The 576,716-nt window shown below is 39.7% G+C and overlaps 16 protein-coding genes and 1 non-coding gene across 29 annotated transcripts; 10 read left to right on the forward strand and 7 right to left on the reverse strand.

Moving 5' to 3' along the window:
* The first annotated feature begins 43,729 nt into the window (after window positions 1–43,729).
* On the forward strand, window positions 43,730–80,019 carry ppp2r5ca (protein phosphatase 2, regulatory subunit B', gamma a). Of its 3 annotated transcripts, XM_036150504.1 has the most exons (14): window positions 43,730–43,952; window positions 61,614–61,813; window positions 65,026–65,136; window positions 65,250–65,342; window positions 65,442–65,572; window positions 65,657–65,716; window positions 67,764–67,872; window positions 68,664–68,717; window positions 68,840–69,010; window positions 71,277–71,404; window positions 72,578–72,679; window positions 72,809–72,881; window positions 75,639–75,755; window positions 77,875–80,019. In XM_036150504.1, the coding sequence occupies exons 1-14, from the start codon at window positions 43,859–43,861 to the stop codon at window positions 78,007–78,009; spliced, it is 1,578 nt and encodes a 525-aa protein (XP_036006397.1). In that variant the 5' UTR covers window positions 43,730–43,858; the 3' UTR covers window positions 78,010–80,019. The 3 variants fall into 3 exon arrangements, with proteins under 3 accessions (XP_036006397.1, XP_036006395.1, XP_036006394.1); XM_036150502.1 differs by lacking the exon at window positions 75,639–75,755 and having other exon boundaries at window positions 43,734–43,952; window positions 77,881–80,019; XM_036150501.1 differs by lacking the exon at window positions 75,639–75,755 and having other exon boundaries at window positions 43,736–43,952.
* A 28,731-nt stretch (window positions 80,020–108,750) lies between these two features.
* trnal-aag lies at window positions 108,751–108,832 on the forward strand. Its single transcript has one exon. It is a non-coding gene; the product is annotated as a tRNA-Leu (tRNA).
* A 28,055-nt stretch (window positions 108,833–136,887) lies between these two features.
* Window positions 136,888–137,774, forward strand: dio3a (iodothyronine deiodinase 3a). Its single transcript, XM_012851946.3, has one exon. The coding sequence runs from the start codon at window positions 136,932–136,934 to the stop codon at window positions 137,715–137,717; it is 786 nt and encodes a 261-aa protein (XP_012707400.1). The 5' UTR covers window positions 136,888–136,931; the 3' UTR covers window positions 137,718–137,774.
* Window positions 137,775–147,034: 9,260 nt separating this feature from the next.
* Window positions 147,035–157,934, reverse strand: LOC105917208 (protein delta homolog 1). Its single transcript, XM_012851947.3, has 7 exons — window positions 157,707–157,934; window positions 157,571–157,585; window positions 157,181–157,263; window positions 156,886–156,949; window positions 155,963–156,093; window positions 155,175–155,316; window positions 147,035–148,438 (listed from the first exon to the last, which is right to left on the reverse strand). The coding sequence occupies exons 3-7, from the start codon at window positions 157,230–157,232 to the stop codon at window positions 147,661–147,663; spliced, it is 1,167 nt and encodes a 388-aa protein (XP_012707401.2). The 5' UTR covers window positions 157,233–157,263; window positions 157,571–157,585; window positions 157,707–157,934; the 3' UTR covers window positions 147,035–147,660.
* Window positions 157,935–225,970: 68,036 nt separating this feature from the next.
* LOC105917206 (brain-enriched guanylate kinase-associated protein) lies at window positions 225,971–292,893 on the forward strand. Of its 3 annotated transcripts, none has more exons than XM_036150720.1 (7): window positions 225,971–226,217; window positions 231,047–231,078; window positions 254,254–254,415; window positions 258,875–258,941; window positions 282,553–282,660; window positions 288,694–288,777; window positions 291,256–292,893. In XM_036150720.1, the coding sequence occupies exons 2-7, from the start codon at window positions 231,062–231,064 to the stop codon at window positions 292,786–292,788; spliced, it is 1,971 nt and encodes a 656-aa protein (XP_036006613.1). In that variant the 5' UTR covers window positions 225,971–226,217; window positions 231,047–231,061; the 3' UTR covers window positions 292,789–292,893. The 3 variants fall into 3 exon arrangements, with proteins under 3 accessions (XP_036006613.1, XP_036006612.1, XP_021165946.2); XM_021310271.2 differs by lacking the exons at window positions 225,971–226,217; window positions 231,047–231,078 and adding exons at window positions 231,136–231,341; window positions 250,974–251,198; XM_036150719.1 differs by lacking the exons at window positions 225,971–226,217; window positions 231,047–231,078 and adding an exon at window positions 231,135–231,341.
* A 7,260-nt stretch (window positions 292,894–300,153) lies between these two features.
* On the reverse strand, window positions 300,154–337,811 carry wdr25 (WD repeat domain 25). Its single transcript, XM_012851949.3, has 7 exons — window positions 337,612–337,811; window positions 335,208–335,867; window positions 326,718–326,865; window positions 310,228–310,358; window positions 302,323–302,493; window positions 301,848–301,988; window positions 300,154–300,616 (listed from the first exon to the last, which is right to left on the reverse strand). Exons 2-7 carry the CDS (start codon window positions 335,859–335,861, stop codon window positions 300,395–300,397), a joined length of 1,467 nt encoding a protein of 488 aa, XP_012707403.2. The 5' UTR covers window positions 335,862–335,867; window positions 337,612–337,811; the 3' UTR covers window positions 300,154–300,394.
* Window positions 337,812–337,819: 8 nt separating this feature from the next.
* On the forward strand, window positions 337,820–347,090 carry wars1 (tryptophanyl-tRNA synthetase 1). Of its 3 annotated transcripts, none has more exons than XM_021310270.2 (11): window positions 337,820–338,015; window positions 338,388–338,516; window positions 341,380–341,590; window positions 341,688–341,796; window positions 342,525–342,644; window positions 342,756–342,938; window positions 343,042–343,142; window positions 344,602–344,714; window positions 345,566–345,739; window positions 345,832–345,972; window positions 346,091–347,090. In XM_021310270.2, exons 2-11 carry the CDS (start codon window positions 338,403–338,405, stop codon window positions 346,247–346,249), a joined length of 1,425 nt encoding a protein of 474 aa, XP_021165945.2. In that variant the 5' UTR covers window positions 337,820–338,015; window positions 338,388–338,402; the 3' UTR covers window positions 346,250–347,090. The 3 variants fall into 3 exon arrangements, with proteins under 3 accessions (XP_021165945.2, XP_012707404.2, XP_036006583.1); XM_012851950.3 differs by having other exon boundaries at window positions 337,821–338,065; XM_036150690.1 differs by lacking the exon at window positions 337,820–338,015 and adding an exon at window positions 338,143–338,269.
* A 5,357-nt stretch (window positions 347,091–352,447) lies between these two features.
* LOC118566955 (tubulin alpha-1B chain-like) lies at window positions 352,448–356,125 on the forward strand. Its single transcript, XM_036150764.1, has 4 exons — window positions 352,448–352,603; window positions 354,294–354,516; window positions 354,593–354,741; window positions 354,865–356,125. Exons 1-4 carry the CDS (start codon window positions 352,463–352,465, stop codon window positions 355,840–355,842), a joined length of 1,491 nt encoding a protein of 496 aa, XP_036006657.1. The 5' UTR covers window positions 352,448–352,462; the 3' UTR covers window positions 355,843–356,125.
* An 8,717-nt stretch (window positions 356,126–364,842) lies between these two features.
* Window positions 364,843–378,584, forward strand: LOC105927637 (mitochondrial basic amino acids transporter). Of its 2 annotated transcripts, XM_036150450.1 has the most exons (5): window positions 364,845–365,448; window positions 371,022–371,065; window positions 374,216–374,259; window positions 374,599–374,682; window positions 377,038–378,584. In XM_036150450.1, the coding sequence occupies exon 5, from the start codon at window positions 377,038–377,040 to the stop codon at window positions 377,806–377,808; it is 771 nt and encodes a 256-aa protein (XP_036006343.1). In that variant the 5' UTR covers window positions 364,845–365,448; window positions 371,022–371,065; window positions 374,216–374,259; window positions 374,599–374,682; the 3' UTR covers window positions 377,809–378,584. The 2 variants fall into 2 exon arrangements, with proteins under 2 accessions (XP_012719957.1, XP_036006343.1); XM_012864503.3 differs by lacking the exon at window positions 374,216–374,259 and having other exon boundaries at window positions 364,843–365,448.
* Window positions 378,585–380,361: 1,777 nt separating this feature from the next.
* Window positions 380,362–445,981, reverse strand: fancm (FA complementation group M). 3 transcript variants are annotated; one of them, XM_036151184.1, is made up of 24 exons: window positions 445,163–445,981; window positions 444,919–445,091; window positions 442,544–442,621; window positions 441,772–441,930; window positions 416,683–416,814; window positions 414,857–414,989; window positions 414,649–414,741; window positions 413,264–413,368; window positions 412,839–413,005; window positions 409,579–409,785; window positions 409,264–409,504; window positions 409,027–409,175; window positions 408,014–408,178; window positions 391,958–393,548; window positions 390,913–390,998; window positions 389,117–389,185; window positions 388,898–389,011; window positions 388,657–388,819; window positions 388,451–388,557; window positions 387,912–388,384; window positions 384,188–384,281; window positions 382,595–382,898; window positions 380,839–381,110; window positions 380,362–380,669 (listed from the first exon to the last, which is right to left on the reverse strand). In XM_036151184.1, the coding sequence occupies exons 1-24, from the start codon at window positions 445,872–445,874 to the stop codon at window positions 380,397–380,399; spliced, it is 6,060 nt and encodes a 2,019-aa protein (XP_036007077.1). In that variant the 5' UTR covers window positions 445,875–445,981; the 3' UTR covers window positions 380,362–380,396. The 3 variants fall into 3 exon arrangements, with proteins under 3 accessions (XP_036007077.1, XP_036007076.1, XP_036007078.1); XM_036151183.1 differs by having other exon boundaries at window positions 388,657–388,822; XM_036151185.1 differs by having other exon boundaries at window positions 380,407–380,669; window positions 380,839–381,133; window positions 388,657–388,822.
* soul3 (heme-binding protein soul3) lies at window positions 423,760–434,543 on the forward strand. The gene is made up of 5 exons (XM_012864506.3): window positions 423,760–424,388; window positions 428,421–428,515; window positions 430,349–430,490; window positions 433,167–433,350; window positions 433,435–434,543. The coding sequence occupies exons 1-5, from the start codon at window positions 424,145–424,147 to the stop codon at window positions 433,604–433,606; spliced, it is 837 nt and encodes a 278-aa protein (XP_012719960.2). The 5' UTR covers window positions 423,760–424,144; the 3' UTR covers window positions 433,607–434,543.
* Window positions 445,982–446,150: 169 nt separating the features above from the next.
* On the forward strand, window positions 446,151–450,904 carry iqcc (IQ motif containing C). The gene is made up of 5 exons (XM_021317480.2): window positions 446,151–446,258; window positions 446,407–446,550; window positions 447,988–448,273; window positions 449,287–449,408; window positions 450,735–450,904. The coding sequence occupies exons 1-5, from the start codon at window positions 446,217–446,219 to the stop codon at window positions 450,768–450,770; spliced, it is 630 nt and encodes a 209-aa protein (XP_021173155.2). The 5' UTR covers window positions 446,151–446,216; the 3' UTR covers window positions 450,771–450,904.
* Window positions 450,905–453,782: 2,878 nt separating this feature from the next.
* On the forward strand, window positions 453,783–463,674 carry dcdc2b (doublecortin domain containing 2B). Of its 3 annotated transcripts, XM_012864550.3 has the most exons (15): window positions 453,783–453,924; window positions 454,085–454,370; window positions 454,941–454,992; window positions 457,653–457,723; window positions 458,579–458,710; window positions 458,791–458,925; window positions 459,222–459,261; window positions 459,436–459,501; window positions 459,671–459,842; window positions 460,441–460,550; window positions 460,701–460,769; window positions 461,570–461,644; window positions 461,730–461,774; window positions 461,867–461,944; window positions 462,024–463,674. In XM_012864550.3, exons 2-15 carry the CDS (start codon window positions 454,087–454,089, stop codon window positions 462,081–462,083), a joined length of 1,389 nt encoding a protein of 462 aa, XP_012720004.2. In that variant the 5' UTR covers window positions 453,783–453,924; window positions 454,085–454,086; the 3' UTR covers window positions 462,084–463,674. The 3 variants fall into 3 exon arrangements, with proteins under 3 accessions (XP_012720004.2, XP_036006733.1, XP_036006734.1); XM_036150840.1 differs by lacking the exon at window positions 453,783–453,924 and having other exon boundaries at window positions 453,970–454,370; XM_036150841.1 differs by lacking the exons at window positions 453,783–453,924; window positions 462,024–463,674 and having other exon boundaries at window positions 453,970–454,370; window positions 461,867–461,971.
* Window positions 463,675–465,652: 1,978 nt separating this feature from the next.
* On the reverse strand, window positions 465,653–470,689 carry tmem234 (transmembrane protein 234). The gene is made up of 5 exons (XM_012864555.3): window positions 470,430–470,689; window positions 468,978–469,129; window positions 468,818–468,884; window positions 466,306–466,398; window positions 465,653–466,216 (listed from the first exon to the last, which is right to left on the reverse strand). The coding sequence occupies exons 1-5, from the start codon at window positions 470,479–470,481 to the stop codon at window positions 466,107–466,109; spliced, it is 474 nt and encodes a 157-aa protein (XP_012720009.2). The 5' UTR covers window positions 470,482–470,689; the 3' UTR covers window positions 465,653–466,106.
* Window positions 470,690–472,402: 1,713 nt separating this feature from the next.
* Window positions 472,403–489,396, reverse strand: LOC110368651 (non-compact myelin associated protein). Its single transcript, XM_021317523.2, has 4 exons — window positions 489,168–489,396; window positions 474,947–475,050; window positions 474,477–474,561; window positions 472,403–473,188 (listed from the first exon to the last, which is right to left on the reverse strand). Exons 2-4 carry the CDS (start codon window positions 475,035–475,037, stop codon window positions 472,909–472,911), a joined length of 456 nt encoding a protein of 151 aa, XP_021173198.2. The 5' UTR covers window positions 475,038–475,050; window positions 489,168–489,396; the 3' UTR covers window positions 472,403–472,908.
* Window positions 489,397–496,337: 6,941 nt separating this feature from the next.
* On the reverse strand, window positions 496,338–554,479 carry rcan3 (regulator of calcineurin 3). 2 transcript variants are annotated; one of them, XM_012864551.3, is made up of 5 exons: window positions 554,290–554,479; window positions 552,023–552,279; window positions 504,546–504,719; window positions 503,766–503,937; window positions 496,338–496,791 (listed from the first exon to the last, which is right to left on the reverse strand). In XM_012864551.3, the coding sequence occupies exons 2-5, from the start codon at window positions 552,245–552,247 to the stop codon at window positions 496,637–496,639; spliced, it is 726 nt and encodes a 241-aa protein (XP_012720005.2). In that variant the 5' UTR covers window positions 552,248–552,279; window positions 554,290–554,479; the 3' UTR covers window positions 496,338–496,636. The 2 variants fall into 2 exon arrangements, with proteins under 2 accessions (XP_012720005.2, XP_012720008.2); XM_012864554.3 differs by lacking the exons at window positions 552,023–552,279; window positions 554,290–554,479 and adding an exon at window positions 525,132–525,505.
* Window positions 554,480–555,410: 931 nt separating this feature from the next.
* On the reverse strand, window positions 555,411–567,636 carry nipal3 (NIPA like domain containing 3). The gene is made up of 11 exons (XM_036150887.1): window positions 567,382–567,636; window positions 567,055–567,123; window positions 565,700–565,871; window positions 565,496–565,555; window positions 558,708–558,853; window positions 558,490–558,586; window positions 558,252–558,387; window positions 558,078–558,166; window positions 557,886–557,949; window positions 556,584–556,678; window positions 555,411–556,499 (listed from the first exon to the last, which is right to left on the reverse strand). Exons 1-11 carry the CDS (start codon window positions 567,418–567,420, stop codon window positions 556,312–556,314), a joined length of 1,155 nt encoding a protein of 384 aa, XP_036006780.1. The 5' UTR covers window positions 567,421–567,636; the 3' UTR covers window positions 555,411–556,311.
* Between the last annotated feature and the right edge of the window lie 9,080 nt (window positions 567,637–576,716).

Genomic DNA, 576,716 nt, shown 5'->3' on the forward strand with positions numbered 1-576,716 from the left:
ACGTCAATAAACATCAATTAAATTTGGAAATATGATTAAACCCAGTCACTGTGTGCAGTTTAGAGGCAAATGTTACATATTTGTATGTAACCAGAGTCCTGAAGAAGCCTATTTAAAAAAAAAATGTGTGTTTTTAAGAGCACTGTTTGTGTTTGTGGGGCTCTGACTGCAGTGACATGTAGTCACAGCCAAATATTTGCCAAAGGAAAACTGACAAGAAGCTGTAAACTGTTTTTTTTCTGAGTTTTAACATTATCACAAGTACTATTGCCTATTCCTGCTCTGTACATGTGTACAGATACACTCAGCTGTAAAGTCATAATGTGCTCTTTAAAATTATGCAATGGTTAATGAACCATTGCATGATATGGTCCTCGGCTGGTTCGACTCTTTGCTTGGCCAAAGCAAAAGGGACGGACCTGGTTGGTTCACTGGGGGATCCAGGATTCCCCAGTCTTCCCTCTTAGGGTTGAATTAAAGATGAATTTAGAGTCTCAACCTCTCCGGTAAATCAAATAGAGGAAAAGGTGATGCCGCAAACCTGGTCCTGCCAAGAATGCGACCACGGGCCCATCACGAGTTTAAAAACACACAGAAGATCAGCTGAACGGTCATCTCCACACAGCGAAGTCGACAAAAGAAGGCAGGAGCGTTGGTGCGCTGCGGGGTTATAGTTTCGGGGTGTGATCCGATCTACCACTGTCATTATCTGGGGTGGAATCTGAGCTATGGGCAGTGCCATGGGTTGTAGTCCAAACTGTGTTGCATGTGGGGAGTTGCAGTTCGTCACGTTATAATTGCATAGCACTCCTAATCTCCAAGACTATTTAAGGAGCACTGGAAGCAAGTCTCTCTTTTCGGCTGCCCATCCTTGTTCAGAAGACAAACCATAAAGATGTGAGTGCTTTTTGTACCTAACAGCTGTATTGTTAAACTGATAAACTAAATCAATAGAAATGTAAAGCATCATCATGTAACTTGTAGCCACTAGGGAAGGTAGATCTGTAACTTCAGGTTTAGCGCCCCTGGAGACTACTGGCAAAACTGCACTGTCACAAAATTAAACGGTCTCCCTCCATGTTTTGGAAACTGATGGTAGACCAGTTTCTACCAGCAGATTGAGAAGTCATGGAGTTACTGGTAAGGACAAGGTCACTATCACCAGTATGGATTAAATCCTACACCAGAGAAGGTGTCATATCTGTTTTATATCTGTTACATATGTAACCTTAGGCGAGTTTACTGCTATTTACTGAAACAAGTACAAATAACAAGATACAAAAACAAGATGGTTACTAATTGATATGTTACTTCTTTGTCTGGTTCATGAATCAGTGGAAATGCATCGACAGCTAACCAGCTCCGTTTGCAAACAATGTTGATGCAGTCACGTTAGTATATGGTGTAGCCTGGTAGCTTAGCATTTAGCTCCTACAAAACTGAAAAATATAGCCTCTGACATTTTCTGTATGCAGCAGGCAAAAAGAAAACTTGCCAGTCTGATAATACCGATGCAGAAGAGAATGGGTCTTGCATCCTGATTGTTCTTTCATCAAACACCAACGGGCAAATTATCTTGCAAGATCCACTCTTGTTTTTCCTCCGGAGCGATCCCTGTCTTGCTTTTTTCTTTTTAATCTCTTCAGACATAGTTTTCCTCTTTATGCTTCCCTCTGTCATCACAAGCTTTGACTCCAGAATGACAAAAGTAGGAGCACATGTGTTTAAGGGGAGCTCAGACTGCCATTAAGTGGCACTCTTAAAGTTAGACAGACAGGTTTTTGCTCAGAGAAACTTAGATGTTTAACTAAAAACAATAAATTGTAAGGCATCTTGAGAACTTTAAGGGAAAAAACAGATATATCGAAAGAGTTTGCCTGTCTGTCCTCAAACACGTGACGTCGATTCCATTCCATAACTTGTAAGGTTTAATGTGGCACACCCTCCCTCCTATATTGTGAAATGCAATGCTCATGTTTGTTGCATTGATTTGATTTTGTTGAATAATTTAAAAAGCAATTAAATGTTTCTTTGTTAATTGGATTCAAACAATGGCTTGATTTTGAAATTTCTGCAAGGTTAAGATATGTTCATGAGAACAATTGATTGCAAGTATGTAAAACTTTATAGAGCACATATTCAATACATGAAAAGTGCTTCACATGAGCCAACAATGATAAATACACAAAACAACTAAGTTAATAAAAAAAAAGGCAGGATTAAGAAGATATGTTTTAACTGACCACAGAGTGCATCAATCTGAAGCTGAATCATTGCTTAGTATGGGAAACCATCTGCAGGCCCTGGTCACATGACCTCAGGGACCTCCTGGGGACATGAGGAGGCAGAAGCCCTCAGAGATAACCTGGTGCCTGTCTGTAAAGAGCTCTCCAAGTCACTAAAATAATCTTAAATTTCACTCTAAAACAAACCGGTGTAGTTGCATCAGAATTCGAGTCACGTGTAAAAACCTGGAGGATCTTTTCAAAAGCCTGGCAGCAGAATTTTGTGCTCCTTCAAACCATTCTTGGGAGGTTTTGTTAAGACGTATGAATTAGAATAGTAAAATTGTGATGAAAAAAAAGGATGAATAATTAATTTTAGCCCAGGAAGTGAGACCATGGAGTTTAGTTTGCCAATATTTCTCAGGTGATAAAAAAAAAAGGAATGAACCAGACACTAGACGTGCATACAAAGTAAAATCAAAGGTGATGCCGAGGTTCCTCACAGAGGATTTAGAGGTCCAAGTGTCTATCTGGTGCAAAGATAATTATTTCAGCTTTGCTTTAATTTAATCGAAGACTTTGGATAGTTAATTTGGGTGAAACGAGGCGAACAACTGATCATCTGCATAGCACTGATGAGAGATGTCTAAAAAGGTTTACAGAATGTGCTAGGTGGGAGCAAATACAATGAAACAGGGGAGGACCCAAAAATGAACCCTGGGGTACGCCAAAATGGACTGGATAACCATTCTGTCATCCCGACACACCAACCCAGAACCTCCACACTATGAAGCTGAATGTCACGGTCAGCTGTATCCAAGGCAAAGGTAAGGTTCAACATAAGCAGGACAGAGCAGTTTCCCTTGTCCTTCTGCATCCACATGCCATTTGATTCTCTCAGAAGAACAGTTTCAGCTGAATGAGATTTACAGAGAACCGACAAAATGGTCAAGAATGCTGCGCTGATCCAGAGCAACAGTTAACTGGTTGACTTAGAAGCAAACGGGCGCTTGGAGATGGTTCTGCAACTGCAGAGGAGAAAAGGATCAAAACTGTCCCTTTAAAAAAGCCAGTGGATGTCAGCGTTTTTTGAAAAAAGATGACACCTTGCTGGAGGGCAGTGAAATATTGACAATCGTGAGTGCATTGGATCAAATGCACTGTGAGACATTTTTTTTTTTAACAAATTGGTAAAATGTCCTTAGAGCAAGAAGAGGCTTTCATTGTACCAGTAAGCTTGGCTACTGCAGGTAACATTACTGGTGCAAAGCTGTCTAAGGTAACAGGCCATACTGGAGAGGAAACCATCTACACAAAGGCTGAGAAAAAGGAATTATTTGTCACATTTCTAACATTATCAACATTATCAACAAAAAGATAAAATACGGACGGTTGTCGTTTGAGGATATGGGAGCAGAACGTATAGCAGGAGTAATGAAATCACCAATATTGTGAAACTGCGAGTTAGAGTCATCTCTGTTCTTTGAAACTGGGTTACAAAAACATTCCCCTGAGTTATTAAGGATACTAAAAGATAATTTAGGTGTAATAAGTGTAATTGTGAAAGAATTGTCCTCCACAGCCCTCAATTATTCTGCAGGAGGGCTGTAAATAGGGTATGCTGTGATGTCAGACACAGATGTTGGATGAAAAGGCCCGGCCAACCGTCTCCAGCGTAAATCCACCCCAAATATGTTCTGTCTGGTCGAGGTAGGACTCTGTGCATGTCGGAACAAAAAGGGCCCACAACCATAAGTTAATTTCACTGAAACAAAAGAGTTCAACACTTAACAAAACAACAACAACACCATAATCCATAATTAAACCGTAACTTTAGATTTAACAGTGCAGCTAGGCAAGAACTACTGTCTTAGCAAGTGCTAAACCCAGACTGGGCTGTTACTTAGGAGAACATGTCTCCACTGCTAATGATGAACTTTTCCCAACTGGACTTGTACCGGAGGCATCCTGGGAATCAGTGAGCTGCTCAGAGAAACCCAGTTTTTCACTCGTGTTTTCTAAATGCAGTCTGAACGATTTTAAACTGCTGCGACCCTAGAAGTCACTGGATGGATGTGTGAGTAATCAGCAGGTGCTGGTGAAGATTCTCAGTCATCCAGGTCACAATCATTCCAAAACAGTCAAAAAAACAAAACAACTGGTATTTTTTCCAAAGTTTGAAGTTAGGGTCATCGTTGGCCCTGTAAGCCAGGCCAACAATGACCCTAAAGACTCCTCGTTGCTAAAGGGTGGACCAGTTTCAGTTTAATTTGCACGTTATCTAAACTATAACAACGCCTTTTTGGGCAATAATATAAAGTTTGGAACTCCACATTACTCCAGACATTTGAATTGAGAAAGATTTCTGGATGGGAAGCAAAACATCTTCAAACTTTGGAAAAAAGTCCAGTTGTTTAGTTGTATTTTAACTTTTTTGGAGTAATCGGCAGGGTTTTCTATCTCTCACTGTCTTTTCAAAGGATATTAATTGGAAAATGCTCATTAAGTGCACATCTTTTTATGAACTTAAGTAGATAGAATAGATTAGGTATGGTTGTGAGGATATAAGGTATAATATTCATGGCTGTAGTAAAATACTTTTTTTAAATTTCATCCAAGCATGTGATCAGCATATTTTTCTCTTTTTTGTTACAAATAAGTTACAATATATGGCCAATTTTTACAGCTTATTAACAACAAATTAATGCTTGGAAATGCTTACAAGATCTTGTTTCAAAACTTTAGTTTTGCTAAATAAGGATTTTTTTTTCCCAGTAATATGCACTAAATGAGCATAAAACTGTTTATGGAAATGTGTTAAAGAGGTAAAACAACCTGTTGGCACCTGAAAAAATGTGTTTTGAGCATAGAATTTGTTTACATTAACATGTTTATCATATGCTAATGTTTAGCGGATAGTTTCTACACAGGATTCAGTTAAATGCGGCATTTTGCTGTCGAGGCAGTTTAACTCAGAGCATTTTGCACTGAGAACTAAATAGAAAACAGAGAAGAGTCACTGTTCTCTGCACCTTTCTTCCGTCTGTGATCCAAAAACTTAGGTTTTGCATATGATAATTAATTGAGAACTTAACAGCAGCTTCCTTAAGAAACAGATTCTACCAAAAGCTATCAGCAAGATCCTAATTTGAGTATTTTTGTAAAGCTTTTATGATTGTGTTTCTACTTAGTGTGGGGTTTTAGGATTATACACTTATTTAAAACCCCGAAACAAATTTTTTAGAGTTAGGAAAATGTTGCATTAAATGAAAAAAGCCCTAAGCACAGGAACGGATTTATCTTTAACTTTCCCTCTAAAATATAATTTCCCTCTTCGTGAGAAAGACAAAAACACCACAAAGACTCTTTTCACTGAAGTCTGCTCTTTTAAAATGTGCTGTTTCCTGAGAAACACCTCATTTTATGTTCATATCTCTGGCTTTGAAAACATAGAATAAGGTTAGGGATATATATAAATTACACAACATAAATTATGCAAATCTGAGTTCTGTGCATAACTGACATACAGTATATTTCCCCCCTCGGCCACAGTGCAGCACATTATTTAGGAAACTCTACGACTGTTTTACATTACATTTACATTCAAAGCCATGCTATGGTAACATTGAAATGTTTATATTCAGTTGGTAACACCTTTAAGGCGTAGAATTAACCATGGTGGCAAACAACACCACAATATAACCTCACAAGTGATTTTTTTAAAGGCAGAAACATTGTATTTCAAACAGATTAAAGAATAAATAAAACAGGCAATGTAAATACATAATTTCTATCTATATTAAGTCTATCACTGCAAACTCGTGGATAAAAATTGTGCCATTTACTGATAAAAGGAAGGCAAAACTACTTTCAAACCAAGTCAGGCTTGTAAAGTCATTCAAAATATATATATTGCTCAAAAAATTCTAAATAAGTATCATAATGAATACACTGCGATGTACATTTCTTGTTTGATTTGTGGATGAGTTTAGAACAACAGGCAATAAAATCATGTTTGAAATCCCTAAATATTTTTCAATTATTAAGGAACTGAAATTATGATCTTTTACGTCAATCTTGACCAAATATGGTCTGAGCCAAGTGGAGGACAAGTTTCAGACATTCTTTTTATTCTTTTTTTACTCCTGAGTTTTTTCCACATCCAAAAATATCCATGTGAAGTGATTCTGCTGAAAAGAAGCATCATTATGAAATAAATAGGCCATTTAGAAAAACTTCATTATGAAATAAAATATTACTTTTTTTTTAAATGACATTTTATATAAAAAGGGATGGAATTCAATAAGAATACTGCAACAATAATTTGAGATTATTGTGAAAAATATTAGCGTGAAATAAATGTTTTGTTGTTATACACATTTTTAAAGAACAATGAAAAACATTCCACAATAATGAGATGACAATTTTAAAAGCATTTGGTTATTTCACAATTTCTTAATTGCTTGTCTTATTTATTCAAGTACATAATTATTTCATCATGTTTTATTTATCCGTTTAATTTTGAGCACTTTGGTGTTCCATAGTTTGCAGCTGGGGAAACACTTTTTGTGAATAATATTAAAAGATCACAGTTAACAGTCAGATGTAAAGATTACAAACAGATCCAGGTATTTTTCGGTGGCTTAACAATTTACACCCTTGAAGCTCCATTTGACTTGTGCTGCGTAATTTGACATTTTGTCTTGTTAGGATATAGTCTTCGAGTGATGGTTCCTGCTTTAGATACTTTTAGGAAGAGAAGGTCAGGATACAAAAGGTAGACACAGCTTCATGCAATATCCTGTTGACAATATATTCAGCAATAAGTAAAATTATGACAGCAGGTAAAAGCCTATAATTTAGAAAGCAGAACATATTAACCAGGACCTCACACCTGATCAATGGCTGCACATTATGTAACAGTTTTACCTTAAAAGACAAGCAGACGGTCCACATATCCCGAGGGAGACGCATTGGAAAATACAAAAATGGCTGCCATAACAACTCAGCAGCAAGGTTAATCATGCTTGGATGCTCGGGAGCCTCTGGCAGATGAAATGTGAGGTTTTGTGGTGAGATGGAGGGGTTTGAAGGAAAGTTTGGATAGAAAACACTCACAAAAAAACACTCACAGCCCAGGGGTAGTCTGTTGCACTCGGTGATCCATCTAGTTTAAAGCAGATGAACCTCAGATGAACCCGGAGGGAATGAGGCATGGCAAATATCTTTATTCAATGAGGTTTTGATTGTTTAAAGTGACTGCCGACAAATGTTTTCAAAGTCTTTGCAAATAGTTAATTGAGCCTCTCCCCAGAACACACACACAGACACAAACAATTGTTAATTAATGCGCATGCATTCATCAGCCATTCTCCTCCACCTGTCTGGGAACGGGTTGCAGACCAGCAGGGAAATCTGACATCTGACTTCCCAGAGACACTCTGCAGCTCATTCTGGGGGATCCAAGGCGTTCCAGGACTACAAAAGATTTGCAGTCACTTCAACAAGTTCTGTCTTAAACTGTTTATGTCTCCCACTCCACCGTTAAGGGTTTGGGTCATAAATTTTGGGAATTGTGACTGTCTACTATAATACAGTAGGACTCTCTGCTCTGTCTGCTGGCAGCCCAGATTTGAGAAACCACACGGGACCGGGAATACTCCTGGTCAGAAGGTTGTGCCAAACATGCAGCAAAGTAAACAGAAACATTAAAATAACAACAACGGTTGTCAAACTATTGCCTCATCTCTATGGACACCATTATGATTTTATACAGCGGTGTCCATGGAGGTGACACAATGTGGTGGTTCCTGTCTAATCCTGCCTGAGAAGCTCCTGTTTTGCAGTCTGCACCATCACCGAGTTGTTCTCGGCCACTAACCTTTCTCTTCTCGCCACAATGATTCCAGTTCGAGCTCCAGTCAGTTCCTGTTCCAGCAACACCAGTTTATTAATAAACCTTTTAAAAAACCTTCATTATCTGTGTCAGCTGGTTTTCTGGGTCTCCAGAGATTCTGGAATTTTATTACGACACAATATGTCTAAGTGATGGATTTTACCAACACCTAGACATACAGACTGGTTCAACAAACATTTTTAAAGCGTAAGTTCCATGAGAAATCCTGCCCCCTCTGGCAACAAGTTGAAATGACACCAGTGTTGTGTATGCGCATGAGAGAAGAGGAAAAGTATCTGCCGCTGCATCTGCACAGGTCTTTTGTTTAGAGGTGTGATGTCTTCTGAAGTAAGAAAGTTATAAATCTTGAAATTACTCTGTGTTCTCTCGCTAATGCTCTCAACAAAGAAGCGCGCACAACCAGAGGATTTATGAACTGACTAATGGAGCCTATAGAGACAACCGTGGTAAATAAAGGATAACTCATATTACATGTTGGGCAATTGTAAGGGCATGTATGGCAAAGAAAATAAATATAATTTAACTTCAAAACTTGCGTTGCCTGTAAGGCTTCGTGGCAGGAGGCCAACAGAGCACTGAAGCCAATATTCAAATTTCCTCCCTGCTAATTATTTCAGGGCACTATATTATTTCCGAGCATATAGCACACTTTGTGATTCTCATGGCCAAGCAGTTGCATACGAGCCATGATCACAAAGTGCAACGCAAAGCACTGAAGACAGTGGTGCAAAACACACCACTGGACTCTAGAGTTCTTTTGGAGAGACAAATTATGCTTCTCTGTTGGGAAACTGCCCAGAAGAAAGACACTTACCCCACTGCCTTGTGTCAAGTGTATTAATCTACGATAAAGTTTGGTTCAGAGGGGATGTTGTGGAACTGGATTCATCAGGTTTTCAAGTGTGCCTCCTCAGTTCCAGTTACAGGAAATTTTGACTGTTCAGCAAATAAAGGTAATTTCAACAATTTAACACCCCAAATGTTGTATTAACAGCTTGAGCAAGTTTGGTGTGGAATGACTTAAATTTCCTGTACAGAGACTTTACACCAACCCGATAGGGCACTATAGAAATAAATTACATATATATATATATATATATATATATATATATATATATATATATATATATATATATATATATATATATATATATAAATGTAGGGCAGCGCCTTGTTGAACACAGTAGTGTCCTTGGCAGCACGGCCTCAGTGAACCGTCTCCCCCCCTGAAATGTTTGTGATGTATCTATCTATCTATCTATCTATCTATCTATCTATCTATCTATCTATATATATATATATATATATATATATATATATATATATATATATATATATATATATATATATATAGACATTTTCCCTTTCTTGTGATTGATTATCAGTGAATAATACATTCCATTCAATTCAATTTTATTTATATAGCGCCAATTCATGAAACATATCATCTTGAGGCTCTTTACAAAGTCAAAGTCAATCATATTATACAGATTGGTCAAAAATTTTCCTATATAAGGGAACCAGTTGATTGCTTCAAAGTCCCGACAAGCAGCATTCACTCCTCCTGAAAGAGCGTAGAGCCACAGGGAGAGTCGTCTGCATTGTCCATGGCTTTGCTGCAATCCCTCATACTGATCTTATTGCAAATAATAATTACTAGTTATAATCATTGAAGGCTAGTAGCCCTTAATCGCAACCATTTTAAACAGTTTTCGTTGTTGCTTACCTTTAATTAGAATAACACATTATCAATTATAATATCCAATCATAATTATTGAAAATATTCATAATAAAATGGGTAAAATTGCTCAACAGATGCATTGTATCACTTATGATGAAACACTAGTGGGTTTAGAACACATAATCTTACTTCCAATTTGTGGTTCAGAGTCACAATCTTATCTATTTAAATTGATGGCAATATGGACATTTGAGTCTAATATTATTGTCTTTAAGTTCTGCTCTCAATGTGTGCCCTAATCATAATTTAATCAATAATATGTTGAATTTATAATTTTAATATTTGATATTTAATAATAACTAGACTAGCGGCTCCCTGAATTTAGAAACATCAAAGAGATAAGCTCACACTAAACTCTTAAATCCCCTGCTCACAATTAATTATACTGAAACGATCACTTTTATGTTTGTCTCTCAATCAATGCACCCATCTTGGAACAAAAGACAAGGCTTAAAATGTTGAGAAAATTCTCTGCATTTTGAGGAATAAAAATGCAGCCCAGAGATCTGGCTGCCTTATAGGAGCTAACCACTAATTGGTTCCATCAATGCTGATGTTGCCAGGTGATTTAAATGTGATATAATTAAGGATTACATGTTCATTAAATAATTGTGATATCCATGTATTTTCTTTTTTAGTAATGATACTCTTGGTTATTCCTTTTTTTATGGGCTAGGTGTTAACAAATTGCGTGCTTCAGCCTATTCCTTTTTCAGATACTGATTGTAAAATGTTTGTGGTGATTTTGTTTATTTTTCAGAGCTGTACTTGTGTATCTGAAATAAACTATTCATTCGTTCATTAATGGTCTAAAACCACAATCTTTCTGATGTTTGCAACTCCCCCGACTATCATTTTAACTCCCTGTCTCTGCATGCAGCACTGAGAGGACGGTGTACAGAATCATTTTACTAAAGTATGGAAGGCATTTTAGTTTTATCTCAGAGGAACATAAAGGTCCGTCACTTCTCGCTAGATTTTTTAACACTAACTTGATCATAAGTGCAAAATTCTGTTTTGATGCTTCAAGTCAGTTTACAAGAAGTACAAAAAAAATATCTGAATATATTCACTGTTGTAGCAAAAAATAATTCGGAGTGCCTTGTGTGTTTGCCCATGTCCCTTTGAGTGAAAACAAACTTTAAAGCATTTTATTGTGATTTTAGGTGATAGACCAGCAAAACCTAGGGCCTAACTGTACCATTTATAGCCGCAAGTCTTTTGGGTTGAATTTCCACCAGCCTGTACCTCCAGGATTGACCTGTTTTTTGCACCATCCATCTTTCATCAACTCTTACCAGCTTTCCTGTTTCTATTCATGGCAGTGTTCCACAGCACAGTGTTTTGCATGTGGGCCAAACAGTTGTCTGTCTTTCCCTTTTTTCCATAAAGGGCCGATTTGTGGAGTGACTGATAGGCAAGGCAAATTTATTTCTATAGTATATTTTAGTACAAAGACAATGCAATGTGCTTTACATGATTAAAATGTAGGAAAATAATAACAGAGTAAAAGCAAGCTGGAATAAAATGTAGAAACAAAGTAAATTATGGGAAAATAGAAACTAAATGCAAACATTAAAAACAGTTGGACTACAAAGTTGAACTAATGATGTTTCAGTAAAACAGTTTAACTAGAACAGTCGAAGGCAATCCTAAACAAATGTGTTTTTTATCTTGATTTAAAGGAACTCAGGCTTTCAGCACTTTTCCAGTTTTCTGGAAGTTTGTTCCAGATCAGTGGAGCATAGGAACTAAATGCTGCTTCTCCATGTCTGGTTCTGGTTCTGGTTCTGCAGAGCAGGCTGGAGCCAGAAGACCTGAGTGGTCTGGAGGGTTGATGCCCTGATAACAAGTCTGTGATGTATTTAGGTGCTAATTCAGGGATTCATAGACTAACAGAAGGATTTTAAAGTCTGTTCTCTGAGATCCAGGGAGCCATGGAAGGACTTCAGAACCGGGTCCATGTTCTCTACGTTCTTAGTCTTAGTGAGGACTTCAGAACCGGGTCCATGTTCTCTACGTTCTTAGTCTTAGTGAGGACTTCAGAACCGGGTCCATGTTCTCTACGTTCTTAGTCTTAGTGGAAGGACTTCAGAACCGGGTCCATGTTCTCTATGTTCTTAGTCTTAGTGAGGACTTCAGAACCGGGTCCATGTTCTCTACGTTCTTAGTCTTAGTGGAAGGACTTCAGAACCGGGTCCATGTTCTCTACGTTCTTAGTCTTAGTGAGGACTTCAGAACCGGGTCCATGTTCTCTATGTTCTTAGTCTTAGTGAGGACTTCAGAACCGAGTCCATGTTCTCTACGTTCTTAGTCTTAGTGAGGACTTCAGAACCGGGTCCATGTTCTCTATGTTCTTAGTCATAGTGAGGACTTTAGAACCGGGTCCATGTTCTCTACGTTCTTAGTCTTAGTGAGGACTTCAGAACCGGGTCCATGTTCTCTACGTTCTTAGTCTTAGTGGAAGGACTTCAGAACCGGGTCCATGTTCTCTACGTTCTTAGTCTTAATGAGGACTTCAGAACCGGGTCCATGTTCTCTACGTTCTTAGTCTTAGTGAGGACTTCAGAACCGGGTCCATGTTCTCTACGTTCTTAGTCTTAGTGAGGACTTCAGAACCGGGTCCATGTTCTCTACGTTCTTAGTCTTAGTGAGGACTTCAGAACCGGGTCCATGTTCTCTATGTTCTTAGTCTTAGTGGAAGGACTTCAGAACCGGGTCCATGTTCTCTACGTTCTTAGTCTTAGTGGAAGGACTTCAGAACCGGGTCCATGTTCTCTACGTTCTTAGTCTTAGTGAGGACTTCAGAACCGAGTCCATGTTCTCTACGTTCTTAGTCTTAGTGGAAGGACTTCAGAACCGGGTCCATGTTCTCTACGTTCTTAGTCTTAGTGGAAGGACTTCAGAACCGGGTCCATGTTCTCTACGTTCTTAGTCTTAGTGGAAGGACTTCAGAACCGGGTCCATGTTCTCTACGTTCTTAGTCTTAGTGAGGATGCGGGCAGCAGCGTTCTGGATCAGCTGCAGAGTTCTGGTCCACTTTTTAGGCAGACCTGTAAAAACACCGTTGCAGTAATCAGTTCTACTAAAGATAAACATGGATTAGTTTTTCCAGGTTTTGCAGGTAGGGTTGCAGCTTTGTCATACTCCTTCCAGCTCTACAGTGGAATCAGTGAAGCTTTATGAGTTGTTCAGAGCCTGGAATGCTGTTTTATAACCTAGCCCTGCTTCAGACTTCTTCATAACCTTCTGCCTGACCCATCTGCTTGTTTCTTGGTCTGTTAGGTTCTTATTCTCCATGATGACCCAAAAGCAACATGGAGACAGTAGATAGTTGGAAAGGTTTATTGAAGGGAAAGCATGGAAGGGGTAGGGGAGATGGGTGTGATTCTGGACGACTGGGAAGTGATGGATGGTGGTTCTGGGTCTGGTGAGACTTGACAGGACCGGACTGTAACTGGGTAGATCTGAGGAGGCTGGTCCAGAGGGCATCCTGATCTTCTGCTCCAACAGACCATAGAAGATGTCTGATGCCACCACAGAGCCAAAGAAGGTCTTCCAGGCAAACTGCAGTAGATCCAGTGAAGACCTCACCTGGGGGCGAAGATGGTTGAGGATCTGCCTCTCGAGGGTCTTCATCAGGTGCCATGTTAGCGCTGTCGACCTAAAATGATCGCGTTTGTTCCCTAATGTTCTCTAAGAAACCTCTGAAGTCCTGACAGAACCGCTGGACTGACGCAGAGCTTAAATGACATGGGTTGGATTTAATTTCAGGGTATCAAAGTAAAGGACGCGAAAAACAAAGGCACACCAAACGTTTCACACGCTGTTTTTATTTTTCATTTTCTTCAACTTTACAATTCTGCACTACTTTGTGTTGGTCTGTCACATAAACTCCCAGTAAAATGCATTAAAACCTGTTGATGACAAACTTGTATGACGCATAGCTGCAATCCAAACATGGAAAGTTTTTACAAGGGTAATATTTTTGCATTTTTTTTAACATGCTAATTTCTGCAAGATAATAAGACCAATTAGAGCAATACCTGAATTTCCTCATTAATGGCTAATCATGCGATTTAATACGTGACGGAAATACATTTTATAGACCAAACTCTGTCCGTACAGCAAAAACAAAATGCAAAAAGAAAACCTGCTACGTTAAAAGGTTTTCCATTTGAATTAGGAAAACGTTCATTAGCAATCCCCAACGCATCAACCAATTAACATAAATGAATTACTCATTCAAAGGGCTGTTTTGTTTTGTTTCCGGTAGATGATTTAGAAATGCCTCCTAGTTTCCCCCCGCTGAGGCTTTTTATTGTTCATCCACAAAATGCCAAGTACCAAGCAATATCACTTCTATCACACTGAGGTCCTAATGTCAGATTTAAATTTCTATTCCTGCAGGGAGACTCAAACTCATATCTGGCAACAGCTAGCCTCTCCAGACATGAAGATACATTTCTTTCTCTCCGCCGGTCAAGTACATTTATAGGTCAAGTTGGATGGTATCAGATCAGAAGCACAAGCAGTCTTTTATCGTTGAGGAAAACCTGGCCTTTATGCGAGCCTCTGTCTCTGTTCGCCTGCTTTTCCAGATTAGCGCGTGCAGTCGGCCAGTTTTTTGACCCGAGTAACTCCGCAGAAGAGTGGAACGGAGAAGGAACCGAATGCATATAAAAAAAAGAATCCAGTGGATGGTCTTTGGAAGCGATAGGATGAAGAAACGTGATTGGACATAGAGAAAGGAAGCTTTTAGAAAGTCAGAGGTGAAGAGAAGAGAGGTCAGAACGACCACTGGCTGAAAGGCAGCGCCTTCTTTCAATCAGGCTCCAGGCCTTTCAGTCAGACTTTATCGCTTCATCGCATAAAAGCAACAAACTTTACAGAACCAAGTTATTTTCTTTCACGATTAACCATCACAAAATGTGGTTCTTGTAGGTAGATTTTAAGGCAATCAGATGTAGAATCGACCGTAACTCCAGCCGCAAAGAAGAAGAAAAAAAAGGCTCGGCAAAATCAAGTTAACAGAAGATCTTTTCATTTCGGTTTATTTATAATGTGTCGGGAATCAACGGATGTCATCTCAAGGCACTTTCCAAGACAAACAGGTCCGGCTCTGCAGCTCTCACGCTATAAATCAAATTCATACCACTTCGATCCAATCATATAGACAAATTAGATTCCATGGCACACAGGCCGGCTTGGCTGTAGATGTAATGATGTCATGAAATGTAATAAACAATAAAGATTTACTTAAAAACGGCAACTTCTAAACAGTTATCTTATGGCAATACACTTTATTTAAATCAGCTCAAAGAGCTTCAATTAAAAAGGTAATTTCATATTATTGCATTTGCCTATCATGTTTTTCATCACAAGCTTTAATTTGTGAGGTGGAGCAGAAAAAAAAAGTCGCTTGAGTGCTTGGAGGTCCATTTAGACCAGGGGTGTCAAACTCATTTTGGTTTAGGGGCCGCATTCAGCTTAATCTGATCTCAAGAGGGCCACACGAGTAAACTCATTGCAAGATTAAATAGAACTAATAAATGTGGACTTGTTGTTGATTTTTATATTAAGTTAATTTCACTTTTACACAATATATTATGAATAACCTCAGCGTTTTTAAGAAAAGTATGTGCAATTTCAACAATACTTTTACTCAGTTAAACATTTACTTGTGCATTATGCATAAGAACTGATCACAGTGATTGTACAATGTTGAAAAACATTTATTCACATTTTTTGGAACTTAAAAACACTGTGCTGCATGACAAAATATATCAAACAGATAAAAATTAAGAAATTATTTGAATTTTTCCACACCTGAAGCTTAATCTGCTAATTAAAACACAGCGCCCCTCGTGGACAATATAGGAACTGCATATTTTCAATTAAACGAAGCACATGTTTTTTTCAATAATTGTCTTATCATTCTCTTCCTTTTATCTTGTCCACTTGTGAATGACAAATCTGATGAGCTCTTTGTGGCATCTTAGTGCCACATTGCCAGACAGACCACTGAAAAAAAAAAAAAAAAAAACATTTTTTGTCCGGCCACAGGGCCGGACAAAATTGTTCCGTATGTTTGACACCCCTGATTTAGACGTTTGCATCAAACATGTGTGTTACCGTATTGAGCTGTGCGGGGTCTAGGTTTAATGTTGCTCAGGAACTTTGTAACAACCTCTGGCCCTAACAGCAGAGCAGCAACGAAGAAGAATAACTGTCCAACGCACAAAGGGATGCAGGCCAGCAGTGTGGCTGTCGCTGCCTGGCCCTGATGCAGCTTAATGGATACTGCACTCTGGAGCCAGCACCAGATTAATCTGCCTCTGGCTGTTGCAGCAAGCTTGATTGCCTTTGGCCTCTGCACCTTCTCCTGCAGGAGAAGCCAGTGCCATCTGAACCGGCACACAGGAGAAAGGCCCGGGGAAACGTGAGACTCAGACCAAAAGAGAAAATGCTATATTTCACTGCAGAGATGAAATGTTATAGAACCTGTTTTGACTTCCAGCTGGAAAATTGTTTTATCGTTTTTACTGAGCGTCACTCCTCTGAGGTTTTTCAGCCAGCTGTTCGGGGTTTATGTGCCGTTTTCAGCACATTGAGGGGCTTCTTCACACTGCAGCATGAAACGATCTTTGCAATTTAATTTACCATTTAATCACAGCTATAACTGCATAGATAAAGAAACATGGCTATCTATCTTTGTTCACATTCTGGCGTTTTGTGTGATAAAGATGATTAGTTTAATTAACACATAAAATGCATTTTTACAACTACATTTGTCTGAAGTTAAATCATGAATGACAAAATGGGAGAAAAAATATCTTATTTACTACATGCATGTAGTAAATAACCAAGGTTCTGGTCATTTTCACGGATAGAAAATGTTTTTGAATACATGAGTGGGAACTGGACGTTCTGGCCTTTTTTTTTGTGTCGGTGCAGAAAAAGCGGACTCTAAAACCTTTTGAGTTGCTGGTAAACAGCTTGGAAACCCTCCCATTGATAGATGGCAGGCAGAATGTGACTGAGGAGTGAATGTGCATCTTTAATTACGTCTGGTGAATCTTCATAAAGTCACATGAAGAGCTGCAGCCATGTTGATTCATCTTCATTTTTACAATTTATTCACTGTAACTAGGTTTGGGTAAAGCAAATGAGAGGAGGCTGTAGAAAAAAGGGATCAAAACATATAGAAAAGCATTGGTGACTGGAGTGCTGTGGACGTCAGTAACAAAGAGACTGTAAAGTCCAGCTTTGCACGTGTCAGGTTTACAGTTGTGGACAAAGATCCACAACAAGCAGGTAAATTTAGAGACAAATGAACAAATAAGAGCCCCACAGAGAGGCCCCGCCCTGTTAGAGTTGAGCAAAACGTGGTAATCTTTCAGAGCAAGAGGTTAGAACAGGACAAACAAAAGAATAAATAAACTTTATAGCGGGTCGTTGAGCTATCTGAGGCTAAAGTGAATCCTGGGATCCAGATGGATATTATTCATTCATTTATTATGAAACTGTCTTCAAAGTTTGGTACTCAGCAAAACAAAAAGACAACAGGTGTCGCGGCCATATTGCCAACTTCATACCAAAAAATAAACAAAAAAATCTACTCTTTAAAGATTTCAAATGTGTCTTTCTGTCTTCCTTCCTTCCAGGTCTGGATCTGGACCTCATCCTGTGGGATGTAACAATCTGTCACAGTTACAGCAGGCAGCCATCGCCTCAGGGACACCAAAGGCCTCATCAAACACGGACCACAAGTGGACATTAAAGATTCCAAAATGATGCTAAATAATAGTGAAGAGATTAAAGTCAGCCTGGTAAAAAACGAATAGAGTCTGTCTGAAACAGTGTTTGTTGTTGCCGGATGACTGATTTCCTAAACTCCTCTGATTTCTGCTCCTCGTAGGGTCATCAGTTCCTCCGCATTACTGTTGACATCCATGCAAATGGAGGCCGGCGGCGTCTGAAACATGACTGCTGTAACTCTGCAGGGACTCCAGCAGCGAGCCAGCAGACTGTGACCAGTGGCTGGGTTTCATGACTCCGTGCACAGGCAGTTCTGTCAGGGCGCCGCTCACAGAAGCATACTGATGTCGATTCTGGATACTCCGAGGGAACAGAATAAAAGCCGACATGAGATGGTTTGGTTGGCATTTATCTGGATCTTCTTTTGAACACGATGTGAGGTCAGGCATGTTTTTTTTTTGTTTTTTTTTGTCCAGTGTTATCTTTTTCATTTTGAATAACATGTTTTTTTCCAGACATTATTCCCTTTAGTCACTCCCATTCCCTTTTGCCACAGAGGTCTGAATAACGGCACCACTAAACAGTATTAACGTGCCGATAATAACATACACACGTGCATTTCATGAATTAACTCACTAAAGAAACATGATCACAGACAATCGTGCATTAAATTCATTTCCACACTTTCAGCCACGTTGGATTTTCAGATCAATTTTGTGCAAAACTTCTTTCTGATTCTGAAATTTATAAAATCTTTATCTCTTCATGTTTTACTTCCGTCTCCTTTGCTTGTATTTGGATCATCAAATTTCTTGATTTCCTCAAACACGTCCTTGTTGATGTCATGATCTTCACAGAGGAGATGGAAACTTCTTCCATTAATATACAGTTAAAGCTGCAATTACTTTTCCCCTGCCAGATTAAGGTCTATAATAACCTTTTAATTATATTTGAGTGTATATTTGAGTCGAAGACGTGTTTGTTAATTGAAACTAGACAGGACTGAATAATTAGAGGCTGTATTGTCCAGTTAAGCTCACTTTATTACTGCCTGGTTAAAGCAGTAATGTACCAATAAAACGGATAAACCTTTCTAACCCTCCACAGAGACAGAAACATTTAGGCAAAAACTCCTTCCAAATCGATTCAAATTTTCTTTTAAAAACAGTTTTGACTATCTGAAAAGGAGTCCAGTTGTAAAACGGCAATAGCATCTGTAATTTGGAAATATGGTATATAGCCACGTAGTATGCACATAATCAAAAAAAAAAAAAAACGTTTGATCATGATAAAATAAGGTTATATACACCAAGCTTCCATCCTGATAGTGTTTTTATGGTCCTTTTTGAGCCTATAATTAGCTCTCTGACCCGATTAAAAAATATAAACAGACGTGGTGACATCTAGCAACAGTATTGCAGATTTATCATAATGCCGGTTTGCTTAATTGATAAATCACTTGTAAATTATATCAGAACATTTACTCACGTCAGTCAACTCTGCGTCACATCTGAGCCTCGGCAGGTTTAGCGTCTGCTTCAGTAAACACCAACGATCAGACTGGATTCCCAGACACATTCCAGTCTTTTTATATTTAGCGTTTTTTTTTCACTGAACCTTGGAGCTTTCTTCATTATTTCGCTGTAGTGCTGGTGGTTTTTTGTGCGGGAGCGTCAGCTGCTGCTGCCAGGCAAGACAAGTGGAGGCCGTGACTATCACAGATAGAGGCATCACAAAAATAGACCTTAGATCAAAATTAAATTAATTAATTAATACAATTGGAATAAAAATAATGCTACCTGAATGTCGGGCTAAACCAGGGGTCTGCAACCTTTACAATCTAAAGAGCCATTTTTCCCCCTCAGTCCAGCTAAATAAAACTCGATTTGAACCACAAATGTTACATGACCTTTTGGAAAAATACAACTCTTCATTTTTGATAAGTATCTATGGTAGGAGGTTATTTTTAAAGAACAGCCATTTTCCATGAGATGTTGATATTAGCTGAAAATGGTGTAAAAAAAAAAAAGCATACAGTCCGTTTTCTATTCAATTAATATTTTATTAGTGGTACATTTTGTGTCGTTCTGTTGTAAAAAGTCTGGAAAAAAAATCTGAATAAATCTAATTAGTTATATCTATATTTAAAAACATAACTTTATTCTCAATCTAATTCAGCCAAAGTTATCAGGAGCCATCCAAAGTGCCATTTTTGGCCCAGGAGCCACAGGTTCACAGACCCCTGGTGTAAACCAATAATTCTTCAGCTTCTTCTTGAACAAGTCCACTCAGTCCACAGAATATAAATGAAGTTTCAGCTGCAAAGATTAAGTCACCTTTAGATTTAAGCCTTGAATTAGGAGTAGATAAGAGACCCCCGATCATTTAACCTGAAGGTCCTGGTGGTGACATACAGCTGAAGATGATCAGAAATATGTGCCCATGGATCACTGTGCTCCGCTTTAATTAAAAGTCAAAACCGGAATCTTAAATTTGTACTCTGTATTGAACGGGGAGCGAGGGAAGAGCAATCAGTAAAGGTCTGATGTGGGTGTGCTGGGAGGATCTGGTGAAAAAACCTCGCAGCTGTAGCTTGGTCAGGCCCCAGGCAAGTTTTTATTAAAGCGAGTACAGTAATCTATATGAGATGATATAAATTCACAAGTCTCCATCTATATTAGCACCCGCTTTATTAATATGTAAACCTATGGAAATATATTCTATTTCAATCACTAGCTGGAAAGTAATGTGAAAATAATTATATAATAAATCTTAAAATATATCTCTACAGAATGCTTCGATTTTTTTTTTTAACTTTTTTATTCTTTGGTTGTACTTGAAATGATGGTATCACAGACGACTGTTAACCTTTAAAGTTCACCAAATATCCTAAGCATTTCTGAACATTACTAAGTAATTTTCTCATAGTTGTAACTACATAGAAATAAGACTGAAAAGACTTTGATATCCATTCATATCCATTTTTTTGTTGTTTTTCTGTTACTTCTATTGATAGTTGCGGCAACACAGGGGTTAACTTTTCTAAAAGCAGTTTTTATAAGGAGGACAAAGAATCCCTTTTTGAAGGCTAAATGTATTTTGATGTACTTGTCTGTGAACTTTTCAGGTTGGCAGATAAAAGACAGAAATCAAAAGCAAAGGGTAGAGCTCAGGGAGGTGTGCTCTGAGCAGGTCTCCAACGCTCAGGGGAATGAAGGGGGGGAGTGGGGGGGGGGGGGGGGCGTTGAAGTCTGCACGGCGCCAGGTGTGGGCCAAGATCTCATGAGGTGAAATCCGACAGCGTTGTCCCAAAGCAGCGTGAATGTAGAACATATAGGAAAGGGCTGTAGGATTGCCTTTGAGCAACTGAAAAATATGAGTAACTGAGCGCAGAACACAGGGGGGTACACTGTGTTTTCCCCAACCTGTCAAACAAGCCATTTGCTGGGATAAGGTGAGGCCAGCCGGAAGCCATGTCAGTGCACAGGGGGAGAGCGCTTAATCATGTCAAACATGAAGCTGTCAGCGCCCAGCGGTGCACAGACAGCTAACATTACCTCATTATAACGCACACACACACTACATACATATACACTATATATCTATATATACATATAGATAGATAGATAGATAGATAGATAGATAGATAGATAGATAGATAGATAGATAGATAGATAGATAGATAGATAGATAGATAGATAGATAGATAGATAGATAGATAGATAGATATCCATCCTGTACTCATGAATAATATGTATAAATCAACTTTTACGTCCATCTGTTGGGCAAACACAGCTTCTTTTTTGCAGGAAGGTAAACAGGCATTAACTGGTGAGCTCATGCGTGGTAAGTGATGACGCAACACTCACGTTTAGCTGTTATCAGTGCTAATCGTGCACCTGCTTCACTAAACCATGATAACAGTAAACCAAGCTATTGGTACTTTGAGGTATCCTTTGTTCTTTCATTCTAACAAGATGTTCATTTTAACCTCCATCTCTCTCTCTCTCTCTCTCTCTCTCTCTCTCTTTCTTTGTCTGACTCTCCTGGAAAAACAAACATGCTCTCGTTGTGCTGCCCAGCTCATTAGCCCGGTGTTGGCTGCACACCTCTGTTTTGTCAACTCGCTTCACTCACCATGAAACATGACATCTATGTAGTATGGTTCAGCGGCTGCAACAAAGTTTTGTTTTTTCAGTACATGTAGACGTGAGTATGAAACAGGAAATGTGCGGCGATTAGATTTCTATTTCAGCAGATTCCCACTTTCTTGTCAGAAAAATTATATATATATATATATATATATATATATATATATATATATATATATATATATATATATATACCTCCTGCATTCATCCTTAGGTCCAAGCACAGATTCCCTGTCAAATTAAAGGCAGGTCCAAAACAAAAGAACCAGAAGAGATATGTTGGTCAAAGTTAAAGGAGCAATAAGTTAAATTTTCCCACTAGGTGTGCTGTTTACCACTGTCCCTCGACCAAAACGAGATGTGTGACAAGCCACACTTCTCTACTTCCAATATCTATGCACCGGACCAATTCTCGCCTTCAATTTAAAAATCTTTGTGAAAACAGAATGTCCTGAATGGACGTGAGGATCATGGTGTGCAGCTCACAGGTCTGCTGTTCTGCATTACACAATGCTAACTGTGTTAGCGTGGCTACCGGCTACTCACTTCACATAATAGTGACGCCTGGCCCGTTGCTGGTAAAACTCCAATAAATAAGCCACATGCCACAATTGTAGCATCACATTGAATCCAATCAACACAGCAGCACAAATCTAATAAAACTGTAACACCAACAAACATTTGACTTCATCTTGTTACTCACCTGTCTGGAGGAGAAAAGCTAGCTACCAGTCATTGGTGCTGCTTCTGCTCTCCAAATGCTCTCCACCTTGCAAACGTGAGGACCTTTTTTAGTAATAATTTTGTGTCTTTCCTTATCGGACAACTTCTTTTTCCAGAGACCGTTGTTTTTATGTGGTAATAATGGGTCCTGGTGGCATTTTATGAGGAAGAAGGCGCTCAGCCCTGAGTGGCAGCAGTTCAATCAATCAATCAATCAATCAATCAATCAATCAATCAATCAATCAATCAATTTTATTAGTCAACTGCAATTTGCATTACAATCGAAATTTCAGTTCCAGTACAACCGTCCATCACATACACTTAACAAACATTTTGGGGGAACGATTGACTGAGGCCTTGCGTTGCCAGGAACACACCCACATGGGCGTACGTGCACGAAAACAAGAGACTGGACAACAACAGAGAGAAAAGCTACCTTTAGTTCTTCACAAAACTATGTTTTAGATATTTCTGACTAAAAGAATGAAATTTACCTTATTGCACCTTTAAAGATTAAATTTTGCTGATTGTGTGAATGACTTAAGGCTTCTTGACTAGATTTTTTTTTACAGTTAAGACCAATTGACATGTATCCCCAAATGAAGACTATTTGGTAACTATAATGTGTTTTATCTATTGCTTTTAATGTAATGGCTTCTTCCTTGCCGAGTGGCCTATCAGCCCAGGTCTTGTTTCACTGTGTATAATGATGCTTGAACACCTGCTGCACCCAACATCTCCACAACATCATTTATTTGCAATGGAGGTCCACAACTCTCTTCTGGACATCTTAGCTGATTACTTTTGATCTTTCCCTAATGCCATATAAGAAATATAAGGAAGCTGTGTATTGCCCTAAAATCCATCCACAGGTGTGCCACCATTTAGTTTAGATGTTGTGAATTAAGCTTTCAAAGCCATGACATCATCATAACCACCTGGGCTTTCACTAATTGGTAATAATCTTTGACCCAGGGTAGACAACCTTTCTGTTGGGGGAGGCCGTCTAAAATTCCCTTTTTATCCATAATGAGAACACCATCATAGCAAAGAACCATACAACAGAAAATACAAATAATATTTATGCTCTGGCCAACATGATGTGTTTAGTGTGAATGTGTTGGTTTATTAACACAGGAACGTGTTAATAAACTGTCTGGGCGGGTCACACTCAGTAGGTTCAGTTCAATCAGCTGCATTTCCATGTCCTCTGTATAAAGAGAAACAAATCCAGCTGGTCATTAAAACTCTCTGGTTTGATCAGAAAACAAAACACTTTGTTATGCATGTAAGTACTGTTCCCTGAAGGAGAGGAACAAAGTACAACACATGAGTATGAGACATAGATAAACTCCTATTAGGGCAGCCAACAAAACTTCAGACCCAGCAGAAAGGACAGAGTGAGCCACAGAAGGGGCTGTCACGTTCAAACGATAAAAACAAGCGAATGTGTCCGGCGAGCACCAGCTAGCCACTGCACAAATATCCTTTTTTCGGCATGCCTCTAAACAAGACCCAGGAGGTAGCTACACCCCTGGTAGAGTGAGCTCTCAAGTCTCTGTCTAGACAGAGCTCTCCCCTTAGATGGGAAATTTGCTCCCCAACAAGTGCAGCGCGTCTCTCAGATCACAGAGTGAACACGTTTTACCGCTTTCTCAGCCCTTAGCAGGAATCCGGCCTGTTGCATCAAAGTTCACCCGATAGAGAGAGTGTCCTTTTGGAAGGTGGTGTACATGGGTGCTTTCCTGGAGGGGATGGGGTTTCTGGGCGACAGGGTGTGGTGGTGAAAGGGGTCTGGACAATCCAACTTCAACAGACAACCCAACTGTGGTCAGGAAAAAACAGAGCTAATCAGCAGCAGTTAGCTACCCTGACCACTGAGCTATATAATACACTGGAGTGCTGATTTTGCCAAAAAACTGAAGTCACTGGCCGCCATCTTGCTACTCCCTACTCTCACAGAATCCCATAGGATTTGGTTGCAACAACAAGCAGTTTTCTGGCTGTGTGAAAACGTTTCACAGGTAATTCTACAGTCAGTGGATGTACTAACACTATCAACTACTAGGAAATTAGGTGCTGAAATATTTTACATGTTATTCATATTAAATATATATATATGTATATATAAGTATGTGTATATGTATATTTATGTGTACATATATGTAAATATATGTTTTTGTATATTGTTATTTATATTTTTATAAATGTTATACATATATATATATTTATAAATGTTATACATATATATATATATATTTAAATAAATAAAATGCAAAGTATTTCAGCACATGACTTTCTCAGTACTTTATATTTTTAGAACATAACATAAAACTATATGGCATTTGACATTTTAAAAGTTTTAAGCCCCCCCCCCCGAACATGAGAAAATCCTCGTTATTCGATGCTGTAGCGCACATATTCCTTAGTTACTGGGGGGAAATAGGGAGTACCAATATGGCGGCTGGTGGCTTCAAAGCGACTCGTTCTAACAGCGGGTGATTAGCACTCCAGTGTGTTATATAGCTCAGTGACCCTGACTCACAGAGGTGGTCTTAGCAAGGTGACGAGCGTAAGAACTGATGACAGATGGATATAGGGTGAGGGTGGAGCCTACCTGTCGTCGTCATCACTTAATTTTCCTGGGGGGCGTGATTAGAGTTGTCTTCAGCCAGGACACGCAGGTCGTGATATCCCATACTCATGTGTTGTGCTGAGTGAATGGACTGAAAGGGATTAATCCATACACCTGAAAGTCCTTAGATACCGTCATTAAGAAGTGGCACAACTCATGTTTCTGTGCTAGCTAATTTGTAAAGCAAACTAGCGGCATTATATCCATTTTTAATAAACTAAGATGATTGTGCTGTGTGACACCTGTGGCACAAGTTGCCAGGGTTGCTGTCTAAGGGTAGCTACGTAATTTTCTGAATCTTCAGAAAATTCCCAGTCAAATTTTATTTTAGTATTTTGGAAATAAATGTAACTTTGGTTATCCAAACTTATCGAAAACAGACAGTTTAGTCTGATTTCAAGTCAAACTGTGAAAAGAGAGCTTTGTGTTCCAGTCGAAGGTAAATATGTTCCTTTTAATGTCTACATTTAATTCTGCATTTAAAATCAGTTTTAAAGTATGCCTACTTACTAAATAGATTTTCTGACAAAATCTGCAATAGAATCAAAATTTCCTCACCCAATGCCTGTTTTTAAAATGATGGGAACGAAAATACCTGGTCAAAAAATAAATAAAATTGAACAGCCCTATAATATCATGACATTCATGCTGGATATGAGGGTATGTAAACTTCTGAGCTTGAAAAATTCTGCTCACAGGTAATTTTCATGTAAAAAAATAAAAAAGAGACTGCATATTATATTATCATGTTCTCTAAATAGGCTGGAGTTTTTCCACTAAATATTTCATCTTATTTTTACCGGCGTATGCTATATCAATAATTATGCAATATTTACTCTGGTATTTACTTTTTAATCTTCTATTCTTGGTGTTTCTTTAGCACTAACTTTAGATTAGACTAGTTTGTTCTTTTTTTCATTGCTAATAATTGTGTGTAACTGTCTGTGTCTTCGCCACTGTCACACCCGAAGGTCCCCATTGTGGGACAATAAAGGACTTCTTATCTTGTCATCTTATCTTAAAATCTGCTGGTGAAATGAGGAGAAATGTCGTCACCAACCATACAGTATATGGACACAAGTTAAATAAAAACTGAGGAAAAAGCATACATAAAATACAAGGGGGCAGTTTTGCTCCCTGGCTGTGGCAGGGACAGGAAATGAAGGGGGCCCATATCATACAGTAATAACACGGAGTTGATGATGAAGATCTGATTGTGAGGAGACGGGGACACAATGCTTCAGAAAACAGAACACTCCCACAAGCTGATAAATACGCACCAACATCAACACATCAGCAGCCAGAGCAGAAAGCAGACCCAGTCACTGCTAGTGTCAGTTTGCACATCCTTCCTTAGTCAGTCATGATGAAATGTGCACGCTCGCTGTTGGTGTGGAAAACATGTGATTCAGCTGAGATGACTTGGCCTCTCTTCCTGAAGGTAAAAAGGCGCTGATCTGCTTTCTGCAGGAAGAAATTCAGCGAGAGGAACAGTTTTCACTCCTGTTACTTTGGGTTTAGATTCGTCTTTCGCTCCCTAACAAACAGGAAGGACGTTGGTTGTAGTGGTCTAATACTGGCTCTAATTAGTCTTTGCCTTTTTATTACAAAAATAATTAGCAAATCACAATTCTAACTCTGAAATAATTGATGTACTCAAGCCAAATCCAGACATGTCCAAAATAATGCCACACTGCCACCACATGGACTCAATGACTCACTGCAGCTAAATAAAAACATCTCAACCAGTCCATAAAAATACTTTATTTACTACTTAAATAAAATACATATACTATTTCTTCTCCAGGAGTGAATGTTTCTTGTCGGGACTTTGATGCAATCAACTGGTTTCCTTATATAGGAAAATTTTTGACCAATCTGTATAATCTGATTGAACTTGACTTTGTAAAGTGCCTTGAGATGACATGTTTCATGAATTGGCGCTATATAAATAAAATTGAATTAAATTGAATTATTTTCCATTGGGATGTAACAGGTAATGTATTTTACTATAACATATAAAAATAGAATGTTATTATAATCTTTCAGTAAAGCTTGTATTTTGATATTGAATGTTTGAAATGTTTGTCTGTTCTAAAGGCTCTGATGTTCTGATTTACATAAGTTGTTTATTCTACCTGTAACTATGTTATTAGTATTATTTCTGACAATAATTGTATTAAGATATATTATTTCAGACTTTGAAGTTGATAAAACACAGTGGACCAGCACCGGCAAAAGAGATGGCTCCCCAAATACGCAATGCTAACTTTGGAAACGTCCAACTGGACCTGAAACAATTTGGATTCATTGCCCTTTAACTTTTATTCTAGACACCAGGACGTTGAATACTGAAATAAAGTTTAGTTTCTTCTGACAAGAGGGCTTTTAACCGCTGAGCAACAGTCCAGTCCTATCTCTCCTTAGCCCAGGTAAGCGGCCCATTGTTTCAGGCCCAGTGGTGTTTTAACACGAGGAACGTGACAGTTGTCCTGAATAGTGTCTGTGTGCAGTGGCTCTTGATGCACCATATCATGGTTCAACTTTTTGCAGTCACACCTTTTTCTTCCACTTAACTTTCCATAAATATGCTTTGTGGCTGTAGATCTATGTGGAGGGCGTCACTGATTGATTTCTGGACAGCTCTCAAGTCAGCAATCTTCCATGTTTGCATACAGTAAACCCAATATTATTCATACCCCTGGCAGATTTAGGTTTAGCGTAATCTTTTAATTTTACCAGCATGTTTTTTTTCTGACTAAAAGTTATGTCAGTGTCTTGGAGCTGACCAGCCGCAGTCCCAACTTGAATCGGATGTATAAAGGATGATGGCAAGGCAGTCTGCCGGTCTTAGAGAACTGGAGCTCATCACCAAAGATTGATCATTCAAATCCCAGAGGAAACATAAAAAAGCTGCTCTTCAATTGCAAGACGGGTTTGATTGCGTTCAAACAAATGAAAATTTCTCCACTGACTAACAGGAAGGGTAAAAATTTATTTGAATTGCCAAATACAAATAAAATGTAAATAAAAAAAGAATAAACAATGTATCTAAAAAAAAAGAGACTACATTTAGATTGTTTTATCATCTTTTAAGATATGTGCATCTTTTATTTCCAATAAGCAACAAACGTCTTGGTTGAATGAAAATGATTTTAAATCTAAATCTACTAGGTGTTTAAATCATTTTAGACAAATTTATATCTTTGATTTTGCTGTACAAGGTAACCTAATCAACTACAGCTTGTATGATGTGCTGCATTCAAGAAGGTTTTGTTGTGTGGGGAAAAAATCAGATGGCAGAGATAGGCTCCAGCACATCTTATTGCTATGAAGCCAAACAGCCCAGTGAACAACCAGCAGGGGGGAGGAAATGGGCTCATATAGTTTTACACCGTGTTTAAACTCTTGGATTAGTAGAAAAGACTCAAATAAGAAGACCTACTTCAACATTTCCAGACTACTGCCGCTCTAAAGTCTGACACCACGTGGGTGGCGTTTATCTCGAAGAGCCGCCATTCCGTTTTCTTCTCGGCGAACAACACTGCCCTCTTGTGGCGGCGTTTGACTCCTACACCTCTGCGGCTCTGATGCGCTGGCTGGGAGAAGGCAGCATAAAGTGCAGCTGCCGCAGCAGTAAGTTGACCACTGACCGCTTCCCTCTCCACTCATGAAACATTTCCCTCCAACAGAGCGTGACTTGTGCCGGGGAGCCGGCGGGATGACCATGGGATGACACCTTTGTGGGGCTCACACTCGGTCACATGGTGCGTGGACGGATGGATAGTGGGGGAAGCCGCATCACCACAGTGGAGACGGCCGCGTTCAGCAAGCGTCTGTTTGTCAGAGTGTGCCCACACTTCCACCTGAATCTGGGGGTTCTCATCTCAGGATGCCTCACAAGAGCAGAAAAGAAAAGGTAAGTGGCTGTTTGGTGTGGAGGTGCAGAAGTTTGGGTTGCACAGTGTGATTTCTTCTTACTAATTCAGGATTTTCTGAAGGAATCCTCCAAATCTGGAAGACCGAGACCATCTGGAAGCAAGAATGGGCCTGCAGGGGACCAAGATGTGAGTTAAGGCTTTTTAAACAACTAAACACAGGAGTTTTCTTCTTGGTGGAAGTGACTTAAAAACATTTCTGCTTTAATAAAGTAAGTTTTCTGGGGATATTTATCCTTAGTAGTAACTATATAAATGAACAAAGGCCTAGTTAATATCTGACCAATAAATTTCCCAATTTTGTTAAACCTGAAAGGCCATCATTTACTTTTTGGTCAATTTAAACCTGCATTTTATATATATATATATATATATATATATATATATATATATATATATATATATATATATATATATATATATATATATATATAAAATCTAGCAGATATTATTACAGATGGGAGTTTTATTTAGTTTCTCACTGCAAAAACTTATCTAAAAATAAGTAAAATGTTCTTAAAGTTAATGTATTTATCCTTGATTTGAGCAGGTAAATAAGAATATCTGCCAATGGAATGAGTATTTTGATCCCTAAAATAAGATAATTAGACATCCTGCACTTGAAATAAGACGATGGAGATGAATTGTTCCTGTTTTAAGTGCAAAAATCTTATTCTATTGGCAAATCATCTTATTTACCTGCTCAAATCAAGGACAAATACACTAATTTTAAGAACATTTTACTTATTTTTAGTTCCGTTTTTGCAGTGCTGCTTTACTGTAAACCCGGCAAAGTTGCTCATATGACATGTGATGTGATCTTGTGACTTTATTGTCTATAAAAGTAGTTTCATTCTGCGAGAATAATACAGGGCATTGTTAGCAGTTATTTTTATCCAATGTTATTTTCTGCTGTGCCTGCTGATTGTGTTTTACAATTGGACATAGCCCTCAGGCCGGCGGACTGACTCTATCTACTTCATTTAGCCTTCATTTATTCGTTGCCCCCCGCAAGGCCTTATTTTTGCAATGCCAGTTGATTGTGTAACCAAAAGTAGACCTTAAAAGATTTTCAGATTCCACGCAGTTGCATGACTTGGTGCATTTAAATTCTCACAGAGTAAAATATTTCAAGCCTTTATTTCAGTTAATTTAAACATATATTGAATAAAGCTAATACACCCCCCCCCCCCCACACACACACACACACACACACGCACACACACACACAAACACACTAAAAAAAGTTTCTAAAAGATTTTTGAATACTACACTGCAAAAAGGGAACTAAAAATAGGTAAAATCCTCTTGAAATTAGTGTAATTTTCATTGATTTGAGCTGGTAAGTCATACTATTTGCCAATGGAATAAGATTTTTTACACTTAAAATGAGAACAATTCATCACCATCATCTTATTTCAAGTGCAGGATGAATAATTATCTTATTTTAGGGGTAGAAATTCTCTTTCCATTGGCAAACAGTCTTATTTAGCTTCTCAAATTAAGGAAAAATATACATATTTTGAGAAATTGTACTTATTTTTAGTGCCCTTTTTGCAGTGTACAGAAAAATTATGGGATGCACAATCATGAGGACGACTGCTGACTCAGCTGTTATCCATCAGAAATGACTCCCTTCACAGAGAGGCTGTTTGCAAAGTGCTGTATCCAAGTGGTGGAAAGTTGAGTGGAAGGAAACAGTGTGGTAGGACCAGGGATAACTAAAGTTTGGAGAAGAAAGTGAAGTAAATCCCATTTAGGAGTTCAGACGTGGGTTGCAACTTGTGCTAGTGTTGCAGGAACTAGCACGCACAGACATATTCAGGTAATGGGCTACAGCCATCACATGGTAAACCATTCCTGAACCAGGCCACCTCAGAAGCATCTCACCTGGGCTCTCATCTCATTTTCATATTTTTTTTGATAAAAAATCTGGAAAGTGTCCCAGTGTCTGGAGGAACGTGGAGCGGCACAGAATCCACGCTGCTCACTGTCCAGAGGGAAGCTCCCACAGTCGCCGATGATTTGAGGAGGCATGTCGCCTGCTGGTGTTGGTCCGCTGCGTTTTATCAACCCTAAAGTCTGCGCAGCCTTCCATCAGGAAACATTAAAACTCCTCATGCTTTCCTCTGCTGACAGGCTTTACGGAGATGCTGACTGCGTTTCCCAGCTGGACTTGGTACCTGCCAACAGTACCAATACCAGCTTTAATTACCCTGGGGTTATACTCGGCTTGGTCAGCAAACGGGTTGGACCTCTAACCCGTAGAGAATCCGTGGAGTATTGTCGAGGGGGACATGAGACACACCACACTGCAAAAAGGGAACTAAAAGTAGGTAAAATCCTCTTGAAATTAGTGTATTTTTATTTGATTTGTGCAGGTAAATCAGACTATTTGCCAATGGAATAAGATTTTTGTACTTAAAATAAAAACAATTCATCTCTATCATCTTATTTCAAGTGCAGTTTAGCTAATTATCTTATTTTAGGGTTAGAAATTCTCATTCCATTGGCAAATAATCTTATTTAGCTGCTCAAATCAAGTAAAAAGATACAAATTTTAAGAAGATTTTACTTACTTTTAGTTTCCTTTTTGCAGTGCAGAACCAACAATGCAGACCAGCTGAAGGCCACATCAGCAGGACCACAGGCTGATCTCAACCACACTCAAAAACACCAGCCAGGGCAGTGTTCCGCTTTAGGTTAACATTTAATTTCCACTTAACACATAAAAAGATGTTTGGTGGGTTGCATATGTTTTTGTTCTTGTAAATACTACTTAGGTGTTTGTTTTTAAGCTAACATAAAGCAGACAACTGCCCTGGTTCACTTTTCATGCAGTAATTCATGCAAAGGAGCCCTGAACTTGTGTTACTGAACATGGAAGCTATGTAGGTCCACGTTACTTTATTAAAAAAAATATTTTTCTGATTCCATTTTGTAATTTTAATAGAGTTTTCATTAGTTATAGTCCATAATCATCCAAATTAACCAAAATAAATGCTTTAAATATATCACTACTTGTAAAATAAGTCTATGTAATTCAGAAGCTTTACATTTTTAATTGATTCACTGAAATAAATTAACTTTTTCTATGATGTTCTAATTTTTTTCAATACACCTGTTAGGTAATTTGGTCCTTACAGGTGCATTTTAGCCCCCCCTGCGTTATTTTCCCTGTGCACAGCCCATACATGTGCACGGGTTGTTCTGAGCGGACTGAATGCAGATGAGCTGAGCATCAGTTGTTCCACTGACAGCTTAATCTGCTCAATCTGACATCATTTATTTTGTGTGCTGCGTTCCATCACAAGCGATAATGTGGAAGGATGCGGCACACAACACCGCCTGCTGCGATCGTGTTTCCTGACTGAGAGTCACCCGATCGGATTCGGAAAAGAAAGGAACCTGACCTCCTTTACGACTGTGCCTTCAACCCTTTTTCTGTCTCCACTTGATTTGAGTCCCGCCCATCCCTCTTCCTGTAGCGCAGGAACGGCCCCACCTGGCCTCGCTCCAGTAACAGCCGCCCGTCCTCTGCTGCTTCTGTTTCCACAGGGTTCGGGGAAGAAAGTGCCCCCTGCAGCTCAGCTGCTGAGGGTGAAGCAGCCAGGGTCCCACTCAGCTGTGAAGAGAGAGAAGAGGTTCAGCACCTCCTCCTTCCCCCTCAGTGCTAACAGAGAGCTGCAGAAACTTCCAGCTCTCGCAGGTAAGCTCAGTTTAAGGCGCCGTCTAGCTAAAAGGTTTTACTTTTTCGTCGGTTTTAAGCAGTGTGCAAAGATAACAGCTGGAGAATATTAGATATTCTTTGAAAATTAGATTTTTTTGACCTGTATAGATAAAAATTCAGAGTCCTATAAAGAATTCATAGCCCCGGTGGATCTTCATTCCCACCTTTTTAGACCTCCAGATCCTGGCTTGCTACATTATTGATAGCTACGCAGGCTCTCCGTCTGCCCGCTCTCTAATGAAGATGATGTGCAGCCAGCTGCATCTCCCGCCTTACCTGGAAGGAACGGACACTTCCTTCATGAAAGGCTCAATAAACAGGAGACCTAATTTCGGTGGAGAAATATGAAGAAAAAAAAAAACTTTAATCCCAGCAGGAGACACAAACTCCTTATTAGGTTTCTTAAACCCGCTGCAGGTCCACCAGGTTCTGCAAAAGCTTTTTCCCTGCTGCCATCAGACTGTTAAACTGCTGTTGAACTGCAAAACTACAACCCACAAACTCTGCACAACATTTGCATTTTTTGCACATGTTTGCATCATTGCAGCTCATATATTCACACATTTGCATTTTTTGCACATTTTTGCATCATTGCAGCTCATATAGCATTACAAATGCTATCGGACTCCTAGTCTTAAAATTGCACATATAAATGCATTCACGCACAAATTCCCTTGCACAATCCAATCTGTACATAAATAATGTCTCTTTTTTTGTTACATTTCAATTGTTTGTATACTGTATATTTAAAATCTACTGTTTACTTCTAAATCTCTGCCACACCTAAAACTGTAATTTAACTACTACTGCTACTGCGATTTACAAAAGCTGTACGAAACGAAATTTCGTTCTGTACGCACTTTGTGCATACTGAATGACAAATAAAGTTGTCTAAGTCTAAGTCTTGTCTAAGTTTAAATAAACAATCTTTGCATGAACCCACGCTATAATGCAGTCTAAGACGCAGACGGGTTCACTAATCAGAAGGATATCGATCAGGTGGACAAAGTCAGCGAGGTGATTGGGGTAGAAGTTTTTCAGCTGACCGTACCGGCATACCTTAATTGTTGCCTATGGCCGTGAGGATGAATCTAAGAAGAGACGGCCCGGCAGCTGAGGTTTGAAGATTTGCATCAATCTTTCATGACATCTTTGTTTACACTCAGCATTACAAACAGGATCTGGCCTGAGTGATTTCCTGTAACCGATACGTGGCGATGCTTTATTTGGATACCTGGATGAGCTGCGACCCCCCCATACAGGTTTACACCACGGAGGCCTTAAGGACGCATTGTGGCACTACGTACCGTCCAAAGTCTTCTCCACTTTATGTTCGTTTCCTAATATTAAGTGCATTCAGATTTTTTTTTATCTCCAGTGAAAAAATACAGGTTTATCTATTAAGAGCATTCATAGCCGTGAGTCGCGGCCGATCCATAGTCTCCAGGGTCTCCAGGACTACTCCAATCAGTCAGCGTGTATTTATATAGATGTTTACAACGTCTTTATAGCAAAAGTAGAACCAAATAAAAAAAAGAGATGCACACAAAAAGAATAAAATAGAAACATATAAAACAATTAAAATGACAGTGCTGCTAATAGTGAAAAGCTAGTCTGAATGAAAAGGTTTTAACTTGAGCCTTAAAAAGTACTGAGGGGCTGCATGTTCCACGCCAAGAAGCATCCCCTCTATGTTTGCACCTTAACCTTTGGCTACGTCTAAGGTGCATTGATCTGAAGAGCTAAGTACCTTTAAAAAGAATGAGAATTTCCTTTTAAAGCCTGTTTATTTTCCTTTAAATGGTAACAAATCTTTTGGCAAAATGCATCTGTGGAGTTCAGCAACAGAGATAAGTATTTGGATTGAGCCCAAGAAAAACTTTCCAAATCCTGTGCTAGTGTCAAAATGCATTTGGTGGAGTCTGTGTGATAGTGTGGGTTGGCATCTCCGCCGCTGGAAACAAAAGACCAGTCATCATCACGTCTAACGTTTATGTCCAACAATCATTGTTGCACAAAATAAATGATCGACTAAACTTAAATTTCCTTTCAAACGCAAGTGTCCCGCTCTACATTTAGCCATGCAACTTTATTGTTTTTATTTGTTTATCCTTTATTTACAAAAGAAAATCTCCCATTTTCTCCTGAACCAGTTAAAATGCTTTAATATACTCATCACATTAAGTTGCAAACGTTGACTTGAGAGCATCATGCTGTTGCTCGTCCGCTGCAGATCCAGGAGGTTCAGATCATGGATGAGACTGCGCCCTTGGTGTGGGGCTAGTGTGGCCACTCCTTCAAACTCTCAGAAGACCAGGTGTGCACAGTCCTGTTAGCTTGCTGCTAACAGGACTGTGCATGCTGCAAGCAACCAGGACCCAGGCATACCACGATCCTACCATAGAAGTGTTGCATATACTCAAGACTTTCAGGGAAGTCATGCTCCATCCAATGTAATAGTCACTCCAGAGGACTTCTACAAAACCTGCCAGGTTGTGGCTGATTTTTTCGTAATGCTGCGCTGTGGTCAGGCGGTTTCTTTGGTATTAAATCCCTTAGTAGATTATCTGTGTAGTTGACTCCTTTTAGGTGGTAATATTCTGTTGTGAATTGAGAACGTAGAGACGGAAATACCTAAAATCATACCTGATCGGCTCTTAGCAGCGTTGTTAATCCTTTCAGAAGCCAGTGTGTCAGAGACTGGGCGTGGGGTAAGCATGTTCCTCCTCCGTAAGCTTTAGTATAGTGAAAAGAGCACCCCTGCAGAGCTTTCTTTTGTCATTTTGATTTTAGATTCAGCCTGGTTCCTCATAAGCAATGAAAAGTATTGTCATGATGGCAGGTAATAATTTATCTTCTACACGCGCCAGGTCGAGCTTCACCTGATTTAAAGGTGCAGCCACTAAACAGCCAAAAGGGAAGAGTAGACGTGTTCAGATCTGTCTGTGCTTCAAAAGGACACATATGATGGTGTTGGATAATAATCACCAATAACTTAAAAATGCACCTCACTACCGCCATGCTGCAGCTGCCTACCGTGTCGTTTGTCAGACGTTTATCTTGGGTCACCATTTTCTGCACAGACAGATCTGAACAGCAGAAACTTCTTGGGACCTTTACTGCAGCGTGTTTGCTTTTGTAGCTCCAGACATATGACGCACATGTGATGCAAAAAAAAACGTTTATCTCATCAAAAACAGAGAATCAAACGAAAAACGTTTATTGTTGATTTTATAGAGTTTTTCTCAAAAGAGCCTCTGGGCAAAATATGCACCGATATCACAAGTTTGGGTAAAACTGGAACAAAAATAACCTCTTCTGTATAATGTTTACCTAAATCCGGTCTGCTCGAGGTTTGTGAACCGAATCCTGTCAGCAGAACCACCATGCAAATTTGATGAAGAGGATTAAACCGTGTCCTCTGCCAGGTGTCAGTGAAGCATTGAGTGAAGGGGTTCAGTTTCACCCAAGTGGTCTGGCCTTTGCTGCCACCTGCTGGCAGAAAATAGAAAGCCCATTCTGGCCTTTTCCTTCCTCAGACTTACTTTTATTTCTTTCCAGTGAAAATGTCTGTAAATGTTGGTTGTTAACCATGTTTATTAATAACCCAAGTTTCTTGTCTGTTCTGTTTTCTGGAGAAATTTGTTGTTGATGTAACAAGTAAAGCCACATTACTGGCGCTGTTTTATGGGATTTTATGTGATAGACCAACACAAAGCATTGCATCACCGTGATGTGAAAGGAAAATCATACCTTGTTTTAATTTTTTTTTTTTTTTACAAATAGATATTCCAAAGATTAAATTATTTGAGCCTTCCCTGCTACTCTGCCACACCTTAATAAAATCCATTGCAGCCAGTTGCCTCCAGAAGTAACCTAATTAGTAAACGCGACCCATCTGTGTGTGATTTATTCTTTGCATAAATCAGCTGTTCTGTTTCTGGCCTCAGAGGTTCTTTAGAGAACATTAGAGAAGAACCAGCATCATGAAGACCAAGGAACCCAACAGACAGGTCAGGGAGAAACTTCAGGACGGGTTAGGTTACAAAACAACATCCCAAGCTTTGAACTTCTCTCATAGCTCTGTTTAATTCATCATCTGGACATGGAGAGAGGATGAAACAACTGCAGACCTATCAGGACATGGATGTCCACCTAGACTGACAGGCTGGATAAGGAGAGCATTAATCAGAGAAGCAACCAAGAGGACCATGGTAGCTCTGGAGGAGCTGCAGAGATCCACAGCTCACCAGATGAAAGAAAGTGCTCTGGTCTGATTAGTCCAACACTTACCTTTTTTTTTGCCTTTGTGCAAAATGAAAAGTTTTGTAGAAAACTAGCATTGCACATAATCCTGAACACTGGTGAGCAAAGAGTCGACACGCCACACCTTAATAGATTTTAATGTGCTATTTTGTGTTAGTCTGACACATAAAACTCCCCAAAAATAGAAGGAAATTTGTAGGAATGTGACTACATGTCAAGAAATTAAAAGAATGTGAATACTTTCGCAAACGATTGTTTGTCCTAACTGTCTCAGTCTTTGGTGGTTTAGTAAAGTTTACATTATTAAGGGAAACAAACACTGCCGGTCAATATCAGTGGTTCAAGTCCAGGTACTGAAAGGCACATGATTTTAAAGTAAGACATCTGGGGTCTACTTTTCTTGACTGTGCAGACTTTTATTCAGCCTATACAGCCATAGTAAGATGTAAGTGGCAGCTTTCTGTTGTCATGCCTGGGGAATGTGATGCGACTTTGGCCCCTCAGTGAAAGAATGCCAAGAGTGTGAACCGCGGTACACTCCTGTCCACGTTAGGATCCTGGTTCCCTATAAATACTGTTGTCTGTTCCTGTATGTGATGTGGTATTTCCTTAGACTGCTATTTTCATCTATTTTTGCATTTAAATAAAACAAGAGGGGTATATGACAAAAAGGGTGCCATGAATAAATGAAAAGTGCTGTGAAAAAGTATTCGCAGCATCCAAATGTCTCCTTTTTCCTCTTGATTTTATCATCAGACAATAAAAGCATGATTTAATTTATATTCACTGAAGCCACATGTGAAAAATATAATGAACGTGATAAACCACGTTCATGGTTTAGTTTTCTAGCTACACCAAGACCTGATTACTGAGGCTTATAGATAAAGAATGAAGTATCTTTAATAGAACCTGTCTGACAACACGAGGGAGGGTAAATGATCTGGAAAGGACAATGTTTAACCAATGATTTGTGACTTAAGGCACAAGTGTAATTAGGTTATGCAGCAGGACAACAACCCAAAGCAAACCTACATGTCCACCTTTGAAAGGCTTATATTATGAATGTGAAAGAGTGGCCTAGTTAAAGTCTGGGCTTATATCCAGTTAATATGCTGTGGCACGGTATTAAATGGATATTTCATGTTTAAATATCATCTAGTATGGCTGAGTTAAAACTAAATTTTGCAAAACAGAGCAGGCCAAAGTTCCTTCACAGTGATCTAAAGGAATCATTGCTGGTTATCACAAATGCTCGATGGCCACCACTGCCCTCCATGGGAATGGGCGGGGGTATGCCACTGGCAGGCGCATTGGCCTGCTGGTGCGGGGGGGGGGGTCTTTGGCTCTTCACAACCACTATTGAGCATTTTCCCCAAGGATAAACCTTACGCACACAAGCGCACGCTCACAAACACCTACAGGTGCTTGGATCCGGCTACTTACTTACATTCTCATCAGTTTTTATCTTCAGCTACCACTTTATGCATTTCGTATGGATTAATAATGTATATACTTCAGTGATGGTATCAAGGTGTTGCTGTATTGTGTCTGTAATTCTATTGGTTGTGCTGTTTTTTTACATCTCTTTTTGCAGGTAATGAAGCAGACTGATGAAGTTTTGTCAATCTCTCTCTGTCTCCTCTTTCTTTCACCTTTTCTCCCTTTCTTTTTCTTCTTCTCATTTCTCTCTCCTCTTTTACTTTATCAATGTAGTGTCCACATAAACATAATTTATTTCCTACATAATAAAACTATTTACTTATATAAATCAAGCAGAGCACTATGGCGAAAGCGATAATGCTCCACTTGTGAGAATAAAATCTGTTGGGCTCTTTCTGGCATTAAGACAACAATTCTTACTGCCACATTGCCAGACAGGACACAAAAAAAACAAAAAAAAAAACAAAAAAAAACAAACGCTTGATGGCAGCAGCTGTTACCTTGGGTGGCATGACCAGTTATTAGCTTTAGGGAGCAGTTAATTTTAAATCACCATTTAAATAGCATTTTGTATTCATAGACGCTGTCTTTGATTCAATTTTCACTTCAATCCAATTTTATTTATATAGCGCCAATTCTCAACAGACGTCCTCTCATGGCTCTTTCCAAAGTCAGACTCCATCAAATCCTCCAGATTGGTGAGAAAGTTTCCTCTCTAAGGAAACCCAGCAGGTTGCATCAAGTCTCTCCAAGCAGCATTCACTCCTCCTGAAAGAGCGTAGAGCCACAGTGGACAGTCGTCTGCATTGTTGATGGCTTCGCAGCAGGAATCCTTTCTGTGCACTGCAAAAACGGACCTAAAATAAGTAAAATGTTCTTAAAACTTGTGTTTTTATCCTAGATTTGAGCAGGTAAATACGATTATCTGCCAATGGAATGAGTATTTTGACCCCTAAAATAAGATAATTAGACATACTACAGTTGAAATAAGATGATGGAAATGAGTTGTTCCTATTTTAAGTGCAAAAATCTTATGCCATTGGCAGATAATCTTATTTACCTGCTCAAATCAAGGACAGATACATTAATTTTACGAAGATTTTACTTATTTTTAGTTCCATTTTTGCAGTGTGTTATATGGTAATAGCGGATGATCTACCTCCCTGGATGTTGTCACAGCTAACAGAACGCCAGACCAGGTGTACCTTCTATAAAGAGACAAAAGACAGAACAAAAGTTAAAAGTTGAAATTACAACAACCAATGCAGAATTGGAGAACAGTAGAACTCAGCAGAGTGAGAGAAATAGACCCTGATGTCCTCCAGCAGCCTAAGCCTATAGCAGCATAACTATAGAGATAGCTCAGAGTAACATGAGCCACTCTGACTAGAAGTTTTGTCAGAAAGGAAAGTTTTAAGATTAGTCCTAAAAGTAGACGGGGTGTCTGCCTCACGGACCAAAACTGGGAGTTGGTTCCACAGGAGAGGAGCCTGATAGCTAAAGGATCTGCCTCCCATTCTACTTTTAGAGACTCTAGGAACCACCAGCAGACCTGCAGTCTGAGAGCGAAGTGCTCTGTTAGGAACATACGGGGTAATCAGAGCTCTGATATATGATGGAACTTGATAATTAAGGGCTTTATACGTTAGAAGGAGAATTTTAAATTCTATTCTTGATTTAACAGGAAGCCAATGAGGGGAAGCTAAAATAGAAGAAATATGATCTCGTTTAATTTCATCAGAACTCTTACTTCAGCATCTTGGTTTAGCTGAAGGCCTCATACTGCATTTTGTGGACTTCCTGATAGTAAAGAATTACAACAGTCCAGCCTATAAGTAACAAATACATGGACTAGTTTTTCAGCATCACTCCTGGGAAAAATATTTCTAATTATGACAATATTCAAAGGTGAAAAAAGAAAACCCTGGAAACGTGTTTAATATGGGATTTAAATGGCGTCTTCGATCTATCGGTTTGGTTACTGTACTGTATTCTGGTTAGTACTTTACGATGCTAACTAACCCACCACTTAACCTGACTTTATTACATATGGGTTAATTGGGTCTGTCCATTTTCAAATGCACCGTCATCCCTCGGTTTTGAGAGGTGAAACTTGTTTGTTTAGATTCCCGCTGTCCTTGAAGGCCTGGTTTGTCTTGTGGTGTCTGGGTGGTTTTGCTCTGTATGACTATGTCCTCTGATGCGTCACATGATAAAACAGACAGCCACCTCATTATGTGTAGAAGAACAGCACATAAATCATTCAACTATTAGACAAATGGAAACTGTTTTGAGGTAATTGCTAAACACCGTGTTAGTCACAATTATGAAAGCCAATGAAGTGAGCATGACACGGACATATTTAGACTGACACAGGCATGTAATAATTGTGATTTTTAGGCGTTCTTGCCCAGATAAACGTTATAACACTGCTTTTTGGAGCTGTTGCTGCATTATCCCGTCTGTCTGTGTGTTTGATTTTTACTCCACTCGCTTTCATTTCCCGTTTATGAACTAAATTTGTTCAACTTGTAAACGTCACTTACAGTAACAAAATCGTTTGAGTCACCAAGTCCTCTCGCAACGTAGACAACAGTATTTCCAGTCACTGACTGGGTTGATTCTGGCCTTTATTTACGCTGTTATAAAGGAAACCAACATGTTTTATGTTTATAAACTCCGTCTAGGCTGGCTAGTTACCTTGTACATGTAGTTTGGGTGAATAGTTTACGCACTAAAATGGGCATGGATGTCTTATAACCTTTGTGTTCTTAAACTGGTTGGTTTTACAGAGCATCATGATCAAACAATGAACAATGTTGTCATTGATTTTTAAAATCAAGGTTTGAATGAACAAGTTTACATGTATTGTGGCTTTTCTCTGATCAAGAGATGGTCGAAATGATCCACACAAGGTGAAATATATCCACGCGCGACACACCCCACACAGTAATGCAGTCATCAGGAAGTACTGTACCTGGGATACACCTGGATGGACGCTTTGACCACTTCGTATGGTACAGGTCATTTGAATTGGTTGTTTTACTGGCGAGGACTTTGCTTTTCATATAATTTAAATACTTTTAACGGATGTAGGTCATGACAGTTCCAGAAGCTTAATGTTAGCCTGCTATATACACTCCAAAACCTGCTTGGATATGTTTTTAGGAAACATGACTCCACTGGAACACGCTTCTGTGTCCAACTCACTACATTTAATTTAACATGAGGTTGAAGGTACTCCTCCTCCTTCTTCTTTATTGCATCCATATTGTGCAATATACCCTGCCCAATGGCAGCTGAACACACCCAAAGCATGATGCTACCACCACCATGGTTGACAATTGGTACAATGCTCCTCCGAGTGATTTTTTCGTCATCATGGCCAGACAGCTCAGTCTTTGTCTTGTCTGACCATTTAACCTTTCTGCAAATTTCAGTTGACGTTAAATGTGTCATTATCTGAGCTTGCTTGCTCGTCCAGCAGTTGTTGTTTTTTTTGTGTCAGTCGTGAGTTCCTGGGTTTTCTTAATCATCTAATACCGATTTCCCTTATTCTAATGGCGACAGTTTGAACCAGGATTTAACAGGGTAATCTTCTGAAAATCCAATCAAAACTGGATAAGGATTTCGAAATTGCCTATCCATACCCCTGACTTCAGCCTAGTTGAAAAGCTGTGGATCCGGCCAGAAAACCAACCAGTTTAAATAACAAATAAAATAATAAAAATAATAAAATTCTGTCAAGACAAGAGATCATATTTTGAGCCAGATTTAATCCACAATTTTTGAAGAGACGTTGAACCAAAATACTCATGGTGGCTTATGTATATATTTAAACCTGTATTTATAAATTTAATAATGTCTGGATTAGAGAAAATCTACATTAAATTCAAACTTGTGCACCTGACTCTTGATTTGAAAAGTCATAAAAGTCACTTGTTGTATAATCATTCCAACATGAAGTGAATGGTTCAGTTTAATCAAACTATAATTTGATCACAATTACACATTTTAATTGTAATCATATTGTAATTGTAAATTCAGATAACTCGAAAGCCCTAAACTGTGCCCATGTGGTCCATCTTGGATGCAGGGCACCGGGGTTCGATTCCCAGTTGCGGCAGGATGTGTCATATGAAAGAAGTGGTGGCCTAGAAGTTTTTGAGCGTGCGTCCTAGGAAGGCTGCAAGTACCCTGGATTGAATCTCCCAGAATGCCACTCTGGGTCCCTGAGCAAGGCCCTTGGCCCTACACTGCAAAAACGGAACTATTAGAAGTATCTGTCAGAAGTATCTGTCCTTGATTTGAGCGGGTAAATAAGATTATCTGCCAATGGAATAAGATTTTTGCACTTAAAATGGGAACAATCCATCTCCGTCATCTTACTTCAAGTGCAGGATGTCTAATTATCTTATTTTAGGGGTTAAAATACTTATTCTATTGGCAGATAATCTTATTTACCTGCTCAAATCTAGGACGAGAACACTCATTTTAAGAACATTTTACTTATTTTTTGGTCAGTTTTTGCAGTGTACTGCTTCCCAATGAACTCGTTAAATGCAGATGATACATTTCCTTGGAATGTATAAAAAGTTGCAATGAAAACTAAACACTATGATGAAATATTGTGTTCATCTCATGCATATGATACGAGTCGGTGTGAACGTTTCGCCAGAGCTGCTTGTTCTTTCAAGCAAAACTTTTTTATATATATGATTTTGTATTATTCTTGCCAGAAACTGATAGTATTGTATAATCTTCTCATCATTAAATCAGTACTTTGAATCACCTTCTGAAACCTCTTTCCCACCTTCTATTCATAAAAAAAGATGACAATAAAAAGACTTTGAAAATCCAGCTTCTCTAAGCACTCTCAGCAAGTTCCATCCAGCTGCTTATCCTACATCAGATTATGCTGAAACCCCAGCTAATGGCAACACAGAGGAAAAGATTTAAGCCAATCTGATCTAGGATCTGCGGCAGGGCCTTCCTTACAAAGCGCCACTAGAGAGGAGTGATTGGGGGAAAAAGGAACTGGAGCAAAAAAAAAGAAAAAAGAAAAAAAAAAAGAAAAATGGAAGCGCCATAGCTCCGCCCCCTTGTCATGTCCCTCCACCAATCACGGCCCTTCACCCACAGTAGGCTGCGCCCCTATTGCTCCAGAGCCGAACGAGCTCAGCCAATCGGCTCGCAACCTCTGCTGCTGACGTCACTGACGAGCCAGTTCCCTCCAGCAGCAGCGGAGCTTCATTTTCTGATCTGCTTTTGTGCTAAAATGGAGGCCGGCCTCTCGCCCTGAGCGGATCGCCTTCCTGGTTGGGGCTTTAGATGTTGACATGCAATAAACCCGGAGACAGGATGGTCGTGGATGCACCCAGTTCCAACGGGCCTTTCCAGCCGGTGGCCCTTATGCACTTCAGAGGTACGTGGGGAGAACCGAAAGCCTGCCGTATTGTCCCGGGGAGCCGTGTGTTCGCTTGCTCCTGCTCCGCTGGAAGCCGCTGGCGCTGGGTCTGCGCTCCCGCTGTGGTGGGAAGGGAGTCGCCGCTCCTCGGTTTCGGAGAGCGAGGCTGGTGTGTCTGAAGTGAACCGTTTGTGCAAAGCTGTGTTTTCTTTTTAATTTGATTTTTAAGAAAAGGGGGAAAATCAGGTTTACTAGCTAGCTGCTCTCTGCCCATCCCCCCTGCCAAGCGAGTGATGTCAAAGGAAGTGAGGTCACAGCCAAGGGAAGGGTCTCTCCTGCTCACTTTTTAATGTGTTTTTTGTTTGTTTGCTGTGTGTTTTTCATTATTATTATTATCATGATGATTGTGCAGTTATTGGTTTTGTTGTCAGAGGAAACAAGGAAGTAGGAGTCCAGATGTAGCCTCCTCAGTGTGCAGCCTTTCCTCAGCCCCAGCCTTCATGTCACACTCCAGTTAATCTGGGCACAAATTGGTCACAGTGTGTAGGCTGAGGACAGCCGCTTCTCTCCTCTCCTTGGCCTCCTGACGCCTTACAGAGCTGCATGTTGTCTGCAAACTAAACAAAAAAAAAAAAAAGCTTCGTTAACCTTCCTGTAGATAGATAGATAGATAGATTAACTTTATTGTCCCAAAGGGAAATTTGATTTGGGTTACAGACTCTGGCTGCTACATAGTCCAAACTATGTGTCACACTGCATTCACACATAACACTACTATAAAAATTCCATTATAAGACAATAAATAGATACATAAAGGAGCATGTTACGTTATATTCACAATAAAAATTTGAAAGAAGAGAAAAAAATAATAATGATGATAATAAATAAATAAACATGTATAAAAACCGTTCTTTAAAAAAAATCTGTTTTAAGAGATACTGAAAAAAAATAAAATAAATAAATAAAAATAAAAGAGCATGTCAGTTTAAATGTTGAATACTGTTGCCTATTCCACAATTTACTGCTTAATGCTATTTGTTGCTTTAGTGGAAAGCGGAACAAATGAGTTCTTATAGCGGTTTAATCTACAGGCAGGGACTCTAAGACGTCTACCTGATGGAAGGAACTGATATTCTGAATAAAGAATATGAGTGGGGTCTGACATGATTTTCTGACATGATTTTTTTTTGTGTAGTAGCAGAGAGTGCAGCTGATGGCATCTGTCTATTTTATTTTATTTTTTAGATGTGTGCACGTTATTCTCGCTCCCATCTGAAAGGCCCAGTTTTGTTCCCCGCTGCAGCCCAGTGTTGGATGGATCCAGGAGGCAATTATTGATTTCAGTCCATTCAACCGTGGAGGCGGCTGCCTTGAATGGTGACCCTTGTTAGGGAACATCCAGACTCTCCGTGCGTCACTCCGTTGGTGTGGCTCCCTGATGTTTTGTGTCCCGACCCGGTCTGATTTCACGTGCCCCAGCCTGTGCTGTGTTTGCTTTTTATTTTAATTCATTTATACTTATAAGCGGCAGAACTGTGTCAATGCAGCTCAAACTATTTTGACTAGAGATGCACCGATTATTTATTTCTGGACGATACCTACTCTGACTATAGGCCGATTCTGATGTTTTCCTCACGCTCCGTTCACATTATTTCATATTTGTCTCCGTGTGGTAGGAAGACGGGATGCCACGAGAAAGCATCACTCCTGCATCACCTTACAACACGCTTGTGACTGAAACATGCACAGTTGGTTCACCACTGCACTGCAAAAACAGAACTAAAAATAAGCCAAATTTTCTTAAAATTAGTGTATTTGTCCTTGATTTGAGCAGGTAAATAAGATTATCTGCCAATGGAATGAGTATTTCGACCACCAAAATAAGATATTTAGATATTCTGCCCTCTAAATAAGACTATGGAGATGAGTTGTTCCTATTTTAAGTGCAAAAATCTCATTCTATTGGCAAATCATCTTATTTACCTGCCTAAATCAAGGACAAATACACAAATTTCAAGAAAATTTTACTTATTTTTAGTTCTATTTTTGCAGTGTGGACGAGCCATTTAGTGCCAAACCTCACGTCGCACCACGTATGTGGCGTATGTGCGTCATTGCTACAGAGACGGTGCGACCGTGACTCAAATATCGCAGCGATGACCCAATAATACTTCATAATCTCGCTCTGTGTTATCCAGATGCTTCGCTCCCCTTGTGATTCGGGAACCTTCAACCTAAAAGCAAAGGTTGTGCTTCTTACTACTTCATTAATTTGGCTAATTATACTGACCACAGCAGGGATTTTGTAGATAATTGACATTTCACGTCAAATGGGTATATTCATCTACGTATATATCCATCCATCGGGTCAAGTCACGGGGGTAGCAGCTTCAGTAGGGAGGCCCAGACTGTATATATAACAAGGATTTATCAATACTACTATACCCCTTATCAATCCGGTATTTTATCAGTACCATACTAAAAAATACGTAAAACAAATAATCACTGGCTGGTTTATTTTTAAAACATTTGGAACGAAGGCAAACATAATAAAAGCACAAAATAAATATCCTTTTATAGAAATAGAGCAATAAAAACATTATATAAATCACTTTATATATAAACAAAAGGCTAAAACATTATCTTGGATAAAAAAGTATGTTGTAGGAGAGAGGAATATCAACACTGACATGACAGAAAATTATTAAAAGCACTCTAAATGTGTTAAAAACAAAAATATAATATAAAATAAGAAGTATTGAATAATATTTTACCTGAATTCAAACTACGTTTATGTTTTTATATTATAAATTTTAACAAAAGATGGCGGAGGCCCCCACAGTGGATGAGGTGAATAAATGACAGAGGCTGCGTGTGAATCAGTTACAGAGGATCTATTTAAGTGCAGCAGTCTTAAAAAGAAAAAAAGTTACCATTACCCATTAAAGATTATTTATAATATATTTACATCCCGCTTTGTAATCATGTGACTCATTTTCAAACAGACGAGTCGGTATAGCCTGACTTCAGCACGGCGAGCAGGGGCGGTTCTAGACAGGGACCAACGGGGGCCAGTGCCCCTGTAGAACTGGTCCTGGCCCCTGTACTAAAGACAGAACATTAAATACACTTCTTATGATTATATTCACTGGTGAAGAAACCATAACTGATTGGTCACTTTGACCAGTTTTATTTTATGTTTATTACCTTTTTACAGTTTTACTGTAACAAGGATTTAAAAATGAAGGTGTTTCGTGTTTAGCTTCAGCTGTATTGAGCTGGGATCACAGTTTTTATCCGCAACGTCAGAGCCACAAGAGGCTCACTTTATATTATTAAACGATTAAATATTGCTGTCTTATTTCATTCTTTTGAAATAAAGAATGAAATAAGTGAAACAGTGTTTCGTTTTGAGTCTCCCTGAAAAAAATCAATGCGACCTTAAATATACCGTTAAGAGGACCAATGAAGCTTGTCGGTCCGCGATGACGTTGCTGTTTTCACGCCGGGTTCAGGTTCCCACCCCTGTGACGCAGCAGAAAACTGTGGATTTCACGCCATGGATCACAAAACAGAGCGGGAACACAAAGGCAACTCGCTTATCCATTAAAAGATACACAATGTTCCAGAAGTTTATTTCTTCTTGTTTAGCAACATGTTCCACGTGGACAGCAGCTTAAGACTGTAACGCATCAAAGGGAACTCCCACACAGCAGGTTTCTGGTCGGACGTAGTTCTGGTAATTAAGAAAACTGCAAGTTCTTAATTTTATTTCATCGGCATAAAAGTGAGTGCCGTTTGATGCGTTTACAGAATAAATTAGTTTCTATGTAGTGAATAAATATGATTTTTCTTTTCAGTCTGCGTTGGTATTCTGCTCGCCAATCTCAGATCGGAGGTGTAATCTGTCGCTCTGATCTCTGTAGCTCATTGAGTAGTTCTGCTAAATTCTTTTTGACACAAAATTCCTGAACAAACTTTAGTTTTGCTTTTATTTTCTCAACAGCAACAGTCTTAGGGAATTCAGGTGTAAAAAAAATGTGTAGAGATAATTTTGCCCCAATCGTTCAGTTAATGTTCTCTTGATCAGCTCTAGCTGATAATCAGCCAAATCAAATCTGGAAAAAAACAAAACCGAAAACTCGCACTCGTTAAACGCATTTATTTAACGCTCATCCTGTCTGATGGTGACAGGCCTAACATTCACATCTGGTTTTAAAATCCTCAGTTATCCGCTTTACATGTGAATAACTCCTCATTAAATGGGCTGTCACCATCATTAGACCTTCAGACGTTTCTCCAACATCTCAGATAAATTCAGTCTACATTTTTCTTCAGATGGGAGGTCACGTTTGTTTGTTGTCTAGAAAAACTTTTTATGTACTTAAACTGACAGAACATATGAAGAGTTAAACCGTTTTAACCTGTAATACGCTTGATTGCTGCAGGAATATGGAGATGTCTTTAGTTGCGTAGCTCGTAAAGTCAATGTCTTTGATCCTTGTTCTTTGAGGTCTAAAAAAAATCACATAATAGTTACAGACATTTGAATAGGAGACATTTTATTCTTTCTTTTTGGTTAAAACTACTATCACTATTTGGATTTATTTCTCTTTTGTGTTGCAGTCCTGCTGTGGTGCAGGTCAGATGTCAGAAAACAGAAAATCCGCATTGATCAGAGGAAATCTGATCGGTGTAACTCTACCCTGAAGGAGTCGCGTTACCCACAGATCCATATTTACCCCAAATTGTAACATCTGCTGTACCATCTTTGTCTCAAAAAGAAGTTTATTAAAAGCTGTTCCTTCAATAGGTTTGTCTTTAGAAGATTTCCCTTTTTGAATAACTTTTCGATTTATTTAAATTGACGTAAATCAGTGTAACTTTTTTTAGTTTAATGCCTTGTGAAGCCAGTTAATGGTCTTTCACTGTGTTTCTGCTGGGCTTGCTTTCATGCTGCAGAACTAGTGCAGAGAAGTTTCCCAAATTATCTCTAAACAGTTATATCCAAAAAAAAACTGCCCTTCACACCTCTATTTAAAGGTGCACAGCCACGTTATTTTATTATTTTTATATTTTTTATACGTCAGTAGCTCACTCTGGTTACATACAAAGTTTTTATGAAAGATTATCACATCCTGCTGGTATATTAGTTTTTTTTTTTTTTTTGGTGTTTTATGCTTTGCTTTTACTCAATTTGTCAGTAAATAAAGCCTTTCGTGTTTATTTACAATTTTAACGGCAGAACATGCTGCAAATGCGCAGCAGGGGTTAAAACAAGGAAGTGGCTAACGGCTATTAGCATATCCAATAAATAAAAATGATTCCAAGATGGAAATGATGTGACTGAAGAGGTGACTGACATGAGTAAATGTTCTGATATGAGGCTCTTAAAGTTGCTGTAGATCGGTTTATTTAATTAATAACGTTGGTCTTTGATCACGCTGAGCTGCTGCTTTATTGCGATGCGTTGCAGAGGGTCAGGCTCAGTCTGGTATTATTTAATTTTGATTTATTAATTAAGCAAACCAGCATTATGACAGTTCTGCGATACTGTCGCTAGATAGCACCACGTCTGTTTATATTTGTTAATCGAACCTGAGAGCTAATTGTTTTTCAGCTCAAAAGGACCATAAAAAACATAAAAACACTATCTAGATGAAAGCTAGGTGTATATAACCTTATTTTACCATGATCAGACGTTTTTTTTTTTTTTTTTTTATAAGCATACTACGTGGCTTTCCAGATCTGATCTGACCGCCTAGAAGTCAGGAAATCAGAGGAAAGATGTTAAAATCACACACATCTTTTTAAAATTAGCTTAAAAATAGAGCCCAGTATGCAAGTAAAAAGTTGGATAAAGAAAGCTAATCCTAGACTGCAAATTTAATCTCATGCTTCAGTGTAGGGCTGGGCAGTTTATGGAGATTATTTAAAAAAAAAAGACTATATCGTTAATATCGAGATGGTCCATCTTGCGTTAGAATTATACTTTTATGTATTTCAGTAACAGAGAACGGGGTAATCCTGGCGGTAGCTATAATAACAGCTAGCGTGTTATTTTATTTACAGCGGGAGGTTTTCTCATTAGCCTGGGGGAAACCCTGCAGTGAGTTGTTCCTCATATTTATCTACAGCTGTTTGTTTTAAAAAAAGTGCCTGTGCCATTTGGGATAAAGCTCTGATGCCTTTTTTTATAATTTGTGGAAAGAACAACATTGAGATAAATATTGTATATCAGCGTTCAGCCTAAAAATATCAGGATATTGTTTTTATCCACATGGCCCGGCCCTTCTTCAGTCATTCATGGTTGTTGGGAAAGTTTGTTGGTGAGATGCTTTGAAAGCTGCAGCAAACACCGTTTTCAGTCCTGGTTTAGAGGAGCTAACAGTTTCTGCACATCTCAGGTTTTATTGAAGTTTAAAAAAAAAAGTTACAAACATTAGAAAATAAACACAGAATTGGTCAAAACTGTACGTCTGATCAGTGTATGAAATTCTTTCAGATTTACTATTAGGATGTTTCAAAACGCCCAACAATTTATAATTGTATCACTCACTGGAGCTTTTTTTTTAAAGAGTCATAAGACATATTTTTTTATTGCTCCCTCTCCCAATAACTAGCAGGAGTTGCCAACGTGTGCCTTAGGTAGTAATGATGCATTATTATTTCCAGAGTTTCTTCACAATATCACAAAATCTGAAAGGACAAAAAAAAATCTTATTTGATTTATTAACTCTCTGTGACACTGAGAAAGTGTAAGAATAAAATTTTAAATTTTTTTTTACAGACTTTCTTCCTTATTTATTGACCTAAAGGTTACCGTCTGAATACCTGCAATTATTTGTTTATTTTTCAATTACAACCTTTTTTTAATTTTATTTTTTTTTAATTGCCAATAACTTTGTTTTTTAAGCCATTTCCAAGCTTTACTTTAGCCTCTAGATCCTCTCAGATGAAACTGGACCCCTGGTTCTTTAACTGCGTTTGGTGTAATTATTTCATTATTTCCACTAAGTGCCGTCTTATTTAAATCCTGCTTCCAGTGCGTGTGAGACTCTGTTTCAGCTAAACGTGCAGCCAGCTTGGTCGCACACAGCCATTCAAATCTGTGACACTGTCTTTCTGCGTGGCTATAAATAGTCAGTCAATGTTGGCATTGATCGGGGAACATACTGATGAAAAAGCAGGTTGTCAAACCGGTCCCAGCGCCAGACCGTCAGCTGTTCTCCTGACCCATTTTAAAGAGGAAAACCAAAGAGCGCTCCCAGTGTGACTCCACTTATTTATTATCTTTGTTTTTGAACAAAGATGATTCACACAAGCCTCCCTCTGTCCTGCCCTCGTCCTGAGAGGGACAGAAAAGCGTCTGTGCATGACCGTCGTTTCCCACCTGAGGCTTGTACGAATTACATTAATAGAAGTCACATTGAGGCAAACATCAATTTTGGGATCAGAACACAGGCTCTTTATCTGTTGCACAACAACCCACCGGGTTTTTTTTTTTTCTGAGCGTACAGAAAGTTTCTAACAGGAGGAGACGGGCTTATGTAACAGGAGCAACTTAAGTCCTGACACGGCCAGAGGAGCGAGGCGTGACGCCACATTCCTGTCCATCCTTGAGTCTCTGCAGCGCGCACACGTTACGGGGCGCTGCGTGTGGCGTCTCTGACCCTACACTAAAAGCATTCTAGCTGAGGTAATCCGTTATAGGGCTGAACAATTAATCGCATTTTCAATATAATCGCGATTTAAAAAAAAAAAACAATTTCCAAATCGCAGAGTCTGCAATTTTTGGCTATGTAACAATTAGGGAATTAGAAACGTCCATTAGGTGTTGGTAAAATGTGTAAAGTGGGTTTGCTTCCACATGGAAGGGAAGACAGTTACAGCAGTGAGATAATCTTATTTTATTACTTGTTTTAGAGTTTATATAATCATACATAGCATTAAGTACAGGTCAATCAGTTTAATACATAGACTTGTTTGTTGGTTGCACTTTATGTTCAACAAGGATTGATGTCCAAATCAACTAAAAGCTGTTCTCTAAAATAATATTCTGATTAATAGAAAAATTAAAAGTTCTTGTTTTAAATAGTCCTTGTTTTAATTAAATAGTCCTTGTTTGACGTCTTTATTTAGACGCCATTTTTTGTTGCTTGTGGTTAATGTAGAGAAAAGTCAAAATTGCAATTTTGGTTGAAATATATTGTAGGCAGAACGCAGTCATTTCTGCTCTGAGTTTAGATGCTGTGGGTATTTTAGCAACTATTCTGCACAGCGAGGAAACAAAATGATTTGTTGTTTGTATATGTTTAAAAAGACATGATAAATTAAACTGGAAAAAAAATTTACATTAAATCGCAATATTAAGAAAAAAAAATCGCAATTAGATTCTTTTCCAAAATCGTTCAGCCCTAATCCGTTGTGGAAAAACGTTCTCGGCTGCTTTTCACTGGATGATAACAGTGGAAATGAATGCGAGCGATGGGGGATCTTCTTTATGCATCCTGCTGTAGCTTTCTCTCACTGTCATCAGGATAAATTGGCCGACCCAAGACTGACTCTGCAGAAGTGGTGTGAGCCAAATCCACCATCATGTCTGAATAGGAGGCTTCTCTGCTTACCTACAATCTGCTAGCTTGTAGAAATGCTGTACAGCAGGTCTGTGTGTGCGTCGGTCCTTTTTTCTTCCTGAGGCTCTGACACTAAACCCACACTCGCATAACGAGGCCAGAGACGAGTGTGCTCGTTCGGCTGCCTCTTATCTCCTCCTACCGCCGGCTTCACACCGGCCGCACTGTGCAAGCCAGCCTTTCTGTTGCAGAGCTCCCAGAGCGGAACAATGTTTGGCCTTTTTTCTCTTGCTTGTAAATGCAATTTTCTGGTAATCTGCAGCTGATTGGATAAAAAAAAAAAAAAAAGCCGGGACATCAGTTGGTTATTTGATGCTCTTTCCTCCTGGGGTTCAGTTCATGAATCGTGATGTGTTTGCGTCGTCTAATTTGGCTATCGCAGCCCTTGTGTGCAATCTGCTAACGGGCGACAGTGCAGTCAATAGAGGAATCAATCTGGGGAAGGAATTCTCTAGCCTATACCCAGCCTGCATGAGATTAGGAAAAAAAATGCAGTTTTGGAAGACGGCAATGACGAAATTGATTGCGATAAAGCAACAATTCATCAATCTTCAGTGGTGGGAAGTAACGAAGTACAAGTACTTCGTTACTGTACTTAAGTACAATTTCCGTGTATCTGTACTTTACTTAAGTAGATTTAATAATGGATACTTTCTACTTTTACTCCACTACATTTAACAGTAAGTATCTGTACTTTCTACTTCACTACATTTCTATACAGCGTTTCGTTACTCGTTACATCCAAGACGCATTTCGGTTTTTTGATTTGTTCGTTAGTTTGAAAGTATCCAATGGCGAGAGCAGAATCAGTCCGCTGAATCAATCCAAAGCGGGAAATAACCATTAGGCCCTCCCTCAAGAAGAGCAGCACAGTATGCAGGACCTGCAGAATCATTAACTCCCAGAATGGAGTCCAAGGATAGTCATCCTCCAGAAGACCTGCCCCACCCATGGCCTTATTTAAAAGATTTCTTTCAAATAACTGGGTCAAAAAACGCTTCCTGGAGATTCCAAAGCCGCCTTTGCCTTCCCCGAAAGCATGAAATTCTATCTTTCAAAAATTCACCATCAAATTTGAAAAATCATATTGAGGTAAGTTAAGTTGCTAAACGCTATCGATGTTAAATAAATTTATGTTAGTGAAGTTTTATATAATCTTTGCAAGCTTTTTGTTGAACTCGACTGCAATAAATAAATACAATTACTGTATATTGTTATAAGATAGCATGAACTTGCAAGTAACAGTGATTACTGCAGTCGTGATCACGTCTCCCGCCATGAATGTTACATATAAGTTGACGCTAAACTCCTTCACGTCCTGGTTATTAAATAAATGTTAGCGCCATTAAAATAATCTCCATGTAACAGTTACAATCATATTCAATAAATTAGAATATGGCAGTGTTTCCCGCAGGAATTTGCTTAGGCGAAGCGGCGAGGAGTTGTCGCCTGTATGGCAAGCGGATTAGGCATATTATCGTCCGTACAATAACGCGCAGTTCCAACCCGTATTTTACGCGAGCGCGCGTTTTTTTACGTCATCGCGCGTTCTGGTTGGAAACGCGATGCAGTTCATCCCTGGAATTCTGATGCATAGAATAAAATATCTAAATCTAAACTGTCACAGGGGGTAAACACAATAAAAATATGCTTTATCTGCAGCATTGCTCATTAAAATGGTACATTACTGATTTATTAAAACTAAATACGATAGGTACACTTAATGACATTATATAAGCCGTTAGGTATTATGGTTGGCAAGTACTTTTACTTTAAATACTTAAGTAGTTTTAAAAGCTTGTACTTTCTTACTTTTACTTAAGTAAAATAATAATGTGGTACTTTGACTTTTACTTGAGTAAATTTTTGTCTGTGTATTTGTACTTTTACTTAAGTACATTGTATGAGTACTTTCTCCTCCACTGTCAATCTTTTTCATTGTAACAAAGCTTCGACCAGTCTGTGTGAGCTTTAGTGTCTTGGTTGCTAAAAGTGGATGTGATGGATGGAGAAACTCCACCTAAAAGGTCAGATATATAGTTGACATGCAGAGCAGGAATGGTGCAACTTTAACTCTCCATTTGTTACAAATCAATTTTATTTTGTTAATTTACGGTTATTTTCCTGTAACTTAATCGAGGCATGAAAACTTTTAACATCTTTCTGGAATGCTTCTGTGGTAGTCTGACAATTTGATCGTTAATTTTGCCGGATCAAAGTTACATCTTAAGAGAAATTGTTTTTTTATATTTTAAAGTTGTGAAGGGAAACTAAACCATAAACTCTTTTAATTTTTGATAAAAGCCTGCAGCCATTTTAATTTAATCACGGCATTCATCACTTTAAAATCAATAACGTTTATTCCTCCTTTTTCTACTGGTATAACTATGACGTTCTTTCTGATCACATGTTTTTTATTATTCCAGATTAAATTGTGATAACTTTATTTTTTTATTGTAGTATTTGGTATATTTAAGATATATGCTGGATAAATTAATCTGGCTATCCCTTCCGTTTTTGTTAACAATATTCTTCAAAAAAATTGAGCCAACTGTCAAATATTTGTTGATTTTTGTAAAATGGCTTGAATATTTGTCCTATAATTTCCAGTGTGATCCTTGCTAATCATTATACCTAAATATTTTACCTCATTTTTATCAATTAAAGTGGGTTGATTATTATACATTTTCTATGTTCATCTTTAAGCCTGAAGCTTTTGAGAAAAAAGAAACCTCTAAATTAACTAAATAAAATTGATTCGTTAAAAATGCAGACCGCGGGCTCTATGTAGTTTGTTTGAGAGGCGTTGCCATAATGTGACGTCATCAGGGGGCGCAGGGACCATGGAGAATTTCTTCGTAAAATTGTCCGTTTACAAACCGCAATCCCGCTCTTGAATAAAACCTACACCCCGCTATAATTACTTTAGTAAGTTCACGATGTTTTGCGTAATTGTGCAAACGTTAAACCAATCATGTATAGTGATGTCATCAGAAGGCGCCGGCCCCCGAGTCGATCTGGTACCTACACCGGCGATGCTTGTGTAGCTGCTGCTGGAGACGATCTGCTTCCACTTGTCTGGTTTTCAGAGAGAGACTTCTGCAAACCTCGGTTGTAACAATTGAATATTTGAGCCACTGTTGCTTCTCTTTTATCTCAAAACACTCGCGTTACACAATAAAGTGTCCAGTGAGCGACGCTGCAGTGACTTAAACACGCCATCCAAGGAGTCCGTTGAAGTTGTGTAATGTTCTGCAGCTCCATTCTTTTTACCACAATCATTAACATCCTTATGTTAATGACACTGCACTGCAAAAACAGTGCTCTTAAAGTTAGTGTATTTGTCCTTGATTTGAGCAGGTAAATAAGATTATTTACCAATGGAATGAGTATTTTGACCCCTAATATAAGATAATTAGACATCCTGCACTTGAAATAAGATGGAGATGATTTTTTCCTATTTTAAGTGCAAAAATCTTATTCCATTGGCAAATTACCTGCTCAAATCAAGAACAAATGCACTCATTTTAAGAACATTTTACCTATTTTAAGTTCCGTTTTTGCAGTGTGGGAAATAAAACTTGCATATTTATTACAACAGTAAGGGTACATTTGCTCAGCATATTTAAAAAATATATATATTTATAGTAAGAGTAGAACTACAAAGATAATTTTACTTGTATTTAATATAGTGTGTTTATGTTGACCACTAAATTCTATTTTTCACATAATTAGTTGAACGTCTAAAAAGTGAAGCAGGCCAGAAAAATAAATGGTGTGTATTTTCAGTAAAAGCCTTAGTTTTTGCAAGCAATTCATTCTTGTAGGGGGGGGAAAGAGTATTTATTTAAAAAATGCAGAGACCTTATGTCTCTGATGGTTCAGGCTGTGAGAAGGATCAAGGATTTTGCAGAAGATTCAGTACATAAAGATCAGTTCTGAAACCTTTTTATTGCACGAGTTTGACCTTCTAACCCCTGCTGGGGCTATATGAGGAGTTATTAAAGCCAAATAGGCCAGTGAGTATTTTTAAAAGGGCTGTCACCTAAATCTCTGCTACGTTCTGTGCAGAAATAACAGCTTTTCAGCTAGAGGCTCACTTCAGAGAACAGAACAGAAAAGAAGTTTTTTCATTCGCTGTTGGAAAAGCATTATTGGGAATAGGCCTGTCACAATGACAAATTTTGCTGAACGATAATTTTTTCACAAAATTAATCATCATCGTCATTTGGAGACCTTTTTCAACTAATATAATGGCATAATAACGATGCAGCGTCCTGAAAACCTTTTGCTATCCCGCCGTCTCAGAGAGAGCAGACGGAAACACAAGGGGGGAAATAAAAGCATGCCTACGCAAATTATCCCGCTTATTTTAATTAATCATGTGATTAAAATTTATCGTGCAATTAATTGATTTGATTATGGCAGCAGGCCTAATTGGGAATGTTTTCAGCTAAAAGTTGATGTGGTTCTGTAGTGGCTGTACGAGTGGTTGGGTTGTGATTAGGGATTGGTATCGTTAAGGATTTATCGATAGTGCTACACTAAAGGATAATCCTTATCGATCCGGTATTTTTATCAATACTTGTATTTTTTAATCAAACAAAAGGGCAAAACTACAAATGCTGACTGACTGGTTTATTTTCTAAACATTTGGAACAAAGCAAACAAAATAAAAGTACAAAATATTTTATAGAAATAGAGCAACAAAAACACTATATGAATAACCTTTTGTATAAACAAAAAGCTAAAACACTATCTTGAATAGAAAGTATGTTTTAGGAGAGGAATCTCAACACTGACAAGACAGAAAGTGATTAAAACACTCAAATAAAAAAAAGGACCCTATAAAAGGTCAAGTATTGAATAATATTTTACCTGAATCCAAACTACATTTATACATGTTTTTATATTATAAATTTTAACAAAAGATGGCAGAGGCTCCCACAGTGGATGAGGTGAATAAATGACAGAGGCTGCATGTGAATCAGTTACAGAGAGGATCTATTTAAATGCAGCAGTCTTAAGAGAAAAAAATTACCATTACCCATTAAAGATTATAATATATTTAAATACCGCTTTGTAATCTAGTGGATGCTTTGCTCATGTGTGACTCAGAACAATGTTTGGGTTGGAGTCTCCCTGAAAAATTAAAAGCGACCTTAATAATACCGTTAAGAAGACCCAGGTCCGTTTTGATTCTGGGTTTCGGTACCCATCCCTGGTTGTGATGTAGAGGTGGAGGCATGTTTTCTAAAGCCGGGCGTACACTGTACGATATTTTCAGTCATTGTCCTCAGATGAAGCTCAGACTGTACGAGGAAACAGCAGAGTTTAAAAGTTCACATCTCTCCATGTCTGTTCTTAAAGTACGGCCCGATGCTCTGATGTGACCTGGCTGCTCAGACTGAACGTCTAAGACGTCAGACTCAGTGCTGTAGAGAGACGGTTGCTACTAGGACTCATCTATCCAAAGCCCAATATAAACAGTAGAAGAAGAAAAAGACAGAAGTGTGGATGCTCTCTGTTAAATATGAGGCTCACTAGAACGAAACGTGCTGCCTTGGTAATTCTAAGAGTTTCTCCTCCGTAGTTTGACTCCATGTCACACGTACCGCCGTCATGCTTCTCTCCTCTATGTTTTCATCTGAGAAGAAGAAGAAGAAGAATTCCCTTGTTTGCACATGCTCAGTGCGTGAATTTGGGGGAAATCGTCTCGTAGCTCTGCTTCACCAGCAGGAGGCGCTCACCATCTCCTCACGAGGGCCGACTGAATGTCAAACATGTTTAATTTTCATCCGACTGTCCGATTCCTGATCAGGAGGTGGTGGTGAGAAGCTAATCGTTAGCTGTCCCATGGATACGATACGTAGGGCTGGGTGATATGGATTAAAAAATAAATCTCAGATTTTATCATACCAAATCCAATAAATCGATTTTTTTTTTTTTTTTTTTTTCGTCCTTTTTGTTTAATAAAAACAAATTAAAGGACTGATTTTAAAACCTTGCTTTTTATGTCAAGCATTTCATCAGGGAGTTGACCTGAATTCAAAGTGCAACTAAAAACAAGCTGTGAAACATGTAAAACAAGATGGCAGCCGTGCCATTATAAACAATAATAATATAACAAAACATTTGCTGCTAGTGGTATTACACATTGAGCTAAGAACAGGCTTCACTGCACTTGTAAACTTTAAACTAAGTAAAAAAAAAAAAAGTAAATAAGTAAATGAAGTACCTCGTATTATGGTAAAAAAAGTTTCCACTTAACAATATTTTGACAATACATTTGCCTAAACATATATTCAGCATCACATGCTGTTCTCTTCATGGAAACCCAATGAGTGTATTGGCAAAATAAAATCCAGATTTTCCAAAAATTAAATCTTAAAGAATTGTAAATTAGAGTTAATCGATTAAATCGATTTATCGCCCAGCTCTAACGATACGACGCAGGACGCACCATGCAGCTGAACCTCGGTCCAATCCAGAAAATTCTCTTACGGCTGAACAATCAACCCAAAAAGGACAAAAACTCGTACCGTGTACGCCCGGCTTACCCTTTAACAAACATACGATCTGGATAAGGCCTATAAGACATATGTTTTTTCTCCCACTGGCCTCCTTGTAGAGAAGAGTTTTACAAATATTTTTTAATAATTATACGAAGTTTGACTACTTGCCATTGTAGTGATAGGCGTGTCTATGATGACAAATCAGTCCAACGTCTCTTTTATATTCTTAAGAATGTGGCTGAACTAGGAGACGTCAACGTTTCCAAATGCAGCGTCTTTCATTGGAAACGTAGAGCTCCAGCCTAATTATGCCTGTTATCTCATGGGAGGGGGGGGGGGTATCCCTCAGCGAGCTTCCCACAATAGTTTGGCGTAATCTTTGGTTTGTTCTTCCTGACAGAACCGGTGCAACCGGGCCAGGTATGCTGGCTGCCTGCTCAGGCCTTTGTGATGCTCCCTTTGTTGCCCTCAGGCCACTTTTTGACTGATTTAACAGGAGGATTAGGATCATTGTCCGTTTCAAGACCCATCTGTCTAAACCTTTAGTTTAGATGTCGTTTCCTCATGATACCATAGATGTTGTGAAGGGCACCAGTCCCTCATGCTGCTAAACACCCCCACAGTTCTCTGCCTGACATCCTAGCTCATGTCTTTTGTTTTTTTACGTGATGTTACACAAGGAAACAGATTGTTTGAAGCTTTGCTTTAAAACGCACCAATAAGTTGTGCTTCAATTTAACTCAGAAGCCCTTAATTAGCCATCGGAACCATGTAAATATGAAAGAAAATGACACAAAGTTAACTATTGTTCTGGATATTGGCAAAAACAAATAAAAAAAATGCTTATTGGTCTTTTTTAGTATTTTTTTTTTTTTTTGTATTTTTTAGTATGAACCCAGCAGCTCTGTCTTCATCAGATCTACAGCTGTGAGGCTAAGGAAAGCATAGATGTTAACCAGATTTGGGTCATTTTACTGAAGCTATGCATGTCGTTACCAACCAAATGGGAGCTTGTTGCACAGACGGACTCCAGAGCTTTCTGTTCACTGCAAAAACGGAACTTAAAATATGTAAAATGTTCTTAAAGTTAGTGTATTTATCCTTGATTTGGGCAGGTAAATAAGATTATCTGCCAATGGAATGAGTTTTTTGATCCCTAAAATAAGATAATTAGACATCTTGCACTTGAAATAAGATGATGGAGACGAGTTGTTCCTATATTAAGTGAAAAAATCTTATTCCATTGGCAAATAGTCTTATTTACCTACTCAAATCAACAACAAATACACTTATTTTAAGAAAAATTTTCTTATTTTTAGTTCCATCTTTGCAGTGTTCATCTAAATTTTATTCTACAGTAATCACACAGGCAACCCTGTGGTTTATGCACCATTTAAAGCTCCGTGTTATCTGGAAGCAGTGAGTGCAAAAACAAGCAGCTATCCCAAACAGTGCATTATAATCCTCGTTATTTAGGTTGTTAAAGCTACAATGATCCATATATGTTAAGTAATTCATACTTTATCGCTGTGATGTGTAATATCTATAAACCCAGCTGGTAAAAGATAGGAACATTAGCGCCTATGCTAACTGTACAGCTAACTGTAGCGGCATAGATCCATAAATATGTTAAAGTTGGATAATGTGGGGAAAAAAGCACAATGTTTTTGTTTATTCCGTCAGTATTTAATAAAGGTGGCACAATAAATTGTTAGATTATAATGATAGGCTTCTTTGACCATCTGATTTTTAGTTGTCATGTTATTCTAGTTGGTTGAGCTCTGCAGTATTAATGCAGTTTTAATACAGCAACATGTTTTTGTTGTTGTTCATTTTTAAAAAGTTGTTTTTCTATTTTATAGTAAAGCCATTAGCGGTTATTTATTTACAGTCATACTCAATAAATTAGAATATGGTCGACATGAGGCTCGTTTTTCAGATTAAAAGTACTTTTTGGGAGGAAAGAATAAACAGCTATTAAGCAGGTATTAAACATACGTTTCATTAAACCAACATTTCTCTATTAAAATCTTTATTGGTCTGATGTAATATTCTGTTTTCAGCTGTAAGCGTGAAACCATCTTAACTAACAGAAATAAAGGCTTGTGTGTTATTAATCTATATCTCACTTAGTGAATCGAGTTACCGAAATAACATTTTAAATATTCTAGTTAATTGGATGTGTCTGTATATATTTGGCCGTATTTCTTGGTTCCCAGTCTGTTTTATCAGGCTGTGGCATCATTTAAGGAGCGGACTAGCGTGTGATCAGAGAGGCCTGGAGTAAAGGGAGACATCAAAGTTGTCACCTGACTGGATAATCATGGTGTGTCGGTGTGTTATTACTGCAACCAGGTAGGAATTTAGCTTGAGAGGACGTTTCCTCCTGCTGTCATCTGCCTCGTGTTCAGAGGCCTGTGAGTGTTTAAAAAAGAAAATAAAGGCATGGAGATCAGGGTCTGAGAAGAGAGAGAGAGTTAATCAGCTCTCTCGCCTGGCCTCACCGTTTCCTCTCTCCTGTCGTCTAGATGTGGCCCCTGCAGAGCAGGAGAAGCTCTTCATCCAGAAGCTGCGGCAGTGCTGCGTTCTCTTCGACTTCCTTTCCGACCCCCTGAGTGACCTGAAATGGAAGGAGGTGAAGCGGGCCGCCCTGAGCGAGATGGTCGAGTACATCACCCACAACAGGAACGTCATCACGGAGCCCATCTACCCGGAGGTGGTGCACATGGTCAGTAGGCTGGAGCATAATGTGCTGCAGGACAGAGGTGGTTGGAGAGCAAATGGCAAAACTGAGGCTTTTTAGTCATCTAAACACCTATATTCCAAAAAAGAAAAAAACTGAACTTTTTCCCGAAGTTTGAAGACGTTTCGCTTCCCATACAGAAAGCTTTCTCAATCAAAATGTCTGTGGTAGCGTGGAGTTGCAAGCTTTATAGTGCTGCCCAACAGAGGTCCACCTCTTAGTAATGGGGAGTCGTTAAAGTCATTGTTCGTCTTCAAACTTCGAGAAAAGTCTTTTTTGGAATGAAGTACTTTTTTGGAATGTCCATTACCTGGATGACTGAGAATCCTCACCAGCATACACACCTATAAGCTTTTACACTGCAAAAAAGGAGCTAAAAGTAAATAAAATGTTCTTAGAATTAGTATATTTTTCCTTGATTTGAGCAGGTAAATAAGACTATTTGCCAGTGGGATGAGTATATTTTACCCCTAAAATAAGATAATTAGATACCCTGCACTTGAAATAAGATGATGGAGATGAATTGTTCTTATTTTAAGTGCATAAATCTTATTCCATTGGCAAATAGTCTTATATACCTGCTAGGGCTGGACGATAATTCAATAACAATATAGATCGATTAATAGACGTGTGGCGCGATAGGAAAAAAACAGGGTCGATAAAACTTCGATAGAGAGTTTTCGTTCCTTCCTTTCGGCCCATCATATTACTTCCTCTCGACCAATCGTAATCTCGGACCCAGGCACGCCGTCACAAAGCGTCGCCCTCTCAAACCACAACACAGAGCACGTGAATATGTCGCAGCAAGTAGCGGCTGAGGAAACGGTCCCAAAACGGGGTTTTACTAGTTCGACAGTCTGACAGAAATAAATCGCAGTGATTTGAAAACTTGCAAGGAACCGGTAAAAACAAAGTCTGGTAACGCAACAAACTTGTTTCATCACGTAAGCCGTTTTAGCCCCACGCGGCTCTGCGTCGTCTTCGGAGAAATCTTACGGAGCTTCTTCCAAAACAAAGCAGGTATAGCAGCTAAACTGGGCTCCATTCTTTGTGATAAAATGGTATTGGTATATTTATTTTGGTCATTTTACTGGTCACTTTAGTTTGTTCTTTGTGATTATTTAATAACATAACTCAGGTCTCTTAAGTTATTTTTCTTTAAAGAAATTCTGTTATGGTTAATAAAAGTTGGTTAAATAAAGATTTAATTGGAATTCTGTGTTTGTGTTCTTTATTAAAATTAAATCATTTAGCAATATCATCAAATTTCCAGGCAGAGCTGCACATAAAATATGGTTTTAAATATTTTCAATAATTATCGATATCGATCAATATGCATTTTTTTTATCGATAATTTTTTTTCTATATCGTCCAGCCCTAATACTTGCTCAAACCAAGGAAAAATATACTAATTTCAAGAAATTTTTACTTACTTTTAGTTCCCTTTTTGCAGTGTAAAAAAAATTTTGCACACTAGACCTAGCTTTACCTTTTTTTTAAAAAAAGAGATGCACCTGTTGCAAAACAAGTTCAATAAAGGTCAAGTCACTCAACCCAGTGAATATAGAGAATGTGGCACTTAAGGCCCCAGTTACTCCAGCCAATATACTAATATGGCCCACAATGCCCTCCTAGTCAAGGCATAAACCCTTAGTGTTTATCCACAACCTTACCTGCAGTCCTGCTCAGCTAACGGGACTCAAAATAAGTTCCCGCATGAATTACACCAACAGGGTCAGGTCTGCTGGGCATTAAGGCTCTTGGCTGTGAATCCTGGTTTCATTTAGGGAGACGGAACAAAACAAAATTCAGCAGCGTTGTGGCTGAACACATTTTTAATACTAGTCAAAATACAGGATAACATGAATCTAAACAGTTTCACCGTTTTCATATCAGATTTATTTTTTTATTCCTTCACTGATTAGTTCAAAATAAAATATATTGTATTGAAGTAATAATTTGATTGGTTACAAACCAGCCTTAAAGACCCAGTGTTAAAAAAAAGTCTAAAATTTTCAACTCCACGTTTATCTTTCCTTCGTTATCGTGGAAGGAGGGGCTCCCCCTGGTGGATTGGTGGAGTCACTCCAATAAGGATGGACGAACGGAGGCAGAAGTCAATATAGTTCCAAAATACACAGTTTTTCAGGATCAAATGCCCCAGATGTTGCAGGGAAAGTGGGAACCAGTCATGTTGCCATAGAGAGCAGATTTTAACCGCTTTAGTTTCTTTTTTGCCTCAAACCGAACCCGTCTCTGGTTGTTGTCGGACCCTCTGCACGGCAGAATTAAGCGGTCTGTGACGGGCGCACCGAGGCCCACCTTATCTGTTCAAACAAGGCTCTCAGTGTTGGCGGAGGCCACCTGCGTTGTCCTGTGATCTGTGCCGCAGAGACGGCGGCTCACAGGGGAGTCAGTTGACACGGAGAGAGGCGAGAAACACAAGACTCTGAACTTATTAGGGGGCAAAGCCTTCTGGGAACTTTAACCTTAAAGGCATACTGTGCAACATTTTTCAGTTAATTAATATGTTCCATACCGTTTTGGATGATTAAATGAGTCATTTCAGGTCGAGCAAAGGTTTTCTCGGCCGCCCTGGTGGTCTGTGGGGGAAATACCGCACTTGCAATTGCAGGAGCCCTCGGCCCGCACACACAGACTCAGAAGTCTGGTGCATCGCAAGAGTCGGTCTTGCTTTACGGCGAGAACTCCATGTGTTTTTGCCCTGCCATTCACTATATGCACGCGCGAAAGCAACAACAAAGAACCGCGTGTTAACGTCAAATAAACATGCAAGCATATAGATTTTTATTATTATTATTATTATTATTTTATTTTTTATTTTTTTTGAATTTGGCAAGATAGCGCTGCGGGAAACCCTGATGTTCATACCTTCACTGTGTTAGTCATTGTTTGTACTGCCGTTTTTTCCACTTTTCGTTGCGTTCGCCTGTCTGCTAAGCTCAAAACAACCGCGCCTGGCTTGACGGAGAAACCAGAACAGCTGAGCATCTTTATGACAGTGCACTTTTACTTTCGCCCTCTGGGGGGAGCCTCGCTGGAAAATCAACCCCGGTTGCATAATATACCTTTAAGAAAAAAAAAAAATCAGGTCATGTTTTATTATTTTCTTTTACAACTCCAAAGTATCGCTTGCAGGCTAAATAACGGCGGTGTTTAAACTCTGCTTCTTTCAGTTTGCTGTGAACATGTTCAGGACTCTGCCTCCGTCGTCCAACCCAACCGGAGCGGAGTTCGATCCCGAGGAGGACGAGCCGACACTCGAGGCTGCCTGGCCCCACCTGCAGGTCCGTACTTTTATTATATATAAAGTTTAAATTAATCCCCCGTAGTTTGTCACTTCATACTTTAACCGTTAACTTTTCATTGCTCATTTGTATGTTTTTCTGTTTCTTTGCAGCTCGTCTATGAATTTTTTCTTAGGTTTTTAGAATCTCCCGACTTCCAGCCTAACATAGCGAAGAAATACATTGACCAGAAATTTGTAATGCAGGTAAACCCCCAACGTTTCTCTACCGGGGGAAATAAAAAACGGTGCGCGGTTGTCTAAATAAAAAAGCAAATTGCGTTTTTTTTTTTTTTTGCTCTGCAGCTCCTAGAACTGTTTGACAGTGAAGACCCCAGAGAGAGAGACTTCCTGAAGACCACGCTACACAGGATCTACGGAAAGTTTCTGGGCTTGCGGGCGTACATCAGAAAACAGATAAATAACATTTTCTATAGGTCAGTGTTGCTCCGCACGTTAACACGCCTTTGTCACGCTAACCTGTCGGCACGGCTAACATGGTCTGCCCTCCATCTGTCCAGGTTCATCTATGAGACTGAGCACCATAACGGGATAGCCGAGCTGCTGGAAATACTTGGAAGGTGAGGCCTTGGGCTACAATTCAACTATGAAAACATTTAATTTATTTCTGTAATTCGATACAAAAAGGGGAACTCAGACCATTACGCAAAGAGTGGTATGTTTCAAGTGTTTTTTATTTTGGTTCATTCAGCTGATTATGGCTTACAGATGATCAAAGTTTGAGTGCCCTCAGTGGTTGTTTGGGGCTCCTTGATAGATCAGCCTGTGGTTCTGCTGAGGTGTTCAGGAAGCAGCCTACAGCTCTTCTGTTGGTTCCGGTGTCTCCAATCTTCACTTCATAGGTTCGCTGTGGGGTTCAGATCAAGGTAGTTAGCTGGTACCGTGGTCGTTAAAGCAGGTTCTGGTCGTTATCTCCATAAAGTACGAAGCGCTCTAACATTTCCTGCTCTGGGTTTTTTGACTTGATCTAACCCAGTGGACTAGGGCTGAACAATTAATCGCATTTTCAATATAATCGCGATTTAAAAAAACACAATTTCCAAATCGCAGAGTCTGCAATTTTTGGCTATGTAACAATTAGGGAATTAGAAACGTCTATTAGGTGTTGGTAAAATGTTTAAAGTGGGTTTGCCTCCACATGGAAGGGAAGACAGTTGCAGCAGTGAGATAATCTAATTTTATTACTTGTTTTAGAGTTTATATAATCATACATAGCATTAAGTACAGGTCAGTCAGTTTAATACATAGACTTGCTTGTTGGTTGCACTTTATGTTCAACAAGGATTGATGTCCAAATCAACTAAAAGCTGTTCTCTTGAATAATATTCTGATTTATAGTCTTTTAGCAACTAATTCGCACAGCGAGGAAACAAAATGATTTGTTTTTTGTATATGTTTAAAAAGACATGATAAATTAAACTGGGGGGAAAAAATCGCATTAAATCGCAATATTAAGAAAAAAAAATCGCAATTAGATTATTTTCCAAAATCGTTCAGCCCTACAGTGGACCATTACAGACTGTGGAAACTTCACCTCAAGCAGCTTAGGATTTTGTGCCTCTCCACACTTCCACCTGACCCTGGAACCATGATTTTTTTACTTTAAATGTAAAAAAAAAACAAAAATTACTTTAATCTAAGAAGAAGACGTCGACGTTTGTGATGTTGAGGAACTGATGCGACGGTCGTAGTTCGTCTGCTGGAGTCGTCAGGATGTGGCCGCTGTGGAAGATCCAGCGTCCTCTGAATCTGTCCCAAACTCTTAAACGACTCCTGGTCTCCGTCCTTCTGCAGACTGACAACAGTTTTCTGCTGGGAGATTAAGTAGGCAGTCTTGCCCATGCGTTTCTTTAATGGATCCATACTTTTATTGCTGATTTTCTGAAAAAGTTACCTTGTCACACAAACGCTTAAGCTTCATACACTGCAAAAACTGAACTAAAAATAAGTCAAATGTTCTTAAAATGAGTGTATTTGTCCTTGATTTGACCAGGTAAATAAGATGATTTGGCAATGGAATAAGATTTTTGCACTTAAAATAGGAACAACTCATCTCCATCATCTTATTTCAAGTGCAGGATGTCTAATTATCTTATTTTAGGGGTCAAAATACTCATTCCATTGGCAGATAATCTTATTTACCTGCTCAAATCAAGGATAAATACACTAACTTTAAGAACATTTTACTAATTTTTAGATCCGTTTTTGCAGTGCACTGCAAAAAAGACTCAACTAAACTAAAAATACGTTAAGATTTTCCTGAAATTAGTGTATTTGTCCTTTATTTGAGCAGGTAAATAAGACAATCTGCCAATGGAATGAGATTTTTGCACTTAAAATAGGAACAACTCATCTCCATCATCTTATTTCAAGTGCAGGATGTCTAATTATCTTATTTTAGGGGTCAAAATACTGATTCCATTGGCAGATAATCTTATTTACCTGCTCAAATCAAGGACAAATACTCTTATTTCAAGAAAATGTTACTTATTTTTAGTTCTGTTTTTGCAGTGTATGCGTTTGTTTTTGGAGGCTTTCGGTTGAATAGTTGTTTTCTTTTTCTTTTAATAGTACAATGTTTTGATGGCTTCTTTATTTCTCTTTCAGCATAATCAATGGATTTGCCTTACCACTGAAGGAGGAGCACAAGATTTTCCTGTTGAAGGTTTTATTGCCTCTGCACAAAGTCAAATCACTCAGTGTCTACCATCCACAGGTGTGTTCCCAGCCCACAAATAAAGCAATAAACGCTCAACTTCACGGATTTTTAAGAAGCTAAGAGTGCTGGCATGTAAATTATTCACACAGTTACATTTTCCTGTCCCAACCTGTTTTTAAATAACTCGCGCTAGTTGTTAAAAACAGTCAAAAGGAACGGGGGGGAGGGGTTCCCCTGCATAAAATCACACACTTTGCAGATTGACTGTTTTGAAGCACAGCAAAACGAGTCTATCTAGGGCAGGGGTGTCAATCTCATTTTGGTTGAGGGGCCGCATACAGCTTAATCTGATCTCAAGAGGGCCACACGAGTAAACTCATTGCAAGATTAAATAGAACTAATTAATGTGGACTTGTTGTTGATTTTTATATTAAGTTAATTTCACTTTTACACAATATATTATGAATAACCTCGGCGTTTTTAAGAAAAGTATGTGCAATTTCAACAATACTTTTACTCAAACATTTACTTGTGCATTATGCATAAGAACTGATCAGTGATTGTACAGTGTTGAAAAACATTTATTCACATTTTTTGGAACTTAAAAACACTGTCCTGCATGAAAAAATACATCAAACAGATAAAAATTAAGAAATGATTTAAATTTTTCCACACCTGAAGCTTAATCTGCTAATTAAAACACAGCGCCCCTCGTGGACAATATAGGAACTGCAGATTTTCAATTAAACGAAGTACCGTACATGTTTTTTTCAATAATTGTTTTATCATATTTATTGACAAATAAACAGGATTATTTCATAGCTGATTTTGTTGTTTGGCTTTTCCAGCTGGCCTACTGTGTGGTGCAGTTTTTGGAAAAGGACAGCACACTAACTGAGCCGGTATGTTGAAGACAAAATAAAATGGAATAAGAACACTTTTGTTTTTTTAGAAAACTCTTCATGTAGCTCACAATAAGATGTGACTTTAATCATCATCACCGTCCTTTCCCCCCCCCCCACAGGTAGTAATGGCTCTACTAAAGTACTGGCCAAAGACTCACAGTCCAAAGGAGGTGATGTTTCTCAACGAGCTGGAGGAAATCTTGGATGTCATCGAGCCCTCGGAGTTCGTTAAAGTGCAGGAGCCCCTCTTTCGGCAGCTGGCCAAGTGTGTATCGAGCCCACACTTCCAGGTACTGGGGGGCTACGGCCTGGGGTTGTAACCACATATCGACTCTTTATGTTATCGTTTGTTAACTATGGTGTCGTTTGACGTCATCCCTCCACTGTTGTCTCTATGAGAACGTGATCTACAGGTTTTTGTCAACGCGTTTTAGCTGAAAGTTGTCAAAGTTAAGCTGAAATTAGACCGTCACGCTAATTTTTTTAATGAACATGACTGTCAGCACAACATGGATGTTTGAGAGCAACATAGAAAAGTCAGTAAAGCTCTTTTAACGCACATCAGCGCAGCTATAACCCTCCTGAACCACATTAGCCAACGCTAGCTTTTATTAGCTTGACGAACAGCTCCGCTCTGCTTTGGGAATGCATTTAGAAAACAGGGCTGGACGATAAAGAGAAAAAGCATATCAATAAAATAGAAATCATATTGATCGATATCGATAATTATCAATAAATTAAAAACATATATCTTAAGTACAGCCCTGGCCATTTTATGCTGTTGCTTAATGACTTATTTTTAGGTACAGACACAAACCCTGAATTCAAACTCAACCTTTTTATTCAACCAACTTTTTACCAACACTGCAAGTTTTTAAAAAAAAGAAAAAAGAACGTGTGCTTTCTGAACTCTTTGAAGGGGGCGGAGCTTGGTTCCTGTGTCTGCGTTGTGATTGGCTGGGAGGTTGTAATCACTATAATATTAACTAACATGGCTAGAATGCATAAGGAAGGAAAACTGTTATTATATTGAAGTTTTTATTGACCATTTTTTTCTATCATCGATATACGTCTGACAATCGATATATATTGTTATTGAATTATCGTCCAGTTCTATTAGAAAAGTAACGGACCGACAACAACGCTCGCTTGCAGGTGCGTTCATGCACACAAGTCACCAACCGTTCAGTTACGCTGAGAAAAAATCCTGGCAAGGACCTTGATCTAAGGTTAATATATTTAAAATAAGATTTAAATGCCTTTTATTGTGGGCTGTGTAGTAATAAAGCTGAACTACTTAATGTAACTGGTGTAGTGAAGTAGCCTGTGTGATTATTGGTGTTATTTTTTCAGAGCAGTCATTCAATCTATCGCCAAAAAACACAGACATTTATTTTACTTTTTATCGTCACTTTTATGTTAATCACAACAAGAAACAAACAAATATCTCCCCCATCATATTTAAGATCCACACCCTCGATCCCTGATCATGAATAATGCGAAAACTTATTACTGCTGCTCCTAGCATCACATTTATGTTGACACTCATTCTTTGCATGTTAAAGTTATAGCACTAAATATTGAAGACTCAACTTTTTAGCTGATTTTCATGCAGCATAAAATGTTGTTATTGTCATTAATATTTTTATTATGAAAGCTACCATTAAAAATAGTATGGTACCTCATTTTATTATTTTGCAAGCCTGGATAAGTGTGGAAAAAGAGAACAGATTAAGAAGAAATATTTGTATTTTGAAGTTTTTTTTCCCCCTTATTCTTATAATTAACCTTTGAGATTTTAGTGACTTTTTGATAATGCTGTAACTGATTGTAATTTTTAATGGTACTTTGCTAGTGCCTGTGATTCAGTGTGATATGTAAGCTTCATGAGATTGCAGACATAAGTTTCCAGTATCTGCTTCTTTGTTTTTCAGATTAAAAATCAACGATTGGATTCAAATACAAATTAGTGCTTCCGGTCAGAACTTGAAGATTCCCCCATTTACATGATAAAAATGACGCAATGGTAAAACAAATGTTGCACAAGTCAAAATTTAAACAAAGAAGAAAAACTAACAAAACATATTAACAATATAGAACGTTTAAATATATAACAATAAAAACAAATTTGACATGTTTTGACAATCTATGTAGCAGCATGAGGCCTTTGTGGTGCAAATGACCATCCTGAGAATATTTATAAACAGCAATACAATAAAAACAAAAAATAATAAAAGAAATGGTTAACAATCTGAACCTGCGTGTGTGCTAATGGATCGGCGAATGCATGCACGCATCGGCCGATACAAGAGAAAAACACAAATAGTCTGAAAATCCACCTGCAGAGATCTGCGGTTTGGGCTTTTAACTACACAAGTGGCATCACCTCAGTCAGGATTTTTATCTAAATAGCCCAGGGTTCCCGCGGATCCTTAAAAAGTCTTAAAAGTCTTGAATTTAACTTGCCTTATGCTGTTGGAACCCTGATAGCCATTTGCGTAAACAGGTTCCTCTAATTTACCTCCCTCACTCCCGTCCCGTCTCCGTTCTCCGCAGGTGGCGGAGCGGGCCTTGTACTACTGGAACAACGAGTACATCATGAGTCTGATCAGCGACAACGCAGCCAAGATTCTGCCCATCATGTTTCCCGCCCTGTACCGCAACTCAAAGACCCACTGGAACAAGTAAGCCGCGCAGGAGCGCCCCCTGCTGTTGCATTTGTGAACCGCTTTTATTTCTGTGATTCTAAAAGCTTTCACTGTTTGAATTTAGCCTTTTCTCTATCGCAGACTGACATCTGACTGATAAAACGTCACAATCTTTTGCTTATAAGAGCATTTGGATGGCTTAGAATATGCAAATGATGAAGAATTAGGGACAGTCGTTTCAGAAGAGATGTGGGTTAGAGCTCTTAACCTTGTGAATGGGACTACTTCTTGTGTACGTCTCAACCTGATTCAGTTTAAAACTGAATCAGTTTGATTACTCACTATAGTAAAGTCAGACTTTTCATAATATACCCTGAAATAGATGGAACGTGTGATCGCTGTAGAGCCACCAACGCAGACTTGGCTCATATGTTCTGGTCGTGCTCTAAGCTGGAAGAGTTTTGGAAATCAATATTTAGGATTTTGAACGTTGCGTTTGGCCTAACTTCTAAAACCTCGTCCTTTTAATGGCTATTTTTGGGGTTGATGCAGGGATTTTTAGCAAGGCAGATGTTATTGCTTTTGCAACTCTGATCGCTCGAAGGAGAATACTTTTAGAATGGAAATCCCAATTTCCACCTAAGGCAACAATGTGGCTTTCCGATATGATGATATTCCTAAAAATTTAAAAAGTGAAATACTTTCTGAAAGGATCGACCAAAAATTTTTATAAATAATGGGGCCCTTTATTGGGTTATTTTGATAAATTTGTAACTCTCCCTTCTCACAAGTAAACAAGTCCCAATGTAGAGAGAGTGTTTCCATTTTGGGATAGTAACCCCCCCCCCCTCCTCTTTTTTTAAATTCCTCCCAATTAAATTTTTTTTTTTTTTGCCGGCACAGGGATAGTTGGGGTTGGATGGGGCTTATAGAAATATAAAAATGTTGAATTGCTGTGTGGTTCTTGTTATATTGTACACGGTCAAAGGAATTGTAATAACTGCTTGAACACTACAATCTGAATGCCATTGTACATCTGTTTTAACAACAATAAAAATATGTTTAAAAAAAAAAAAGAATATGCAAATGATTGCACGGTTTCATCTTTTAGTCTTATAGTTTAGTATTTATTCTTTTTTAATCTAAAACTGTTGCTCTGGGGCCAAACTTTGTTTTTTTTAAAGCTCTGACCGCGTGTTGTGTTCACAGGACCATCCACGGCCTCATCTACAACGCTCTGAAGCTGTTCATGGAGATGAATCAGAAGCTGTTCGACGACTGCACGCAGCAGTTCAGGGCAGAGAAAAACAAGTGAGTCCTTCCTACTCTTCTTTGTAGGTCATGTCGGAGGTTGGTTTTATATTTCTGTGTTTAGTTGCTTCATAAAACCAGTGGACCTGAACAGAAAAGTGAGAGAAATGTTGGTGTTTTGACAAACAGAGAAAAGGCAAAGTCAAAAGAACGAGAAGAGGCATGGATCAAGATTGAGAACCTTGCCAAGTCAAATCCACAGGTGAGCTCTATATATAACATTTATATGTTTACCTTAATCTCTCCTGGCAGCACTCAGTGGAACACTGGCCAGAATAAATGGTATCAGGAAGCAGAAAGCAACACGTGGGCTTTAAACTCAGCTTAAATCAGTTTAGCGATACGTTGTATATTCTGTATTTTCCATCTCTAAATGCTTCACTATCTGTAGTTTAGTCTTTTAAATGTATTACTGTAGGTATTACTGTAACGATCTAGACCAGCGGTCCCAAAATAGGCGATTAAACTTAACACAGTTACACTTTAAAAGTTGTATTTAATGTTTTACTGCTGTTGGCTTTTCTTTAACTGTCAAACATTGGTTGGAGGGGCGCGCAAAAAACTTTCTTTTAAATCACGGGCCGCACTAAGAAAAGTTTGGAAACCACTGATTTAGACTGAGCTTACATTAAGGGACATAAGTAGTACCTCATGTTGACGCTCAACTATCATCTGAGCTCGAATTGAAGATTTTTCTGGTCGATTTCCGATCACTAATTTTTCTAAAGCTCTGAACCACCAATAACAAGAATTTTTTTTTCTACTTTGTTGGTAAATTGAATTATTAACTGGTGAGGTTAGCACTACCAACATTAGGCCGTGAGTTTATCACTTTTAGTTGAAATAGATGTGAGATTAATCCATCATCTTCTAGACCTGAATAAAGAGGAGCGCCTCCGTTTTTAAATGATTCTGAGCCGTCTTCTTGCAGTCACAGCTTCCACTCGGAGGATTGTTGCTGTAAGTGGTAGCTGTAGGATACGGTGCGTTCACGGACTGGAAAAATATCAGACTTTTGGCTACCGGCAGCTGAGCAACATTAAAATCAGCTGATTATGGTCACCGGACAGTTTACTGTTTGCATGAAAATATACTAAAAGTTTTTTTTTTTTGGTTTTTTTTACAAGTTGCAGACACAACGAAGATGAGATTTTACGAACATGAGGCTGAAAGATGAATCATTGCAGAGGAAATGATGCTCTGGCATTTATAGATGATTTTCAAAACAGTAATGATACACAGATAACTCTCATAAATTATCTTTCATCATTCAGAAATATGATTATTCAGCTATATGGAATAATTTTTTTGGGTCAGTTGCTCTAATTAGACTAAAATTAATGTTTGTAGTGTTCTTGTATTAACTGTTAGAATCCCATTTGACCAAAATTCCTCTGTTAGACGCCCAGACTTGTTTTTTATTGGCCTGTGACGTAAAAGCTACTTTCCTGATGCTCTAAAGCCTGAAGGTCTTTTTAAACTTTTGGAAACTTAAGTTCCCTAATATGAATAAATGTTCTTACTTTGTCCTTTTTTCCACGTTGACTCTGCTTGAATGTGGTCCACTCTACATCCCTGAATAGAGGCGACCGTAATCACGTTAAAAGCTGAAAACCGTCGTCGTTTCCTTTCCCATTAGCAGAATAACAGCAGGACTCCTCTGTGGTCTGTGGGGCAGGTTGGAGATTAGGAGCAACATGCTGGTTGTTCTCAGTTCAGGTTTAACAAACTCCAGCTAAAGCGAATAGATAAATTCGGGTAAACATCCTCCGAACATTTAGTGGTAAACGTAGGTTAAAACAAATATTTTCCAGTGATCTGGCATCGCTGTGAGCAGTTTCCGTCTGTCTGGATTCACCATCTGTGTTTATGTTACTACTTATTAGTTTTATTTATTTGTTTTTATCCCCCAAATATCTACCACATGCTAACCGTCGCATAAATACATTTATTTATTTATTTATTTTTCCATTAGTTAGGCTTGGGTTCGTATGAGATTATCACAGTATGAAAAAAAAAAAACTTGTGTTAAAAATACATTATTAATGAGACAGAAATTCCGGAAAAAGAGGGCATAAAATGATCAAATTTGCTTTTATTAAAAACTTTATGCTGCTAAAACAATGCCCTGATTTTGACAATAGTTAAAATAAGGTTATTGTTGTGACCGGTGCCACAATATCATAATGATTTCCAGTTTGGTCTGAGGTCCAATCAGACCATTATGAATTTTACTGATTTAAGATTAATCTTAAGGACTAAAACATATGCAAGACCAGGCATGCCCTACATGTTTGTTTATCCATCAAAGCCTGTCCCTGACACTCTTATAATTTTTATTTCTTAAAATGCATGAAGCTCTATCCTTTAATTCATTTATAGACCTAAAAGAGTCTTTTATCCATTCGCCGCTATACGACCAGTCACGGTTGATTCCAGTCTCTTACTAATTGATTAGTTTTGCTATCTATAAAATGTATTATTTTAATTTGGCCAATGGAGCTGAACAGAAACATAGATGAATATAGTGGCTTTCTTTTGGCAAACTGACTAGCAGTGCGCAGCAACAGGCGGGGGAGGGGCAGTGCTGCGTTACTCTCTGTTCATATGCAGCTGGAATAAACTTTAGTAACTCCTGGATTTTCTCTGGCATTAAAATAACTTTAAAGCCCAAGAACTGTCTGACAGAAACTGATAGCCGTTTTAAATCTGGTAAAACTTTATACGTTTTATCAGTTATTGGCTCCTGCCTCATGAACATTCAGAGACGTGTCCTTGCAGTGAAGAGTTGTAGTTCTGCAACTTAGCACTAAAATGATTCCTTTACCTCAACTGTAGCAGACATCAGGCTGTTAACCTTTTTTGATTACTTTTTCTTTTTGCATGCCACTGAAACTCTTCTCTATCCTCTTTCTTTTTCTTTTTTTTTTTGTTCGTTTTTCCTCTCTTTGCTTTGTAGTTCTGTTTGTATCTCGATTCTTTTGACCTCGGTAGTCCTGTAGCAATGGAGACGGATGTCCCTTTGATAGAAGATGTACAGAGGTTAAAAAAGACAGTTGAGGAGAGCGCAACTCAGGTAAACCTGACTTTCTCTCTGTCTCCACTTATACTGCTTAGCTCTCGCCAAAGCACAATTAATATTTATTGTAGGTAAAATATATTTTTCAGTCTGTTTCTTTTACGCAAACATTTCAGGGACACATCTAGCAAACAACTGAGCACTGTAATAAGGACATTTTCTTTTTTGTTTAAATCATTTTGTTGTAGGGAATGTAAAGGTTTTGATGTCTAGTATAAGAATAAACAATTATAAGTGAATTTAGGAATCATTTCAACTGTTTTTTGAAAATCGTCCAGCCTGGGCACTCGGAAACTTGTATAATACTGCTTTATTTACTATTTTTTGTTGTTTGACTTGCACAGTTATCAAATTCCCGTTAAAAAAAAAATACATAATTACTTCTGTCTTTGCTAGAGTGGTTCTATTCTGAATAAACCAGGTGCCTATATACACACATTATGATCGGATTAATTGATTGCATGTCCATATAAACGGTGCAATCCGATTAGTTAATACAAATACATTTTAACCCAATCGTGAAATTTTGTGCATGTAAACATAGCTATTCGGCATACAACTTAATTCCGATTGAGCTTAATCTGATCACAATAATCCAGTTGACTTGTTTACATGACGCACCTTTATTCTTACCATTTATTTTGATTACTTTTGTCCATGTAAACGTGGCTAATGCCATCAGAGTCTGTAATCAATGTCTTCTGGATGTCATCAGCATGGAGATAACAGACGCATGACTGTATAAATTGTTCTAGTACATAAAACAGGAAAAGAACGGGGGCAAGAACAGAACCTTGAGGAACACCTAAAAATATTACTACCCTATCTAACATAACCTGATTGACACACATTAAAAGATTGTTTTTATGTTGTTGTTTTTTTTTTTTTTTAGAAACGTACCATTTAACCCATTTTAAAGCACAATCAGTAATCCTACTTGATTGGCATTCTATCGCCAACAGTATAAAAATTAGAGGATGGGTAATTACATGAATTATGGCATTTATAATGTTATCAGGGGAGCAATAATCCAGGACTCATTTTTATCTGGAGAAAGCTATCATTTAACTATTGCTTGATTAGTCCAGCAGTCAATAAATCAGGAAACTGTTTGCAGGTCAGATGCCTTGACACAAGACTGCAGTTGGATTTAATCATCATAGAGATAACAGATCCCCCACTATAATACATTGTAAGCTCAGTAAAGTAAAAATTAGAGAGCCCAGAACAGAGCCCTGAGGAATCCCATAAGACCTGATATTTCCAACGTAACCTGCCTCCACAGACTGTCAGACATCTAGAATTCAAACTGTTTTGTAACCCAACCAGCAACCCCCGATTTAAATGCTTTAATGTGCAGGTCAAGGCAGAGAGGAGGTTCAGATAAACTTCCCTTTAATTAAAGTAGGGCTGGGCGATAAATCGATTTAATCGATTAATTCGAATTTACAATTCTTTAAGATTTCATTTTTGGAAAATCTGGATTTTATTGGGTTTCCATTTAGAGAACAGCATGTGATGCTGAATATATGTTTAGGCAAATGTATTGTCAAAATATTGTTAAGTGGAAACTTTTTTTTTACCATAATACGAGGTACTTCATTTACTTATTTACTTTTTTTTTTAACTTAGTTTGAAGTTCACAAGTGCAGTGAAGCCTGTTCTTAGCTCAATGTGTAATACCACTAGCAGCAAATGTTTTGTTATATTATTATTGTTTATAATGGCACCGCTGCCATCTTGTTTTACAAGCATGTTTCACAGCTTGTTTTTAGTTGCACTTTGAATTCAGGTCAACTCCCTGACGAAATGCTTGACATAAAAGCAAGGTTTTAAAATTTCTTTAATTTCTTTTTATGAAACAAAAAGGAGGAAAAAATCGATTAGTCTGATTTGGTATGATAAAATCTGAGATTTATTTTTTAATCCATATCGCCCAGCCCTAAATTAAAGCTGCTTTGTGTAATTTATTACCGCCCTGATGTATCACGCTCTGACTGATCCTCAGGCTTTTGCTGTTTTATTAAAAAGGCAAAATCAGAATATGTGGATTTTCATACAAAAGAGTGATAATGACCCTATGGGATAACATTTTCCTTCCTCCCCCCAATCACAGCTGCAGGGGGAACAGCGGAAAGAGCGGCCCATGGTGAGACGCAAATCTGAGTTGCCTCAGGATATCTATACCACAAAAGCCTTGGAGACCCACCGCAGAGCTGAAGAAATGTTGACCACCCAGGATGGGCTCTAGATACCTTGTTACCCTCAAGAGCCATGGACATCTTCTTTGCCCCGGTGCCAGAATATAACACCGGCAAACCATGTTTTCTTTTCCTTTCCTCCCCAGAATACTTAGTTTGTCTTCATTCCTGCTGCCTCCGCGCAGAAACCCTTCGGCCACCTCTCTGTTTTTCCACTTTCTCAGGTTATTTTCTTTATATGAGGATGAGTGGGCGTGTGCTTGTGTCTTCGACCCTGTGACATACTTATCAGCATTTTCCTTATTCTTTCATCTCCACCTCTACTTCCATCCCTGGTGAAACCTGGGAGTTCAGACAGCACAACACAGGTTCTTCGTCCATTTCTGCGTGTTTTTTTTTTTTTGTTTTTTTTAACAGTTAATCAGACGTTGCTTGATTCACCGTCTTAAGGAAGGCATCTTTTGTTCAAAGGGAACAAAACCAAAAACCCGGCTAATTGGATAAAGAAACAAAACTTTGTCATCCGTTCTTTTCTTTCTGTTCTAATAAACATCTTTTGGGTGCCAAGATTTTTTTTTTTTTTTTTTTTTTTTTTTTTTTTTTTTTTTTGGTTCTTTATGCTTGATTTGCGTTTTTATGTGACTTTTAATAGAGCTGCCTGCCTTTGTTTGTTGCCACTGTTTGACTTTGTTTCTCCAGCACACTTAAGACCAAACTTAGGCCTGTTCTTAGCCTTGCGTTCTAAAAAAATATTAAATAAAAAAAAGATGGCGAGGAAAGACAAAAAAAATAAAAATAAATAAATGTCCCGTGGACATTTTTGAACTTTCCGTCTTATTGTTTTTGTGCCATATGCGGCTCCTTTTTACGCTTGCTTTCTAATACCTATTGACGACCATGTGAGTTCAAACAATGGTACTTTCTGTATTGAAAGATAACGCCATGAAAACTGGATTTGCTGCCTGTGTGGCTGGATGTAGCGTATGACGGCTGCCTACCGAATAGAGACGGAGCGGGAAGGCTTCTGTGCACACGGCCGTATGAGGAAAATGTCTCTTGTTACATCTAAAAGCTCTGATCCCCGTTTGCTTTTGCCTCTAGGGCTAAATTAGGACCTCCTTCTTCTTTATTTTATTATTTTTCCGTAGATATATGACATTTGTATGCTTTAAAGACTTTGAATGAAATCAAAATGGAGGTAATTTTAAACTAAAACATCTGACCTTTTTCAGATAACCAATCAAACTTTTTGCAAGTAATTAAAATGGTTCCTCACAAAGCGTTTTTTCTTTTCTTTTAATTTTAAATTATTTTTAAGTTAAATAAATTAAGCCCCTCTTAGTGTTTAAAATTGAAATGGTTTGGGAACTCAATAAGTACCATTGTTTTAACTAAAGATGTCTGCTGGATATATTTTTTTTTTTGTTTTTCATTCAATCTAATGTGTTGTATTTTATTGTATTGTCTTTTTTCCATCCCTGGCCATTCAGAAAGCCCAGTGCTGGAATGGACTGGTGTAAAAATGACCTCAGAAATGCCAGATGTGAAAAAAAATAACTGACATTGTGACTTAGTTGAACTGTATTAATACTGTATTTGCTTGAATGCAAAAAGCTGTAAATTTAGACTTAACCATGTCAAACATGTACCTTTTACCCTGGAGGAATGCCATTCACCAAAGTGGTTTCTTCTGTCTCGGTCATTGGATTTATGAAACGATCCTGCCTGCTGGGAGAAATGTATTTAATTTTATGAGTCCAAAATGTTGGAAGTTTCTTTTTAGTACTGAAAAGCAAGTCATTTATAATAAGAAGAGATGATTTAGAAATTATTTGGTGGCTTGTTCTCTTTCCACAGGATCTAGGTATTTTAATTTTAACACATAATTTCCAAAACTTGTTAACTTAAGTGTCCTTTTGTATGTGACCTGTACTATATGATTCATTTATTATTGTATATATGATTTACCTTGTTTCATGTAGTGTTATATATCTAGATTATTTTGTACAAATTGTCCCTCTGTACAGAATAAAACCTCAATAGCAAGTGAAACAAATCGAGCTGCCACGTGCTGTCCTATTTTATTTATCTGTGTACTATAAAAATCTTTTTATTTTTTATTCAAACCTGTTTCCTCCGTCCTACGTACTTCACAGCAGAGCACTAAATGTTCCTGAACAGTTGTCTTTAGAAATGTAAACGTCTGTAGAATAGAAATATTTGGCTTGTGTATTTCTAATTGCGCGTACAACATGGAAACGCAGCAGTCAAAATCTAAATTGATCTATTTATTTATATTCAGTCTCATAATTCTGTCTGTTTTCCATTGAAAAAAAATTTTTCACGTGAAAAGAATTGAAGTTTGTTTTTCTCAAATTTTAGATTTATTATTGATTAAATTATATTTTGATGGTCAACGTTGCCCTTGATCACTTGCATGTCAAAAATGTTTCTATTTGAATGACGCCATGTTTAAAGAAAATAAGGAAGACCCAAACAAACCAACATCAGGGCCTTAAACATTTAGGAATTCCTTGTTTTTAAAAAGACCGTTTCCACAAAATGTATAAAAAACATTACTTGCCTTTTGCCTCCTGAAGAAATATGTTCAGTTCAATGAATGTAAATTTGAAACATTGCATATGTTAGTTGCTTATAATTTCCACATAATCTTAATGTATGGAGAAATCCTGCTTCATTCTGAACCTCTATGAGGAGGAAGAGGCAAGAAATGCCTGATGAGGATGGGTTAGATATTGGTGACGAAGACGAGCTGCAGGAGATCTTGGCAGAAAGTGAGGATGAGGGCAAGAATCGGGCCTAGGGACGCGAGAAAGAAAGAACAGATACAGAATAAGGATGATTGATGTGACTACTACCCTCTTCTCTCTCTTCCTTACAGAGCCAGAAAGAACCAGGCTGAATTAATTCTGTAAATTGAGGGAAATATGCAGAAATTATAAGCAAATGAGAAGTAATATAGCTTAAAAGATCAATGAAAATAATTATCTGAAAAGTCTCATTTCAACTGGTTGTTCCACAATGATACAATGTTTCCTACAGGCAACATTAAAAATAAACAAAAACCTTTTAAAAAGCTCAATTTAAGATAATTTTACATGCTAAACGGCACGTACCACTGAATATTTGCTTTAACGAAGTACGTGATGTTCAAAATATTCCCATATGCACCAATTCGGTACCTGCTGGCAACAAAACTGTCCAAAAAAAAACTTAAATATTTCTTTAGATCGTTTTATTAAGTTTATTTTAAGATATAAAAACTTCAGACGTTTTGCAGTGAGCTGTTATGGACACAGGAGGGAGACATATCCACATCTAAATGTGAAGCCTAACATTAAAACAGGTGCTTTTCAACTCTAGTACAGAAGAAAATTGCTGATGAGTAAAATGTAAAATGAGGCGTGGCGTAACAAGAACCACTAAAAAACAAAGGAGCTGGACTCCATTTGGGATTTGTTTTTCTTTTTATGGGATTTCTCTTAAACAATGGCAGCAGGTCCAGAGCTGGAACTCACTGTGTGTTCAGTCAAAAGTTTATGAACACGTGCATCTCGGATTTAAATTATGAACCATAACACGTTTCTTATCATTTTGACCTGTGGAAGCACTTGAACCTGGTTTCACAAAAGCTTTCTCACCTTATTGTCAGATGTTTCAATGTAACACTGAAGTTTAATAAACATTTTAAATGTTTTTATTCTAAATTGTATGTGAGCCCATGGTCGGCTCTAGACGGGGGCCAACAGGTGCCCGCGGCCCTGTAGAACCGATCAGGGCTCCTGAACTGAAGACAAAACCGTATCAGTTTCTCATGATATGTGCTGGTCCCTTAGGCCCACTCAGTTTTGTAATCTTTACATTTTTGCTGTAGTAATAATTTTAAAATGTGTTTCACTTTTAGCTTCGGCCGTATAGAGACAGGATCACAGTTTTCAGGGGTCTGAAGCGACACAAGTGGCTCTTAGGCTCTGTCGCTCACCTAATGCATCAAACACTTAAATTTTTGCACAGTTTTTCTGTGTTTAATTAATTATTTTTTCCCCAGTGCCCCCATTAAATCCATTGCACTGCAAAAAGGGAACTAAAAGTAAGTAAGATTTTTGTGAAATAAATGTATTTTTCCTTGATTTTAGCAGCTAAATAAGACTATTCGCCAATGGAATGAGTATTTTTATCCCTAAAATAAGATAATTAGATATCCTGCACTTGAAATAAGATGATGGAGATTAACTGTTCTTATTTTAAGTGCAAAAACCTTATTCTATTGGCAAATAATCTTATCTACCTGCTCAAATTAAGGAAAAATGCACTAATTTCAAGAACATTTTACTTACTTTTAGCTCAATTTTGCAGTGTGGCCCCCACTCTGACCCCCTCTGGTAAATTTACCTCGCACTGGGGCTCATTTTGGGAGATGATTATCTTGTTTTGTTTTGTTTCCTGTGTTGAGGCCTGGCAGGTTGTGCTGCACAGAAACAGCCCCACCTGCCCTGCTGCAAGCTATCCTCTGGTGGCAGCGTGATCTCTTAGTTAAAACCTCTTCAGGAGATGAGCTCCGGCACTAAGTGGCCTTTCTTGGCCAGCCTGAAGCTCTCCTCACACAAGTTGAACCTTTCTCCTTGAAGCGCTCGTTGTTCGTTTGGGTGCAGTCTCATCCAGCAGCTCCATCCTCGCCTGTGAAGCCCTGTTGATGCACAACGACGATCACAGCTCACGCTTCCTCGGAGGTACACATGGCTGGCAAAGTTGCGACTAATTTTAAGCCCCGCTTCCTTTTAAAGCAGCAATTTTCTCTTCTAATTCTGTCGGAACGACGAGGGCGAAACCAGCAGCCTGGTTCTTGTTAAGCCTTCTGCCTGAGCTCATAACAATAACACACAAAGGTCATTACTGTGGCAAAAATACAAAAAAATAACCCGCATGCGTCAAAACGGTGCAAATTAGCCTTTATTAATTTATGTAATTAAGTTGATCGACATTGCAATTAACTGATCACTCTTCGTTGCAGTTTAAACACAATGCAAATTGCCAACATAACAACTGAACAAGTAAAGTTTGCAAAAAAAAAATAAAAAATTGCAGAAGTTAATATTCAGATGACTTATCTGGTCCTGAGTACGGAGCCCTAGAGGGGTCATCGCAAAATGTTTTGCATGTTGAGAGAATGTGCGCTCGTTTAACTATATTGTGCACTCGATTTGCTATAGTGTGAGCTCATTTTACTAAATTGAGCTCTCATTTTAAGCATAGTAAAACGAGAGCACAATTTAGTTAATATCGTTATAGAACATTGTGTGCACGATCTACTTAAACGTGGTCACAATATGTAAAACGTGCACTCAATAATGTCTTGACACATGTAAACATGAGCATGTTATAGTATATTCGAGATCTCGATCTACCAAAACGCACCCACGAATAATTAAAACGTGTGCTCGAATAAGTTTTATTAATTCGAGGACTCAATTAAATGAAAACGTGCTCACAAATTATCACGACCTGAAAAAAAAAAATCACTTAAAGTGAGCTCTCCCGGGCTCCGTACCTGAGCCACAGCATCCAGTTTTTTTCTTTGTCCTATAGGTGGCAGCAACGTAGTACAGTCAAAGTTATCCTGGCTGCAGGACAAAAGGAGGGGAGTCAGGACCCACATATTGATCTGTGCTGATCATTTTATCTTAACAGAGAAGTAAATCTAACCGAGCTAACCGCATTCACCTTACATAGAAGAATTCAGTTTACTGGCCAGTACTGGTTCCCCACAGGAACATCAAAGTTTCCGAATATCTATTTTCTACATTCCCTTGTGTGGTTTCCCTTGGCGCTCTGCCTGCCGAAATAAAATGTGTACAATTAACAGAACTTTTATGTGAACCTGCTGTTAGGAATGCTGCATTCCCCTATCACTAATGCCTCTTTTTATACCTCTATTTAATCTATTTATTAGAGAGAAATGTCATTTTTAAGACAGTTAATAAGTCTTTAATTAGAGCTCAGCTCAGACTAACCGCTTTAATTTGGACACAATCCAAAGCAGAAAAAGCCTCTAAATTAGTGTATTTAATAACTGTATTAGAAGGAAGAGATAGAAGTAAAATGGTTTGATAATGCTTTATGTGTCCAACCTCAGTGTGTGCACATCTGATGTGTTTCTGAGAAAGCAAGAAAAAAAAGCAAAATTCTCCCCAATGGAGATCAGAAATATCTGCTCTGCTCTCTGAAATCCTGCAATCTCTTCTTGGAAAGAGTATCATTTTGTTGCCAAGATGTCCTCACCTGCCCTACCTCACTCACATATGGTCTGCAACCAAGACACTCAGTCTGCTAAAAAGGAAACCGGCTTCCATCTGGAACCTCTCTGACTGCCAAGAGCAGCACCGACCGGCTCACAGAGAAAATCTTACGTAAACACTGTCTATGCGTTTACAGACATTAAGGGGAAAGAAATGCTTCTAATAAAACTGTTTCTGGTTCTTTTGGATTACACTTTGGAAAACACTTTCATTTTTTAGTCTGAATAGGAAAAAGAGGTGGAAACTCCAGCACTCTGGTCAACTTGCAAACCTTTAGTAAGCAGCATTTTGCTCATGGATCTTAATCCGACAAACACACAATGGCTGAAAACTCCCGTTGAGAAAAAGCGACCAATAAGCAGCCCAGAATCCAGAGAAGAAACATGATCGGCATCATTGAAGCATTCTACAACACGATGATCCCAATCATTGCTGCATGTTGTGCTTTTATACTAATCCTTTAGGCTTTCTCAACATATGGAAGCCCACAAGGGCCATGAATCACACACATCATGTGGATGCACAAGTGATAACACTGTTTCCTGCAAACTTTTTGCATGTATGGGGTTGGAAACAATATTTTGTTTTCATGGTATTCATTTCTTACAGGTTGCACAATTACCGTGACGCTATTGGCAGTAGAAAGGGGAAGCAAGCATGTTTATATTCTCCACACCAGATTTCTTTTTACATTGAAAATTGAAGCAAGATGACCTTTAAAGCATTTTTCTTTTTTTTTTTTCTTGAAATTAGTGCATTTGTCCTTGATTTGAGCAGGTAAATAAGATTATCTGCCAATAGAATGAGTATTTTGACCCCTAAAATAAGAGAATTAGACATTCTGCCCTCTAAATAAGATGATGGGGATGAGTTGTTCCTATTTTAAGTGCAAAAATCTCATTCCATTGGCAAATCATCTTATTTACCTGCTCAAATCAAGGACAAATACACTAATTTCAAGAAAATTTGACTTATTTTTAGTTCCGTTTTTGCAGTGTGGCAGAACGCACTGAAACCTGAGTAGTGCATGTGACAGAAAAGTTTCTGTGCTTCTTTATAGTTTAAGTAAACCTGAACGATCTTTTCTCAAAGCTTTCGTAAGCTTATTAAAAGTTTGCATGTTTTTTTCCTCCCTTTTTCTCCGGGTTTGGGTTTGCCCTCCCTTTTTTTTTCCTTCCCGCCAACCTGTTCCAGTTATAAAGGTGCAAAGTTAGCTTGAATTGTCTTTATTCTGACCAACATAAATGTATAACTTTATAACGATGTGAAAGCAAGTTTGAGAAGCCGGGTGTTTGTGGCTGTGGAGTGCCACAAGGGTCTATCCTCCGTCTGACCCTTTTCACCATCTACCTACTACCCCACGGTCATATCATCCATAAACACAAAGTTTCATTCCACTGCTATGCAGACGATACACAATTATACAAAAAAATGGACTCCACGCTCCCCTCAGCTCTGCCGTCTGCATTCAGGTTTGCCTGGAGGAGATCCACTGCAAAAAGAGAACTAAAAATAAGTACAATTTTCTTGAAATTAATGTATTTGTCCTTGATTTGAGCAGGTAAATAAGATTATTTGCCAATGGAATTAGTATTTTTACCCCTAAAATAAGATAATTAGATATACTTCACTTGAAATAACATGATGGAGATGAATTGTATCTATTTTAAGTGCAAAAATCTTATTCCATTGGCAAATAATATTATTTACCTGCACAAATCAACGTAAAATGATCTAATTTTAAAAAATAATTTCTTATTTTGAGTTCTATTTTTGCAGTGTACGGACATGGATGTCTGACAACTTCCTACAATTAAACAGCAGCAAAACCGAAGCCATCCTGATCTGCACCCCACATCAAACCCAGTCCTCCTTCCTCACCAGTATAACGATTCTTGATGGTTACATTCCTCTGTCCACCTCTGTTACAAACCTTGGAGTCAGACTTGACTCAAATCTCACATTTAACACCCTTATCCTCCACCTCTGTAAGGTCTCCTTCCTCCATCTCAAAAACATCGCTAAACTTCGTCCCTCCCTCTCCCAGCCGGATGCTGAGAAGTTGGTCCATCCTTTTATCTCCTCCAGGCCGGACTACTATAACGCCCTCCTCATCAGGATCACTGGCAGGAGCCTACAAAAGCTCTAGCATATACAAAATTGCTCTCCTGAGGTGCAAATACGATCATATCAGTCCGGTCCTGAAATCACTCCACTGGCCTCCCATTCAACACAGAATCCATTACAAATCAGAGATCTCCTCAACCCGTGGAGGTGTTCAGAAAGCTCCTAAAGTCATTCCTATTTCAAACGGCCTATTACTACTTAATTTTGCTTTTACGGTGTCTTGTTGTTGTTGTTTTTTTTCAGTTTTTATTATACTTTGGAACTGTTTTTAACCTCCTGCTATTGTAGCACTTTGAGATTTTATTTGAAATGTAAAGTGCATTATAAATAAAATGTATTATTATTAATTTATTAAAACAACTAAACAAAGTTTCTGATTTTGCTTCTTGCACCGAGTAAGAAGAAATGTAAACAAAATCTTTCTACCCAGGTGACTGTATGCAATTTTCTATAGAGAGCCAAAAGGGCAACAATTCACCGAATAAATAAAATACTCAACATAACTATGATAAAAACAGTAAAATAATAAAAATTCAATATATTGGTGTTAATAATTTATTGAACAAAAAATGATGTAAAAATTACCCAAGCAACTTGAATGTATTTGTAATATTTCTTAGATTTATTTATTTTGCTGAGATGATGAAATAAGACAGTATGGTTTGGCAACATTTGATAAGTTAAGTTGCACAGCAGTTTATCTGCAGACCAACAACTATGTAAACAACAGCGTTAAAATGAACTCATGGGAAATTAAATTATGAATGAAACTCCACCATTATTATAATTAAAGTTTCAATTAATTTTTCCCACATTAAAAATAATTATTTATGTAGTTTCTATGTTATAGATAATTACCATTATTAATTTATGCGATTTGTACATTTATTTATTGAAATGTGGCAGTTATTTTCTTTTTTTTCCTTAAGCTAAAATGAGACTTTTAGAAATAAAGTAAGACTGAGTGTACATTTATGAAAATTGACACAAAGTTTAGAAAATAATAAAAATATGCTTTTATTTAGGGCCATGTTTTCGCATGTGTAATTTAAAAATAGTCCTAATGGAAGTGGAATCCCCTCCTTAGTTGTGCTGCTCATCATTCAGGGACATCAAGCATCCAATTCATTATCTAGACATGTTTGTCCATGTAGGACAGGGGTGTCCAAACTTTTCAGCACATGGGCCAAAATTGTCAAATCAAAGGAACTCAAGGGCCAAAAAATTAACACGATGTTTTATGTGCTCTACAAAATATGATCATTTTTAAATAACTTAGATATTTTTGTATGACATGGATGTGTAAATTATTGTAGATCCAAAATAACATTAGGATTTTGCTAATTTGTTGTATTCATCCAGTTTGCAAATTATTGTGAATAATCTAATTTGACTCTAACAATAATAACGTTTGCTCTTTAGCAATATAAGAAACATGAGAACAGTATTTGGGTCGATTGTTCTTAGAAAACACTTGCTGTAATTAGCAAGTTTTCATAATTTAATTCAAAGCAGATTTAATGCACCAAAGTCTTTATTTCAGTAATAAGTTGTCATTGGATAGATGTTACTATGTGTTTATTAAAATATTAATACTTTGTGTTGTACTTAACGTTTTCTATTCTAGGATTTTGGACTTTTCTGTAATAATTTTGCCCTAATTAAAAACTAAAATCTTCCATCTGCATCAGACACCTGTGCCCAGAATCAGTACAGGGGCCACAAATGGCCCCCGGGCGGCACTTTGGACATGCCTGCTGTAAGGTCATGGGCTGCTAGTGTCTATTTCCAGCATTGGGCAAGAGGCAGCGTCCACCGTGGACAGGTCTTCTGTCCATCACAGAGACACAGCAGTCATGTTTTTGGACCGTGGGACGAACCTAGAGTACCTGCAGAGAACCTGTGCATGCAACATGCAACATGCAACATCCATGCAGACAACCCCCAGGCCAGGATTTGAACCCAGGACCTCCTTACTGCAAGAACACAGCGTCAGCAGCAAAAAATTAATCTTGTGTCACGATTTCTGCCAAAAAGAAGAAGTATCTTTATTTGGGTCCACAATCGAGGAATTTAACATAAATATACAAACCGTGTGATTTTTTTAATATGCAAAGAGGTTATGAATTATGTTGGAGCAAACTTCAAAAAACGGAACTAAAAATAAGTAAAATGTTCTTAAAATTAGTGTATTTGTCCTTGATTTGAGCAGGTAAATAAGATGATTTGACAATGGAATAAGATTTTTGTACTTAAAATAGGAACAACTCATCTCCATCATCTTATTTCAAGTGCAGGATGTCTAATTATCTTATTTTAGGGGTCAAAATACTCATTCAATTGGCAGGTAATCTTATTTACCTGCTCAAATCAAGGACAAATACACTAACTTTAAGAACACTTTACTCATTTTTAGATCCATTTTTGCAGTGTACACTTATTTTGTGTTTAAAGCGGTGAATCGGTGAGGCAGACTGGGAGAAACCGTCCCTGCGGCGGCTGGTTTTAGGAACTAAAATAAGTCTGCAGCACCAACTTGAAGCTAAAGCCCAGACAGTTTGTGTGCAGAATGTGTGTGGTCTGCAGAGGGGCTGTGTTTATGGGCTCTTTACAGTCCTTAAATACAAAATAAGTCACGGGACAGTCCCTAACCAGCAATTCTAAGGAAAATGCAGGTAAAACCCCCTCATGAAGCTCAGGGTTTATAACATGTGCAGTAAAATATTACATTGGGAATGTGAACACTTAAATGAACCGCCCTGCTGTTTGATAGGCCAGCTTTGGGCAGGTTCTTTAAGAAACTGGTCCAGTTAAATAAATACATGACAAGGTTATCGCTAAAAAGCTACTACCAAGTTTTGCTATGTGCAGTTATAGTAGACTATAAGCTTCATTTAAACTCTGACCACCTGCTGCATGGAGCAATCTTACATCTGGAGAAAACTCGGAGCATTTAGTGGATCATGTTTAGTTTTTTTTTTGGTTTTTTTTCCCAACGCTTTCATCCCAGTCCAAGCTGCACTGCTTCAGGGAGCTACCCAGGCTTTAATCCTCACTCCCAGAAAGCTCATGGCGTCTCTTACTATCAATTTGCACAATTAGCAGATAACATGACCTCTCTGCCTGATGGTCTCCATCTGCGCACAGGACAAACCTACCTGCTGCTCATCTGGTGTCCGTCTGTGAGCCGGAGTTGCGTAACTGAGTCTCACCTTGCATTTGGTGGAACGCCCTCTGAGCCTCGTGTCTGTTCCTTGCTCCCACGCTTCATAACTCTCCCGGGATCGCTGGCCTCCATGGATGTCCGTCATCGGTGCTTCGCCTCTGAGCAACGCTGGACCCCCAGAACCAAATACCACCACTCGATACCAAGCAGAACTCCATCCTCCCCTGGTTCCTGTGTTCCTTTGAAGACAAGAACCAGGTCTGACTACTCCTCAGGTTCCTGCACTGCAAAAATAAAACTAGAAATAAGATTTTTTTTTCTTGAAATGAGAGTGTGTTTCCTTGATTTGAGCAGGTAAATATGATTATTGGCCAGCAGAATAAGATTTTTGCACTTTAAATAGGAACAATTCATGTTCATCATCTTATTTCAAGTGCAGTATATCTAATTCTCTTATTTTAGGGGTAAAAATACTCATTCCATTGGCAGATAATCTTATTTACCTGATCAGATCAAGCACTGCAAAAACGGAACTAAAAATAAGTAAAATTTTCTTGAAATGAGTGTGTTTGTCCTTGATTTGAGCAGGTAAATAAGATTATCTGCCAATGGAATGAGTATTTTGACCCCTAAAATAATATAATTAGATATACTGCACTTGGAATAAGATGATGGAGATGAGTTGTTCTTATTTTAAGTGCAAAAATCTCATTCCATTGGCAAATCATCTTATTTACATGCTCAAATCACGGATAAATACACTAATTTCAAGAAAATGTAACTTATTTTTAGTTTTGTTTTTGCAGTGAGGAAACATAATCTCATATCAAGAAAAAAAATCTTATTTTTAGTTCTATTTTTGCAGTTTGGACCACTATTCAGATCTTCACCTCTAAATAATACATTTTCCTTGTTTGAGATTTTTTTTTTTTTTTTTTTTTTTTACTTATTCCCACCTCCACTCTGAGTGTTTTTGCATTTAGCAAGTATTAAGCCATAATCATAACCCTGTGTTCCCTGGGGACTTACTGGACCCTTTATTTAACTGTGAACTCTCCAAAAGACCATGAATATTCCCAAACAAAGCATGTTCTGGTTCAGAAAGAACCATCTGAAGAACCGGACTCATCAGATCCCTTTTGTCCAGGACAACTTTGCCGCATTATGTTCAGTTTTCTGACAGCTGCTGGCATCTAAAGGCGCGTTTGCACTGCAGGAACCTTTTCCAGGAAGAGATTCCTACTTTGTCACAATAATAAATATAAGCTAGGTAATTGTATGGTTTAAATGTATATCTAAATGTAAAATAGCACAAATTAATTGGACTGCAATGCTAAAAGGAAACTGAAATTAAGTAACATTTTCTTAAAATCAGTATATTTTTCCTTGATTTGAGCAGCTAAATAAGACTATTTGTCAATGGAATGAGAATTTCTACCCCTAAAATAAGATAATTAGACATCCTGCACTTAAAATAAGATGATGGAGATGAATAGTTCTCATTTTAAGTGCAAAAATCTTATTCCGTTGGCAAATAGTCTGATTTACCAGCTCAAACCTATGAAAAATACACTGATTTCAAGAGGATTTTACCTACTTTGAGTTCCCTTTTTGCAGTGTGAGAAGCACAGAGCAATGCTAATTATCTAATGACAAGGATTTAAAAACCGACCCCAGGATATCCAAACGTTTTCCTGCACATTTTACTGTGAAATTAAACATGTAGGGGGGGGGGGGGGGGGGGGGGGGGGGGCTTGATGTGCTGTCTCAATCCAACAGGGGGAGTTGTAACTCTGCTGGGACAGAACCACAAACGCAGGATGGAGCTGGGATGACAGAGGGAAGAAAGGGCAGCTGAGGTGAGTGTCTGGGTAGCAGCCATGGCCTGAAGCGTCAATCCAGTCCCTGCAGGGTAATCTAATCAGCTGCTTCAGACACCGACTTGGCCCCGCGTGTCTCTCACGCTTCTCGGGAACGGAGAGCAGCGATAATCTCTCACTATCTACAATTGTGTTTGGAGAAGTAAAAAATAAAATAAAAAATAAATCAGCACAACAAATGGTGTGAAGAGCACTCCATTTATTTTATGATTTGATGGGAACTGTGGGTCACAGCTGCCAAAATCGTACCCAGTGGTTTTCATGTTTGAAATATTGCAGCTATGCACTGCAAAAACTGACCTAAAAATAAGTAAAATGTTCTTAAAATGTGTGTTTTTGTCCTAGATTTGAGCAGGTAAATAAGATTATGAGTATTTTAACCCCTAAGATAAGATAATTAGACATCCTGCACTTAAAGTAAGATGATGGAGATGAGTTGTTCCTATTTTAAGTGCAAAAATCTTATTCCATCGGCAGATAATCTTATTTACCCGCTCAAATCAAGGACAGATACACTCATTATAAGAAAATTTTACTTATTTTTAGTGGTGTTTTTGCAGTGTATCGTTCTAGTACACCAGTAAATCAGTGTCCACACTGCAAAAACGGATCTAAAAATAAGTAAAATGTTATTAAAGCAAGTGTATTTATCCTTGATTTGAGCAGGTAAATAAGATTATCTGCCAATGGAATGAGTATTGTGACCCCTAAAATAAGATAATTAGACATCCTGCACTTGAAATAAGATGATTGAGATGAATTGTTCCTATTTTAAGTGCAAAAATCTTATTCCATTGGCAAATCATCTTATTTTCCTGCTCAAATCAACAACAAATACACTAATTTTAAGAAATTTTTACTTATTTCTAGTTCCGTTTTTGCAGTGCAGTAGGAATAAACTCAACTAGAAAGTTCCAGATTCTTAAAAAATCCCCTCCTGTCACCGACGATTTAGCGGATGACTAAATACATGTAAGACCCAGGTCAAAGTCACACAGGGTCTCAGTCTCCATTTTAGGTAAAACCACGGTTGAGATAATAAATGGTCCGTTGTAGTGTTTGGTTCAGTGTTAATTAAACTTTCTCTCAGCTCACACTCTGCTTTACTTTTATTTGATTTATTGCCACGAGGGCTGAACTGTTTGGAGAAAGGTGCAGGTGGACCTCTTGAAGTCTTCAGTTTGACACGACGTAACCTTGACAATATTTACGTTGGTTTCACTGGTGCTTGTCCTGTAACGAGCTCCATATGTAATCCTGTAGAATGGGGTGCCGCAGTACGTCCTGCAAACACATTCCTCTGATTATTTTAACGTCCAAACACTCCTATGAGAGCAGGAAAAGTTCACAGCAGCCTCTTCAGTTGAATGAATAATAATATGTGTTTTAATTTATTTAAAATAGTATAGAAAACAGAGATAAATGAATTAACATTCGTAATAAATTTGACGAGCATTGGGGTGCTTAATTTCTCATAGACTAAAATTCCCCCTGTAAAATTAAACCAAATTAACCCTTTCCATGTTTGCCTCGTTGCTGTAACACGAGTAAACCCATTCAAAGTCAATCATTTGCATTTTGGTGATTATTAAATACTTTCTGCCGCAAACACACATGAGAGTAACAATGCTGGTCAGAACAGGAGCAGAATTTACAGAATCTACGTGAAATCTGAGCACGGCGGACTGGAAGGAACTCCAACAGCAAAATCTGAAAAGTGCGGTGCGCGCATATTTCCAGGTTCAGCCTAACTTTACCAGCTTTAAACGTTTGAAAACTAAAATGTTTTCCCACTTCTCTTTCTTAAATAGCTCAAGTTCAGGTTGGTTAGAGAGCATCTGTGGATATCAACTTTCAAGTATTGTCCCAGATCCTTAAGAGGATTCAGGTCTGGACTTGGTCTGGGCCAGTGGTTTTTAATCCATAAGATTTTTGCACTAAAAATAGGAACAATTCATCTCCATCATCTTATTTCAAGTGCAGGATGTCTAATTATCTTATTTTAGGGGTCAACAAACTAATTCCATTGGCAGATAATCTTATTTACCAGCCCAAATCATGGATAAATACACTAACTTTAAGAACATTTTACTTATTTTAAGTTCCATTTTTTGCAGTGCAGCTTCCCTTTCCTAATGACGAAAGGCTAATGCTCCACAAAATTAAATTTCATGCACTTTTCTTTCATTGTGAGGATGACATGCAAGTTAGTTTTCTGTCACGCTGCTTTTTTGCGTGTAGCTCAAAAAGCTGATTTTGTCTCCTTGCCAGTTAGTTTAGGCGAACGGCTACGCTGCAGAAAGGGAATTAATAGTACGTGAAATATTCTTAGAATTAGTGTAATTGTTCTTGATTTGAGGAGGCTAGTTTAAATGAACTGCCAATAGATTTTTGCACTAAAAATAGGAACAACTCATCTACATCGTCTTATTTCAAGTCTTGTATGTTTGATTATCTTATCTTAGGGGTCAAAAATGATTTTTTTTGTTACAGACGATGGATTGGACGGGTCTCTGTGGGATGTTCAATGCTTGGGATATAATTTAATACCCTAACCCCGCTTTAAACTTCTCCACAACCCTCTCTGGGTTCCTTGGTCTTCACGATGCTGTTTGTTCTCCAACAAAGCTCTGAGGCCAGAAACAGAACATCTGTGTTTATACTGAGATTAGAGTGGATTTAATATTTAGGTGATTTCCTGAGGTGGATGATTGCACTTTTATTCAAGTGTGTCGCAGTAAAGGGGGCTGAATATACGCCCCGAGCACACTTTTCAGAACTGTATTTGTAAAATGGTTTGGAAACCATGTTTAATTTTCCTTCCACCTCGCAGCTATGCGCTACGTCTTGTTGATCCTTTGCATGAAATCACCGTGAAATACATTGAGGTTTGCGGTTGTAACGTGACAAAATATGAAAGTAATCCAAGGGTATGGATGGTTTTGCGAAGCATTATGACATCGTTGTACTATAAATGCTCGTGTTTCTGCAGGTTTCTGTTTGGATAACAGGCAAACTTGTCGTCCAAGCGTTTCTTTTGAAAAGTGGCTGTGTTTCCGCCGATCCCTCCCCATATGGTTCCTGGTACACGGTTGAGTTGCCGCACATGTTTTGCCCTAAACCCTTCATGTATCTTACATGTCTCCTTTATCACTGTCCACTGTGAGACAAAACAGGATGTTAAAGGAGCAGCCGATAATCTGTAATCATATGGAGGCGTGCAAACTTCAGACGGTGAGAAACATCCGACCTTAATGCCTGCCGTGCTATGGATAATGCCTACATATAGGAAGTTGATGGCTCCTGCTTTCTTTTTCATGTTAATGAGAAGGCAGGATGCTCATACTGACACCTAAGTAATGACAGCATTCGGAAAATTATATACATCGACATCCTACACAGCATAACATACTGATAATTTTAGCTAGTTTAATTTTAGATGTTAGAGGCGCAGTGAATGCTGGAGTCGTTCAGCTATTTAGATGTTATCCTGCGGTTTCTGCTCAGCCATGAGGATGTGGGTTTATTTATGCCTTTTATTAGGTGTAAAGGAGTACTATTTTCTTTTATGAGCCAAATATCCTGGAGATTTTAGTTAAATTTAAGGCACCTAATGACGGAAAGGATGAAAGTTAGATGTCTCCTCGGCGGTCTTTCTCGGCCTTGTGTGTACTTATTAAATGTTTATATTCCCCTTTGAAAACTCGGAGGCTAGAAACAAAATCTTTTCAGACAGCGTACATATACAGTTGTAATTGCTGAGAGTTTGGCAATAATCGCCCACATCCACAGTTAAAAGAGAATGTATATTTCCCTTGTTTATGTCCTGAAACCGTGCCACGACACAAACTGTGACCTACAGAAAGCTATTATGATCTCTTAAGTATGACTGGCAGTTTACACTCGAAGCTTGTTTAGAAGAAGACTGCATGTAAGAGACAAACAAGCCTCTTGGGTGGCATAAGGAATCACGATGCTGACAGCGTTCCCATCACAGCACAACATTTACTCATTCCTGTTTGAAGCTCTGTGTCAAACAAAGGAGCACGGCTGACAGTTAACCCCTAATAAAATTCTGCGTGGTTTTTACACGCGTTCTCTAAAGGGATATTCACTGCAATTACCTGCATAGTTTAAATGTCTCCAGAGGGCAAATGTATTGAAGTTGTTTCGTAACTAAACTACTATCCCTGCGCTACTGTATAGTTCACTTTTTATCATTATGATTCTTTCAGAAAATACACCCACATGTAGTTTTTTATGATTTTCAGGTCCATTTAAATATAATTTTCATTTCACAGCACTATGCAACAACCAAAAAGACAATAAAAAAAATAAAAATAATGAAAGCAATGGTGCGTGTTAAAAGTTGTTTGTTTTGTTCGCAAAAGAACTGCAGTATCTGTAAAGATACTGTACCGTCGGATAGAAACACTGACAAAGAAACGGCCTCCGCTGAGAAACAACCAAAAAAAAATAAATAAAAATACATCAGCTCTAGGGGCGGCACAGAAACATCAAGTAAAATTGGCACAAAAACACTCAAATGCATCCCAGCTATTGTTATGCACAGCTTGTGCCTTTTTATAATAGCTGTATATTCAAAAATTAAGCCAAATTAAATTAACAAATTATGAAAGAAAATACAAGACGAGCAGGAGAAAATTAACATGTATTCTTTTAAATTTTTCATTATGTTTTTCTCAGCAAGCGCTGTTTATTTTTTTTGTAGGTTCTGGAGATGAGAGATTACTGACTGGGTAACATCACACCACTGAAAACACTAAAAACATCAACAGCCTTTCCTTTTCTGGGTTATTCTTCAATTTTAATATGACTAAACAAAAACAGCTGTTTTCAAATTATAACGTCATTAATTTGGATAGAAACTGCTGTCTAAACTCGCCTGATCCTGTGTGATAAAGTCATTGCTCTCCAGACTCATTAACTGGTTGTGCCACTCTTTGGCTTCAAGCGCTGCCATCCAGCATTTGTGAAAAATGAGTCTTTACATCGTTGCAGAAGATTTTTTAGTCAGAGGAGAAAAGCTGACATGCAGGTTTGTGAACTAAATTTACTATATTTTAATAACCAACGCCGTGACAAACTCTGAGTCGAGGATGACAAAAGCAGAAACACGTAAGGTTTGTGTTTAAGGGGAGCTCAGATTGACGTAACGCGGCGCTCCAGGTCACATGACCCATTCGGAGCCGGATCGGCGCCTCTCAAGTTACATAGGCGAGCTTTTTATAACGGCAGCCTGTGCGGAGCATCTATGTGCACCAAGTGCTGTTATTGACCTGAGAAGAGGTTTATGTATCTCAAATTAAGCTAATACTTGGGTCAAAACTTACACGGTGCTGCTTCTGGTGCTGTGCCATGACAAAGACCATGCATGCCTAAAAACCCTCCGGTGTGGCTGAATTGAAGAAATTATGCAATTTATGTAAAAGACTTCTCGCCTGCAATAGAAAAAATAATTCTTGTTAGTTGTTGTGGCAAACTGTCATTGGGTTTAGGGGTCAAATCCTTTTTCACATAGGGCCTAATTATTAGGGGTATTGATTTGTTTGGATGACGATATTTACCTCTATAACAAAATCTGTCACGATCTCCAGTCGATGCATTTGAAATGATGCCATATTATCAGCCCGTCTTTGTTATTTACATTGATGTCAACTAACAAAGATTGAAAAACAAAACAAAAAATTGTCGAAACAAAAGATGGTCAAATCATGATTTGACCATTTTATTTCTAAGCTCTTATCTTTTAGATCAAAAACAGCATTCTTCTAATTTAAAAATAAAATAATAATACTTAATAATAATAATAATACCTGTCCAGGGTGTACCCCGCCTCTCGCCCATTGACAGCTGGAGATAGGCACCCCTCGCAACCCCAATAGGGATAAGCATGTTGGAAAATTGATGGATGGATAGATAATAATAATAATAAAAAAATAAATATAATAATAATAATAGATCACCCATTCACTATAGTCTCATGCCTGAATTTAAAAATAAAGGTATATCTTAAAGTCTCTTAAATGATGATATAGATCGATATTTAATTTTTGCATCCATGTAATTTGATCGATAATCATTTAATTGATATATCAATGTGGATCTATGTATTGTTACGCCTATACTAATTATGTTGCATGGCTTTTTTTCCCTTTAATTAAAAAAAATCACTTGAAAAGTAATTTTTGTATTTACACAGGTTACATTTACTTCATGTTAAAATGTGTTTAAAATATTTGGTGCTGTTAAGTTTTTTTCCAAAAACTGGAAAAAATAAATCTGAAAGGCAAGAAATACTTTTTCGTGATAATAATTCTGTAATTTATCTCTCCTTTTTCCTCAATAGTATCCACTAAAACACACTACATTTGACCTTTTTTTAATCACTGCAAATGTTAAATATACAACAGCAGGGACTACGGCTGTGATGCAGCTCAGAAGCATCAAATATTCTGTCTTTGGTGTCAGATAGAGATGATTGTCTCAGATGGCAAATGGTGCAGTAGATTTTAAAAAAGAAAGAGAATCCAGTTTGAACTCCCGACTTTCCCAGACTTTTGAGATCACGGGTAAATGCTGAGAGATGTGTGATGCTTCGGAATTCAAATTAAGCTCGCAGCAGCAAATCGGCCTCTTTATGCAATAGAGCCATCACCAGAGCAGCGGGGGTACCGAAGAAACATTCACTCTAATTATAAATCACCCTCCTGCTACGCCAGCTCAGATTGCTCACAGTCGTCTCTCTCCTCTTTTTTTTTTTTTCCTTCTCCGTCTCTTTTCTCGCCCACGTCTACCCACAGCCAAATACTTTGGTTCATCCAAGGTAAATCTGCTTCGGATAAACAATCTCCACACAATAAAGGACGGAATTTAGATGAGGATTTTGAAATGTTCGTGCACACATAAAATGGTCCTTTCAACATTTATCTGAAATTTGGTCACAGCTGACAACATTCCCAGCAACACAACTTTATCTTTATCGCTGAGCTGTAATGTTTATACCCTGCGGAAGAAAAGAAGACACAATGCTGATGACACAGGTGGAGATGTATTACAGCAGCGTGGCCCAAACAAAAAAAACCCAGAAGGGTAAATATCTGAGCTCTTGTGTCACATTTCACCATAGAGGTTATCTCTCTTGTACTGAAAACTACTCAGAAATAATGTCTGACTGGATTTAACACAGTTCAGTTTGGCTCTATACCTAAAGCACCAAATTACACAACAAATGGCATTTTGTGACACTTTAGAAGGCACAGAGGTCCAATTCATGTTCAAATAAACTTCTAATTAAATCACTTCATTCAAATCCAACTATATAGTCTTATTCAGATGAAAGTAGTCCAATTAAATTGAAATTATAGTACATATAATACATGTAACCAGTGGGTTGCCAGTTTGAACCCTCGCTCTAAGTTGTTGTATTCTTCAGCAGGACCCTTGACACGCTTTTCTTGCTGGCGGGGATCAGAGGGCGCGGTGGCGCTGATTGTCTGGCAGGCCCGGTTCTGTCAGTCTGACCCGGGGCAGCCGCGGCCACAAAGTAGCTCACCACCATCAGCATGTGAATGGTTGAGGGTGAAGGACTGAATGTAGTGGGAAGTACTTTGGGGTCTTTGAACCCATATATATCATATATATGTATATATATCATATATATATCATATATACATGATATATATATCATATATACATGATATATATATATATATATATATATATATATATATATATATATATATATATATATATATATATATATATATATATATAAAATTCTATTTTGTCTTCACCATCAACACCAAGTCAAATTCCTTGTAAGCACAAACCTTAAAAAAAAAAAAAAAAGTGGGAGTGGTGGCCTAGTGGTTGGAGCAGCGCGCTTGCGCTCTGAGAAGGATGCAAGCAGTGACGGACTGGACGGTTTGGCATTTGGGCAGATGCCAGAAGGGCCGCGGGCCCTCTTCGGCCGTTTGGGCCGGCCAATCACGAGGCGGCATGACCGTCGGGTATGCTCGGCCCCTTTCACCCTGTTCATTGTAGGCCTACATTATCTCTCGGCCCTCTAATAAGCCAAATGCCTCTTGGTTCAGTTTTTATGCATATTAAAGTTAGAGTTCAACACCAATGGGGCTACAAACTTGCGTGTTATTTCTGTGCATGTGAAGTTATATCTGTGTGTTGCGGGCGCATGCACGCGCATGCGTGCGCGTCCCCATGTGGGCCGCTGGTTGGTGAAAATGCCAGGGCCGTTTTTTAATCCCAGTCCGTCACTGGATGCAAGTACCCGGTTCGATCCCCAGTGCCTGCACTCTGGGTCCCTGAGCAAGACCCTCAAACCCCAACTGCTCCCCGGGCGCCCTACAGTGGCAGCCCACTGCTCCCCAACAGGGATGGGTTAAGATGCAGAAGTGAATTTCTCCATTGCGAGATAAATAAAGTTCAATTATTATTATTATTATTACCTACTTGGCAATAACCTTGATTCTGATTCTGATTCCGATGCATGCCCAATTTATGGATTACTCTTTTTTTATTCCAACCAACATAACTCACATCCTAGAATTAACCTGAGGCAGAGAGCTGAATCTCACATAATGAAGACTCTTCACACTCTTGCCTTCAATGGCTAATGTCCACTCCCTGGCAGAAAAATGGACGTTTTGCTGCTTCCCAGCTCTAAAAATCTTGCCTTCTGTTTCACCAAATCCTGGCTCTCCAATCACATCCTTGAATGTCCACGTCTGATTCTGGGCTTCCAGCTGTTTTGAGCAGCAGCCATGATATTAAGAAAACCTTCAAATACTTGAATGCTCCTCTCTATAAGTCATAACTACCAGAAAACCCTACTTTGATAGACTCGTTTATTTTTAGTAGAGTTACCCAAACTAAATCAAGAGGACCAGAGAAACCTAGATTTTCCATCTGTTGCAAAAGCAACTGAAAAGGTTTATTCATGTTTCAATCTACCTGGAGAGGATGAGTCCCTCCTGAATCTTGTAAAGAGTTCAAAGACTTTCTTATACTCTTCCTCATGAATATAATGAACTTATCATCTGAAATACAAAGTCTCCCTAAGCCTCTCTCAAGAAACACTATTACAGTGATTTGTTAAAAAAAGACAGAAATCTCCAAAAATTCTCCCCTTTCTGTCTTTTCGTACTTTCAAACACATTACAAACTCATCTCCAAAGCCTTAGTGAACATATTGATTCAATACTGAAGAGAACTCATCAATTCAGACCAGGCTGGTTTTATTCAGAAGATCGTCTGCCAACAAATGTTATTATTTAACACAAATCGCGTAGCAGTCATCAGGGCAGAATCTAGTATCGCTGTTAGTTTGGACTACTGATAAGCTCCAAAGGCCTTTTCTGTTCAAAGTCTTCTCTAAATTTGAATTTGATGGTGATTTTATTTACTGGATCAGAGCACTTTATAAGAAACCAATCTATGATCTCTCCAAATTCCCTCTATACAGATCCAGCAGACAGGTTAGCCCCCCCCTGTCTCCAGGATTCTTTGTATTAGCCATCATGCCTCTGGCTGAGATAATAAGACAGAATTCAGAGATAAAAGACACAAAGGGGGGGCAGATGATGCATGTAATGAATCTTCTAGGATTATGATGCATAATTCTTTACTTAAAAACCCTGTCTGGGTCTCTTGCTAAACTACGCACATTTTAACAGTCTTTTGGTTTCATCTCTGGATTTATATTTAACCACTGCGATACAATAAATGGATTCTTATCTTAAAAAAAATGAGTAGCACTCTCCATTCTGCACATTATCAACCTGGGACTGCTACTATCGAATCCATTTAGGGAAAAAGAGCAGAACTCTCTAAGCTGGTTTGGTAGTGCCCGCCTACCAAAAGTTGGTTTGAGCCAATCATGGTATCAAATTAAAACGTAAGCAGCAGATGTCATGTGAAACCACAAGAAGGTAAGCTAGTCAAGGCACTTCTTGTTGTTTTTTCAAAGATAAAGTCGTGATAGTAGCACCAACACACGCATCCTCCTCCGCTGCCATGTTGATGTTGGTTCGGCTTGTCTGCGTTTACTTTCGTCGCTCTGGTATGTCCCGCCTTAAGCCTCGGCGCTGCAACGTGATTGGCCCGAACCGCTTTTGGTTCGGACTCAAACGGTTGAAGCAGGAGCGCTACAAGATGGATTCTTGTGTGTTTGTGAACGCACAAATACGGCGGCAGTTCATCTTGCAGGCAAGGTTAGCCCAGAACGGGAAACAGAGTTTATAGCATTGATACTGTTAATCACACGTTACATAATTAAGAGAATGTCTTACCCATGGCCAAAATAAAACTGATTTTAAAACAATAGGGCAAACTGTGAAAATCTCACAGTTTTCTCACATATTACCCCATTTACACTGCCCTTTTTTAACCGTGCCGAGACCAGTCTGAGCTCGGTAACTGAGATAATTATCGAGTGTAAATGGATCGCAAACTGAACTGAACCGCGCTAAATCTAGACCAGTTCGATGATTGGGCTCGGCCCGGTTTTGCAGTGGCCCGGTTCTCAGATAACAAAGAGCGCATGTGCAGACCGCGTCATCTCCTTACAGCCAGCTGACATTTCAGACATTCATAAAAATACTAGCTTCCTTACCGTGCCACACGATTTCCAGAGATGCTTCTGCTTATCAGTGTGATGAACCTCAACGTCTGTCGTTGTTTCCTGCGTCTGTAAATCCTTATTAGACGTTTGTTTGTCTTATCCACTTCCCAAAAGCCGACACTGTCCCAGCATAACTTCCTGAATGTTACGGGCGCCGCCATTTTGATTTGCTTGAGTCCCTCCTTCAATCCTAGAGAGCAGTAGTACTGTATATCGTCACTAGGAGGCGAGGAACCATGCTAGGGTGATGTGATGTGAACCAAACTCTGCATGGTTAACTGATCCAAGCTCGGTCCGAGCTCGGCACGGATCGGTTAAAAAAGGGTTGTGTAAATGGGGCTTATGTTTATCAGGAGACTTTAAAAATGCTGATACACGTTTAAGTTCCTGGAATTTATGCGTTCCCAGAACATGTATACATATGGAGGTTTGTGGGGGTCCAACTCCCTATTTCTGATTTCAGACATGAATACTTATGTCCTAGTTGAAAAGATCCCATACATTCCCAGAAATGACTATAAACGTTTGTTGGCAGCCTTACTTGGACTATGTGGACACTAGTGCAGTGCTATTATTGGATTTTGTACAGGATCATATATAAATGTAGACTTTATAAAGTATTGGTCATCAGTAATAAGTTTTTTTCTGTTTGCTTCTCCAGGGTTGGAATGGGTATGGAGATGTGTAGCATTCATGAACCTAACCCTAATGTAGTCAAACCCCTGATAGGGTGTATAATGTTTAGTTTTCATTTGAGTACATTTCCAGTTAATATTTTCAGTTTTTACACAGCTCATCGAACATGACTTCTTTTGTTTTGTTACTGAGAAGAGTATTTCAGCATGACACCTAATGAAGTTATACATTGACACATTCGTTTCCGAACCACTACACTGAGCATGTGAAACATAGCCAACTAATAGTTTGACTATATTAGATTTATTGTATGCACAATCAACTATGCTGTAATTATCTGGTATTGAACCATTGTTTAAATCAAACTGTTTTCTAAGTGGAATATGTTGCGGTTGTCTCTCTGGTTCTCTGCATAGCTTTAGATTTAGAAAGAGAAGCTCTGAGTGAATTATAAATTGCATGTGTAATACATACCACATGTCATTCTTCAAAAGCCAGTCTAGATAGAGTCAGAGCAACATGCCAGGAACTCCATAAAAATATCAAAGATAGCCTCTGTGAAAGACAGCTGCCAACAATGTTGCATAAGTCAACTGTTAAAAGAAAAGAGATTACAGGATTTATGCTATTAAGTGCTTACTTATGCTGTGTTACCAGCTAGCCCTGTGATGGACTGGCAGCCTGTCCACGGTGTATCCTGCCTCTCACCCAGTGACCGCTGGACATACACATATGAAGAGTTATTAAAAGTCATCAAATACAAAAAATAAACTAATAAACACATTGTCTTTAACCACAGGAAGTCATCTTCTTTTAATATATTTATTTATTTATTATTATTATTTTATTTTTTATGTTTTTTTAGGCAGTCATCTTGTGGGAACTAAAAGAGTAAAACCAGTTAGTTTGAATAAGGTCAACTGTTTCAAAACTAAAGTTGGCCAGATACTTGCAGTACGACTAACTCTACCTGAGCAGTTAGCCTGACTAATTAACGAGCTAATATTAATATTCGTTATGCTGGTATTTCTCTGTTGTTGGGATTCAGCCAGGGAAGAACATAAATCTAAGACTGTGGCTGAAAACCACAAGAAATGTGGCACTGTTGTAGAGTCATGCTCTAAGAAACTGCCCAATGCTATAAAGCTATGCTTCTCCCCTCTCATCTTCCTCTTTGGCCTGCTGCTGGCCAGTTTCAGGGGAGAGGCCTCTCTCTTATTCTGTGGACCTCGTGAGGAGAAGGTCTACACAGGAGGGACAAATACCCCGTTTACACTACCCTTTTTTAACCGTGCCGAGACTAGTCTGAGCTCGGTAACTATCGAGTGTAAATGGATCGCAAACTGAACTGAACCGTGCCAGACACAACCGGACCGCGCTAAATCTACACCAGTTCGATAGGTGGGCTCGGCCCGGTTTTTCCTGGCTTGGTTCTATGATAACAAAGAGCGCATGAGCAGAAGACCGCGTCATCTCCTTACAGTCGGCTGACTAGTTTTGCGTTTATATTCATAAAAATACCAGCTTCCTTACCGTGCCACACATTTACCAGTGATGATTCTGCTTAGCAGCGTGATTAACCTCAACGTCTGTCGTTGTTTCCTGCGTCTGTAAGCCCTGATTAGACGTTCGTTTGTCTTATCCACTTCCCAAAAGCCGACTCTGTCAAGTAAATTCACCAAAGGTTGTCGTCTTCGCCTGACTATCCGCAAAAAGCAATAATAACCAAACAGAACTTCCTGAATGTTACGGGCGCCGCCATTTTTATTTGCTTGAGTCCCTCCTTCAATTCTAGAGAGCAGTAGTACCGTAGATCGTCACTAGGAGGCGAGGAAACCAAGGAACCGAGATAGCGTGATTTGTAAACGGTCGTAAGAACCAAGCTCGGCTTGGTTAACTGATCCAAGCTCGGACCGAGCTCGGCATGGATCGGTTTAACAAGGGTAGTGTACCCTTGTTCATGTAAATGGGACTAAAGTGACCATGGGCCCGGAGGAATTCGGAGACCCACCACATGGGCGCAGGCTAGAACTGAAGCCTTGTACAGCCTACCTTTTGTGAAATCAATGTCAGACCCATGCACCCAACCGGACACGAAGGCAGAGGTTTGGCAGGGATGGTAGGGAAAGTAAGAATGGGATTAATCATTTAAAAAGGTTTACTTTTAATGTGATTTTAAGGTTTGACTGAGGTTAAACCCTGGAACTAACAAGCTAAGCTACCCGCTTGCGATTTTTGAAACAATCTATGCTGATGTGTTTCGCGTTGTGTTTTAATGTCTGCTAGCATTAGCCTCTATTAGCCTCCTCAATAACTTGCTACTAACCCTAGTTAAACATAGCTACGACTTGTTTAAACAGAATGTTTGTTTTCGTTTAGCTCCGCCATCGTCCGATTGTGCCATGAGCATCAGGACAGCATTATTAGGGAACATTAATGTTGACTTAATGGTGTTTTGTGTAATTTAAGATTAGCCCATCAAGTGCACTGACACATGTGTAAATCTGGTTGATTGTCCACTTACACTGCCCTCTAGCTTATTGCATCACCAATTTGAGAATAAGTATTAATTATTTTCTGTGGAAATAATTACATTAAAAAAAATCAAGTGCCCTAAAGTTTATTGATTTTTATTTAGCAAATCATTCTTTAAAAATATTATTTCCTCAAATAATGCTTTATCTAACCTGGAGTTGCACTGTAAAAGGGATAGAACACATATCAAATGTTTTTCTAAATTATAATTTCACTCCAAATTCTTTAAAATGAACTTTGGTTCTCTAACTTAGATCTGCAGTGAACCAGGATTGACTGAATCATTATTATGGTGATGGTTTTCAACAATTTTTAATTGTTCTTTTGTGTTTACATAGTTCCTTAGTTTCTCTAATCTTAATTTTGCTTGGTAGTTTTAGTTAAATTTCACCAGTCTTCTGGAAGGGATTTGTTGTTTTAAGTATATGGCTGATTACTCCAACCTTTTAATAAATCCAGGTAAACATTATATAATGGTGTTCTCTGGATGAGCATTTATTTCTATTAATAAATTCTTATTCTTGAAGAGAAGTTGTCAGTCATTTATTCTATATATGTGCAGAGTTTGCTGTTAGATGAAGGCCAGTATTGAACTAATATCAAAGCCAATTGGCCTGATGTTCACCGGCCCAAAGAAAACGAGAGTTATTTGATAAACATTAAATAACTTACAAATATGTGTAATAGCCCAACACTGTAAACAGTACTATGATAAAAAGTTTTGCACAATAAGCCTTTAAACACTAAACTACATCTATATTTCGTATATTTGCTCAAGTCCATGTAACAAACTCCAAGTAACAATGAGTAAATGTCATTTAGAAAATTTTCAGCAATCAAATCACCTTTATTCAGCTGTGATTGTGTACATAATCATGGAATTGGTATACATAAACAGAATGTCTTTTTTTATGGAGAAATCCATGATGTTATATTATTTTTGCAGCCTTTGTGATAACTGTTGCAATTCTTTTTTTAAATAAAACTAATTATATCAGGACCTACTTTTTCTTAGTGTTTATATTTGTTCACATACTTGAACATAACCATGATACCACGGTTATCATACCATGAGAATCTCCATTGTCAACTTTTAAGTGATTCCTGTGACCTGACCTGATTGAGCTGATCGGTAATCTGGTCAAAGCATCGTTAACAAAGACATCATGATTGTCAGGGCTGCTGCCAGTGTGCAATTAAATCCACCTAGCAAGGCATTAGTACAATAAATGATTTCCAGAAACACATTTCAATCTTTACACTTTGGCTGTTAGCTATTACTGTCAGGCCCTGGATAAAGGAGTACCATCAGCCAATGATATTGTATAACAGTTAAGCTCCGGGGCATCCTTGGAAATCGAGCAGACCCTTTGAAACTGTAGCTCTAGTAAACAAACAATTAAGTCAAAACGAAAGCATTAACACTGAACCAACCACACTTAAGGGTCATGGAACGTAACCCAGCACTGTGGTTGATTATTTCCGCCGGAAATCCTGAAAGGATTTAACTGACTCGCACATGTGTTTGGTGCAATCATCCATTTTGCTCTTCCAGTTGTACGAGCCACACATTGGTGAAACAAGTCCACAGGCGTGTGTGTGTGTGTGTGTGTGTGTGTGTGTGCGTGTGTGGAGGGGGCAGTGTTGTGGTAGTGGAGCTTAGAAAGGATTTAAACACTACTACTTAGAAACTCTTAACCTTACTGACCCGTTTCCGACTAATACAAATCCTGTTGTACTTGAGAATTACATTAAGCCCTTGCTTTGATCGTGAGGTCCTGTGGGCACATGTACGGGAACATTAACAGTAGATTTTCATTTTTCAGATGTTTAACTTGCTGGGTTAACCAAAGTTCCTGTGGGAAGATTATATATCTTCTTTCTTCTATACGGGGTCACAAATGCATAAAACAATTAGTTGGTTGTATATTCCTCAGCACTGCTACATTGCGACAAGAAGGCCATGGGTTTGAATCCTGGCCTGGGGTCTTTGTAGACAGAGGTGACAGATATACAGCTATAGAAAAAAAGACGTGGTGGATAACTCAAGGAAACGTCAAGAAGAGCTAAGCCTGTGGTAGTGGACACTTGGGATTCATAGGCATACTTTGCCCAAGGAAGATTGGTACTCTAGGTGGAAGGGTCAGACGAACATAGGCATCTAAGCTTGGCCTCCAGTTCCTGGTTCATTTGTTCTGTTTGACTGTTAGTCTGAGGGTGCAAACCCAAATTCAGAGCTACCTTTGCACCAGGAGCAGAACACTGATCTTTTCATACACGGGAAATAAACTGAGAACCTTGGTCAGAGAGGATGCCATGAAGGTGAAAATTTGTTTTGAATAAACGTTTAGGAGTTTCGTAAGAAGTAGGAAGCTTTCTGACGGAACAATAGGACGTACGTTTACCCATGACCCAAGATCTAAAGTGATGTGCGACCATGGACATTACGGGATAGGAACAGGCTGCGGTAGAACACTTGTAGGTTGGTTGCAAGATTTATTTTGAAGACATATATTACAGGTCAACACATAATCTCTTACATCCTTATTTGCGAAAGGCCACTAGAAGTTTAGTTGAAGGAGCGGCTAACGTCAGGATGACAAGAAAACTTAGCAACGTGAGTTCAATAAATGAGTCTACCTTGAACTGGGTAACAGTAAGTGTTATTAAGAGGTCCGGGTCTGAGTCCTGAGCTTCTTCAATGAGACTACTCGTCTCCTACGATTAGGAGGTAAGATGGCATTGACAGTGGGGCTTTCATCAGAGAAAAACTGCCTAGAAGAGGCAGACTTGGTGTAATGGGAGCTTGGTCTGTAGGATATGGTGAAATATGGAGAAAAACAAGGACCAATAGGACTGTCAGGGGTTGACATGTTTAGAGGTCTGAAGATAAGCAAGACATGTGTGATAGTTTCAGACTAGAATTATGTTTGTGACTCCCTAAAACCAATGGTGCTACTCTTCGAATGCCATTTTAACAGCCAGGAGTTCTAGGTCACCTACATCAAGGGACCCCAACCTTTTTTGCACAATGGACCGATTTAATGTGAGACAATATTTTCATGAACAGGCCTTTCAGTTGTGGCAGATAAAATGAAATGATACGACCATCATAAAATGGTCTAAATATAATAATGTTCTGATGCATCTCAATAATCCAGGAAGAAAAAAAAGGGGGTAGCTCCCCTGGACAGGTTCTTACTCTATCTACAAGAAGTCTGTTATACAAGATACTTCTTCAGTCTGGGAAGTTTCAGGTAAACCCAGCCTTATAAACTTATAACTAATCTATAACTAAGCTTATAACTAAGCTAATAACTTTGCATAGTTGATCAACATGTTTAACAGTGACAATCAAAACTGATTGTTCACATGCAAAATAGGGCCATCCACCCAACAACCAGTCATTAGTGCTCTGATGATCCCTTTAGACCAGTGTAAGTCGACAGTCTCATGACAGTGTATATGGTAGTGTGGCCGAGCGGTCTAAGGCGCTGGATTAAGGCTCCAGTCTCTTCGGGGGCGTGGGTTCAAATCCCACCACTGCCAAAACCATTTTTCCTTCAAGGATACGGACAAATTTCAAGCAACATGCAACTTCTCTTAGTACTTGGGTCGGAGACCTCCTTTGTGCTTCTCAGGAAGGTTGCAAATACACCTGGTTTGATCCCTGTAGAATGCCACTCTGGGTGCCTGACCCCTAGCCCCAGGTGCTCCCCGGGAACTGTGATAGCTGCCTGATGCTCCCTAAGGAATGGGTTAAATGCAGAAGACAAATCTCATTGAAATGTACAATTGCAATGACAAAGAAGAACTTGCTGGTGAAGATTCTCAGTCATCCAGGTCATTACCATTCCAAAAAAAGTAAAAAACAAAACAACTGGACTTGTTTTCCGTAGTAGAAGACGTTTCGCTTCCTCTCCAGGAAGCTTTCTCAATTCAAAAAGTCCGGAGTAATGTGGAGTAACAAGCTTTATACCATTACCAAACAAAGGCCTTGTAATGGCTTAGATAACATGCAAATTCAACCGAAACAGGTCCACTCTGAGAGCTACCTCCTCAGGACAAGACTCTGCTGTCCACCTACACCTAAAGGACAAAGGACACTCTATTGAGGACCAAAATGCTCACAGTCTGGACAAAGAGGACAGATGGTTTGAAAGGGATGTGAAGGAAGCCATCTATGTTAAGAGAGAAAACCCAACCTTAAACAGAGGAGGAGGCCTTGGTTCCAACTCTCAAAAACTTACAACACAGCTATAGGATTAATTCCAGCCAATCATCACCTTAACTCTCACCCTCATTCGGGAGATCAAAACTTTGTTCCTGTAAGCCAGGCCAATAACGACCCTAACGACTCCCCATTACTAAAGGGTGGACCTGTTTCGGTTGAATTTGCATGTTATCTAAGCCATTACAAGGCCTTTGTTTGGCAATGGTATAAAGCTTGTTACTCCACATTACTCCAGACTTTTTGAATTGAGAAAGCTTCCTGGAGAGGAAGCGAAACGTCTTCTACTACGGAAAACAAGTCCAGTTATTTTGTTTTTTACTTTTTTTGGAATGTTGAAGAACTTGGCAACCATATTTTGTGTGATCTTGGAGGTTCGGGGAACAAAAGGGGATGTCGGCCAAATAGACAAAGACAAAGTCATTAAGGAACAAAGTTTATTGTTAACAAATGCATGGGACAATGTAAGCGCATTATTGAGGCCAAAAGGCCTTAAAATGCCTTAGTGGTGTCTTGAAAGCTTTTTCCACTCACCCCGTTCCTTTATACCTTTATCCTGACTAAATTGTAAACATTTATGTCAGTAATGAGAGAGAACATTTGCTTATCATTGTTATTTGGTTAAGACCTCCACAGCGGATACAATGCCGCAGAAAGACATTTTTCTTGGAGCCCCAGATAAGAGATTAATGGCACAATCATGTGGCCTGTGAGGAGGAAGAGCCTTGTGTTTGATGAATACCTGCTTTAGGTTGTGGTACTTGGCTGGGACGTTAGATGAGCTGGAGCATGAAACTTTCTTCTCCATAAGAGGCCGGTCAACAGGAGCAACGGTAGGCTGCAAACAGGAAGAATGACAATAAGTGCTCCGAGATTCAACTCTTATCTCGCCAGTTAAGATGAGGATTATGTGGTCAAATATCTGCAGTACAGACACGCCTCAGCGTTTGCATTCTGCAGGGGTTTTTGTATAAGCCAGATCTGCATGGACTCAACCGTGTTGCTGGGCTGGGGACGGAGACGAGGGAGACCCTTTGGTTAAACAAGGAAAGGAATGACGTCTTGGTCTCAAAACTGAATTTCTGTTTTGTTCTCTGTTTTTTCTCTATAATAATCACCAAGAAGATCAATTCTTCCAGGGATTTTGGTTCGTCTTCCAACTTGTCTTTGGAAATCGTTTTCCTTCGTTTGAGGAGTGAATTAATGCACCTTTCATTGCCTATGTGTTCCAACCTGAAGAGGCCGCTGAGGTACAGAAATCTATGGCGAACTCTGCTACGTTTTTGTTTCCTTGTTTAATACTCCAGAGGAGCCTTGTTACTTTGATTTCACTCACAATGCAACCAACAGTTTCTTTTCATTCAGAGATGAAATTGTCAAAGCATACATTAGATGGAGAATGCAAATCATATATGGCTTCACCCCACTTTAAGGCCTTGGCTTTCATCAGACCCACAATATACGACACTCAAGGAGAATCATCTGGAAGAGGTTGGAGTAAACGACTGAAAACAAGTGAACATTGTAGCAGGAAACCGCCACGTCCTCCAATTACCCCTGAAAAATGTTCTGGGGTTGGAACAGAGGCTGAAAACAATCTAGGAAACACAGGAGGAGACTGAAAAGGAACAGGAGGCGCTCTGGAAACTGAAAGAGGAGGAAGAGCTTACAGCGCGTGTCCTGCATGAGACCGGTCAATTGATCTAGATCAGGGGTCACCAACATGGTACCTGGTAGCCCCCGAAGACCACATATGGTGCCCACAAGCCTGTCAAAAAAAACGAAATTATTCAGTTGCTCTTCCTTTTTATTCACACTTATTTACATAGATTTGAAAGGACAAATTCATTAAAAACATGTTTATATTACATAAGATTAAGGTGAGCTCTGACTCAAAGGTCAGTACAGGTAGCTCTTCGTATGACACGGTATCAATGAAGAAATTCTCAGTTTCAAAAAGGTTGGTGATCCGTGATCTAGACTCTGGTTGGAAAAGCTCTGCTGTTTGCTGAGATTTTCTAAAACGGGTTTGTTTTTTTGGCAGATTGTGTCTCTGAGGTTTTCTCCTGGGTCGATCTGGCTTGATGGTTCTGTCACGATTGGCGAACATTTTTTGAATGATATTTTCCTCAGTAAACCTTTTTAAATGGTTTCCTTGTCCTGAGTGGTTTATCTGCATGTGAAACAAAAAGTTATCTCTTATCATGTCACATGATGATTGTTTATTTTGTCTGAACAGAAGTGCATGAAGCCAGAGTTTTCCCTTTTTACCATATTTCCTAATGGATTTGGAAAGCGACGAAATAAAAAGTCTTTGGAAAGTTGTTCAAAGCAGTGCATACACATGCTAAATTCATTATTAAAAGGCAACCATTGTGTGCATCTATGGTGTAGGCAGAGACCCTTTTTTTCTAGCAAACTCAGCTTCATGCCAAAAAAAAGAATCACTTTGTGGACCTGACTCACTTTTTCGGGAACCACTTTTGGGGTGCTTCCTGTAACAAAAACATCTTGACGAGTCTTAAGTTCCCACTGGAAATGTGTCACTTCTTCTGGAGAGTAAGCTGAGACGTGACTGAGCGCAGCAATAAATCACAAAGGCATGCTTCTATACAAGAAAGCGTTAGTCTTCCTGTACATAATCTCCCCCAGAAATTAGTCATGAATTAGATTATGGGTTCAAATATTTGAGTTTACAAATTATGATAGCCAGTGTGAACATATGCAAAAGGTGCTCAATCAATGGATCAGAGTCAAATAAGATAATAATTTTGAGTATTATTTTAGATTTACTGTCATGTGGGAATATATATTGTTTTCTTTGACGTGACAGAGTACTAGAGCTTTACTGCAAAGCTTTAACAGCACTTTTACACTACAGCTGTAACTTATTTCCTTCATGTTGCTGCACAAATCACTGTGTATGTTTGACACAAATGGCAATTGTAAGAAGCCTCTCGTTCTGTTGGGTTCTTTGAGTTGTTGAAACGGCATTCATAAGTCAACCTATGTTCTATTTTTCTTTCTTTCACAGGAAGGTTTGGGTTACCAGCTCCAAAAGTCCCAGAGAGGCTCCCCTTGAAGGCCTTTAAGAGGCCCTCCCTGCATAGTTTGTGGAGACACTAGAGAATAGTACAGAAAAAATACAACAGCCTTAACAGAAAATAAAGGTTGGAAAACCAAAAGGGCACATTTTAGCTTTTAACTTTGTGGAGAACCGAACACAAAAAAATGGCCCCTCCTAATCCTTTGATTAAACTAAAATTATGAACTGAGGAAAGAGGGGAGTTCCTAAACATGCTGGCCCCATGCATGCTAAACACGTACTCTCCACATACGTTCTGCTTCTCATTATACTTTAATGACTCAAGCCGCCCTTCCCCCCAGGCCTATAGCTTCATGGCCATTTATGTGTCAACCAAATTACCACGGGTAACCTGTTTTGTTTTAGATTAGCATTTGATTTTTATTTCTCATCCTTCCCTGATCCTAGATGTGCAGCAAAGATCGTAGCATAATCAATCTAAGCTCTAAATGAGGTAAAACTTTCTTCAGATCTGAGATAGAGTGTATTTTCTGCCTTTTAAAATCCACCATCTTTTGCTCTCCTGTGAAACGCCGTGGCTAAGAAACTGTGGCTAATCTGGAGGCAGTGAGTGTCCTCGTCTGAACTTAGAGTCGATGAAACAGCAAAGTCCCGCTGCTGCGTGGCTTCTCTCCTTCTCTCCATTCCTCCTCCTCTTCTTCGCTCAGCGCTAGAAAGCCTTGCTCCATCACTACCCGCCTGCTCACAGCATGTCAACAAGTAACATCTGCGATGTGAAGGTGTAAATTTGGACTAAATTCAGGTCAGAATATGTGAGAAAAATACCACTTGCAATCAACAGCAGAAGGAAAACAGCTATTTTAGACATAAAAGCACACAAAAGGTTGAAGTTTTGCCATCGAGTCGTTTCAATCCTAATGAAAAGTGCAGCGATAATCAGAGCAAGAAAACCGAGTTTAGATCCTTTATAAGTTCCTTGCAAATGAACTGAAATCATATTTCTTAAAATAAGTGCTGAAATTGTACATATTCTCTAATATGCTAGTGTGATTGAAACAATGGTAAATATACTAATTCAGTTTTTATGACTATAATTCAGTTTTCAGAATCCCATGATTAAAACTATATAAGGTAGAGTAAAATAGTCAAAGAGGATTTATTTTTTTTCAATAATATTTTTTGTAAAACAAGAACAATATAAACTATTGTGGACATTTGGTGCTTTTTTGCCCCATAAACTCCTAAAAACAGGATAGTTATTTCTGCAGTATTATATATTTTCAATGCAGTTGAACCTGATCAGTTTCTATTTCATATTTAAAAGTATAATCATGTTTGATTAGAATTTGTTCTCAAAAATATTAAATGTTTTAGATTTCAATTATTTTAAACTTTTGTAGCCTCAGATGTCACATACCAGAGATTTATTTTTCCAAATCATGTTAACCTATTTTTTTCATTAATGTTACAGAATTGATTTACACTGATCAAAAGTCACTCACCTCAGCATGCCATATGCTTGAAAGTGAATGCAAAGCTGACATGATCCACTTTCTGATTTATTTAGATATTGTCTGAGTACTTGAAGACACTAATAAAGTTCTGAAATTTAATTTCAACATGCTCAGTAAAAGCATATAAAAGAAAAGACAATGATGACACAGAGCAAGTAACCTATCCTGTCCTGACACAGCAGAATACCGTGAACTTCACACTTTTGATTGCAGCACAAGAACAGATCCACTTCGGCACACAAACATTAAACATGTGACAGGACTTGCTCCACTAAATGGTAAACAGAAAATGTCAACTGTTTAATTAGCGCTGGTTTGAATGTTCATTTCCTCCTTTAAATTTCACTTTTAGTTAGTAGTTTTTAGATTGATTAGAGTTTAAATTGTTTTTTGTGTTTACTTTTGTTTAGTGAATAATAGTGAATAATCTCATCTAATTAGGACAAAATAAACCTTTGCATTCTTTATTCAACATGAAACAGGGATCACTTAGTGAGAAGGGAAAGGTTTAACCTATAGATGAGGTTCCTACAAGGAGTTATGAGTCTCACTGATGTATTAACATTAGGATAATATAATCGCCATCCTGTTAAATGGTCTTTAATTCAAAGTTTTGTGTTAAAATGCCTCCTTCTGGTTGTTTTTCTTTAATTCCAGGCAGCATACGCTGGGTGGTAAGTAAGTAGGTGTTTAGTTCCTAAAAAAAAACAGCTCACCACCCCCACAAACACATTAAAAATGGAATCACAAATTGAAATTGCCTCATTATGCAACCAAACTGTCAAGTTATGATTATTTGAACAAAAGTTTCTCAGTCCTGTGTGGGAGGATGCAAATATTAATAAAAGCTTTTTTTTGAGACAGCAACTTATGTTGAGGGAGTTTTTCTTGTTTGTCTCTGCGATCTGTTTTTCTTTTATCCCTTTTCACAAACGCTGAAGTTTAGTTGAAAAGAATAAAACATACACTTTATTCCCAAGCTTCTAAAGACACTGTGTCAGCCATCTCAGCTCCGGTGAAAGAGTCGATAAATATTGCCGGAAAACAAAGATGGTTACTGAATAGTTGAACCTTCAGGCTACATTGTTAAAGTTTAAAACATCCCCGGTTCTAGTGGTATTTCTTTCAACATATTTGACTTTTTGTTAGCAATAAAACACAAATCTGACACAGCAAACACTTCTTGCTTCTTTAAAGTGTTTGGGCTATTCCTACGCAAACTGCAGCTAGGTTAGTAAATATATGTAATCAAAGATAAAGTCACTAAGCATTTTATGTAAGTTGCAATATGTTTCTTAGGGAGTCACGCAGAGTTGGCCCAAGGCAAAGTAAACTGCTTAAGCCACCCAAATTATCAAGGCCTCCATTAAACACCTGAGATTTGACACAGAACATTGATCTAAAATATTCCTATTAAATTTGATCTCAGGGTTTCTGCAAATATATTTTTATTTATTTCAAATGTATTTAAGCAGGGACAAGACATAAAACAATGTCACAATTAAAAGAAACAATTGTTTTAACACCCTCTAATCACAGGTTAATTAACCGACTCAATCCCTCATTAGGCTTTAAAACTGATAATGCACAGAAATCTATTTGAAACTATCAGTAAATAATATTTAGACTTCAATACAATCAATGGTAAAAATTCTTTTTATATTTTTCATTGTTTAAAGTTTAAATTTAATTATTTCAAATAATAGCTTTAATTGTTGTGTTAGTTATAATCAGATCATGCATATTTATCTTTTAATCTCAGCAGATAAAAACCAATTATCCACTATTGCTTTTAGGAGTCCACCAAATCTTTATAGAGATTCTGTTAGGAGCAGTGATGTTCTTAAATAGGAAGAGTCAAACTCTGCTCCCAGTCTTGTGTTATGATCCTCGTGGGTCGTGTTATGGTTTTTGTTGTTTTCACCATTTGCTTGTTATTTATTTATGTCCAGCAGTTTCCTGTTCATTATTATTTCTCAGATGTTGCCTTATTAGTTCATTCCTCTGTGCTTAGGTTTCAAGTTTATTTCCCAGCTACTCTTGTTATTTAACAGCAAACAGGCTCAAATCGGAGGCAACCTTTCGCTCAGTTTCCTGGATAGACGTTTCTACACCTATCCAGGAATCTTTCTCTTAAAAACAGCAGCACTCCAACTACAAGTTGCTCAAGTGTTGTTTTATAGTTTTCACTCAATTTATAGTTTGTCTAATATATATTTCAAAGACCATAAAGATGTTGTTTACCTGAGTGGAGATGCGCAAAACTCTCTGAATATTTTTTTTCATGCCCAAAGATGAATGAGAACATAGGAGGAAACACACAATTGAGGTTATTATAATTTAGAAGCTATCAAGTAATCACTAAACTGGTCTTAAAAATAGCATTAGTAACTTCCAGGAAGGAAAAAGGGCTTCACATTGAATAAGCTTCACTCACTGTTGCATTGACGATTTTATTATTATCTTTGTAAATACACCAAGGATTTATAACAAAGGATTAGACATTAAAGAACTAAACGTTGGATCTTCAAAATATGGTGATTTGAGACTTGTTTTCACTAAGCCGAAGGATGTTTAACTTAATCTGTTTTTTTTTTTTTTTAAATCTATTAAGCACTTAAAATACTTATTTTTAATTTTATGGTTGTATAGTAAATACAATTTTTTTCAGCAAAACAGTGTAAATAAATATTATAACATCTGATGAGGAAACCAAAGGGCAGCAAGTAGTATAGATGAACCAGAATTCATGTCACAAATAGGGGAAGTCTGATATTTCTGATTTTATTTTTTTCCAGTTTAGTCCTAAGATTAATAAAACTGCAAAATTAGGCCACAGGTCTTTATTCTTTTACTTCATCGTTGTCTCTTGTTGCAGTTTTGTGTCTCATATATGCTCAGAGTTGGCCATTTGCACTATTTCTCTGTTCCGAGACTTGACCTGAAATGTCCGACACGTTCTCACACTAATATAGTGATTCATGTGAAAGAAGCTGCAGAGCTTTGCATTTCTTGTCGTATTTGGTTTGTCCGTGCAGCTGAAAAGAGGAACGGAGCAAGCTGATGGCACAGACCAGCGCTGTGATTTCATTCTTTTAAATAAAGGCAGTGTGGTGCCAGGATTTACCAGGGGGTCTTACAAGTTAAGGCATAATGAAGAGGACAGACGGGTCTGGAGCGAATACAATTGCAACATTTTATTTACCAAAGCTGAAAGGATTTTATTCCCCTTCTGTGTTCGGTTTGATCAAAAAAGTAAAAAAATTAATAAATAAATAATACAAAATTCTGTTGGGAATTAGATTAATTGTGTTTTCAGAAAAAAAGTTATTAAATAAAAGCCATTACGATGATTTTGATATGATGTTCATAATAGATATATTCTAAGATTTAAAACATATGACTTTTTGCAAAGAACTTGACTTAAAGGAGCTCCGTGTACGTTTTAGCCACTAGGGGCGCTATACCTGTAACATCCAGGTTTAGTGCCCATGACACAACACCGCACTGTTGCAAAATTAAACAGTCTGTCCGAATTTTGGAATCTGACAGCTGACCATTTTAGAATAGATCATGTGACCTAGTGAGCCGCTCTAGGTCACATGACCCATTCAGTGACGTATTCGACCCTTTCAAGTTACAGAGACAACTTTTCGAGTAGGACAGCCCACACGCAGCATCATTACGCACCAAATGTTGTATATTGACCTGAAAAATCATTTAATATATCTCAAATTAAGCTAATACTTGGGTCAAAACTTACACAGTGCTGCTTTAAGATGTTGGTCACAATCAATCAAAGTTCTCATCTGCTGTGTCCAGCAGAGAACTGTAAGAATAATATGTTTACTGTGCCTGCAAAGGTGTTTATAGCCCTTAAGTAAATAAACTGAATGTTAGCTTCAAGTATAAATGCACTTTAAAGCGTTTATATGAAAATTAGGCATCCTGGGTATCTGCTTTGGATTCAGACCAGGCATTTTTAAAATGATTGGTTTCCTGGGTTCCTAATGAAGCTACTCACTATGATTCTAGCCCCAGCTACTCTGGTTTAAAAATTTTCTTTACTCTGTTTTTTTTTTTTTTCTTTATTTAAATCTGACTACTCCTCTTGGTCAGTTGGATTCAGATCATAACACCCTTCTCTACAGATCGTTAATTATCTGGACCAGCAAGAGTTTTGACTTATCGTGAAACAACTTTAAAAACCGCATAAGCTTCATACACAGGTACCAAGATTACATTAAGTCTCCATAAGTAGGTTTTTAAAAAATTATTTGGATTTTACTTTGTACAATATAATCAAAATCAAATCTAATTTATTTATACAGCATATTTAAGAACAACAGTCATTGGCCAAAGTGCTGCACATAAAAGCAACAAATTACAACAATAATTCAAATGTAAAATAAAAGTGATGTTCCGTAGAAAAAAGTCCAGAAGATGTTTTTGCACATCTATTACTCTCAGAAGATTCAGACAAATTAAATCCTGTGCATTTCTGAAATATGCTTTTACATTTTTTTTTTTTTTACCATGGATGTATTTTGTGATATTTAGAGTAAAGAACATGATGGGACTGAAACATAAATAGATTTTGTCACACATCTTCTGCTGATAAAACCATCATTTCAAACCCAGGACCGACGGATGCCAATCGTCGTGTTTCCTTTCTTGGATCAAGCTGTCGCCTCTGTTAGTTTGTTAACCTCCTCTGCCCTCGGCTGGCCTCATGATCTCAGCCATCAGTGTCTGGCTCTCCCTTCCCTTCCTGTCCAGCGTTTGTGATGCTGCCAGTTGATGCTTGTCCCGCTGCTTTAATGGTGTCCTGCTGAGAAAACTCCGGGCAGCAAACGCACCCTATTAAACAGTAGTGAGTTCACAATAACCTAATGAGGACAGAAGGGCTTTGATTCTCCTTCCAAGATGGAAACACACAGACCCGCTCCTGATATTGTTAACTCTTATATTTTAGAAAAGATTCAGTGTTTATGTGTGGTTTTCCCTTAAAAGGCGATAAAGAGAAAATAAAGAGAAAACATGATTGCACCCTTTGCATTGTTGTGGAAAATCACTCAAAATCTTACGCTACATTTCATCAGCTTTCAGTAACTCATCAAAACGACATCTGATAAACTGATTATTGATTATGCAAAGCCGTTCATGGCACAGCAGTGAAGGTCCATCAGGGACAACCGGAAGTGATGAGGGAGGAAGAAAAAGCGAGAGAAAGTATGTCAAAGGTTTTCCGTACTTACGCAGTGTGGTCACCATCTGTCTGGCTAAGCTCAAACAGGCGACGCAAGTCATCGGAAGACACGCTGCGACCCGCTCACTGTCGTCATTACTAGAAATGAGGGCAGTTGATGATGTGTGCCTAAATAAAAAAAACCTCCAGAAAACCCCAAAGCTAGAGATAAAATATCACGAATTAGTTTGAAGGTAAGGAAGCTCACTGAATAGAAACAGAATGACGGGACGCCTACAAACAGTAACTTACATAATGTTCATACAGCTTTGATTTTTGTTGTGTTTTCACATGCAAACACAAACATGAATGAACTTAATAAAGATTTAATGTGCTAAAACAACACAAAGCAGTGCGTACGACAGAGAAAACAACGATCTGAGACAAAAGTCTGGTAGGTTTTCTTTAAAGGCATACTATGCAACATTTTTCAGTTAATTAATGTGTTCCATACCGTTTTGGATGATTAAATAAGTCATTCCAGGTCGAACAAAGGTGCACTTTTACTTTCGCCCTCTGGGGGGAGCCTCGCTGGAAAATCAACCCCGGTTGCATAGTATACCTTTAAGGGAAGTCATGTTTTTAGTCCCATCCATCTTCCCTTCAGCTCTGATCAGCTTCCCTGTCCCTGCTGAAGAAACACATCCCCACATCATGATCCTGCCACCACCATGTTTTCTTCAGGGGGATGGTGAGCACTTGGCTGGTTGCTGTAATAGAGAAAACATCTTAAGGCTTTCTTTCAACAATGGCTTTCTTCAAAAAAGGCCAGAAGGACGGGGTTATGATTGATGGTTGTCCTTTCAGGAGAGCCTTCCTTCTGAGCTGGGAGTCTCTCTCTGAGTGATGCTCTCCTTACCCGGCCTGTCAGTTCAGGTGACGTTTCCGTCCAGGTAGGTCAGCAGGTCCATCCTCTCTCCATGTTCAGGTGGTGGATTGAACAGAGATCTGTGAGATGTTCCAAGTTTGGGATGTTGCTGTAGAACCTGACCTTGCTTTAAACTGGACCAGAACTTCCTCCCCGACCCGTTTGCTGGGTCCCTTGGTCTCTCTGTTGTTATTTGTTGTCTTATAAATAACCTATGTATGCTTCACAGTAATACATATTACACACAGGTGGACTATTTACTAATTAGTTGATTTCCATTATTTCAGGCTGAAATATACAGAAACATAGAAGAAGATGTTTTCTGCAGGTCCTGAAGTCTGTTCTTTGTAAGCATTGCTGGACTGTTTTATATCTCAATGAATCATTTATCATAATTTTTAGACAGCAGTAGCATTTATTACTTTTTTTAATATGTATAAGAATATTTACAGCATGAACTTTTATGATTTGCATATTCAAGGGAGTGGGAGTAAGTGTCAACTTATATAATGTCTGTTCCCACTCTTTATCCATTTATCCTTTCAGTGCCTACACAAGCTGACATGTAAAACATATAAACCAATATAAAATTTACACATGCATTTAATACATAGTATGCTCCTGTACAGCTAATTATAAATGTAATATAGAGGAAATATAGAGAAAAACTTCCCTTTAACAGGGAGGAGAACCTCCAGCAGAACCAGAACCAGGCTCAGAACAGACACAGAAAGCACAGAAGCTCACATTGAACCAGGAGTACTTTCTATGTTAGATGGTAATAGTGGATGATCTGCCTCCCCTGATGATGTCACAGCTAACAGAACACCAGACCAGGTGTACCTTCTATGAAGAGAAAAAAGAAAGCGAAAACATAAAGCTAAAAGCATAAAGAAAATGCTAAATTGGAGAACAGTAGGAGAAATCAGCAGAGTGGGTGTGAAAAAGACCCATAGCCTGACTCTGCCTACTCAAATGTAATGTTGTTGCATGTTGTTCTAAAATGCTTTAAAAACTCTGAGGGTTAAAAGGGATAGGGACTTATTGGAATAGGTGACGACTCTGTCATTTTAAGAAACTCCCACCACGCTGTCAGAGAAGAGCTGATGTTTTAAAGCATGTATGCCTTTTTATATGTGAGCTAATAAACGGTAAATCAGAAATCATGATATTATTGCATATTTTCTGTTCTGTGTCTAGCCAGGGCTCATCTAAGGGGTTTTGTTTTATCCATGCAGAGATGTATTGTAGCCTATTTGCTAAGAAGTAGTTATGGAAGTTCGGCAGATCTAGTCCCCCTCTATCTTTAGTCTTCTGTAGCGTCTTTAAGCTGTAGGTGTAGAGGAAATGGAGGATTTTGGAGATTTAAACCAGTCAACTGATGGTTTATTGGGGATCATTGAGAATAAGTAATTAATTCTAGGTAAGAACCATCATTTTAATCGAAGATACCCCTCCCATAAGTGAAATTGGTAGAAATTTCCATCTGTCAAGATCCTCATATGTACTGACAATACATAACTTTTGGTTATGAATAGATATTTTTATTATTACAATATATCTACCCTCTGGATCTATAATTTTGTCTAATATTGTAAAACTAACATCTTTGTGGATTACAATTGCTACTCCTCTTTGTCCAGAGTTATAGCAGGCAGAAAACACATCAGGGAACTCGGGTGAGTTAAAATCATTTACTGTTGTAGCTGATTTATGAGTTTCTTGTAATAAGACAACATCTGCCTTTAATTTTTAAAGCTAATTAATAATATTCCACTTTTTTTCTCTCTGGTGCCAGCTCCATGTGGATCCCATGTCACAAACCTTCACCACAGGCGTGAGTGGGAAGCTGAGGCTGGAAAGTGCATATCGCTATAGAAAAAGAAATACATAAACCCAAGACAAATCATATATAGCACCTGTGGTTGTCTGATCGAGAGGAAAGAAGCAGAAGAATAAGATAAAGAAAGACAGTGATAGAGACAGATGTGGGAGAAAAAAGGTTAATCTTCCTGTTTTCTCTGGATAGCTGCGTCATTCATCGGTGAGTTTCCTGACGTCCTCGGTCAGCGTTTGGTTCTCGGCTGTGAGAACCGATTTATTTCATATTTCACTTGTGGGCTTTGTGTATTTCCTATGTTGCTTTTTAATGATAAAAAGTATATAACGGGTCACTGATGTTGTTTGGGTATAGAAAGCAGTTATATTAGAACTAATGCTTATTTGTTCACAGACATTTACAGCAGCTCACATGTTTCTTCCATAAAAACCCTTCATCACTACTGGTTCTGCTTCTGACTCTTAATCACATTTTGAAATAGGGCTGGGCCTTTATCGTATCATTTTATCGTTATCTTAAAAAAAAAAACATTCCTCATTGTGATAAGAACTTGGATTTATCTTGATGATAAAATCCAGCTTGTGGAAAACCAACCAGTATTTGTCAGTATTGTTATTTTAGCTATTTTCTCCACTCTTGGTTCATTGAGAGCATCAATAAAAATGTAAATAAAATTAATTAAAAGCAGTTACCGTGTGCAATAACTGCATTTAATTATATTTTGAATTTTGTTTTAATGTTACATTTTTAAATGTTTTTAAGGACTGTATTGGTGCTTATCGGGCAATAATTGACATGCAGTCACAGTCACCTGAAAATGACTGCAAGAAGCTGTAAGTATTCTTTTATCATCACTTTTATCGTTATCACAACATTACCACAATATATTGTGATGAAATGTAAAGTCCATATCGCTCACCACTATTTTGAAATGGTCATAATTCTCAGCACAAATGAAATCACCTCTTGTTACAAAGCCATCTGATAAACTTAGGTCAGTTTCATGAATGTAGAGATGAATCATGGCATTATTCATACAGAACAGCATCATATTACACATTATATTAATTCTTATAGTCACTTAATAAGTAACACTACCTGCCCACTCAGGACCTGTGGGCTCATGGCTGGATACTTCTAACCCAGAGGGGCTACAAGACAAAAACTCCTATTTATGTGGCATTGCATCATATTATTATTTAAACTATATAACATTACATTATGCGCCACAACATTACAAAAGTCAGTGACTTGGTAATTAACTTGTACGATGGTTTGCAGACAAAGTTTGACATCTCTCCTTACCCACTTCATCGTCCTCAGTTGACATTTCAAAATGTGAGCTTATTTTATTTAAAAAGCTGCTTACTTTGTTAGTCTTTTTGGTAAATATGACACAATTGTTAATATTTAGTGTTTTACTTTCATTTATTGGCTTGCTTTTACCAGAGTAGATAGAATAGTTTTAGCAGAAAACCACCATGTTATTTACGTACAGCTCTCACGAGATTCCAGCCTCTCATCTCCTTCTCACCTGTTGTTTGGTGGTTTAAATCTACATACTGATACACAGTACAGGTTTTTTTTTTTTAGTGGTTCTGAATTGACATGTTTTAATCTGACATCCACCCCTTAATTAATACAATCCCTCTCTAGTCTTTAACAGGTTTTGAATGTTTTTCTCATAATTGTTTGTTAGAGTTTGTATTAGACCTGTGTAGTTTCACTATTTTGTTTTTACCAGTTTCCCTTTTTTTTCTCCAAGTTTTTCCTCATTTTTGTAACACTGTTACTGACACCAGTGTCGTTTTGTAATTGTCGCCCCAGATCTCTGCACAGTGACTTAGTTAAGATAGCAAAGTGGTCAGTGATGTTCTCAGCTTCTCCGTGATATACTCTGTAAAAACTTATCCAACGTAGCGCCTGTTGCCTCTAAATGCAGTTAGATACCTGGGAACAGAGCGGTTCATGCATCATGCAGAAGAACCGTGAGTAACTTGACTCATCATGGCTGCTTTGTACATTCTTACTTTTTCCCGTAAGTTTTGCAAGCGGTTACTGGTTTTGACAAGGTGGAAATTCGAAATCTTCTCGGACAAATGAGGAACAGATTTCCAGAGTTGGTTTAGGTTCTCACGGAAACTTAGCGTGGGTGAAAGTAGCAATAATCCGGGTAGTTTTGGATGACAGCACGATCGGGGGATTACCAATTTTAATCCACAAAACGTTAGTTTTACAAAATTAGACAAAATTATAGATCCAGAGGGTAGAATCGTAATAATAAAAATATCTATTTATAAGCAAAAGTTATGTATTGTCGGTATATAAGTGTTGATGTCAAGTGAAAAAAAAACAAACAACATGGCTGCTTTTGCCAGTACCTTATGTCTTTCAAGTACTATTCAAACTACAGCGTACATGAAAAGTCTACACACCCCAGTTCAAATGCTAAGATTTTGTGATGTATACTGTGAAAATCATTCCATGTTTTGTGACATTCACTCACCTGTCTTATCGGTGTCCACGGTAGCTTAAATAAGCGCTTATTACAACCAAGGTGTGTAGGACATCTTCTCTAAACCTTCAACAAGTCAAACCTTGAAGCAGATGAGCTACAGCAGCAGAAGATCACAGCTGCTGTCAGCAAAGAACAGGAAAATTCTCACAAAATTGGACAATTACAGACTGAAAAAGGTTTGCGTGTTCTGACGAGCCTTGATTTCAGCTGCGATATTCACACGAAAGGGTCAGAATTTAGTATAAATGACACGAAAGCATGGATCCATCCTGCTTAGTAACGAGACTCTAGCCTGCTGGTGGTGGCTTAATGGTGATGCAAAGTTGTCCGGGCTCACTGTGGGCCACCTAAATGCCAGTTTTTCCTTCCTCTAATTACTTCCATCAGCATAATGCAGCATCCCACAAAGTTCAAACAACCTTTCCTGAACACGACAATGAGCTGGGTGTTCTCCACTGGGCTCCACAGTCACCAGATCTCAATCCAACAGAGAACCTTCAGGACGTGGTGAAACGAAAGGTTCATCATTGATGTGCAAGCCAACAAATATGCATATATATGAACAAATATGTGTCATGTTACTATGTCGTTATGGTCCAGGTGACACCTTGTTGAATCTATGCAGAACTGAGGCAGTTCTTAAGGCAAATGGGGATCCAATTAGGTACTAGCCAGGTGTGCTGGTTAAAGGGGCCCAACGCGGTACATCCTTCGCATTAAACTGAAAAATTAACAAATCCAAACATTTTAAAAGCGTCACTTCCTGTTTGCGGTAAGGCGTATTGTATCACTTCCTGTTTTCACTGCGTGAGCAACGGTTTGTTGCTCCAGATTCTCTCGCTTTTATCTTTAATCTCTTTGCTGTAACATCTGTTTCTAACACATAAGCACTTTTAAAACATTTTCTGTTGCTGCACATCACGCTTGGGAACTCCTCGTGTTTCACGGTTTGCTCTCTTGGCATGGTAGAAGGGCGCTAGCCTAGCTTTAGCCTAGCCTAGCTTTAGCTCCACAATGGCTTCCTCTCCTACTATTACTTCAGCTTCTCCGTCCCTGACTAAGTCTCCCCTTATCTCCTGCTCTCTGTGTCAGATGTTTAGCTATTCCTCTGCCTCCTTTAGTGATAATGGTACTTGTAATAAATGTAGTGTTTTTGTAGCTTTGGAGGCGAGGGTGTCAGAATTAGAGTCCCGGCTCCGTGCTATGGAAAGACCAGCTGATAGCCGCCCCTCTGCTAGCGCGGAGCCACATAGACCTAGCGTTAGTTCACTTAGTGGTCCTCCAGAAGCACCCGAGCAGCCGGGTAAGCAGGCCGGCTGGGTGACAGTTCGTAGGAAGCATAGCTCTAGATTTCAGCCCCCAGTTCACCACCAACCCGTCTGCGTTTCAAACAAATTTGCCCCACTCAGCGACACACCCGCTGAGAAGCCGATCCTGGTTATTGGGAGCTCAATAGTCAGAAACGTGGCACTAGAGACACCAGGGACCATAGTTAAATGCCTGCCAGGGGCCAGAACGGGCGACATAGAATCTTACCTAAAACTGCTGGCTAAGGATAAGCGTAAATACAGTAAGATTGTTATTCACGCTGGCGGTAATGACACCCGATCACGCCGATCGGAGGTCACTAAAGTTGGTGTTGCTTCGGTGTGTGAGTTTGCTAAAGCAATGTCGGACTCTGTAATTTTCTCTGGTCCCCTGCCTGATTTGACCAGTGATGACATGTTTAGCCGCATGTCATCATTCAACCGCTGGTTGTCTAGGTGGTGTCCTGAAAACGACGTGGGCTACATTGATAACTGGAGAACTTTCTGGGGAAAACCTGGTCTGATCCGGAGAGACGGCATCCATCCTACTTTGGATGGTGCAGCTCTTCTTTCTAGAAATCTGGCCGGATTTATTAGTTCTCCTAAATGCTGACAACCCAGGGTCCAGACCAGGAAGCAGAGCCGTAATTTAACACACCTCTCTGCAGCTTCTGTACTGTTACCCATCCATTATCCTATTGAGACGGTGTCTTTCCCACGGCCAAAACTTAACAGATCAAAAACTTATCTAAAAGAAACAAATCATAAAAACCTAATAAAAATCAATACGGTTCACCTTGAACCTAAAAATAAAACAATTAATTGTGGTCTATTAAATATAAGGTCTCTCCCTCCAAAGACTTTGTTAGTTAACAAATTGATTTCTGATAAACAGATTGATTTGTTTTGTCTCACAGAAACCTGGCTACAAGAGGACTACGTTAGTATAAATGAGTCAACTCCCTCCAATTATTCAAATTTCCACATTCCCAGATCTGTGGGAAGAGGAGGAGGAGTGGCAACCATCTTTCAGTCTGATTTATTAATTAGTCCCAGGCCAATTAATAACTACAGTTCTTTTGAACATTTAACCCTCAGTTTCCCTCATCCAAACTGCAAAGCAATAAAACCTCTTCTGTTTGTTGTTTTGTATCGTCCACCAGGCCCTTACACTCAGTTTTTGGATGAGTTGTCAGATTTCTTATCTGATTTGGTGTTAAATACTGATAAGGTTATTATAGTGGGTGATTTTAACATCCATGTTGACACAGAATGTGATAACCTCAGTGTAGCCTTTAAAACTATCCTAGATTCAATTGGTTTTGCTCAAAATGTGCATAAACCGACGCACTCTTGGCTCCATACTTTAGACCTTGTGCTGACATATGGCATTGATTGTGAAGAATTAACAGTATTTCCTCACAACCCTGTCCTATCTGATCATTTTTTAATAACATTTGAGTTTAATCTAACTCCACCCCCAAAAGAGGGTTCCATTATAGTAGATCTTTATCGGATAATGCTGTATCAAAACTTAAAGAGTCTGTCCCCTTTTTAATATCCTCCGTATTGCAGAAATGCCCTGTAGATGGCAGCAATGTTGTTTCTTCCAATTCACAAATAGATGTCTTTGTAAACGGTATGACTTCGTCATTGTGTTCTGCATTAGACAATGTAGCTCCCTTGAAAAAGAAGGTGATTATTCACAGGAAGCTGGCTCCTTGGTTTAATTCAGAGCTGCGTTCCTTGAAGCACAATGTTAGGAAATTGGAGAGAAAATGGCGCTCTACACACCAAGAGGAATCCTACTTAATCTGGAAGAACAGTCTATTGTTGTATAACAAGACCCTTCGCAGAGTTAGAGCAGCATATTTTTCATCATTAATTGAGGAGAATAAGAATAATCCTAGATTTCTCTTCAGTACAGTTGCCAAACTTACCCAGAGCCACAGCTCTGTTGATCCATCCATTCCCTTAGCTCTTAGCAGTAATGATTTTATGGGATTCTTCATAAACAAAATTGATTCCATTAAAAATAAAATAATTGGCATCCTCCCAAACATGATTACCTCATCCTCAGTAAGTGAGGCAGCATTGGAGGAATCCTTAGAACCTACGCAGTGTCTGAACTGTTTAAAAGCAGTAGAGCTTTCTGAGCTATCTAAAATTTTAGCTTCATCTAAACCTTCTACCTGTATGTTAGACCCAATCCCAACCAAGTTGTTTAAGGAGGTATTCCCTCTGATCAGTGGTCCTATTTTAGACATGATTAATCTATCCTTGGTAAATGGATATGTACCACAGGCTTTTAAAGTAGCTGTTATTGAACCTTTACTTAAGAAACCATCTCTTGATCAAGATGAGTTAGTAAATTACAGACCTATATCTAATCTTCTTTTCTTATCTAAAATTCTTGAGAAAGTAGTTACTAATCAACTATGTGAACATTTACAAAGTAATGACCTACTTGAGGAGTTTCAGTCAGGCTTCAGAGCTCATCATAGCACTGAAACAGCTCTGGTGAAGGTCACCAATGATATTCTCATGGCCTCAGATAATGGACTTGTGTCTATACTTGTCCTGTTAGATCTCAGTGCTGCATTTGATACAGTTGATCACAATATTCTCCTACAAAGACTTGAGCATACTGTAGGGATTAAGGGAAAAGCATTAGGCTGGTTTAAATCTTATCTGTCGGACAGATTCCAGTTTGTTCATGTTAATAATAAATCTTCCTCAAACTCTAGGGTCACTTGTGGAGTACCACAGGGTTCAGTCCTTGGACCAATTCTATTTACTATATATATGCTTCCGATTGGCAAAATTATCAGACAGCATGGGATTAATTTCCACTGTTATGCTGATGACACTCAGCTATATTTATCCATAAATCCTGATGAATCCAATCAGTTACTTCGACTGCAGTCATGTCTTGATGACATCAAAAGCTGGATGACTTTAAATTTCCTGCATTTAAATTCTGACTAGACAGAAGTTGTAATCTTTGGGCCAGAGTCTTCAAAAAATAAAGTTCTTAATCAATCCCTTAATCTGGATGGCATTAACTTGGCCTCTGGTAATAAAGTTAAAAATCTTGGTGTTGTTTTTCGACCAAGACATGTCATTTAAATCCCATATTAAACAGGTTTCCAGAGTTTCCTTTTTTCACCTCCGGAATATCGCCAAAATTAGAAACATTCTGTCCAGGAGTGATGCTGAAAAACTAGTCCATGCATTTGTTACTTCAAGGCTGGACTATTGTAATTCTTTACTATCAGGAAGTCCACAAAATGCAGTTCAAAGCCTTCAGCTGATCCAAAATTCTGCAGCAAGAGTTCTGATGAAAATCAACAAGAGGGATCATATGTCTCCAATTTTAGCTTCCCTTCATTGGCTTCCTGTTAAATCAAGAATAGAATTTAAAATTCTCCTTCTAACGTATAAAGCCCTTAATAATCAAGCTCCATCATATATCAGAGCTCTGATTACCCCGTATGTTCCTAACAGAGCACTTCGCTCTCAGACTGCAGGTCTGCTGGTGGTTCCTAGAGTCTCTAAAAGTAGAATGGGAGGCAGATCTTTTAGCTATCAGGCTCCTCTCCTGTGGAACCAACTCCCAGTTTTGGTCTGTGAGGCAGACACCCTATCTATTTTTAAGACTAATGTTAAAACTTTCCTTTTTGACAAAGCTTATAGTTAGAGTGGCTCATACCCTGAGCTATCTCTATAGTTGTGCTGTGATAGGCCTAGGCTGCTGGAGGACATCAGGGTCTAATTTTCTCACTCTACTGATTTCTACTGTTCTTCAGTCTACTGTTCTCCAGTTTTGCATTGTATTACATTGAAATGACTGTCGTCATTTCAGCTTTTAACTTTTTGCTCTCTCTCTTTTTCTTCATAGTAGGTACACCTGGTCTGGCGTTCTGTTAACTGTGACATCATCCAGAGAAGACGGCTCACCCGCTATTACCATCTAATGTAGAACAGATTACTAGATCAATGTGTGCTTCTGTGCTTTTTTGTTTCTCTTGTTGTGTCTCTGTTCTGTCTTCTGTAACCCCCAGTCGGTCGAGGCAGATGACCGTTCATACTGAGCCTGGTTCTGCCGGAGGTTTTCCTTCCCGTTAATGGGTGGTTTTTCTTCCCACTGTCGCTTCATGCTTGCTCAGTATGAGGGATTGCAGCAAAGCCATGTACAATGCAGATGACTCTTCCTGTGGCTCTACGCTTCCCCAGGAGTGAATGCTGCTTGTCGGGACTTTGATGCAATCAACTGGTTTCCTTATATAGGACATTTTTGACCAATCTGTATAATCTGACCCAATCTGTATAATATGATTGAACTTGACTTTGTAAAGTGCCTTGAGATGACATGTTTCATGATTTGGCGCTATATAAATAAAATTGAATTGAATTGAATTATCAATGAACAGCAGTAACCTGGTTACATATGTCTTCACACCCTTAGTTTCAGCACTTGGTCTTGAATTCACGTCTGTAACTACGGTTTAGCTTTCCTAGTTGGATTTTTTTTTTAACCATTGCTTGTTTTCAAGTTCTAGTTACAGACATGTTTTTTTTTTTTTACAGGAAGGGATCAACAAGTTTCATACTGTGAAGGTATAAGGAGAAGTTTACATCTCCGTCATTACAGCTTAGAAACACCACAGGGAAGTGAGGGAAAAAAACAGTTACTGGAGAAAAAATGGGTGACATAAGTGAAACTGGACATGCAGTGTAACATGAGATATTTTACTATCCATTAAATGTAAGGAAAAAAAATGTTTCCTTAGCATTGAGCAAGAAAAGTGCACGCAAATAATTACTAAAATGCACAAAGCACATAAGATGATAATAGAGATAAAAGTAGTCATTCATGTCATTTAAAACGCAGCGTTGTGAATATGTTTGGTGATGGGGAAACATTCCCGTAGTTCCTTGTTTGAAAAGGCTGCAGCTGAAGGAATGCAGAATTTCTTTTCCCAGGTTGTTGCTGTGCTGGTGGTGCTTTAAGGTCTTCTGGCAGATGGCAACAGCTGGAGCAATGAGTGAAGATGATGAGACTCTTTATAGACTAGAATGGTTTTATTTTGCATGGATCGATCCTAAACCTTCTGGAGGGAGAGCTGTTTTAAGCCAATAATGTCTTTCTCCGTAATTTATGAAAATATAAAACAGAGACCGGTCAGAGAGTCTGCCAAAGGGTCAGCAGAAGGTTTTACTTTGGACTCCTTGTGTTCAACATGTGACAACAATATCCGGCATCTTCCAATGTCTGGTCCTGCAACCTTTAAGATCCAAAGAGACATTTTTGCTCAAGTTTGAGTTAAATAAAACTCGTTAAGAGCTATAAATGTTACATGACCTTATGAAAAAAGTATGATTTGATATTTGTAATCTATTTTAGGAAAACTGCTGTCATTTTTGAAGAACCTCCATTTTATTGTTATTGTTTAGGTTTCAGAACAAAGACAAGCTAAGCTAAGCTAAGCTAAGCTAAGATAAGATAAGATAAGATAAGATAAGATAAGATAAGATAAGATAAGATAAGATAAGATAAGATAAGATAAGATAAGATAAGATAGGCTTTATTGATCTCACAGTGGAGAAATTCACTTGTCACACATCGGCTTAATAAACAAAAGAAGGTGCCAAAAGGAGGAAAAAGTGCATAAGGTATAAGATATATACAGTGTGTCCACATATATACAGTGTATCAAAAAATAAAAGATAAAATAAAGGTACAAGGGAAATAAAGCAGATATTTAGGATGACTTATGTACACTCAGGTGACTTATATACAAATGGAATGACGTACATTAAGTGGTACCAGGCAGAGAACAACAGTGAGGTAGTGAGATAACTATACAGCTGAAGTCGCTTATTAAACAGGATTATTTAACAGTATTATTGCACAGGGTAGTGCACACAAAAAGCATTACATTTTGTGAAAAGAGGATTTAATATTTGTGGAAAATCGTGTAAAAAAGATGTTTCCCACCTAATGACTCAAACAATAAATCTGAAATAATATTACTGATATTTTTAGTATCATTCTTTTGTGAAAATTTGGTGCCATTACTCCATGACAAATTCATCCTGCATTTGTAATTATATCAATATAAAAAAAAAAAAACATTAGTTAGTTCTTTATCATTTTTAGTAAAAACTATTAAAAACTATTATGGGAGGTCCAAAGAGCCGCTAGCAGCTCCAGAGCTGCAGGTTGCAGAAGGAGGAGGGTTGAAAAACAAAAACCTTTCTTTCCCAAGTTTAAATGTTCTAAAACCTCGAGGGAGAACGTTGATGTAATGATAACAAGTCTGTGATGTATTTAGGTGCTAATTCAGGGATTTATAGACTAACAGAAGGATTTTAAAGTCTATTCTCTGAGATACAGGGAGCCATGGAAGGACTTTAGAACCGGGTCCATGTTCTCTACGTTCTTAGTCTTAGTGAGGACTTCAGAACCGGGTCCATGTTCTCTACGTTCTTAGTCTTAGTGGAAGGACTTCAGAACCGGTTCCATGTTCTCTACGTTCTTAGTTTTAGTGAGGACTTCAGAACCGGGTCCATGTTCTCTACGTTCTTAGTCTTAGTGAGGACTTCAGAACCGGGTCCATGTTCTCGACGTTCTTAGTCTTAGTGAGGACTTCAGAACCAGGTCCATGTTCTCTACGTTCGTAGTCTTAGTAGAAGGACTTCAGAACCGGGTCCATGTTCTCTACGTTCTTAGTCTTAGTGGAAGGACTTCAGAACCGGGTCCATGTTCTCTACGTTCTTAGTCTTAGTGAGAACTTCAGAACCGGGTCCATGTTCTCTACGTTCTTAGTCTTAGTGAGGACTTCAGAACCGGGTCCATGTTCTCTACGTTCTTAGTCTTAATGAGGACTTCAGAACTGGGTCCATGTTCTCTACTTTCTTAGTCTTAGTGAGGACTTCAGAACCGGGTCCATGTTCTCTACCTTCTTAGTCTTAGTGAGGACTTCAGAACCGGGTCCATGTTCTCTACCTTCTTAGTCTTAGTGGAAGGACTTCAGAACCGGGTCCATGTTCTCTACGTTCTTAGTCTTAGTGGAAGGACTTTAGAACCGGGTCCATGTTCTCTATGTTCTTAGTCTTGATGAGGACTTCAGAACCGGGTCCATGTTCTCTTCTTTCTTAGTCTTAGTGAGGACGCGGGCAGCAGGTTCTGGATCAGCTGCAGCGTTCTGATCCACTTTTTAGGCAGACCTGTGAAAACACCGTTGCAGTGATCAGTTCTACTAAAGATAAACATAGATTAGTCTTTCCAGATCCTGCTGAGACGTCAGTCCTTTAATCCTGGAAATGTTCTCCAGGTTCTAGAAGGTCCACTTTGTCTTTAGATGGAGGTTCAGGTGTGAGTCCATCAATACTCCCAGATTTCAGGCCTGATCAGTGGTTCCTACACTGCAAAAACGGATCTAAAAATAAGTAAAATGTTCTTAAAATTAGTGTATTTATCCTTGATTTGAGCAGGTAAATAAGATTATCTGCCAATGGAATGAGTATTTTGATCCCTAAAATTAGACATACTGCACTTGAAATAAGATGATTGAGATGAATTGTTCCAATTTTAAGTGCAAAATTCTCATTCAATTGGCAAATCATCTTATTTACCTGCTCAAATCAAGGACAAATACACAGATTTTAAGAACATTTTATTTATTTCTAGTTCCGTTTTTGCAGTGTAGCTGAAGCAGCTGAAGCTGTGAGCTAACTCTGGATCTCTCCTCTATTTGTCCAAAAACATATTGCTGCAGTTTTGTTTTTATTCAATTGCAGAAAGTTTGGGCACATCCAGGCATTGATTTCTTCTAGGCATTTACTCAGTGCTTGAACTGGTTCATAGTCACCTGGTGATGTAGAGCTGTGCGTTGTCTGCATAGTGATGGTAGCTGATGTTGTTTTTATGATCTGAGCTAGAGGGAGCATGTAGATGTTGAATAGGATGGACCCTAGGGGAACCCCACAAGTGATTTTTGTCGTCTCTGATGTAAAGTTAAAGGGACCACGTTTTTGCTGCACTTCTAAAAAGGTAAGTGTTTAGCTTCCCATTCCTTGCTGCTGATACTGCCACCACCGTGCATTAAGTCACTTTTCCATAAAGGTCAGATTGGTGGAGTTCATGGCGGATATCCTCCCACCTGAGCAGTGGATCTCTGCAGCTCCTCCAAAGTTTTTTTTAATTTCTGTTGGGCCATAATCTTTCCATTTATAGATGACGGATTGAATAGAGCTTTGTGAGATGTTTCAAGCTTCGGGTTGTGTTTTATAAATATTTCTCCACAGCTGTATCCCTGGCCTAACCGGCATCCACTTGGGTCTTAATGAAGTTGAAAACATGCACACACCACACAGATATTTATTTGTAAACCATGCATCCTTTTTTTATCCACTTTGTATTTATACTGCTTTGTTTTGGTCTATCACATAAAGTTCCTGTAATGTGGAAAAAAAGCAATGTAGATATTTGTTTGTATCTCTGCCAGAGGAAAGAAGTCCCCCACTGTCCAGAAAAATAAAATAAAAAATGAACAAACCTTGGATTATCTCTCAAGTGACATGACCAGAAAAATAAAATAGATTTTCATATAATGTTGTTTTTACACCAGCTCCCCGACTGCAGCAATGCAAGCCGCCTTAGGGAGAGTCGTTCTCGAGCTGCTTGATTTAGATGGGGTCACGTAAGGTAAATCAGGGTATAAGTGCGGTTTTTATCAGTGACATCAAAGAAAGTGGGCCAGGCACTGTAACTTATCATTCTGATGTGTTTTGTGCTTCAGTCTTTTTTGATTTTCCATCAGCTGTGGTTTCTGGAAGCTCAGTGTCTCAACAAACAAGCTCTGAAAAAAAAAAAAAGAAAAGGAAAGAGGAGGCTGTTTTCCTCGAACTGTGCTATCCTCACATAAACCTGCCGCTGCTGCCAGGAATCCAGCAAAGTTTCTACGAGGTTAACCTTAGAGAGTTTTCAGCCACAACAACCAGGGAGCAATCTTTAATGCAAATGGCACAGCAGTCGAGCTTCTGTTTTCTCATCGAGACACCTCTCTCTTCTCCACGCTCATAAAACAAAAAAGGATTTGGATTATAGATTGCTATTCCAGTTCTTCTGTGGAGGAGCTAAGTGGGCAGAATGACAAAGAAATTAAGCTGCTTGGAAGAACCGAAAGACCAATTTGTCAAAATGTCCAGCAGAAAAGTAACAGACTGATAAATAATTAGTCAGACTGCAAAGCTATCAACAGCTTCTTATTCTGAAAGAGTTTTCTTGTTTCTGGTCAAATTTATTCATGCTGTTTGATTAGAGTCTGGACAAGTGAAGCAGCTCTACTGTATTGGATTAGTAAAATAAAAATAAGTGATTAAGATTTTCAAGAGTTTGGTGATTTGAGAAGCTGGAGAATTGAAGGGTGTCAAAGGTCTTCTGTTATTGCTTGGAAAAAAACATCTGGGTCTGATGTATGAAGCAGTAAACTAGTCGACTGACCGATTCTGTGAATGCTTGAATGGTGCAGAAACTGAAAATGCTTTATTAATAGCAAAGAACAGCCGCTGCTTTACAGCGACCAGGACCAGAGGTGGGTATTTAAAAATTATGCAATCGGACAGACACAAATGTAAGGTTATGTGCAAATTCTGGTTTATTAAAGACAAAAATGAAAAAAAATTACACACAAAGAATAACATAAATACAAAACATCAAATTCAGGCAGAAGAAACGCTTTTCTAAATAATTGTTTTTCAACATTAAACCTGAAAGCAATACTTACAGCAGTTAATGTATGTACATTATGTTAAAACAATGCAAAGTGCTTCCAACGACAATATCTACTGTTTACTGTACGTTCATCTGACCTACAAATGGCTCAATGAGCTCAGCAGGTAGAAAGTAACATTAAAATAATAAAGTTTGTGTACAAATAAGAAGTCTCACTTTAACATAAACTCTAAGTTTGTGTCTCTCTTGTGCATTTTTGGTTAAAACAACTTTGCTCTTTATTCATGAAGTTACTCACAGGTAGAGTAGCCAGAAGATTTACTCAAGTAGGAGTAGCGATAATTAATATAATTCAAGTAAAATTAAAAAGTACTGTGCAGTAAAACTACTCCTAAAAGTAAATTTTGATCAAAAGGTTACTCAAGTAAATGTAACTAGTTACTACCCACCTTTGACCAAGAAGTCACAAGACACAACATGCTGAAGAAATTAGAAAAACAAAAACGGAAAATAACAATTGAACTTTTTTTCAGACACCCTTTCACACCGATCTGTTGCTGCTTGTGCAAATAAACCTCTTCATAATAAACTTGATAGTTTATTTTGATTGGTGCTTCCTATAGGAATGCAGAATCCTCTACAGGGCTTCAGGAAATCACGAAGACCGAGGTTGGGCAGAAAGTTGTTATAAAATAATATGCAAAGCTTTGAGCGTCTCCCAGAGCTCTCTTTAGTCCATCTTCTGAACACGGAGAGAGGATGGAGCACCTGGCAGGCTGGGCAAGGAGAGCGATAATCAGAGCAGCAGTGACAGGGCTATGGTAGCTTTGGAGGAGCTGCAGAGATTCTCTTTAGAAGTGGGGAAACCTAAATCTAGAGGCGAGAACAACCAATATTTTAAAAATAAACTGAGACAAACTTGAAATCAATCACTCTTTGGGTGATAAAGACAAAAGATTCTCCCTCTTTTAGATGAGTTATTATTCACTGAGGTCAGACCGTGAGGTCAGGAGCTGAGTCCCCATTCCCAGAGTCACATGTGGATTTTTATAGTTAATCTTCCCAACGTTAACATTAAAATATGTGGGATAACGCTTCCCCCTCTCCTGATGACGCAGCGGCGCATCGTTTTCTGCATCCTGTAGATTTACAGTGTGGGGATGACAGAAGGTAATCCCCTCCATGTGAGGCCTCGGCCCCTGTCTGGAGGCGGGCTGTGATTCATTCAAATGTGCCAATGCTATAAAAGGGGGAGGGAGAGATGCAAGTAGCCTAACTTCAACTCACCAGATCGTGGCAGAGCGCAGGGCCGCCCAGGTTACCATCAGAAAGTGATGATGAATACTGTTAAAGCTGTAAAAAACGCCGTGGTCTGCTTCGTCTTGCTGCCCCGTTTTCTCGTGGCAGCGGTTGTCTTCTGGCTGCTGGACTTTCTGTGCATCAGGAAAAGGTTTTTCTTCAGGATGAAGGAGCAGGGAGGCGATGCCATTGATCCCCCTCTGTGCATATCGGACTCCAACCGCCTGTTCAGCCTTGAGTCCCTGAAGGCCGTCTGGCACGGCCAGAAGCTGGACTTCCTGAAGGCGGCGCGCCTCGGACGCGGAGCGCCCAACACCGAAGTTGTCCGGCTGCAGGACCAGCGGCGCTCCCGGATCCTGGACTGCGCGCAGGGCGCCAGACCGCTCATCCTCAACTTCGGCAGCTGCACCTGACCGCCGTTCATGGCGCGCCTGAAGGCTTTCCAGGAGGTCGCGCAGCAGAACGCGGACATAGCGGACACGGCGGTGGTGTACATCGAGGAGGCGCATCCCTCCGACGGCTGGACGAGCACCGACGCGCCTTACCAGATCCCGAAGCATCGGAGTCTGGAGGAGAGGCTGAGCGCGGCGCACCTGATCCACCTGGAGGTGCCCGGCTGCCTGGTGGTGGCGGACAACATGGAGAACTCCTCCAGCGCCGCGTACGGGGCGTATTTCAACAGACTTTATATAGTGCAGGAGGGGAAGGTGGTGTACCAAGGCGGCAGGGGACCTGAGGGGTACCGGATCTCAGAGCTCAGAGACTGGCTGGACCAGCACAGAAAAGAGCTGGAGAAAACAGACAATAATCTAAACGTGTAGATTTATTGCCCTTATTTTCATATCAATGCCGGGTAAAGCATATTTATTACATTTAAATGACTTGTTTCTCTTTTTACTTTCGTTGTTTGACATGACGGGCGCCCCGTGTGTGTCATACAGTTTGTGTTGAAGTCAGGGAAGACCCTGAGTGGGGCTCATCACTCTGCTCCTCAGTATAGTTGTGAAGTCCGGTTTCTAAATGGCTTCAGTCCAGGGAACCGGTGCTGATGTTTTATACTGGAGAGACCGCAGTGAAGGAGCTGCTCGGCTCTCTGTCATGCATGCGTCTTTGTGTAACATCTTTTGTTTTATGGAGATTTTATTTTTTACTCGTTTTTTGTTTTTTTGTAAAAACTACTGCAGACAAACGGAAGACTTTAATTCCTGTGGCCTGCAGTAGCCTGTTGTGTGTTTGCCATAAGTTGGTGTTATACAGCATCAGATTTCCATTAAAATAAAGCACAACTCACCTCTGTGGATTTTGCAGTAAATCCCCTCTTTGTGATGCAGTTTCTGAAGCAATGGGAGTTTTAAAGATGTGAAATCCCTTCAAGGTGGTGTACAATGTTTTAAAAAGGAATGCAAAATAATTTTAGAGCAAAATCCTGGAGATTTATGTTTGAAGCCCATTTCTATCTAACTGTAAAACAATGCCCAACTTCTTGTTTTCCCTTGGAGTCCAATTCTCCCTCTGTTATCAGGATAAAAGGTTGGATTAATATTTAAACTCATGATATATCTTCTGTGCTCCAGTAAAATTCAGATTTAAATAAAATAGTTGTCACCTAAAGCTACAAACTGCTTAAAGACTTTTAAAGTTAGTGGAAAACTGCTTGGAAGGAAGATATTAAAGAATAAGGAAAAAAGTTACGAGTTATGCAGAGTCACGTTTGTGCAGATGAGGTTGCGTCATTAAAGCAATTCAATTTAAAGGTTGCACCTTAAAAGTAGAAGAGAATATGAAAGTTTAGAAAAAAATTAATAAATAAATGCAAATGGAAATTCTTAATAATTGTGCACGTGAAATTTTGTGCGGATGATGACAGTTTTTTATTCTTTCAAAAATGCACCAAAAATGTTTAGATATTTAAGAAATGTTGGTGATTTGAAAGCTGTGAGTTAGCCAGCATGTCTATTTTATATCTAAATTGGAATATGGTTTTACAAAACAAAACATATGTAGAGAAGACGACTCAAAGCCTGTGATTCACGTTTGGAGAACAGACTACCAGAGTAAACGTGCGCATTCAAAATATTGTTTAAAACATATATAAAGAGATTTAAATAATTTAAATGCATAAAAAATAAAAAGGTGGATCTGGTCTATATCCAGATCTTGTGCCGTTGCTACTATGTGTCCTGCAACGCCCCTGTTCCTCTTTTGAACCGCTCTGTGTTTATATAATTAGCTCTTTGGTCAATGCTGCAGCAAAGAAACTTTTGTCTCACAGACTTCCTTTCAGATCCTTTGACCTGCAGAAGGATAATCAACCTTTTTCCTATTGAGCTTGAGTTATAGTTCTGCCTTAAAAGGATCTAATTGCCTCAACACATCCATCCTGAAGCAGGGGCAGATTGCATTTTCAATCTGCGTTTTACTTGCTTAACATTACCAGCAATTCACACTCTAAGTCTAAAAACATGACGAACAAAATTAAATTTCTCCATTTAATTTTTTCTTGGAAAGGGATTTCGATCAGCTTTTCTTAGGCTGGAGGGAAAATTCCTTCTTAATGCTTCGGATGCAACACAAATAAGACTAAACCGAGGTCAATGTGCAGGACACGTCAGGATATTGATGCAAACAAAATCCATATAAGGACAATGGACGTATGATATTATGTCCAAGATTGTTTTTTTATGTATTATTACTGTCCAACATTCATCTGCAACTCTTAAATAAATACCACAGATTATTTAGATTCTGTAAATGCAATACAATGGGAGTAGACATTTTTTATCATGGGTAAGCCAAAGAGGACCACCTTTGGTTCAAAATATGAGTTTCTGAAGCCAGTTTGGATGGTTTCATAATGAATTGTATGGTGCGTGACTATTTTAGTGCATCTTAATTTACAGAAGCAGCTTTTTGGCTCTTCGCACATTTGAAAAATACATTTTTCAATCCAAATTCACAGCGCGCTAAACCCCAAGCTCAATGTCAGTTCAAACATTAGTTGTTTTTTGTATTTTGTTTTAATTCCACAAAACCTTTGATGCAGAAACCTATTTACATTTTCACCTCAGTATTTACATTCCAGTATTGGCCCTTATAATTTTATTTATGTGAAATGAACACTGGGAATTGCTGTCCACCAGAAATGTACCCACTCAAGGGCAAATAAAGCATTCTTCTGTTCTATTCTAAAAAAAAATACTCAACTTCATAGGCACCAGCTGCTTATTTTACCCAGATTTTAAGTGAAATATCTTGGGCTCCTAATGGGTCAAAACAAATTCTATTTCTAGGAAAAGAACACCTTGTCTGACCCGACTGCAACACTTTACTGCAGACCCGACTTGATGATTTAGACAGCAGCAAGCTGAGCGCATTTGATGCTGCTGTGACTGAAAAGACTAACGCCAGTGCTATTAAGGAACATGTTACCGGCCTTTCTTTTAGGTCTTCCAAGTGACCCGACTTTACTGCCCATCTGGAACAGATTTAACGCAGAAACACAAAGTATTTATGTGGAGCTGACAGCTGACCGAGGGGTACCTGCCCAAATGAAATATAACTTCTCCAATGTGCGCCCCCTGAAAAGGAACCCAACAGGAATTCTTTAGATCTGGATTCCTTCCATCTGCGATTTTCCATGGATGTTGAGTCTCATCTGTCCGTGGAGAGGCCGACGGGAACAAAGGGTTAAAGGGTCTAAGGCTTGGGGGGTGGGGGTGGGAGGGGGTGTAGGGGTTTAACTTTTGCTGTTCTGTTTTGTTTTATGACTCTAAGGGAGCAGAATGGGTCTGCAGAGGTGTTTTTTTTTTCTTTCCAGCTCCTCTGGTCAGCTTTGAAGGTGAGGGCCCCTCTCTCCCCTGGGTCATAACTCCACAAATGAATGTCTGGTGGTGGGTAGCCTGGGGGCCTCTGCACACACAAAGGTTTCATTTAACATTTAACCATGTCCAAAACAATCTTCTTTCTTGTGGTATAAATAAAGCCTTTCCGCAATCCTGGGATAAACATCTGAAATTATTTGGACGGCGGCCCTAACACCAAAACTCTGCGGCGACTGTTAATGCAGCCTCGGTTACAACATCATCAGACAATGTTGTAGCCAGTAAATAACTTAAGCATTGCATACTATGTTAGAGCTTTATCTCCTCACAGATATTCTATAATTACAGCCTCAGCTCTGTAGGTTAGTGGTGTTATTACCAGGCAGCAGAAGGAAATAGATGCATGTAAGATGTAAGAGTAATACTCAGGGGAAGGATCTCTGCCGAAACCAATAAACTATTCTTCACTCTTAAAATATGTAAAATGTTGCTTGATCCTAACAAGAATAAACTTTCAATTAGCTTGAACAAAAGACTGAAAGTAGCCCCTGTTTTCAGTCTATGCTCAGCTCCTGGCTGCTGTGCTGCTGTGCTGGGTGGACGCCACCTTGTGGTGTTACTTGGCTTGACTCCATGTTTGTTCTTGTTTTTTACTTTTTATTTATTTTTTGTTTTTGTTTAGAACATCACATAAAACAGCTCCTTTATATAGACATAAATCTTCTCTGGTGACACTATAAGATATGTTTACATGCTTGTTAACACGAATAGCAAATCAGCCAATAACACGACAGCAGCTCAGGGCGTTCAAGAATCAAGAAGCTTTATTGTCATTATGTGTTACCATGATGACGTTTTGATGATATATACACATAAATAAGCACATAAATAGACATAACATGCAGACAAACAAAACAAAATCTTTCCATTTTTAAAACTGTTCATTATGTTGGCCAACAGTAACACCCCTGAAGGCCTTCAGCATCAAGAAGTAAAAAAAAAAATAGCAATGAAGAATACTGTCATTAATACTGTACAATAAATTTAATTGCAGAATTGTACGATTTGCATGTATGTCTAAACTGACAGTCCCTTTGAGATGTAGGTGTGTGTATACTCATTAGCTAGTAGTGAGAGACAGAGTAAAGGATCTTTATCAGATTAGAAACATGTTTGTAACACGTAACAGATCATGGTCTGGGCGCATGGTTTGCTCGGTTATCTAGCTGTGGCAAGGATGACTTGATGAGGTTCAAAGTGAGAAAAAGAAAGAGTGAAAAAAGATATTTGGCTATCTCTGATTGTGCCATGGTTTTTAGTCCTGGTCTGCTGGGACTTTCTTTGGGTTAGCGTCTCGGTTTTACAGAGATCTCTGTAAAACCGAGCGAGGGCTCTTAATGAAAGGACCCAAATATTGTATTTGTGCAGATGGAAAAGCCTTGTTGATGTTAAAGTTGAACGGGCAAACGGGTTCCAGATGACAGAGAGGCAACAGTATCTCATTTAACCCCTCATAACGACCAACAAACCCAAGAGACATTCAGCCCTGAGGGAGACGGCCGGGCTGCTGCAGCTAAAGACCCAACCGGAGGACGCTGCTGTCAGCTAAGATCAGGAAACCGAGGCTACATTACTGACTGGCTCAATAAAACTAGATGTTTCCTACCTGATCCATTTAAATTCCAGCTGCAGCATTTAGATGGTGAGGTCTGAATTTGGTGTAAACAGCACTAGGGCATGTCTCATTTTGCCTCGTGTCGATGGTTTAGGCTGGTATAAAGGTATGGGGGAAATTTTCTTGCACTAATCGAACATTATTTAAACACCACAGCCACTCCTGGGTTAGAATGGCCCAAAGTCCAGAACCACATGCCGTTGATTATTTGTGGGAAGATTTGGAAATTCATTTTATCAGATGCTGTCCATCCAATATGACTGAGTTTGCATGATTACAATAATATAAAATTGATTCCTGATGTGTTTTCCATTGACAATAAGCAAATATTTATGTCACTAGATGCACAAAGCTGTTGGAGACACACCCTGAAGGATTCACAGCTTGTTTCAATAAACACAAGTGAAAATCCTGTGAAAAGTATTCTTTTTATGATCAAACACTATGCATTGATTTAACCAAATAACATACAACCCATTAGAGTTTGTGTTTTTAACTGGACAAAATGTGGAAAATTGTTTCAAAGAAATCACCAGGAAGATGTTTTTTTGGAGTTAATCTACAATGAAACCACAAGATGGCGACAGAGACTGTTAGGTCAGTCTTTTACAGCCAGTTTATAATTGAATTGGCTTCAAGGTTAAGATTTTAAACGTGGGTTTTGTACCACTTTAAAAATCCTATTTGGTAAGGGAAGAGTATGTTGTGGAAAGAAACATTTGTTTTAATCTTTTATTCAGTCTTCCTGCTGTCAAGCCAGCTAAGGCAATGGTTTAGTGCAAGTTTTTAATTAGAAAACCCAATTTATTTCAGCAATTCCAATAAAAAATTTTACAAATCATTGATTTTATAGATTCATTATCCAGTCATACATTTATATTTGTTAATTCAGATCATTTTCTGACAGCTAATTCAAATCCAAACCAGTTTATCAGATATTTCGAATACCAGTAAAGTTATTTAAACACAGAAATGTGGGCCCACTGAAAATAGTCTTGTCTGATATTAGTTTTCAATAGCGCTCCTTTTGCATGGTGATCGTGCGGGTGGCCTGGAGCTACCTCTATAGTTATGCTGCTATAGGCTTAGACTGCTGGAGGACATCAGTGTCTATTTCTCTCACTCTGCTGAGTTCTCCTACTGCTCTCCAATCTGCATTGTTAGTTGTTATTTCAGCTTTTAACTTTTTGTTCTCTGTCATTTTTCTCTTCATAGAAGGTACACCTGGTCTGGTGTTGTTAGCTGTGACATCATCAGGGGAGGCAGATCATCCTCTATTACCATCTAACATAGAAAGTACTCCTGGGTCAATGTGAGCTTCTGTGCTTTCTGTGTCTCTGCTCTGTCTTCTCTAAGCCCCAGTGGGTCGAGGCAGATGAGCGTTCACACTGAGCCTGGTTCTGGTTCTGCTGGAGGTTCTCCTCCCTGTTAAAGGGGAGTTTTCCTCCCCACTGTCGCTTCATGCATGCTCAGTATGAGGGATTGCTGCAAAGCCGTCAACAATGCAGACGACTGTCCACTGTGGCTCTACGCTCTTTCAGGAGGAGTGAATGCTGCTTGGAGAGACTTGATGCAACCTGCTGGGTTTCCTTAGAGAGGAAACTTTCTGACCAACCTGGAGAATCTGATGGAATTGACTTAGTAAAGTGCCTTGAGATGACGTGAGTTGTGAATTGGCTCTATGTACATACAATTTAATTTAATTGACCAGAAGTATAATATTGCATGTAATGAGTAAACAAGGAGAAGCGATGGAGACAAGCGAGTCAACGATGCCAAGGTGTGAAAAGAAAGAGGTTGAGTAACTCTACCCCTGAAGGTCAGGTTGGTCTTCGCCCGCGCCAAGCTGTCGCTTCACTGTGAGGCGTTGCAGGACGGTCTACTGGTTCTTACAGTAGCTGCGTCAACTGTAGCCATCTTGTTTTCTGATGTTCCCACGGTCCTGCCGCCACTTTGCACAACAACATTCGTGTCTGCTGATCGCGCCCGGCGCAAAACTCTTTATAGTCTCAAAAAGGACAAGTACACACTGTCAGGGTGAACGTTTGGTGTATATTGTTTTATTTAAAGATGAATATATCTGGGTTTTTTTAATGGTTTTTTTAATGGTCATATGTGACTAGGCCCCTTTAACGGTTTGAGTCCTGGTAGTTTTAGCAGTGTGGGTCCTACTGAAAAATCTATTCAGCGTCTCCATAAATAATGTGAGAAAAGTGAAGCATGAAGTGCTCTAAATGTCCTTGTAGATGGCTGCTGTGAGTTTGGACTTCATAAAACACAGAACCAAACCTGGGAGGCTTAGGACAACTGAGCGACAATCACGTCTCAGGTAAGGCTCTTCTGATGCTTCCTGGGGTTTAGGAGCAGCTTGTGCAGGTTTAAAAACTCTTATCACAGTCCTCTCCAGGCTGTAATTATCCCTGTTGATTATTTTGAAAGCCGCACTTTCACCTTCCACTCAACTTTCCATGATTATACTTGGAAACAGCCAGCTTCTTTAGCAGATACCTTGTGTGGCTTATTTTTATTTTATTTATTTTTTTTTTTGGGGGGGGGGGGCGGTATCAATGACTGCTGAATAATTCTTCCCCCATAACATTAAATTTTTGTGGTAAAATTGTCATTGGCCTAATGCAATATTCTAGTTTTCAAAAGAAGCTGTCTTTGGGGTTTTCATTACCAATAAACCATAATCACCAAATGAACATATGAAAAAATTAAATATCAACATTTTTGTGATGAAATACATCAGAGTGTAATGAATCCATGTTTCACTTCCTGAATCAAGTTACTGAAATAAATTAACTTTTAAATGAAATTATAATTTACTGTGTTGCACCTGCAAACAGAGTTGGTGGGAAGTCAAAGGCTTTAAAACAATAAACACATCTATTGCTGCAGAGCATATGTTTTCTGTCTTAAAGTACAGAACTTTACCAAATTGATAAGTTGCTGATCCCCTTAGGGTTTGCTTCAGTGCAAATCAAAAACTGAAATAAAATTTAGTGTAAAAAGAAAAATGAAAATGTGTTGAGAGGTCAGACATAAATCAGCCCTTATTTCACCAGATGTTGAATATGTACATCTACCTTCATTATGTATTGCATATCCTAAATGATCGCTGTGGGAGAGCCCTGTGTATAAAATAAACAGAATTCATGGAAATCTATTGTTTTCCTCCTGGAGTGGCTGTTCATCCCATTAATGACCCAAAGCAATACAATCAAGCAGGCAACGCAAGCCAGAGCCAGCAGATGTTTGTTAAACTGGGAAATTACACCGGCACAAAATTAGATCTTAGTAAAACTGTCAATAAATGCACAAGTCAACTAATGGGGAAAAATAATTAGCATTTATACAAATGGACTGAGACAGGACACTTTTCCAAAGATCTATAAACCGGTCAGACTTTCTAATTGAGTCACTGTTAGAACACATCGTTAGGCCAACATGAAACATGCTATAAAGTGGGGAATGTTGGGTTAGGTTCATTATTTCTTTGTTGTAACAAAGCTTCTTTATAGTAAATCTTATGGGTAACACTTTATTTGAAGGGGTGTGCGTAAGACTGACATTACCCTCAGAGGGGTGCTGGTAGGAATTTTGGGGCCCATGATAAAATAAAGAAATAAAAATCACTCCAAAACACTCATCTAAATATATAAAATGTTATTTTTGCCCGTTTATGGTGGCCCTGATTACACCGTCATAAACACGAAGGAGTCTTTACGAATGTGTATGACTGTTGTCATTAAGTGTCATTCGGTAAATTGTGGCACTTTTAACGCAAAGTTGACATTGTTTAAAATGTCTTTGTTATGACAACCAAGAAATCATAGCCCATCATAAATACTTCATAACAGGTATAATTATGAAGCTTTAAAAAGTTATTTAGGTGTATGTGTTAACATTACATTACAGCGGCATATGTGATTGGTCTAAACCTTGCTTGTCATGAGACAATTTTAATTGTGTCGTTATTTCTTCTTACCTCAAGTAAAGTGGAACGGTGAACAATAATGACGGTTATTAAAGCATTTGACATTAAATTACTCTTAATTACATCTTTACAACTAACCCAACATGCTCCACTTTCCTTGAGGTAAGGAGAAATAACGACAATTAAAAATGGCCACATGACAGCCAAAGTTTAGAACAATCACATATGACGGTGTAATGTAATGTTAACACATACACCTAAATAACTTTTTAAAGCTTCATAATTATACCTGTTATGACATATTTATGATGGGCTATGATTTCTTGGTTGTCATGAACATTAATAAAGACTCCTTCATGCTCATGACAGTGTAACGTCAGTCTTGTGCACACCCCTTCGAATAAAGTGTTACCGTCGTATGTCTGTGGAAAGCCTGTTTTTTCCACTGAAATGGTGCCACAATTGCATCCATAAAAATTTAAAAAAGCCAAATCCAAAGAGCTTGTGAAGGGGGAAGTGTGATGGTGTGGAAAGACTTATTATTAGAGTCAATCTCAGTGCCTAAAGGTGTTGAGATGAGATTACACAACCTACCATTGTGGCATCATTTAAAAGGAGAACAGAGTTTTTAAAGGTTAGGTATAGATAAATGTCCTTACTTTGCGTGCCAAGTGTGCATAAAGACTGGATTATTATCCGAGAAAGAGAAAAAACAATCATGTTTATTTACACAATGTATGGGCAGACAAATCATAATACACATCCACTGCACCTTACTGTAGAAACTCAGCTAGTAAATAAAAACATCATGGTAACAACATTTCTTACACCACCAGTTTACAGCCAGATTGTTCTCGAATGAAACGGGTCGGAAGTAAAATGCAGTTGCTGCAGCTCTTGTGCTCCTTAAGCATCTGGGCACGATTAAAAAGCCAAAGAGAGTTTTGAGGAAATCTGTTTAATTACAAGAACAAAAAGGATAAAAAAAATGCAATGACTGTTCTCTTATCTTAACTACATTCCTCCTTTTTTTTTTTTGATTAAAAGTGGAGCCTTTTATCCTGAACGAGTCATTAATAGAGGCGTAAAAACTTTTTTTTTTTTTTTTGTAGTGGAAAAGCAGCTTGGAGATATGCTACACAATGACATCTTTTGAGCTTCTGCACATTTTTAATGGATTTTAAATGCATGACCGGTCCAGAGCAGAGCACATTGGGCCCGGTCCCTATGCGTTGAAGAGCTGCGCTTCATTCTGGGTCACACCGACACATTCATTTGGCCTCCCTCCGCGGGGGGGGGGGGGCAGGTAACAGGAGGAGACGTTTTAATCAGATGGAGGTGTAGTGCCTCCCGAAGCTGGAGAGTCTAATCTTTTCTGGCAGGATGATGTTTACAGAGTGCTCCGGCTCTTCCTGGCTCACGCTGCCAGACTCTCTCAGCAGGTGCTCCCGCTGCTGCCGCACAAGCTGGCTGTACCTGGCGTTGGCCAGCCACGTCTCGCAGCGGCCAAAGAAGACTATCCCCGTGGTGCCCAGGATAACCAGACACGTGAGCAAGGCCAACATGCCGAAGCAGATGAGCTGGCCGTGGGTGACGAGGACGCCAGAGGAGTGGACGGACTCCTTCAGGGTAATCTTGAGCAGGTCTCTCTCCGGCGGTCGGAGCAGCTTGTGAAAGGCGTGGGCAGGAAGGGAGTAGTGCTGCGGGGCGAGGGCAAACCCCCTGTGCTCCGCTGGTCTGGGGCTTGCCGGCTTGGTTCTGGACCTCTGTCTGTGATGGAGGGAGCAGGTGGGACCCGTGAAGCCTCTCTGGCACGCGCAGCGGAAGCTCCCGTCAGGCTGACCGACGCACGTCCCCCCGTTGGCGCAGGGCCCGCCCGCGCATGGCGACAGGCCGCGGGTGTCGTTGCAGGTGAAACCGGAGAAGCCGGGCGGACAGGCGCACGTGAAGGCCAGGCCGTGGTCCGTGCAGTTGCCGCCGTTCAGGCAGGGGTTCGGCCGGCAGCTGCCGACGCTGATGTCGCAGAAGGCGCCGGAAAATCCAGGGGGACACAGACAGTAAGGGTCGACCGCCGCTAAACAAGTGGCCCCGTTGTGACAAGGCGACCTGGAGGACACGACAGGACAAAGAGAAATTACTGCAGAGAGAGAGAGAGAGAGAGAAAAAAGGTCTGCTGTTCATTATTCAAGTTCAGTTTATCCACATCTTATTCGTCTAGTTATAGAAGAGCAGAGATGTAAGGAATTCACTCAAAGATTGTCTGGAGGTCATTTTATTTCCTCTGCCTTCTCATACAACCTTTCAGATGTGATTATATATTTCTTTTCTTCTCTGAAAAATAAAGATTGTTCTCAGCAGAACACAAAACTCATTGATTGGCCAGAAAATGAGCGATTAAGCAGGAAAAGGGCTTATAAGCTGTTCAAAATATCACACTTCCTTTCATTTGTGAAGAGCAGCCCATGTTTTTTAAAACACAGATTTAAATCTCTGACATAAAAAGAATGTCATTCGAGGAATGTCAGCCAGCGTGGGGATATTTATTCTTACATTTTCAGACCACAATAATAATTTGACTATTCCACATAAAATGCTCAAAGCTACCAAAACATTGGTTAGTTGGTAATTTGGTGAGAAAATTAGGGGGTTATTGATCCGTAGCAATGAGACAAAAAAAGTCCATCATCAGTCAAATTCAACAAGGGTTTCAGTCAAACTATAAAACTGGTTGCTTAGGGTTTCTAAAATTGGTTTCGGTTGCACTTTTTAAACGTTTTTTTTTTTTTCAAAAGATACTTGCGATTTTAATGTGAAAGGAGGACTTAAGCCTTTGCATGTGTTTCAGGTAAACCATAAGGAGGAGCTACATCTGCTGCTCCAACACAACTTCATCAAACGGCTGAATTACCTCCTCAGCAGGTCATCAGATCCTACAGAGTCCTGCTAATTAACCAGCACGTGATTCAAGTCCTGCATGTCATGGTAGCAGGACTTTGGGCCTTCAGGAAGGAAGTTTGACACCTGTGCTCTACAAAATGTGTTTTTTCTCTGGTTTCCTCAAAGTCAAAGTATCTTAATCAGTCTCCCTCGTGGGGGAAATTTGCCTTGGATATAAGCAAATTCTATTCAATCTCTCAAATAGGATTTGCTTCACAGTCTGTGCACCCTCCGTTTACCACACTTTTGCCTTCCACTAAACTTTCCACAAATATTCTTGCAAACGTCACTCTGAAGAGCCAGTTTTAACAGCGGTGGCCTTTTCTGGCTTCCTTTCCTCCTGGAGGGTTTCAGTGACCGTTTGCAGGTCAACCACTGGGTCGGCAGTCATCCCCGTGGTTTTTGTAGACCATACCATGACGTTTCTGTATTAGACATTGTGTTTTTTTGGTCTTAAGAATCGTAATTTTTTTTTTGAGAAACTGAAACAAACAAACTCATGAAATGTAGCACCTATAAATGTAATTTTTTTATTTAATTACTGAAATAAATTACCTTTTTGATGATAATCTAATTTATTCAGATGCACCTGTAATGCTCATTGGCATTCTCTTACTGTAAGAAGCAATTTTCCGTCGCACTAATGAAAAACAGCATGCCTCATTTTCTGCAAATTAAAAGTCTGAACCCATGACCGGATATATATAAAAAAAAAAAAAAAGGACGTCTCAGCCATACCTCTGAAATAATCTACTGGCACTGACTTGTGCGCCGTATCTGATCGAGGCAGCCATGCTTAACCGAATGCTGACAGATGAAAGCCTGAGATAGAAACCAATCAATATCTCCAACTGTACTTTGGATAATTACACAAGCCTCTAACACCTTGAAGAAATGCAGTTCCTGCTCGGCTTTTCCAGCCTGACATCTCTGCCTCATAGAGCAGCTGATTAATGTTAGATGTACAAGTCAGGCTCGGCTGTTTCTACCATGAATCACAGCCAAGATGCTTGTTGCCCAATAGCCAAGCTGAAAATTCAGTATAGGCTATTTGTAAGTTGCCAGATTCTGGCCGTTGCTAGCTGACAGCTCAACCACAGAGAGGTTCAGGGTTCAGACAGCCTTGTCAGCTGCCTGCTTCCCCGGAGTCTTTAATAGTCTGATGGGCAGGATAAGGATTCCTGGGAGATAAAATTCAATCCAGCCGCAGACAGGAAACATCCCCGGCTTAAAAGAGTGCACTTAAGCTTCTCAGATGTCCTTCAAGTAAGAAGAAATACAGATAACGAAACTTTGGCTTAATCTCTCCCTTTTTTTCCAACAACTTATCTGGTTTCAAACCTACTTTTCAACCTTGAACATATTCGTTGTTGCTTCTTATCCTTCTGAATGAGACCAGTGTTCTGTTTCAACACATCTGGTTGACTGAAAGGACATGCAAGCAGAAATTTGGGCTTTGCATCTGGTGTCCGCTGTCATTATATGAAGGCCATTAAAGGACCAGGCAGGTCCAACTGCATCGGGCATCAGAACATAACTGGTCAGAAAATGGACAGCTTCTGTGTGGAAAATGTGAATCTACGGTATCCACACAACTTCAACCTATTCACAGTTTGGCACGTTGCAACCACAAGCTTCAACGGATTTTATGACATAGACCCAGAGGTGGGTAGAGTAGCCAAAAATTGTACTCAAGTAAAAGTAGCACTACTTCAACATGTCTTTACTCGAGCATAAGTAAATAGCTGTAAGCCAAGAAATCACTCAAGTAAGAGTAAAAAAAGTATTCAGTAAGAAGGCTACTCAAGTACTGAGTAACTAATCATAACAACTAATTAGTTAATATTTCAAAATAATGTAGTCGGACTGACAAAAATACAAGGTTATGTGCAAATTCTGGTATTCTAATGACAAAATATACACGTTTCTAAATCATTTTTTCAACATTAAACGTGAAAGCAACACTTACAGCAGTTAATGTATGTAATTATGTTAGAACAGTGCAAAGTACTTCCAATGACAATATCTACTATAAATGTACGTTCATTTGATCTCCAAATGACTCGATGAGCTCAGCAGATAGAAAACAACGGAAACATAAATTTTGTGTGCAAGTAAGAAGTCTCACTTTAACATAAACCTTAGTTTTTGGTTAAAACAAGTCTGTTCTTTATACATGAAGTAAGAGTAGCGATACTTGAGTAATAATATGACTCAAGTAAAAGTAAAAAGTACAGTCCAGTAAAACTACTCCTAAAAGTACATTTTGCTCAAAACGTTACTCAGATAAATGTAACTGAGTAAATGTAACTAGTTACTACCCACCTCTGCATAGAACAACACACAATAACGCATGATTGTGAAGTGGAAGGAAAATCATGGATGGTAATTTTCTTTCTATACAAATAAAAATCTGACAAGAGGCGTGCTTTTGTATTCTGCCCATTTTAACCTGATACATCCAAATAATAGAATAAAATAATCTAAATAATGTAATTCACTGTAATTTAATGCCAGTATAAATCCAGCTGTGCCGACCCCTGGTCCTTGTGAAATAAGGAGGTACTTCAGTCATTTGAATTGTAGTGCCGGATAAAGGACAGACCTAAAACCAGCAGCACAGTAGGCCCCAATGACCAGGGTCGGAGCGACCGCATCAGAAAACATTAAACTAACAGCTTCATGACAACGAAGGACGAGGTCAAGGAGAAAGTTGTGGAGAAGTTTAAAAGCAGGGTAACGCTATAAAACATTATCCCAAGCTTTGTCTGTTCGATCCATCATCTGAACATGAAGAGAGGATGGACCGGCTTCAGAGCTACCAAGACACGGATGTCCATCTAAACCGACTGACCGGGCGAGGAAAGCCTCAGAGAAGCAGCCCAGAGGCTCATGATAACTCTGGAGGAGCAGCAGAGAGTCACAGCTCACGTTAGAGAATTGGTTGACAGGAAAATGATTAGCTGTAAACTCCACAGATCTGGCCTTTATAGAAGAGTGGCAAGAAGAAAGTCATGAGAAGTCCTGTTCGCAGTTCGCCACGAGCCATGCAGAGGACACAGCAAACATGTAGATGAGATGCTCTGGTTAGATGAGACCAAAAATGAAATAAAATAAAGGTAAAAAAAAAAAGTATTTCTTGTGCACATCACCCTGAACACACAATACAATAATTTACCAAGGTGGTGGCAGCATCTTGGTGTGGGAATGCTAATATTTAGCATCACGGTGTGGGGATGCTAATATTTAGAATCAAGGTGTGGGAATGCTGAGGTGTGGGAATGCTAATACTTAGCATCATGGTGTGGGGATGCTAAGGTGTGGGAATGCTAATATTTAGCATCACAGTGTGAGGATGCTAATATTTAGCATCACGTTGTGGAAACACTAATAATTAGCATCACGGTGTGGGGATGCTAAGGTGTTGGAATGCTAATATTTAGCATCACAGTGTGGGGATGCTATTATTTAGCATCACGTTGTGGAAACACTAATAATTAGCATCACGGTGTGGGGACGATGATATTTAGCATCACGTTGGTGAAATGCTAATAATTAGCATTGTGGTGTGGAAACGCTAATATTTAGCATCAGGGTGTGGGGATGCTGATATTTAGCGAGGACATGGAAGCTGCCTGAGTTGATGGAAAGATGGATGGGTCCAAATGCAGCAAAAGCCTGAAGAAAAAACTGCTGGAGGCTCCAAAAGACTTGAGACTATAAAAGTCCACCTTCCAGCAGCACAAAGACGCAAAACAAGCAGCCCGAGTTACAATGGAGTGATTAATATCATTCTTGGATAGAGTGACCCAGTCAAAGTCCAGACCTAGATCCTTGAGAATTACTGTTCTGACTGAATTTACAGTATTAAGCATTGAGTAATTGACAAAATGTTAATCTTTAGATGGACATAGCTGGCAAAAGCATATCCTAATACAATGAATACAAACACGCAACACATTCAGACTGTAGAAAAAGCATGTTTGTGGTTGTAATGTGACAAAATGTCAGAAAGAAGCATGGATTTTTAACCAAGCACTATACTGGCTCCAAAGTCAAGTCTCAGCCCACTGTGCATTTCCCTCATAAACTAAAACAGCTGAAAAGGCATTCCAGCGCCATACTTTTCAGCTCAGTTGTAAAACCTATATCTTTCATACAGTTTCATCAGTATTGATGTCAGCCTGTTAAAAGTCAAGGTGAGACTTGGCAGTTTTATAAAGTATTACTTTATGTCAAACCAAATGTGCTGAAGCACAGAGTCTGTGAATGTTTATGCCCCGAAGACCAAATATACTGCAGGTAATGGCAATATAATATTTTTCCAAAGAAACGGATGGGGGGAGGCCTTTTGAATGCACAATGGAGATGTTGGCAGAGTGGAAGGACACGTCAGTGTCCTCCTGCTGGCAAAGGAAGGAAATCAGGTCACTGCCTGCATGGAGGTTGCTCTGAACTGTGGCAGCCTTTGATTTATTTGATCTCGAAACACTGACATTAAAGTTTAGGTCCTCTGAAGTGATCTATTAGCCCACTATCTGTGCAAATATGTCTGACTTTCATTAAGGCAGCAGCGTAGTTAATAAAGCTCCAGCATGATGAAACAATTGCAGTTTGACATAAAAACTAAATTAACAAAAGACTGTATATAAAGCTTCTCTTTGATGGTGAAATAATCACCGTTTTACAGCAAGGTTTTGAAATAGCTGATCTTAAAAGAAAGGCTGTCTAAATATTCAGGGTTACTTTGAATGTGAAGGTAATTCAATTAACGACTGAACAAAATGTCCACGTGAAGCAGAGCCTATTTTTCTTTATCTGCTTACAAACTTATAAAACAATGAACTTTGTCGGATTGTATTGGGGTTAAGGTGATTGCAATTCAAAATCTTAAAGGTGCAACACTAGTATCCATGAATCAATGCTGACCATTATTCACTGCCATTACAGTAAGACGTGTTTGGTGTATTTCACCAAGCTTTGCACGTCAACTAAAACTTTTTACTTTGTAAAACTGCATAAGCTGGGTGGGATTTGCGTGTTCAGAGCTGTTGTCCTGCTGAAAGATGAACTTCCTGCCCAGTCTCAGGTCTTTCACAGCCTCTAGGTTTTCCTGCAGAAGGTCCTGTGCTTAGCTCCATCCGTGTTGCTTTCAACTATGACCAGCTTCTATGTCCGCGCTAAATACCACCCCCACCTCATTTGTCTGTAAGGTGGTGTGCACCGGGTGATGTACAGCATTAGTTTTCCACCATATACATTGACCAGAGCGCCTTTTTCCACATGCTGGCTGTTTCCCTGCATCACTTGTGATGAACTGCAAACAGGGCTCCATTCGGCACAAATCAGGTGGATGACTAATAGTTGTCTAGTTGACAGAGTCTTCCTCCTGAGCCGTGGATCCCTGCAGCTCATCCAAAGCTATAAGTGAGGTCATACAATTATAAAATGTGGAAATGTTCAGGGGGTGTAAAACCCTTTACAAGACCCTAAATAAGCTGCCTCCGACATCCAGAACTGATCAGTGCATCATACCAGCTGATTAGTTTCCATCCGCTGTGCAAGACCGGTGATGCTTCAATGAACACAAAACTAACCCAGTTACGTCAAAACTAACCCAGTTACAGGTAAGACTATTGCTTCAAGTCAAAAGTATCAAAAATACTTTTTTACACGTGTCCAATGGGCTGTAAATCACAGCAACCAAACTGGACTCTCTGCAACAAGAAAAGTACCAATATTGTTTTACTCTAAGCACCGCTGGCCACTACAGATACTAGAACACTACATATTTATCAACAGGGATGTAGTATTGATTAGTGGTCATATTGATAAAGAAACAAATACATTTGAGGAATGAAACATTTCTGGGGGGAAATATCTGTAAAATAAAAGGTTTAGGTACTCATTCAGAAGGCAAAGTCCCTGCTTCACTTGGCAGTTTTCTCCAGCGTAGCCCTGGGGACACACACACCGGTATCCTCCCTCTCCTTTCTCTACGCAGGTGGCGTTACTGGGACAAGGCTTGGATGAGCACAGGCGAATATCTGTGGCAGAAAAACAGGAATCAAAAGCAGGAACATGTGGTTTTCAGATCTTTAAGCTCCGTTCGCTGCGTGCCTCCGCCGTCTGCTCTAACATCGTCTTTGTTGCAGCTCTCTCTCTCTGTCACCACCACCACATGGCAGCAGCATCCCGTCATCACAAAAAGCCAGCCTGAGAACACAGCCCAGCGCACAACACAAGCGATACGCACATATGCTCGAGCAGAATATGAAAGGCAGCGTGCACGCTCAGAGAAGTGGGGCACACTGTGCTCAAAATACCCCCGATCCGAAAAAGTAGGAACTCCTTTTAATAATTTCTCTTTGTTCCCCACTTTGCTCAAGGGATCAGCGGTGGTGGATTCTTTATGAATTATTCCAGAAATGTGTCGTCGGTGCAAAGGTTTGTATTCCAAAATAGCCTCTCTGGGACACTAATGAATGCATTTTCAGAGTCAGCGTGCTAAAAAATCTGCGTGGTGAAATAATAGTATCAAAATCTCGGTGATGGTAGTTTGAGTGGCCAAAACACAGTTCACCTCATTCGGATTGATTTGATGGCATTTGCCGAGGCTCTCCAGCTCTGACTCATGCTAACCTCTGAGGTGGAGGCGGACAGACAAAGGAAGGAGAGCTTAATGAGACTCACCTTGGTCACACAGACTGCCCGCCCAGCCCTCGTTGCAGATGCACTGCCACGCTTTCTCGCATGTGCCGTGCAAACAGCCCGGAAACGGGATGCAGCGGTCACAGTTCTCCCCTTCCCACCCGGGTTTGCACCTGAAAGAAGATCAAAGAAGGGAGGGGGAAAAAAGCCCAGAGCAATTTTTTTATTTATATACCACCAAAATTTGGCTTTGTTGTCCTGCTCCTGTCCTCGTAACACACCAGTGCCTTACAAAAGCATACGTCTTGAACTTAAAACATCCATGTATTTTATTGGGATTTTTTTTCTCTTTTTTGTTCTTGTAGGCAAAATATAAACAAGAAAAGCATTTGTAACCAGAGTCCCTAAGTCAGTACTTAGCAGAACCACCTTCTGCAGCAGTTACAGCTGCAGGCCAACTTAGGTCATGTCTCTACCAGCTCATTTTAGCTCATTCTTAAAAATAATAATAATAATAGTTCAAGCTTAGACAGATTTGATTGAGTCTGTTTGTAAACTTTATAATTCAAGTCTGGCCAAAGATAATGATTTTGGTTTCAGTTCTGGTTTTTGACAAGGCCATAAAACGTGCATTCCTGATTTTAGATACACGGCACACGCAAAAATGGTACATGATGACATCTGGAAACGTCACAGCCAGCTCATTCACTTGTTAAACTTTCAACAAAGTTAAAGAGCAAAATCTCACATTTCAAAGGACCTTTTTTAATCAAAACTCGGCATCATTTGTGTAAACATGTTTCTATTGCTCTAATAAACCTGGCTGATCCAGTTGGAGAGATTCTGAACGCGTTTCCCTGAATGATGAACATTTACTGTGGCAGTTCATGGAAATAAGGTGGAAAATGCGCGCAGGATGCGAGCCACGATCTGCACAGGAATCGGAGGTAATTTTAGAAACCCACCTGCACTTCCCTGGCTTCTCACAAAACCCATTTTCTGTGCTGCACCCAGCGCTGCATTCCCAACCTTAGGAGGAGACAGGGAGAGAGGGACAGCCGCGTTTTTTCTCTCCCCCATCAGGAATCGAAACACTCATAAAACATTCACAACAATAAAATATTCATCCGTTTTACTTTCTTTGACTGATGAGTAAAACGTGTGAAGAAGAAGAAGCAAAAAACATTTTTCTCTCATCTGAAATGACTCCAGTCCCTTTGGGTGGCTCTCAGTTGAGGAATGTTGGAAATCACAGTTTACCTTTCACCGTGCCCGTCACGACCAGAATTAAGACCACTCCGATGAGATGCATCGCAATTTGACGGAAGACGAGCCTCTTTGTCCTGCAGAGGAGAAACCAGACGCTGAAAACACATCCGCTGGCTGGAAAAGACGACGCGCTTCTCATCTTCATTCATCCCATTTCCCACAAGTTTATTGTCAGCAAAGAGAAGAAGCGTTCTTAAAATACACATTAAAATATTGTTCCAAAAAAAAAAAAAAAATACATTCAATTCTGCGACAAGCTTATTTTTTTAAGTAACTATTTCAGGTAGCTTAATTGTGAGTAGAATTTTAAATTTTAGATCAGTTATAATAAAGTCATTATAAAATAATTATCCATTTCCTTTTTGGAAATTAGCGACGCACCTGAAGCGTCTGCGTCTGCTCCCAAAGGTATCCATTACGCGTGAGCAGGCGGGAGGGGAAGGTGGGGGAAATATTTCGTTACACAGCAAAACAAACGCCAAAAATCCTAAATATATGTAAGAATAATCTATTTTACCTATGCCATCCAGACGCGCTGGCTCCAAGCACCTTCGATCATATTTGACTGCTTTACTTGTGTTGTTTTTTTTTTAAAATCCAGACAGCGCTCTCCTGGAAGTAACACTACAGGTGTACCAGAGGTATGGTTGCTGTGAGGTGGACCTGGAGGTTTTGACGGGTCTGCTGCTGGTGCCGCTGCGTCGTGGCGCGTCCCGGTGCTGCTCGCTCCTCCCACCTAATGTTGGGAGAATCTGTGCACCCGTCTCTCCCTCTGGGAGGAGGGGGAAATACTTTTACAGAGCATCATCTCCATGTAGTTCTGTGGGCTGTGAGCTCACAAATACGGTAAAATACGGTAAGACATAAATATATTTGAGCTCCTATTGCACTGAGTGCGCATACAACTGACTGCATTAAGATTAGCACATTTACTCAAAGTATAAAAAGTAGAATTTTAATACTTCATTATCAAAGGATTATCAGAAATCCTATTTTGTGGTGTGATATGTAAGGCGTCAATAAAACAATTTATTCAAATACTAGTTTTAGAAATTAAAGCATCAAGCAAAGATTAAAGAAATACTTCATTCTGCTCTGAGATCATGTCTAGAAAAAACACGAGGAAACCACTGGTTGTCAGACATGAGCAGCAGTTTCATATATCTGAATAAACCAAAACTGACAAAACAGGATGGAGAATCCTGGCTAAATACTCATCTTATTTTGGAGCCATAAAACGTAAAAACAGTTAAAGCATGAAAGATGAATAAATCAGCTTATATGTACATTGTTTAGATATGTCATTTTAAAATGAACTTTTAAAAAGAGCCTTTTAAGTCTGCTCAATAAAACAGGAAGCACTTCCATATATGGATAACGGTACAGCGTCTATAATGTTGCAGAATGGCCTGATTTCTTGACAAAAAGACTTCTATCAACATAATAAGTTGAATAGATAAAGATGTACAGAAGCTTTATGGAAGAAAAGAGGTGAAGAGGCTGGATTTCTCCTCACCCAACAGCAGCGGTTTCTGTGTTGGAGGCACTTTTCCCCCAGGAACATAAGGAAAGTAAAAACTCAACGAGGAAACAGCAAAGTTTATTTTCACTGTGACAAAAGATGGCTCAAAGTCCCAATTCACCAGTCAGACCCCCTGTGGATGTTTGCAAGCACTAAGTTTTGTGGTAAGGAAATGTCTTCTCTGTTATTGCGAAATATCTGCTGATGTGCTGAGGTTGCATTAAGTCATTAACAACCATAATGTACAATTTAGCTCGCTATGTACATCACATTTTTACACTAATCTTTGTTTAAAAAGTGCATCCAACCATCTTTTAACTCTTTTGCAGAACAATGGTTTAAAGTAATTTTCAATACATTAGAATATAATGGAAAGTTTGGTGAACTGAGTTACTGAAATAACTCAATTCACCAATTAAAACGCGATGAAATGGATTAATGACACACAGACTGATGTCTTCAAGCCATTTTCACAGTTCATTTTGATGGTTTTCTGCTTACGCTAAATAAAAACTCAACCTTTAAGATTAGAATATTAAACAAGACCAATAAAAAAACTTTTTAATACTGAAAAGTGGGCTTAATGAAAACTATGTTAAATACCTGCTTAATGGTAATTTTTAAAATTTACTTTTAATGTGACAACCAAGCATCAGTGTAACCCATATTCTAATTCACTGAACTTGGCTGTATTTGATGTGTTTCAGTCTGGCTTTTAAAGGGGACATGTCATGCTTTAAAGTTCTTCTTTTTCACATTTAAATCATTCAGTCATGGTCTATATAAAGTGGATCTGCAGTGGCCATTTTTCTGCTATGTTGGGGACGGTGCAATGAATTGTGTGGTTTGATTAAACCAACAACCAAACATTTTTGATTTATCCACTTGCAGCTTCAGCACCCTTCAGCTTGGACTACAAAATTGCAAAAAAAATGCACTCTTACACTGCAAAAATGGAACTAAAAGTAAGTAAAATCTTCTTGAAATGTGTGTATTTGTCCTTGATTTGAACAGGTAAAAAGGATTATCCGCCAATGTAATAATATTATTGCACTTAAAAAAGGAACGACTCATCTCCATCTTCTTATTTCAAGTGCAGTTTATGTAATTGTCTTATTTAAGTGTTCAAAATATTTGTTCCATTGGCAGATAATCTTATTTACCTGCTCAAAATAAAGGACAAATACACCCATTCCAAGAAAATTGTACTTACCTTTTGTTTCCTTTTTGCAGTGTAGGGACTCCAAGTACAAAACAAAACATTTTTAAGGGCAAAAAAAGTAGATTTTGCATGGTATGTACCAAAGTTCTGAAGCTGCTTTCATTAGGTTAACAAATGTGTTTCTTTTAGTCTTTGACAATATCCTTGTCACCAAGCCAGTGCTGTTAGATCTCAGTACACATTTTACACAATCAACCTTAAACACGTTAATAACGCATTGTACCCTTTTAATTATTAAGTTTGTCAAAGTTCAGCACTAGGTCCGTTTCTATTATCTTTATATGTACTTCTTGTATGTGACCTCGCCTGCTAGCTGAATTCTCCCGGTACTTCTGGGTTCACAAACACACGAGAATCATACCGCTACCATCTCAATCGTTTGAGCCCAAACCAAAAACGGTCCGGGCTAATCATGTTGCAGCATTACAGTTGAAGGTGGGACATACCAGCTGTGACGACAGCAACAGGTGCCGGTGCCACAGCTGAACGAAAATAAAACACGGCAGTGCAGGAGGACTCACACAGCTGCTGCTGATATCACATCTGCTTTGTCCGAATCTACGATTCCTTCTTTCAGAGGAAAACAGCAAGCCGTGCCTTGACCAGCGTCAAGTTGTCGTTTCTCATGACGCCTGCTGCTTACATTTTCATCTGATACTGTGACTGGCTAAAACTAACCTTGGGCAGGCGGGCATTAGGAATATATTCACCCAATCAGGAAAGTTCTGCTGAATGTCTCTCCTTGGAATCCAAATGGATTCAACAGGAGGAGCAGAACAGAAATAGCTACACATTATCAACCAGGTTAATAAGGATGCTTGGTTAGTGCAAACAACTATGTGTATATATATATATATGTATATATATATATATATATATATATATATATATATATATATATATATATATATATATATATATATATATATATATATATATATATATATATATATATATATATATATATGATCACCAGTAGATCATTGTTTTTATTATTTGTTGTATAATTGTCAATTTCCTGCTACATATGTGTATATCTATATCTATATGTATATATATATATATATATACACATACATATATACACACACACATATATATATATATATATATATATATATATATATATATATATATATATATATATATACATATATATATGTATATTGATATATATTGATATATATTAAAAGTTTGATATATTTAAAAAAAAAAAATCAGTATCTGTTATCCTTTCATAACTGTTCTTATTTAACCTTAAAAAGATTCCTTATGCACCTATTCCTCCATTTGGCACCTTCTTTTGATTATTGAGCCGATATGACAGTTAAATTTCTCTACTGTGAGATCAATAAAGTCTATCTTATCTTATCTTATCTTATCTTATCTTATTCCCACTCTGCCAAATTCATCAGACTGCATATGCTCACGATAAACGACAAATATGAACCCCTTCATATTAAAATGACACGGCTGAAGCTTTTAAGCATTCATTCAAGTCATCAAATAATATGGAAGACAGATTTTTACGCAAACTGTCAATGGCAACATTCATTAGTCACAAAAATGACCTCGTCTATGTCCTTACCTCCCAAATGGTGAAAGTAATTTTCTCTGAGTCCACATCTTCAGAGGCTTTATAATGCCTGCAGGTACATTTAAATATGGGAGGTTTTCAACAAGAGGACAACCTTGACCCTCTACTCCTTCACTTTACTCCTGTTATTACTACTTTACTTGTGTTAATTTCAGTCCAGCTGCTATAAGGAGAAAGGTTTTTAGCAAAAGAAAAAAAAGCAAATCCCCTGGTTTAAACTCTCAATAAAATTAGGATTTCTGTTTCTCCTAAAGCATAGCTTAAGTCTGCCAAATCCTAAAAGTGACATAATTCATATTTCTACTATCAGGTCTAAGCAGGCTTGTGAAATATAAGCAGATATTGGAACGAAGCTTTTACTAACTAACAATATCCAAAAACAAGTTGCACTAAAAGCAGAACTAAAATATACTAAACTAGGTTAAAGCAAATGATAAATGACGTTAAGAACCTAAATCATTTTTATTGAACCTTCCTGCAGGAAGTAGCGTTTCAATGTCCCTGCCTGTTCAATTTTATTTGGCTGATGTTATATTAGGCTCCAGGCTAAGTTGGAAGCCACACAGTTTTTAAAGATACACAGAAGTCCAGTTTTCACAAGATTCCATACGGAATGATCCAAGGCACAGTTTTAGGTCCATTTTCTCCATTTTGATTTCCTGCCTTTATGCAGATGGCTCCATATTCTGGTCCGTTGGCTCTACTCTGAGTCACGCTGTCTTTTAGCTGCTTCCTAATGAGAGGAAAACAATGCTTTACAGATATCACTCCCAGAGCTATTGATGATTTTGGTATTTACAAACTTATAAAGGGAGAATCATCCCTTTCAAATCTTGCAAATATCAAATATTTAAAAATGCCCAAATATCGAATATTTGGGCATTAGACTGGATGAAGTCTTTCTTTCAGCATGCATACGAAACATTTATGCACACAAATAAAATGGATGGTTAAAATGGGATTGCAATTTTAAAACAAGGTCTTGATTTAGAAAGTTCTTGATTATAGCGACGTTATATACATGCGTTTTTCTTTCACTGCCCTTCACAGTGTATGTTGCCTACACATGTACGCATGTTTGAAGGTACACCCCCCTGTGCTTTGATTTGGGGTTTTGAGTTACCATGACAATCCATATTTTACTATCTTGACCATCTAAACAAAAATAATACATTGATGCAACGGCCTGAAGGCACAAAAACACAAGACTGGTTCACCTGAAATAAAGCTCTGAGCTAATTCTAACAATGACTAATCGTTATTGATGATTATTGTCACGGTTAAGACTTAGATATTTGTTAAAAAATATTGTCTTTAGGGGGAAAAAATAATCAAAATTGTAAAGGAAAAATGACAGTTTGTGTATTTATTGCCATGCATGCCTCATGGAGCAGAGCAGCCAAAACAAATAACAATATTTAAACTAATTCAGAAAACAGTCCCAGCAATTATCAGTGCAGTGGTGATGACAAAGAGGGCAGTCATGGGTAAATGAGCAGTTCTAGCCAGATGCCGAATGCTATTCAACGGGCGGACAGTGTGACCTTGTCATCCTGGACAAAGCAACGGGTTAAACTCTCTCCTAGCTGATCTCCAGGCCTGATAAATAATAATCGAAACTATTTGGCTGCAGTTATATATTTTTTTTTCCAAAAAGCTGCCAAGCAAAGGCTCTTCCCAATGCGTGTTTGGCACGTCAGAGGAGTTTTAAACGCGCACGTCCAGTTCGCTGCTCTGTTTGCCAATCATTACCGTTCAGATGAAGCGCTGCGAGGGAGAGCGGCGAGCGGCTGGATGCCTGAGCACAGCTGCTGGTGACACATGGGGGGGAGGAGAACAACTCAGCTGACATCAATATTCAATTCAATGCATTTCAGGTATTATAAAAATCTATTTTATTAGTATTATGTTGAAACATTAATTATTTTAACAACCCTCCTGGAAAACCACAGCTGCTCACAGAGACAGTTTCTTCCCCCCAGGCTGTCAGTATGAACACCTGGACCAGATCAATAGCAGGAATATTAGCGCTAATCCAACCGTGTCTTCATCTTTTGTATATATTATATTCTATATTGTGTATTTAGTGAAGAGATAGGAGGCAGAGATGACGATGGTGAGGTTCTCTTTGGGAGTGACGGGGAGTGATGGGATCAGGAATGAGTTCATCAGAGGGACAGCTCATGGTAGATGTTTTGGAGATGAAGCCAGAGAGACCAGAAGGTTTGGACATGTCCAGAGGAGGGATGGTGAGGCTCAGTTTTCTTAAAACTCGTCTTTATTCCAGTGGTCTAGGTACAGTTAAGCCCCGAGTTATTTATATCTTTGTCAGATTAAAATGAAACCAAGACGTTTGTTTCTAATATGAGATAAGACCTTTTGAGATCCCTCAAAAGATGATAAAATGATATGAATGTAATATAAATGAAGAAAACAACAATATTTTCTGCCGCTGCAGCAGTCAAACCCTTGTTATGATTTCTGACCCAGCAGGTTTCCATGAGCCTTCTGAAGATTTGTCTTTGCTGATGGGCTCCAAGTGTTTGAGGTTGGAAGGCCTCCGTGCCATCGCCCTCATCTTGACCTCCTTCCAAAGATTCTCTGTCAAACTCAAGTCAGGAATCTGGCAACACTGCCATCAAAACGCTGACATTACTTCCTGCCTAAAAAAAAACGTTTTGGTAAAATTAAAATTAAATTAAAAGGTAGGATTTTATTTTTCAGTTTAACTGACGTGTCTGAATCCGATCTAAAGGAAACCAAACATCACCAGGAGGCTTCAGGGCAGGCGGACTTTCGCTGTTCTGCACACATTCACTGAATGAAGGAGAAACAGGTGATTGTTACCTTCACAGACCTGGAAGATCTTCTTGCTTTGGATTTCGATCCACATTTAATGTCTACATGTTCTGGGCACTACAGAGAACGAGCCACGTCGCTTTGAGGGACGTTGCTTTCCCAAATGTTCAGCGTTATTTATGCCTCTTGGGGAATATATCTATGATAAATTCAATCTATATATAATCAAATCAAATAAAAGGAAATATTCTATCTGGCTCCAGCCTGCTCTGCATACCTAGAACACGAACCGAACATGGAGAAGCAGCATTTAGTTCCTATGCTCCACTTATCTGGAACAAACTTCCAGAAAACTGTAAAAGTGCAGAAAGCCTGAGTTCCTTTAAATCAAGATTAAAAACACATTTGTTTAGAATTGCCTTTGACTGTTCTACCGTTTTATTGCTTTTAATGTTCTTTTTTGTTTCTACATTCTATTCCTAATTGCTTTTATTCTGTTTTATTTTTCTATATTTTAATCATGTAAAGGATTTTGCATTGTCTCTGTACTGAATTGTGCTATATAAATAAATTTGCCTTTCCTTGCCTATCCTTTGAAATTTATATCAAGTCATCCACCTCCACTACCTTAAGGAAAGAAAAATTATATTCCCTCATTCTTTTGTTTTAAAATGATCTCAGACGCCTGCTGAGACGCAGCTCCAGCCTGCCCTGCATATCAGTGACCTTACATTCCCACTTAATGCCGTCCATAAGCTTCCTTTAGCCCTGCCAAGGACAGAAATATGTGCTTTCCATCTTGTAAAGCAAACAACTCAGTAAAGGCCTAATTATGAGCCTCCCTTCACACGGACAATATTAGATCAGAACTGAAGATGTTGAAAATAGACGCCTTATCTTTCTAATCCTCTTAATTCTTTATCTCTTTACAAGAGAAGGAAGCAAACTGTGCGCGTCCAAGATTAAAACCCTGCTAGAATAAATCAAAGGTGGCATCACTGACGGCCTTCTTAGTGTTCTTACGCTTGTTTTTCTTTTTTTTTTTATAGATCTGCTGGTGGAGGCGATGTCTTTGGTGCAAACCCTACATGAATTTGGATGGAAACCGCCGGAGCACGGTGAATATGGTGTGTGAGGACAAATGGGCAGGGTATGAATGGATTTTTCATTTAAAAGGGATGGCAGAGGGCTGCCTTTTCTCCTCCGGTGGAGTCGAGCTGAAATAAAGCCGCGAGAGAAGGCTTTATGAGCCGGAGAGAAATTCTGGTCGGATCTGATCTTATTTCCTCAGAGCTCTCACATCCGAAAGCCCGCTCTGACTGGGGGTATTTGTGTTTAGAGCCCCAGAGCCGGCGCTCGTAGCCCATGTTCCACATTGCTGTGGTGATTTACCTCCAGCACCGACCGGATCCTCCTCATTCTTTCTTTTTGAAGAAATGTCTCCAGGTGGTGGAGGATGAAACCGGAGGTAGAGTCCATTGATCTGTTTCTGTACAAAACAGTTTTTTTGTTTAGTAGCGTTTGCTCCTGTTGCATCATGTTTGAACTGGACACCATGGAGCCAAGGATTTAGGATCCATAATGTGTTTTCCAGTGCATAGATTTACAGGATTGTAATGAAAACATGTACAGTGCAGGATGTCGTGGCGTATGGAGGTAGAGTCCTCAATGCAGCCGTCCTGGGTTTGATTCCCAAACCATTAGACATTTGGTGCATGTCTTCCCCTCTTCTCTCTCTGCACTTGTCTGATTGCTATCAACAAAGGCAACTGGCATCGCGGAAAATACATATTCAGACACTTACAATCTGCATAAATGTCAGGCTTTTAAATAATTAGAGTGAACTTTTTGTTTTTTGCCTGCAACAATGATACATCAGACCACATCCAACATGCGGCTCGATTTCTACTGTAGCGAGGTGGCAGAGTTCCTCCCGCTGCAGATCCTGAACCTTGGAACCTTTTCTCCCTCCAGGTCAGGCAGGTATCCTTCAACAGGTGAGTTTAAATCTACTTTGGACTTATATTTTTACTCCCAGGCCTTCAGCTCAGAGGGAGACGTCAGCCGCTTGTATGATTGTTGATGCGTGTGTTGTGCTTTTTGCTTTATTCATCTCTCTATTGTGGTTGTTCAGCACTTTGCTCGACTATGCATTCGATTCTTAAAGTGCTTTATAAATATAGTGTCAAGTTGTGTTAACTTCAGTACTTTAAAAGCAAGAATTGGGTACAAAAAATTAGAAATTTCTTTATTTCAGGGTCAGAATTATACATTCATGCTCAAATACATATATATATATATATATATATATATATATATATATATATATATATATATATATATATATATTGCAAAATATGCCAGAAGCTTCTTGATGTCAACAAGCTAGTGGTATTTTTTTCTTAATTGTTGACTGTTCCTCTTCAGTGGCGTCTCTGGCACGATAAGTTAAGTGGGTCATAAAAACTCAACACCTAGTAGCAGCGACTATTTTTTATTTTTTTGTGATGCATACAACCTGACTTTGATCAATGTTAAATTAAACAGATAAATTAGCATAATCCAACCACATAAAAATAATTGTATATAAGCTAAATGTAAATAAAATCTCACTCATAATGTTCATTTATGGAACAGAAAAGATTCACATCAATCCTTCAATGAGCTAGCAAGGACAACCATCACTAGATTAATATTTGCTTTTAGTTTCCATTTTCCTATGTTTTATTTTGTTTAAATTTTCCTACATTTTATTCCAACTGTTTTTAATTACTTTTATTCAGTTTTTATTTTTCCAATGTTTTAATCATATAAAGCACTTTGCATTGTCCTTGTACTGAAGTGCAGAGACACCACAGCTCCTCTCAACAGAAATGTTGAGCTCCTTTATATAAGTTGGTACCAGAGCCGTCTTTAAAGGATAGTTTGCAAGTTTTCAATGAGCAGAGGTCTGTTGGCCAGCTGAGTCCAACTTTTATCTAGTTACTAATTTATAGTGAAGTTAAAAAATCTGAAGATGATCCTCCTATTTTCATTATTGAATCTGTTGGAAATAGACCCTCAGAATAATGCTACCAACGTCATACAGTGTTTCACCCAAAGGATTCTGGGTAGTGTAGGCAAACCTCTCTTGCTTAGTGCCAACTGACCATGAAACTTTTCTCCAGGTTGGATTGGGTTGCAAGTGTTGTAAGTGTTGCAAATTTCCTAAACGCGATCTGTGAGTAAGGAAAGCAAGTAATGTAAATCAAATCTATAAATTCAGACGAGAATTTTTATCAGTGGTCAAACATCAACCCAGAAATATGACCAAAGTTTGTTGCAGCATGTGGTCGTGATTGAACTGGTTGAGTGATTTATTTTTTATTTTTCAGGTAGTAGCAGGGAGGAGTTAATAATAAAGCCTGTGTGTATAATTTCAATCCTGTGTGGATTAGAGATAATTTTGTATCATGAAAGAAAAACTAGCATTAAAAATCCAAATTAATGTAAAAAATATTCATCCACACATACAAAATTAACAATTACAAACCAGTGAAAGTATCATATTTGCCTTTTGTTTTCCGTTTTTTTTTTTTTCTGTGTTTATTTTTCACCTTTTGCTTTCAATCTTGATTATTGTGTTGGGCTGTGTTTGGTTTCTGGTTTGTACACTTTTTGTGTTTCTTTGTTTTTTGCTTCTCTTGTTCTCTCTGTACTCTGTCAGGCATTTTTCTCTAATTTCCGCTGTTCAGCCTCAGTTGCTCTCCAACCCTCACAGCTGCATCCCTGATTGTTCCCCCTTTAGAGCCCCTGTTGGTCATTTCATTAACACCAAAACAGCCAGTTTAACTGGCTTCATATTATACTCTGATTAAGAAAGGTTCCTCTATAAAGCTCCCATTTGGTATTTAAACAGGTCTTTTCCCAGAGTTTTTCTTTTGCATTCCAATAATGATGCATTTCCGCACCAACAGCAGCCAACCAGCACATTATAAGAGCATAAAAAACTCACTGAGATCTGCAGGAGGCAGAAAGTACGTGATATTTGTGGATTTTGCCATCTGCTCAGAAGTGAGTGAGCATGTGAAGATGTTAACAAAATTTCAGTAAAGAAGACAACGTTGCTCCATCTCCATAGCAACTGCAGCCTCTCATTATTTGCACTAAGGTCCGAGAAGATGCTGATGGACAGCGCTGATAGTCTAAAAGATTTGATATCAATGGAGACTTTGGTATCAGTGGTCTTGGGTGGCCGTTGTTTAATGCATTGATACCCAAGTTGGTCCCCACTTATTTTCTTCACACCATTTTTTTTCTGGAGATTTATGGATTTCAGAAACGTGTAAATAAATGTAAACATGTTTGAGCTACAAGCCTGAAACACTACTATGAAGGAAAAGTCGTAAAAGTGTTGAGTGAGACCCCTTTAAACTGAAACATGTTGCAGTGCTGTGTCATTACAAGCTATCTAAGAAAAGTGTAAGAAGCAGTACTGGTCACTTTGTTATGAGTTTTTATTAAAGGACTGGATTACATCCTCTACTGTAGCATATGGTCCTCAGTAAGCTTCAGTCCGCGTGTCTCCTTGGACAGCAGCAGGAGGTGTGTGTGATCCATCTGATTCTAGCTTCCACATACATGCAGTAATGAGGAGCAGAGGAGAAGCCTCTGTTTTCCTTTGGGGTTGAGGAGGTTTTTTAAATTGGATGTTTTAGGTGAGAGGCGATAGGAGAGACAATTACGCTCATATTTTGTAAGTGGTCCACCCCACTTATCCCTGTAGGGTGACTGGTGCTTATTTCCAGCAGTCATTGGGTGAGGAGGGGCAAACCCTGGACATGTTGCCCGTCCATCACCGCACAACACAGAGATCGCAGACCGCAACAATAACACTTTTTGGATGATTAATAATAGCTATGAGATAGAAGTACAAGTCTTACAAAATTAAACTAGTACATACTGTGTGTTTCCAGTGAGGAGACATAAAAAAGCCTGCAAAATAATCTTTTTGTTTCTTTAATTGGCTCTCTAAACATAATGTCAAAAGAAATCCTGCAAATTGGTGAATGAGTCGCAACAAATAGCTAAAGTAACTTTTAATAAGCTTTGTTTTGAAAGCCACAGCCCGAAAAGATTGCACGACACATTTTTTACCTTCCATGATTCATTTTTACCAGTTCCTGTGTCCGGTGTAAGTAAAAGTGGGAAAAACCTCACAAACTTGGACTAAACCTCAGTTCAACAGCAGCAGTTTGGGTTCACTTCAGCTCTGTTTCTCTCCAGAGGTAGAAAAAGATACTTCCAGCTTTCTGCTGGAGGGCAAAAATCTGGGATAACTTACAAAAAGTGGAGCGCCCACGTCTCTCTTTCAAATATGCCAATTATAAAAAAGGAGGAGCACAGACTATCCGTCTCCAGCTGACTGACGGCACACCGTCTATTTGCCGGGCACGACGCCACAGGCTAGCTCCTCTTCATACGCTTTGCCCACTGCGGGGGGTGAGCAGGCCATCAGAATTTCAAACTGTATCCACTTCGACTTTAAAGCTAACAAAAAAAAATCTCCTCTGGAATATTCTCAGTTGAGAAAAAGGTCGGAGGCAACCGTTCCAGCTTGACCTGGTGCTGTGAAAGTCAGATTGCAAGTATGGGACTGGACGGCAATAGAAATGTAAGATTCACCAAGAATTTGATGGAAAAGAAATTAAATTAGATGTTAACTGGGTTGGTCTATGACTCTAAGCGATAACCTTCTTACATTAGCAGCTAAATTAGCTTTTTATCACACAGGCAGTGACTGTTTTTGACAAAGATGCTGCAGCGTAGACAGCACGGATAAGCGGGCACCACTGGCTCTTGGAGAGACCGTAATATGCCAACTGCACTCTGAATGGGTTCACACCTGTAGAAAATATGCCGACTTATTGATCAGGGCTCCTGGCTGATTTTTCACTGGGGGAAATGGTAGCATTTCCTCCATCTGTTAGAAACACTAAGTAGCATCTTCACAAAGGTATTAAGGAGTGCCAAATGTGTGCAAATGTAAGATTGCGGGATCTTCTAATTCAAAAACAAGCTTCTATGAACAAATAGCACTCTCTGCTCTGCCCAGTTTAAATGAGGCATTATGCATGCACTTAGGGTAAAGTCCACCTTTATGTTTTCAATAGTTATGTAAATCACTCCCAGAACAAAAAGCTTTGAATTCTCAAAGACCCGAGTTGTTTGCATCAAGCGGGTCCGCTAAGAGCTGCAGGAACTTTCAGCAGAGGAGAAGAAAAAGAGAAGAAGTGAAGTGGAAACAGTGCAGGAATATTACAAAAGGTTAAATCTATCTTCTCTTTTGATGAGGTGGACCTGATAGTTTTGCTAATAAGCTCCCTAATCAAAAACATGTATCAAGTATCTTTTTTTCCCCTGAAGAGTAGAAACCTTTCAATCGTGAAACAATTCAATAGATGGTTAAAATGCAAAGGTTAATACACAGAAACATTGAACAAAATTAAGTCTGTAACAAAGATCTGCCCAAACTGTGGAAGATGAGGGGAGCTAGAAACCAAATAGTTCCTTTTTCATTGTGATATCATCGCACCTTTGTCTGTCTATGAAGCTTTCTCTCTAAAGTAAAAGATTTGTTTTATACCTCGTTGTCAGCTTTTGTCTTACAAGATTATCTGAACTCAAAAATACTTTAGTTTAACATTTTTTGCTGCCATTTCTCAGTTAAAGCAAGATGGGGTTTTTTTGCATGTGAGGTGAGAAAGGGAAGTAAATCACGACTGCCACACTAATAAGTTGAATGTGACTAAATGCCATGCATTAAATGAAGCGCATACATGGATGCATTTACATTATTAAAACAAAAAAAATGAAAGGAACACTTTAAACACACACCACGTCTCAATTGTGAAATAATCCTGCTGGATATATGTGCTGGCATGGAAGAGGTGATGCGTTGGGAACAAAAGGGATGCCTCATCATTGGATAATAATGAAAAATTAGAAACCTACAGAGACCCACAGGGAGACACAGATGTGCCATCCTGGTGGAGTTGGACTGCCTGTGCAGCCTCTGCAGGGTCCAGGTATCGCCTCATGGTACCAGAAGTGACACCGACCCTGGTCTGATGCTAAACTACAGAAAAGCAGTCAAAGGAAATGAGGAGGGATATAATATTCATGGCCTCCACCCGCAGAACTATTCCTGTTTTGGGGCTCACCTCATTGTTCCCTCTTTAGTGCCCCTGTTGGTAATTTCATTAACACCAAACACTGCAAATTTAACTAATTTGATGTTATATTCTGATTAAAAATGTTTCTCTAAAAAGCTCCCCTTTTGGGTCTTAAACGGCGTCTTTTCCAGCGTTTTCCTTTTGCATTCCAGTAATGATGCCTCTCCGTAAAACATCCTCCCTCCTCCTTCACCATCAGCACCAACCGGCACAAAGCAAGAGCGTTAAAATCTGCAGGAGGCAGAAGGTACGTGATATTTGTGGATTTCGCCATCTGCTCAGAAGTGAATGAGCACGTGGATGTGTTAACTAAATTTCAGTAAAGAAGATAGCGTTGCCTCATCTCCATAGCAACTGTGGCCTCTCATTATCTGCACTGAGGTCGGGGAAGATGCTGATGGACAGCGCTGATAGTCTCAGAGAGGAACATTTAGGCTGGAGAGAAAAGAAACAGAACCAGAAACATCTGAAACTGGTGGCAAAAAAAATACTTCGCTTGTTCTCACCTGCTAAAGATACCAAAGTTATTCTTGTCTCGTTTCCTTGGGAACAGGAGCAACATGCAGTCGTTGCGAGCGTGTTGCACCTTGCAGGGACGTTGCATCATTGGACTTCAACAAACGGATAACCTTTTTACCCTGACAGAAACAAGGTGCGCTTTCCAAAAGTCGTCTAAACACTGAAGGTTATCAAAAATGGAAATCCTGAGGAAAGCTGGATGTTGTGTTTTTGCTGTTTTTGTTGCTCAGAACAAACGGATGTCCTATTAGCTCCGGTTCAACGCTCCACTGGCTACACGCTAACAAACGGATTTGCAGGAAACGCCTGAGAACACAGAGTCAGGTGTTTCCTAACACTCGGCTTCGCTGTTAATTGGTCCATCTGTTTGAGGCTCTCGCTTACTTCAGAGACTGCGGTACACTCAAAGAGCCAACTTTCCTTCAAACAAAACCAAACGGGTAGATTTCTTTTTATACACTGTGGTTTGGCATCCTAAGATGTGAAACGACACTTTTATTAGACTTTGTGCAGAGTCATCTCTGCAGCTAGTAGTATTTTATATGCAAAACGGTCAAATTAAATCCCTCGTCTGCATTAAAAGGTGTCTATTAAGCCGGTTTGTGCGTCTGGCCTTGATGACGGGGAGTTCGTAGGCATTTCCCCCTGACAGGAGTCTCAGGACAGACCCAGTATGTGCTGGAGGGACTGTATGTCCTCTCTGGTCTGGGTACACAGTGGAATCCTCCAGGATGGCAATTACAGTTGTGCTGGAGAAAACGATGTCTGGGGTTTCCATCCTGGACCCGTTACCTCCATGACTTAGTCTCTGAAATGCTGTTAACAACGGATGGATAGAACCGGATGTGAAGCTCCTGGTGAATATTCTACTCTGTAAGTGTAGAAGTCACGCTTAAGATGTTGATTTATTAATGAAGCATCTTTTTTTAATGTCCTAATAAGTTTATCTTTGTAATGCATTAAAGATGAGAGAGGATCAGAGAGCAACATAATAAAAAAAACAAGACATGATATATAAAAAGTCTAATAGCTCATCCCCCTCTGAGACAATTAGTTGGATATATGTTGTGTTTTCTCCTGCACATATTGAGCTCCAACACTTCAGTAACAACACTAGTTCCTCCTGCAGCATTCAGTGTAACTTGATAAATATGTTAAAGCTTTTTATGCCTCTTGGTGCGGTGACAGCATTCAGTAAACGCAGCTGACAGGCGCCGTCGCGTGGTTGCAGTTTATTAAAGTTAAGCCTTTTCATTTACCCAGAAGCCTCTCCGATGCCCTTGCTGTGCCCAGATGTTTGCCTCAGAATATAATAGAGATAAATGAGGCTGCTTATAGCGCTATGTTTGTTCTCCTCCTCTCCACATCTTCATCCTCCATCCATTACCAGATCCCGTCTTCCAGCGCACATAAAAGTGGAGCAGCAGCGAAGCAGACAGGAAGCAAAGACATGAGCTAAAGCAACCATAATCTGCTATGATACTAAAAGCACAGATTACTCATCTGGCCTCTTCAGCCGTTTTCCTGCGTGACTCATGGCAAGTAATCTTGGTGCATTTTCCTACAAAGGCCTGAAGAAAAAAAAAGATTCTTCAAGCTGCAGGGATCGACCTCCGACAGGAGACACTCGTATATTTTAAAAGACATCAGTGTGTATTGCTTTTCCCTTTCACCTGCAAAAAAAAGAGCCATGCAATATTTATTTTACCCCGCTCACTCTTCTTTTATCAAACTCAATGTCAAACATCTATCAGTCACTCTGACAGGATAAACACATTACAGGCCTCCTCTTTCCTGAGGCTGGGATGACAGCCAGCCCTATAGTCACCTGGAGGCCTTTGAAGAGACGGGCAATAATAAAAACTTAAATCTGGAATAAAAATGGGTTTTCAACCCGTTGAAGTGGACTTAGGTCACTGGTTCTGTTTTGAGTTGAGTAAACTGCTGTACAAAGTAAATAATGTTGGTAACATGTTTTTCAACAGTACAATCATGATTAGATTCACAAAATATTAATCTAAAAATCTAAAAGTAGAATGTCTTAATTCAGTAATTGATTTATTTAATAAATCATTCAATGTTTAATTAAAACTGCTTTGTTTTAAACAAAACTACAATCCAAACAATAACTGCACATCATACCAAAACCCTACAGAAATACCAAAACCTTTACAGAAATTATATCTTGATCACGTTTTGAAATTGTGCATTTCAGTTAGAGATATATAGAATATTTTCAGAACATCTACATTTTTCTCCATTCCCTTATAATCTGTTTTGTTCTCCATTTTTTAGTCACATATGTACCAGTTTTGTATCAGTAGGATAGAATATACATGTGCATAGCTGAATTTAGATCCGTCTTTGTGTTTGGATATATCTGATGAATTTTATGTCCAACTTATATCTTTTTTTTCCTTACAAAGTGCCTAAAGACATTTTTAATGAATGCTGTCACATAAATATCATAGTGGAAGAGATTAAGTAATGTAAATAATGCAGCTGAAGTTGATGGTGGGTCTGTCAGGGTTGTGACTGCAGCACAGCTAGCCTCTACAGGAAGTTAGAAGAGTTGCAGTTTAGAACCTGCATCAGCCACAAAGGGAATTAACTTATGATCAATCAGACGGATAATTACTGGAGTTACTGTGTTTAGTGGTTTCCAGTGTTGGTTTTGCTGACGATGTTTTAATTCTGGCCAATAGCTTTTTTAATAACAGCAACAAGTAATCCTCCACAAGTGTTTCGTAAGATGTCTCCTAAAAACTAAAAGACTGTAATTTCAATTCATATTATGTCAGTCTTACCAAGCAACGTCAACAAGCCATGGATACTATGAAATGAATTCTCTAAAAGCACATGCAATATGAATCTAGTGTTTGAGGTAATCCTGATCATTTACAACTGTGACGTGCAACTATTCATCTCCCCTGCTTCGTCACACGATAAGTGAATGCATTTTCATTTTATATGTAAATAGGGGTTGTTTGAATGCCACATTGGATTTCCTTTTTCGTGTATATTTAAAATACAGTCCATTCATTCTTCTTTACCACAAGTATGGTAATAGAGCTGTCCTGGCAGATAATGTTATGTCTGAGCATGTCATTGGTCGTCCGTCTGGGTCCCCAGGACACGTCTGTCCGGTGAGGAACTGGTGATCTGACCAGGGTGAAACCCGCCTCTGGCTGATGATGCAAGTTTAAGAAGATACATGCAGAGGAGGGATGGATGGATGGATGGATGGATGGAAGGCTACATCTTACTGTAACTGTAAATCTGTGAGCCGCCCTTCCTAAAAACACATTTGCTTTGCAGCAGAGACACGTGGCTGTCTCTTCTGCTTCTCTTCTGCTTCTCCCAAATTATGTGATTTCTGTTTCAATGAAAGTCAAATGACAACATATTTTCCAGGTGACTGGGCTGAAATGTATTGAGGGAATTTTTTATTTATTTTTTTGTGCTCAATTTGCTAACCCTTTTATAGTAATGAAATCATTCACAGCAGTCTGAAGGGTTTAATCTGCTCTGTTTCACTGTTGGGAGGAAATAAGAATATCCGTGACAGGATTTGAAGTAATGGTGCTATAATTAATGGATGAAACACCAAAAAGGGATTTTGCATGAACAAATAAATGATCAAATGAGACGATGACCGAATGCATCGGGATTATGAAATTGGCACGCCAAAGATGTGGACATAATGTATGTTTTGGATTAAAGTGATCAACTATTTAATTAAAGTCACCTCCAATTATCATTGGAGGATCATTTTCTAATGGGTGCTGATATTCAGGGAGTTGGTACTGGTCTGTGTGTGCAGGTAATTTTTTTTTTTCATAGATATGCATTGAAGCGTCAGCTTGTCTTACTTACTGTGTCCAATGTCGTGTATGATGTCCTCTCCAGTAAACTTGATGTTTTTGGTCCTCTGATGTAATGTGTACAGTAAGAGTTTCCCCTTTGTTTGCTTGGGTTTTGACCCGGCTGTTATCCACGTGTCTAAAAACAAAACTTATAACTAGAGTGGCTCATGTTACTCTGAGCTACCTTTATAGTTTTACTGCTATAGGCTTAGGCTACTGAAGGTTATCAGGATCTAATTTTTTCACTCTATAGAGTTCTACTGTTCTTCAATTATGCATTATGTGTTGTCATTTCTGCTTTAACTTTTTGCTCTCTCTCTTTTATCTTCATAGTAGGTACACCTGGTCTGGCGTTCTGTTAACTGTGACATCATCCAGAGAAGACGGCTCACCCGCTACTACCATCTAATGTAGAACAGATTACTAGATCAATGTGTGCTTCTGTGCTTTTTGTCTCTCTTGTTGTGTCTCTGTTCTGTCTTCTGTAACCCCAGTCGGTCGAGGCAGATGAGCGTTCACACTGAGCCCGGTTCTGCCGGAGGTTTTCCTTCCCGTTAATGGGGAGTTTTTCTTTCCACTGTCGCTTCATGCTTGCTCAGTATGAGGGATTGCTGCAAAGCCATGTACAATGCAGACGACTGTCCACTGTGGCTCTACGCTCTTTCAGGAGGAGTGAATGCTGCTTGGAGAGACTTGATGCAACCTGCTGGGTTTCCTTAGAGAGGAAACTTTCTGACCAACCTGGAGGATCTGAACCAATCTGTATAATATGATTGAACTTGACTTTGTAAAGTGCCTTGAGATGACATGTTTCATGAATTGGCGCTATATAAATAAAATTGAATTGAATTGAATTGAATTAAACCAGTTGAAAGGTTTTATTTCCTTACAGGAGTTCAGCGCTCTGCTTTCTACTTCCTCCAAGTACAGATTGGCCACAGTGGTCAAGGTTGGGGATCCAGCAGCACAGCCACGTTTCTGTCTGTTAAATCTGACCTGGAGCTTCAGATACGCGGTGGAGAGACAGAGATCCAACAAGAGAGCAAATGGAAATTCGCTCATGTATGCAGTAGTTTGTTTTGTTGAGGGTGTTTGCTGACATTTTGCTCTGTGTCAGATGTAGGTATGCAGCTTAAAACTGATGTGACACCAAATAACACAAACGTTTGCCCCAGAGCCAGCTTTAGTTGTCCACTTTGACGGCACAATCTGTGGATTTCAGTATGTTAGTTTACAGCAGATTCTGCTGTTGATAATGTTTTTTTTTTTTTTTTAGGGATGTTAAGAATAACCAATTTGGATTAACACACTGATGCACAGATGCAAGATCTGAGTGCATCATTAGAGCAGCATCCACGTTTAATAATGAGAAGCTCGACGTTTTCATTTAGAAACATGATCTGTCTAATTATTTCAATTGTGTGTTGTTCCACCTGTGAACATTTAATGTTTGTTAGGATTAGAAAGCAAATGAAAGCAGCTGCCAGAGAGCCAGAGCATGGGGAGGGCACATTACAAACAACAAGAGGAACAATTTAAAGATTGTGGAGAAGGTAAAAAAATACACAGCTGTTAACTGTAAATTAGCACTATTAACCTGGAGTTTGCACTCATCCCAGGCAAAGTGCTAAAAAAAAACAAGACACGAAAAATGATACTTTTTTTGTGTCCTCCTGCTTAACAGCTTCACTCATTCAAATATTACTGCAGATCTCTAAACCTTCCTTATCTCTAAAGATATTCAGCCTAACGATGTTAAAGTTGCAGTCGGCGTTTTTTCCAGAAGTTTCCCCAAGGATGGAAGGACCATCCTGACACACCACCAGCTTTAACGCCTCCATCTCTCAGAACAGACTCACTGTCTTTTCAGTTAACTTTTATAAGTCATACTGGTTTTAGTTTTAAACACCAGTTAAGGTTTGAGAAGTTATGAAAGGAGAACTTGTGAAAGTCTTTGTAAGGTAAGTCATTGTTTTATTGTTCATTATATGCAGCGGGAAATGCCTTTTGTTGCTGCACTTCCTACAAAAGGGGTAAGTACATCTGCAGTTTTTACAATGCTGCACGAAGCCTCATTGTTTTGTCAGTTTCTAGTAAAGATTTGCAAAAGTGCACTAGAATCAATAGAGAGCAACTGTTTGTGTTGTTTTAGGTTAATTAGATTTACTCAGTTGCATTGTATAATTTCTTCCTTTCATTTGTTATGCCACAACAACATGACTGAAGTAAACTGCATCATGACAGAGGTGTGAATTGTATGGCATCGCATTCTTTTTCTTCATCTTTGGGTCTACAGTGCATCAGATTGCTAGTATACGTATCATTTTGGCCACAGACAAGCACCACCCTGCTCTGGGTGGCCCTCCTTCCTGGTGCATCCTGGGAAGACCGTGTGTGGAGAGGCCCGGGCCTTAAAGGTGACACCCAAAGGAGGATCAATCCATTCCCATCATGTTAAGTCCTGCTGTTACATCAAAGCCAGAAGAAAATCTGAGATAAGTACAAGACGTCCAGTGCCATCAGTGCCAAGACACCAGCTGCATTCGTATAGAACATGCAGGAGAGTTTTTCTCTGCAAAAAAGCCACAAAAAGAAACTGAAATAAAATGTTTTGATAATAATTACAAGACCAAGTTCAGCATCTGATCAACGATTTCCTGATTTAATCTGAATAACAGAGATCAAACGGTTCACACACGTAAATAGTATACTCACCAAAATCTATATTATCTCAATGGTAAAATTCACAATACCTTCATTGCTTTTGAAAAAAAAAAAACACATTAAAGCTTTTACCACAAAAGGTCTCAGGGAACCAAACAGCTGGGAAGATATCCGTCGGAGGATTAGCCGTTCCTCCGCTGGTCTAATTGAATTTCACCTCTGCAGGAACCTGTGGCAGCCAGCCCAAGGTTAAGGCGGTGTTGATATTGCCTCCCTGTACCCTCTAACTCAGCACAGCCTCCCAGCATGAATTATTCAGCAGAACAGTCACAGCTGAAAAGAGGCCAGACCAAAGGGAGATAACCTCAGCCACTCCGATCATTACGCCATCGCAAAAATAAAAAAAAATCTTTTGAAGTAGTCACTTTGGCCTGTAGGCTTTTAACGCTTTTGTTTGGGCGCTTTGAGCTTTATGAGCTTACAATCTGCGGCATCATATGAATGACATCGTTTCCAGTTCAGACAGTTTTGTGCTGTCGGGGGTTCTGGTTCGCCGCTGTTTAAAAAACACCAGTCGTGACCTCGTTGAAATTTCTCATCACTTTCAGCCTCACACAGACTGTGGGGCAGATAATGAAAGTGTCAGTGCTCCTCCAGCTGTATCCAACATGATGGACCTCATTTCCTCGCTTGTTTCCTCATCTCCCACGATGCAGCGGTACAATCCCGCTGTCAGGAGCGCAGATTGGGTTTTATTTGGTAAATCAGACAGAATATGGGGACCTTGGTGGAGGAGATACTGTACCTGGTTCCAGGACACCCTAAAAATAATAACAGAAAACAATACAACTCACAGTTTTTTTTTCTTTATGAGAATGTTGAGCTTCTGCACCTATACGCAAACATCAATGTGTTTTATTGGGATGTTTATGTGATGGACCTAATCAATGTGATGGACCTAATCAAAGAGGTGCGATACTGTGAAGTGGAAGTTACAAATCAACTTTATTTTGTTCATTTACGGTTATTTTCCAGTAACTTAATCGAGGCATGAAAACTTTTAACATCATTTTGGAATGCTTCTGTGGAAGTCTGACAATTTAATCAGTAATTTTGCAGGATCAAAGTTACATCTTAAGAGAAATTTCCTTTCTCCAATTAAAAAAAAAAAAAAAAGTTGTGAAGGGAAACTAAACCATAAACTCTTTTCATTTTTGATAAAAGTCTGCAGCCATTTTAATTTTATCACGGCATTCATCACTTTAAAATCAATAATGTTTATTCCTCTTTTTTCTACTGATATTACTATGTCGTTTTTTCTGATCACATGTTTTTTATTATTCCAGATGAAGTTGTGACAATATTTTTCCAAAAATTAAGCCAACTGTCAAATAATTGTTGATTTTTTCGTAAAATGGCTTGAACATTTGTTCTGTCAAACATTTTCAGTGTTAATCATTATGCCTAAATATTTTACCTCATTTTTATCAATTAAAGTGGGTTGATTATTTTGAATTGCTAAGATTTCACATTTTTCTATGTTCATCTTTAAGCCTGAAGCTTTTGAGAAAGAAAGAAACCGCTAAATTAACTAGATAAAATTGATTCGTTACAAATGCAGACCGCGGGCTCTATGTAGTTTGTTTGAGTGGCGTTGCCATAATGTGACGTCATCGGGAGGCGCAAGGCCCCGAGTCGATCTGGTATTCACACCGCCCCCCCCCCGCCCCCCCCAACCTTTGTTTAAATAACATACCTCTGAAATCAACACGCTCTCAGTAAACAGATGTGGGGCACAAATCCTGTGGCCCCAAGCTCGGATGGACCTAATCAAAGAGGTGCGATACTGTGAAGTGGAAGGAAAATCAAACAGTTTTCAGTTTTCTTTGAATAAATAAAAAAGCTGAAGAAGGTAAAGTTCTTTTACTCCTCCTTTACTTTGCCACTCCTATAAATAAACTCCAGAGCATTCGATTGCATGCTGAAGTCATAAAGCTGAAATTAATTTATTTCTCATGTGTGTGTAATTAGATTTTTGTACAGGGTTTCTGCAACTTAATAATCATCTTTATTTGTCATTTTGAGCATTCAAATGAAAGCTGTCCTCTGCCTTTAACCCACCCCTGAGGGGGCAGGGGGCTGCTTACAGTCCATTTTTTTCATTTTTTTTTATTCTTTTCTTTTTAGAGATATGCTGAGAGCAGTGAGTTGTTACATCTTTTCTTGCTCTGGTTCAGAAGATTTACTGTTATTACACTGAGAAACTCACAAACCACCATGACGGAGTAAAGTAATTCTCCCCCCGACATTCAGCTTTACCAACAGACGTGTAATTAGGGTTGAGCTTCTCTGGTCTGTGACAGATATGATACAGATCTCTGTACACTATTAATGATCCAGCTTATTTTAGACACACAGAAGGAAAAAAAAAAGCATAAGACCTAATTAAATTGACTCCTCGACCATGAGGAGGTGCGATTCTTTATGGTTAATTTTAATACGACAAGACAAAGCAAATAAATGATGTTATTATTCAACTGTGTATGGCTTATTAATAGCCTTAATAAAAGAAAAAACAGGTTTTCAACAATTCTAACACACCTTTATACGATCCGGCTCACAGTGAGCAAAAAGGCTTAGAATAAAACTATAGTGCATATGTCAGTAACACTCATTCAGTAACTCAGCAGTAAGCAACGCATTGAATTTTCTTCATCACAAGGAATAAAAAAACTAAAATTTGCTTTTTGACAGTTTTCTTTTATAACTTCGGGCTTTATCGTTTATTAAAAATAAAATGCTGCAGCATTAGTTATCAAGGTTATGAAAAATGACCGTGTAGTACCTAATTTCGTTTTATAGGCGCTTAGACTTTGAGAGGGTAATAATAATAATAATAATAATAATAATAATAATAATAATAATAATAATAATAATAATAATAATAAATACATTTCAGAAATAAATCAATTTCAGAAATTAACAAATAATAATAATGAATTAATCCATTTCAGAAATACTTCAAACAACAAAAAAAACACATAAAAAGTAATTGGTAAACATTAAATAAAATTTTCTGTTCCAAATCAATTAAATCATTTGAACATAAATAGAAATGAGATAAACCAAATTTTCCTCTAAATAAACTTGTCAGTATATTTACCCTGATATCTGACATCAATTATTGATTAATCTAAGTTGTCTGAAAAGGGGTATGAAGAAGTAAAACTTATATTTCATACCCCTTCTCCCTCTAATTGCACTTAAATTAACTTTAAAGTACCGTCCTGTTTAACAAATATGTTGTATTGGAGCTGCACGGCAGAGGAGAGGAAGTATTTAGCACTGCTGCTGAGGTCAGCTCAGGGGATTGTGGGATGCCGTCTGCAGGATCTGGACACGGTTTATGCTGCACAAGTTCAGAAAAGGGCCAGATGCATTGTCACAGATCCCATCTGCCTGGGCAATGCACTGTTTGACCTACTTCCATCAGAGAAATGATTCAGGAACATTAAATCAGAAACTTGTAGACATGAAAACACTTTCTTTCCCAAAGCTGTGAGGGCTAACATCCCCTCCTGAGAATCAATAAACCACCAGCCCAGTTCATGCTCTGCTACATGTTACAATCACACCACTGATAACGCCTATCTGCACACCCTAGTTTCTCAGGGAATGTCTGGTTTGACGTCAACCTGTGCAGATTGCACAGTTCTTTAACTCGAAGGTTTAAAATCATTAGACATAATTGCAGGTTGCTATCTGAATTCTTGACTCGAAAATTAGTCGTTAAGCTGAAAAGGACTATTTTCACGCTCTAAGCCTCCCAAGTCTTCACTGTAGACAGGAGCGTTCAGTGATTAATTCATCCAACAGCACAGTGATCTATATTGTTTTTAAAGGGAACGCTATCTGACTCTTTGAGTTAGATAACAGTCTTATTAGATCCTAAGAACTATTTGCATGCTTTAAGCTTTTCAGGAAGCGTTGTTGGTCAGCGCAGTCGACTGATTTCATAGAAAAAAAAGGTATGGAGGCATTGTATCTTGATGTGTCTGCATACTATATGTTATCTGTGTGCATCCTGAGCCAGTGGCTGCCTCATCAAAAATGTCATTATCTAAACACATGGTGACGATAAAAATGTTTGACTCTAAGAGCTAAATTTGAGGCAGGCTTCCTTTTTACCTGAAATACAAGATGGCTGCCACAGAGGACACATTTTATTTTGCCTGAATGTCCAAACCCCGACAACAACCAACAGCAAAACATTTTACCGGTACATTGGAGCACATTGGAAATGTCAGGAGTTATTTTACAACATTTAAAGACCACCAAAAATCACTTCCTAAGGTGCCAGGAAAGGAGAGCAATAAATAGTGAACTCTGGAGGAGCTGTAGAGATCCACAGCTTGACTATTAATAATCAGAATAACTGTATTGTTCTCCCTGCAGGGAAATTCATATTTATGATGTATTATTATTCAACTATTAGTAGTACACATCTCAAATTTGGCAATGGAAGGACATTGGTAAGATTTAATATGTAATAGGAAGAAAGGTGAAAAATGTCTATAATTTGCTGCAAGTGTCGAAAATATACGTACTTGTCCTAAACATGAATTAGAATCACTTTTACACACAAGAACAGAGAGACAGAGCTTTATCAGAAAAAGGTTCTGGTTGTCCTTGTGCTGCTGACTCTTCTTTTTATTTTTTATTTTGGCCACTCGGTGACTCTGTGGTTTTCCTTCACTTATTATTTCTGTCACTTCGGGTGAAAAGGACAGGACTGACAAAGGGACCAAAATGGGACTGCAGTGTATAGACCGAAAATGAAAAGAGGGCGAGAAGGCAGACAAGAGAGTGGCTGTTCCTCGACAATGCAAGGGGAAAAGATATAAGAGAAAAAAAAGTGTGGTGGAGGAAAGGAAAGAAATGAATGAAGACAGGTGGATGCAGCTGAGGCAGGAAGTTTGTTTGGAGGAGTTTAAATAAAGCAACAAATCAGGGACATCAGTGCAAAGAGGGAAAATTTACCTGTAATAGTGCCTCGGTGTAACAGAAATGCCAGATTTGAGCAGAATATGTTATTAATAGAATATGTTATAAAACTGTTTTTTTTAATTATTGTTCACATTTTTTTTACATTTGAATTGACCTTGACATGTTTGCTGAAAATTGTGGCCAATGAATAATTATAGCATTTTCAAGGCCCCAGTATAGTGAATTGAATTGTTAACATTGTACATTTTTAGAGCAAGGAATGTGGAATGTAGGAAACATGAATGACATACCTGTTATTTTCAAAGTGGGTCAGTTATTTTATGAAATATTTTTCTGACATAAAGAAAACTTTTTAAAAAAAGAAAAAAAAAATCAGGAAATCTCTACTAACACTTCCTGCTTCAGCATAATGAAACATTGAATTCTTACTCCTAAGCGTCCTTGTTGAGTACTACACTAAGGCCCGGTTCCCACTACGTGTGGCCCACATCAGAATTTCTGCAGGTCAAGTGACCAGCTCAGTCGTTTTAGAACCAGTGGGAACGTTCAGTTCTGAACCAAATCTGATATTTTCAAGGCACATTTCACCCACTTCCACATCTTTTGAAATGTGACTTCAGTGGGAACCTCCGAGGTGGATTTAAGGCCTCTTTGACGTCACTTTCAACCGACACGTGTCACATATTTGCAGCAGCCTGAGGTGATAGCCGCTAGCATTAGCATTAGCTAGCATTAGCTAGCATTAGCTAGCATTAGCATCAGCTGCCACAGGGAGACTTTAGTCCTTATAATGCATCAAAACTCCTGCTCTAGTCGGCTCGTATATCGGAACCATTGGGATGAGGGATGTAGTGCACGGCCATACAAAATTTACAGTCCTGCACACGGAGCACTTTGCAACGTCAGTGAGGTTTTCACTCGTCACAATCCGACGTTTTACATTTTAGCGGGGGGCAGCGCGTCGCAATCTTCCCCTGTTGCAAAACGACAAAACGAGTGGGACAAGAGTCCTGCTTTTGGAGTCGAGATGAGAGGCGCTGATGTTGTTAAAAGTTGACCTCGACATCCCTAAGTTGTGAATAAACTGTGTGAAGTTGCTCAGATCCCTGCCCCACAGTACCTGGTTGCGTCTCCGCAGCCAAACAGTCCTCTATTTGGCCAAAACTGTGTAAAATGTTACATTTTTAGTTCCCCCCCCCAACGCCCGCTGACACAATAAATGGCTTTTGTTGGACACTTTAATCCATGGGAACTATTTCTTCCATGTTTGCTGGACCAAAAAGGCTGAGTGAACTCGTTAACATTGTTCTGTTGCACATGCGGGTCAGTTTGGAGCCGCAAACAGTCCACAGAGTCAGATACAGGCGGCATTTTAAAAGTAATGGAAACAACCTCACAAAATAAATAACTAAATCAGGAGTGAGCATTAAGGCCTGCAGTGGGAACATAGCCTAACTCTGCTGAAATCCATAGATTATTTTATGAAACAATCGCTCTGTCCAAACAATCCTTCTACATATTTACCTTATCATTGGCTACAGAAGTGGTTTAGATTGTTTCAGTGTCCGAACCAAATGAAACATATATTGCATATGATCTTTTAGCTAATTTCAAACAATGTCATGTCTGCCATTATGTTGAAGTGATTTTCAGCAGGAAAAATTATAATATTGTGAGAACACTAACTGCAGACATACTTACGGAGGATGGTTTGATGGACAGGTATATAACTGTATTGGCGTCTCCCTGACTAAAACACAGTTGGTTACGTTTAAAAAAGTGAGACTTTTAGCTGCTTCCATTCACTGGGAAAGTGGAGGTGCTGACACGTTTGATAAATAATAGCGTAGCAACGCTGGTCAGAACAAAAGCAGAAGCTGCTATATCCACATGAGCGCTCCCAGAAGTTTAAGTTTTGATTTTCAGTTTTTGGTCACAACCTCCAACCCATCTAAACATTTTAAACTAGGCTTAAAACCCAGGTTCCTGGATCCAACCCTCCATGGCGTATGGTGCTTAGTACTGATTTATTAAGCCTCCACATGACAAGCTTCACTTTTGTCTCGAGGTTACAATTTTGCTTTAATGCCAGAGTTTGGTGTTCCATCACTCTATGGAAAGTTTTGTGATGGTGAAATATAAAGACATATTTTGCAGAAGGTAATTTTACCTCAGTCATCTTCCCAAGAATTAGCCGTGTGATCCACATTAGAATAAAAGAAAAAAAACATGGAGGTCCAGACAAGCGATTAAAAAGGAGCTCTTAAAACCATTAAAGACCCCCCACTGAGCAAAAGCTAGACAATCAGAACTTTCTATTTTAAAATATCATCAAATCCTTGCAGGAAAACATTGCTTTGACATAAATGGCAAGCTAAATGTCACTTTGAAACCTGAAGGAGCTGCGGTTCTGCTGAATAAGCCCCACCGACTGTCAAAATGCTCCCAGTTATAATTTGCAGTGTCAGAGCCGTCCTTATTATCATGGCTTTAATTTCCGTATCAGCCGCCCTTCAGGGAAAGAAGAACTCAGTCAATCTAGAAGACTTACTTTGGAGGAAAAGCTTTCCTATCTTCTCAGCAACTTCTCATCTTAGCAGGTGTCACCTTGCTAATAAGGGCACAGGTTTGAGGCGTGGAGACGGAGAGTCAGGTCAAAGATAAGCTTGCTTGCTTTTCTCACAGTTCTTCCTCTGCACAAACTGTCATCAACACCTAAAGAGCTCGGCAGGAAAGTATAAAATGCTAATGAACTCCACAAAGTCTGTGATTTCCTCACGTTGATGAGCTTTGACTGTAATAAAAAGCTGCACTGATTGACACCAAATCTAATTGTAATCAGTGTAAAGTTAAAAGCGTCTCCCCTCGTTGCTTAGAAACAGAGAGCCTTATGCACCAAGTGCACCAAGTGCATCGTGTCAAGCTCACTAAAAGCAAACAGCAGTGGAGATCACCTTTGAACACGCTCTGGTGAGAAAAGAAGAGGCGTCGCTGAGAATGCAACTGTAGCTGACCAAACCTCTAAATGTGCAATGAAGTATGACTTCCCTTTAACTGAAGTGATAATTGAAGCCAACTCTTAGAAAAATAACCGTCTAATAATGGCAACATGTCAGCTTTTCAAGAACTTATGAGATCAAGTGGATTTTAACGTAAAATAACAGGCCTGAAATAAAGACTTGCTTACGTTACGCCCCAGCTTGCTGCAGACGAGACGTAAAAAAATAAAAATAAAGATTGTTTCAGAAGAAATAGATTGACAATTTATCTTCATTCTATCAGCACAAAACAAAAAAAACAGAAATATAGCAAAGTTACGCTTTAACACAGGGGAAAAAAACATTTACTGAGTGCAAACCAATATTATTAGGGTAAAAAAAGAGAAAAATATTCAAAAGAAAACAAAATACACAAATCAAATCACAAAGAGGTAGAATATAGAACCAGTGCCTCAAACAACCAATGGAGTTTCCCAAATACAGTCCATGGACTATTAGACATTATTTCTAAAAAAATAAAATAAAATACAAGAGTTTGGTGCTCAAAGTTGAATTTTCTGTGGATTTTCTCTCATCTAGTCTTAAATGTAAGTATGTGTTTTTTTAACGCTTAGTTAAATGTTCACATTGTACAGAAACCATGTGTTGTTGCTTTTCTTCCTCTAATCCAGGGCTTCGCTAACTTTTCAGCCTTTGACTCCCAAAATAACGACGCCAGAGACCAGCGGACCCTTTTTGGCGGTGGGAGGGGGGTCTTCCCCCTGTTTTAAAATGAGGAATGTTTAGCAAAGTATTCTTTCAGTTTCACAAATAATGAAATTATACTTTTTTTTTTTTTTAGTATCACGACTTTGAAACGATTGTGCAACGACTGTGTGACTTTATTCTTGTAATGTTACAACTTTATTCTCATATTATTATGACTTTATTCATGTCATTTTCTTTATTCTTGTACACCTAATAACGTGACTTAGTCATAATTTCCACACACAAAAAATGCATTGCAGCCATTGTAGATTAAAGAAATTAAAGTATTGGCTACGGGGGAATCAGCTTCCACAAAAAAGAAATCTGACATTTTAATTTTAATTTCACACATTTGGGAGAAAAACTTGGATGTTCTCGGATGTCAGAAAGTCTTACATTTTCAAGAAAAGTGTATTTTTCACAATTAAAGTTAACATTTGCTATATTAAAACAAGTAAATCTCTGTCCGAAGAAAGGCATAAATTCTGCTCACCATCTGGATCATCTCGTGAACCCCACTTTAGGAACCCTGCTCTGGACAACATCTGGATCCCTTCTAACTAGATAATTGACCACTTAGCAGAACGGGTAGAGCTTCATTTAAAGGTAAAGTTTAAAAGAAATGTTTTTGTGAAGAGGGAATAACTTAAACAAAATAGTTCTTAAATAATGTGTTGGAGTTAAAAATGTATTGTTTGTCACTTGACTAACTGTTTAAGTAATCTAAAATAAATTGGTTATTGGTTTAACCTGTTTTCTTGACTGTTTTGCATGCATTTACACAGTGCAGGTCAAAATGACCCGCAACATAATCAATGTAATTTTTTTCCAACATAATATAAGGGTTAAACTGAAAGGTTTCTGGAACAGACCAGTTTTCTAAGAATAGCCCACACATTTTTTGTCAATTTTGTCAGTTGAGTCCAGATTTTTAATGCAGATTTGAGTTTTTTTTTTGGTTTTTTTTCTAGAAACAACTGGACTTTTTTCCACAGTTGGAAGACCTTTCGTTTGCCCTTTTGGGCAATAATATAAAGCTTTGAACTCCTCACTACTCCAGACATTTGAATTGAGAAAGCTTTATGGATAGGAAGCGAAACGTCTTCAAACTTCGGAAAAAAGTCCAGTTGTTTTGTTTTTTTTAACCTTTGTTGGAATGATCATGACCTGGATCACTGAGAATCTTCACCAGCATGTTAAAGACAACCGCTCACCATGATGCAACCTGTGCAGCGCTTTACAGAGGGACAGGTGGTCTTTAGTTTGAAAGCTCCATCTGAGTTAGTCAGCATAGTTATCTTCAGTTTGACCAAACAGCTTAATCTTTGTCCTGTAACCATTTTACTTTTCTCCAGAAGGCTTTTGGCTTATCCAAGTATATTCAGCAAATTTCACACTAAAGAGATTGGCTTAATCTGCAACTTCCTGAGGGACATTTAATAAAATATTTTAGAGGGTCTTATTTGAGCATGCACGTGTTTGAATTGGGGAAACTCCACTATAAATTCCAGCTTGTGCACACAATTCTTGTTTTCAGGACCTATTAAAGTGGTGTTTATATCATCACCACATCCTGGAAAGAAACTGGGTCATGAACTGTATCTGCTATAGGAGCTAAAAATCTAAAAAAAAATATATATAAATAAAAAGGGAGGATGTTGGAGCTAAGTGCATATCTTTCTTCTTCATCAATGTTTCAGCAGAGTTATGTAGAGGATGTATATAGGCTTCTGGATACCCTGCAGGATTTAGCCGAGGGTTTGTGAGCTGCAACAGTTCATCTGTGCAGCTTTCCCAGAGAATCACTCAGTTTGAATTGTAGGAAAATGCAGCTTGCTTGAAAAACCTGTTTCCTCTATTCATTAATAATATACCCAGATTTTATATTATGCAACCCAGAAGCATGAAATTCTGGAATGGATGCATACAAACAAATAAAATGGATTAGATTGATAATATTTAAATCTCCTGAGATCATATAGTCAATAAAAAATAAAAGGAAAAGAAATCTTTTATTAAAGAAAGTGGATTTTTGTAAGCATTTTATGTGCTACCCCTCCTAATCACATCAACAGAAGACTAATAAAGAGAAAGCATTTCCAGTGTCTCACAAAACAGGTTTTATTCCCAAATTCAAGTCAATCTAGATAAAAAAAATGCATAATGTAAAATGCATGTTTGCAGCAAATAATCTGGCCTTTGATGTGTTGTCAGTGTTGGTAGTTTACTGCATCTAAAAGTGTTTCTCTGTTTTAGTGACCAACCTTGAGGAGGAAAAAATGTGGCAGGCAGCAAAGTTTCAATAGAGGAACAGGTAACATCTCTCTGGGATAGATAATAAGCTTCTCTGCAGGGAAAGAAACCAATTTCAATTAGAAATTTCATTTTTTTTTAATATTTGTTTGTTTTTGTTTTTTAATTTCCTCTATTTTTTTTTATTTTAAACCCAGTTGGACTTTTGTGGCTGCACATTAAAGCAGTGGTGAGCGCTGTTGTGGCGTGGAGCCTTTCTGGATTGTGTTCTCTTTATTCATCCCATCGCAGCTTCCTGAAACTTCCATGACAAATAAAGCCTGAATAAAGTCCTCGCTTAATGCTGTTGTATAGCCTCTGAACTGATGATGCCCCGAAAACGTTGCAGCTTCAGCTTTTATTGCTACGAAGATTGATGAGATGGGGAAAATAAATGCGGGTAATTGTCTCAAAAACAAGTGAAAATCAACCCTGTCATAAATGTGCTCAGTCTTTCAGCCCTACCCATTAAACGAACCAATTTCATTAAAGTGCTGACAAGGACAGGGTCAGTGACTGCATTAAAAGAACAGAACGATTACTTTAAAATGGAGCGGTCCTTTAGATCGTTCTTCTCTGGATGTTCATGGTTACCTCAACGGAAACTAACGCTACAATCATTGCTTTGAATCACAACTCACTGAACTTCTCAGAGTTGACTGAAAAACCTAAATACAGCCTTCAAACAGTGAACAAGAACGACTGATGTTTTGACAGCTTCCAAGCAACACTAAAGTAACCATCCGACCTCAACCCTGCAGCAATAATGCATGGACTGAACCAGTTATTGAACTACAAGTAAGTCCAATAAGTTTATCGATGCATCCTTGTTACATGAGGAGGGCAGGTTTGCATGCAGGCATCTTCAGCCCATGCATCCGCAGAGGATAAACCTGATGAGAGCCATCGCTTAATCTTTATAGACCCTTAGAAGAACTCATAACTCATAATGTTTCATAGTGTGATTCATTGTGTGAATGCACAAATTGCCTCTTAATTGGCGACATCGATCTAAAGTGGGCCAGCTGTGCAGAAACGCAAGGAATAGGAAGTTTGCTACATACAGTCCACCAAAAATAGGCCAGTCTAACTGTCTAACTGAAGCTGGAGTTCTCCCTCCAGCTTCAGTTTTTCATCTTAATGAGCTAATCTTAATGAGTCTGTGTGGTAAATATATATATATATATATATATATATATATATATATATATATATATATATATATATATATATATATATATATATATATATATATATATATGTATGTATATATATAAATCCCACTCACACTGGTGTGTTTGAATAGCCTGTTACATGTTTTTGTGATGTAAAAAATTAGACCATGATAAATCATGGAGCGTACATCCAAACCCACACAGAAACAAAAAAAAAATCTTAAAATTCACGAGTTTTTGTTTAGTGCAGTTAGTCCCCCGTTTCCTGCCGTGAAGGCAAAAAATCAGCCTTTTATCGTTATTTTATCACTGAATGACTGCACTCATTACAAGAGTAATGTGAAAAGATTTTAAAAAAAAAAAGTCAAGCTGGGTAAAAAACAAAAAAACATGTCTGTCTGGTGAATTGTGTGAAAATCAGATATTTTCAGCCAAAGGTGAAGCCTTGTCAGACTGAAGGAGGGTTCTGTCTGATAAAACCCTAAACACCTCGAGGACAGAATCATAAACGCATGTCTTTAGTTGCTCTCCCGGCTCAGGATTGGCTCTAATGAATACGTTAATCTCTGTTTATGAAAGTATCACACCTGCAGAGATGCGGCGGTTCTCTCTCCTCCCAGATGAAACCATCAAAGCTTCACATCAGCAGGAAGCCTCAGTCTGGTGAGCACAACCGCTGGAGTTTCCTACCCATAGATCCCCAGCCGATAACCTGTAGCACTTTTTAAATAAATATGCTTCTAGGCACCTTTAATTTATCCTGACTTAAAAATCATATGGGTATTATTATTTATTATTCTTTAAAAAAAAAAAAAAACGATTGGTTGTCTGTTTTCTAGCATCTCAGTGGTTTTTATGAAAGCTGAAGATCCAAAGTTTCCCCCCTGGCTTTCTGAATAATGATCCAGCATCTTTTTTTATCTTCCATTACCATGATTTTATGCTTTTCTTTAGTAGCAGACTATTTTAAATTTGTAGATGTATTCATGCCCAGTATTAATTCACTTGGTATTCTTAAAAGTCCTCGTCAGGTCAGGGGTTTAGTTAACACCGTAGCTGATGATATGCAGGTGCATGCAAAGTTTCTCTTCCTAATGTCAACCGTGCATGTTAATGACAAAGAAGGTGGACGCTACATGAAAAACTTCAATAAAAAGCTTGATAAAGATGATAAAACTGGTTTATACTCTTGGTGGGAGCTGCTGTATGGTTAGCTCAGGGACAGTTCCCGTCAGAAGTTTACATGTAATCATTTATTTGAGCTGGAATGATTAAAAAAGTTACCACAGCTATCGTTTTCAAAATAAAGTCTCTAATATGTACATATTAGCCGCCAACATGCCTCTGTCATGACTCTGTCTGGATATTTTACTCTTTGCATCAGAAATAGTGAAGTTTACATAGATATGTAAGTCTATAAACAGTCCATACTTTTCAATAAGCCAGAGGTCAGCGTCATTCCAGAAGGTTAATTTTAGCCTCCATCATCCATTCCAGAACCAATTTTTCAATGTTTGGATCCTTGTCTTCTTTGCAACATTCAGTTCTGTCTAATTTTCAACTGTCTGACCAAAACTGTCTCCTGCAGATGAAGGGAAACTGTTAAAAATGTCCAAAACTAACCAGGAACAACCACAGATCGAGCAGCAGAATTCCAGAAACACCAGCGCCGTCGTCCTTAGTGAGGTGGAAAGAGAGACTGCTCCAAAACTGGCATCTTCATGCTCGGTTCTCCATTTCTGTGGAGGAAAATTAAAGTTTGGAGGAGTCAGTGCGAGGCTTTCAAGTCTAAAAAACACTGCAGCAACTATCAAGCATGGTGGTGGCAGCATCATGCTTTATGGTCGGGGATGGGATGCTGGAGGAATGGGACTACCTCTAAAATTCTTCTGCTTCATCTCAAATTAAAAACTATCTGCATTAAATATTTACACAGTTGCAAAGTTCCGATAGTAGAATGATCCCAAACACATTAAACCTGGCTCTGTTGAAATGAATGGATAATGCTTCAGGAAACCAACCGATTTATATCCCCTACATCAACTCTGCCGAACCACAACGATGCCACAATTGTCTGGTTAAACATGCCTTTTGCATAATCACTGCCAAAATATCTGTGATGATGGTCCAACTTTTTTAAAGAACAGTTATCCAAATGTTATTGGGGCTGTTGCTTCATGCATGCTTAGTATGAGGGATTGCTGCAAAGCCATCAACAATGCAGACGACTGTCCACTGTGGCTCTACGCTCTTTCAGGAGGAGTGAATGCTGCTTGGAGAGACTTGATGCAACCTGCTGGGTTTCATTAGAGAGGAAACTTTCTCACCAACCTGAAGGATTTGATTGAATTTGGTGACTTGTGTTGTGAATTGGTGCTATATAAATAAAATTTAATTGAACATGTTTTATTTACAATTTGAAACAATTGCCTAAAATCACCCCTAGATTTTTTACATTATCACTAATTAAAATTTCAGATTGCTGATGTTATTCATGACGTTCTCATCAAACAAAATGTCTTCGGTCATTCGTTAATTTTTTTTTTTTATTTCAACTTTTAAGTTTATGTTTTCTGTCGTTTTTCTCTTCATAGAAGGTACACCTGGTCTGGCGTTCTGTTAGCTGTATCATCATCAGGGGAGGCAGATCATCCTCTATTACCATCTACCATAGAAAGTATTCCTGGGTCAATGTGAGCTTCTGTGCTTTCTGTGTCTCTGCTCTGTCTTCTCTAACATAGAAAGTACTTCTGGGTCAATGTGAGCTTCTGTGCTTTCTGTGTCTCTGCTCTGTCTTCTCTAAGCCCCAGTGGGTGGAGGCAGATGAGCGTTCACACTGAGCCTGGTTCTGGTTCTGCTGGAGGTTCTCCTTCCTGTTAAAGGGGAGTTTTCCTCTCCACTGTCGCTTCATGCATGCTCAGTATGAGGGATTGCAGCAAAGCCATCAACAATGCAGACGACTGTCCACTGTGGCTCTACGCTCTTTCAGGAGGAGTGAATGCTGCTTGGAGAGACTTGATGCAACCTGCTGGGTTTCCTTATATAGGACATTTTTGACCAATCTGTATAATATGATTGAACTTGACTTTGTAAAGTGCCTTGAGATGACATGTTTCATGAATTGGCGCTATATAAATTAAATTGAATTGAATTGAATTGAATTAAACCAGTTGAAAGGTTTTATTTCCTTACAGGAGTTCAGCGCTCTGCTTTCTACTTCCTCCAAGTACAGATTGGCCACAGTGGTCAAGGTTGGGGATCCAGCAGCACAGCCACGCTTCTGTCTGCTAAATTTGGCCTGGTGCTTCACATACGCGGTGGAGAGACAGAGATCCAACAAGAGAGCAAATTAAAATTCGCTCATGTATGCAGTAGTTTGTTTTGTTGAGGGTGTTTGCTGACATTTTGCTCTGTGTCAGATGTAGGTATGCAGCAGGAAACTTTCTCACCAACCTGGAGGATCTGATTAAATTTGATGACATGTGTTGTGAATTGGTGCTATATATGTAGAATTGAATTGTATGAATACATTAGACTGTATGTTCAGTTTTGAAATCTACAATAAACACAAACTCTTGCTACATGTCCCATCCTTTGAAAATCATTAAAGATGTATTTTATTACTTTACCCCCAAAGTATTAGACATAACGTTTAATTTGCTGAAAACAGACATTTCTGACCAACTTTAGTAAATGTGTTGCCGTGTCCTCAGAGGTTTCTGGCTGTGATTTGCTCAATAAGGATTTACATTTTTAACTCAAATTCCTGATGATTCATCCTGGCTTTCAGCTCCACTGAGTCTTGGAGTATCTAAAATGCCTTTGAGATCATTGCACAGGTGTCTTAACAAATCCCCAGCCACTGTGTGTTGTATTGTTGTGCAGATTGTTTAACGATCATTATAAAATCTCTGTTTATTTACAAGGCGTGATGTTCAGAGGACTTAGACAACATAACACAGTCTTAATAATTTACATGCACGTTTCTGTTTGTCTTCTTCAAAGGTTGCTTAAGGCCAGGAGAGGAATTCAAGTTTGTTTTTATTGTCATTCATCATCATCAAAAAAAAAAAAAAAAGATTAAAGAAAAGCTTTAAACGCCTCTTTTTTGAGAAAAAGCTCTGATCCATTGAAGAGGTACGAGTTCATTCAGGTTTTTAAAACAAAGTTTTGGGATAAGTTATGGTATAATTATGCTACCTGTACTGAGTGTATTTGATTTAACATTTTATATTTATTCACTAATTTAAATGTATGGATTAATCTATTATATTATTTGGATTCATAATAAGAGCGTATGATAAAAATCATGATTATGGCAGCATCATACAGCAATAATGTGATGATATCAAAATGTTACGGTGCCCCTTTAGATAAACTTTGGGCATAATACATCCCATTAACATGATGTTCATATATTAATTATCAAGTGGCACAAAACCCTTCTCTCTGAAAGTACTATCCTAATTTCATTCCTCTTAGCAATGCCATCCCCTGCATGTTCTCCTAATCTGCACGATTACGGCTTATGGGCTTCACTTTAGATGTATTGCTGCATGCAGCATCCAGTTTTCCTCTTTTTCTGGAACATAATTGGTCCCTCTGTGGCCAAAAACCAGTCATGTACTATATATATATATATGCAGAGAAAGGCTGTGCCGTGGCCATGGTTACAGAGAGAAGAATACCCTGATTATATTTGGGCACACATACATCAGTAAAACCATAAATCCCCCCCATCCTCATCCCTCTGTGTGCATCTTTCCGTCCTTGCAGCTCGTTTTAAAGCTCATCTTGTGTTTGCCCAGAGTCACTCTCTCTTTTTCTCCAAGTTGGCTTTGTAAACAGCAGCGTGTTTGCTTTGGAATAAGGATGGATCACAGCAAAAGCTGCAGCATGTGTTGGATGTTAATGGGTTGGACTCAAATTATGTGGCCGGCTCCTGCTGAGAAAGCGACTCAAGAGCCAAAGCGAGCTGAGGCAAGGAGGCATGATACAGTCACAGCTTGGTTTCTCAAGCTTATTTTCAAATTAAAGGTTACATTACCCATTTGTGATATTTATAAAAAAAAAATGATCCCAGTTCCTTTTAATTCAAGGCACCGTTGCTTTTTGCATTAGCACGCGGCACAAGACAGCAGCAAAGCTGTCTGCATTGTGTTCATTCGTCGGCATGCCCTCCAGAGAAACAATGAGCTCCGGTCTGATCCATTGCCACAGTGAATATTGACTTTATTGTTTCAGCTACACAAAAGATTGGTGGTCTGACTACTTAGAAAGAGGCACCTTGAACAGCACAGAACAACTACAGGAGGGTCTGCTTCTGGCATACAAATGCCCCCCAACATTTTAGTAGTATCAAGAAATGCCTCAAAGAATATTACTCCTTTTGTTATAATAAAAAAAAAAAACACAGATTTTTAACTAATGTTGTATATTACTGCACCTTTTTGGGTTCTTTAGTAAATCTATTAAAGAAAAATCATATTTTTTGCTCACGACTAATTGTAATGAAAACACATTAGAATATTCAGTTATAATAAAGTGCGTTTTAGTGACATGAAACCTCAGAAATCTGACTTTTTGCACACATCATGTTTCACTCTTGTGGCCAATACAGTTGAAAAGACCCTTTATCAGTGCATTAGCTTGAGCTGAAATTTTCTTTTTATTCTCCGTGTATTCAAACATCCGTGTCAATGCAAATCAATTACAGGGTTTTTTTAGCTGAAATCGGCAGCGAAGGAACAACCCGGTACGACTTTTCTCTGCCAATGGCACAAAGAGGTGCGGAGCTAAACAGCTGTTCCTCCAGCATGTAATAAGCATATTAACAGAGTAGCATGGCATCCATGTAAGTGGGAAAATTAAATTTACCCAAGATGTAGCCATTTACGTAAAAAAATTAAGAAAAGTCCTTTGATTAACCCTTTTTCCCCAAATATTAAGGATTGTGCACCAGCTTTTGTCTCCAGGCCTTCCAGGTAAGCTGCTGTTGTGATGGAAGATGTTCCTCATCAGCGGAGCAAGAGACGGGAGTTTGGGAACACGTCTGAGGTCCAAATGTGATTCTCAGACAGAAGCCTCATCACTTAGACGTAGCTCCCAGTTTGAGGAAAGACTGGCTCTTGATTGGCTGATTAAGATTATTGAATTATCGTCCAGCCCTACCTGCAAGGTTCAAGTAGCTCTTCCAACTTCTTCAGCTTTGCAAGCTCAGCTTCTGTAAGCATGGGAGTTTTGCTCTTCTGTTACGTCAGGGCTGTCTCTATTGGCGATTTATTTTGTTGGATCCTTTTGATCCGTGTAAAGTGGAGTTCCATCCAGTGGGCACCGCATAAATTAGGGATGCTTCTTTTTGTTTATGAGAAACTTGCCGTTGGTTCAGCTCTCTAGCATCAGATGTGCTTAAAGCGACCGACAATTTTGCGACATTTGGTTAAGACGGGCGTCAAATCCACTGTCACCCAGTGACACGGTGATTGCTCTCTGTGAAGCGTGTGCAGAGCCAGGCAGCTGTTCATATGGGAGCAGTCCTGCAGCTGCTGTCATCTTTCGAGCTCTCCGTCTTAAGCCATGTTACCTTTTTTTGTGCGACAGCCTGCATGGCAGCGTTCTGTAGACTTACTCACAGTTAATGCAAGAGGAATGCAGCTGTCATCAATGAAGTGCGCCGTGACACCCAAATAGTTGTCATTACTAGCAGAAGTGCAATGATCACATGTGAGAGCGACATGTGGCGCATTCTCCAACAGGCTGTGCTTCGCTGCTCGCTGGTTTTTGTACGTCTCTATTCTGGACTTTAGGGTTTGCCTTGCAGGTAAATGATAACTAGAGCCCCCTGACGCCTCCCAAATCACGTCCCTCAGTCCAACATCCTCAACAATATTTACAAGGCGGCAATTTTTTGCATCCCAAAAAGCGATAGCCTCCGTTATTTTGATGTTGGTTTGCTTGGAAAGCCGCCCACCTTCCGCTCCAAACTGTGGCAAAGTTGTCCGCCATGTCGGAGACTTCCTGCCTCCAACGTTGCAGCCACACCTGGGTGCTTTGCCTTCAGGGGATGTGTAAGCGATAAACTGCGTAAGTGGTAATTTCACCTTTGCAAAGCACGCAAATTACTTTTGGTTTTCTCCAAAGATCCATTTGGTAACAACTTAAAACAAAATTGTCCAGTTAATAGCGAGTCTTTCTTTTTTTTTTTTTTTCATCCTAGCTTAAATGAGCAAACAGTAGTGCATATGGCAACGCAGAAGGGCCAGTTTTCAAATTAATCATTGTGTTAATTTATTTTATCGCGTCAATATTAACAAGATAACGTAAATAGTTAAAAGAACAATAAGTAACAATGACACCTAGTGGTTAACATCGGAACAACACATACACAATGTCTTTCATGGACACGCCCATTTACTCAACAATCCATTTTTGCACTAAATTATTACTTCTATAGGATAGGTATAGAATTTGTATTTTGTTTCTGGTTAACTTCTCTTACCGGCTTCCATGTTAGCAGCCTACTGCTCATTTGCCAAGATAAAATACCAAATGCTGCGCTCTGTTTTGGGAGCCCTGGGAACTCCCATATGATTGGCTCAGAAACCAGGAAGTCAACATGTGCTCTGAACTGGAGTAGTTCTGGACCGTACCTCTAGGTTTGAAAGGAGAAAAACTTGACTAAGACATTGTTGATGGAGAAGACCGATTGTTTGTAGGGAATGTTACTTCCATCCCAGGTGACCAATGAGAATGATTTAGGTTGATTTTACAGTAAATATCTTACTTATAGCTCCTTTAACGCAATGATTTTACCAGCCCTGTGTTTAAGCTCTCAGTCTCCTTTGAGGCTGCCACCTTTGGTTACAATAGGTCATAAAAATCCAGATTAGACAATTAAAATACCCTTCTTCTGGTTTTCTGACAGATTTAATTCCAGTGGAAAAGACATTTGTCTTGAGAGGAACAGTTCCTCGATAAAAAATGTGTATATCTGAGAAGTAGAATCGCTTGTCTTGCAGATATATAATTTAGCTTTGGTTCATCAGTGCTGATTAGCTGAAATTATATCCATTAATTTTGTCCTCTAATTTCAAAGTGCAGCTGTTAAATCTCTGGAATGGAAATAGTCATTGTTCAGATATAATTAATGGTACTCATACATTTTAATACTAATTAGATTTTTTGTAACAAACAATTAGACTGATTGAGTTAGGAACACAAATAACTTAAAATGACGGATTCCCACATTGGAGCAGTTTAATTTCAGCTTGGAGACGAACAGGTTAGTTGACTGTTAGCCAAATGTCTCCTTCGTGGTGATGAGGAGTCGGTGTGCATGAAGTGTTGCAGAGACAACCCGCCACTCAACATGCACAAAATAAACAGGATGGCTGACCTGGGGGGGGGGGGGTCATGGCGAGAGCAAACACCCCTCAGCATCAGCAGCCATCCGGTAGAGAGAGAAAGGGTCTCTGATGATCACGCTAGGTTTGAAGAACACACCACTGAGATTGCGAAACAAGCCCAGCTGTTAAATCAAAAAATTAAATCAGCAATCTCTCCTATCCGTTGTTCAGAGGAACATTGTGCTGACAAACTGCCTGGGAGCTCCTCCCATTCAATCAGTGGTGAACCAGGTGGAACAAATCTTCCAAGCAATCTGAGCATGCCAGTACCTGGCTCTGTTGTCTTTAGACAGTGGAAGGAGCATTAAAGAGCACCACAAAACCAAGGAACTTCATCTTTGAAATCAAGGTATTTGTGCAAGATCAAGCCCTCCACAAAACTGTGAAGGACAGCCGGTAAGCGCCATATTGGCCATGTTTTGACTTTGATTGGACTTTTTGCTGTAGTATTTGTAACTTCAAATGTTGTTTAGTTTTATCAAACAAGTGGGGTACAAAGGATAAGTAAGAGCCAAATTCATTGTTTCATAAAGAATGTTTGAAATGGTTAAAAGTAATTTAAACATTGTAGAAATCTTAATAAACCAAGTTCTTAATTCAGTTTAGTCTTCAGAGTCTGAAATTTTGGCTAAAAAGAAATGTAAGATCTAGTAACTTGGCTAAAAAAGATTGAAACATAGTTTGGCTAAAATATAATGAGATCTATTTAAATAACATGAATATTAAACCAATTGAAGGTAAAAAAGGTATTTGGCTAAAGGTACTTGGTTAAAAGATAAAGTATACATTTTGAAAATTAAAATACCAACTGTTTTGTTTGGTAGAACATATTTAGTTGTACGGTTACAATGAAAGTAATGTGTTTATCCAGGTTATATGTGAATGACTTTGTGCATTTAATTTGGCTGTAACTCAGATAATAACTTGTATTTGTAATCTTTCTTTTGAGGTTTTTCACCTGTTTACTGCCAACCAAAGAATGGTAAATAAAAGACAAAGAACCGATCCCATGGCTGTTTGAGTGAAATCCTGTTAAAATCTTCATGTGGAGGGACTGTCCCTTTCAAGTGGGGAATTGCACAAAATAATAGATCAAAACTTGACAGTGAAAAACCGTTATCAAGACCCAAAAGACCAAAAAAGTGTCCATAGAGACAAATAAAGATTGTTCCCGCCCTGCTGTCGTGATTGAAATGGCTGATTCATTACTGTTGGAGCAGCTAAAGACCGCAAGGACATCAGCGAAGCGTCAGTTTTCCCGTCTGGCCAATAATGTGCTACGAATGCATACAATGATGTCAGAAGAGGAGCTCAAAGACATATTTAAGAAGCTCACTGCAGAAGCTGGCAAAGTCCTAGAAGCCAACGATGATGTAGAGGAGCAATGTATTGAAGAAAACTCTGATGCAGAGGAGTTGAGTGAGCAGCAAAAGAAGGACTTGGCCAAAACAGCCAATGAGTGCGAGATAAAACTGCAAGAGCTAAAGGACCTCATACAAAAGACATTGTGGGCCAATTTCGGGGAATATGAACTGACACAAGCAATTACAACAGCAGAGTCGCAAGCAGAAAACGTGGGAGCTGTGGACCCAAGTAAAAACCCAGATGCATATCTCTTCATGATCGGGCAACTAGAGAAACTTGTGAAGGCTGCGAAGGAGGTGCATAAACATTGGAAGTGCTGGGCCCCCCCAGCAGAGCAACAACAGTTCCAGAGTCGTGTCAAAGGCCTTGAAACCATCCTGCCAAAGCTCACAATAAGACAAGCAGACTTTATAGGGGCACACGTCAGAGGAGAAACCAGCAGATTAAGTACTACTTCAATCAGTTGTGTACCAGCAATTAGATTAAAGCCAGCTGCCCTTCCAAAGTTTTCTGGCATCCGCCGAGAGTTTCACCGGTGGAAAAAAGATTGGGAAGCGCTCCAGATGCAGGGAGAACCTACTGGATCCAAAGAGATTAAAAAGTTCCAACTTCTCGACAGTGTGGATGAGAAGACAAGACGAGACCTCCGCCTTACAAGTTACACAACTGCTGAGGAGGTTTTCCGGGTTTTAGAGAACCGCTTTGGAAATAAGACAACTATAGCCCTTGAGATAGTAGAAGAGCTCCAAAGACTCCAAGCAGTTAAAGGGAACCAGCCCAGGAGGATTGTTGAGCTCATCCAATCTGTAGAAAAAGCCCTGGTCGATCTGAATGAGCTTGGCAAGACTGGTGCTATAAAGAACCCTCTTGTAACAAAAACAATAGAGAGTAAACTTCCTGATAGCCTGAAGAAGGAATGGCTTCTTCATGTAGCGGGCAAAGGTGATGAAGCTGAAGAAGACAGGCGATTTGACTACCTCCTCAAGTTTCTTCAAGGTCAAGAAGGCATCTATGAGAAGCTGGACCAACTGAGAGAGGAGGAACCAAAACCTGAACATCGGCAAGCTCGAACCAGGACTTCCACCCAACTGAGCAACCAGGCTCAAGGATGTGTGGTCTGCGGAGACGGCAAGCATAAGAAAAGGCTATACTTCTGCCAAAAGTTTCGCGCGCTTAAGCTGTCAGAGAAAAGAGATGCTGTCAGGAAGCTGGGAGCCTGCAAAAAATGCCTGGAGATTCATAATGAAGGTGATTGTTGTAAATCAGAGTTTCTGTGCAGGAGGCCAGACTGCAGAGAACCGCGTGCTGCAGAACACCACTATTATCTTTGCCCGAGAGCTGATGCGTCCAAAGGGAATGTCGTCCAGAGGTCCAACAACAGCAAAGTGGGAGGTGACACAAGAGAGAGTTACACCCAAGCTCAAGAAGAGTTCATTAAAAGCCTCTCACCTGAACTTGCAGAGAAGTATCGCAATGCCTTTTGCAACACTATAGCCAGAACCTCCCTCGTGTCCAACCAACCCAGTCTTCTAGCAGATAATGGAATTGTGGAGTGGCCAGTCATCATGATGCTCTTAGAGGTCACAGTCAATGCAGGACAAAAAATTGGGACTTTGATCGACCTGGCATCAGATACAAATTACATAACTCATGATGCAGCTGATCGTTTGAACCTTAGAAGTGAAGCCATAACCCTTGTTGTCCACGGTGTGGGAGGAATGAAAGTTCAAGTTACCACAAAACGGTACCTCCTAAAGATCCGGGTCCGCACAGAGCAAGGCAACTTCAGATCCCACCAACTCCTCTGCTATGGTTTGGACAGCATTGCAGAGATCCACAAACATGTGACAGCTAAAAGACTCCAAAAGTTCTTTCCAGATGTCCCCCAAAGTGAACTTGTGAGACCAAGACAGATACAGCTTTTGATAAGCCATAAAGAAGGGCGACTGGTCCCACAGAAAATACGCACTGTTGGGGACCTTGTGCTATGGGATGGGCCATTGGGAAAGACAATTGCAGGGACACACCCTTGTCTGTTTGAAGAAGCTACAGTTACAGCACACCAGTCCAGAGCACACTTCGCCAGGTCAATGAGAACAGCAGCATTGATGTATGAAGAACATATTTGCGACAAACCTACCATCAAGTCTTCTTGTTCTGCTATTACCACTCGGGATTTTGTTGAATGGTGGAGATGGGATAGCATTGGTGCCCCCTGCACCCCAAAATGTGGAGGATGTCGCTGCGGCAGTTGTCAACCTGGTGGCAAAGAAATGACTCTGGCAGAAGAAAGGGAGCTGGAAGTTGTAAAGGGTGGCCTGACTTATGTTGGTGCTGATGACCACAGTGATAGCCCACACTGGCATGCAAGATATCCATGGCTCATGGACCCATCTACATTGCCAAACAACAGAAAAGCAGTGGAGGCAACCTTCCTCAGAACAGAGAGACAGCTCGCCAAAGAACCGCAGTGGAAAAAAGCCTACAGTGCCCAAGTTCACGAAATGGTTGACCGCCGGGCTGCAAAAAAGCTGACCACAGAGGATCTAGCCAACTGGAATGGACCTGTCTGGTATATTAGTCATCTTATAGCACCCAACCCCCACTCTGTTACAACTCCAGTAAGACTTGTCTGGAATAGCAGTCAGAAGTACAAAGGCCAAAGTCTCAATGACTTTCTAATGAAAGGCCCTGACGTTCTCAACCCGATCCGAGCTGTCCTCCTCAAGTTCCGCCAAGGCTCCTTCGCCGCTCTAGGAGACGTCAGGAAAATGTATAATTCTGTGTGGCTTGAGGAGAGGGAAGTCCATCTACACCGGTTCTTGTGGCGTGATTCAGAGGGTGATGAGCTAGAACAGTACGCCGTAACCAGAGTGAATATTGGGGACAAAGAAGTACGAACACAGACACCAGACCCGCTAACAAGACGTGAACTGTTGAGTCAAGTTGCTGGTTTGTACGACCCAGTTGGCCTGGCAACACCATCAAAACAAACAGGGGCTATCTTGGTCCGAAGGGCATTCCAAGAGGCAAAACCAAAGTGTAGCATGGTCAAGGACACATGGGACCTTCCTCTGTCAGATGAGCTCCGCAAAGATGCTATTGGAATTTTTGAGGAGTACGTCCAGCTAAGCAAAGTAAGGTTCCCAAGAGCCCTTACTCCACCAAAGGCAACAACTGAACCAGTCGCTGTCACTTTTTCAGATGGCAGTGAAAGCTCCTATGGTGCTGTCCTCTACCTGCGGTGGAACTGTAACAAACAATTAACAATTCGACTAGTGGAATCAAAAGCAAAGCTGACACCTTTAGACCAGAAGGGGGATGCGGTCAAAGCAGAACTTTGCGGTGCAGTTTTTGCATGCCGGCTGAAAAAGTACTTTGAACAGCATACCCAGATCCAGATAAAAAGGTGGTACCATTTGTTAGACAGTCAGACTGTTCTTGGAGCTATCCAGCGTGAAAGCTATGGATTTCAGACTTTCTTTGCCAATAGAATTGGAGAGATCCAAGAAAGCACACGGCTACAGGACTGGTGGTGGATCCCTGGACCACTCAACATAGCCGACATTATCACTAGAGGAGCTGGGCCAAAGGAACTTGATGCCCATTCAGAGTGGCAGCAAGGGCCAGAGTTTCTACATCTTCCAGAGAGCGAGTGGCCAGTTATGTCGTCAAAAGATGTGTCTTTGACAGCTCGAGAAAGCATTAACAATATGCAAAAGAAGTCATTTGTGGCAGCACTCACAAGAGCCCAAGCGAAAAAAAGTCTTCCAAGTCTTGTGGGACGACTTCCTGCTGGTGCAGCTGTCCTAAACTTGGTGAATGAGAGGCGCTTTAGTAGCCTAAAGTGTCTAATCAAGACTGTTGCTTTTATCTGGAGAGCCGCCAAAAAGTTTGCATCTGCAACAAAGTCCATTGAGAACCCAAAGTGGGAGGCGATTCCCACAAAAGGAGTTATCACCGCCACAGAACGTCAAGAAGCAATAAGAGACATCTATCTTGCTGCTCAAGAAGGGGTGACGTTCCCAGCTACCACTACGGACCGCTTGGTTGTGTACAGAGAACCAGAATCTGGGTTACTAGTTTGCGGTGGGAGAATCCATGGCTTCAGGGAGGATGGCGCTGCAGTTCCCCTTCTGCCTTGTAATGCATGGGTCTCTACTTTATTGGCACGGGAGGCGCACGATGAGGGTCATGGAAGTGTGGCTGCAACCCTGCTGAAAATGAGGAGGAAAGCCTGGGTCATCCAAGGGAGGAAAATTGCCCAAAAAGTAGTGGAGAACTGCCTTTTCTGCAAAAAGTCAAGAGCAAGAAGGTGCAAACAAGTAATGGCTGACCTACCTCCTGAAAGAACTACACCTGCAGCCCCGTTCGAGTTCACTACAGTCGACCTCTTCGGACCGTATCATGTCAAAGATGACATCAAGAAACGGGTCTCAATGAAAGTGTGGGGTGTCGTCTTCAGCTGTATGGCCAGCAGGGCAATTCATGCAGACTTGGTCAACACAATGTCGACAGAGAGCTTCTTGATGGCTTACCAACGCTTTACTGCAATAAGAGGGCACCCAAGAAAGATCTGGTCCGACCCGGGGACAAACTTCATTGGCGCTAAACCTGTCCTAAGAGAGCTGTACCAGTTCTTGGATACTCAGAATAGAACTTCAATAGAAGAGATGTCGGCTCAAAAAGGTACCAAGTGGGAGTGGATAATTCACCCTGCTGACTCACCTCACCGAAATGGGGCTGCTGAAGCCGCTGTCCGCATTCTCAAGAAGGCACTCCAGAGCCTGGGCAACAACACTGGCCTCAGCTACAGCGAGCTTCAGACAACTCTACAACTTGCTGCAAACCTTGCCAACGAATGCCCAATAGACGCCAGGGTGCAGAGCCATGAAGAAAGCGTGCAGTATGTGTCACCCAACACACTTCTCCTGGGCCGAGCCTCTCCAAGCGGTGAGATCAGAACATTTGACTTTACAAACTACCCTTATAAGAGACTCAGAGAAATGCAGAACCAGGTCAACAAGTTCTGGAGGTCTTGGAGCCAGCTTGCCGGCCCAAACTTATTTCTGAGAAGTAAATGGCACACTCTGCATCGCAACGTTGCTATCGGAGATATTGTCTGGTTGTGCGACCAAAATGCAGTGAGGGGCCAATTCAAGCTAGGACGGGTGGTGAGCGTAAATCCAGATGCTAAGGGCATTGTTCGGGACGTAAACGTCAAAGTGGTCCAAAGCTCCTGCCTTCCTGTCACGAAACCCACACTAAATCGGCCATCCGCCAAAGTCCTGAAAGAAGCTACCCAAACCACGGTTCTGCACAGAGATGTTCGACGCCTGGTTGTCTTACTACCAGTTGAGGACCAAACTCGGAGCTGACCGGCAGTAAGCAGGTGCTGATTTACGATCTTTCCATCGGTTCCCGTGGGAAGATCGAGTGGGAGGTGTGCTGACAAACTGCCTGGGAGCTCCTCCCATTCAATCAGTGGTGAACCAGGTGGAACAAATCTTCCAAGCAATCTGAGCATGCCAGTACCTGGCTCTGTTGTCTTTAGACAGTGGAAGGAGCATTAAAGAGCACCACAAAACCAAGGAACTTCATCTTTGAAATCAAGGTATTTGTGCAAGATCAAGCCCTCCACAAAACTGTGAAGGACAGCCGGTAAGCGCCATATTGGCCATGTTTTGACTTTGATTGGACTTTTTGCTGTAGTATTTGTAACTTCAAATGTTGTTTAGTTTTATCAAACAAGTGGGGTACAAAGGATAAGTAAGAGCCAAATTCATTGTTTCATAAAGAATGTTTGAAATGGTTAAAAGTAATTTAAACATTGTAGAAATCTTAATAAACCAAGTTCTTAATTCAGTTTAGTCTTCAGAGTCTGAAATTTTGGCTAAAAAGAAATGTAAGATCTAGTAACTTGGCTAAAAAAGATTGAAACATAGTTTGGCTAAAATATAATGAGATCTATTTAAATAACATGAATATTAAACCAATTGAAGGTAAAAAAGGTATTTGGCTAAAGGTACTTGGTTAAAAGATAAAGTATACATTTTGAAAATTAAAATACCAACTGTTTTGTTTGGTAGAACATATTTAGTTGTACGGTTACAATGAAAGTAATGTGTTTATCCAGGTTATATGTGAATGACTTTGTGCATTTAATTTGGCTGTAACTCAGATAATAACTTGTATTTGTAATCTTTCTTTTGAGGTTTTTCACCTGTTTACTGCCAACCAAAGAATGGTAAATAAAAGACAAAGAACCGATCCCATGGCTGTTTGAGTGAAATCCTGTTAAAATCTTCATGTGGAGGGACTGTCCCTTTCAAGTGGGGAATTGCACAAAATAATAGATCAAAACTTGACAAACATAGAGATGCGCTACAGTCTGAGGATGCTGCAGCACAGCAGACAAGGAATAACGAGGGGAGCTGTGCAGGTCTTCAGAGTCTCCCTCACCTTCATTCCAGAATCTGTTTCAGAACCGCTGCAGGAACACGGTTCTGAACATCACCAGAGACTCCTGGCTCACTCACCGTGAACTTTTTTAAGCTGCTACCGGACGCATTTTAACATCTTACTGCCTCAAGCTGGTAAAATGCTGCGGTTTTAGTTATTGTCCTTATTTTATATGTTTTCATTCATATGTGCTTCTGTCTTTTCTGCTATATCTGTGTAATTTATGCCATCTCACTATTTTGTTAAAGATCTCAAATAAAAACTCTTATTTGATGTCAGCAATGCAGTGAAATCAGAATAAATTGAGTCCAATATAATTTAAATTAGCTTAACTGAAATTAGTTTGATTAAAAATTCCTTTCAAATGAATGGACTAAATTAAAGGGGATTAAATCATACTGAGTTTAAATAAATAAACTAAAATTACTTAAACTGACTAGAATTAAGTTTCATTGACGTGAGCTGTACTGGATTAAGTTTAAATAAAATTAAGTAAACTGAATAAAGCTGAATTTAATTGACTTAAACTGAAATAAATTAAGTTGAATTAATAAATAGTTAGAATAGAATTAAACTGAACTCAAAGGAACTGAACTGAATTGTGTGAAACTGGAAGGAACTGAATTAAATCTGAATTAATTTAACTGAACGGAGTTTCACCCAGGGCCATGTTGTGAACAGGATTCCTTTTATCTCAATAAACTATCGAAGTGAATATTTTATCTATTATTTTAATCTCCCACTGATTTAATATCAGAAAATTGCTCATATTACGTTCTGTTTTGCCAAGTTTAAGCTCAACGCCTCGTCAGTGTAAAAGACTATAGACATCTTATAATGTCATGATGCAAATATGAAGGAAGTTTAAACTTTAAATAACTGTTTGCGAAATAAGAGACATGTACTGACAGATGATTTAACCTTAAATGAAGGTTCTGCCAGAACACTTTACCTGCTGTCTGCTGTTTTCTTTAAAGAACCTTTTTCATTAGTGCAGTTCTTGTCACCCCAAAATGTGTTATTTTACCAGGCCGCTCACTGATAAGGATGCACAGTGGTTCAGGTCCTGGGTTCAAATCCCAGCCAGGGGGCTTTCTGCATGGAGTTTGCATGTTTTCCCTGTGCGTGCATGGCTTTTCTCTGGGTACTCTGTTTCCCCAGAATCCTGACGGTCAATTGGTCCTTTTTAGTTTCCCTTAGGCCTGTGTGGCTGTGGGTCTCTGTGATGTACTGGTGACCTGACCTTTTGCCCAATAACTGCTAGGCACGCAGGTAAAATATTACAATTAAAACCTGTTTCATATCCCTGTTTAGCAAAGCAAGCTCTTTTCTGCAAAACTACTAAATGATCTGAAAAAAAACCCACACATTTAAAATGTAGTGATGGAGGTAATTTTACTGTAAATCACCTGAAAGACTCACATTCAGCTCGAGTTCAAGTTCTTTGCTTTCTCTTTGAACGCTGCTCCCACAGAAATCTTTTTTTTTTATGTCATTTCAATTATTCTGTCTTGTTTGGCACAATTTTTCCTACGAGTTTATGTAACTCAAGTAGCACTCAAACCCCGGGTTGCGAAGGTTAATGTCTGTTGTTGAGAAAGTATTTGACGAAAACTCTTTACCAAGCTCGGCTCATCTTTTATGAGGCATCGCTGCGAAACGTGTGACTTCCACCTCTGTCTGTGCATGACGACCTCTCTGATGTGTCACATTCATTTGTCTGGAAAAAGCAAAACCATCTCACTGCAAAACAGACTAAACTAAACTAAAAATAAGTTCCTTTTTTTTTAAATAGGTGTATTTGTACTTTATTTGAGTGCGTAAATAAGATAATCTGTCAATGGAATAAGATGTTGGCACTTGAAATAGGAAGAACTCATCTCCATCAACTTATTTCAAGTGTATTATATCTAATTATCTTATTTTAGGGGTAAAATTACTATTTCCATTGGCAGATAATCTTATTTACCTGCTCAATGCAAGGACAAATACACAAATTTCAAGAGAATTTTACTTATTTTTAGTTTAGTTTAGTCTGTTTTTGCAGTGTACTTAATGGGCAAATGCTGCCCAACTCGTATCATGTCTTACAACCAAGAAAATAAAACCCGACGACAGACAGAAAAGTTAATTTTATGTAGTTAAGGATGACCGTCCAGTTTGGAGGTTATTTTTATTTTTTTCTTTGTGTTGCATAAAAATGCCACAGCGTTTTCAGCCCACTTAATTATATCAGCACTTTTAAATCACAGGATTTTTTTCTATTTGTGGTTTAACTATTCTGTGCAGATATAGGAATGTTTCATCATCTCCCCTGAGTCAAAAAAAATGCGGAATAAGGATTCAACTAACTTAATTATAAGGAAAAAATAAATATATAACTAAAAAAACGTAGTGGTTTCAGCTAACCAGAGATAGTATAGACTTATACACCGTGTTTGTAAAAAGGAGCGCTACCACAGGTCATTTATCCCTGCTGCCATCAGACTTTACAATGCTGCACTCTAACTGCAATAACTAATGTGCAATTCTATTTAATACCCTGTGCAATAACATGTGCAATAATCCTGTTAAATAAGTGACTTCAGCTCTTATAGTTATCTCACTACCTCACTGTTGTCCTTTACCTGGTAAAACTTTAGTGTACAACGTCAATCCATATGTATATAAGTCACCTTAAATATACATAAATCATCTAATTTTATGCAAAAAAAAAAAAAAAGTACAACACGGTCACAAAATCTTTTCTCAATCGGGTGAGAACGTTTTCTGAAATGTCGACCAATCAGCTCTAGAGACGGGTAAACGAGCCGACATGCACAGACAGGGACGAGTTACACCATTTATTTAACGTTTCCACATTTAATCATCAGCCTGTCTTCTCGGTCATGTGGTCACTACATTAAATAAAAAAAAACTACATTCACCTCAAAGGTCTGACGCAATCTACACCAAATATTTAAAGGCAAAGTTAATTTTGGATTATGTAAAAGGTTTCTGGATTTCCCAATTAAACAAAACAAAGTAATCCATTATAAATATTCTTTCTCTGTTTTATCTAAGAAAACATTTCCCATGATGTCAGGCATCAGACGCTAACCACGGCTTTTCCAAATAACCACTTTGCTTTGACTAAATCTATGGTCCTATGAGGCGATTTGAAGTTATTGTTTACAACCAACGCGTGTGTCTCCTACAGCAACTCAAACAACAAATGAATTATCATTACAACTCAATAAGATAAGATAAGAGATAAGGTAGACTTTACTGATGTCACAGTGGAGAAAGTCTCGTGTCACATCGGCTCTTATAATCAAAAGAAGGGGCCAAAAGGAGGAAAAGGTGCATGAGGTATATACAGTGCGTCCACATGTAAACAGTGGATCGGAAAAAAGAAATAAAGAAGAGATTAAGTTTAAGGTTTAATGCAAGATTATATTTTTCTCCACACATTATGGTGGCATAACTAGCCTTACCCATTAAATTGGCTTCAACTACATTCTCCTTTAGCCATGACAATCCAAACATCTTAACTTAATATTTATTTCTTTAATCAGTAGTTCAATAAGTACAAATACGTGAAAGGTTAGAAGTAGTGAGTAGTAGAAAGTTTAGATTTTTATTTGCTAGTTGCATATAGGTTAGACTTTCTTTCTGTTTCTCAAATTAATCAGCTGTTGATATGAACTGCTTGGTTGGTTGCTTGGTTGCCAGCTCTTGTGAATTTCTACACTTTAAATTGAGTTTAGATCATAAGAAACACATAAATATCACTTTACCCTCCTTGAGTGTGAGGTAAACATAGCACCCAGGAGAGGAAACGTATATTCCCTTTTTGGGGGTGCTAACTGTGCTAAATTATTCCAGCAGCATAAAATTTTAAACAAACATTATTCAACACATTCCTGGCCTGATTTACCCATGTAATCAGTTGACTTATTGAAGTAACCACAAAGTTATTACATTGTAGGATTATTTAAAGTCAATAGGGAACTTCAGAGAAAGTGGTTGTTTGTAATTGTTAAAACACATTTAAGTATTTCATCTGCTTTGAATGCAGCGTTCTGTTCATAAATCGCTCTATTGATTTTGGATGCCCTTGGATTTTATATGCAAAGCGGGTTTTGTCATTGCAGACTGTGATAAAAAGAATAAATGTTTAATTAGTTACCAGAAAGAAGTCAGATTTTTCATCTATGAACTCAAATAAATCTTAGCCTTGGAAAATTGTTTCGAATTTCCGGGAAAGAAAATGAACCATGTCTGTATTGAACTTACCCAACTTTATACTTTCTAAAGAAAATGTACAATAGGCAAACTAAAATTGCACGGAAAATCACAGAGGTTTGCTATTTCTGCAAAATAGTTAAAACAAAAAGCAAATCTTATCCCAGCTGTTTTTTTTTTAACCAAAATCAAATCTGTGGTTTCACAAACAGAGTCTGTCACCATTTCTATGGGGAGAATACAGATCATCGAGTCTGGAAATATAAGGCATTCACTAATGAGAGCTTTGTCAGGACAGGAATTATTTATGTATTCTCCTGAGAATCTCATGGCAACACTGTCATTTCTTTCCCCACCTCTCCCATTTGTCTTTTGTGAAAATGCAGCGTGCTATTAACTCGCTGATATTCATGAATCCTGCCCAGGCATATAAACAGATCATTACCGACAGCACAAGACAGCGCTAAACGCTCAGGACATCTCTATTTTCCCATTTAAATCTCCATGTCCCTGCAGGGTTCTTCTGCACAGACGCCACCGTGTTCTTGTTATCAGGCTCCTTTTCCTCGCATTTTGTGTTTTGTTTTATTGTTGACACACACAACAACAACAACAACAAAAAAATCACAAAACCTATTACTTTCAGTTCCCAATTAATAATGTTTAAGAAGCAGAGGAGTTTGGGGGCAGCTGGTAGAAAGCAGGAAAAACACATTTATTTGAATCTTTATTAAATGATCCCAGTGCCGCTGCATCTGAAACACATACAGTCCCTAAAGAGGCATAAAACACATTTGGAGCATTTAATACCTTTTCAAAAGATAAATGAGTAAATCCAGACTATATATATATATATATATATATATATATATATATATATATATATATATATATATATATATACCCAGATACAGAATCTCTTCTTTCAGAGGGTCCTGGTCAAGGTGTGGTAGTGAACAGAAATGAAAACACTTTCAAGTAAAAAGAAAAAAGCAATTTTAGAAGTGATAAATGGAGTAGGAAAAATGCTGCAATTTCCTTCATACTAAAAGGTTAAATCAAACCACTGCATTATTCTTTCATGGCAATTTTAAGAAAAAAGCATTAAAATATAAATAGTCGAAGGTTTCTGGAAGGGTGATGATATTCTCAAACTAAAAGACTAAAAAGAAAAAGGCGGTTTTGCCCTGTTCTGTGTCGTCTCTGGTGACCGTTAACAATGTTGTATTATATCTGGTTTCATAAATACCACTATGATATAACAGAAGGTTTGAATTGCACTGCTCAGAACATTTAAGCAACACTTTTCAATCAGAGTGTGCTATGAAGTAATTTAAACTTCTATCGATCTGGTCAGCTCAGCAGTGTGGGCGGTTCTGGCAACAATGAGACAACAGGACCGGTTCTGCAACAGGAGGCCATGAATATTTTTATTATGAGGCCATGAATATTTTATGTTTTTTGCTGCTTTTAGGTAGTTTTGCTTTTTACCAGGGTCAGTGTCACTACTGGCAGCACGAGGCAACACCTAGACCTACAGAGGCAGGCGGTCCAACTCCACTGTGTGCCGTCACCAGGAGGTTTGTTGGGTCTCCCAGCAGTTTAAAGAACTAGTGATGCACCGATACCAATACCAATATCAGACCGGGCCCCGATCCAGCACTAAAACGGTGGTATCGGTATTGGCGAGTACCAACAAATAGGCACTGATACCATTTTGATGTTTGTATGTCACTTGAACGCAGCCTTCTCTCTCCCGACTAGTATTATACATGTTATATAAGTTCTTGAAAGTTGCAATATTTTGGCATGAGAGAGCCAAAACTCAGGGATTAAAAGAGATTATTCAATTATTAATGTAATTTTACTGTCTTACTGTTGCACTACTATTATACATGCTATAATTTCACGAACGTTGCACTATTTTGGCCCTTGAGAGCCAAAAATTTATTCAACTATTGTTGTTGCCTAGCTTTGACATCTCCAAAAATCCACAAGGGCCACAGATGCATCTTGGACGAATAATTTACGGAGGCAAAAACAAATCCATTTTCCAGGTAAAGTCGTTTAGTTTGTGGTTTCTCTTTTGCAAGCAAGCAAACAGAAATTGACAAACATTTTCCTCCGTGCTTCTCTTGCGCTGTTAAAAAAAAACACACGCCCACCCAGATGCATGCTGGTCCTACCACTGAAAGCCTCTTTATAAACTTAATCCACCCAAATTGCTCATAACTAACCAGGAGCAAAGAAAACTAAATAACCAACACATAATCTCAAAACAAATATCAAACAATAAAGTAAAATAAATAACCTTAACTAGATTATACACAAAAAATACAAATTTAATTAATACCAAAAAACAATTGGCTCCTACAACTATTGTCACCCATTCCAGGTAGGCAATAAATGATGGCACCCTGGCTGCCATTAAGTGTCAGGATGAACTCTTTAGACCTAATATTAGGGCCTTGGCTGGTGAAGTGGCCCCTATGTTCCTCCTGGTTACTGATGAGACAAGAGTATGGAGGCAGTTCCTGCAGGATGAGGAAATTAATTGGCATCCATGCTCGTCTGACCTTAATTCAGCAGACGGTCTCTAGGACTTCATGTTTAGGTCCATCCAACACCGCTAGGTTGCTCCTCAGGTTGTCCAGGAGCTCAGTGATGCCCTGGTCAGGATCAGAAGATACTCCAGGACACCATCCTTCCTCTCAGAAGGAAAATCGTTGTCCGGTAAGCATGTGGCCGCCGTAAAAACCACCGAGGATTCAAATCAGACTAGCTGTGACTTAATCTGTGACTTCAGATTAAGCCCTCTGCTGGATTATAATTTTCATTTTCATCAATAATGGCGCATAATTTCGTTCCTAGCACATCACCTATTCAATTTTAGCATGGAGATCCAGTATGATTGTTTATCCGGTGTGATTTTCTCTTAACAACTCAAACCTGATGTGTTCTCTAAGTGTCCCTTTGACTTTTTTAAGTAGGTAGATTTCATTACATTTTCTGCTACACGTCACCTCCTCAATGGTAAATCTGAGAATAATCAGTAAATACACATTTATATAGAAAATGTTAATTCATGCATCCAAAACAAAGACAAATTCACATTATCTGTTGATCTGCTCAGGTTAGAAGTGATGATGGTGTTAACATTCACATAAAACACCAACAGGAAGAAAACAAAAGACAGCAGCAGTTTTTGATGATGATGTTTTAAATCAGAAACACAGACATGCAAAAGTTTGAAAGTAGCATGTTTCTTTGTAATTTGCATCTACACTGCAAAAAGGGAACTAAAAATAAGTAAAATGTTCTTGAAAAGAATGTATTTACCCTTGATTTGAGCAGGTAATTAAGATTATTTGCCAATGGAATGAGTATTTTTACCCTTAAAATAAGATAATTAGATATACTGCACTTGAAATAGATTGAAATAGATAAGATGAATTGTTCCTATTTTAAGTGCTAAAATCTTATTCCATTGGTAAATAGTCTTATTTACCTGCTCAAATCAAGGGCAAATGCATTCATTTCAAGAAAATTTTCCTTGTTTTTAGTTCTATTTTTGCAGTGTAAGAAGCAAAACATTTCCAGTAACCTTTTAAATTAGCTTTGAATAATCTGAGCTGAAGAATATTAACATTTCATGTGCAGAGGACATACGAAAAGAACTTGGAGGCCCACAAAAACACAGAATATGAACGACGCACCATCCTTCAGCTGATCTGCTCAGTTTTCAGCTAAAAGCTCTTTGGGAATTATCAAATCTCAGCCAAAACCATATTTCAAATATGCCAAGCTGTGTTTTCTGTGGCATTTGTCAGACATTCAGCGAACAAAATGGGAAAACAAGCTGCATCTTTGTGGCAGGCTTCTAGTATAACATTTATTTAACGTTGCCGAATCTCTCTGTTGTTGGTTTTTTTTGTAGCTGCAGAAACAAACCTTCACCCCCGGTTGTCTATGCATTAATTATTCATATGTGTGAATGAAATGGATTTAGAAAAACAACAAAACATACAGCTGGTAGATTTATGTTACAGATTTGAGTATATGATATCATCGTTTGTGTCACACAGAGGTGACACCAGACTGAGTGGGACGACATAATGAAATACCTGACCAGAATGCATTAGACAGCTGCTTTTTTCCGGGTTTGCCACATGAGGGAGCTGTTACATAAACATATAATGTTGTAATTGCTTTGATAAATCACTGAGTGTACATAGAAGACCTGGGAAGTTTCAATCATCTTGAGCCGACATGCAGCTTTGTGTGCAAAGCTTTTACAAACAACAACACCGTTCATTTCGGTTTTCGGCGGCCTACCTGCATCAAATAAAAAGGATGCATCATTGCAAGGCTTTTTCTTGCCTCCACAATAAGATGTACGGCTCACATTGGCTGTCAGGACCCATCCTCTCAGCTAGATGTGCATCTGGCATTTCCGATATTTGTCTGTTTTATATTGCTTTGACATTTGCAGGGAAAGTGATACAGATCGCTCCGGCACACAGATAAGGAGGAAAAACTGAGCCAAATCACTGTTTCCATGGCAGCTTCAGTGTTGACAACACATGGAAACATTTTTTTTAATTACTATTATTATTGGCTTTACTGTTGTTGTGTTTCATGGCTCATTCGTTTAAGAAAAAGCATAAAGTGAGTCAAAAATGACGATGATAATCACAATAAATGAAGGAATGCTGGATCTCTTGTTACCTTTAAGCCTCTTGAGCAGGTTGAGAAATGCATATTGTTGTGTTTGTTTGTTTTTTACTAAATGTGGACTCTTATTTGTATGATTAGAAACAGTTCATATAAAGTGTCCAAATGTAGCTTTTTGATCTATCCAAATGCTGAGCAGCCCTTCAGTGTGTGCATTTAAAATCAGCTCTCTGAAAACTTCATCTGGCAGTTGCTTTAAAGGAATAAATGAGATGATTTTCTTTTTCCAGCTGAGCTTTAGAGGCTTTGGGGAATCATCCACATACAGATGATTTGGGAGCTGCCAGAGAATCTATGAGTGAAGCCGATTATTGATTATTATTCAAAAACACAGAAAAATGCTTCTCTTGTTATACCTGATGGAGTCTTGTCAATCAGAGCATCATTTTAGATGGTGGCGTAATTTCTTATATGGGCCACATGGCTGTCTGCTCAGGGTGCCACGCCTGGTGGGGAGAGTCACTATGCATTTAAAAAAAAGAAAAGAAAATGCTTTATTACGTGTGCTGCAGGGGGTTGGTATTGCTTAGTTGCATGTCCAGTCGACAGGAATCGGTCCCGCCCTGTGGAGCAGCGTAAGCTCTGAGGAAACATTTCTGCAAATTAGTGCATTTGTCCTTGACTTGAGCAGGTTAATAAGATGTTTTGCCAATGGAATAAGATATTTGCACTTAAAATAGGAACAACTCATCTCCATCATCTTATTTCAAGTGCAGGATGTCTAATTGTCTTATTTTAGGGGTCACAATACTCATTCCACTGGCAGACAATCTTATTTACCTGCTCAAATCAAGGACAAATACACTAACTTTAAGAACATTTTACTTATTTTTAGATCCATTTTTGCAGTGCCCATTATGCGGGCTCTTCAAACCATGTTAATTCTAAATGATTTAAAACAGAGTTTGTATCTCTTTGAAAATAGAAAAGGCATTCTAGGTGTTCACAAAGTATTTGAATGAGTCGATAAGTGGAGACGTTTATATATATATATATATATATATATATATATATATATATATATATATATATATATATATGTATATATATACATTTAGGTTGTTTTTGTGTAATAGGGTTGGTTGGGGGGGGGGGGGGGGGGGGTTGGTTACATGTGGTTGCATTCAGGAAATAGAAGATGATGCATCTTTAATCCACTAACCCTGTCATTACAACTCCGCCAAATGAAACATGACGATGAGCTGCGGCAACGTTAAACCCTCTTGGTTTGGGATGTCAGCACAGCTGGTAACTGCTGGATACAAATCACACAAAGGTGTAAATGATTTATGAGAACATAACTTTTACTTACGTTAAATAAAAAAGCATCATAGCCGGGGGGGAAAAAGATTCTGCTGTGCGAGATCTCTTTATGTCCCTAAAGTGGAGCTGCCACGGAAAAATCTGTGGCTTCAATTATAGTTTTTATGAGCGGCATGAGGATCGGGAAGGGCAAGATTCATCACAGGAGAATTGTTCTGCGTATGGTTGATAAATGACTGGCCCACAGCGCTAAAGCACGCTGTAATTAAAGGTTCCACTGGTTAAATTTAAAATGTGATTAGTTTCAACCAAACTACTCCTAAAAGGTAGTTTGTTGAGCTCCAGCACTTTCCCTAAGGGTTCCCTTTGTCCTGCCTAATCATTCATAAGTCTCCAGATCTCTGATTATACCTTTTTAGATTTTATCCAGCATAATGAACAAAGTTTATTCAGTGATTCCACTGCTTCTTTAATATGCTCTATGCTTCCAGCAAAGCAGTCCTCCTTGATTGCACAGTTTCCTTTGGTTCAGATCTGAGCAATAAAGTTTGGCTTCTAAGAAAAATAAATGAATAAATATATCTTAAAGACAAAGGGAAAAATATTTGAACTCTGGCTTCCTCCCACGTTCCAAAAACATGACTATTAGGCCTTTTCCGTGCATAACACTATGCAGCTGTAGAAAAAATATTCATTTTAACATCACTGTCTACTTTTAAGACTAATCTTAAAACTTTCCTTTTTGACAAAACTTATAACTAGAGTGACTCATGTTACTCTCAGCTACCTTTATAGTTTTGCTGCTATAGGCTTAGGCTACTGGAGTATATCAGGATCTAATTTTCTCACTCTATTGAGTTCTATTGTTCTTCAATTATGCATTATGTGTTGTCATTTCAGCTTTTAACTTTTTGCTCTCTCTCTTTTTCTTCATAGAAGGTACATCTGGTCTGGCGTTCTGTTAACTGTGACATCATCCAGAGAAGACGGCTCACCCGCTACTACCATCTAATGTAGAACAGATTACTAGATCAATGTGTGCTTCTGTGCTTTTTTGTTTCTCTTGTTGTGTCTCTGTTCTGTCTTCTGTAACCCCAGTCGGTCGAGGCAGATGACCGTTCATACTGAGCCCGGTTCTGCCGGAGGTTTTCCTTCCCGTTAATGGGGAGTTTTTCTTCCCACTGTCGCTTCATGCTTGCTCAGTATGAGGGATTGCAGCAAAGCCATGTACAATGCAGATGACTCTTCCTGTGGCTCTATGGTTCCCCAGGAGTGAATGCTGCTTGTTGGGACTTTGATGCAATCAACTGGTTCCCTTTATATAGGACATTTTTGACCAATCTGTATAATCTGACCCAATCTGTATAATATGATTGAACTTGATTTTGTAAAGTGCCTTGAGATGACATGTTTCATGATTTGGTGCTATATAAATAAAATTGAATTGAATTGAATTGAATCACTGTCAATCATTATGCGAAGGTAAAGTGCTGCCTCTTTTGAGCGGCTGAAGGGTATGACCATACATGTATAAACAATTACTGTGCTTTATCAATTAAAAATAATTAAATTAACGTCAATCCATACTGGCTGACCAGGAAAAGGAAGTTATTTCAGGGAGAGTTTGTGTTAAATGGATAATATTTTAATAAATATACAGCCTGTATTCCTGTTGTATTTCCACATTAATATATAACTTAAAATATAAAATAAAATACAAATAAGTAAAATATTTCACTTTTGTGTGTTTTGCACTTTCCTTATGGTGCTTTTTTTGTACTGTATTTGTGTTCTGACATCACAGGAACACCAGAATGGGCTCCGAGCCGTGTTGATGGAAAAGGCAAATGTTGTGTTACCTGGTCTCAGTGAAGAAAGCACTGAGAGTTCCAAAAAAAAAAACAAAGCAACTGGACTTGTTTTTCGTAGTTGAAGACGTTTCGCTTCCTCTCCAGGAAGTGGGTACAACCAGCTTCAAAAGCAATTAAAACAAACTACACCCTGCAGAGAAAACTCAACCAACTATGTATCCTCTAATCTGATAAAATCCAAACTTTTGACAGAATCGTATTTGTCATGATTATTTGTCTGCTCTTGGAACAGCCGCAGTATCTACTGCAGTCAGCGTAGGAGGACGGGTGGACCCTCCGCCACAGGATCCACCCGTCCTACCTTCAAACTCGCTCTTTGCTGTTATTGTTGCTGCTCCGGCTGTTTGTGGTCGCCCTGCAGGAAGGTAAACTTCCACCCCAGTGTTGATGTTGTTTTATAAGCAAAACCTTCTTCCCGTGACCCGTGTGCTGTGCTCCCCGGTCTTCATGATGCCGTCTGTCCACTAATGGTCTCTAACGAGCCTCTGAGACCATCGCAAAACAGCAGGATTTGTGCTGACATTAAATGCTACACGGATGGACTGTTGTCCTGTTGCACTGGATTTAATTTTGGGCTGCCAGATTAAAAGGATTCGCAAAGAATGCAAATGCACCCCACATTTTTAAGATTTGTATTGGTTAAAAGGTTTTAGAGAACAATTATAGTTGTCTTCCAGCCGAATCCGGCCCGCCGAACAATTTAGTCTGGTCCGGTGGCTAAATGCATTATCTTTTTTTTTTTTTCTTTTTCCAGTGTACTGTCTGGTAATGTGGCAATAATAATTGTTGTCTTAATGCCAAAAAGAGCTCATCAGATTTGACTTTCACAAGTGGAGCAGTACGGCTTTAGCAATAGTGCTCCGCTTGATTTATGAATGTGAATAGTTTTATTATGATTAATGCTGGGAATATCTCAAATGATATGGACACTACAATGGGAAAGTAGGAGAGCAAAGAAAGAACAAGAAGAAAAAAGAAAAGGTGAAAGAAGGAGGAGATAAAAGGAAGAGGATGATAAAACAATTATTGAAAAAAACGTGTACTTCGTTTAATTGAAAATCTGCAGTTCCTATATTGTCCACGAGGGGCGCTGTGTTTTAATTAGCAGATTAAGCTTCAGGTGTGGAAAAATTTAAATAATTTCTTAATTTTTATCTGTTTGATGTATTTTGTCATGTAGGACAGTGTTTTTAAGTTCCAAAAAATGTGAATAAATGTTTTTCAACATTGTATAATCACTGTGATCAGTTCTTATGCATAATGCACAAGTAAATGTTTAACTGAGTAAAAGTATTGTTGAAATTGCACATACTTATCTTAAAAACGCTGAGGTTATTCATAATATATTATGTAAAAAGTGAAATTAATTTAATATCAAAATCAACAAAAAGTCCACTTTTATTAGTTCTATATAATCTTGCAATGAGTTTACTTGTGTGGCCCTCTTGAGATCAGATTAAGCTGAATGCGGCCCCTAAAGCAAAATGAGTTTGACACCCCTGGGTTAAAAGGTTTAGAGAACAATTATAGTTGTCTTCCAATTTTGGTATTTTTATTGTGGCAGTCTATAAAAACCAAATCTCGGTTGAAATTTAAGGGGTTTGACACAATTTGGAAACAACCAAGATATACTCATAGTTTTGTGAGGAAGGCAACTGTAAAAAAAATCCTTACAGTGAACCCAGACTAAGCAGCAATTAACATAGCAGAAAAAAAATACGTTAACTCCACTTGTAGCATGTAGGATGAAGGTGGAGATTATCAAAACATGGTGCAGATATAATAACCTTGATGATTGATTTCAGGATTGCAGGGAAACCTTATACATCACCGGGTGCTGCTTTGGAGAGGCTCCCTACCATGAAGGTTTTCATAATTCACCTCCTGAACTCAAATGCCAACAGCAGTTATCAGACGATCACAGCAGTGGATCCTCCTGCTTCACAGACACAAAGGCAGGCTTCCTGTTCACCTCACTTCCACTTCCTATGCCAGGAGCTGCAATAAAAGCTTTTATTTAGGATTATTTAGGATTATTTTAATGACTGAGTGTTAACTTCACCATCTCTATCCCTGAAGGCCCTAACATCTCATCACAGTTTCTCCCCACAAGCTGGAGGACCGGTGAGTGGACTCTGCCTCCTCCCCACTCAATTACTTTTTCACGAGTGGAAAGCTTTTTCTCCTTATTTACCAAAATCATCATTTGGAAGCTGCTTTTTCTATGTCCTCTGGTTAGTCTGATATTGAAAACTGTCTGAGGCATTTAAGTGTCACAAAAAATTAACACAAATAAAATGTTTGTACGGGGGCAGACACAATTTTGGTTAAGTTATATTTGAGAAGCTTTAAATACATTTATTGAGGTGTGCACTAGACCAGCTTGGCTGAATCTCTACGAAGTCACTCAGTATCATCAATTCTAGTTCGGTCTAAAAGTGAAATTACATGAGACGATGTTGGGTTTAACTAAACTGACCAAAGGTTTTTTGACCATATGTGTGATTCGTTGTATTTTTCAGTTCACAGCACCTTGCCTCATCCTTTGAGCTTCAGATATGATCATACTCATCCACTCAACAGGTCCAGAAGCTGCGTGTAAGAAAGGACTGATGTCTCAGCAGGATCTGGAAAAACTAATCCATGCGTTTATCTTTAATAGAACTGATCACTGCAACGGTGTTTTCACAAGTCTGCCTAAAAAGTGGATCAGAACGCTGCAGCTGATCCAGAACCTGCTGCCCGCGTCCTCACTAAGACTAAGAATGTAGAGAACATGGACCCGGTTCTGAAGTCCTCACTAAGACTAAGAACGTAGAGAACATGGACCCGGTTCTGAAGTCCTCACTAAGACTAAGAACGTAGAGAACATGGACCCGGTTCTGAAGTCCTTCCACTAAGACTAAGAACGTAGAGAACATGGACCCGGTTCTGAAGTCCTCACTAAGACTAAGAACGTAGAGAACATGGACCCGGTTCTGAAGTCCTTCCACGAAGACTAAGAACGTAGAGAACATGGACCCGGTTCTGAAGTCCTTCACTAACACTAAGAACGTAGAGAACATGGACCCGGTTCTAAAGTCCTCACTAAGACTAAGAACGTAGAGAACATGGACCCGGTTCTGAAGTCCTTCACTAAGACTAAGAACGTAGAGAACATGGACCCGGTTCTGAAGTCCTCACTAAGACTAAGAACGTAGAGAACATGGACCCGGTTGAGAAGTCCTACAACTAAGACTAAGAACGTAGAGAACATGGACCCGGTTCTGAAGTCCTCACTAAGACTAAGAACGTAGAGAACATGGACCCGGTTCTGAAGTCCTCACTAAGACTAAGAACGTAGAGAACATGGACCCGGTTGAGAAGTCCTCACTAAGACTAAGAACGTAGAGAACATGAACCCAGTTCTGAAGTCCTCACTAAGACTAAGAACGTAGAGAACATGGACCCGGTTCTGAAGTCCTCACTAAGACTAAGAACGTAGAGAACATGGACCCGGTTCTGAAGTCCTTCCACGAAGACTAAGAACGTAGAGAACATGGACCCGGTTCTGAAGTCCTTCACTAACACTAAGAACGTAGAGAACATGGACCCGGTTCTAAAGTCCTCACTAAGACTAAGAACGTAGAGAACATGGACCCGGTTCTGAAGTCCTTCACTAAGACTAAGAACGTAGAGAACATGGACCCGGTTCTGAAGTCCTCACTAAGACTAAGAACGTAGAGAACATGGACCCGGTTCTGAAGTCCTCACTAAGACTAAGAACGTAGAGAACATGGACCCGGTTGAGAAGTCCTACAACTAAGACTAAGAACGTAGAGAACATGGACCCGGTTCTGAAGTCCTCACTAAGACTAAGAACGTAGAGAACATGGACCCGGTTCTGAAGTCCTCACTAAGACTAAGAACGTAGAGAACATGGACCCGGTTGAGAAGTCCTCACTAAGACTAAGAACGTAGAGAACATGAACCCGGTTCTGAAGTCCTCACTAAGACTAAGAACGTAGAGAACATGGACCCGGTTCTGAAGTCCTCACTAAGACTAAGAACGTAGAGAACATGGACCCGGTTCTGAAGTCCTTCCACTAAGACTAAGAACGTAGAGAACATGGACCCGGTTCTGAAGTCCTCACTAAGACTAAGAACGTAGAGAACATGGACCCGGTTCTGAAGTCCTCACTAAGACTAAGAATGTAGAGAACATGGACCCGGTTCTGAAGTCCTCACTAAGACTAAGAACGTAGAGAACATGGACCCGGTTCTGAAGTCCTTCCATGGCTCCCTGTATCTCAGAGAATAGACTTTAAAATCCTTCTGTTAGTCTATAAATCCCTGAATTAGCACCTAAATCCATCACAGACTTGTTATCAGGGCATCAACCCTCCAGACCACTCAGGTCTTCTGGCTCCAGCCTGCTCTGCAGAACCAGAACCAGAACCAGACATGGAGAAGCAGCATTTAGTTCCTATGCTCCACTGATCTGGAACAAACTCCCAGAAAACTGTAAAAGTGCAGAAAGCCTGAGTTCCTTTAAATCAAGATTAAAAACACATTTGTTTAGGGTTGCCTTCGACTGTTCTAGTTAAACTGTTTTACTGAAACATCATTAGTGTATGTTTGTAGTCCAACTGTTTTTAATGTTTGCTTCTAGTTTATATTCTCCCATGGTTTTTTTTTTTGTTTCTACATTTTATTCCAGCTTGCTTTTATTCTGTTTTATTTTCCTATATTTTTATCACTTAAAGCACTTTGCATTGTCTTTGTACTGAAATGTGCTATACAAATAAATTTGCCTTGCAATGCCTTGCGTGTCACATCCCTCTCACGGATAATTTCTGTCACTTAATATGTGCATTTTCTGCTTCTTCAAATGGCGAAACCTCCCTGTTAGAAAGTGTTGCTGTAGAACAGCTAACAATAAAAAAAAATGTCATGTGGGACCAATCGATGCCTGGCTACTTTGATTCCCTGCTGCCCACAAACCACATTTTCACATGGGCTGCTTTGGTCAATATCCCCGACCTGAATATCCTGCTGTATTTATACCCCTTTTTACGTCGATACACAAATTCATTACAGACGGTGCCCAGCGGTGAACCTCTGGTGATGCAGCTTCTAATCTATAATGCTATTTTCAAAAAGAAGGAACATAGAGCTGAATGAGGCATCGCATGAGAGGCAATGAGCTGTTTAACTATCAGACTCTGACCTCTTTGAAATTTCATTCTGTGCTGTGTGGTGGCAGTGAAAGTGTGTCACCCTGCAACAGCTTGGGCGCACGGTTGGAGGCCAGGACAACTGGGGCAGACAATTAAAACTGGGCAAAGCCAGAGGACAGAAAACCATTGGACAGGGGCTGGCATGGTTAAATTGTGTGTGTCCATTTCAGACGATGGTCTCCGGGTGGAGTCCGTACAGAAAGGTTCGCGAAGGATTTTCCAAAGTAAGAAAAGGGAGGTGATGAATATGGCAACTTTAAGGCGACAACCAAGATCCAGAACTGGTTCGGCTCGACAAGACCGGGGATCCTGCTCTTCGACTGCGTCTTGCCCCGTCTTCTCTGAACCCTACAGTGACCAGGAGGAAGAGCGTCCACTGCGCCGTCAGTCCTCCCCTGTGCTTAAAGGCTCACTCTCCAGTCTTTGCGGCTCCAACAGTCCAAGTTCAAAAGGCTCCTTCTCTAGCCTCCAAGGATCTGTTCCGTGTCTACAAGTTTCTTTGCCGAGTTTTCAAGGATCCCTGCCCAGCCTCCAGGGTTCGTTACCCAACCTTAGGCGATCAATTTCTCAGCTAAAGAGGCGGTCGCTGGGCAGTCTGGAGAACTCCAGCCCCAACGAGTGGACTACGAGTCTCCAAAGCTGCAATGGTAGTTCTAGTGACGATGACGGCAGCTGGGATACAAACAGCTGGAGCTCAGGGGCCACCTGCCTCTTACGGACACCCATCAAACAAGATAGTAGCCAAGTATCGAGGGAATCGGATGGAAAAGGCTGCACGCCGGAGCAGGAGTTCTCCAGTGCCAAGCCTGAGAATGAAATAATCTACCAGAATATTGGCTTTTCACGTGCGGCTGGGGAAGCTGAAAACAAGTCAGAATGCTCTAAACAGCAAAAAGACAAAGTAAGCCAGGGCATGTGTTCTTTGTACCCAGGTAAGAGTGTCTCCACAGTTTCTCCCCATCAGCAGGAGGAAAAGGCAGAGGACAGACGGAAGTTCTCCAAGTTTCTGAATGAGGTGACCTGCCGGGTGCTGAAGTTTAACGGGGAGTCTCCTCAGCAACCGCCCACTCTTCTCCATCAGGATAAATCTCTGCCGCCGTCAGCACTAACTCGGCTACCACTGTATCCTGACCCAATGAATCCTCCACCGCTATCTGCATCAGCCACAAACTTGTGGTACAGCCCCACCAGCTCTAACCTTCAGACGATCAGGGAATACGACTCCAAGGACCTCAAGAACTCCATCCACCAGTGGAGCAAGACACTACCCAGCTGTAAGATCCTGGAGCCTGAAGAGGTGCTAACGAAATTAAAGAGCGAGAGTTCTTGCAACCCAGAGCACCACGTGAAGCTATGCACGAAGATCCAGACGCAGCCGACGACTGGGAGGTTCTATCTTGAGACGGATATTGACAGAGTGAGGCGGCTTGACGAACTGGTTGCTAATGGCACCCTTGGGAGAGACAAGACCCCCAACAGCATTGGAGGGTAGGAAAGTGAGGGGGAACCGGATTCCATGGGAGAGAAATGGAGACTCTGGAGTGGAGAAAGAAAGAAAGGAACGAGAGCAGAGAAAAGATTGCTGGGAGCAAGAAGGAGGAGGAGGAGGAGGAGGAGGAGGAGGAGAGAAAGGCAGACAAAATGATAAACCAAAAGAAAAGCCTTCCTGGGAGCAAACCAAAAAGGCCGAAAGAGGGAGAGAGAAGGAGAAGAAAGTGGGATTTCCAAGTCATGAGCAGCGTCCGGGTCAAGGGGCGAACAGTGGATGGAGTAAGCCCTGTCCGGTTTTCAGCTGGCCAGAAGGGTTTCCCAGAGTCTCGTACAGATCCACATCACTGCCTAGACCTGTGAATGTCACCGTAAGTACCTAAATACATTCATAAAATGGCCAGATGGTTCAAGACAAGGTATCAGTGACTTCCACTCTATATAACCAACATGTTTTAATGTCTATTAAAGATTAAATCATGTTTAAATAAGTTTTTCCAAGCTGACTAACTACAACCCTCTGTCTAATCCAGTTTTTGGTTTGGTTAAGGTTGAGGGTTGATATTATGCTGATAGTAAGGACAACGCTCTGCATACAAAACACCTTTATGCACCTTAAAAAGTGTGTTGTACACTTTGAACTATATTGGCCTTTTCACACTGATCTGCTTTCTATCTTCTAAACATTGCAATGTATTCAAATTATAGTTTTTAGAACGCTTCATTTACCGAAACGTGCATTTGGATATTCTGAGATAATAATGTACAAATAGGCAGTATGATGATGATGATGATGATGATGATGATGATGATGATGCTGATGATGATGATGATGATGATGATGATGATGATGATGATGATGATGATGATGATGATGATGATGATGATGATGATGATGATGATGATGATGGGCTGGTAACAGTGGGGTGATTTTAAAGCCTTGGACTGCAGTCTCCCATTAGGGGGCGATTGCCTTCACAGCTCTGTGGAAGAAGTTCATTTATTTTGGATTGGAGGCTTCTGAAGCGTTTACCAGATGGGAGAGGGGTAAACAGAGCATTGCCTGGGTGGGTGGGATCAGTGGACATGCATATGGCCCTTCTTTGGACTCGTTCTACATAAATTGAGTCTAGATCCTAAAGACGGCATCCCACAATCCCCTAGGTCCTTCCTCTCCTGGACTGTGGAGCTCCCATACCCCACAGTTATGCTGATACATAAAACACTCTCTATGGTAGCTCTATAGAAGTTCTTTAACAGCTTGGTGGAAAGTCCAGACCTTTTCAGTTTCCTGAGGAAAAAAAGCCGTTGTTGGTTCTTCTTCACCAGGTGGGAGGTGGAACCTAATGCTTCCACGCGCTCCACCACCTCCCCCTGTATGTTCAGTTCCTGGACATCCTGTAGTCTATAATTACCTTCTTTGTCCGCCCTGACACCATGTTCGTGATGTATTTAGGTGCTAAGCCACTCAGGGATTTATAGACTAACTGAACTATTTTAAAGTCTATTCTCTGAGATCCAGGGAGCCAGTGGAAGGACTTTAGAACTGGGGTGATGTTCTCTACTTTCTTCTACTTAAGGTTCACACCGAATGTGAATTTGGCCACAATGTCGCCAGTTTACAATGGCGCTATCCAGTGACTTACCCGCCATCACAGTCTCCTCACTCACTCTTCTGCAGGCTTGGTCCTTTCCAGGCTTGTCTCTGTAGTAATAAACGATTAAGTCATACAACTCAGGCTGATCGCAGACCGCCACTATCGACTTGTCTTCCACTTTGAATGAAAACAGCTTTGTCTCCGCTAAAGTCCGTCATCCCTCATCACAACCGCATCCAGTTCCTGATTGGTAGTTACGAGGCAACATGACACAAAAGTTTAGATTTTTCCACTACAGCAATTGTTGCTTCGCATCCATCGCGGGTGTCGTGTCGGTCTCCCTTCACTTTGATTGGCCAAATCACGGCTTTTGCGTCACTAGAATCGCGGGTCTGTTGCCTCGCATGGCGTCGCATCGCTCATGTGTTGCACCTGCCTGTACATAGGGACAACATGTAAATCGGCCTGCAGCAGCGATCTGGATCAACTTCAGCTGTTCAAATTTTTTGACAAACCTGTGAAAACATTGTTGCAGTAATGGATTCTACTAAAGATAAATGTGGGGATTAGTTTTTAAAGATCCTATTGGGGCATTAGTCCCTTAATCCTGGAAATGGTCTTCAGGTGATAGAATGCCATTGGAGGTTCAGGTCTGAGTCCATCACTACTCCCAGATTTCAGGCATGATCAGTGGTTCCTAGCTGAAGCTGTGCACTAATTGTTGATCGCTCCTCCATTGATCCAAAAATTATTTCTTCAGTTTTGTTTTTACTCAACGGAAGAAGGATTTGGCAGATCCATGCATTGATTTCTTCTAAGCATTTACTCAGTGCTTCAATGGGTTCATAGTCTACATGGTGATGTAGAGCTGTGCGTCGTCTGCATAGTGATGGTAGCTGATGTTGTTTTTTTTCATGTGATTTTTGTTGTAAGACCAATACAAAAAGTCTCTGTCCTTTAGTGTGGCTCCCCCCAGAGGGCAAAAGTAAAAGTGCACTGTCATAAAGATGCTCCACTGTTCTGGTTTCTCCGTCAAGCCAGGCGCGGTTGTTTTGAGCTTAGCAGACAGGCGAACGCAACAAAATGTCAAAAAAACGTCAGTACAAACAATGACTAACGCAGTGAAAGTATGAACATGCACAGAGAGAGAGAGAAACCATTCAAATGTTACTTACAATTGCATTAGCAGAAACGCGAGGTCCGCGTCAGCCTTGCAGCCTTCTTTTTCTTTTAGCTCTCGCCATTCGGAAAAAGCTTTCCCGATGTTCACCCGTGTACGACTCCTCTCTCTGTCCACGGCCCTTTTCCTCTTTCTTGCCTGCTCCGACATGGGCATTCACTGTTTTCTCGCTGGTTCCGCCATGATAACTGCACAAATATCGCCACTGCGCTAGCAACGAGCACGCCTTTCACTGGGGGCGTGTAGCAGTTCTCGCCGTAAAGCAAGACCGACTCTCGCGATGCACACGAGACTTCTGAGCCTGTGAGTGCGGGCCGAGGGCTCCTGCAATTGCAAGTACAGCATTTCACCCACAGACCACCAGGGCGGCCGAGAAAACCTATTTTCGACCTGAAATGACTCATTTAATCATCCAAAACGGTATGGAACACATTAATTAAATGAAATATGTTGCATAGTATGCCTTTAAAGGAAAAATAAGTATGAAAATTACTGTAAAATTAATTGAAATCATTCTCGTTTGTCACCCGGGATGGAAGTAACATTCCCTATGAACAATCAGTCCTTTTGTGTTGTTTATGCATGCAACACTTTTTAGATTTGTATCTGTAAAACATTTTGTGAACCATATAATGCTGTCCATCCAGTTTACAATAATACACCCCTTTCTGTCACATAAACTCCTGATGCAACACAATATGGCCTTAACGTTTGAACATGCCGTCAGTCAGTCGGCTATGCTGGTGGTCTGACATACAGGACATATTAGTACTGTTAACGCAGCTATGAATTACATTTTGACACAAATACCAATTTGTCAAACCTTTAGGGAAGATTTAGAGAACAAACTAGCAACAAGAGTTAACAGCTGCTCTCTAACAAGTGGAAAAGTAGACATAAAAAAAAAGTCTGGCTGCTAAAGTGAGTCGATCCTTATTAGTTTGGCAGCGGCCCAATCTGTCTCCTCTGCTGGCTCCATGTTGAATGGAGGCGAACGTTTGGCTGCATCCAGCCGGGAACTGATACAAACATGAGTGAATGTCAGACACCAAATGGTGGCAACATTGTAAACCTTTATAGACATATGCTTTTTTTTAAATATTACTATCATGTTTCGTTTGTTTAACTGAGCAAAATAAAGTATCCACAGGTCATAAATTGATATTGTCTGTATAAATCTATGAATTAACACGGTGATTAGGATTCACACCTTCCAGGAATTTCGATCCATCGCTCCTCCCTCCTCTTTCCAGGCTTGCCCTCTGCGGATCAGGGAGGCTGAGATGGGAGGATGGATGGAGGGGGATTACTCTGCGCTGTCTCATTCAGTAGCTGTATGAGTCATCCTGCTGTATCATTCACTATGTTTGTAACACCCACACAGGGCCGACCGCCGAGCACCGCTACACATGCTCGCAAAAACACTCTCTGAGCTCCCATAACCTGCGTGTTCCTGCTGCGTACCTGCGACATTTATTAATGCACCTTACTGGTTCCTGCACGATAAACCCCGGGGCTGGTTGGAGCTGTGTGCAACGTTTAGGCACACAAACACCAGCAGGCGCACTGCTGCCTTCTGCACCACAACCCAGACATTAAAGAATCATCCAAAAAATTGTGTTGTTTTTTTTTTTCTTCCTCCTAGTAAATAATATAAAGACATTTATGAATTGTGAATGTTACCCTCTGCTAGCTGGATTCTGGACCAGGAATCAAACTGGATAACTGGTGCTGGAGCAAATAATTTAGCTTAAGGAAAGCATAAATGGTGAATCCTCCCCTGACATCCTTTTTGATACATAATGCATGAGTAACATGCATAAAAAAAAGACTTGCTTTCCTATCTCCCCGCAACTGCTTGCTTACATCTAAGAAGAAGTAACGCTGCAGTCATGCAGGGTGCCACTTTGAATCATTACATTTTGTCGATAAATATAAAGATTTACCATTATAACGGCAAGTCAGCATATTTTCCTGTATTTATGGTGTGTTGTTATCGTTTCACATGGACTTCAAACCTAATGTAACTCCACAAAAAGCACTTACAATGTTTTTTTTTCTTGAAATGTCTTTGTTTTGTTTGTTTTTTACAATTATTCAAATGTTCTATTTCTTTACCGTGTTTGGTATAAGTAAATAAACCAGTCCGTCGCCTTTGAGCGCTTTCTCTTCACATCTGCAGTACAGCATTTCCTTTCGCTGGGTAAACATGTCTTTCTTCTGCCACGTTCCCCTCCCTCCTTCATACAGTGATCTCACTACTGACATAACACAAAGTAATGGATATATTTGTTTGCTGAGGCGTAGCCGCTCTGAGAGCCCCTTTAAGCAGCAGATAAGAGGTGCTCGGCAGCGGCGTCAGATAAATCTGCTTGATAAATGCATGTAATCATTTCACCCTGTTTTCTTCTCCTCCTACCAGAAATCTGATGGAGAGATGCGGCACGACACGAGGTGAGCCACTCTTACTTTTACCTCCTCTCTTTCTCTCTCCTTCTCCCTCATCACTCCCAGAACTCCTCCTCTTCCATTCAATTCGCAGCTCTACCTCGCTCATTTTCTCCCCACCTCCCTCCCTCTCTGCCTCCCAGCCTGTCTCCAGTCAGAATTAGAGGAGCCCTTTTTCTAAATGCATTGTGCGTGTTCTGAGGGGGGGATCCACAGACACATGACTTGTGATCTTATCTGCCGAAAATGAGGCGAAAAGCTCCTAAACGGTAAGGCGAGGAGGAGAGGCGAGGAGGTGCATGGTCTGATTCAGCTGCTCTGAGGTGACTGAGTGTAGTTGCTATGTCACACATAATGACTGTTTGGAGTGCAGTTCTTTTGCCGTCCATGTGTTGCATGGTCCCAGAGTGCTGTGACGGTGCCTGCGGAGATTTAAAACTGTGTGTTATGGAGATGGGAGAATATGAAAACATCCTGCTGGAGTAAATGGGATGTAACTGGTTGTAACTCACTGCAGCAAAATAGCTGAAGCGGATCAGGATGATTAGTTTCACTTGGAGCGATTCTGCGATTTGTTTATTCATTTATGTATTGTCTGGCTGTCATTAGGATTTTTATCAGCGCGCAAATAATGAGGCACCAAATGTTTTTTTCATAGCCCTCAATTAGCTGTTGGGTTCACGGATGAGACGATGCCACTGAGAGCCAATTATAGCTGAACAAGCAGATCATGAGGAGGGAAAAAGTTGCTCTCATTAAGACCGACTCCTCACCTGGTATAGATTAGTGGAAACAGAGAAACAGAGGAGAATCCAGAATTAACTTCCTAAACTCCCAGTGGTGTTACAACCTTTAGGTGCCTTCGTTTCCGACGTTTCTGCATGACGCGTTCGAACATGTTGGAGTTAATTGGTTTCACCGCTGAACTTAAACTCCTGCTTATGATTTTGGGGATAATTTGAAGTGTTGAACTTCCTCCACATTTAGCTTTGGAGAAAAAGAAACAAAGGAAAGTGAGCAACAATTTCCTAAATATTTCAACACAGAGTGTCTTAATGGAGAGGAACTGATCCACTTTATTTAAACAGCTACCTGCTTTGTATTTATTCCATTATTTCCTTTGTCAAAAAATGCATACATTTACTTATTATGGGGGGGGGGGGATTCTGATACAAACTAAACAATTTTAAGACTTAAATGCAAATTAGACTCAAAACACACAACAGAAATAATTGCTGAAGGTTCTTGAAACAACAGTTATGCAGTTGCAATTTATTTTATAATAAGCCATAACAGTTTTGTCTTTTACTTTTAATAAGGGTAAAATCATTACCATCAGGCTAACCCTGCATCTTTGTGACTCTTCACAGGAGCAGGATGTGACAGAATGAGTGTAACGTCAAAATAACTGCCTGCTTTTATGGTATTTAAGACTTCCTGAATAAAGCTAGTTGAACCTTTGTGCAAAGTTGAATATTTTCCTTTTTGTACAAATTTTCTTCTGCAAAGCTTAGTGCATAGGCTGCTAGTGAGAGCTCTTTTTAATTTTAGATTGCTTTATAAAGTGGTTTGCAGATCCCACTAACTTGTTGTTGTCAGAGTGAGAAAATGCTGACAGGCTACAATAAAATTATCACTATCAAACTGAAGTCAAAATAGCGTGCTGATTACGTAAAAAGGGAACCTGTGGAGCTTAAGTAAAAAATCATACATCTGTTTGTTTGTTTTTACAAATAGAAAGATTATAGAAGTTCCCCTCTGTTTTATGACATTGATGACTGACCTGGAAAAACTTCAATCCAAGGACAACAGATTGGCTTTTAGCTGCAAATAAACCACTTAAACTTTTTCACATCTTGTCACGTTACAACAGCAGACTTTGTTATATTTAATTGGGATTTTATCTTTCACAATAACGAGAAAAATGTGGCTTGTCCTTATTTTTCAACCCTCTTTAGTCAGTACTTGGTAGAACTGCCAGCTGCTGTAGGCTGGACGTTTTTATCTGAACCGGCGGTGTGAAAAGTCAGCCCTGAAGAGCCGGCGTCCTACATGCGTGGAAAGTTTCCTAGTTTCAACACACCTGAATTAAAATGAGGGGTCACTTGCATGTTCCTCCAGAGCCTGAGGACACGCTGAGGACGTAATTCAGCAGTGTTGGAGCAGGAATATGTGTGAAACACGCGGGACTGGACTGGATGCGGAAACAGCCGATCTAAACTATCCCAAAGCATCTCTCGCTGCATGTTTAGGGTGGTTGTTCTGCTGGAAGGTGAACCTCCACCCCAATCTCAGGTCTTCTGCAGCCTTTAACAGGTTTTCTCCCCTGGATTGTCCTGGATTTAGCTCCATCCGTCCTCCCATCAACTCTGAGCAGCTTCCCTGCTGAGGGAAAAAGATCCGCACCGCTTGCTTTTTGCCACCCTACCACGGATGGCCAGACTTGGGCAGTGAAGGACTAATAGTTGTCCTGTCAACAGATTCTACCACCTGAGCCGTGCAGCTCCTCCAGAGGAACATTAGGCCTCCTGGCTGCTTCTCTGATTAATCTGTGGGGTGCTATTCTCTTTCCCTTTTCCAGAGCTAGGTTTAAATTTTTTCACAACTTCCCAACTGACCTGTCTGCTGGGTATATTGGTCTTCTTGATGCTGGTCGTTCTCCAAGGTTCTCTGATAACTTTCTGTAAGCTTTACAATACAATGAGCCTATTTTGCTGCATATTAGGTTTTTTTAAACAAAAGGACGATGCATAATTTTTGATTACCGACTCGCATGTCTGCTGCGTTCACCTTCAGTAAACTAAAATGTACGTTTGAAAATCGCTTTTTCGTAGTTTGGGAACGACTTTTATTTCTATTTGAAGGTTTTTAGATAAAGAAAAACATAAAGATTTTGTAAAAAGACGATGGAGGTATTTGTTGGGTGTGGAAAATGATGGAAATGGAGCATATAGTCTCCAGTGTAATGAAAGTAGATTTGGTTCTTTTAGTGTCATTCTGTTGTGGAAATTAATAGATAAACTGCTAAAAGTGGCATTGTTATATCTGTATTTAAAAACATTAGTTGTTTTTTATTTGGCAACTTTATTAACAGCCAATGTGGGAGGTCCAGTGAGCCAGCTGTGGTTCCAAAGCTGCAGAATGCAGAACCCCTGCGCCTTCACAGAACATCTGGAGTTATGCTGAGGTTAAATTACACAAAGGTGAACATTATTTACTAACTAGTTGACTTTTAAAAACATTTGTACAACAAACTTAAACTAATGATGATTCAGTAAAACAGTTTAACTAGAACAGTCAAAGGCAATCCTAAACAAATAGGATTTTTAATCTTGATTTAAAGGAACTCAGGTCTTCAGCACTTTTACAGTTTTCTGGGAGTTTGTTCCAGATCAGTGGAGCATAGGAACTAAATGCTGCTTCTCCATGTCTGGTTCTGGTTCTGGTTCTGGTTCTGCAGAGCAGGCTGGAGCCAGAAGACCTGAGTGGTCTGGAGGGTTGATGCCCTGATAACAAGTCTGTGATGGATTTAGGTGCTAATTCAGGGATTTATAGACTAACAGAAGGATTTTAAAGTCTATTCTCTGAGATCCAGGGAGCCATGGAAGAACTTCAGAACCGGGTCCATGTTCTCTACGTTCTTAGTCTTAGTGAGGACTTCAGAACCGGGTCCATGTTCTCTATGTTCTTAGTCTTAGTGGAAGGACTTCAGAACCGGGTCCATGTTCTCTACGTTCTTAGTCTTAGTGGAAGGACTTCAGAACCGGGTCCATGTTCTCTACGTTCTTAGTCTTAGTGGAAGGACTTCAGAACCGGGTCCATGTTCTCTACGTTCTTAGTCTTAGTGAGGACTTCAGAACCGGGTCCATGTTCTCTACGTTCTTAGTCTTAGTGAGGACTTCAGAACCGGGTGCATGTTCTCTACGTTCTTAGTCTTAGTGAGGATTTCAGAACCGGGTCCATGTTCTCTACGTTCTTAGTCTTAGTGAGGACTTCAGAACCGGGTCCATGTTCTCTATGTTCTTAGTCTTAGTGGAAGGACTTCAGAACCGGGTCCATGTTCTCTACGTTCTTAGTCTTAGTGGAAGGACTTCAGAACCGGGTCCATGTTCTCTACGTTCTTAGTCTTAGTGAGGACTTCAGAACCGGGTCCATGTTCTCTACGTTCTTAGTCTTAGTGAGGACTTCAGAACCGGCTCCATGTTCTCTACGTTCTTAGTCTTAGTGAGGACTTCAGAACCGGGTGCATGTTCTCTACGTTCTTAGTCTTAGTGAGGACTTCAGAACCGGGTCCATGTTCTCTACGTTCTTAATCTTAGTGAGGACTTCAGAACCGGGTCCATGTTCTCTACTTTCTTAGTCTTAGTGGAAGGACTTCAGAACCGGGTCCATGTTCTCTACGTTCTTAGTCTTAGTGAGGACTTCAGAACCGGGTCCATGTTCTCTACGTTCTTAGTCTTAGTGGAAGGACTTCAGAACCGGGTCCATGTTCTCTACGTTCTTAGTCTCAGTGAGGACTTCAGAACCGGGTCCATGTTCTCTACGTTCTTAGTCTTAGTGAGGACTTCAGAACCGGGTCCATGTTCTCTACGTTCTTAGTCTTAGTAAGATAGATAAGATAGTCTTTATTGATCTCACATTGGAGATGTGAGACGCCTCAGATAGTGCAGACGCTGTGTTAATATGAAAAATTTGAGAAAAAGTTTAAAGGGTGTTAACACTGTTACAAGGCACTGAAACAGCCAAAGCAGCTGAACTAGAATAAACGAGTCGACTGACGTGCCCTAAAATCCAAATCCTTTGATTAGATCTCTCCAGGTGCTTCATCACAGAGCCATCAGTTGTGTCCACGATCCCCTTCATCAAAGCCATCAACCCCTCCACCACGTCACTGACCCGCTCCGCTTCAATCACACCTTGAGAAGCATGCAGAAAGTGGCTTTGTTTGTCCTCCTGCAGGCTTTCTCTACGCCAGGCACGTAGCCCACAGAAGCAGATGCTATATGAAGTCTCCCTTCAGGTTAGCCTGGAGCAGTTTACCACCTCCTCGCTCTCTCATTCTCCTGCCTAATTACTTCCAAGACAGGAAGATACAAGATTTATGCCGGCAACATTTCCGAGGGAGAACAGCGGCAGCGTCTGAAAGGGGTTTCTGGAGAATCCTCCGCACAGTTTCACATGCGTGAGAGAGAGAGTGTGCATGTTCTTTGTTTTAAACTTGCACCTTGTCGCTCTGCGGACTGTTGGTGATACACCTGTCTGCCTCCGACATGCACCCAGATGTGCCAAAGCCAGCGGCGCAGGCTCAGCTGACCAGAATAAACCCCTGGAGCTCACACTTTCAGCTGCTTCACCCTTCGTTTCATGACGACTATCAGAGTTTAATCATCTGAATTAAAATTTGATATTTTAACAGGAGTTCGCCCACTCAGCAGCAAATTGCTCTTGTTGCTGTTTTTAACGCATTCATTTCAGATCTGATCCCCCTTTGTTAGAAAGGTGTCGTCAAAGTTACTCCTTTTAGATATTCGTTGATGAATTCACTATTAAATTTGACATAAAAGGCAAACAGGTTTAGAAACACCCAGCTAAAGGTTGCTTCTTATACTGCCAGCTCTACTTCCAGCTAAACGTAACGTGACTGGCACCCTGGTGGGCTGTGCATGCACACAATCACACCAGCTCTGGTCGACTCCTGCGGTGTCCACATTTCCAGTCTGCGCTCCTGCAGAGCGGACAGTGCGCTGGTTAGAGCCCAACAAGCTCTCGGCTAATTACGCGTTCACATTTCTGTGACGGGCTTGAATTTGTAACTGAAAGCAAAATAAAAGGGAGCCCATGTCTGCAGAAAGGTTTTGCTGCTTGGATTGTTAAGTTGTGGCAAAGATTCCAGCGAGGATTCTAAACGCTTATGATCGCAGCGACCTGAGAGCATCTCATTTTGTCTCCCTTTGCCAGAAGGTTTCTGGTTCAAATCCCAGCTGAGGCTTTGCTGAGAGGAGAACTTTAAAAGTGTTGGTTTCTTTGTGTTTTTTCAGACTTTATCCCCAGTCAAACCTATAATAAATACTCAAGTTGAAAAACACATTTTACCATAGGTACAAGTTTAGTTCTCCAGGTAATGCTTTTAAAAATCTGTACATTGCCTTAAAAGTATGTGTAACACGTATTAAATACATTAATTACTATAATAATTAAAAACAGCCACACACATTTTGAAGTTTATCAGGATTTCATGTGAGAGAGCAACACAAATTAGTGCAAAGAATCCAGTGGAGCCAATTTCAATGAACAGTTATGTTAAGATATCCTTTTTGAAATGTGCCTCAAGTCTGCTCAGATGAGAGCAAAATTTTACTTTCTGTTCCACATCCAAAGCACCATGAAAATCTAACACTGAATATCATCCTTAATATCTATAAATCATCCCCACACTGAAAATTGGTGGTGGCAGCATCATGCTGTGGGGATGCTTTTCTTCATCAAGGACACGGACGTTGGTCTGGTTTGATTGGGAGATGGATGGTGTTAAATTAAGGGTAACAATGGAAGAAAACCCCTGAGATGCAGCAAAAGACTTTAGACTGGAGCAAAGGTTCACATTCCAGCAGGAAAATGGCTCTGAACATTCAGCCAGAGCTTCAATGGGAGGGTTTAGATCAGGGGTGTCCAAAGTCGGCCCTAACGCACGTTTTAGGCGTTGTCCTGGTCCAACACAGGTGAACCTAATGAGTGCTTAATTTGTAGGCTTTTGCAGACCTTGATGACAGACCGAGGCGGCAAATCATTTATTTGAATCAGATGTGTTGGAGCAGGGACAGAGGTTTAGCCCCACTCTCTTGCTTCGTGGTGCGATAACCAGAAAATGGTGGTCTGTCTGAAAAAAGCAAAGCCCAAAAAAGCGACTTCACATTCAGAAACAAACCCAAGAAGCCGCATCCACCGACTCACGAAGGTTACAAGTGACTTTAGAGAAAAGCAAGCCCAAGATCGCTGAAAATAAACGGACTAAATGTAACGCTGAAGCTCACATGAACAGCCCTCATGGATTGTATGTTTTAAAGTCGTGAAGAAAAAGCCAAATAAACGTCGCCTACCTGCCCAGAACCAATTGACGTAATTTGAGGAATGCCCTATTCATGTCACTGATTCAGAAATAGTGTTGAAAACCTATGTTCACTTATGTCAACGTTTCATCTTTTGTAGACATAAATAGGGAAAAGTTCCAGTCTTTACAAACACAGGTAGAAATGTACCCTCGAAACACCTGTAGCTTGGAAAGCAGCACGAACTAGCTCTGCAATACATTGACTCATGGGAGTGGAATGCAAACGCACACCCTACTTTTCAGATTTTTATTTAGATTATTTAGTATTTCAAAACCTGTGTTTGCATTTTCCTTTCCCTTCAGAGTTGTGCGCTGCTGTGTGTTGATCTGAAACATAAAACCGCAGTGAAATGTGTCAAACTTTGCAGTTGTAACGTGAACAAAAGTGTAAAAAGTTCAACGGTAAGGCATGCTAGAGGAAGCTTAGAAGAACTGTTGCAGGGCGAGCGTGCAGGTTATTCTCACTTCCTGAAGGTGCAGTTACAGAAGCCAAATAGACGGCGATGAAATAATACTCTTGGGAATTTTGGCTAACGAGCCCAGGAGGCTTCAGGGCCGGTTCATAAACAGTCAGAACCAAAGATTTTAGGGACCTTACGTTCTCCAGTGCTGCCTTAACATGCTTGTATTTGGCAGGTGTGCTGGTAACCTGGTTCAAAATATTAGGTTTGTGTGAATTTATTTACCTGTGTGTCATCATTCATTACAAACTAAAGGTAACTCTGAAAAAAACAGATTATTTCTTGTCCTTCATTTGGCTTGAAGCTAATTTGCTGCATGCTAGAACCATGTTGTCTAGGTAACATCTGTGAGGTTTGCTCTTCTTAAACTTCTCTTTCAAATAATTCAAAAACGCTCAAACATGCAGTATGAGCTGCTTGAGTCCTCCCCTAGCTGCTCCGACATCTGTCTCTTCGCTCTGACTGTAGTTTGCAAGGTTATGAAAAGGGTGACGAGCACGGTGTTGCTCTTTGCCTGCAGCACCATGTAACTTTAGACCTACAATACTGTTTATTACATCAACAACTACAGAAGAAACATTACAGCAGCGCTCTCTGTGTTTAAGAAAGAGGCTGCTGTTCTGCCCTGGGCCGTGGAAAATATTTAGTTTTACTTTTAGTTTTGTTTCGATTTTTTTTTTTTAGATCTAAAGTTGACCTGATGAATAATAATAATGAATAAATGTGTCGAGTTGGTTTTGCTTCGGAAGGTTTCCAGGCATATTCATAGAATTTCATATCCGTATATTGCACATGTTTTTTTCAGAAAAATTTAATTTAGAAAAAAAAGAATACATTTAAGCAACGTTTTCTGCTTTGTCCAGACGTTTAATCCAACACAAATACGGCCCCTTGCAAAAGTATTATTACTCAATGAACATTTGCTCATTTTGTCTCAGTATAACCAAAAAGGATTTTACTGGGATTTATTGCAACCGATCAACTGAAAGTAAATTATATCGATGAAGTGAAAGTAGAATGATACATGGTATACCAGTTTGTAGATTTTGAGGATACGTTTCTACCCAAGCTCCACATTCAGAGACATTTCAGCCCATTCGTCTTTGCAAAATAGCTAAAAAAATATATATCTGTTTTCAAGTATGGACACAGATTTTAACGAAGTTTCAAGCTTTGGCGGATATTACCACATTTTCTTCCAGGATTGCGCTGCATGAACAAAATCCATCCCTCATCGTGACTCTGCCACAGCTAAGTGGATGACCGTGTCTGGGTTTGCAGTTGGACGATACTCTTTGATCTGTGCAAAAATAAAATAAATCAATAAAAATAAAAAAACATGTATCTGTTTGTTTCCACCTAACACTTAACGGGATTTGTTTTTGTAACCTGACAAAATGTGAAAATGTTCAAGGCGTACGGATGTCTTTGCAAGTTAAGTCTTTCCTAACCCATAGGTCAGTTTCTTGAAAATGTATCAAAACAAAACTGACAAACCTTTTTTTGTTTGTTTGGGTTTTTTGGGGGGCTTTTTCAGGGTTGCATTGATAAGAATCTTATTTAATTATATTAATGATTGAGATAAGAGGACAGCTTTGTAAATAAAATATTAAAAAGGTGAATGAATCCTAACTGAGGAGTGCTGTTCTTCAGTAAACGTTGCTTGGCTGCTTTTAATCTGTTGTCATAGTAAAGAAAATGTGGATCAGAATCTCAGCATCTTGGAAATCCTATGATAGGATATGTCTGCAGTTGTAACTTAACTGAAAAAAAAATCTCACTTTTTCACTTAAGATTATGGAAGCATGCATTTAGGACAATTCACTGCTATTTTCTTTCAAGCTTTAGACCTTTAGAAATCTGGACACAAACCCTGCATTTTGGCCTGTTTATCCAGATTTACGTCAGATCCAGGACCAGAGGTGGGGAATCCAAGTCGACAAAGTAAAAAGCTGGTCCAGAGACTCCACAGCATCACATGATTAAGGAAACAGGATGAAGGAAAACCAGGCAGCATGCTGCAAAAACAGAACTAAAAATAACTAAAATTTTCTTAAAATTTGTGTATTTTTCCTTGATTTGAGCAGGTAAATAAGATGCTTTCCCAATGTAATAAGATTTTTGCACTTAAAATAAGAACAACTCATCTCCATCATCTTATTTCAAGTGCAGGGTGTCTAATTATATTATTTTAGGGGTCAACACTGCAAAAACAGAACTAGAAATAAGTAAAATGTTCTTAAAATTAGAGTATATGTCCTTGATTTGAGCAGGTAAATAAGATGATTTGCCAATGGAATAAGATTTTTGCATTTAAAATAGGAATAATTCATCTCAACCATCTTATTTCAAGTACAGGATGTATAATTATCTTATATTAGGGGTCTCAATACTCATTCCATTGGCAGATAATTGTATTTACTTGCTCAAGCGAAGGATAAATACACTAACTTTAAGAACATTTTACTTATTTTTAGATCCGTTTTTGCAGTGAAAATGCTCATTCTGTTGGCAGATAATCTGATCTACCTGCTCAAATCAATGACACATGCACTAATTTCAAGAATCTTTTACTTATTTTTAGTTCTGTTTTTGCAGTGCATTTTTACTTTGCCAAAGCCGCATTCTCCACCTCTGCAAAAGACCTCCGATAGATGTATGTTGTCATAAAGTATAACAATATTAACACGTCTGTGAGCCAAAACCTTTCACAAATATTGTTCTGAACAAGACACAGATACACACATAAGGTCTACTGTGGTAGAGAGGCCTGCGGCAGGAATCACCCCGCTGTGACTCCAGCTGTGGCCTCTCGGTGGGATCTGACCTACTCTAAAATAGAACAAAATAACCTCGCAACAACCCTCAAAAAACAACCAAAAGCTAGTGTTTTACCTGTTCGCAGAAAATCATTATCAGTTAGTTTATTTCCAGCTGTTTGTGGTAAAAAAGCACGTTTCTAATTTTAAAAAAAAACAGAGGGAGATCAGACCTCAGCTAATCTTTGGCTTACTTTACCTGCTGCTACATTGTTATGTTATCATAGACGTAAAGATTTTATTTGTGACAGTTTTTTCAAATAATCTATTCTACCATCTTAGACCTCACTGGCCTGAATGAATGCTTGTTTAAAGTTTAAATATTATGGTTTTCACAACTTTTCCGTTCACAGCCAGCCAAAAGTTGCAATCGCGCAATGTTGAAAGCATGAAGCTAACTCCGTCTTAAATGCATAACCCAACGGTCAACCCAGGACATCATAACAACAGAGATCAGCTCCATTTTGAGTTCATGAAGGGAAGATTTGTTTAGTGAGGAGGAATAGGACAGGAGAAATGATGTGTAGGAGACCTAGCAAACCGACACCCTTCTGAACAATTTAAAAGCTCTCTGCGGTGAGCCTGGTCTGCCTGTTATTCGCAATGGCAATAAATGGCCACTTTCAACAATAACTTTAATTTAAAGTACAAAATTCTGACAGTTTTCACGGAGACATAATTCCTTCTCTCATTGTGAACAGCACTGGAAACTGATGCTTGCAGCAATGATCCCTCCTGCTTCTATAAAGCATGCAGTGACTGCACAACTCTCCCATTTCTACATAACTAGTCCATGTTTCACTTCTGAAGGTTTGACGGCTCTGCGGCAATGGAGCTCTAAAGACAGCATTGCGATGACACCATCTGTCACATCCCTTGTCTGCCGATTTTCTCACATGTAGTTTGGCCCTAAAATTTCACTTTAAGTTAATGCTACACATGCAGTACACATTCCTTTGAGAGGAAACCTAAAATACTGACATGCAGCTGCAGTCAGTCACTGCTAACTAGTCCCTTGGCTCAGGCATGGAGAAAGAACCAGCCATAGCTGAAGCTTTTAGATGCGGGGTAACTTACAGGTAAATAACTGAATGAGGAACATCAGCGGATGTTTTGTCCCGATGGAAAACAACTAAAATCTAACAACTAAAATGTAAAGGAAAATATTTTCCTGCCCCAGAAACTTTATGCTCTCGACATTGATTGTCTTGATGGCCTCTATTGGAGCTATGTGTGATACAACGTGTTTGTTTTTTTTATCTTCTTATCTCGGCTTTTAACTTGTTCCTTCCTTTAAACGTAAGATCCCAATCATGTCATAATCCTTGTGCAAAAGGCGTTCCCAAAAGATTTTGGTAGGTGTCCTCTTCACTCATTTGCTTGAATTGGGCGTGGCCCATATTTCCCGCAAATAATTGAGCTTTCTAGCAAAAGTGCCGACTATTTCCTTTTCCTGTGTTGACAGTAAGTGTCCACCAATCTATTTGACATATTTCCATTAAAATGACTGTTTCAGTCAGGAAGAAAATCCTTTTTACCACTTCCAGACATTTGTTGCAGACACTAAGGTGTCATCTATAAAGAGCTACATATCCGGATCCGAGGGTGTGACTAAAAAGGTTATTATAGTTGTCCAAAATCACCTATGAAAACAGTTTGAGGTCAGACATGATTTATTTATTACTGTTAAGATTTCTAGGGTTTTATGGTTCCAAAATGTACTCGTATATGGTCATTAGGTTCTAAAGTTTTAATGCCTACGAGATCCTTGTTGGGTTTTTAATCAGCTTTTGAAAAGAAAGTGCAGTGTTGATATTTCACATCAGTTGCATTGGTTGCCTCCAGGCAGCACATGTGGTGGACTAATCACCACCATTGCTCCAGTGACTTAATCCACAGAGGTGTTTTTTCTGACTGCTGGTGGTGGAGGATGCACAAGAGACAAACCTGTTTCTGGTGTCTTGCATCAGAGGGAAGACATGATTTGTATCCCCGCATGTAAAGACTGAACCACAATGGGGCAGCTTTAGCTCAGGAGGAAGAGCGGTTTACCAATCAGTTCCCTCCCAAGAGTCCCCAGTCAAAATGCCGAAGGGTTCTTGGGTAAGAAATCGAACTCTGCTTTTGCCTCTGATGCATAGTTCGCTGCGTGATCATGTGCAGTGATGTAAAATAACTCTGTTTATGCAATAAAAACTATATACTGCTGTACATGTCGATAGTATGCATATGACGGCATAACACTGTCAGTACATACGAAAGGGTTACTGTGTGAATAGAGTCAATAACTTACCCTGCTTGGTAACATTTTGAAATCTATGAAAATCTAACCACAGAATTATGTTTTTACACAATAAGAATTACGGCAACTGCACATTTAGCATAGGTAACTATTACTGTTTTACAGATATGTCGGGCCTTTCTTGTTTCTCTCTTATTGTATCAGATGCACATTATATAAAATTCCAAAAAACGTAAAAACAAAACAACTGGACTTGTTTTCCGTAGTGAAGACCGAAACTGGTCCACTCCTCTGTACGACTCGTCGTTACAGAGGAGTGGACCAGTTTCGGTCCAATCTGCTGGCTTAATGGCTTTAACGACCGCCCATTACTAAGGGGTGGACCTGTTTCGGTTGAATTTGCATGTTATCTAAGCCATTACAAGGCCTTTGTTTGGCAATGGTATAAAGAGGAAAGCGAAACGTCTTCACTACGGAAAACAAGTCCAGTTGTTTTGTTTTTACTTTTTTTGGAATGACCATGACCTGGATGACTGAGAATCTTCACCAGCACATTATATAAAACCAACTAAACAACTAAAGTAAAGCTAAAATGTCAAGAGCTGGCTTACACAGTCAAATCACTCACATTTATTAACATAAACTGCTTTGTAAAATTGGAAAAACGTGAAACAGGAACCGAAATGTTTTCTTTCTTCGAAATATTAACTTTTGAAGGTCCAATAGCTTACATGCAAAAACCGTATTCATGCTATTTTATTTACTTGCGTTTATTATTACAACTAAAAAAGCACCAATATTGGCTGATTTAGATTTTTTTGTTTAACAGCTACAACGTAAAACACAAATCTAAATATTTTTACAACAATTCTTGAGATAAGCAGTCGTTGATTATTCATCCAGGCCCAGAGCTGACAGATGCCATTAGCATGATTAATGTTGCAAAGATAACACACCGTTTGTGTACTTTTTTTTTTTTACTTTGAGATTCACAAAATGCAATTAAAATTTCCAAAAGAGGCAAAATCCATGACACACAGGATGGAAGCTCAAACAGGGGAACTTTTCTGCGCTCTCTTTGGCCTTCTTTTATCTGCTAAAAGACTCTCTCAGCCAGAAGGAATCTAGCATATGGTGTGAATTGTTTCTAGAAATAACAGCTTTTACTTTTAAAGGCTCCTTACATCTACTGTATATCCTTCCTCTAACACTATTAAAGATAACTCACTGATTGTGAACATGTCTAACCTTGTGTCTTTTTCACTCACCACAGATGAGTGTTGTACGTAAATGCATTTACGTATAAATGCTCTTGTCAGAAAAGGTTTCATTCTTTGTATTTTTCAATTTAGCTGGTCACTGGTGAGGTTTCAACAAGCTTTAAGTTGACTGAAATCTCTGTCCATGTCAAAATAGCGTTAATAGTGAGTAATTTATCAGATCATCCTCTATTACCATCTAACATAGAAAGTACTCCTGGGTCAATGTGAGCTTCTGTGCTTTCTGTGTCTCTGCTCTGTCTTCTCTACCATAGAAAGTACTCCTGGTTCAATGTGAGCTTCTGTGCTTTCTGTGTCTCTGCTCTGTCTTCTCTAAGCCCCAGTGGGTGGAGGCAGATGAGCGTTCACACTGAGCCTGGTTCTGGTTCTGCTGGAGGTTCTCCTCCCTGTTAAAGGGGAGTTTTCCTCTCCACTGTCGCTTCATGCATGCTCAGTATGAGGGATTGCTGCTAAGCCATCAACAATGCAGACAGCTGTCCACTGTGGCTCTACGCTCTTTCAGGAGGAGTGAATGCTGCAAATCGATGCACTCTGCTGGGTTTCCTGCTATAAACAACCTTTTAACCAATTTGAATAATAAACTGAACTTTACTGCATTGTTTGATAACTAAGATCACTTGGAAAGTACAGTATGTACTTGACTTGGAATTGTTCTCTGTGATTGGATCAATTTCTTAATTTTTCATTGTAAAGTGCCTTGAGACGATATGTGGTGGAAATTGGTGCTATATAAATAAACTGAACTGAATTTAATTGAATAACAAGCGAACACTGTTCATTAATTAGGTATTAGTGTATCAATCAGTACATTTAAAGGGCAGGAATTATTAGAATTGTATTATTTTGGTGATAATATTAATGAAAACAATACTGATGACCTTGAGATCCTTTTTCCTTTGCACAAATGTTGTCAGAGTGACCACCAGAGAATTACCTGCTTATAAATAGGTCATTACACTAGGTTTTATCTTATATTTACTTCCTCAATTATTCATTATCATGTAACAATTCGGGAGACAAAAAGTTTTTGATCACAACCAGATCAAATGACTGCAAACCAACAAAAGCAATTGCAGCTGTCTATCTTGGAGCGACGAGACGTTTAACTATTTAGAAGAAATGCTGAGGAATGTGTGCTGCCGTCTTAAAAAGCAGAGTTCAGAGGAGATGGCACTGTGGCCATTCAAGTTTAATGCTCTTATTTGGCCTTCGTGCTCGGTGTCTATGGCAGCCAGTAGCTCCCCTACTGTGGCTCATTACCAGTAAGTCAACATCCTGAGCTCTCGTCCTCGTAAATGGAAGATAGATGCTGGCTATTAAAGACCTTTGTGTGTTTGCACCAATCATTGTGAAACAAGGGGCAAAAGAGAAAGATGATTTTTTTTTTTTTAAATTAGAATTAAACGGGTTTACTCATACTGTCATCTTCACTGTAAGCTTGTCTCAAAACCTGGGAGGAATGCTGACGAAAGGGGAATAGTGATTGATTCTCCAGTCTTTTGTTGCCTTGTGGTTTTCTGACTTCTGTCACAAGGTTCTCTGAGGAACCAACGTTTCTTCCAGTTGCCAAAACAACACCTGAAGCGCTGCAGTCTACTGTTTGTCTCTCAGGGAGCTGTCTCATAACACAGTTTGGGGAAAAGTGTTCGCTGTACTCGGCAGGGCGGGGGTAATTGTCTGCATGTAAGGATGCAAAAATTCAGGAACAGTTCCGGTCCTTTTTTTTTATTATTTGTGTTCTTCTCCTGCGACCAGTAGATAAGAAAACAACTGTAGCAGCTACGTTAACCAAGCTTGCAGAAACAGCAATTGTTTCTTAAGCCAACCCTGAGAGGCAATTAATAATAGTAAAAGTAGTCTTGGCATTAGAAATGGCAACCAGCAACAAAGCATTTATTATGGCCCATTGTTTGACTGCTACCCTGCCTGCTCTGATAAAACGCGCTCCTGACAACTCCTGGGTCTGTTTGGTCGTCATGTCTCGCCACTTTTACATTAAAAGAGGAGCAGACACATAAAACAAGGTAGAAAGTTGGGAAGAAATCTTCAGATCCCTGAAATATTACGAAAAAGTCTCTTTTGAAACCTCTGTATTTGGAGACAGCCATCTTGCGCAGTGAAAGAAAGGTCTAACAGACGCAAACGTCATCAGCAAAAATATTGGCTGAATTCTACATCCTGTAAAGGTCATTCAGACGACACTGATTGGTAGGAAAACAATCGACTTTGTGAATGGTTGAGAAAGTGAAACGATTACTTCTGTGGTGTGATTTCCTACGATAGAGGTGACAGATTAATACATGCAGGTTTTATTTAAATATCTTAAATGGTGATGATGGTATTTCTGTGTAAATGTCTAAATGCAAACAACTCTATTAAACCAGAGGTGGAGTGATATCTCCAACTGTCAAAACAATTGAGTTACGCACTATTTGGCTCATGAGAAGAGACAAGATTGCAGGAATATTATTAGGAAAACTGGGAATAATCATTAATAGATATAGAGCAGGGGTCACCAACGTGGGGACTGTGGCCCATGAGCCTGTTCCAAAAACCCACCAGTGAGCTACATTTGAATTTTTATTTTATTCCATTTCTCTTCTGTTTTATTCAGACTTGCATTTGTTTGGATTTAAAATGACAATATCTTTAAAATTAAGCATTAAAAATATTTTTATTTTACATGACATTAAGGGGGACTATGACTCTTCGAGTTCAAAGCTCAGTACATGTAGCCCTTCATATGACACAGGACCAATATAATAGCGTTCGGTTTGAAAATGTTTGGTGACACCTGATATGGACACATATATACATATGATATGGACAGTCGTCTGCATTGTTGATGGCTTTGCAGCAATCCCTCATACTGAGCATGCATGAAGCGACAGTGGAGAGGAAAACTCCCCTTTAACAGGGAGGAGAACCTCCAGCAGAACCAGAACCAGGCTCAGTGTGAACGCTCATCGACCCACTGGGGCTTAGAGAAGACAGAGCAGAGACACAGAAAGCACAGAAGCTCACATTGACCCAGGAGTACTTTCTATGTTAGATGGTAATAGAGGATGATCTGCCTCCCCTGATAATGTCACAGCTAACAGAACACCAGACCAGGTGTACCTTCTATGAAGAGAAAAAGAGAGAGAACAAAAAGTTAAAATTTGAAATAACAACAAACAATGCAGACTGGAGAGCAGTAGGAGAACTCAGCAGAGTGAGAGAAATAGACCCTGATGTCCTCCAGCAGCCTAAGCCTATAACAGCATAACTATAGAGATAGCTCAGGGTAACATGAGCCACTCTGACTATAAGCTTTGTCACAAAGAAAAGTTTTAAGTCTAGTCTAAAACTATACAGGGTGTCTGCCAGTGTGGACCCAACCTCTCGTCCAATGACTGCTGGAGATAAGCACCATGCCTGCGCTGATACTAGGGTATAGATGATAGATGGATCCAAAACGGGGTTATTTACCCAAAAGCTCTTCAGCCTGTATCAACAAAAAGCTCCATTCATGAAAACTAGCTCAGCCTGTTATTTCGCTAAGCTTCACTAACATGAAACACTTTTTTTTTTTTATCCAAACAGATTCCCTTCCCTGTTTGGCGTCTTCCATTGCGATGTATATATGTTCTAGTTAAAGCCAAAATTGTAAAGAATCTCAGTTTTTGAGGGGGAAAAAAAAAATTTTAAATCACTTAAAACGGCAGTTTTAAATTAAGGTCAAATTAAACTTCTATGCAGCTAAAGCCATGAAAACAAAGAGCTGTGGTTGTATTCACTAAGATTCTCCCAGTCCTCTCAGAGAGCCTAAATATTCCTGCCTGTTAGTCTGAGCTTAAGACTGATTCAGATGCTGCTGAGAGCGACCCCGTTGCTAGGTGAGGTTGACCCCGTTGCTAGGTGAGGTTGACCCCGTTGCTAGGTGTGATGCTGTCTTCTAAGAGCTGTGAGTGGTTAATAGCACACTTGGGGGAGGGGGGGGGGGTTGCTCCCCCAGTAATAATGAGAAATGTTGATGAAACTCAGCAAAATTAAATAATTGTCACACAGCATCAAAATGTTTACTATTACCACTTTATCTATTTGATATTAATGCACACTCACCTTTCAGCGTTTTTTTTTTTTTTGATTGCTTGCTTGTATAAAGCGGCTGGATTTGCCAAAACAACCGACATAAAATGGAAGGAAAAAAGATGTAAAGATAAAAGGTCTGAGAGACAAATGCCAAAAAGAAAAACCGATGATGGGTAAAGCCCCGACATTAAGAGATAAACTTAAGTGATGAAGGGAAACACTTTTGTCTAGTTTAGCTTTCAGTTATTCGTTTTGGTCTCCAATTGCTGTAACTTTTGTTTAATTACAGGAGAAAGGTGCTCTATAAGAAAGGCCGTTGCTCTGGGGAGTTTGTCCTTCAACTTTTCACAGCTCCTGTGAAGGACAGCTGCAAGCAATCCACTTAGATAAAATGGACATTTTCCATTTGGGGGATATTTTTTTTTCTTCATTTTCTCACATTGTGCTGCTCACACATGCACGTTTACGCTGATAATAACGAGGCTCCTTCTGGCTTAACGCAGAGAGATGGGCACCTCACTCTCGCAAGTGACAGGTTATTAATTCTTTACAACGTAGGAGGTCCAAGTGCAAACACCAGAATCTGAAAAGCACCAAATAAGCTAATAGCAACAACATTGTGACTTTGAATTGATTTCTAAAACGATTAGAAAAATGCTTCTTTCAGTCTAAGAAAGCAAAGTTTCACTTTGCTAAAGCCATGGAAAGAAAGACATAGTTTTACACAAAGCAGCAGCTTTGGAATATAGGTTTTCTTCTTCCCCTGCATGCACACTGCAAAAACGGAACTAAAAATAAGTAACATTTTCTTAAAATGTGTGTCTTTTTCCTTGATTTGAGCACGTAAATAAGATGATCTGCAAATAGAATAAGATTTCTTTTCACTTAAAATGGGAACAATTTATCTCCATCATCTTATTTCAAGTGCAGGATATCTAATTATCTTATTTTAGGGGTCAAAATACTCATTCCATTGGCAGATAATCTTATTTACCTGCTCAAATCTAGGATACAAACACAAATTTTAAGAAGCTTTTACATATTTTTACATCCGTTTTTGCAGTGCAAGTTTAGGTACTTAGCATTTAGACATGTCGTGCTTTCAGTTTATAATTTTTTTTATATTACATACAGCTTTTATTAATAGGACAATCTAATGAGAGTTCTACTAGCGATTCTTCTAGCTTAAGTGGATACTCTACCTTTGGCGGGTCATTTCTTTTACTTAGCAAACATTGCACTGCTTACAAATGCATGTTTGCACTGATAGGAACAAGTCTCAACAAATCTGACTTAATGAAGAGAGATGTGCGCCTCACGCTTGCTAGTGACAGGTTATTAGGTTCCAGCAACAAGGGGGGGTGGGGGGGGATCCAAGTTCAAGCCCTGGTGCAGCAGACAAAGCAGAAGCACACATGCATTAATCATAACGCTGATTTATTGAGAAATAACCTCACTGGGCAGCTGGTCAATAACTCTGTGTTGCACAGGGTGAAGTGGATTTGTGGGTTGCTACATTAATTCGCTCACAGCCACAGAAAACCTCTCACCGTTCATTTTAAAGGTGGTTATGAGAGAAAGGTTTGCTTTTATTGTCCTACATTTCTTTGTGCAAATTGCATCGGTTCTATTTCGATAACTCTTCGACTGATGATGGGAAAAGTTGATTGAAATCTTTGTGCTGTGATTTTTAGTAAAACAAAAAAAAAGGGCAGAGTTCAACTTCTGGCGTCGCAACTCATCTGTTTTTGTTTGGCTGCTGAATTTATGCAACTGATCCTCCAGCCCTAATCTGTCATATTCACCAGAATCATGTTCTGAAAGCAGATAAAATCAGTTTTTCTCTGCAAAAAAAAATAAAATTGTGCTGCTAAATCTGTGAGACTTCAAAGCTGTTTTTCTCTGCTCTCTTGCCAGGGTCATCACAGATAGCCAACAACTATCTGGCTCCCCAGGCAAGACTTAAAGCTTTGACTATTGGTATGCGGTTAGAATTCAAACGTTGCTCCGACACTCAGCAGCAGAAGTAACAGCCGCACAACACATGCACGCTGAGGCTGGGGGCAAAACTATGAAAAAGATATATATTGGCAAAACAGCCCTGAAAAGCCAGAGAAATGGATGCAAGCATCCAAAAAGAAGGTAAGAGAAGTCAGCGCGGAGCGTCTCTTAAGCTTTAGACATCATTCTCATGACAGACCAACCTCATTTTGTTTTAGTCCCTGAAAAGACAATAAGAGACGCATGATTCATTCTCATTGCTCATCGTGCCTCGTCCGCCGTTCCTTTCCAAACCATTTATGTGATTAAGGGGCTTTCTCTTATTTAAAAAGCGAGGAGTCTGATAGAGTCATAGTCATAAAGATACGTTACGGCATCCAGAAGCAGTGCCTCGTAAAAGTATTCATACTCACCTGAACTTTTTGTCACATGGACAACCACAAACTCCAGATTTCATAGATAGACCGACACAAAGGAGTGAATAACTGGGAAATGTGGTTTTACAAGTAAACAAATAAATAACCAATTGCTTGTAGCTCTGATTGTGTGTTTAGGATCTTTGTCTTGCTGCAAGGTCAACCTCCGCCCACTGAGTCTTCTCATCAAGTCGTCCATCTCTCACGGCGTTTTCCTGTATTTAGCTCCTGTCATGCATTTACAGCCACACAGACGTGGTAACAAATACCATTTGTGTCATTTAGGTTTCATTTACAGAGCCATTTCATTACTTGGAATTTATCAATCACCATTACACTGTATTTTTAAAATTAAGTGTGCACATTTTGGTCTACCCTGTTTTTGTTATGACTCTGTTTAATTTATATTCTGTTTGAGTTTTGCAGTTGCTCCAGTCCCTTGGCCGAGGAACCAGCAGGTGGCCAAGGGGCCGAGCTGATTTGGACCGTACCACATCAGTGCTATGGGGGGAAATGGGGTTTTGCTTTATAATGTATAATAATAATAATTTATTTATTTGGTTTGGTTAGATTTTTTTATGTTTTGCCCCATGTGTTTCTTTTGTGGACTGATCAACCACTATTTAGGTTCCTCTTTGTCTCATTAAGGGAGGTCAGCTTGTTTGAGGTAGTTTTGTTCTGTTACTAGTTATTTTTCAGTAGTTATTGTTCCTTTGACCCTTTGTCTCGTGACATTTTATCTTTTTTTTGGTTAAATAAAAGAACCTTGTTTTTTTTTTACATACACCTGTGCCTGACTGTCCTTACTGCGCGGTCCGTCACAGCCACTGAGCTATATAATACACTGGAGTGCTGATTTTGCCAAAAAACTGAAGTCACTGGCCGCCATCTTGCTACTCCCTACTCTCACAGAATCCAATAGGATTTGGTTGCAACAACAAGCAGTTTTCTGACTGTGTGAAAACGTTTCACAGGTAATTTTACAGTCAGTGGATGTACTAACACTATCAACTTCTAGGAAATTAGGTGCTGAAATATTTTACATGTTATTCATATTAAATATAGATATATATGTATATATAAGTATGTGTATATGTATATACATGTACACATATATGTAAATATATGTTTTTGTATATTGTTATTTATATATTTATAAATGTTATATATATATATATATTTAAATAAATAAAATGCAAAATATTTCAGCACATGACTTTCTCAATACTTGATAGTTTTAGAACATAACATAAAAGTATAAGGCATTTGACATTTTAAAAGTTTTAAGCCCCCACTAAACATGATAAAATCCTCGTTATTCGATGCTGTAGCGCACATATTCCCTAGTTACTGGAGGAAAATAGGGAGTACCAATATGGCGGCTGGTAACGTCAAAGTGACTCGTTCTAACAGCGGGTGATTAGCACTCCAGTGTATAATAGAGATCAGTGGTCACAGCTCCCCACACCGTCCCACCAACACTGACCGGCTTTCTGATGCACGATGCTGCCACCACCATACTTCTCTGTGGTGTTCAGGGTGAGCTACAGCGTGGGCTTTAGCCAAACACAGCATGTAGGACACAAGTCTGATGCGTCTCCTGTGTGGCTTGTGCCTTGTAAGAGAAACGTTTGCCAACTGTAGACAAAGGCTTTCTTTCAACAGAAAGGCCGCGTTTGTTGAATGAATGCTTCTCAGATCTATGCTTATTATCCTTGGCATGTCAGTCCAGGTGGACGTCCATGTCCTGGTAGGTCTGCAGGTGGTCCATCCTCTCTCCAGGTCCAGATGCTGAATGGATCAGAGCTCTGGGATGTTGTTGTAGAACCTGACCCTGCTTTAAACTGGACCAGAACTTCTTATTGATCTCTGATGTTCTCCAACAAACCCTTGAGTCCTTCACAGAGAAACTGCATTTGGACTGAGGTTAAACTACAAACGTGCAGACTCTGTTTATTTCTGTTGGGCAACTTGCTTCACATTTTAATCTGGGAATTCAGAATAAGGGGGACTTGCACTTTGCACAAAAAAAATTTAATCCAATCATCATTTTTTTCCCTCCAGTCACCATCATGCACCACTTTCTGTCACATAAAACTCCAATAGACACATTGAGGTTTGTGGTTGTCCAATATTGTGAAAAAACTTCAAGGGGTGGAAATTCTTTTGCCATGCGCCGATGATGTTGCAAAGATTGAAAACTTTGGTCCAGCACCGTAATCAGCATTTATTTAGAGCCAGGTGGAAAGTCTGGTCAAGCTCACAGGTAAGAGACACTGTAAGATGGGTTGTGAGCCGAGAACCAATCAGTCCAGGAAAGCAGGTAAAAGTTATGGAGCACTGAGCCACCTGTAAGGGTGTTTTTATTCCTAATTTAGAGATGGGAACCAGAAATGCAGATTCTCCTCCGTGAATGACCAGTGCTCTGTGTCTGTGGCAGAAACCCGTCCCGTCCCTCTTCATTCTGAGGCTGGATTAGGTGTAATAAAATTCACCACTACACCAATGGGAGATTGGGAGATGTCTCTCCTGGCCACTCTCCCTCCCTCTGAATGGAACATTTTTAGTATTCTTCCTTTATACATCCCTCCCTCCTGCATTGACCCGGTCTCCATCCAAACCGAGTCACATCTCATCCGTACCTCATTCTCCGCAGACGGGGACACTTTCCCTCTGCCGCCTCTGCTCGTCCGTGTCCCTTCTCTCCCTGTCGTGACTAAGGCAGCGTCCACTTTAATCCTGTTCTCCAACCCCCCTCCCCCCCCCCAACATCTGTCCAGCTCCTTCCACGACCACAAGGACGACCTCCGCAAGCGTCTGTCGTACACCACCCACAAACTAGAGATGGTGGAAACCGAGTTTGACTCCACCCGGCAGTACCTGGAGACGGAGCTGCGGCGGGCCCAGGAGGAACTGGAGAAATTCACGGAGAAGCTGCGCAGGTGTGTGTCTCCGTCTGCTCCACTCTGTTGGATGGTTCGCCGTGAGCACAAACGATGCCTTGCTCAAGGGAGGCATGCCAGGTCAAATTATTGGTTGGTAACACAAACAACAAGCTTCGTCTTTATTATCCTGTTACCGCCATGGTGGCTCCACATCTAAATAAATTTAGATAAAATGATTTTATTTCAGTAATTTGATTCAGATTTGAAATAATTTTTACATTATAGATACTTTTCACATAAAGTGGTACATTTATAACTTTTGTTTCTGTTCATTTTGATGATTCTGGCTTACAGCTCATGGGAACCAGAAAATTCAGCTTTGGAAAATGATTTTTTTTTTCGGATTTCACTACATTTATAATTGTCTGTTTGAGTAAAATCAATATTTATTTGTTGAACAAATTTAACATTTAACACATTTAACAGTTTTGTCGTTTCAAGAACATATTTACAGAAAATGGCAAAATACTTGAAAGGTCGTGTTTTCAGACCCTATATAATTCATTTTAGTATTTAAACTACACAAAATAATTTAGTTTCATCTTATAAAAAGTAAAAAAAAGTAAAAAAAAAAAAGTTCAGAATAACTCTCAACTCAACTTTCATCTATAATCAGTTTTTCCACAGATTAGGAAAACATGTAACGTGAAGGCAGAGGTGCAAAAGAAAACTTCCACTGCAACAACTTCCTGTTGAAAATGATAAATTTCTCTGTCAGCATAACCACTATTTCAGTTTTTGTGTTTTTTTTTTCTTTATTTTAATCACATTAAATTTTTCTTGTGAAATTATGATGAAAGTAAAAGCTTAGGGAGTGCAGCACTTTTACAGGACATGATGTAGCATTATTAGGCTACACTAAATTAGATTAATGTTAATGCTCCACTCAGCCTCGTTAACGCTAATCAATCTGCAGGATTAGTTCTTGACCTTCACGTTGAGCTAATTAGCACTAAAATTAGCCCTTCAATTAATGATGGTATGAAAATCTTTGGCAACTGGTAATCAGCATAATCAAGAATCCATTTTATTATTAGGCACCTTAAAAATCTACAATTCCATAAAGCATTGCCATAATTTCTTCTGTTTTTGCCGGGGTTGTTATTATAATCAAGGGCTTAAAAATTGAATCATTGCATGGATGAAATAAAAGTATTCATATCATTTATGTAAAAAGCTCTGACTGATCACTGATTTAAATGTTTTTGGAATAAATGGTCATCCATAGAGGAAAAACTTTGGCTCGTGTTAACAGATAATCTTTGATGATATAGAACTGTCCAACTGATAAAATTATTTATGTTTGGGAAAATTCAGGACATTAGCAGCAGGGGAAAAAAAACTAAAAGGTGTTTGATCTAAAAAGTCTGGAATTATTTTTAATTCACCTGCGAAAAAGCTGCTTTATTAGGTGAAAAGGCAAATCTTAGGAGTTTGTATCTGCTGCACAGGATGCCTCGGGCTATTAGAGAACAGCCAAATTCATAGTTTTAAAACAATCCATGCACCTCAAATGGGAAAAACATTGGCCTGAGTAAGCTGAGCAAGATGGTCTGAATCAAGGCGATGAGTTTATATGTTTCGTTTAAATTCTTAGTCCAGGTTGTAAAGGTTTAAACCTTTTTGAAAATTCAGGCGACCTTTACGCTTTGAGTTTATTTACTGGCTTGGTAATAACGTGAGAGCAGCAAGAATATAAATAAAGAAGCCAGGGTAGTAACATCGAAATTTCTGCAGCCGTTGAAGAAATAAAGACGATAAACAAACATTTTACAACTGTCTCCGGCAATAGCATGGAAACTTGTGAAGAAGGCAGATAAAAGCTATCTTTCTATCCCCTTCTATATCACTGGCTTTAAAACTGATTACTTGATCTCTACTGTCACCCTTCTTCTGAGAAAGTGCTGCAAGACGTAGACGCTCAAACAAGCAGCCCTCAGAATCGCCTCTAAAGATGACAGATTTTACTTCTCCTCCATTCCCAACCCCTTTCTTCCAGTGTTACTTAGTTATGACCAATTATATTTTTTATTTCGCTTCTCCCAGCTCTTCCATGCCCGGGTTTTATGGCTTGTTTGTGTTTACGGTCTCCAGCGCCCACATAATCCAGACCTGCCCAGTTAATGGAGCCATAAATGCTACTTTATAAAACACACTCTTATGCTCGGGAGTTCATATTAGCGCTGGATAAAAAGGCAAAGTCGTAAAACAAATGGTTCGACTGTAACTATTGATCCATGGAAGTTTACCAGGAGCAATGCGGAGAGTAGAAGAGGAGGAGGGGAGCAGAGAGAAAGGTCCTATGAAAGAAAAGACCTCAGAATCAGGCTGTGCATCTTTTTACCTGAATTCAGTCTAAAAGTACTTCAGTAATCCCAGAGTGACATGAAATATTGTAGCAGAGGTTGATTGCTGTAGGCCTGGAGGATCTCCTGTATATAGGGTTCCTACAGCATAAGGCAAGTTAAATTCAAGACTTTTTAAGACTTTTTAATGCCACTTGACATAAAAAGTTAAGACCAACTTCACGATAAACAAGATAAACCTGGTTGCGAAAACTTCACCCAAATGTTTATTTTAACATAAACCATTACTTTCTGGCTCAGTAGACATGTTAAAGATTTTTAAAAACATATAGGAAGAAAGCTAAAAAAAACACACAAATTACACCGATATATTTTTAACAACTACTGAACTACTGCCCTATTAAAATAAACTATAAATCAGTGCCAACTCTTTTTCACAGCTATGGTCCGGCCGCAACAGTTTTTATTGGTTCCGCTATCGGGACGAAACCAATAATGGTTACATTGAGCCGTTCGGTAAATTAAAAAATATATAATTGTATCAATTATTTTACTGTTTGGTAAGGATTACAAAAATAAAATCCTATTTATGACCTGGTAACAATTTTAAGACCTAAGAAAGACTGATTTAAGACATTTTAATGCCAATTAAGGCCTTAGTTTTATATTACAGAATTCAATGCCTTTTAAGACTTTTTAAGAGTCCGCAGGAACCCTGCTGTAGTGGTTTGTGCTACAGCTGCTCTGAAGACGCCTCTGACTGAAGACACCCAGACGTTCATCGTTCTCCGTAACGTTCTTCAATTTTCTGATGAAGCATTTTCTTTGTGCGCTCTTCTCCTGAGGTTCTACTGAGGTCCCCAGAGCAGAAGCAGCCTTCTTCATTAGCCTGTTGATCATGTTTAAATCACTCCGATGACATCAAGAGATGATGGTAGATCACGCTCTTCACTGCAGACTTAAAAAACAAAAAAAAGGACATGAGCTGCGTTTTGAAATGGGTTACAGGGCAGATTCGACATCTGGAAATAAGGAGTTTAGTCCCCGGCTCTGCCAGAATTGGATCGATATTCCCCTTTGCTCTGAAATATTTATTGATGTGTGGATTACATAAAAAAAAATACCACATCAATTAGAGAGATGCAATAAGAAATCTGCTGGTGCAGACCAGATCCATGCTAGACTGGTTCTGATGGAAACAGGACATCTGGTGTTTTTTTTCCAATCAGCGAATGCACCGTACCCACCGAGCTGCACCAACATCACTGATGGTGTGGAAGCAAACTCAGAGTTAGCTGCTTTCTGTATCACACTGCGAAAAGGGAACTAAAAGTAAGTAAAATTTTCTTGAAATAAATGTATTTCTCTTTGATTTGAGCTGCTAAATAAAATTATTTGCCAATGGAATGAGTATTTTGACCCCTAAAATAAGATAATTAGAAATTCTGCACTTGAAATAAGATGATGGAGATGAACTGTTCTTCTTTTAAGTGCAAAAATCTTATTCCATTGGCAAATAATCTTATTTACCTGCTCAAATGAAGGAAAAATGCACTAATTTCAAGAACATTTTACTTACTTTCAGTTCAATTTTGCAGTGCAGGGAGCAGGGGAAACACAAAAGGCACGTTTAATGGAGACGTAAACTTCAGCAGGTAGCTGAGTCTACTGCAGCAAAGTTGTTCTGTTTAAGCCTTTTTAAAAGTCTAATGCTGTCAACTACGCTGGCTTAGGAAAGGTTGCTTTTGTTTTGGAAATCTCTTACTTAAGGTAGAGCATTAGTCAACTTACTGTACAGCAACCCGTTTAACGATTCTGCAGCGTCTGCAGCGGCCAATTAAGAATGACGCTAATCCACCACACCAGAACATAATGCTGACATGTATAACCAATTCCTAAAACCGGTTTTAGCTTTGACAAATTAAAATTTTCCTCAAATGCTTGTTGTGTTCGTTGCGAGATAAAATGTCTTTTATCAGGCAGTTTCATTTGCTTTGAATTTAACCTCATATCAAGCAGCACCGCCCATTTCCGGTGACCCATCAAACGTTTTTCAGCATAAAATGAGATTAAAAACTGTGTGAATGTTTTAGTTTGTGTTTTTAATTTGTCTTTATAGATTTTTCTGTTTTCTTCTCTGCTCTGTTTAGGATCCAGAGTAGTTACTCAGCTCTTCAGAGGATAAACCAGGATTTAGAGGACAAGATGTGCAGAACGGTAGGAAACCCCCCTGGTCCTTATCTCAACCATTTCCCGCATAACTTTCATAACACAAAGCACAAATCCCTCAATTTTATGGATTTTAATGATTTACTGACTAGATAGTTTTTGCTAAATGTCATAACCCTCGGTTGTTGTCCAGCTAATCACTGTTTAGATGACTTTTGTGGTGATCAGCCTTCATTCTCAGACAGTTTCTACATAAGATATTTCACATCTGAAATGTTCCTCTTCATAAACCCTATAGATTATTTTGTTGCAGCATCCTGAAAGTATCTAATCTGGTTCTGATTACATCTCATTCAGATACAGTGGAAGTGTTTTTGAAAGCAGACGTCATTAGGAAGCCCTTTTTAATAGAGGACACTTTTATGTTGCAGCCTTTTTCTGTTATTATTAATTACTTTGAAGGGGGGAAAAAAGCTTATTTGTTTTCCTGACAGTTTTCATTGTTGTGTGGGAAGATTTGTCGCATCTTTAATGTTACATTTTATGACATTTTGTGTCGCTTGTTTGCACTGATTTGAGGAAGAAGTTAATAATCCCAGGAGCATCACCAAGGCTCTAATAGATGCACTGCAAAAAGAGAACTAAAAATAAGTAAAATTTTCTTGAAATTAATGTATTTACCCTTGATTTGAGCAGCTAAACAAGACTATTTGCCAATGGAATGGGTATTTTTACCCCTAAAATAAGATAATTAGATATACTGCACTTGAAATAAGATGATGGAGATGAAATCTTCCTATTTTAAGTGCTAAAATCTTATTCCGTTGTCAAATAGTCTTATTTACCTGCTCAAATCAAGGGTAAATACATTCATTTGAAGACAATTTTACTTATTTTTAGTTCTCTTTTTGCAGTGTGTTTTATGAAGGTGGCTTGCATAGCTCCAGTCAGACCCGTCAACATACCACTACTACTTTGTATCTTAACAATTCCAGTTTGGGCAGGAATTACTTAGTTAAAAACGTGAATTTGTGCAGTTACCAGGAAACCGTTCATGTTAGTTTCTCTCTTCTTTTTGCCTCTAAGCGTACAGTTTCCCTGACAGCTCTTCGTTTCTGTTCTTTCCAGAATATCGCACTCTCTAATTTAGCATAACTGCAGTTATAGCCCCATGTTTCTTCTGTAAAATAGCACAAGTCATGGCTTAAAAACAAAAAAATAAAATACAATCTGTACCAGAACAGTGAATGAAACTGTTCACTGGGTGCACTATTTTCTACAATCCCCACCCAGTCTGCCTGCAATACTGCAAAAAGGGAACTCAAAGTAAGTACAATTTTCTTGAAATTTGTGTATTTTTCCTTGATTTGAGCAGCTAAACAAGACTATTTGCCAATGGAATCAGATTGTTGCACTTAAAATAAGAACCATTTATCTCCATCATCTTATTTCAAGTGCAGGATGTCTATTTATCTTATTTTAGGGGTAAAAATACTCATTCCATTGGCAATTAGTCTTATTTAGCTGCTCAAATGAAGGAAAAATATGCTAATTTCAATCAAATTTGACTTACTTTGAGGTCCCTTTTTGCAGTGAAGCAACAGGGCATTGTCACCTACAGAAACATTGTCTTTTCTGTAAAGTCCCAACAAATCATCCGTTGCTGAAATACTCAGACAAGCTTCTCTGGCATCAACATCTATATCAAGTTCAAAGTCACCTCATTCTGTTTTATATTTCAGCCGTCCTCATCACAGTTACATGCCTTAATGTGTTGAGTTGCTGCCATGTGGTTGGTTGTTTTGCTGTTTTTGTCGATAAGCAATTGGACAGGCGTAACACAGGCCCAGTGAGTCTATATGGTGTAAAATAAAGCTGCAAACACCTTGGAGCTGTGATGCAGTTTAGAGCGGGCACGTTCGCACCCAGGCTCTCACAGTATGTCAGCAGCCAGAAAGCGCCGTCTTGACAGAGTCGTGATTATAACGTGCAGCTTTTGGTTATTATAAGCAGTTCGTCTAGTTTCACAAAATGTTAGCTTTGAGCTTGTGTAAAATCCACACAGTGGTATACTAAGTTAAAGGATAGGTCAGAAATGTTGAGGTGTGATTCTGTTAAAGCAAAAGATAAACTGAGGTACACAAATACTCGCATGCTAATTCTAAGCGGTTTAACTCTTGCATACAGTGAAAAATTAAAGGTTGATAAAATGCATTGCATTTTACTGCTGCATTAATGGCAGTTAGCATTTTTGAGACCAAGTCCTCGAGAGCTGCTTCGAAGGGATGCATCTTGCAGGAAAGGGGCTGAAAAATGGGACCCCTGCTGTAGCGCTTCAGTTATGGGTCTAAATGCAACAATGTGGGTCTTGAGAGGATTTTTCTGTGTCTACTTTGTGAAAGTGGGTGATAGGAGTGTTTTTTATTTAGTTCAATTCAATTAAATTGTATTTATATAGCGCCAATTCATGATACATGTCATCTCAAGGCACTTTACAAAGTAAAATTCCATCAAATCCTCCAGATTGGTGAGAAAGTTTCCTCTCTAAGGAAACCCAGCAGGTTGCATCAAGTCTCTCCAAGCAGCATTCACTCCTCCTGAAAGAGCGTAGAGCCACAGTGGACAGTCGTCTGCATTGTTGATGGCTTTGCAGCAATCCCTCATACTGAGCATGCATGAAGCGACAGTGGAGAGGAAAACTCCCCTTTAACAGGGAGGAGAACCTCCAGCAGAACCAGAACCAGGCTCAGTGTGAACGCTCATCTGCCTCCACCCACTGGGGCTTAGAGAAGACAGAGCAGAGACACAGAAAGCACAGAAGCTCACATTGACCCAGGAGTACTTTCTATGTTAGATGGTGATAGTGGATGATCTGCCTCCCCTGATGATGTCACAGCTCACAGAACGCCAGACCAGGTGTTCCTTCTAGGAAGAGAAAAATGACAGAGAACATAAAGGTAAAAGATGAAATAACAACAAACAATGCAAATTGGAGAACAGTAGGAGAACTCAGCAGAGAGAGAGAAATAGACCCTGATGTCCTCCAGCAGCCTAAGCCTATAGCAGTATAACTATAGAGGTAGCTCAGGGTAACATGAGCCACTCTGACTAGAAGCTTTGACATGTACTATAGATTTGACATGTACTATATTTGACATGTACTATAGCAAAATTATTTTAAAGCTCATGAACCAAATCCTCTGAGGCTGTGTTAAAAACACAGCAGAAGCACAATGGATGATTGATATCTTTGAAGTTAAATATCATGCACACAGACCAGAAATCATGCATGTTAGGTCAACGGGTCCCTATAAATGACTCTTTAGCTTGACTGAGCATTCACATTTAAGGATGGATGTTTAGGCCCGCATAAAGACGACAAATACAAACACTACATGTCCCTTAATGTCGGGGCCTTACTCTGCATTAAGGCTGTAAATACAACGGTCACTGTAAACAAGCAGCTAATCTCTGTATCCTACCAAAGTCTAGGCAAACATAATTAAGCTGAAAACAAATGCATGTTATCACATTTCTGCTAACTATAAGCTTAAAACTAGAACAATTAACCACACCCTCACTTCCTGATCAGAGTTTTGGGTCTGGTGGCTTTTATAAAACTGAATGGGCCAGAAACTTCAGACACCCTAGAACACAAACCACCAACATAAGAGATAAATATCACACTCGCCCCTGTAGAGTTTAAAGTCTTCTTTAACTTAAAATCCATGTTTCTGATCTCTGGGAGGAAACCCGCATGGAGAGCTTGGAAACTATAAGGTCCTCAGCTGAGATTTGTTTTCAAAATGTCCACATTTGTTGCTAAATGTATCCGCGTAATATCCTGTTATGTTTTCCACAACTGTTAAGCATCTTTAATTTAATAAGCGACTGTTTCAGAGAGCTGCAACAGCTACCAGTCGTCTGAAGTGTGAATAAAAGTGCAATTTCTCCCAGTTTTCAGTTTTTTTGTGAACAGATGTGCTCTGTAGATTTATATATATATATATATATATATATATATATATATATATATATATATATATATATATATATATATATATACTTGTCTGGCCAGACAAGGGCCAGACAATATAAAATAAAGGTATTTCTGACCACTGAATGTCTTTAAACACATTTAATAAATTCTACTATCTATATAACATCAAATGTTGAAATTTAAAACTGAGGAACTTGAGAAGAACTAAAAAGCATAACTAGATAATACACACTCTATTCCAATTATTTGTCAGATTAAAGGCAACTTTTGGGGGGAAAACAACCTTTGAGTACATATTAAACATATTTTTCATAAAGTCAACATTTCTATATTAAAGAAAGATTTTTCTTGATCTGATGTAATGTTCAAATCTAAAATGTTGTGTTTTTATTGGCTGTAAGAAGATCTTCACAAATCTTTGTTTAATTAAACGATTTGTTTCACTTAGTGAATTGAGTTTCTAGAAAAAATCTACTTTTCAATATTGTTATAATTTACTCAATGACTATGTACATGAATTCTCCTATTTAATCACGTGGCATGATTAAGCTAAGTTAAAGGACATTAAAGTTCATTAAATAAAGTCTAAAATTAATTTTGAAGGATTTGTTTTACTTTTGTATTGAGCGCTATTTATTGCCGATAAACAAAGCGAGAAGATTTCTGTAAAATTCTCAGAATTAAGATTACTTAATCGATTTTTTTATCGACAATTAATGACTTTCACAAAAATCCATGAGCTACACCATTGTGCTCAGGCATTAATCAATAACCCATTTAAATGTTTTAATCTGCAAATGTTCTTTGGAAAAACTTAAAATGCCGACCAGGATTTTAAAACAGCAGAATTAGAAGGAAAAAGCTAATGAAGACGAACACAAGTGCTCTGCTTCCTTATGCAATGCAGAGATTGTAATGAATGACTTACTCTAGCAATACATTATTATCTCTTTCGGATAATTCACGAGCCCTGGTAACAACTGCTCTCTCAGTTCTCCACTGCCTCGGAGAAATCCGAAGCCCTCCACAATCAATTTCAGCTCACCTGTTCAGCAGGAGAAACACTCTCATCTCTCTCACAGCAATTACGTGATCAAAGGCGGGTTCGTGAAATCAATGTCTAAAGTAATTGGTCTTAGCTGCTGTGCAACCTTGTTAGGAAACTGGGACCGCTAACAGTTCTGTTTTCTTCAGCAGCAGCTGCCTGATCAGAGCAAGTTTAGCGCTTTACAGACGCTCTCTGTCTCAGCTTCAAGGTGTAGAAACCTGCCCTGGATATATTATAAATATATATATATCATGTGTAAATATTAAGTCAATCGTGTATTTATCAATCATATTCTTTATTTATGTATCAGTCTGGCATGAATAATTGTCTTTCTCATTGAAAGGTTGATTTAGGGCTGGACAATAATTCAATAACAATATATATCAATCGTCAGACGTATATTGATGATAGAAAAAAAGGTCAGTAAAAAGTTCAATAAAATAAGTCTTCCTTCCTTTTACATTCTAGCCATGTAGGTTAATATTACAGTTATTATATCCTCAGACACAGGAACCAAGCTCTGCCCACTTCAAAGAGTTCAGAGATCACACATTATTTTTTCAAAACTTGTAGTTTTGGTAAAAAAAAAAAAAAATTGGTTGAGTAAAGGGTTGAGTTTGAATTCTGTGTTTGTCTCTTTATCTAAAAATAGGTTGCTAAGCAACAGCAAAAATGGCCAGGGCTGCACTTAAAGTATATGTTTTGAATTTGTTGATGATTATCTATATCGATCAATATGATTTCTATTTTATCAAAATGCTTTTTTTCTATATATTGTCCAGCCCTAGGTTGATTGCTATACATTTAAAACCTTTGATTTATTTTTCAGTGCTTTGACCTAAAATAAGAATACGTCATCCAAAAAGCGTTTGAAAACCCACCACGAGCTACTCACCGAATGTTAAATATAATTAAACCAGTGTATATTTAAATTAAGTGTATCTAACTTCATCAGACACTTGTGAAAACGTGAATTAAATAGATCTCCCCTTTGTTAATGCTGCCTCAGAGAGAAAAGGAAAAGTTGTTGTTTTTATTAAATCTAAATTCTGCACAGTAACAGGATTTTCTCACCACACGGCCGCTTGCTTAGCCATCCAGATCTTTACCTCCTTCCCTCTCTGTTAAAGTCGCCCACAGGACCCGTCTGGGTTGTTCTGAAGAATGGGAGGAAGCAACAGGTTCAATACGTTCGGACGTTTGGATGGAGAAAAGCCTCTCAGGCCTCAGCAGGGACGGTGGTTTTATCTGACAGCAGGCAGATGAAACGGTCGCTTGCTGGATCTAGTCACAGGAGGTTCCCTAGTAAATGAGAAGGAGACTCAATACGCTGGAAGTCACATAGAAAAATCCCTTTCCCATGAATATTTATAGAGAGAACGGGTGAGGAATGGTGCAGCAGACAAGCAGGATATGTTGAGGAAAACAAAACGAGGGGATTTTAACAATCTCACCTGCACAGCTGGTCAAACCGTCTAAGGAGGCAGAATTTACTTAATGAGAGCAGACATGTTGACTTCTGACATGTTGGTGAGGTATCCATCTTACCAAAACTTCTTCTTGGACCTTTTCTCTCAACCCCACAAAGAACAGGATATATATGAGCAGGAGACTTTACAATGTCTAAACTATAGAACTAAACTTTATCAAGAGCGGCGTTATTGTCCCATAAAGATGCAGGAAAGCCCCCCAAGGCCGTTAAAGCCATTAAAGCAATCGTCACTGTAATTCACAACAGGCATATTCAATAGAAAGGTGAAGCAGTTCGTTAGAATCTAAGATCAGAAATAATAATATAAACAGCCTTATTTTCTTCTTTTACTATCTTTGCCTTTCTACGGAGCCCTAGAGGGGTCATCGCAAAATGTTTTGCATGTTGAGAGAATGTGCGCTCGTTTTACAAAATTGTGCACTCGTTTTACTATAGTGTGAGCTCATTTTACTAAATAGAGCTCTCATTTTAAACATAGTAAAAAGAGGGCACAATTTATTAAACGAGAGCACTATTTACTAAAACGAGCGCACAATTTAGTGAACATGGTTATAGAACATTGTGTACACGATCTACTTAAACGTGGCCACAATATGTAAAACGTGCACTCAATATTATCTTGACACATGTAAACATGAGCACGTTATAGTATATTCGAGATCTCGATCTACCAAAACCCACCCACGAATAATTAAAACGTGTGCTCGAATAAGTTTTATTAATTCGAGGACTCAATTAAAAGAAAACGTGCTCACGTTTTATTAATTCGACTGTTCAATTAAATGAAAACGTGGTCACGTTTTATTAATTTGAGGGCTCAATTAAAGGAAACGTGCTCACAAATTATCACGACCTGAAAATAAATATCACTTAAAGTGAGCTCTCCCAGGCTCCTTACCTTTCTGTGTGTACATCAGAGGAAAATTCTTGGTTAATGTTTGTTAAGCAGGAATCTTCAGCTTTGTGTACTTTACTAACACAAAACACGCCCTGCAAGCTGAAATAGGACCTAAACGTGTAGAAATGAGATTAAGAAGTTAAAAATAATACATTTATCAAGGTTAATTTGTGGGCTGGCTCTACAACAAGGTCCATTATTAAAATGAAGAGTATAATGATTATACTCAGCTGCACCCTAATCAGACACAGGATCCCTGAAAAAAGACGGTGTTGCTTTAATTATAACCTGTAATCTGAGTATGGAACAACAAAATAAAGTTATTTCTGACCACTGAATGTCTTTAAACACATTTAATAAATTCTACTATCTATATAACATCAAATGTTGAAATTTAAAATTGAGGAACTTGGGAAAAGAGTAAAGCCATAAAAACAGCTAAAAAGCTAGATAATACACACTCTATTCCAATTATTTGTCAGATTAAAGGCAACTTTTGGGAGAAAAACAACCTTTAAGTACATATTAAATATATTTTTCATAAAGTCAACATTTCTATATTAAAAAAAGATTTTTTTTGATCTGATGTAATGTTCAAATCTAAAATGTTGTGTTTTTATTGGCTGTAAGAAGATCTTCACAAATCTTTGTTTAATTAAACTATTTGTTTCACTTAGTGAATTGAGTTTCTAGAAAAAATCTACTTTTCAATATTGTTATAATTTACTCAATGACTTCATTTGTGTTTATGTACATGAATACTCCTATTTAATCACGTGGCATGATTAAGCTAAGTTAAAGGACATTAAAGTTCATAAAATAAAGTCTAAAATTAATTTTGAAGGATTTTTTTTTACTTTTGTATTGAGCGCTATTTATTGCAGATAAACAAAGCAAGAAGATTTCTGTATAATTCTCAGAATTAAGATTACTTGATCGATTTTTTTATCGACAATTAATGACTTTCAGAAAAATCAATGACTATTACACTAATATGTGGATTGCACTTTAATTTACTTGTTACTAATTTAATTAGGCTAAAAAACAAATAAATAAAAAAAACTTTTGAAAAGCAAGATACTAATGATAATTCTACTCTACAAACTACTTTGAAACCAAGAAAGTTCATGACTTAGGGAGGGAATATTTAGAATTTTTTATTATCTAACAGATAATAAAAAGGGTATTTACCGTATTTTTTGGACTATAAGGCACACCGGGTTATAAGGTGCATTAAATATTCTTCCCAAGTGTGTAATATCTCTCCCCCACATCCACAGCTCTCTATCCGTCTCTGTCAGGAGGACAGAGTAGCTGGACTACACTGCCCTGTTTCTAACATAAGGCCAAAATAAACATAACTTTTATATTGAATTAACTTACTAGGTTTATTGTTGCTAGCGCGTACTCCAGGCTGCCTTACATGAATGCACTTCTAGTTTAGACATTACAGTCAGGCAGTCTTGTAGACAGCTCTGTCACTACCCTGTGTCACTACCCTATCAGGTAGTGACACAGTGTACCGTAATGCTCCAAATATCCATTGAGAGATGAGTGGCTTCGTTGCCAACCAAAGTCGTACTTACACATTTTCACAGATTTTTGTCAGTAAGCACAACGGTAATCATATATAAGGCGCACCATACATTTTTGAGAAGATTTAAGGACTTTAAGTGCACCTTATAGTCCGCAAAATATGGTAATGCCAGATTTGAAGATTTAAGTGACGCTACATCAGGTTTTCCTGGGAAAGGAGCCATTGTGATGTCATTGTGAGGCGGCTGATTAACCAATCAGAGGCGGAGTTTAGACATCAGATAAAGAAACAGTACATTGTACATTCTAAAATATATACATTTACTGTAAATGTGTAGTGTACTCTTAAACAACCAGGTTGTTATTTAACATTTCCCACCTGAAAAAAAATGCGTTGTTGTTCAGCTGATTTTGTAGTAAATGTCACATTAAAGGTGGAAAGAAATATATGGATTTAACTTTAACTGCTTTTGTCAAGAAAGAAGTTAAATCCACATTAGTTTGTACAGAAGCTGCCATTACTTGAAATCCTTTAGTGTAATCTTTATTGCTTTGTCATACATCATTGGACTGAAAGCCTACAGAGTCTTCCCTTCATTTTTTTTTTATCCCTGTAGCACTTACGGATCATTGTATTCTAGTGATGTGAAGAAGATTTTGAACACCCTTGATTTTTCAAAGAGATTGTGCATTGAGCCGAGGTTCTTGGTGTGGCAAATCAGTCTTCATACAAAGAGACAGCAGCCTATGAGATTTCTTTTACCTTTTTTTTTTTTAAAGTCAGCCCTTTGCGATTTCTTTTGATGCCGTGTCACGCAATGACATTTAAGATTAGGAACATGCGGCTTTTTAGAAGACAGCGCTAGAAACACTCAGTGACAAAGACGGCTCAAATCAGGTCCGACATATTGTTGAAAGATCTGATAGATCTGAACTGTAAAAGTCAAATAAAAAAAAGATAGCATTCACAAAGTGCAAAGTAAAAAATGAACACTGAGTCATAACTGTCTGCAGTTATGACTCTAAGAAAATGCTCCATTATTTTGATATAAGGACAAATGCATAAATTATCATAGCTTAAAATAACCAACTTGATAAAACAGTTTTGATAATGCTTGATAGTGCTCAGAGGTTTGTTGTTGCAACATTTCAAATAACATTTCTCGCATCTTTTCAGGCAGGATTTATGCATGCATAAATTTGCATGCAATTTGTTTTTAAGGTAGGGTTTTTCTTTTTCCCCGCTGTGTTCAAAATGTATTCAGCATGCTTAAGAAAATGTGAAAACACAGTTCAGTTCGAACACAGACTGCGTAAACAGTGGAATATAAATAATCCTTGTTTTAATGTTTAATATTTGCTCAGACATTCCAGTTGTTTGCTGCTAGAAGAGGCTGTGCGCGTTGCTTCAGCTGTAAAGGAACGGTCCGGAGCGCTGAACATCAGTGTTTCTTTTATTCTTCACATTTTGTCACCGTGTCGGTCGAGATTCGTGGAAGTCATGATGATTGAGCTGAAGAAATGCTCACTAACTGCCATCCTAATGAAAATACACGGCACCTAATGAGCAAAATGAATCCTATAGAAAAAAAATCTGCTAAAGATTTACAACAATCATGCCAACTCTGTGCCGGCCCAGCTTTTAGTAAATCACAACATAAAATCAAGTAACTGTGCACTAGTTTTTTTACTTCACTTTTCAAATACCAAATTATATTGCAAATTTTATTTTATTTATTAATTTTATGGTGCCATGAATGTTTTGAGAAAGAACTGAACAATAGTTCTGGGGTTAGATCTTCACTGCATCTCAAGCGATGTTTCCACTTCAGGAACCTTTTCCATGAATCACAATAATGTCCTGGAGCCATTATTTATCTCCACCATTTTCCACCGAAGCTGGCAACATAAAAAATGTACCCCCAAAAAACGGTGCGTATAGGGAGATAGCGCTCCACTCAATCTGACAAAGACTGAGAACAAAACAGAAATATGAATACTAGGGAGGCGATTAGTGGAGTGTGATCAGGTGAAATAAATTGACTCGGTTTGGGACCTAAGGGAACGGGAAAAACGACAGATTGCTATTAAAGCCTAAGATCTGGTTAGCAATAACTAAACATTACATGAGTAAACATAAAAGTGACAATAAATACAAAAAGATGAAAAGTTACACACAACTTCAGAAAGAAGTGTTACTGTCAAAACAGGAAGTGGACTGAACACAGAGAAACCAGGTGACCACGATGAATACATTTATTTCAAGGATTTCAAACATTAAATTGAAAATATAACACAAGGAAAATATGAACCGTTGTAAGTATATATACAACAAAAATTAAAACAATATAATAAAAACAGGAAGTAGAACCCAAAGCAAAATCCAAAACAAAACATGAAAAGCCTAAATACCACTCCCAACGTGACTCCTCATTCATTATCAAAAAATACAAACAATAATTAAAAAAAATATCTTAAAAGAAAATATCCTAAAAGCTGCAGAACACTAGATTAAAATCCCAATTAGAGCTGCTGTTATTCTGCTAAAAATAGATATAAAAGTAGCTGCCTGTCTCCATGAAAGACACTGAAGTTATGATTATACCTTTGTGCAGAGTTTGGAGTGACTTTAATTACGTTTCAGAATAAAGTTGTAAAAGAATAACCAGTTATGGTTTTCCGCTCAAAATGATGGATTTTTATGATGGCAAGCTGAGACGTTTTTTCCTTTCTCCCTTTAATGCTCGGCAACATTTTTCAACGAGCAGGAGGCTGATGAGGCGCACAAAAGAGAAATCCTCCAAACGTCAGCGAACTTTACATTAAGAGCACCGGGAGTGAAAACGCTCCCACAGAGGAGATTGGTGGGAAGAGTGTTGGGATAAGCCCAATTAAGTTCTAGGGGATAAATGGTTAGGGTAGCATAATAACTGAATTAGTTAAAGAAATAAATATGTTGAACATTTTCATATTTGCAAAAGAAGGCTTAAGATGTCCATTTAATTCAATATAAACAATAACAGAAATAATTATAATACCATATAATAACTTTTGGGAAGCACTTCATCATTTTCTAACTTGTCCATCCACAATAAAATTTGAAAGACAGATAAGTTATCTTGTTTTTAAAACATTGTAAATGTGTCGTGATGTAAATTAATTTATGCATTTCCCAAATCAAAACAGAATTATTTTAGAAACCGCATCTTTTGGACCTGAAAAAAGCAAATTTCAAGCTGTTTTGTTGTTTTGTTTTAGTCTATTTTGCTTTGGCACTATTGGCCTTTATTGAACAGTTAACTGACAAGAAATGGTGATTGAGAGAGAAGGGGAAGACATGTGTCAATGGTCCACAAGCCGGGACCCAAAGCCTGGACGGCGACGGCGAGAACTAAGGCCTCCAAACACACAGGTCTCTACCCCTGCACCATTACCATGCCTGTTTCTCATGCTAAATATTAACAAAAATCAACTAAAGATATATAAAGGTACATAGCCACATTATATGCTTTAAAAAGACCAAAAACTGTTTGATCATGATAAAACAAAGTTATATACACCAAGCCACTGATAATGTTTTGATGGTCCTTTTTGTGGATAAATAAAGTCCCAGCACCGGGCAGGATTAGCAGATATAAACAGGTGTGGCGCCATCTAGTGACAGTATCGCAGAACTATCATAGTGTCAGTTTGCTTAATTAATAAATCAAAATTTAATAATACCGGACTGAGCCTGACTCTCTGCAATGCCTCACAGTAAAGCAGCAGCTCGCTGTGAATGTAAATAAAACGATCTACAGCAACTTTAAGAGCCTCATATCAGAGCATTTACTCACGTAAGTCAACTCTGCGTCACATCTGAGCCTCGGCAGGTTTAGCGTCCGCTTCAGTGAACACCAACGTTCAGACTGGATTCCCAGAGACATTCCAGTCTTTTCCCTCTTGGAATCATTTATATGTGCTTTTTTTCACTGGATCTTGGAACGTTCTTCATCTCTGCACAGTACATACTTCCTGTTATTAAAAATAAACACAAAAGGCTTTATTTACTAACAAATTGAGCAAAAACAAAGCATAAAACACCAAAATAATAACTAATACACCAGTAGGACGCGATAATCTTTAACAAAAACTTTGCAACCAGAGTGAGCTACTGATGTATAAACTTAAAAAAGTCAAATAACGTGGCTATGCACCTTTAACTGTAAGCAGGGGGTTCCTGTAGAAGCAGGAGAAAAAGTAGCCACCAAAAAAACATTTATTTTGGGTTTTGTTCAAATTTGTACATGATTTAAGCCAATCATTTACGATGGTTGGTTTAAATCAAAGCCTGTTCAGTGTTAGAATGGCCTGCTCAAAGTCCAGACATAAATCTGATTTAGAATCAGTGGAAAGACAAAAATCAATGCTTACAGACACTCTCCACGCGGTCTAACTGAGTTTGAGCTATTTCACCACAAATTTTATTTATGGCGACTCAGCAGGAGTTGAATACAAGCAACACTTTCTTGTCTGGGTATTTGTATAAAAACAGTTTAGAGATCAGGCTTCCTTCCTTTTCACATTTGCCTGGTACTTTATGTTGGCCTGTCACATAACATACCAATAAAATTAGTTGCAGTTTGTTGTAACATAACAAAAAAAAATGAAAGGTGCACATTTATCAGTACTAAAAAGATTGTAATGCATAAACCTAAAAGGTTGAATCTAAATGCAAAGTTCTTCTTCTCTGATGAACAGATGCAAAAAGTGACGCGACATAAAAGTGTGTTGTGTTACTCCTCCTTTAATCACATCCACTGACTCAAGCCTTTGTTCTGCTTGTGCTGGAAAACTGCTATTTGCAGTGTTGAAATTCTGGTTTATCCAGGCCACTGGGCATTGTTGGTGTTTTGATTTGAAAATCCTCTTTAACAAGGTCAGAAATCTGCTTTGTTCCTTCTTTATTTATTTATTTATTTATTTATTTGCTCCTTTCTCTAAAATCAGAGCATGTTTAAAATGGAATAGAGCGTTCTGCTCTCCTCTCTGAACCAGCTCACTCGGTAATTGCACCTCGTGGGACTAAAGCTTCATTTGTTGCCCAGTGATGAGGCAGAATCTGAAGCGGAACAAGTGAAACAACTGAATGTGTCTTAGAAAACAGACCTTTGTTTCATTCTTTTATGCCAACAAATCCCTCCAATCAATTACAAAATAAAGTTCTTCCAGTCTTGCTTTTTTTCTTAAATTACATATATCAGCATTAAAGATTTTTGATCTACTAAGTTTCTTTTTAGTTGCAAGAAACTTCTATGAGTTTACAATCAAAAGAGAAAAAAAAGAGGCTTTGATTCAATAAATTGGCAAGTTGTTGTGAACAGAAACTGGTCCCTCCTCATCCTCTGGGATCAATTGCTTCTAGACGTGATCGTCCGGATTTGCATATTAATTTTCCCAGATTGCATCCTGTTTTACGTTTGGAGCCAACTGATAAGAATGAAAGCATGTGTTCCCAATACGGTGTCACTGGAGGCGATAGTGAAAATCAGTGTGAACACTCCCACCCAATAAAAATACAGTACAAGATAATATTCATAATTTTAAGCCTGTTAAGACAGTGCTTTGTTCCGTCTAAGAGTCCGCACCCTGTTTCTCTATGATTAGGCACAGTATGATTATCTCTTTTCTGTATCCAAAGAACAACTTAAAGTCGGGGCCTTAAAGTGGGGAAAACACTGGCAACCATGTTTTAACATATTTATGCTGCAGAAAAAAACGCTTTTCTAAACCAAGTGCTTTGGTCAGAGTGAGGCTTCTAGTGGCGACACTCCGGGTCGATCTGTCTGAAGCAATGAATGAACATATAGAAGAACACCTTCGTTAAGCATTGTGAACGAAACGTGATGCTGTGGGTCTGTTTCTCCTCCAAAGATCCAGGAGACCTTTTCAAATACTAGATCTGGTGAGCTTTACTATAAATATGAAAATGTGTCTCACCGGGCCTTACCGTGGGATAATGATCTAAAACAGGGATTCCCAGAAGTGTGGCGCGCGAGATGAAAAATGTAGTGGCGGTCTGACAGTGTTTTGTTTTTTTCCCACCACACCATAAAGACGTGTAAATAAACATTTGCTTTGTAAAAATTAAAATCAAAAACTGTAAATTTAATTAATAAAGAAGAACATAGTATAACGAAAATGTATTTATGTAGAAGAAGTCTTCTTCTACTCTTCATTTTAAGATGAAATATAGAAGAAGTTTTCTTCTTCTATGCATTGTGCTGTAAATGCGCACCTAGCTTGTGGCCTCTACTTCATTTAGTCTCGCAAATTGGCTGAAACCAGGGAAACTGTGATGCAGGTGAGACACCTAAGGTCAACGTTAGTGATGAAGGAGGAGAGGAACCAAGAGAGAGAGAGAGGAATCGGAGGCAACAGAGGAGAGAATAGCAACCGGGGAAAAAAAAGGAGCGACAGTCAGAAAATTTCTCTATCTCTGTCTTCACTTCACGTCGTTTACGTCAGTAGAGGGAAAATTGAATTCAACCCAAACGTTTTATTTAAAAGATTAAATTGAGTGACTCAGTCTCTGTATCGTGGTGCTGTGACTCTGAACCGGCTACAGGTGTCATGGCCACACCGCTGCTGCTGGTGGGAAAACTGGTGGTAGAGGCAATTTCTTGACTATGTTCACGCACAGAGCTGAAGTACTTTTCATTGTGATTTAGACAGGTGCAGTTCATTTTAAAGATGCAGTTTTAGCTCGTATTCAGACAGGACTGGGAAACCGTTAACCGGTGGAAATAAGTTTTTATTTCTCTGATTAATAACATCTTTATCGAGTGCTATGTTATTGCTAGTCTGTGCCTCTCTACCAAAGTCTCTCTCTCTGTTATTTTGTTTTCTGGTCATTTGAGCAAGATTAAGCATGCCGCCTTTAATATGGCTATAAAAAAGCTTGTTGCATTTGTTTTTGTTTTTTGAAGTTTGGGGGTGCGTCAACCTAACCTGACCCTAGCCAGATGTATTTCACTCCACCTAGCTCCACTCATCCATCTGGGACACCGCCATAGGAATTGCCTTTTTTGAAGGCTGGGCCTTATCAAAAATCCTTGCATATGATTGGATAAGCCACTTGTCTGTCATCTTTATCAACGTGCTATTTCAACCACTCACACCGAAGCTAACCCGTGACGCTGTGAGAGCGACGCAGGAAAAAACAAAACTTTTTTTTTTTTTAAATGTGTTTGCAGCTCTAGTGGCACGCGTTTTATTGACAGTGAGCTGACAGGAAGAGGGGGAAGACAGGCGGCAAAGCGCTGCAGGTCGGAGTCGATTCCGGGCCGACCGCGTTGAGGACTAAAGGCCTCCTAATATGGTTTGCGCTAACTGCTAACCGCTCCGCCACGGGCGCGCCCCGGAAAACAAAACTCGCTAAACCCGGTCGGGAGAAGGGCGAAAACATGGTTTCCACCAACAAAAGCCTTCAGAGGCGTTCTCTGATGTTCTTCTAATGAAACAATATTAGGTAGATTGGACAACACGGAAGAAATAGCATCAATGTTAACGCTTGCTTCCTCAACGAGCCGCCATTGTTGTCTGAATCAAAACAGTCTCACGTCACGGTCGCTTCTCCACTACGTCACATCTATGAAACTCCAGCCCTGCGTCCTGATTGGCTGGACAATAAAATTGGTTGGAGAAATCACTCTCTATGGGAGAGGTCCCAAATGGATGTGAGTGAAGCTAGGCGGAGCGACATCCATCTGGCTAGGGTCAGGTTAGCGTCAACCCAGTTGGGTCACAGTTTGGGAACCGCTGATCTAAAACATTCAGCCAAATCAGCAAAGACTGGTTCACCAGAGATACAACCCATCTTTTTCCTCAGCGATCGTAGTCCCCTTGACCTGAGTCCCTTACAAAACCTTTGCTTTGTTTTTGGGTTTTCAAGTCTCATCGCAGCATTTCAGGCATATTAAATAGAGACGCTGGTTGGCCACATACACCAGGACAGTTTGGCTCCGCAGAAAGGTTATCTCAAGACAGCCCCAACTGCATCATCAGCTTTATTAAATCAAGACTGGACCCAACATCGAGTCGGCAGGTTGATGTAATAGTAGGCCGTGTTTGTATGACCTTCAACCATTTGGGTTATTGAATGTCTCATCAAATCAGTACAAAGCTGATTTGATGAGAAGAGAGGAATCCTGGACGATTTAGAGGGGTTAGGCACGGAGGAATGGTCTAATATGAACAAGTGGCTAATTGCGTGTTTGCAGGTATTCCGATCTGAATTTGCCTGTCCTTCTATTTCTGAACTGAGACGGCGAGGTAGACCAGCTCTGCCAAACAAAACGCTTTCTCTTTGCCCCGACAAAGTTTGTCCACACATATAAATTATGTATTATGCTGCATTAAGAGGGAAGGTTTCCCATATTTATGGGAAATACATCCAGAGCAAATAGCTTTGCTCTCTCACACTTTAAAGATGTTAAATATTTGCTGCACAGTGTCGCAGTGAGTAGCGCTGCCTGTTGCCTTGCAGAAAGAAGGTCCTGGGTTTGAGTCCTACCCTTGGCTTGGGTCTGTCTGCATGGAGTTTGCATGTTCTCCCTGTGCATGCATGGGTTCTCTCCGGGTACTCCGGCTTCCTCCCACAGTGCAAAAACATGACGGTTAGGTTAATTGGCTTCTCCAAATTCTCCTTAGGAGTGAGTGTGTGCATTATTTGGTTGTTTGTCCTGTTTGTCTCTCAACTCAACTCTACTCAAACTTTATTTATAAAGCACATTTAAAACAACCGGGGTTGACCGAAGTGCTGTACAGAAATCACAGTTGCAGAGTATAAGATAAAAACTGATTGCTAAAATACATAAACACAATGCAAAAAGAAAAATTTAATGGCGATAAAATATAATAGGATAAATGTTTCAATTTAAATAAAATACATTTTAAAATAAAATATAAATTTGCCAAATGTCCACTTAGACTTGATTAAAAGCCAAGGACAAGAAATGTGCTTTTAGAGAGGATTTAAAAACCTCCAAGGAGGTTATTCCAGAGTCTCTGTGCCGCGGCCATAAAGGCACGGTCACCTTTGGTTTTAAGTCTGCTTTTAGGCCTCTGTGTTGCCCTGCGATAGACTGGCGACCTGTCCAGGGTGAACCCCGCCTCTCACCCATTGACAGCTGGAGATAGGCACCAGCAACCCCTCACGACCCCACAAGTGATAGACGTGATAGAAAATGGATGGATGGATGTTAAATATTTGTTTTACTCTCTTTGATCAGCTCAATCTGCGTTACTAGCTGAAGAGGTCATCTGTGACGTGATGCAAAAATAGGCCCAGATTGCTGTCATCTGATAAGCTTGATGGACGTGTTTGCATCTGCATCCAATCTGGTTTGTGAATCTGGTGCAGAAATCAATTAGATAGCATGAGCAAAACAGATGCAATAATGAAGGATATTGCACTGCTTTGTGAATTCCCCCCTAAATACTGTCATTTTGCACAACAGAAAGTAAGTGAAATTTTGTCGAAATGAGTGTGATTTGTCCTTAATTTGAATAGGTAAATAAGATGATCTGCCAATGGAATGAGTGTACCCCTAAAATAAGAAAATTGATATACTGCACTTAAAATAAGACGAAGGAGATGAGTTGTTCCTGTTTTAAGTGCAAAAACCTTATACCATTGGCAGATAATCTTATTCAACTGCTCAAATCAAGGGCAAATACAATCATTTCAAGAAAATTTGACTTATTTTTAGCTCATTTTTGCAGTGTGGCAAAAGGGGGTAGACTGCATGGTGGTCAGTGAGGATGGCATTTTTTTCATAATATAAACTGTTTTTAAATTTACAATACTATGATATTATATAATGCTTTTAATGATCAGGAAATTAATCGGTACAGAATTAGCGTGAGACAAGCAGCTTTCTGAGGTTTATGATGTGATTTTGGTGTGTTATCAGTGCTTAATCCATCCAAATCACCTGAATCGCTGTTTCACACAGCTGCCTCAGTGAAACGGCCCCTGATGAACCTTTCAGGAACAGTGGCGTGCAGCACAAAGACAGTTGGCAGCCGTGTAGTCAGCGCACCGCCACAATTAGCGGCTAAACAGATATTTCCCTCAGGAGCAGGTGAAGACTAAACCGAAGTAAAAGCAGGGTAAATATTGGCAATTCAGCAGGTGGGCACCAAACAAACCCCAAAATGATTTGTTTGACTTAATGACTAAATTAGCATTTGCATCCTAACGAGTTGTTTACAACTGGAAAGCCTGCAACTTTTATGCAAGAAAACACAACATTAAACGTAGAAACATACTGACATAGTTTCTTTAAGGCAGTAAAATACTAAAATTTTGTAAATTAAGAGGACAACAAAGGAATTATTTGGGACATCTGCTTTTGAGCAATAACAGTAACAAGCTAGAAACACATCAGAAGGAAACTGCTGATTAATGAGTCTGTAACAGGATTGAATTTGAATAGCAGTTTATTGTAGGGGCTGACACCTGATCAAATGGATCTGCGTCCTTATATTTGAAAACAATTACCACCACAGAGGGATAAGAAGAGAAAAAGTGGGGGACCAAGCAAGGGAATCATTTATCAGATGTTGCTCTGTGGCAGCCATTAAAATGTCTACTCTATTTGTGAGCGTACGGTTGTACATCAGCGATACAAAGAAGGTCAAAAAGAAACTTCAAACCCTTTTCTATTGGTCCATTTTCTGTGCAGGTGAAATGTTAATTACATATGCAATTATGCACAGCTATACAGACCTAGGCGTTAATCACAACAATTATAGAATCTGAATCAAGTCTAATCGGCAAGTTTCTTTGCACAACAAGGAATTTGACTTTGCTCCCACTTTGCTCTCAATGAATATTTTTAGGTGCAACATAGAAAAGAAAGTAAATAAAAGTATTTTTTCATGTAAATATCACTATGAGCATTTTCAATAAAAAAAAGTAGGACATAGTCGGACTAGTGCTAATAAGTGTAATAACTTATTAGTGTTATAACCTGGCACTATACAATTATTTTAAGACCAGGAATTTTGCACCTCACCTGCACATATGATTTGCTCCAGTACAGCACATCATTTACTAAGCAAATAGCACTAATGAAATACCAACACAATTATGTCCATTATGTTCAGTAGACGTAAGCATTTACACTGTTTCTGATTCAGATAGTAGTGGCCCTCGCCTTATTTTCTGTAATCTGCAGCGGATGTGATGCGAACACAACAGGAAAAAATGTTTCCTGACAATTAAGATATGAAGACAGAAAACTGCCAGAGCAGTAGCTTACCTGCATTCAGTATCATTCTCCACTTGTCCCTCAGTATGTATGCTCACCGGTTTGTGAGACCTTCATGAATCCTTTTAACGAGCAACTCCAGACTATAAGAAAAGGTAGAATTATTCATAATCTTAGATATTTCATTCAAACAACATGAAAATCTAAATTACACGCAGTCTATACAAAAATGTAATGGAATACCAATGAAAATATTAGTTGTTTTTTTTTCTCTTCCTGCTGTCTGTGAAGGCGGACGCTTTTCTTCCTCCTCTCCCTTCCCCTTATCTCAGTCTTCTAATTGATAAAATTTTATCAACTAGAAGACTGAACCAAGGAGAGCCATTGTGCCCCGGCGGGACATTTGCAACTGGACACACTGAGGGAGGAGGATCACGTCTCTGTCCATTTCGTCAGCCGAGGATGTTGAAAATGCGTTCAAAATTGGATTTGTGATAACAGGATTTCTGCTTTTTGGAGCTGCCGGTTACCTGGAGTATTGAGACATTCTGAAAACGTGTGCAGCTGTTTCGGCCCATTTCAAGCCTGAACTATGTGAGGGACATGTCCCCTACCAGCACTCAGCTTAAACTGCTGTGTAAGCAGAACCGCAGGGCAGCTGCAGTCCATGAGCTCACTGGCAGGATGGAATAGATCTGGGAGAAGTTGGAAGCTGGATTCTGGCAGAATGACCAAAAATTTGGCTGTTTGGAATTGCCATTGAGAAGATCCAGGAAGACTTTAAGGCAAAAAAAAAAAGAGTCTGTCTGCTCGAAAACAAATGCTACTATCCAAATGGGCTCCCTTGCAATCTTATTTTCTCCTGGATGTTATGTTAACAAGATGCTCTGTGACGTCTATGACCTGGAACAGAGCGCTGCTGAACTGCCTGATAACGTCCCGTCACTATCAATGACTTTGGCTGCGAGGGCTATCTACCACAGTTCACAGACTAGCACTAACACACACACACACATGATTACACTAACACACACACAAAGCGTGCTGCTTTCTGTTTTAGCTGTAGTGTCATAAAGGTCAGATCAGAGACCTTAAGTTGTAGCTTTGTAGATTTACTTACTTATTTTTATTACAATGAAACAAAAAGAACTCTAGTTAATTGCAGCTCTTAGAAAAGTTGAACAAAACTACAGATCAGAAACCTTCCCAGTTTATTTCTTACTATTTTTAGAAAAAAAAATCATTATGAAGCTTGTTCCAGTAAAACTATAAAAGTCTAGTCAAGGTTTTAATCAGCTTATTCTTATTATAAGGAAACAAAATACGTTATTCTAGCTGTAACTTTAGAAAAGATGGATAAAATTACTTTAGATCAGAAACCCCCACAGATGTACCCAGTTTATTTCTTATTATTATTAGAAACAATAAAGTACAGTGACTTTATGCTTTCTGTATGTTTGTTAATGTATAAATAGAAACAATTAAGCTTGAATGTTAGTGATTAAGCTCGGTCCAGTGAAACTAGTCTAATCAAGGATTTACTTAGGTTATTTCTTTGTTCTTTTCCTTTATAATATTCCCTCCTTCATATTCAGCACTTTCAATCGCCTTGTTACTGAAAGTGCTATGTACATACATTTGCCTTTCTTTACCTACAGGAGCAAGGAGTAATAAGGGTAGGGCTGTTTTTCAGAAAAATGGGCTTTGCCCCTTATTTCCAGGGGAAATTATCTCTTAACGCTTCAACATATCAAGAACTTTTGGACAATTTCATGGTTCCAGCTTTGTGAGAACAGTTTGATGCCGTGGCATGCCTGTGCACAAGTGCTTAAATCAAGGTCCTTAAAGACATTGTTGAGGGAGTTTGTTGTGGATGAACTTGATGGGTGTGCACCAAGAATTGATCTCAATTTAACATAATACCTTAGCGAGACTTTTCTAGCCCAAAATCAGTGCCTGACCTCAGAAATGCACTTCTGAATGAATGGTCAACATTTCCAATAAACATACTCTTAATTCATGTGGAAAGCCTTCCCAGAAATGCTTTCCACATGAATTTCTTCCATAAAGGGGTGGACCAACACCCTATTAAATCCTGTGTATTGGGACTGGGTTGCCTCTTTCAATCATGTGTGTGTGTGTGTGGAGGCAGACAAGAAAATACTCTTGGCAATAAAGCTTACGTGCAAATTATAGCCGGGCCAAGAGTGCTTCCAGCAATTTGCTGCATTATCTTTAAACAGGAAGCAAATGTGTACCAATTACGTCTCACAAACAGCCCTTTTCTTTAAGAGTTTGATCAAATCTACTTTAGCAGTCATTTCTATGAATACTTATAAATACACCGACCATCCCTCTATGTTTTACTTTAGTTGAACACAGGAACAGTGTAAAAATACATTATTATTATATATTATTATAATACTGTAGAAATACATTATTTGTTGTGCAGCATGATGTGTATTTCTCTCGTTGTGAATTAGATAGATGTGCATCTAATTTTCCCATTTAAATGGGCACAAAACTTGTTTTTGTCCTTTTAGTGTATTTATATCAAATTATTAAAAACCGAATCAGTAAAAACTGAACTGAACCTATTGAACTGAAAAAGGTTATTTATTATACCCAGCAAAAAAAATGTAACTAAATGTAGTGTTGTGATGAAATAAAAACCCTTTCCTGCTGATCTTGAAATCTTTATTCTTTCCCTGAATAAGAATCTCGCTGCTAAACGTTGCCAACGGGTGTAAAATCACTGACATGGAGACGTCCAAAACAGACTTTTGGGTTTGCAAAAGTCTGAAACGAAGAACTATGCTTCATTTCAGTGTTTCACGTGTTTCTAAACTGTATTATCTGACATCCGAGACATATCTGGGGTTTACGGATGCAAAAATCTGAGTAAATGATGCAGATGAGTTAAGCAGCAGACAGTACTGTCATTAAACTCTGCTGCTAGACGAACTCAAATGTCACTCACGCAGAGTCAATTTCCACTCATTTGACAGTAATCACTGAAAAACAGAATAAGTGTTTCATTTGTCATTTTCACTCTCTCTCCACTTTATCCTTGTCATGCCTTTCTCTCCTTTCTGTGTCTTATTCGTGTATTCCCAGAGTAATTGATATGATATGAGCTCTGGCAAGTGTAATCTTCATTTAATTAAGACGTGCTGAAAACATCACTTTCAGACTGACTTAAGACTTCCTGGCTTTCATTTTTCTTGCCCTCTCTTATCCTTTTCCCATGATCAACACTTTTCTTTCTCCTTGTCTCCTCTAACTTTGCCATCATTGTTCGCATTATCTCAGCTCTTTCCTTTAACTCTTCCCAACCCGACCTTCATCTATAATCTGCTCTGACTCCTTCTTGTTTTTTTTTTTCTTTCTTCTGCTTCTTTTGTCTGTCCTTTATCTCACGCTGCAGTCTCAGCGCCACGAAGAGGAGAAGCGAGCACTCAGCCGGGAAATCATTGTTCTCAACAACCACCTCATGGAGGCAAAGATCACCATCAACAAACTCCGAGAGGACAACGTGAGTAAGCTCCATGCAGCTTTTCCGAAACTGATTTGCACAGCTCGGAAGTTTCTAAATGACGGAGCATCCCTGAATGACGTTTTCCTGCGGTGCCAGAAAATGAAAAAGCAGCCAGGAGCATTTTCGGGAGGAAAGATCTGCAGCTCGGGGACGTTTGCTGTCTTTGCTTGGTCAGTGATTTTTCCTCGATGGTCCCAGAAACAGTGTTTGGAATCGGAAGCTGAAATGACAACTCTTCAAAAAGCTGCTTCCTCCCGTCACACTGGCAGCCCACTCTATTGATGCACTCTTGCTTTAAGTCATACCCACTGTGTTCCTGCAACATTCTGGATATTTGTGCTTCAAGGTGCCACAGCAGATAGCGGAATTAACTCTAAGCCACTGGGTGTTTTATGGTGATTATACAGAAATCAATGAGCTTCCTCGGGGTGGGGAGAGGCAGGAGCCGTGGCTGCGTGATTCTGAGCTCAAGGGCACATGGCAATCTAGAGCCTCGCTTTCTTTGAAGTGATTTTACTGGCTTTCTGTGTGGAGCGTCTAAGTTAGGTTGGGTCTTTTCTCTCCCCCTCTCTTCTCTGTGGCCCTTATTAGCACTTCTGAGGTACATAGCACTTTGCCAATTCCTCTCAATCCATCTGAGCCAGCAGTTAGGCAGACATTTCCTCCAGAGAGCGAGCCCAGAATGTTCTCTGTTGAACACAGAGACAGGCAGATGTACAATGCTGGGGGAAAAAAAAAGTTGCTTCTTCACAGATGGCTTCTGTTTTTAGTTACTTTGTCGAATCCTAAATGTTTCAGATCATCCAAAACATTAAGATACGAGACAAAGAAAACTTGCAGTGTTCCAATGAAAAACAAGCATATTCAAACCAATCAGGTCGAGGCTGAGTATAATTTCCCAAATCAGATTCAGGCCTGATTGTTACCAGACCAGAAATCACTTAAACATAACCTGTTTGACAACATGAAGTTTAAAAATATCAAAAAGTAGCAAATCATACTACAATCTAAAGAAACTCCAGAAAGTTGTGATGTAAAGTCATTAATGCTGTCAGTATAAGTCTCTGGAGCTTCAGGGAACGACAGGAAATACAGTTATCCACAAATGGAGAAAACAATTTCAATTCAATCCAATTTTATTTATATAGCGATAATTCATGATACACGTCATCTCAAAGCACTTTCCAAAGTCAGATTCCATCAGATCCTCCAGGTTGGTGAGAAAGTTTCCTCTCTAAGGAAACCCAGCAGGTTGCATCAAGTCTCTCCAAGCAGCATTCACTCCTCCTGAAAGAGCGTAGAGCCACAGTGGACAGTCGTCTGCATTGTTGATGGCTTTGCAGCAATCCCTCATACTGAGCATGCATGAAGCGACAGTGGAGAGGAAAACTCCCCTTTAACAGGGAGGAGAACCTCCAGCAGAACCAGAACCAGGCTCAGTGTGAACGCTCATCTGCCTCCACCCACTGGGGCTTAGAGAAGACAGAGCAGAGACACAGAAAGCACAGACGCTCACATTGACCCAGGAGTACTTTCTATGGTAGATGGTAATAGTGGATGATCTGCCTCCCCTGATGATGTCACAGCTAACAGAACGCCAGACCAGGTGTACCTTCTATGAGGAGAAAAATGACAGAGAACAAAAAGTTAAAAAATGAATTGACGACAAGCAATGCAGATTGGAGAGCAGTAGGAGAAATCAGCAGAGTGAGAGAATTAGACCCTGATGTCCTCCAGCAGCCTAAGCCTATAGCAGCATAACTATAGAGGTAGCTCAGGGTAACATGAGCCACTCTGACTAGAAGCTTTGTCACAAAGGAAAGTTTTAAGATTAGTCCTAAAAGTAGACGGGGTGTCTGCCTCACGGACCAAAACTGGGAGTTGGTTCCACAGGAGAGGAGCCTGATAGCTAAAGGATCTGGCTTCCAAACAAGAGGGGCTTACTAAAAATACTCCAAAAACACATCAGCAGCTCATCGAACAGGTTATACAAATAAGCCAGAGCAGCACCAGAGTTACTGTAGACCTCATTTGTATCATTTATAGCTGATGTTCATGGTTGAACCATACGAGGGGGGAAATATTTATAAAAATGGTATCCATGGGAGAGTTTTAAGGTGAAATCCCAAGCTTTTCTCCTTCAGGACTGAGACTACTAACTACAACTTTAACTAAAGATCCTGAAGGAGAACCTCCAGTCATCATAACCTTAAACTCTCGCTCACCTGTGGGACAATGAGCTAAAGCCCACAAGCAAGTCCACCTTTAAATGGCTCAGAAACAAGAAACTAATGAGGGTTTTGGAGTGGTCTAGTCAATATCTGAAGTTAAATCTGACCAAGATACTGTGGCAAGACTCTCCACTGTGGTTGAATTAAGACAAATCTGCAAAGAAGATCTGGCCAAAATTCCTCATCAAAGCATTAAGTAAAAGACTCATGGACTAAGGTGGCCCAACCACTTATTAGCTTTAGGGGGCAATTATTATTTCACAATACTTCTTTCCCTTAATGATATCATAATTTGAAAGGTGCTGGTTTTATTAATCAAGGTCATCTTTGATATTTAAATCAGTGTCATGATCTGAAACATTAAAATTACAAAGAGAAGAATCTTTTGAGCTGACAGACACTATTTATGAGGACCATAAATGCACCAGAATTAATATAATCTATTATTTTTGTAATAATCTCCTAAATGGAGTCTTAGCTATTCTGTTGTTCAGGCAAAACCTTGCATATAAATGTCCAATTCTTAAAAGCAATGCATGTTTTTCTGAAGAAAAAGCTATCACACAAGTAAGACCCCCAAAGTTTCAGGCATAAATTTAAATTATTCAAATTATTATGTACTTTAAATAACTTTAATGTTGACAATCCCACTAGTTTTACTGGTTATTTAAATAAAAACCAGTGTCGTAGCTTTATTTTTCAGGTTAATCAATTTTCTCTATTTCTAGGGAGTTAAAAACTGCACTTGAGAAAAGAAGAGATTCAATATAATTTGGAGGATTTTTATCGAAATACTCAATATAGAAACAGTTTATTAAGATTGTAAAGGAAAAGTCACACCTTAGATTAGTTATCCTATGCAAAATTTAAATGTGTTAAAAAAAAAAAGTGCAGAAATAATATATGTGACGGAAAGGAAAGGAAAGGACTGTCCCTAATAAGGAGCTGGTTGCTGAGGCGGCTGAAGCTGTTTGATGTTTTGGTGAGAATCATTAGAACCGGTCTGTCACAAAGGCACGTGTTGCAAGAGCTGACCTTTTTAAAAGGACAAAATTAACAGAACCAGGAGAGAAAAAAGCTATGAAAGACCGACAGAGGCACACACATGAACAAAGGGCAAAATACCACATAGAGGGGCACTAAACCTTCATTATCCTATGTGAAATATTAATTAAAACCCGAAGAAAATTAAAAAAAAAAAATTCATGAGAGGGAGCACAGTAGAAGATATAGGTTTGCTCTTCCTCTCTTTTCTGGAGGGTACAGATAACTGAATTTGCTGCTTTTAAAGAGCTCTGACAAAAAGTAGCCCAGTCTGCATGGCATAGATAGGAAACATGTTAATAATAAAAACTTCAGTAATCGTTTTAACATCCTGCAAAGCTCTGATGTAAAACCAGCTGAGAAATATGACAACATAGCAATAACTCCACTGGTTTGAGCTATAACGTGTGTGCGTGTGTGTGTGTGTGTGTGTGTGTGCGTGTGTGTGTACTTTTACTTGTAGCTGAGTGAAACTTTTTGCTAACTATGTAAAATGAGAACTTTTTTTGGTCCTCACTTTTTTTCTGGTTTAAGACTGTCAATTAGGTTTAGGTTTTGGGTCACAGAAAGGATTGAAAATGAAGGGAAGTCGATGGTCCTAACTTTGTATTTTAAAGGATGTGTCATTAGAATATAGGCTGTAATGACAATAAAGATTATTATTAGAAGGACCATTAGTAGTTGTAATACTATTATTATAGCAATTTCAAACCTTTGATTAAAAAATATTGATATTGTTTAAAAATACCGCAGTACAACGGCACTATCTGGTGATGCTTTCACTTCCCTGCCACTCCAGCCTCCTCACTCACTTTTCTCAAGGCTTGCTCCTTTCGGGACTCGTCTCTGTGGTAATAATTGGTTGAGTTATGTAACTCAGGCCGACCGCAGACCACCACTATCAGCTTTTCTTCCATGTTGGAAAAAAACAGCTTTGTCTCCGCCGCAGTCCTTCACCCCACGTCACAACCTCATTCAGTCCCTGATTGGTTGTCACGAAGATTCAGCTTTTTCAACTCCACCAACTGTCGCTTCACGTCCATCGCAGGTGTCATGTCGCTCTGGCTTGGTTTTAATCACCAAAATCACACGTTTTGCGTGGCTAGAATTGCCCGTGTGGCTTTGCGTAGCGTCGCGTTGCTTCTGTGTGGCACCTGTCCACAGGAATATCGTGTAAATCTGTTGCCTGACACAGTGTGAACGCACCTTTACAGTTTTATGGTCTGGGTTGTTTCTCTAGCTTAATGTTGGCCTGCTTTAGCTGTTCCCAATCTAGTTTAGATGTGTGTCCAGAGTAACTATCAAATACGCCTCTTGCTGATTATTTATGACATTGAAAAAAAAGATTTAGGTAGGCCTTATTCTTTATTAATCTATCGATTTGTGGCAATACACCAATAGTTCAGTGAAGCGGACCCTCAGCATGATGCAATCGCTACCATGCTCAACAGTTGTTACGGCTTTCTTAGGTTTGAAAAACCTCAGCCATCTGTGAGTCGGAGGTGAACTTAAATAACTGGTTGGCATTCCTTTTCTTTTAATTATTCAACCAATAGTTTTCTCGGTGTTGCTTCAACAGTCCAGCTGTCGATTTAAACCAATCTTTAGATTTTACGTTGTTATCCATCTTCTTATTCCACCAACTTTTTGCGGTGTGCCAGAACCTCTGACAGGTTTTGCCTGGAAGAGGGAAACGACTCCTGGGGGTAGACTTTCCCATATCTAGAGAAACTGGGAGGTTTCTCTGCAGCTTTATCTAAACTATTAGTGGGGGTGTATGTATATATTTAAGCCTGTGTGATTCATTTCATTTGGTCTGAATTAGAGAAATATTTCAAAAGAAATTCTACCTTTGCAGCCAGTTTTGGGTTATGAAAACTCTGCAGTTGAGTTGTGAATGACAGAAACTGTTCAAACCAGGGGCGTCCAAAAGACTAGGTCGAAATATTCAGTGGCCTTTTGAAAAAAAACATGCAGACAAATTAAAATCTCAAACTATTCATTAAAAGCATAAACTATTTATCTTTTATTAAACACACATTATTTGCTTTCATTTTAATTTGAATATAAATAGGACCACACACACCCGTTGACTTTTACTCAAAAGCAGATTTGGCTGTGTCAAGCAAGAACGCAACAGTGACACATATTCTGCTCTTTATGGCTCTTTATGGCTTTTGTCCTTTTCATTAAACAGGGAAAACATGCAAGTTAATTTTGGTTTACAGATACTTTTCTACAGAAATCAGACTACTGTATCTTTTTTGCTGAAATCTTGTGTATTTAATTCATTGTTGAACAGGTAAAAACATTTATAATAAATCAAAATAATGATATTTGTGGCACAACACTGCTTTTAAAATGTATAGTTTTAGACCTGTGGCAAACAGTTGGGACACTGCATGCATAATTAATAGGTTTAAATATATATAATGTTCATGATCACGGTGGCTGTATGTAAACTTCTGGTTTGCATTATACACTAAAGACAAAGTTACAGATTTCTAATCTTTAAATCCTTGTTGCTGTCGCTTATTAAGCCTGCCTTCCGAAATGTTACCATGTGCTAACATGCAGTGCATTGCTGCATTTTTAAACCTGGATTCCCCAATAAAGCCCAATTAAAGGAAGAAAATGTTGCAGATCCTACCTGGGGGATGTTAAAACCTCACGGGACTCCACAAAGCAATCAACTGTCAGAATCAGGTTTTTTTTTTTTTGCAGTGATTGAGGATAATCTTTGTGTCTCTTACAGGACCTGTACAGGAAAGACTGCAACCTGGCAGCCCATCTGCTGCAATGCTCCAAGTCTCACTACAGAGCACACAAGTTGTCTGAGGTGAGCTTCTACCAAACACACGCAATTAATACGCAGCAAGACGACGCTGCCGGGCCTTAATGCGAACTATGAAAAAAAAAGTTCTTAAAACATCACAAAATGCTCTTTGTGTCAATCACCAGCTCCTAATTGGTGCGCAGATCAGTCTGAAGTTGTTTCTGTGCAACTCTTGTGATGAAGAGAGCGTGTTGCTGTGCCAAATTGAAACCTTGATGAGTGAATCTCACGACGAGAGCGAGCCACGGTGCTCATGGCCTCTTCAGTCAGACTGATGAAGGTCTGCTGTCTGAAGTGGCGTCTGTCTACAGCCCGCCTGTGCAGCGTGAGTGAGCAGATTAGGAGACGGCACCTGATGCAGAAAGACATTAAAAAAAAAAGACACTTAGAAGCAAGAAAGAAGGCTGATAACTCTCTGTAGCTTTGCATGCGACATAATTTTGACCATTTATTTAAGATAAACTCGCTGAGAAAAACAAACATAAAGAATATTTGCAACAAAAAAAAGCGCTTTAAACACGTGTTTGATATTCGTCCACAAAGTAACATACAATATGCTGGGTGGGATGAAGATGTTCATCTTTTAGGGATGAATTGATGCTGTTATTACCACCATGACCCACTGAGCTATATAATACACCGGAGTGCTGATTTTGCCGAAAAACTGAAGTCACTGGCCGCCATCTTGCTACTCCCTACTCTCACATAATCCCATAGGATTTGGTTGCAACAACAAGCAGTTTTCTGGCTGTGTGAAAACGTTTCACAGGTAATTCTACAGTCAGTGGATGTACTAACACTATCAACTACTAGGAAATGATGTGCTGAAATATTTTACGTGTTATTCATATTAAATATATCTATATGTATATATGTATATATATATATATATATATACACAAATATATGTAAATATATGTTTTTGTATATTGTTATTTATATATGTATAAATGTTAAACATATATATTTAAATGAATAAAATGCAAAGTATTTCAGCACATGACTTTCTCAGTACTTTATATTTTTAGAACATAACATAAAACTATATGGCATTTGACATTTTAAAAGTCTTAAGCCCCCCCTGAACATGAGAAAATCCTCGTTATTCGATGCTGTAGCGCACATATTCCCTAGTTACTGGGGGGAAATAGGGAGTACCAATATGGCGGCTGGTGGCTTCAAAGCGACTCGTTCAAAAAGACGGTGATTAGCACTCCAGTGTATTATATAGCTCAGTGCCATGACCCAGTCCGCTGGGAACAATAAGTAGCCGTGAGAGCAATAATGATCAGTCGCTAGCCTGATGCTCCTTCTTTACACGTGAGCGACCAGCTTTGGCTGTCACTGTTAAACCTGTTGCTCCGCTATGCGAAGGAAAAGCTTATAAGGCTGAGTTTACCTCTGCAGATTGAAACGCTCCAGGACCTAAACAGCTGCTACTCACCTCTGCATATTAGAGACATCCACGGTCTTCAGTTTAATTGGATAATCAGTTTAACTACTGTTTAGTTACAGCTTTAATTAAAAAAATAGCAAACTAGATGCTTCGGTTTTATGGTTGCCTGTTTTATTCCACTTGGACTTACGCTGCAAAACTTTGAGATTGCTCATTAAGATGTGAATTAGATAGGCGCTAATGCTGAGTTAGCTCACTCGCAGTACAAACTCTACATTATCATACGGCGCTCGCTCAAAGCCTCACCTACTTTCCATCTCTGTTCCCTGCGGGAGACTCAATAGCTGCTAAAAATAGCTCTAACTTTAAACATGCAGCTTATTTTATGCCAGCACAAGCCTCTGTTTCTTAACAAAGCTAAGGAAGACAGTTTCTTTATGCCCAGCTGGAGACCTAGACCACTGTTTTAATTTGAATATGTGTCTGTCCCCGTGGAACTGATATCTGAGAGTTTTTTTTGTGCGTGTTTGATGGTAGAAGAAAGATAGAGATGGTGAGAGAATACAGAGGAGGGGGACAGAGGGCGATTTAGTTGAGAAGGCTGTGAAGCTAGAGAGAAAAGATGAAAGGAGAATAAAAGAGGGGAGGAAGAAAGAAGCTGGTGTGGCAGCAAAAGTTTCTGATGACCCTGATCAATTTATTGGCTAAAATGAACCCGTCTGTAATTAGGAGGAGTAGCTTTCCTCAACACAGTTAATTCAGAGAAAGAAAATATCTCTTTTTTTCTCCTGAGGACAGACGGAGAGAGAACAAGACAGTTCAGAGAGCAACTATTTTAAATTCTTTATGTATTTGGAATATATTTTTTAACTGAAACATAAATACCACACATAGTACAAGCAAAAAAAAAGTGAAATGCAGTACGTACAAGTTTGTGGAAGACAGATTTAATTCCTTAACCTTGGAGACTACCTGAGCACGTCTAATAATTTTTTTATTTTTTTTTAAACACTGGTGTGAAACAAAGTTTTAACGTTTCAGTTTCATCATATATCTGCCATGTTTTCTGGCTTCTTTTTCTCCAGCTGCCGCTGGATTTCCAGGAGCGCATCAGCTCCTACATGGAGAAACATTGCCGAGGTAGAGGAGCCACCATAGCGATGTGCCAGCCCAATTACCCCGAGGAAGTGCCCACAGCTGTAATCGCCAAGGTTCTGGAAAAGCTTGAACCCGGCAGCGATTCCCCTATTACGTGCTCATCGAGCTCCCACGTTCAGGATGGAGACTTTCTAATAGGAACAGGAAGCAGCGATCACCTGAACCGCCGGATTTCCTACAAGACGTCGGACCTGTACTGCAGTGACACGGCCCTTTATTGTCCGGAGCGCTGGCAGGACACGGAGCGCAGGCAGAGTGTCGACCTCCACGGCACCGGCCTGCTTCAGCTGCATGCCCAGACCTCCTTGGAGAGCAACCCAGACGATGATCCTTTCCAGTCTGGCAGTTTCTCCCACCACGACGCCCCGTCTTTCCACCACCACGATGACTTTGGCACTGGCAGCTTCCCTGCCTCTAGCTCGTACTCCAGCTTCAGCCTCGCATCCGATGAGAAGGGAGCGGTTAGCGGCGGCGGCGGGCGCACCTCCAGCACCGCTCTATCCTCTTCGCACCAGGGTCTTTATATGGACTGGCGCGATGGTGCAAGCGGGGACTATGAGCACAAGGGCTTGTCTTCATACGACAAAGAAGTTCCCAGCTTCTCCAAGTCACACAGCGTACAGCGTATAGTGGCCAATAGGAGCCCCCAGAAGGGAACTTCCCCATCATACACAAGGACAGCTTCGTGTTTCAGCGAACCGTACCACTCGAGCTCGCCTCGCCTCGCCTCCTCCCACAGCATGGGCTCAACAACAGGTCTGGGCCAGGCCCAAGGCGGAGTGGACAGCCGGAGTGACGTGCAGGCCCCTGAGGACGACCTGAGTGTCCGCTGGAAGCAGCTCAGCGTGGAGGATATCCACACGTTCGCATCCTATCGCAACATCCCAGGGCGGATCTCGCCGTACAGCTTCTCCGAGCGACAGTTTGCCATGGGCCCCTCCGGCAAACTCAAAGAGTCTCTATACAGCAGTTTCCAAGAAGGAGACGACGTCTTCCACGGCCACGCGCTGGACCACTGTTTCTCCGTCGGGTCCCCGTCACCCAGCCACAACCCCAAACACAAGGAGCACCGCAAGTCGGAGAAAACCTCCGCGTTGTACCGAGCCAAGGATGACAGCCAAGACTCAGAGTGCAGTCTGTTCCTTTCAGGGAGCTCTAAAGACAGGGAAGGCAGCGGGGGCGCCGCAACGGCCAACAGCGCCAAGAAGGACTACGTGAACCTGAGCGTGGACAGCTCGGCGGAGTCCTTGCACCACAGCTCGCTGGAGGCCTCGAGCCTTCAGCACTACCCGGCCCCGAGGCCGACCATTCGTCCCCGGCCGAGTTCCAGCTCCGCCGTCAGCGTGGGCCCCGCACTCCCAAAGAAGACCTCTCCAAGATACAAAAAATTTGGGAGCACGGGACTGACGAGGAAGGACAGTTTGACTAAGGCACAGCTGTACGGTACGCTCTTGAACTGAGCGCAGACGGCTTCAGTTTATGCATGCCGATGATGATGATGAGTCCAATCTGTACTGCCATGTATGTCTCCCCCCGAAGCAAACACATTCTTGTGATATAGGGTGTTAAGCACTGAGCTATATAATACACTGGAGTACTAATCACCGTCTGTTTGAACGAGTCACTTTGAAGCCACCAGCCGCCATATTGGTACTCCCTATTTCCCCTCAGTAACTAGGGAATATGTGCGCTACAGCATCGAATAACGAGGATTTTCTCATGTTCAGGGGGGGCTTAAGACTTTTAAAATGTCAAATGCCATATAGTTTTATGTTATGTTCTAAAACTATCAAGTACTGAGAAAGTCATGTGCTGAAATATTTTGCATTTTATTCATTTAAATATATATGTTTAACATTTATAAATATATAAATAACAATATACAAAAACATATATTTACATATGTGTATACATATATATACATATACATATACACATACTTATATATACATATATATCTATTTAATATGAATAACATAAGCTGTTGTCCCATTTTTGTATCTTAGCCAAGGCACGCTTCATGCAGTCTGTGACATGTTTTATATTGTGCATCTTGGTACACTGTAGCAACCTGATACCAGCTGTAAAGAAGGTTTTACTGATTGCTTTTCCAGCAACGGGAATATTAATCAGCACCACTAGTATGCTGTTTGCACTGCAAGCAAATCATCTACTGCTGTTTGAAGGGCATAAGTCGTCAACATTATCATCCAAAACTTAAATTAAAACACTCAAACTCTGGCACAAGTCAGATGTGCTTAGTAATGTCTGCTCTGGTTTCAACCAGCATTGTTACTCTAGTGTGCACAGGCATGGGTCAGCACGCAGTAATTGTGCAAGTCTCACTTTTCTCCACATAAATGGTGTTTTACTCGGGAGTGTTTAACTGCACTTCGGTAATGTAGCTCCACTTCAGGCTAATGCTACACACACGGTGGTTGAACGCAGCTCCAGATGAGAAATCCACTGACTCCTAGAGTTGGCTCCGACACAGAAGGTGCTGAAGCTTATTATAGCACCTAAACAAGGAGGATAGTTTGGACAGAACCGTTGCTGACTTCACATGATCAGAAGACATCTACAGAGGTTTTTTTAGTAAAAGAGGGCACATAAAAAGTACAAAAATGCTGTGAAGGAAAGCATTTTCTTACCTGAGTGACTTTATGCTCACAAACAACCTACACAGTGACCTCAGTGGTCGGGGTGGCCTTGTTCCCCAACAGGGACACTATTTTTCATGGGTGAAGAGAAATCCACGATCTTCAACTGGTTTCTCACTTATCTTTGTGTTAAAGTCCTCAGTCCATCCTTTTTTTCTGTTGATAATAAATGGCCACATAGCTACTCCCATTAAAATGTTATGTATGCCACAATAAATGATTCTCTACCTGTTTTTAACAGTTGTGGCTACAAATGACTTTTTTGTTGCAAAGAACTGCTTACAGAATTACTCATTCACTTTTTAAAAAAAACGATGGACTGATTGGGATTTATTTACGTTTCATCCTTTACAGCTTTCATGACAGAATATATATTTGCCTTTTAAATACCATTAGTGATGATAATGGTCAACATGTGTTATGGAGTGTCCTATTTACTCATGTTAGGGAGAGATTTATAGCGTGTTGTAGATTGTGCTGACTGCAAGCTGTTAAAAAAAATCTTAATTTAGTCATAAACGGAAAGAAATATGCATGTTTCATTATACAAATACAAAAACTGAATCATTTTACACAGGCACATTATCTGAAAGTATAATGTACAATGAGGGTCTATTTTTTACCAGTTTTTTTTAAATGGAACATTGTAATAATTAGCTTTATTTGCCATTTATTATTTTATACATAGATAAACTCATTCTTCTTCAAGCTACATTTAGAAGTTGACAAGAAACTTGAACACACTATTCTCTTATATGTAAACATGTAGATGATAGAATAAAAGAAAGCTAAAATTGCACAAGTGAAACAATGTATCCTCTCATTAGAAATAACCAGATAGTGCAGTTGAAACAAGAAAATTAACTAAACTGTGGATAAAATTATAAACTTTTTACTTGCGCGCTGTTTGACACCAAATCTAATAAGACAAAACCTTTCCTGTTTTGGGTCAGTTAGGATTACCAGTTACGTCTATTTCCTAAACATTAATTCCTTAGAGACTTCTGTAGTAGGTTCTTGAAATTTAGCGGTTTGCTTACATTTCCTGAAATTCAACAACATAGAGAGGATTTTTGGTGATCTGGACTGACCTAAAACAGTAAAAGTTTGGTCTGACTTAAAGCCAGACAGCGAGAATTAAAAATGTTGTGTATAAATATCTGGTGTTAACTACCAAATGAACAGATAATAGCACAGTAGGAGCATAAATAGGAGTTTGATTTTATACAGCTGGAGTTTTTTTCATATTTTTGTATCAAAATCAAATGTATTGGGTGGCTGTACGGCACAGTAGTTAAACCAGGACACGTTGCCTTAACCCCGTTCTCTAGGTCAACAGAAGGGTTTCCTTTACAAACTCAATATGCTGTGTACATACTGTATGTTTGAGCTCCTCTGCCTCCATGTGAACACAATCTTTCTTACATTTCTTCCTGCCTGCTAGCGCACACAGGGCACATCTTTGAAGGATCAGACCTGCTTTGGTGGCTAGCAAATTTATTTGAAAGATTTGTTGTTTCCCTGTAACGAAATCAAATCCAACAAATGCGTCCAAATTTCTCCACAGCGCCTCTACGACACCGATGCCCACTGTTAGCCGAAGTAAAATGTGCAGCTGCATTTAGCCGAAGCTTCCCCCCCCCCCTGTCAAACAAATAATAGAGGAACTGGAAAAGGCTTGAAAAACACCGGGTTGAGTATTCAACTGTCCAGTCACTGTGTTGCTTTAAACCAGCATGCCCAGTTAGGCTATTTCAGAGAAAACACTGTGAAAAAAAAATATAAATATAGATGCATTATGTCCACATCAATAGATATATTGTCCCGTAGGCAGTGTTGTCCGAGACTCGAACTCGAGTCCGAGTCATTAGCTAAATTTAGAGACTCGTGACTTGACTTGGACTTGAGCACTGATGACTCGAACTTGGACTCGGACTCCTACATTCAGATCATTCTGACTCGGAAATTGAGAAAAAGACTCGATCATTAGGCTATAATTTTAATATGTCATTAGAATATTATTTGGTGTATGATTTTAATATCTAGTGCAATATCTATTTTAGTGCAATGGAATGTTACTGCTTCATGTCATACATCATGTCACGGCATGTTCCTACAACGAACTTGGATCAATAAGTGACTCGACTCGGACTTGACTCAGATTTTTTTTAATGACTTGGACTTGAACACTGGTGACTCGAACCTGGACTCGGACTCGAGGCATAGTGACTTGACTACAACACTGCCCGTAGGTGGCTGCAAAAATAAAATAAAAAATAGGAGGCCCTAAATATAACATGCCCTGTAGTATATTTTAAACGAAGCGCTGCAGACGGGTGGTTTTGCTTTCTGACTAAATTCAGACTCATAGTAAATTTTGTAAAAGGACAAGGTTGCACCATCCAAGCTGCCACCGTCTTCTTCCTCCGTCGGTCCAGGGAAGGCTAACGGACGCGTTGCTGTTAAGCGTTGTGACGGACAGGTTTTGCTTTGGAACGCCTTGCCTCTACCTCCTTATTTCTCACAGATCTGGGAACTGACTCGAGCCGTTTTAAAGATTTTTGTATGACGCAGAAACACGAAAAAAAATCCTTCCAACCGGTGGGATGTAGGAATAACAAGAGGGTGGGAAGAAATAAGCGACCACACAGAGGGGATGATATTTTTGCTGCTGAAACAATGTACAAAAGCAGATACTACATATATAACTGTTATACCTATACGACTATTTTTATCTAGTTTTAGCTGATGTTATATTTATGAAGCATTTTGACCCTGAATGACAAGGCTGAAGTGGTTCTGTTATGTCCTCCCTACAGCCCTGTTCTAGGACCTGCAGGCCTGTCGTCTAAATGTCAACATGTTTGTTTGTCTGATGCATGGTTATATATATTTTTTGCTGTATGTTTATTTACTTAATAAAGATGGGTGTTTGGAAAAAAGGTTGCAGACTTACTGGACAATTATTTGACATCATTGATCCCTTGATCAAGATTTCCATTGCACTACCAAAAAATATCACCTGAACTTTTTTGAATATTGTCATGTAACAACAAACTTAATTAGGATTTTATGTGAACAATGGTAACTTTAAACTCAGGTGGGGGACACTGCAAACATGTGGAAGAAGGTGCTCTGTTCAGATTAAATGCAGATTTTAGTACACATTATGCCCTATATACAGCGATTATGCCCCCATTATGCCCCCAACTGCATTTCCAGAAAGATTTGGTCCACCAGCACAGGTGTCTGATGCAGATGGAAGATTTTAGTTTTTAATTAGGGCAAAATTATTACAGAAAAGTCAAAATCCTAAAATTGAAAATGTTAAGTAGAACACCAAACATTCATCTTTTAATAAGCACTTTTGACATTATCTTTAATTTCATAGTAATATTTATCCAATGACATTTAATTACTCAAATGGTTGCATTAAAATCTGCTTTGAATGCAATTATTAAAATTGGCCAATTACAGCAAGTGTTTTCAAAGAACAACTGACCCAAATACTGTTCTTATATTGCTAGACCTAACAGAGAGTTTATTATTGTTAAAGAGTCACATTAAATTATTCAAAATAATTTGCAAACTGGATTAATACAACGAATGAGCAAAACCCTTTTTAAATTTTGGATCTACAATAATTTACAAATGTATTTCCTACAAAAATCTGACTAATTTAGTTATTTAAAATAATTGTCAAGACTTGATGCAACCTGCTGGGTTTCCTTATAGAGGAAACTTTTTGGCCAATCTCTAAGATTTGATCGAATTTGGCTTTGTAAAGTGCCTTGACATGATGTATATCATGAATTGGCGCTAGATAAATAAAATTGAATTGAACTAAATATTTTGTAGAGCAGGTAAAAAAAAAATTGGGGTTTTAAAAAAAAATTGTGTTCAATTTTTGGCCCTCGAGTTCCTTTGACTTAACAATTTTGGCCCCTGTACTGAAAACTTTGGACACCCCTGACTTAAACAAATGGATGATTAAGATCCTTCTGCAGCACTTTATTGCAGATCGTGCAATCATTCAAATCAGGAGAGCTGAAGCAGAGACACGCCTAAAACATGCAGAACATTTTCTGTATTATCGCTTCAGGACTGGATATAAATGCATGCCACACTTTTTAGATTTTTATTTAAAAACCTAAAAAAAAAATCTAAAACAGTTTTCTTTCCATCCCACAGCATTGAGCTACTTGGTTTGGGTCTTTAATATAAAATCCCTATAAAAGACACTGATTGATCATTGGAAAAACAGAACTTAAAATAAGTCAAATGTTCTTAAAATTAGTGTATTTGTCCTTGATTTGAGCAGGTAAATAAGATTATTTGCCAATGGAATAAGATTTTTGCACTTAATATAGGAACAACTCATCTCCATCGTCTTATTTCAAGTGCAGGATGTCTAATTATCTTATTTTAGGGGTAAAAATACTCATTCCATTGGCAAATAAACTGTTTACCTGCTCAAATCAAGGACAAATACACTAACTTTAAGAACATTTTACTTATTTTTAGATCAGTTTTTGCAGTGTTGTGGTTTCTAATGTGAATACTCCGGCACAGAACTGCACCATCTGTACGGCTTCATTTACCCCGGCTAAACAAGAGCAGCTTTTGTTTGTTAACAAGATTTTATAATGAAGTTTTTCATGGAAAACAACAATATTCAGTGACATAAAGACCTCCCTGAACCAACAGAACATCACAGATTTAGAACTTATGCAATCAGAAAAGGCAGGGCCTTAAAAGAGGGTATTCAGATTTTTATAGTAGACAAGAAAAAATAGCAAATATCTTAAAGTCTTGATCTGGATGATCACAGCGGATGAAAATCGTAATACTCTCTTTTTTATGAATTCATTTTAGCTAATCTGCTTATTTTAGCAAAGTCAACATCATTAATCTTTATTTTACGACATTAATTTACACATTGAAATCTTTTAGGCTTTTGGAAACGGTAAAAAAAAAACTGAGGATCTCTCTGAACTTTGCTGAAGTGGTAAAAGTAAATTCTCTTTCTCCTATTTTCTGTGTTATTAGATGGATATTAGCTGCCCTTATCATTAAGATGTTTGTCACATTTACACCAGCATTATTTTCACTTTTTAAACAGAAACAACAACTTTGCGCTTAGATAACTATTCAGCACAAGATACCAAAACAGCTTATCTTAAGAATATTTTTATCTGCTGGATGCAAGCATCTCTCGCCTGGTTTCTAACCACCAGTATTTTGGAGGAACCTGGCAGAGCTTTGATAGATGATGACCTCATTTTTCAGATCTCTCTCCCCGCTTCTCTAAGCTGCCAGTCTGAAAGAAAATGTCACATTAAACTGTCAGTTGCGTAAAAGCAGAAAATTACAGGTTTGAGTACTGTAGTTAAACTGGCTTGCAGATTTATTTATTTATTATCTTTTATTTTACAAAACCTTGAGAAGTGCAGGGTCTGAATATGGAGCCTAACACTTTATTTCAGATATTTCATAATTTGAACACTAAAGGTTCTTACATCTCAAGCAGTCGTTAGCCACTTAAGCACCGTCTCACCTTAAAGATTATGAAGGAATGGATCAACCACAACGTCAAATATGTTTTAAGACACAAAACATGGACATTTATTATCAAAAATAGAACATTTTGCAATATACAGTAATAATGCACTGCAAAAACGCAACTAAAAATAAGTACAATTTTCTTGAAATTGGTGTGTTTGTCCTTGATTTGAGCGGATAAATAAGATGATCTGCCAATGGAATAAGCATTTTGATCCTTAAAATAATATAATTAGATATACTGGTACTTGAAATAAGATGATGGAGATGAGTTGTTCCTATATGAAGTGCAAAAATCTCATTCCATTGGCAAATCATCTTATTTACCTGCACAAATCAAGGACAAATACACTCATTTCAAAAAAAGTTTACTTATTTTTAGTTTTGTTTTTGCAGTGTGTATTTTTACAGGCATTAATGCACAATAGACTCACTGCACCAGGGAACTAAAAGTAATATTTTCTTGAAATTAGTGTATTTTTCCTTGATTTGAGCAGGTAAATATGACTATTTACCAATGGAATGAGATTTTTGCACTTAAGAATAAGAACAACTTAGCTCCATTATCTTATTTCAAGTGCAGGATATCTAATTATGTTATTTTAGGGGTAAAATAATCTTCTATTGGCAGATAATCTTATTTAGCTGCTCAAATCAAGGGAAAATATGTAAATTTCAAGAAAATTGTATTTCATTTTAGTTCCTTTTTACAGTGAGCATGTTTTTCTACAGGTTATTCTCATTGCACATATTTAATATTAAATCTGTGCATCCTGGGGTTTTTTTCGCAATCAGAGGATTCTCTGCTGCTAAAACATTAAATGCACTTCTTCACACTCGGATCTCAGTGCCAGATCTTGATTTCGCCCGCCCAGTCACAAGTGGCCGCGGTCGCAGGGAGGACGGGATGCTGGGAGACACGCAGGCAGGGCTGGCTGTGAGCCTGGACCGAGTGCAGCACGCGCCCACTTTGGTAGTCGTAGAAGTGGGCCGAGCCTGTGGAGCTCCCCGAGGCCAGTATGGCTCCATCTGGGGAAAAGTCACACTGCACAGCATAGCCCTCCACCTGAAGAAAAATATAGATATGTTGGATTACATCAATGTTTTATATTTAGCATCACTGCCAGGAAAACTCTGGTCCAGGATTTAAACCTCTACAGGGTTAATTTATTTTTTCTCGTTAGTCTAATCAAAATAATATAACAATACTATAATAGAAAAGCATACAGAACGTGTTGGTATTTCAAATATTAACTATCAGAATCTTCAATATATGATTTACAGACTTTCTTTCAACCATTTTCTCAGTATTTGGGTGGAAAAGTTTTTTCTTCCCTTTCTGTTGACCATAAAGTTGAGGAAGATTAAATGGACGCTTTAAATTTGAAGCTTCTTTTCTGTGGTTTGAAACCTTAGTATACAGAAATTTAAAATATATATACAATTTAAAATGCAAGCCTATCTACCTATGCTCTTTCAGGGGTCTCGTCTGTGTGTGTTTTAACGATTACTAATCTGAAACGTGTAAGGCAAGGCAAGTTTATTTATGAAAACAAAAAACAAAAGGAAAGAAAAGCATTTCAGAGGCAAGCACATTGTATCGGAGCAGTATCAGCAGGTCAGATACAGCAAAGGACAAACATGGTGTAGTTTTTGCATACATTTGTTTTCACCTTCCTGAATCAACAGAAAATAAAATCCATCCATTTAGCTTCTGGACGTCTTGTGGGGTACATCTCTAACAGCTTGGCACATAGAGACACCCGGGGAACATCACATTTCAGGCCTTACCGCAGATTCTGGATTTAGGGCCAGCCTTTGAATGCGACGTTTCTACCACACGAATCTGCGTCGATCTAAACCGTTCTTTTGTATCTCTGGCTGCGTTTAGAGTCGTCTTCCTGCTGGAAGCTGAACCTCCTCGGTGTGTCCGAACACATCTTACCGTAAACTGCAACAAGGGCTCTTAAGGCTTTCTTTCAACAATGACTGTCAAGTATTAGCTTGATTTATTCTGGGATTATATTACATCCAGGTAGACTCTGTTTACTTTCTGAAAGCAGTTGCTTGCACTGGACTTTATTTTGTGGAATCGCAGTAAAAGAGGAACAACATAAAATCATACCACATCTAAACCATGTATATTTTGCCTTTAACTTGACAATCAATGTGCTTCTTTGTGTTGCTCCATCACACGTTTTGGGGTTTTAATGTGTGAAATTCTGGAAAAGTCTTAGGGGTGTGAAGACTTTTGCAAGGCACTGTTTGCAGGAAAATGCACTGCTGGTACTACCGACCTTATGTCCATCGAATCGTCGCCTTTTGTTCATCCTGTAGGGCCTCTGGGAGGAGAACAGTGCCATGTAGTTCCCATTGGTTTGGGCAACAAACGACTCCTCCTGTGGGTGAAGAGCCAAACTTGGACACGTGTAACGCTCCTGTTGGCAAAATAAGATAATGTAACAAAACATTTAAAACCGAAAAAAGCCATTTCAGGACAATAAATACCGCATTATGGTTGAATAATGTTCTGACTGTGCATAAAAACGCTCCATTCAGAAACTGACACGCTGTTGAAAAGTGAAAACCGGTTAAATCCAGAGCAAGCACAAAGGTTTTCTGAATAGTTGTCAGTGTAGCGCTACGTTGCTGTCAACACATGGCAGCTTTACAAGCATTGTTTCTAACTTGTTCCAGATCCGGAGGCGCATGCATGAGTCTGTCAGACTTGCTTAAGTTTAGTTTTATTTCCCTCATTCACCAACTACTTACATGGTAGAGCTGGTTGGAGACCTTGGCTGTGGTCTGGTAGTCCCAGGCGATGAGGGTCCGGTCGGCGGAGTCTCGACTAACGCAGTCCGAGCTCGTTATGAAATCCTTCCCACCTCTAAGAAACAGGATGTCCAGGGTCTGCTGGATGGCCGCTTTGTAGGCTTTCACAACCTGCGAATGCAAAACAGGGCGAACACATATGTAAGCATGCCTGTATTTATTTAGAAATGAAACTGAAAGACCTTCAGTTTTAAAGGATTACAGCTGAAATCAGATATTTACATAAAAGCATAAAAGACTCAGAAAATCTTTTTCCTGCACAGCCTGACGTTAAATCAGACAGATTTTCTTGTTTTAGCTCTTTTAGGGTTACCTAAATTATTTCTACTGGCCAGGATAACTACTTTTTTTTTTTTTTTTACTTATTTCATATGACTTGGGTCAAACATATTGGGTTGTTTTGCACAAGCTTCTCACAACGGGTTGCTGGATTCTTCGCCCATTCCTCCAGGCAGAGTCAAGTTTGTAGGCCGACTTGTTTCCAGTTCCAAAAAAAGGTAAAAAACAAAGCAACTGGACTTGTTTTCCGTAGTTGAAGACGTTTCGCTTCCTCTCCAGGAAGCTTTCTCAATTCAAAAAGTCTGGAGTAATGTGGAGTAACAAGCTTTATACTACTGCCAAACAAAGGCCTTGTAATGGCTTAGATAACATGTAAATTCAACAGAAACAGGACCACCCCTTAGTAATGGGCGGTCGTTGAAGTCATTAAGCCAGCAGATTGAACCGAAACTGGTCCACTCTTCTGTAACGGGGTGTTGTTAGGGTTGTTATTGGCTTGGCTTAAAGGAACAATGTTTTGATCACCCGAATGGGGTGAGAATTAAGGTGATGATTGGCTGGAATTAATCCTATAGCTGTGTTGTAAGTTTTTGAGAGTTGGAACCTAAGTCCAACTCTCGTAAGCCCTGATTAGACGTTCGTTTGTCTTATCCACTTCCCAAAAGCCGACTCTGTCAAGTAAATTCACCAAAGGTTGCCTTCTTTGCCTGACTCTCCGCAAACAACAAAATATCACAATTATAACCAAGCATAACTTCCTGAATGTCGACATTTTTATCTGCTTGAGTCCCTTCTTCAATCCTAGAGAGCAGTAGTACCGTAGATCGTCACTAGGAGGCGAGGAACCGTGCTAGCGTAATGTGTAAACGGTCGTTAGAACCAAGCTCGGCTTAGTTAACTGATCCAAGCTCAGTTCGAACTCGGCATGGATCGGTTAAAAAAGGGTAGTGTAAATGGGGCTAGTGTCTCTGGGCAAAGAGACACACTTGCAACTCTCCATGCCTCCGACCCAGAGGCAGTTCTTGCGGTAAGACGAACAGCTCTACAGCAGCCCAATGAAAGGCCATTGGCATCAATAACAGTGTTACCAAGTCTGCTTTTCATAAGCCATTTCTGGCTTGTTTTTTCTTTAAGTCTGGTGTAATTTTGGTCAGTCAGAGGTTGCAGTTTATTGGGCTTGTTTTTGACCGTGAACCCTCTATCCGTATACAGACACACATCTCTCTCCGTCTCTCCAGCTGCTGAGGAGCGAGTGTTTACGAGTGCTATTTTCAAAAGGTCCTGTAGGGGGAGCACTACTCGACCATGACGCTGCCACCTCCTTACTTCACTGTTGGTATGGCGTTCTCAGGATTGCGAGCTTCTTCCATGCTCCACTTTGTTTGTCCGTAGGGCCAAAGCCGTGAATTTTTCCTCATCAGACCACAGAACTTGTCTCTAAAAATTAAGGCCTTTGCTCCTGGGTGCGTTTGCAAATTTTAACTTGTCTCTTCATGTGGCTTTCAGAGCAGTGGCTTCGTCCTTTGCTCAGGGGGCTTTCAGCCAGCTCGTTTCACTGTGGATAATGACTCTCATGCCAGCTTTAGCCAGCATCTTCACAAGGTCTTCCTTCATTTGATTTGGGGTTGATTTGCACATTTCGCACTAAAACATAATCATCTCTGTGACACGGGAACCTGACTCCAACCCGAACCGCGTGTTGGCTGGATATTCCCATTATGTTGAGCGATTAGAAACCATTTTGGTAATGCTTTGTGACCTAAAACGGGAAAGGTTTTCACACAGTGGAAGTAAATATCTGGTTTTCACTCTAGCAGAAGTCAGTTTGATGCTTTTTTTTCTTGAAGAGAGAAAAACATCCAAACCACCTGCACCATTTTCTTGGTTGTAAAACATCCCCAAAGGGTAGAGCTTTCCATGATTTTGAACAAATAAACTATGACTTAGTCCAAGACAACATATGCAGCATTCTCCACTCTCTTATTGCACTGCAAAAACGGAACTAAAAGTAAGTGAAATTTTCTTGAAATCAGTGTATTTTTCCTTTATTAGAGCAGGTAAATAAGACTATTTGCCAATGGAATGAGATTTATGCACTTAAAATAGGAACAATTCATTTCCATCTTATTTCAAGTGCAGGATATCTAATTATCTTATTTTACAGGGAAAAATAATCATTCCATTGACAAAAGGTCTTATTTAGCTCCTCAAATCAAGGAAAAATACACTAATTTCAAGAAATTTTACGTAGTTTTAGTTCCCTTTTTGCAGTGTGGTCTGATATCTGGTGGTGCAGATATGTAGCTAAAGAGAACAAACCCTAATATGTGCCTTTATAGTGCCACACAATGGAGATAATCATTAATTATTCTATATTTATATTATTTCACTTCATAACTGAGCCTGAACTGTAAAGTAACAAAAAACGGTTATGGTAAAAATTAAGAAGTGATAACAGCCTTTTTTTTTTTTTACTCCATTGTATCATACATTAAAGTGTTCTTATTTATGTCTTTCCCAAAGAAATCAAGTTCCCAATCTATAGCAAGATGTTTAACAGATGTTTAAAACTTACAGATTCACATAAGCTGACATTTCTGCGTGTTCCCCCAAATATCAGACAAATAAATGCTCTGAGATGACCTTTTTTTTAAAATCACGGGCTTCATCTCACGCTCTGCAGACCTCTGAGCATGTCAAACGCTAAAGATCCTGGCAGGATGGTCAGAAAAGATAAGCAAGGAAGGCTTGTTTGCCAGGATTGCTTGGGTAAAGTGTTTACATTCAAAGACAAAGAAGGCGGGTTTGCAAGCTTTGATCCCTGAACAAACCAGAACATTTCTGGATTACCTCTGGATCGTTGTCCAAATTGGACCACAGAACAAATCTCAACATTTAAACAAACAAACACACCTTCTCACTTAGAGTACCAATGGATGAGCATACAGTGGTGGAGGAGAGACTTTCTACCCCTAGGTTTCAGCCGCACAGTCTGGGCTTCATGCGTCAGTCACTGAATCCATGAGACCAGTATACCAAGGATTTCTGTAGTCAAATCTGAGGCCATCTGTCTGGCAGCGACTGAATTACTTTGTTTTTGCTACACAACATTTCTGCATTTTGCCATAGTTCTGAGCACATAATAGTGTAATATACACTCATATTCAATACATTTTCATGAATAACAGAAATAAAGGCTTGAAAACATTAGTCTTTGTGTAATGAATGCATACAATGGGCTTCACTTAACTGAGTTACTGAAAAAAATTAACTTTTCAATAATATTCTAAACTACTGAATACTAATTTATATCATGTGTTGTTAAGGCTGCACCACATTTGGAAAACATGCAGCTGTGACGTTGTTGTATAATAGTTTGATACTAATTGGGATTAATCCACATTTTCCAGTTTTTTTTATTGTTTTCCACCCCCACCATTTCCCTACTACGACAAGGTCTATGATCTAAATGTTACTTTTCACCTGTCTATCCAGCTGGCTAAATATATCACTGTCAACTGGGTGTTGCTTAATGTTTATGTTAGGCGTTCGTTTTGGGGAAAAATGTTGTTCATATTAGGGCAGGGCATTTACAACTTGATAAACTTCTTGACAGTCACACTTCCCATGATTTCACAGGTGCTGCAAGTGCACTAGTAATAAAACACAGCTAAAAAATCATCTAAGCTAAATATAACACATTGGAATGAATGTTTAAATATTCCAATGTAAAGTTTCAATATTATAAACCAGGTATTGTCTTCTGACCTAAAAATAAAAGCCACTGTGGCTGCTGCTGCTCCTTGCTGCACAGATTCACCTCCAGGGGGAGCTATTGGCTCTGTTCGCGGCTTAAACATAGAAGAAGACTCCCATAACTTTTTCCCTACCATAGACATAATATAAGAGTAGACGCGTCGTTGGGCGGGTTCTGCCTATGCTGCGATGCGTCAGAGCGTCCGCCATCTTAAATGTGGCAAATCTGCAGTTACTCAGTCACTTAAACAGTATCAGAGGGACTTTAATCTCTGAATATACTTTGTATTTGTAGTAATTTTTTTGTAATATTACAAGTTTATTTTCGCATCCCTTTAGCTTCATTCTCATGAATTTATTCTCCTAAAGAATAAAAATATTTAAAATAATCTAACCTGGCCCTATTACTCCAGGAGTGAAATAATTCTGCAAACTGTGATTATTCTGGAAATGTTCCCCCTTAATTCTCATAGTATGACGTTTTTATCATAACATTATCACTTTTGTGTTTGTTTGTTTATTTTTACTTTATTGACTGATTGACTGATAATTGACTGAGCTATTTCTACAGAAAAACTTTCAGCCATTGTAGTAGTGGTCAGTTTTATGCGCCAGGGTTCCCGTTTTACGTCATAAAGGAGCGCAACAGAATAAAAAAAAAAAAACGTGATTTATGACCATATATCTCAGCAACCGTTTATTTATCTGTATACTTTTTTTATCAAAACAGTTTTGTCAATGTTATCTTTCCATTCAGTTTGTCTTAAACCATTCATGTCACTGGCACTTTGAGATGTCAGCTGAATAGCTCCCATTCAGCCGGGCTGCTTGGCGAAGCAGAATCAGCTTCTCAACCAAAACTCACTGATGTTCTCTGAGGGCAAGGTTGTGATGACAGAAAAGCGGAGGCCATCACACAAAAAATGGTAACATCATAGAAAAAGGCATGATGCTAAAAGCACGGTTCATGGTGGTATATTTCGTGGATATTGTTAGTGTTTCTTGTATTTTATTCTAATCAACTTCTTTTTTTCTATTCAGTAACCTAATAGGTTCCTATTTTGTTATAATTTATTTACTGTCCCAATTTAATAATGTGTGAGAAAACAGTTTTTGTTTATTTAGTCAGTATTTAATACAGTGTTAAAATATAATAATGTTCCTCTTGTAAAACAAAATTAACCCTTCATGTTAAGGAAAGACTCAAGAGAAAACAAGGGTTTTTAAGAAAATCACTGCGTATCAATTAATCGTTAGAAATATACATAAACCTAGATCATGTATATTTCTCTGAATCAAGATTTATTTGCATCACTAAATGGATTTCACTTCATTAAATAATTATATGGAGGGAGAAAAAGTAACTAAAAGGAATATATAATCAAGATTGCATCTTATTTTCTTATTGATTAAAAAATGTCTATGTCCTAATAATTTATTTAAGAAACACAGACAACACAGAAAAACGGCTATATCAACAACTCTGCTCTACTGCTACTGGGGGAAAAGGGGAAAGTTTTCTGTATAACAAATTAAATAATAATTTCTGACCTGATGAAAGGTTTAGGTTTAACAAAGTTAGAATGGTGTAGCAAAATGTGTGATACAACCAAAAGCATTTATCACAACTGAATCTCAACAAATAGATTAAGCTGTGCCTCTGGAGATTTAGCTCTGTCCTATCTTTCTGGAAAGGAGTCGTCACGAGGTGCAAACCGACCAATCAGGAGCTGGCTTTACGTCAGTGTTGCATTTCCTTCACTGGCGTCCCGTGTCTTTTAGAATTACTTCTTAAATTTTACATTTTTAAATGGTCTGTGCTCCTGCATACAGTAGTTATCATCCTTGCAGGGCTCTGAGACCAGAAGATCAAATTCTCCTGATGGTTCCAAGGACTCTACTTGTGACAAGAGGGGGAAAAAACTTTTCAGCTCCAGCTGCTAAACTCTGGGTCAGTGTCCCTGTTTCTGTGAGGTCCACCAGATGTCTTACTGTTTTTAAATCGCTTTTAAAAACTCATCTTTTTACACTTTTTACACTTAACTCCAGGGAGCACGACCAGCAGGCCGGCCTTTTGCCTCTTGTTTTTGTTTTAATTGTTTTTCATTGTGTTGTCATTTCTTATAGCTTTTATTGTCATTTTATGATTTCATCTTGTAGTGCAGCACTTTGGTTTCATATGGCATGTTAAAGTGTTTTCCAAAGTTTTGATTGATTGATTGATTGATTGATTGATTGGTTGGTTGGTTGGTTGGTTGGTTGGTTGGTTGATTGATTGATTGATTGATTGATTGATTGATTGATTGATTGATTGATTGACAAATTAGCAACAGTAAATGTTTTTATTTTATTTCATGTAAATTAGAGAGACTTTTTTTTTTTAGGCATCACTTTAAAACATTGACATATTTAATTCTGACTGTCACGCTGACTCAGCATATAATCAGTATGTTAAGAACAAATTAAAACGAAATTGGTTAAACAACAACGCTGATTAATCCCCATGTCGGAAATAAGTGATGTGAAACGGAAAAACAACAGCTAGGCCCCATTTCTTACTGTGGAATAATACTTCATCCCTTTGATTTCTAAGATCTAACCTCAGTGAGGGTCCGGTCGAGTTAAAGCAACAGAGCGGAGAGCGAGCAGCTGCTCTCTGCGCCCTACCTGTCACTTCACCTGCACCGGTCTCCTCCACAGCTTTTAACTTTTGGTCCTGTCAGTAAGGCTTAACATAACACAGGAGGGCCTCCTGAGTCCATCTGACTTCAGACTAAAGGTTGACTGCTTAAGCCTTTGCCTGGACAGGACCTTATCTGTTGGGGTGGTTTTACTGCACAGAAAAACAGCTCAAGCCTGAAACTGAGCCGTACCTTGGGCACTAGAGCTTTAACGGCCTATTTTCGGAGAGGTCTGCTCTACGCTCCGTTTGCAGCTCATATTGACACCCACTGGCAGAGGCATTTCCGCCGCGTTAAACCTAAATCCCTGCTAGGAGCCGACTCGGGTCGCTGGGGGAAGAAATTACATGCAAACATTTAGAAGTGAACAGGATTATCATATAAAACACCCCATTAGCTTGAATGGCGATGTCAGGTTGCAGCTTTACAGGAACTTAGGAAAATTAAAGTTTGCTTTCAACAATTAGTCGTACGACTTGCCCTTTGCATGTAGCAGAATCGTGCACCCAAGTCTGGGATAGATCTCCGTGAAAAATGAAATGTCGTTTGATCTGGTGAAGAAGGTAAAGCAGTATGCAGCTGTACATAAAATGCATGTGTGAAAACGAAAAATTAGCAAAAATGAGGCCGTCTCGCAAAAGTATTTATACCTTTTGGACTTTTTTCCTATTTTGTTAGGTTAGAAGCACAAATTTCACTCCATTTTGGTATCCATTGCTTTTTCATCAATGTGAAAAAGCAATGATAAACGATTTTCACATTTTATTATGAATAAAACCTAACGATTTCGGCATGCATTTTTTAGTTCAGCCCTCTTTACCCTGAGAACAGTAAATAAAGTTGAGGGACCACTCCACCTAAACTGACGGGACAGAGATTATTAACAATTAATTAAATTTATTAAATTATTAATCAGAGAAGCAGCCCAATGGACCGCGGTAGGTCTGGAGGAGCTGCAGAAATCCACAGCTCAGGTGGGAGAATCTTGATTGGACAACTGTCCGCAGTGCACGCCACACATGTGGTCTTTATGGAGGAGTGACAGGAAGAAATGTGAAAAAGTTGAATGGTTGTGAACACTTTTGCTAGAAAATGTTAATCTGAGGATGATACAGGTAAAAGGCGTCACCTTGCAGCAGCGGGAGTCCCAGGCCTTGACCACTGAGCTGTAACCTCCACACAGGAAGACATCTGGGCTGTTTGGGTGCAGGACCGCACACATCACCTTAAACTGGTTATCCACTTTCACTGTCTGCTGCCCTGCAGACAACACCAAACGATTGCACCAAAAAAAAAACAAAAAAAAACCTTTACAGCTTTTTAGAATAAGCAATCCTTTAACTTAATAATTATAAATAAGTGTATAAACATCAGATATACATGTACACATTACTACAAAATATAAAAGCAATAAGTGACATAATAGACTTTCCATTTATGTCACAGTTTATTGACCCTGAGATATTATGATGTATAGGTAGAAAATGCTCTCAATTGGTGGAGTTGTGAAGAATTAATGTGAATTATTTAATAACACTGTAACGCTGTCCTATGAAAAAGTTTGACTTAAAGCAGCAATAAGTGAATTTGAAGTCAAATGTTACAGTCTTGTTAGACTTGTGTCGCTATGTTGGTTCGATTCAATGTGATGCTACAATTGTGACATGTGGGTTAATTGTTGGAGGTTGACCAGCAACGGGCCAGGCGTCACTGTTATGTGAGGCGAGTTAACTAACAAAGTTAGCATTATTTAATACAGACTGGCAGGTTTAAACAGGTGCTTAGATTTTGGAGGGAGAGAACGGTGTGACTTTCCAGACATCTGGTTTTGGTGCTCAACAGCGCACCTAGTGGTGAGGTTTCGCTAGTTGCTCCTTTAAATGTTTCTGGGTGAGATATAAATGACATATGTTATAAGTTGCAGATTTAAAAACAAGTGGTTACGTTGAGTGCTGATAATGTGTTATTTCATTAACTGGCGCTTAAAACATGTTGCATCATCAAGGCTGAAGGAGTAAAGATTAGATTAGATTCAATTTTATTGTCATTACACAGGTACAGGTACAAGGTAACTAAATGCAGTTTAGGTCTAATCAGAAGTGCAATAGCAGGTGGATATTACTGTGAATAGAGTTTTACAGATATGTACAGTAGCATAATATACAGATGATTATTATAACAGAGTTTACATGTACTATGAATATATGTACAGGTGGCTATTACTATAGGCAGAATTGTGAGCATGATATACAGGTAGCTATTACTATAAAATGAATAATTAGAGTTTGGACAGAAGCTATTTAAATTAAAGTGCAGTGGAAGGTAATTGCATATTATAGTTAAAGTACGGTATTGCAAATGTATATGTAAACAATTGTGAATAAACAGTCAGCAGTGCAAATCAATATTCAGTCAAGGTGAGTAGTGCAAGATGCATGTAAACAGCTGTTACAATAGTAACAGTCAGGAGTGCAGGTGAACATTACAGTCTTGTGAATAACAGAATAACAAAATGGAGGTAGAGTGATAAAGCTGGGGTTGCATGGTATCCTGGTTCGCCATGTGTGCAGGCCAGGCCCAGAGTGGGTCATCGGGAGAACCGGGACAATTCCCGGTGGGCCGGGGCTGCTGTTCAGTCATGACACTGTAGAGAGGATCACGTATGCTACGCTACACCGCTATCCATAGGCTGCCTCCGCCTCCAATGGCAGCAAGTTTTTTTTTTTTGACGCACCCTGACGTAGCACATCAGTGCACTCGGTCAATGGCGTTTTTAAGATGAAGAGTAAAAAAACAAGGGCTGCACGGAGAAAGCACTGCACTGGCACTGCTAAATCTGCAAAAATTGGCAGCTTTTTCAATAAAATGAGCGTTTTGAAACGTCAAATGAGGAGGATGAAATGGAAAGATGTTGAACTTTGCCTGCAAACCACCGTAGAAGGTAATTATCAAGTAATTGAATGTTTTTTATGTTGTGGCGCATAATGTAATGTTATATAGTTTAAATAAAAGTATGATGCAACGCCACATAACTGGGTATTTTTGTCTTGTAGCCCCTCAGGGTCAGAAGCATACAGCACCAGAATTAATAATTAAGAATATATTAGAATTACTATAATAAAGAGTATGGAGCTGTTCTGTAGGAATAGTGACCCAACATGTTAGATGATTCATCTCTACCTTCAAGAAACTGTCCTGAATTGATCAGATTTCTTTGTAAAAAGGGGTGATTTTGTTTGTGCTGAGAATTATGACTATTTCTAAATGTGATTAAGAGTCAGAAGCAGAGCCAGTAGTGATGAGGGGATTTTATGGAAGAAACACGTGAGCTGTTGTAACAGTCTGTGAACAAATAAGCATTAGTTCTAATATACCAGCTTTCTATACACAAACAATGTGAGTGACCCGTTATATATTTTTTATTATGAAAAAGTAAGACAGTAAATACACAAAGCCAACAAGTGAAAGGGAACAGGATGAAATATGAAATAAATCTGCATATTCTTTTAATAATAATAATAGGTCGTTAGCTTAAGTTAGCCGGAATGAGGCCTGAAACTCCCAAGGCTGAAAATGAGGTGCTGGCATGTGGAAAAATGTGTTTTACATGGTCTAAACATTGGGAAATTGTGCAACATGACCCTCACGTCTTGGAAGTTGTCGTGGAGTTGAAATTGTTCTGAAGAGAGATGATTTGAATTGGGATCAAAAGTGCTGGAGTTCTGCTGATTCAGGATGAGGGTTGTTTCTTTTACTCTGAGCTAAAAAAAGCTAAAACTCTCTTTCTCTCCTGCTTTAAGGTTCAGCATTCACCTTCAGAAACATTTTGGACCATTTTTTTATTTCTGTATCAGTAAATCAATCCAAAATATATAGATGTTGTTTTTGAGAGTAACCGGGAGGGCCGACTGTGAAGCCCATTGGTCGTGTTTAACCAATCAGGGAGCGCACATTGACGGACGTTGTGGTCATAAAGACAGCATCTGTGCTCTGATAGGCTGTGGCATGTTAACGAAGCTCAGCTGGTAAGTTGATACTAGCTAAAATAACCCATGTACCTTTATGCCACCACCACAGCTCGTAAACTGTTGTTGAATGGCAGGGTGCCATATTCTGAAGGCAACATTTTAATGTGGCTGCTAATATCGAGATTCCTTAGATTATTTGAGCTACATTTTTTGGAGTATTCTCTGTAAACCAGGGCGGTGGTTGGGTGTGAAAATCCCAGATCATTATTTTCTGAAATACTCAGAGCAGCCTGTCTGGCACCAACTGCGTTGGCACGTTCAAAGTCACTTTCTCTCCTTTGCTCCCCTGACGCATGCTTTTAACTACAGCCAGTCAACTAGATGCCTAAATGTGCTGCTTTCATACCACGTATAGATTGGCTGAGTTTCTGTAGCAAATAAATTTAACAGGTGCATCTTAATAAATTAAAAAGCTTGTTGTTTTGCATCAAAGGGTTGTGCAAGTCCTTTTCTTTTTTTGCTTGCAAATTTTACTGTAAGTAAATAATAATACCTCAGTGTTCAGCAGGTAGCCTGAATTAATTTTTTTATTAGTTATCTTTGTGAAGGACTCGTTAGACCTCTGTGAACTTGTTAAAGTGAACATTTATACATTTATCATTACAGACAATTAGGGCTGGGCAATATTGCTTAAAAATAAAATCTCCAATGTTATTATGCCAAATCAGATTCATTGATTTTTTTCCCCTCCTTTTTCTTTTTTTTTTTTTAAATTGCTTTGATTTGAAGCATTTCGTCTGGGACTTGACCTGAATTCATTATTTTTTTATTTTTTTGACCTGAATTCAAAGTGCAACTAAATACAAGCTGTGAAAGATGCTTGTAAAACAAGATGGCGGCCCTGCCGTTATAAACTACGAACTTAATTTACAACTTTACAAAAAGTTTGCTGCTAGTGGTTTTATTACACAATGAGCTCAGAACAGGCTTCACTTCACTTGTGCAACTTTTGAAAGTGCCTCTTCTTATGGGAAAAATAGTTTCTTCTTTACAATATTTTGACAATATATTTTCCTAAACATCATATTCAGCATTGCATGCTAGTCTCTTCCTAGAAGCCCAATGAGTGCATTGGCAAAAATACAACGATGAAAAACATTCATCTTAAAAAATTGTACATTCAAATTAATCAATAAAATCGATTTATTGTCCTTACTGTCAACAGATTCCAAACGTGTCTCACTGATTAAAGATACAGTCAATCTAATGATTAGTTGTAAAACCAGTAAAATAAAAGTTTGCTTTAGTCCAAATTTAAAAAAAGATTTAATCTAATAATTCAGCTGCTACTATATAAAACTAAATCTCATAGAGGACGATAAAAGGTTTAAAGCAGAAAGTAAATGATGCTTCAGTCACCAGCCTATAAAATGGCGATGAAATTGATGATGTTGGGATGTTGGGGAAGAAAAACATGTAAAAGAAATCCTGTTTTGGCTTCAGGCTCTTTTATCTATCTTGATTGAAAAATGTCACACATAAAATTAAAACAAGAGCACAGATGAGTTCAAGTATAATTAGTTCTGACAAGGTGGGACCAAAAACGAGCTTTCTGAGAAAGCACGAGGCCAGAGTATGAGCCACCAACTCAAAAGGTTGCTCAGGGCTCTGTGGCTCCTCATTAATTCATCTAAGAAACAACAAAGACTCACACAAAAAGCCTCTGAAGCTGTTAGGCCTCAACAAAAACACACTTTATTATGCTATTTTCCTCTCTCACTTCATGGTGAACTAGTTTGGTCCAAAATTGGACTGAGCGGATCCGAACCAGCGTTTTTAACAGGCTCTTTCATCAGCTCCACACTTCATGCTTAATTGGCTTACCCGCAGCAAAGATCTCTAACGAAGATTTCAAGCTCATGTTTGGAAAGACAACGAGATCTCAGCCTTTACCTCGTAAGAAAATGGGGCATCCTCATGTTTTAATTAAGCAATATTAATTAGCTGTCTCAGGATGACAGATAAGCAAAGACGGGGGTGATCTGTCCTAAGTCTATACGTAGAGCCCACATTCACCTATGGTGTGACTGGGAGAGCAGGGATGAGAGGCCCTCAGGGCACAGGGCCACATGGATGAAACACTCAGTAGCGTTTCCATCCAATTCTCATGCAACTTTTGAGCAAACTTTTAAAATATTGCAAAAAAGAAAATGTACATCAGCCGTGTTTCCATCTACTGACTTATAGCGAATTAACCGGTAGACGCACAGTGTAATGTCTACATACGCTGACGTTGGCTGTAACAAACAGGAAGTTTGTTGTTGCTAACGAGCACGCACTACAGATCAGTAATGGAGCGAGGCTTTAACGAATGTACTGATTTTATTATATTGTTCACGGATGAGACTTAGAAATGCTCGCGTCTCTTCGTCGGTCCACGCGTACCTGTTGTTGCTTCCAGTCTTGCAGAATATTCAGGAAGACAATCAGTCATGTGAGGTAAACGTTGGCTACGTGAGAACTGATTGGACAAATGTGTTTCCATCTCCTCTTTAGTGCATTTGCTGGCCTTCGGAAAAGTGAAAAACCATCTCAATCGAGTGTAAAACATTTTTTGCAACATTTTTTCATCAACCCCTTCTAATGCGACACTTCAAAATGCGCATTATAATTGTGACTACATGGACTTGACTATTGTGGCTCTCCAGAATCCACCAAAACATTCTGCAAACCACCTATAGTGGATATCGGGGCAGTAACAATTTTAAAACATCACAACATTTATTGTCAAGACTACTATCTGATGAAGTCCTAACCTAAGATGCCTGAACTACTCTTAAATCATTTGTCTGGCAGCAATTTGGGTTTTCAGTGGAACCGATAAATGGCAACAAGTACAGACAACACATGAACAATAAAGAGTGTTAGCACTGTGCTAATGCTAGCACAATGCTAACACCCCTTTAGAAGCACCATAGCAGCGTGCTTACATCAGCAGCACCTGTATAGATGATACCAAAAGGACAGACAATGCTAAAAAAATGCTTTTGCACCTCATCTTTGATGTTCATGTGCTGCAGCAACAACAACATACATCAGCGTTTTTATTGCAACTGGCATGAGGCCATTTTCTGTTGTGGAAAATCAGGGATTGAGGAGCCCTTTTTTTACACATCAGAACCAAAGTAGCGCAGTCTGCACCGTGTGCATTTTTCTCCCCCAATGAACCCTAATCTCTACCAGGAGTGCAGAGCTCAAGTTGTTCTCAAAGCATCGCTAATATGATGGATTTAAAAAAAAAGTTTTAAAAACTCCTTACATGGCTTTGCAAAAGGTTACATAAATCCTGACCTTTTTTCACATTTTGACACATTACAGCCGCACATTTCCACGAACCTCTTTAGTTTATTAAGATTGCGTTTGGATACAACACGCAATATTTAAGAAGTGGATGAAAAAGTGAAATTCTTTTCAACTGAAAGGAAATGCTTGCCTCTGTGACCAACCACTCCTTAAATGCACAAATCAACGTAGAAATTACCTTCAGCTGAAATTCTTCCACTGAAGCTGTGGATCTCTACAGCTCCTCCAGAGTTACCCACTCAGCTGCTTTTGTTGATTGATGATCTCCATCAGTTTAGGTACACAGCCGTGTTTTGGTAGGCTCAGATTTGTGCAATACTCTTTTCCTTTTCAGATAATGGATTGAAAACCCCCACAGCTTCCTCCCTGACCTGTCTGATGTGCTCCTTGGTCTTCATGGTTCTATTCTTTCACTAATGCTCTGATGCATTTACAGATTGCTATTCTGTACTATAGCAATTATTGTTATGATTGCTATCATACAGAAACCTGAAGTAAATTTTCTTTTTATCTCATCCAAAAACTACATATGTATTCATAAACTCACACTTTAACTTGTTTTGTGGGCAGTTTTTTTTTTTATTACACCCACTTTAACAAATCACCTTTTCCAACTATAGTCATTAAAATGTTTGACAATGATCCGAAAACTAAAACCCAGATTCTTTAAACTACTCTGTTATTTTGTTTTTGGTTCATTTTGGCGTTCCTGGTTATAATATTCTCCAAATTACAAATGGACACAAGGACAACTGCAAAGGTGAGTGTGGAAAATCATTTTGTCAACGTGGCCTTTGGCTTTGGTAGGCTACATTTACATGAGGGCCAGATTGTGTCCTACAAGACTGATGGCATTCATTAAAGAGCCTCCCCTCCACTGTAAGGGGGTTGCTCTCCTTGTTAGTGTCTAGAGGTTCTTCAACAGCGCAAAGAGCACCACAATCAAATTCACCCTGATTGCAGTCTGGCTAGTGTAAAAGTCAACTTAAAAAGCATCTTGGTACTTCATCAATTGTTAATGTAATGGGGCTCAAAAGGGGCACGTGATTTTGCGGGATTACGGGATGCGGTCGCCATTTTCCAGTGCAACAGCTTTTTTTTTGACATTGCTAATTCGGATGCCTTGCTGTGAGAGATAGAGACGAAAAGTGCTTGAAAAATGGACCATACCAAAGAGATAAACCATGGACTGTACCGAGACAAGCTAGACCTCGTTCTGAAGGTTTGTTATCGCAAAAGAATAGCTAGGATCCATGGGATTGCATCATAAGAGCATGATAAATGGACATGACCAGCCGGCGCTACGCATTAGCATTCTTAGAAGCTGAGCTTGCTTTCTATCTCATCAATGGAGTTAATTTTTATGCCAGCAAATAAATCAGAAATGTTCACGGATAAAGCAGCTTTAGGCGGGTCCACAATCTCCGAAGAGAAAAGTTGTAATTTCAGAGGTACGTAAACAACACACCATCACCTTACCGCCTTACCGGGCTTTTCCTTTAAATGGGAGCAATTGATTTTTCTCATTAAGCAATACATTAAATCATCTTGTATTTAGTGAGATTAACTTTTAATACATATAAAATCAGATTAATAATCTAAAATATTTGAGTGTGACAAACGGGGGAAATCCCCCCTTCCTCTAGAGTTATGTAGTAGAATCAGAATTAGGCCAAAGGCCCTTTTATTTAGGTTTCCGTGAAAATGATAAACTCTTAATGCTTGGATTTTAATCTGTTACACAGCTGGATTTGAATTTTTATTTCTTATTTATAAACGTCTAAACGTTTTCTTTTTTATTTAGTGGATGGTGTTAGTTTTTCACTTTGGGTTGAGGTTTCATGCTGTTTATGTTAATTAATCACTATTGAGGAGATCTTGATTTTAGTTTTTCAATTAACCTAAAAATTATGTTTCTGGAGACGGTGGGAGGAAGCCGGAGCACCCAGAGAGAACCCATGCATGTACAGGGAGAACAAGCAAATGCCACACAGAAAGACCCCGGGCTGGGATCCAAACCCACAACCTCTTTGTTGCAAGGTAACTGTGCTACCAAGGGTACCACTGTGCAGCCCTGTTTCAGTATTAGTTTTCTCAAATTTTTTTATTTTAAATGAAGCGTTGGACTTTTTTGAATTGATCACTCAGTGAAGAGGAAAATAATTACTCCTTAGACTTAATTAATTTTGAAGTATATTATTTTTAATAGAACATGAGACAGACAGATTTTTTATTTTTTTTTACTTAAGTAGAAGCAGTGGAGAAGCGTTTCATAATTATGCCTTTTATCCTGGGCTATAATTATGTCATGATCCTGTTTCTCTTCTCTGTTCAAACTGGGAAAGACAAGAAAACTTGAAATTCAAGCATGGTAGATGTGTGGTGGTCGTCAAAAGTCAGGAGACAGCTACCGCAAAACACCTAATTAAACGTTCCCATATCTCCCGCCAGAGCGATAATTAAATAGAAAACTACAGCAATAACCAAGTCTCCATAACAACCGTTTAATTTAAGGCTTTTCTGTGAGGCCTTTATAAGGTGTCTTAGCTCTTTGTTGATTTAAATAATCTAGAAACAGTGCTTTTTTTAAAAACGTACCAGTTTATAATGAGAGGTCTAACCCACACACTGCAAAAATGAAACTAAAAATAAGTTGAATTTTCTTAAAATTAGTGTATTTGTCCTTGATTTAAGCATGCAAATAAGATGATTTGCCAATGGTATAAGATTTTTGCACTTAAAATAGGAACAACTCATCTCCATCATCTTACTTCAAGTGCAATATATCTATTTATCTTATTTTAGGGGTCAAAATACTCATTCCATTGGCAGATAATCTTATTTACCTGCTCAAATCAAGGACAAATACACTAAATTCAAGAAAATCTGACTTATTTTTAGTTCCGTATTTGCAGTGCAGTTAGGTTGGTCTGTATCTGAGATATTCAGAGGGAGATTAGGGATGTAGCTCATCCTGCCTCTTGAGTTTTGCATGATTATGATCGAGTTTAAAGTGCCAGCGACTTCATTTCTGCTCTTTCACATTAAACTGCGCCACAGTCATGAAGCAACTGGGCTGCGTTCCCAACTCCCACATTAATATGCAACCAAATTGACTTTTCTTCATCTCGGGCTGCCATAGGAACGCGGCCTTGTTGTCCTTCCCTGCCAGCACTCGCATGCAGGATTCTCGACCTTGGAAACTATACAGTTTTAATTAATTTCAATTATAAATAAAGAATAGTAGTGGGAGGAATAGCATTAAAATGTATGAAAGAAATTAAAAAAAACCTCTCAGAGGACTAAGTATGAGAGGTTTTTGGAAGTGTGACATTTGATTAGATGTTCCTTTTCAAGCCTCTTTGACAGTGGCAATCAGATAAGCATTTGTTTGTTTATGGTTGTGGTTAGAAACGTTCCAGTATAAGGTCATGGTAGCTGCCCCCGTGGTGATGTATCCATTATTGATTCCCTTCCTGGAGCTGCCTGCGTGTTTAATGGGCTGTCCAAGCTATTATCCGTAGGCTTTATTGACGGTATCGACAGACGCTCTGAGAGAGGAAGTGCAAATGCTAGCAAGCCATGTGCTGACCCTAGAGAGGCGGATACCACATGATCTGCATCTCTTTATCTTTATTTCTTTCACCGTGTCTTTATTTCTTTTAGTGTGGGCCACTTGCTTCACACTCAATGCATTCCTGCTTTTTATTCATAATAGAAAATACATATAAAAGTTGACAGAACAAAGTCTTTAGAAAATATTTCTGTCTGCATTCAAGGTGTTCAGCTCAGTAAAAACTTTGCAGCAGCTCTTAAAAAGGTTTTATCACATCTTGACTGATGCATCTAGCACAAATTACCGATCCTTCTTAAATGCCACTACCTTGAAATTCTGGTTCTGATCACACAATTCGGGCCTGCAAACACAGCGAGGTACCACATTTGGATGGAAGTGGACCGTATTCTTGGCAGACACAAATATTAATGTCTTTAGATCCCTTTATATCCCAATTTAGATTCTGATATTATTCAAGGTCGATACTTTTCCGGCACAAAATTGAATTTTTTTCCAGTCAACACACAAAGCCAAATTAGTGCTGTCATGCTACAACAATTTCAAACTCGATACCGATACTAAGTGGAAATACTGTATTTTCGGACTATAATTCGCAGTTTTTTTCATAGTTTGGCCTGGGGTGCGACTTATATTCTGGAGCGACTTATGTGTGAAATTATTACATTTTTACCGGTATATCATTACACCTGTTATTTTCACACCAAACCGCAAGAGGGCGCTCTAGGCCTGTGTTGAAGCGGAAGTGCCGCAGCTTCTACCTCCGGAGTTATTTGAAAGTGACACCGAGGATGAAGATTTCACTGGATTTTAGTTATTTGGAGTGACACGGGCGCTTTGGTTAACTTCTTCACTTGTTATTTATGCTATAGTTATCTGAATAGCTTTTAATATGTTATGTTAACATACCAGGCACGTTCTCAGTTGTCATGTAGCGTAAGCTAACCGTACAATTATTCAGCCTGTTGTTGCCTCCGTTCTATTTTTATTTAAAATTGCCTTTCAAGATGACATGTCTGTTCTTGATGTTGTATATTATCAAATAAAATTCCCCCAAAAATGCAACTTATACTCCAGTGCGACTTATATATGTTTTTTCCTTCTTTATTATGCATTTTATAGCTGGTGCGACTTGTACTCCGGAGCGACTTATAGTCCGGAAAATACGGTACTCGATATCTGATACCATTTTCGATCCACTGCAAAAAAATTTGAAGGTGCAGGGTTAATTTTTAGCAAAGAGCAAAGTTGTAATAAATACCAACAAGACAAAATTCAACTTTGACTTTCTTAATTAGGGCAAAACCATTGAGCAAGGGACAAGTTAGCCTTAAATTAAAAGAAATACACAATTGTTTGGCAAAACAGTAGACCACATACAAACACCAAATACACTATTTTCTTCTTGCATTGCTCATAGTAGTTGACAATGATTGGCATATCAGACCGTGGTGGCCTCTGGTCTGAATTTATTCCCAGATGCAAGCTACAATTCTCAAAACAAATTGAATGCAGATTAACATCGATGTCACAGCCACGAGTTAGCATCTAAACTACATGTACAATAGTGTGAAAATTGCATTTAGAGCTTGTATGGTCATGAGTTTTGATCTTATGCACATAAAGTACTGTACAACCTCTATTTGTGAACATACTCTAGTCTTATACAATATAATTAGGTTGTAATGATTGTCAAAGTTAACAGCACCACAATTAACTAGTTTACAGCTCTGGTGATTCCATTTGTAGATCAAAGCACCGACTTCCAAGACAAATTAAACACACCAAAATTCATAAGAAAAAGAAGAATAAGCCAGATTGTCAAATTAAAATTGCAGTGTTCTGAGTTTGGCATAAAATCTATATTTTATGCATGCTTAATCTATTTTCTTTTTACTGTCCACCGTGGAACTATCCAGGACTTCCAAACGACCAGAGGAGGCCCAGGTCCAGATTAGAGCATCGTCTGTTTCAGAAAGCCCAAAGCAGTGATTGGGACTCCATCCAAACTCCGGTCTGTGGTGTTTACCGCTCGTTCTATAACTAACAGTTTTACTTTTCTTTAAGTTAAACTATGAAACTACAGAGAGCCCTTTTATCATCTTCAATTCAATGAAAGATTATTCCAAAAAAGTAAAAAAAAAAAACTGGACTTTTGTTTTTTTACTTTTTTGGAATGACCATGACCTGGATGATGACTGAGAATCTTCACCAGCAATGAAAGATCAGTTTCATGGAAACTGTCCTTTCCGTTCTGCAGTAAGCGTTTCCACGGCCTGCCTTGTGAAACAGCATTTTGTTTACTGCCCTTCATGGCAAACAACAATGGAACAAAAAAATTGCAGAAAAGCTCCCTATGCATAACTTCTCTCTCCCAGTCTCAAATCACAGGCAGACTGGTTCTGCACCAGAACAGCCCTGTATTCAGCACCATCCGTCTTTCCCTCGACTCAGACCACTTTACCAGTCTCTGTTCATGAAAAACGTCCCCGCAGCATGATGCTGCCACCACCGTGTTTCACTCCGGGGATGCTGATCTTGGGCTGATGGGAGGTGCTGCGTCTGCACCAGACATAGTCTTTTCCCCAGGTAGCAGAAACGTTTTAACTTCGCTCTCTTCTGACCAGAGCACCTTCCTCCAAACATTTGGGCAGTCGCCTACGTGCCTTTTGGCAAACTCCAAACATGCATTCTTATTTTTAGCATTAAGTAATGGCTGTTTTCTGGCCACTCTTACATAAAGCGCAGCTCTATGGAGCGTACGGCATATCATGGTCCTATGAACAGATCCTACAGTCTCTGCTGTGGAGCTCTGCAGCTCCTTCAGTGCAGATCCGTCTGTGCAGATCTATTGCATAAAATAAGGATAAAAAACATTTCAGTTACAGTAAACAGAGTAGCTGGACTACACTGCCCTGTTTCTAACTTAAAGCCAAAACAAACATAACTTTTATATTTAAATAACTTACTAGGCTTATTATTGCTAGCGTGTACTCCGGGCGCTAAAGACTTAGTTTTTACTCTGCACATATTTGTATGCGCGGAGTAAACTACGCCCAAGTATGGTCTTTACATGAATGCACTTCTAGTTTAGACATTGCAGTCAGGCAGTCTGGTAGACAGCTCAGGGGTCCTATTAGGTAATGACACAGTGTAGTGTAATCACTGAGCTATATTATACACTGGAGTGCTGATTTTGCCGAAAAACTGAAGTCACTTGCCGCCATCTTGCTCCTCCCTACTCTCACAGAATCCTATAGGATTTGGTTGCAACAACAAGCAGTTTTCTGGCTCAGTGAAAACGTTTCACAGGTAATTCTACAGTCAGTGGATTTTCTAACACTATCAACCACTAGGAAATTAGGTGCTGAAATATTTTACATGGTAATCATATTAAATATATATGTACATATAAGTGTGTGTATATGTATATATGTGTATACATATATGTAAATATATGTTTTTGTATACTGTTATTTATATATTTATAAATGTTATATATATATATATATATATATTTAAATAAATAAAATGCAAAATATTTCAGCACATGACTTTCTCAGTACTTGATAGTTTTAGAACATAACATAAAAGTATATGGCATTTGACATTTTAAAAGTTTTAAGCCCCCCTGAACATGAGAAAATCCTCGTTATTCGATGCTGTAGCGCACATATTCCATAGTTACTGGGGGGAAAATAAGGAGTACCAATATGGCGGCTGGTGGCTTTAAAGCGACTCGTTCTAACAGCGGCTATATTAGCACTCCAGTGTATAATATAACTCAGTAATGCTCCGTATATCTAATGAGCAGAGCAGCTTCATTGCTAACCAAAGTCATACTTACATGTTTTACCAGATTTTTTGAGTGCATTGTACCACATGAAATCAGTCAGTAAGCACAACGGTGATCAGATATAAGGCGCACCATCAATGTTTGAGAACATTTAAGGATTTTAAGTGTGCCTTCTAGTTCAAAAAATATGGTAACCACAACATAAAAAATAAAACAAATAACTGATACATAACTAATGAATAAAAATATCTACACGTGCACAAAATTACACACAATCCATGTCAATTTATGGGTTGTTTTGAGTGCATGTTATAGATGTAGGATAGAAACTGTCTCTGAATCGATTAGTTCTTGTTCTTATTACTGCCTACCTGACGGCAGAAGTGCAAGCAGACACTGTCCAGGGTGAGAAGTGTCTTTTATAATAAGTTGTGCTTTTTTAAGACACCGGTTGCTGTGTAGGTCCTCCAGGGAGAGGAGACGGCAGAAGATAATTTTTCGGACTGTATTCACAACCTTTTGGAGAGTTTTCCTTTGGCTACGTTCACACTGCAGCCTGAAGTGACCCAATTCCGATTTTTTTTGCCAATATGTGACCTGGATCTGATCTTTTATGACCCTCTGAACGACATAGATCCGATTTTTTTTCAAATGTGACCCAGGCCACTTGGATATGTGGTCCTGAATCCGATACGTATCTGATCTTTTCAAATGTGACCTGTGTCTGTACGGCCGTGTCGCATTTATCCGACCTACACGTCATTGATACTTGACAAACATCACTATTCTGCGTCGTGCTATGCATAAGCGGGAAGAAAAACGAGACCCATAGCGGACTACAATGAGAAGAGCAGTCAATGGAGAGAAAGCTCCGGTTAGAAAATAAATTAATGACTGCAAAATGTGCGGCAGCATTATAATCCATGTTTACTGCCGCAAACACTGAGGACGCTTTGCTACGTGTGACGTCATCGCGTCCTCGAGTGCGCATGCGGGACACTTAAGTTATATGAATTCAGTTCACACAGGAGATCACATACAAGTCGCATATATTTGGAAATGTGAATGGACACGCAAAAAAAAGCAAAACAGATTTCACAAAAAAATCGGAATTGAGCATTAAGGCCTGCAGTGTGAACGTAGCCTTAGAGCCACAGCGCTGCTAGTAAACCATACACAGATACAGCTTACACCTGCCATTTGTTTTATTTTGTGCTTGGAACATTTCACGACTTCTCATTCTTCCCAGTTTGACAGATTAAGCAGTGAGGTGAATAAAATCACTGCGGGCCGAAGAGGCATAAAATTAATATGTTCTTAATGTAGAAAGTGGCCCTAACCTTTGTGTGAAGGCGGCCACTGCTGGGCTCAACACGAATAAACGAAAGAAATTCATCCACACTTAAAATAAATGAAGGACACCAATTAAAGGAAACTGATTTCTACTGGATTTCACGGTTCTGCGGTTTTTACAGGGTTACAGTTTAAGGGGAAGAACGTCACGTTTCTTCACTACACTTGAAGAAGCCTTTAAAAATGAGGCTAACTTTTATGTTTCAAATGATTTGTGAAGGTTTAGTTGAGCAAAGGCTGCGGAGACAGACCGAGCGAGAGGAGAAGCGGGTTTATAAAGGTTTCTGTAAGTCAAGAGGACGACATTCACGTTTCGTGCAGATTGTTGAGAGGAAACACAAGGACTGCAGGAGGTACGACTGTCGGTGTGCTTGATTAAAGCTGCCAAAAAAAACAGATCTCAGTAAAGATAATATAAACTGGGGACAGATAAACTGTACAGTGCTGTGAAAAAGGGGGCTTTGCTCACCGATATTTCCTTCTTTTTACTTTTTCATCAGAATGAAATCAAACAAAACAAAAATCAAAGGGTCATGATGTGTTTATTCTGTGATGTAGGAAAGCCTGCAGCATTCACAGTAGTTTCCTCCTTCCTGTCTGTTTCCTTTCTCTTCCTTGTCTCCTGATGGTTTTGGGTTTTCAGCCTTTCTCCTGTTCTCCATTCCTTACATTAGATTCCCTCTCCTGCTGTCTGGTCTCTCACTTAGTCTCCCTCCTGTCTCTTGATCTGTTGATCAACCCCTCAGTATACACTACTTGGCCAAAACAAAAAGGTCCCACTCTAATATTTTGTTGGACCACCTTTAGCTTTGAGTATGGCACACATTCGCTGAGGCGTTGCTTCAATAAACTTCTGCAATGTCACAATATTTATTTCCACCCACCGCATTAATTTTCCACCAGGATCTTGCATTGATGACGGCAGAGTCTGCCTGCTTCTCGAGCTCATCCTTAGTGGAGTTAGGGTAACCACTCTCTCACAATTGCAGCCCATTGAATCCTAGAATTGTCATTTTACAGATGCGATTAATTGAAAAGTGGTCATTTTCTTAAAAACCCTGGGTTTCTCTTGTATCAAGAGGGTCTTTCCATAACATGAGGTGCTAATTTTTCTTTTTACCATATGCCGAAAAGAGGCACATCATTACATTTTAACTGTTTATTGAGTCACCTGTATAAAATACTGACATTATTAAACTCGGACATATTTATAAAATTAGGCGGTGTTATAAAAAGTTGAAGAGAATAAAATACATTTAAAACTAATGATCCCCACGAAATCCCTCACCATCTGTAGAGCTTTTAGCATCATGTCTTTTCCTGTCATGTTGAAATGTCCGCTTTCATATATATATCTATATATCTATATATCTATATATCTAGATAGATAGATAGATAGATAGATAGATAGATAGATAGATAGATAGATAGATAGATAGATAGATAGATAGATAGATATATATATATGCATGCAGAACTTGTTCAGATCAAATTCATACCACCAGAAGTAAATCGAGTGTTTCATTTTGCTCTTGACAACTAATGCGAGGAGTGCTGCAACTTACCCGTCTCCACATCAGTGATGGCAGCCGTGTTGTCAAATGAGCCGGTGAGGAGTTGTTGCCCACAGGGTGTCCAGCTGGCGTCACGCACGGCTCCCGAGTGGCAGGTGTAAAGCCTGAGGCATCGTCCACTTTCTGCTCCATCCCACACCTGCCAGACATGGACACGAGCCAAGCGTCACAAATAAACCCACACTACTGCCGTTTTTAGGTATTAGGTGATGTCATAAAAAAAAAAAACATCACTTAATCTATTCTTGAGATAAAACGTTTGGCTTTGAAATCAATGGCAGCTAAAAAAAAAAACACATCCACTTATTGTTAAAAAAAAATCCAATTTATTTAGCTAATTTGGTTTTCAAAACAAAGCAGATATCTCCTCCCAGCTTTGAATAAACTGTAACAACTACAATATATGGTAAATGGCTTGTACTTGTATAGCGCTTTTTAACTAGTCTTGATGACCTCCAAAGCGCTTCACACTACAGTTCAGTCATTCACCCATTCACGCACACATTCACACCCTATATAGTAGTACAAAAAGAAAAAAAGAAAACATATTTGACATTTTATTTTTGTTTTGTAGAAAACTTATAGCAGAAATAAGCTGGTTCTGCTGTAACAAGCCCTGAACCCAACAGTTTTAGTTCTAGATTTGCACAAGCCAGCTATAAACATCTAGGCACACCAAGGCTTGACAAATGTAGTTTTAAAATCACACAAGAGCCTCCTTATCGACAAGATAAACACAAAGGCGTTGCTCAGAGGAGTTTTCCCTAGCTGTCAAAAGAAAGAGAAATAACTAAATGTTGAACAATGCCACACGCTCGCTACAAGCTAACGCTATGATACAGGAGAGCAGCTTCAAACGGTCAGTAAAGCTCCTGTATCTGCAGTAGTGGAGAAGTAAACCTCCCGCACCTCATCTGTTTAAATATTAGCCGACACCGACGCCACAAGCTAACGCTACGATACAGGAGAGCAGCTTCAAACGGTCAGTAAAGCTCCTGTATCTGCAGTAGTGGAGAAGTAAACCTCCCGCACCTCATCTGTTTAAATATTAGCCGACACCGACAGCCCAATGACTGGGTTCTGTCACTCTGAGCTCAGTTGTCGAGATATGCTTCTCACGTGTGAAGTTACAAACATGTGGTACGAATCAACACAGGAAAATGTCGGTGAGCTGACAGGTCAGTCGGCTAATAAATAGCAAAGCTTCAAAACAATTACATTTTAGAAAACAACTTAATGGAGAAGAACCATCAAAAGCTCATTGCTAAAGAAGCTGGTTGCTCACAGAGAGCTGTATCCAAGCATAGTAATAGAAAGTTGAGTGGAAGGAGAAAGTGTGGTAAGCAGGACTGAAATGCAAAGCCTATTCAAGAGTTTAGAAAAGATTTGCAAAGAATAGACCTACGCTGGAGCCGGTGCTTCAAACGCCGTATTCAGGAAAGCAGGCATTCCTGCTGAACTACAGACAACCTAAGAATCATCCGACCTTGGCTAAAGAGAACTGGGCTGTACTGTCAGTCAGTGGTCCGAATCTCTCTTTTTTAGATTAAAAGGTATTATTAGATTTCCATTTTAAAACCAAAGCCCCCCAGATATTGGAGGAAGAGCGGAGAGGCAAAGAATCCAGACTGCGTGAGGTCCAGCATGAAGTTTCAAGAGTCAATGAGGATTTTTGGAGCTATGTCATCTGCTAGTGTTGATCCAATGTGAGGGGGGGGGGGGTCTAAGTCTAACATCAGAGCAGCCATCTAACAGGATATTTGAGAGCACTTCATGCTTCTTTCTGCGGACAAGCTGTGATGAAGGAGTACTTGTGCAAAAGGAACCCCAGTATTGAGAGTCTATACTGTACAGTACATGGACCTACCCACATTTCTTTCTTAAAAGTTATTTTTTATTGATCTGAATTGATATGATATATTGACATTTTCTGATAAACTTACTTTTATGTTTGCATTAGGTGGTTTCAAGAGGTGGGAAACAGAAGGACTAGAAATAACATCACTGTTGGAGAATATGTCCTCCTTTTTTCATTTGTTGTTAATAATCAATTGTTTTTTTTATGCAGAAATATGTACCCATATAAAGATTTTATGTCACCCTGCATAGTTGCACATTTCTTTTATCTAACTATATGCTAGTTTCTATGAATGAACAGTATTACTTATCCTGTAAATTTGCCCCAACTGTACAGCCTCATATTCTTGTTTTCTGTTTTTATATGTTTTACCTTTAGTGTGTCTCTGCATGATCCAAATTCCTTTCACTTTGCTGCGGTTACACATGGATATTTCTAATCTATTCTGTTCTGATTGTCATAATTAACAGAATTAATCATGTGAAATGTATCCCTCTGTGTGTGATGAAGCTATATCTTATTACTATTTTTCAACTGACTTGCCCAAGGAAATTAAACTTCCAGTGATATTCCAATTTATTAAGATATGCAAGAAAACCTGAATCCAGACGAGCTCTCCATAAATAAAACGCTAAAGTGAAATTCTGGCGAGTTTATTTTTTTAATTTTCTCAAATCTTCCAGAAATCTGATCTAAGCTACTTACACGTCGTTCTGCTAATGATCAAACCCAATTCATTGTAGCAGACACAAGGTGCCATAATCCTTTTACATGAGGTTTCTTTTTTTTGGTTTAAAAAAAATATGTATATTTCCTAATTACTTGTCTAATTAATGGAGTTAAATTCTTTTGAGTGCGGTTTTAAATCAGGCGTGGTGGCTGTAATGGATTCCCGTTGTGAAAGGTTTCTCCCAATGACAGACTGAGGAGCGGAGAAAAGCACGCAGCCGCCTTCTGTTTGTTGTGACAGCCATGACAGCAAAACCTAAAGCCTTGTTGCTTTTGAACATTGACATTACTGTAAAAATTACAGGCATAAATAAACACTGCAAAAAGGGAACTAAAAGTAAGTAAAATTATCTTGAAATCAGTGTATTCTTCCTTGATTTGAGCAGCTAAATAAGAATATTTGCCAATGAAATGAGTATTCGTACCTCTAAAATAAGGTTATTAGCTATTCTGCGCTTGAAATAAGGTGGTGGAGATGAATTGTTATTATTTTAAGTGCAAAAATCTTATTCCATTGGCAAATAGTCTTATTTAGCTACTCAAATCAATGGAAAATACTCTAATTTCAAGAAAATTTCACTTATTTTTAGTTCCCTTTTTGCAGTGAAGGAGCTATTAATTAGCCAGTCTGTTGCTCGTTTTGTATTTATCCTCACTTTCTGAACGTTTGTTTCAAAAGAATCGCTTGGCGAACAGGTTCATCCGTGTTGTTGTGTCGTGTTTTTAATCATCAAACTCGCCGGGGCTCAGAGGCGTCTCCCAGAACGGGCGGTCTCTGGTCCGCAGCCCGCTCAGGTGAGGTTCTGCGTTAATGACGGGAATATTTTTCCTTCCCCAGCATTACCAGGCACCTCAGAGGAACTTTGAAGATCTGCCCAAGCGTGGCCGATCCCCTCTCTGCCTCGCTCCGTGCTTCATTATTTAACAGCGTATGAAACGCACCGAGAAGAGCTGTACCGCTGCTCCCACAGGAGGACAGCGAAGACAGACGGATAAGGGAAGAGTGACATATTAATCCAGCTGGCAGGAGTTAAACAAGCAGAATCGCGGAGATGGCTCCCGGGGTGGAAGAAAGTAACAGAGATGGGAAGAGAGGCACACTTTTAATTGCAACGTGTTAAATCTGGGCGCGATCCATCTATTAGGGAAGCTTCTGTTCGCTGCGCAGCGGGGTGTCACGGCGCTCGGTGTGATCTTTGACTTAGAGAAACACTGCCATCTGAAGGCAACACGAGAATCTGGGCAAAAAAAAAAAAAAAAAAAAAGCACCTAAAAGATAGCAGGCATTTCTTCAAAGGAAGCGCATACACAGACTCTTCCTTAAATTACTCAAAAAAGTTCTCAATGCACATATTGGCACCACTTAAATACATAACAATCCATATATATCATTGTAAAAAAATATATTTTTAAAAAAAAGCAGTGTTTGGTAATCATCTTGTTTAATTTCAGCGGCCACTTAGCACACCAGCAGACATGACTGACTGGTTAAATCTGCTTTCCTTAATGACTCCGGGTAACTAGAACTAAACTGGCGGCGAGGTTATCGGCCTGAAAAACGCTGCTTCACACCTGCGGTAGCCATGGCGACTACAGACGGAGAAACAGGCTGGCATAATAAGAAAGTCTGACAGAGGGATGGAGGAAAGCATGGAGGATGTCAGCGGAGAGACGGGCAGCGCGGCGAGGAGAGCGAAGACCGCCTTGATTACATCCCAGCGCTCCATTCAGCTCACGAAGAACAGAAAACAAAGGCGGGAGTCAAAGCGGCGAAGGCCAGAACAGAAAGAGCGGGCGGTGGGTGTCGATGGGGGAACAATGATGAGTGACAAACTGGCACATATCAGGAGAATAAGACACTCCTAGATAAAAGAAGCTTGAATCTATCGCGGTTAAACCTGCCATCTCCAGCCCTGGAGAGGCTTCTGGTGCAGATGCCCCTGAACACACCTTCCAGCACCAAGGGCTGGATTAGTCTTTTAAAAAAAGGTAATTCAAATGAGCCAAATCTGTCAGATCTGAAAGAACACTTAAAAGGCAAAGCCCTTGCTAATGAAATGAATACGGAAACTGTTTTGATTCAGTCAGATCATGTCCTCGTTAAAAAGTGTAAACAGGAGCTAGCTTCGCTTAATCCTTGGCGTTTCTTCAAACTTTAATGTAATATCTGATAGTTTCTACAGTTTGAAGCTTCTCTCATGTTATTTTTCCATCTTATCATGGGAAAAGAAATTAGGATTCACATAATGATGCCTACACTGCAAAAAGGGAACTAACAGTAAGTACAACTTTTCTTGAAGTTAGTGTATTTTTCCTTGATTTGAACAGCTAAATAAGACTATTTGCCAATGGGATGAGTATTTTTACCCCTAGAATAAGATTATTAGCTGTTCTGCACTTGAAATAAGATGATGAAGATGAATTGTTCCTACTTTAAGTGCAACAATGTTATTCCATTGGCAAATAGTCTTATTTACCTGCTCAAATCAAGGAAAAATACAAACATTTCAAGAAAATTTGAGTTCCCTTTTTGCAGTGTAATTAATTAAAATCTATCTAAAACAAAAAAGGCAAAATTGTTGCCAGTTTTATTGCTACTCAAAGAAAGGTGCAACCATAACTAATATCTCCACTCCTTCGTGGATGGGTTAGTCTCTCTGAGTTAATGTTTAACACATGTAGAAAATTAAAGTAATAGAAAGCATAAACTTAGTAGATCTTAATAAAAATCTACTGAAGTTTGCAGAGCAGTGTTAAAGGAAATAAGAAATGACTGAAGAGTCGAAAAGGATCGTCTGTGACCTCGGTGTGAGAAACATCCACAGTATTTCTCTCCGTAGTAAATAAGGAGATTTTTTATTTTATCTTTTTTTGCAAAAAAAAATCAGTGTGCTTCAGCAAACCCGTTCCGAAATAGAGAAGAGCGGCTAATTCTTGCACAGAAACGATCTCCCCCTCCACCATCTGCAGCGAGCAGCCCTCTCCAGGTGCCAGACTCGGCGCTGCCATATCGCTTCCACTTGTATGATTATGCAAATGAATCCGTTCATATTTAAATTATTAATTAGTCAGAGTTCTCAAAGGACGCTAGCGCGGCACATGATTTCACAGACGCTGGCAGGGAAACGCTCGGGCGCTGGCAGGCGGATGGCTGCGTCGCCTGACCTTTACGATTCTACGATGAGGGATTGTTTTCCAGGTGTGAAATAATTAAACGGGGAGGGGAGGGGGGGGGACGAGACACAGGGAGACGGAAAAACAAAGAAGAGAGGGAGGGAGAGACAGGAGGGTCCCGAGGGTCCTGACACACATTCGGCTGACGGTGACGGACATGAATCTGCAGACAGTGGTTTGTGGTGAACGTTTGAGTCGATGCAGCAGAGCTTGCAGGCTCTGCCTCGTGCTCTGAATGGGAGGTAAGTGGCCCCTTTTATCACCGTCACACATTATTCTGACACGAAATAAAGCAATGATCAGAGCCACACTTTGCATATGGCCCTAAGTGAAACATAATACTACCCTAATGTGATTTATTTCAGTAATTCAATTCCAAACCAATGAAATTAAGCAAAACTAAATTTAGCGGTAAAAAAAAAATTACCTAAGCTAAGACCACATAAAAAAAAGGGATTTTTAAGAGTTTAATAGCATGACTACGGCCAACACAATCACAAGGAGCGTAAGCCACAAAAAGCCATGGCTGGTTGTTCAGAGGGAACTGCATCCAACCATATTAATGGAAAGTTCGGTGGAAGGAAAAAGTGCAGAACAAAGACGGATAACTACAGCCTTGAGGAAGAGTGGAGAGGCACAGGATCCCCATTGTTAGAAGTCCAGTGTGAGGTTTTCAGTCAGAGATGATTTGGTAAACAGAAACTAAAGTTATTATCTTTGGACTTAAAGAGGAACGAACCATAGCTTCAGATCTGAACCTTCAAAAACACATAAAGACCGTCACAGTGTTGTAGTCAAGTCACTATGCCTTGAGTCCGAGTCCAGGTTCGAGTCTCCAGTGTTCAAGTCCGAGTCAAGTCCAAGTCATTAAAAAAAAATCCGAGTCAAGTCCAAGTCGAGTCACTATTGATCAAGTCGAGTCCAAGTTCCGCACTAAAGTAAGCATAGCCTACATGTTTTTAAACTAAAAAAAAAATCCACACTCCATCACATTGCACTAATAATTTAGATATTAAAATCATACACCAAATAATATTCTAATGACATATTAAAATTATAGCCTAATGATATATAAAAAAAAGTTGAGTCTTTTTCTTAATTTCCGAGTCAGAATGATCTGAATGTAGGAGTCCGAGTCCAAGTTCGAGTCATTAGTGTTCAAGTCCAAGTCAAGTCACGATTCTCTAAATTTAGCTAATGACTCGACTTCGAGTCTCGGACTCGAGTACTACAACACTGGACCGTCACAAAGTCAGCATTCTGCCACCTGAAGAACATTTCCAGGATTAAAGGACTGATGTCCCAACCAGATCTAGAGAAACTCATTAATGCGTTTATCTTTAGTCGCATTGATTACCGCTATGGTGTTTTCACAGTTCCACCCAAAAAAAATTAATCAGACAACTGCAGCTGCTCGTGTTCTCACAAAAAACCAGGAAGATGGAGAACATGGACCCGTTCTGAAGTCCTTCCACTGACTCCCTGTAGCTCAGAGCATAGACTTTGAAATACTTCTGTTAGTTTATAAAATCACTGAACGGCTTAGCACCTAAATACATTAAAGACCTGTTGTTGCTGCATCAACCTTGCAGACCACTCAGATCTTCTGGTCCTGGTCTTCTCTGCAGAACCAGAACCAGAACCAAACATGGAGAAGCAGCATTTAGTTCCTATGCTCCACTGATCTGGAACAAACTTCCAGAAAACAGTAAATCAGCAGAAACTCAGAGTTCCTTTAAATCCAGACTGAAAACCTGTTTAGAGCTGCTTTCAGCCATAATAACAGGAACACTGACCAACATATTTGATGTTTATTGATGTTTTCAACTGATACAATTTAATGTTAGTTACTGGTCTCACAACCAGTGACCGTTTCAATGTGTTTATGATGTTTTTATGTTTTCATGATGTAAAGCACTTTGGACCGCCTTGCTGCTGAGATGTGCCACAAATAAACTTGACTTGACTTAAGCCAAGCCATCATTATCAAGTCCAACGTCTGGGCAGCCATCTGCGTTAGATCACTTCATGGTTCCTTCTGCTCTGGTCCTGCTCAAATAATATCTCTGTAGGCTTTGGTGCTGCCCGGTCTGACCTGAACCCAACAGATAATCGATGGCGTGTTCTCTTGAAAAATATGAGAGACACCAGAACCAAGAATACAGTAGCTGACCACCTCTGCGCCACGCTGCACTCATGCAACAATTCATGCAAAAAGGAGTCCAGACAAAGTGCTGAGTGCTGATCCTTTACAGTATACGGTTCAGCAGGACCACATTTTGTTATAGTAACAGTCCTGTTTTATAGCTGTGATGTAAAATTATAACCTTTTGCAAAACTTGCAAAAGTTTTGGGTTTCTTTAGCTTCAAGCCATCACTCCCAAAATTAACATAAACACTTAATCATTAATTAATCATCCTGTGTTCAATAAACCTCAATGATGTTTAATTTTACTGAGATCCTCTTTTCCTCTGAAAAAAAGCCTGATTCTGGACCAGGCTTTATATGGATCTGTTAAACTGGGCCAACAAAGTGACGCATAATTGAAATTACAATAAAAAGGGTTCAGTTTATAAATCTGTTTAAATGAAAAGAGGACAATCAGATTCCACCAAAATGTTCTGCGTTCCGCTGCCTTCCAGGCTTAATGTCATGAATTCAACAAGTGTGTGTATGTGTGTGTGTGTGTGTGTGTGGGGGGGGGGGGGGGGGCGGTTACCTTAAAGGTCTTGTCCATGGAGGCAGACACCAGCAGGTGGCTAACATGAGGCACAGGACACCACTGCACAGTATTGACTGGCCCCTGGTGGCCTTCCAGGCTCATTAGCAGCTTCCTGGGTATCCCCGCCGCTTTGGGTTTTTCCCCGAGACAAGCCTTCACTCTCAGCGACCCGTCTGAGAGAACTGAACTCTTCCTGGTCAGATCATCCAGGACCTGCTCTGGCGGGTTTGCATGGTCCTCCGTCTCCTCTGACCGCGCGTGTCTCTGTCTCTTAGGGACATACGGTCTGACACCAGACGCGGACGCCGATACTCTTTTAGCTGGATTTGAAGCATCAGGCACACACAGAGGGGCCTGGAGAGGTCCGGCTGTCCTGGGTTTAGCAGAATTGTCTTTAAAATGTTTGTCTTTTCGCCCACTACAATACCCACCGTCCCAGTGTTGCAGCTCAGGGTAAAAATGCAACGTAGAGCCACTTTGTTCTGTGACACTTTGATCACTAACTGGGTCTGCAGGCCTGGGCCTTAAATCAGAGTTACTGCATCCAGCAGGGTCTGTTTGGGACGGCGCTGGAGCTCCTTCCTCCTTCTGAGCGCAGGACTCGTCCTCTGACTCTGAATCGTCGTAGGCCACCAATGAAGACATCTTCATCTAAAGCTGAAAATAAGAGAACATCTCCAAGTATTATTAACTCATCAGTGGCCCAATGGCGACATCTAGTGGACAACGGAATACCTACAGTTACAAGCTTTTTTTTTCCGAGCAAAGCTAAAATCAGAGAAAGAAACAAGGATGCAATTTTTTCATTAAAAAGACATAAAAAGAAGGGTGTTGGTGTTGTTGTCTGCATTTGAGTTGTTTTTTACTGCAACACTGACGTGGACAAATGTGTTGCCCCTGATAAAGTTGTGTAAAAATGTATTTTTTGCAGCTGCATAATCTCACACTAAAATCAAAATTATATTCTTGTAATTTTTTTAATCAGCAGGTGTACGGGGGATTTTTGTTAAGAAATAACCAGCTTACTAAAAATCCCTGTTGCTCCTAACAATCCCTACAGAAATCTATGGAGCCAAAAGATTTCTTTTATTCATGCCTATTTTTCCTACAGTGGATAGAGATTGTAAAAACCTTTTATCAGTAATGCATGCCTTCCTATTTCCAAACTTTATTTTATTTTGTTATGACATTACAACAACACAACCCAGTGAGTTTAAGTATAATGAATGATAAATTAAATAAATAAAGATACAAATAGTTAAATGTGTGTGTATTTTCCCTCCCTTACTCCTCTACTTTTGGCTTTTCTATGTCAGGAGTCGCCACAGCGAGTCCTCTGTCTCAGTGCTATGTTCTTTCACACCAACTACCTTCATGTCCTCCTTAACGCCATCCATAAATCTCCTCCTCGGTCTTCCTGTAGGCCTCCTGCGTGGCAGATCCAGCCTCAGCATCCTTCTACCAATGTACTCACCATGCCTCTTCTGTAAATGTCCGAACCGTCTCAGTCTGGCTTTATCTCCACAACTTCTACCATGAGCTGTCCCTCTGATGAACTCATTCCTGATCTTCTCCATCCTCAACAGCTTCATCTCTGCTGCCCCCAGCTCTGCCTCCTGTCTCTCCTTCAGTTTTTTTTTACCATAAATAGAAGCACTTCAGTTTATTCATTTACTTACTTTTTTAAAAGTTAGTTTGAAGTTATACAAGTGAAGTGCAGCCTGTTCTCAGCTCATTGTGTGAAACTAGCAGCAAACATTTTGTTCTATTCTCGTTGTTTACAGTGGCAGGGCCGCCATCTTGTTTTGTAGTCATGTTTCACAGCTTGCGTTTAGTTGCACTTTGAATTCAGGTCAACTCTCAGACGAAATGCTTGAAATAAAATCAAATTTTCCCCAAATAATTTCTTATATTTATTTTTGAGGAACGAAAATGATGGGCAAAGAAATCGATTAATCAAATTTGATATAATAAACCATAGGATCAATTGAAGGAATCTTAATTAGAAAGTCATGTAACATTTGCGTCTGTAAACGAGTTTTATTTAGCTGGACTGAGGGTTCAAAGTGTCTCTTTGGATCCTAAAAGTTGCAAACCACTGGTCGCAAATGCTCCCAAAAATGAATTATGTCTGTTCTTTTCCACTAAAAATCTATCTCTATTATAAACACTTTTGCAAGGAACTGCGTGTAGGACGTCACATAGTTGCAGTTTGCTGAGTACAACTATATTTGTTCACTGTCTTGCAAAGCACTACCACAGTGGATTATAACCGCAGTTTCACGTCCATAGAGCAGCAGATCCAGCTAACAATTACAGTTTTCCTTTCAGTTTAGGTGCTAATAATAATAATAAAAAAATTAAAGCATATCAATAATAAGCCGGCGCTTAATTCTCGTACCTGCTCTTCAGAGAAGTCCGTCGTGTTTTTAACTCCCCCAGCATTAACGTGGTTGGTTGATTTTTGTTTAACATCCGGTGAAAAACTTTCACAATAAAAGCACCGAATCGGAATATCCGGTTGAGGCACGTTTTCTTTTCTACGCTCAAAAGCTTTTATTTTGAAACCAGAGATGCGGAACTAAAAAAAATAAACGACACCTCCTGTTTATCTGCGTCTTAACCTGTTAAAGGTTCTCACTATTCTTTGTCACGAAGTCCCGTTTCCGTGAATCGGTTGTATTCTCGTGAAAACGGTTACGACCGTTAAGCGGAGTTTCTCGGCCTTTTTCCGGGTCTCGTGACCTTCGGAACGTTTGGACGCCGCGCGTGTTTGGCTGGGGAAGAATTAGACCCGGACACCGCGTAGATTTACAGGCTGATGCAAGTTGAATGAGGGAGCTGTCAGCTCGACGGTATGTTAAGAAAACACAAAGCGAAAAATAACCCGACGTTTCTGTAGCTGCTTCCCGGTTTTAGCTCAGTAATCGTGTTTTTTATATATATATATATATATATTTTCATTTAACGGAGAATATTAGCGATGATTAGCCAGGTTGACCAAGCAGTAGCTCACATATGGGAGGCTTCTGTGCTGCTGCAGGAGGAGGTTTAGACATGTTAGCGCTTTTAATCTGGTTGCTTTGTCATTTAAAGACAGAACACAGAGCTGCCTTTGATGTGACTGCTCCATCTATTTCCTTATCATCATCTTCATCATCATCATCATCAAATCAGGTCAGGGTGAAGGAGATGACAGACTGCCAAGGAGACGGGGAAGGAGCCAGCACTCCCATGGAGCTTTATGAGAGACTGGGCGCACAGGGGGATAAAGTGAGGTCCCTGAAGTCAGCCAAAGCTGAGAAGGTAAGTCGCTTCACAGCTCAGATTAGACATCTCCTCCATTGTTTCCCAAAAGTGTTGCATATCAAAACAAAAGAGCATAAAACTGACTTTCAGCGGATGCCAATGTCATGCATGATGGTAAAAAACAATTAAAGAGCCACACCTGTTGCTAAATTTGTACTTGCCCTTTTTTTCACCTGATCTAGCAAAACATATTTTTTTATGAGTCACTCAAAAGGCATGTTGAAGTTCAGCACCTGACATCCGGAAGGCGCCTAAAACAAGGACCAACAGAAAGTCTTATAATTCAGGTTCTATTCAGGTCAATTTAAAATGTGGATGTTATTTTTGGTTCTGTTTGTTTTTCATTGCTTCGTATCCTTTTTCCTCTGAGTTTTATTTTGTAATCTTGCAACAGTTGCTCTTTTTTATGTTCTTCACCAGAATGAAAGGAAAAATGTTCCTACATGGGCAATAATAGTTATACTAAACACTATAAAAACTGAATTTGTGGGATAAATATGGACATAAAATGTTCAAACCTGGGAAAAGTTGTGACTCAAACTTGACTTTTTTTTTTCTTTTTTCTTTTTAAAAAAAATCTTAGTGGTTAGAATAAAGTTCACTTGTAATAGTCCTTTTATTTGGCCACAACGTTATGTAGATTATATTTCTTAGCTTTAAAACTTAGATGGTGTTCTGTCTTGAAACCATAAGTGAAACTTTATGCATCCTGCATTTAAGAAATGTTTTCCAGTTTTTTTATGGAATCGAGACATTTAAAGGTGCTGATTAAGTATGCGCTTGTGTATAAAATAAAGTTATTTTTAGGTATAATCCATAATTTAAAGTGTTAAAGGACTATAAAGATGGATGAAAAAAAATTCTACCTGTCTTCAGGTAATCCAAAAACACTTTTTTTGGATCATAACGTCAGCACATAGCCCTGGACTATGTTGTTGACAGGGATGAAAGAAATGGGAATTCTGGGTGAAAATGGATGTATAATTAGATTTTATGGTTTATAACATCTGGTAAAGTTTAGAAAAGTATAGAATGGCGGAAAAAATTCAATTTCTGGATAAGTATAGAGAAGGATAACCGTAAAATGTCTCGCAGAGGCGAAATTCACCTGTATCAGCAGCAGGTAAGGGAAAAAGTCCACAAGAGAAGAACAAATGCTGCACAGTTATTAAAAATGGCTTGGTGCATGTATGATGTAAACAAAAACACCAACAGACTACAAAAAATTTGAAAAAACTGCAATAGAGGAATAATAAGTATGGATTTGTTGTGTTATTATTTCACTGTGCATGCTGCCCTTTAATAACTTATCTACCATAAATCCATAATGAACTTTTGTATTTATACTTCAAAAAGGAGCTTAAGTGGACTGAGACCTTCAGGAATGTAACTCTGGAAAAGTGTCCAACTTGCAGGAACCTTGGATTTTGTTGTTCAGTAATAAAGGTTTTAAATGTAGTCTGTTTGAGAGTCTTGGCAAAAAAAATGGATTTTTATGTATTTTCATCTCACCCGTCATTCATGAGTAAATTCTGTCCCTCCATTGTAATATAAAAGATAATTTTTTCTCACTATATTATTTTTTACACGCAGTTATGGGTAAGTTACTTTAAAAATGTAATCCGTTACAGTTACAAGTTACTTTGTTTAAAATGTAATTGTAGTGTAACTTTTTCAATTACTTTTAAAAAGTAATGTAACTAATTACTTTTGATTACTTTTTGATTACTTTAAGGTTTTAATGAGTATTGACCCATGTTCAACATTTAATTTTTGAGAACTGAATGTGAACCTTAAAAAAGCGGAATTGGGAATTGACACTTGTATGACTATTCCTGTATATCCATCAGTAGTTAAAGGACAAGAGTCAGCAAATGCAAATTCTGCCCTGTAAAACAATGACAGCACAATTCTTGCTGTATGATCTGAAGCCCCATTTGGAGCTTTTAAACAGGCTTTGAAAAGCTTTGATAATTTGCTGCTGTAATATTATAGTTTTTTTTTAATAAAAAGCTAGCAGATGCTAGCATAATCAAAAATAACAGAAATACAATTATAGAGCATTCAGTATTGTAAGAAAGCCCACACTGTTTCTGGATAAATACATTATTGTATGAGTTAAGTTCTGTTCTGTTTTCTGCCTTTTTCGTTGTAAAACTGAAATGTCCCATGCTCCTGAATGCACCATTGCTTTGCGACGCTCACGAACGCAACACTGTGAACGCTGAGCTGTGTAGACACGCGTTTGATTCTCCGCCTAAGACAAAGTTTTGCAGTTTCACAACACACGCCGGCTCTCACGGTTTATTGTTGTGTGTGAATAACAAGAGACTGCATGATTGCAAAGCGCCTTGTTGCATCTTTCTCTTTCTTAAAATGAAGCCAAACTTTGGAAACGTCCGCTCGCTTGCTGTTCTTTCAGAAGGCTCCACCAGCACAGGATGGATCATCAGAGTGATAGAGACAAGGAGCCGTAGCGGGAAACGCCGATACAGGGCGCGAAGCAATAAAAATATCATTACATATTTCGCAAAGGTTTTTCTTTATATTTAAAAAAAAATGTAACTAAATTTGTAATTCTTAATATTTTCGGAAGTAACTGTAACTGAATTACATAATTTCTCATTGTAACTGTAACGAATTACAGTTACTCTTTTTTTGTAATTAAATTACGTAACGTCGTTACATGTAATCCGTTACTCCCCAACACTGTTTACACGTTACTAATCTCTGTTTTGTGGAGGTGGAGTAAAAATGTAAGAGAGAAAAATAAGTGTTTTATCCATGCTTATGAGCGATGAGCTTCAACAACTTCTTTTTCCCCCAGTGTGTCATTTTAACATCAGTCTTGGTTCTTCAGGCTGAAGTTGATGCTGCTGTCCAGCTGCTCCTAAAGCTGAAGATCGACTACAAACAGATGACGGGTCAGGATTACAAGGCGGGCTGCCCGCCATCGGAGGAGGCGGCTGCGCCGGACAACGGGCCGGCAGCCGAGGGGGACGAGGACACCGTGGACCCCTGGAACGTTTCAACCACCAATGCCAAGGGAGTGGACTATGAGAAATTAATAGGTGAGAGTCCAGGGAGCTTTGAGTCTGATCGGTGGGGTAATTCGCCATGATGGGGCGATGTTATAAACCTTATGTCCACTGTGTTTTATGTTTTTAGTGAAGTTTGGGAGCAGTAAGATCGACAAGGAGCTGGTGGATAGAATAGAGAAGGTATGTGGACAGAAACCCCACCGCTTTCTGCGAAGAGGAGTTTTCTTCTCACACAGGTTTGTGTTCTTCCTTATTTATTCTCCTCCAATAAATATGTTTCTGATCAGTCATATCAGTACAGCATTTTTTTCCACAGACTTCAGTGGGTTATATTTTGCTAGGATTTAATGTGACAGACCAGCATGAAGTAGGGCACAGTTGTCAAGTGGAAGGAAGTCAATACAGGGTTTTGCAAATAAAAATCTGAAAGGTTTGAAGTGTGTTTGTATTGAATCCTTATGTGTAAATACTTTGTTGAACTACATTTCACGGCTTTTAAGGATGCAAGTGTTTTATGGTGTGTTTCTTTTTTTGCAAAATAGCTCAGCCAGATTGAATGGAAAACATCTGTGAACATCAAATTTCTAGTCTTGCTACAGATTCTCAATTTTACTTGGGTCTGGACTTTGACTAGGCCACTCTAGCACAGGAATCTGCATTGATTCAACTGTAGCTCTGGCTATATGTTTAGGGTGATCCAGTATGTTATTTTTCAGCTGTTTCTCATATTTATCTGCAGCTGTATGTTTAAAAGTGTGGGATAAACATTTGGGAAAAAGCTTTGATTCAGAGATGCTTTATATATAATTACTTTAGGAAAAGGGAAAACATATGCAGATAAATATTGTATATCAGAATTCAGGATATTATTTTTGATCCATATCGCCCAGCCCTAATGTGGAGAAAATTTTTTAAAAAGTGTTTATGAAGGAATAAACACTTTTTCTCTCCCTTGACTCTGCAGAGACATGCATCAGGTACTTGATGCGTATGAGAAGCACAAGTCCTTCTACCTGTACACCGGCAGAGGTCCGTCCTCAGAGGCCATGCACGTCGGTCACCTCATCCCTTTTATCTTCACTAAGTGAGTTTTCCCTGTAATATGCTTACATTCGTCCCCGTTAAACAATCGATTTCATTTAGATGTCTGACCAAAATCTGTCACTTAGAGCCGCGTGTTTTCTGCTCGCTCCAGGTGGCTTCAGGACGTGTTCGACATCCCTCTGGTCATCCAGCTGACTGACGACGAGAAGTACCTGTGGAAGGATCTGACTGTGGAAGAATGCCACCGCTTTGCCATTGAAAATGCCAAAGACATAATCGCCTGTGGCTTCGACCTCAACAAGACCTTCATCTTCTCTGACCTCGACTACATGGGGTAAAACACGAACCCCCCGGGGGGGCCGCACGCCGCAGGACGAGCGCTGTTGTCGGGATGGTCTGTTTTTTCAGTGTTTTCTCTTTTGATGTACGCTTCACAGCGCGTCCCCTGAGTTCTACCGAAATGTGGTGAAGATCCAGAAGCATGTGACGTTTAACCAGGTTAAAGGCATCTTTGGTTTTACGGACAGCGATTGCATCGGTAAGGGACCGCAAACGCCAAAACTGTTGCATCCATTTGTGTTCCGCCTTCTTCGCCTTTACAAACATACCTAAACCGAGGCTGGGCTGTAAAAGCATTAATCCGAGGAGCTCTGGGGGGGGGGGGGATCGGTAAGACCAACTAGGGCTGAACAATTAATCACATTTTCAATATAATTGCAATTTAAAAAAAAAACTATTTCCAAATCGCAGAGTCTGCAATTTTTGGCTATGTAACAATCAGGGAATTAGAAACGTCCTTTAGGTGTCGGTAAAATGTTTAAAGTGGGTTTGCCTCCACATGAAAGGAAAGACAGTTGCAGCAGTGAGATAATCTAATTTTATTACTTGTTTTGGAGTTTATATAATCATACATAGCATTAAGTACAGGTCAATCAGTTTAATACATAGACTTGTTTGTTGGTTGGACTTTATGTTCAACAAGGATTGATGTCCAAATCAACTAAAAGCTGTTCTCTTGAACAATATTCTGATTAATAGAAACATTAAAAGTTCTTGTTTTAAATAGTCCTTGTTTACAAACGTTTTTATTTAGAGGCCATTTTTGTTGCTTGTGGTTAACGCAGAGAAAAGTCAAAATTGCAATTTTGGTTGAAATATATTGCAGGCAGAACGCAATCATTTCTGCTCTGAGTTTAGATGCTGTGGGTCTTTTAGCAACTAATCTGCACAGCGAGGAAACAAAATGATTTGTTGTTTGTATATGTTTAAAAAGACATGATAAATTAAACTGGGGGAAAAAAATCGCATTAAATCGCAATATTAAGAAAAAAAATCGCAATTATTTTCCAAAATCGTTCAGCCCTAAGGCCAACTCCAAATTCCAACTTAATGGAAGAGCAGAAGGAAGAAAGTTCTGATTGCAGGTTGCCTGAAGTCATGTAGAAGAAAGCAAGCATGTGGAAGAAGGTAGCTCTAGTCAGATGAGACCAAAATTCAACATCTATTCCGACATGCACATTAACCCGAACACACAGACCCCATGCTGACACATGGTGGAGGAAGCATCGTGCTGTGGGGACGCTTTTCTTCAGCAGGGACAGGGAAGCTGATCAGACGTCATGGGAAGATGGATGGTGAACTGGGAAAGAGGTTTACCTTTAGACAAGAAAACATCCAGCTGGAGCCACAGTGGATCAAAGCATATTCATGCGTTAAAAGGGCCTAGTCAAAGTCCAGACATAAAATGGACTGATAATCCTTAGCAACACTTGAAAATGTGGTTTTACAGACGCTCTTGTTCCAGCCCAAGTGAGCTCCACCCATTCTGCAAAGAGCAGGCATACGTTTCAGTCTCTAGACGTTGCAAAGCTCTTGAGAGTCTCCATGCAGCGCAGAATGAAAACGCACACCACAAAGTTCAGATTTTTAGTCATTTTCCTTCCAAGTTAAACTTTTGAACGGCATCCCCAATTGTTCTGTTTTATTCTCCCACCCAGGAAAGATCAGTTTCCCAGCCATCCAGGCGGCGCCGTCCTTCAGTAACTCCTTCCCTCAGATCTTCGGAAGCAGAAGCGACATACAGTGTCTCATTCCTTGTGCCATTGATCAGGTCAGGACCAGCGGACGTTCAAGCCATGCAAAAAGCCTTTCACTATGGCAAGCCGATTAGGCCAATTATCGTCTGTACAATAACGCGCAGTTCCAACCCGTATTTTACCCGAGCGCGTTTTTTACGTCACCGCGCGTTTCCAGCCAGAACACGCAAAAAACACGCGCTCGCGTAAAATACGTGTGGTGGCGTTAATAACGTTTGGTGGCGTTTTTTGCATATTATATTATCAGGAGGTTGTCTTTTATGTGCTCAGCCACTACATTTAAAGGTGTTTTACCCAATAAGAACACTGCAGCACCATATTTCTTTTGTCATTTTAAACACGAAACTACCAAAGCACAAGCCAAGTAGTAGAACTAAATTTTGAAAAGAAATTAAAAGCTACATAAAATAAACCAGGTCACTTAATAAAGCTGCATTTTCTGTATGCTTTGTATTTATATTCACATGATAATATTTTCAGAATTAATAATAACATTTCTGTTAAAGATTTCATTTATCTTCTGCACCAAGGGCATAAGTAGCGAGAACAAGCAGAGTGAGTTTTGTGTAATATCAGACTTTGTTATTGAACTAAGCAGGATTTAGACAGGATCAGAAAGGAAGGTGCATCTTCTTTCTGCATTTCCCCAACGATCAGGGACCTCCTGGTTTTGTCTGGTGCTGCAGTGTTCTTATTGGGTAAAACACCTTTAAATCTAGTGGCTGAGCACATAAAAGACAACCTCCTGATAATATAATATGCAAAAAACGCCACCAAACGTACGGACGATAATTGGCCTAATCGGCTTGCCGTATTTCACTGTACAAAATGTCTAGTCGGCTTTTTTTTTCTGCCTCTCACGCAGGACCCCTACTTCAGGATGACCCGCGATGTTGCGCCGAGGATCGGCTATCCGAAACCAGCGCTGCTGCACTCCACCTTCTTCCCCGCCCTGCAGGGGGCGCAGACGAAGATGAGCGCCAGCGACGCCAACTCCTCCATATTCCTCACAGACACGCCGAAGCAGATCAAGAACAAGGTGCCGGAGTCACATCCGTCTCCTCCTGGAAACTTAACATCTTTGTGTTGCCTCCTTGGCACGCCTCCCTCACCTCTGATCATTCCCGACAGATTAACAAACACGCGTTTTCGGGGGGGAAGGACACCGTGGAAGAACACAGGAAGTACGGTGGGAACCCAGATGTGGACGTCTCATTCATGTATCTGACTTTCTTCCTCGAGGATGACGAGCAGCTGGAGAAAATCAGACAGGTGAGGGAAGAAATTGGCCTGCAAACCAGATCTGATCCCTTGTTTATCCTTTTATCCGTCTCTTCTGGTGCCCCCCTCCATCTAATCCACCATTTAATATCGTCTCTCCCCCCCACAGGACTACACGAGTGGAGCTCTCCTCACAGGGGAACTGAAGAAGATATTGATTGAGACTCTGCAGCCGATGATTGCCCAGCATCAAGAGAGACGCAAAGGAGTCACAGAAGACATTGTGAAGCAATTCATGACACCCAGGCCTTTAAATTTTAACCTGTAGCTCACTCAGGCACCACAAATCCATGTTTGTTGTCCTCAGCCTTTTTTCCCCATTTAAAGTAATCTGTAAAGGGAGGAAACGTTAAAAGGATGTTGTTGTTCTCCATGGCTAAATAAGCATGGCGCCGCTCGTGTTGCATCAAATGCACACTTCTGTGTTCATAATGTATCGCTCAGCAGCAGCTCTCCTTGGAGTGAAAGTGAGAGGCGTGTTGTATAAAACCTGCTTAAAGACAACAGAAAATACAAAACTCCTCTGCTTTTGGAGGTCGTCTGTGGAAAATCAATGATTGATTGCAGCTCTGTGTGTTATCACGCTAATATCGTAACGACATGAGCCTCAAACAGTGTGTCTACATCAAAAAGGGAACTAAAAGTAAGTAAAACTTGCTTTATAATGAGTATTCGTCCTTTATTTGAGCTGGCAAGTTTAAATGAATTGCAGATTTTTGCACCTAAAATAGTAACAACACATCATCTTATTTCTAGTGCAGTATATTAATTATCTTGTTTTAGGGGTCAAAATATTAATTCCTACGTGAGAGCATCTTATTTACCGGCTCATATTAAAGACAAATACACTCATTACAAGAAAATTAGACTTTTAGTTCCCTTATTGCAGTGGCAGCAACATTGCTATTTATGACCTTATTCCTAAAACAATATCTAGTGTTCACGTTTTGAGATTTTAATCACGCCTTCAAGGGTTTCTTTTTAGATGGTTATGATTATACTGCACAAAGCTGTAATGAATATTTAAAACAAAAAACAGAATTGGGTGCACACATTTTCTCACATTCACACACGGTCAATATTAAACACACAAGCTGGCATCCTTGGAAGAAATGGTCTCATTCATTTAAATTTATTCCACAGAAATTCCAGTGGATTAAGGTTTGGGACTTTCTAAAAGTTTATTGTTTGCCTCTTTTATTCATTTCAAGTCTTCCTCCTTTGCTATTCCCCCCACTCTCCAGGACCACTGCACCAGAGGTAAGCTAGTCCAGTAATGCTAGCAGCCAAGCAGACCCTCAGCATGGTGCTGCCACCACCATGCCTGACTGTTGACTCCTCCAAACAAACCTGCTGCCATTGTGGTCCAAGGGGTTACTCTCTGTCTCATGGGAACAGAAACCTTCGCGCCAGAAGACATTTCTCCAAGTTGGACATGCCAGCAGAAGATTTTAGTTGGGCTTTAAGGTGTCAGTTTTTAGCAGACACTTGTTTCTTGATTAGCACCCTCTAAGTCCACAGGTAGGTAAACCAGCTTCACTGTGTGTGAGCTCCATTTATTACTGACTGCTGTGCTGTTTTCTGGGTTATTCCTAAACATACTGACCGATATCTATGGATTCACCATATAACAGCACTGACATACGGGTATCGGTCCCAGTAATTCAGGAAAATGTTGTCGGATTAAGCCATGGGTTAGAGTTCTCTGTCGCTGCGACGGATTTTCATCAATTAGAAAATGAGAACATAAAATAGATCCACTTGGTTCCGTTTAGACTTCAAGACTTGAAGATTTTAAACTGAAGCTGTTTGCAACCAATGAAACTGGCAGAGCCGAGACATTAGCCAATCAAATTGGAAGTAGGGCGGGTCTTTGCAAAGCAGACATCTGACAGTCTGAAGTTTGTTGGTGTTCCATCATTATAACTTTTGGAAGAGCATTTTAAACTGGCCACAAATGGCATGAATGAAAATAGCGGTGGTCAAAGGTTTTCTATGGATTTATGCAAACCAGCAAGTCAGAAAGTTCATTGGGTCGAACATCAATTAATTAAAACGCAAAAAAGTAGCTTTTTTGGTTTGTTTTAGGTATATATATAGATTATATATATGGATAGATATGTAGAGTAGTAGGTATGTAGAGAAGGAGAGGGAGTGAGTATATTAGTATATTAGTATTGAGAGATTTACAGTTATTTATCTATAATATTTTATTTATATATATATATATATATTTATTTATATATATATATTTATTTATATATATATATATATATTTATATTTATTTATATATATATATTTATATTTATTTATATATATATTTATTTTATTTATATATATATATATTACTATATATATATATATATATATCTATATATATATATAATAAAATACATATTAAAAGCATGCGGAATATACGAAATAATGTTATCAGAAAAGAACCCAAAGAAATTATCTAAAATATTTCCAAGCCAAAGGAAAACGGCAAAAATCACCATTATGTAAAACTGTAGATTGACGCCAATTTTACACAGGCCTTTTTCACCTTTCACAATTTTACAAGATTTTAGAAAAACTCTTTATTAACAGACTGGAAAACTTCACGGATGAAAGCAAACTTCATTCTGAAAGTAGCATTTAGATCTAAGACATACACAGCATCGACAGTCCTGGGATTAATAGAGGAAATCACCGGCTCCATAGATAAAAACAAGTTTGCAATGGGTCTGTTTGTTGATCTAAAAAAAAGCATTTGACTCAATTGAACTAATTCAATTGTATTTATATAGCGCCAATTCATGAAACACGTCATCTCAAGCTTCTTTCCAAAGTCAGATTCCATCAAATCCTACACATTGGTCAGAAAGTTTCCTCTCTAAGGAAACCCAGCAGGTTGCATCAAGTCTCTCCAAGCAGCATTCACTCCTCCTGAAAGAGCGTAGAGCCACAGTGGACAGTCGTCTGCATTGTTGATGGCTTTGCAGCAATCCCTCATACTGAGCATGCATGAAGCGACAGTGGAGAGAAAAACTCCCCTTTAACAGGGAGGAGAACCTCCAGCAGAACCAGAACCAGGCTCAGTGTGAACGCTCATCTGCCTCCACCCACTGGGGCTTAGAGAAGACAGAGCAGAGACACAGAAAGCACAGAAGCTCACATTGACCCAGGAGTACTTTCTATGTTAGATGGTAATAACGGATGATCTGTCATCCCTGGATGATTGATCAATTGTTCACAATATATTTATCGGGAAATCAGAGCATTATGATGGACGGGGGTGGTTCTGAAGTGGCTGAAGATTTATTCAAGTAGCAGGCAACAATTTGTGAAAATACGTGATTATCAGTCGTCATGCTTGGACATTGCTTGTGGTGTCCCCCAGGGGTCAGTATTGGGACCAAAACGAATTCACTACATAAAGGACATAATAAAAGCTTTCCAAAGCACTACAGTCTTTGTTTACGGATGATTCAAACATATTCTGTACAGGGGAATGCTTGCAGCAGCTTTTGGATTAATAGACTAAAAAAAAATATTTGGCAAAAACAAATTGTTCTTAAATTTGAAGAAAACTAAGTTCATTATTGGATAATTATAAAAGAAATATAAATGTTAAAGTCACATTAGATGTGGTGGAAAGAGTAAATTAAATTACATTCTTGGTTGTTATTATTGACCAAAAATCTGCTGAAAACCTCACATTAAATGTGTTCAGACTAAACTATCTAGAAGCGTTGCAATTGTTAGTAAAGCACTTTCTAAATTATTAAGTATTACACATTCTCTATTGGTTTTCCCTGACCTGAGCTCCTAGGAGTCTGGGGTCACACCTACAGGACGTCATTCAAACTGGAATCATCATTAGGATAGTTCATAACGCTGGCTGTCACCGCCACACTGATCCATTATTCATTCTTGTTGGTTAAAATGCTCAGATCTTGTCCACTTTCTTACAGTTAATGTATAAAGCCAGAACAAAACAGCTACCAGACAGCATACAGCAACTTTTTCTTGAGAGAGAGGGAGGGTATTGTTACAGGGAGAACCTGAATAATAAATATTAACGAACATGAAGAGAATGTGAATTTCAATACGTGATGTGAAGGTCTGGAACAAACTCAGTGTTGAACTAAAGCAATGTCCAAGCAGGAGATTGCTTAGGAAAAGGCTCAAACTGAGGTGGAAGACCTGAGGTGGAAGAAGGACAGTTTACACCAGAAGGTCCTCTTGGCCGCTGCACATGGGTGTCCATACTTGGTTGTGGTGTTGACACAATAATAATAATAAAATAATAAATAATGATTATGCTCCCATCACCAGGAGAGCTGCCAGTCTTGCCTGGCCAGGGACAAGTTAACTCAGATGGACTTTCACTTATGCCATTCTGGAACTATCAGAAGATTAATTAATATTTGTTTAAAGGCATCATTGTTGCAGCTCTGTCTCCTTTCACCTTCCATCTTCTCTTTTACTCTCGTTGCATTTTCCTGCCCCTCCTATCTGCCCTTTTAATTTGGAGTTTTCCTTTTCTTACAGGTATCGGGTGATATTCCTGTCGTGGAAGCTGACAGTGACTCAAATCCCCAAAAGAATTTTAATTTAAATAAATATTTCTATATTAAAGGTATCAGAATGAACTCCTTTGACCCATTGTTAGAATCTTTCTTTGGTGGTGCAGCGGGTTCTGGGTTCATCTGGGCTTTACTTAATCCTGTATATAAAACATTGCATTCTCTCAATGGTACGAGTTAAAAAGTTTTGTAAACATGCATCTCTATAAATACTTTCTTTTCTTTCTATAATTTAAGTGTGTGTATATTTAAAACTAAAACACATTGCATTTCCTTTTTATCATTGTCATTATTTTCTAGCTCTCCGACTCCTGCACGATGATAGAATCCACGTCAAGCTTTATTGTGTGTGTGTTTTAGCTTGTATTTATTATTGTTGTTTGCATATTTTTTATTTTTTAAATTATTGCTGTTAGTGCAGTTTCGTACTGCTAAGCTAAATTACTTATAGGTGCTTAAATGTTGTTCAGGTGTTGCATCAATTACTTTTGTCTCTAAATGGAAATGCAAATGTAAAATTAAGACTGATTAAAGCTAATTAGCTAAAACCTTGGTAAACAGAAGATGATGAGCTGAAGCTGAGCGACAATCTTTCAGGGTGTTTGGTGGAAAATTTTGTGAAAACCATCAAACTGAGTGATCACTTCTTTTTATGCTTACACTTTTTGTAGTTTCATCAAATATTTAAAGGTAAACTGTACAATATGCTGAAATGCACTAAGAAATATGATCATATCTTGTCTACAAATGCAGTCCAACAATGTAGGAATTTCCTGTTTGTATCACACCCCAGTAACAAAAGCATATTAGTTGTTTTTGCGGATATGTGCAAAAAAAACAAAAAACTTGTGTTTTATGGAATCATTAGGAATGTATCAATTTAGTTTAGTTTTATTTAAAAAGCACCAAAATGCCAGAATTATTATCTCAAGGCAAAACAGACTACAAATGAAATACAGCCAATCAGGTGTACTCATATTCAGGTCCGAGTCGACACACTCCAGAACAATCCTAATTAAAGGATCACCGGGTGACAAGGAACATTTCCCCTCTGAGACAATAATAAAGTTCTACTGACTGACTGAGGCCTTTAGTAAATTCCCATGTCTGAGCTCAGATTATAATGAATAGACCATGTGAAATAGAGCTGATATACATGGGACAGATGTCGTCTTGGCAAACCATTTATTCCGTGCAATTGTTATTTAAAAAGTATTTAGAGCTAAAGCTCAAGTTAAGCCCTGCTAATAATAATAATTTTAACAGGGAAATCCTATAGGCGAACTTTGTCAAAGACTACTACTACTAATAATAATCTATATTTAAAAATCTCTCTGTTTTATGCTTTGATTTTTGGCTGACAAAACATGTGAGATTAGTAATTAACTAGTTGTAGTTTATTATGTGATTTCACTCGTCAACCCCAATGGTAAAGATGGGCAAATGGATAGAAAGACAGTTCTCTAATATTTTCCTTTAACCAAGGCAGCAAGGGAAAAAAATAATGTTAAAGATTTCTTAGCCAGTCAAACTAAAAATCTATTGAAACCTAATTATATATGTGATCAACTGTATATTTTCTCCTTCTGTTACAATTTTGTAATCGATACGTTTTTACTGATAGCCGAAGAACTGGCGCTTCTCCATGGCCGTTAACTTGTTGCCAGGCAACAAGGCAGTGAGTTTGCAAAGCACTTTGGGTAATGTAGTGGTTCATAAAATGATCAAATTGGACACTTAAATTGTATAAAACCTGCATGGATAAAATAAATAAAATGATGGGACTCTTGATAAAACATTTTAAATATAAGTTTTTTTTCTTTTCAGCTTATATTCATCATATTTTGATTGGTCTTGTGATTTCAACCCCAAGTGGTAAAGTCCAACCCCCCCCCCCCCATCCAGCCTAATGGAACAGTCCACTTTAAGGCTTGGAGCGAACCTTCCGAACTTTCCTCATTTTGTCTTCCATCGAAGCTACAATCAAGCCGTAATACTTTTCCAAGTTTCTACGCTTCCGTTGAAGTCTCAATACCACGACGAAAACATGGTAAGAGTAGTTTTAAAGGTTTAAGGAGAGTTTTAATGGAATGTAAGCTTGTAGAGTTATTTCAGGGAAGATGAACCGGTTGTTCATTGTGTCAAAAACGACAGTTTTAACTCCGCAGAAGCGTAGCGAAGAAGATTTTAGTTCACTTACTGATTTTTCCTGACGTCTTTAGGCACAAAAATACTTATTCAGACTTTATTCAATAAATTATTGTCGTTCAGCTGCACATTAACGATGCACATTTGAGCTAAATTACGTTGCACTGTTCCCAAGTAGAAAGAGAACCATAAAAATCAATACAATATAAGATAATTGAAAGTATAACGTATAATAAGGAGAAAATTTTGTCATTTTTAGATTTATATGGGCTTTTTTTCCTGAAAACTGCTTTAATATCCACCGTTATTGCGGTTAGTAAGTCTTTACGCCTTTTTAAAACTGATCTAACGTCTCTTAACGGTTTCAGTTCCCGCCGTTGATCCAAACGGTAGCAAGGTCAGTCGCGTTATCAGAGAACCCGTTTGAAAACCGCGGAACTCGGAGATTTTTCCTGACATCTTTAGGCACAAAAATACTTAATCAGACTTTATTCAATAAATTCTCGTCGTTCAGCTGCACATTAACGATGCACATTTGAGCTAAATTATGTTACACTGTTCCCAAGTAGAAAGAGAACCATAAATATCAACACAATATAAGATAATTGAAAATATAATAAGGAGAAAATTTCGTCATTTTTAGGTTTATCTGGGCTTTTTCTCTGAAAACTCCTTTAATATTCACCGTTATTGCGGTTAGGCAGTCTTTGTGCCTTTTTTAAAAACTGATCTAACGTCTCTTAACGGTTTTGGTTCCCGCCGTTGATACAAACGGTTTCGAGGTGAGTCACGTGATCAGGGAACCCGTTTGAAAACCGCGGAACTCGGAGAACCCAAATGGATTTCCCTTTAAAGTTCTGCTGCTGCTTGATTAACACCGGTTCCGTCTCCACTGATATCCATGTTCTGCCTAAGCAACAACTTTGGACCAGCGGACAGAACCGGCTGACTGAGCTGGGGGCGGGTTTATGGAGACCGTTGACCAATCAGAATGTGTTGAGCGCCATGATTGTCGCGCAAGTGGAGGAGGTAGAGAAAAGCTTAGTCGGGACCCCCCTAATAAAAAATGATCATGGTTTTTATGTTATTTTATAATTTCAATTTCCCCACTGAGGAACAATAAATCATGATTTTATTCTAGAGAAAGAGGAAATGCAGCCAGGAGCCAATCAGGGTCATGTGTGGCTCCAGGTCATTTCAGGCTGAAATGTCCCAAAGTTAGCTGGCAGGGAAAGCACATTTCAGGCCATCTTTGCTAAGAAGTCATTTTTTTGTTGCGTTTTCTGTGCCACCAGCTTAAGAAATCCCCGTCATCTTCAGAAAATCTCATGAAAAATAGAAATTCTGCTGCAAATGAAAGAAAAAGAGGGTTTATTTCTGTCCCTGTTCTAGTAAAGACGAGCAGCTCAACCTTGGTTGTCATGGAAACCGCATCATTAGCACACATTAGCTAATTGAAGTTTTTTGAACCATTTTTAGTTATTTTGCGATCATGGTTTTTAAAAAGCAGCTGAAAGCCGTTTTGTTCCACCAGGCTTGTAGGTTGTGGTTTTATTGAGCTTCTTTTTAACTTTGCCTCCTTCCTCCTCCAGCGTGAGTGCATCTCCGTCCACGTGGGCCAGGCGGGCGTCCAGATCGGGAACGCCTGCTGGGAACTCTACTGCCTTGAACACGGGATCCAGCCGGACGGCCAGATGCCGAGCGACGCCACCATCGGAGGAGGAGACGACTCGTTCAACACCTTCTTCAGTGAGACCGGGGCGGGGAAGCACGTCCCCAGAGCCGTCTTTGTGGACCTGGAGCCCACCGTCATCGGCGAGTAGCATCTTTTTTGGCCTCAGTCGTAACCCGAGCCGATAAACTGTTGATTAAAACCAGCGTCTCTCCTCAGATGAAGTGCGCACCGGCACCTACCGGCAGCTGTTCCACCCCGAGCAGCTGATCACCGGGAAGGAGGACGCCGCTAACAACTACGCCCGGGGACACTACACCATCGGGAAGGAGATCATTGACCCGGTTCTGGACAGGATCCGCAAACTGGTGGGTAGACGCGTGTGTGAGGACCGTGTTAACTGGTTGTGGTGAGCGTGAGCTGAATAATGCAGCTGCCTCTGAAGTGGGCTGAGAAACGTTGTGAAGCCTCCATCTTGGTTGTGTCCTCAGGCGGACCAGTGCACCGGGCTTCAGGGCTTCCTGGTCTTCCACAGCTTCGGTGGAGGAACCGGCTCCGGGTTCACCTCCCTGCTGATGGAGCGCCTGTCCGTGGACTACGGCAAGAAGTCCAAGCTGGAGTTCGCCGTCTACCCGGCGCCTCAGGTGTCCACGGCGGTGGTGGAGCCCTACAACGCCATCCTCACCACCCACACCACCCTGGAGCACTCGGACTGCGCCTTCATGGTGGACAACGAGGCCATCTACGACATCTGCCGCAGGAACCTGGACATCGGCCGTCCCACCTACACCAACCTGAACAGGCTGATCAGCCAGATCGTGTCCTCCATCACCGCGTCTCTGCGCTTCGACGGCGCTCTCAACGTGGACCTGACGGAGTTCCAGACCAACCTGGTGCCGTACCCCCGCATCCACTTCCCCCTGGCCACCTACGCGCCGGTCATCTCCGCCGAGAAGGCGTACCACGAGCAGCTGACCGTGGCCGAGATCACCAGCGCCTGCTTCGATTCGGCCAACCAGATGGTCAAGTGCGACCCTCGCCACGGCAAGTACATGGCGTGCTGCCTGCTGTACCGCGGCGACGTGGTGCCCAAAGACGTCAACGCCGCCATCGCCGCCATCAAGACCAAGCGCAGCATCCAGTTCGTGGACTGGTGTCCCACCGGCTTCAAGGTGGGCATCAACTACCAGCCTCCCACCGTGGTTCCTGGAGGAGACCTGGCCAAGGTGCAGAGGGCCGTGTGCATGCTCAGCAACACCACCGCCATCGCCGAGGCCTGGGCCCGGCTCGACCACAAGTTTGACCTCATGTACGCCAAGAGGGCCTTCGTCCACTGGTACGTGGGCGAGGGCATGGAGGAGGGCGAGTTCTCCGAGGCCCGCGAGGACATGGCCGCCCTGGAGAAGGACTACGAGGAGGTGGGAGTCGACTCCATCGAGGGAGAAGATGAGGAGGGGGAGGAGTACTAGACGGGCCGGCCGCTCCAAAGCCTCCGTGTTTTCCTTTCAGTCTGTTCAAGCAAAAGTCACCAAAGTCTTTTTCTTTCTCTTCCTCTGAGCTTCATCCGCTCACACGTTGTTTAACAAAAAGTTTTATTAACATTTTAAATTCTTTTAAGGTAAGAAAGTTCTGCATTTTACCTGGAAGTTCTCCCTGTGGCTCTTGAGCAAGGCAGCAGCAACAGAAAAATCTATTTCATCTTAATCTGTCCTCAAGGTCCAGTGGAATAAAAGCAAAAAAATATTAAGTCTCCTTTGTCGCTCTTTATTGAAGTTTGTCCAACTGAAAGTCTCCTTTGAAGCAGCAGCGCTGTCTAACTTTTAGCCACCAGGGGGCGCTGGACCTGCAACTTGCTGCTCTATAAATAGAAAGTCTATGGAGCAGCAGCTTGAGAAGTCATGGAGTTATTTAGAAAGACGAGGCCTCGTTCTCCTTCTGGATTAAATCCTCCATCAGAACCACAACTTGGTTCTAGGTTTGTGAAAACTATCCTGTTCCTGTACCACTTATAAAAACAACTAACCAGGACCTTCTAAACTTGTTTTGCACAGCAGTTTTTGGAGCTTTTAATATTGCATTTGGAAGTAAAAAGACAGTAAGTCAAAACTCTCGACTACATGATCCCAACTAACATTTTTCGGACTATAAGTCGATCTTTTCTTCATAGTATGGCCGATCATGCGACTTGTATATCAAATTTAAATGGTAATTCCTACTGACCAAAACCAACCAGGGAGTAAACATTACATTCATAGTAAAGCCATCGTCTGTTTGTATATGGAAATTAGCAGACAAACAGCCGTCCCTCTTTGATCAAAGCAGTTTATAAAGCACCGTAGAAGACATGGATCAGAAATGCTGTACAAAAAAAAAAATCAGCCATCAATACAAACAAATAGTTCATCTAAAAATCAACCATAAAAGTTTTTACTTGCTTTATTTATTAAAAAACAAAAACGACAGATGCTGCTGCTTGACCATTCAGAGCCGTAGGAGTGAGAACCAGTTCTGGACTGGACAGGGAGCCAGAGGAGTTGGTTTAAGATGTAAACTTCAACTAAAGTGACCATTTCTGCCAAAAACTCAAATATCCTGCCAGAACGAGGTCGTAAGCTTGTCTATGAAGAAAGAAAGCACTAGTGTGGCTGTATGTACTGTATATTACTGTATCTGTGTAGGAATCAGAGAAAATCTCCCAGATTTAACACCTCAGCAGCTAATTCTTCCTAAAATGAATTTCAGGAATACGTTGCAGAATCAACGCATCCAGGAAAATAAAACTAATTACATCTATGTTCATGCTGGGTGTATATAAACTCCTAAACAGCACTGGGCGTCACATTTCTAAAGACGTCCAGATCCGTCGTAACACGGAGCGATACGCAGACTTTCCTTCATCTTCATCTTCATCTGCAGCTTCTAAACCCAGACTAAGACTCTCTGTTGCCCATGTAACGTCTGGCAGAAACAAGAATAGCCGTGGATAACCCAAAAGGAGCAGATGGCTTCCTGTAAAACAAAATAAATCCTGCAATGAAATAAAGATCCGTGTTTAATAATAAGACCCAGTCATCATTGGATGTTGGCAAACTCCTGGAGAATTAGGGAAATTAAGCTGCACATGCAGGACACATTTATTAGGGAACGATGTGTAATAAAAACAAACTACCAAACAATTTACAGGTAAAATAACTCATTTGCGTTAATCTGACACTGAAAATGTGGAAAAAGTCCAGCTTTGTTTTTTTTTTTTTGACCTTTTCTTGCGCTCACTTCAGCTCTATAGATCTATACAGTTTAGCTATAGACTTCAGGTCTCACTATTTTTGCTGATAAGACCTGAAAACTGCTCATTTTCAGTTTACTGGCGGAGACAAACCAGATCTAGAGTTTATATTGGCTTTATGATGCCAGGCAGTCAAACTACGGAGGAGGGACAGGCCCACAGCACAGACCATCCGTCACAGTGAACAGCAGTCAAACGTTACTTTTCCTACATATTCATCCTCCGTTTGTTGCTAAAAACCTCCATCTTAGTCTCATCTGATCTCATGTTTACGTTTGTGATGGTCGGGCCTTTGTAAACCTTTCTGAGCTGATAGATGTCAGGTACTTTGTCTTTTGTCTGTTTTTGAATTTCTAAAGACTGAGACACGATGAGTTCCTGTCCTTTTGATCATCTAGCCTACTTCCTGTTGTCAGACGGGTTCGGTTATCGTGATTTTACAGGCGCTGATCAAGCCTGGGTGCCGACTGGGAAATTTAACATAAGTTTTGATTCAAATAAAGTGGACGTTACTTTTTTCATTCAGTTACAAATTTTATTTGATAAAGTACGTAAAAACAAGAACAAAGTAATGTACGGGTAAAAGCAAGATGACGCCGGGAGATCCAACAAGTTCAAACATGGACATAAAACAACAAAAGATCAGCATAAAACCAACTAAGCACTAAAAGTCTGAGAGAAAAATGGGTTTATTTAAAAGAGATTTAAAAGTCCCTCTGAGCTTAAGCCTGGTTCTCGGCACTGAAAAGAGCTTTAAGGGCTGGGTTGTGTTTTCACCTAATGCATGACATCACTGTTGGAAAACGGCTTTGTATTTATTCAGGTTTTCTCTGTGTGACAAAACAATAAAAAAAAAAAACAAAGAAATCTCTCTGTATTTTTTCAGAGCACTGTGACAAAAGGCTTCGCTTGTCTTTAGAGAAGTGCTGAGTTCTTGGTAATGAATGTTAAGCTGGAGAACAGGTTTAAGTGATAAAAAAAGGTTTCCCTTAGAATGATTAACATAGAAAAACAGTATAACTGGTTACACCTGTAATGTTTTTTAAACATCAACCTTTGAACTAAATGTAAATCTATGTTTGTATTTTAAAATGGGACAAAGTTTGACGTATTAGTGAGGTATCACTGATTACCGGGCCATTGAAAAGTATTCAACCCCTTGGCTTTTTACCTATTATGTTACATTCCAACATGTAACCTTGTACAGATCCATTACATTCATATGTGATGGATCTGTACAAAACAGATAAGTTGGTGAAGTGAAATGTGGACAAATTTATAAATAAAGAATAAAAAACTGAACTGCATTCAAGAAAGATTTGGTCCACCAGCACAGGTGTCTGATGCAGATGGAACATTTTAGTTTTTAATTAGGGTAAAATTATTACAGAAAAGTTAAAATCCTACAATTGAAAATGTTAAGTACACCACAAAGTATTCACCTTTTAATAAACACACTTTTGACTTTCTCTTTAATTTCATAGTAACATCTATCCAATGACATTTAGCTATCAGGCTCCTCTCCTGTGGAACCAACTCCCAGTTTTGGTCCGTGAGGCAGACACCCCGTCTACTTTTAAGACTAATCTTAAAACTTTCCTTTTTGACAAAGCTCGTAGTCAGAGTGGCTCATGTTACCCTGAGCTACCTCTGTAGTTATGCTGCTATAGGCTTAGGCTGCTGGAGGACATCAGGGTCTATTTCTCACTCTGCTGAGTTCTCCAGTTTTGTATTGTATTGCATTCAAATTGTCATTTCAGCTTTTAACTTTTTGCTCTCTCTCTTTTCTTCATAGAAGGTACACCTGGTCTGACGTTCTGTTAACTGTGACATCATCCAAGGAAGACAGACCACCTGCTATTACCATCTAATGTAGAACAGATTCCTGGATCAATGTGTCTGTCTTGTTGTGTCTCTGCTCTGTCTTCTCTAAACCCCAGTGGGTCGAGGCAGATGACCGTTCATACTGAGCCTGGTTCTGCTGGAGGTTTTTCCTTCCCGTTAATGGGGAGTTTTTCTTTCCACTGTCGCTTCATGCTTGCTCAATATGAGGGATTGCTGCAAAGCCATCAACAATGCAGACGACTCTCCCTGTGGCTCTACGGTTCCCCAGGAGTGAATGCTGCTTGTCGGGACTTTGAAGCAATCAACTGGTTCCCTTATATAGGAAATGTTTGACCAATCTGTATAATTTGATTGAACTTGACTTTGTAAAGTGCCTCAAGATGACATGTTTCATGAATTGGCGCTATATAAATAAAATTGAATTGACTTAATTCAAGTGAATTACTCAAATACAGACTTTGATGCATTAAAATCTGCTTTGAATTCAGTTATTAAAACTGACTAATTACAGCAAGTGTTTTCACAGAACAACTGTCCCAGATACTGTTCTTATATTGCTAGACCAAAAAGAGTTAAGTTTATTATTATTAGAGTCAAATTAAATTATTCCAAATAATCTGCAAACTGGATGAATACAACAAATGAGCAAATTTAAATTTTGGAGCTACAATGATTTGCAAAATGATCATATTTTGTAGAGCAGGTAAAACATTGTGTTAATTTTTTGGCCCTCGGGTTTCTTTGACTTGACTATTTTGCCCCATGTGTCGTAAAGTTTGGACACCCCTGTCCTAAAGCGTTCTGGTGCAACCAAGTTACTTAATTAGTGAGCTGTCAGTATAAAGACGCCTTTTCTGAAAGGATTGAACAGTTACGCAGTTTGGCTGATGGTATTTTGTCAAATTTATTGTTTGCTGTACAAAAAAAAGGAACTAAACATCAAGACCTGCGGTGAGAACGTAGCCTAAGTGAGATGTTGATTTTTTCCTGTGAGGTTAAGTTACTTTTATTACAAACTTTTAAGTTTGTATTTTATTTTATTGTTTTATGTAATTTATGTATTTGAGTCTGTGCATTTGTTTTACCCTGTTGTTACTGTAAAGCACTTTGGTCTTAGGGAAATTTTAAAGTGCTTTGCAGATAAAGTTGGATCTATCTATCTATCTATCTATCTATCTATCTATCTATCTATCTATCTATCTATCTATCTATCTATCTATCTATCTATCTATCTATCTATCTATCTATCTATCTATCTATCTATATATATATATATATATATATATATCTATATCTATCTATCTATCTATCTATCTATCTATCTATCTATCTATCTATCTATCTATCTATCTATCTATATATATATATATATATATATATATATATATATATATATATATATATATATATATATATATATATATATATATATATATATTGCATTTTAATTCCAGGTTCCGAAACAAGAAGACATGAAAAATACTTTTATAATGCACTATAAATTTAAAAAAAGACAATGACTGAGGTATGTGTGATGAAAGGCAGGATATCTGACGGAATTGTGACCTTTATCAACACGGACATGTTCTCTGTTCTCTGTTTTTCTGCTTGTATCCAAGCAGAAAAAACAGAAGAAAGCACTTCCAGCTCCTCCAGGCGTGCTCCGGGGGACATTGGTACTTAGTCAGGCTTCAAAACTCCCACGTGTTCATAACCCGATAAAAACGAAGCGCCTTCCACGAATCACCGAACAAAAGCTAGAATTCACGACTGACTTCTTGGAAACATTTACCCAGACACGGAAGACAGAAGGGTAAACAGATAAGCGCATTAATAAGACTTAAAAGTGAATCCTTTCTTATAGATGTTGGGCCAAATCTGTCGTCAAGTTGGAAACAATTCAAAAGTCATAGGAGCTAATCTGTAGCGCCTGCTGAGCAGATCTCACCGCTCTGAACTTTCAGCAGCCGGCGGGTCGTCCTGTTCTTCACTAAGAAACTCTCCCATGTTTTCCTGTTTATGACGCTCGGTTCTTTACCGCTGTGCACGCACAGAACGTCCCTGCCCCCAGATTTACAGCCACAAGTAGCAATTCTGCTTTGGTTCAACTGCAGGTTTCAAATTCCTCTAGTCAGTGAGTTGACTATAAATGTGTCTGCTTTTAAACGGTATTGGCACTTTAGTCAGTGTGGACCAAGTCAGTGTCTCCATAGATATTTTTTGAGCACATTGAAGAAGGAAGTGGTCAAAATACTCCTGTGGACCAACACCGGGAGATGACGCTGTAGCTTAATGATCTGAAGTCTTCTTTTCAGATGATCTGAGGGCGTCTTTTTCTCCCTGGGTCAGGTGAGACACTTTCTGATGCCTGTGGCTCAGACCTGGGTTAAGTCAGTGAATGCAACAGTTGTGGTCCTGGATACATCCATGTTCAGTGGCTCACGAAGCTCTGGCTTTGCTTCATAATCCTCTCCAGGCTGCAGTTATCCCCACTGTTTGCACCTCCTTAGACTTAGACTTAGACTTTCTTTATTGTCATTTTGTATACACAGAGTGCATACAGAACGAAATTTCGTTTTCACACAGCTCAGAAAGATTGCAGTAACTCTACAGGATACCTGACAGTGAATTACAGTACAGTAAACCACACATTTTTCCTTCCACTCAACTTTCCTGTCCAACGTGCTTCGATGCAGCTAAACATCAGCTCCTTTGGAGCCATCTTCACAATTCTCCCTAGGCTGATGATATTCCTGTTGTTTGTGGCTTCTTTTCAACCACATATTTTCCTTCCACCAAACTTTCCTTTCCGACAGACTTTGACACAACCAAGGAGCTGCTTCTTTGGAAATTTGTTTTCATGACCTCTTGGTGGAAGGTGTTAGTCTTCCTCATGATTGTTTAGGCCATAACATCCCTTTTCTGCAATAAAAAACATTTTTTTAATATTACAATTAGCTGAGATACTTAGTTCTATTAGCTGCGGTAAGCTGTAGTATAATAATTGTATACATTTTTAGACTATATTGTACTTATCCTGTATATTTAGAGCATGTGCAGTACAGTTGCAGTAGTACGGACGATAATACTGCCTTTAGCCGGGGTGTCGAACTCATTTCTATATTGGGACATTCTGGCGTCATGAAGTCATAGAAAGGGCCGGTTGCACCTGTATAGATGACACTTTTGATTACATAATTTCATCCCAGTTCACATATAAATGTAAAAACCTTCACAGTAACATAAAAGTAGCACCCTTAGGCCCATATGAACAGTTTATCTGCAAAAACAAAGTGGGGCGAGTTACACTTTAAACTCATTACTCTGCATCACTTTTTCCTCTTTTCTGACATTTCTCGGTTGTTTTAATGCAGAAGTGTCCAAACTTTTTGGCACATGGGCTGAAATTCTCAAGTCAAAAGTACTCGAGGGCCGAAAAATAACAACAATGAAAAATAACCCAAAAATCATGTTGTGAATTTTTTTTTACCTGGTTTATAAAATATGTTAATTTCAATTAAACAAATTATTCTGATTTTTTGAAGGAAAATAATGTTACATCACTGTTGTTTTATTAAAAGATGATCACCAAGTTTGCAAATTATATTAGACTCAATAGATTAAAAAAAAAAAAAAAAAACAGAATTTAGGCCAGTATTTCTTTGAAAAAACTTGCTAATTTTAATAAATTTAATAAATTTAATAAATTTAAATAAATAAAAAATGCTTTTAATGCACAAAAGTTTGTATTTGAGTTAAAGTCCTCAGACAAAAGTGGTCGTATTTACTATGAAATTAAATAGAATGTAAAAAGTGTGGTTATTAAAAGATGAATACATTGTGTTGTACCCAACGTTTGCAGTTGTAAGATCGTAACCAGTCTGTATTATTTTTAATAAAACGTTCCCATCTCCATCAGACAAATCTTTCCAATAGACTAAATCTTTCTTGAAATGCAGTTCGGAGGGGGGGGGGGGCGGACACAAAATTAGTCCAGGGGCCACAAAGGGCCGCACTTTGGGCATGCCTGTGTTAATGTGTAGTGGGAAAACTGACATAGTGGCAGTTGAAAAAAAAACCAAAAACATTCTTAGACTTAGACTCAACTTTATTTATCCCTTGGGGTTGCTCATTCAGGGAAATTCTGGTTCCAGTAGCTTATACAGAGGACAAAGGGCAGAATTAGAGCTATTGAAGACAGAATACAACAGACAATAAAATACAATATAAAAAGAGTGTATATAGTGCAAAAGAGCAGAAAAAAAGTTGTAATATCCTGGAATATGATAATCCTGAAAGAGGTAACTTCTGCTGCTATCACCAAGTGAATATATATATATATATATATATATATATATATATATATATATATATATATATATATATATATATATATATATATATGCGTGTGTGTGTGTATATGACCGTGAAAGTACACATGACATCATCTGCTTACTCCGATTTTTTTTGTATTTTTATTCTTATTTTTTTCTCATTTTCTTTTTGATCCACTGTATATAGGAAGATACACCGTATATAACTGATGCACCTTCTCCTGACTATTGACTGACTATTGAGCTGATGTGACAAATGAATTTCTCCAATGTGAGATCAATAAAGGCTATCTTATCTTATATGAGATTAAAAAATACTACACAGTAGTTGGCATGTGTTATTACACAGTGAGAGATAGAAAATATTGCACATGAGTGACAGTAGGAACCAGGGGCGGTTCTAGACAGGGGCCAACAGGGGCCCATGCCCCTGTAGAAATGGCCCTGGCCCCTGTTATGACCCCTGTACTAAAAGCATGATGTTAAATAAACTTCTGATAATTATTTGCAATGGCAAAGAAACCATAACTGATTGGTCACTTTGACCAATATTATTTGTTACCTATACAGCTTTACTCTAAAAAGAATTTAAAACTTAAGATGTTTCACGTTTAGCTTTAGCCGTATTGAGCAGGGGGCAAAGTTTTCAACTTCTAGATCAGGGGTCTGAAACCTGCAGTTCCAGAGCCACAAGTGGCTCACTTAATATTATTACACAGTTAAATATAGCCATTTTATTGTTTTAAATTTTTTTTGTTCTGTGCCCCTGTGAAAAAACACGCCCCACCTTGGCCCCCCTGGTGAATTTGGTCTAGAACCGCCACTGGTAGGAACATTTCCAGACATTTTGTACAATTTAAAAAGATCCATGCCTCTACTTTGTGACACACTATGCTTTTTTTTTGGGCTCTTGAGGGCCGGGTAAATTGCCTTGGCGGGCCGGATCGGGCCCGCGGGCCTTGGGTTTAACACACGTGCTTTGAATGGGTCTGAATGGGTAATTTTTACGTAGCGCTTCTTGGCTCAGTCCCCCGCAGGCAGCTCACGTTGTTCGGGGTCACCCAGTTTGACTAGGCTATCCTAGTTTGCATTGGAGCGCAGCGATAACGCTGTTGATTTTGACGCTGTGGGATCAGCCGCGCCGATTATAACCCTCTTGTAGAGCCGCTGCAGCCAATGGCTCCGGGGGGCGGACAGGGCTCGCTAGGGGAGTTGTCTGCCTGCGAGTAATCCGATTGGGCCGCCTTAAAAAGGGCACACACTCACACGCTGCACGCCCGAGAAACCTCCGCTTGCTCCGTCCCGCCGCACAGAAATAGAAAAGGTCCGGCAGGAAGAGAGCAACGTGTAGCGGGGACCGACCTAAGATTTACTCCCGGCGAGAGCAGGTCTGATCAGCGGGGGGAAGCTGTTTACCTTTACGGTCCAGCCTGGCCGACCACCGAGCCGGAGGGGAGGGTAGACCGCCAGCTTTCTGATTCAGAGACCGCTCTTTTTTTTAATTTTTTTATTACCGCTGCTTGGTTTAACTTTAAACCTGAACTAAGCCTCCCGGCCTGCGCACATTTCTAAAGGAATGGCCATGGACTTCGCCGCTGGATGTGTGGGAGGTGAGTGGCTTCGGCGGAGCGATGCTAGCCGGTTAGCATTAGCCGCGGCGGTTATTTTCCATCGGCCCGGAGAGGCAGGAAGCTCCAAAGCTCGACGAGCAGCTGCCGACGGGCTGATGGAAATAGGGGGAGGGAGGGGGGGTCACACCGGTGCCGTGTAGGGCCCCACCGGGAACCGGGAGCGGGGAAAGGTGAACGGGAAGCCGGGATATAGCGGCTGTTTTTATGCTGGGGTTTGTGTGGGAACCCGGATGTAGCTTTTTTTTTTTTTTTTGGGAATTCTTCACCTGCGGCTCAGCGGCAGCGGCAGGGAGGGGTGTTTGTTTCTCAACCCCCGTCCCGACATCTCTCCACAAACAGCTGAGTCAGAAAGCAGCATCCGTCTTTATTATTAATAAGTTTGTTTAGCGGAACATGAGCGAAGAACGGACAGGTGAGCTGCTGTGGGTCCGGGATCAGTCCGCGTCTTCTGAGGCGGGGGGGACGCGGGTTCGAACCCCCGGCTGGGCGCAACGACGTCTGCCACGTTTGACGCAACTTTGTGTGGCCCTCACTTCACGTTTGACGCAATAATTGCAGTAACTTATTACATTTATTGCGTCAAACGTGAAATAAGGGCCACATGGGGTAGCACCACTCCCATTAATGGACCATCCTAGACCAGTGGCGGTTCTAGGCCAAATTTACGGGGAGGGGATGCAAGGTTTTTTTTTCTATAGGGGCACAGAACAAAAGAGTGAAATGATAACCATTTAATAATATTAAGTGAGCCACTTGTGGCTCTGTTCTAGCAAATGAAAACTGTGATACCGTCTCAATACGGCTGAAGCTAACTGTGAAACACCTTAATTTTTAAACCCTTGTTAAAGTAAAACTGTAAAGGTACAAAAATAAAACTGGTCAAGCTGACCAGTTATGGTTTCTTCACCAGTGCATATAATCGTAAGAAGTGTATTTAATGTTCTATCTATAGTACAGGGGCCAGGACCTGGCCCCCGTTGGTACCTGTCTAGAATCGCCCCTGGACTCTATAACCATAGATTAGTCGTCATCATTAGGGCTGTAAACGGGCAAAACTTCAGAAATTAGTTTTCACCATTTTCAAAAGGGGGGAAAAAAGAGAACCTAGTGGTGAAACATGAATTTCCAAAAATAATTTCTTATTCTATTAAAAGATGGACATCTGCATTTCTGGTAAAAGGCTTTTACATGAAAATTAGGTCAGTAAGGTTTTTTTTTTTTTTTGTTGAACAGTTGGATAACCTTTGTTCAGCTTATTAATTTTTGTGGTGTTTAAGGTTCTGACGGGAAACTCACAGACAAATGCTCACTTAAATTATTATTATTTTTAAATTAACCATTTTAAAGCTTCTTGGCCTCTAGATCAGAGGACCTGCATCCTGTGGTTCTGGAGCCAAAAATGGCTCTTATTGGCCCACAATATTTATTGGCTTGTAATAACTGGCTTAATATGGTAAAGAACTAAATTATGTTATTGAGTAAAGATATAAAAATGCAGATTTTTAGTCGTTTTTCATGTAGTAATGGCATTGAATTACCACAACAGAATGACAAAAGTATTAGAAATATAATTTTAATTTGTAATTGCTGTTGAAAATTGTTGTACTACTGTGTTTTAAATGAGACAGTCTCAAGGGACTAACCTGTATAAATAAAGGATTAAATAAAAATATTAATAATTTAGACCTATTATTTCATGCCACTAGTTTAGAAACCTTTTTTTTGCATCAATTTCCACAAATGCCAACATCTCAATAAACAAAATGCATTGTCCTCTTTTTACAGGAGTTTTGGTTTTTCTGTATTTTAAAACCTAACGATTGTATAAAAAAAAATTGGTGGTTCTTTAAATGATGACCTCTAATCTCTAATTTTTGATGAAGGTCTTCAATAGGTTTGTGATAATTTGTTAAAATGTCCAACATTTATGTCTCCAAACGAGTTTTATTTCGCTGGCCTGATGGTAATAATGGCTCCTTGGTTTCTAAATGTTGCTCCGGATCCTCTTAGATCAGCGTTTTAAACTGGACCTGATGTTCTCAGACTGGGTTTCCTTTAGGTCCCAAAAACATTTTATTCTTTTGCTAATTAAAATCCCAGATCAGAAATTGTACTTTCTAACTAATCTGCTTTTATTTGTAAAATAAATCCGTGTGTAGAACTTAAAGGTAAAGGTAATTAACGTGGATTCAGTGTGGCGTTGGTTCAGGAGTCGTGGAATTGATCATGAAGCAAAGCCAAGTAGCTCAGACTAAATGTCCAGCATATTATAAACTGTGGGAAACCAGAGGAATGACCTAAAGAGTTCATAACTTCTGAGTAAATGCGGTTCCTTTGAAAAGCAGCACCAGGAACCTCTGGGAAACGTGTCAGCTGCTTTGTCTTTGGCCAAGGCCGCGTCTCCCCACGTTCAGCAGGGTTCACAGCTGTTGGTGGGAGCTCCTTTATTAAAAAGTGTCTCCATAAAGATAATCAACATCTGCACAGGTTAATTAAATTTTATTTATATAGCGCCAATTTATGAAACATGTCATCTCAAGGCTCTTTCCAAAGTCAGATTCCATCAGATCCTCCAGGTTGGTGAGAAAGTGTCCTCTCTAAGGAAACCCAGCAGGTTGCATCAAGTCTCTCCAAGCAGCATTCACTCCTCCTGAAAGAGCGTAGAGCCACAGTGGACAGTCGTCTGCATTGTTGATGGCTTTGCAGCAATCCCTCATACTGAGCATGCATGAGGCGACAGTGGAGCTGTTCCTTCTATTTATTTAAACAATGTAAGGTGTGTTTGATCGGGTTGTTTCTCACGGGGGTATATTTACAACAAAAGATACCTGAAGGTGCTTTACCAGACAGGCGGATCCAGTTTCTGACCACAAAACACTCGGATCAAATCATATATGGAGATGAAACTACATGTTATCCACTTAGACCAGGGGTGTCAAACTCATTTCTATATGATGCCACTTTGGCTTCATGAAGTCATTAAAAGGGCCGGTTGCACATGTATAGACGATACTTTTCAATTTCTAATTTCATTCCAGTTCACATAGAAGTATAAAAAATGCACAGTAACATAAAAGTAGCAATCATAGGCCCAGTTTATACAGTTTATCTGCAACAAAAGTTGATATTGGGGTGAGTTAAATTTACAGGAGGCACAGATTTAGCCAATTTATACACTTTAAACAGATATATGCCTCTACTTTATGACACGATGTGCCTTTTTTTTTGGCTCTTGAGGGCCGGATTATTTACCTTGACCTTGGGCCGGATTCGGCCCGCGGGCCTTGAGTTTGACACCTGTGACTTAGACTGTTTAAAAAAAATGCAGTTTCAAGCACGTGGCGACAGTAGGCACTCAGTTCAGTGCTGTGATGGAGACGTTTTGTGAGGTGTTTACAGAAACTATTGGAGAAATTTGACTAATTTCCCTGGAAACCATACCAGCGTGTAAAAGTCAGGGCTACTATTAAGTCTTTTTTTTTTTTTTTTTTTTTTTGCTCTCAGCAGCTTCATTGAATAATAAAGCTTTGTTCCTGTGATGAGACAAGTTGGGTCTGATGATCTCTGATCACTTTACCTTCCCCTAAACGTCTAAAAACGAGGAGGAGAGGATTTAAGGAGCCGCAGGAGACGAAACGCTCTGAACCAGAACAGGTTAGAGGATGGGAAACGGTATGAAAGGGACTAAACGACGCAGAGCTTTAATTTCCTCTGATCAGATCGCACACAGCCGGTTCTGATCTGACGCTACGCCCGACCCAAGCGGCTTGGCCCACCTGGAGCCCCGGCCAGGAAAGCGCCGTAAACGGGGCTGTCGCTAAAGGAGAACCCGAAAAACCGGCAGAGACAAGAGACGGCTGGTAGCCCTGAAGTCTAGAAGTTGTTGTTTTCACAGGACCAAAAACTCTCACCTGTCCCATCTAAAGCTCCACCTGGCTGGTTTAATAACTGACTGGTGTTTGTCCAGAAATGACCCACTTCTGTCTGTCATTGACAGCGAGGTTAATTAATGTTCCCAAAGCCAGCAGCTCAGGTTAACGAGATAAAACCAGCCCACAGGTTATGCTGCTTAAATCCCAACGAGCTGCTCCGCGGTTTCCCATAAATCACAAACGTTTCATCCAGCCGACGCACGTTACACTTTTTTTTATTTCTGTCTTTGCATGTCTGGATTTCCAGAAGCAAAAATAAATTACGTGTTTTGTCCCGTAAGTGAGAGGCTTTGCTGTGAGGTAGAGTTTTTGGGATCATTGACACGGGTCAAGGACGAGCCACGTTGCTGCTGACGTCACCGCTGACGGTCTGTGAACAGCTGGTACAACATCTGGCCTGGCTGGAGGCTGGAGGCGGAGCCAGAGGACCGCCACCAACGGCGGATGGATGGAAAACCAGATGTTCAGCTGCAGAATAAGGAAAACAAAGCTGAGCCGACCTGAAAATCAACACGCTGCACGTTACGACCAGGGACGTGAAAACGCCGCCATGGAACGGGTTTCTGAAGAATTCAGAATAAACGAGATTATCTCCAGTCCTGCGGAAAAATATTCGCCCCCTTGCCGATTTTATTTCTTTGAAACAAGTGGAATAAATTTGAATATTGTGTTTCAGCACCAAAATAATGTGGAAACACAAAAAGCGGTTTTAAAATGATTTAAGGCAGGTATGTCCAATCCCCAACTACATTTCATTAAAGACCATAAAGACCAGCACAGATGGCTGATTCAGATGGAAAACTTTTTCTTTTTAATTAGGGAAAAGTTATTAAAGACAGTTTAAGATCTTTAGAACTGAAAACTTTAGGTACAACCCAAGAAATTCATCCTTTAATAGCCAGACGTTTTACATATTCTTTAATTTAATAGTGATTAGCACCACATCTCTGAGATCTTTGACTCAAATGCAGAATTTGGGGCGCTAAAGTCTGTCTTAAATTAATTTGTTAAAATTAGCTAAATAAGTCCTGACCCGTTCTTATGTTGATAGACCAAAAAGAAATGCTGTTAGTTTTTAACTGGGCCTAAAAAATGTGCAAACTGGGTGACCCGTCTTTTAATAAAGCGAATAAGCAAAAACCTGTTCTTAACTTTGGACCTACAGTGATTCCCACATCCCTTAACCTCAGAAAATCTGACTAATTTGTTTATTTAAAATTATCACATTTTGTAGAGTAGGTAAAAAAAACACAGCGTATAAATTTCTTTTTATTTTTTTGCCCTCGAGTATTTCTGAGTTGATGTCGGCCCTCAAGCTGAAAAGTTTGACACCCCTGATTTAAGGGGAAAACGTCCCAAATCAATGCGCTGAAAGAAGTAATTTTCCTCTAAGTTTAACTACCAAGCTTTGTTACTCTGGATGAATGTCGGCTCACTCTTCTTTGCATAATTGATTTATTTCAGCCACATTGGAGGCCTTTCTATCACAAACGGCCTGTTTAAGGTCTTCTAGCAGCATCTCAATAACATTTATTGAGTTTGTTAACTAGACACTTTGAAATCCCGTCACTTAACATGTGTATATATTTCTTAACATGTTTATATTTTCTTTTTCTGCAGGTGCTGCTGGTGTTTTGGTCGGGCATCCGTTCGACACCGTGAAGGTGGGTGTTTGCTAGTTCCTCTGTGCGATTTCACTCTTTGTTAGGCAATAACAGGATTTACGACTTGGTATTGAAATGTTGAAAATGTAGTAAAATTTTAAAAGAAAAGGTTAATATGAATCTAGGTAATCAGAATATTTGTGCAATGATGATGAAATTTGATGCGTTTAGAAACCTAAAGTTTTCTAACTTATGTTTATCTTTAAAAATTTTTTTTTTTTTTACTAGATTGGTGCCAGAAATTGAAACGAGGGTAACATGAAATCTGTTGGTTACTTATTATTTTCATACTGATGCCACAGGAATGGTGTTTTACAACAAGGCCGCTTGAGGACCTTGGCTTCATTTAAACCAGAGTAAGACCATTTAGTCCAGTGGTTCTCAAACTTCTTCCGTTGTCATCGCAGCAAAAAACGTAAACGTAACCTTTTTCTTTTAATTATTACTCATCTCCCCGTCACTGCAATAAAACCATTGTTCTCAAGATTACCCACAATCCCTTTAAACAACTGTCATTTTTTCTCTCCACGTTGCCACATTTTATAAACGGTGTAAACAGAACGGCACGTTACGTTTAGCTAGCAACAAACATCAATAAAGGCCTAAAAATGATTAAATGAAAATATACGCCCAAAATAATATGAAGACGCTAAAATCAGAGACTGTATGCTGGGTTACCTCAACGCAGTGAAGCTACCCGATCCGCACCACTTATGGTACTGAAAATACTTATTTCTATACTTAAATCATTAAATAATGCTAAACTATATCGTGAATAAAATATTGAAGACTTTTCTGAAAGAAATTGATATGTTTTACATTCTCTCCATTGTATTGCTTGACATCATCATCGGATAGGCTCAGAAGTCCGGGAATATATTATTGCGTAACATTTATCTGTATTGTCTGAATGCACTCTGTTAGTTTTATTGCTTGTTCAAACAGGACTGGAAAAAAATATTTCATCCTTAATTAAACGGTGAACTTCGTTATACAAATAATCTTGTTCTAAACATTTATTTTATTAGAAAGTTAAAATTATCGATTGAGATTTTATTTAGCGCCCCCTAGTGTACGCATCATAATCTAGAGAAGACCTCGTCACTGCATTGTTTTTTTTTTTTTTTTTTTTTTTTACAAAAATGAACAGGGAATAAAACAAATGCGAAGGCATACCTTATTAAAATACATTTATTAGGCACAAAATACATACATATGCAAATCAAATAAATGATAAAAAAAACTTCAAAAAACTTCAAAATCAAATACGATTCTGTACTCCTATATGTACTTTAAGAAATGGTTTATATATTTTTATTTCCCTAACCACAACTGGGAAACATTTTTGCTATTAAAAAAACAAAAAAAACAATGTGTTTTTTTTTTTTTTGTATTTCTGTTTAATTTTTAGAATATGCATTGTTGCCGCAAATACAAAGATATACAAAAAGAAACCCCTGCCTCGAAAAAAATGCAAAAGAATAAAAAAGTAGGAAAAACTAAATATTTCCTTCCGGAAGTTATTCTGTTCGTGCACGCGCAAATGAGCTGATGGTACGGATCGGGTAGTGACAAAGCCATTGCTCTGAGGATTACCCAGAATCCCTTGCTACCCATACTACTGACTGCAGGTACAGTCCAAACACCAGATGGCGCTGTTTATTTAATTTATTTATTTTTTAGCTGGGCTCCATCTGAATACCTCTAATTATAGCTCCTAACTTCTGCTCCTTGATCTTTCATGAGGTCAGCAATAAGAACTCGGCCTGCTGGGCCGTTTGTCGGACAGCCTTCAACTCTGACGTTGTTACGTGATGGAAACGATCGCGGACGATCCTAGTAAGATTTAGGATCAGATTTAGTAAAGATTAACTACAAAGTGCGCGCCCCGTTCTCTCCGGACATTTTCGTCCATTTCGTTTCCATTTCCGTGTCACGCAAAGGATTGTGGGATTCCTTATACCGTCTCGGCGCCAAAACGAGGTTCCTCTGCTAAAGTGGCTGAGTGGAGAGGAAGTAGGGCTGAACAATTAATTGCATTTTCAATATAATCGCAATTTAAAAAAAACGCAATTTCCAAATCTCAGAGTCTGCAATTTTTGGCTATGTAACAATTAGGGAATTAGACGCGTCCATTAGGTGTTGGTAAAATGTTTAAAGTGGGTTTGCCTCCACATGGAAGGGAAGACAGTTGCAGCAGTGAGATAATCTAATTTTATTACTTGTTTTAGAGTTTATATAATCATACATAGCATTAAGTACAGGTCAATCAGTTTATTACATAGACTTGCTTGTTGGTTGCACTTTATGTTCAACAAGGATTGATGTCCAAATCAACTAAAAGCTGTTCTCTTGAATAATATTCTGATTAATAGAAACATTAAAAGTTCTTGTTTTAAATAGTCCTTGTTTACAAACATCTTTATTTAGTGGCCATTTTTGTTGTTTGTGGTTAACGCGGAGAAAAGTCAAAATTGCAATTTTGATTGAAATAAATTGTTGGCAGAACGCAATAATTTCTGCTGAGTTTAGATGCTGTGGGTGTTTTAGCAACTAATCTGCACGGCGAGGAAACAAATTGATTTATTGTTTGTATATGTTTAAAAAGACATGATAAATTAAACTGGGAAAAAAATCGCATTAAATCGCAATATCAAGAAATCGCAATTAGATTATTTTCCAAAATCGTTCAGCCCTAAGAGGAAGCATACAGGCTCCTTTTCCTGCTTCCTTCCTCGCTAACTGCAGCATTCAGACAGACGGCGAACCTAAACGAGGTTTTTGGATGGAGCCCTGCGCCCCACAGTTTGAGAACCACTGTTTTAATCCAGCTCAGACAGTCTTCTGTTTTTTTTTATTTATTCTTTTAAGTAAAAATCCATCATTACCTCAGTGAGCGGCGTTTTTGTAACTCTTGTAACCTGTAGAGCCGACCGGCAGTAAGGGTGAGGGAGCGTCACACCGAGGCGTCTGCCAGCGTGAAATAGCTGCAGCTTGTTTTAGAGGCGGACGGTGAATGGATTTTTTTTTTTTTTTTTTTTGGTTGTAGTTCTTTTACACCTTGCTTTTGATGTCATTTCTCCCTGAGCCGGTGTCTGCTTGGGGCTCGGGGCGGCTGTCTTTAACAGCTACAGTGTCACTGTGTTGTAGATGAGAGAGAGAAATAAACAACCTCTCCACGGAAATGTGACCTAGTAAGTATGGTCCAGGTCTTTTTATTATCTCACCCAATGTCCTGTCTTCAGCTATAGAAGTATAAAGCCAAAAAAGGCCTTTTTTTTTCTTTTCTTGTTTTTATTTTTATTTCATTCAACGTTATGCTCTGCAATGTTTCTACCCCCTCCCCCTCACCTGTTGCACCCCCTAAGCCTTTTTTATATATTTTTTAACCATGAGACAAATGATTTAAAGTGAATGTCTGCTTATTTCCCTACAACTGTGCATTACAGAGTCTGTTTTGTAGTCACTGTCGTCCTCTCTGGACTCCACGCGCTCCCCTGTGCGTCTCTAACGCGCGTGCTGTCGTCCCCCAGGTGCGGCTTCAGGTCCAAAATGTGGACAAACCTCTGTACCGCGGGACGTATCACTGCTTTCAGTCCATCGTGCGGCAGGAGTCGGTAAGGGTTGCATTCACCGCTCTATCTCACACACGCGCAGCTTTCACACCTGTAGATCATCTCCAGGGTCGGGTTACGGCGCCGTCTGGGATTACGCGCGTCATGCAGACGAGGTCAGCGAGTGAGAGCTCAGCGCTGCGTGGAGCTAAATAAGGCGTCGGACGGTTGTGCTATTCATGGCGCCTGTGTCGGGATTAGGATTCGCCTTTTTGTGGCGTTGGTGCTACAAAAAGGCAGAAAAGTTGCATTTTATGTGGGTTAAATTTCAGATGGGGACTGGTTGGGCAGGTGAAGGAAAAGATGCACGATTCTCAGCTTTCCCTTTGTGGAAATGGCTGCATATGCATTTATGCCCCTTTGCTATGATGCGCTTTAAGCTGGGCGTACATGTTATGAGTTTTTCTCACCGAGCTATATAATACACTGGAGTGCTGATTTTGCCGAAAAACTGAAGTCACTGGCCGCCATCTTGCTACTCCCTACTCTCAGAGAATCCCATAGGATTTGGTTGCAACAACAAGCAGTTTTCTGGCTGTGGGAAAATGTTTCACAGGTAATTCTACAGTCAGTGGATGTACTAACACTATCAACTACTAGGAAATTAGGTGCTGAAATATTTTACATGTTCATATAAAAAAAAAAGTATGTGTATATGTATGTATATATGTATGTGTGTGTGTGTGTGTGTGTGTATGTGTAAATAAATAAAATGCAAAATATTTCAGCACATGACTTTCTCAGTACGTGATAGTTTTAGAACATAACATAAAAGTATATGGCATTTGAGATTTTAAAAGTCTTAAGCCCCCCCTGAACATGAGAAAATCCTCGTTATTCGATGCTGTAGCGCACATATTCCTTAGTTACTGGGGGAAAATAGGGAGTACCAATATGGCGGCTGGCGGCTTCAAAGCGACTCGTTCTAACAGCGGGCGATTAGCACTCCAGTGTAGAATATAGCTCAGTGGTTTTTCTCCTTTTTTGGATGATTCTTCAGTCGTGCGAGATATTTTTCTTTTTCTTTTTTTTTTTGGATCGGGCCAAGTTTTAGCTTGATCGCCGGTCCTGCGTCGTATCGTATCCAGACGGTAACGAGGGGCGATTAGCTTCTCACCACCACCTCCTGATCAGGAGTCAAATGGTCGGATGAAAATCAAACATGTTTTACATTCAGTCGGCCCTCCTGAGGAGATGGTGAGCGCCTCCTGCTGGTGAAGCAGAGCTATGAGCGTCTATGAGAGGATTTCCCCCGACCTCACGCACTGAGCATGTGCAAACAAGGGAATTCTTCTTCTTCTTCGTCTTCTCAGATGAAAACATAGGAGTGGGGAGAAGCATGGCGGCGGTGCGTGTGACTAAGGCTACGTTCACACTGCAGGTCTTTGTGCTCAATTCAGATTTTTTTGCGTGTCCGTTCACATTTCCAAATATATGCGGCTTGTATGTGATCTCCTGTGTGAACTGAATGCGTTAAACCGAAGTGTCCCGCATGCGCAGCTGAGGACGCGATGACGTCACACATAGCAAAGCGTCCTCAGTGTTTGGGGAAGTAAACATGGATTATAATGCTGGCGCGCATTTTTCGCTCTTTAATTTATTTTCTAACTGGAGCTTTCCCTCCATTGACTGCTCTTCTCATTGTTGTCCGCTATGGGTGTCGTTTTTTTTCCCGCTTCTGCATAGCAGGACGCAGAATAGTGACGTTTGTCGAGTATCTGTGACGTACAGGTCTGATAAATGCGACCCGGCCGTACAGACACAGGTTACAATTTAAAAAATCTGATACGTATCAGATTCAGGACCACATATCCAAGTGGCCTGGGTCGCATTTGAAAAAAAATCAGATCTGTGTTGTTCAGAGTGTCATAAAAAGATCAGATACAGGTCGCATATGGGCAAAAAAATCAGAATTGGGTCACTTCAGAGTAAAAGAGTCAGAAACTTGTAGAATTACCAAGGCAGCGCGTTTCTTTCTAGTGAGCTTCATATTTAACAGAGAGCATCGACAGTTCTGTCTTTTTCTTCTTCTACTGTTTACATTTGGGGTTTCAGACAGACGAGTCTGAGTAGCGCCATCTTTTAGACGTACAGTCTGAGCAGTCAGGTCACATCAGAGCGTCGGGCCATACAGTAAGAACAGACATGGACAGATGTGAACTTTTAAACTCTGTGGTTTCATCGTACAGTTTGAGTTGTATCTGAGGACATTGATTGAAAATATCCTACAATGTACTCCCAGCTTTAACGATAGAACTGATTGGGCGCGTTGTCCCGGCACCGCTGCGTAACATCAGCTCCACGTTTATCTGCTGCGCCCTCTGTGAAGCACAGCCTCACGTGTCCGTCTCCCTGCAGATGCTCGGTCTCTACAAAGGCATCGGCTCTCCGATGATGGGCCTGACCTTCATCAACGCCATAGTCTTTGGCGTCCAGGGCAACGCCATGCGGCAGCTCGGCCGCGACACGCCTCTCAACCAGTTCCTGGCCGGAGCCGCCGCCGGCGCCATCCAGTGCGTCATCTGCTGCCCCATGGAGCTGGCCAAGACGCGCATGCAGATGCAGGGCACCGGTGAGAAGAAGTCCAAGAGGAAGCTGTACAAGAACTCCCTGGACTGCCTGGTGCGGATCTACAGGAAGGAGGGCTTCAAGGGCATCAACCGCGGCATGGTGACCACCCTGCTGCGCGAGACGCCGGGCTTCGGCGTCTACTTCCTGGCGTACGACGTGCTGACGCGCTCGCTGGGCTGCGAGCCCGACGACCCGTACATGATCCCCAAGCTGCTGTTCGCCGGCGGCATGTCGGGCATCGCCTCCTGGCTCTCCACCTACCCGGTGGACGTGATCAAGTCGCGGCTGCAGGCCGACGGCGTGGGCGGGGTGCACAGGTACAGCGGCATCGTGGACTGCGTCCGGCAGAGCGTGCGGAAGGAGGGCTACAGGGTGTTCACGCGCGGCCTCACGTCCACGCTGCTGCGCGCCTTCCCCGTCAACGCCACCACCTTCGCCACGGTGACTCTGTTTCTGATGTACATGCGCGAGGGAGAGGAGTGCAGCCTGCAGAACTCTGAGCCGCAGCCGGTGCAGCTGCAGCCGCTGCAGCAGCAGACGCAGCCCACCAGCATGTAGGGCCCGGTAACAACCAGACGGCCGAGCCGCTTCCATCTCTGCTATTTAAAACATTTTTTTTTTTTAACCTGAAAGCTTGTAAATATGGCTTCTTTTCAACCACACATGCTTTTGTACGACTAGCTGAATAGAAACGTGTACTGTTACTGTGATCCAGAGGCAGGAGCGATGCTCTGTAGGTCAGAACCGAGACGTAGACGTTAGGAAGGCGCCGCGCTGGGTTTCAAGTTACCAAAAATTAAAAGGTAACATGCGTGCAAATCAGCGCTCCCTTTTTTTTTTCTTTTTTTTTATTGTTTTATTGTTAAACATGTTTGCAGTCCTTTTGATAATTTGGCATCCTGCAATAGCTGCTGAAACACAGAAAAGAGTTTATGAAAAAGTTCCCAAAGTCTATTTGTATTAAGAGGTCAGCGGACTTTAATGTGTTATGGCCGCTCCGTTCGAGGCTCGCCGCACGCTGAATGTAGTTCAGTTCTCCTGCTACAGTGTTACATAAACATATGTTTGGATAAAATCTATTACAGATTGTTTTTTATTTTTTTTATTTTCCTGTATTTGACCACAGCTAAAATCAAATGTGAAGCAGAGAACTCCTGTCGGTTTTTAATGAAGCACCTTATAACCAGAAGACTGGTTGAAACGACAAAGGCAATCCCACTTATTTTGTACCGATTTAATTTTTTTTATTTTTATTTACCTCAGCTACTAATACAAAAAAATTGGAAATTGGATTTTAAAAATCCAAACTTCAAACTGTTCCCTGTCAGCAGAAGTCACTTTGTCCACTAGGGGGCAGCACCAGACCAGTCTGCACCCCGTCACAGATCAAAGCTGCTTCTTTTACTGTATATGCTGGATTATAAAGGATGAATGTTGGCATATAAAGTCCTAATTTGGATTATAAAGGATGAATGTTGGCATATAAAGTCCTAATTTGGATTAAAGCGACACCAGAGGTGGAGTCCCTGTGTAGGTCGTAGAGAGAGAAGGAGCTAATTGTTCCTTCAGATTGTTCTCAAGGCTTTAGAATTACTTTTAAACTTTTTTTTTTTATTTTGTAACTTTTATTTCCTTTTTTTATAGGTAGAAATGATTTGATGTACATTTTTAAGAGGGCTGCTTTAGATATCAATGCTGCTTTGTAGAGACTGACCGATGCAGGTTTATTTTATTTTTAAGGCCGATACCGATTATTCTAACCGATATATGCAGCCGATTTATTGTTTTTTTTTTTTTGTTTTTTTTTTGTTGAGTCCGATTTTATTGTTTGTTCTTCCTCCATTTACATGATAACAAATGTTACACAAGTCTCAAAACTTTATTTTAAACCTGCTAACATTAACAATCAGCTCCAGACCGCAGTTTGAGAAGTACATAGAAAAAAAAAATGAGCGTCACGACTCTTATGGCGGCGCTTTGTTTTGTCACAGCGAGAAAAGAGCTTCTTTAGTTCAATAGGGAGGAGAAAGAGCACTGCTGCAGTGTATGGACGTTATTCTATGTAGATGTAGCTGCTGTATGCGTAGTGGTTGGTAATTACCTTTATGTGGCTACATGCTTCTCCATGGGAACAAACACAGACGCCGCCGTCTGCTGACAGTGAGACAGACTTTCAAAAGGCCAGATTCAGCTAAGTTTGTTGTTGATATACCAATATTAGCAGCCACTGTCTGCTGGGGATGGAGTGGCAGTGTATGCGCGAGGTCCGGCTGCTGAATACGTTAACGAGTCGGTATCGACCGATCCGGAGGGAAAAAAAACACAAATATTGGCCCAAAAATGTCGGTCAACCTCTACTGCTGTGTTCTGTGCTTCATCATGTACAATACTTTGCACTAAAGTAGCCATCAAACTGTAGTTCTTTGAAAAACCTGCTGAAAATAAAGACTTATTTTTTAACACATATTTTGTAAAGGTGTGTGTGTTTATCGTTGAACAGATGTAGCTACTAGAAGAAGAATAAAAAAAATACTGGTCACAAATAAAATGGCAACTTTTATTCAAGAGAATCTGATTTACAACTTTGTACAGTTGGCAATAATATACACTTTATTTTAACAATGTCTTGATTGCAATCTTAGTGTTTGACGGAAAAACTAAAGAAACTTAAAAAAGATGAGCATAAAAAAAAGCAACTTTTTCCTATAAGTTTAATGTTGACAGGTCTGTTTCCTTTAGGCTCGTTCCTCACTGAGGTGGAGTTCAGACGGTGACGTTACACGGTAACTATCTGCCTATCGAGGGACAAAAGTGCCATAATTCAATTTTATTTAAATTGACAATTTAAATAAAACCCTTCTAATATGCATATTTGTTTTCCAAAATGTAATTAATTTAATAAATGTAAGAATCATAGAAGGAAAAACAAGCATTGAAGTCGTCATAATGGCTTGTCAGCAAATCTTAAACATGATTGGTTTACAGCCTGTATATCAAATCCACTGCTGACCAATCAGCTCATTAGCCCCGCCCACTAAGCGTGGTGGTAAAGGCTGACAGGTGACATTAAAATGCTGCCACTAAAATGTAAAAATATGGATTTTTTTTATGAGCCATTTTCAAATTAAAGAAGCATTTACATTTATTCAACACACATTCACAATTTTACTCAAATATTTATTTACAGACTTAATTGAATTGTTGCACTTTTGAGCCTCTATTTTTGGTCGTAAATGGAAGCTGGTTTCTGTGGGGAATGTTTCTCGGTTCTGGCGTCTCCGTCTCGGTTCTACTTGGGTTTCCCAGCCGTCGACGTCTTGGCCAGGAAGGACGGGTCGCAGGAGTAGCGCAGGAAGCGGTAGATCCCCTCGGCTCGGGTTCGGCTCATGCAGCCTCCTCTCTGGATGCCCTCCACGGAGCTGCAAAAAAAAAAACATGGTTACCACACATTTATCCTGCGTCTCTTTAGTCATTTTTGATGAAAATAGAACATTTTGCATCGATGCGCTGCAGAGAAACGCACAAACGGACCAGGTGAGGGTTGGAGGGATGGATTTATAACATTTATCAGACACTCGGATCCGTCACCTGTCGATCAGCTGGCCGATGGAGCTGAAGTTGTGGAGCAGGTTGAGCGCGTGGACGTGGCTGACCGACGGCAGGCTCAGGTAGAGCTGCAGGGCCTGCTGCCGCCGCTGACCCTTGACCTCCAGCGGCACGGCCACGCCCTGACCTTTCCGATGCTCCAGCTTCGCCAGGTCCGCCAGCAGGGCGGCGCTCTGCTCGGCGCCGTCGCTCCACAGCAGGCGTATCCCCGCGTCGACCAGAGCCGCCAAAGTGTTGTAATAGTAACGCGTGCGCTGGAAGGGACGAGAAACCTCACCTGTAACAGTCGCAGGTAAACAAACGGCCACATGGTAAATAGGTTTGGCTGCGTCTCAGTTTAAGTTTAAGTCAGGCGGGATGTTGCTGGAACCATAGACATAATATAAGAGTAGACGCGTCATTGGGCGGGTTCTGCCTATGCTGCGATGCGTCAGAGCGTCCGCCATCTTAAATGTGGCAAATCTGCAGTTACTCAGTCACTTAAACAGTATCAGAGGGACTTTAATCTCTGAATATACTTTGTATTCGTAGTATTTTTTTTGTAATATTACAAGTTTATTTTCGTATCCCTTTAGCTTCATTCTCCTGAATTTATTCTCCTAAAGAATAAAAATATTTAAAATAATCTAACCTGGCACTATTACTCCAGGAGTGAAATAATTCTGCAAACTGTGAACATTCTGGAAATGTTCCCCCTTAATTCTCATAATATGACGTTTTTATCATAACATTATCACTTTTGTTTGTTTGTTTGTACTTTATTGACCTAGGACTTTTTTTCCTCATATTATTAATTTTACCTCTTTAATACTCCCCCAAACAGTCTGTTCCTAAAGGTTAATGTGTGACACGGTTTTATGAAATAATGAAGACCACAATTTTTATATTTAACAGATGGATCCTTATATTCATAACACATACACACACAAATATATATATATATATATATATATATATACATATATATATATATATATATATATATATAAAGAAATGAGTTAGTTGTGTTTAATTTAAAGGAGCGTGGCACCTGTGGGTCAGTAAAAAGAAAATATTGTTGTTATGCAGAGTTAATTTCTTTCCTGATTAAATGGTGTCAGATAACAATTTGGATCTTTCCAAATAAAATGTTAAAATAGTTATTCTAAGGCATATAAGTGACAGATAATGACCTGAAAACACGTTTAAATGTGTTTGAATGGCTTGTTTTTCTGTGTTTGCGTTGGATAACAGAGAAAATGAAGCTTCTTCTCAGACTGACTTCTTTTCTGTAAATATCTGCCGCCAAACTTTTTACGTGTTGCAAATTTTACGCTATGGTTGCTGCAGAAAGAGAAATTACAGTACTCTATATATTAAAATGAATATTTTTTCCTCATATTATTAATTTTAACTCTTATTACTCCCCCAAACAGTCTGTTCCTAAAGGTTCACATGTGACACGGTTTTATGAAATAATGAAGACCACAATGTTTATATTTAACAGATGGATCCTTATATTCATAACACACACACACACACATACATACATACATACATACACACACACATATATATATATATATATGTGTGTGTGTGTGTGTATTTATTGCAGCACAGGAATGAGGCATCTTTTCTGATTCACGTTCACTACAACAGAACTCAACTTTTTTCTGCCACATACAATATGGCGGTGACGTTGACGTGTGAACCTGCGCCCTATGACACGTCTACGTTTATGTCTGTTGCTGGAACGCACCCTGCCTGCACCGATCCGTCTCCACCACCAGACACACGCGCTCAAACAGCCTCTGCAGGTTGTTCAGCCTCTCCACCAGCCGCCGGCGGTTCTGCATCGACGCCAAATCCGACTGGCTCCACCGGTCCACGGCCATCCGGTTGCTGACGATGAAGTAGCTGGCGTCCAGCGAGCAGACGTGGACGCGGGCCCCGTGCCGCTGACGCAGGCTCGTCACCAGCTCCACGCCGCCGCTGATGCAGCGGCTGTCCACCAGGACGCAGACGGACCCGGGCGGAGGCGCCGCTGACGTGGAAGCGAGTCCCTGCAGAATAGGGCTGAACAATTAATCGCATTTTCAATATAATCGTGATTTAAAATAACGCAATTTTTGGCTATGTAACAATTAGTGAATCAGATGCATCCTTAATGTGTTGTTAATATGTTTAAAGTGGGTTTGCCTCCACATGGAAGGGAAGACGGTTGCAGCAGTGAGATAATCTAAGTTTATTACTTTTTTTAGAGTTTGTATAATCATACAAAGCCTAGGGCTGGGCGATATGGATTAAAAAATAAATCTCCGATTTTATCATACCAAATTCGATTAATCGATTTTTTTCCTCCTTTTTGTTTCATAAAAAGAAATTAAATTATTTTAAAACCTTGCTTTTTATGTCAAGCATTTCATCAGGTAGTTGACCTGAATTCAAAGTGCAACTAAAAACAAGCTGTGAAATATGCTTGTAAAACAAGATGGCAGCCGTGCCATTATAAACAATAAAAATATAACAAAACATTTGCTGCTAGTTGTGTTACACATTGAGCTAAGAACAGGCTTCACTGCACTTGTGAAGCTCAAACTAAGTTAAAAAAAAAAGTAAAGTAAATGAAGTACCTCGTATTATGGTAAAAAAAAGTTTCTACTTAACAATATTTTGACAATATATTTGCCTAAACATATATTCAGCATCACATGCTGTTCTCTTCATGGAAACCCAATGAGTGTATTGGCAAAATAAAATCCAGATTTTCCAAAAATGAAATCTTAAAGAATTGTAAATTCGAATTAATCGATTAAATCGATTTATCGCCCAGCCCTAACAAAGCGTTAAGTTCTGGTCAATCAGTTTAATACATAGACTTGCTTGTTGGTTGGACTTTGCACTTTATCTTCTACAAGGATTGATGTCCAATTAAATTAAAAGCTGTTCTCTTGAATAATATTCTGATCAATAGAAACATTAAAAGTTCAAAATAGTCCTTGTTTACAAACATCTTTATTTAGAGGCCATTTTTGTTGCTTGTGGTTAATGCAGAGAAAAGTCAAAATTGCAATTTTGATTGAAATATATTGTAGGCAGAACGCAATCATTTCTGCTCCGAGTTTAGATGCTGTGGGTCTTTTAGCAACTAATCCACATGGCGAGGAAACAAATTGATTTGTTGTTTGTATATATTTTGAAACACATGATAAATTAAACTGGAAAAAAAAAAAATTGCATTAAATCACAATATTAAGATAAAAAAAATCGCAATTAGATTATTTTACAAAATCGTTCAGCCCTAACCCAGAACACACAATCTAGCGTGCATGAATCAGCCGTGAGACGGTACCTGGGCTTCTTTCACCGGGTTTGCACTCGACTCTGGCTCTGCGAAGTCAAGCTCGTCAGAGAGAAGATGTTGATTCTCCAACTTCTGACGACACCTGCAGGGAAAACAAAGACGATGATCAGTACGTCGGCGCCAGAGGGCCTGGATGCAGACGGTTAGCTCAGGATCGCTAAGACGTAGCGAGAGGCCCGGATGCCTTAGCTGCAAATTTTCTGTCGTAGAAAACTATTCGCAACAGATTTCTTCTGTTTTTGCTTAAGAGTGTCTAAAATGAGGCCCGGCGGCCATTTGTGGGCCCCGACCTTTGATCAAGGCTCAGGCGTGAGATACATTTTAGATTCTGGGTTTCATATAATTTGCAGATCCATTTTCAACAAAAATCAGACTATTCCTTAAAATGTTCCATGTTTTAGATTATTGTTGAGCGTTTAGACGTGAAAAGAAATGAAATCGCAATGAAATTGGTTTTAATTTCCCCATGTGGACATCGCTGGTTTCAGTGTGTTCCACATAGACTACCTGAGTTACTGCAAACTGCAGGCATCAAAGGAGGATTTCATTGGTTACGGACCTTTTTAAATATTTATGAAAATGTATATGTTGATCTGAAATATTTAAGTGATCTGTAAGAGGCAACACGGAATATTCCTCCTACGCTCTTCTGGTTAATTCTTCTAAAAAGTCTGTTTTACTTTGGATTTATTTTGGCCATTAAGTTTTTTTTTCTCCCATTTACTTCATTTGTATAAAAAAACACTCCTTCTGTTTGTGTCTCATCAATCCTCATCTGCTAATCTGAGATCGGGCCACAGGAGCAACGGGTCCAGGATGGAAACCCAGACATCGCTCCCCAGCGACATCCTCCAGCTCATTCTGGGGTTCCCAGGGAGTTTCCAGGCCAGACGGGACATTTAGTCCCTCCTGCAGGTTCAGGGTCTTCCCCCGGTTCCCGTCCCAGTGGGCCACACCCAGAACCTTTTGGTTCCTTTTGATGCGGAGAAGCAGCGGCTCTACAAGGTGTTTAATGACATCCATATAAATACAGACTGTGGAAGAACCACCGTGCTGGTACTATTGGACCTCAGTGCAGCATTTGATACTGTCGATCACTCCATTCTGTTAGAGCGCCTGGAGAACTGGGTCGGCCTTTCTGGTACAGCTCTCCACTGGTTTAAATCCTACTTAAAGGACAGGGACTTTTTTGTATCAGTAGGTAACTTTACATCCCAGACGACAAAAATCACATGTGGGGTTCCCCAAGGGTCCATCCTGGGTCCCCTCCTATTCAATATCTACATGCTCCCTCTAGCCCAGATAATAAAAAATAACAACATCAGCTACCATAACTATGCAGACGACACACAGCTCTACATCAACATGTCACCAGGTGACTATGAACCAGTTCAAGCACTGAGTAAATGCCTAGAAGAAATCAATACGTGGATGTGCCACAATGTTGTTCAGTTGAACAAAAACAAAACAGAAGTAATAATTTTTGGACCAATAGAGGAGAGATCAAAAGTTAGCACACAGCTTCAGTCGCTTCAACTAAAAACCACTAATCAGGCCCGAAACCTGGATGTAGTGATGGACTCAGACATGAACCTTCAAAAGCATCTAAAGACAGTTACAAGGTCGGCTTTTTATCACCTGAGGAACATTTCCAAGATTAAAGGACTGATGTCTCAGCAGGATCTGGAAAAACTAATCCATGCGTTTATATTTAGTAGAATTGATTACTGCAACGGTGTTTTCACAGGTCTGCCTAAAAAGTGGGTCAGAACGCTGCAGCTGATCCAGAACGCTGCTGCCCGCGTCCTCACTAAGACTAAGACAGTAGAGAACATGGACCCGGTTCTGAAGTCCTCACTAAGACTAAGAACGTAGAGAACATGGACCCGGTTCTAAAGTCCTCACTAAGACTAAGAACGTAGACAACATGGACCCGGTTCTGAAGTCCTCACTAAGACTAAGAACGTAGAGAACATGGACCCGGTTCTGAAGTCCTCACTAAGACTAAGAACGTAGAGAACATGGACCCGGTTCTGAAGTCCTCACTAAGACTAAGAACGTAGAGAACATGGACCCGGTTCTGAAGTCCTCACTAAGACTAAGAACGTAGAGAACATGGACCCGGTTCTGAAGTCCTTCCATGGCTCCCTGGATCTCAGAGAATAGACTTTAAAATCCTTCTGTTAGTCTATAAATCCCTGAATTAGCACCTAAATACATCACAGACTTGTTATCAGGGCATCAACCATCCAGACCACTCAGGTCTTCTGACTCCAGCCTGCTCTGCAGAACCAGAACCAGAACCAGAACCAGACATGGAGAAGCAGCATTTAGTTCCTATGCTCCACTTATCTGGAACAAACTTCCAGAAAACTGTAAAAGTGCTGAAAGCCTGAGTTCCTTTAAATCAAGATTAAAAAAACATTTGTTTAAAATTGCCTTTGAATGTTCAAGTTAAAATGTTTTACTGTTTTCAAATGTTCTTTTTTGTTTATACACTATCCCTACTTGCTTTTATTCTGTTTTATTTTCCTATATTTTAATCATGTAAAGCACTTTGCATTGTCTCTGTAATGAATTGTGCTATATAAATAAATTTGCCTTGCCTTACTTGGAGCTCCTCCCGTCTCTAAATGCTAGAAGCTCGTTTTAGCCGCCTATGCCTGGGATCTTGTTTTTTTTTTTTTCCAGTGACCAGCCAGACGCTCGTGACCAAAGCTGAGGAAATCGACAGCTTTGCTTTTTGGGCTCGGCTCTTTCCTGGAAACACCAGACCGGATCAGCGCCCGCATCTCTGCAGACGAAGCTTAGATCCGATCCGTCCGCCTCTCGTTCCACCGGTGAACGAGACACAAAGAAGCTCAGAGACTTCTCAGAGGAGGAGTGGACTGTTCGTCCACAGGTTTAAATAAAGTTTCCATTGATAAAAAAAAAAATGTCTCTGGAAGATGGAGGCGTCAGTAGACGATGCGTTTCACACTGCAAAAACGGAACTAAAAATATTTTCTAAAAATGAGTATCTGTTCTTAATTTGAGCAGGTAAATAAAATTATCTGCCAATGGAATAAGATTTTTGGGTTACACTTTATTTGAAGGGGTGTACATAAAACTGACATTACACTGTCATAAACATGACATAACACCTGTTATGAACATAAATTACTCTTTATGAATGTTGTCATTAATTGTCATTCGGTAAATTATGACACTATTAAAGCAAAGTTGACATTGTTTAAAATGTCTTTGTTATGACAATTTGACATTAACAGAGACAAGGTTAAGTTTAGGGCTTGATTTGGGATTAGGTTAAATTAAATTTAGGGTTTGATTTGGGATTAGGTTAAATTAAATTTAGGGTTTGATTTGGGATTAGGTTAAATTAAATTTAGGGTTTGATTTGGGATTAGGTTAAATTAAGGGCTTGATTTGGGATTAGGTTAAATTAAATTTAGGGTTTGATTTGGGATTAGGTTAAATTAAGGGCTTGATTTGGAATTAGGTTAAATTAAATTTAGGGTTTGATTTGGGATTAGGTTAAGTCAAGGGCTTGATTTCTTATTTTAGGGGTCATAAATACTCATTCCATTAGCATATAATATTATTTACCTGTTTAAAAACACAGATTTTAAGAACATTTCTTATTTATTCAGATCGTTTTTTTGCAGTGCAACCAGAGCTGCAGAGTCTCCATCGTCTCCCCAGCGTTCCTTACCTGGCGCTCAGTGAGCTCCTCTGTCCTTCGCTCAGCAGGGACACCTCGGCGGCCATGTTTGCAGCGGCGGCCATGTTTGTAGTGGCGGCGGCAGGCCTGCGTGTCGGCCCGCTGGGATCTGGAGGCGGCCTGTTTGCCTGCGGAGGGACGACACTCCCACCTGTGACGGTACTCCTCTCTGTCCCTTCCTCCGTGTCCTCCTCGCTGGAATCGTTGAGGCGAAGGAGCCGGGAGCGCTTGCTTCTGGCTCTCTGTTCGTCGGCGGACCGAGTTCCGGTTTCGGTTCTGGTTCCCGCCCTGGCTCTGTGCAGAAAAACCCGCCGCCTGGTGGCGTACTGCCGTCTCCCGTCCACATACGACGCCTCCGGCAGAAGTTCCACCTCCTCGGGCTCTTCCTCGTGACTCTCCGGCTCCTCTTCATCGCTGCCGACCACGAAGCTGTCCTCCGCGTACGTCTCGTCCAGCTCAGGCACCTGGCAGCAAAGGTCACCTCGGGGTCAATTCGTCTGAGCGGTGGACTAAAAACAGAGACGGCATACCTGAGAAAAGACGTCCACGTCGGGCCGGGCTTTGTAGGACATTCTGAATTTGCCCCGGACGGCGGGGCTTCTCACGGACTTCAGGTAAACTCCCTGCATCTCCGAGTCTGAGGCGGAGCAGAACAGAACCGGCGTGAGCTACGGCGGCGCGGGGCACCAGAACCTGAAGACGAGCAGAACAGGCCGCCGAAGGCCGAGCAGGTCACCGTTCAGCCCCTGGGACAGGTGCGTGTTGTCCACAACGAAGCCTTCAAGAGACCCGTCCAGGTCCGCGCCATCTTCCTCGTCGGATGAGACCGCCGCTCCCTCCTCGTCCTCCGACAGCTCCGCCTCTTCGACCAGAAACTGACGGGCTTTCTGACTGATGGCCTTCTGCAGGCGTACCGTAAGCATGAGGAGCCGACAGACCAGAGAATGAACCGCGGAGCCGTCAGCGGCCGGACTCACCTTGTTTTTGGGCTGCTGGACTCCAGGCGGCGATTTTCTGCGCGGGAACGCGGAGTCGTTCCGGAAATCATCATCATCATCATCAGAAAACGCTCCGGCTTGGGTTTCGTCGGTCTGGATGAGAGCATGACGAAGGTTTGACCTCGTCGTGACGAACGTAATCACCGGTCTGATTGTTACTTCAGATTTATATATGTGGAAAAGATCGACTTTTCTTACCGTGTCCAGCACAGAAGCACGTTTCTTCTTCACCGCCACCGGAGAGTCCACGTCACTCAGGATCTTGGACTTAGCAGGACACAAAAAGCTTTCAAATAGCATGAATTTAGCATTTAATGCTTCCTCCCTGATGTTTACCGTGGCAAATGGCTGTTGCTTACAAGTACAAGTTTGATATTAAACTTTAAAAAAACTACATGAAAGCTTGAAATATTTCACCACGTGTAACAAATCTATATAATATAAGAGTATGAAAACAAGAAACAGTTAGGAGTGGCTTATTTTACCCTGAGCTATCTCTATAGTTATGCTGCTATAGGTTTAGGCTGCTGGAGGACATCAGGGTCTATTTCTCTCACTCTGCTGAGTTCTCCTACTGCTCTCCAGTTTGCATTGTTTTTTGTTATTTCAGCTTTTAACTTTTTGTTCTCTGTCATTTTTCTCTTCATAGAAGGTACACCTGGTCTGGCGTTCTGTTAGCTGTGACATCATCAGGGGAGGCAGATCATCCTCTATTACCATCTAACATAGAAAGTACTCCTGGGTCAATGTGAGCTTCTGTGCTTTCTGTGTCTCTGCTCTGTCTTCTCTAAGCCCCAGTGGGTGGAGGCAGATGAGCGTTCACACTGAGCCTGGTTCTGGTTCTGCTGGAGGTTCTCCTCCCTGTTAAAGGGGAGTTTTCCTCTCCACTGTCGCTTCATGCATGCTCAGTATGAGGGATTGCTGCAAAGCCATCAACAATGCAGACGACTGTCCACTGTGGCTCTACGCTCTTTCAGGAGGAGTGAATGCTGCTTGGAGAGACTTGATGCAACCTGCTGGGTTTCCTTAGAGAGGAAACTTTCTCACCAACCTGGAGGATCTGATTGAATTATACTTTGGAAAGAGCCTTGAGATGACATGTGTATCATGAATTGGCACTCTATATAAATAAAATTGAATTGAAAAATTGAGATGTACTGAAATCTACATTTTAACTTTGTTTAGCTCCCATCAAATCATCCAAACTTTTCTTGCAAGTTAAAATAATCACCTAACCTTTCTGCAGAGTTGTCCAGGTGAGTCGGCTGGTGGCTGAATGGTTCTGACTAGTGACGCTTCCACATTTAGAAACTGAACAACTCTTTCCTTTATGGGCTTAACTCTCTAATATGTAGTTACCGAGGGAGGCAGAATCGGGGTTTTAGCAATTTTCCTGATCAGTAAGTCGTTTAAAATATTTAAATTGAAGCACAGAGATGCAGGAAGTTATTAAAAAAAGGGAAACTTGAGACATGTCCAGCGGGGCAGCATAAGAGAACCAGACTTTCAGCAGCTAACAGGAAGGCAGCCGACGTGTTCTGGTTCACCCTCTCTGAGATTTTAACCTCAGTCTGTTTATAAAACATTGTTGTTTGGGAACATTTGGGGAATCTGAGTCAGGATAGGAATCAGCATACTGTAGGGAACACGCACAGATCGCGCTGTTTTAGCCATGCTAGCTGCGCTAATCGCTAACAGGAGATGCTAACATTTGCCACAAACGTTTCTAACAGCAAAACGTTGTTTTCCAGCAGTTCTGACACACATCCACTGTCTCTGCATCTAATATACATAAATAATGAGCTATCAAGGAGCCTTGAAAATGAATATTTAATGCTATTTTTATGTGTTTGCTAAGACACAAATCACAATCAGCGTGTACCAATCAGAGCACGGAGGTTCTTTGGCCAAATCATTTTCCTAAATTCCTAATTGCTCACATTTATTTAAGGAGAACTCTCCGTTAAGCTTCATTCGTGACTAAATTTGCTCACCACTTCAGGGGAGGACAAGGGGTTGACCTTGTGATGTCTTCTTTTGCGATGCACAACTTCCTCGTCGCTGTCACTGAAACGCTCCGCTAGTGAACAAATGGGCGGAAATGAACGTTACTGGACTGCAGGTTCAAACCGGACTAAAGCGCAGAAAGCTACAGAGATTTACCGGGAAAATCTCAGTGAAACAGAAGATCAGTGGATCATTTCATCAATTAATGTCAATAATTAAAACTCACATATAGAGTTCACTGCAAAAACGGAACTAAAAATAAGTAATATTTTCTTAAAATAAGTGTATTTGTCCTTGATTTGAGTAGGAAAATAAGATGATCTGGCATTGGAATGAGATTTTTTCACTTAAAATATGAACAACTCATTTCCATCATCTTATTTCAGGTGCAGGATGTCTAATTATCTAATTTTAGGGGTCAAAATACTCATTCCATTGGCAGATAATCTTCTTTACCTGCTCAAAATAAAGGAAAAAAACTTTACTTAACTTTAAGAACATTTTACTATATTTTAGATCCGTTTTTGCAGTGTTAGGATTATTGTTCACCAGGTAAAATGTTTGACAACCAGTTAACCTGAACAAAAGTCCCCTGAAAGAAAAAAAACTCTCCTAAAACAACACAACTACGTATGTCAATCATAGGAACGTCATAAAACGTCGTTTTGGCGACTACAGCTCACATATAAAACTAATATTTAGTTTATCAATGAATTTAAATATTGTGGAAGCTAAGCACCTATTTCAAGCTACTTTTTCCTTCCACTCAACTTTCCATTTATACATCAGGATCCAGGCCTCCTCTTTAGTAAGCGACGCTTTAGAAGGCGTCCCATGTTGCTACGCTACATGCTAACACACCTCTTTGTGGTTTATCTAATATTTAAATACCCTGAGAAACATAATTTTGTGTGTAGTTGTAAACCACAACTATCACGACTTACAGAAATAAATAAAAATAGATCATTCTGTAAGCAAACAATCTATACGAGCATAAAATAAATGAAGTTGTTTTCATTTTTATGAACAAACCTGGATGAGGAGACGAGTCTCCCGGGTGAGCTGAGCTTTTCCCGGGGCTGGTCGCCGTGAGGCCGCCTTCCTCTCGTCTCCGCCTGGCGGAGGCGGGTCCATCAGACCCGGACAGGAGCGTCCGTCTGGCTCCCAGCGATGAGCCGGGACGCTCAGACAACCTGGACTGTCCGAGGAGTCCTGCAGCGCCGACACGAGGAGTAGAGGAATTAGAAATGGCTGGAAAAGGTCCGGCTGGACGTTCAGGTGAAGGAGACGCAGGTGGAGCTTCTGCTTCATCCTCGGACTCCTCCAGCGAATAGCCGAGATCGAAGTTGACGGAGAACAAATCAAGAGAGCGGTCCGGTGGCTCAGGACTTTCTGGCACCAGAGAAGACGGAGAACAGGACGGATCCGCCGCCGTTGGTGACGGAGGTTCTCCGTCTGTCACGCCGCGAACCTCTGGCTCTGCGTCTGAGGTGGGAGTTTTGTCGTCCGCGTCCGCTGGTTGGCTCGTTTTTACTGCGTTTAACGTTTCAGCACGGAGGACGCTGTCCTCAGGAGTAGGAACGTCTGGAATGGTCATCTGCAAGAAGGCCTCGTCGTCTTCGAACAAGTCCATGCTCTCGTCCATCTGGACGCCGTTGGAGACGTCTTCGTCGTCCGTCGCACCGGCGCCACCCCCTACCAGTGGATCTGGATCGGCCGCTATGCCGTCCCAGACCGCATTTCCCACGCAACCACGCTCCTTCGCTTCATCTCCGCTTCTAGAATCCGTTTCCTTCTCGTCGCTTCTGATATTTTCACAACGGACGTCTTCGTCCTCGAAAACCTCCTCCCAGGTGGGACTATCGGGCTTCCTGTCCTCACCGCTAACTTCTGCCACCGCCGGTTCACCCGGGTCTGCGTCAGGAGCTGAGATATCATCATCATCATCGTCATCATCATCGTCGTCTGCTTCCAAGCTGAAGCTGACGGGGAAAGCCCGAAGAGGCGGCGGAGGCGAAGGTGGAGGAGAAGTTCCCGTCTGGAAGAAAATGTTCTCCGGTGAAGGTGGAGACCGAGAGAGAAGTTCGGCGACGTTGGCTAGGATGGCCTGCAGACGCTCGCCTCCTCCGGGTTTGTCGGAGAACGTCAGCCGAGCCGAACAGGTTTCAGGAAGGTAGAACATCCCCTGGAGGTCGACATCTTCCTCATCTCTAGCGACATCTTCCTCATCTCTAGCGTTAAGTTCAGAAACCTCGTCTGGGTTTGCGGGATCTCCGAGGGTTCGGTCCGGTTCTGTTCTGCTAACGTCGGCCAAGTCGTCGTCGGCAGAGTTGCGTGACGGAGGATCGTCTCTCTGAGGTCGCAGATCATCTCCAGGAGGTTCTTCTGGGATCCTTCGTCTCTCCAGGACCGCTGCAGAACCCAACTCGGCTAGCGTCACATCCTCCGCCTCTGCGTCCTCATCGACGTACCGCAGCTCAGACCGGGACGAGCGACATGCTTCAGGTTTCCTCTCAGAGCTTTTTGTGGAGGTCTTTGGGACTTTTGGCTTCTTCTGCCTCTTTTTGTCCGCGCCGTCTGTGTGGAGGTACGGTAAAAGCTGCTCTTCGTAGCGACAATCCCCCTGAAGACAAACACAGACAGTCGGACTGAACTCACTTCCACCTCAGGAACATTTACCGCTCATTTATTCAGCGCTCCAAGTTTCCATTTATCGACCAGATTACAAAGATCAAAAAATTCAGGGAGGCGTTTTGTTCAGTCGGATTGCAAAATATTTTTGCAATAGTTTAGCTCAGGGTGTCAAACTCATTTCTATATGGGGCCACTTTGGCGTCATGAAGTCATGAAAAGGGCCGGTTGCACGTGTATAGACGATACTTTTCATTTCATAATTTAATTTCAGTTCAGATAGAAGTATAAAAAATGCACAGTAGCATAAAAGTAGCAACCTTAGGCCAAGTTTATACAGTTTATCTGCAAAAAAAAGTTGATATTGGGGTGAGTTACACTTACAGGAGGCACAGTTTTAGCCACTTTATACACTTTAAAAGGATATATGCCTCTACTTTATGACATGATATGCTTTTTTTTTGGCTCTCGATGGCCGGATAACTTACCTTGACGGGCCGGATTTGGCCCGCGGGCCTTGAGTTTGACACCTGTGGTCTAGCTCAATTTTCTCAGCAATATAATTCAGTTTAAACTCATCATAATTTGCAGGGATGGGCCAGTAAATCACTTTGTTACACTTTATTTTAAATATTCTAATAGTTACAGCAATAAAGTAATCTTGAATCACAAGATTACTTTATTGCTGTATCTTGATTTATTTTACATCCCCTATAAAATACTTTAAATCCCAGAATTCCCTTTTTTACTGTAGAGAAGGTAATATTTCAGGGTTTAACCATCAGCTCTATGTTCAAACGTTTCCCAGGGTTCATTGCTGGAGGCACTGATAAAAATTATTATCAGGATTGGGCGTCATTAAGAGATTTTACATTTGAAAATATCAAGGCAGTCATCCTGGCGTGTTGGTAATTTATTAAACGCCTCTTAACATTTCCTTTGATTGGAGGGGTTTCTGTTTTAGGGCGTACCTGCCCTGAAAATGCTTTGATGAAATGCAAAGTATTTATGAATTTTTATTGCATTACTACCACTAACCTGAATGTTTTATGTGTTTTTAATTGGAATTTTACGCCAGAGTGGAAGAAAAATGAAACTTTGTATCTTTAATTTTGCACAAATAAAAACGTGTGGCGTGCATTTATATCAGCGACCCTGAAAGTAACAATAAAACCACCTTTAGCTGCTACACTGCTAAAATAGACCTAAAAATAAGATTTTTTCCCCTGAAATTAAAGTATTTTGCCTTGATTTGAGCAGATAAATAGGACTATTTGCCAATGGAATAAGATTTTTGCACTTAAAATAGGAACAATTCATCTCCATCATCTTATTTAAAGTGCAGTATATCTAATTATCTTATTTTAGGGGTAAAAATACTCATTCAATTGGCAAATAATCTTATTTACCTGCTCAAATCAAGGGCAAACACATTAATTTCAAGAAGATTTTACTTATTTTTAGTTCTCTTTTTGCAGTGTACTCTAACCCTGATTTAAAACCTTTGATGATGCTGTTTTCTCACTTATACTCTTCACTGAACAGCTGAAATTATACTTTGAATATTAAAAATATGAGTTATCTCTAATTATTAATGACACTTCTGAAGGCAATTTATTGTCCTGGATAATAATCAAGGGTATCGGATTGAAAACGGGGGCTGAAAATAAACCCACGGCACTGTTTCTAAAGAAAATTAATAATTATGAACTAGTTGAAGGTAGTAAGGTGTAAAAAAGTTTTAAGATGTATAAATACTACATTGAAAACCTGTTAGGGTTCCCCCTCCTCGGTTTATCATTTGCTGGAACAACAAAAGTCAACTAATTTCCGCGGTATATCTGCTGTAAGGTGGGTTTGACACGTAAACGCGTAAAAATAACCCAAGGAGCGTGAAGCCGCTGCCAAAGGAGCGGGGGTCTCTTCAGCGATCAGAAGAGCTTTTCTGCTCATGTTCACACCCTGATCCAATCAGGAAGTGCCTCATCACGCTGCCGCCCCCTACAGAGAAGACCAGGCTCACGTAACGCCTGTTATTCTCAGGTTTTATGACACAGCAACAACATTTTTTAAAGTCTAACGTGCCAATATGAAGAAGAAGTATACCTATACCGCCTATATGGAGAAATATAGCGCCTCTTTCTTTTTTCTTTTTTCGGCCAAAACACATTTGATCGTCTGGCTCCTGTCAAACCTTTGACCTGGAAGCGATTCGTTTGAAGCGGTCTCCCACATGCTACCGAACCTGGGAGCAGGAGGTGGGCGATGCTCAGTGAACCCAGAGGGGGAAATAAAGATTTTTCATTTATTTTTTTTCTAAAGGAAGCATAAGAGAGCAGAGCACGTTGAACCCAATTCATCCCCTAAACGGATCGGAGGTTTCACACTGCAAAAAGAGAACTAAAAATGAGTAAAATTTTCTTGAAATTAATGTATTTGCCCTTGATTTGAGCAGGTAAATAAGATTATCTGCCAATGGAATGAGTATTTTTACCCCTGAAATAAGATAATTAGATATATTGCACTTGAAATAAGATGATGGAGATGAATTGTTCCTATTTTAAGTGCAAAAATCTTATTCCACTGGCAAATAGTCCTATTTACCTGCTCAAATCAAGGAAAAATACATTAATTTCAAGACAAACATTCCTATTTTTAGGTCTATTTTTGCAGTGCAGCCACTTCCAGGGCACCAAACGGCTTTAATCTGAACACGTCTAACATTCAAAGCATGTTTTTTTTTTTTATTTGTTCATATTATGCATAAACTTAAATAAACCACCGGTACACATCAGCAACATTCTTTTACTTGCACATATTTTGAGGTTACTCTCCTTTAGATCTCAACAGGCAAAACGTTTTGGCTGTGAATGAATAAAAAAAGAAAAAAGGAGTAAAGTGGAAGATTTTTAAAGTGGATGCAGAGTTTTTTTTTTTTAAGGACTGTTGAGAGTTTAGGCCTTGTTCTTCCTCCTCTAATCCGTTAATTAGACAAACGAGCCGGCAGGCGATCGCTGAGCTGCCTGCTGCGATCGCAACCTCTTGTTAACAATTAAGCATTTTGCAATTCACCCAAAGGGCCAAAGATTTTCCACCGAAAACAAACACTGTAGATTACGTTGGGGTGTTTCTTCCAAAGTGGAAGAAAAAGGACTTACGGTTTTCCTTTTGTTTTATACAAATCTGTAAAGTATGAATTGGTATTCAGCCCCCTGGTCAATACTTAAAGAAACACCTTTTTCCTGCAGGTATTTTAGGGGAAGTTTCTATCAGTGGAAAACATCTGGAGACTCAAAATTATTAAAGCAGAGTCCAAATGGATGAGGAGAGCCAGAATATCAGTTTTCCGGCTTGGCCGCAGATTCTCATTTAGATTTATGTCTGGACTTTGACTGGGCCACATTAACAAATTCATGTAAAAAGAGCTAAAAATAAGTAAAATTCTCTTGAAATGAATGTATTTTTCCTTGATTTGAGCAGGTAAATAAGATTATTTGCCAACAGAATCAGTATTTTTACCCCTGAAATAAGATAATTAGATATACTGCGCTTGAAATAAGATGATGGAGATGAATTGTTCCTATTTTAGGTGCAAAAATCTTATTCCATTGGCAAATAGTCTTATTTACCTGCTCAAATAAAGGGAAAAATACATTCACTTAAAGAAAATGTTACTTAGTTTTAATTCTGTTTTTGCAGTGTGCATTCCCACAGAGATCAATAGTTTAACTCGTTTATTAATTAACTCACTTCCAAAGGCCATTAGTTGCTATTAGTGGTAAAATCTGAAACCCTTGAATCATTTTCGGCCCATTCTACTCTTATCCGCTGCTTTGTGTCGGTCCATCATATAAAATCCCGATAAAGTAGTATTTAAATCTTGAAGTGACAACATGTGAAAAAGGTTCCCGTGCAAATACTTACAATAATAATTATCTTAATATTTACTTTATTTTCTAGTGCACCGCTGGAACAAGTGACCTACCAATAAACATTTGTGCTTTACTGGTCTAAGGACAGCATTTTTAGGCATATAATAAGACATTAAAAGTAAAGAAGTGGAGCTTTTCTTCAGCTCCACAGGATGGATCTGTTATCATGTTTTGTTCCAGTGTTAGGTAGACTGTATTTTTCACAGAAGTTATTTTTGAAATCAAATTCACAGTGGATTAAACCGAACTCTGTCCCAATTAATTACTGAGCAGATTACGTCTCTGGGTCTAAAAATGTCAAAGACTAAAATAGCCTTGATGGCGAGCGTCACATGGTTCGCAACATTTCGCCCTGCATGGTGATGAAATAAGCAAAGTGGAAGCCCCTCTCTGCTGATTATCTCTACATGATTATTAAAACAATCATGAATTAGAATTTTGGGTGTTTAAAATGGGTCCTGGAGCGCCTTGGTGGAAACAGACTTTTTGACGTTGCTTTACTGAAACCCAGCCCTGATGGTAAATTAAAACATGCGGTAGAAGTGCAGCTTTTTAAGGTCATCCGGTCAAATTTTACCGGATACTTTTGTTTAGATTTAAGCCCCTATGTTTAATTTTGAATGTGTGGATTAGAGAAAATGCTCAATAAATTGAAACTTGTGGAGCCAGTTCTTGTTGAAACTCACTGATGTAGCATGTCGTGAAATCATTACACCTTAAAGAAGCCTGATCAAATAAACCTTTATAGGTCCTAAATGTACGGTTGCATTCAATGAATTAGAGAAAGCGTTGCGATGAGGCTCGTTTTGTCGGATTAAAAGCACCTTTTGAAAATACGCTGTTACCAGGAATTAAACATACTTTTCGTCAAGCCCAAATTTCTGTTTGGAAAATGTTTTTGTTTTATTTTTCTGATGCAATGTTCTAATCTTAAAGGAGCATAGGGCAAGTTCCAGGATTTTTGCAGACGTCTGCCCCCTCTGGCGAAACCGTGAAATGACACCAGTGTTGTGCACTAGAGAAGAGGAAAAGCAGCCGCCGGTGCAACGGCACAGGTTTTTTGTTTAGAGGTGTAACGTCTACTGAGGTAAGAAAGCTATAAATACTGAAGTTAGCTCGCATTCTCTCGCTAATGCATCGATTACGGCGGTAAACGAGAATAGGCAGCGCATCACCTCCACCTGCAAACGCCCAGAGGATTCGACCAGAATCACTCTCTCTCAAACTAATCCAGCCTATAGAGGCACCTGCTGTAATTAGAGGAAAACTCATTTTACACATCGGGCAATTTTAAGAACATGCACGGGAAAAAAAAATAGATATTAAACTTCAAAACTTGTGCTATGCACCTTTAAATGTGTTTTAATTTTACCAGCGCTGACCTGCAGGTTAAAGTCGACGTTTGTGTCTAGGAGGTGTGGGCTCTGCAGAGATGACTCTGAGTGGATATAACTTTGCTCTGCAATGCTTTGTTGTTATAAACACATAAAATATTTCAATAATCCTAAAAACCATAAAGACTTATTAGAGACTGAACAATATTAGTCATTCTCAGTGTTGTCTAGCAAAGTTTTAGCTTTAAGGGGCAAAACAAGCTGAAAAAGCAACAGGTGTTTGCTTCCTCACCTTCCTGTTAAAAGGGAAGGATGGTTGAAGTAATTTTTTTCTTACTTTTGAGCAGAAAAATTAAGTTATTGTGGCCTAAACCAGCATTGCAACATTTACAACACTGCTATAATTTAAAAAACAGAGGATATTGTTTAACACTAACACCACTGACCTCCCGAATCAATAGATCCGCCCATCTACACAGCCAATGCCAACCTGACAGACCACACACACATTATTAGTCTGGCCCACCTAACCACTAAAGTTTCCACATCAACGGTATTAGAAACAACATCGGACCCGTAAAGCAAAAATATGATACGCTGTAGTTTTGTTAAAATGATCTTTGTAGAATCTGCTTTCTGATCTGCCCGTCCATGTAGGTCATCACGGCCTGACCCACTTCCATCTTCCTGGGTTTGCGTAACGGTTCTCTGAACCGTTACGTAATCATATGAGAACAGAGGGGGCCTGCGTGCGCGCCAACCGTGCCCTCGCTGCAAAAACGCAGCGTGATTCTTTTAAAAAATAACTAAAGATAAAATCCCTGTCTGGCATAAAATGGGTCTAAAGGATGCATGAGCGACGGGAGACTTCTGGGACCAACGTGAGCAAAGAGAACGTTCACATCTGGTTTCTCTCTGAAACTTCACATTTTAAATGAGCAATGGGGGCAAAGACAGGATTATGGAGTGTATGTGAGGGGGTCAGACGGTCAGGAGGCCTCTGTGCTAAATCAGATAAAACAAGTAAATGATGCTGTAAAGAAATCGCCTCTCGTCATAAAACGGACGTACAGTGGAACGATGGACATTGGGTCATTCCAGAGTTTATAAATTCGGATTTGAGGAAAGAAACAGCCACGCCCGGTCTCAGATTGTGGGCAGAGAAAGTCTAGCTGTGAGGAAAACGAGTCCAGACTGATGCAGAACGGGATTCAGCAGCAGAATATTCCATCTGATCTGCTTATTGTGAGTTATGGTAGAGTTGAGAGGCCGCTTGCTTTAACGCGCCACAGGCCGGGCAAAGTTGTGCCACAGCAACACCCTGAATAATTTTGTCGACTAAAGCTGAAAAGTATTGAATCAAAATGTTACCGTGTGAGTTTTGTCTGTGTACGAGACAGAGCAGAATATGAAATAGCACAAGATCAGGAGCAGCATGTATCGTATGTTTCGCACCATAAGGCGCATCAGACAATAAGGTCACTAAATATTCTTCCCAAGTGTGTAATATCACTCCTCCACGTCCACAGCTCTCTATCCGTCTCTGTGAGGAGGACAGAGTAGCTGGACTACACTGCCCTGTTTCTAACATAAGACCAAAATAAACTTAACTTTTAAATTTAATTAACTTGCTAGGTTTATTGTTGCTAGCGCGTACTCCAGGCTGCTTTACATGAATGCTCTTCTAGTTTAGACATTACAGTCAGGCAGTCTGGTAGACAGCTCAGGGGTCCTATCAGATGGTGACACAGTGTACCGTAATACTCCTAATATCCATTGAGTGGAGCGCACTGAACTAAATTATACACTGGAGTGCTAATCGCCCGCTGTTATAGCGAGTCGCTTTGAAGCCACCAGCAGCCATATTGGTACTCCCTATTTTCCTCCAGTAACTAGGGAATATGTGCGCTACAGCATCAAATAACGAGGATTTTCTCATATTCAGGGGGGGCTTAAAGCTTTTAAGATGTCAAATGCCATATACTTTTATGTTATGTTCTAAAACTATCATGTACTGAGAAAGTCATGTGCTGAAATATTTTGCATTTTTTATATATATATATATATATATATATATATATATATATATATTTAATATGATTAACATGTAAAATATTTCAGCACCTAATTTCCTAGTAGTTGATAGTGTTAGTACATCCACTGACTGTAGAATTACCTATGAAACGTTTTCACACAGCCAGAAAACTGCTTGTTGTTGCAACCAAATCCTATGGGATTCTGTGAGAGTAGGGAGTAGCAAGATGGCGGCCAGTGACTTCAGTTTTTCGGCAAAATCAGCACTCCAGTGTATTATATAGCTCAGTGGTGGAGCGGCTTTGTTGCTAACCAAAGTCATACTTAAACGTTTTAACAGATTTTTGAGCGCATTGTACCACATAAAATCAGTCAGTAATCACAACGGTGATCAGATATAAGGCGCACCATAGATTTTTGAGAAGATTCGAGGATTTTAAGTGTGCCTTATAGTCTGAAAAATATGGTAAGCAAGTTTAAACCACCTGTAGTTCAGTCATGCGTAGTGGAGCATGAGAGCCAAGGATTTTATGGATCACACCGTGTTCATATGGATCCGCTGGAGGCTGAACATGCACAAGAAAGTGAGAGACGTGATTTTTGGTGAATGCGTTTCTGGACAATATTGTGAGAGACAGTCGGGTTTGATCCGCTTTGTGAAGACCTGATTTGGGTCAGCGGGCCGTCGGACGGAGCCGGGACCTTATCCAGCGACTCAAAGGTTTTATTCATACGCTGATAAGTTGGAATCAAACCCACAACTTTTTTCCGACTCAGGGCATGGCTGGTATGTGCATCGTTTCATGAATGACAGGCGGACCTTGTCCTGAGACCTTTTCTCTGCATCCACATCTCCACCTGGTAAATAAAATGCCCTTTTCTCTACTTAAAAATGAACTTTAGTTTGAAAAGATGATTAAATTACAGCCGGAGCGGATTAGCTACTGATGCAGACCCAGGTGGATTTTTTTCATCCAATTTCTCTGCATTCTTTGTTTCTTTACTGCATACATTTAGAACGATTCCCTCAAAACTCCAGCAAACTTCTTAAAGAGCAAACACTGAGGCCGGACACCACGACAATAGTTGTGTAATCAATAGAAATAATCTGCATCTGGAGGAGCTTCATCCCACAAATTACTGGATTATAGAGCTAGAGGTCGTTAACTCGGAGATTTTGGATCAGAAATAAAAAGATTTTCACGTCTTTGGTGTAAAAACGACATTTCAAGTCAAGCCGAAGTTAAAATATGGAGGATTTTAACATTAAAATGAAGATAAATGTCTGAGCAATTATCCTCATCAGGGCCTCAATTGGTATTTTAACGAGTTGCTTAGCATGGCTGGAGGTCATTAAGGGTGAATAGAAGCAGAAACTTCCCGTCATTTGAACAGATTAGACACAGAGTGAAAATAAAAGATGGGATTTGTTTGTTGCATCTAAACTGGACTGTGCGCGTCATTTATTAGAACCTTATTAAGCACAAAATCAACTAAGAATCAACTCCACCAGTTTTCAATTCAATTCAATTCAATTTTATTTATATAGCGCCAAATCATGAAACATGTCATCTCAAGGCACTTTACAAAATCAAGTTCAATCATATTATACAGATTGGTCAAAAATGTCCTATATAAGGAAACCAGTTGATTGCATCAAAGTCCCGACAAGCAGCATTCACTCCTGGAGAAGCGTAGAGCCACAGGAAGAGTCGTCTGCATTGTTGATGGCTTTGCAGCAATCCCTCATACTGAGCAAGCATGAAGCGACAGTGGGAAGAAAAACTCCCCATTAACGGGAAGGAAAACCTCCGGCAGAACCGGGCTCAGTATGAACGGTCATCTGCCTCGACCGTTTCACACTGCATTTAAACCTAATTTAGCTCAAGATATTTCAGTTCCCCTCCCTGCTGATGTGAGCCTGGCTCCGCTGGAAAAGGGCAAACGCACTAATGGACCTACTCAGGATTGGTAATCAGCTGAAAAAACGATGGTGTAGGAGAGTAATGAGGGGAAAAACATAACGCTTTTATAACCTTCTGTAATTCAAGGTTCAAGAACTTGAGTCATTTCTGTTCTGACACAGTTAGGAGAAATTAAAAAGGATTTATTTGGTTTATACTGGCATACTTTTATTTTACACATTGTACATTTACCAAACATATTATTATCAAGTCAGGAACAAATATTTATTTAATGTTCCCACTTTTAATCCTGTAACTAACTGCATTTAGGTTACAGGTTATATGATTACGAGAAGCTTTTAATTCATTAGCCGTCTGTTTTGCCCTGTATTATTCCTGTTCTTGTTGTTGTTTTTTTTACAGGTGGGGTGGTTTCCTTTTTATGAGTTTGTCAAAGAGGAGACTAAAAAGGTAACCAGAGCCCACTTTTACCATAATCTCTGACCCAGCTACAGGGATTTCAGGGCTCTTATCATATGCAGGGTCTGTCAACGAGCAGATGGCGAGACAAAACCCGGAGCGATCTTAACAAAAGCAGAACCGGACGTTTGTTTGTGGTTATTACGTCACGTCAAAGCAAAGCAGCCGTTTCAGGCTTTCTGTTCATTTCTGCTCTAAATGCTTTCAAGCTTTGTCCGTTGGGATTATGTGCAGTGCAAAAAAAAAATTACCACCCCTTAAACTTTTCCACATTTTTGTAATATTATAAACACAAACACGAACGTATGTCTTAGACCAGGTGTCTGCAACCTGTGGCTCTTTGGACCCCCCCCACAATGCCTTTTATTAATTATGGCTAAAATGATACATAATCAACCAACGTTATCAAACATGGACGTAATATCAAATGCAGGTTTCAGTTGGTTTTCACGGAAATTGCAAATAACACAAAAATTTCCGGCTATTTTGTTGTTTGGATCCATTTTTCTTATTAAATTAGAAACTAAACGGCTTTTTTCCATCGTTTCCCACAAATATCTACGTCTGACCGGAGCATTTTCTGCATGTTGGTCGTGTCAAACTTGTTGCTGTGCTCCTTGGTCTCCATGAAGGTGGTTGTTCACTAATACTTTATATAATATATATAAATTGTAAATTGTATTCAAGAAAGTGTAGCACTACTAGAATATTTTTGCTAAAGTAAAAGCAGAATCTAGGCAGCTAAGGAATTACTCAAGTAAGAGTAAAAAGGTATTCAGTAAGAAGGCTACTCAAGTACTGAGTAACTAATCATAACAGATGATGATTTAATATTTAAAAACGATATAATTGGGCAGACAGAAATGTAAGGTTATGAGCAAATGCTGCTATTTTAACACAAAAATTAAAAAAAATATACAAAGAATAACATGATTGCAAAATAAATGTTTTTTCAACATTAATCTTGAAAGCAATGCTTACAGCAGTTAATATATATACAGAATGTTAGATCAGTGCAAAGTACTTTACTGTACGTTCAATTTAACCTTTCAAATTGTTCAATGAGTTCAGCAGATAGAAAATATTAAAGTAACAAAACTTGTGTACAAATGAGAAGTCTCACTCTAACAAAAACTTAAGGTTTTTGTCTGTGGTGCATTTTTGGTTAAAACAAGTTTGTTCTTTATACATAAAGTTACTCACAGTGGGTAGAGTGGCCAGAAATTTTACTCAAGTAAGAGTAGCGATACTTGAGTAATAATATAACTCAACTAAAAGTAAAAAGTACAGAGCAGTAAAACTACTCCTAAAAGTACATTTTGCTCTAAAAGTTACTTGTAACTACTATCCACCTCTGCTAATAAACCTTTGAGGTCTTCATAAAGCAGCCAGATTTTAACACCGGATTAATCTAAAATAAAAACATAAAATTTTGTTTTCTGGTAAAATTCAAGCGATGTGAAACTTTTGTAAGGCTCCACAGTTGCTGTCAAAAATCAGTGAACATCTTTTTCTATGTGAACGAACGATGAAACTTTTTGAAAAGGTATCCATCTGCAAATGTAATTTTTTTTCCTTATTATTTCTTCAGCTCCTCCATGAATCTTCAGGAAGGCTGTCTTAATTATTTTTGCGTAATCCTGCTGATGAACCGTCACTGATCACATGCCTCTGTCAGGAAAAGAAACACTAAAAATAAAAAAATTAATAAAAAACAGGAAAAATGTGATCCGGAAATTGAATTGAAGTTCACAGAAAGGTTATAATAGATTTTGAATGAAGCAGTTGTTGTATTTTTAGTGCCTGCTGTTTATTAAAAAAGGGGATCAGGGTTTTATTTATTTATTCTTGGATGCAGCTGAAGAGAGACATGACGCTACAGACTGGAAACAGACAATCTTTTTTAAACCAAAGCCACAAAGGAGCTTGTTTATAATTCAAGGAATTTGCCTTTTCACGTCACAAGCCCAAATATAGCAGCTGCAGACAAACCACAGTTGTATGTTCTTAAGCAAACCGGCTGACTCCTCTCATCCATGTGAGTTCATAACATTTGGGTTTCCTTTGCTTAAATGCACACTACTGTCTCTCTATTATGAAACCGAGCAGGATTTACGCAAGATGTTTGGAAGCGTTTATGAAACCATTTTCCCATCGCCGGGCACCTGATCTGTGTACTCTCTGAATTAGGGGCTTGGAGACGGAAACAAATCTAATTCTTTATTAAACTGTTCAACATTTGAAGAAACAAAACGAGTCTTACTTTGGTTAAAATGGGTAAAAACCTGTAACGCAATCACACCAAACATATTGTTACCCTTCGAAGACCTGCTGTATTGGATAAATGCATAATTTCAAAGTTTGAGTGCTTGTTGTTTTTAATAATGCTAATTATACGACAGCCTAAAATAGTTTTTAAAAATGTATTTTGTTGAACAAATCCAATAAGCGCCACAATATTTTTTTTTTAAATCTAACTTTTCTGGTATCTTATTACTTGCATCAGATTTTATTAAATTCAATTTACGAAAGTATTGTAATCACACAAAAAAAAATGTAGAAAATTTCAAACTATAATTTGAATGTATTTATTCTTGGTGCAGAAAAAAAAATCAGTTTCCAGAAATAAATGTTTAGAACATGGCAACCAGCAGCATCCCTTTAAAATGAATGCAACTGGAACATTTCTTTACTTTTATAAGATCACAAGAGCTTCAGGAACTTTAATCAGTAATTTACAACTTTCTGAAACACCAGGGGTCTCATTTATAAAGCTTGTGTACGCACAAAACGGGGCCTGATACTTACATCCCTTTACACGCAAAAGTTGGTATCTACACTCACGGCCACTTTATTAGGTACACCTGTCCAACTGCTCAATAACGCATATTTCTAATCAGCCAATCACATGGCAGCAACTCAAGGCATGCAAACGTGGTCAAGACGATCTGCTCAACAGGAACTCTAATAACCACTCGTTACAACCAAGGTCTGCAGAAGAGTGTCTCTGAACGTACAACACGTCGAACCTTGAGGCGGATGGGCTACAGCAGCAGGAGAAAACACCGGGTTCCTCTCCTGTCAGCTAAGAACAGGAAACTGAAGCTACAATTCACACAGGCTCACCAAAACTGGACAATAGAAGATTGGAAAAACGTTTTCTGGTCTGATGAGACTCGATTTCTGCTGCGACATTCGGATGGTAGGGTCAGAATTTGGCGTCAGCAACATGAGCTGAGAGCTGAACATGAGAAGCAGGTACGCAAACGATCAGGTGCAGCTGTGATCTATGAAGGAAAACCGCGAGCTGACGTGCGTGCGCATGGTTTTATAAATCTGAATAATTTTTTCGGCTTACACCATTTTGTTTTTCTTGCCGTACGTGCACATTTAGAGTGGATTCTACGCAATGTTTTATAAAATTTTACTAAAATTCTGGTGGCCAAAAACACTGAAAACGGATCGTCTTCCGGCAGGATGTTGATCCAAAATGTGTCTCACAAGAGACGTTCAAAAGTAATGTTTTCCAACTCCAAGTCTCCTGTTCTGCCAATAGACATATCAAACCTAGAATGCCTATAAAACATAAAAAAATATTTCGGAGCATTTAGTTAAACGTTTTAAAAAATAATTAACTGCTGTTAACTGTTTTGAAAATCACTAAGACATTGTTGGTATCCTTCAAGAAATGTAAATGTTCAAGGAAAATTATTAGAAAAAGGTTCATAACCGTCAAGGTCATGTTTTTGACACACCCAAACAGGAAGAGTTTTTATTTTGAAGAGACGACAGCATCTCTGAAAGTAATGCCAGATTAAAAGTGAGATAATATGCAGCCGTTTATTTAGTTTTGAGAAGAGGCAGCCGTTTAAAGACAGGAGAGAGATCTGTCTGATCTTTACTTTGATGTTTGGCTTTTGAACCATAAACGCGTTTTAATGGAGGAAACGCGCAGCATTTATTTTTTTTTTTTTTTACTGTAAATGCTGCCGACTACTTCTTTTACTGGCGACCAGTCACTTGTAAAAATGCTTCCTTCCAAGAGAAAAGTCCTATAATAGGGCTGGACGATATAGAAAAAAAGCATATTGATAAACTAGAAATAATTTGATCAATATTGATAATTATGAACTAAATATATATTTTAAGAGTATCTATTTGTAGATACAGATACACACAAACACTGAATACAAATTCAACCCTTTATTTAACCAACTTTTTACCAAAACTACAAGTTTTTTTTAAAAAGAACGCATGCTCTCTGAACTTTTTAAAGGGGGCGGGGCTTGGTTCCTGAGTCTGCGTTGTGATTGGTTGGGAGAATTCAATGATGTAGGATTAATAGCTAGAATACAAAAAGGAAAACTGTTATTCTATTGAACTTTTTATTAACCCTTATTTTTCTATCATTGATATATATTGATATTGAATTATCGTCCAATCCTATCCTATAATGAATTTTTTTTTTTTAAATATTTATTCGCTTACTTTCAGCTCTTATTAGAAGAGATAAAGATAATGTTTTTGGTCATGAGACTTGGGTGCCAGACATCCCGGTTTTCTAAGTCTTAGTGAAGTCAGAACTGTCTTATTTGAGTTTAAGGTTAACAATTTGAATCAAACCCGCCTTCTTCCACGTCCATGTCGGTCCTCATTCTACTGAAGTAACGACTCCATGCTGAAGGCCAGATTTGTTTATGCTGTTGCAATGAAAGACGATTTTCACGCTTCCTATGCATCTCCAAGACGCTGTCGTCTGTATCCTTCACTCACCTCGCTCTCATCTCTCATGCCATCTATGAGCTCCATCACCTTAACGAAGTGGTGGCAGCGCAGGGAATGGTCCACCGCGTGGACAGGAAGCGGCTTATGCTGCCAGTGTCTCCATTCCCACAAAGACAGCTCCCTGGACGGAGGTCTGTCCCTTGAACTCTCCCCCTTTTTGGAGAAAAAAAAAATTACAATTCATACTAAAGTTGAAAACATATTTCCCCACCTGTGCATCGTTATAACAAAATGGTTGGAAATAAAACAGTAAAGTGGAGATGCTAGGGCTGAACGATTTTGTAAAATAATCTAGTTGCGATTTTTTTTCTTAATATTGTGATTTAATGCGATTTTTTTTTTCCAGTTTAATTTATCATGTGTTTCAAAATATATACAAACAACCATCAATTTGTTTCCTCGCCATGTGGATTATTTGCTAAAAGACCCACAGCATCTAAACTCGGAGCAGTAATGATTGCGTTCTGCCTACAATATATTTCAACCAAAATTGCAATTTTGACTTTTCTCTGCGTTAACCACAAGCAACAAAAATGGCCTCTAAATAAAGATGTTTGTAAACAAGGACTATTTTAAATATGAACTTTTAATGTTTCTATTGATCAGAATATTATTCAAGAGAATAGCTTTTAATTTAATTAGACATCAATCCTTGTAGAAGATAAAGTTCAACCAACAAACAAGTCTATGTATTAAACTGATTGACCTGTACTTAATGCTTTGTATGATTAGATAAACTCTAAAACAAGTAATAAAATTAGATTATCTCACTGCTGCAACTGTCTTCCCTTCCATGTGGAGGCAAACCCACTTTAAACATTTTACTGACAACTAATGGACGTGTCTAATTCACTAATTGTTACATAGCCAAAAATTGCAGACCTCTGCGATTTGGAAATTGCGTTATTTTAAATCACGATTATATTGAAAATGCGATTAATTGTTCAGCCCTAGGAGATGCTGTAAGAACGACCGGAGTCCAAGGAAGAAACGAATGAAACCTGAGGCGGCGAGTCGCCGGGGACGGACAGGAAGCGGGACGGCTTCAGGGTGGGATGAGCCTCGTCTTCTCCCAGCTTCATGGCGGACGCCCACAGAGAATACTCTGTTCGGCTCAAAAGGCCGTCAGACCTCGGCCTTTCCTGTTGAACTGACATGAGATGAACACACATGGAGAAGATCTCAGCCTCAGAAAGCCACGTCCCAATGAGGAGGAGGAATGCTGCCCAGTCACTCACTCATGTTCTGAGGGTGGATGAGTGAAGGCCGTCCCTCAGCGTGGGACCGCCGCCCCCTCACCGACCTCCTGCTGCCCCCCCCGTGGTCAAACTGGCCACAGGTGATGTACATCTTATGCAGTTGGGGGTTCACCCCGTCGGGCAGCATGCGGGGGCTGCTGGGATACATGCGGAAGCCGGACCTGTTGCCGGTGATGGACTTGTACACGCTGCGCTTGTTGCTCTGACTCTGATTGTAGGTCTGTGGAGAACGAAGGCGGACGTCTCGTCACGCGCCTGCAGATTAAAAGACGGCGCTCACAGAGCAGAGCTCACCCTCTCCTCCCGTCCCTCTGCGAGGATGATGACGATGCGTCCCTGCCGCTTACGTCCCGTACGTCCCATTCGCTGCACGAGGCGGGTGGGGTTCTTCTGTGCGTCGAAGCACACGATGAGGTCCACCTCGCCGATGTCCAGCCCTTCCTCCCCCACGCAGGTGGACACCAGCGTGTTAAAGCCCCCCTGCCGGAACCTGTGGACCACCTGTGAGACAATTCACTGCTGATTTAATGTCCTCTCTCTGAAAATCTCATTTAAAAAAAAAAAAAAAAGAAAGAAAAATCACTAAATGAAGATTAAAGGGTTTTGAAAATTTAACATTTTTATCTAAGGAATAATAGGTTGAGGTTTGCAGATGAACATCTAACAGGTATTAATTTGGGGATTTTGAATAAACGTACAGAAAACAACTTCAACGTATTTATGAAATAAACACTGCAAAAAGAGAACTAAAAATAAGTAAAAAATTTTTGAAATTGATGTATTTACCCTTGATTTGAGCAGGTAAATAAGACTATTTGCCAATGGAATAAGGTTTTGGCACTTAAAATAGGAAGATTTCATCTCCATCATCTTATTTCAAGTGCAGTATATCTAATTATCTTATTTTAGGGGTAAAAATACCCATTCCATTGGCAAATAATCTTATTTACCTGCTCAAATCAAGGGTAAATACATTAATTTCAAGAAAATTTTACTTATTTTTAGTTCTCTTTTTGCAGTGAAGAATTGGATGCACAAGTAAAATATTATTGCGCCAAACTTATATATATTGATAAAACAATCATGTATAGTCAAAACAAATTGTTTCTGCCTGACAATGATCCAAAAAGTATTGACGAATGCGATACTATAATAGCAGTAGTTTTTCATGAAGGAATCATTTGACATCGCAAAGCACTTTCTTATAAATTAAAAATGGTAAAAAAAAAAAAAAAGTAAAAAAAGTTTTAAAAAGTGTAAAATGGTAAAGAAGGCATTAGTCAAGTTTTTAGACATGGATAGAATTCTACATTAACATTATTAACCAAGTCCTGGCTTAGAGATACAACGTTGTCTCTCTTTTCTGCATAAAGTACTAAACGGTTTCCCATGAAGACAGTGTTCAGTTCACTCTTGAGCTGAATTAGCTAAATTATATACAATCCATGAACCATGGCATAAATGCCCTGTTGAAAAGTTAAAGGCTTTCAAGTAGTTGCAGGTTCAACTGAATACTTTTATCAGCAACTTGATAGATAATGTGTTTGTTATGATTCTAGCTCAACTGTCTGCTCGCCCCCTCACTCTCTTTCGGCATCTTGCTGATTACTTGAATTCATGCAGTCCTTAGCTCATTAAAAAACACGTTTGTATTTTATTTTTTATCCTTTATTTGTAGGGATCAGGTTTCAGTCCTCTATCCTGGGTTCCCGGCTGACCCAGGTTCTACTCTTGGTGTCGGGGCATTTGTTTTATAACTTCTCCTACTCTTTTCTCACCTTTATGACATTTTAGAAATTTAACCTCTTATATGTAGTGGAAAGGTTTTTGCTGATCTCAGCAGCCATTTCTTTTTTAACCATTCATCTGTTGTGATGAGCTTTGAGTTTAGCCTTGCTCGTTAACATCGCCCTAATCAAACAAACTTCCAGAAAACTGTAAAAGTGCGGAGAGCCTGAGTTCTTTTAAATCAAGACTGAAAACACATCTGTTTAAAATTGCCTTTGAACCTTTTTAACTGTTCTAGTTAAACTGTTTTAGTGTTTTTAATGTTCTTCTGTGTTTCTACATTCAATCCCTACTTGCTTTTATTTTATTTTCTATCTACATTTTATTCCTACTTGCTTTTATTTTGCTATATTTTAATCATGTAAAGCACTATGCATTGTCTTTGTACTGAATTGTGCTATATAAATAAATTTGCCTTGCCTTGCCTAATCTTAAACTGCCTCAAGGCATCTCCTATCAGATTAAATGGAGACTCTAGCCGGGTCTCTGAGAAACATTAATATTGCTTCCAGTCAGTGGAAACATGTTAGTATAGTTAAAGATAAATTTAAATCTAAATCTGCCTGGGGGGTATAAATAATTGTGCTTAACTGCACGACCAGCTCCGATATTTAATTAAACGTTCTTTTTATTGTACGTATATTAAATAATATTTTTTCTTATATTCTAGTCACAGAATGTGTGATAACCATAGCTGGTAAATGGGTTTTATTTAATTATGTTTGGTGGAATCTAAGGCTGAACGATTTTGGAAAATAATCTAATTGCGATTTTATTTCTTAATATTGCGATTTAATGCAATTTTTTTTCCCAGTTTAATTTATCATACGTGTTTTTAAACATATACAAACAACAAATCAATTTGTTTCCTCGCTGTGCAGATTAGTTGCTAAAAGACCTGCAGCATCTAAATGATTGCGTTCTGCCTACAATATATTTCAACCAAAATTGCAATTTTAACCACAAGCAACAAAAATGGCCTCTAAATAAAGACGTTTGTAAACAAGTACTATTCAAAACAAGAACTTTTAATGTTTTTATTAATCAGAATGTTATTCAAGAGAACAGCTTTTAGTTGATTTGGACATCAATCCTTGTTGAACATAAAGTGCAACCAACAAGCAAGTCTATGTATTAAACTGATTGACCTGTACTTAATGCTATGTATGATTATATAAACTCTAAAACAAGTAATACAATTAGATTATCTCACTGCTGCAACTGTCTTCCCTTCCATGTGGACGCAAACCCACTTTAAACATTTTACCAACACCTAATGGACGTTTCTAATTCCCTAATTGTTACATAGCCAAAAATTGCAGACTCTGCGATTTGGAAATTGCGTTTTTTTTAAATCGCGATTATATTGAAAATGCGATTAATTGTTCAGCCCTAGTGGAATCGGTGGATTCGACACAAATGGTCAATAGGGTCCAGGTGGAGACCACTCCTGAAGCTTCATTCGTTCCAAAACAATCCATCCAAATGCATGTTTTCCATTCACCAGTACTGACTGTAAGTGGGTGAAATAGTCCCTTACATCCTGAAAGTACTCAATACATCATGTATTCAGAAAACCGAGGTTACAATTGTTTTTTGTGGGAGTTGCAGGCCTGTAAAAACTCTAACCAATCCCTGAATGGCAGGGATAAAACGTTAATGTGACCAAGTTTTAGTGGACGTAAACCTCTGACCACTATTGTGCACGCGGCGCACCGATGCTTTAGATAAAAAAACAAACAAACAAGACCAAAATCAGTTTTGACCTCCAGTTGTTCCTTTTGGGTGAAGCCTTTGACGCCCTTCCCAGCGGAGGCCTGGCCCATGAACGTCATCACCCTTATCAGCGGAGCGTGCCGGTTCAGCATACCGGCGATCTCCTGGACGCTCTCCCGGAAAGACGAAAAGATCATCACACGTGTGCTCACGCCGTCTGCACCAGAACCAAGAAGGTAAGGGAGAAACCGGAAAGGAGAAACAGAATTAGCTGTTTCTGCCACGCACCTCATGGCAGCAGCATAAACACACAGAGAACTAACATCCCTTTGCAAGAATCCAGCTTGTTTAAGTGTCCGTTAGCATAAATAAAGCAACTGTAACGTCACATGCCTCCTTTAGGCTTCATCTCTAAGCTAAAACAATCGTTCCACCTATGATTCACAGCTTAGCGGTGCTATATAAAGGACTTCACCATTTGTGTCTGCTGAGCTTTCAGCCCACACGTTGAAGTGCTGCAACACCACCTCCTCCAGTTTCTCCAGTTTAGGATGGCTGTAAACGAACGGCTCATCTGGACCTAGAAAAAGGCACGACAGAAAAAAAAAAAAAAAAAAAGGGCAGCTTAGCATTTTGTTTTTCAGAACAGAGGAAAGAAGAGTCGTTTGCACCGAATATCTCAGGAACCCATCAGAAAACATATGGCTACGGATACAACGCTTGTACATTTTGCCACGTTACACAAACTTTATCTTATAAAATAAACCAACGATAAATGGGACATCATTATTAAGGTGAAAGAAGATATTATTTTTTCTTTAAATCTGAAAATTGTGCAATAAATTTGCATTCGGCCCACCTTTACGTTGATATTCTTTAAATAAAACCCTGTGCAACCTAAGGTCTGATACATGAACAGCTGTCCAGCTGTGTGATTTAATCTCAATAATTACTCCAGCTCTTATGTTTCTGGCCTCAGAGGCTTTGCTGGAGAACATTAGGGAACAAAAAAAAAAAAGCATCACGAAGACCAAGGAACCCAACAGACGAGTCAGGGAGAAAGTTCTGGTTCAGTTTAAAGCAGAGTTCCACATCAATACTTCAAGATTTGAACATCAGAACAGGTAAGGAGGACAACAACTATAATCATACATACACAGCTACAATAGAAGTGTAAGGCCACAACATACTCTCGTCTTTAAATGGCCTAGTCAAAGTCCAGACCTAAACCCACACTGCAAAAACAGGCCTTAAAATAAGTAAAATGTTCTTAAAATGTGGGTTTTTGTCCTTGATTTGAGCAGGTAAATAAGATTATCTGCCAATGGAATGAGTATTTTGACCCCTTAAATAAGATAATTAGATATCCTGCACTTGAAATAAGACGATGGAGATGAATTGTTCCTATTTTAAGAGCTAAAATCTTATTCGATTGGCAGATTATCTTATTTACCTGCTCAAATCAAGGACAGATACACTAATTTTAAGAAAATTTTACCTATTTCTAGTTCAGTTTTTGCAGTGCAACTCTGAATCCACGCTAACAGAAATGACTGAGCTTGAGCCATTTCACCTAAACCTGCAGTCTCCAGATGTGGGAAGCTGGTAGAGAAATACCTCTAAAGACCTGCAGCTGTGGTCCAAAAGACAGGTGGTTCTGCAAGGTGTCGGGGTTTTCAGATTTTTCCTAACCTTTTCATACTTATTGACCCCTTTGTGTTTGGTTTATCACATAAAATCCCGAGAAAACAAACTGAAGTTTGTGGCTGTAATGTGGCAGAATGTGAAAACGTTTTAAGGGTGTGAATACTTCTGTAAGACACTGTATTTGACTCATGCGTTTATGAAGGATCCAAGTACCATCTGGTGGCTTCAGGAACATTGTCTCCATCTCGCGGTACAGGTCCATGAAGGTTGGCGTCCTCTGCAATTCATTCTTTGCCCTGGACATCTCTGAGCAAAAACAAAGCAGAGCGGCGAGCTCCTTTCATACACAAAATCACCAATGTTCCCTCATTCAACACGGATTCTCATCCTAAATAACGAGCCCGGAGATGAGGGGCCTGACCTCTGGATCCGTCCATGATTCCCTGGATGTAAAAGAAAAGCGACCGGAGACCCATCTGCATCAGCAGCTCGTAGCCGTGGTACAGGCTGATGCAGAGGGCAAAGTCGCCCTCCAGCACCCCCTGATGAGATCCCTGTAAAAAAAAACAAAAAAACAAAAAAAACACAAGTCACGAATCAATGAGAGAAACCCCAGACCAGCAGGACCATAGCAATATGTTATAATACTAGAACACGATCCAACCAAGAACAAATGCTGCAAATCAGTTCAACAAATCTATTGAAAAACTTCATGTCAAAGATAAAAATGTGTCTATTTCTGCACAGATCAGTTTCTGTAAAGTTGGCGAATTTCTGGATTTCTACACCTCTAGGAATGATTTATCTTGGTCCAGGGTTTCTGCAGGTTAAAAAGAGTTCAAGTTAAACCAATTTTAAGATTTAATGTGAAAGAAAACTGGAGGTTTTGTGGCTTTTAGGGTCTTTAAACTGTTTAAGGGCCTGTTGGTCTCACTTTTTGATGCCGCACAAAACAGACATTATATAACAGGACCTTTTTCCTGTTCCTTAAAAAAAAAAACTATAGTGTTTGTAACTTAAAACCTACTTATGTTTGTTTTTCATCGGGTTCGTCAGTTTTCGTCAGCTGTTTTCAAAGAGGAACATGTTGCTGCTGGGGTATTAAAACTTTAGAAAAAAAAACTAAAACTGCGAATTTACTTGAAGTACAAAAGGAGAACGTTTCTTCTTTACTTTCTCACACATCCTACCCAAATGCTCAGCTAAAGGCTCGGCTCAACAAACACCCCACTCTGTCTACCTGCTGGTTCCTGTAACCATAGACATATATACGTAGACGCGTCATAGGGCGCAGGTTCGCACGTCAACGTCACCGCCATATTGTATGTGGCAGAAAAAAGTTGAGTTCTGTTATTGTGAACGTGAATCAGAAAAGATGCCTCATTCCTGTGCTGCATGGAAATGTATTCTGGCTGATTTCACTACTTGTATCTGCCTTCTATATATATATACACATTTTTATATATATATATATATATATATATATATATATATATATATATATATATATATATATATATATATATATATATATGTGTGTGTGTGTGTGTGTGTGTGTGTGTGTATGTGTTATGAATATAAGGATCAATTTGTTAAATCTAAACATTGTGGTCTTCATTATTTCATAAAACCGTGTCACACATTAACCTTTAGGAACAGACTTTTTGGGTATTAAAGAGGTAAAATTAGTAATAAGAGAAAAAAATTCCTAGGTCAATAAAGTAAAAAAACAAACAAAAAAAAAACACAAAAGTGATAATGTTATGAGAAAAACATTATATTATGAGAATTAAGAGGGAACATTTCCAGAATGTTCACAGTTTGCAGAATTATTTCCCTCCTGGAGTAATAGGGCCAGGTTAGATTATTTTAAATATTTTTATTCTTTAGGAGAATAAGTTCAGGAGAATAAAGCTAAAGGGATACGAAAATAAACTTGTAATATTACAAAAACAAAAATACTACGAATAAAAAGTATATTCAGAGATTAAAGTCCCTCTGATACTGTTTAAGTGACTGAGTAACTGCAGATTTGCCACATTTAAGATGGCGGACGCTCTGACGCATCGCAGCATAGGCAGAACCCGTCCAATGACGCATCTACGTATATAATGTCTATGCCTGTAACTGCATTTAGTCGGTTCTGATGTTTCTGCTAAGAACTTAAGAAAATACAGATCCCGCTGCAACGGCTGCGTGCGAGTTCACCAAAGTCAGAGCCACTCAAAGATTGCTAGGAGGCCGTGCCTTGATGTGCGGAGCCGGGTTCTTGCGGAACTGATCCCTGGCCAGAATGAGCTGGTACTTGCTGAGCGTCCGCAGGTCCTTGTGGGCCATCACTCGGTTCTGAACCAGACGGGACATGAACTTTTCCAGAACCTAGCAGGATGAACAAAAAGGAAAAAAAGAAAAAAAGAAAACAGGAAATCATCAATTAAATAAAATGAGTAGTTCCTGTTAAACGAGGAAATGTTTCAGCCTAACTGATGCGGACCCAAAACACGGCGTCTGATGTCGGACACAGAGCTTCCTGCTACTGCTACAAAACCAGGCTTTTTTCTTAATAAAACTAACATGTTTAATTCTTTGTCCCTCTCGCTTGTCCTCGTTTCCAACTATAAAAAAAAAAAAAAAACATTCGTTCACTTTTCACAAAGACCTTTCATCCTCACACCTGCAGATAATGACAGACCGGGTCGTTATGACTCCACTTCCATCTGGGCGAAAATTTCAGCTCAACAAATTGAACAGAACATAAGACCGCACCGAAAGAAGTAGGTTATTCACTGAATAAGCCCGTGTCGAAAGGAAAATTCCAGTTTTATAATACATAAAAAAGCAATTTGAATCGTTTTTTTTTTTTTTTTTTTGTGGGTATTCAAGCGTCCCCGGCTACAAGAGAGGAGAACATCACTCGCGTTTAAAACTGTTGCTTAAGCAGAAACCTACAAGTGGGAATGGAAACCTAATTTATTTTCACATTTATCAGTCCGGACGTACTTTAAAAACACAACTGCCGAGAAAATGGCTTCGCTTATACAACGTTTTCTGTCCAGCTGTAAACGGAGCCGTACATCATCCGCCCCACTTTCCTGAACTTTCGTCCTTCCGAGGTGAAATGTGGGCGGCTTATGAAGACAAACGCTGCGGGTTGAATAACACCAACTACAGATTGATCGATAACCCTAAACCCCGGTAATATTTCAGAAAACACCAGCAGCCAGTCCAGTGCTTTTAATCAAGCAAACGCAGGGAAGAAAGACCATTTAGGTCTGGGCTTTATAAAAACGTTCGATATGGACCGACCCGCCAAGATCCCTGAGAACCGAGTTTAGGCCGTGCACAACAAGAATTACTAGAGTTGAGTTTAACACTAAGATTTATTGAGAAAAGCTCTTTTTATAAATATATCTTCAACATCTCTGTTAGTGAAGCAGGTTCAGACAACACCTACGGCCTTAGCTGGACAGTTTTTGGCTGTAACAAGATAAAAACGAACTGTCTGACCACATAAAACAGCCACACATATGAAATTGTTTTAATTTTAAGACGCAAAAATAAAAAAACAAAACAAAAATCACAGAAATGTCAAGCAACAAGTTCGATTAACGCAACCAGATGAGCATGAATTAAAATCCATATAATTAAAAATAAAAACACACAAACACCCAGCAAACCAAAATATGCTTGTGTTTTACTTTCTTGTGTTTTGGCTTTGCATGAATTACATTTTTAAAGGTATTTATTTGAGATAAAGGGGAAAATTTTATCTTTTTTGGAGATGGGATCACAAAAACAACACCTTTATACTAAGGGAGGCCAGGTTCATGCAGAATTTGTTTAATATTATATTAACGTTAAACATTTCCACATCTTTTCTTTTACTGCAAAACTACAGAATAATTAAGTGAAAGAAAAACGATACATGATGTTCATGATTTTTTTTTTTTTAAGTTACTCTGATACCCTTCAATAAAAGCAGCTTCTGCACTGCGTTGTATTAGGGTCACCAATGAAAAACAGATCTATCTTTAAGAAAACTCAACTTTATTTATATGCCACTTTAAAATACATTCCAGTTGACCTTATTAAGCTAATATTTCAAAATATAACAAGCTGATCTGCGCGAGCGAGAGTCCAGATGAAGCAGGTCTGACAGATCCTGAGGAGCAAGGCCATGGAGACGTTTAAAAGCAAATAAAATCCAAATGCACGATTGTCCTTCCGATTTACATTTATGCAACATCTTGTGTTGGTTTGACACAAATAAAATAAAATAAAATAAAATAAAAAACTTAAACGTTTTCGGCTGTGATGTGAAAAAAAAAGAAGAGAAAAAGCACTTTCCTCCACAATCACACTTCTATTTTGTATTAATGCTCCGAAATCTTTTCAGCTAGGAAATAAAAACTCTTGACATCATGGAATTAGGCAACAAACAAAAAGGGGAATTTGTCAATTCACATGCGCTCAGTTCAGGTAAAAATGTTGCCAGACAGGACAGCCGAGTTTTAAAGAGTAGTTTTTTGGCTCCAGCTAACAGGAGCGTCAGGGAACTGTTGACGGAACCCAAAAGACAATTTAAACCTCTGTTCTTGTTTTAAAATCTAACATCAACTAATTTGATGAATATGATTACAGCTTACCCTCAGCCGATGTTCCAAAGGAATTGCACTAGCATTGATTTAATGTTAAATCTTCAGATTATCATAACGTAAAGGAAAAACATTAAAGTGTAAACCATGCCATCTGTTTTAACAAAAGATACAAACTTTTTTCCTCTACTTATAGATTTTATTACGCTAACAGGTATAAATGTTAACAACATCGAACCACATTTTTGGAAATACAAAACAGTTTGAATAAGATAATTCCTATTTATTAGGAAGAAATAAAAACGCTGTTCAAAACAACCTGGCAGAGACAGTAACTGGCACTCTGGTTGAATCATAAATAAACTATAATTAACCTTTTGTTTTGGAAAATAGTTTTTTATCCGCCAAACCTGATAGTTTGATCATTTCAAACATTTTATGTGACAAAAAAGTAAACAAATGATTACATGTTTTAGGGAGGAAATCATTTTTGATAGTACAGCATTTCCTGTTAAATTTATTGAACCCCAATCAGTTTGAAGTAGTTTATGATAGTTTTGTAAGGCTGATGCTGACCAACCAATAAGGAGGAGTCATCCCTTTAAGACCCGCCCCTCCTCATTTAAATAATGAAGCTGAAATGCAAACAGAAATGGAAAAAGGACAGAAATAAATAAATAGGGTTGAAGAAATAAATATAGAAAGGAAGAAAAAAAACAGAAAAAAATTTAAAACATACACAGAAAAAAAATTACTAATTAATAAAGTTGACAATTATAATGAAAAGTAAATAAATGAGATGATTATTAAAAAGAGGAATAAACAAATCAGCTAATTAAAAGAGACATTTACGTCTCATTGTATAATTTAATTACTTATTTGCTGTATTTTTGTGCATTTATTTTATGCATATTTATTTATTTATTGAGCATGTACTTCTTTCCGTATTTATTTCTATATAATCATTTTTAGTTATGCCAGGTCTTCCATACACATGAACACAGATCTCCAGGCAGTAATTTATCTGACTATTTAAGCCCAAACAACGATTTATTTCCACATGTATTACAGAAAACTGCCACATGCTGGCTGGCCCTGCTTTCCACAGTCGGCTGACAGGCAGGTGGAGCTCAGTGTGGAAATGCGCACACAACGGTCAAGCCCAGATTATGAGATTACACAGAACCAGATTAGTGGGGGGTCACCATTTTTGCCCAGTTGGACCACGGCGTGCAACAAGAGAATGTACAGAAAGAACATTGTGAGAAACTTACATTTTTATATATTTATATATATATATATATATATATATATATATATATATATAATAATAATAATAATAATAATAATACATTTTATTTAAAAGGCGCCTTTCTAGACACTCAAGGTCGCCGTACAGAAGGGTAAAAAACAGAATGTCAGGAACAGAATCAAAACAAAAAACATTTAAAAAATAAATAAAAAATAAATAAATACCGAGGCTGGGACAGGGAAATTGATAATTAAAGAGAATAGGCGGTCTTAAACAGATGAGTTTTGAGTTGTGATTTAAAATTTTGAAGTGAGTCCGTGTTTCTAAGTAGGGGTGGTAGAGAGTTCCAGAGGCGGGGGGCAGAGCGGCTGAATGCTCTGCTCCCCATGGTGGTGAGACGGGCGGAAGGGACAGACAGGTGTAAAGCAGATGAGGATCTAAGAGCACGGGAGGGGGTGGGAATGTGCAGGAGGCCTGACAGATAAGGGGGGGGCTAGGTGGTGAAGGGCCTTGAATGTCACCATGAGAATTTTATATTGAATGCGGAACTGCACGGGGAGCCAGTGAAGCTGTTGGAGGACCGGGGTGATGTGGTGGATAGAGGGAGTTCTTGTTATGATGCGAGCAGCTGAGTTCTGGACCAGTTGTAGTTTATGGAGTGATTTCTGAGGAAGGCCGAAGAGGAGAGAGTTGCAGTAATCCAGTCGGGAGGTGACAAGGCTGTGCACAAGTATGGCAGCAGTGTGTGGGGTAAGGGAGGGACGGAGGCGGTTGATGTTTCTTAAGTGAAAGTAGGCAGACCGGGGTAATGTTATTGATATGGGATTGAAAAGATAGGGTGCTATCGAGGATGACACCCAGACTCTTAACCTGGGGGGAGGGGGAGATGGAGGAACTGTCAATAACAAGTGGGAAACTGTCAGTTTTGGAAAGAGTTGATTTGGTGCCGATGAGGAGAACCTCAGTTTTACTACTGTTTAATTGAAGGAAGTTTTTGGTGAACCAGGCTTTTATTTCACAGATGCAATTTGTGAGGGAGGTGGGGGGAAGAGAGGACGATGGTTGTGTGGAGAGGTAGAGCTGGGTGTCATCAGCATAGCAATGGAATTGGATGTTAAATTTGCGGAAGATATTGCCAAGGGGAAGGAGGTAGATGATGAAGAGGAGGGGCCCGAGTACAGAGCCCTGGGGCACGCCTGAGGTGAGGGGGGAGGGGGTGGATTTGAGGGTCTTCAGTTGAATGTACTGAGTGCGGTCAGAGAAGTAGGAAATAAACCAGTCCAACGGAGTGTTAGTGATGCCAATGGAAGAAAGCCTACTGAGGAGAGTGGTGTGACAGATGGTGTCAAAGGCTGCACTCAGGTCGAGGAGGATGAGGATGGTGAGTAGTCCAGAATCAGATGCCATGAGGAGGTCATTGGTGATTTTGATGAGTGCTGTTTCAGTGCTATGGAGTGGCCGGAAACCAGACTGAAATTCTTCATACAGGCTGTTGGCAGATAGGTGAGTATGGAGCTGGGAGGCAACTGTTTTTTCAAGAATTTTGGAAATGAAGGGTAAATTGGAGATAGGACGGAGGTTGTTGAAGTTGATCGGGTCGGCACCAGGTTTTTTTATATATATATATATATATATATATATATATATATATATATATATATATATATATATATATGTTTAACCACAGTTCTAGCAGATTTTCGTTGCATTTTACTCTAGAAACCTAAGAGAGGTTTACAGTCGATAAGGGATCAAGTTCGAGACAGCAATAAGCACTCAGGCATTACCCGTTAACGGATACTTAATTCTAACAGACCACTGTCACGTTTAGGAAACCGCCATCCTCTCAGAGCATGCTCAGTGCGGCAAAGAGACATAAAGGTGGGAGAGGGAAGAGTGAAAAGGCTTCGGCTAAAATTAACACAGCCTACACTAAGCTGAACTCTCTCCATCATGCGCATAGACAACCAGTTGGGCTTGTTCAGTACAAACACTGATCACATTAATGTTGATAAATGTCTCACTTTCACTTGGACCATTTAACTCAACTATGAGTTCCAGTTTCAAGTTTTATGATCTTATGGTTTAAAGATCCTTCAATCAGGTACCGAAGAAAGAGACTGGCAATCTCCTCGGCCTCTCATCACTTCTTGCTGAGCACTGCCAGTCAGATGGCCACTACACTATGCTATTGACTACATGAACAAAGATTAAGTTGCCTGTCAGGAAATATTGGCAGCTGTTAAAAAAGACAGGTATTGTGGGGGAACTAAAGGAGTGGCCGAACTTATTAAAGTAATAATGTTCTTGTCCATGGCCTTGTCACCTCCAACGTCGACAACTAAAACTTTCTTCTCTTTGGTAGTCCTCAAAAATCGTGCCATAAGCTACAAATGGTTCGGAATTCAGTTTCTCGCATTAAAAGCAAAACTGCCTCAAAACCTAATAACAATTGCAATAATAATAATAATAATATCACCAGTGTTATTATTATTACTACTACTGTTGTGGCCAGTTGACATGTCGACAACAAGATGATAAGCAGAGAAGATGCCCTGGATATCAACTTCTTGCATTTATGCAAATCTAAAAATATAGAGCAGAAAAGCAAATAGGTAAAATACTCTGAGTAATGTTCACTAGAACACTGCAACCCTCACAATTGTTTGTTTGTGTATGTATGTATGTATAGTAACAAAATAAAAATGTAATATTAATATTGCATGTGCTTTTTATGGTTATTTTTACTTTTTATGTAAATACTGTTGATGTAAAGCTGTGCTATTTTTGTCAAACTCAACAAAAGAAAAAGGCTGAGTCTCACGCCGACCCCCGTCTACTTCTGTGGCAGTAGACGGGGCCATGCAGTGATTTTAAGAGGTTCCACCTCCTTGTGGAGCCTAGTGTGGACTCACACAGACACTCCCCCCACCCAGAACATAGTGGATTATATAACGGCCTCACTACGTGCGTGTTGAAGGGTACAGCATGGTGGTTGGTTCTCACAGTGACACAGATCAGAGAAAATCCCGTCTAGGCTGTCCCCTAGTGCTCATCAGCAGCTTTGTTTATAATCCGTATATGATGGGTGACATTAAAAGAAATAAATATCCATTCAATTTAATGAAATTTAATTTCTTTACTGTCACTATACAGAGCACAATAAAGTTTTTTTTTCTAGTGGAATACTAAAAATCATGCCAAACAAGAAGAGCATGCATAAAATAAATACAATAATTAAAAAATGATATGAACAAAACAATAGTCACAAAATACGTGATGATATTTAGCATTAAACCTTTAATCTTAGGCGCCCGGTGCATGTCGCAGACTTTCGCGCTTGAAGAACAGGGCGTACTCAGCCCAGGAGGCGGTGGTATTTAACACCTCGGGCAGCTCGTGGGGGCGGGGACTGTGAGAGCCCCGCAGCGTCACGTGTCAGCGCGGCCCGCCCTCATAAACATCACAGGCGCCTCGGCTCCGGGAGAAGTAGGGGGGGGGGACGGCGGCACGGTTCGGCTCGTTTTTAAGCCATTTTTAAAGTGTCGCCGGTCGGGGAGCCTGTTTCACTGGCGTCGGGTATAAAGCCGGGGGATGAAAATATGGTGGAGGGCGTCGGACGTAGTTCAGGAGCGCCTGGTTTATTGACTAGAAAGTACCGGTTGTTCTAATCTGGACGACGCGGAACTCCGCGCCGCGAAGAAGAAGAAGGAGAAGAAGAAGAAGAAGAAGAAAAACAACAACAACAACAGTAACTTCGACAAAATCAGCCACGATTTAGACGCAGATTCGGGTTTTTTTTCGCGCTCCTCCTCTGCCCGTCGACGCCTGCTTTCCGCAGTAGACGGTTAACAGTCCTGGAATGGACCGAGGAGGCTGCCAGATGAGCGGCGGCGGAGGAGGAGGCGGCGGCGGCGACGCCATGGACCGGCCCGGGGTGATCACCCTGGAGGACCTGGAGTCCTTCTCGGAGGACCAGCTGTCAGACTCGGGCAATGGCAGCCTGGAGGAGGAGGGGGAGACCATGGAGGCAGAGGACGGCTCGGAGCGACTGCTGAACTACTGGCAGGAAGTGGCGAGGGGCCACCAGGTGGAGGTTTCCCCAGGTAAACGTCCACATAGTCCGACACAGTTTGAAATGTTTTCAGTCTTAATTTTTCCTGCTTCAGCGTATCTACACCTGAATTAATGTTAAAATCCAGAAAACAAAAGGCCTGGATCGAGTTGAGGAAAGTCAGATTGGTGTAGCCGCTGAACACACTGACCTAGTTTCCGGACAAACCAGTTCCAGATAGGACATTCCCAGCGCTGTCAGGCAGCCGAGTGTCATGTCTGCCACATATTTTAACTACTGAACGCATAAATTACACTTTGCATTGTGGAAATTAACCCCTAAGTGTTGCCATGGCTACACAGAGACATCTGTAGAAGTTGGGGGGTCACAACACAACCAGTGTCCGGTCCCTCAGAAATCCGATTAACAAACAAAAACCATCATAAAGCATTACTGTTTATGATATAAATGTTAGAACAGACTAGACATCGATCAGTGTGATAACCTTAAGCAAAAATATGCCATTTACTTAGATGTAACACACGTTTCTGTATAAAATATATGTAACAAAAGCTTTTACTGAAAAAGATAAAACTGCTCCTACTGCTGCAAAAAATACTGTAACGACTTGTTGGTTATAACACTTCTATAACATTTATTGTGATTTTGATAGATGTGCCAAATTGTATCTATCAAATGAGCTAATTGTGCAGAATTTTTATTAATTTTTGTTGTTCATCTTTTGATAATGGAAGTGTAACAAGCTGATATTACGATATAAAAACAATATAATTTTCCAGTTCCTATCTCCATTTCATACCAACATAATAGGGTTGTATGGTTAAAACTGCGATATTTCAACCATTATTGCGATTTAATTTGGACTTTTCTCTGCAATAACCACAAGCAACAGACATCTTTGTAAACAGATCTTTGTTTACAAAGATGTTTGTAAACAAGGTCTATTTAAAATAAAATAAAAAAACACTTTTTATCAATCAGAATATTATTATTGAGGCAAATACAGTTGAACATCAATCCTTGTTGAACATAAAGGGAAACCAACAAACAATTCTATGTATTAAACAGTTTGACTGCTGCTTAATGCTGTGGTGAGATTTCTGAAGGCTTCTGGTAAAAAGTATGATTATATAAACTCTAAAACAAATAATAAAATGAATTTATCTTATTGCTGCATCATTCCTCACTTCCATGTGGAGGCAAACCCACTTTAAACTTTTTACCGACACCTAAAGGACGCGGCTGATCCATAAATGGTTATGTATCTAAAAAATTACAGATCTGCTATTTTGAAACTGCGTTGTTTGTGATTATATTCCAAATATGATTAATTGTGCAGCCCTACAACATAATCTCCATCTGATGTTGATGTTTATAACGTAACCACTCAATTCACACTAAACTTAAACCAAAGTGACCAAGTGTGGAAAGAAAGTTCACGTAAGAGTCGAGTTTGACTATTTTTTTTTAAATCGGAGAAACAGACAAAGATGCCATTAAATCAACTTTGTAAGCCAGTGGATCCCACAGTTTTAGTCAGGGAGCACTCAGGTTATGTATCTACAAAGGTGGGGTCTGGAGATCGTTATCATGAATCATCATAATGCATATTTATGGCATAATTGTTAAGAGAATAAAGGCAACAGTTACGGGCTCGGTATGACACCCGAGCCAGAATCAAGCGTCTGCCGCTGTTACCTGCTGGGTCAGGAGCAGAAGGGGTTGCAAAAGACGGCCGGTGCCGAAAAATGTGGTGCAGATGCAGAAATTGTCTATTTATTTTATTTTATTCAGATTATTTTTGTGCCCTTAAGTAATAGCACAACAATAATGAGTGAAATGAAGCGATGATGTCCAGAAACACAAAATATGAACCCATCGTACTAAACACTCACTGCTCTGATGCACTCAGACATTTCATATCAACTTGTTTTTAATTCAAACAGCCGTTATTTGTGACCCCACAGAGATTTTATTTCCCATAAGACCTTGTCTCTTTAAACTTTGGTTTTACTACGATACCTAAACTATGCTAAACTTTGCTAAAGTTTTACTCACCTATTCATTTCAGGACGACTGGTTTCCAGAGTTTTTGAAGCCAGATGCTGTGCTTGCCAGGAAATAACAATAGTCTTAAACAGCTAATCTCAGATTAGAGAGGGAGAACTAAACAATGCGTCTATTAAGATATTCTAGACTTCCTGGGTTATTTAAAAAAAAAAGTTTTCAAAAAGGAATTTTGTTCTGTGTGTCAGACAGAAATTATTGTATTTTTAGTTCAGTTTTGGACTGAAAGACAAAATCAGATAATAATCATATAATTAAGGGCCAAGAAATCCCTTTAGGGCAGGAAAACTAAACTGTGGGGCTCCTGTTGAGGGCCATAACACCAGATAAGCTCAGGATATGATTATTAATTATAAATACAGTTGTTTTATTTCATTCTTCCAACAGTAGCTATTGCAACTGAATAATTAAAAAGTAAAACTCTATTTATTAACGTCATTATTAGTTTTTTTACTAAAACGATTGTCAAACTGGAGCTGGGCCTTGAGTTTACATGTTCTCTCCTTCAGAACAAGTCTGCTTTCCCCAAAAACTTTACAAAACACTTTGAATTCTATAAATAAATAAACATGTGGGTTTAGTCCTGATTTAAAAACCTTTATTTTTTTTTTTATTATTTCCGTTTACTGGTTCAGACTCTGCTTGCAGTTGCTTTGCAGCAAGCAAAACTTCAGAAATGTGTGCCTGCCAGCGTGTGGCGGTGCTGAGGTCGTGGCCTTGCAGCCAAACTTTAGCCAAGCGCTGCTCTAATTGGAGACAAGCGGCGTCTGAGAGGAAGCCCTGGCTGTCATAATCAGTTATTAACACCGCTGCTGCAAGCTGAAAGGCTTTAGCTCGGCTCCCCGGAGTGGAGGCCAGGTGTGGAGGAAAACCCGCGCCGTAAAAACGTGAAGACGGTGGAGGCGTCAGGCCGTTTGTCGTCTGGGACGAGGAAGCTGATCAGAGTTGATGAGAGCAGGTATGGAGGCAAATGGAGGTGAAGACAACCTGCAACAGCTGCGCTAAAGACTCAGGAGTGAGCTGGACACAGCTGATGGTTTAGATGGCAGCATGTTCACGTGTTAGGAGAACGGCCTAGTCAAAGTCCAGACCTAAATCAGGTTTTAGAACCTGAAAGTTGATGTAGAAACTCTTCAAGCCGACGAGGAGCTGAGGCTAAAGCTGGTGGAGACTGTTTAAATAATTTGTTGTTGTTTTTTTATGCATAGATATACAGTAAATGCACAAGTTGCACATTTAGTTAATTACCCGCTGCTCATTTCTTTGAGTCTGAGCAAAGCAGGTTAATAACGGCACTGCCCTGACTGCAGTGTTGTCTGTTTTTATGCATTCACCTTTTACATGAATCTGCACGCTCTGACGTCCTCCCCCCCCCCCCCCCCCCCCCCAGGGACAGTAATTATGTTCCTGCTCCACGTTAAACCCTCCGCTTTCTCCCCGCTGCCCAGAATGCTGTCAAAGAATTGATCTGGACACCGCCGGTCCCTTTGACCCGGCTGTCCTTCGCGGCATTGACGGACACAATCTGATTACATCTGTACCACCGGGGGGGGGGGGGGGGGGGGGGGGGGGGGCGCTTTGAACTGGGTCCAGTTGAACGCAGGCTGAAACGGGTCGGACCGAACCAACGGTACGTCCGCCGGTTTGTTGAAGACTCCCGGCTAACATCGGCCCGTAGGCGGCCTCTGGACGGCGCCGCCTCTCTCGGTCCGCCGTGTGCTCGGCCCGACTGGCAGAACCTCAGTCAAAAGGAACGCGCTGCTAGCCAGCAGGCTGCAGGGGGCAAAGGCATTTCCCGCTGATATACACAGAGAGAGAGAAGAAGAAGAAGACCACATGTATCGTATGCAGAGAGCGAGGTTTCTACAGGCAAACCCAAACCGCACAAATCAACAAGCCGTATTTGCCTTTTTTTTAATTTATCTTTGTTGTTGAGGTTTTGCCCTTTTGGAAATGGACAAACGGTGGAAACGTCTTTGTTTTGTTTGTCTCACAGATATGGCTGAACCCATTCAGCAGCTGAGCAGCAACAACCAAGGCCAGAGCCAAAGGGAGCAAGTCCCGTTTACCCTGCTGCTGCGAAAAGAGAAGGTATCCGTCTCACTTTAACCACTTATCTTCAGACTATATTACCCTGCCTTTCTGCGCTGCTATTCTCTACTTCTAGTAATTACATTAGTGACCCAGTTTAAAGGAGCTAAGGGCAAATCGGTAACAGGAACAAGGCCTGGAAATGAAGGCTTTTGCTCGGCAGCCCGGTGTTCAGCCATCAGAGACGAGCTTAACACTAAAATCTACAAATTTCATGGATTTGAGGATGTTACAGAAACAGTAACTTAAAGCTATTAAACAACTAAAAGGTAATATGCGTAACGTGTTCATGCATTTAATGCTCTGACCTACGCACACACAGCATAAAGAGCTATTTATTTCTAGGAAGATGGTCGTGTCACCCAAGCTCTTTAAACTCCTTAGGGGAGAGTATAAATAAAAAAGGGCTAATTGGTTTAACGTGAATTAATTAGTTCATTCAGACTTGGCTGCAGACTCGGGTTGAACAAAGGCCAGCAGCCGTGGCGGCCTATTCTCGGAGCGGTTTTAAAAAGCCTCGTAAAAATGGCCGTAATGCGGCAGCGGGAAGACCCAGATGCATCCTGGGAAGCTAGAGAACCGTGAAAAGGTTTGATGTTTCTGTAATGAAATCCAACAACAGGGGATTTGATACAAGCTTTGATCCTTTTAATGTGGTTTACAGCTAATAAAAAAAATAAAAACAAAATGGAATCAAAGGAGGATTTTTAGTGCAAACATTTTAATTTCACTAAAATTCAAATTTGTTTAAAGTTTTTGCCAATCTCTTAGGGCTGGGCGATAAATCGATTTAATCGATTAATTCGAATTTACAATTCTTTAAGATTTCATTTTTGGAAAATCTGGATTTTATTTTGCCAATACACTCATTGGGTTTCCATGAAGAGAACAGCATGTGATGCTGAATATATGTTTAGGCAAATGTATTGTCAAAATATTGTTAAGTGGAAACTTTTTTTTTTTACCATAATACGAGGTACTTCATTTACTTATTTACTTTTTTTTTTAACTTAATTTGAAGTTCACAAGTGCAGTGAAGCCTGTTCTTAGCTCAATGTGTAATACCACTAGCAGCAAATGTTTTGTTATATTTTCATTGTTTATAATGGCACGGCTACCATCTTGTTTTGCATGTTTCACAGCTTGTTTTTAGTTGCACTTTGAATTCAGGTCAACTCCCTGATGAAATGCTTGACATAAAAGCAAGGTTTTAAAATAATTTCTTTAATTTCTTTTTATGAAACAAAAAGGAGGAAAAAAAATCGATTAATCGGATTTGGTATCATAAAATCGGAGATTTATTTTTTAATCCATATCGCCCAGCCTTACAATCTCTGTTTAAAGTCCTAATTGACTCCTTCCTAAATATATCACCTTTTATATCATTATAATGTGCGATTATCATATTATCACATGTTATATATCATAATCTGAGAGGCTGAATGTTGGGTTTTCTTTGGCATTAAGCCATAATCTTTAAAATTAACAGAGGAAAAGGTTTGAAAATATATCTGTGTGCAGGAAACCTACGAGTTTAACATTTTGATAATGCGTCTGAACATTAAGGCGACACCCAATCTTTTCATAATGAATGAATGAATAAGTCTACAATGTTTAGAATACATATATAACTTCCGGAAGTAATTCTAGATATCTTAGTAGCAGTAAATAAAGAACTGTGTTAATAATAAATTTAAAAAGAAGTTCCCATATTTTGCTCCCATATTTTTTTCTACACGTATGCTTGTATGTGAGGATAATCGTACGTCTGGACCTTTTCCAGCAGGCATTTGTTGCACGTCTCCTTCATGTATCACGTCTGCTCTTCCTCAGTGTGGGGAGCAGCTCTATGAGAAACGCCACTATGAAAAGGGCCACTGGGCTTGCATAACGCTGCACGAGGACACGTATGAGCAGAGCATCTGCTACGGTTTCATGAGGATAATGAGATACATCTGTCAGCAGAACTCTCTAGGTGAGTCCAAAGACACGCGGCCTCTGACTTACGGGCTCATTTCTCACCATAACCACCTTTTTATACAATGCGATGCACCGATAGTGCTCGTCATGCGTTTTTTTTTTTTTTCCTCTGAGGTCCGACCTGCCGTGTCGTAGCATTTGACGGATCGGCTCTAGCCGGCAATCGGTGCATCTGCATCTAAGGCTATGTTCACACTGCAGCCTGAAGTGACCCAATTCCGATTTTTTTTTTGCCCATATGCGACCTGGATCTGATCTTTTTGACAGTCTGAACAACACAGAATGGATTTTTTCAAATGCGACCCAGGCCACTTGGATATGTGATCCTGAATCCGATACGTATCTGATCTTTTAAAATGTGACCTGTGTCTGTACGGCCAGGTCGCATTTATCCGACCTGTACGTCACTGATACATATTATTGATACGGTAACAAGCACCTGTTGCAAGTCAGCACCGCCCCACTGCAACGTGTTTACTCGCTGCTATGGCCGCAGAAGATGTGTGTTTTTACATGAGAGAGCTAAAGAGATCCGTTCAGACGCACATAAAGGTTGCCTTTGTCATTAGAAAATTGTGAATGAAGACAGTATCAGTAAAGCCGCTCACCTCGCTATCCCACCATTCCTGGCTTCGACTCCGCACCCACACGTTTCTCTGTACGGACGTTACTGCCGCACAAAACGCCATTGCCAAAAATTTGGCTCTTTCGTTTCGATCTTCTTAAAAAGCTTGCGGCGGTAATGTGCTGGCTCCGGCTGGAGAAGAATTTAAAGGCATACTATGCAACATTTTTCAGTTAATTAATGTGTTCCATACCGATTTGGATGATTAAATGAGTCATTTCAGGTCGAACAAAGGTTTTCGCGGCCGCCCTGGTGGTCTGTGGGGGAAATACCGTACTTGCAATGCGGTACCGCGCGCGAGCTATTTTTAGAAACACAACGTCACGATGACGTCACATCACGTGGTACGCAGTAGGGCATGCTTGCATAGTCCGCCGCTGTGTCGCTGTAAAAGAGACGTGCGTTACCCTTGGTTTTACTCGGTAAACGACTGCTTTTTCCAAATCTAAGACCATGGTTTTTAAACATTGTTGCTATGGAACGTGCAACAGCGACTCGAGTTACGCTGATCGGCCGTATATGAAGGATGTTTTCTTCAAGACTGCCAAGGAGAAATGTGCGCTGGTACACCGGGGCGGTCGGCCTACACAACAGTTCAACCCGGAAAAAGTTACCAAATTCACCTACATATGTAGCAAGCATTTTGTCAGAGGAAAGGGCACAACCGAAGAACATCCTGACCCAATTCCAGCGACATCAAGTCAAGGTAAGAGTATTTTGGTGGCCGACATGTTAATAAAGAAGCGCCTGCTACCATGACAGCATATAGGCTATCATGGTAGCAGGCGCTAACATGATAGCCTGCTACCAGGATAGCTTACTCAAAAACATTTCAAATGAGACAAACATTAAACATATACCCATTCCTGGACGGTGATTGCAAACAACAACAAAAAAAACGGCCGACGCTGCCTTGATCGCCGCGCAGGAAAAAAAAAAACAAAGCTTACCGTTCATCATCTCGGCCAGTTTTCCAGTCTTTTTAAGCCATCGAACCTCAAGCCATCGTTTGAGCTGAAGGTTGGTGTGTTCTTCGACAGTGCGACCAGTAAACCGTGTGCCTGGGACATCGTCTTGGGAAAGTTTAACGGCTGTAAAGTCGGTCAGATCGCTGGTTCTGTTGCGCTTGTAATAGCTGGGTTATCCGTGCTTTCTCTCCTGTATGCCCTACCTAAGCGGCAAAAGGGGCGTTGCTCTTGAGACGGTGACGTCACGTGCGCGGTACCGCATTGCAAGAGCTCACGGCCCGCACACACAGAAGTCTGGCTTTACGGCGAGAACCGCCACCGCCTCGCCAAGCCGCGACCGCGGCCGCCTCGCCAGTTTTATTATTATTATTATTATTATTATTTATTTTTTTTATGTTGGCGAGACACTACCGCGGCGAGGCGGCCACGGTAGTGTCTCGCCAACATAAAAAAAATTAAAATAATAATAATAAAACTGGCGAGGCGGCCGCGGTCGCGGCTTGGCGAGGCGGCGGCCGCCGCCTCGCCAAGATAGCGCTGCGGGAAGCTTGATGTTCATACTTTCACTGTGTTAGTCATTGTTTGTACTGCCGTTTTTTCCACTTTTCGTTGCGTTCGCCTGTCTGCTAAGCTCAAAACAACCGCGCCTGGCTTGACGGAGAAACCAGAACAGCTGAGCATCTTTATGACAGTGCACTTTTACTTTCACCCTCTGGGGGGAGCCTCGCTGGAAAATCAACCCCGGTTGCATAGTATACCTTTAAAGAACGTAAGATACGCTGCAGCATTACGAACCATGTTTACTTCCGCAAACACTGAGCACGCTTGCTATGTGTGACGTCATCGCGTCCTCTACAGCGCATGCGAGACACTTAAGTTGCATGAATGCAGTTCACACAGAGATCACATACAAGTCGCATATATTTGGAAGTGTGAACGGACACGCAAAAAAATCCGATTTCACAAAAAAAAAAAATCGGAATTGAGCATTAAGGCCTGCAGTGTGAACGTAGCCTAAATGTCCCAGCCGGGCGGTCTCTAACGCTGCGATGTCACAGTTTGTCTTGTTCTGGTTTAGGGGACTACCTCGGCATGACGCTGCCCATCGTGACCGTGGTGCGGACGGACGAGAGCCGCTCGGTGATCTCCCAGGACGTCACCGTGGCGTACTACCTGCCTCTGGAGCATCAGGCCCAGCCGCCGCAGCCTCACGACAACGAGATCGTGGTGGAGGTCTGGCCTGCCGCCACCGTGTACACAAGGTTGGTAGAGAGTGACGACGGCGGCGTGTTAAACCGTTTACCTCCTGCTAACAGTGGCGTGTTGCCTTTCTCTCCCCCCATCAGAGGGTTCACCGGCCCCACCAACGAAGTCACCATCATCAATCAAATCGGCGCCATGGCCGAGCTGCTGGACTCGCCGGGCCTGTGCGTCAGCGACTCGTTCATCGTGGCCGGCTACACCAACCCGGCTCACAGCCACCGTCAGAACGAGATCTGGTTTCTGGAGCGCCGCTGAGCCGCCGGCGCCGCCCCCCCGCCCCGCCCGTGGCCCCTCGAGCCCGGTGAACTCTTTGACACTGCCCCAGCTAGCTCAGCTACAGCCTCAGGTTCCCAGAGCATCGCCCCCCCCACCACCCCCCCTGCAACGACCACCAGCCTCGCACAATTCCAGTCTAAAACATGAAAAAAAGTTTCTGAACCTTAAAAAGACTTTCCTTCGTTTTTTTACCGAGAGATCTTTGTTTGACCCGGTTCACCTCTGCTCATAAACACAAACGACGTTGTTTAGTCCGTTAGCGCTCCGTCAACATGGCGGCCGCTGCGTGATTTCAGCTTCAGTGGCCGGGATTCTTCGGTTCCCTGCGGTAAACCCAATATCTAATAGAGGAGGTCTAATCCTGGTCTCTGTGCCGTGAGGCGGAACGGGTCTGAGGTTTTTCAGATGCTGGTTGTGTAGTTTTTTTTTTGGGGGGAAATCTCGCTGATTCAGCTAAACGCAGACATTTCACACCTGCTACTAAAATCCAGGTGTGAATAACACCAAGGTTTGCATATAAACAGATATACAGGTGAGCCACACTGTGGGCTGTGAGCGAAGCGGTCCGCTGGTGGTTCTGTAACCTCCCAGAGGCGTTCAGTCGCTGACGCCACATCATTTCAGCCTCATTTTATTTAGGTAACCTAACAGAAATAAGTGAAATAAAGGATAATGTGGCGCAGCATCTCTGCACAGACACTAACGATTTTAAATGCGGCGTGCAAATTATGGCCGCACAGCTCCTTTTCTGATGCGACATTTAACCCCCGCTGAAACAGAAGGGCGAGTTTTCCCACCGCTGGACCAGAGGTGGCGCCAGGCCCGGTTCTTAACGCGGCTCTAAGACAGAAACTGGTTGGGTTTCCCCCAGTTTTTTTATTTTTTTATGCAAACACGTATCCCAATAACTTTGTTTATTGACATTGTAACAATTCAATTCAATTTTCAATTCAATTTTATTTATATAGCGCCAAATCATGAAACATGTCATCTCAAGGCACTTTACAAAGTCAAGTTCAATCATATTATACAGATTGGGTCAGATTATACAGATTGGTCAGAAATGTTCCTATATAAGGAAACCAGTTGATTGCATCAAAGTCCCGACAAGCAGCATTCACTCCTGAAGAAGCGTAGAGCCACAGGGACAGTCGTCTGCATTGTACATGGCTTTGCTGCAATCCCTCATACTGAGCAAGCATGAAGCGACAGTGGGAAGAAAAACTCCCCATTAACGGGAAGGAAAACCTCCGGCAGAACCGGGCTCAGTATGAACGGCCATCTGCCTCGACCGACTGGGGGTTACAGAAGACAGAACAGAGACACAACCGGGCGGGTTTCAGACCTGATCGGTAGCGGCACCGCTGGGAAAACGAAGGTTAAAGGAGTTCATGAGCTGAGACGGATTCAGCTCGGTGCGGCAGGAAGGTGAAAGTCGGTGGGCTGCAGTTGTTCTGATCTGGGCCCTAAGTTCCAGTAATAATGGATCTCTGTGTTACGTTTGTCTGAAATTAGGGGGACAAAAACACGAAGCTCCGAACATGTCGATTACTTGTTGGTCAGAGTTTTTGCTATGAAATAAATAACGCGAGCTAACGCCAGCTTAGCATTTGAGCCGGTTTGGTGTAAGAACGCCGGTGCACGTCTCCAGACTGCGTTCAGAAGAAAACGGCGTGTTAAGCCCCTCAGAACGGACGTCGGTGCCCGGTACGACCAAGACACCCTAACCAGAACTATTTCTAAGTCCTATTTAAGCTAAACGCAGAAGGTGGCTTTAATCATGTGCTGGTAAATGAATGTAGAGCTCCAGAGCGTCTCACTTGGGACGAACCAAACGCTAGCGACAGATTTCTCCTGCTAAATGACAATCAAACCCCTCCACCAGGTTCTGTCTCAGCCAGCCACCCCCAACATAACGCATTCCTCCTGCTCCAAAACCCGTTTACACACAAACTCAAGTATTTCTAAAGTGTGCAGGACCGTTTGTCTATTTTTTACTCGCCGCTCTCTGCCGGTAGGCGTTCACACTGCTGCTGCTGCTATGTAGATAATTAAGCCACAGGAATAAAGAGTATATTCTGCTGTAATTAGAAAGCTGGTTTGTGTTTTTAAATCTGACCGCGTTGTGTCTGGGATGTAATGCGAGGACGTTTTCTGTTCGTTGCTCTGCAGGGCGCCACCATCAAACTGGATGTAAAGCAGATATATAATAAGATGTGATGGTTTCGATGGTTTGGATACCCGACACCTGAGCTGTCATCGCCTCTTTAGTTTAGCATCCATGCAGTGCTTTGGGTCTACCTGGTTGCACACATTGAAACCGCAATTTAATAAATTGAGCAGTTCTGTTAAAATGCATCAGGAAAAAAAAAATCACCCGTGATATCCTGTTTTAGCTTTGGGTTGGGTTGGCATCTAAAGCCAAAGAGTTGATTTTAATCAGACGATCGTAGCATTAATGTGCATAAAAATGTTGGCCCCACAGGCTGTTTCTTTCCCTCTGAGGGCCTAGTTGTTGCTTTTTTCACACTTTTTTTTTTCTTTAGTGTCTTGCAACAGACGGATTTGTACTGTGAAAAGTTCAGAGTGCTACTGTGTTCTGTTTGTTCAATAAAATGTGCCGCTGTCCCGTCTTTTGAAACGTGCAGTCTACCCTCTTTGTTCCAGCGTTTGAGCCTTTAGTCCAAGTGTTGAACGTGATCACTTTATATGCAAATTAATTAGCACTGGTGCCTTGTTAGGAGTTTAACTATCAACCACATACAGAATCTGCACAGCAAGTATACCGTCTTTATTCACGCTGAATGCTGATGTAGACAACTCTGTACCGACCGATAAGTAAAAACTATGCAGCTTCCTGTTTGTTAGATCATAACCAACTGCATTTCCAGAAAGATTTGGTCCACAAGCACAGGTGTCTGATGCAGATGGAACATTTTAGTTTTTAATTAGGGCACAATTAGTACAGAAAAGTTAAAATGCTACAATTGAAAATGTTAGGTACAAAACAAAGTATTCACCTTTTAATAAACACATTTTTGCCAATCTCATTAATTTCATAGTAACATCTATCCAAAGACATTTAATTACTCAAATGCAAACTTTGGTGCATTAACATTAAAACTGTTTTATATTGCTAGACCAAAAACAGTTCAGCTTATTATTGTTAGAGTAAAATTAAATTATTCACAATAATGTGTTAACTGGATGAGCATCTTTTAACAAACAAATGAGCAAAAATTTTGTATTTACATCGTAAATCATCGTAAATCATTTCCAGCAAAAAAAAAAAAAAAAAAAAAAAAATCGGACTAATTTGTTTATTTATAATGATCATATTTTGTAGAGCAGGTAAAAAAAATGAACATACTTTTTTGGTTTAATAAAAAATAGTGTTAATTTTTTGGCCCTCGAATTCCTTTGAATTGACAATTTTGGCCCACGTACCGAAAAGTTTGGACACCCCTGTTCTAAAGGGACCACTAAGAGATGGGGCCGCCACCAGTGCAGAGCTTGCTTCTTAAAGCCGCAGGCAGGGAGCTTCTGAACATTCGGTGAGGCAGAGACTTTTGAACAATGGCCTGTTATCCAGAGGGAGTTTAAAAAAAAATAACAGCAACTTCTCTGTAAGAAAGACATCAGGAGGACTAAAATAAAAAAAGTTCATCTATGACCAACCCTCCAGACTGAGACATCTAGAAAAAAAAGAGTCTGGAGAGGAAAAGCTGAACGCCACTATGAGTTCTGCATAGCTGTCACCGAATGTCATTAATGTAAAATACTGTGATAAAGAAAGTGTGGCATTAAAACACCATGTTACAGGTGATAACTGCTGGAAAAGAGATAAAACCCTTAAAACCTTCAGTTTATTTCCAGGAAACTCTCCAGATCTTCATCTTATTCAGAACCTGTTGATGTTTTACATAATCATGAAAATATTTCTTAATAAAAAAAGCTTTTGAAACTCGGGAAATGTTTGTTGTGGACCTTCAGTAGAAACATTTCATTTTCCGTCAGGGTCTTAAGTTCTGGTCATAACTGTGAGGTTCTACCAATTCAGAACCAATTAGAGAGTTTGATATTGCAAGTGAAAAGAAGCAAAAAATAAAATAAAAAATTAACGGGAATGAAATCACCGCACAAGGTTTTGTATCGTCCCACAACTGCAGTCCAAGAAAGATAAAGATTTGACCAGCACAGAGGCTTAATGCAGATTGTTCATTTAAATTATTTGCTACAAATTAAAATCTTGCATAGGAAGATGTTGGGTAAAAACAGTATTTGTGTTTTAACATCCAAGCTTTTCAGCTACACTATATTTTAACATAAATAGGACCTTTATATTACTCACTTGTTCTGTGAGTTTTAATAAAACGCATGTTTGATTCACCCAAATCTGCTTTCAATTCATTTATTAAACTTGAAACAAAGAGTGTGCCTAATCCTGTTCTAATGTTGAGAATAAACTCTTTTTTTTTTTTAGTTTTACTAACTGGAATCCTTTATTTTAAATAAGGCAAACATACAAAACCCTATTTAACTTTACAATCTAGAATTATTTACACTTTTTCCCTTTACTACAACAAATACGGCTAATTAAAATACTGCATGCTAAGTTTGGTGTTGACTGTTATGTGGCTAAAAATATTCACAGTATAATTTATTGTGGTTTTAAAAACAAAAAAGTGTTATTATTATTTTACATATTGGGGAAATTGGTCCAGATGACAGTCTGGCCAGCACTGACCCAAATGTTTGCTGATAAAAAAAAAAAAAAAGCCTTTGTCTGCAACGTTTCCATCCATGGTTGATCTAAAGCACGCGGCGTCAGGAGGAGCGCTCAAAACGAATGCTGGTGATTAAAACCGGCCCACAAACAAACACCTGCCTGCATGACCGGTTCATCTTTCTGATTTTTCACAGCCATTATCAAATCCTGTCTGCTTCACTGCAGCAGTGCTCACTGCACACCTGATTGCAGTTTTAAGCCCCATTTTTCAGGCAGAAACAAACGCTGGTTAACGAGCGGGTGAGAGACATCCACCGGATAAAAGAACTTTGGGGGTCTACTATTAAGGAAAAAGAGAAAAGGCGACAAATCGTTGACTTATCAGAGTTCAGTTGGGTCTCTGGACTGCAGGTAGGCTTCGTTAAGGACCTGAAACTCACCAACAGCTTGACCACGGAGTCAAACAGCATGATGCTTTCAAGAAAAATCAATCCTTTTGATCTCTGCTGACCCAGAAAGAGCCTCACAGCCAGGAGAGACATGTGACGCTGAGGTTTCACAACACATGCAGACAAGAAAAGAGAATAGAAGCCCAGAAGGTGGCAGCAAATCCCCTAAAAAGGCTGTAAAGGGCATTTATTACACATGATGAAGCAAACCCTGAGTGGCACACTGAGCTATATAATACACTGGAGTGCTGATTATGCCGAAAAACTGAAGTCACTGGCCGCCATCTTGCTACTCCCTACTCTCACAGAATCCCATAGGATTTGGTTGCAACAACAAGCAGTTTCCTGCTTGTGTGAAAACGTTTCACAGGTAATTCTACAGTCAGTGGATGTACTAACACTATCAACTACTAGGAAATTATGTGCTGAAATATTTTACATGTAATTCATATTAAATAGATATATATGTATATATAAGTATGTGTATATGTATATATATGTATACACATATGTAAATATATGTTTTTGTATATTATTTATAAATGTTAAACATATATATTTAAATGAATAAAATGCAAAATATTTCAGCACATGACTTTGTCAGTACGTGATAGTTTTAGAACATAACATAAAAGTATATGGCATTTGACATTTTAAAAGTCTTAAACCCCCCTGAACATGAGAAAATCCTCGTTATTCGATGCTGTAGCGCACATATTCCCTAGTTACTGGAGGAAAATAGGGAGTACCAATATGGCGGCTGGTGGCTTCAAAGCGACTCGTTCTAACAGCGGGCGATTAGCACTCCAGTGTATAATAGGAATATAGCTCAGTGGAATGGCACAAACTTTTTGAATGATTTAAGCTCGGGACACGCTACACAACCTTCCCAGCCTTCAGAGATTTAGATTCAGACTTGGAGTTGACACCGGCTGACCCAGACCTACCGACTGGACCTGCTGCGGATCACAGACCGCAGGATTTATCGCTGCGACTCAACGCATCAAACTCTGGAGCCGGCCAATAGTCGGGCTAAACAGACACACCGCTGTGCTTGAGGTTAAAGACGATATTCTCTGAATCAGGACAGACTTTATTTCTGTTCCACTTCCTAATAACACGAAAGCAGGCGAGGTGGTTTGTGGGTTTTGGGAAGATGTTCAGACCTGGCGTTATACCAAGAAGGTTTTTCTATCTTAACAGACAATAATATTTATCGATTAATATATTAATAATATATTTCATTAATTTATTATATTAGGTTTTATTTTGGAATATTAGAAATATCAGAAATGTCTATTCTGTAAAGCACTTACTAAACAACTTTGTTTTATAAATTAAAGACATTTGTGTAATTTAAGAATAATTTTATCCTTCTGTCATAAATTCATAAATCGTTCCACTGTGGGGAAGTTCAGGTTTACCAGCAGCAAAAAGCTAATTTACAAGATAGGGAAAAAAATACCGTATGGTTATTAAAACTAGCATACTCAAAAAATTCATGCAGTGTAAAACATTATTTTATGTATTTTAGTCACAAATATCTATGTTTTTGTGAGTTTTGTTTTTTTAATATTCCGATTCTTTTAATCACCATGTGAATAGAACTAGTTATTTGTATTTTGCATTTATGTTTATATTGTATAGTAAAAATCAAGTTTTCTCGTGTTCTCGTGACATCAGCACACGCAAAACTTGTCTGGACCTGGATTCCACCTCCTGTTATTAGTAGTCGTTAGATGATAATAAATTATTACTTATATTGATCATAAAATGAAATAACTGTATGACTAATGTATCCATTATTGAAGGTGAGAGGTAATATGTTGTGTTAAAAAAAATTATAATTTAAGCTCTTTAGCCTTTTTTAACATACAAAACTATTTATACACTACACCATATTTTATTGTAAACGTTTTTAAAACAATGTTTTTAATATCTATAAAAGCCAACAAAAAAATCTAAAAAAATTATTAATTAAAATATTTTTTTAATTAATTTGAATTAAATTTTAATTAATTAGAATTAAAAACGATTTGAAAATATACTTTTGAAGGACAACAGCAGCAGAATATTAAAAGATGTTCTCGTCGCTCTCGCTATGGCTGAGGCAGGAAAATCCCAAAGCTGCAAATTTTAAAGCTGCTACTACTATTATGCTGCAATTTGCTGACCTCTGTAATGTTTTCTTTACTCTGAAATGATTTTTCTTGTTCTTGTACAGCACTTTGAATCGTCTTGTTGCTAAAAAGTGCTTTATAAATAAACTCGCCTTACATATTTATCCCAGCGGATTACTTTATGCTTAAAAAATATCCAAGACAATCTTGCATATATACAATTATACAAACATTATTTGTATTCCTTTTACGATTTACCATTTCTCGCAGATTTCTTTAAAGTGTCAATGTTCCAAGAAGGGTGTGGGGAATAATCCAATCCAACTATTAAGAAATGCCTTTTTAAGTAAATGTGTAACACCTTTGTAACGCCATCTGTTTCCACCATTTGATCATTTTCCTTTATGTCCACGCCAAGAATACTGCAGCGGCCAAAAGATACCATCTCAATTTGATTTTATGTTACATTTAACTTAATCAGACAAAATAAAGGGTTTGCCCCAGAATTAAATGCCATTCAGAAAATAAGCAGAACTAGCTTATAATGGCTTAGATAACATGCAAATACAACAGAAACAGGCCCACTCCTTAGTAATGGGCGGTTACTAAGGGGTGGGCCTGTTTAGGTTGTATTTGCATGTTATCTAAGCCATTACAAGGCCTTTGTTTGGGCAGTAGTATAAAGCTTGGTACTCCACATTACTCCAGACTTTTTGAATTGAGAAAGCTTCCTGGAGAAGAAGCGAAACGTCTTCAACTACGGAAAACAAGTCCAGTTGGTTTGTTTTTTACTTTTTTTTTTGGAATGACCATGACCTGGATGACTGAGAATCTTCACCAGCTTACCTGAATGTAGCGTGCCTGGTAAGCCGAAAGCTTCTCACCCAGAGGAACCACCACTTTCTCCACACTCCGTTGGTGGGAATGAGCCTGGATGTCCGGGCTCTCCTCCGAACGCAGCTCAATGTGTGAAATTAGCAAATTGGAGATCACGGCCTGAACCGACTGGAAGAAAAAAAAAAAAGCAACACGAGGGGTCAGCGAGAGGTTGACTCGAGGCAATGGCTACTCAAGTAGGGCTGAACGATTTTGGAAAATAATCTAATTGCGATTTTTTTTCTTAATATTGCGATCTATTACAATTTTTTCCAAGTTTAATTTATCATATGTCTTTTTAAACATATACAAACAACAAATCAATTTCTTTCATCGCTGTGCAGATTAGTTGCTTAAAGACCCGCAGCATCTAAACTCAGAGCAGAAATTATTGCATCAATCCTTGTTGAACATAAAGTCCAACCAACAAGCAAGTCTATGTATTAAACTGATTGACCAGAACTTAATGCTTTGTATGATTATATAAACTCTAAAACAATAAAATTAGATTATCTCACTGCTGCAACTGTCTTCCCTTCCATGTGGAGGCAAACCCACTATAAACATTTTACCAACACCTAATGGATGTGTCTAATTCCCTGATTGTTACATAGCCAAAAATTGCAGACTCTGCGATTTGGAAATTGTGTTTTTTTAAATCAAGATTATATTGAAAATACGATTAATTGTTCAGCCCTATACTCAAGTCACATTAGTTCAGACAGACGCGCGGTGATCTCACCTTTGTATCTCCTCCTGGAGTGGCACTGAGAGCCAGGACGCGGAACCGCAGGGTCTGGCTAATCAGCTGTCTGATCACCTGAGTGGGAGAAGCAGGTCAGGTAATGAGACCGTATTAAGCATTTGTTTTTTTTTAGCTCTCTTGTAAGATGCCTCATTTAAATTGAGTGAAATTAATGGCTTTAAGAAGTGACCCGTTTAGTAAAGGGTGTCCACCTGTGTGCGATCTAATCTGAACGTAAACCTAGATGTTCTGTGAAGGCCTCGGAGGTTCGTTAGAGAAAAGTTGTTAGGACCAAGAGACACAGCAAACAGCTCAGGTGAGAAAGATGTGAGAGTATTTCAAAGTGATGTCATAGGGCTGGACGATATAGAGAAAAAAAAGCATATTGATAAAATAGAAATCATATTGATCGATATTGATAATTATCAACAAATTAAAAATATATTTTAAGTGCAGCCCTGGTCATTTTATGTTGTTTCTTAGCAACCTATTTTTAGATACAGACACACAAAGATACACTGAATTCAAACTCAACTCTTTATTCAACCAAAAACGCAAGTTTTTTACAAAAGAAAGAAGAATGTGTGCCCTCTGAAACTCTTTGAAGGGGGCGAAGCCTTCCTGTGTCTGTGTTTGTGATTGGTTGGGAGGATGTAATAATAACCTACATTATTGGCTAGAATGCAAAAGGAAGGAAAACTGTTTTATTGACCTTTTTTTTTCTATCCTCAATATATATTGACACTGAATTATCGTCCAGCCTTATGATGTCAGACGTGTGGGACCAGGACATTTTTTTTCTTCTATATATGTTACCATTAGGATAAATTTTCAGGAACCATAATCTTTCTTTTCATTGTTATGCTGATGATGTCCAGATCTACTTTCCTTTGGTATCAAAATCCAACAGCCCTGTACAGTCATTTTCTGACTGCTTAAAGATGTAAAATCTTGGATGACCTCAAACTTCCTTAATCTAAATGAAAATAAGACAGAAATTATTATGTTTGGTTGTAGTCCAGCAGTTTTTCCTCCTGGCTCCTTGGGCCCTCTTACACCTAATATTCGATCATCAGTAAAAAATCTTGGTGTAATATTTGATGACAGGTTGAAATTCGATCGCCAGGTTAGTTCGGTCGTAAAAAACAGTTTTTACCAGTTAAGAATTTTATGAAAAGTGAAAGGGTATCTGCCAAACTGAGATCTGGAGACTGTAATCCATGCTTTTATTAATACAAGATTAGATTACTGTAATTCATTATATGCTGGCTTGTACCACTCACTTTTACACCGTCTGCAGTTGGTACAAAATGCAGCTTCCCGTCTCCTTACTGGCACACGTAAACGTGACCACACATCACCCGTTCTAGCCTCGCTGCATTGGCTTCCGGTTGTTTTTAGAATAGATTTTAAAATTTTATTGTTTGTTTTTAAAGCTCTTAATGGTCTAGCCCCCCCCCCCCATTATTTGACTGAGCTTCTCAAAATCCATGTCTCGGCCAGAACACTGAGATCCTCTAAACTGTTACTACTGGCCATGCCTAAAACCAGACTTAAAACCAAAGGTTTATGGCAGCGGCACCGAGACTGTGGAATAACTTGCCTTGGCATATTCGATCGGCAGACTCCTTGGAGGTTTTTAAATCTTTTAAATCATAATAAATCCTGTGCTTTTTTGTCTGTCTTGTTGTGTCCCTGTTCTGTCTTCTGTAACCCCAGTCGGTCGAGGCAGAAGGCCGTTCATACTGAGCCCGGTTCTGCTGGAGGTTTTTCCTTCTCGCTAATGGGAGGTTTTTCTTTCCACTGTCGCTTCATGCTTGTTCGGCATGAGGGATTGCTGCTAAGCCATGGACAATGCAGACGACTCTCCCTGTAGCTCTTCGCTTCTTCAGGAGTGAATGCTGCTTGTCGGGACTTTGAAGCAATCAACTGGTTCCCTTATATAGGAACATTTTTGACCAATCTGTATAATATGACTGATTTTGACTTTGTAAAGTGCCTCGAGATGACATGTTTCATGAATTGCGCTATATAAAAAAAATTGAATTGAATTTCTTTTCCCTGGCTCTTAATCAAGTCTAGGTGGACATTTGGCAAATTATATTTTATTTTAACATTTATGTTATTTAAATTGAAACATTTATCCTATTATATTTTATCTGCATACAATTTTTTATTTTTTTTTGCATTGTGTTTATGTATTTTAGCATTCAGTTTTTATCTTATACTCTGCAACTGTGATTTCTGTACAGCACTTTGGTCAACCCCCGGTTGTTTTAAATGTGCTTTATAAATAAATTTTGAGTTGAGTTGAGGCCAGGACACAAGGGTTTGACACCCCTAATGGGAGCAGAGACATGAGAGCTGGGTACCTGACAGTAGGCGTGGTTGCCCGACGCCTTGTGAGCCTCATCGATCACCACACACTTGATCTGCCTTGCCGGACAGGTGTCTCTCGAAAGATCATTCACCATGACCTGAGGGGTGAGGAAGAAGACGCGCTTGGCCCTCCACACCTCCTGCCTCTGCTTGGCCGCTGTGCTCCCTGTGAACCCATAAACGAGGAGCGCGTTAACAGCAGCTGGATGACGGTCGTGTCACGTCTCTGTTCGTTACCTGTCAGCTCGGCCATGTGTTCCTGGGGGATCCCCATCACCTTGTAGCAGGCCTCGATCTGCTGGGCCACCAGAGGCTTGGTGGGAGCCATGAACACGATCTTTCCGGCTGGATACCAGCGGTAGAAGTTGTACATAACCACGGCGGCGATGAAGGTCTTCCCCAGACCGGTGGGGAGACACACCAGGGTGTTCTGGAAGAGGGCAGCCTCTGAAATCTTCAGCTGGTACTCCCTGATGGGATAGTTGGTGGGATAGATCCACACCTCAGCTGAAGAGCTGTCAAAGCCTGGGAAATCTGGGTAGATCCTCCCACAGCGTGGTGTAGAGAGGGGCGCCACGCTTTGCCCCGTGTCATGGTTGTTTTGAAAGCTGTCAGCATCCCCAAGCTGGAGTCTCCTTTCTGCTTCATAGACAGCTACCACCATTACGTCATCGTCGTCATCATCATCTTCGGGGATGACGTATTCTGCCCCGGCTTGTCTCTCTGCTGCATGTGTGCTGTTCTGGCCGATTTCTGTCCATGGAGTCCTCTGAGGAGGAGGAGGAGGAAGAGGGTGTGTTGGAGCTACCTGAGCTGTGCTGCTGCTTGGGGCTGTCCTGGACGCTCCGGGGGCCTTTCTAACATTCTTCCCCGACTGGACCGCTTTGTTCTGGGACACGGACGCCCCCCAGGTCTGGAGCAAAGTTCTCTGATTTGAACCACCACTCATCTTTATCGGCCGGGGCGCAAAACTTTAGGAAGAAAAGCGCCATGTGACCGGCAGCAACATCGCATTCCAAACACAAACTCACTCACTTCCGCCGGTGTCGTTTTCCAAAATAAATTAACCCGGTGATTGCCGCAGGTTTAAATTTGTGGATACGTTTTTAAAAATAATGCAAAAATAATACAAAACATATGCAATTGTGATTTTTCTAAAGGTAAAAAAAACGAGAAATACATAATGCGTGTATGTTTCCCATTCGTATGCTTTTAATCTTTAAGACATAGACCGGAAATACGTAAAGAAGTTTGAGTCAGCTCCCGCTCACCGGCGCATGTTACCATAGCGATGGACGGAAGCAAACGGGACAAGATAATCACGCGTTTTCAGGTGACAAATGCATCCGAGTAAAGCGGAAAGTTGGGTACTCTGCCTAAAAAAGACCTTAGTTATTGTCGTGGTTGTCGGGATCCCGCGGAAGCTGCTAGCCCGGATGTAGCTTTGGGAACCGTTCTGACGCTAACCGTCGTCTCCGTAGGCCTGCGCTCGCGGATACCTCGCGAGAGCCGAGGTGCGGCGCGCGCGTGAGGACTTCGAGGAGATCGTGAGGGAGATAGAAGGAGGGCTGACCCGTTTACGGTGGACTGAAGGGACCCCGTCTACCCCCCGCTTTACAGACACCGTGAGTAACTTCACCACAGCCCCCATTTCCCGAGATTTCCCGGTATCCAGGCAGGGATGTGCCCCTCAAAAGATGGATACCCCCCGCCCCCCAGAAGCGTCATCAATTCCGTAAACATTGGAGATTTAATAGACCTGCATTCATGGTAGTTTTAAACCCTGCAGCACATGTTTTCACAATTTTTCTTGAAAAAAACACATACTAACAGCCTCAGCTGATCCAAAATACCGGCTCGCTTGTCTCAGGCGCCACCCCCATCAAAATAACAGGGTGTGTGGACATACATTACATAATAAAACGTAATTTTCACATCTGCTCTCTCACAAATGTGTCTGAGTTTTGATCTTTCAGCACTCTCATTCCATCGCGGGTTTATTTGGGCCTATTATTTTGTGTAGGGCTCCTAAATCTAACGTATCAGCTCCTGCATGCACCAGACAGTGTGGAAATGTATTGAAGTCCACTTTTAACTATCATGTGACTTCTTGCTGGTCTCTTATTGGTAACTTAAGAACTTCCCTAGGGCACACCAGTGGCCAATCAGTGCTTTTTTGAGTCATTCTTTGCCCCAATCAGATTAATTGGTCATGCAAGTCAATCAAAGTCACACCCCCTGGCAGCTTAGATCTGCAGCTGGCACTCAAAGGTAGGGATGCAAACAGAAGGCACAATTTTGCCTGAACATATTTTTTTCCAAAAATGCATATATTTATATTTGATAATAAACTGTAAATATAAGATTTGTTGTCTTCTGGCAACAGCAGACACTGCACCTGAACAATCCATTGACAGTTGAAACGTCATGATAAAACCGTGGGTTGCTTTATCTTATTATGAGTTTTGAAGATTGCTGTAGAAATATTTTGGTCTTCCTTTTTTTTTTACTGAAGCATTTGGCTCCTTAAATGTAGCACTAAAAAACTACTTTTACTGCAACTTTCACATAAAGGTCAATGTTTGATTTATCGCATAATCTTTGCATAATTTGGATTGTTTTGATTTTCTTTAAATTTTGCTGCTATTCTTTTTAAGTATTTCTCGTCTTTAAAGTAATTTGTTTTGCATTTAAAAGTCTTTAAAGCACGGTCAGACCCCAACTACAACGTCTACAGATTATTCCTCGTAACTTTTCTTTTCTAATTCAAGAAAATGACCGTCCTGTAGTATAATCTTCCAGTTAAAACCGCTGTAACCTGTAATCTATAGTTGCCCAGTTATAAAATTTTAGGTCCCTTGTTTGAGAGCATCAAATGTCCAAAGACAGAGCAATCCACCGGGGTCAGCATATATAAACATGTACTTTTTGTTTGTTTAAAATAAATAAACTGCAATAACTGAATCTCTATCTGGGTTAAACGCAGATGGATAAGTATGGAATGTAAAGGGGATTTAGTGAAAAACCTGGTGTTTTCAACATTTTCATCCATGTACTGACAGAGTGGACTATGTCTTCGACCTGCCACCCGTTTACTGGAGCCACCAGACCCAGAACCAGATGCCGGTGCTCCCCAGACTTCAGAACCCCCACCGGAGGAGAAACAGGATCGGCGTGTCGAGCCGGAGAGGAAAGAAGCCCAAAGAGAGGATCACTCCTGCCTACCTGTGAGGGCAGATGGAGCGAAGCAGGGACTGACCGCTGATGGAGGAGTGATGGAGAGAACAGGGCGGTCCTCCACCATCTGGAGCAGCGCTGAGCGGGACGATGATGTTTCCCCACAGAAAGGTGCACATGGGAGGGGGTGGGAACATATTTTGTTTCTGCAACATCCACGTATTTTATTTGAGTTGTTTCCCATTTACAGGGCTTCTGCAGTTCCTTTTTCTATGTTTACTTTAAATAATAAATGAGTAATGACTAGTACTTTTGTTTACACAAATGCAGCTTTTTCTAAGGCTGTGCATAAAAATCGATACAAAGATTAATATCAATGTTTTTAAAAACTATTTAATATTGATATTCTGTCTTTCAATATCGATATACCTCCCAACCCCTAGGGGGCGTTATTACAGCCATCACTGTTCACAGCGAGGAAGAGCAGTGAGACAAATTTGCTGAACAGCCGACAGGATTTTAGAAGCGCCTTCGTCCCTAAAATCAGACGTTTGGACACATTTTTGGTTTCTGTGATACGTTAAATGCATTGAACCAAATGCAATTTATTTTCCTGTTAATATATCAGTGTTCAATAAATGAAACATAAATATCATATTTAACTGTTTTTTTTTTGTTGTTTTTTTGACTAAATGACTTTGAGCATTCATTTGAAAGTAATAAATACTGGAGTCAAATCAAATCAAGCTGAGCTACGTATCGAGAATCGTATCGAATCGGCTCATCCTAGAATGATACCCAACCCTCGTGTTTCACTGTTATTTTACAATATTACTGCTCTAAAACCTTTATAAGACCAGCTACTCTCCGTGGAAATATTAACTGAATGAATTCAAAGCGAGCGTGGGACTTCCTGTCACTTGCTATATAACAGCCGACTAATATTCCTTTAAAGCCGTCCTCTATCATAGTGACATGGGGCACACTGTTACTGTGATGTTACCCAGTATATGGTAGGGTTTTAAATTATCAAAAAGCAAACATTAGCTCCAGTTGTGCAGGTTTTGAGCTCTAAAAGTAGGACGAAAAGTTCTTTCCCCAACATAAATTAAAAATGTAGCTATTTTCTGTTGAAATTTTTTAAAGTAAAACCAAAGCTTAAATGTCTGTAATCCTTCATTCAGGTCCTCAGAAGTACGGCCTGGCCCCGGGGGTTCCTCGTACCGCACAAGCCCTGCGTCTGCACAGAAACAGTCTGACCATGGAGCTGGTCTGGCTCCAGCAAGCTATCGACAGCAGGAAAAAGGTGGGATCCAAAAACCACAATAGCAGTCTTTGTGAAGTGGTTTGTAGTAATGTTTCTCCAAGGCTTCTGAAGGTTTTTTTTTTTTTTAAATTGTCCTTCGGATAGCTTATGAATTCATAGCACCTGGCTTTTTCAACAGGAAAGGAACTGATTTGTTGCTTAATGTTGGCATGAAATGTTTCAAAACTCAAGTGATAAATTGGATGTGAGGAAACCTAACAGAAAGATTAATTTATACCGTAGTTTGTTCGTTTTTTTAGCTGTACAGCAAGGGAAAATCAAGTGTATAAGAAAAACAGAAGCTAAAACAGTTTTACGTGTGTGAAATAAACCAAAAATATTCAGGCATTTAGAGGATTTTGTTGTCTGAGGCGTAAAATTTGTTTCCCCGAAGGGTTCAAGGTGGGAAACACAGCTCAGAAAAATTGAGAGAAATGCTCCCAAAACAATTTAGAAAAAAATAACAAAAAAAGTTTTCCTCATTCAAAGCAAAGTATGAAGAGATAAAGAACTGCAGTTTTACTTGGGGATGCACAGATATGAAACATTTGGGCCGATATCTAATATTGAAATTGCTTTCATAGCCGATATTTAGCTGTATTATATGTAAATATATTCTCTACCCACTCTGCTTCGGTTGAACATCCCACAATCCTCCACTGCATCCCCATCACATGACCAAACTAATACCTCCCCTCTCCCCTCTGGAAACACAAATGGCAACCAGACGGAAACATAGATCGGTCGTTAACATCGTCAGAGTTTTTTTTAGGGGACCATACAGATGTGTGAAGAAGTTGACTGGCCAGCACCGATGCTAATGCAGATATATTGTACTTCACTGGTTTTAACTTTGATATAAGATGATTTCACGTCATTTTTTCACAGCTGCTGATCTCACAAATCTCAGAAAACGCAGCTGAACTGCAGGGAAAGCCTCCATGTTTTCACGCTGTGCTTTTGCAGAACCTCCTTTAACTTCACGGGTACCTTCCCAGAACTTTCCGAGGTTTTCTTCTGAACTTAACTCGTACTTAACTGGAACGTTTATGGATTTCCGGGTTAGTTTCGCGTTACTTACAAGACAAGCTTTCCTGGCTACCTGTCCGTTATTTTCGGAAACGCCTTCTGATCCAGGAAAACACCCAGGAATTTCAGGGAAAGCGGCAGCTAAGCTCCAAAACAAGTTCCAGGGAAAGTATTCTCTTTATTGGGGTAATGTTTTGAAGCTCCATAGCCATGCTAATGCTAACATCTAAAATTGGTGGATGCTGTATAACACAATCCCTGTTTTAATGTGTTTTTCTTCCATCACTTTCTCTACAGTATCTGCTGCTGAAGGACCGACTGAGTGTATCCTGACGGTAAACGTTATACGAACAATGTAGCACTTTATCCCCTCTGATGGCATCTCTGTTGAAAAGTATTTGTAAGTTGTATTTAAGAAAACTATGCGTGTGTTTTTATATTGTAAAAAGAAATAAATTATATTTTTCACTAAAGTATCTTCTCTTCTTGGCCTCCTGGAGTGTTTATTGACATTTTACTTATTTTGACATAATTACAGTGTCAGAACCTCACATTTCCAACATGGATCCCAATAAAGGAACTATCACTCAATACAACAGATTTATCGAGCAAATATTCTTAATGACAGTCTTCTGTTTTGTTCCCTATCCCCCATTAATGGTGCAGTTTGAATCCTCCCAGGTTTGGGTGTTTATACGACAAACAGATGCTATGCATTTCAAACACTAGTATTGGTGCACAAATTTTAAATAATTCTGGATTTTGTTTCTAATTAACGCAGAGTCTAAATTATACATACAGGCTTAAATCTATAAAAACAGCCCCACAACTATTTGGTACGTCATCAACAGTCTCCTGTCCTGTCGGTGCGCCATCCGTACTAGTTTGGATTGGCTGAAGCAGGCTAGCATTAAGATTTACTAAAGCTCCGAGCTTATTGAGAATTTATAGATGGTAAAGCCCTGTAAAATAATGGATTTGATCGAGATCTACCGATACTGCCAAGATTATTGGTCAAATGTCCAGCCAGGGTTATTCTAGAAGCCTCGTCATGGCTTCCCTGCAGCTACGCTAGGGACATTTAAAAAAAAATGAGTGGGGGCGCATGTCTACAGCCCTATTTAATAAATTAGAATAATATTGTAATTACTTATTTCAGTAACTCCATAATCAAAACACGTTATATAAATTAATTACACAGAGACTGGTGTTTTCAAGCTTTTTTTCTGTTAACTGTGAAGCTTTCCTGCATGCAGCTAATAAAAACACCACATTTAAGATTAGAATGTTACACACCACCAATAAAAAAAACTAAATTTTTAAACGCAGAAATGTGTTTCTAGTGAAAGGTATGTTTAAATGTTGGTACTTTTAATCTGAGAAACAAGCTTCATCAGTACACAGATTATAATTTTTCAATGCGATTCAAAATACTTTATTACATAATCCCAAAAGAAGTCAAACTTGAAATCAAATGTGATTGAGCCTGTATGTAGAATTTGGACCCAGTGTGGAATAGAAGGAGGGGAAAAATACACTGGTATGGCTTTAAGAAAAATAATTTCATGGATGAAAATTGTTTCACTTGGTGGAAAATAGATAAGTGAAGGTAAAAGGTAAAGTTACAGAATATAAAGTCATGCAAAGATAATTTTGGACACCCGTCAGATAGAGAAGACTCGGGCTTAAAGGTGACCGACTATGTTGGAAATGTCAAAACGACGCATGGACTCCTAAACATCTTATATTCTTAGCGACTGGTTGAGGAGAACGGTTCCGCTCTGTCTACGACTGCTTACTTGATGGAGAAGAGATCCCTGATATAAAAACATTTATTGCTGTTATGGTAGCGTTGGTTATTCTTCAGCACAGGAAACTCCTAAAAGTCCACAGGTAGCAGAATGGGCCAACATGATGGTTAATGTTTTCTCATGTTAACCGAATGGATATGAACTGTTTTGGTCAGCCAGTCAGCACCGCGGTGTCTGATAATTCCCACTCTGATGTTTTTTTTCCCCCTGGAATGGATTCTCACACTTGACATTTACTTAAATGAGCTTTCCAAATATCTGCTTTAATAACCCACCTTTGGAAAAAAAATAGAATAAAAATCAGTCTCCTCTTTGTTATTTAGTTGCCTTTTTAACCTGTGATTCTTTAATGTGCCGAGATAATCTAAATACAGAAAAGTCCTTTAAGTCGGGGTTTCCAAACTTTTCAGCTTGAGGGCCGATATTATCAACTCAGAACTACTTGAGGGCCAAAAAATTAAATAAATGAAATAAAAAATAACAAAGAAGTGTATATATTGTGATTTTTTTTTAACCTACTCTACAAAATGTGATAATTTTAATTAAATTAATTAGTCAGATTTTTTGAGGTAAAGGGATGTGCAAATTACTGTAGGTCCAAAGTTAAAAACTGTTTTTTGCTTGTTCTCTTTATTAAAAGATGGTCACCCAGTTTGCTAATTTTTTTAGGCTCAGTTATAAACAAACATTTCTTTTTGGTCTAGCAACTGAAGAACAGGACTTGCCATATTTAACAAATTTTAAACAAATGAATTCAAGACAGATTTTAGTGCAGCAAATTCTGCATTTGAGTCAAAGATCTCGGAGAGATTCGCTATTAAATTAAAGAAAATCAGAATCAAGTTTAATCGCCACGTAGGTTTGCACTTACAAGGAATTTGACTTGGTATTGATGGTGCAGACAAAAAATAGGAATACAGTAAAATAAGAAGTAAAAGGATATATACACGGATGTAAAAGGTCTGCCTATTAAAGGATGAATTCCTTGGGTTGTACTTAATATTTTCAGTTCTAAGATTTTAAACTGTCTTTAATTACTTTCCTCTAATTAAAAATAAAAAGTTTTCATCTGCATCAGCCATCTGTGCTGAAATGCTGTTGGGGGGGGGGAGGGGGCACATTGGACATGTCTGCTTTAAGTGGCGCGTTGTATAATTAGTTCACTCTGGAAGAGCAAAGGTTAATAAAATATAATTGAAATGTATGGCCATGATGGATGTATCTGAACTTTTCTTAGTTCTATTAAACTGAAAAAACTCATTTTCATGTTGTTCATTTTGCATATTGCCAGTTTCTCAGTATCAGCTAACGCATGTGCCTTTATTTCTCTTTAATGATCTTTTTTTTGGGGGGGGGGAAAATAAATGAGCAGGTGTGGAGGTTATCTTATTGATTCAGCCCACAGCACAGTGGGCTGAATCCCCACCTCCTCCTCCTCCTCCTCCTCCTCCTCCGTCGCCCTCTTTTGTTGTGGTTTCTGTCGATGCTTTGGCCCACAAAGCCGGCCCTCGCTGGCCCTGCTGCCATAGCAACCAGGAAATACTCACCGCCGTCAAAGTAGTTACGGCGAGAGACGGGGAGGGAGCAGAACGTGCGGAGCTGAGTCCAGGCGGTCCACAACAACAGAACGGATCGATTTCCACATTCAGCCGTGCCGAACCCTCGTCCTCCGGCAGGTCTGTGGGTGAGCAGCGTCTGAGCCACAGCCAAGGGGGGGGGGGGGGGGGCTGGATCAGAGATCATGTGTGCGCGAAGGCGTAACAAGTGTAATGTTAGGTGGTCAAGGCTGTGTTTGTGGTGAGAGTTTGTTGTTGTTTGCCTTTTGGCCACGCTCAGAGATGGCCGCCAGCGCCGCAGCTCCGTCTCACCTGCCTCCGGTCAGGAACGTGGTGGTGTTCAGGAACGGAGACCCCTTCTACGGCGGGCGGCGCTTCGTGGTCAACCAGCGTCAGGTGGCCACCATGGAGGCCTTCCTGAACGAGGTGACCCAGAGCATCGGGGCCCCGCTGGCTGTGCGGACCCTGTACACGCCCAGGCGGGGCCACCGGGTCACCGACCTCCAGGACCTGAAGGCGGGAGCGCAGTACGTCGCCGCCGGCTTTGAGAGGTTCAAGAAACTGGAGTGAGTACACGACAGCTTATTGTGCTGTTTAGAGGGCATTCTGTGAGTGCTGACTTGTGATTTATTAATCTACTTCAGTGAATATCATTAATTGGCAGTGTTGTAGTACTCGAGTCTGAGTCATTAGCTAAATTTAGAGACTCGTGACTTGACTTGGACTTGAGCACTGATGACTCGAACTTGGACTCGGACTCCTACATTCAGATCATTCTGACTCAGAAATTAAGAAAAAGACTCGACTTTTTTTTATATATCATTAGGCTATCATTTTAATATGTCATTAGAATATTATTTGGTGTATGATTTTAATATCTAAATTATTAGTGCAATGTGGTGGAGTGTGGATTTTTTTTTTCAGTTTAAAAACATGTAGGCTATGCTCACTTTAGTGCGGAACTTGGACTCGACTTGATCAATAAGGAATCGACTTGGATTTTTTTTTTATGACTCGGACTTGAACACTGGAGACTCGAACCTGGACTCGGACTCTAGGCATAGTGACTTGACTACAACACTGTTAATTGGTAAAAACTATGATTGTTTTCTCCTATCTACTGTCTTCATTCACAGTTATCTGCATGCAGGATTAAAAAGGCAGCCTGGGAATCGTAACGACGCACAGGTAGGCATGCTGCGTCTGATGAGGCCTCCTGCTCTGTCCATCATTCATTAACTCCTCTCTAACAGGAGGATTGCCCCACCAGGCTACGGGGCGATGCACAGCTAGTGAAGTATTAGACACGTCAATGTTTTCCACACATTTCTCATGATCCTGTTGACCTGAAATCCACCTAAAGCACTGCAAAAATAGACCTAAAAATAAGAAATTTTTTCTTGAAATTAAAGTATTTTTTCTTGATTTGAGCAGGTAAATAGGATTATTTGCCAATGGAATTAGATTTTTGCACTTAAAATATGAACAATTCATCTCCATTGTCTTAGTTCAAGTGCAGTTTATCTAATTATCTTATTTTAGGGATAAAAATACTCATTCCATTGGCAAATAGTCTTATTTACCTGCTCAAATCAAGGGCAAATACATTAATTTCAAGAAAATTTTACTTATTTTTAGTTCTCTTTTTGCAGTGAGTAATCCCTACATTCAACAGAAGCAGCACAAAATTACACTGCAAAAAGGGAACTAAAAGTAAGTAAAATCTACTTAAAATTAGTATCTTTTTCCTTGATTTGAGCAGCTAAATAAGATTATTTGCCAATGGAACGAGAACTTCTAACCCTAAAATAAGATAATTAGCTAAACTGCACTTGAAATAAGATGATAGAGATGAATTGTTTTTATTTTAAGTACAAAAATCTTATTCCATTGGCAAATAGTCTGATTTACCAGCTCAAATCAAAGAAAAATACACTTATTTCAAGAGGATTTTACCTACTTTTAGTTCCCTTTTTGCAGTGTAGTCAGAAGTGAAGTTGTGAAGCTCTTTTTTTTTAAAATGTCTGCAGTACTCGGTGGGAAAGCCTGTGTTGGTAAAGATAGGCGTGATTTATTCTGTCTTCAGATGAAGAAGAGCGCTTCTTCAGTAGCCCCTCATCTGTAGTTTGTTTCATCCATTTTAAATTAGACTCAAGTCAGGGATCTGCTTTTGTTTTATTACTCAGAAGCTTTCTGTGGCGATGTGTTTGGGGTCATTTCTGGCAAAAAAAATCTATTTATCTGCAGATTGTGAGCAGGAACCTCCTGGCACTCAGTCTCTGCCTTAGCACCATTTGCTGAAACGAACGCCTCCCTTTCTATAGAGCATCAAATAAAACTAAACCCTCTAATATTGATTTGAACTGATAGGCAGAATTGTTGTTCTCTTTCGTGCTAAAAAGTTTCAGATGGTTTCTTGGCTCTTGCCTTTATCTAGCCTGTGTTCAATACTTATTTGTGCATAACTTAATCTGTGCATTTATTTGTTTTGATTTTATTTGTATGTGGGAATTGCTTGGGTTGTTTTGAACTTTTTTTTCCCCAAAATATATTTATTAAAGTTTTAACAGTTTAAGTAGACATCTTGAACAGTGTACACAATATAACAACAGCAATGATAGTGTTACTTGTTCACACCAAAGTGAAATACAGACAAAAACCGCAAGAAAAAAACCTAAACTAACAAATATCCTCTCACAGTATTGGTTCCAGTGCAACTAGTCGCATTTCGTATTTCTTTATATTGAGAATTGAGTTTAACAGTATATGTCCTTCAATAAATGTTTTGAACTTTTGCTATAAAACGTAATATGAATGCTCCCATTAGAAATATAATAAATCGGATAAAAATGTTGATTTATTCGTCACTCACTGTGTGTTCCCCTGTGGCATCTGACAGCTGGCCAGATCAAATGTGAAATTAATATTTTCATTTGCTGAGATAAGCTCCAGTTATGTCAGCGGGTCAGCCTTTTGTGCTTACGGCACCATCGGCGGCAGCGGTTGTCATGTAAATTGCCTAATCCTCTATCATTTGCTCCTTGAATTACTAAAGTGGCATTAATTACAGGCCGATAACGTCATAGATGGGCAGATTAAGCCGGTGTTTGTTTTTTTTTTTTCAGGAAAAGGTGTTGAGTTGCAACCGGATTCTTGTCATGTGAGCTTTTATTATTACAATCGTGTAAATAAACTGAAGAGGTGAAGTCAGGTTAGAGAAACTCTCCCGTTTTGTTACTTGTTTGTGTTCTTAGGAGCTCTTGGCCTTAATCTGTTGATGTTTTGTGAAACATTCAGGAATAAATGCGTGAGGCGCTTCCATTCAGACTCTCAGCCGGAGTCGTTGGGTTTTAAAGCCTTACGTGCCAGCGTTGTGGTTACCGTGGTGCAAATAAGCGTGGATGTGTGTGCGTCCCTTTGAACGCGCCGCTGACACAAAGTCTCCACACAAATCCTGTCTTGGCAAGCCTGAAATTCACAGCTTGGATTTGATGCTCAGACTCGTAAATTGATAAAGCCAGTGCCACCTCACAGATGGTTTTGATTGCGTTTATGCGAGACATCTTGCTTTGAGAGGACACCTCAAATCAGACACGGTAAGTAAATATGCCATCTGAGGACTCTCAGAGCGAGGTTAGTTTCCATGGCTGCCGCACTTGAGTTAGCATGAGCGGAATATTTAAATAGTCATTATACATTTGGGGAAAAGCGAGTTGGCTGGGGTGGATATGGATGTGGAGAATGGGAGCGGCGTAAATCTGATGAGCGCTGTTTAAGTCTGTAACAGCAAATGATCCGACCGCCAGACTGTGATGTTCTGCATTTGATTTTCTAAATATCCCCGGCAGGCAAAAGTCATCCAGAGACCCAACGTTTCAGCCAAATGGAGGAAGTTTATTCCTGTTCCTTGCATTATACAGTGAGTTTGAAGAATCTACACAAATACATACAATTATTTTTTTTACAATGTTTTACAAAGGTAGTCACAGATCTTTTATTCCCCATTTTGTCATGCTGCTACTGCAAAATTTCATGTATTTTATTTGGGATTAAATGTTATAGACCAACATGAGACTGTTAAGTGGAAATAGGGCATGGCTTTTCTAAGATTTAGCAAACAAAATCTAAAAAGTGTTGTGTTCATTTGCGTTTAGCTCCCCTGAGTCAATGCTTTGTAAGACCACATTTCACTCCAGTTACAGCGGTAGATTTTCTGTGTTTTGTTTGTTTTAGCTTTGTTCACCCAGAGATGGATCTTTTTGCCCATTCTTTTCAATTCAATTAAATTTTATTTATATAGCGTCAATTCATGAAACATATCATCTCAAGGCACTTTACAAAGTAAAATTAAATCAGATCCTCCAGGTTGGTGAGTAAGTTTCCTCTCTAAGGAAACCCAGCAGGTTGCATCAAGTCTCTCCAAGCAGCATTCACTCCTCCTGAAAGAGTGTAGAGCCACAGTGGACAGTCGTCTGCATTGTTGATGGCTTTGCAGCAATCCCTCATACTGAGCATGCATGAAGCGACAGTGGAGAGGAAAACTCCCCTTTAACAGGGAGGAATATATCATAATTTTCTTCCTTTTGACAGTAATGTTCTACTTTGTGTTAAACTTAATAAAATACGTTAAAGTTTGTGGTTGTAACATGTACAGTTTAAGGCGTATGAATACATTTGCAAGACACTGTAATGTTGGAGCACTGGATAGACTAGATTTATTATTCGGCTTCCCATTTTCCAATCCGAGAGCCTCTCCTTTAATGTCTCTGTTCAGCGTATTCCGTAATGGAGATCTTCTGTGTCCACCGTTCCGGTTCATCATTCCTCGGAGCATGCAGCAGGACCTGGATCAGGTCCTGAGTCTGATCACCGAGAAGGTCAGCTTACGGACCGGAGCAGTGCGCAGGTCAGATAAAGCGTTTCCCAAAGTTCTACCCCTGAGTTCAGACGGGAGGTTCAGGATCTGCTGAACGTTTCTCTCTCCAGACTTTGCTCCCTGGATGGAGTCTCCGTCTCCTCGGCCGCGGAGCTGCAGACCGGCCGCTGCTATGTTGCTGTGGGAACCGAGAGGTTCAAGAAACTTCCCTATGTGGAGCTGCTGGTCTCAAAAGCTGCAGAGAGGTATTGTGTGAATGAAGGTGCTCCGTATGTGTCTGGAGCTGGGTTGTTTTTTTCCCTTATAAATCAAAAAAACACCAGAAAACTCGAAAATTAACCAACAATCAGAATCAAGTTTAATCGGCAAGTAGGTTTGCACTTAGACTTGGTGTTGATGGTGCAGACAAAAAATAAGAATTAAGTAAAATAAGAAGAAAAAGGATATATACACAGAGGCTGTATACACTCAGCAGACTATGCGTCAATGTAACGTGATGTAATCATGATCAAATCTCCCTTTTTGTTGTTTTGCTCTTTAGACATTACCCTGAAAAGAGGAGATTGTTAAGAAGAACTGAGGTAAAAAAAACAAAAACAAAAAAAACACTTTAGACATTTGATTAGATGTCTCATTTTGTTATCAGAAAAACAGATTTGGCGTTTCTATTTGAAACTCTTACACTTTATTTGCAGCAGTTCATCAACTCTGAGCATAAAAACAAAGTCAGTCAAATAATTTTTTCATCCTCTTAGAACAAGAAACCAGGGCATGGTCCTGAGGACCGGTACAGCGACTCGGCTCTTCTCGATTCTCCAGAGGTAAAACAACTTCTTGTTTCATCATCGTCCCCCTGATGCTCTGACTGCCTGTTATTAATACTCCTCACATTAGTCTACCAAAGGATACAGAGAGCATTTTGGCAGCTTTATGTCTAAATCTCTACATTGTGATCAAAATGTATATTCAGCTGTAAGCCATGACTTTCAGTCAGACGGTCGGAGGGTGAAGTCGACAGGTGATGAAGCTGCAGCTCCTCGAGCCTCACAGCAGCCGAGCAGAGGAGGAAGAGGAGCAGATGAGGGCTCCGCGTTCTTCGCCAGGCCCGTCAAAGTTCGCAAGAACAGAACGCAAACCAAACCGGCGCTCACCAACGGACCTGGTTAGGACTCCTATTAAGTTTAACCCAGTGGCCTTAAAAAGTAATGTTCATTTTCAGATCTTAATTGCAAAAAAAAAAAAAAAAAAAAAAAAGCATGCATCATCTTTCTTGCACCTCATTATTTGTGCACTAGTTTTGTTTTGGTCTAATACATAAAGTCACAATTAAACACGTTGTGGTTTTTCAGGTTATAATCTGACAAAATGTAAAAACTTCACTGCAAAGACGGGTCTAAAAACAAGTAAAATGTTCTTAAAGTTAATCTATTCATCCTTGATTTGAGCCAGTAAATAAGATTATCTGCCAATGGAATGAGCATTTCTACCCCTAAAATAAGATAATTAGACATCCTGCACTTGAAATAAGATGATGGAGATGAGTTGTTCCTATTTTAAGTGGAAAAATCTTATTCTATTGGCAAATCATCTTATTTATCTACTCAAATCAAGGACAAATACACTCATTTAAAGAAAATTTTTCTTATTTTTTGTTCTGTTTTTGCAGTGTTAAAGGGGTATGAATATTTCAGAGGCCACTGTGGCCTAATAAAAACTAACAGAAACCTTTCTTGTGAAATTCTGCTGTGTATTTGTGACAGGTAAGCCAAGTGCATTTAAAGGGGAAGAACAGACGAACAGAGAGGAGGTCCAGGGTGCAGAGGAGGTGCAGGAGGATGAGAATACGGCTACAGAGCTTCCTGTTGATCAGGTTAGCTTCAGACGCCTCACTGTCATTCCTCTTACTAGCAACAAAGTACAATGTGAGAATTATACCTTAAAATAAAACTCATGAAGCTGTTTCTGATATGTAGAAAACGGCAAATACATTTCAGATCTGATTGTTGTTCTTTACCTAAAGAGAGTTGCAGAAACAGTCGAAGACGAAGACTTAAGCAACACAGAGCATCCTGAGCAGAGCCCTCAGCAGGTGGGAGGCCTTTTCTCTAAATCACACATGTCAAACTCGAGGCCCGGGGGCCAATTCTGGCCCATCAAGGTGATTTATCCGGTCCTCAAGATCCAAAAAAGGCACATTGTGTCATAAAGTAGAGGCATATATCCTTCTAAAGTATATAAAGTGGCTAAAACTGTGCCTCCTTTAGTGAATGTTATTTTTTTTTAACTGTGTAGTAACAGCATCCTGCCACTAGGTGTCAGTTTTCCCACAATCATTAAAACAACCCAGAAATGTCCAAAAAGAGAGAAAGTGATGCAGAATGATGAGTTTAAAGTGTAACTTACCCCAGTATCAACTTTTTTGCAAATAAACTGTATAAATTTGGCCTAAGGGTGCTACTATTGAGTAGCACCCTTAGGATGAGTTTAAAGTGTAACTTACCCCAATATCAACTTTTTTGCAGATAAACTGTATAAATTTGGCCTAAGGGTGCTACTATTATGTTACTGTGCAGTGTTTTACATTTTTATGTGAAGTTAAATTCTTAAATCAAAAGTATCTATACAGGTGTAACCGGCCCTTTTAATGACTTCATGAAGCCACAGTGGGCCACTATAGAAATGAGTTTTACAGCCTTGCTCTAAATATAAGAGGCATAACACTTTCTGCAATGTGATTACACAGTGGCCGATAGTCAAAACTTTACTTTAACACAATTAGGTAACAACCAAGAAGACGAAAATATTGTGCCTGCATAAATGTATTTACTGTTATAGGAACAGTGCATGTATGTTTTTCTAACAACAAAAAAAACATCCTTTTGCCTCAAGACACATGCAGAGAAGAGCGAGCAGCACAACATCCAGCCCCATCAACAGGAACCCAGTGGAAAGCCGGTAGAGAATGTGAGTGGGTGTTTATATCAACAAATATCGCCTATTTACCTGGGTCACTGCGCTTTTTAATGTCCAAACTATTTATTTATGAAAGGTGAGAGCGTCTGAACAGAAACAGGAGTCAGCAGCTCAGATCCTGGTATATGCACCCACGCATTCAAGCGTCCGATAAATTTATCCATCCATCTGTAGCGGAGATAACACGGAGGACTCTGTTTCTCTATTTTAAAGGAGGCTGAGCGGAAGCCGACGTCTTTAAAGTCGAGTTCATCGCCGGCCACCTCAGAGGGAAAGATCAGGGAAGAGCAGGCAAGTTTACCAACTCCACTTCTCTAAGAAGCTGCAGAAACTTTGCTTTCCTCTTGATCTCTTAATTTTCCTGTGACAGGAGAGCCGGCAGGACGCCTCATCGCTTCGACTTGGACAGAACCAGCCGGTCACACTATAATGGTGCCACCGATGCTCGCTTCCACACTCCAGCTAAATTAGTAGTAGCATCTAAACTGTGATATTGAGACATTTTTGTCTATTTTTTATTTTTTAATCAAAAGAAATTTTGAAACACAATCCAATGTGATGTCTGTTGTAACATGCAGGTGTTATTTAAACTGTTGATCCTGTTTAACGGGAGTAACTCTGATGGTGACAGTGTGTAGATGTTGAAAGCTGCAATTTATTTCACCTAGTTAGATAAGGAATCATATATTAGAACGATTTAGTCTTATGCAGCTTATTTTGAAATTAGAACAGAAAATAATCCATAAAGAGCTGTTTTGTCAATGGTTCACTCCATCGGTGTCCATGCTGGTCCTCTTTCCTCCGTCTAAGCATTTTTAGATGATTTGGCCGCGGGGCCAGATTACCTAATCGATGGGGCCACAGAATGGGAAAAAAAAGACTCACACTTCTGTACAAAAGAGCAATTTAGAGTAACACATTGACCCGGAGCAGCCGGAGAAAACCCACAAATTCACAAGAACACGCAAACTGTGCAGCAAGAAATATGCGTATTAACATATTTTTTAAATAACTCCCATTATTAACTTCCCTCCTCACCATACAAAACAAATATTGTTGAATTCCAAGAATTTTCCACCCTTATAATGCCAGTGTTAGGGATTAAAGTCTTTTTTTGATTTCCACAAAAAGTAGATTTCTTCTGTTTTTTTTTTTTGTGTGTGTGTTTTGTTTGTTGTTTTTTGCAGTAGGTATTGCCTTTTTTGATCAAAGTCAATAAAAAGTCAGAGAAACTTAATTTGTTCTCCATCCCATTTATGAGAATAGGTAGAGTTGAAATTAATAATAATAAAACAATATTTCAATTATTATTATTATTAGGGAATAACAAATTATGAAAAAAATTTATTAATTGATAAGTGAAATTACAGAGATCATTCAAACAAAGCCCTTTGAATGGGAATTAATTGCATAAATAGATACTGAAGGGATATAGATTGCTCAATTTTTGAAGAAAAAAAAATTCATCATAAAATATGCAACCAGGCCAGATTTAATGTGATTTATATGCACAGGGCCAGAGTAATGCAAAAATAATTCTGGGAGACCCAGGAGGGTTCGGTAATGCAGTGATAAATCTGGATCTTCCTCCCGTCTCAGTTTGTCGGCTGTTTTTGGGACGCTTCCAAACTCTTCCTGCTGCCTCCAGGACACTGGGCCCCTTCGTCTGCATCAGGTGTGGGTGCAGAGAGACTGGATGTTTGATTTCTCTTTAAAGCACAAATTCTTAATACTTAGAATATAACAGCTAACAAATATAGCATTTCATAAATGTTACCCTCATTGGTGTTGGTATGTTTGCGATGTATTCTGTAGCCCAGCTTATCTGTAGCCTTGCCAGCCAGACTTTGCTTTACAGCAAACTAACTTCAGCCGTGGCAAAAGTTCGTCTGGCTGGCCAGGCAAGCTTATCTGCACATCATTAAGTTATGATCATTAAATGAACTAAAACAGTGACAAAGTCATTGTGGCAGTGTCTTAAATCCATGAAATGCTGTAATAAAAATATATATTCTTTTGTATGTCAACTGTGCTTTTTTCTCCCCTTTTCTTGTAAAATTCCTTCAGAAGGCTATTTATTCACAAATATGTATTAAAGTCTATCAGGCTAACATTTTATAAAAAAAAATATATTTTTTTTTTTAGCAAGGAGCTAGCATGATTTAATCCCTGGACGACTAGCACATAGACATTTATACGTAGACGCAGGTTTGCATGTCGATGTCAGTAGTGAACGTCTATGTTCCCTATATATAGGTTTTATGTATTTAGATGGAAGGATATAGATGGAGCTTATATATACTTGTAAATATATATATATATATATATATATATATATATATATAGATTAATTGATAGAGATTGGCAGAACAGAGAGCTATTGATCAATGTTCTTAGACATAGATGTGCAGATAGATTTTTAAGTATTATAAATAAATAGGTGTGTGTTTATATATAACTATATATCCAGATATATATATATATATATATTTTAGAGAGAGAGAGAGAGAAATGTATGTGTATGTGGTATGAATATAAAAATCAATTGGTTAAATCTAAACATTGTGGTCTTCATTATTTCATAAAGCCATGTGAACCTTTTAAGATCTGGTATAGACACAGAGATTAGCAAAATACTTTTTGGGGGAGTACTAAAGAGATAAAATTACTAATATAGTCATAGGAAAAAAAGACAATGGTGGTAAAATTATGAGAAAAACGCCATATTATGAGAATTAAGGGGGAATTAACAGAATAGTCACAGTTTGCAAAACTATTTTAGTCCTGGAGTAATAGGGCCAGGTTAGATTATTTTAATTCTTTACGTGAATAAAGTCAGGAGAATGAAGCCAAAGGGATACGAAAATAAACTTGTAATATTACAAAAATAAATATAATATAAAATATATTGTGAGATTAAAGTTCCTCTAATGCTGTTTAAGTGTCTGAGTCTAACAGCAGATTTGCCACACTCAACATGGCGGAGGCAGACCCCGCCCAACGAGGCGTCTACGTATATAATGTCTATGGACTATCGTATTTCCCCACTGCCAGTTATCACAAGTTCAGAGTGGACCTAGGAACCTTTGACAAGCACTTGTTTCTGGTACGACCCTGACGGACGTATTTCCTGCTAACACAAGAGGGCTAACCTGTTAGCAACAAAGACAAAACCAGGCTGGAAATAAGAAGCTATAATATCTTCTTATTTCTATTAAGATAAAAAATACTCACTTATTTGAGTGCTTCTAGAACTGTTATGTTTTGAGATGAACTCTGTGTTACAATTTTTTTTGTAAAGTTTTCACAATATTTTAGATTGTTGCATATTTGCAACATTCAGCCATTGTGGTATTGCTAATTCCTATTTTCAATAAGCTTCATAAAAATAACATGCTGAGATATAAATGTAATTCCTACTATTTATTTTTTTACGACTAATTTTTCTTCTATTGAACAAAGGGTTAAGAGAAATAAATTACATTTACCAAACCTAATACTTAGTTTTTTCTAATCCAAATCTTGCCAATTGAGTTGAGAATTTTGTAATTATTGAAAATTGGAATTCACCAATAATTAATTATGCTGAATTATTTTAATCATACAAAGACAGAAAAGCAAAACATAAAACAACACAGGAAATCTACAGAGTACACTGCAAAAAGAGAACTAAAAATAAGTACAATTTTCTAGAAATGAATGTATTTGGCCTTGATTTGAGCATGTAAATAAGACTATTTGCCAATGGAATGAGTATTTTTACCCCTAAAATAAGACAATTAGATATACTGCACTTGAAATAAGACGATGGAGATGAATTGTTCCTATTTTAAGTGCAAAAATCTTATTCCATTGGCAAATAGTCTGATTTACCTGCTCAAATCAAATACTTTAATTTAATTTTAAAATACTTTAATTTCAAGACAAAATGTCTTATTTTTAGGTTTATTTTTGCAGTGTACCTGGAGAGAAATTCAGAATAAGGAATGAGAATGAAAATTTCCCAAACAAAAAGGTTTTATTGGTCCCTAAAATTTAAACTGAAGGTTGTTTTACTTGACCTAAATCTAAGAGAAAACTTTGGAAGAGAGGACATTTTGACATAAATGGTCCTTTTCAATCCCGCCTCTAACACTTTGTTGTCTCTACAGCATTTAAGGAAATTCCTCTCCCAGAGAAGTAAAAGCCAACGACCATTTTCCATGTGAGCACCATAAATCCGGTCCAGCTCTGGAGTGAACCCTACTTGAACCCACTTCCTCTTCAGCATCTTCTTCGTTTAGCAGGTCTTTTGAAGTCCAGTATGAGTAAATCTGGGGGCAATTCTCCCTCCAAGACAGTTTTCTGCAAACAGTTTCTGCCTAAATCTAAGATGTCCTCTTCAGTCCTGCTAGAGACGCTGCTTTGGTCTTTCTAGCTGTACTGGAGAATATGCTTTAATCTTGATCCCCCATTAGAGCTGAGGCTGGCTCGTGTTCACTACGTCCGTATCTTTGCCTTCAACAGAGCTCATAACACACAGAGTGATGCCGGCCATAGTGAGCAACATCCCCACAACAGCCTCTGCACAATGAGGAGGACAAAAAAACATTTTTACTAAGGCGTATCCAAAAACACGGGCGAGGAAAGCTCAATCAGAAGACAAGACTCACGTTTGCCTCCGACCTCTTCGCCCAGTAGCTTGCCAGTCAGCAGAGTCCAAAGGAAAGTGAGAGAGTTCGCCACAGGAACAGCAAGAGATAAGTCTGGATTGAAAAAAAAAAACAACAAAAAATAAGCATAAATTCTTGTTTTTTAACACAGAGGTAGCAGCAGGCCCCTCCAAACGTCCGGTCCTCGTCAACAGTGGAGGTCCAACATGAACCAGAACAACTGGTTCATTAGAGAGACACACTGCTGCAGCTGAGTAAATTACAGTCTAAAACATTAATTCATTTCATTAACTGCATTCAAGAAGTGACACTCAAGCGTGATATATTTCAAGTTTTTATTCCTATTAATGGTGAGTATGGATTACAGCTAGTGGGAAACCACAATTATTGTTTCTCCAACACCAGATCAATAAAAAAAGTTGTTTATTAAACAAATAGTGTGTTGTATCTGCACTAAATACTTGTTCAGACTCCATTTGCATGAATTACTGCACCACTGTATGCCAAAGGAAACTTTAAATTCTGCCTCTCAGATAATATGATATAAAGTGGTAATATATGTAGAGAACCAGGAGAGTCACAGAAAAAGAAATACAGCGATTAAAGATGTAAAATTTCAATCATATGATTAGAAATCCAGTTTGAAAAGCGTTTTGTAACTGCACATTATAAGTTGAAACATTAAAGAGGAATTGTAAATTGTATTTATTAATCCGTTATTAAATACTGCAATTTTAAAATGTATCTTCTATTTATAAATGGAGATTTAAAAACTACAAATTCACAAGTCTAATTATAAATACCTTCTCTTATCTACTATTTAAAAAGATAATAACCTTTTTCCATTTTCTATTTCACCTTGTGTTTTCAAATCCTTTTTGAAATTGCATTTTCTTTTTACTTTACCTCTTCCATTCAGCTTCTGGGTGACCGTTCTGGTCCCTGTGCACACTGATTTTAAAAAGCAAGGTTAAAAAGAAAAGGGAAAACTGATTTACTTTTTTAAATGTTTCATAAGGAAAGATATTTATGATTAGATTTATGAATTTTGTTATTAAATCTCCATTTAGAAATAGGATTTGAAAATGCAAATTTTCAAATTGCAGTATTTATGAATGGATTAATAAATACAATTTACAATTTTTCTTTACTAATTAAATTTAAATTGTGCCATTACAAAACTCTTTTGGAATAGGATTTCTGATTTGTACGATTTAAATGTTGAATTTGAAATGGCTGCATTTCTCTTTCAGTGACTCTCCTGGTCCTCCATTCAGGTCAGAGCAGTTTGCTGGCCAGTCAAGCAAGGTACCACTGTGGTTATTGGACCGGCTTTTGGTGCCTTTGGCAGTGTGGGTCAGCACCAAGTCCTACTGGAATATAAAATCAGCATCTACCATTCTACCATCCACTAAACTTTCCATTATTATGCTTGACCACAGCAGACCTTTAGTGTCTCATCCTCTTTGTTCAGGGAGCCTCTCGCTATGTTTACATACACAAAATTAAAATGTATTTGGATTAAATAATCAGATTGAACCTTTTTTACGGGCACACAAAATCAATTAATCCGATCATAATGTGCGTGTGTATGCACCTGGCTTTATTCAGATTAGAACTACTCTGACATGCGCAGTTATCAAATTCCCCTAAAACAAAACCACAGAAGAAGAAGAACTCCCGTCTTTGCTGAACTACAAGAAATAGTAAATAAAGCAGTATTATACGAGTTTGTTTATCTTCTGAGCGCCCAGGCTGGACTTGCAGGATGTTTTAATTACGATTGAAATGTTACTGAATAAATAATAATTTTGAGCTTTTTTAATGTTTTGAACAGAAAGATATGGGGATCCCCAACAGTTTTGCTTCCAGATGTATTTCCGTCACTCAGCACCGCAGAAATACGTCACGTTTACGTCGGGCGCACCTGTGCACTTGGGTCATTTGGAGTAACTTAAACCTGACAAACGTTTATATGCACATTGATCGGATTATCAATCAGCGTAAACCACCCCTCTCATTCGGATTAAAACTTTATTCCGATTGAACTTAATCCCATCACAATATTCCGATTGGCTTGTTCACATGACACATTATATTCCAATCAGGCCCTTTATTCTGATTACTTTTGTCCATTTAAACGTAGTTAGTGACTGTCAGCTGGACAACTGTCAAATCAGCAGTCTTCCCTGTGATTGTGACTGAGTAGGCCACAGCCAGACTGTAAAGTGTTATACTTAGGGTTAATATTTATATATAAAGGATATTTAATAAATGTCTGTATTAAAGATACTTCATAAAGCTGTTAGTCAACTTTTCTGAAAACTATACACATTTTTAAATATATCACTGTGTGTTGTGCAGCTATGTTTTACATGATTTCTTTTGTTTTTGAATGGAACTACTGAAATACTCTAATTTATTGAGTATTGATTAAGTATGTGTGCTTGTGTGGTATATGAGACACTGCAACGAGATGTTGATCATATTCCTGATGAAGCGTATTTCTTACCAGTGGTTGACAGTGTATAAAAGTAAACCAGAGAGCCACTCTGGTTTAAAAGAAATGGGACCAAGTACTAGAAAGAAACACAAATTGAAACGTTCAGTTAAGCAAAGAATAGGAACAGAGTGGATTTGAACGGGAAGTATTTTGCCTCCTTACAACATACCTTCAGGTTTAGGAGAAGAAACTTGATTTCAGCGAGCAGCTGGGACACTCGGTTGCTTGCTGTCACATTTTCTAGCCCCTCACAGCCTTTTTTCAGGAAGGGGTTTGTGCAGCCCCACAGCAGCGACACCAGTACCAGACTCAGTACTTCCACTTCAAAAACACACCACAGTTACAGCTCAACACCACTGTTCACGTTACACACATGACCCTTTACTACAAAACTCCAAAGATGGAGCTAAAAACGAAAGCAGCATCCGGTTCAGATACAGCGACTGACCAAAAGGGCTCTTTGACTGCATTTAACGCATCTGGACTACTGCTGAAGAATGATTTAAAATAAAAAAAACATGATTTGTTGAATTGTTATAATTGAACCAAGGTTTCACTGATCAATCTAAAGTTTAATAGAATCTGTCATGATGAGAGATGAACTCTGCTCTAGTTGTTAAGCTGGACGATGACCTTGAATTTGATGAAAAAAGACACACAAAAAAATAAAAAATGCCCTCTTTTGTCTTTTTGACTGAACAAAGTTTTCAAAAATCTCAAACTTTGTTTCGTATAATCAATAAATAGAGCATTTTTGTCCAGGTTTATCATCATATTGTAATCTTCAAATTGGGTCCCATCTAAAGTGGTCCGAAGCCAAAAATGCATTAATATCACTATTTACATATTTTGAAATAGACTGTATTTAAAAAAAAAAGTTCTTAGTGTATTTCTGGCATGCTAAGATTGTATAGTTTTAAGGCTGGACCATTTAAGGTAAGGTGTGTTTCTGTTCTCAAAAATCAAACTTTTAAACAATCTCTATTTTAGAAAATGTGTGGTCAGAGTTGCATAAAAAGCAACAAAATACCTTTTTATTTTTTTAGTTTTCACAAACTGAATAGAGGCTTCATAAACCTAAAACACCGTTTTACAGAATCTGCCATTAATGTAGGATAATTTATGTTGGGATTGGACTAGTCTGTATTTTTAGACAACCGGACCCATTTTGGCGGTGAAAATGACCCCAAATATCCTTAATTTGACCTTTTTCCCCCCAATTTCTACCAAATTAAAAGCTCCGCAAATCACAAAATATGTATATTACATTGATTATGCCTAGTGCATAAAAACAGTCCATTACACATTCTGATCCTGTTATGTATTTTAAAAAGTGAAGCGGATCAAAGCAGATCCAGATTCGTTAGATAAACTGAAGTGGATCCCTTTAGAACCTCAGTGTTTAGAACCGAGTCCGAATGAGACTCGAACTTCCGCCACCAGCAGGATTCTAGCAGCTTGCTACGCTACTGCGCGCTACTTCCTTAGCATGGGCTGTGTTAGCCTTCCTAGCGTGTGGTTAGCTAAAATAAAAAGCGGAACATTTGAATAAAATCAAACCTAGAGACGACTGATGGTAAATACTATTTAAATAAGCACAAATCAGACCGATAACACTCACCTATGGTCACCATTTTCACGTCAACCCTACGGTAGTCGTCTAAAAGTCGCATTCAAGACTCCAACTCTGTTTGTTTAACATTTTTAAACCAATCAATATTTACTCACATCCTCGCGTTGCCTATAGGGCTATATTGTACTTCAGTTAATCATTTGATTTGGAATTAAAGATAGCCAATCAACTAAAAAACTGATCAGTTTCACTGCAACTTTATTTTTTAACCAAATACCGAAGTGAATCGTTGTTATCTTGAATGTACCCTTGAAACTCTCCAGTGCCGTGTCGTGTGGCCGGGTTGTGCCACCAGAGGGCGCAGTAACCCAGAAACAACCTGGCTGAATCCATTAAAAACCTGTTGCAGCTCAATTTGAGCAATAACTACTACATTTTGTGCAGAACTTTTTGGGGGGCACACTTGGAAATTAAGGGGGCTTGCAAATCCCCTCACAAACACAAACCATGTCTTAGTTAATAGTTAAATAGCAAAACAACAAGTAATCTGTAATTGGAAGATTTCATCATATTTCTTAGGTCTGTAAACAAAATTTTTAGGCATTTTAATGATGAAAATATGCAATATACTAGTATAGACTAATGAGTAAGAACAAAAATGACTGTTTTCAAACTTCATTAAGATATCTGACAATGTGTTGCAACCATACTAACAAAAAAATTGCAATATGCAGTGCACAGTTGAGACCATATTTTTACATACACTGAAGAGAAAAAAAATATTTTTGTATCCCACTGTCTGCCACTATATCAGATAAACTCTCTGTTTTAGATCAGTTAGGATTACAAAGATTACATCTTCTGAATACGTACCAGAATACTGAGAGAGACATTTGTATAGAGAAACATTTTATGACATTATTATATGGGTCTCTTTTCAGAGACATGCAGCAGGTGGGTCTGAAGAGGTAGAAGGTGCATAGTGCAATAACCATTGCAATGTCTAGTTTAAAGATTTCCAATACATTATGATTTGTATTATGGTTAATTATTATTTATAACATCCATCCATCCCTCCATTTTCTGACTCGCTTATCCCTCATGGGGTCATGAGGGGTGCTGGTGCCTATCTCCAGTGTTCAGTGGGCGAGAGGCAGGGTTCACCCTGGACAGGTCGCCAGTCTGTCGCAGGGCAACACAGAGACAAACAGGACAAACAACCATTCACGCGCACACTATTATTTATAACAATAATAGCAAACCGTATTGAATATTTTTCAATTTAATAAAAAGTATTTTTGTTGTTTCATTTTATTGTAATTCATATTGCAATCACGTGCAGTCCCGCTCAACAAAGACCTTTTTATTTCATTACTTCTCTGCTTAAAATAAATAGTCACATGAAGCATAAATCAATAAACATGATTTATTACCCCAGTAAAACAGAGCTGAAATAAGTATAGTTGGAATCAGATGAATCATCCGTATACTTCAAGTGTTTGAAGACAACCCAAATGAATCTACTTAAAGATATATAAAGTAAGACGTCAGGAAATTGGTGTTTAATATATTATTTATTCATTGCAACATGGCTTCTTGGCAATAAATCTTCAGTCATATTCTACTCCGTTTGTTTTGTTTAATCGTTTTTCTCAGCTATCTAGCTCCTGTGTACACATTAGCACTTTCATTAAAAATGAAATCCCAAAATCATGAAACACAAAACTTTGTAATTTTATTATTATGATGACTCGTAAAGAAAAAGAAACACGAAGAGAAGAGGAACAGAAAAAATAAAGTGCAAAATACTTTACTGTCAAACTATTAAGGATTCACATCAATAGGTTTTGTGGACAGATTTTCTTCAGATTTCATTCCTTTTATATATATATATATATATATATATATATATATATATATATATATATATATATATATATATATATATATATATATATATATATGTGTGTATGTATCTAAACTAATACATCATCAATACAACAAAATACATCATTGAGGGCAGTAAATGTTTAACAGGAGCAGTCATACTGCTCATAATCTCCTCTATGTCGTTTCTCTAACTTTAAAACTAATCATACACTGCTTTAAATGTGCAGGTTTCTGACTCTACGGCTTCCAAACAAAGGAGCAGAACTTCTGATCTTGGATGCTCGGAGTCTGAAAATCACTCCCTTAGTCCGACATCGTCCACCTATAGCAGTCACGATATCTCACCGCTTTGCTCCAGTGCATCATGTTTTCTCAGAAAACACTGTCATAAGTTCTTCATCAAATTTTCTTCATGCAAGATCCTTCATAATCCACGGTGCCTAAACGTGATGCTATTTTGTTCATGATGCACATTTTGCACGTCCTGTAAAACCCGACCGGTCACCTGCAGCGGCTCGGTCCGGGCGCAGACCGACAGGCGCGCACACCAAGACCACAGGGTTGACTCGGCGCAGTGTGTGGTCAGGTTTGAAGATAAAAGATCAGTCGGTTTTCAGCCTGACCTCCAGTCTGTGTGCTATGTGTTCAGCGGGGAGGGCGTGTCATGTATGGTGACCACAGTGGATTCGCTGTAGTCGCTGGTGGTGCTGAACCGCTCCATGTGGTTCCCCTCCGTCATGCCGAGCTCCGCTCTGGACAGCTGGAAGCCGGCCTCGGACGGCGGGTTTGAGTTCGCCACGCTGCCCGACACAGAGTTGACCCCGATGGTGCTGAGAGGCATGCTGCCGTTGACCGTGGACTGGGACATCTTTGGACGCGGTTTGGAGCCTCCCAGGAGTCTAGCTGCATGTGTCCGCCTGGCCAAGAACAGAACAAAAGACTTTCAGACTCTATGATGTTCAGCTGCACATTTCAGCAAAACTTTGGTGTGAGTCCCTGAATAAAAACAACAGACAGAAGAGAAACGGTACAAACATAAGGAGCTATATGTAATACAAAAATAAAAAACCCAGATAAGATATAAATATAAAGAAACAGAAATTCAATCCAAATATTGTGATATTTTTCAGGAATGTAGCAGCAAACCAAAATAAAAAAAAACAAAAACACAAATTATACTTCTAAACCAGGCTACGAACATGTTGATATGTAATTTTAATTACATATCAAAAATACTCCTACATATCAAAAAAGAACTCCTAAACTTTCTTGCAGAAGAGGATGAGAGCCATTCAAAAAAGTCTATTAAATTCTGACTTTGACTGATTAAAACCTGGATTCTGAGATCAAAGTGTTTTTTTGTTAATGGCCTTCCATATTTTCTAAGTGTATTTTATTGCCACTTTATTTAATAGGATACGAGAAGCTAATGATTAATTGTGAAAAAGGAAAACAATACATTTTTTATGTTGTTTTTTTGACTGAATAAAATATGAAAAATGTGTTGTACAGTAGTACTCAGCCCCCTTCCATCTACTACCCATAAAGGAGATGCAGCAGAGAAATCCACGGGTCAGTAAGTATAGTCCTCATGCGTATAATGACGCTAGACGTCCTATTTGCATTTTGCCTCAAGCGGAGACATTTTCCTGTGCTAGAATGGCCTAGTCAAAGTCCACCCCTACATCGTATTGAGAACCCGTGGCAAGTCTGATGTTCACAGACGCTCTCCGGCCAATCTGACTTGAGTTCTTCTTCAGGGAATAAGGGACCAAAATATCAGCCTCTAGATATGCAAAAGCTGCCAGAGACCCTGCAGAACAGTTTTAAGCTGAGATTGCAGCGGCACACCACACTTGATGAATCTGAATGTAAAAGCAAATCATGTATTGTTTTTGCTCCATTTCACAGATACTTTGTACTTTATACCGATCACATAAAATCCTGCTGAAATAAACCAAAATATTTAGTTGTAGCGTGAAAATGGGAAAAAAGTCATAAGGCATTAATACATCCCGGTGTACTGTATGAGAACATGGGGGGATGTTGTCGATCTTTCAGGTTTAGACTCTTTTATAAATCCCATATATTCACACTGGACCAGACGAAAAGCTGGAAAGCTGCAGAAGGCATCCAGTTATCCCCGGATAAAAATAGATGCCGTATATAATCAAGGCGATTTAACATGCAGGAATGCCATCTCACCTGTTGTATGTCTTCAGGATGATGAGAACAACAGCAAGAATGATAATGATGCCTATGACAATGACGGCGATCATAGCGCCAGAGCCTGTGAAGCAGACAGACAGAAAGGGACGTGAATTTGATGGCAGCCTGCTTTTCACTCGAGCTTCCTTTTCCACAATCTCCACTCGGTTCACATTTTGTCTTCTGTCTGTGCCGCCACGTTTTGGAGTATCCTCCGGAAGTGTTGCATGGCAACGGGTAAACAAAACATGGCAAATATTTCCTGATATACATGCATGCATGGGCGCCACACCTGTACAACCTGTCACAAAAAAAAATTCTCTCTATGACGAAAGAGAATGCCGCTGATGAGACACGATGGGCGTTTAATGCCTGCAGGAAGAACGGCGAGTCGTTTTTGTTTCCAGCTAACATGGCACAGAGGGGAAAAGCATAAACAGGCACAAAACGTCAAACTTGTCTCTTACTCTGGATGAGGATTTGTTCCTGCGATTTGGTCACGGGGGTCGTGTTTGAGGGGACTGTGGTGACGGGCGCAGGGGAAGCAGATGAACTCATTTTCAGCGATAACCTGCAAGGAAGAGGAAAAACTGTGATTCCACAACCTGTTTAAAAAGATGTTGAAGCAATACTACCGCCTCTGCAGTAACTTTCAGTCAGATGGAGACAAGAACAGCATGAAGAGATTTCAAATATATACGTAACAAATAAAGGAATGAAAACGTGGCACAGCGACGTGGAAACAGCCAACACTGCAAAAACGGAACTAGAAATAAGTAAAATCTTCTTATAATGAGTGTATTTGTCCTTGCTTTGAGCAGGTAAATAAGAAATTTACTGTAATTTACAAGCTGTATTCTTGCACAAATGCCCTTTGCACAATCAATTCTGCACATACAAATGATTTTAAAAAAAACTCACCTGTACACTGTGACTTTCTCCTGCATTGTCTACATTTCAATTGTTTACTTTAAATCACTGCTGCACCTTATACTGTAATTTCATTCTACTGCAATTTTACAAGCTGTATGCAACGAAATTTCGTTCTGTACGCACTCTGTGCATACAAAATGACAAATAAAGTTGTCTATGTTCAATTCAATTCAATTCAATCTTATTTATATAGCGCCAATTCATGAAACATGTCATCTCAAGGTGCTTTACAAAGTCAAGTTCAATCATATTGTACAGATTGGGTCAGATTATACAGATTGGTCAAAAATGTTCCTATATAAGGGAACCAGTTGATTGCATCAAAGTCCCGACAAGCAGCATTCACTCCTGGAGAAGCGTAGAGCCACAGGGATGTCTAAGTCTAAGTCTTATTTCAAATGCAGGGTGTCTAATTATCTTATTCTAGGGGTCAAAATACTCATTCCATTGGCAGATAATCTTATTTACCTGCCCAAATCAAGGATAAATACATTAACTTTAAGAACATTTTACTTATTTTTAGATCCGTTTTTGCAGCCAAGGCATGCTTATTTGTACAGCTCTGTCGTTGCATAAGGCCATTCAAAGGCCTTTACATGAAAATAAAAGAGCTGTGGGAAAGGAAATTTGTTTTAACGACAAGAAATGTTTACGTCCAGTAAAATAAATCAAAGCCCAGCAAAATTAAATATTAAAATGTAACTTCTCATCAAGCAAATGGATAAGACATGATAACAGATGAAGTAATTAGTGAGCTGTATGGGAAAGCTGCAGTGAAAAGTAATGATTTCAGTCCTGATTTAAAGGAACCAGCAGCTTCTGCGTTTCTCAGGTTTCCAAGCAGTTTTTTCCTCAGTTCAGGAGGATAACAACTAAATGCTGCCTCCACCTCGTTTAACGCCGGTGCTCTGAGTGAGCACGCCTCTAATGACATATGGTTTGTCCTCGACAGCAACTCTGACACACATTTCGGTCCAAGATTTAAAAGTCTAAACAGTGCAGTGATTTAAGGGCTGGAGGGATTTGACCCAAGAACCTGGTGCTGGTCAGGACTTCTGATGGTTTTAGTGTAAAGACACCGTTAAAATAGTCTAACCGAATGAAAATAAAAACTTTATGATTTTTTCTCTTCTGTTACTGTGTTTTTTACTTTTCAAGTAGGCTGATTTGCTGATGGACTTTATGTGGAAGTTAAAATGTAGGTCCCCCACTAGAGGTTTCCTGAATGCTCTGCTGTCTTTTGCCTCACTGAATCCAGCTTTACTGTTGGATCTTCAACTGTGAACCAAAATAAAAGCCTTTTCTGCCTTTTCTGCAGTACGACAAAGGGAAATCTGACCCATCCACTCATTATGTTAATGTCAATGTCAAATTTATTTATATAGCACTTTAAAAACAGATGTAAAACTGCACCAAAGTGCTGTACAAGAACAACAATAACACAAATTGATAAAAACAGAGTATCAAAACACTTTTTCCAAAAAATGCAAAAGAATAAAAATGAGTTTTGAGAAGTGATTTAAAATGATCCAGGCTGTGGGCAGATCTAATTTGGAAAGGTAAATTGTTCTATAGAATAGGAGCAACAACAGAAAAAGCCCGATCTCCTTTCCTCTTAGGTCGGGTCCGAGGAACTGTCAGTAGCAGCTGATTATTTGATCGTAGGGTTCTGGACACTGACTGAAATTTTAAAAGGTCCCGAAGATAAGGGGGTGCTAACCCATTTAAAACTTTAGAAGTTAAGAGAATATTAAAATCTATTTGATAAAAGATGGGCAGCCAAGATTCCTAGCAGAGGTCTGACAAAACCGAGCTAAAGAAACAAGTATCAGATCTGGATTTGTAGTGTGAAGACTTTGGCCAAATAATATAACTTGACATTTACTGTTTTTACTTTGAGGTGAAGAAAGTTTGTTCCATCCAAGATTTAACTTCAGCTAAACAATCTATCAAAAGCTGAAGAGATTCATTTTTACCATTTTGTAGTTTAAGGGGCATAAAAATCTGGACGTCATCCGCAAAGCAATGAAAAGAGAGACAATGCCACCTTCCTCTTCAGTCCGTTAATCATCATGTCTGATTCATGCAATTTATGATTCTGCACATAAAGGAACCAGAAATTGTTATTAAAGGAACTGACATTAAAATATCTTTTATTCTAACATGGTTATGGGTGATGTTTATAATTTCATTTGTGGATGTCAGAGGACTAACAGCTGCATTTTGAGAAAAGGCCTTTTCAAAATAGTTAGACTTGAAGGAGATAAACATCCGTTTGTTAATGGAAAACAAACACATATGCATTACTCCTGAGCCATTTATTAACAGATATTTAATAAATCACCCTCATTGTTTGACAGAGAGCAGAACTTAATAGGCCAAGACTAAATAAATGAATAAAAATGGACCTGTGAGGGATGCCACACAACTCAGAGATCATGTTTAAAAAAAACATGACAAAAGTGAGTGAATAAATAGAAAAGAAGCTCCCTGTGAATCAAATGTTTGCAGACATTTTCACAAAGCATCGCAGGCGGTTCTGAGGTGTGAAATGATTCTGTTGATTAGTTGCAGACAATCAGCCGGTGAGATGTTAGCCCAGACACTGTTAAACAAATCTCACCAATTTTCTCTGTTTTTAGCCATGATTCTCTCAGCAGACACGCACAAATACTTTACTAAACAGAATTGTAAGTCTGAGTTTCTCTATTCCCGCATGCAGAATGTATGAAATCTGTTTTTTGTTTTTGTGCTCCAGCCTTCGGACAAACCGATCAACGCGTTGTTACCGACGCTTTGATCAGAAAACATTGTTTTGTGCAGGATCGTTGCAAGAAGACGTTGAATCAGGAACACAAGGTACAAGACTGGCTGTAGTTTAATTAGCGTATGAGTTGACAAAGAGGAGGACGAGACAGTGTGAAATTAAAGATAATCATGATGCTGATACGTGGATTTTGAAATCTGGGACTGCAAAGCCATAAAGAACAATACATGACTTATTTTTAAACTACTATACCAACAGACACAACACCTGGCCTTTGACGTTTTTTTTTTTTTTTTTTTGGCCTGACAATGTAACGCTGTTTCCGTCAGACAAAACAGATTTTCCTTGACCTCAGCGCAGTTTTCAGATCTCCATCTAACCTGGTGTTTTGCGTCACGCAGAGATCCTCTGTTGTTCCGGAGGATCCCTGATACCGTTCAGGAAACGCACAGCCGTGGGTGAGGGCTGTCCCTGCAAAACGATACGTTCCCCGGGTGGAGACAAAGGCTCGCCCACAGATACCGACTCATGCAGACCTCTGATGTAAAGAAAAACCATGTTACACCAGCTGTCACTCAACGGTTAACTTTACAGCGAGGCCTGTTTAAACAAATGCATTTCAGTTTTCTCTTCTGTGACCTGAAAACTGGAACAGGCTCATTGTTATCTACTTATTCTATTGCATCATATCACATAATCTCCCATTTAAAGTATACTGAATCCTAATTCAGATGAAATATTGCAGCAAACATTTTAAATTCGGGTTAACTGGGGTGTTGAGGGCAGTGAGGCTGCAGTGCGTCAACTGGGACTGAACCACAGCAGCAGATGGAACAGGAGGCGCAAGATTGCAGGATTTGCATTGGCAATAAAAAGATGAGAACCCCAGCACATGGATAGGCACATAAAACCAGTCTGCTGCAGTCTTTCCTGTCTAAATCTGATCCGCCTGTCCGTGGATTGCAGTCAAATTAACTGGAACGTATGCAAAACCTCTGAATCCAAAACACCCCTAAAGATTTGTCAAATTGTATAAACTTGTAAACTGCGGAGATTCAAAACGTGCTGGTGACCGTAGCTGTTGTGATAGGAAACGCTTTATTTAACCCCGTTAATCCTGATTTAATCTGATCCACCATATAACTTTGGAAAGCAAACTTCACAGAAAACACTCAAGCAGAAAAGGAAAAGCAGAATTAAAAATTAAAAGCTCAGAACGTAGCTGGTGGTTTTCTACAAAACTCTGAAAAGTCTCTTATTCTGTGTTGTTTTACTAAAACTCACGGGTTAACAGAAAAAAACACACTCCCATTTCAGTCAAATATATGTTAATCATAGTCAACAGGTTATAGTTTTCCAAATGATTCTTAAAATAAGGGTGCAGTTATCGCAAACACACCAAATTTGACCTTAAAAATAAATAAATCTTGACTGGAAAACGTGCGGTCGTCACGGCGACTCTGACCCATACGTACGCTCGTTTTGGAGACGGGGGAAATTAACGATGCCGATGGGAAAGTGCAGCCAAACTAAACGATGATTCCTATCAGACGTTCAATTTCACTCCATGTCAGACTTTAATCATAGATCAACTTCATCATAAGCATTCAAAACCGCTGTGGTATTCACTCTTGGACTGGTGACATAAATATACATAAGGACAGTTCAGATAAATAAAAAAACCGCCCCTAAGCCATCTTTAATCTTAAACCAAAGTCTTCCACTGCAAAAAGGGAACTAAAATTAAGTAAATTTTTCTCGAAATTAGTGCATTTTGTTCTTGATTTGAGCAGGTAAATATGATTATTTGCCAATGGAATAAGATTTTTGCACTTTAAGTAGGAAAAATTCATCTCCATCATAATTTTTCAAGTGCAGAATATATAATTATCTTATTTTTGTGGTAGAACTACTAATCCCATTGGCAAATAGTCTTATTTACCTGCTCAAATCAATGAAAAATACACAAATTTCTGAGAAAATGATGAGGTAATTATGTAATCATGCAGACGGATCAAAAACAGTTGAAATACTCCCTCTCCTACACTTTCCTCCTGTAATTACTGTTGGGTTTCAGAAATCTGAATTCTGGACCGTGAAACCTCTTTCCTGAGAGAGCAGTAAACATTTGTCAAAATTATATTTTAAATGTTCGTCTGATATGCAGAAAACGTTCCTCTACGCTGTAAAACCAGCTCCTTCGTCACACAGTTTTGCCTCTGTGCTTCTAACCTAATTAAATCACAAAAAGGGGACATTTATTTATTGAACGAAAAGATAAAATTTGTAATTTCATTAATTGCTGCGTCCTAGTGAATTTTTGTTGTGTAATCCTGAAAAAAATAGCATCTGATAAATATGCAGGTTCTTTAAATCTGTGCTAAAAATCATCTAATAGGAAATAAAAACATTCAAAAATGTTCATCCTTTAGAAGACATCATGATAGATTTTGAGCCAGGTTTTGTTTTTAATGCTCAGCCATGTAGTTACTTTTGTAGTGTCATTTTCTTTATGACAGACTGCACAGTTTTATGTTCAGTTATAACTAGATGTTTTTTTTAATAATTTCTAGTTTGTAAACAGTAAAAGGATGAGAAGCCCTGATATCTCCTCCTCACCGTCTCTCTTTACGAGCAGCTTCAGCCCAAAATGATTTATGGGAAGCTGCAGAGGCTCATGCAGGTCTAACCATCAAACTTTACAAGCCTTGCATGCCCTGCACCCAATGTGAATTTTCAGTCCACCGCTCCAAATTGTGGAAGTGACAATAATGAACCCTGACTGCCATGAAAATGACGAAGCAGAGAGTAAAATCCCTTCGCTCATCTCACAGGCCGTGCCTCTTGAGGAAAGAATCAAGCTTTCGTTTTTATTACCAGGTGATGAGAGGCTTGTTTTAGGTATTTATTTTTTTTGTGTGCTGAAAGTGTTATCCAGCTTCCTGCTCGACGGCAAACACGGCATCACAGACTCTTCAAGTGTTGGCACACTAGTGAGCGCAAAGGTTAATAATGACATCCATCACGTTCGCTGTTTACAGACCTGACAGCTCCAGATAAGTGATTGGATTGTACGCTGCGAAAGGTTGGCAACGCAACCGCTTTGGTAACATAAAGCAGGATGTTATGCAGCTGAGGATGGAACAGATTTACGAGACCACTTGTTAAAAAAAAAATAATTAAAACCTAAACAGGGACATATTCAGGCCCCCAAAACATTTGTTTTGTCCCGGACCTTAAGAGCAGTAACCAAATCTTTACGCTCTCCTGCTTAGCCCTGCTGTGAAGACATACATGCATGCGGAGGCTCTGATTTTTTGCAACGATTTATATGCAAAAACTGACTGACAGATCGTGGCAGTTATGTGAAAGAAAGAAAAGAGAGCTCCAAGGATGCAAACGTGTTGGAAAAATGTGACAAAATGAGCAAAAAAGAATCAGCGTCCGGCTTTATGGCTCTGACACTGGAGAGCTGAGTGCATTTATTAGAAAATGAAAATCACTGCAAACCTTCACAGATCCCCGTGGTTCTGTGTTCTTTTGTTGATTTAAAGCTTTGGTTAAAATGGCAAATAAAATAAGTATATATTTGATATAAAAAGAGGCACAACAAGGAGCCTTTTGATGAAAATGCTGGATTAAAAAAAAAAAGGGAAGACTCTCAGTCACACTAAACGAACATCAGTTTGGACCGAATCTTTGAAACAAGAAACATTTTCTATTTCCAACACCCCTTTTAACTTTATTATTCCTTTCTTCAGTCAGCAGGTAAAATGTTTATTTTCTTCTTATCTCCATCCATCACCTTTTTATTGTCCCTTAATCTCCACTGGTCAGTGGGAGAGAAGAAGACACAACCTGGACAGGTGGTCGATACATCGCAGGACAACTCAGACGCAGTAAAAACAATGACGTACCCACACATATTTAGAGGTACCGGTTACATTTTCGCATTGCCAGAGAAAGTTGGAGTTTCCTGAGAGGCAGGGGGGGCATGCACGCATGACGTAGGAAGACATCTGGCTGAGATTCAACCCATCTGCTGTTCATAATTTCTGTAAGGGATTCCATCTTTGCACAATTATCTCCAGAGGCTCCAGAACAGCGTCTTTATTGTCAGGTTGTTCAGATTTTTTTTTTTAAATCTTTCTGCCTCTGATATCTGCCTCTGCCGCTGCACTGTAACTGTGACCATAACTGTAATAAGTAATGTGCAATAACTAATGTGCAATAATCTAATTAATACACTGGGCCACAACCCGTGCAATAATCCTGATGTAGTGACTTCTGCTGCTATCAACACCTGAACATATGTACAAATGTATACAATGTATATGCACATATATACGCGTAGGTACGTATGTATGTAGGCGCATAGATATATGTATATATATAAGTATATAGATATGTTTATATATATATATATATATACCACTATGAATGTAAATAAGACATCATATGCCCACTCCTATTTCCTTTTTTGTATTTTTTGGTATTCTTTTTGATCCATTGTATATATGAAGATTCACTGTATATAACTGAATGCACCTTCCCTACTCTGCACCTTCTTGTATGAGCCGATGTGACGAGTGAATTTCTCCATTGTGAGATCAATAAAGACTATCTTATCTCATCTTATGATGCTGCTACCCTAACAGATGATGGCAGAAGAGATTTAGAAAACCTGGAAGATCTGCAGCATCTTTCCTGCAAACACTGACACAAACTACTTGTGCCCAGCCTCGCTGGCATCTCTAGACCAGTCTGTAATCTGCATGAACATCAAGGGCTTTCCACCACCTCCACAGCGTCTCCCATGATGGAAACAGTCTTTGTTGCTTTCCCGTTTCTCCTGAAATCTACAATCATCCCCTTTGTCTCGCTCACATCCAAGATAAGATGGCTGTTCCCACGCCATGCATCAAAGCGGACCACGGGATCTCTGTCCTCAGCGTTTGGCTGCGTGGATCTGAGTATTTCTGCAGATGACAGAACTCGTGGTGGAAAGTGAGAAGGAAAGTATGTTTATTTTGTCCTGCTGACCACCTGGTCAGACGCACAACCCTTCAGTCTCACAAGCTGCGGCCTTTTTGTCAGGTAGTCATTGATCCAGGTGATTGTGTAGGGATCCCTCTGTGTCTTCTGATTGTAAATCAGCCGGAACCGTGTTAAATCCTCTTCCACCGAGCTGCTTCTCAAGCCGATGCTCTTCTGTGGGCGGCCAAGTCTTGCTAGGTTAGCCTTTGTGCCACACAGCGGTGGACTTATGTTAATTAGAAGACGTTTTGATGTCCGGTTGTTGCACTGGGTTTCACATGGAGATTTTAGAGTAGAGAGGGCCTGAGTAAAAATGAATGTCACGCTTTAGATTTTATTTGCACAATGTGCTCTAATGTTATGGTTGTAACGTGATAAAATGTGGAAAAAGGCCAAGGTTTGTGAATCCCTTTGCAGGACGCAGTAGATCCACTGAGCTATATAATACACTGGAGTGCTAATCACCGTCTGTTTGAACGAGTCGCTTTGAAGCCACCAGCCGCCATATTGGTACTCCCTATTTCCCCTCAGTAACTAGGGAATATGTGCGCTACAGCATCGAATAACGAGGATTTTCTTATGTTCAGGGGGGGCTTAAGACTTTTAAAATGTCAAATGCCATATAGTTTTATGTTATGTTCTAAAAATATCAAGTACTGAGAAAGTCATGTGCTGAAATATTTTGCATTTTATTCATTTAAATATATATGTTTAACATTTATAAATATATAAATAACAATATACAAAAACATATATTTACATATGTGTATACATATATATACATATACACATACTTATATATATATATATATATATATATATATATATATATATATATATATATATATATATATATATATTTAATATGAATAACATGTAAAATATTTCAGCACCTTATTTCCTAGTAGTTGATAGTGTTAGTACATCCACTGACTGTAGAATTACCTGTGAAACGTTTTCACTCAGCCAGAAAACTGCTTGTTGTTGCAACCAAATCCTGTGGGATTCTGTGAGAGTAGGGAGTAGCAAGATGGCGGCCAGTGACTTCAGTTTTTCGGCAAAATCAGCACTCCAGTGTATTATATAGCTCAGTGAATAGATCAGCGGCTGCAAACAACGACACACGCGCGGTTCCCTCGCGGTGAGATACCCATGGAGAAAATGTGAAAACCACATAACCAGCTAGCTGCATGACAAAAATGCAATCGCTCTGGTATTTCAGCTTCATGTGCAGAACTTTTGTTCATTTTAAAACACGTCGTGTGAGACGGAGGAGATTCCTTGGAAGAAGAAACACCTACTTTTCACACCTTAAACCAAATTACATGCAGCTGACTCTGACGCCACTCCCTACCCCAATGCTGCTCCGTGATAATACCCCATACGAATGCTCAGCAGTGACTAATAAATGTACTCTGAGCAATGCTGGTGGAATGATTTAGGCGAGTTAGGGTTGCTTTAAAGGCGGCGGGAGGTCAGGCAGTTTATCAAGCAGTTACCAGCACCGCTGCATGAGTTAGTGTCCAACTTTAAAGCCTAATCTGGAGGCTATGAATAGCTTAACTTCACAGGAGTGCAGTCTTTTACAGCTTCTTTACCAGCTGCTCTGGTTTTCCTGCATTTAGTGGACGAAGTTAAGTACCAACCATCATAAACATGCATCCGTTTTCAATCGTGACATCAAACGAGAATTTAGCCAGCCAAAAACAGCGTTAAAAACACCGGATGTGTTAATTGCTATTTAAGGTTTTGTTTGGGCTAAACGTATACTCTATCCGTTTAGTCCAAAGGTCCCCAAATTATGGCTAATCAGAGACAACGTTTTAATTGCGTTGTAGCTCTGTTTAGATGGACGTTACTGTCGGTTTTTCTGTGTATTCAACAAAAATGTGCTTGGGGGAGAAAATGTAACAGACTTGAATCCAGGACCATGAGCCTGTAAGGTTGAAATGAGGGACAATCACTGAACACAAAGTAAGTGTTTGTGGTTTTCTGTATTAATAGCCTCCTGTTAATCTTTTGTCCAAGTCATCCGGAACTTTTATTCTGAAGCTTTGACCCTTATTGTGGAGCCACGACTAAAACTACCTGGAAGAAGAAGAAGCTGGGATCTCCTTTCCCATCTGTCTACCCTGGGAAAACGACCTTTTCTATCTCTTGGCTACTTGCCTGGGTCGTGGGGAACGAGACCTGACAAAGACCATACCGTGGCTCCATTAATGAGGTCCATCCCCGATTTCTAAAAACAGGGACCAACACTTCAGTTCTCTAAAAATCTCTCACCAACCAAGGCTTGCCTGCACAGGAGAAACTGTTTCATTTTTACCAGCAGCACAAGTCTGGATTACACGCCCTCAGTGGCCGGACGACCTCTGTTACACGCGGACTTGAGAAACAGAGAAAGAAGAGAGTAAACCCTGTGGTAAATTCTTCACCTTCAAGAAGAATACCAGGTTCCTTATTCAGAAATGACAAAAATGGACTGACTGACCACACCGGACCGAAAAGTTGTCAAATCTTTTCCTCTCGTAAACAAAATGGGATGGAAACAACTCCTGCGGATTGCTAACAAAGAAACTAACCGCACATAGCATAGCATAGCATAGCATAGCATAGCATAGCATAGCATAGCATAGCATAACATAGCATAACTCTAAATACTGGGCATGACACCAGTTAACATACTGAATCTGAGTTAAATGTGTTTTTGCTTTGATTTATTCTGATGCTTGTGAAGTAACCAGGAAAAGATGTGAATATCCTGCTACCAAAACCCCACATCCTGATCTCTTCCACATGTATTGAGACGCCAACAATGTAACATGCAACATGTGGTCCATCAGAGCGGCCATCTTGTACCATTCTTCTGATGCAGCCATGCAGCCACCCTGTCAGAGATCCTCTCTTGTTGCTTCCCTCTTACCTTTATCCAGAGACACACAGATACTCCTTCCTCGTTTATAGTTGGTGCACTAATAAATAACTAATATTACTATTAATTTCTGGAATAATTAACTGTCTTAAGACCCTTATTGATATTTGCCAGGAAGGAGTGCTCTTATGCTGTACATCAGTGGCGTTTCTCCATAAGAGAGATTTCCCAAATATTGTAGTTTTAAAAAATTGTTGGACCAAATCCCTCATTTAATCTCATTTTACATGCCGACAGCCTATTATTGCTCACATTTACTGTTAAAGTTGCACAAAAGCTTTAGAATCACTTTAAAAAAATAAAACATAAAAAGCTTCTACATTTTTTTTTAGATCTGAAATGCATTTGTTGTCCAGTTACATTGTACTTCTGTTAAATTCACTTCCTCATCAGCTGGTCTTTTCCTAGTAAAAACAGTTCGTTTCTCTTTCCTCCAAACGCATCAAATTCAATGTCCCCTCTTCCACCGTGAATGAGCAAATCATGCCCTCTTTTATTTCAGATAGACGCCTCGACGCGAACAGGAACTCTTCAGTTTCCTCTTCCCTCTCCGGCGGGGAAAGAAGAGGCCGAGCTGAAGGGCAGTTCGGCTTTGCATCCTACAGAACTGTAAATACAGCGGTCTCCAGCACACACAAACACAATCAGAGCGTGACCTGCAGCAGATTTCGCACAGCGTCAATATTTGAGAAGGTTAATGAGGAGAACAGAGGGCCCATTAGCCGCCTTAGAGGAGGAGATAGGAAATTTGAGTCCAGAGAAGTGGACTTCCCACTTCATTTGCTTCTCCGCCCTGTCATACGGGGCGAGAGATTTAGCTGTGGCGTTTACTGATCTGAATCAGTCATCAAGGGATGAAGCAGCGTGACGTCACTGAAAAGTCACGCGTCAGAAGAAACGATGGATGTGTTTAAAATGACTAAAGAAAAGAAAAAAAGAACAAATATGAGAAGCAAAACTCTTAAAGGCGACAGATGTGATAACAATAGAAGATTCCTGTTTTGTTAAAGGTGGTTGTTTCATGTAAAGCAGAACATTAAAGAAACAAATGGGTTCCTTTGTTCCTGAAACACCTGTTGAAGTCCAAGAATCCCTCATAAAAGAGAAGCAACATGTATAAAAAAAAAAAAAAAAGAAAGCTGGAAAAAGAATCCACACCGACGCTCGACAGCTTTCACGGCTCCCAGCACACGGTTCGGTTGTGAAAAGACAAATTGATTGTCGTAGCGAAGGAAAAGTGCTTCTGAGCCATCCAGTAAACAAGCCTTTATTCCAGTCAGTGCTTCTGAAGCAGAGATTTGAGTGACACGTTCATTGAAAGGGTCTAAAACAGCCTGATGGGTGTAAAACATTAAAGAAAAAGAAGAGACAAAGCCATTCAGAAATGGGTAAACAGTTAAGAAAGGACAAACAAGAACTCATCATCCATCATGGATTCCTGTCCGGGACTTTGGGACAAACACATCCAGCCGTCGGCTTATCAGAGCGAGAGATCTGTTTGAAATTACCCTCCATAGCTTAGGTTTAATTTGTTGTCACATTTATCTCAGCGCTTATCTGAGTTCAGTGTGATAACATAAGAAAGTACACACGACTGCGGACAGTGTTCAAATACAACGATTAAAAGGGAACTTTAAAGCCAGAAAAACGTAAGATTTTTTTATGCGGTGCGTAAAGACAAAAGACAAACCGCATAGTATCTGCGTTCTCACTTAAACGTTACCGATAATAAAATAAAGGGTGTTTTCAGACGAATGTAAAAATGTTATGATTGCAAAATTCATGTCTCATTTGAGTTTTTCATTTGTGAAGGAGGGAAAAAATGCTAAAATAATGAATCAACTGTGATAAAACCACAGTTTTCCACCAGCCACACAGGAATAAAAGTCCCTTGAATAGAACCAGTCTGACAACATGAAATAGGCTTAGAGAGCTCAAAAAGCAACACATCTTTCTGTATAATTTAAAAAAAAAAAATCATGAAAAGATAAAAAAAAAAATAATCATTGATATTTATCAGTCTGGAAAGGGTTGCAAAGCCATTTATAGGGCTTTGAAAATGGAGAGTTCAGAGGCTGACCATTGCTGACCAAACAGAACGGCAACTTCTTGGATGATCCCACCCCGGATCTTTGGGAAAATATTATTTGCAATGAGGTTTTGGAGGGTGCACATCTGGCAACATCTGGTGTAAGATCCACAAAGAGAGAACTACAAGCTCACAGTCAAAAACGGTGGAGGCGGTGTGATGGTCTGGGATGGCGTTGCTGCCCCAACCCATGAACTGGTGGAACCTTGAATTCTGCTCCCTGTCAGAAAATCCTGAACAACAGTCTGTGGGCTTAAGCCCCGGCGGGAAACAATCCTAAACACGCCACCAAGTCCACCTCTGGATGGCTCAGAGGGATAAAACGAAGGTTTTGGGGGTGGCCTAGTCAAAGCTCAGACTTGGCAGGACCTTAAGCATGCTCTAAAACCCTCCATTGTGGCGAATTGAAATAGTTTAGTAAGGAGGAGTGGGCCACAATTATCTGTAGCAAATTTATCGCACACACAATATTTCTACCAAGGTGGCACAACCAGGTTTAGAGGGCAATTACTCTTTTTTTCATCCAGGGACATGTTGGTTTAGCTGCTGTGCCCTAATAAACACAATCGTCATTTAAAAAAATGCCTCAGATGATCTTTTCCTGACATTAAAACATGTTTGATGATCTGAAACGTTTAGGAGGGACTTTAACAGCACCGACACAAGAAATCAGTAAAGCGGCATTTACTTTTCCCGTTTTCCCTCTTTTTTGAAGACGTGATAAATTCAACAGACGTGTAATTTCAGCTAGAGACGTGCTTCCTGACGGAGATGGCGACTCCAACGTCTCCTTTCCCTGATTTAGATGTTCACATTTAGACGCCGGCTGAATCAGAGGTTTGAAAAGTGAGCCATCATTTATCACCTGAGTTCTCACGCAGCTACAGTCACAAACAAACACACAAATCATGGCAAACAATGCAACCCTACCTAGTGGAGCCTTCAGAGGCAGCTCTGTGACCTGCCGCAGTGACCCTTTCCAGCGAGGAGGCCCCTCTGTCAGCGGGCTGAGGGCGGCATGGTCCACCTGTTGGGGGCCCGGAGACAGACGGGAACGCAGCGAACTCCCAGAGGAGAGAAATACGAGTGCGGCCGCGACCAGAAAGCAGGAGAGCTGAAGAGCAGGCAGGGAGAGAGTTTGAAATCAAGCAGAGGTGTGTCGGTGTGTGCTTTCAGTGATTGTTGTGGGAGGGGAGAGAAGGAGGAGGAGACTCTGAGAGGATCCATCCCAGGGCAGGCAGCTGGTTTTTCTGGTCCTTCCGCCCGGGCCTTAGGTGTGCCGGCCGGGGCCGCCGATCAAAGGCAGCGTCGACTCCAGACTGCTTTCACCACAGCCGCGGCCTCCGGAGAGCGTCCTGCATGCACCTCAGGCAGCGGCCTGAACAGAAATGTTTCAACGGGGGAGGCAGATGGGGCCAGTTAAACTAAAAGCCATAATTTCAGGATTTTATTCTACTGTCATAAAGACTTAAGTAAACGACTACTGATATCTTTTGGTTTATTGTTTGATTTTTAATCCAATCTAATGTGCATATACCAATAACAGAACAGTTAACATTTTGAGTTGAACAAGAGCTCCTTTTTATTGTGTTATTATATCAGGAATAAGATGCACATTTAGTCATTTATTGAAAAACAAAACAATTACCAGGGGAAATACAAATAAAGGCACGATACAAGTTAAGATAAGATAAGATAAGATAAGATAAGATAGTCTTTATCGATCTCACAATGGAGAAATTCACTCGTCACATCGGCTCATACAAGAAGGTGCAGAGTAGGGAAGGTGCATTCAGTTATATACAGCGAATCTTCATATATACAATGGATCAAAAAGAATACCAAAAAATACAAAAAAGGAAATAGGAGTGGGCATATGATGTCTTATTTACATTCATAGTGGTCTATATATATATATATATATATATAAACATATCTATATACTTAAATATATACATATATCTATGTGCCTACATACATACGTACCTACGCGTATATATGTGCATATTCATTGTATACATTTGTACATATATACATACATGAATGTGTACTGACTTATGTTCAGGTGTTGATAGCAGCAGAAGTCACTACATCAGGATTATTGCACGGGTTGTAGGACAGTGTATTAATTAGATTATTGCACATTACTTATTGCACATTACTTATTACAGTTATGGTCACAGTTGGCTGACTTGCTGGCTGTGCATAATGGGGGGAAATGCTAAACTGATGCTACTACAATTAACACTAGCGAGTCGGGGGGGGGGGGGGGGGGGGGGGGTGGCCAGGACAGGACACCCCCTGGTGGCGCCATTGATCTCAGGTAAAGGTGTAGAGGGGACTTGAGGTCAGGTGGATTGAGCTTTGAGGGCCCTTGGGGGTGGGGGAAAAAATACAATAAAAACATAAATGTGTCTCTTAAGTTAATTGCACTACATTTATAAAATGCAGACTTTGGCTGAAAAAGTGTTGCTTCAGAGTGATAAATCTGCTTATCTTTGCACAAACCTCTCTTGTACGGAGTTGAAAATTAACCACGTGAACTACATGTTCCGACGGTGTTTGGGTGTGTTATGAGAAGAAAATGTTATGAGAAGAAAAAAAAAAAAAGCAGCTACCGAGACGCCGGGATCAAGCTTCACTTTCCCTCCAGGGGTTTGGGTGGAGCCCACTATGATAAAGCGAGGCAGAGCTGTGCTTTTATGAATAAAAAAAAAATCCTGTAACCCAGCTTCACTTGAGCAGAGCTGCATTGTTTTGAGTCCCCTAACGTGCTGAGAGGGATGCACATGACCTGCTTGTGTGTCCCCCCCCTGCTCGGCCGTGCAGAGGACCATTGTGCGACCGTTAAGTGGATAAAAGGTGGAGGTCAGGTTTCACAGCGGAGAACAAAACATGTTACAAAAGGGAATCCTGGTCTCCATCCAGTGGCGACGGCGCAAACATCCCTGTGGGCTCCAGCTGTGCCGCTGCACCAATCTGAGGCTGGATCTTTCACTGTGGAAGTATGCTTTAAGGAAATATAGTCGAGTCTAGACAGCAAGAATGGCAGGAATCCTGTCAGACGCTCTTCAGTATCATCTAAAAAGTATGTAAATAAAACTACTAGATTTTGCTTTTCAAGGTTTTGAAGGCACAATTTCTTATTAAATAAAGCTCAAACCTTTTTGTGCTTCATCACGTCACAGTTTTTTCTATTGTTTTCACAGTCACATTTTTTTTAGGATTTCATGGGAAAGGCCAACCAAATCAAAAAATAGTGCCAAGTTATAAATTAGTTTAATGGTTTAAATGTTTGCTTAAAAATAGTTTGAAAACCCCCGAAATTGTAGATTTGTGTTCTGGCCCACCGAGCTGATTCTTCATAGAAACACTTGGTGCACTGCAATAACGGATCTAAAAATAAGTAAAATGTTCTTAAAGTTAGTGTATTTGTCCTTGATTTGAGCAGGTAAATAAGATTATTTGTCAATGGAATGAGTATTTTGACCCCTAAAATAAGATAATTAGATATACTGCACTTGAAATAAGATGATGGAGATGAGTTGTTCTTATTTTAAGTGCAAAAATCTTATTCCATTGGCAAATCATCTTATTTACCTGCTCAAATCAAGGACAAACATACTCATTTTAAGAACATTTTACTTATTTTAAGTTCTGTTTTTGCAGTGTGCTGCTTTGCGGTAAGAAATTAAAACTTTTTCCCCTTCTGTTTGACAAAATAGCTGGTGAGATGTGATGAAGACCATCTGTGAGCATCTATTTCCTTCGTTACCACAGATTCACACTTGGGTGTGGATCTGGACTTTGACTAGGCCATTCTAACCCTGGAATATGCTTCCACTGTGGCTCTGGCTGCATGTTTAGGTTTGTTGTACCTCTGGATGGCGAACCTTCGCCTCATTCTCAAAGTCTTCACAGCCTACAGCAGGTTTCCTTTCCAGGATTTCCCTGTGTTTGGCGATCATCCACCTTCCCGTGCTGGATTTTTCTGCCAGTCTTCCATAGAAGCAAGACGTGTGCAGCACTCAGCAGTTGTCCTTTAGACATATTCTTCTACCTGAGCTGTGGCTCTTTGCAGCTCCTCTGGGTAATGCTCTGCTTTCCCAACCATATCTTGGTAAGTCTGCAGGAGGTCCAGCCTCTCTCCAGGTCCAGATGAACAGAGCTCTGTGAGACGTATAACCCAACTCTGCTTTAAACCGAACCAGAACCTTCTCCCTGACCCGTCTGGTGAGTTCTATGGTCTTCATGATGCTGGTCTGAGGCCTTTACTGCAGAGCTGGATTCATACAAAGAATAAACGATGCACCGATAGGATCCATTTATCAACTGGAAGACCTCTGAAGGCGCCGTTTGCTGCACTGGATTTGTTTTGCAGGTATCACATTCATGGGACATTGATAAAAAGAAAAAAACTATAAAAACGTGAACATTTTTGCAAGCCACTGTCTCTGTAACCTACAATTAAAGCAGTCCGGAGCTTCTGGGCAGGGATCCACGTTAACCTGATCCTGCAGGAACCTTCTGTAGGTGTGCACGCCTCGTCACGTTCAACAGTGAGGGTCATTGTGAAGAGGAATTCCCCACCCCACCAGGAGAGGGGCTTTTTGTGCCGGGCCTCACCTCACAGCTGCTGCACGGCTTTCACCACCTGAGTGACTCTGCTTGTTTTCACGGCAGCGACCCAGGTGCTTCGAACATGCATTTTTTTTTTTAGTCGTGCTGATTGTGAAATCAGAGGTGAAGGTATTCCACAGTTATGTTGTTTCTCCACTCGTGCAATAATGAAGGAAGCGGCATTCATCCTTCTCTCTCCCCCCCCAGGGCTGAAAGGAGGAAACTGCAGCTGTAACACAATAAGCTGCAGAAATGCACAGTCACCTCGCATTGCATGCAATACATTTCACATACGGTGGTTCTTGCTGAAAGCGTTATTAACTCAGCTCTGCAGCTCCTGGACACTGGAATAAATGCAGTATTAACTAGTGGGTGCGAGGTACAGAAAGATTTAACCACATGTCTGCCTTGATAAATCTTTATGTGCTTTCTAGTTTTGCATTTCAATGAGTTGCAAAAACCAGGCTGCCTTTTCTTTCTGCCAATACTGCAGCGTTTCAAGAACGGAAACAATAAAACCTCCTCCGGGTTTGAAATTAATTAGCTCTTAATTGGTAACAAGCGTGTGGTGAAAGTAATAATGCGTTAGCTCTCAGCTGTTTTCTTTGGGAAGCTGTCTTTTTTTTTGCACGGCATCGATTATTTTCTTTGGTCAGATTTCAGGCCACCAGGCGGAAGAAGTGCAGCATAAGACCCGGATCTAGGATTCAAACCCTGTTCTGCTGGTTGATTACAACAAATAATCATAATACTAAGGCCTTAAACAACTCGAATCAGTGCTGAGGTCAGAAATTCCTCCCAAACGCATCCCTGATTTGATCACCTGTTGCAGTGGATCCTTTAATTAGAAACATAATGCAGGATTGTGCAGCGGATTTGTTTCGACTCTTTAGCAGGTGAATCAGTTTCGTCTGCGACCTGCTGAAGGCTGAAGCAAACTCACATCAATCTGCCAAAACATGCACCAACATTCAGCTGGAAACGGCCAACCTTCAGCCAACACAATCAATGCATCTGCTTTTTAAATCCCTTCTGAATCTTCAAGGCTGCGACACATTAGAAACGCGGGCCTGTAGCAGAGAACCACCCAAAAACAAACAACAGAAGGCATGGCTTTTAAAAATGAGTCTTTATGTCTTTCTCTATGTGAAACAAATGACTTTCTTTACTACACAAATAGAAGCAGATAACTGTCAGAGAGACCATGTCTGAGAAATACGTACAGAACATGTAAAATACACATACTGGTATTATACAACTGTAAATTATTGCTTGTTTTTTTTTTGCTACGTTGTTTTCTGGATTCCTACAATATTCAGACACAATATTCAGATCTCAAAGAAACGTTACAACAGTGACAGTATTAACGGTATTACTGAGCTATTTAAGTTCCCCAGAAGTAAATGAAACATTCAAACCGAGTCAATGTCGAACAACAACACCAAGACAGTTGGTTTTGATCGAGCATCTTCAGAAAACGTGTTTTTTTTTTTGTTGTTATTTATTTTTATTTTTTTTTACATCCCCTCCCATTAGAACAAAGCCAAGGAAAGCTGTAACAAACCGCACACTGAGACTGGCCTCAGCGAGAAAAGAAAGAAAAACACTTGGCATATGTACATAAATATACATCTTCTTCTCAGCTGTGACCAAAGCGCACCGGTTTAAATCTTCATGACCACAGAGTGAAATAAAATGAAACAAACGGAGAAAAAAAAAAATAAAAAAAAAAGAGAGAAGAGTGTTTCCTCCTGCTCTGCGGCTTCTTTTTTCCTTTAAACCTTCAAACTGTATTGGCTTCAGCGCGGCGCCAGCGAAAAGTCCAGAGAGAGCCATTCCTCAGGGGGAAAGAAAAATAAGTTTTAAGTGGACAAAAACATAAAAAAAACAAACAAAAAAACACACACATTGATATATTTTTCTCTTTTTCTGCTGTGCCGTCCTGCCTTCCTTCAAAATGCACGAGAACATGCGTCCCAGCAGCATCGTTCCTATAGATCCAAAAGGCCTAAAGGGTTCACTGGAGTGTTTCACTCACTGCAATATAATGTGCTGGTGAAAAAAGGCTGACCAGGTGCTGAGTTTGAGATAAAAGCTTTGCCTCAAATAAATAAAAAAACAAAAAAAACAACCCTTGCATACAGACGTGTCTCTTTCTTAACAAGGTTAAACAGCCAAAGAAAGGTCGGATATAAAGCTGCCAAATGACGTGAGATTCAGACACCTCTTACAAGCAGTTATTCCTGTTTCCTCAACAAGCAGCAGGTGAAATACGCGACTGACTTAATATAAAACGCTTAAACATCCGCGTCTCCGCGCCGCTGCCGCCGACGCGCGGCGAATAATTGCTTTGGTCGGTCGTCTCCTTTCTTCCTTGCCCCCTTTTTCTCCCCTCAGCCGGCTGCAAAAGGAATCAAAAGAAACTATTTCGACATATATATACACAGCGAGAAGCAGCACAACGTCGGTCAATTCATCCCACAATTCACCGAAAGAGAAAGAGAGAGATTCTCAGTGCAAAACAAGCAGTTTGTCAGTCCTGGAGAAAACCCGATGTGCAGAAAGCCAACGAAAGGGATGTGAGGATACAATTAAAAAAGAAAAAAGAAAAAGAGATATCACAAAGAAAACCCTTGAAGAGAAGGAGGAGGGATGAACTGTTTTCCAATCCATCAGGTTTGAACAAAAGTCGCCGTCAAGCTGAAAACTCGACTTAACACCAGTTCCCTGCCATCACAAAACAACAAAATAATAAAAAAAAAAAAAACACCTCAGAGTCTCCAGAAGTAACTAGGCATGCACAAAGGTGTCGGGTTATCAAATACAGAGTATGAATACACATCAAGTTAGCAAAAAAAAAAACGTCTTTCAAAAAACAAAACAAAAAAAAAAAACAGAAGACAAAAAAGAAGCAGGAACAAAGAGAGTTTAAACCACCAGCGCATCTTTGTTAGTCACATGTGGCGCTTCGTGCTGCGTGTGACGTTACGTAGCTTCCTTTTTCTTCACGCGACTCGTTAGTATTTGCGTTTTTCTGGTACATATTTTCCGTAAATAGACATGCAGAGAAGAGCGGCGACATCACGCACTCGGTCCTGATGCAAGACAGCAGATTCGAAAAAAAAAAAAACCCAAGAAGAAGAAGAAGAAGAAGAAGAAGAAGAAGAAGAAGAAAGTCCGCCGTGTCTGAAAGGAGAGCCGTTGATGCGTGGAGGTGGTCCGGGATGGTCGTTGTACACATGGCTGTCGTATGAAGTGAGGTGGGGGGGAGGGGGGGGTCAGCCAATCAGGTGACGGACGAGCGAGCATCAGGGCAGTACGAGCAATGAGAGCCGAGAGCGATACGTGACAGGTGCCTGTGTTCAGGTGCGTTCCCCTTCCCCTGTTGCTGAAAACCAAGGCGGGGGGGGAGTTAGGTGGGTGGGAGGCGAGCTCGCCCGCCTCTCCCCACGTTGTCCACAGAATGTGATGAGTGTTCGCGTGTGTGTGTGTGGGGGGGGGTTCTCATCCATTCCCTTCCAGCCGCCTCATTCCGTCGCCACGCTCCCCACAAACGTCCGTCTGTCGAAGCAATGTTCGTTGGTTTGTTTTTCGCTTGTAGTTGGAACTGAAATGAGGGGCGTCGACGCTCTCTGTGAATGCAGAGACGAGAGAGAGAGAGAAAGAGGGGTTTGGGGGTGTGGGGGTGGGGGGACAGGTGTGTCACGGGTTTTAAAGGGTGCGGTCGGTGTGCCGCGCCGCTGTCGTGTGGCCAAGGAGGCGGGGTCTGGTTCCCCCGTTTAGTTGAGGACTGCCGGAGGCCCGTCGGGACGTCTGGTCTGGACGATCTGCTGCTTTGGCCGCACGGCGTCGTCCTCCTCCGTCTCGCTCTCGCACACGTGGACGACCACGCTGGGGGTGGACTCTGTCCCCGCGTGGAGCTCGTACTTTTCACCTGGAGAGGACATCGGCAGGATGAGCACACACGCACAGACAGCCACGCCGCTGCGTGGGCAGAAGTGTTCACCAACCTGAACTTCAACGTATTTCCTTGTGATTTTATCAAATAAGAACACAATGTAGTGCATTAAGATTAGATTAGATTAGATTCAACTTAATTGTCATTACACAGACACAGGTACAAGGCAACAAAATGCATTTTAGGTCTAACCAGAAGTGAAATAGCAGCAAGTGCAGGATAAACAATGATTCCATATGTACAAGACATGGGTATGTAGTGAATAAATATAGAGATGAATACTATTATAAACAGAATTGTACTGATAGATTTGTCCTATGAGTATAATATATAGATAACTAGTATTGTGAACTAAATTCATTAAGAGGAAGGATAAGTAATAGATTGCTTTTTCAGTTATTAAAATGTAAGTGAAGTGAAAAAAACTGTTTTTTTATTGTGGGATCTTCGCTATTTAGGCCCCTTTTATCCTAAATAAAATCCAGGGCAGCTAATTTCCGTCAGAAGTTACCCAACTAGTAGACAGATTTCACCTGGATGTGTTTCAAATTTACTGTTAGATTAAAATGTATTCTGTGAAGGCCTCAGAGGTTTGCTGGGAAAATATTAGCGAAGAAACAGCCAAACGACCCATGGTGAGTTATGGAGGAGCTGTAAAGCTCAGGTGGAATAATCTGTCTATAGAAACACAATTTATTTTTCTATAATCCAAGTTTCAAATATGACAAAAACACTGGCAGAAGTTCGATTTCTGAACTTGCTGACTCAGTATCCAATATGGCCGCTGTGCCGGGGCAGATTTACCCCAAGCATGCCCTCCCAACTCATATGTCGTTGAACTTACACTTTTAAATACCGGCCACTTGTTTGTCCAAAAGCCTTTTGTAGCTTTGAAGCAAATATTAATCCACCCAAACTATATAATTGTAAATATAATCTTAAATCCCTGAAAAAACATTGTTACGGCCCTGAATCAAAAACGAGGGCCAAACAAGCATCCGTGCCATCGAGCAATGACTTATAAAGGAGGAGTTAGTGGTTTTAGTGGCTAAGGCTTAAGAGTTTGACTCGCAAGAATCAAAAATGTAAAAAGTTGTGCTGTGCAATAGGATTTCTTGAAGGAAACAAAGCAAACGACGAAGGGCGCCCATCCATCGGACCGAGTTTGTGACGTTTCCATGAACCTTTTGAGGAGGCTTTTCTTGTACATATTTTCCTGAGCAAGATTGATCTTATATTTCAACTTTAAAACAATAGAAAGCTCAACCTTAGCAGATAATAACAATCAAGCTACCCCTGGTATAGAGAAGCAGCACGTCAATGTCTTTGTGAGACATTTTTGCTGCACAGCACATCAATTGTCTCCTGTAACTCCCCTAAAAGTGTCGGCTGGAACCAGTTCCTGTACAGGAATTTAAGTTCTGCATTTTTTTTTCTGCATTTTCTTTTACATTTGTACCAAAAAAAAAGCAATAAGGATGCAATAAATTAATTTGAAAGTATTTTTGTGGACATTCAGTTTACTGTGTATGCACACAGTATGGGTGATTATCCAGCAGATTATCAGACTGTATTGCTTATATTAGCAATAATAGCACATCTCTGGGGTTTCTGTCTTGCAACTGGAAAGCATTAACTCAGGGGTGCTGAGTTTTATTTGAAATAAATTTTGGGATGGTCCCCAAAATTAAAGCCAATTACGATTCTGTAAATGTGAACAGAGGTGAAAATGGTCAAGAGGAGAAACTACTTATGCAGGGAACTCCGTGTACCGGCCAAGCCCAAAGCTGCTTCAAATCAAGGCCGTCACTCCCAGCATCAATACAAGATAAAAACAAAAAAGCTCTTTCCAAAAAAATAATCCCTCTGCTGCTTGGCGCAGATGCCAGGCCCGGTGAACTCTGACCGAACACATACACGCGGTGGATTGTCTCTCGGTTGCCACGCAGATGTGATCAGACAGCTGGCGGGCCGAAGGAAGCGTGTAGCTGCTGGTTGTGGCGCCAGACACAGAGCAGGGCGGTGAACGGGGCCCTGCTGTTACCGCAGGGAGCTGACAGAGGGAGGCAGCGCGCCGTTAATGCAGCCCAGACCCAATCTGATCTCAGACGCCAGCATAGGAGGCGAGGAACAAAGCCGTTTCCTGATGCCTCCTGCTTCTATGGTAACAGCAGAAAGTGGCACCTCGGAGCTGGACTCTCCGTCTCTGTGCGTGTTTGTTTGAAAATAACGTTTCTGCTGATAATAAAAGAAGTGTTCAGCTGAAAACTGACTCAGAAATGAGCTCTCCTCTCCACCAGCGTTGTCGTACCTGAATAATCACGGGAAAATCCTGAGAACCATTCACCACTGTTTTCTAATTGCTGCTGCAAACCTACAGGTTTTTATTATAGGATAAGCTTTTCGACAAAACTTCTAGTCAGAGTGGCTCATGTTACCCTGAGTTACCTCTATAGTTATGCTGCTATAGGCTTAGGCTGCTGGAGGACATCGGGGTCTATTTCTCTCACTCTGAGTTCTCCTACTGCTCTCCAATTTGCATTGTATGTTATTTCAGCTTTTAACAGCTTTTTTGTTCTGTCATTTTTCTCTTCATAGAAGGTACACCTGGTCTGCTGTTCTGTTAGCTGTGACATCATCAGGGGAGGCAGATCATCCACTATTACCATCTAACATAGAAAGTACTCCTGGGTCAATGTGAGCTTCTGTGCTTTCTGTGTCTCTGCTCTGTCTTCTCTAAGCCCCAGTGGATGGAGGCAGATGAGCGTTCACACTGAGCCTGGTTCTGGTTCTGCTGGAGGTTCTCCTCCCTGTTAAAGGGGAGTTTTCCTCTCCACTGTCGCTTCATGCATGCTCAGTATGAGGGATTGCTGCAAAGCCATCAACAATGCAGACGACTGTCCACTGTGGCTCTACGCTCTTTCAGGAGGAGTGAATGCTGCTTGGAGAGACTTGATGCAACCTGCTGGGTTTCCTTAGAGAGGAAACTTTCTCACCAACATGGAGGATCTGATGGAGTCTGACTTTGGAAAGAGCCTTGAGATGACGTGCTTCATGAATTGGCGCTATATAAATAAAATTGAATTGAATAGATAAAATATGCACAAAAGGGGCTTATATCTTGGTGTAGCAAAAATAATCTTTAAAAACGATGACTGTGAATGTTGGTGCTGCAGCGTTATTGCATGATGCCCTGAGTCTGACTTTGTGTCAATGTGGTGCTGATCGTCTGAGCTCATGCAAGTCTGCATGATCAAACTTCAGGAGAAAGCAGGAACCGGCTCTTTGCTGTACAACGCTCTGCAATCCGCTGCCCGATTAAACACTCAGACTCCACTGTAGGCGTTTTGTGTTACTTTTGCAGCTTGTCAGCATTCCTATGCATACAGATGGCTAATAATCACCACAGAAGCCAGGCTTGCAGCAGACCTTAGCAGCTGCAGACGTACGAGCTCAGAAAGGTTTTATGGATCTGGAAATTTAACAAGAAACCACTGCAAAGCTTTTTTTTTTCCCTTTTTGCATTTTAAAACTGTCGGATGTCAACAGACCGCCTGCATACATTCAAACCACCTCGATATCAGCCACTACACTGCAAAAACGGAACTAAAAATAAGTTAAATGTTCTTAAAATTAGTGTATTTGTCCTTGATTTGAGCAGGTAAATAAGATGATTTGCCAATAAAATAAGATTTTTGCACTTAAAATAGGAACAATTCATCTCCATCGTCTTATTTCAAGTGCAGGATGTCTAATTATCTTATTTTAGGGATCAAAATACTCACTCTATTGGCAGATATTCTTATTTACCTGCTCAAATCAAGGATAAATACATTAACTTTAAGAACATTTTACTTATTTTTAGATCCGTTTTTGCAGTGTATACATGGCTTATGTCGACTATTTAGAGCATTTAAATCTTAAAATGAGCTGGAGATTCATTTTAAGCATAAAATGTGAAGGGAAACAAACCGGTTTGTGGAAACCTTAAAAGAGGATTTGTTTTTACAGAGGAACTCTTCTACAGAGCCTTGCAGAAGTATTATAGAGGGACTTTATGTGATATACTAAAATACTGGACAAAATTATATATGTTTTTTACAAATAGAAATCTGTAAATCTGTAATTTCCCTTCCACTTCACAATTATGCAGTATTTGTGTTGGTCTGTCACATGAAAATCTGGTGGCTGTCCTGTGACTAAAGGTGTGAAAAAGGTTTAATAAGGCAACAGTGAACACAGACTGCTATCGCACACAAACTGACACATTAGCAACGTTTGTTTGGTGAATTAATTCAGATTTAGTAGATTTAGCGTATTCCTTTGCAAACTGAATCCTCATAAATATTGTGTAATTCCTTTCAGATGTCATAATGGAGCAAAGGGGGATATTAAGACCTAATGGATGGTAAAATAGACGCATCATTAGCGCGGCTCAAGCGTTGCTTTGGCGTTTTTTTTTATGTGTTTTTAGCATGAGGAAGCACTTCAGATACTCATTATTTACGTACATCTGCAGAAAATCCTTTGCAGCTTCAGTCAATGTGACAGAATGACTAAAAAGTGTCAGCACTTTCAGATTCGATAACCAACAAACAGCAGATCTAAAGTCCTATGCAGTGGAGGAACATTTGCTGATTCTTAACATTAAAAACAAACAAACAAGAAAGTAATCTTTGACCCAAAAGTCAATTTGGAGACAACTAAGCAGTCGTACAGATAAACAGGCTGAGCATGTCTGGACTGCAAAAACGGATCTAAAAATAAGTAAAATGTTCTTAAAGTTAGTGTAATTGTCCTTGATTTTAGCAGGTAAATAAGATTATTTGCCAATGGAATGAGTATTTTGACCCCGAAAATAAGATAATTACACATCCTGCACGTGAAATAGGATGATGGCGATGAGTTGTTCCTATTTTAAGTGCAAAAATCTTGTTCCATTGGCAAATCATCTTATTTACCTGCTAAAATCAAGGACAATTACACTAACTTTAAGAACATTTTACTTTATTTTTAGATCCATTTTTGCTGTGTGCCTGAACCTCCCAGTCTGTAACCCGTCTGTCCAGCTGAAGGCCCGGCTCACACAAAGAGCTGAGAAGCTGACCCGAGTCAAGCAGCAACCCTTGATCTGGACCATCGTTAAGGAGACAATAACCAGAATAACGCATCAGACTGTCAGCTTCTTCCCTCGGGTCGGCGACGGAGTTCCTGCGTGCAGATCGGACCGCCACAAGAACTCATCTCTTCCAGTCAAAGCCTTAAATGGCAACAAAAAATGCCAAACTGCAATAGTAGAACCTTAGACTAACGACCCAAAGGATTTTAAACTGTATTTACTAGGTTTTTTTTTGTTTATTAATTGCGGGAGTGATGGCCTAGTGGTTAGAGAGCCATGCGTTTGCACCCAGCAGAGGCCCCAAAGGTTGGCGGTTCAATCCTCAGTCTGTCACTCTGGACCACAGATTGCTCCTCATGCATCGCTTGGTGTCCCTGAGGGATGCGTTAAATGCAGACAGAAATAACCCCTCTGTGGGACTATGAAGGGACATATTTGTGTGTTGATTTTATTATTAGTATCCAGTAGGGATGGGAATCGAAAACCGGTGCCTGTTCAGAACCGGTTCCGTGTTTTCCAATTCCGTGGCACCGTTTGGCAGCTCGCTTAACGATTCTCTTTTCGATTCCGTCGTGCCGCGGCTCTGAGCAGCACAACGTTAGCACAACGTTTTTTTTACGCAAGTTACGTCACGTTTTATACGCAAGTTACGCACACGGTGTTCAGTAAGCACGTGTGCGTAACTTGCGCACGACGTTACCAGGCAAAACAAAAAAAATGCCGCCCCATCGGGTAAACAGGAAAGTTTGGTTTAATTTTAAGGAAGAGAAAGATGGCAACGAGGCACTTTGCAATCATTGCAAAATGGCATATACATCCGCGGGAGGAAATAGATCCAACAGGCAGAAACACCTGCGCACACAACATGGCATACAATTTAACGAATGCCGTGTTTTTGATTCTTACCGGACAGAAGCTAAAGTTACGACCAGTATGGAAGGCAACTCTGGAGGAAAGTAGCTAGTTTTACATCACTGGCTGGTTCCTAGTAAATCATATGCCATTTCTGGAAATAAACCAGTTTCCTACCTCTCTTTGGGGTTATTAAGGGAGTGTGCCTTTCTCGTTAATCCAGCCCTTCATTGGTAGCATGTTTAATTAGAACTACTGGTAGCTGGAATTATTACAGGATTCTAGTTATTGTAGTGGATGTAACGAAACATGCTAAGTTGTTCCACAGTTCAGGGAGCCAGAGAAAGGTGACGCTCGTTTATTTAAATCAGGGGGAGACGAGTTTATTTCCCAAAATTGCACAGTAATGCTTTTTCATTAAACGGATGGCTTCTCCGTTAGATTTAGATGACTGAGGTTATCTAAAGAGAGATTAATAAGCAACTGTCACAACAAACTTACATTTTCTTGTATTCTAAGCAACTCATCTACTGTATTTAAGTTTGTTCTTATATTCCTTTTTTTATTTAAACAAATATAAATGTTACTCCAGTTGCACATTTGCTGTGGACATCTTGTTAGTTTGTAAGGTCGTGTGATAGTTAAGTAAACAAAGTTGATGCTCATCATCAAACTGTTTGTTCTCCTTTTTCCCCCAAATTGGAATCGAAAAGAGAATCGATAAGGGAATTGAAAAGGAATCTAATCGTTTCACAGAATCGATAAGGGAATCGGAATTGTGAAAATTCTGTCTAATATCCAGACTCCGCGCAATATACTGAGGGAGGAAGTGGATACAAGTTTGATGTTTATTTTGAATGTTACTGCATGTGTTGTTGATGGATTTTCTAGGTATGCAGCAGCCAGTGTTTGTATTCAAGACAATGTCCGTATTCTTTCTATTGATAAAGTTCATATTAAATGTTAATGTGGTACTGACCGGGTCCTAGCTTAGCTACAGCGCAGAGCAGGTCATAGTTGAGGACGGGCGTGGCATCTTCACTCTGACTCCAGCCCACCGGCGGGGAGGCGGGCGGCGAGATCAGAAACTGTTTGACCGGCTGGGGAGGCGCCAGGTAGGACTTGTCGATGTCCTCGTCGCCGTTCTGGATCTGTCCGACGGTAAACGAGCACAAGAAACACGTGCCGTGAGAAGCAGTACAAATGATAATAAAAAAAAAAAAACACTGTATCCAACTCCAATCTGTAAAATAAAGCTGGTTTTCAAATCCAAAAACAAGAAAAAGATTAACGAAGTTGAGAAAGTTAGCACACTTCCTGAGTTTTTCCTTTCTTTTTTTTTTTTGGTGAGCAATTCAGTAAGAAAAAGGTCACAGTTTGAGCCCTCTCATGTCTAATGGCAGGCTTGTTCCCATAAAGGGATTTTGGCATTTTGATACCTTTGCAATTGCTGTAATTACAATACCTACATGAGGCCTTTGTCTGAGCTCTAAAATCCATAATCCTCTTATGTCAAAGTACAGGAAGGTGCTGCAGGGTCATAGCGGGTGACGCTTTTTGGAAACAAAGAGCACCAATTTGAACTCAAGCTGCCACATTTTCCCAGGAAGCACAACTCAGCTGAGCTGTCCTGCTCTTTATATCGGAGCCAGAAGATAAGAGCAACACAAGCAGAACCACAGGCGCACTTTGTGCACGGGAGATAAATCACAGTAATGCAATCAGCGGCTCCCTGGGCCTGTTTCCCTAACACACTCACTTGAGCAAAGTAGAGTTTTAGCTTCTTGCCGTTGAACTCGGACTCGTGCAGCTCGATGCGGGCGCGGGCCGCCGCCTCTGGGGTGCTGAAGTTGATCCGGACTCTCCTGAAGCTTTTGAACAACTGGAAAGTGACCTGGTCATCGTAGATCCTGAACAGCGCTTCAAACCTCTCCTACAGAAAAGGAAAACATAAAAAGGTTAAAACTGGGCAGCTAGATTTTCTATTTTTGTTTTTGTTTTTGCATAAGCAAAACTAGCTTTTTAAAATCAACTATTACATCAATATGGCCAAAAAATAGTGATTGTTTTTTTTTTTAAAAAGCCCAGACTGTTGCGTTGTTCTGTTGATATAAACTGAACCTTGTTTCCTTCTTATTTCAAATTATTCATAGTTTGCCCTCAGAAAATTACAACGCTGAATGTTCATCACGTCCAAATTGAGCGTGAATTTTTTTATAAAATCTTTAAAAAACGTCAGGCTCTCTTTCTCATCGGCTGGATAGTACGACAACCAGTTCAGTGCAAGAATGTCTTTTCAAGTTCTAGGAAGTTTTAAAAATGAATGACACTGGTTTTTACATGGTCAATTACCAGTGCTGCACATAGCAACACATTAGAGAAGTACAGTGCATTCTTCAGGAGAAAATACTTTCATCCTTTAAGCAATAAATAGTTGCCACACTTTCTCTCCAAAGTGGAAACTTGAGGACTACTGGGGTGTGTGTGGAGCACTAGCTAAGTCATTCTGCGTCATTCTGGGGAGCCAAATAATGAAAATCGTTGAATTGCTCCTTGGTTCAGACCTGACTATAACACCTTCTTCACTTTAAGCTTCAGATAAACTGAAAGCTCACATCTTAGCCATTAAAACCTTTGATTGACACCAATTTTGTGGCTTCTGGTTGAGGGTGAGTTTGCAGTTCTAGCAGAGGAATGAAACTTTTGTAGGTCAACAGGGTTAAACAGAGACAAGATTTTCCATTAAAGAGACGCTAACCTGCGCAGTAAAGAATAGTCTTAACAGAGCAAAGGTTTCAGACTCAGTTTGCTTTTTAACAAACATAATAACTTAATAAGTGAATGAGATCTGCTGTTTGGGGAACCTGTCCATAAATCCTGCACGCAGTCATGGCCGCTTAGCAAATAACGACTTTGTTGGTCGGTGAATGATGTGATAACCTTTATAGCTTTGTTTAAAAACTTTATCCAAAACCCAAACTAGTCCATGTTGGTGCTGTGAAAGGAGTTCATAAGGTGGTGTTTAGATGGTAAACTAAGAACATGAAATAAATCATTTTAGCCCCTGGTAAACTGAATTTCTGAACTAGAGCTCCTGTGAAGCCGGGGATTCTCTATACGATTTTTTTTGTCCTTTTTGGGCCGATTCTTCAGTCGTAAGAGATTTTTTTGGATCGGGCTGAGTTTCAGCTGCATCGTGCGTCGTGTACGAACGAGGCGGTAACGAGGGGTGATTAGCTTCTCCTCCTGATCAGGAATCGGACGGTCGGATGAAAATCAAACATTCAAAAATTCAGTCGGCCCTCGTGAGGAGATGGTGAGCGCCTCCTGCTGGTGAAGCAGAGCTACGAGACGATTTCCCCCGACCTCGCGCACTGAGCATGAGCAAACAAGGGAATAATTCTTCTTCATCGTCTTCTCAGATGAAAACACAGGAGTGGGGAGAAGCATGATGGTGGAGCGTGTGACATGGAGTCAAACTACGGAGGAGAAACTCGTAGAATTACCAAGGCAGCGCGTTTCGTTCTAGTGAGCCTCATATTTAACAGAGAGCACCGACACTTCTGTCTTTTTCTTCTTCTACTGTTTACATTCGGCTTCCAGATAAACGAGTCCGAGTAGCGCCGTCTCTCTACAGGGCTGAGTCTGACGTTTTAGACGTACAGTCTGAGCAGTCAGGTCACATCAGAGCGTCTGGCCGTACAGTAAGAACAGACATGGAGAGATGTGAACTTTTAAACTCGGCGGTTTCCTCATACAGTCTGAGCTGCATCTGAATACAGTGATTGAAAATATCGTGCAGTGTACGACCGGCTTTAGGGAGAACCGGCACAAATTCCCTTGTTGCTTAAATGTCCGCTTTAAGCAGCAAGGTCTGGGTGAGAGTGCCAGCCTCTCTGCAGGGCTGGTCTTCAGTCTTTTGTTGACAAGGAAGCCGGACCCGTCTCAGTAAACCAAGAGGGAACAACCTGTTGGACTGCAACACTATGTTAAACTGTTTCATTTTGATGGCAGACATAACTTTGGCATTTTTTTCCACCTATCTTATGTAAGTGTAAGGCCTTCGGAAACGTTCATGAATAACCATGAGTCTGTTCCCCCTCATTTAAAATCTTATTCTCAACAAAGTTTCTGTCGACCAGTCAGACCTTCTAAAATGATCTTCCTATTAACTTCCACCAGAGGATTAAACAGATATTTGATGGTTTTACATAAAGGGAGACATGAGCAACCAATCATTTCTAAGTCGCACACAACAAGCAGTGTTTCTTAATCATTTAGGCGTGCTTTTATTTCTTCAGCAAAATGTTTAATAGGTCTTAATTTTCATTTGTCTCAATAAATACATTTAAAGCAAACATCCTTCATTATTTTAGATAAAAATAAGTGATGATTTATATATAAGTCATATAAGTTGTGATTCAACTCAAGTTCTACCTGTGTCTTTTTCCCCTAAAGCTTTGACTTCTTTCTCAGCTCATCTCCTCCTCCTCCTGCCTCAAGCCTCAACCTTTAGATTTAATTTAAAACTAATTTGTCTCCCTGGGCATTGAATTGCCCTCCTCAGCTGTGAACTCAATCAAGCAGCTCAGCAGGAGGCCAAAAAGGAAGAAGGCCACCAAGAGAGCTGACTTCTGAGTAGTCAGTGGGGCTGTTCGCCGTTTCCTTGACGGCCGTCTCTCCTGGCGGCGCCGTCAGCTCAGATTCTCTGGGAAACGGCGCGGCGCTCTGAGAAGGTCGATGGAGACGCTCAATCTGACACAAGCAACGCTCGTAACGATCTGCTTTGCCCAAAACAGATTACTGCGTTTTTTTAAGGTAACAGTTAATGTTTCTGATCGTCAGACATGTTTTAATATCAGAGTAAAAACAAAAATAAAGTTTTTAAATGATTTATTTTATTAAGGGAAAAAAGATATTCAAGCCTCCCCCCCCCCTCTAATTAAATAGTGGATTAATAATAATTAGCTGAGTTGAATTTTACTAACTACTAGGGCTGGGTGATAATATCTCGATATCTTAGGCTGAATTTCTTTTCATAAAGTAATCATAAAAAAGGCATCCATGAATCAAAGCTTTATCCTAATAGTCCCACAGGCACATTTTTAAGAAACAGCTGTAGAGAAATATGAGAAACAGCTGAAATATAACCTGCTGGAATTCATAAAAGTATAATCATAACGCAAAATAGACCGTCTCAATATAAACTAAATGGTCTCATTCTATATCTCCCATTATTTCTGAAAGTGTAAAAGCCTATTGGGGCACTTTTAATATGCAATTTTGCAATACATGACACTAATGAAAGACATGCTTTTCAGAATTGGAATGAAAATATCCTGGTGCAATAAGAATTGTTGTCTTAAAGCTAATGAGAGTCCAGCAGATTTAACTTTCACAAGTGGTGCCTTACTGCTTTTCACTTGATTTATATATGCAAGAAGCTTTATCTTAAATCTTGATATAGTAACCCTACCCACCCCTAGTTAGTGCAAAATCTATAACCTCTAGAAATCACTGAACCGGAACCTGTCTGACGACATGATGTGGGCTAAAAGATCTTAAAAAGACGCGCATCGTGCTGCTCATAAATGTATAGTTTTATTTGTTGTTTTACTATTTTAATCACCTACCGTTCAGCACTTTGAATGTAAGTGCTTTATAAATAAAGTTATTTTTATTATTATTATTATTATTATCTTAAAAAGACACGCATCACGCCACGAACAAGACAATTCGGCAACCCTAACAAACAAAGACAACTGATTTCTCTCAAACGCCCAGAGGACCAAAATGAGAGCCTTCAACCACAAGTGGAGAAAACTCAGAAGTGGCGCCTCTTCTCAGGAGAGGCCAGCAGATCAACGTGACTCCAAGAGCGCCTGAAGAGCTCGTCCAGGAGGCTACAAAGACGCTAGAGTTAGACCCGACTGATGCTGCTTTAAGCCCTTAACCAGGCCGATCGTGTTGTGCTCAATTAAAATAACTGCAGAGAAAAACGTGCCATGGTTTTCCTGTCATGTCGTCTTTGTCTGATACCGAAATTAGTTTGATGATCTGAAACTTTTAAGTGTGACAAAGAAGCAAAAGGAGAAGAAATCTGTAAGATGGGTGTTTCTTTTTCCTCAGCGCTGTACATCCTCGGTAATAAAAGGTTAAATAGCTGTTAGTAGGCTTTGACCATAGGCTCGTTCCTGCCATCATCAAGCGTCTCGGATAATTCTGCTGGGATGTTTGACGGCTCTTCGTAGCAGAGTTAGTAGAATACGTTTAAATTGGCTGCTTTGCATTGTCCAAAACGTTCCTACAGGGCTGCAGTTTTGGTTATCACAGCATGATGCTGCCACCGCCATGCTTGGCTGTGATCTAGGATATAAAAAGCATCACCTGCATCTTCTATATGTTACAAAATAGTCCTCCCATCTTTCTAGCCAAGCCGCTCCGTTTTCAGCTCATCTGATCATAAAGCTTTTCTCTTCGAAGAAACAAAACAAAACAGCGTCAACAGTTTTTAAACTTAGGATTTAGGTCATGTGGAACATGAGCGAAGAACCGTCCCTGGAGCCCCGCGTGACCTGAGAGCCACATGTTTGCAATCTGTGGCATTACGTTCAATTGGCGTCCACCGCTCTTCGATCAACTCCTAATTCTGTTACTGACTTGGCATCTTTTATCTAAAAATATTTTCTGTTTTTGCCAAATGTGGACCGCACTTTAGAATCGTCCCTCGGTCAGCTGAGACGGCACCCCCATCACATATCACATTTTTGCCAATGTCATACTCACAAAACTTTAACTGACAGAAGAATTTAAATAGCAGGCACCAGTTTTAAAATCCTGTATTAAAAACATCAACAAAGTACAGCAAAAAAAAAAGGACAATTACATCCTGCCTGATCGGTATGAGTCTGCTCCAAAATGTCAGCTTTCTCTCCGTTTAGGCGTCACATCATCAACGTCTCTGACGCACCGAGCGGTAGATGATTCAGCAAACTGAACCGGAGCTACGGCACACCCTGTGTCGTTCACCGCGGTCAAATAATTAGGACATTAAAAACGTCCACGAGGCCCTTTTCCTTCCCCTTCTGGTTTCACTCGTTTTTTTTTTCTTCCCTCGCATGAACATCTGTTTTTCCCCTGTTTCAATGCCTTCGTGCAGCTGGCTTAGCTTCAGAGCCGGCTCGACCTCTATCCCGCGTCGTGCCATTTTTAGGCAGCTTTCTAGCTGTCCATACAAGGTGAGTCCTGGAGATGCTAGGAAAATGGGTCAAGTCGGGAAAAAAATGTGAAAAATGTCCTCTCATAACGGCGATGAGAGATTGGAACCAACTGTGAAATATTTAAAAACCCTAAAAAGGCCAGAGCAGGGAAGGATTGTGACTAACCAGACCACTGGTAGGTTTGAATTGCATTTGTTTACCCATATATATTTCCATCCATCCATCATGCTTCAAAAAATTTAACGGGGTCTTTAAAATAGGCTTTTAAAGGCTATTTAAAAGCCTATTTAAATATTTACTCTGGTTGCATTTGTCTGATATTAAACTATATCTGATGATCAGGGTTTAAGTTTAAGGGTAGCCTTATGGGTTTTGGAGGATTTACTTCCACTGTTCCTTCAGGGCTAAAAAACCTCAATGATTTTATTTTTATTCTTGTTTTATTAAAACAGGAATTAGGTGCACATGTTTGAATGTATGCTGATTTTTAAGTTCAACTACCACTATTTTTTTGGATAGATGTCCTTTAGCAGGCTGGAGAGAAACCACATGCTTTATTTTAGCCACCAACAAGTTTATGGCTTATTTCTAGCGTTGAACCACCGTTCTTGGTAGAATTGGTAGAGCTTATTTAAACGAGTCGCCTGTTTTGACGCGGACCTGACTTTTCAGCAGAGTTTCTGTTGAAACTTAACGTTAAAGCAGTTTGGACTTGGGTTAGGGATGAATTTGTTTTCAAATGAAGATTGTTAATGATGTTCAGCAACAGCTCAAGATCCACCGAGACGCAAACTGATCATAAAGTGGAAACTGAGAGAACACCAGTCCCAGTCATTGTCCACTGAAAAGCCAGTTTTACATCAAACCGGACTGAAATTTGCAGCTGCTCACATGGCCAATCTAAGCGTCCTCTACAGAAACATTTACAGATTCAGACAAGACAAATATTTAGTGTTTTGGCCACGATGACAAGAGGTTTGCCAGGAGGATTCAAGCTAAAGCGTTTAGACCCAACAACACTGCGCCAGCTTAGATGCATAATGGAGGCAGCATGATGGCGTGTCCACAGCAGCGGCACAAATGGCAGCCCTGAACAGCATCAGCTAGGTTTCACATCAGCTAATGTTTTCTTTTTTAAACAAACTACTCATCTTACCCGACAAAAAACAAGCTATATGGGTCTGCAACCTGTGGCTCAGGAGCCACAGTTGGCTTTTTGGACCCCCCACAATGGCTCCTAATAACTTTGGCACAAAATGTTAAAGCACCAACTAATGCTGCTAAACATTTATATAATAAAACATGCAGGATTTAGCTGGTCAGTGTTTTTGTGGAATAACTGCGTTGAATTTTCAAAACAGAATGAAACTAAATCTGCTTCTCTTGGAAGCTGCCTGCTCTCGTTAACAAATTTTTCACAAATATTAACATGCCACTGAAGAAAATGGTTTCTTTCTGTTGTTGTAAATATCTTGTTTTTATTTACTTTCAACTCTAAAAGAAATAAGAAATTAGGCGATGGTTCACATTTCCTCCAGTAGAGTTTAATTAAAACATAGAAGTTGTCTTTTGGCTCCGAACTGTTTTTTTTTAGCTGGACTGAGGACAAAAACGACTCTTTGGATTGTAACGGTTGCAAGGTGTTGGTTGTTTGTACCTGTAATACTTTATCGGCTGTTTTGCTGTTTTTTTTATATCTCTCTTTGAAGGTGTAGAAGAAGACTCAGAGGATGTCATCTTGCTTTCTCCCTTCCATTTCCTCTCCTCTTTCACCTTTTCTCCCTTTTAGCATTTTGTCTCATCTGTTTCTCTCCTTTTTTCCCTCTTCTACCTTCCTGTTTCAGTGTCCATTTAACATGAAATAGTCCCAGCATTAAATCTAATAAAGCTTCTTGCATATATAAATCAAGCGGAGCACTATGGTGAAAGCGGTAAGGCTCCACTGGTGAAAGTAAAACCTGTTGGGCTCTTTTTGGCATCAAGACAACGATTCTTAATGCCACGTTGCCAGACATGAAACACACACAAAATAAACAACTAAAACAAAACAGAATAAAAGGGAACATGTTGCAGAGGCAGTGGATACTTTTCTATAGAGATCGGCTTTTGGACACAAACATGCAAACGTTGCAAAACCCTGGCTTCCATTTCGGAGCAGCATGACCCGTTGTTTGTGGGCACATCTTCCTGACTGCGATACAATCGTGAGTTCCTTGAGAACGACAACACAGCGCTTGTTTGGCCTTTCAACAGAGCCCACTTAAGCCCTTATTTAAGCTGTGAATTTTCCATGAGCAACCGCCAGCCGCTCTGACTCACATGTCAGGCGCCATGAGTAAAACTGATAAGGTTTACAGTCACCAGCACAGACGCTCGCCGTGGCTACTTCCTTCAGCTAAATTGATGTTTTGGCAGGAGCAGAGATGCGGGAAAGCTGCGAGATCGTGTTCCATAACGGCGCGCCGTGTTGCACCGATGTTTGATAAAGCCGCGGCTGATTGGTCCGTAACAAGCGAGCGCGCCGATCACTAATTTATGAGCTCTTTAAGAGCGAACATCCTGAGGGAATGAGAGGAAGGAGGCGAGGGGCGGTGGCCAACAGGAGAGGGGTGTTAAGTTACGCTCCTCTGCCATCCCAAAGTTCCCCGTGTCGACATCAGCTGTTGGACTAGAAGTAAAACAGCGAGTCTGGGCTAAATCATACTCGGAAAACATGGATCTGTGACATATCTGTCCCTTTTCTGTCTCTGGAGCAGACGAGGACATCAAGGGAAATCAAGTCTCTCCTACTGGGCCGCTACATTATTGCAAAAGAAATATTTCATTTGAGCATTTCCCCATCTTATTTCAAGTGCAGCGTATCTAATTATCTTATTTTAGGGGTCAGTATTGTGGTATAAAGTGGTTTGGTTATCCCTCGATTGTCCTTTTTTTTTTTTTTAAAACATTTTTTGCATGAAATCTGAGCAGCTTCCCTGACCCTAAGGAAGAGAAGCATCCCCACAGCATCATGCTGCCACCACCATGTTAGAACTGCGTGTATAATGTGCATAATGAGCTTAAAAAATGTCTAGTTGTTGCTGCATTTGCGCTGAAAACTGACAACATCTCCAAAATCAGTTGCATTTTAAGCTTCAGTGAGAAAAATATCATAAAGTAAGTGTCTTGTTCATCGGTTTTGGTTATGCAACAAGAGAAACCTTACACGTTTAGCGTGGAACAGGAGGGGAGGAGGTGTGGAGCGGCAGCTCTCGTGTATCTCCTAGTTTGGCTTAATTAAAGTGGAAAGCGCGGTCATCGTTACTGACCGCAGGGCTCTATACGTTACCATTATGCAACACGCAGGGTGTGCCTGGAGCCAGTCTGAAGCAACGTGCTTAACCTCTTTGCCGTAATGAACAGAGTTAGGTTACAATTCAAACTCGCACCACTTCAGTCAAAGTCCTTCGTTTCTTAGGGGGATGAGAACAGGGGCATTTTCCCAGTGTGGACAATTTCTCTCCCAGCAGGGGGAGGGCGATGGGGCCGCGGTGTTTTCCACCAAAGATTGCCTTCTTAGCAGACACATTTCTTATTGTAAATTAATTAAAATCAGCAGAAGATGATTTCCACTTAAGGACCTGGAGTAAAGAAGAGTTGTTTCCCACGTTTTTGACGCCACATTGCCTTTTGGAATTGAAGACAAATTCCTTTTGGGTTTTTACAAATTGACGGTCATCGCTGAAACTGGGCCTATTCCCATTAGATTTTGGACAATCGATAATCTGCAGGTGCCAAAGGGACATTGCGTACTCGCTTTGAAAAGTGTGCACAACATAACTTTTGCTTTTTTAGGAAATGTGGCAACAGGACTTCAATAAATGATATTTACAGGAGGCCACTTAGCGTTATTTTTGGGTCTATTCAGGGTCAGAATACGTCATATTACATGACTCAACAGGCCTAAACGGGAACCAGAGCCTAAATTAACGGAAATGTGGAGTCATTAAAAACCAAGGAGATTAAACTACGCATGACGCGTAAGTATTTTATGCTTATTAACCTTCACAATTCATCATTAATACTAAGGGAAATGAACAGATGTGCAAAAGCTTAAGTGAAAGGGTTTGGTTGTAGCTAAACTGTGTGGAAGCAGAAATGGAGCTGAAACGCGTCGGTACGAAGGATTTGGAAATGGTGAAGGGGAGAACTGAACATTTTTAGGACTAATTCAAAGCTGCATTACTTTATTTAGATTTCAGTAAAGAACGTTTAAGTAAAACAGTAAACTTTGACCGTATATTTCTTCTTAAGTGAGGGAGAATTTAAGGTAGCCGTCTTCCAGTCAGATGAGCACCGGCTTGCAGCAACATGTTGGGGAGGGGCAGCTCTGCTTTACTCTATGCTCCATTCAGCCAGAGAAAACTCGGGTCAGTCCAGGACCTTTTCTTACACCGTAGAGACAGTGTACGGGATAAAATAAGGTGATTTTTTTGATTATCATGAGACGAACTCGGGCAGCAAAGTGGCAGCATGATGAGATTGACCCCCTGTGAACTGCAGACATCGGCAGGGCCTCTTTGGTGACGAGGCAGCTTTGTTCCTGAGGGGAATGGACCGGCTGTCATCACAGCCACTACACGACTGTGGGCATGACGCACAATGTAGCGAGCTCAGAGCCAGTTGGTGTTGCTGACACACAATCGTTTGAGCGGCAACGAGGTTTATCGGGTAATGCCAACAAGCTGCCTTCAGAAGGGCGTTAAGGCGGCAGGACGGCGATCGACGGGGATAAAACCGAAACGTGAACCACCTTCCACTCCCGCACTGCAAAAACAAAACTAAAATAGAGTCAAATTTTCTTGAACTGAGCGCATTTGTCCTTGATTTGAGCACGTAAACAAGATGATTTGCCAATGCAATGAGATTTTTGCACTTAAAATTGGAACAAGTCATCTCTAGCATCTTATTTCAGGTGCAGTATATCTAATTATCTTATTTTAGGGGACAAAATACTCATTCCATTGGCAGATAATCTTATTTACCTGCTCAAATCAAGGACAAATACACTAACTTTAAGAGCATTTGACTTATTTTTAGTTCCGTTTTTGCAGTGCGTCGATGCTTGCAGGGATCCAACCTCCTAAGAATTACAGGTTCATCTCAAACCAAACATGTTTTTTTTTTTTTTTTGACAAAACTCACAGTAAATCCGCTTTTTAAACAGATGTAGTCCAGCACCGCTAAAGGATTTAAATGAGGTCTTTGTTGGTAATTACTGGATTGGACACAGTTAATCATCGTAACATACGGACCGATGAGTGTGTGTGGGACGGCTGGGACTGTACCAGACCGTTCCAGATCTTATTTAGAGGAACAGGACCACTTTGTGCCTTTATGCCATTATCTGAACGCACAAAGACCCCATGGTGTCCTTCAAGGCTCTAATTACGACCACTGTGCTTCATTATCTAGATCTTCACACTAATTCAGATTAGGTAGAGTTGGAACATCTCATGCAACCTTTATCATGTCTTGGCTACGCCTCTGTTTGAATTAAAGTTTTAATGTTACTTTTTACAATTGTTTGTTGTTTTTAAATGTAATTTTCTGTGCCTCTGACCATTTTTTCCCCCTCGTAAAGCATAGTGAATAACTTTAATATCTCTTTCATGATGAATTCAGTGCTGTGCTGTTACAAACGGAGCGACTTTCTCCGCGTCACGGCTACGGTTAACGACTCCTGTAAGCAAACCAGTGGCTTAAAGTAGAGGATCTGAAACGCCGTCAAATTCATTTGTTGAGTTTTTCAGCTTGTTGGTCCGTTGTCGCTGCTGTGCTGTCATTAGAGAGTTGTGAACGCAGATTCATGGGTCTTCTCTGCGTAGTTCATTAAAATCAAGTCCACAGAAGAAAGCTGATCAGAGTAGTTTAAGAGTTAAAGCCTTTAAGAGTTACAGTAAAAGTGAGCAGCTAAAGTTCTCTTTAATACAGTATAAAATGAGAATATCTATGAATATATACACAGTAGTTTCTTTACATGTTTTAACTGTTTTTCTAATTATTAACTAGCTAAGAGACTTTGAATCCAATCATTGAGGTACAATTCTCTATTTTCATCTCTCGCCTTGTCTAAGCCAGTAAGATAAGATAGGCTTTATTGATCTCACATTGGAGAAATTCACATGTCACATTGGCTCAGTAATCAGTAGTCATAGGAAGAAGGTGTCAAGTAGGACGAGGTGCATCATATATATGCAGTGTGTCCTCGTTATACCATGGATCAAGATACAGTACAGTGTTTCGCTCATGTTGGTGCCAGTACTGGTGCTGGTACCGTCCATGGCTGAAATCTACAGGCTCGGTCCACCCCTCGCTACCTTTCTGAGTAGTGGATCTACACAAAAGATTAACGGAGCCTAATTAAGATGCAAAGAAGGTCTATTCCCATCTCTGTCTGTCTTTATGTGAATAACTAAAGCCAAGCACGTGTCTTTACTGCAATTTAATCCGGACCTTCATGCCTGAATAGGATTTGGGCGAAAACCAAAAAACTAGGACGCAGAGTATTGTTATTCCAAAAATAGACTGTGCTGGAAATAAGAAATTAATTTAACCGTTTGGACTATCGTGTTTAATTACCGTTCTCCTTAAACGGGAGAAACAGTAACTAAGATGGTGGTCGCACAAAGGATGTAGACCGCAGCAGCGGCAAAAGAAAACTCTTACATTGTCATTCAAGTTTCTTACAGCAATCTCTTCCTCATTACATTTGGTATTTTCCATGACGGTCCCTAAAACATTTTCCATTAGAAAAAGGTTACAACTGATAAAGCATTCTGCTTAGATGTAGCCAAGCCGTTTTTTTTTCCCACATCTGACCTTCTGAGCTGCAGATCAGGAGATCGGAATAGCAATAATTATCTAATGTAATGCTCCCCCATCTCTAAAATATAACAATAAGCAGAATCCAGTTTTTTTATTGCTATTTAAAGCCATTTTTATAAAGTATGACTGTTAAATTTGCCTGAAACAGCAGCTGAGTTCATTAATCCACATCTTTAACCTATTTTCATAGATTTTCATTAAAAGTAGCACCCAAGGCCAGCTACCTTGGTTTAGCTCCAATAAAAAAAAAAAAAACATCATCATCATGTCACAAGTTGAGGAGTCAAAGTATCTCAGGGTCTTAGACTCCTATCTGAGCGAGGAGAGAATGGAGTGGGAGCTCGACAGTCGGACCGGCCCCAGCAGATCAGTGTATGTGTTGCACTGATCTGCTGTGATGAAGAGAAAGCTGAGCAAACAGGTGAAGCTCTCGATTTACCGCTAGGTCTACGTTGCTACCCTTCCCCACTGTCAACAGATTTGGATCATGACCAAAAGTAGGAGATCCAGGATACAAGTGGCTGAAATGAGCCAGGGTTGCCAGGCCCTCCCTTAGGGACCGGCTGAGGAGGTCAGCTGAGGTGGCTCTAGCATTTGTCCCCGGATGCCTCCCTAGGGAGGTGTTCCAGGAGTGTCCCACCAGATGGAGGACAAGAATGTCTCCACATACACTATTTCCCCCACTATTAATATCTAAATTGCATTTTTCCCTAAACTGAATGCTGATGATTTAACAAGATCTGTTTCAACAGCTGCCCCGGGTCTTTCTGCATGGAGTTTGCATGTTCTCCCTGTGCATGCGTGGGTTCTCTCTGGGTACTCCGGCTTCCTCCCACAGTCCAAAAACATGACTGTTAGGAGTGTGTGTGTGTGTGAATGGTTGTTTGTCCTGTTTGTCTCTGTGTTGCACTGCGACAGACTGGCGACCTGTCCAGGGTGCACCCCGCCTCTGACCCATTGACAGCTGGAGATTGGCACCAGCAATCCCTCGCAACCCCACAAGGGATAGACATGTTAGAAAATGGATGGATGTTTCACAAGCTGCACTTCTCTGCTTTCAGTTCCAACAACGAATAGGAAAATAAAGAAAGGCTAACCTTCTAGGACAACTTTAAAATACTCATATCTGCTTACCCGGCTGATGATTTAGAAATAAAAGCATGCACAACAAACTCTAACAAATACAAAACAGCAGCAGCACAAAAAAAAACACAAAACAAAAAAAAAAAAGCTCCACCAGGATTAATTGTTTGCCTGAACTGTGGAAGTCTGCATGAGCACTGAGCAGGCCTCCAAACAGCGCAGGTGTTATTACAGTGGAATCAATACCTGGAATAAGGAGCTGCATCGACAGGGGGCCGACACGCCGGCGCTGCTGCCGTTCCCTGAAGGCCTATGTGTCCACATTAGGGAGCTTGAAATCAGTTTATGGCATTTGGGGAAACATTAATCCTCTTAGCACCAATTTGGTCATTATGGATTTTATTGAGGCAGAGCTCCTCCTCTGCAGCACTTAGGCGTGGAGCATGCTCGCACGAACACAAACCTTCTGCTTTGACACTCTTAACATGCAAGTATGAAAACAGGCTCCCACGCAGATCCATGCACTTTAGAGGGAACCTTAATGGAAAGTGTTACACAACATTACATAACGGGACGAGAACATGCCACAGGAACAGGTTTCATCCAAGAGCACAGGCATAAATGCTACCTAATTTTCTAACCGCTCCTTCATTAGGAGGTTTCTTCTTGGTTATTCATTGGAACATAATTTGCAAATGATTTGTAGTTGAGAAATCCTTTGTGGATAAGACTACCAAAAAAAAACAACAACACATTGGTCCAACCAGTTATAAATGAATAAGGTTGAATGGTAAAAATAACAGACATTCGACATATTCTGCTCGAAACTGATTTCCAGTTTTATCTGAGGTCTGAGCTCAGTTTTAATTCATGCAAATAAGAAAAAACATGTCCAGTAGCTTTTTTTGGATATGGGTCATGGTTTTGGATTTGACAGAAAACGTAGGATTCCCTGGATTACTCCCATTTCTTCCCCTTTAAAACATATTTCCTGTCACTTTGTTGGATTTTAACAATCAAAAACACGTGCACTGAAGGACAACAAGTTTCTTGAAGCATTTTTAAAACTGAACATAATGGGATTTCTTTTAAGTTCTGATGCATTTTATGAACATGGTATTAATAAAATGCATCCCGCATCTCTGCTCCTGCCATGCAGATTAATAATCGTAACTGATCAACGGGAAACGGGTCTATTCTAATCTCTGGCCTCGATAAATGATCTCTGGGTTGATGCATCTCTACTTGAAATTGTATTACTGGTGTTCAGTTTACGCTGCAACATTGTGCACACCCCGAGAATTCATTACACGCGTCTCGACTTTGGCCGTTAGTGCTGGACAAGACAGCAGATGGGAAATTCTGACAGGAAAGTCCTCGTCTTCAAGTAAGATCGACAACAAACTCCAGTTGCATCGTGCCAAAAAATGTCCTGCTTCCAGGTTTCTGGCAGGTTAAAAACAGACTTGGACCGTCCACTGCAGGTTCTTCCAATGTCTGATTATTGTGCAGCCTTTTTGTCACATGGTAACCAGACTCCCCATCCAGGAGACGGTCCTTTTGTTCTGCGTTACCCTAACGGACGCGGATCCAAACCCTTCATCTGACACATGAGTCCACGTCCTTCTCTAGGGTTTCAGGTCAACACGAACTCCCTCATCTCCACCTGCCTGGCGGCCGGACCAGGAGGAGAGGGCACACCTGAGCCCCGCGGCTCACAGGCAGGATTGCTCAACCCTGCCAGGATCCAGATCCGGTTTCCTACCGGCACCGAACACGACACTGTCAACCGTCTGTACACATTCGTTCTGTCCTGCTCCTGTGTCTCCAGTCCACACCAAACAGCCGGTCAGGGTCGCAAACAGTGAGGTTTTAAAGTGTGTGTTTTTAATACATTGAGATATGATTCACGGCTGAATAAAAAAAAAGGAAGGCCAGTAATCTGCATTTAAAATGCAAAGATGAGTCAGAAGAACACAGACTTGAAGTCCAGTGCCATACTGGGACACAGTCAGCGAGTAATGCATCAGTTTTATAGATGTTTAAAGCTGTTGTTCCTGACATTTGGTGCTTAAAGATGCATCATACTTAACACGAGGAAATCTTTAGTCAAAAAGACTAAAAACTAAATCATACAAGAGGGATTTAATGGGCAATCCTACTTGTCTTGGCTGATCTCGATTTCTGGTTTTATTTAATTCCAACTTTTTATTGGACTGTAAAGCATAAATAGAAAAATATCTCCTGCAACTTCCTTGATAAAGGCAGTGCTTTTGAAGTTTTAAAGACTATTCTTATTTATTGATCAAAGCATACGGTCCTGTATGTTCTCATCCTGTTGGTTAATGTGTTTATATACTGAAAATGGTCAGATGTCTTAGCTTTGATGGATTTCATGAAAACAACGCATTTATCTGCTGATCCATAAGAGTCTATCAAGAGAAACTTGGCTCTGATTTCTGAATTATTGGTGCAACTCTATTTTTCATAAGACTGCAGTAAGTGAATTAACAAAACAAAATAAAAATAACAATATTAATAAGAAGGAATTAGCCTAAAATAGAAAGTAGAATTATCTTGGGCCATCTTTTGTGTTTCATTTTGTTTGCTATACATCAAATTATTAATAAAACTATTATAGACAAAATACCGTAACTGTCACATAATAGAGAATCAACACCATCTCCATCTAAGTCCACACACATCAAAGAAACGTCAGCAAAAGTCGCTTTTGTTTGGCCGAACAAACAGCTCATAAGTCAATAATAGCTCCTTTGTCTAAAGTGACATCATCGCCGTGAGAAGAAAGCCAGACAGACGGAAGAACACGAAGCGTCAGACAGACAGTAGCACCACAAACACAAAGTGAGCCGGGTCGATGGAAATTTTCTCCCGACTCTTCAGCACGGAGTGGCGTGTGTTTGCTGACGGAGAGGTCTCTCGGCCCATGTGTCCGCTGACTCACTGTTGTGGTTGAGGTGTGCGAGTGTGGAGCGTGCAACTTTCTCAGTGTTACTACCAGTCTTCTGTTTGCAGGGAGCTGAAAATGGCTTTTTGTTTTGTTTGCACTGTGTTTCTCTCATGGTTGACTCGAACAGGTACGAACAGGCCCAGAGTTATACATTTATCATTCGTAAGTACATAATGTGCCTAAAGCCGTGCGTGCATTGAGCGTAAATAAAGAAATGCATCTAAAGCGAGCCTTTTCAATTCAAATTTCCACATTTAGCCCCACTGCTAATAATTAAAACTGGTTTAGAGCCACAAATAAGATAGATTTTATAAATATTAACAAAATGTAATGTTTTATTTTGAAAGCTAAGGAAATTAATACAATTTAGTTTGAATATTTTCAGATTTTCATGAAGAAAAAAAACTATTTTGTAGAACGAGGTCAGTTGAGCGAAACCCATAAATCTGGAAAAATCAATGATATAAGTAGCCCACTTAAAACTATAAAGCACATAGTGCAAAACAACATTAAACTACTTTTAAAAGCCTTGTACATTTGGTTCCGTTTGGTTGCAAACATACTATGCAGATATTAAATAAAAACATACTTTAGTTCCAATGGTCTTTATGATAATAACATTTATTTGGTTTTGTAAGAGCCAAACTGAAGGGGCCAACGAGGCATTTATTGCTCTAAGGTAGACACATACATCTAAATAAATCAGAAAATTTTGTTACAGTAATATAATTGAAAAAAGTAAAAGTAATAAATTCCACACAAAGTAAAATATTTTAAGCATTATTAAATGTTATTGCCAACACAATCATCAGGAACATTACTGGCTTGACAGCTGTCCAGCAGACAGGTTGTGAAATCCCATAAAAACGGATGGAAAGCTACAACAGCAAGATGGCTGTTCCCAAAGTGCTGCATCCAACCTTTGTATCAACAGTGGAGTGGAGGGAAAAAATGGGGTTGAAAAAAATGTGCACAAACAAAAATGATAATGACATTGAGAGGATAGTGAAGCATAGCCGAAAGTCCGGTTCTGCCCCGATTTATAAAGTCTAAACTGCAGTTGAAGTTTCACCAGCCATTGCAGACAGATGTATCCCTGATGTGGGCTACACCTTAAAATTTCTTTGCCCCTCCTGAACCTGAGACACCAGAGCATCTTACCTGGGCTAAGGCGAAAAGGGTATGGACTGCTGCTCTCTGGTCTAAAGTCCTCTTTTAAGACGATGCTTGCGCACCGTTGTCTACCACACTTTCTCCTTCCACTTAACTTTCCACAATTAGCCTTCATGTGGAGAGCATGCCGGACAACTGTCAAGTCTGCAGTGTGTGTGTCCCATTGTGGTATAGTCCATCATAACACGCCGCACATGATATTATTATTATTATCATATAGTCAGGTTTCTTTATCGAAAACCCCGTTTTAAATTCATGTTATGTGACATTCGGGTTTTCTGCAAGAACAGCCGTTTAGGTTTTTATCGGCTGTGACAGCTGAAATATATTTTTCTGCGAGCAATTTAACTGCACCAAACAGGAGTTCCACTTGACGATAGTTTAATTTGCCGGGATTGCAACGGTGCGTCGGGTGTCGGCATTAAACCAGGCGTAGACTACAAGCATAAAGACCTGCATCACGGTCTGCACTTTGTCACAGATCCACCGCCTGGCAACATGCAACGACCTTCACCGTGCGTCCTGTGCTGTCATCTGCTGATGCCAGCAGATTTTCCACGTAACGTTAGTGCTGTGACAAACATGTACACACGAAGTCAGCCTCTGAAGTCAGCGCACAGGTCTAGTCTCTCTGAACGCCCGCTATGACTCTTCTCTCAAGTGGGGAAAAAAAAAAAAAGCTCATCTGACTGGGGAAAAGGAGCCTATTGTTGCCACCAGCTCTGGCATTATTGTATAAAAACAACCTGTTCAGCCCACAGCCTCTCTCTCTCTCTCTCTCTCCGGCTCATTAATGATATAACCAGCGGGGACTGAGCCAAGGCGTGGGCAAGCCGCTTCAACTGTGTCAAAACAATGGCTCCACGGCAGCGTAGCCGCTCACAAGGCATCTCTTCTAATTTTAAACCTAGCTGTTATGCTTCTTTCCATTCAAGAATACGGACACCTAATCTTTCCCTCTGAAAAGATCTATATATAGCAGCAAGTCCTCATATTGGCACTGATTGTTCCGCATCCTCAGATTTGGACACACGAACACAAACAGGAGCCTTCAGACAGGCTCACATCTTGTAGAATGATGAGAAAATACAGCCGGCCGAGAGCGAGGTGAGCTCACCCTGCTTTAATCTGCCCTCTCCCATAGATCTCTCTTCATTACCGACGGTGTGCCAGAAACCAGGATTAGTGGTGTTCTTAGCGCCTTTTTAGAAAGTCAGGCCCCTTTTCTGCTCTTTTACTTGCGCACAGGCTCTTACTTTTTGGACTCGGTCTGTAACAGGTGGACTGACAGGAGGGTTCAGTGACGGGAGCTCTGCACCGGGTTGGGCTGTGAGGAATACAGAAAGGGATTCATGATACTCACATTTAGAGACCAAAGCTACAGTTAGCTTAGTTTTCGCTTGTATCGCAATCCTCAAGCCAATCTTATCTGGTGGTAATGATCCAGAGCTTTCCAAAAAACACTGCGTGATCTCCCACTGGTGCCTTTCACCTTGGCTTCTCTGCTCTGGACAGGAGGAGGAGGAGGAGGGAGGGGGGGGGGGGGTAATTAGAGTTGGGAACAAATGCAGCAGCTGCTTGGCTCGATGGGAGAGCGCTCACCGCGGGGGCTGAGTCAGTGGTCAGCACCCAACGTTTGTGCGCGCCTGCGTGCGCAGATAGATTCGGACCCATCGAACAACGAGCGGGTCGTGACGTCCTGATTAGCAGGGGTGAACGTCTAGGATCGTAGGTGCCAAAAAAAAAGTCACCAACAAGGTGGAGCAGGTCTGAAATTGGCCTTTAAGATCTTCAGAGCACTGACGTAATCCTAAAACTGATACGCTGATTTATTTTATTTTTTTTGCTTTACTTTTCTCACGCTGCTTTCGTCTCCTCCTGAAAGACTTGGGAACATCTGCAACCAGCAGGTTACGAGAACGCTTCATGTGTTGCATCGTACCGCCATGATGTTGCAGAGACAGTCAGGTTCTATAGAACTTTACCTGCACCTACTTTCTGCGACTAACATGCAACACACCTTATGCGATCCAGGTAATTTATCATCAGGGTCCAACTAGGGAGGCGCGACATTAGGAAAACGGCTGCGTTTTAACATTTAGTGCAATAACGTACTGGCTGCAATTAAACCACATTTTTGCGCTCCCCGTCTTTACTGTCATAATGATGCTCCCTCTGTTTCTAATGGAACTACAATCCACATCAGGTAAGCGCGCCACGGATAACGAATGCGTTGCATCTGAAATCTAACATGTAGATACGGCATGCAAGCATTCCTCTGCAGTTCTAAAATAGCACATGCTGTTATATTGTGCAGCTTTAGGTATAACTGAACACTGGGCTTATCTCTAAAAAAAATTTATTATTATTATTAATAATAATAAAAGCCAGCAGCATAATAAGTGTGTTTGAATGCTTTAATGAGAGCAGTTGCACATTTTTTTCCCTTTTAAGCGTCACTTTTGTAGTCTATGCATAAAGTGGTGCACCTGCAATGCTGCTGTGATGGGAGGGCAGAGATAGACGGGGGAGGGAAGGGGGGGTTGGTTGTGTGTGTGTGTGTGTGTGTGTGTGTGTGTGAGGGGGGGGGGGGGGTCGGTCCTGTACTGCGCCTAAAAGCGGCCCCACTTTTTTCCTCTTCATGCGTATGTCGTGGACTACTCAGTAAATCCAACTACCCCCATCAAATTGATCCATATCCTAACGCTGCCTCCCCCCACAGAACCACGCCGGTTCGTGCGTGCAGGACCTTCAGCCATGCACTCTCCCGGGTTCGCCTTTCATTCATCGCCGCGCAGGGGGCGCGGCGTCGGCGCGTCTTGGAAAGCTGCGGATCCCATTGATAAAATTCCTCCTCTGGGGGAAAAGGGGCTGCAGTCAACGTCACCCCGACAAGCACGCAGCTCTATGAGGGGCAGCAACGCACGCAGCGCCCGGTCCCGGAGGCGCACCTCTCTGCACAGCTGCACAACCACAAAGCCAAGGGCAAACCGGCGACGTTGGGGGGCGTAATGTGGGAGTCGGAGCGTACCTGCATTTTGTCTGATGTAAACACCTCGGTGTCTACCTCGCAGGCGATGATGGTAACCATCTCCAGTTTCATGTTTATGGATGGCATTCCCCCTGCGCGGTAGCTAGAAAGAAAACAAAAAACCCCGCAACGGAGCGAAAACCGCGGCTCGTTTCTCTCGGCGGGTCACGGAGAAGCGCTCTCCTCCTCCCGGGGGGGAGCTAAGCGTCCAGCGGGTCGGTGTGGAGGTTTTCAGGCGCAGGGAGGGCTGCTGCAGCCGGACTCCTCTCTGCACTGAAGCGCTGCTCAGAGTGATGTTGCAGCAGCCTGGACAGATCTCACTCCCTCTCCGGCCCTCCCCTCCCCTCGCCTCGCCTCGCCTCGCCTCCCTTCCCCCGGCCCTGGCTCCACATTGACGTCACCATCAGCCTTACGTTGGTCGGGTTTTACGCCACTACTGTGCTTGCTGCTCATGAAGCTGCTCGACGAGCCGTGCAGGGCGCACTGCAGAATTCGCCGTCCGGTTTATTCCGCTTCTTCTGGCAGAATTACTGTTTTATGTTCGTAGAGCTGTCGCGGAGAAATGCGTCTGAGACGTTTGAGGAGATAAAAAAAAACAAACAAACAAAACAAAAAAAAACGAGTTGGAACATCAGCTCCAGAATAATCCAGCAGTCTATTATTGATCAGAGTTGCTTTAATGGATAAAAAAAAAAAGAGCCAAAACTAAGCACACCCCTTGAACCTGATCTGATTTGGTCAAGTTACAATCAGAAACCAAATTTATTTTATAGGGATTTCATGCGATTGACCAACACAATTTTTTTTGTTTTACAAATAAAATCCTGTAATGTGTGGCGGGAATTTATTGTTCCATGTCCCCAGTGGGTTGAGGCAGATGAGCGTTCACACTGAGCCTGGTTCTGGTTCTGCTGGAGGTTCTCCTCCCTGTTAAAGGGGAGTTTTCCTCTCCACTGTCGCTTCATGCATGCTCAGTATGAGGGATTGCTGCAAAGCCATCAACAATGCAGACGACTGTCCACTGTGGCTCTACGCTCTTTCAGGAGGAGTGAATGCTGCTTGGAGAGACTTGATGCAACCTGCTGGGTTTCCTTAGAGAGGAAACTTTCTGACCAACCTGGAGGATCTGATTGAATTTGACTCTGGAAAGTGCCTTGAGATGACATGTTACATGAATTGGCGCTAAATAAATTGAATTGAATGTGCTTTGCTCCAAAGCGTGCCACTATGCCCCCCGTGTTCAGGGCGGTCCGGCGTAAAGGTGAATCCTTTGCCAAACGTTTAAGTCTTGGCATGTTTGCCTGTTTAGCTCCATCCAGCTTCTCATCCAGTCCATGTTTCTGCTGTGCAAGAGCTTCCCCACATCATGATGCTGCCACCACCATGTTTCACTTTAGGGAAGATGTGTTCAGGGTGATGCAAGTCTTTTATGACATTTAGCATAAGTTTTAGCCTCATTTAACCAGAGCACCTTTTCAGACCTTTTGTTGTTAGGATCGCCTAAAATAAATGCTGAGGCATGTTGTGAGTGTAAGGTGACACGATGCAGGACATTTCTAGCTGTATGAATGTAGGAACCTTTGCAAGTCACCGTATGAAATATAGAACCTTTACGTCTGATATGAAAGATCAACATCAAGCTGACGTAGTCAGAGTGGAGTGCACAAACATAATAATAAGCAAGTTTTAACTGAATATTACACTAGCTCGCCCAACCCACGCATAGTATCCAGAAATATGAAAGCCTTAAAATGTTTTACTTTTAAAACTAATACATGTTTAATACTGTTACTTTGGTCTAATGTCTTTTAATGGGAGTTTTCTATAGCTTTATGAGCCATAGAGTAAAGCAGAGCTGCCCCGTTCCCATATGTGCACTGCAAAATACGAGACTGGATGCTACATTTTTATCTCATTTATCTGCATTTAAAGGAACAAATTAGATCAATTTGTAGAGTTTTTTTTAGACTTTTTGAGTGAATACTGTGACGCCATCAACCTGTGGTATTTTTACTCTAGTGTTTTGAATCTCACACTGGCCATACCTCATTAGAGCATGAAGCACATTATTTCATATTTGCGTCAGGAGGGAACGTCACCCAGCGTCTTTTGCTGACCTCACTTTGCATCATCTCTCAACATGTTTATCCAGTTCATACAATTTAAAATTTTATCCCGCATCAACAGGACAGGAAGGATCACACTCTCAAGAATCTCAAGACTTAAATAAAATGTACACCTTTAAGCATTAAGAAACTTAGAGTGATTTTTCATTTCTTACATAATAACACTGTGTAAAAACACAGCTTTATCTACTGTACAGTGTTAAAACTGCTCAGCCCAATGAAGGTATTTCCCCCCCAGTTAAGGCATAATTGCACAACATTGCACGTGAAGCTCTAAACGTTAAATAACTTGAGCTGACGCAGCTTGAGGTTTCAGAAAACAACGGACAAACATGACTAATCAGCAGTGGAGCAAACGTGCTGCATGTTGAAAGGAGCTGATGATGCCAAAGCCCCAAACTACAGGTGTAGGAACTTTCTTCCGTCTTGCACGCTTAGCTCTTCTATTGCTGGATTTTTGATTTTAGACAACCCGCATCAGTCCAAGTAAAGCAGCCAATGACTGAACCACTACAGCCAGATACATATTACCTTAATTATCCTGTTAATCTAAGTTTTCAGTGCAACAGGAGAACAATTGCTCCAAAGACTCCCAAACGCATTACGGCATTGCATAAGAATGTCTTCTATGCATTACTCAGATCATCTCTCTTACCAGCCCTTCATTTCATAACGATAATAATAATTGCTCAAATAGCTGAGACAGCTAAGCCTCCATGAGCCATTAATATTGAGGCCCTAAGCGGTTAGAGTTATTTATGTCTGCCTGTGTGTTAGGCACTGTCCACAGTGAGCAGACGGAGAACATGAGGAAGATATGTGCGAATGACTGTGACACGCCTCCAGCAGACGGCCCGTCAGTCACTCCAGTTTGGAAAAAATCTGCCTCTAAACGCCAAAACTGGCCACACATTTCAGGAATCGTGACACATCTACCCACAAGCAAAAAGCCCCGTCAGATTCTTCCCCTCCTGGGAGAAAATCTTTTCATTTCTTCAATTCGGGGCGTCGTGAAAAAGCACCACCTTGGATGCAACCCGACAGGTTTAGACATTCTTTCCAAGGCCCTCTCACAGCTCATTAATCACGCGCTCAGAGGTAACAAAGCAGCGCGACAGTGTCATCTTTTCTTTCAAATCCCCTCTGTTCTTTAGAAACCAAAGGTTCTGATCATTTATTTATGGTATTTTGGGAAATTCTCTCCAATTTTTCTTTCTATAACGCTTTGGGTTGGATGAAGATCGCAAACATTCAATGGCAGAAGAAAAACTTAATTCAAACAGAAGCTTCCCGATGCATGAGAATGAGGACCATAATCCTCTAGGCTTCCTGCCTACAATCCTCCTAGTGGCTGCAGTGGGTCATGCTGCACCGGTTATATGAACCTCCCGCTGTGCAGTGAGCATCCAAACTTCCAAAGCATGGGTGGAGGGCAAGTAAGCAAAAAAATGGCGGAAAAAAAGACATATCATTCAGGGGCAGAGAAATGAAAGAGGAAGAAGGGAAAAAGCAATGATAAAGGTATGTTTGCATGTCTTGGTAATGTTTATCAAAGATATTTGTATAATGGTTATTAGAAAATGAGCTTGTTAGTGACCATTAAGGGTCCACTTAATTAAACCCGTTGGGCCCGATTTCAGTCCGAGGACAGCCACGCCTATTTTATCATGCTTTAAAAGCATTCCTAAATACCTCTAAGGAGGAGGCTTTAATGTCCCTGTTTTAATAAATATTTTCAGTTTTATAGCCTTTTAAAACACACAAATGCCATTTACCTGTCTATCAAACATTGCTGACTCTTTCAGAAAAATGACATGCTTAACTCCACCTCGAGGTCGGTATCATTAAAAGCTAGAGAGTCCTACCTTTTAAACAACGTACAGCACGTCTCTGTCACATCTGCAGCGGTGAAATAATCCCACTGTGCAACAGAGCTTACAAAACTCTCAGTCCCTGTGACGCCCAGGCAGTTTCTGACGAGCTGCAGCTATGACGAATTAACAATGTAACGTTCTGCAGCGCTGTCCCCCCCCTCTTAACGTCTATCCGTCTATCACCGCAGCAATGCCAAGGATTGATCAGATCGTTCTGGAAGTTTCTTAAAAATATATGAGTCATGACTTATGGGTTTTCTCTTCATTTTGTTGATAAAAGCTATAAAAATGGTACATGTTGCTGAAACTCGGGGTAATCAGAATCAGACATACTTTAATAATCCCAGGGGGAAATTACTTAACTCTTATTACCAATGGCTTTGTCATGTGCAGAAGAAGTAGTACAATGGAAATCGTTACTTTTATTTGATCTGCTTCTATTTTATTAGCTGAAAAACACAATTGGAACAGTTCTGGCATATTTCTGCCAACCATAAGTCCTCCTGTCACACTGCCTAATAAAACCTAACCCTGTGAAACAAATATGCTTCATCTGATTCAGTCCAAATTTGCTGCAGCTATAGGCTCAGAAAATTTGATATTTTCTTTACTTAATCACCTATAAATCAGACATAGTGGCATTTGTAATAGTTATTCCACTTGAAAAGTATTCTTTAATGCCTAATGTCACACAAATACTAAAATTTACATTTATGCTCACGTGTTTGTATTTGTCTAAAACCGAGCTTCAACTTTTATTGAGTCAATTCTCAGGGTAGGCCTTATATATTTTGGCTTGAAGTTTTTGCTAATGTTTGACAGCATGCAATAATTGTATGTGTATGTGGGAATGCTGCTTTCAATTGTAAGATGCTGAGCTCCATTGCATCATAAAAAATAATAATAATAATAATAATACATTTTATTTAAAAGGCGCCTTTCTAGACACTCAAGGTCGCCGTACAGAAGGGTAAAAAACAGAATGTCAGGAACAGAATCAAAACAAAAAAACATTTAAAAAAATAAATAAAAAATAAATAAATACCGAGGCTGGGACAGGGAAATTGATAATTAAAGAGAATAGGCGGTCTTAAACAGATGAGTTTTGAGTTGTGATTTAAAATTTTGAAGTGAGTCCGTGTTTCTAAGTAGGGGTGGTAGAGAGTTCCAGAGGCGGGGGGCAGAGCGGCTGAATGCTCTGCTCCCCATGGTGGTGAGACGGGCGGAAGGGACAGACAGGTGTAAAGCAGATGAGGATCTAAGAGCACGGGAGGGGGTGGGAATGTGCAGGAGGCCTGACAGATAAGGGGGGGCTAGGTGGTGAAGGGCCTTGAATGTCACCATGAGAATTTTATATTGAATGCGGAACTGCACGGGGAGCCAATGAAGCTGTTGGAGGACCGGGGTGATGTGGTGGATAGAGGGAGTTCTTGTTATGATGCGAGCAGCTGAGTTCTGGACCAGTTGTAGTTTATGGAGTGATTTCTGAGGAAGGCCGAAGAGGAGAGAGTTGCAGTAATCCAGTCGGGAGGTGACAAGGCTGTGCACAAGTATGGCAGCAGTGTGTGGGGTAAGGGAGGGACGGAGGCGGTTGATGTTTCTTAAGTGAAAGTAGGCAGACCGGGTAATGTTATTGATATGGGATTGAAAAGATAGGGTGCTATCGAGGATGACACCCAGACTCTTAACCTGGGGGGAGGGGGAGATGGAGGAACTGTCAATAACAAGTGGGAAACTGTCAGTTTTGGAAAGAGTTGATTTGGTGCCGATGAGGAGAACCTCAGTTTTACTACTGTTTAATTGAAGGAAGTTTTTGGTGAACCAGGCTTTTATTTCACAGATGCAATTTGTGAGGGAGGTGGGGGGGAAGAGAGGACGATGGTTGTGTGGAGAGGTAGAGCTGGGTGTCATCAGCATAGCAATGGAATTGGATGTTAAATTTGCGGAAGATATTGCCAAGGGGAAGGAGGTAGATGATGAAGAGGAGGGGCCCGAGTACAGAGCCCTGGGGCACGCCTGAGGTGAGGGGGGAGGGGGTGGATTTGAGGGTCTTCAGTTGAATGTACTGAGTGCGGTCAGAGAAGTAGGAAATAAACCAGTCCAACGGAGTGTTAGTGATGCCAATGGAAGAAAGCCTACTGAGGAGAGTGGTGTGACAGATGGTGTCAAAGGCTGCACTCAGGTCGAGGAGGATGAGGATGGTGAGTAGTCCAGAATCAGATGCCCTGTGTGGGTTTTAGCCACAGCTCGACTTCTTCATACTCTGGGTAAAAATATGCAAACCACTGGTTCTATTGGACAGCAGGAGAGAGGATGCATGTTTGTCTAAAGCAGAGAAATATACTGTATGTCATGATATCACAAACACAACACAATGCAGAAAATGGACACAATTTACAGGGTTGCTTGAACTCTATAATCCCAGAGGATTTTCTTCTATTTTATTTTATTAACATTTTATGATGAATAAAGTATAGTTTCAAAGTGCTGGTTTAAACCCTGATAAAGTGGAACAACATTAACCAATTATTTTTTACTTAAAAGAGCTTCCAAAGTTTCTCAGTCTTCTTTTAGTTGTGGAAAGAATTGTGAATGAGAGGAAAAGTGTTGGGAACGATGAAGAGGAGGAGGAGCAACAGCAGAACTTTGAGAATGAGGCCAGAGAGAAAGAAAAACGCTTCATCATCCTGGGCGATCCATTGTTCTTATCAGGTGCAACAGAGGGGACCAGAGGAATGCAAAGTCTTCTGCTATGCCCAGTGTGGCGTGACAACCTCAAGGAAGAAGGAACTGGCGGTACATAAGATCATCACACTATCATGGATTCTGTTTGTGTCATTTTGTAATATGCAGATGGATTTTTATTTATATATAATCCTTAATTAATGAAGATGCAATCTACGAGATGCAGTGCTGTGAAAAAGTGTTTCCCTCCTTACCGATTTTTCTCATTACATTTTGACTCACCGAAATGTTTCAAACCAAACACATTTTTGTATCAGACATAGATTATCTGAGTACAAGATGCAGTTATCAAATGAGGATTTCATTAATTAATTTTATTTCTACGTGAAAATATAACTCTCCCTCTTGTTGAATCCTGTATTAACTTTGATTAACCCCAATTTTTGGAAACCTGAATTAAATTTCCCCATCCAAAGCTGGCCCTGATTACTATCAGATCAAGAACCTGTCTGACAACACGAAGCAGGCTTAAAGATCTCTAAAACCAAAAATCGAGCTATAACATGAAGAAACTCAAGAACAGATGAAAGACAAAGTGACTGATATCTACTTCCAGTCGGGAAAACGGCACAATCATTTTTAAGGCTCTGGCATTCAAGCTAACCACAGATAAAATCTTTAAAAAAAAGAAAGAGGAGAAAATTAAACATGGAACAATCGTGAACCTTCCCAGGAATGGTTGCGATGTAAACTTTTAAATTTACTCCAAGAGCGAATCAACAACTCATCCAGGAGGGCAGAAAATAACCCAGAACAGCATCTACACCACTGTTGGGCCAACTTCCCCCAGTTGTTCATGATTTAAAAATAAGAAAAAAAGTGCTAAATGTCAGGCATGAGACAGCTACAAGGCAAAAACCTAAAGAAATAAGTCTCATCTCAACCCCCCCCAAAAAAAAACAAAAAACACCTCAATAACTTCCAAAACATTTTGGAAAACATTTTGCAGCGGTAGACAAATGTGGAAATATTTGAAAAGTTAGTGTTGCTAATAACATCACATCGACAATGAAAGTGTTCTCATAACTTAGAATTAGTAGTTTATAAATACATAGGTGTCGGTGCACCCACTGGGAGGCGCTATGTTGCGTCGGTATTTCTGATTTCAGCAGCGGAAAGGGGAAAAACGTGTCAGCCTGACGCGTTTTCCCCTATCTGTCTTCTATATGAAGACACGCTGTCAGTAGACGAGGTGTAGCAAACAAGCAAAGACGACCATAGATCATTCTTTTTGCCGTTTTCTGTTGAAATTAAGGATCATCCATACTCTTTGCCCAGCAAGAAGGAAGAGAAAAAAAAGAAAAGAGTAATAACTGAGAGAAAAACGAGAAGCGATATCGGCGCAGCTTTTATTACCAGGTGGAGTGGAGACAATTCATTAATGAGGATTCAAAACTGATGCAGGTGTTTCAGGTTTTCTGCAGGACAGGTAAGTTAATTCAATTTAACAGTGAAGTTTATTTAGGCGCTTTGTTAGAAACAGGGCAGTGTGGTCCAACAACTACTCTGTCCTTCCGGTACAGAAGCCTAGTTTCCTCGTTTTGTCTCCCTCTCAGGGAGTATGTGCGTACGCAGAGAGGCGGAGTGATATCAGCCGGCCGGTTTACAGTGTCCATAGCGCAGTGCCTCTTTACTCGTGTTTATAGTCGCTTATGTCCAGCCCAAATAAGCGACTGCATGTTCAGAAACCTCAACTCACTAAATTTACAAATTACTTTAATAAAAACAAGCGCACTTGACAAAAGCGGCAAAAACTATTTCACACAATGGCCGCAGCTATTAGCAGTAGCTAATACATGTAGGACATGTTTACATCGTCACATTTATGATATGCCGCAGCTTCTGTAGTAGTAATTACGCGTTTAACAGCAAGGTCGTTTGTAATTCTCTTAGCGCACCACTAGATGGTGGCCCAGTGTGAAAATTTTACACGTTGGGACTTCAAGTTTCAGGAACTTTCCTGAAAAACTGTATCTTTAAGAGGATGTCATAAACTGAATAACTGTTCGAATTTACTTGTAAAATAAATTAGCAATTTGCTGTGAGGTTTAAAAGACTATTTTAACCTTTAAAATTTATCCTAGGCATGTAAGGCTTACCTACAATCAGCATTAGCAAGATGGTTCCAAGGCTTTGGGGGGAAAGAATCAATCAAGCCCACCTCTACCCATGGGAAATAAAATATGACCAGCAGCACCCCATAAAGTGCATTTTCTCTAGTAGGATGATTCCCTTAAATGTAACCCTATAATATAATAATGGCTCTTTAAAAATAGAAACTGGATAAAACGGGGAACATGACACATTGAGTGGAGTGGCTGAAATGTAGTTATTGCGGCGTGCTTGGCATGCACAAACGGAGAATAAGAAAGCAGGAATGCGGCAGAGATGCTCAAAGGGTGAGGCGCTGTGTTTCAAACTCACAGATGGGCAGAATCTGTATTCTGTAGCGGGCCTCTGCAGAGGAGGGGGGAAAATCAGGTCAGTGGATCATCATGGTGCTCTGATTTATGCATAATCATAGTGCTCACGTACACGTTAATATACAGAAATGCAAAGTCGAGTAATGCATTAGGAGAAACAACGGCAAAACATTTATTAAGCTGAGAAAAACCGCTACAAATAGAAAAGAACAATGAGTTTGACAAATGTGTGAATTCTTTAGTAAAAACACAAGCAGAAAAATTAAAGCAATAACCTCCTGAAACCTAAGTTCAGAGTCCGAGAGCGGCAGAAAGGCAGAGACCCTCTGCAGGTATATAATCCCTGTGGTCTTCATGAAGCTGCACCCAAACACTGAGGAAGAGGCGCCTTCTCCATCTCTCTGCTGCCAGCCTCTTCTTACCTCACTTGGCCCAGGCAAACCAACTCACGGTGCCAGCGCCAATGCAGCTGCTGTAATCTAGGCCGAGCTATTTATAAAGCAAGCAGCCAAGTAAAGGCACAGGGAGCCAGAGGGAGACAGAGGGATGGGAGGATAAAAGAATGTCTACAGGGCAGAGAGACAGATCTACACAGCGTAGGTGAGAGTGAGTGCGGGGGTGATCAGAAGGGAGCAGCGCCGCCATAGAAGGACTAAAAGTACTGAAAAATAGAACAGAAAGAGACAAAAAAAAATGGTATCAGTGTGCTTTCTGCTGAGCGCAAGAGTCAGCGTGAATGCCTCTACCTTCAGTCATCAGCTGAGAGAGACAAAGATGAGAGATCAAATCTGGTTTAAAGCCTCAAACGCTGTTTTCTGGGGATTCTGTTGGCATGGTTGTTGAAAACGTTTTTTTTTTTTACATCAACTGTGGCAACCATATTCAAACACAAACATACTCCCTGCCTCGTTTCTTTAAAAAAAAACAATAACACCTTGTTAAATAAGTTTTGTCATGTACATGCAATAATCAGGATTCACTCACATGTCAGCCAAATAAGACCCAATGCCGTAGGCTGTCGCCTCCGGTCATTCAGACTGGGGGAAAAAAAATGCTCTGACTACCTTATGTCATCAGTGGCTAGACGCTATGTCGGGGAAGTAAAACATTAATTTCCTCCCGCCCTCTCGTGCTGTAACACTGGAAGACCAGCAGCATGTGTAGCTTAATTAGGAAGTGCAGTAATGTCTCAACTTTTCTTAGAACCTGGTGCGGGTCCAGTCTGGGAAATCAGAAGGCACATAAATACACTTCCGTGTTTGTTTGTTTGTTTTTTCCAGCACAGACGGAAGTACAATTTCTTCTTCTGTGGTTTTGTAAGGGAAATTTGACAGCTCTGAGCATGTCAAGTTACTTGTATTTGTATTCTGAGCAAAGGCTCGTGCATATAACTGCACATCATGATTGGATTGAGTTTGTGCTCATATATACGTTGAATTGGGATTATATTTTTAATTTTTCAATCAAAACAAGGCATTTTGTGCTTGTAATTGTGTTTCTTTTAATCACGTTGATGTTGCTTCTTTTGTCACACTTGTACAGAGTCCTTGAGTGTTTTAAAAGGCGGTAGAAACAAAATGTGTTTATGTTGTTGTTAATAATAAACATAGCTAGTGAGACTAATAAAAGAAAAGCTTAGATACAAAAGTGTTTATACCTCATGCACTTAACTGCTTCAGTTTAAAACGCTAAATTAATTTTAAGCACTTTTTAAAGCACTTTTTAATCAATCCATCCATCGGTTAATATCCGGGTATCTATAATGGGTTGTGAATGTGAAGGGGGGCTTGGGGCAGTCAGAGCACGAGAGGAAGGGTCCACCTCAGACAGTCCATCACCAAGCACTACCCTAGTCACACTGAGCAAAGTAATGCATAATTGGGAGGAAACATCATAAATGGGTTTCAAAATAAAAATGTGCTGCATATTTACTCCAGTGCTCTAAATAAAAGCCAGCGCAACAACATCCAAGACAGTTATGTGCAATCTAAAATAAATCTGGCCGTTATAGATTGAAAGAAAGCCCTAAAAAGGCAAGCTCTTATTCTGCCATGCGCACTATGTAGGGACACGGAAAACAAGTTAAAGAAGGTGAGATGATCTTGTCATATAAACCATGTTACTCTTGGTCTCGAGCCAAACTTTACGGGTGGTGGAACACCGATTCTGCACATCGCTCCAAACACACTGATGCCGTGGTGAAACATAGGCTGCATAACTTCTTCTATTTCAAAAAATATTCACAACGATATATTGCTATAGCAAATAAAGCTGCAGCAACACAGTAAAGCTTGCAGTCGCAAAATGAGGTGTAATTGCTTTTGCAAAGGACCGTACATTTCGCTGCAGTTTTAAACCAAATAAATCTCAAGAAATCTCTGTGTCGCCCATGCTGTTTCACCTACAGTCATCACAAACACGGCGGAAACATGGGAACTGACAGCGTCGTATGTTTCTGGTTCACAGCCCACATCTGGTGCGCCACCAGCAGCTGTTCGGCTTTTTAACTCGGTCCAGCAGCTTAGGAGCTGCAGAGATGAGCTGCCTCATAGCTGTGTGAGAGCGGGGGAGGAGGTGGAAATCGCAGACTGACACGTGCCGATGGCCCCACTGATTGCTTTGCTTAGAAATCAGGTCAAATCTTTGTGCGAGCTGAGGCCCACTCTCCGACCTGCATGCAAACATCTCTGCAGCTAGACTAACAGGAACAACAGAGGAGAACTATAAGCTGGCCATGAAAGGACCCAAGGCTGTCTCTGAGTTTCGAAGACAGCACAATGCTCTGAGAAATGGGTCCCATTTTCTGAGGCAAGCAAGCAAAAAGAAGAAAGAAATCCAAAGAATTTCACCAGAGGAGAAGAAAAACTATTAAACACCTCGATTTAAATTGGTGAGCTCAAGCAGTGAGCTTGTAAAATGGAGTCTGCAGACCTTCGGGGATTACTTTGGCCCAATTGAACACTAGGTATCAATCAAACAATAGCGTTCACGTGCAATCGTGACAACCAGAAGGCAAAAAGAGAAAGTGATGCTTAACCTGTACAAAGCACAGACCTCCGAACAGATCAGCTTCCTTACAAAGACCAACGTATACAGCCCCTGACTGAATAATCAGCCTCACGCTCAATTGATTGAGATATAGTGCTAATGAAAATAAATAATTATAGCCCCTGCTAAGTGTCTGGACTCATGTTAGGGGTATTTTAACTGCACGGTTAGGCAGAAAGGGGAGATGCTGCTTCTCTTGCTTCTCTACACAAATTGTACATGGAAAGTGTGGAATGAGAAAAGGAACAGTTACTATATGGCAAATGGATCGACTAACAGCTCTATTCGGTAACATCGACATAAAGGTCGGTTTCATGCCGCCTGTAAGCATAAGTTGGTGTTGATGATGGATAATTATGAAGCTGTTGTAGAATCTTCGATGCACAAGCTGTTTCGCATAGTCCGTGTAGGCTGGGATGAAAAATATTGTGTATTACTTTTCTGTGAAGTTATTGTTTCTTTTTACTTTTTTATATTTCCTCCATACTTAATGATCACCAGACCATTTGCAAGTGAACGTTTGTTTGCCCTACACACAGCCTGAAAGCCCCCAACTTGTCAAATAATTATTAGCTAAATGAATGAGCAAGTAGGTTTGGCTGTCAACTTGAAAAGCTGAGATGAGTGCATCTTTATCAATGCAGACATAGCGTCTGCATAGTGTAGTATGAGAACAAATAATTGTTAAAATTCATTGCTGCAACAGCTGAGTGGCACTTGCATAGATTTAAAGCACATTAGTACGGAACATGCACGGTGTGTCTGAGAAGCAACTCTCGTGCTACTAAATTTTTCATTGTGTTTAAAAAAAAAACTGTAGCAGCCAGACTTAGCTGGAGGTCTGCCATCATAATATATGCTACAGTATCACACGTATAAGAATATAGAGGTACTCAATGGCAGAATGATTATCTTTGAAAGACTGGAACAGACAAGAATTTATATCTAATTTGAAGTAAGGTGAATGAGTGGCTTTTATTAGGGACTGGTAAGAACTGTCATAGAGAGGATGATATAGACTTTCAACTTTGAGATGGGGAGTAACTGAGGAATTGTCGAATATAACAGAAAAGTTGCTCATCTTTAAAGTGGGTATTTAGCAGCAATCAGAAGGATTTATCTTTTGTCATTTAAAGCTATAGATGGTATTCCTGTTCAGAAATACTTTTTGTTATAATGGGTGAAATGGCCCATCCATCCTGACAGTAGTCAATACATTATGTATTCAGAAAAAGGAGGGCAAACAATTCTGTGGAGGCCTGTAAAATCTCTGACCAATTACTGCCATTCACATCGAAGGCCAGGGATCTGTTCCTGCCCTCACCCCCCCTCAAGTTGCAGGGGTATCGCCGTATCTATTGGTTGTCCCACATGCCAATCATAGTGATGCACTCACGTAACGCCAGTATGCGTGCTCTTTCATTGTTAGTTTCCTCTTGCTGGCTGCGCATGCACACTTCTAGTGTTTATGTATCCAGTTAGCTTAGCGGTTAGCTTCGGTGTTAGTTGTTCATTATAGCTCCGCTGCTCTCACCGTAAACTTTGAACATGGCTAAGAGTTGCAAGAAGCAAACAGTGTACAACTTTAAGAGAAAAAGAGGAAGGCCTCAGTAGAGAGAAAAAAGACCAGAGTGGATTTGGGTAGATTATTTTCATGCAATCCCCCTTAGGAGCAGAAGAGCAGGTAAGATAGTCGTGCACATACAGCCATTCAAAAAGGGACTTCGGGAAACTTCTGGAAAAATCTCTGACGCTACTTTTAAGTTGAAGAAAATGTTTTTTTGGACCGGGATATAACAGGGGCAGTCCAAGCATGGTGCCTTGGGGTACACCAGAAGGGAAGGGGATGGTGGTGATTGATCAGATTTTAGCTGAACCATGTTTGTGCAGTTGTGCATGTTGGGTACGAAATAGGTCCACGTTTGGCTCTTGTAGTCAGATACTACAAAGCAGTAGTATTCACCTTTGATTTAATGAACTTCATGCATGTGAAATTCATGCATGTTTAAAAAATGCAACAAAGTACCTGATAAATAATATGTAAGATTTTCTCTTCAACTTTACACCTAATTTTAAAATGTCAGCTTAATGTCTTGACTGAAAAAAAAGTATAAAACGTATATAAAAGTGAATTTTTTAAACGTAAACCTGCACTTCGTTTGTAAAAGCCACTCAGACTGTTAAAAGCAAACTGCTTTGTTATGTAGCCCCATCCAGTGGTTGTCATTTTCAGCATGTAAACATCTAGAAAACAACATTTTTATGAAATTTAAAAAAAAAAATGCACAAAGAGTTGACATCCGGTGAGTCACAGTGGTGAGGCGCTGAGATGCAGGCTTCAATAAAAGTGAATAAAAGGAGGAAAAAATGACGATGTGTGAAGAGACAGAAATACACAAAACCGAATCAGCGCCACTCATTGCAGTTTTTCCATCTCCGAGAAAACTGACAGAAGCAAAAACACGAGGCAAAAGAAGAACAAAAATCACTGCACCATCAATATTTCTTTTCTGCACAAGACAAGTGGCAGAAATTGATTTAAAGGGGAAGTCCGGTCAACAAGGAAAAATCAGGGTATCATTAGCTATAACTAAAACTAATACGTTTGTGGTTATTTAATGAACTTATCTTTAATCAATAAGAAAATAAAAACATAAATTGTCGTCTGAATCACTGTGTATGGGGGCTGACATTACTGCCCATATTTGGGCAGTAAGGGGCGTTTGACATCACATCCTGGGGCGTGGAAAAGCGGAAGCGGCGACAGCATTTCTCTCCGCTTTCCATGCAAAGTCAATAGGCGCCGTTCTACACAGCTGCGATCATCAATAATTTTTTCGGATTTCCAGAGGACTTCACCGCTGACATTCCCACGAGCAATTGCTAAAGGAACAATGCCCACGTACATGGCCATCGGATGTTCCAACACAACTGGTAAAAGTGGAAAAAAACATTGCTTATTTCAACACAGTCACTTCAGCGATCTCTCCTCCGCTGTGTGTGTGTGTGTGTTTGTGTCTGTGTGTGCGCGCGCTCAGCTGCAGCGCCGTGCAAAGCTGTGCTCCGCCCAGCATGTGCTGGAATGCTCTTATATTTTAATACTTATACTATAATAATCAGCTAACTTAAGTCACTTCAGCGATCTCTCCTCCGCTGTGTGTGTGTGTGTGTGTGTGTGTGTATGTGCGCGCTCCACGGCTCAAAGCCGTGCTGCGCGGAGCGCGCACATACACACACACACACACACACACACACACACACACACACACACACACACACACACACACAGGCGTGTATAGATATATTCTGTAGGACCCGACTGAGTTTGCAATGGAAAAAGGTGCGCTGGATTCCGTCAAAAGTCCGGTTTCTGTCAAGAAACTCTTCTAAAACATCCATATCGCTATCAGATGATGATGACTCCACAGAACTCTCATCACTGTCACTAAGTACTTCATCACTCTCTGCTTCGTACAGAGCACCAGCCCTCGCCATCTTGGAAAATAGTGCGCGTGACAAACAGAGCGTTGAAACTTGCTCAACAGCGGGTCCGCCGAGTGACGTCAAAAAATGGGAGGTGACAGTACTATTCTTGACCAAGATGGATTCCTCCAAATAAACATGATTAAATGAGAATTATTATTAATTAAAAAAACTTATAATTTTTTGCACAGTATGTAGTAGTTTTATATTTAAAGTACTTTCAGCAGTTTGAATTCTGATTTTGACCGGACTTCTCCTTTAAATACCACTCTCCACACCTCTCTCCTGATAAACACATCTGAAAAACAACCTCACACTCAAAGACAACAGCAACACGCCTGTGTGACTAAACAAAAACGGTGAAAGTCAGGTTGCAACTTCAGCCGCCGTACACGTGTGCAGCCTGTCTTTTTAAATCTAGTTTATAGACGTGTTGTGAGTTTCGGTTCCTTTTGGCCTTCGTCCTGCTTGTACACACAATGGAGCTGTTTTTTGCTGACAACTTTGTTTTAATTCTACTATTTTACAGTGGCCATGCTCCCATTGTTTACACCAAAGATCAGCGGTTGGCTCTCCGACGTGCTGCCTCCCACTGAGCGACACAATATTCCCCGCGAGATAAGAAGGAAAGACGTGGGATCTGAATCGAGCGTCCAGAGGAGACGGTCCAGCCCTGTCATCCTGTCCATCATCATAGGAAATGTGAGATCCCTTCCCAACAAAGTGGATGAATTGATGGGCCTCACCTGGCAACAGTTTTCTCAAGAGCAGCTTTCTTATACTAAGTGAGACGTGGCTAACTATGCTAACTATGGACGCACACATAAATATAGACGGTTTTCTACCTGTTAGTATGAGGCTCTATTATTTACTGTGGGAGTTTTCACATTATTAGGATAATTGTGTATGCCCCACCTCGGTTAAAGCTACAACAGCCAGTGATATCCTCCACACCGTACAGCACACTCTAAACTCAGCATCTCTGGCCTTTTTTCTGAGCTTGTGGGATTTTAAGCGTGTCTCCGCGTCCTCCAATGTCCCCACCTTCACCCAGTTTGTTACCTGCTGCATCAGAGACAATAAAACAAGAAGGCATACGGTTCTCTATCCATCCCTCCCCATGGGGGCTCAGATCACAACCTATGCGGAAAAGATTGCGCACATTTATTTTTCTTATGCTGTAAATTTATACGTACTACACAGTCTCTTAGGATGTATTCACACCAGGAAACAAAAAAAGACAAAATCTGCACCAAAAAAAAAAAAAAAGTGGACTTTATTTCTTCGTTTGCTTTCACATTGTACCTTTCGCAAGTGAACTATAACTTGTAAACAAAGCTATGCATGTGACGATTTTTTGCTCCCATTGCTCAGGACGTAGCACAGTCCCGGAAATGGAGGAAAGCTACCACGGAAATACTGCATGCAGCACCTCTGTTTTGCATGCATGTGCTGTTATTACAGCTGATAAATCATTCTGAGTGGCAGGAGCAGCTCATTCAACACACTTTATTCCTAACTTTGGAACAGCGTCGGAAAATGCGTCCTGCAAGCTGAAGGAGTCCCACAGCACCCTGGCTGCAGCAACAGACACCGACAGGCATGATTTGAGTGCCATGTTCACCACTACGGTGGCTTGTTAAGTCCAAAGAGACCTTTGTTCTGTAGTTGGTTCAGATCAAGGCTGTTTTGCATTCACATTAGAAGCAGACCGGGACAAGTAAATAAAAAATAAAATAAAAAAAAGGGTCTTGGTCCAGTTATTTGGTTCGCTCGTGTGTATTCAACATATATCTGAATGCTTTGACTGACCTGTCACTTTGCTGCTGGTGCACCTGAATTTCTTCACCGAAGGACAATAAGGTACATTTCTATTCGATTACTTATAAAAAGCATAAACCTAAGAGAATAATCAAAAGTGAGTAACTTTGAGAAGGCAGTCCACACTTTCCTTTTGTCTTTAATCAAAAACCTTTTTTGCAGCACAAACAGAAAAGAGACGGCCATGCGTGTCCAACATTGGACTGTTTGTCATTTATTACTCGCAGCTAAGCCTCCTGTTCGCTATGGGTTTATTTCAGCTCCTTAATTCTGCTCTTTCATGCCTAAAAGCAATCACCAGCGCAACATTTTTTAATTTCATGGACTGCATGATTGCATTTATGTCTCAATTCATTAGGGTCCATTTATTCTTGGCGTCGGTTGAATAAGAGCTCATGGTTTCATTGCGGTGCTATTTTTGAGCACGCCCACAGAAGATTTCCTTTTTTTAGGACTGATTGAACCACAGAATAATCTTGATTTAAATAGCATCACAGAGGCATGACAGAACAAATACCACAGTTGCTTAGGCAGCATCCTTAATCTTGTTGTTTTATAATCAGCCGTTTACATGTGGTAGGAGCAGGGTAGGGAGGCATGTCTGTGGATGGCAAACCGGGCTTTTTTCCCCCCCAAACAGCTCTGAAGAAAAAAAACAGTCATAATTAAACATCAAAGAGCCAGAAATGTATATAAAAAAAAGTTGTAATCTGAAGATGTGAGGGTGGCGCTGTGCAAAACAGCTCCGGGAAACTAATGTAAAGCTGTAAATACGTTTGTTTTTGAGTAAACAGACAATGAATAAAACTTTTTATAAATGCTTGTGTTTGGCTGTGAAGTATTTCCACACAGTTGTATATTATAAAGGTTATATAGACTTTAGTCTTTGAGCCATTCTGGCCATGAATAAGTTTTTGATCCAAATCATTTCCTTGTAGCTTAATGTTTATATTCATGGCGTGCTGAAAGGCAAACCTCCACCTCTGTTTCAAGTCTTCTGCAGCATCTAACAGATTTTTCTTCCAGTATTTTCCAGCATTTGACTCCATCTTCCCAACAACTCCCTTGCCGTACTAAAGAAAAACATCTTTACAGCGTGATGTTCCCACCATGCACCACCGTGGAAATGGTGTGTGCATGGTGTTCGTTTTCTGCCAGGCGTATCGTTTGCATGTTGGCCAAGGAGCTCAGATTTGGTTTCATCTGACCAGAACACAAATATCCCACAAGTTTGTCGTCTGCCCTTGTTGGGTTGTGGAAAAACTGCAGATGGGACTTCCCATGGCTGTCTTTCAACAATGTCTTTCTTTCCTTTGGTCAATACTCCATTCCAAATAATGAACTGAATATTACTGATGTTCAAAAGCTTGTTTTATAACGCTGCTTTAAACTTATCCACAAATTTCTCCCTCACATGTTCGCTGTGTTCCTTGGTCTTCGTGACGTTGTTTGTCCACTAACTGAGGCCCACATACAACAGCTGCATTTATTCAGAGATCTAATGGAACATCGGTGGACTCCATTTACTAATTGGATAACTTCTGAACGTTTTTTAGGATTACAGCGGTAAAGAGTGCCGACTCCAAACGCCAATATTCTTTGAAAACCTGTTGAGAAAATGAGGCTGCAAATGACAAAAATAAAAATAAAACATTAGCCAAGCTGTAAAGATTGCTAGATTAGATTCTGTTTGGTCATTATTGATGGCAGTCATGGCACCTAAATGCCTGACTAGAAGGCCAGCTCTCAGGTCTCCTTAACCTTGCCTGCAGGTTGAATTCCCGCAGCATTTGCGCGTTCATAAGGCTCTAACACAGTGCATATGTTAGAGCTTTACCCATGTGTACTCAGATGTCCCAGTAAGCCATGACCAAGTGACAGACGGGCTGAACACGCTCCTATAAAACTAAAGCATTCAGCGGTCCCCATCTATTTTACGTCCACAAGTGCTTTCTCTGTGGAAAGAAACAAGTGTGGGAGGGGGCACATGGAGTCCAGACAACAGATTTGGATTTTTCTTACCAGCTAACATTTAAAACCCATTATGTGTTTTACTGCTGATGCAGTGGTAAACTTTACTTTATTCTCATCTTTTTTTTCCAAGTCTAATGCCGTGGAAGAGATTTAACCCTGCTAACAGATTTCTTCTATATTTGCTCTTGTCTCAGTTAAATGTTTTGGCTCATCAAATTAATCTTACTATCAGACAAAGATAACCTGAGTAAATAGAAAAATGCTGTTGTCAAGTGATTATTTAAATCATTAAGGACAAAAATCCATTCAAACCAATATGGTCCTATGTGAAAAAAAAATTATGAATTACATGTGAAACATTTTTCGTTTTGTTTTTCTTGCCCGTTTACTACCAGACCGGTAGAATCAACAAATCACGTAAAGAGATCCTGTATGAACATTAAGCTGGCAAAAAAAAAAAAAAAAAAAAAAAAACACTCAAAAAGCAACACATTCAGATCTGAGCTAAATTATTTAAAAACAAGAGAGAAAAGTCATGGACGTCTATTTAACTGGAAACAGTTACAAAACAACTTGGAAGGTTTTGTGATGTCAGTGAACCAGACAACAAACTTCCCACTAGTGACTGGCCCACAAGTATTGCTTAAAAAGTGCAATGACTCTCTCAGAACAACAGCTAAAGCTCTGCAGACCTTGCTTGCCTAAGTTAAGGTTCAACTCCATGATTCAACACAAGAGAGAGAGACTGGGGGGGGGGGGGGGGGGGGGTTTATTTGCTTCCCCGAAAATCATAACGAGCCCAAAGACTCCTGTGAAGGTGTTCTGTGGACTGACAAGACAAACGTGGAACTTTCTGAAAGGTTTTTAATCCTATTAAATCTGTTGTAAAACTACCATATTTTTAAACTATAAGCACTATAAGCAAAAATTGATGGTGCAGCTTATATCTGATCACCGTTCTGCTTACTGACTGATTTTATGTGGTACAATGCGCTCAAAAATCTGTTAAAATGTGAAAGTAAGACTTTGGATAGCAACATAGCCGCTCTGCTCAATGGATATTAGGAGCATTACGGTACACTGTGTCACTACCTGTTAGGACCCCTGAGCTGTCTACCAGACTGCCTGACTGAAATGTCTAAACTAGAAGTGCATTCATGTAAGGCAGCCTGGAGCACACGCTAGCAACAATAAACCTGGTAAGTTCATTAAATATAAAAGTTAAGTTTATTTCGGTCTTATATTAGAAACAGGGCAGTGTAGTCCAGCTACTCTGACCTCCTGACAGAGACGGATAGAGAGCTGTGCATGTGAAGGGACGCACTGCAAAACACCAATTTCAAGAAAATCTTACAAGATTTTCTTGAAATTAGTGTTTATTCCTTGATTTGGGCAGCTAATTGACCAATGGAATGAGTATTTTTATCCGTAAAATTAGATAATTAGATACCCTGCTTGAAATAAGATGAAGACGAAAATCTCATTCCATTGGCAAATAGTCATATTTACCTGCTCTAATCAAAGAAAAATACACTAATTTCCAGAAAATTTTACTTTTGGTTCCCTTTTTGCAGTGCGGAGTGATATTACACACTTAGGAAGACTATTGAATGCGCCTAATAATCCGGTGCGCCTTATGGTCCATAAAACTACGGTAACTGCCTTTCATGGCCTAAAGCTTATGCGACAGGATAACGATGTGAAGCATACCAGGAAGTAAGCCTCTGTTAAGACAAAAAAACAAAACAAAAAAAATGAAAAAACAAAGTGCAGGTCCTGGGGTGGCTCTATTGATACGCTGTGGCACAGTGGGCCATAACTCCTCAGCAGGGATGTAAAATTTCACTAAAGCTTGACAGTAGATGTCGCCCTCAAGTGTTGCAAAATCTGCCATTATCTTTAGGAGGCTGAGGAAGACGTTACCATGACAACAAAAAGCAAAAAAAAAACAGAAAAAATCTAAATGAGAGTAAAAACAGTTAAAATCTGTTCAATAACCATTTCTTTCCTGCGTGTTTTTGGGTACCTGCTCTATTTATTCTGCGTTCTCAGACTAAAGTCATTAACCTGGCACATGATTAAGGTGAACATTGTTTCACGTTAATAGATCAAACTAAAAGGATAACATTTGCTTTTTTTCCACTTTAATTACCTTCAGCAAACGCATCTTTAATTAAAGAAAATTATTCATGCTCCACAGATAATGACCGTTAGTAATTGTGCTGTATCGCAGAGCTGCAAGTCGTCTCGTCAACTACTTGTGCGTTGGAACAGCTTGATTTAGTCATAATGTTTCACCTGCCGCCGTCAACTTGCCTGAAATTGCTTTGTGCTTCTTTTGTTTGCAATAAATAAAAAAAAAGATTTAAAAAAAAAGGTGAAATAAGTGCACTGGGCCGGTCAGCGCACCAGAACAATATCCCGGCCGCTGCAGGAGCAGGAGGCCAGAGGCATTTGTTCACTCTCCACCGCATTATGTCTGACCTTCAGTCTGCCAAGCAGCCGCTCTCTCTCGCATTCACCCCCCCAAGGACCGACACCCAAAAATAGATTGTAGTCTGACCCATGCAAACAGGTTACTACCATCGAGGCATGCACAGTATATACATGCATTTATAAAACGCAGACGCCCACAACCACTTTTCACACCCTTTATCTTTCTATTTTTAGTCCCCAAGGTTTCAGGAGCACTCCGCGCCGGAGTTGTCTTACTCTCTCACTCAGTGTAATGTATAATATGCAGGCGTATGGACAGTGGGCTGCATTATCAGACATCATACCTACAGGTGGGACAGGGAAGACCCACCGGAGCAGCTCAGTTTGACACATACCTTCAGTAAACATCAGTGTCGCCGCTTCCAGAGAACAACCTTTGCAGAAGAGTTAAAAAAAAACGACCGTGACATACAGTATATTGCTGTGAAGCGTAATAGTGAAGTAGAAGAGCAATGATGCTTGGTGTCAATGAAATGTGGGCTCTGAATTTGTAATTAGCTCTTCTGAATCGAACCTTTTTTGAAGCCACTGCAGTTAACGCAATTCAATTTTATTTATTTATTTATTTAGCGCTAATTCATGAAGCATGTCATCTCAAGGCTCTTTCCAAAGTCAAATTCAATCAGATCCTCCAGGTTGGTGAGAAAGTTTCCTCTCTAAGGAAACCCAGCAGGTTGCATCAAGTCTCTCCAAGCAGCATTCACTCCTCCTGAAAGAGCGTAGAGCCACAGTGGACAGTCGTCTGCATTGTTGATGGTTTTGCAGCAATCCCTCATACTGAGCATGCATGAAGCGACAGTGGAGAGGAAAACTCCCCTTTAACAGGGAGGAGAACCTCCAGCAGAATCAGAACCAGGCTCAGTGTGAACGCTCATCTGCCTCGACCCACTGGGGCTTAGAGAAGACAGAGCAGAGACAGCTGCAGGTCTTTTAGGGGATGTCTCTACCAGCCTGGTCTCTGGATGCCAGACGAAAGCCTTTGCCCCATTCTTCTTAACAAAACATAAAATAAAATCACCCAAACTCAGTCAGATCAAACAGATAGGCTCTGTGAATATCAGTTTAAATTGTGGCAGAGATTTCCATCTATATTTAGGTCTGGACCTTGACTCAACCACGCCATCACATGAATCTGCGTTGGTCTAAACCCTTCCACAGTAGCTCTGTCTGTGTGTTTAGTGAGTTACTGCTGGAAAGGGAACATCTGCTCCAGACCCACTAACATGTTTTCCACCCCCAGGATTGTCGTGTATGTTTGCTAAATCCATCTTCACATCAACCCTGAGCGATTAACCTGTCCGTTCTTAAAAGCACGAGGTTGTCGGCACCACGTTTCACCTGCCGACGGTGTGTTTGGGTTCATGTTCGGACAAAGTTTCCCACCACGCAGACCAAAGATGATTCATTTGGTCTCCTTTGACCAGAGCACCGTCTTCAAAATGTTTTTCTGGCTTGTGTCAAAATGGAAAAGGGTCTTTTTAATCAAAGTTTTCTTCTTTACAGTCTTCCAAAATGGCCAGCTGTCCTCCAGAGTTACCGTGTGTCTCGTGGCTACTACTCTGCAACTCTTACAACTTTCACAATGCTTTTTATTTTTTTAATTTTTTAATAACTTACATTCACTAACAAGCTTCCAAAGTGTTCACAGAACAGCTGTTTGTGCTGAGATGATGCAGTTTTCGCTCATTAGGTTTCTTCTGAAATGTTTCATGCACGAGCACCGCACACATTTCAGGAGTTTGTTGGAAGACATGTTGAAAACTATTATTATCCCCCCCGCATAAAATCCCCAATAAAGCATGTTAAAGTTTTCACGGCTGCAACGTGACCAAAATGTGGAAGATTTCCGGGGATATGAATACTTTTGCAAGGCGCTGCATTCACACCGGTCAGACATTTCAGTCATTTAAAAAAGTACCACTTGAACAGGAAACTATTTAAAAGCTTTTCCTGCCGTTAATAGTGGTGTTGTTTGATACTTGCATCTAGAGAGCAAAGATGCCGTGCCGCAGGAACGTTGTGAGTTTTAAAAACCAAAGCAGAGAAAACTTAGAAACCCACACAGGGTCATCACGTTACCCTGCCTATCAGATCATATCTACCTTATGTAAAAATAGAAATCTAAGTTTCCGTTGATGCAATTGATAATAGCAGAAACGTACAATACTCCTATTACAATATCATAACTCAAATGATAAATATTTAGAATTTTTTATTGCTTGTAAAAGGTAAAAAAAAAAAAAAAAAAAAAAAAGCTCTGACTACTTCGTGTTACATAATGGTTGCAGCTGCTTGATTGCCCTGATTGTGGACAAAGCGTCGCTCAGCCAGAGAACAGCAGGAGCCGCAGTGAAAGCTTTGCTCATTGCTGATTAGGCCTGATATACACCGGGCACTATATGGAACGATCTTTAATGGCGTCTCTGACCTTTTTCTCAGCACACACAGAAACCACCTTGGGTTATCACTCTGCCCAAACACACGTCCCCCCCCCAACCCCCGATACTTTTAACTTTGGCAATCCGTCACGTCCAAATCTGAATCAACACTGGCTGCTGTGTTGCATTAAGGGGATGTAGTACTATGCCGGCAATGAGGCACTAAATAAATCCTAAATTAAAACATAGAAATGCTTAACTAACTTTACAACATGCTGGTGAAGATTCTCAGTCATCCAGGTCATGGTCATTCCAAAAAAAGGTAAAAAACAAAGCAACTGGACTTGTTTTCCGTAGTTGAAGACGTTTCGCTTCCTCTCCAGGAAGCTTTCTCAATGCTTTGTTTTGTTTTTTACCTTTTTTTGGAATAACTTTACAACAAAATGTACAAAGGTTTTGGACAGACATCAAAACAACAACAGGATGGCAAACTAGTTGAGATGTACTTCAGTTCCCCCCCATTTCAGTCCCAGAAAATAAATCCTTTTCATGCAAATTTAAATTATGTTATTCTGAAATATAAGGGAGAAACTTCCCTGAACCTCGTGGAAGATCCAGAGATTCTGTCCTTTTTGAGAAATTTCATATCAAAAAACCACAAGCTTCACATCAAATGCCACACGGGAGAACAAACAGAATAAAAAGCATAATTCGGGTCGTTAAGTGCTGTGCTGCAGCTCTGTTCTGATCAGGAGGACTCACTTAAATCGGTAAACAAGCAACAGCCCCATTTATATCATTGGGACAATCCAGTCTCTTGGAAGAGCGGGCACTTTCAGCGCATCTCTGTTTCAGCTCAAAGCAGGTCAAGAGAGGAAAAAGCATCAATAAAAAGTAAAAAAAAGTGTGCCAGCGCAAAAGAAAGCAAGGAAGGCTTTTACAGCGTGCAAAGAGCTTCTGATAGATGCACGGGCCCTTCCTCTTTCACGTATGCCGCCTGTCCCCCTCTCCTTCAAAAAGAGCGTGATTACGGAGACGACGCGTCCTCCAGCATGCAGGCTTTTGAGAACAGACGCAGAAAGTAATGTCTGCGCCGGGAGAAAGACAAGAGCCAAAAGACAACAACAACAACAAAAAAATGTTAAAAAGTAGGTTGCAATGTTCTTGTTCATCACAGAAGGAACAGACAACGTATTCAAAGTCGTCATGTGTTTTTTTTTTTTTAAGCAAACAGAAAAGCTACGAGGTTTTCCAAATTCTTCCAGAGGGTTTAATGTGAAGAAGATGAATGAAGGCGAAAGCATCAATGTGGGGTCCATGTTTGACTCTAACAGCAGCACCCATCACTCCTCGTTTACCAAGTTAAACAAATGTCTCAACTTATATTTTTAGTCCAGCTTGTTTGACTGGAACCCACAGAGCACGCTCCGTTGACATGTTGCTGTCTGAAGTGTGTGTAGGTGTCATTTCCACTTAAAAGCCAGAGAGTGAATCGTAATGAAGTGAGGAGGCAAAACGAGCGGAGTGGGAAGAAAAAAAAAAAAAAAAAGGGGGGGGGGGCGGACTCCCCCGCCAGGAGCAACGGGTGTACAAACAGCAACCTCACAAAGCAGGAGTGATTCATTTAATGGGATTCTGTGCGAGAGCCAAATTTAGCCTCTCTGCTTTGTATTTCAACAAAAAGTGGATCAATCGAGAAGGGGAGGGAGGGGAAGAAAAAAAAAAAAAGTTAACGAGCGATATTGTCATGCGGGGAGACGAGCTGGAGAGCTCTGATAGGAGGATACAGTAGAAGGAGGGAGATGGATGGACCTGACAGGAAGGAGGAGAGGTCTGAGGATGCCAGCTGGAAGGATGATGAAGCTCAGGACAGCCTAATTAGATTAGGGGGCAGAAAATTACACGTATTTTCTTTGCATCCTCCTCCAGAAAAACAGAATCCAATGATCCTGAACCTTCAGGAGTTTGATCAAGCTGTAGGGAAAAAAAAAAAAAAAAAAAAAAAAAGGAAGAAAAGACACACAACACGTCCTCTAGAGGCAAAAATCTGTTTTTGTCTGTGTGCAGCATGCATGTGCGGGGGCTTTTGCATGAAGCCTGTAGGGAAATCTACTGCACAGACATAATTGGGCATGAATAACATGCAGCATGGGCTGATGATAGAATGATATGCACAGACAGATGGATTAAGCCCCGAATGTGCCTCTCGGTTCTGTGCAAGCCATGTTGTAATCCGTTGACCTGCATTCGTGTCTCCTGCTAAATAAATTTGAGCAGCATCAGGTGTGTGTGTGTGTGTGTGTGTGTGTGTGTTTGTGTGTGTGTGTGTGTTTGCAGCAGAGCAGCTTGAGACAGGAGAACAAGCCGAGTAGCACCCCGCACGTGTTGCTGGGATTTTTAATCTTGGACCGACTGAGACGGCAGAAGAGATGACTCAAACATGAACAAACTGAGGCGTTGACTCAAAAAAACAAAAAAAAACACACACTCGTCAGAAATGTGAGGCAGAAGGCAGCGTCTCACCCGGTGTGCGTCCTGCTCAAACACGGCTTCGTGGACGCTGCACGCAAAGAGCGCTGAGGGAAGGTCACTCAGGTCCATCATCTCCTCCGCCATGCCATCCTGGTCGCTCTCCCCGAACACCATGTCCTCCTCTTCCTCGTCCTCCTCCTCCTCCTCGTCCTCCTCAGGATCACTGCTGTAAGCCTCCGAGCCGTTGCTCCACGCCTTAAAGTTCTCTCGGAGCATGTTGAATCCTTGGCAGGCGATTACTGCTGGAGCTGAGAAATAAGAAGATGAAACATGGAAATGTCTGAAAGTAAGTAGGAAGTAACAAAAAAACAACAACTAATATATGTTTCATTACATTTTCAGTTTTTCAGCTGTTTTGTTCCAATCTGCCAGAACCTTGATGAACATGCCCTTTGATTCAATCTTTGAGTAAAGAAAATCTTGTTTTTTTATCTTAATAATAAAAGTTATTAAAGGAGCAGGAAAGTGTTGAATAATAGTTGCAGGTTCATCACAATAAATTAGAATATCGTCGCTATACTAATTTAAATAGTTGCTTTCTAGAAATCTTGATGACGTCTCCAGAATTTTGAATAAAAGGCTATTCTTAAAAACACAAATATGTCATGTTCTTGTTATGCATGATAACAGAGACTGACTTCACAGTTGTGCAGCGGACGGTCACTGTAAGCCACTAAAGGCCGATGTTTAAAGACCTGGCTGTTCACAGGCGTATTAATGGAGAGATGAGCAGAAGGAAAGTGGGATAAAAAAGGTTCACAAGTGACAGGAATAAATGCAGCTTAAAGAGGATTGTGCAGCGAAGCCAAATCAAGAGTTTAGCGCAGATTCACAGGGCATAGACTGCAGATGAAGTCAGAAAACTCCAGACATCGGTTTATATCTACAACCGATAGAAAACTCCTGAAGCAGAAGCAAGATCAGAAGCGTCAAAAGGAGAAAAAAGGACTGGAGCTCATCGGCCCACAGTCCTGTTTTCTAATGTTTTTTTAAAAAATATAATTATTATTTAATTTGGAAGTCAAGATCTAGGTAGCTTGAGGTTCCCCACAGTGGGAGGGGATTTTCTAAGCTAGTTTTCATGATGGTCATTTTAGAGCACTTCATGCTTCCTTCTGCTGACAAGCTTTATGGAGACGTTGATTTCATTTTCAACCGGACCTGGTGGTACCGACCCACACTGCCAAAGGTACCAAAAGCTGGTTCAATGACCTCGCCTAGAGCAGGGGTTACCAACGTGGGGCCCGCGGGCACCAGGTAGCCCCCAAGGACCGTATGTGGGGCCCTCAAGTCTGTTCAAAAACCAGCACAAGCCTCCAGGGAGCCGCATTTAAAATGTTATTTTACTTAGTTACTCTCCTTTTTAATCTTTTTAACTTGACTTGTTGTCAAGTGGAACATGAGAGACACCAAACCCGACAATGCAGATGAGGCGACTATTACCACAAGCTGGGCTTCCTGAACACCTGAGCAGAACCACAGGTTAGGCTGCATCGATGTATAAATCCATACCCATCCAGGTGTCGACCTCATAATTTAGTGTACACGGTATGTTTATCAGCAGTTTCTCTATAAAAACCTCCCTTTTATTGGCCTTATTCTAATCTTAAGAGAAGATACATTTTAGGGTTGTCATTACCTGTGAACCATGATTATAAATAACAGACTTAAGTGCTTGGAATACATTAATCTGAGTGCAAATCTCGACGATAAATGTCATAAAAAAAAAACTGAATTACCTAAATAAAATAAACGTTTCGGTGACATTTTAATTTGCTGAGACGCACCTGTAGGTTACCTGTCCTGACCCTTTTGATCACTTTCATTAGTTGGAACAAACGATCGACGTTGGATCGGGAGAGGAGCGCCACCTAGTGGCAAACAGTTAAACATTTCACAGCGGCGCTCTTTAAGCGACTGCAGCGCGTTTAGATGCTGCACGCAAAATATCCAGAACGAAGGTGACTGATGTCTGTTCATATAAATGTATTCATTTCCTAAAAATGGGACCAGGAGAGTCGCTTAAATGCTCGCAAAGGAGCCGGAGAAAACGATCTGCAGCCCGTCTAGCTCCCGCACGGCCGTCACAAGCGGAAATACCAGACCGGCAGCTTGTTCCTTCGTCTTGCAGCTTGATTATAGCTGCTTTTTTTTTTATCCAAAAGTTTAAACTAATCCGCACATAAATTATGAAGTCTCTGTGTCAGCTTCTCTCTGATGGCGTCAAATCCAAAAGCTCCAGCCTCATCATCACTCACCGCGCCGCCGTCAGTGAAAGTGACCAGGACGCTCCATCGCAAACGGAAGCAAATCGCAATCTTCCCGTGACTTTTTGCTGAATGAACCGGATTGGTGACGCTCTTATTTTCGTGGGTGTCGTCGGATGCGTGGGCGTTTGTCGTCCGCGGATGGCCATTGGGCGTGATCGCCGCGCAAAACCACCCCGCCGCCGCCGGGGCGCGCAGGTGGAGCCAATGAGGGGCCGGCGGCGGCGCGTAGCGGCCAACCGGGCTGCGGGGAAGGGGGAGGAGGCTCCGCGGCAGGATTGGTGGAGAACGTGGAGCCGAAAGTGGCCCCTGCTGTAAACTGCTTTAAATGCTTGGCAAGGACGTCTCAGTGCGTCACGTCATCAGTCCAACTGGAAGTCTGTTCACTGCGCGTCCCGCTGAGTTAAGATGAGCTTAGTGTGCTTAAAGATTTACAGGCTGATCACTTTGCAGGATCTACCTGTTGCACCTGCACCTGAGTATTTTTACCGATGCATTCATTTATCTAAGGGAAAATATGCTCTTTGCATTCATTTGATAAAAAATGTTTTCCATCCACTCCAAGATTGGATGTATCTTGCTTATCCGCATGTTTTCTCGTGATACAAAATAAAATGAGGCAAAACATGCAATATATATATATATATATATATATATATATATATATATATATATATATATATCTTCTCGCAGAGGTTTGAAGAGACCTCTGGGAGATGTTCAAAGCTTGGGAGATCGCTTGAGAAACTAACCCCGTCTTAAAACCTCTGTAAAACCAAATGTTATTGTGCTGCTGGTTTGCAACAATATAAATGTTCTTTGTTTGATTCGTAGCCCTTTGTGGACTTTCCACTTCAGTTATATTGCGATGTTCTATGACTTATAGTCCTGGTCAAATACACTGACATCTATGGATGCACTGCTAACCTGGAAAATAATCAAGACCATGAATAATTTGACAATCTTAAGGATCTTAAGATTTCTCTCTTGATTTTATAATAAATTATTTTCTTTTTTTAAGGGATTTTTAACAGATCATAAACCCTGAAAAAAAAAAGACTTTGTAAACATGCCACAACTGATACTAGAGGTATCATTAGAAAAGTTTACACTATGATAAAAAGATGCATTTTATTTTCCTTATTTGGTTAAATTACACCTTAGAAAAAAATATTTAAACCTTATGTTTATTCAAACACCAACAGATCTGAACCTGTTTTATCATGCAGTCTTACCCTGAATTATTGCAGCAACAAGCTTCACTTAAATAGTACGTTAAAAATCAGACCGAGACATAATACGTCAGCAATAAATACATCAAATGGTCACAGTAGTCCCAACATGAAGAACTTCATTTAAAAACAGAGTTATTCAAAGTAAAGACACCCAACAGTGTAAAGCTGCAGCGCTGCAACTTTACACTGTTGGGTCAAAACTCTGCCGTTTATGATTAGTACAAATATTTACTGGAAGAACAGGGAAGCCCTTGTAACAAAACTGCGCGGTACAGACACAATATTTCTGTGGAAGTCACTGCTTAGTGTGTTTTTTTTTTTCAAAGATGACAGAAAACTTTAACAGGGGAATAAACAAAAGTAATAAGTTACTTCACTCTGCCACCAATCTTTGGTTCCTCTGAGATCAACAAGTCTTTTACGCACGCAGCGTTCACAAATGAGACAACTGTTAAAATATATACAGAGATATGCCAGCTTCACCAGTTTGAGCTCATCCAGACATCCCCACCCCTAAATGTTCTTTTACAGACAGAAAACCCCAAACTACATCCAGGGAGGTAGTGAGGGAGCAGAAATTAGAAAAAAAAAAATGAGCTTATTCCATTTAAAACAGTAAATAAGTCCTTTAGGAAAGCTTTCCCCTGACAAGTTTGGTTCTGGATATAAATAGGAAGCATGTGTGAGAATTTAAGGCGACACTGGAAATTAGAGGTTTGTAAAAACACCCATCTAGGAGGTTTGTTTTTTGTTTTTTTTTATGAGGCAGCAACAAGTTTCAATCCATCTTCAGGTTGGTCCGACCAGGAGGCGAATCTGTGCCTCTCACGGTCACCGCTGGATGTTCCAGGTTGACCGGCAGCGTAGCGGGGGCCACGCCGTCGTTGTTAACCAGAGCGCCGTAGGAGAAGGAGCCGTTGTAGTCCGGCTGGACCACGAGGCCGTTGTCGTGAATGGTCGGCACGCCTGAGCCCAGAGACAAACACACGTGAGCGGCGGTCCACACTGACCTGCTGTATGTGGAGTTTAACGTTTAGTTTTAATACAAACCCTTGGCCACATCCATGGTGACATACGGCTCAAACAGCTTGGCCTTTTTCCTGTACTTGGTGACGAGGAAGACGCCGAGGAAACACAATGCAGACCTGCACACACACAAAAAAACAAAAAACATTTTAATTTTTTTTTTTAAACTAACAATGATACTGTCGTTTCCACATAAACTGTTTTCATTTTAAATAGTAAATGGACTGAACTGAGATAGTAGGCTTATACTAATGCTGACCAGAGTAGCACATAAATTAACCTGACTCTCGCCAGCTGTATTTCACTCCGCCTAGCTTCACTCACATACATCTGGGAATGATCCATAGGAATTGCCTTTATTGAAGGCTGGGCCTTATCAAAACTCCTTGCATATGATTGGATAAGCTACTTGTCTGTCATCTTTATCGATGTGCTATTTCTACCACTCACACCGAAGCTAACCCGTGATGCTAATGATAGCGACGCAGAAATTATTATTTTTTTTTTTTTTAATGTGTTTGCGGCTCTAGTGGCGTTTTATTGACAGTGAGCTGACAGGAAGGGGGGGAAGACAGGCGGCAAAGCGCCGCGGGTCGGAGTCGATTCCGGGCCGACCGCGTTGAGGACTAAAGGCCTCCTAATATGGTTTGCGCTAACCGCTAACCGCTCAGGGGCGCGGTTAACAAAACTTGCCAAATCCGGTCGGGAGAAGGGCGAAAACATCGTTTCCACCAACAAAAGCCTTCAGAGCCGTTCTCTGATGTTCTTTTAATGAAACAATATTAGGTAGATTGGACAACAAGGAAGAAATAGCAGCATCAATGTTAACGCTTGCTTCCTCGACGAGCCGCCATTGCTATCAAAACAGTCTCACGTCACGGTCGCTTCTCCACTACGTCACATCTATGAAACTCCAGCCCTGCGTCCTGATTGGCCAGACCATAAAATTGGTTGGAGAAATCACTTTCTATGGGAGAGGTCCCAAATGGATGTGAGTGGAGCTAGGCGGAGCGACATACAGCTGGCGAGAGTCAGGTTACACATAAATATGAAGTGGAAGGAAAATGCTGCATGTTTATCTAAATATTTTACAGCAAAAAAAAAAAAGTGGAATAAGTATTTAAGACCTAAAAAATAAGATGATTAAATATACTGCACTTGAAATAAGAAGATGGAGATGAGTTGTTTTCCAATTTAAGTGCAAACATCCCATTCCTTTGGCAAATAAGATTATTTACCTGCTCAAATCAAGGTAAATACACCTATTTCACCTAAATTTTACTTTTTCCCCCTTTTTGCAGTGTACTAAAAGGCCCAGTCACTTACCCAAGCAGAAACATGCAGATGTGAAGGACGTCTTCATTCTGGAACTCCAAGTAGAAGACGGCGCCTACAGACAGAGAAGACGAGATTTTCTACAGCCTGCATCTGTCGTGCAGATCAGGAGCCGTTGCCGGATCTTTCGCTCTGCAGCAAACCAAGAGAAATATTCGCAGACACAAAAAAGCGGCGACTTACCGGCCACCACTGCGAACACGGTGGAGAAGATGTAGTTGACGCAGGCGGCCAGAGAGGAGTCGTGCAGGTTACACGCCTGGGAAAGAAACCTGGGAAGACAGCAGCAAGACGAACAGTTAAAACACAACAACGACCAGCGAATTTCAACGCTTTCCAACGCCTCTGCGCCCTCACCTGGCCTGGAAGACGACGGACGCCACCATGCACACGAACATGACGCTGAAGATGGGGTAGTCGAGCTGCATGGAGCCCTCCAGGGTGAGAAGCAGCATGCCAGAAACCGCCTTGACCGTTATGACCGTCACCGAGCCTGTGCCAGAAGACGGCAAGTGGTGGAAATCTTATTCTAACAAGGTGCGATTAAAAGCTAGATTTTAAAAAGACGACCGCCTGTAAACGCAGGAGGACTCACCCAGTAAGGCAGCGAGCAGCAGAACAACAACAAGGTAGTTAGCACTGCGCTGTTTGTAGAAGTACAACAGCAGGCAGAACGCGATGATCTCCAGGAGCTGTCAGGGCAACAACGCACATGGAGTCAATGCAGACAACCCGAAAAAAAAAAACAACGCCGCTGGTTACAGAATACTGGTTAAACGTAAATCTGCTTTCTTCACGGCGGAAATAACTCACCAAATACAGGAGGACGGGCCAGCCCACGATGTGCTTCACGATGTTCCTCGCTTGGAGCTTCTCGTGAGAGTTTGGTCCGAAAGACACAAACAGATACGTCCCTCCGATGATGAGAACGTAGCCCAGGAAGGTAAGCCCGTGGTTCTCTTGAAAATCACAGAGCGCAGGAATGGTTTCACGTTTCAAACGAGTTTCAATGTGAGAGAGAAAAAAAAAAAAAACAGTCTGAGAAAAAAAACATAAAACGTAGAATAAAAGCAATCCAAACCAACCACAGCCCACCTGAAGAAGCAATCCCTTCACTAACTGTGACTGACCACAATTCTAGGAATTTCACCAGCCACCCCAGGGCCTCAATTGAATAAAAACAAAACTGAAGTAATAATCTTTGGACCAACAGAGGAGAGATCAAGAGACTGATGTCTCAGCAGGATCTAGAAAAACTAATCCATGTTTATCTTTAGTAGAACTGATCACTGCAACGGTGTTTTCACAGGACTTCCTAAAAAGTGGATCAGAACGCTGCAGCTGATCCAGAACCTGCTGCCCGCGTCCTCACTAAGACTAAGAACGTAGAGAACATGGACCCGGTTCTGAAGTCCTCACTAAGACTAAGAACGTAGAGAACATGGACCCGGTTCTGAAGTCCTCACTAAAACTAAGATTGTAGAGAACATGAACCCGGTTCTGAAGTCCTCACTAAGACTAAGAACGTAGAGAACATGAACCCGGTTCTGAAGTCCTCACTAAGACTAAGAACGTAGAGAACATGGACCCGGTTCTGAAGTCCTCACTAAGACTAAGAACGTAGAGAACATGGACCCGGTTCTGAAGTCCTCACTAAGACTAAGAACGTAGAGAACATGGACCCGGTTCTGAAGTCCTCACTAAGACTAAGAACGTAGAGAACATGGACCCGGTTCTGAAGTCCTCACTAAGACTAAGAACGTAGAGAACATGGACCCGGTTCTGAAGTCCTCACTAAGACTAAGAACGTAGAGAACATGGACCCGGTTCTGAAGTCCTCACTAAGACTAAGAACGTAGAGAACATGAACCCGGTTCTGAAGTCCTCACTAAGACTAAGAACGTAGAGAACATGGACCCGGTTCTGAAGTCCTCACTAAGACTAAGAACGTAGAGAACATGGACCCGGTTCTGAAGTCCTCACTAAGACTAAGAACGTAGAGAACATGGACCCGGTTCTGAAGTCCTCACTAAGACTAAGAACGTAGAGAACATGAACCCGGTTCTGAAGTCCTCACTAAGACTAAGAACGTAGAGAACATGGACCCGGTTCTGAAGTCCTTCCACTAAGACTAAGAACGTAGAGAACATGGACCCGGTTCTGAAGTCCTCACTAACACTAAGAAAGTAGAGAACATGGACCCGGTTCTGAAGTCCTTCCACTAAGACTAAGAACGTAGAGAACATGGACCCGGTTCTGAAGTCCTCACTAAGACTAAGAACGTAGAGAACATGAACCCGGTTCTGAAGTCCTCACTAAAACTAAGATTGTAGAGAACATGAACCCGGTTCTGAAGTCCTCACTAAGACTAAGAACGTAGAGAACATGGACCCGGTTCTGAAGTCCTCACTAAGACTAAGAACGTAGAGAACATGGACCCGGTTCTGAAGTCCTCACTAAAACTAAGATTGTAGAGAACATGAACCCGGTTCTGAAGTCCTCACTAAGACTAAGAACGTAGAGAACATGAACCCGGTTCTGAAGTCCTCACTAAGACTAAGAACGTAGAGAACATGGACCCGGTTCTGAAGTCCTCACTAAGACTAAGAACGTAGAGAACATGGACCCGGTTCTGAAGTCCTCACTAAGACTAAGAACGTAGAGAACATGGACCCGGTTCTGAAGTCCTCACTAAGACTAAGAACGTAGAGAACATGAACCCGGTTCTGAAGTCCTCACTAAGACTAAGAACGTAGAGAACATGGACCCGGTTCTGAAGTCCTTCCACTAAGACTAAGAACGTAGAGAACATGGACCCGGTTCTGAAGTCCTCACTAAAACTAAGATTGTAGAGAACATGGACCCGGTTCTGAAGTCCTCACTAAGACTAAGAAAGTAGAGAACATGGACCCGGTTCTGAAGTCCTTCCACTAAGACTAAGAACGTAGAGAACATGGACCCGGTTCTGAAGTCCTCACTAAAACTAAGATTGTAGAGAACATGAACCCGGTTCTGAAGTCCTCACTAAGACTAAGAACGTAGAGAACATGAACCCGGTTCTGAAGTCCTCACTAAGACTAAGAACGTAGAGAACATGGACCCGGTTCTGAAGTCCTTCCACTAAGACTAAGAACGTAGAGAACATGGACCCGGTTCTGAAGTCCTTCCACTAAGACTAAGAACGTAGAGAACATGGACCCGGTTCTGAAGTCCTCACTAAAACTAAGATTGTAGAGAACATGGACCCGGTTCTGAAGTCCTCACTAAGACTAAGAAAGTAGAGAACATGGACCCGGTTCTGAAGTCCTTCCACTAAGACTAAGAACGTAGAGAACATGGACCCGGTTCTGAAGTCCTCACTAAAACTAAGATTGTAGAGAACATGAACCCGGTTCTGAAGTCCTCACTAAGACTAAGAACGTAGAGAACATGAACCCGGTTCTGAAGTCCTCACTAAGACTAAGAACGTAGAGAACATGGACCCGGTTCTGAAGTCCTTCCACTAAGACTAAGAACGTAGAGAACATGGACCCGGTTCTGAAGTCCTCACTAAAACTAAGATTGTAGAGAACATGAACCCGGTTCTGAAGTCCTCACTAAGACTAAGAACGTAGAGAACATGAACCCGGTTCTGAAGTCCTTACTAAGACTAAGAACGTAGAGAACATGGACCCGGTTCTGAAGTCCTTCCACTAAGACTAAGAACGTAGAGAACATGGACCCGGTTCTGAAGTCCTTCCACTAAGACTAAGAACGTAGAGAACATGGACCCGGTTCTGAAGTCCTCACTAAAACTAAGATTGTAGAGAACATGAACCCGGTTCTGAAGTCCTCACTAAGACTAAGAACGTAGAGAACATGAACCCGGTTCTGAAGTCCTCACTAAGACTAAGAACGTAGAGAACATGGACCCGGTTCTGAAGTCCTCACTAAGACTAAGAACGTAGAGAACATGGACCCGGTTCTGAAGTCCTCACTAAAACTAAGAACGTAGAGAACATGGACCCGGTTCTGAAGTCCTTCCACTAAGACTAAGAACGTAGAGAACATGGACCCGGTTCTGAAGTCCTCACTAAAACTAAGATTGTAGAGAACATGAACCCGGTTCTGAAGTCCTCACTAAGACTAAGAACGTAGAGAACATGAACCCGGTTCTGAAGTCCTCACTAAGACTAAGAACGTAGAGAACATGGACCCGGTTCTGAAGTCCTCAACAAGACTAAGAACGTAGAGAACATGGACCCGGTTCTGAAGTCCTCACTAAAACTAAGAACGTAGAGAACATGAACCCGGTTCTGAAGTCCTCACTAAGACTAAGAACGTAGAGAACATGGACCCGGTTCTGAAGTCCTCACTAAGACTAAGAACGTAGAGAACATGGACCCGGTTCTGAAGTCCTCACTAAGACTAAGAACGTAGAGAACATGGACCCGGTTCTGAAGTCCTTCCATGGCTCCCTGTATCTCAGAGAATAAACTTTAAAATCCTTCTGTTAGTCTATAAATCCCTGAATTAGCACCTAAATCCATCACAGACTTGTTATCAGGGCATCAACCCTCCAGACCACTCAGGTCTTCTGGCTCCAGCCTGCTCTGCAGAACCAGAACCAGAACCAGACATGGAGAAGCAGCATTTAGTTCCTATGCTCCACTGATCTGGAACAAACTTCCAGAAAAAGTGCTGAAAGCCTGAGTTCCTTTAAATCAAGATTAAAAACACATTTGTTTGAAATTGCCTTTGAATGCTCTAGTTAAACTGTTTTACTGTTTTTAATGTTCCTTTTTGTTTCTACATTCTATCCCTACTTGCTTTTATTCCTATATTTTAATCATGTAAAGCACTTTGCATTGTCTCTGTACTGAATTGTGCTATATAAATAAATTTGCCTTGCCTTCATTACTGCCAGGACCTGACTGACAACACGAAGTAGGCCACAACATCTTAAAACGCTATGCATCACGCGCCGATCACTGGAAATGTGAGAACAGCTAAAAAACCGTCATTGCCGGTCAGGTAACAGCCATGAAGCCATTTTTGAGACTAAAGTTAACCTCTGTGAGAGTCGTTATCCTCAAATGGAGAAAACATGCAACAGCGGGGAAACTTTATCAAAATGACTCCACAAACACATCAACAACTCATCCAGGAGGTCACAGCAGAACCCAGAACAACATCTACAGCTCAGCAGCTCTTCCTGCCTCAGCTGAGGTCGGTTTTAGGAGAAAAAACGGGGCAGAAATGACCTCCATGGGAAACGTCTACGGACCAAATTAACACAAAAGGTACGGCTCACATCTTGATGATCGCTGAGAGTTTCAGGAAAATATTCTGCGGATTGACAAGACAAAAGTGGAGGTTTTTGGGGAGTTTGCACCCCGTCACGTGTGGTGTAAAACTGACGAAGCATTTCAGAAAAGGAACATGACGCTGATGGTTAAATATGTTAGTATGAAGGAAGTTATGACGCAGTCGAGCAAATGAGTAAATCCTCTTCAGAAAGTCACGGAGTAACTCTGGACGCAACTCTCACAGATTAACCGAGCTTGGATTTCATTCGGCCGGCCTCGTTTAAACGCTTCTGCCGAAGAAGTCGCAGCCTCTGATCGGTACTACTGCTCTCTAGGATTGAAGGAGGGAATCAAGCAAATAAAAATGGCGGCACCCATAACAATCAGGAAGTTATGCTTGGTTATAATTGTGAAATTTAGTTGTTTGCGGAGAGTCAGGCGAAGATGGCAACCTTTGGTAAATTTACTTGATAGAGTCGGCTTTTGGGAAGTGGATAAGACAAACGAACGTCTAATCAGGGCTTACAGAAGCAGGAAACAACGACAGACGTTGAGTTTCATCACGCTGCTAAGAATCATCACTGGTAACTGTGTGGCGCGGTAAAGAAGCTAGTATTTTTATGAATGTCTGAAACCGCAAAATTACTCAGCTAACTGTAAGGAGATGACGCGGTCTGCTCATGCGCTCTTTGTTAATAGAGAACCGAGCAAGAGAAAAACCGGGCCGAGCCCTACTATCGAACTGGTCTAGATTTAGCGCGGTCCGGTTGTGTCTGGCACGGTTCAGTTCAGTTTGCGTTCCATTTACACTCGATAGTTATCTCAGTTACCGAGCTCAGACCGTTCTCTGCATGGTTAAAAAAGGTTAGTGTAAACGGGGCTTTAGGCTATGTTCGCACTGCAGTGACCCAAATCCGATCTTTTTTGTCCATATGCGACTCGTATCCGTCTTTTTCACGGCAGTGTGAACGGCCCAATTCCGATTCTGTGACGTCTCCTTCTAGTATTGGCGCACGTGTGTCGCTTTGCGGTCTTGAACCGTTCAGACAGCAGTATGACGGCGCTCGCATTTAATAGTCGTATGAACGGCCACTTAAAAAAAAAAAAAAAAAAAAAAATCAGATTGCACCAAAAAAAATTGAGCATCAAGACCTGCAGTGAGAACGTAGCCTGGCGGTGTGGCCCCATACCGAGCCACAACCAATGAGAAAAATGGAGTCTAACATGTTTATCTACATTTCAAACTTTACACAAATCCAGTGTCAACTTACGGAGAACGATCGGTGGTTTTCCTGAACTTCTAAAATGATGAACTAAGATTATTCACACCAGAGATGCTTTGACATATCTAGCACTTTAGAGTTTTAATAATGTTCCTACAACGCATTTAATTAAAGACTGGCTGGCGTAAAGGGCTGTGATGGATGTTGCCAAGGTTAACCGTTAGGGCTGAACGATTTTGGAAAATAATCTAATTGCGATTTTCTTAATATGGCGATTTAATGAGATTTTTTTTCCAGTTTAATTTATCATGTCTTTTTAAACATATACAAACAACAAATCATTTTGTTTCCTCGCTGTGCGGATTAGTTGCTAAAACACCCACAGCATCTAAACTCAGAGCAGAAATTATTGCGTTCTGCCTACAATATATTTCAACCAAAATTGCAATTTTGACTTTTCTCCGCATTAACCACAAGCAACAAAAATGGCGTCTAAATAAAGACGTTTGTAAACAAGGACTATTCAAAACAAGAACTTTTAATGTTTCTATTAATCAGAATATTGTTCAAGAGAACAGCTTTTAATTGATTTGGACATCAATCCTTGTTGAAGATAAAGTCCAACCAACAAGCAAGTCTATGTATTAAACTGATTGACCTGTACTTAATAATATGTATGATTATATAAACTCTAAAACAAGTAATAAGTTAGATTATCTCACTGCTGCAACTGTCTTCCCTTCCATGTGGAGGCAAACCCACTTTACACATTTTACCAACACCTAATGGACGTGTCTGATTCACTAATTGTTACATAGCCAAAAATTACAGACTCTGCGATTTGAAAATTGCGTTTCTTGAAATCGTGATTATATTGAAAATGCGATTAATTGTTCAGCCCTATTAACCGTGTGTGGGAGGTCCGATTTAAAGGTGATCACATTCACTACAACGCTTCTAATAATTAGACACATACCAGGGAAATAGTCTGTACAATTCACAGTTTTAAGAGCAGACAAGGGCAGATTTGCATGAAGCAGCACAAGATCTGAAATATTTGCATGGGTCGTCCGTCTTTTGTTCTACTCACTTGCAAAGTCCTTTGCTTTAGATTTCTCGCGCAGGAACAAAAACCCCAAAATTGAGCTTGCTGCAAAACATCAACAACAACAAAAAAGGTTCAAGTTTTGATTTTGATCAAACTTACAGTTCCTGTAAAAGATTTCCCTGCGAGCACCGGCTTCTTTTCACCTTCCAGTCAGTGGTGACAACGTTCAGAGAGACAGATACTCACTGAGGACCGACACAGCGTTGAGGGGGGCTATGACAGCGATAGGGGCGAAGGCGTAGGACACGAAGTTGGCCCCCTCCCCGATGCAGATGAACACAAAACCAGCCCACCAGGTCTTGGTCTCGTAGAAGCTGCGTTGCTCCTTTGTTCCTGCCAGTTTCACATGGCTGTGCTTCTGCAAGACAAGCAGGCGAGCAGCAAATAATTCAAAAGGAGCCCCGGAGCAAAAAAAGAGCTTCTGGCACATTGTGATGAAGCTGTTGCACAAAAAAAGGGAAAGAAATGCAGCTGGGATGGTCAGCCACACAATGAGGGTGAGGCGGGATGATCAATGCGACAGACATGGATAAACAGGCAGAAAACAGTCTTTCCCTGTGGGGTCCAGCTGGCGTTATAAAGCAGCTGATTATGAAACAGCTGATTTAATGACCCAGTGCGGGGACATTCTAAAACGCTTAACGTGAAAAACGCTTAACGTGGCTTAAGGTAGGAAAACAACGAGGAATCATCACCAAATTTCGCATGGCCATATCTTGTCATGAAGACTTAAGCCTGTCAAAAAGAATAAACCGAAATCCAACGATTATAGAAGATATCTCACATTAACGTTTTCTTCTTCATTGGTGCCTATGGCGAGAAAAAGACTTAACGTGGTTTAATGTACCTAATCAACGATCAATGATCACCAAATTTCTCTTTCATATTGTGTTCGATATTTTTTATAGTTTTATGTGCTTATGAAGAGCAATATGAGAGAGAAATTTGGTGATCACCGAACGTTGTTTAGGTACATTAAACCACATTAAGTTTTTTCATATAGCCAGCCTCTATATACTTAATGTCATATAACGTCCATAATAATTGTACTTTGGTTTTAATTTTTGATAGTTTCATGTGCTTAACAATATATGAGAGAAATTTAGTGATCACTGAGCGTTGTTTAGGTGCATTGAATTGCGTTAAGCTTTTTCCTTTGCCTCAATGAGGCAGAAACGCTTAATGTTAGATAACGTCCATAATAATTGGACTTTGGGTTTGACATTTTGACAGTTTTATGTGCTTATTAGGAGCAATATGAAAGAGAAATTTGGTGATCATTGATCGTTGATTAGGTACATTAAACCACGTTAAGCCTTTTTCTCGCCATAGGCGCCAATGAAGAAGAAAACGTTAATGTGAGATATCTTCTATAATCGTTGGATTTTGGTTTATTCTTTTTGACAGGCTTAAGTCTTCATGACAAGATATGGCCATGCGAAATTTGGTGATGATTCCTCGTTGTTTTCCTACCTTAAGCCACGTTAAGCTTTTTCACGTTAAGCGTTTTAGAACGTCCCAGGCTGAAACAGAAACTGTACCTGGACACTCAGGGAAATGCTGACTATCACCCCTCCGAAGATGGCCAGCAGAGTCCCGATGAGATTGTCCTGAAACACGAAGAGACCAGATCAGCTGGGGGAAACACAAATGTTCACGTGACATCTGCTTTTTAAACGCATAAAAACAAACGCGAAGTCGCTTCTGAATTCTGGTTTCTGTTTACCAACACCGTGCTGCCTTCAGGGACCGGTTTGACGTCCCGGAGGAACGGAGCGATTTAACCACTGCCGCATTAGAACTGTTGTTTTAGCCTTTATTAAAGATCACAGATTAACAAACGATGGTCACAAAGGAAGCCGTCTCACCGTGTAGGAGACTCCTTGTTGTGTTTGACTGTTGTCCATGATTGCTCGATTTCAGAGCCGCCTTTTCATTTCATACCCAATTAGCTGGTACTCAGTGGAATATTTCCTTCCGCTCCGCTGATTTCCGTTTGACCGACAACACCTATCGCTCATATTTTTTGACTTTCTCCCCTTAAAATAAAGGAGACACCATCTTCGGGAGGAGCAACATCTCACTTCCGGACTGGATCCACCTGCTTTCGGCCACGAATTGACGCTCTCTGCCCTGGGTGCGCACCATTCCACAGCCGGCACCCGATGCGCCGGAAAGGCGGGGTCAACGCCGTATTAATACTACTACTACTAATAATAAAAAGCCCACTTTTTGCAATTGGAAAAATGACTTTGACTTATATTATAAGTCTCTGAGACTGACTAAATCCAAACCTGCTGTCAAATTATCATCTTTGTTGGAACACTTTGATTTAATATAGGATTGCCCTTTGTTATTATTTTATTATTTGACTTTAGTACAGTTTTAATATAATTTTATTTAGGACACAATTTAGGTGTGTAAACGGTGTGATGTTTATGGTGCCTGGTTTTTGAATTTTTTTATGATCTTTATTACTTATGTGCTCGCTCAATGATGGTCCATTTTCACTGGCCGAAGTATCTGTTAAGAAGTTGCTTTAAAGTGAAATGCATGCACAATTCGCCCTGTCATTGTTTTGTACTTTGTAACGTTTGCAATAAAAAAATAAATTAAAATATAATAATAATAATAATAATAATAATAATAATAATAATAATAATAATAATAATAATAATAATAATTAAATAAAAAACACAGAATAACATGCTCAATTCAGTTTTACTACAAAGGTTTTGTGTCTTGTTTAACTGCAAGGACAGATTTAAGCCATTAGCAGATACTGGTTTCATGTATTATTGGCCACTATTATAACTACTTTAATGACAATGTTTTCCACCTTCATCCTTCAAACAACAAATTAAAAACACCTTAATTTACGCCTCATATTTCAGGAGGTAAATGAACTTCAGTTTAGGTACATTTTAAGCACAAAGAGTTTTCTCAGAAGTTGTTTTCTTCTTATTTGGATAGGCAAAGATTATCAATTTTTAACCCCAGTTGTTTACCTTACCACGACTAAAATGAAATGAATATGCATACTATTGTCATCTAGATAAAAATAAATAAATAAAAAATGAATAGTTGAATATAAACTTCAGTGTTGCTGCTATTCAGAAAATCAAGTTTCCAAGACTATTTCTGCCAGTCCTTTAAACCCGGACCAGCGGAAAAATATATATAGATTTGTTTGGCCTCAGACATAGACATCGTCTCCCGAATTATGAAAAGGAACCGATCTTTGTTTATTAATTGAAATTAAGTAACGCAATAGTACATACAAAAGTGTGAATATTTGTCAGAAAGTAAACCACGCTGCTATTTATATAATTCACTCACATCTCCTTGACACCTCGGACCTCAGCAAACGTTTACTCTTTGTGTAGATTGAAAACTCCTCCCACAGCGCTGCGTCATCTCTCCTATCCGAGTGACCCCCCGCCGTACTGTAAGGAATCACACCCTGTTACGCACGCCACACGTCATCATTGCCGCTTAATAATTTCTTCTTTATATTAAAAAAATGCTAACATGTCCGTGGGTTAATTTCTTCTTCAAAAGCCTCACTTTTTAATAAGATATATATATATATATATATATATATATATATATATATATATATATATATATATATATATATATATATATATATTCGTTTTTGTTTCATATTTTGCAGTTTTTGATTCATAATTTGCGAGCTGCAGTACCGCAACGCGCCAGTAGGTTGCTCTATTGAGCTAAATTTAGCCTTAACGTGTTCCTGATGTTGCTCCCTTTAATTGTCAACCACATGGCAGCAGGTCCTTGGTTTTAGAGCTGAGTTTAGGGTGGTTTCTGTTTTTCATCTGGTTTCACCTGGAGTTGGTCAATCCCTCCTGTGACGCAGACTAGTGATTAATAAATAGATATTTGTACAGTGTCTAATACATTCAAATTTACTATGTTTGCAGATGACTAATTTATTTTGCTCTGGGGAAAATCTGAACCTCTTACAAATTGTGGAAATAATGTAGGTTTAGAATGGTTTGATTTAAATAAGTTATCATTTAATGAAAAAATAAATTCATGGTGTTTGGTGGTAATTGAAATTGAAAATGTTAATGAAAAAGTTTTGGGAGTGATCATAGATTCTAAACTTTGTTGGAAACATCACATTGAATGTATCAAACAAAAGTTATCTAAATTATTTGTTGTGCTTTATAAGGTGAAAGGGTTGTTCTCAATAGGAAATGTTTGCATATATTATATTGTGCATTTGTATTACCATACTTGTTATTATATGGAGTATTATAAAACTAAGGTTCACCCAATAGTTAAACTTCAGAAAAGAGCCATGAGTAGTACATAAATGTCCTCCTATTTGTATTCAAAATCTATTTAAGGAAAGGACAATATAATTTAAGAGAATTACTTATTTTTGAAATATATAAAGTAAGGACTAATATAAAAAATATCTGTGTTTCAGTTTGTGGTGTTAAGTTATGGAATGCCCTTAATGATGATTTGAAATTACGTATACTCTCCTGTCACGGTTTAAAAAAACGTTAAAATGCAAAATAATAAATGCTTATGTTGCCAGGTAATTTTGAATATAATGGAATTAAGGATTACATGCTCATTAAATAATTGTGATATTCATCAATTTTCTTTTTTAGTAATGACATTCTTGGTTATTCCTTTTTTATGGCCTAGGCGTTAACAAGCCGCGTGCTTTGTTTATGTTTCAGAGGTGTACTTATGTATCAGAAATAAACAGTTCATTCATTAATTCATTCATAAATACCATTTCTCAAGGTCAGATGGCAGAAAAGACATATTTAGGTTAACCAGGTGTGTTTGCCCTCTTGTAGCGTTATTTATGTCCTCCAGCAAACTGAGAATATGTTGCTTGTTTAGAGTAGGACAGATTTCTTAGATTTGGCTCTGCGGACTGAGTAGGAGGAGATTTCTATCATAGGGGCTGTGTTTACTGGTAGTGTTTGCACAAGATAAAAAGAAAAGTTTTTTTGTTAAATCTGATGTCATGGGTTGCCCTGCACAGTTACTGTAAGAGGAAGACTCCTGCCTTCGCTAAAGAATCTGGCCGTTTACAGAGTGCTGTGTCCAAGGATATTCATGGAAAGTTTAGTGGAAGAAAAAAACCTTCCCTGGCAACAGGGCGGAAACTCAGCCACAGAGTTCAATTCGATTCAATTCAATTTTATTTATACAGCACCAGTTCATGAAACATGTCATCTCGAGGCACTTTACAAAGTCAAAATCAATCATATTATACAGATTGGTCCAAAATTTCCTATATAAGGAAACCAGTTTATTGCTTCAAAGTCCTGACAAGCAGTATTCACTCCTGGAGAAGCGTAGAGCTACAGGGAGAGTCATCTGCATTGTCCATGGCTTTGCAGCAATCCCTCATACTGAGCAAGCATGAAGCGACAGTGGAAAGAAAAACTCCCCATTAACGGGAAGGAAAACCTCCGACAGAACCGGGCTCAGTATGAACGGTCATCTGCCTCGACCGACTGGGGTTACAGAAGACAGAGCAGAGACACAACAAGAGAGACAAAAAAGCACAGAAGCACACATTGATCTAGTAATCTGTTCTACATTAGATGGTAGTAGCGGGTGAGCCGTCTTCTCTGGATGATGTCACAGTTAACACAACGTCAGACCAGGAGTACCTACTATGAGGATAAAAAAAAAAAAGAGAGCGAACAAAAAGTTATAAGCAGAAATGATGACAAGCATTGCATAATTGAAGAACAGTAGAAATCAGTAGAGTGAGAAAATTAGACCCTGATGTCCTCCAGCAGCCTAGGCCTATCACAGCACAACTATAGAGATAGCTCAGGGTGACATGAGCCACTCTAACTATAAGCTTTGTCAAAAAGGAAAGTTTTAAGATTACTCTTAAAAGTAGATAGGGTGTCTGCCTCACGGACCAAAACTGGGAGTTGGTTCCACAGGAGAGGAGCCTGATAGCTAAAGGATCTGCCTCCCATTCTACTTTTAGAGACTCTAGGAACCACCAGCAGACCTGCAGTCTGAGAGCGAAGTGCTCTGTTAGGAACATACGGGGTAATCAGAGCTCTGATATATGATGGAGCTTGATTATTAAGGGCTTTATACGTTAGAAGGAGAATTTTAAATTCTATTCTTGATTTAACAGGAAGCCAATGAAGGGAAGCTAAAATTGGAGAAATATGATCCCTCTTGTTGATTTTCATCAGAACTCTTGCTGCAGCATTTTGGATCAGCTGAAGGCTTTGAACTGCATTTTGTGGACTTCCTGGTAGTAAAGAATTACAATAGTCCAGCCTTGAAGCAACAAATGCATGGACTAGTTTTTCAGCATCACCCCTGGACAGAATGTTTCTAATTTTGGCGATATTCCTGAGGTGAAAAAAGGAAACTCTGGAAACCTGTTTAATATGGGATTTAAATGACATGTCTTGGTCAAAAATAACACCAAGATTTTTTACTTTATAACCAGAGGCCAAGTTAATGCCATCCAGATTAAGTGATTGATTAAGAAATTTATGTTTTGAGGACTCTGGTTCAAAGATTACAACCTCTGTCTTGTCCGAATTTAAATGTAGAAAATTTAAAGTCATCCAGCTTTTGATGTCATCAAGACATGACTGCAGTCGAAGTAACTGATTGGATTCCACAATGATGATGCTTTGAGGACCTGTGTCACCTGTTGCCGTTGACCCGCTGTTTTTTATTAAGTGCAACAACAGAGTAGCTGTTTCCTAGAACACTTTAGAGCACTTCCTTGTTTTCTTTCTGCTGACAAGCTTTTTGGAGATGCCAAATTTGTCGTCCCGCAGAACCTGGCACCTGATCACACCGCAAATTTGGCCTTTTTTTAAGTTGCCAAGATGAAGGTGAGCGACACCAGAGCCGACTCAACAGAGCCACAGGCCCATTGTCTCCATGCCAAACGGCACCAATGCAGTAATTCAGGCAAAAGGAGCAACAACTTGGCATCACCTGCATATACTGTACAGTACATGGACATAGTTTTATGTAGGCCCACTTTTCTGTATTCTAAATCCTCATTTAAATTATTTGAGAAACTTGAATAATGGGGGATTTTAAGTGAGCCATTCAATTCTTAATGATATTCTAGTTAACACAAATGCACCTGTAAAGTCCCAGAGGGGTGTCTTCTGAAGCTCACCTGTGACCCGCTTCTCCTGTACCTTTTTTACAAAATTAGCAATGACTCAATGACAATTTTTTTGCACTGTAACCCTGACTAACTCAGATGGCATGTTTTCTGTTCTGTTCTGTTCGAACGAAGGAGGGACGGCACGCTACGTCAGCAGTCGTGTTACTATAACAGGAGCTTTGGAAAAAAACAAAGGCAGATCAGCAGAGGGCGTGAGCTGCAGTTTTAACACGAAGGACTTTTTATTTCTTTATCTCGTGATGAATCCATGAGTCACTGTTTCCATTTATTAATGGGAGAAATTATGACCAACAAAACAACAACAAAGTGTTGATTTTTTAAAAAAAACACTATTTCCCCCTCTGTCGGGGGCATAATTTAGTCATTTTCCAAACTAAAATTAGCTTAATCTAACGTTCCCTCTTGTAGGACATTAGTCAGTTTTGCCTCAACATGAGCCCTGTTGGATTCAATCACTATTAGACGGCTCTAACTTTAAAAACCTGTCACAACCTAATCATTAAGGCTCAAAGTGGGTTTTAAATCCAGCAGCAAACCTTGAAACATCAACTCCCAGCAGCCAGCAGGGGGAGGGAAGAGCCGCTGCAGGGTGAGCACACTGTAAGCTTGATGTGAAGATGCCTCAGTCCAAGCTGAGTCCTTATTGAGCTCGCTTTCATGGCTGACTGACACGTCACCCCAACATTTTGCTCGTACGACCCCGATAATGTAAATGCCTTCATGTCTCAGAGCAAAGCAAGACTTTGGGCAAATGTCCCCCTGTTCTGGTTTGTTTTCCTAACAGTAAAAAAAAATGCAGGAACTTGCTGTGATAAGATCCTCTGTCAGAGTCGCTTGCATAGCATAAAAAAGATGCATTTGATTGGATTCTCTGCCTCCCTCTTCGTAAATCCTGTAAAAAACCGTCACCGTTTGCGGGGACAGCCTTCGTCTTTCATCTTCCAGCTCCTCGTCTCAGGCTCTTTTCGCACCAATTCTCAAAAGGCAATTTTTATGGCAGTTCAATGAAGCCCGGGCGATATAACATCTTGTCGTCCTGAAACTACAAAGCTGTCTTTGCCTACGCACTCGTCACACTTTAACGCCCCTGAATGAGCTGCTGGAATGAGACGTGGCTTTACAGGCCGCGTGGATTTATCGCACAGACACTGATTACCGCTTGCAGTCTGAAGCAGGTGAAACGCACAGGTGTTTCTTCCTCCAGGTGTAAACGGGCGCATACACCTGCTTGCAGAATGCATTCTTCCACTGTCCTGCTTATTGGGTGAATCAATCATGTTAAGTCTACTCATTACGTGGTAAATACAGAGAAAATTCAGTTTTAATAACTTTAAAAGAAGCAGTTAACATTGTCCATTTCAACAACTGTATGTTTTGGACACTGATTTAGATATAACCTTTATTGTAATTTAAATTAAACGGGATCCAGAAGGCTTATTTAGGACGTCTTAGGTTCCCAGCGGTTGGAGAGTGAAGAGTGATGATTTGGTTTTAAGACCAGATAAGGCTGTGTGAGATAAAAAAAAACAAAACAAAACAAAAAAAAACCTTGTGGGTCAGAATTCCTCCCCGTAAAGGTTGATGCCTTTGTTAGGAGAAATGGTATTCAGCACAGCGGAATGACCTGTTTACTGCCACAGGGTTGACTGAATGTGTGTGAGCCAGTGTTTTTCTTCTTCAGACGTGTGCGTGCTCCTTTTATCGCTCAAGCTTTCGGCATATTCCCAGAAGACTTGTTGGTTTTAGACGTTTCGGATAATTGATGTCAAATATATATTTAGATTACCTTTACAATACCTTTTAATTCAGGCTGGTCATTTTCTCTAGAGCTAGAGAAAATTAAGGGATTTACTGAGCAGATTTAGGATTGCACAACTCTGGGTTTTTTATGAAAGGGGCATATAATTTGGAAAGGTTGTGCACCTTGTGGTTAACTTTAATTGTTGTATGCATTTTAAACAAACTAGAGCAATCTTTGTCCCTTTTGCATTTTTTGTGCCTTTGAAGTGTTGAAAAATGTCTCTTTTGTATAAACCACCCTACCACTATAGATACATTTTTATCCTGACAGTAATTTAATTGTCGTTCACTGTTGTTAAAATCCCTTAAAAAATACAGTCTTATTGTTCTCCACGAGGTGAAAACATGTTTTTCATGCACGGCAACAGGGCTTGAGACAGACACCTCTCAAAGGATGTAAAGGAGTTTCTATTTGAAAAGGGGAAAACTTAATTTCGTTTTTAATTCTATTAAAAAATGTCATATCAAATTGACTAAAATAAAAAAAAAAAAAAAATCAGGTAGGAAGGCCTCCTTGCCATTACCTTAATCTTTAGCTCCTCTTGCAGACCTCATGGGTCTATATATTATTTTAAAACACAAGAAACATTGCTTGTGATTGTGTGTTTAAAGCATGACTTTAAATCTAAATCTGCGAGGCGTATATATAACAGGGCTGTCAGAAATATTCCCAGTTATCACTCAAGTAGAAGTATAAAAGTACCTGCTTAAAAACTACTCAAAGTATCAAAGTAGAAGTAATTTAATTAAACAAATCCACACCACAGTGGCCTATAATGCACTAGGGCCACTGTATTGGTGCAAAAACTTCAGAGACCGATTATATAACATTTACTTGTTATTATTGGGATGTAAGGAATATCCAGGTATAGTTGCAGGAACAGATTAAAATAACAAACTTACCATTACTATCTTATAACAATTAGCCTTAGATGGTTGTCTGTATACAGTAGACAGTGTTGACAAAAATGAATGAGAAATCCTAGCAGTTAATGAAAAAAAAAAAAAAAGGAAACTGACTAATAATCCTAAAAATGCTACATTCTGTTAAGTTTTGTTCTTCTTAAGTTTTTGTTGGGGTGTTTGCCTGGTGCAGTAGCGCTTAGCGCTGTTTATCTGAATATTGACAAGCTAGAACGAAAACCAAGCATAAATAAAATAGAAGTAGACTATTTTCAAAATGTAAGTATTCAAAGGTAAGATAATTGCATGAAAATGTAACTAGGCAAAAAAAAAAAAATTAATCCACTAAAGTATAAATAACCAAGTAGGTAATAAAGTATTTTTACTAGTTACTTGACACCTCTGATAAATAATTAGGTTTAAGGGGTTAAACTTTGGGAATTTGAGCTAAAAATTACAAAAGTATAATATTTCTTTCAGAGCTAGTTTTTTTTAACAGCTTTTAATAGATTTAATAGGTAATTAGATTTTCTAAAGTTTATGACGATATTCAGGAGGAAAAAAGTGAGAATGTGTATTGATGTTTATTGCTGTTTGTTTATGGAAATCTTTTAAAACACTTTGATTTCTGTCTTTAAAATATTTCAGTGAAGCTATGTATTTATAAAGGGCTTTTTCACAAAAATTAAGAAGATGATATTTGGTTGTTGCTTCTTGTTTTTCACATAATGACACAGTCATAATAGGCCCCTCATCAAACTTCCTGCTAGGATAGAGGGGATGAAAAAGAATAAACTTTTGTGTTTATTTTTCCCCAAAGAAATAAATAAAAAAGCTTTGATCATATTAATGAATGACTTTAATTCAATGTAAAGAGTTAAAAATGCTCGTTACAATGACTATTTATGTGTGCTGGGCACTCAAGTTAATAATGAGACTCATAAAATCTTACAAAAGGTGTTGATACAGAAGAGAAACAAATGTATACACAATATACCAACCTTTAAAATAGCATTATTTAGTCTCTTATGAGCGCAGATTTAGCACAAAATTAAAGGATCCATTTGATATATTAAGCCTTATTAAGGTGGGTTTAATATCCTATGAAAAAATGGACTGGAAGACACGTCAGCAGAAATTTTAAAACATCTACAGGACTGCAGGACACAATTATAGCAGCTATTGTTTTGAAATCAATCACCTTTATTCATGTAAAAGATTTTAAATATTGCAGAAAGCAAAAAAGGAAAACATTTCTACATTTAAAAATCTACTGCATTGTTTTCTCCATAAATCCTCCAAAAA

The sequence above is a fragment of the Fundulus heteroclitus genome, chromosome 19, assembly GCF_011125445.2.
Source record: "Fundulus heteroclitus isolate FHET01 chromosome 19, MU-UCD_Fhet_4.1, whole genome shotgun sequence".
NCBI lineage: Eukaryota > Metazoa > Chordata > Actinopteri > Cyprinodontiformes > Fundulidae > Fundulus > Fundulus heteroclitus.

What these genes read in the sequence shown, in the direction of transcription:
- tmem234 (XM_012864555.3), bottom strand. Translation starts at nt 470,481, where the DNA reads ATGCGACTTTTAGACGACTACCGTAGGGTTGACGTGAAAATGGTGACC. An exon ending in TTCTTCTCCTAAACCTGAAG is followed by an intron (nt 468,885 to 468,977) that starts GTATGTTGTAAG and finishes GTTTCTTTCTAG; the next exon opens with TACTTGGTCCCATTTCTTTT. An exon ending in CGAAGAGGTCGGAGGCAAAC is followed by an intron (nt 466,217 to 466,305) that starts GTGAGTCTTGTC and finishes CTCATTGTGCAG; the next exon opens with AGGCTGTTGTGGGGATGTTG.
- wars1 (XM_021310270.2), top strand. Translation starts at nt 338,403, where the DNA reads ATGACAGACTGCCAAGGAGACGGGGAAGGAGCCAGCACTCCCATGGAG. An exon ending in TTCCTTGTGCCATTGATCAG is followed by an intron (nt 344,715 to 345,565) that starts GTCAGGACCAGC and finishes CCTCTCACGCAG; the next exon opens with GACCCCTACTTCAGGATGAC. An exon ending in CGAAGCAGATCAAGAACAAG is followed by an intron (nt 345,740 to 345,831) that starts GTGCCGGAGTCA and finishes CATTCCCGACAG; the next exon opens with ATTAACAAACACGCGTTTTC.
- LOC105917208 (XM_012851947.3), bottom strand. Translation starts at nt 157,232, where the DNA reads ATGCATCTCATCGGAGTGGTCTTAATTCTGGTCGTGACGGGCACGGTG. An exon ending in CGTGACGGGCACGGTGAAAG is followed by an intron (nt 156,950 to 157,180) that starts GTAAACTGTGAT and finishes TCTCCTCCTAAG; the next exon opens with GTTGGGAATGCAGCGCTGGG. An exon ending in GAGAAGCCAGGGAAGTGCAG is followed by an intron (nt 156,094 to 156,885) that starts GTGGGTTTCTAA and finishes ATCTTCTTTCAG; the next exon opens with GTGCAAACCCGGGTGGGAAG.
- soul3 (XM_012864506.3), top strand. Translation starts at nt 424,145, where the DNA reads ATGGACCGAGGAGGCTGCCAGATGAGCGGCGGCGGAGGAGGAGGCGGC. An exon ending in CTGTCAGCAGAACTCTCTAG is followed by an intron (nt 430,491 to 433,166) that starts GTGAGTCCAAAG and finishes GTTCTGGTTTAG; the next exon opens with GGGACTACCTCGGCATGACG. An exon ending in GCCGCCACCGTGTACACAAG is followed by an intron (nt 433,351 to 433,434) that starts GTTGGTAGAGAG and finishes TCCCCCCATCAG; the next exon opens with AGGGTTCACCGGCCCCACCA.
- nipal3 (XM_036150887.1), bottom strand. Translation starts at nt 567,420, where the DNA reads ATGGACAACAGTCAAACACAACAAGGAGTCTCCTACACG. An exon ending in CAACGCTGTGTCGGTCCTCA is followed by an intron (nt 565,556 to 565,699) that starts GTGAGTATCTGT and finishes GATGTTTTGCAG; the next exon opens with CAAGCTCAATTTTGGGGTTT. An exon ending in CACCATGGATGTGGCCAAGG is followed by an intron (nt 556,500 to 556,583) that starts GTTTGTATTAAA and finishes CTCTGGGCTCAG; the next exon opens with GCGTGCCGACCATTCACGAC.
- LOC105927637 (XM_012864503.3), top strand. Translation starts at nt 365,415, where the DNA reads ATGGCCATGGACTTCGCCGCTGGATGTGTGGGAG. An exon ending in ATCCGTTCGACACCGTGAAG is followed by an intron (nt 371,066 to 374,598) that starts GTGGGTGTTTGC and finishes GTCGTCCCCCAG; the next exon opens with GTGCGGCTTCAGGTCCAAAA. An exon ending in CCATCGTGCGGCAGGAGTCG is followed by an intron (nt 374,683 to 377,037) that starts GTAAGGGTTGCA and finishes GTCTCCCTGCAG; the next exon opens with ATGCTCGGTCTCTACAAAGG.
- rcan3 (XM_012864551.3), bottom strand. Translation starts at nt 552,247, where the DNA reads ATGCTCCGAGAGAACTTTAAGGCGTGGAGCAACGGCTCGGAGGCTTAC. An exon ending in TTGAGCAGGACGCACACCGG is followed by an intron (nt 504,720 to 552,022) that starts GTGAGACGCTGC and finishes CCTTTTCTGTAG; the next exon opens with GAGAGGTTTGAAGCGCTGTT. An exon ending in TGTAGCTAAGCTAGGACCCG is followed by an intron (nt 496,792 to 503,765) that starts GTCAGTACCACA and finishes TGTCCTCTCCAG; the next exon opens with GTGAAAAGTACGAGCTCCAC.
- fancm (XM_036151183.1), bottom strand. Translation starts at nt 445,874, where the DNA reads ATGAGTGGTGGTTCAAATCAGAGAACTTTGCTCCAGACCTGGGGGGCG. An exon ending in ACCCGGCTCCGCACATCAAG is followed by an intron (nt 414,990 to 416,682) that starts GCACGGCCTCCT and finishes TTTTTTTTACAG; the next exon opens with GGATCTCATCAGGGGGTGCT. An exon ending in TCCAGCAGCCCAAAAACAAG is followed by an intron (nt 388,823 to 388,897) that starts GTGAGTCCGGCC and finishes GTACGCCTGCAG; the next exon opens with AAGGCCATCAGTCAGAAAGC.
- LOC118566955 (XM_036150764.1), top strand. Translation starts at nt 352,463, where the DNA reads ATGGAACAGTCCACTTTAAGGCTTGGAGCGAACCTTCCGAACTTTCCT. An exon ending in AATACCACGACGAAAACATG is followed by an intron (nt 352,604 to 354,293) that starts GTAAGAGTAGTT and finishes TTCCTCCTCCAG; the next exon opens with CGTGAGTGCATCTCCGTCCA. An exon ending in TGGACAGGATCCGCAAACTG is followed by an intron (nt 354,742 to 354,864) that starts GTGGGTAGACGC and finishes TTGTGTCCTCAG; the next exon opens with GCGGACCAGTGCACCGGGCT.
- LOC110368651 (XM_021317523.2), bottom strand. Translation starts at nt 475,037, where the DNA reads ATGAGTTCATCTGCTTCCCCTGCGCCCGTCACCACAGTCCCCTCAAAC. An exon ending in GGAACAAATCCTCATCCAGA is followed by an intron (nt 474,562 to 474,946) that starts GTAAGAGACAAG and finishes TCTGCTTCACAG; the next exon opens with GCTCTGGCGCTATGATCGCC. An exon ending in ATCCTGAAGACATACAACAG is followed by an intron (nt 473,189 to 474,476) that starts GTGAGATGGCAT and finishes GTTCTTGGCCAG; the next exon opens with GCGGACACATGCAGCTAGAC.
- wdr25 (XM_012851949.3), bottom strand. Translation starts at nt 335,861, where the DNA reads ATGAAGATGTCTTCATTGGTGGCCTACGACGATTCAGAGTCAGAGGAC. An exon ending in CATCACTGATGTGGAGACGG is followed by an intron (nt 310,359 to 326,717) that starts GTAAGTTGCAGC and finishes TGTTGTCTGCAG; the next exon opens with GGCAGCAGACAGTGAAAGTG. An exon ending in GGGACTCCCGCTGCTGCAAG is followed by an intron (nt 302,494 to 310,227) that starts GTGACGCCTTTT and finishes TTGCATTCGCAG; the next exon opens with GTTGTGAAAGCCTACAAAGC.
- iqcc (XM_021317480.2), top strand. Translation starts at nt 446,217, where the DNA reads ATGGACGGAAGCAAACGGGACAAGATAATCACGCGTTTTCAG. An exon ending in AGATAATCACGCGTTTTCAG is followed by an intron (nt 446,259 to 446,406) that starts GTGACAAATGCA and finishes TCGTCTCCGTAG; the next exon opens with GCCTGCGCTCGCGGATACCT. An exon ending in CTATCGACAGCAGGAAAAAG is followed by an intron (nt 449,409 to 450,734) that starts GTGGGATCCAAA and finishes CTTTCTCTACAG; the next exon opens with TATCTGCTGCTGAAGGACCG.
- LOC105917206 (XM_021310271.2), top strand. Translation starts at nt 251,101, where the DNA reads ATGCACGCTGAGGCTGGGGGCAAAACTATGAAAAAGATATATATTGGC. An exon ending in TGCAAGCATCCAAAAAGAAG is followed by an intron (nt 251,199 to 254,253) that starts GTAAGAGAAGTC and finishes ACATCTGTCCAG; the next exon opens with CTCCTTCCACGACCACAAGG. An exon ending in ACAAACTCCGAGAGGACAAC is followed by an intron (nt 282,661 to 288,693) that starts GTGAGTAAGCTC and finishes TGTCTCTTACAG; the next exon opens with GACCTGTACAGGAAAGACTG.
- ppp2r5ca (XM_036150504.1), top strand. Translation starts at nt 43,859, where the DNA reads ATGTTGACATGCAATAAACCCGGAGACAGGATGGTCGTGGATGCACCC. An exon ending in CTGCCTGGCCCCACCTGCAG is followed by an intron (nt 65,137 to 65,249) that starts GTCCGTACTTTT and finishes GTTTCTTTGCAG; the next exon opens with CTCGTCTATGAATTTTTTCT. An exon ending in ACCAGAAATTTGTAATGCAG is followed by an intron (nt 65,343 to 65,441) that starts GTAAACCCCCAA and finishes TTTGCTCTGCAG; the next exon opens with CTCCTAGAACTGTTTGACAG.
- dcdc2b (XM_036150840.1), top strand. Translation starts at nt 454,018, where the DNA reads ATGTTAGGTGGTCAAGGCTGTGTTTGTGGTGAGAGTTTGTTGTTGTTT. An exon ending in CTGAGCAGAGCCCTCAGCAG is followed by an intron (nt 460,770 to 461,569) that starts GTGGGAGGCCTT and finishes TTTTGCCTCAAG; the next exon opens with ACACATGCAGAGAAGAGCGA. An exon ending in GTGGAAAGCCGGTAGAGAAT is followed by an intron (nt 461,645 to 461,729) that starts GTGAGTGGGTGT and finishes TATTTATGAAAG; the next exon opens with GTGAGAGCGTCTGAACAGAA.